Source organism: Eulemur rufifrons, chromosome 29 (assembly GCF_041146395.1).
Source record: "Eulemur rufifrons isolate Redbay chromosome 29, OSU_ERuf_1, whole genome shotgun sequence".
Taxonomy (NCBI): domain Eukaryota; kingdom Metazoa; phylum Chordata; class Mammalia; order Primates; family Lemuridae; genus Eulemur; species Eulemur rufifrons.
The window spans coordinates 86075698-86544263 of record NC_091011.1 but is presented as its reverse complement, the minus strand read 5'-3'; the positions used below and the strand labels follow the sequence as shown (position 1 = coordinate 86544263).

The 468566-nt window shown below is 39.0% G+C and overlaps 1 protein-coding gene and 1 non-coding gene across 3 annotated transcripts; one reads left to right on the top strand and one right to left on the bottom strand.

The window, feature by feature from the left end:
- Positions 1-25017: 25017 nt before the first annotated feature.
- On the top strand, positions 25018-430391 carry DGKI (diacylglycerol kinase iota). Of its 2 annotated transcripts, XM_069461740.1 has the most exons (34): positions 25018-25430; positions 159857-159965; positions 172493-172588; positions 192608-192682; positions 194031-194087; positions 204128-204193; positions 220241-220312; positions 223816-223932; positions 235915-235989; positions 236459-236557; positions 243617-243699; positions 245565-245625; positions 255139-255252; positions 256858-256995; positions 259421-259499; positions 270193-270248; positions 271171-271233; positions 274993-275066; positions 276508-276619; positions 287501-287700; positions 293001-293063; positions 316993-317093; positions 343079-343158; positions 345364-345408; positions 359656-359725; positions 361827-361867; positions 362767-362894; positions 367089-367211; positions 388176-388201; positions 410452-410489; positions 413527-413647; positions 423958-423994; positions 425714-425813; positions 430275-430391. In XM_069461740.1, exons 1-34 carry the CDS (start codon positions 25018-25020, stop codon positions 430389-430391), a joined length of 3249 nt encoding a protein of 1082 aa, XP_069317841.1. The 2 variants fall into 2 exon arrangements, with proteins under 2 accessions (XP_069317841.1, XP_069317842.1); XM_069461741.1 differs by lacking the exon at positions 293001-293063.
- On the bottom strand, positions 150199-150305 carry LOC138377660 (U6 spliceosomal RNA). The gene has a single exon (XR_011231826.1). It is a non-coding gene; the product is annotated as a U6 spliceosomal RNA (small nuclear RNA).
- Positions 430392-468566: the final 38175 nt, after the last annotated feature.

Sequence of the window (468566 nt, the reverse complement as noted above, 5' to 3'; positions counted from 1 at the left end):
ATTCTTTCCTGGTTATCTAACAGAACGGAAAGGAGAGCCTCAAACCAGCAATTGCTCTGCTATGTAAGTACTGAATCCACGTCTCAGTTGGAGAAGTATTGAGAAATGTAATTGTTTTTTCAGGCAGTCACAGGAAGAAAAACAGTATTCTCTAGAGATGTATGCAGCCTGACTGCTATTTTCGTTGTCTCCTCCAACTATTCCCTAACTAGATTTCAAAAGTCTACGGATTTGATTTTGTTTTTCCCATCTCTGGATGCTTACAAAAGATCCTTTGGACCCGAGCCAGCGAGGAATGATCCTTCTTCACATGAACAGTTGCAGAGGATGTCTAACACAGATTCGTGCTCCAGAAACTCTGATGAAATGGTTGATAAAGGTCAATGCACTCAAGCAGAATAATCTTCATTCCGTTGCAGATGTAACTTTCTCCACTCAGAGAGAGTGGGGGCTTCATTTAGCCTCAGAAAGAGTGCCTCGGGACGTTAGAGACTAAGGCCATGGACTGTGCTTACCTGGAAAAAACCAAAACTTTTTCTTTTTTCCTTAGCAGCATGCCTAACCCTGCTGTGGCCTTGAGGATGTGTTAATCTGCCGCATCCTTTCCCCTCTGAGCACCTTGCCTTCTCTTCTTGTGTTCCTGCATGAGGAGTCTTTCCCTGCAGAGGCTTTTAGTAATGTTTTTGTACTGGGAGCTTCATATGGAGGGTTCCTCTGAATGTGCTGGTATCTTTCCAGTGATGGGAGTTGGGGAGCAAATACTGATTTTAGAATGTTCTGTATTAACCATGCTTTTCCATTTTCTGTATTTCTTTTTTCTTTCTTCCTTTCTTCCTTCCTTCCTTCCTTTCTTTTTTTTTTTTTTCTGAAAGGGTCTTGCTCTGTCACCCAGGCTGGAGTGCAGTGGCATCATCATGGCTTAGTGCAACCTCAAACTCCCTGGGGCTCAAGAGATCCTCCTGCCTCAGCCTCCTGAGTAGCTGGGACTGCAGGTGCGCACCACCATGCTCCGCTAATTTCCCAGCTAAGTTTTCTATTTTCTGTAGAGATGGGGGTCTCACTCTTACTCAGGCTGGTCTTGAACTCCTGGCCTCAGGCGATCCTCCCACCTTGGCCTCCCAGAGTGCTAGGATTACAGGCGTGAGCCATTTTCTCTATTCTTAATGTTTTGCTGGCTAGGGCCTTGCTGACCCTGGAGGGACTGCCCCTGCCAGGGCTAGACAATTCCAGCCAACAAGCACGCCTTTCGTATGCAGATCAACTGATCCAGAGCCCCTATACCAGCCACCCTCTTTGTGGTCTCTCACAGGGCTGTCACACTCTGGGCAACTGTCCCCTGCTTTAGTCACCCCAGGGCCAGATATCAGACAGCTAGAGACAGTACCTAACCCCAGAGCCCACTGCACTTAATTAAACTAGCCAATCCTAAGCCTGCTCACCCTGCCTCACCTGTTTCTTCCTGCGTAAATCACAATAAAGGCTCATGTCCACGTTTCCGCCTTGCTCCTCCTCCTTCTTGACACCATGGTGCTTCACGTGGCCTTGCATGCTGTGGCATGGCCCCAACCCCCAGTCTGGGAACTGTGAGTCACAAGCTCTCTTTCCTTTTCAGTGGCTGCCTTCTCCCCGTCTGCTGGCCTCATCATTCCTGAATAATAATACTGTAAACCTGCACTTTGACATACATTTCTTGGGCACTGATATATCAAACCAGAGGCTGATTCCACACTCATGGTCATCTGGGGTTTCACAGATGGGCCAACTGTGATTTGGGTTAATATAATACAGATTTATTATGTCATTTCACACCAGGCATCACTTTTGTTCCAGAGATGAAAAATGAGACCTACAGAGAGTGGTGTGGCTTGTTCATGAGGAAGGAGAGCAGGTGTCTAAAGTCCTGGTCCTATGCTCAGGTTCCAGGTTAAGGCACACCCGATACCTCTGAGAGTGAGAGCCACAGAGGCAAGGAAACACTGGGACATAGTTGGGGAAAAGCAAATGGGGTTCAGAAGATAGCAGTTTATGGGTTCCTGCACTAGATACACCACTAACTTGCTGGCCTTGAGGGAGAAGGAGACACCTATTGAGTGCCTACTGTGTACCAGGTGGTTTTCATATATTATCTATGACCTTATTTAATTCCTCCAAAAACTTTATGGAGGCTACGTAATTACCCTCTTTCATAGTGGGGAAAACTGGGGTTCAAAAAGAGTAAAAAAGTTACTCAAGGCCGTACAGCGAATCAGCTGCAGATGAGAGGTTTGCATCCTAGGCTGACTCCAAGTCCATCGTCTTTTAACTATGTTCTGCTGGGTTTTAGGGCTTGAAGATTTGTACTTGTAACAATAAAGGAGTTAGCCTACAACAGAGGTTGCAAACCCTCGGCTTATGCATGGATGTTTCTGGTTTGGTCTCATGATGTTTCAAATATTTCAAAATTATAGGTTAACCTTCCAACATGGGAACTTTTTCCATCTTCTCTTGAAAGAGTGGGAGACTCAGCAACATCAGGAGCTGGGTGGTAGTGGCTGCTTGGATGGTGTAGTCACTTCTGGTGGCCACATTTCCCCAGCTGGCTCACTCATTCTTGGTACTTACCTTGTCCTCTGTCATCTGAATTCACTGCCTCTGGACTAGTTGGTGGCTGAATTTCTGGAAGTCACAGGAAAGGGAATAAAGGATAAGACCCTGTATTGGTGGTGGGACTAAGGTAGGAAGGGTAGTTAGTTTCATCGTGAGAGACAGGAAATGCAAGGCCTGAGCAGGAAGTCATGACGGGTTTGAGCTGTGGAGGGATCTGCACACTGTTTGTACCTCTTTTTGCTATATGAAAAAAAAAATTGCAGTCTGGGATCTGTTCTTTCCACTCCCAGAGATAAATCTTCACTAATCTCAAAAATTATATTAAAAAATTTTAATGATGCCACATTGTATAAGACCTTGTGCCTCATGTCAAGGCCATTGGCATGTTATTTGTCATCCATGACCCTCCAGTGGAATTGTGTTTATTCATGAAGTGAACTTGCTTTGCAAGATGCCAATGCCATGCTCTTTTTCTAAGGATTCTCAGGGGTGAGTTCTAAGCAGGATTTGAGACACTCTCAAAGGCACCTGCCTATACAGAGAGGGAAGAAGGAGGAAGATGGCTCATCTCAGTCATTTCCTACAAGCCCAAGTCAGTAGTTGAAAGTCTGATTCCACTCGGTCTGTCATCATTGGATGGGGCCAGGCAGGTTGCACAAGTTGATGTTGTCTTCCAATGAGCACAGCTGTTGCTAGATATTTTGGCAATTTTAAAGAAGAGTTCTGGCCCCATGAGGAGCCCATGTGTTCTCCTCCTCCCTCTGTGCTGTTGTTTTTAGATGGAGGGACAAAAATATCCATTGAGGAATACCACGAATGCTGCCAGAGAGGCTGTTGTGCTGTTCTCCGAGAAATCTGTTTCAAAATGTTTAATGTTTCTTAAGTGAAAAGAATTTGGGAGTAGGGGCTGCCAGCGAGTTCATAGTAACCAGCGTCCTCCCCAGTATCACTGTAAAGCAGATGGCAAGTTCACTCTCCTAATGAGTGCGTGAGGGCTTCCACGGGACTGGGCTAGTTCAAAGGAAAAACCTCCTCAAAAAGAAAAATTGTAAATGAGATCTCTGGGACAGAAAAGAGGTGGACCCTCAATCCCCAAAATGTTTCCTTTCTTGGGTTAGTTATAGTTTAAATGCTTTCCATGGTTGACACAGATTTTTATTATGGTTTGAGGTTGTTTACATTGCAAATGAATACAGAAAAGAAAATACAGTTAAGATGGTATTTGCAATATTGCACAAATAATTCCATGTGGTCGTACTCCAGGGGCAGCACTTGACGGGGGATCTAGGCCGAGCTGGGAGGGGGACTGCAGAGAAAGTCACAGTTAGGGAGTGCCATTTATGGCATAATCGGGGAAAAGAAAGAAGTGGAAAGAGTGCTGTTGGCACCAATGACAAAATTCTCCTGCAATACAATCAAGTGAAGAATATTATTGCAGTGATATTGTGCATAGCTTAAAAAATTAGAGTCCTAAAAAGCTTTTATTGAAAAATAGTGATCCATTGTTCTATCACTTTTCCATCCACAAGTCCTACTGGTTGGAAGTAACCAGTTTCAATTTCTTCTCACATTTACCTCTATATTTCAATAATGTGCTTATGCTGCTAATACCTCATATATCAATTTCAGACATTTACTATTAGCTTTTTCTTATAGTACATAATAACTCGAGCACCTCCAACACACACACTCCCCCACGCTTCTCCGTTCTCATTTTCCCAATAGTGTTCGCATTAATGTAATGACATAAATGTTGCTTTCTGCTGAACCATTTTAGGATTAGGTTTCCTTCCTTGTATAAATTTTCATCTTTCCTGGGATTAACAATTGCCTCATTTTTCCATTTGGTTAGTGTGAGTATATGTGTGTGGGGGGGTGTGCGTGTATATATAATATTTAGTATATAGAAATAATTATTTTAAAATTTATCCTATATAAATATTTATATTTATTATATTTATATAAATAACATGCTAAATATATACCAGCTGTTTCATCAGTTTTAGTGCCTGTCGATATATGTTCTTGATATTCAAAGAAATTAGATAATCTATTAGTATTCTATTTTTTGTTTTTAAAAGACACTCCTCCAAGGGAACTCTAACCACCTTCTACAATCCATTTGCTTTTTAGGATTATTTTAGAGCTGTTAGCCTGAGACTTCCCTTTGCTATTGCACTGGGAAGACCCTTTCCCATTTTGCTTTCTGTGTTCTGGATCATATATCTTCTCTTTTCTTGGTTTACCTCCTTGTTTAGGTGGAGTACATTCTCTAGTAGCTGCTTAAGAAAATGCTCAGTGGTGAGAAATTACTTGATTTTTGCAAGAATAAGAATTTTTTTTTTTTTTTTTTTAGAATAAGAATATCTTATTCTATTTTCTTACATACTTGATAGTTTGCCTGAGTCTAAAATGTTTGGCTGGCAAAGTCTTCCTTCAGAATTTTGAAGGAATTACCCTCCAATCAGCTAGCTTCCAATGCTGCTGTGGAAAAGTCCAACGCTATTTGGATTCTTATTTCCTGTAACTTTTTTTTCACTTTTTCTATTGGCCCAAAATGATGATCTGCCTTATGGAGGGTCATTTTTGTTTGCTGGACTGGAGCTTTTATTCTGAAGACTCAGGTCTTTCAGTTCTGGGAATATTTTTGAATAGTATCTTTGATACATTTTTCTCCTTATTTTTGGAATTACTGGATTAATCCCTTACTTTTCTTATGTTTACTCACAATTTTCTATCTCTTGTTTTTTAAAATTATAATTTCTTCTACTTAGACTTCTAGTTCCTTTATTAAAATTCTGTGTTTTCAAAAGCTCTTTTTTCTTTCTAATTTTTTTTCTTGTTCCTAACATTCTGTTCTGCTTTTTAGAAGCAATACCTTTTACCTAAGTGTATTAATTATAATTAATTAATTATAATGTTTTAAAACTTTTCTGCTTTGTTTTAATTTTCTTTCCCTATTTGTTTGTTTTGGTTTCTCTCCTTTACATAGTCAGGTTTCCTCAGAGATCTGAAGGAATGGATATTGCTGTCCGTTCACATGCATCAAAGAGCGTTAATGATGGACGGTGATTAGTTGTCTTAAATTTGTATGTCAGGATAAGTGGATGTTCATTTTCCTTTAGCCTAATATTTTTCAAACAGGGTCAAAAGATTAAGAAATCAATGTAGTATCTTTTGACCAATGATTTAAAAAAACAGAAACAAAATGGAATGGGATGGAATGGAATGAAATTTCACAGAATAAAATAGAAACTTTCAGAATGCATCTAGTAGAGGTTAACACTGTTTCATAACTTTAATTTCAGTCTCATATGTGTACATGTAAGTTTTGTTCTGGGTCATAGCATAAAATGTATGTCTTTCTGAGAGTAACAATAAAAAGACTTAAAATTCTAAAAAAAAAAAAAAAAAAAAGACATCCCTAAACTGATTGAACCCTCTCTCCATAAGGGGATAGGATGATGTTAGCTTTTTTGTTAGGGTTCCCAAAGAGTCAGTCTATGAATATCTAGGGCCATTTAGTTTTTCAAGAGGAGAATATTTCTTGTCCTGACTGGGGAATGGAACTGTGTGCTCATATTGTGGGATCAGGCTGAGCAATGGAGCCAGGGAGGGTCTAATCCCTTAGCATATAGTTTATTTAATCTTCCTGTTTTCATTCCTACTCCTGCTTTCTTTTGTCTATGGTGGCTTAACCTGAGTTCTGTTTTGATTATTTCCATTAAAGAACCTCCCAGAATTTTCCAGATGATTCAGCACTTGCTCTCACCTTCCCATTGCCTGACTGATATCATAAATGGGAACACCAAGGACAAGCAGTGAGTGAGTCTCTCTCTTTCCTTGCTTGAACTTAATCTCCCTCAGCTACTGCTAAGCCTACAGTGGTCTCAGATGCTATTTTCATTGCTCTAGAGGTGCCTGAGTGCAAAAACACGGGTGAAGTAAGTAGCTCTGCATGTCTAAAAGAGTGATGTTACTAATAATTAAGAGCTAAAACTTTGGGTACAAATTTAAAAACAATTTCCAAGATGGAATCAAAAATATATCAGAAGCTGTACGTGTCCTGGTTGAAAGGGAGGGAAGATACCGTGGCAAAGAGGCGCACCCCCAGCAGGACCGTGTGGCGTGTCTCACCTCCCTTGCAAGCTTTAGTCCCTTTTCCTTTCCTGGTTGCCTGATTACAGCAGCTATGTAGGCAAAACTGAGAGGGTAAAGTGAGTGGTAGCAGATAGAGGCAGAGCACTTGGTGTATGGAATCTCTATTTTTAGATCCAAACTTTAGCCTTCCAATAATAGATTGAGGAAGCTCTGACTTGGCACTATATCTGGAAGTTTGCATTGACACATTGGAATATGACTGTCCTCAAGTGACAGCAAAGTTAGAATCTGCCTCAAGTTTCTGGAAGCAAGAATATGGCCCTACCTTGAGTTAATCAATTTCCATATGTAATATTCCATTCTGTTCTTTTTTGTTGTTGTTTGTTTGTTTGTTTTGAGACAGAGTCTTGCTCTGTTGCCCGGGCTAGAGTGAGTGCCATGGCGTCAGCTTAGCTCACAGCAACCTCAAGCTCCTGGGCTTAAGCAATCCTACTGCCTCAGCCTCCCAAGTAGCTGGGACTACAGGCATGCGCCACCATGCCCGGCTAATTTTTTCTATATATATTTTTAGTTGGCCAGATAATTTCTTTCTATTTTTAGTAGAGACGGGGGTCTTGCTCTTGCTCAGTCTGGTCTCGAACTCCTGACCTTGAGTGATCCACCCGCCTCGGCCTCCCAGAGTGCTAGGATTACAGGCATGAGCCACCGCGCCAGGCCTCCATTCTGTTCTGGATACCACATTTTAAAATATATATAATGAACTTTCTTAGGTATTGACAAACTTTTATCAAAGTGGTTATATCAATTTATAATTGATATCTCAATTTAAAATTCCACCAGCAATATGTGTACCTTGTTCTTAATATGCACACCAGTACTTGTTGTTGTTGGATTTTAATTTTTGCCAGTTTTATGGGTATAAAATGACATCTGGTGGTGGTTATTGTCTGAAGTAAAACATACTCTTTTTATTTATTTTAAGGAGAAGATTATTTTTAATGTTCTTTGTGATTTTGTGCCACTTTTCCTTTTCACACTAAAAATTATCTTCATAAAAGGATATTGTCTTTATTCTTTTAATGTATATTTAACTTAAACATCTAAAATTAGTATATTTACTCTCTTCCTAAACAACTTAAGGACTTTAGAGTGCCTTAATTCTGATCATGTCTCCCATTTTTATGCAATTTCTGTGTAATATTTTAGTTGTACAGTAGAGCCTCATTATTCACAAATACCTTACTTGTGAACTCACCTACTGACTAAAATTTATTTGTAACCCCAGAATCAATATTGCAGCATCTTCATGGCAACTCACGGAAATGTGCAAAGTGGCAAAAAATTGAGTTTCCTGACACAGACATTCCCATCTGAGGTCAAACGATGTAATGCCTAACCTTCTTGTTTCTGCTCTTATACCTGGAAGCGTGTCCTTTTTGTGGTCTACTTAGTTGCCTCATTTTCCCCATTTTTGTGCTTTATGTTGGTGTTTTTGCTGTTTAAAATGGTCTCTAAGCATAGCGCTGAAATGTGGTCTAGTGTTTCTAAGTACAAAATGGCTGTGACATGCCTTACAGAGAAAATACAGGTGTTAGAAAGGCTTCCCTCAGGCATGAGTTATAGCGTTGCTGGCCCAAGTTCCATGTTAATGAATCAAGAATACAATACATCTGGAAAAAGGAAGAGGAAATGCCAGTCTGTATGTGAGCCCACTCTGGAAGGTGCTAAAGTAACATCTATAGTGAGCGATGAAGCTATGGGAAAGGTGGAAAAGTGGGTAAATTTGTGGATTCATGAGATGACAACTGATTGCAAAAGAAAAAGCATAGTGGACAACGTTGTGAGACTGAAAGCAAAAGAAATTGATGGTTGTATTTTTTCCTAGGGTCAGGAAAATGTTGAAGTCTTCTACGCCAGCTGGCTGCCTCACACATTTCAAAAGGAGATAAGACAAGAAAAATGTTAAACTTGCAGGCAAGAATGTAACGCAGATCAGGAGGCTGCAGAAGAATTTTAAAAATACCTGCTAAATGTTACCCAGGAAAAGGGTGATGGGAGGGTCTTGTTCTAAGCTTTAATTTGTCGGTAATTATCTTTTATTCTTTCTAATTCATCAAAGATAGTTTTGCTGGGTATACAATTTTAACTTGACAGGTATTCTCACTCAATATTTTGATTCCACTGTCTTCAGGGTTCCAATTTTGCTGTTGAGAAATCACTTTTTCTAGTTTTTGATTAAAGGTAATTTGGATTTTTCTTCTGGCAAATTTATGATCTTTGCTTTGTCTACCAATGAACTCAATGACATATTTATTAACCCATTAAACTTGAGCTTTATTTGTTTCCTTAGTCTGAGTATCGATACATTTCACCAATTTTGGAAAGTCCCAGCCATTGTGTTTTCAAATATCGTTTCTTCCCCTTTCCTTCTACTGACTCTTATGAAACTCTGATTGCTCTTACTCCAGACCTCATTCTATCTGTAAGATCTCTTAACTCTCATATAACTCTCTGTGAGCTATAACTTCAAACCTATCCAACTGCAAGGAGTGTGGTCAACTGACAGCCTCCAGCTGTTAGCTCTTTAAGGATCTGCCCCAAAAGCCACAAGCTGCTTATCCCAAAATCACTGGAAGAGCCAGTAACCAGTGAATGAGCAAATGGGAGGATAGAAAGACCCTGCCTATTTCATCGCAGTGCAGGACAACTGCAGTAAAAAATATTCACATCAGAGCTCCCTGCTGGATTGGCCAAGGCTTTGTTAGGATTCTATTTCAGCTTGACTTTTCTGCCCAGTCCTGCTTCTTTCCTTTTTTCCCCCCGATAGATGTGGATCCCTAATAAACAGCGTACGTATACTCTAGATTCAATTTCAGCATCTACTTTCAGAGAATACAACCTGTGACACAGCAGATTAGACACAGTCATAAGGAGACCTTTTAATAAAATTGGAAACACGTCTATAAATGCAAGGGCAGCACTGGTTGATTTATGGGGACTTTTCCAGCCCTGACATCCTATAATCCTAGGTATATATGGGTTTTTATTTTAGAAGAAACAGATTTTTCTTCAAAAGGCAAGATTAGAACCCAGAGATAGATGTGGAAAAGAAGACATGTTTAGTTCAGTGTAAGGAATCATAGATGAATTACATGGTTCTACAGTGGAATTCGGGCAGAGAGATCGACTACTACCTTAGAGTTATTTAGGGCACAGATCCTAGAGCCAGGCAGCTAGGGTTTGAAATTCTGACTCTGCAATGCACTATCTTTATTATCTCAGACAAGTCTCTTAACCTCTCTGCTCCTGTTCCTTCATGTGTAAAATGGGAATAAAAATGATTCCTACTTTACAGGGTTATTGTGAGTTTAGAGTGAGTTAATACAAGTAATATATTAATAATTGGTATATAATATTCGCTACATAAATGTTAGTTATAATTATTATCATTGTGTATGTAAGATTTGTAGGTAGAGATTCCTCACTGAGTAGAGGTATATCTGTAATTTAAAACTTTCTATGAATTCCCACTAATACCATGAAACTTTTATTAATGACCCCACCCACCTCACAGAAATCTCTTCCCTGTTGGAACTATTACATATAACATCCATTGTTTATACTTCATGGGCTTTGGGGAACTATGCTACTTTATCAGGTACCAACACCCCACAGCAAATGCCCCGAGGGTTGTGCCCAGGAGAAGCCAATAAGCTTCCATTTTAATGTTTCTCAGCCCTGGCTATACATTAGAATTATCTGGAAAGTTTTTCCCAAAATACTGATGTGTGGGCCCCATTCCAAGACATTTCTGAATAATTTGGTCTGGGATAAAGTTCAGGTATCAGGATTTATTGCATGCTTCTGTTTGAGACATTTATTCTCATTTTGAAACATATAAACATTCTTATCCAGCTTAATAGCTATACATGTGCAAAAAAACAGGCAAGTAGGGAAGGGGTGTTTGGAATTTTTTTGCATGGAAAAGTTATTAATTGAATAGACAGGTAAGTGGCACAAGACAAGCACTAGGAAATGAGACTATGTAAGTGAAACTGTGGGTGCAAAGCAACAGAGAATGAGAGAGAAACCAGTGAATTGAGTTCCAAGAATTCCTCAAAACCAATTATAATATTTTCTCAATTATCTTCAGTTAATGCCCTGGGGGATTTAGGGGAATGATAAATTGAGCACAGGTTTCAGACCCCCCCAAATCTTTCTACTTTTTGTATGGGCAACTCACCCATGAAAGTAACTGTGGCCAAACATTGGGACATGGTGGGCAGTCCACACAGGACGAGACCCAAACCAGGAACTTGATGGACAGCTCAGATAGCCACACTAGAAAGGAGGATCCCCAAACCAGAAAGCTGCAAAGGAGGTCCACCTCTCACTCAGTGCCATAGGTCAAACACCATCATCTGCTTGGGAGCCTTGGGCAACCAGTCAGCTGAGACAATGGACCTTTTTGGAGGCTGAGGCTGAAGAAGTTTGCCGGCTGGGAGAGAGGCTGCCTGTTCGTGTTTACTTTGGCAGGAACTCTCAGCACAGGGGGATACTTACCTCCCCTGTTGACTAGAATTCTGCTACAGGCACACTGGAGGGAGAGATGACACCCTCCTTACCTTCACTTCTTGACTGTCCACTTCTGTCTGAGATGTCCAACAGTCTGACCGCACTGGTGCTAAGGATGCCTCAGGCTGGTTGGCACACGCAGGCAAAGAAACATCTCTGGCCATTTGAGGAGACAGAGATATTTGAAAAAGGGAGCTCAGGCTGAATAATCAGATTAGGTCCTTTGTATGAAAGCAGAGCTAATGGAAGAACTGAAGACAATGTTAATAAAAACATAATGAGGGCTCTAAGGCTATTTGCTTAATAAACAAATTAGAGTTTCTGGAAGCAAAAGAAATTCTGAATTTAAAAATTTATTAGAGGAATACAGAAAGTTTATTTTCTTTTGCTCTGTCCCATGACGAATCTACTGCCATTCCCAAAAGATAGTAATTAAGTCAGCCATTAGCTTTTGCCCTTTCAAACTCAGCAAACGTCTATAATTTCTTTCATTTTCCCCATTTTAATTTTTTTTAGTACTCTTCTTTATTTGCCTCTGAATTCTCTTAAACCTCTCCATATCTTCTTTTAAAAAGTAGTAACAATTTGACCAGCACGGTGGAGCTTCTGTGTTCCATGTGATGACATGTCCCTATAAGAGGGCAGAAGCCTCTACTTCAGCTATTGTCAGAGTAACACTCTAAAAACAGTTTGCATTCACAGATTGCAAGCAAAACACAAAGTTCATTTGGCAACTCCAGGGCTGTGGGGGAACAAACACATCTTTTATGTGAGTTACAACCTTTTGCATAATGTCTTCTCTCCTCTTCCTTCCAACTTCCTTCCATTTCAAAGAATTCACTCAGAGTGGTTTTAATAGTCATTTCTGTATTGTTATTTTAATGCTTGTTGAGTAATGGAGCAGGAAACGCATCAATGAACCCTTGACTACCAGACTACAGGTTCCCATTAGCTTTGATGAAGCGATCTCTTGGAAGTAGTTCAAAGTTCAGATTGGCAAACACACTCATGAGTTTACTTTCTGAGATGGAAAAATGTCAGAAGGATCCGTACATATGCCTGAGAGAAATGGGGTACGTGAGTATCTGTAAGAAGTTCTGCAGTTACTCCCTTTGCAAGTGTTCCCACTGTCATTGCCCCTGGCCTCCTTCTTCCCTTAGGGTATCACTGTCTGGAGGGGAAAGCGGGGTGGGGAGAGATGAGGAGAGGGAAGAGAAAGACAGAGAGGGACAGGGGAGAAAAATGGAGCAATGAAGTAGTAAGGGCCTCCTTCAGGCTGCTTTAGGACAACAAAATACATGAGAAGGTGGTGGTCTGCCCAAAGCCTCCAGTTCCCACCTCCTCCATATTCATAAGATACTTGGAGCAAGAAAGAATCTCAAAGAATCTCTATTTCAAGTCTTTTATTTTATGTTATTTTATTTTTTATTTTAGCATATCATGGGGGTACAAATGTTTAGGCTACATATATTGCCTTTGTCCCGCCCGGGTCAGAGCTTCAAGCATGTCCGTCCCCCAGGTGGTGTGCACTGCACCCATTAGGTGTGTATATGCCCATCCCCTCCTGCCCCTCCATCTGCACGACACCTGTGCGACGAGTGTTACTGCCATATGTGCACGTAAGTGTTGGTCAGTTAATACTAATTTGATGGTGAGTACATGAAGTCTATTATTTTATAAGCAAGAGAACTGAATATTAGAAAAGTTAGGTGACTTGCCTAAGGCCACACCACTGCTTGGTGATAAAGAGAGAGCTCTAGCTTTCTCCTCTAGCAGCCTGTCCCCAGCAAGTCCTCTGAGACACTCAGGAAGCCTTAACCAATCCTTCAGTTCAGCAACCTCTGAAGCAAGCAAGCAATCGGTCATTTATCATCTGTGACACTGGGCAGAGCTTTGCTGGGTGCTGTAGGGGAAGCAGTAGAGCCATAGGGCTTATTGCTCTCAAGGAGCTGACACTCTAGCAGAGATAAATAGGCCACAAGGAACTACTTTATTTAAGTATTAAAAAGATGCTAAGGGAGGCACTGTGTAGAGCAGTGGTCCTTAGCTGATTCCAAGAACCTGGTGCTTCTGCTATTTCTCTTCAAAATTAAAATTTTTGTTTTCATGTATATGGTCATCTAAAAAATTAATGTAATATATGTGTATTGTGTTTCTCCTGGACTATTCCTTGCATAACAACTGCTCTGTGATTGCAGGGGCCCCGTTTGCACTGATCACCAAGTAGCACCATTTCGTGACTGTGGGTAACGGGCTAATGAGCAAAGCATAGAGATGGAATTATTATGTAAATGATGCCTTTGTGCTAAGTAAGGCCACGTGGCATCACGGAAGGCTGTGTGAGCGAAGACTTCACTGTAATTGCAGCAGAGAAATGTGGCCAGACAACTGCGAGTTCTCACAGCACCCATCTGCAAAGAACCTGCTCTGGAGCTAGCAGGACCATAACTCTTGGTGAAGGTGGTGATTCAATCTGAGAAAAACAACATTATCCATCATGCAACATCAGTGTTGAATATTTGGGCTGTATACTCTTGTGTTTGTGAATTATTTGGGTTTTATCGTTTTGTAACTAATATAAGGACTTTATGGCCTGTTTGTGTAAAACATAATTAAAATTATAATCAAAAGAATTGAATGCAATCTTTGAGAGTCTGTAAGAATCCCCTTTTCCTTTAAAAGAGTTTGGTGTATAACTGAAGATTGAGAAACGGTAGTATAAACATTGAATGTAATAGAAGCTGCTTTCCAGTCCCTTGGACAGCAGGAGCAGTGCTGGACTAGGGTCAATTACCACAATCCAGTTAAAGACCTGACTCATTTGAAACAAAAGGGGAAATGTAAATGTTCTTGTGTGTGGCTCCTAATGGTAGGCTGGGCTGGATGGGCATTGCTGATTGCACTGGGCCCTGGGACTGTGAATAATAATAAAAGCAGACCTCTAACCACTCTGTTTTTGCTGCAAGCAAACTCCTGTCCTAAGAGCTTGAGCATTTGTCCTCAGGGAACTTTTCTCACTCCAATCAGCGTCATCTCAGAGAGGCAGAAAATGGAAAACTCTTTGGCAAATAATTCCACCCTGTAATTCTGCATTATCTTTGTTTAATGAAGAGGGAAGAGCAAGCTCCAGCGAAATCTGGCGCAGGAATTGGCACTGCAGATGAGATGGCCCCATCAAGAAATTAGTTCTTCTCTTGCTTTGTAATTGCCCCTGTCTGGCTCCTGGTCATTTGTGCCCATCTTCTTAGAAGAATTTATTTTCCTTGCTCATGGCCTGAGACTTAAAGTCAGAGAAGTATTTCAGTAATTTGTGGTCTCAGCATAATTTCATTTTCATTGTTTCCCAGAACAGTTTTTTACCCTTTATTCAGGGGTTTTCCACCATAAGTATTTTTTTTTATTTTATTGTGGTAAAAAATATATCTAAAATTTACCATCTTAACCATTTCTAATTGCACAGTTCAGTTGTGTTGAGGATATTCACATTGTTCTGCAACAATCTCCAAAAGTTTTTCATCTTGCAAAGACAAAAACCCATTAAACAACAACTCCGTTTCCTCCTATCCCTAGTTCCTGGCAACCACCATTCTACTTTCCATTTCTACAAACTTGACTACTGTAGATGTGACATGTAAGTGAAATCATAATAGTATTTGTCTTTTTGTGATTGGCTTATTTCTCTTAGCATAATGTCCTCAAGATTCATCCATGTTGTAGCATGTGTCAGAATCTCCTTCCTTCTGAAGGCTGAATAATATTCCATTGTATGGATATGTCACATATTGTTCGTCCATTCATCCATTGATGGACACTTGGGTAGCTTCCACCTCTTGTCTACTGCAAATAATACTGCTATGAACATGGGTGTGTAACTCTCTCTTTGAGACTCTGCTTTCAATTCTTTTGGATCTATACACAGTTGTGGAATTGCTGGATCATATACTAATTCTATGTTTAATTTTCTTTTTCTGCTGGCTTCTCAAATTTATTTAATTTTCTGAGGAATTGCCACACTGTTTTCCTTGTAACTGCACCATTTTGCATTCCTACCAACAGTGCACAAGGGTTCCATTTTCTCATCTTTGAGAAAACTTGTTTTCATTCTTTCTCTTTCTTTCTTCCTTTCTTTCTCTGTCTCTCCTTCCTTCCTTCCTTCCTGTCTTTCTTCCTTTCTTTTTTCTTTCTTCCTTTCTTTCTCTGTCTCCTTCTTTTCTTTTCTTTTCTTTCCTCTCTCTCTCTCTCTCACTCTCTTTTTCTTTCCTTTGTTGATTATTTTTGCATCAATATTCACCAGGGATATAGGTCTGTAGTTTTCTTTTCTTGATGTCTCTTTGGCTTTGGTATAAGGTTAACGCTGGCTTCACAGAATAAGTTTGAAAGTATTCCCTACTCTTCAATTTTTTGGAAGAGTTTGAGGAGGTTAGGTGTTAATTCTTCTTTAAATGTTTAGTAGAATTTACCAGTAAAGCCCTTCGGTTCTGGGCTTTTCTTTGTTCGGGGGTTTTTTGAATTACAAACTCAATCTCATTACTAGTATAGATCTGTTCAGATTTTCTATTTCTTCATGACTCAGCCTTGGTAAGTATGACGCATATTCTTGAACTCATTTCTCTCTTGCATAACTTGCATTTGATTAGCAGAGGTTTTATGTGCTAGATATGGAAGTTTTGAGCACTCTTTATGACATGTAGATAAGAATAAATTAAATTCTATTAGTTATTTTATGTTATTAGAATCTGCCTAAAATTTCTAGAGCTACCAATGGAAGAACTAGTTAAGGCTGGTTGCATTCAACTTTTGTTGCACCATTTCCTGCACTATTTATAACTAATTTGTTAAATCTTTTTGGTGCAACCTCAGCAACATCTCTCAAATATTTATTCCCTTTCCTAGCCCACTGCCACTGCCTTAGTTCATGTCCTTAGTATTTCTTGCATGGACTATTTCAGTAGCCTCATAACTTGTTTTCCTGCCTCTCTTCCTTTCTAACTTTGTTTTCCACACCTCAATAACTTTCTAAAACTTTATCTGCTTATACCATTTTCCCTGCCCAAGAATAATCCATGTGTCTTACCTATTCCACAAAGTTCAGAATACTCACAGTAGAATAGAAGGACCTCTCAAAGTGTCTGCAACTTGCCCCATTAGCCTCATCAACCTCCACTCTCCCTTGCCCCTGCCCCTATTTCAAGTCTGTACCTTATGAAATTATTTGACATTTTACAGAACACATATATTTTTTTTCATTTTTCTGTGCTTTTGCAATGCGCTGTTTCTGGATGGTGATATTTTACTCAAACCTTCAGAAACAAGGTGAAAGTCATTTCTTTCCTGGGTCTTCTCAGACATTGATCGTTATGTTCTCCAAGGTTATGCTCCAAGGCACTTGAAACTTAGTAGAACACAAGTACTTATCTCAATATGTCTTATTATTATTGCTCTGTTGTTCATTCCATAAGACCCTGATCATTTAAGGATAAGATATGTCCCCAACTTATCTTTGTAGAGTGTCTAACACAGTGTCCAGTACATAGTAGTACAGAGTAGCTACATAATACATGCTTATTTAATGGTTATTCTGGGGATGAATAACATTAAAGAAGACCTGAACTCTATTGCTCATTCTCCACTAACTACCTCTATGATTTTGGGTGAGTCATTTAACTTCTCTAGGTCTCAGTTTCTTCATTTGTGAATGAAATGTGATGGCAGATAATCCCAACATCCCCTCTAGCTCTGACATCTTATTATTGCCAGTTTTATTTGTGCAAAAGAAAACCTTAATCATTAAAATAACTTAATTGTCCATGACATGCAAGGAAAACAAAAACAAAGCCAAATTTCTTTAACTCAATTTGACTCTACATTTCATGTTCATTCTTGAGCAGAACCATTCTAATCTTTATGAGCTTTCCCGATATTATAAAAATTCACTCCCATATTGAATTAAAATGTTTTATGTCATTTGTTTAAATTAAATATAGGGCTCTATTTATATTGTCAGTGTTCCAAGCCATAGGTTTATAATGCCTCTGTCCCTGGTAGAGGCACAGAAAGGTATTTTTGAAAGAACATGGTATTTAATAAAGAAATATTTATAATTTAAAATGTCTTAATATTATAAAGGATAATATAATTATAAGGATTTTTTCCTTAAGGTATATTTCTAGAAGTGGGATTATTCGATTAAAGAGTAATATTGCTAATTTTATAATTAACTTTGGAAGTTATCCACAAAAATGCAATTTTGGGGAGAATATGGCCAAAGTACTCCATTTGATACAGATTATTATGAATATTTCAATCAATATATTAAATGTTTTTCTGAATTTATTTGTGCCATATAACACTTAGGAATACATTTAACTGCAAGCCAATAAAAAAAAATAAATCCAATGAACAGTGGCTTAAGCAGATCAGAGTTTAAGTTTCTCATGTACTAAAATGTCTAGCAGTAGGTGGGCTGTCTTGGGCTGGCAGCCATTAAGGAAGTCATCAAGGAGTGAGGCCAATGCACTTCTGACTCTTTCATCCCTAGTAAATGGTTTCCATCTTCATGGTTGCAAGATGGCTATTACACCTCTAGGCATTGAACTGGCTCTCTAAGCATGAAGAAAGATGAAGGGCAAAGAACTGAAGGGGCATATTGTCTTTCTGTACTAATGAAACACTTCCCCAGTAGTCCTGTCTGATTATTTTGGCTTTGATCTCATTGCTCAGATCCAAGTCACGTAGTTATACTTCAGAGCAGTTTGGCAGTTTGTGAAAGAAAGAATTTTATCTTGTACATCTCTGTAGTCTCAGGAGATGAGGAAGAAAGGGGACCTGAATGGCTTTTAAGCAAAAAGGCCATGGTGTTTGCCATGTGACTTTCATTACTTTAAGTGAAAAGGAAAGTAAATGGTTTTCATTTATTACAATTAAATGGTAAACTCTTTTAGCGAACTTATCGAATTGTATCCATCTTAGAATTCTTAGATTAATAGAGTGTTCATACAAAAGGGGCTCAATAAGTGTTTGTAGTATGTTGAAAAAGTAAATATATGTTTCCTGGAAATTACGAGGGGTTAATTAAAAAGTCACATTAGATTACCCTCGTTTTCTTTGATTGGGTTTCTTGTCTGATTTAGGGAAATACATAGAAAGAATATTGGACATAGTCCCTCAACAGGACTTTGTACACAAGTAGAGGAATGTGGACACAATGAGAGTCCAACTTCATGTTTTAATATGGGGTTTAATCACTATACACAAAAATTATTGATTTGTGGAGCACTAGAATGTTTAGCACCAATAGAACAGGGTCTTTAGTTTTTCCCTGCTAAATTGCTAGTGCCTAGAATAGTGTATATCACATGTAGATATTTTGCAATTTCCTGTAAAACAAGTGATGGTCAGCCCGGATTGAGGTTTCTAGAGGTGCATTGCATATTCTGGCCCTGACCTTATCCTTTTTCAGGAGGAAATTTGTTGGTGACTTTATTGAGTATATTGCAGATCAGGCCTGCTCTTGATAAGACCCCAAGATGGATAGTGAATGCAATGAATGATAGATTCCAGATCCCAACAACTCTTGGATGAGTAGATGATGGTCAGAACACAGCAAGAGGAAATTTAATGGAAATACATGCTAATTCCTTAATTTGTCCCCCAAACCAGTTGATCAAATACAGAAAAACTGTAAGTTATATAATTTTTTTTTGGTACATCAGCAGTTAGACTGAGAAGTAATGATAAAGAATGGAAAGAACTTTATGACAGATCCTGTTGAAAATGACTGGGTTGTCTCAGAAAGTATTGAATCTTTCGTAACTTCAGTTGGTCGAGGATAAAAAAGATCACATGAAGAGATGCTGTGGGAGTGTCATGCACAGATGGGAGGTTGGACTAGATGGTCTAAAAGATCTCTTCTTTCCCAGTGATGTAAGCATTCTATTTTTAGTTAAATCTAGCTTAGAGATTGCCTGTGGCAATAAATTCTTATCGGTAGAACCCAATCTATTTTTTCTCCATTCTAATTCAACAAACTCCTACCGTAGCTTCCTATTTTGTACGGCAATGATCTAAGCCTGCCAATCTTCAACTCCACGTGTAACACACAGTGCTTCTGTGGGTCCCCTCTTCCCTTACTTATTGACAAATGTAAATCCCAGCACCTTCCTCATCAACCCTTGGATTCTCCTCCTAGGCAAATGAGCACTGGATAAGAGTCCTTCACTCATTCATTCATTTATTTATTCAGTAAGCTTTTGTTGTGCACCTACTGTGTGTCTAGTGTAGTTTTGTTGTACACATTAGCTAAGATAGAGCTCATGTTCCAACAGGAGTAGAAAGACAAAGAAGTAAACAGACCACAACATTTAGACCGTGGGAAGTGCTATGAGAAAAATAGAACAAAGTTATGTGTCAGCTAATGGCCGAGAAGGGCAGTTTAGGAAGTGCCAGGGAGTCTCTCTGAAGAGGTAACATGGAAGGTAAGACCTGAATAAGAAGAAGAATTAGCATGTACAACACTTAGTTTATGTCCCCAGAGTGGCTTGGCGCCACACGTCCCGCCATGCCCTTGTTTCTTTGCTTGCCCAATGGAGAACCCCAGCTGTCATTGCCATTGCCATCCTCTCACATGCTCTCTCTGCCAGCCCCCTCAGCCTCCCCCCAGTGAGGGCTGGACTCTGGCACAGGCTCCATTGAGATTGCACAGCAGGAGACTCAACAGCTTGGTGCTCAGGCCCAATCAATCTCTACTCGTAGAAGTTCCTACCATCACTTCCTGAAAGGAACAAAGAGTCTTGCTTTGGGGCAGGGGGTCTGGGTTCCCTAGCGGCTGCCATAAAGACCCAGTAACACAACCTGGAAGTGAGGGTGAATTAATTCACTATGGGACAAACTTCAACCTGTTTTAACAGGAGACAGGAAGAAACTGGCAGATGAATTCTTCTCTATCCTGCAGACAGAATGATCCTAGGTGCAAAGATGTAAATCTCGTCTGAAAGAAGTCCTCGTGACCAAGCCAGCAGTATGTTTTTTGTAAGGCTGTAGCCATTTCATAGCTCACCACCTTGAATTTACTTTCACCCCTTTATCTGCTTTGTTCCTCTTTTCCCTTCATTTTTGAGTCCTGAGATTACAATTCCCCTTAAAGCCTTGGCTTGTAAGCTTTGCCTCAGGATCTGTTTTCTGCAGAACCCAAGCAAAAACAAACAATATGCAAAAATATGGGGTAAAGCTACAGTTCCTGAGCTATGCATGCACGCATCCACACAAGCATTCATAGGGACACTGCAGGACGATGTTTGAGGGAAACCCAGCGATACTCAACATCTGTTAGACACCATGCATACTAGTAGTACTAGTTCAAGGTAGTTGACAGTTTCAACACTAGATCACAATACCTTTTTTTTTCAATGACACCTTTATGTTTGCAAAGCTGAGTTTTCAGTGGTTGCCCTGATAAAGAGCAGTACCACATGCAAATCAGTACAGAACAGGCAATGAGGGTGGTGGCGTCCAATATGATCCCGAGGTTTGAGAAGTTGTGCCATGCCATTACTATCCCATTAGTAAGTAATTGTGACTGCTTAAAAACGAAATACAAACATTATTTTTTTCTTTCAACTTACGTGTATTATTTTTTTAATAGCCACTAAAGTTGTTAAGATATAAATGCTTATTAAATTGTTACTTAATAAACATAAGTGTTAGGTTCTTCTTCATATATGTTGGCCTAGGGGTGCCAGAAAAGATAATTACTGAGACACTAAGGGTGGTATGAACTGAGGAAGTTTGGGAACCTCTGAAATAGAGCTTTATGGGCAGGCAGGAATAAGCTTAGTATGCCTGAGAAATGGGAGGTCAGGAGAGGCTGGTAGGAAAGTAGGGGCCTGCGGGGGCCAAGGAGGCACAGGAGAGACCTAGTAGGGCCTTGTGGGCTTTGGTGAGGGAGTTCAGTTGTCATTTCTGTACAGTATAATACACATAAGCTCAACTCTGGAAAATTCCTTTTCTTTTTTCCTTTAGCAGCAATATTTTAAAAAGCTCTATTATCCTTTTGTGGTCTATAAATAACTGAGGTCCTCAATGTGTTCATGTGCATGTGCCACTTACTTTTTAAGAAACATGATTCTGTGTTATTTACTGAAAATTCCTGAAAACTACATACATTCTTTAATGTTTGTGGTTTTACCTAGATTTAAAAAAAATTCTTCTTTCTTTAAAAACTTCGTATTTAAGCCCTTTTCATCAAGCCTAGAATTTAGGAGACTTCAAGTTTAGTATTTAAGACTAGAATAATAGCTGTTTTAGATTGAACAGTAATTAATATTAGAAAGATGAGTTAAGAAGCCCACCTAATGGAGCATGGCTTTGTGCTCAGTAATGGAGATATTGCCCATCTGAGGTCTGGGATTAGACTTGTACGTCCAGAAGCTGGATGTTTCAACATACCCGGAGATGCTCATTTTCTTGTTTATGTGCTTACGTTACTCAAAATTACACAAGATGTATTTTTAAACCAGAACATCAATTTCCTTTTCTGTGATTGGAATGGTTTTGTCCCATTTTCAAGGATTCCACTTTTTAGTGTCAAGGTAACTAAGAAGCTGAATGAATAGTTTATAAGGTTACTTAGTGATCACTGAAAAACCAAAAGGAAAATAAATTGTCTAAGAGAATGACTAATATTTTAAGTAACTTCTCTGAAGGCAACCCCACAATAGATTTAGGGTGCATATGCAATGACTGTTTTCTTTAAATACATTTTCCTTTGTTTACCAACCCACCAATACATTATTTAAACATGCAGATAGGCACCTGATAGGTCCAGCTGGTTTTCCTGATAGCCTGGGAGACATTCTGTCCCTGTTGGTATACATTGATTTAATTAGGCACAACCTCAAGATTCCAGCTAGGGCCACTCAACTCTACTTGAGTTTCACCATTTTCTTGTGGCTCTTTCCAGAAATACTATATCTATATCAATCTTCTTTATTCCATAAATGATAGCATACTACTAAATACTCTGAGCATTGGTTTTCTTTTTTAGTTAACATTGTATGTTTGAGATTGTTTTATACTAATATATATCAATTTTCCTTATTTCTTTTAATGGGTCTGGAGAATTCTATTGTTTGGATGAATAATAATTTAAGCAATTACCTAAATTAGCAATTTAGGCAATTAATCTACTAATTACCTAAATTGGTAATTCAGATTTTTTCCAGTCTTAAATTTTTTGTGTACACCTACAAGTACATCAGAGGACACATTTCTAGAATTGGAATGGCTAGGTTAATTAGGTTGTACCTTTCAAAAATTGATAAACATTTGCCAAATTTCCTATCAGAGAGACTCTACCAGTTAAACTATACCAACAATTTGAGAAAGTGTTGGTTTTCCTACCCCCTCACTAATACCATCTATTATCAAATTGTTTATTCTGAAAATGGCATCTTTTTATAGTTTAAAATGTAAACTCTTCTACAATGAGTGAATTTGAACATATGTTTATATGTTCAAAGCCATGTATGTTCATTTTTTCAGTCAATAAACACTTAATCATGGCCTATGGTATGCACACTTAATAAGCTACTATATTACATGCTTATTATCACTGGAGATACAGTGATAAACAACATATAGCCTCCACATACCTGCAGGAGAGATAGACAAGTGACAGTCACAGTGGTCCAAGTTTAGTACAGTGGTGCCATGGGAGCCTATTGGAGGTACACCCATCACAGTCTAGAAGGGCATCATCCGCAGAGGTTTACAGTGGGGAGAAGCATGGAAACTAAAATCTTATGGGAGTGTAGTAGTTAGCTTGGCAAGTATTAGAGCCGGGAGAAGCAAAGGCGAGGAGACAGCAGACCAACACGTGCAAAGATGGGATGGGAGAAAGCAGAGAACTCGTGGGACTCGCACATAGGACAGTTCAGAGCCGCACTATCATGACAGTGTGACAATGTGAAGGGGAAATGGGGAGTACACCACCACCCACTACGGTGGCCTTGAAAAATCAGTTAAGGAGTTGTTTGAGCTTTACCCTAATGGCAGTATGAGGCAGTATGACATAATCAGGGAGAGTTTTAAGTGGAGGAATAACATAACAGCAGTATCTTGAGGCTCACACTAGAGATTGGATTGGGGAAGACATGGCTGGGAGTGAGAGTAGAGAGGAGGCTGTTCCAGTGATTAGGTTAAGGTGCCATTTGCTTGGTCTTAGGGGTACACTAGGTACTGTGGAATCACCTAATACACGGTGTTGCTTCTGAAGATGGAGTGCACTGTGCCAGGGTGAAGCACAAAGACCTACCACCAAGCAGCCTGGGTGTAATTTCTGGCTTTGCCGGTTTCTATAATAGTTGCACGACCCCTGAGCCCTTGAGGGGTGCTGTGACAAAGTAGAGGTGGGTGTGGGAAGTGCTCAGTACAGCACTGGCATGTAGACGAGGGCTCAATAACTGCTAGCTGTTTTTATTTTTCTCAGTACGTTTCCTCACTCCACTATGGAAATGTTTTTACCTTTGTCTTACTATATTACACATATGAGGAGAATTACAGAACGTGGGAGTTGGAAAAAGTTTGAGGTATCTTGTTAAATCTCTTAATTTTAGTCATGAGAAAATAACGGGAAAGAAATCAAGCAACTTGTTTGAGGACACACAAAGCCACCCTGAAACCGTTCTCTGGTCTGGTTCTCTTAGCACCACGTACACGTACGTGGATGGTTTGGTTACGAACACCACCTACCCTTAAGTAGTGATCTTTCTCGTGTTTATTGACAGCAGCTATTTTTTGGGTGGAAATCCCTAATTTGGAAAACGATTTGTCTTAAATACCTCGTAGCACGTCATTCGAACTGCACAGAGTTTTTAATAATCTTAGAAACAAAAACTAGGGATGAGGTGGACAAATTCTGCAGAGACTGCAAGCTCGGGGTGGTCTCAGCCTTGTCCGAACGCGGCAGCGGCGCCGGGCGCTCCAGTCCTCACTGTCGCCTCCTGGATCCCCTCAGCTCTCTGCCTCACCGAGGGCCCAGTGATCCGATTCAACCGAATTAGCAGCCGTTTAGCGAGCGCCTGCTACGCGTAAGGAAGGCAGCGGGTGAGGAGCTGGGCGGCGACTTTCAGGGATGAGAGAGTCCCAGCCCTCGCCCTGAGAGAGGAGGTAGGCGCTTAAACTTGGCACCCCACCCCTTTAATCTACACCTTGCACGAATTCGCTCCGAGATTCCCTCCGACCACGCTCCCGCTATGTCCCCAGGTTTCCCGCGTCCGGCGGCTTCTGTCCGCGGCTTCTCTCTGCACGCCCGAGAAGGGCGGTGGGGAGAATGCTGACCGAGCCACAGGCATCTGGGGACTAGGACCAGGGTGGGTGTCCCTGCTAACGGGGCGACGGCCAGCGCAGGGCACCTCGCCGTCCGGGTCCCAATCTTCTCGTGTGTGAACCAGGGCGCGGCACGAGTCCCCCGGACGCTCTCCTTTCCTGATGCTCGGTGCTCGTGCCCAGCGTCCCCAGCCCGGGGGCTCCTCATCCCCTCCCTCGCCGCCTCCCCTGCAGCCCGTCGTCTCCGGGCGGAGTTCAGGTTTAGCCCTGGCTTTTGCACCCGATTTAGGAAAAGGCCAGTGGGGCTGGAGGGCGCGGGCTGGCGGGGAGGGGGGCGGGGGGGGGGGCCGAGAGACGTGGCCTCTGATTGGTCGGGGAGGGGGAGTGGAGGCACGGAGTTTCCCACAATGCCCCGGTGCGGTGCAGCCGCGGATGGATGCTGCGGGAAGGGGCTGCCATTTGCTGCCCCTGCCAGCGGCGCGCGGACCTGCCCGCGCTCCTGCAGTCGCCGCCGCCGCCAGCGCCGTCAGCCGGCCCGGCCTCTGCAGCGGCGCCGCCTCGGCTCCCTACGCGGCCGCCGGAGCGGTCGCCATGAACCCCAGCTCCTCGGCGGGAGAGGACAAGGGGGCGACGGGCGGCAGCAGCAGCAGCGGAAGCGGCGCCGGGAGCTGCTGCCTGGGCGCCGAGGGCGGCGCGGACCCGTGGGGCGCAGGGGCAGCGGCGGCGGCGGCGGCGGCGGGGGCCGCTGCCCTGGAAGAGCCCGCGGCCGCCGGCCAAAAGGAGAAGGACGAGGCTCTGGAGGAGAAACTGAGGAACTTAACTTTCCGGAAGCAGGTCTCTTACAGGTAGGCGCGGGAGCCCTGGCTGCCGGAGACAGGTGCCGCCGAGGGCGGGAGACCGGAGCGCTTCCACAGAGTTGGGGGCGCCTCTCTCTTTCTCTCGCTCTCGCTCTCGCTCTGGAGCTCTCTCCTTCCTCTTCCTTCTGGGTATATGTGTTCTCTTTCATCCCGACATTCTAGGCTGAAGGAAAGATACGTGCGCCTGGTTTCCCCCTGTGAGAGGAGAGAGCCGCCGGGTCCCTGAGGAGGAGGGAACAACCAAAAAAAAAAAAAAAAAATGTGTGTGTGTGTGTGTGTGTGTGTGTGTGTGTGAGAAGGGGGTGCAGGCACAGAGATGCCTAGTTTTCTTGAGGAAAGTCGTCAAAGTTGCCCCGAAGCCGGTGTCATCTTCCACCACTCCCCCTACCTTCCAGATTTCCCTGGATGAACCTTTGGCACTAACTTGTTCGCTGAGATCACTCTGACGGGCAGAACAGAACAGCGCTGTACGGAGGAGAAATCCTGGTGGAAGTTGCACCTGTCTCGAAATCCCCCATGGAGGAAGAATCAGATGTGGGTTTACGTGTGTAGATATGCCACTGGTTATGGGGGTTACATCTACACGTGCCCTCTCCCTCTCTCCTGGGTGTGCCCACCAGGACGATGTGGGGAGCCCCCTGGCAGGCTAGGGCTGAGGGTGAGAACGGGGGACCATATTTACACATAAGGGTGGATGTATTTGTGAGACAAGGACAGTGTGGGATCAATGGTCACCAAATTAGGTAAAAGATAACCCCAAATTGTGTCAGAATCCAACAATGAGAAATGAAGATTCGGTAGGTTCCCTCTCCTCCCCCGCCATCCCCAGGCAAGAATAAAGATACTGACAGATTTGAGGAGTTGCTGAGACTGCCCTTATTGCTTGTCGATAAGCAAGCACAGATAGACAAAGATTTGCACTTGCTAGTGCTCGGAGAGTTTCTGGAAAAGGGGTCTGTAAAAACATTCTTGTAACCCTACTCCTTTTGAGTTAGCTTTCCCTGCCCGAAAACCATGGAAAGTATTAAGCCTGTCACACCATGTGCTGTTATGTAAGCAAAAGCAGATGACAGAGGTGTGTGGGTTTGTGAGGGTGTGTTTTATGTACAGGGGCAGGTGTGTGAGTCATTGGGATCCCCACAGGCATTGCCTGGCCTGGAGGTCTGGTCACTAGGGGATGTGCTCTGTGTCTTAAGTGTTGGCTTCTGGTGAGATTGTTGCTTCTGCGTCCCTTGTGTGCATTTTGTTCACTGTGTGCTCAGGGAGTTCCCCACCTGAGTTGTTCTCTTCGTTACTCACACAGATCAGGTCCAAATGGATCTTTCTTTTTATACTTTTGGTTTCTAAAAATAGACAGGTGGTGGGGAGTGGGGCAGCTCTAGGGAGGTATGCTAGGACACAGGCAGTTCTACTTCCTAGTTCCGATGGCCTGTCTGGCCCTTAGGGGAACAGGGACTACATTCAGCCTAATTTAGGAGCTGTGAGTTGGGAGGGGGGTGGTGATTACGTGGAGCTCAGCGTGGGCTGCTCCTGTCTCATTGGTATTCATCAGACTCCTCATTGGGTAAGGCTACAGAGCCAGAGTTTGCAAGGGAAATCATTTCAGCTTGCCTCTTGGCAGGGGTCATTCTCTGAGCCTCCCTCCTCAGAATCTATACTGTGTGGGCCCATGGCTTCCTGGGTTGCATGCTCACCCATACACTTGTAAGTGTGTACACACACAAACATAGACGTGGACACAAATGCAGCATTTTTTAAATAGAGGAATAAGATATTGCATCTGCCTTACAATCCATAGAAGTGGATTCTACTTCGTGAACATCATTTCCTTTTAAATAAAGGTTTACAGTCTCCAAATCAATGAACCACCTGCATTAGCATCACCTCAGGCAGCTGGTTAAACGTGCTGACCACCCCAGACTTACAGAATCAAACTCTCTGTGGGTGGGAGTTTTTAACAGGTTCCTCAGGTGATGTTTAAATACACTAATATCCGGGGGTTGCTGCTCTATTTTTCCCCCCAGAGACTAAAGAATTGATCTTCGAACTTGTAAACTCTGCCTAGCCAAATAAGGCCAAGCAGTCCCAAAGTCAGAGGAAAGACAGTGAAGAGGTAGGTGGTTCCATCTGGCACGTGGCTGTCCTGGGTAGCCTGAAGAGCGTCTCCATTTTGATCACTATTATTTGTTCTTTTTTAGCATCATGGTGAATGGCCTGCTCACTGGCCATGGTGGCCATTTGTGCTGGACTGAGATATAGCTGGGCCTGACTGTTTTGCTGGCGGTGGGATGAGATTACTGAAAAGTCTGTAGGGAAGGAGCACCTTTGGCTGGAGCTGGGTGTTGGCTCCTCAGTGAAGACTACCCCACCTCACTTCTGGGCGGCACCTGAGGACAGGTACTGATGAGAACTAATGGGGAGGAGTCAGGAAGGTCTCACAGAATGGAGTCTAAGCAGAAGAGTTCAGTTAGAGTATTCAGTATGGCTGCTTGTATAAGGGGGATCATTTGAGGTGGAGAAGTGGAGATTTGCAGGTAGGTAAAAAATATCTTTTTGAAGAACATGAATATTTTGGGAATGAAACTTGACAGTAAAGAAGAAGAGGGCTTTGGGAGAGAGGGTGTGTGTGTGTGTGTGTGTGTGTGTCTCTGTGTGTGTAGGGGGGTCTCATCTGCTCCTTCTGTTGCTAAGGAACATATAAGCTAGGGTTTAAAAATAAATGAGGAGTGGGTGGGCATATGCACTGACTCCTGTCTTTTTAGGAACCAGAGCCCTTTACAAAAAGCCTTTAAATAACCATTTCTGGAGGCAGATTATTCATTTTGCTTGACTTTTACTTTGTTAAGTGAAATAAACTCCTTTATATACTCCTAGATTTCCCCTCATTATCTTTTCTTTGTTGGCTTTTTTTGGGAACCATTTTTCCCATGAGAATTTTTCCTTTATTTCAGAATCTGCACCCCTAGAGCAAATAGTCTCTGTCGACTACAAAGCTGAAGGTTTTAAAAGGCAGTGCAAGTGAGCTGGTACTTTTCTCTTAAAATTACTACTTCCTTTTTCTTTGCAAATTATGGTGTTGCAACAGATACATATGTGTAAATGACTATATATGTGTAGGAACCTTTTTTTTTTTTAACTGCTTTAAGAATTCCCATTTAAGTCAGTAAAATTAAAAAAACTTTCAGAAACACACAGAGAAGGGGAAGGAGGAGGTAGCTGATGTTTATTGTTTTTTATGTGGTGGGCACTGTGCTACGTCTTATTGTATATTCTATCTTATTTAATCTTCATGACAGTCCCATGATGTGATTATGACTATCTCCATTTTATAGAAAATGAACCTGAAGCATAGATCTTGGGCAGGAGGCAGAATTTAAATGCAGATTTGATTCTCAAGGACTTCCTTTTTAGTGCACATCATGCTGCTTCCCTAAACATTTATTTATTTTAGGTTTTAAGTCTCTCCACATGTGTGTATGTGTGCACATGGGTATGTGCAGTGTGAGCTATTCTTCCACCTCATTCCTATTATACTACAGGCCGTTATATATTATGTATATTATCTCCTGTATACTTCATGCTTTGGACTGTGGCCCTTTGCTGATATAATTTTAAGGAACTCCTCTATTATTTCAGAAACAAAAATGAATATAAATTCATGATCATCAGCAAATACATTTGTTTTGTTTTTGAGAACAAAACCACCTACATGACACCTGTCATCTCTACGAAGATACTCATGTTCGTTAGAGATTCACATGCCTTTTAATTTACATAGGTGTTGTGTAGGTGAAACTAGGTCCAGTGAAGAGCTGGCCCATCTGTGCTTCTTTGTGTAGTGCAGAATGACTGATGAAGTACGATTTTGCTTGTACGGAGGCTTGGGAAGTTACCATTACTTATGAGATGTTGATGCCTATGATTCAGTTTCTCTACTCATAAGCCAGGATGGTAATACTAGGCCCTTCTTAAAGGGAGGTTTTGGTATGAGATAGAAATAGCAGCAAGAAATAAACTTCTTAGATTAGGCAACCAGATGAAAAATGACCTATTATTCTTTTTAGGTTGATGATGAGAACATAGTATTTCCATTCTGTGTTTTATGTAAGATTATGTTATTATAAGAAAAATATCTGAAGAGCTGGAAGCCAAGTAGGATAACATATACATTGTTCTTCCTTGCATTGAAATCATGGTATATGGGAGAAGTTTTCCTCTCCTGAATATCAGTATGCAGCATCCTTTTTTGTACATCACTTTCATTTTATGTTTTTATCTGTGCTTTACACATAGTTAGAGACTTTAGCATCAGATAAAAGCCTCGGTTCTAATTTAATTCTTTCCTCAGTAATTACTTAGGTACTGACTAAATGTCAACTTCCTCAGTTAGGATACACACTGGGCAAGGTTTCAATTTAACCACTGTCCAGAGTACTTATTCTGCTCTAATTGATCAGTTAGAGGCTTGACTTTTACCTGGGAGTGTGACAGCATTGGGTCCTGTGGATTCCGGGGATAGAGAAGTTGAAGAGAGCTTTGCTGGTGTTCAGTTCTGCTGTAGCAACAGCGGCACTGCCTCACGGGGCCAAATTAAATTAGACTAGAGCTAGCTCTTTCCAACACTTCACTTTCTAATCTGAGAAAATGAGGACTCCCAGTGAGCCCAGGCTGGCTACACCCTCTGTGTTCCTCGGGCTGGGATCTGAGAACATGTTCCCTGTGCAACCCAGGGTATGCTAGAAGTTGGGTACACTGTGAGACCAGAAGCATTTGGAATGACTATTGCCTGCATGACATAGGGCTGTGACATTTGCTTTCTTACATGGTTTTGCATTGGTAACACAGATCCTATGGAGACTAGTTTTTCTAGGTCCTGTAATTGTAGTTTTAGGACAGTAGTTACTACAAATAAGTGGTGACATGTGAGCTTTTCTTACAGTGGATGACCAAGAAAGGAAGATCAGGAGCAAAACAAAACCTAAGCCATTAGGTGTTTTTTCCCTTAAAAATTTAATTTTCTCAAAATAACTATAAAATGGAATAATTTCTAATTGTTTGAACTATTTGGAACCTATTGCAAAGCATAACAAACCAATGTAATGTAGACAATTAACGAAATAAAAAATGTCACGTTATGCCTGTTTGCACACAATGCTCCTATTGACTCATCTTTGGCTCATTCACCAGGCAACCTCCTGGTTAGGAATGAGCTCAAGAGGGTCCACTCTGAGGGATGGGTGGCTAGTCCTCCCCTGTGTTCATAGAGCACTTTCAAATAGCTTCATTAGGACTAAATTGTAATTTTCTCTTCTGGAAATTAGACTAGGGTTGGAACCCAGCATATCCCAGCTAATCTTTGGCAAATTATGTAACCCCTTTGAAGCTCAGCATTTTCATCTCTAAAATGGGCTAATACTTATACGTGGCTTGGAGGTTTGTTCTGAAGATTAAATGAGTTACTTTATGTAAAGGACTTGACATAGTGCCCTGCACAGAGTTAACTTTTGTATTATCATTATTCCCTAAGCTAAGTTATTAGCTCCTTTGAAGACAGAAATTGCACCTTATTGTTTGAATCTCTGAATCCTGTTCTTCTTACTCAGTAGGTGTTGGATAAATATTTATTGAATGAATACATTTAATTACCATCTTTAAATAAAGTACTACTGTTATTCATTCCCGGTCCATCTCAATTGCCATTTTCCTGCCTATTAAAAGCAACGTCTGTCTTTTTCTCATTTCCACTCTGTCCAGCAGCCCAGGACTGGGTTTCTGTTTACAACTTCCTGTCTGAGTACCTGCATCAGCCATTTAGCCAGCTGTTGGAGGCTGGAGAGGGGTGGCAGAAAATCTTACTTAACCAGCTATTTGCAGCTTGTCAAAGAAAAGGCCTTAATTTGCCTTCTGAGTAGCACTAATTAGCTCTCTGGTTCCCTTTCTGTCTGTCTCATCCCTTTACAAGGGGCAGCATTGATTTTCTCCTCAGGGAATTTTCTGTTGACTTTTCCTTCTGTGATTAGGACTTAAAAACACAGAAAGAGGGCTACCCAGAATTCCTGGAGTCCTGACTCTCGCCCAGCCAGGCCCAGGTCACTCTAGCAACCTCCACTCGGGGTTACTTCACTCTTTCCTTCCAACCCATCTGATGGATTTGGGTGGGAAAGTTCTTTTAGGAAGAATGCTTTAGTCCACTTAGTGGCTCTCAGCTTTTGCTTTGTTTTTCACTCGTTTCATAACAAAATTTTCAAAAAAGTGCCTGCTACTTATTATTCACGTAACATACAAAGCACCTGAAGAGTGGCTTGTGAGTATCCTGATACCTGTAGCATTCAGAGAGAGGTGGGCATGAGCTCTGGTTGGGTTATATTAGAGAAAATCAAATCATCAGGTGTGTGTGGCTGAGGGAAGGGGCTCTGGTTGGGTAGAGGTGGGAAGAAAGGTCTTTGTAGATAAATTTGTTTTTTCCCTCCAGCCCTCAGTTTTGTGAGCTTTTGAAATAGAGTGAACATCAGTTTTTAAAAGCCGCAGCTTTCTAACAGGGAGTTCTGTAGTTATAACACCTAACCTGAATTTTGCTCAAATAGAGATTTGCCTTTGGAGTTTGAAAATCATAAGTAATGTTCTGAGAAGGAAAAAATTCTGGTTTAAGCTATAATATTAATAGCCTGGCTTTTATTGGATGTTGGGGGGAACATTCAAAGTTTAAGACAGTAATAATTGAGCCACAATCAAATCTCATTATTCTTGCCATTCAATTACATGAGAGATGAGTAGAGTAGTGGTTTAGAGCCCTGACTCTGAAGCCCTACCACCTGGGTCCAGATTTCCACCTCTGCCTGCTATGTGTCCTTGCTCAAGTTACTTAACCTCTCTGTGCCTTAATTCCCCTATCCATAAAATGGTAGTGATAGCAGCACTCACCCTGTAGGATTATTTGAAGTTTAAATGAGTTGATACTTATAATGCTGCCTGTCACAAAGTAAATGCCATATGTGTTTGTTAAAGTGGTATCATCTATACTTAAGTCCAGTTAAGGAGCTGATTTGTTTCTTATTCTTCAAAATATTGAACATAAGTCAAATGTCAATAACCGATGATGAAATTATTGAGATAACATGAAAATGAGATAGATAAACACTTAAGAAATTTAATTTACAGGTTTTGGCATTCATTAAGGTACAAAATATGGACTCTGCCTTTCACAACTTATTAAAACATCATTCTTACCAGGGCATGTGAAGAGGAGAAGGCTGCTTTTGAGTGCTCCGGAAATTGGAGCGGACAGCAGGCCGAGGTCGGAGAAGACAGGCGCAGTCAGTTTGCAGAGGAATCAGGTAGCAGCGACCTAGACTCCCAGCTGGTCATCCGAGAGCAGGAAGCCAGGCAAGGGGGGTTGGGTTAGAGGGGTCTCGGAGCTTTGCCTTGTCAGCAATAGACAAGTAGATAAAGACAGAGGTACTAGAAATAGAGTTCTCCCCTGTGATTCCAGGACAGAGGTTAGTTCTCTTCTGGCCTGTCTCAATGCTGTCCTCTTTGTGAATACAGACAATGGCTGGCTGGCATCCCCTGGCAATCAGAGAAAAGAGCTTCACCAATGCTACCTGCCATGGATTATTTCAGAAATGGAAGGCTCAGCCTTATGGGATGTTCTGTCAATTATCTCAACCAGGCCAAACAGCAGAATTTATTTTTTAAAAATGTAGATGGTTATTAAATATTTGTTGAACAAATAAAACTAGCTCAGGACTGTGAAATAAACGTTGAGGAGGTAAATCCATTTTTTTTTCCCTTCAAAAGTCCAAGATAAGGCAGTTTGACTGCTTTTGTGTATTGTGTTGATTTTCAGGAAATAGCCAGAAAGTAGACTCCTTGAAAGGACCAAAGTACTTTTTAAAAATATGTCATCCCTTTGTATATGAGAAAGATGTCAGACATCTGTGAAAAAATAAATTTTTGTTAAAAAAACTTGAAAGAAATTTGTTTAAAGATGAAAAGGGCTTTATATAAGCTTATGTGGAAGCCACTGGAAAGGGTTCCATGTATCATTTTGAGGCAAACTTCTGGAACATTCCTCAGGCCAAAAAGACCGAGATCTCATCATTGTCCTTATGTGTGTGACAGAGTTTGAGGCAATCTCTCTCACATTGAAAGTAATCACTATAGAGGTTTTTGAGGGAAGAGCCTGATTTAAAAGTTTCTCCCTTTTAAATCGGACTCCTGTCAATGCAAAGACGAAGCTGGGTTGTGTTTCTTTTTCTCCCCAATTGGAGCACTGTCCTCAGCATGTAAAGTTAGATAGGACGCAGAAAGACCTAGAGCCCCAGAAATTGCAGAGCATGATCTTCCCTGACAGAGTGAACAACCGTGGGCCTGCTTTGGATCTTCCCAGCTGCCTTGGTCAGCTGAAGCCACTATAACAAAATACCATAGACTGGGTGGCTTCTAAACAACACAAATTTATTTCTCACAGTTTTGGAGGCTGGAAGTCTGAGATCAGGGTGTCAACATGATCAGGTTCTGGTCAGAGGGCTCTCTTCTGAGCTGCAGACAGCCTTCCAGTTGTGTCCTCACAGGGTGGAAGGAGTGAAGAAGCTCTCTGGGGCATCTTTTAAAAGGGCACTAATCCCATTCGTGAGAGCTCCACCCCCGTTACCTACTCACCTCCCAAATGCCCTGCCTCTAACCATCATATTGAGAGTTAGAATTTCAAAACATAAATTTTGGGGAGACACAAACACGAGTCCATGACATCAGCCTTTTCTCACAATGGCCTAGGAAGCTACAGACATCACTGTTGTTGTCCTTCCCAGGGGCCTCTGATAGAACAGACCCCAAGGCAGCAAAGGCAACCTATGTTGCCTTTTTGTAATCCTAACTTTTTGTAATATGCAGCTCAGAGAAGGAAAACAAGCTTTTTCTTGGATTCAAATACTGACTTCAAGTGTTAACTTACTTCCCTCTGTACCTAGGAATATTAATCATCATAAGTTACTGATTTTGTCAATGCCAAGAGCTGCTTACTCTGTGCCAAGAGCTGCTAAACATTTTTATATACAGGATTTCATCAAACTCTTAGTTAAGTAGGGATTATTATTATTTCCATTTTACAGATAAGTACATTGAGGTTTAGAGTTTGAGCAACTTGCCTGCAGTCACATGGCTAGCTAGGTAAGTGGCCGAGTTAAGATCTGTGCCCATATTTGCTTATTGCATATTATAGCATATTGTGTCCTTAGTCAGCTTTTCACTCTGGGTCTTCTTTTACCCTTTTCCATTTCCCTTTCTGTGTGCAAATAGGCATATTTTCACAATCTAGTGGCTTATTAGACCAAAATCCCTTGAGGGGAGAGACCCATGTGTTTCACCTTCGTGGGCCCAGCCCGGCCTCGCACAGGACATAAGAGAGGCCATGACAAAGGTTGAGAGAACGATCACGCCTTCCATGTCCAAGTATAAGACTTAGCTCTGGGAATAGTCACGTACCACGGTCAGTTGTTGGGAGGCCAAGATTCAGCTTCCCGTGGTGGTTCTTTTTAAAACTATATGAATTTTCCATTACGTGAAATGGGGGAATAAATCCAGTTTCCTGGGGCCAGGAAATGATTACAGGGATTATAGCCTGGAACTGTCCATTTTAGATTCTACCTCCACTACAAGACCTTGGGATTTGTCGTTATCAGAGTGAAACTTGAAGGGGGCAGGTGATGGTACGAGGGACTGGGATCCAGTGAAGAAGTTGGGACTAATGTACGTGCACTTTATGAGGCTGAAATAGCGTCGTAGTCAGCACCATTTGATTTTTAAAAAAAAATATTCTTAGAAGACCTGTGTCTTTTACCTTTGACTAGAGGAACTTTGCAGGCTGCAAGTCCTTGCAATATGAGATTTTTTTCCATAACAATATCTTTCAGAATTCATAAGTATGTTCATGTGTGCAGTTATAGACACCTAGAAAGTTCCAAAGGAACATTGCAAAAACCTGAGTCATTCTTTCACATTTGAAGAAAACCTTCAGAATTTCTTTGGAAAATAAATCTCTGGTTCAAAAATAAACATCCAAGCTATTTAAAGATTAAAACAGAAGCTTTCTATGAGCCAGTGTGCAATTACTTATAACAAAATCTAAGGGATTTTGTTTTAAAGACAAACTTTTGGATATTTCTTAAACTGTTACACTGACTAAATTTAGGTTTTTAATAATAATAAAAATGTGCGTGGTGCTTTTAAGGCTTACCATTTATAAACTCTTTTCATATAATTGATCTAATTTTACCCTCTAAACAATCTTAGGCAACCCGATATTGTATTCATAGTCATTGTGCACTTAAGGAAACAGTCACGACAGCTAAGTGACTTCCCAAGGACACATGCCAGTAAGGGACATTGCCAGGCTCAGGCTGGTTTTGGGATCTGAAGTATCATACTTTTTTACTTTAGGGCACTGGTTCCACACATGGATCTATGGAAAGATAGTTAATGACATTTCCCTCTTGTTAATTTTATTTACTTGAATTAATCTCAGTTGTTAATCTCAATAGATAAAGTTGGAATCCACTACCAGCCATCGTACCAAATCCATATTGCATTGACAGCGAGGATGACCTCATTGCCATCCCCATTACTCTTCCCGTATACGTGAAAACATGAAACCGCAAGCATGATGGTATATGTTTAATACTCCTCCTGCTGGGGAAGAAGAAAAAAAGGTAGAGATAGATTCAGGCTCTTCCTTTGCATTAGTTGCTAAGCAGCAGCCATTTCATTGTAAAGGAGATTCAGTTCAAGTAATGACATAGGTATTCCAAGAATAGCATTTCATTTTCATAGCAATTGCATTTCAGGTCTCCATAGAGCATATGCTCCTGTGGCTCAGTGATTTTAGGGGAAGAAATAGCCACCTCAATATATTTGTTGACTATATGGAGACAATGTAGTATAGCTGGTCACCTAATTACCAGACTTCCATGTTCTGCCCGCCATTAGCAAGGGGCAGCCAGCACAGGCGACTTGCAATTTTAAGGATCTGGAAGAGTCTCCAGAAAATATGACTGACAAACAGGTACATTTTGAAGCTATATTTGACACTCACTGATACCATCTCAGTGGAATACTCTGGATAATTTAGAATTCTAAGGTTTTTGAAGTAATATGGTATAGTACAAAATTTTGTTGCAGCCAAGGAGTTGAGTTGTGGCCAAGATTTTATTCTACTGAGATTTTGCTGAAAACTGAAGGCTCTTAAAAATGAAGATAAAAGAAAATGCTGTACAAGGCTAACATAAGTCATGGAGTTCAGTTTTATTAGGAAAAAGGGTCTGAGTGCAAAGGAAGACATATTTAATGTCCCTAGAGGTATGTGTATAAAGGGGAGATGTTAGGTGATGTATTTTTCTGATTGCCTCCTTATTAATTTTGAAGACTGAATGTTCTGTGTGTGGAAGCCCTTGATCCTCTTTTAAGGCATTTCTGTTATAACTTGCCAAACTGCTGTGAAACTTATATGTATATAGACAAATATATTTGCTTCAGAGAACTGCTTCCTGGGAGTTGTTAAGGGAGCAAACTTTGTTGTTTTTGAAGAGTGTGCTGCACAACACTGCTCCCCCCGTTCCCCTCCCCTGAGCCATTTGGGAGAAAATACCTCTTTCCGGGAGCAGCTGGGATGCTTGGAAGCTGGCCTTTAACTTCCAGTAAGTTGCCCTCCCATTGAAGGCAAAGTACCTCTTCCAGGAACTAAAAGTAATGTTCAGAAGAAGTAATACATGGATGAATTCACAATGGTAAATGGTTATTCACACTGTGGTGTTGGTTTCATTAGAAGGGTTGGTTTTAGCATCTCTCTAGCAGTTAATGCCTCTCTTATATTTCATTGTGCATTTTTTTTACAGTTACTCAAAACTGCTTTGGTGAAACAGCCCTGGCCTTAGAGGAATTCATTATCTAGATGGGGAAATCGAGTCACAAAGGGCTGGGGAGGAAAGGACTAATACCACTGACTCCCCAGCCTGGCATGAAACCACAGAAGGGCAAGGTCCTCAGTGTCTCTCAGAGGAAGCATGTCTGCAAGATGCTCAAGGATATACCCGCAGCATTAATAATAATATTATTAATATGATAACAGTAACATTTATTGAGGCCTCATTATGTGACGGGAACTGTGCTAAATGCTTTCACATGTACAGTTTCAGTTAATTCTTACAACAACTTTATGAGGTAGATGTTTTTACTATGCATAGAATTACAGAAGAGGAAACTGAGGCATAAGATAATGAAATAACATGTCAGGGCCTTACAGCTAGCAAACAATGGAGCTAAGATTTGAATCCCAGAACTCCCTAGCTGGTGCACTTAAGCATTACTCTGTGCTATATCTTTATATAAACGTATAAATACAAAACCCTGTTTTTCCTTTTGGGAATTACCTCTACCCAGTTGTATGCAGTCTTGTGGAACTTATATCAAGGTGCCTGGCTCTCCACCCTGGAAACCAATGACGTCTTTGAAAGCTGTTGTAGGGGGCTTCCTCTTACCACCCTGATACCACCAAGCGTGTGACTTGAGCTTGGACAGCCTGACGCTTTTGGACTTGGATTCTTAAAGGACTGTAAAAGCGACTGCTACTTTGTTCCTATCCATTAGCAGCGTCCTGGTAGGACAATTCCTGCTGCCCCAGTTCCTGTCTTCATTCTAGATGTGCCTTTCTATTGGATTGTGAACTATCCAACATCTTCCCAATAAACTTCCTTTTTGCTTAAGTTAAACAGGGTTGATTTAAAAAAAATCTAACTGATAAAATATCAGTGGAATGGCCCACCAGCCTCTATGGTGAACATCCTCAGTGCCAAAGAGCTCTTGGCTTCAGTAGGGAGAGAGTTATACATTTGTTAGTTCTAACTGTTAGAGAGTTTTTGTTATAGAAAAAAATGAATGTATATGAATACTTAGTATATTAGGTATGTTATTGCCTCTTTTTTGATTGTTTTCTTATTTAATTATCACAACAACTCCCTGCTTCAGTTATCTCTATTTTACAGATGAGAAAACTGAGTCTCACAGAGGCAAAACAATTTGCTTTAAGTCAAAGAGTTATTACTTGATGGATTTAGGATTCAGACTCAGTTTAAGTCACCTAAAGCCCACATTTTCCCCCGTTATACTATGCTGCCTCCATGTTGAATCCAAAACTGACTCCTTTATTTTCTTTTATTTTTTACCTACTGGTTTTACATTTTCACTTTTGGAGAACACTCAGGATAACTCCTCTTCCCTTTTCTGTAAGACAGGACTTCAGGTATTTGAAGTCAAATATCACATACCTTGTTGGCCCTCTTTTCTTTAGACTGAACCATCTCTGCTTTCAATCATATCCCTTTTTTTTTTTTTTTTTTTTTTTGAGACAGAGTCTCACTCTGTTGCCCAGGCTAGAGTGAGTACCGTGGCGTCAGCCTAGCTCACAGCAACCTCAAACTCCTGAGCTCAAGCGATCCTCCTGTCTCAGCCTCCCGAGTAGCTGGGACTACAGGCATGCACCACCATGCCCGGCTAATTTTTTCTATATATATTTTTAGCTGTCCATATAATTTTTTTCTATTTTTAGTAGAGATGGGGTCTCGCTCTTGCTCAGGCTGGTCTCGAACTCCTGAGCTCAAACGATCCACCCACCTCGGCCTCCCAGAGCATATCCCTTTTTTAAAAGTGATTTTTTCCCATCATTTTCACTTGCCGACTCTTTCTAATTTGACAGCATACTGGGAAATCCATGGCTTTCTTCGTAAAAATGGAGGACTAAACTAAAAGTGGTTTGGTCCACTTGGTGATCCAACCAAGGCCAACACTAGTACATATGGTGCCTTTGTTCAAAGTAGAAACAAGTCCTCAGTCTGAGTGGACAAATGTGCAGAAGTCCTCCCTCACTCCAGAGCTCGGCCAGCCCCAGCTTGGACCTAGCCTGTGGCGCTTAGGCTGGGTTCCAGGTTCCACTGCTTCTCCTCTGGGCGCCTTAGTGCAGGACACACCTACACATCGCAGGTGTAGCTCCACTGGTTGTGGGTATGGACTAGCACCTCAGTGCATGCCAATGGCCGTGAAACTCATTCTAAAAGTCAAATTGCCACATTTCCTATTGAACAAATTACTGAGGTCATTTCTAAACTTTTGCATAGGTTCAAGCCATTTTACTTAAGATTCATCATTTCAGTTTGGCTCAATGTTTACTTGGCATGTTTCATATTTGTTGCAGATACCAAACACTTCTAGAGTGTTCACAATCCATCCCTTTCTCTGTCCATCCATCTGTTCCTCCTTCTCTCTCTCTCTCTTTTTTCCTAAATAAGAAAGGGAAAGCTCTCTCATAAGTTCTATTGACTGTTATATCTATTTTTCACACTTAGGCCTATGTCACCCTCCCCCTGACTCTGCTGCTAGTGGAGAAATGCCAGTGGTCAACTCTTCTAAAATGGGCTCAAGCTATTTGAGAGGTTTCAGTGAATTTCTTTCAGGCAGTTGACACAGCTGATAAATCCATTTGTATATTAGCTAAACCTATATTTGGTGGCCAAGAAGATTACTTATTTTATCCAGAGAACTCTATTTTAGTATTCCAAGCAGTAAGGCTGTGCTGTCCAGTACAGTAGGTACTAACCACACGTGCCTGTCAAAACTAATTAAATAAGCTGAATTTGAAATCCAGTGCCTTAGTCACACCGACCACACATTGAGTGCTTAATAGCCATGTGTGGCTAGTAGCTACCGTGTTGGACAGCACAGAATTAGAACATTTTTGTCAATGCAGGAAGTTCCATTGAAAAGTGCTGCTCTGAGGGATTAGTGTCAAGATACTAAATTATCAAAACTACAGAAACCTCTAGCTAGCCATCCTTGAATGATAACCTTGAATGATATAGTTTTTGAATTAAGAAGTTTAGTTAAGAAGTTATGCTTTAGGGGTATAACTAGGAAGGAGAGAATGTTGTGTACAGGGAATGTGAAAAAGTTATCCTTGGTGTTCTGCATCATCCTACCTGCCAGGTGCCACAGTGGTGACTGAGTTACATAAGGGTAAGGACAGGAAGTTTGTCTTCTTTTTTCTCTGTAAACTGTATCTTCCCCTACGTTGCAAAACGTATGGAGCTCTAGATGTAAGAAAACATGTTCTGTAGCTTTTGGGTGGGCTGACTGTTGTACCATCTAAAATACTTAGCTCAGCTTGTGGTGCTTGTATTTGGAGGTAGAATGAAGGCTGGGGGAAGAGCATTACTGCTTCTTTGTCAGTCGATTCCTGAAATTTGGACAAGGGCATGGTCTAAGATGGAGATTATAAACTTGGAGTGTGGACGTGTAGCTTCAGGTTATGTCTGTGTCACACAAAATGCTTATTAGGCTCCCTGTTTTATTCTTGACATTAGTTCTCATCATGTTCAATAAATATTTATTGTAAATTCACCAGGGAGGCATGGAAGTAAATGCATGGACTTAAGTTTTACTGTGGCTCACTCGGTTCCTAGGGAAAAGACCTTAGGAAACTGTGAAAAGAGCTTCAAGGACAGAGCAAAAGCCCCAGGAGAATCTGTGTGTGTTTCTGTGGATTCTATCTGGTGCTTTGAACTGCCAATATTGCACACAAGGGTGTTCTAAAAATAACCCGAGTAATGTGCATTCTCTGCTGAAGGGAGTGAGATAATTCGTGAGGATGATGAGAAATGAAAAAGGAGAGAAGCTTTAGAAGATGAGAAATGAAATACATGAATCTCAATGGTCTCTGAGGCTCTTCCACGCACTGACTATTTCTTTGAAGTCTTGATATTGAAAACTGGGAAAAAATACTTAAATTAAAAAAAAGCATCTCTGGGAGAACATTGGGTTTTTCTCACCTATGTTTTACAACAGGAGCAGTCCCCTAGATAAAAAATTACCTATTTTATAAGAATAGATATGGAATACTCATCTTATATATGTGCAAAACAGTATTTTAAGTCCTTGGCGAAGAATCCAAAATTGAATAATATATGATTCCTACCTTAAAGTTGCTTATAACTTGTTGGGGAAGTACATAAAAATATATTGGGTGCCTACTATGTGCCAAATACTATGGTATACACTAGAGATAAAAGAGAAATAAGAATCTCTGTTATTAAGAATTTATAGTCTGGAGAGGGAGGGAAGCAAGGAATTGACCTGTAACACGAGAGGTGATGAGATAGAGTGCTGCCAGGCCCAGAGGAAGGGCACCTACATCAGACTGAAGAGTGAAGGAAGGTCTGGAGCAGGTGATGGTTATATGTGCCTTGCAGGAGGAAGAGAAGATAGGTGCAGAGGGGAACTAAAGGACTTGTTCATATCATTGATTTAACGGAGAAAACACACTCTAGGTTCCAAATGGCAAACTAGAAACAGAATTCTGGAGCACAGTTCCTTTGCTTCTGTTCTCTTCTGAAAAGCCCCCAAAGTGGATCAATTGAAATTTTTGAAGAAATGGAGAGCTTTAACAGGTTCCACTAACGTAGAAATCTGCACATAAGTGGCTTTTACTCGGAGTCACATCTATTCTGTACTTGTTAGACATCAGCATCTTGAACAAAGATACGACAGTATGAGTAGCATGATTCACATGATCGTAACTGGATCTGGGCTGTAGGAGCACAAAAGAGGGAGAGAGCAGTTCTGTTGGGGAGAAGTTTTCCTGGAGCATTGACTTCAAAGGATTGGTAGGATTTCACAGGAGGAGACAGGAGCGCAAGGAGGGGGAGTTTGGTAAACGATCCAGGCAGCAGGGATTGTATGAGAAAGGATATGGTGGTGGAACTGCATGACATATTTGTGCAGCAGTGTGAATTGTAGAGTAACTTTGCTTTGAGCATAGGGATACAGAGTGGAAGTTAAGACACGGAAGGTCAGTTAAATACTCATTATGGAGGACTTTGAATGCCATCAGAAGAAGATGGGATTTGTAGTTAATAGAAAGCCATTGGAGGCTTTTGAGCAGAGAGGTAACGCTCCATACTCCAATGCAGGGGAGGGGGGTCCTTGTAGCCCCTGGACCATTGCCAGTTCCTCTGCTTCTGGAACCACTATTCGTGCTGCAGAAGCCATTGCTACAGAAGTGACACCTCTACCCTGCCCTGCCTCCAAACACTCCAGTGTGGGCAAGAACTTTCCTTCCTCCTGCAGCACATGAGGGAACAGAGACCACTGTTCTTTCTGCAATGGCCGTGGTAGCTGAGAGCCAAGCTCTTCTCATGCCTCTGGGACAATAGGACAGAGGGCAAATCTCTACTCTCAGATGAGAATCTGAGAATGACTGGGTAATGAGAATGTAAGATGTCCCCAGCATCTGAACATGAAACTCATTTATTACATAAAGTATGTAATAAATGGTTCCATTCAATAATACTTTAGCAAAACAACATTGTCCTAAGTTCTAAATAGGTAAATACATGGAAGATTTGGGAACATGGCTTGCCCCTGGGCTGGGGACTTTCTTTCTAAACTGTTTGGAGAACCCTACAAAAAAATCACATCATTGGACCTTTTTTTTAATTAAGTGGATAGTTTTTTTTTTTTGCCCCCAGATTCCAATACTTAGAAACCACCGAACAAATTAAGAGAAATGTGTGTTCTGAATTTATTAGAAAATAGCTGTTGAGCAGCTTAAACATTGTTCACCGTCAAAGGGCTGTGTTGCTCTCTAACACTATTGCATGAACAGAGATTGGTTGGACCAGTTAATAGAACGACAGATAATTTTGCAGCTAAGAAAGGTTTGCTTTTAGCTGCAAACCACACACTCTTTTCAGACATAATCCTCAGTAAATGGAGTGCAACATTGTGGAGGAAAGTCAGTGTGACCAATTTTGTCCAGTGGCTTTCAGGCCTGTTCCTGAAGGATTAGGACGATGCCCAGCTTATTCTCCCCATTGTGTACATTGCATTGCAATGCCTGGGAGCTGGCTCACACCCCGCACTTTGGAAAAATCATCGTTTTTCTCATATAAATGGAAAATAGAGAAAAATAAAATAAAAAAGAGAGCAGCTTTGAGATCAAAGTGTATTAACATGCAAGAAAGAATAGAATCTTGCTTCAAGGCCACCCAGAGTGATGAGCAGCCTTGGACTCACAAGCTCACCTGATCTGCCTGATTTGGAGTTACAACCTGCAAATTAATTTCAGGATTAGAGAGTAAAAACTCATCTATTTTTCAACCAAATCCAGTTGTTAATAATATAGAGACTACCAAGCAATGTGATAATTCTGTTACTGGCCAGGTGTAGGACCATTCTGCCCGAGCATAGTAAATCAATCACTGTGATGTAGGTTTTGCAAAAGAGAAAAGATTCCATCTCAAGGCCACCGAGTGAGGAGGTGGGAGGGCAGCTCCCAAACCTGTCTCCCTGAAGATAGGGCTGAGGGATATTTGTGGGTTAGGGAATCGGGGTGGTCTGAGGTGTGGAAAAAGGTGATTGGCAGTGGGTAAAAATGAAGTAACAGGTTCGTTCTGTGCAAGTGTAGCTGGGGTTCATAGCATTTCATAGGACATGTGTACAGAAAATGGTGCCTTTAGCCACCATTGGAGAATGGAGTTTTTGGCTCTCTGATGTCATAAGGCCATCTCTTGGGTTCTTGCACAGGCCCAGTTGTAGGGTTGGTGGTCTCAACTGGTTTGAACTGTGCAAGAGCTGGCCCAAGTTCCTGAAAAACAGCTTAAAGGACCATTACCATGGTGACTTGTGAATGTTATCTATAAAGTAGCCAGAGGAACTTAAGTTTCAGCATTCAGTGGCACAGCCTTTAGCTACCATGGCCTTCAGCTTTATGGAAAAAGGAAAAAAAAAAATAACAAAAAGCAAGTGACCAAGAACAAGCATGGCAGTCAGATCTGATCAAATTGACCCCTCGGTTTCAAATCTAGTCAATGGTACTAAACTGAAAGTTGCAAAATTTCACATTTCTTTCTGTGTTACTCAATAAAGCCAGTTTTATTTTAAATGAGAAAAAGTGTGACCTACAATTTTCTTTCTTTCTGTGTTGACCAAGATGGTCTTAAACTCCTGGCCTCAAGAGAGCGTCCTGCCTTGGTGTCCGAAAGTGCTGGGATTATAGGCATGAGCCAACTTTCTTGATAGCCTTTATTCAAAAATGTTTACTCCTCACTGCCCTAGATTGACAAAGGTGTGAACAAACACAGAAAATAAATCTGATACTGTGTCACTGTCTATCTGTGTTAGAAAATACTACTGCTTACTAACTGAGTGTGTGTGTGGGGTGTGTGTGTGTGTGTGTGCGCGTGTAAATGGGGTTTGGTTGTTTGTGTGTCACTTGCTAACTCTCAGATAGGTCTCGCTTTCTCTGAGCCCCTGTGTTCTTATCCGAAAAATGAGGCTGATGATAACCTGTTGTCCGCCATGGTTGTTGGGATTGCGTGGAATGATGTAGGCATGTTGTAAATTGTGTAGCCCTATATACATGCAAGATATTGCTGTGGCCATTACCACGCTCGCTGAATCATGTGTAGGCTGTCTTCCATGGAATAATGTGAAGATCCTATATGAACTTCTCAGAATAATTAAATTACTTTATGACAACTCTGGAACATAGGTTTACTAAAAGCACAGATCATTTTGGAGCTGTGCAAATGCAGGTATGTGAGGATTAGTGAACTTTTGGGTTTCATTTTTAGTTATAATATTTATTTAATCAAAGTAATACATAAGCAAAGCTTAATGCATAGTTCATAGTTAGAACTACAGGGCTTTTGACAAAATCGAGTAGTTCCTTTCTCCATGTGTCTCCCAAACTCCCATTTCCCCAAAGCTGCTGTGATGTATTAACTGTTTTTCTGGAGTCTACATTTATATTTATTTATCATATGCCACTAGGTGCTGTTCTGTAGTTTTTCTCAATGTCTCTTATGAGAAAATGAGAATTTAGTTCTCTTGTATCCCACTCCCATGTGTCTCTTCCTCCATTCTTCCAATATATTCATATTATACTTTTATCTAAATTATTAATAACTATTTATATTATCATGGTTTTGTAAATCGTATCCATAGCTGAGCCACTCAATGTTCTATGAGGACCTCTCCTTTCTTGTATTATTGGTCTCATTTTAAAAATTATTTTTATATGGCCTAATTCCTAATTCTTCCACAAAGTTCTTGGAAGAACCATAAGTCTTCTATTGCGTTTAATCATATCAAATAATGGATCGATCTCATGATTTTTCTTGTGTTCGGCCCTCCTGCTGTTCCCTGTGGTCTTGCACATTCTGGCCTGATCTTTACATACTCTCATTCTTCCCTGTTATCTTGACACTCTGTGGCTGTTTTCCTCTGTTGGATTCTCTGTTTTCTAGGCTTCTTAGGTTCCATATCTCCTTTTTTTGGTTTATGCCTTGTTTGATGGAGCGACCAGTTTCAAGAAGAAGAAGAAGAACAGCATCCTCCTAGATGAGCCTTTTCCCTAGGAACTTTCCTCATATTTTTAGATGACCAAATTGAAAAGTTTTCAGGATGCGAAATACCCTGCAGTAGCTTACTTAGAAAGGATTCATGGGGAGTAGATATTTAGCGTCATTTTATGTCTGAGAATATCTTTTTTTTCCACCTTCACACTTGATTGAGAGTTTTTCAGGGCAAGGAGTTCTAGACTGAAAATAATTTTACCTCAAAATTGTGAAGGCATTTTTTTCCTGTTGCTGCTATGCTTCCAAAGTGGCAATTGAGAGGTCGGATTCCATTCTAATTCTCACTGACTTTATAGTTTTTTCTTTCTCTCTGGTTTTTTTATTTTAATTTCTTTTTTTTTTATCCCTTTATGTCTACTGTTTAGGAATTTAAAAACTAGTGTGCCTTATATGGTATATTTCTGGTGTTGGGAACTTTTTAGATCTCTTTGCTCTGAAACTTTTATTTCCAAGAAATTTTCTGGACTGGGGTTTTCTGGTATTATTTTTGGGGGGTTAGGGGAGAATATTCAATTCACTTCCATTTTACCAATTTTTTCTGGAATTTGTATTATATAGCTAATCTATTTACTGGACTATTCCTCTAATTCTCTTTTCTATTAAAGTTCTCCTTGACTTTTATTCTGCTTTCTGGGAAATTTCCTTATTTAATTCCATCCTTTTATTGGATTTTTAACTTTTTCATGATCATACTTTTAATTTCTAAAAGCTCTTTCTTATTTTCTGAAGTTCCTTTTTATAGAGATTTATTCTTGCTTCATAGCTTTAATATCCTCTTTTATTCACTGAGGTGTTATTAATTATAATTTTTGGATATCTTAGGCACCCTGCATTAACTTTCTTTTCCTCAAAATTTTTCTTCTCTTTATGTTGGTATCTTCTTTTCAGGTTGGAGACTATTCAAATCTCTTATAACCCGGGAATATTTAAGAGAGAGTCCCCAAAAGGCTGAATGGAAGCTTTGTGAGCACGTATGTGACTTGGACCCTGAAGCTTCTGGGGTGGTGGTTTGTTTTATTGAGAAAACCCTAAACATTAATATTTTCTGTTCAGTTTCCTCAGAGAACAATCCTCTGCTTTCCTTTAAGAGGTTTACATCTGACTGTCTTTGCTCTGAGGCTGAATTTTTATTATTCAGTGAATAGACTTTCATCTGGTCTCTCTGCTTGTAGTAGAGGGTCTCACACGCAAATCCGGCTGTGGTTGGCATTTTCTAGTTCTCTCTGGTTTAGCTTTTTTAGAAACTAGATCTGCAGTCTCATGGCTGTGTGTGGTAGGAGCAGCCTCAGACTGCTCAAAGTAGGGGTCTAATTGCTCTCTAGAAAGAATTCTTCCTGCTTCAGCCCCTCCTTACACCCTCACCTTCAGGTGTACCTGGCGCCTCCACTTCCTGAGCGTTTCTGGAACTTTGTGGTATGAATCCACGTTTTTCTTGTTTGCTGCTTCCTCCTTAATATTTCTCTACCCTGCCTACATTCAACTCACTGTCCATTTTCCAGTGATTTTATTGTCATCTCTTTTGTTGTTTCCCTTTTTTTTTTTTTTTTTTGTTCTTGTGATGTTATGTGTTTTATTTCCTTGACTTTTGTTTTAGTGGGAGTTTCTGGAGGGAGTTGGGATAAAGGTATGTGTTGAACTCACCGTAATGACATGGAAGTTGCTCATTCTGTTTTTCCTCAGTAAGAACAATAGAAAATTTAACAGATTTGTGCATTTCTTTAGAATTTTTGAACAGATAATATTGTTTTTAGTGCACCTAAAAGTCTAAAAGACTTTTAAGAGTTTCACAGGCATTTCTTCGTTCCCAACTCTCTCTGAGACACAGAGAAATAGGTATTTTTACATAGTTTTTCAAGCATCCAAGTAGAGGAGGTACTTCCTGTGACTTCCAGTGCATTCTGCCTCAATTCAGTTGCATTCATTCAGCTCACCATTTACCTTCACAGCCATCAACTAGTTTCAAAATATCCCTTTGGTTCTTGTCCCGCCTAACCTTGAGTCATTGGTTTCTGCTGGACAAAATGCTCTTCTCTGTAGCCAATGTTCTCCCAGTGTTCTGGGAAGCCCTGAGACTTGTCATTTTCCTAGCAGCTCAGATGCCATTCTCCCCAAACACCCAGAGTTCATTTAGCACCAACGTGGTGCTCAGTCTGGGATTTCTGAGGGACTGTCACTGGGGAGAGGATGTTGCTAATGAGGTGCAAATTGCCATCACTGGGGGAGGGGCTGCTCTCTCCCAGCCAGGCCCTAGGGGAGGGGTGGATTGCTATGACACTTTCAGAGGAGGCTGTCTAGGCTGGAGCTGGTGACTCTTCACCCTTTGGCAAGGCCTGACTCCTGGCTGGGGGAGGCCCTTGCATCGTGCTGGGAGACTGGTCTGGGCTCACACAGCTCCACCCCCGGAGCCGCTGCCAACTGGCTAATCTCTTGGCTGGTTTTCCTGGCTGGCTTTCCTTGCAAGTAGGAGAGGCCACGATCAGTCATGGGGCTTTCCCAGACACTGGAGAGACAGCCAAGGAGACCCACAGCCCCCAGAGACACTGTCCTTGGGATTGGTATGCTAGAAGGTTATGAGGTTGGGAGTTGAGTGGTGGAAGAGTGGTTACAGTAGCAACAGTTGAAACAAGAGATTACATCCATTTCTCCTTAGCATTTGCCACCAGTCCTGCACCAAAGAAACTCTTATTCCTTAAGCTGTTCATTTGAGTGTCCCCATCACCTGCTCTCCTATGCTCTTGCAAGGCTGAGCCCTCTCGTGGTAGTTCTCACCTTCAAGTGTCCCCACCAGAGCATGGGCAGAGCTGTCAGCGGGAAGACCCAGAAGTTATGTTCTTGAGCAGAGAAGGAGGGCCGTGGGTGGACGTGAGGTGTTCTGTAGAGGGTTAAGTGGCTTCATGTCTCCTGCTCTGTCTGACAAAGTGTGCTGATTGGGGCCTCCTGGTGTGAAATCCCTGTGACCATTTGGGTGATCTTGAGCAAATCTCTTAACTCCTCTGGCTTTAGCACCCTCCATATTTTCTTCTATTCCTCTTTTTCTCATTTCCTCTAATTTTCTAAAGCACTTACAGAGTGCCAGCCTAGATGCAAGAATGAGAGAAATGAATGAATTGCAGTCCCAATCTTCAAGGAACTCACCTTTTAGCAGAAGAAGACGGGCATATAAACAACATAGATTTACCCGTGATGAGAAAGGCACTATGTCGAAGGTATAGGTATACAAAATGGAGGAAGGGGCAATAATGCTTCCCAAGAGGCCCAGAGAAAGCTTTATAGCACTGGTGACATTGGCACTGGTTGTAGAAGATTGATTCTGTAGATAGACAAGGAAAGGAAGTGTGTTTAAGAGAGTTTACGGCATACACATGGAGGTTTGAAAAAACATGGTGTATTCTAGAAAAGGCAAGTAGTTTATTGATGTTAGAGTGCAGATGCAGGATGGACTGGCAGGCTGTGGGGCTGGCAATAGGCCAGGTCAGATGATACAGGGTGCTGCCTGCCATAGAGTTTGGACCTTACCTTATTGGCAGTGGGGACTTGGGGTGGGCTGTGCAGAGAACCGTGATAATTTGCTAAATGAGTAGGCTGGGCTAGGTGATCTTTAAAGATCCCCTGTAGTCTGAAATTTTTGGATTCTCTGTGTGGGTATGAAGATGTGGGTCTGGAGTGTTATCTGGTGTAACGTCTGCGAGTAGGTTTAAATGTGGGCTGTACTCAATAGCTATATTAAGAGGGTCGTAGAGCTCTGGGTTCCCAGTTAAGCTGGAGTTTAAATATCCAAGTCTTGTTTCAGCCTTTGATCATGCTTTTGACCATGGCTAAGCACTTGATCTGTCCAAGTGCCTCAGGATCACAACTTGTAAAATGGAAATTTTCACTTTTGTGTAGTTGGGAGGGGTTTTTTTTTGCAGAAGCTCTATTTGATAATGATGTTGCTGTTGGTTAGGGCATTTGAGGTGAAAAAAGTTATTTTAAAGTTTCACATTATTTTTAATTGTCTTATGAACTATCAACACACATGGAAATAAAAGCTATCTGTGTATTGATTTTTGTGTAATGCACTTGTGTTGAGTTTTCCCTGAGTTTTGATTCATAGTTGGAGTAGGAATCTTGTGGGAGTTTGGGTGGGGAGATGAGAATATGTATAAAAAACGTTGTCACAGGAGCTAACTTAGTGAACCCTAGAGATGCAAAAGCTTTAGTGAATATTCCAGCTGGGCCATCACAGGAATGCACTTGTGTGGTTGATGACACATTCTTGGACTCCTAAGTGTTAGTTTATGCTTGTTGAACTTTCAACCCAGGGATTATTATTTTCTGGAAGCACATGATGAACATCTTGGCCCAACTTCAGAGCAGTTCCCAATCTCTGAGTTGCCTGTTTGCTTTTGATTTGGGTGTATTTTGTTCAATTTGTCTTAGAAGGTTTTTAGCTTGGTAGCCTGCCATCTTCTCAGAATACTCTTCAGCTAGCTCATCTTCACAACCAAAGGGATAAACAATTTCTATATGGTTCTCATGCTCTGAGACAATGTCATTGACGGTGTGACAGCCAAATATGGGTGAAGCCAAGAAGAATATTCAAAATATGGAGCAACTGGTAAGGTGTGGGCATGGACACTGGCTGTGGATAGCTGATAATTTCATGCTAGTGTGCACTGTCCATGTCAACCCTGCTGTGGCTCAAGTGGCCTTGGACACACACCTACAGAAATAAAACATAGTAGATGTGATATCCTAGAGACTGAGCAAGAAAGGCATAGGAAGTTACCTTTTAGCATTGGCCTCATCAGACACACAGCTTCTGTCTCCTACTTCTTAGGACTCTTAGCATTGAAATAATCCACTGCTATCTGCAGGTTGGTTTTCCAGGATGAGTGAAAGTTAGTCTGAACTGTCAAAGATCCTCACATCTGGTCTGTGAGGCCTTTACTGATCACCAGTGAAATTCTGACCATGGCCTGTGACTAGAGGACTGTACTACGAGGGTGGGGAGTCACAATCCAGTAGCATACAGCATTTACTTTGTTCTATACAAATGAAAAAAGCACTCACTGGAAAGAATATTTTTTCCTGATTCTAAATTCTAATAACACTTTGTTGTTAATTTATCTTATATCATTTACCACTTTTAGTATTGTTTGAGAGTTATGTCTGTATATATCTTGTAGCCTGTAAACAATTGTAAAATCCTTGAGGGTATAGCAATTAATTCATACGACAAACATTTATTAAGCACCTAGTGTGTGTCAAGCACCTAGTAGTGTGTGTTATAGGCACCAAGTACAAATGAATTAGACAATGAGACAGTTTGAGTTGAGTACTAAAAGATGAAGAGGAATTATTCAATTGAAGAGGGGTAGGAATGGTCTTCTGCAAAAGTCAAGAGGTCAGTATAAGCAAAGACATGGCTGTGGGGAATGACTTTGGCTGTATGGAAAATGGAAAGTGAGTTGGTAATTCAGGAACATAATGTGATAGGTTGGGTCAAGAAATGAGACCAGAATGGTAACAATGTAGATCACTTAAATTGTCATTTTAGTGTTATTCAATGAGAAAGATTTTGTCACAACTTCCAGGATGCAACTGGCATCTAGTGGTTAAAGGTCAGGGTGCTGATAAACATCCTACTGTGAGTAGGACAGCCCCTCACAGCAAAGAATTATCTGGTCCAAAATGTCAGCAGTGCCATGGTGGAGAAGTTATTCTTCAACTCTTTTTATGCTTGGCTTGCATCATGCAAGTCTTAACTCAAAAGTTATTAATATTTCTTCAGTGGCTTCCTTGTTTACCTCCGTCATACAAAAATCTGCCTCTCCTTTTTTGTCCCTCTATTACATAATTCTGTTTTGTTGTCTTTGTACCTTTGGATACCATCTGATATTACATTATGTATTTGTTTATTTTTATTATCTGTCTCTCCCCTCAAACATATAAACACCATGAAGTCTGATTTTTTTCACTGCTGTATTTCTAGAACCTAGAATACTGTGGGGCACATAGCATGGAAAGCTTGATATAGGGGGGTTCTGGGAGGAAAGAGTATGGTAAGTTGGATATAGAGTCTGTGGTGCTGGAATAATAGTAGTTAACATGCATTTTTAGTACTGATGCTGGGCGCTGTTCATAGCATCTTACATGTCTTAACTCATTCAATCCTCCAAACAACCCCGGGGGTAAGCATTATGATTATTCTCATTCTGCATATGAGCAAACTGAGAAAGAGGGATTAAGTCTTTTCCCCAGATCCACATCTAGCAAGTGGCAGTGCTCAATGCTTCAGGGGCACAGTGCCTCAGGTGACCTTTGTGGATTCATTCACACATGCTCTTTATGGTTGCTGGTCTGAGAATGCTATGGCGACTGGGTGCGTATGGGACTTGGGAATTGGAATTGAGGGATTTCAAACAATGTACCCCAAAACAGAGGTGGATGGGGTAAATAATAAACGATTAAATAAATGTCAGTTGTACTGTGTTTGAGGCACCTGTGAGCTGTCAGAATGAAGAGGCCAACATGAAAGGGATTCTATCATTCAAGAGAGTAGTCTGGGCTGAATGTGTGGATTTGGCAATGGGGACGGAATTCACGAGAGTGGACATGATTGTCTAGGGACAGACTGATGATGAAAAGTGAAGAGGACCCAGGGGACACCCTGAAGTCATATCAGTACATACAGGCCCATAAGAAGGCACCCATAGTGGACAGAGAAAGAGCAGTAGAATTACATTTCAAGATTTGCATTGGTCACAAGCTTCTGTCTGAAGTCTCTTTTCTCCCTTGTAGAATTAATTCTTCCTCTCCCTATTCTACCACAGCAGTTTATATTTTCAATGTGTTAAGTGGCGTCAGAGAGTTATTAGACAATAGCTAGTATTATGAGTGTCATATAAGCCTGTAAGCTTCCATGGGCCCAGAGTTCTTCTTTGTTTATATCCATGGCCCTAGGATGAATGTCAGTGGCTGACATCTAGTGGACTTTCAGTAAGTAGTTAGATGATGTTGAATACATGAATTAGAAAATGTTTCTTGGGAAAATGAATGTACCATTTCACTGGAGAATTTGTTTCTAACTCACATCAGAAAAAGAAGAAATTTGTAGACCAATGGGATTTCTTGTTGGTTTTTATTTTCAAAATAGCCTCAACTCCCCACTTCTTAGGCAAACCATTTAGCTAATTTCTGAAATGGAGCAGTTAGGTCAGCACCAAAGCCATGTGCAGAAGCTGGACATGTAACACAAATGAGATGATTTCTGGAGAATAATCAGAGGTGCTGGCATCACATGTCGGGGGCAAGGCTCTTGTGTTCTCCCTGCTGTCAGGTGACACACAGTGTCTTCTCTCTATAGCTGCTTCAGGGAGAAAGAGGGGAATGGCTTTCTTGAGGAAGGAATCCAGATTCTAGAAGTACCCAAGAAAAGTGATAATAAAACCAATAATTATGCTTTAATGAACTGAAGATCATTGTTATTTAGTACTTTTTTCCCCTTTACTGAGAAGCAACAAGAGAGCAAGTCTTTTGGGTAATTATTGATATTTCCATATTTGTAGCAGGATTCAAGTTGCCAAGGAGTGGTGTAATCTTTCACTGTCCAAACTTGGAGATACCCTGAGTAATCCAAAGCCAGGCAATTGCTGCCCAGGGTGTGTGTGTGTTTTTTTTTTTTTTTTTTTTTTTTTAGTTTGTATGCCTTTTTGACCTACAGCCAGTTACAATTTTAGTTTTACGTGATATGCCTATATGGTCCATCTACCTCTAGAATATTTGTAGGCTCAGATTTCTTTCTATACTTGTTCTCTAGGGAGGCTTATGATATTTAATAATACTTAAAGAGTCTGGGGCATTTCTTAGTTTCATTCCAAACCTCAATTTGTGTGCCAGGTTGCTTGAAGCAGTTCAAGTCTTTGTAGTCAGAGAAGCTAGAAGCTGTCAAATGTTCAAGACATGAGAGATTCACTCCTTCTAAGAGAAATGGGGTTGATGATAGAATTTGAACTCTTTTTGGCATTTTCCCACTTTGTAAGAGTACTTGACAGTGTTCCATTTCAGTACTGAGAAGTTTTTCTTAACTCTTAAGCAGAGAGCACTGCTATTAGAAAAGACTTCATGAAGGCTTTTGTGACTGGGGGTCACCATGCTGTCCTGGTGGCCTCCTCTCCTCAGTCCTCCCCTCCGTCCTTCACTGTGCTTCTACTCCACCCCTTCACACCACTCTGGAGATCCTTTGGAAGGGGAGAGTGGAACGGACAAACCATTGATCAATAGAGGCTGTAAAGCTGTCCTTTGGGGTTTAACATTATGTCTTGTACTATTCTTGTGTTTAGCAAAAATCCATTTTGCCTCATTATGAGCATGTTTTCCCGTGGGCTTCCACTTCTGAGATGATTTCAAGGGAAATTATATCCATATATTAGTCTCATTTGCCCACATCTCACTCAATAACTATTAGAGTTATTAGATATCTTGAACCAGGAAGTTGCATTTTGCCAGCACTAAATGAAGCTTGAAATTTTCTAAGATTCAATTTGGAGCAAAAATCACTACATTTGAGTGGGTTAGAATCTTGCCAAAAATGCATTTTTCCATCTGTCTCAGGGTAAGAGCTCTTTTAGGATTTGAAATTTATAGCTAAGGACTTTCAGTCATCTTTGCAAAGTGGTCTGGGACTGGAGAGCATGATAAACACTGAAGGTCCTTGGAGGCAACCCTCCGATGTGGAGGACGAAGTTGACATCAGTTTCTTTGTGGGTTAAGGTCCTCAAATGGTAGATATCCTTGACGTTAGGCTCTATAAAGTATCAGCACACTCAACACCCAAGGGGGTGGTTCACAAAGTGTTTGCATCCACAGCCCTGCCACACCCAAATGTGACATGACTTCAAGGGGTGATCAAGGTCACTTTCATTATTTTCTCCTGACCTGGATCTGCCTGGGAACGTGATCACTGGGTTCATCCTTATGGACCTAATCTAACTCATGCAGAGAAGACTCTAAGTTTGCCAAAGCCAAATGAGAAATCCAAGGCCAAGTCAGGAGTTGGTTTCAGCCTCTTAGCTAACACAACCCGTATGCAGTAGTCCCTTATTTTCCTTGGTGGTGCTCCTGAGAGTGACTCTCTAAACTTGTCTTAGCCATGCTGATGAGACCTATGGCCACTAGCACAGTCACCGATGAGCACCGGAGCTAGTCCCCCCAACTATGTTCTTGTGTGCTTGGGCCCCGCCTCTTAGGGTCATCATTGGTCTATTTACTTTGTCTAAAAAGAGGAGCTCTCTTCCTTCTGATTGCATGTCAACTTGTGTCCCTGCCTTACTTTCACAGTGTCATTGTTTGAGGTTCTGCTTTGTTGACTTCTTGAGCATTTCCAGTATTCTTCCAACCTGTGTTCAGTGTACTTCAGTTCATCATGCAACACTGACTTGGGAGGCTGCTGTCTTCCCTTTTACACATATAACACATCCTGTATTGTCAATGCCTCAAATATTACTGTACACCTAATTAATATTACACCCAGGGAACATAGCTTTGTGGGTAGAGCGCAGGCTTTCGGGGCAGGCTTCCTGTGTTTAAATCTTTATCCTTCCTAGGTCTTTGGAGTTGGGAAAATTATTTAAAATCTCTTGGCCTTGATTACCTTATCTGTAAAATGGATATATGAATAGAATCTGCCACATAGGGTTATTGTGAGTGAGGACTAAATGAATCAGTACGTGGAAAGGTCTTGGAATAGTGTCTTTTACACGTTAAGATATCAGAATTTACTTATGAAGATGATGGTAGGGGCTCAGTTTAATGATGTCAGAATTGCTCCTGAAAAGCAGAGTTTCTGGTACTTTACTCTCCATTAAGACTTCAAGGAAATATGTACATAAAACTGCTTAAGAGGTTGGATGTAACCTTTGCTACAGTTGGATGTCTCCCAGCATTATAGGATAGAGAACCTAGATGATGATGATGATAGTCAACATTTATTGAGCAATTACTATGTACCAGGCCTGTTCTAAGCATAATATATAATCTTATTTATTCCTCCTAAAAACCATATGATGGGGGGGCTCATCTCCATTTCACAGTTGAGGAAGCTGCAACTCAAATTGTGGCTCAAAGACTTGGAGCTGGGTTCACATCCAAGTCTAACTATTAACCATCATTATAAACTGTGGCATTACAACAATAGTCTTACTACCCTTAAGAGAGGATGCCTAAGGAAATGGAGAGTGAAGGGGATCTTCCTGGGATCTAGTGCTTATGAGATGTTGGACTTTGAGCAAGCCATTCAACTTCCTGGAAGTTCAAAATTTTCATCTGTCTACTAAAGATGACAACTACTTTACAGGTTATTATGAGAGATACAAAACTAAGTAAAATATATAACAAAGCAAGCATCAACATACACTTCAATGAGATTAGATGTTCAAGAGCTAATAAAACAAAATACACTTCAAGAGTTGATACCTACCTCCTACCTACCTTTGCCTGGGGCAGCCAGAAATTATGAAGATTCCATTTTATGTACATAAGTATTTAGTGGAGATGATAAAGGATGGGCAATTCATCCTAAGGTCAGTCTTCGTCAGTGTGAAATCAGAACTCAGTTACCTTTAACCATTGTAACTTAGGGAATAGTTTTGGTCCAAACTTGGTGTGTATAGTACTCTTGTCCTGCAAAGTCTGGTCAATCTGGGGTGCTGTACCATAGCCCTTATACTAAGTTTTAGTTTTTCTCAACGTTAAGGGACTTCCATGACAGATTTCAGTTCTTTCTGATTGCTTTAAAAAATGCTAGTACTTCCCTGTCTTTCTAACAGGATATTTTGTGTTTTCTCCTGAGGTCAGAAAATTATTTTTTGGAAAGCTGGCTTTTGCAAGCAGTGATTGTATGTGTGTGTGTGTGTGTGTGTGTGTGTCTGTGAATTAAATCCTTATTGTCAGTTCTTGGTCAGAACGGAGCTTGGTGTGGGTCTCCGCATTTGTGAAACCCCATAACTCTTCCTGTGTAATGCCATTAAGGAGCCTCCTGACAGCAGTAGGTAAGGAGTTGCTCAAGGGTGTTACTGTGTAATCACTTTAAGCCCAATTTCATGTGTTATTAAAGATCCATCCCTCTTCTTTATCACTGCATCTTCCGATAGCACGCCACTGCTGCAGGAGCAGAGTTCAGCAGCAATTTTAGTTTATCTGTTGACAATAAATATGTTAGCCTGTCTGATCAAGGCTGATGCACGAGCTCAATCTTTGGGGTGGTGGTCAGTTACAACAGAGCCAGTACTGCCACCTGTCTCTGGCTGTTGCTGGTGTTCTTCACCGAGTATTCTGGTGCAAAGGAGGTTTTACTTTGTGGCTCTTTTACTTTGAGCGGGGCCACATAACTGGTTCTGGACAATATGTTGTGATTGGAAATCACGTGTGCTACTTGAGGGATGGAACATTTATTTGCCAATGTGAGCCCCTCTAGGGACCTCTTTTCCTTCTGCCACAGTTATACGTGCTTGACTGTCAGCCTTGGTCCCAGAGAGCCCCAGCCAACCCTTCACATACAGGCTGTTTTGGCTAGAAATGGACCTTTGCTATTTTAACAAATGAAAGGCTGGGTGCCGTGGCTCACGCCTGAAATCCTAGCACTCTGGAAGGCCGAGGCGGGTGGATCGTTTGAGCTCAGAAGCTCGAGACCAGCCTGAGCAAGAGCGAGACCCCGTCTCTACTAAAAATAGAAAGAAATTATATGGACAACTAAAAATATACATAGAAAAAATTAGCTGGGCATGGTGGTGCATACCTGTAGTCCCAGCTACCCAGGAAGCTGAGGCAGAAGGATTGCCTGAGCCCAGGAGTTTGAGGTTGCTGTGAGCTAGGCTGACACCATGGCACTCTAGCCTGGGCAACAGAGTGAGACTCTGTCTCAAATAAATAAATAAATAATAATAAAAATGAAATATTTCTTATGTTCTCGTGGTATAACCTGCTCCATCCCGACTGACGGATGCAATGATCCGCTGTCAGGGGCATATGCTTTTGGTGAACAGTCAAGACATGACTTTGGTGTCACTTGTTTTTTCTGTTTTACCTATTCCATAAAGTCTTTCTAGCAGTCAGAGAAAACAGAAGACCTTAATAACAGATGTCTTGGGGCGATGAAACTTAGTACCTTCCATAGTGTAGTTTTCTTTTCCTTTAAAAAAATTTTGTTTGGCAGCTCCTTGTCTCAGCCCTTAATGTTTTGCCTGGCACACAGCAGCCACTCAATAAGTGAAGGATGAATAAATTTGTACAGAAAACCATTGATCTGAGCTTGACATTAGCATTATAGAAGTATTTCAACTCTCCCTGAACTTAGTGTTGCCAGTTACTCTTTTACTTAATTTAACTCTAAGCGGTACTATTTTCCATGAGAGACAGCCCCTGCCTTGACTTATCAATAGCTGCAGTGGCCTCTCCAAGATTGCAGTGCAGGGAACCCCAGCTCTCCACTTTCTGAGCTCAGCAAACAAGTATATGGGACTCTTGCCCATGAAAGCAGGAGGACCTGCTGGATCATTCTGTGGCCAAGGCCATAGCAGTCACACTGCTGTTGGCTCTGGAGAATTTTTTCACCTTTTTTGTTTTTTTAACTTAAGTAGTTTTAACTAAACTGAAAGTACTCTGACCTTGGAGAGCGTCCCTGTCTCTGAACTTATTCCTATCAGGACATAGCCAAGGTGTCTATTTTATGGTTATTAAGCACTGAGAGGAAAAGGGACGGGGGTTAGGATAGCCCAAGACTGCAGGCTGATACCCAGTGACAAAATGCCAGTCTTTTAAACACTAGGCGCATATCCTGCTGGAGTAGAGATTTCTCTGGAATCAATTCCTTCTCTCCATTCCTGCTGTCATTGCTTCAGATTAGGCTCTCAAATCTGTTGATTACACTATTAAATTAGAACCATGCCTAGGACATCAATAAGTATAAGCTATTATTATCTTTATTATTGCTATTTCTGTAGCCTCCTGTTCCCGCCTCCAGTTTTTCTTCACTCCGATCTATACTCTGTGTCTTTTAAAAATAGATCCAATTCTGTCATTTCCCTGTTTATAAAGCTCTCCTGCCTCCACTGCCTGGGGGATGAGTCCCAAAAGCCTGAACTCATTGTACCTCTTCAGCAGCGTTGTCACACGTGTTAGCTGTATCTGTATCACAAAGGGAGCTTGTCAAACTCTCCATGCCCCAACTCTCCTCTCCAAGAGATTCCGACAAGCTTTTGGGCAATGGGGAAGGGAGACATGACATATTCCTAGGGTTGGGATGTGCAGCTTTAGAAAGCTCCCCAAGGGATTTTAAGACCACTTCTTCCTTACTTAGCCACCGTCACCTCCCCTGAAGGAAGCATTGCCCCACACTCTGGTCTCCACCATGGCCCCATGTGCAACGTGGGTTCTAGCCACGCCAGACTTCTGGAGCTCCTCACCCTAACCGTGGTCATTCATAGCCCTGTGGTTTGCACATGCATTCTCATCACCTCTTATGGACTTCTTCCTTTCTCTGCTTGAGTCCCTCCTGTTTTTTTTTTTTTTTTTTTAAGATTTCAATTAAATGTCAGTTCTTAGGCCTTTCCCAACATTCCCAGATGGCTGTCTCTCTCCTCCCATGGCACTTTGCCGTGACCTACATTATTATTCTTGTCATACAGCAGCCTCATTATTTATATCTGCCTCTGCCTGGAGAGCTGGGCAGGGTGGGGGTGGTGGTGTCTGGTTCTGTGATCTTCTACCAGATCTTAACTGAATTTTGGTGCATGGTAGGCACTTACTGAGAAGCACCGTGTGTGAGGCAGCACTGGGTGATAGTTAAGTCTTGGCTTTGGAGTTTTCACTTCTAGGGTCCTTGTGACAATTGAGATAATGTGCACAACACAGCCCAGTGCCTGGCTCCTGGTAGATGCTCAATAAATGGCACCTACCATTTCTATGAAACAAATATTTACTGATTAATCAGTATATAGAATTCTCTCATTCATATGCTGAATGATTTACACATGAATATCCAGGATGCATTTATTTCTCATCTTGATAATTTATATACCAGCAAGTATTTCTTAGAAAAATATTGGTTGCTGTGGAGAATATATACTACCTTGTCCTTGCTGTCAAGGAGATTATAGCTAAGAATCACCAACATCCACGTGAACACATATGAAACAGCAATGAGCCAATCATAGCAGAGATCTTAATGGGTTGTGTAACAAAGTCTGTTCTGTGAGCCAAAGGGAAGGAAATAGGAATCAGTGGGGCCTGAGAGATGCGATTCACTTTTTTGGGGGGACACAGTCACACACAGGCCTATATTTACTCCTTAGAAAAAGTGGTGATGTAGGGTACGTGACTTGATGAGTGGAGGAGAGATAGTCAAGAGGACAGGCAGGCGGGTGAGAGAGAACCTGGGCTGCGCCTGAGTTGGGACGAGTGTTAGGGCCATGATGCTCAAAGTGTGGTCCCGTACAGTGCCAGCAGAGCATCTGGGAGCCTGATGGAAATGAAGAATCTCAGGCCGGGCCCCTGACCTGCTGAATTATAATCTGCATTTTAATATGGGCCCAGATTATTCATCAGCCCATGAAAGTTTGAGAAGCATTGACCCAGGGGATGTTCAGTGACTTGAGGGGTGGCTCCTATTTGGGGCTCTCCTGTGAGCTACTGGATCAATATAGGGGGTCCTTAAATCCATATGCACTTCCAATGTAGACTGAAAACTGCATAAACTACGTAGCTCTGCATAAATGTGATATCTCTTTGTTCCAAATGTGCCTGCATGCTATTGGGACAAAATACAGAATTTGTTTGGAAGTGTTACTGATTCCTAGTAGCTTTTTGTCATTAGGTGCTTTTGTTTTTGTTTTTGTTTCCAGGCATCCAGACCTAAAAGAAAACAAATCTTGGCTGAACGTTTTTGAAATGTTTTATGTTAAAAAGCCTTTTATTTGAAAACCAGTATTTGGGAACCAGTATACTTTGTTTTAGTACTGCATATGCAGAATATTTTGGGTCTTCACAGATAGACATGTGACTTAAGGGTGGAATACATCTCATGGTTTCACAGAACAAATCACTAACATATAGCAAGTTGTTATGGTGACCCAGGATGTAGGGGTTTGGCATAGTTCTTAAATTTGTGCCTTTTACTGTATCAGCTTCTTATTCCTAAGGCTCACAGGGTGGGGAAAGCAAGCACCTGAATGGTCCTGTTCCTTCTCCTTTTCCTGGTCCTCTGCCGTTTAGGCAGGTAGTGATGGTTGTTGGTGTATGGGGGTGGCAAAAGAACTCTTTAGGGATTTTATACCGTTCTTACTCCCCAGGTGGGTCACTGGCTTGGATGATGCCATGCTTGGTGGGAAGGCGGGTAGACGAGAAGCCTGGCTCTGTTACTAATCTCGGTCCTGAACACAGATGCAAAGGTTCCGTTTCTGGTTCTTCTCAGTCTAGTGTAGCATTGACTTTGGAATCAGCTAGACCTGGATTTAAATCCTGACTCCATCACCTAAGTTGTTATGTAACTTTAGGTTGTTACCTAACCTCTCTCAGACCCAGTTTCTTCATTTGCAAATTTGGGAATAACAACACCTGACTTAGCTCTTCTAAGAATGCAAGGCAAGTTGAAAGTCACTTGGTATATGCTTGCAATCAGTGAGAGTCCGTGTTATTATCTCCACTGTTCTCATTTCCCCTGCCTTCCAAAGCCATCCCCTCCACCTGTCTATCAGGCGGGGGCCTTCATCTGGCCAACCAGAATGCTAATGAAGTACAGGCGTGGTAGGTAGGAAAAGAAAGCTGGACAACTGTATTTGCTCACAAGTGATTCATAATAGAAGTGGTTGAGAAGAGGAAATCAAATACCCTGTCCTTTTGCTCCTCCTCAGCTCAAGTGCTGCCTGCATTATCACTTAGCATCAGAGACATCATCTTCTCATGCTTTGTTTAGCTCACTCCAACTCAGGGCCACAGTTCTGACACTGGCTCAGCCTTGACTGACTTGTATGATGTCAAATAAGTTTCTTCACCTTTCTTAGCCTTAGTTTCCTTATCTTGAAAATGAGAGCATGAACCTTTGAGATCTCTATGGCATTTCCAATTATAGAATTCTAAGAGATTATGCCCATCTGAGAGCAAGCAGAATTAATGTTACGAAGAGAGAAACCTTCAAAGGAGAAATGCTTGAGATGAGAGCAAGAATAGATGTACGTCATGTCTGTTTTCAGCTCGGAAAAGCTTATGGCATGTTTTTATATTCATCTGCTTGGTTGCATGCGTATGCACTGCCCTTGTTTGGCCTTGAAGAACGTGGTTTTTTCCATTGTTTCTAGTGGAGACAACACTGTATTGTCACAATTATTGTGTCACGTCTGCTTGGGAAACCAATCACAGCTACTTCTCTTTGGATCCTTGTTCAGAAAGCTCTTAAACCAGTAGTTTGCCTCAACAATTTATGACTCTGGGGTGTTTCCTCTCTGGCCAAGAACTTGCTATCCCCTCCTCCCCAGATACCGTAAGCATGAAAGGCATTTTCTCTCCACTCCCTCCCTTACCAGCACTGGCACTGGTGATTGTCAGGCAGGTAAGGAGAACGCTGCCACACTCAATAGAGATGTCAGACCCGACGTGAATCAGCTTTAGATCCCCCAAGCACAGCTGGAAGACAAAGAAAAGGATTTACTGGAGATGTACACAAACCAATGCCTATTATGTTAAAAAACATAAATAATACAAGGGAAACAGCTTACAGAGTGAAATTATCTTTTTAAAGCATCTTGGTAAAATAGTGCTCAATACACATCAGCACAATAGTGGAGTCATCCGTGTGTGTCAACCTGTAGTTTTTAATGACAAGGATGTGTAAACAAGTAGCTAATACGCAGCCCAGCTGCTTCTGGGGTTTTTCTTAACTTAGTTCCTTTGAGAATGAGTTGGTGGAAACACAGCTGAAAACACAGACTTAGAAAATGAGTCGTTTAAATTGAACATAAAAAATGGAGACCTGGATGAGGATTTAGAAAGAATATCCATTCAACTCCGCAAGCCTACAAAGTAAGATTCGACTAAATAGATAGAAATTTTACTCTCCTCCCAAAGGATAAGCATCATTTCCCATTTCTTTTTGTGGCTAGGCAGAGCTCTGCTTCAATAATGTCTTCAATGCAGGCTTCTTTACAAAAAGAAAAATATACCCATTTCTTCTCCTTTTCTGTACCCACCCAAGCTCTTAGCTGAAAGGGGTTCCTCTGTGCCCTCTTCCAGCTAATATCCATGTTAAACACCTAGCACACAAACGCCAACAAAGTTGAAATCTTTTCATGTTTCTTCAGTCTCTAAAACTGTCCTGCCTTTTTTCTTACAGATAATTTATAATAATAGCCCGTGTAGTTTTATTTATGTTAAATGAATGTACGGAGGACCAACAAGACTAATTAAAGGGATGGCATGAGTGAAGGACTTCTCCTTTCTTCTGGAGAGGAAGCAGGGCATAGAGCCGATAATAAATCTTTTTTTTTTTTTTTATTTCAGCTTATCATGGGGGTACAAAAGTTCAAATTACATACGTTGCCCATGTACCGCCTATCCCCCCGAGTCAGAGCTCCAAGCGTGTCCATTAAATCTTATTGAAGCAGAGAAAACTAGCCTATACTTACATGCTCACAATGTTCTGAGTACTTTTCTTATAGAATCTCTGTACGATAACTGTAAAGTGTAATTTTCTTCTCCATTTTTCTGAAGAGGAAACTGACGCTCAGAGAGGCTCAATAACTGACCAAGAGCACGCATCCAGTGAAGAATGGGGTAGAGGTGACAGTCCAAAGTCAAAGCCACTCTGCTTCCTTTTTAACAACAGTATCAGACTCAGGCATTAAACACCTACTATATGCTAGGCATTTTGCTGGGTGCTGGAGTTGTGAAGAGAGAAGGAACCAAGTGCTTCCTGTTGAGTGCTGCACAAAGCATGTATTGAGCGCTCACTGTTTGTCACTTACTCTCACAAAGGAGCTATCTCAATTGAGCCTCAGAGAAGATACTTGTGCCAAGTAGACATGCTTATTAGCTTATTTTTCAGATATTGAAAAACACACGCTCAGACTACTTACCTCACAGGGCTAAGATCATACAGTGAGTGGATGTTAGGACTGGGATTGGACCCAGTCCAAATAGGGTGCGTTTAGCCCTCAAACCCTTGCTCTTTTCCTGTATACATTTAAGTCTTGTTAAAGTCTCCAAGAGATTTGATACAGACTTAACATGTTATATCTACATAAGTATTTGTATTTTAATTGAAGCTTCTGCAGATGAAACTGCATTTCTGTAAGAAATTCATAAGTGGGGCAAATGATTTTACTCAGGGAAAATTTTCAAGAGACTTCAAAATGACACTATATGTTAAGTCTACATCCAATAAAGATGCCTGTCTATCAGTGTGAAAGGTGAATTACTTGGTAGACAACATAGAGAAAAAGAGCACCAAAAAGAAACAAAATATTGTACAGATTAATTCCCGGTGATATAAATAGCATATGTGATTCTTGAAAAAATGTGAAATCAGTGGGTAGGTTTCATATGAGGACCAGAGACATGCTCCCTGATATCAGAATCATAAAATACAGCTCCAGTCTTGTTTCTTTCTTGTATTAAAATCTATCTGGCTCTTAGTTTCTGATTCTGTGATTTCTCTAAACTTTTTATCTTGTAATGTGAGACCTTTGGAGAGCTGATCATCTCTGTTTTCTCTACATCTGGCAAAACTGGCCTCCTCACTGCATCCTGAATTTCCCTGTTGGTTCTTACCTACCTTCCTCTCTCAGCTGGGACCCCTCCATCCTTTCTCTCCAAATGTAGAAACTTTTAAATGCCCACGTGTTTCTCTGTGGTGGCCTTGGCTGGTCTTTCCCTAAGTGCAAGTGACCTGATCTGCCTTTCCTTTGGATTTCTGTTTGTAGTGTTGATATTTGCCTAGTGATTCTTATTTTGCTTTGCTTTCCATTAGTTATTTTTAGTACTTGTTTTTTTATTTTACCTCCTAAACTATAATTTTCTTGAAGGCTTTTCTCATCTGTTTTTACTCTTTGTAGCATTTGGCACAGTACTTCATGAACTGTATTAATGGATATAAGTAGATATCGGTTAAATAAACTCAAATAAAGGCCGTAAAATGTATGGTTAAAACAGTTAGGCATCAGACTTTCTCTGACTCAGGGATAAACTGCTTCCCAGCAAGGGTAGGAGTTGGAAGAAAGAGGCAGGCAGGAGAGGAAGGTCCCTCTATAATTTGGCACTAATATGAAATTTACTCTGGAAAATTCACAAACGGACCTTTCATCCTTCTCCTGAGGGAGAATACCTCCGCATTAGGTAGGAGCTTATATGAATTAATGGACAAATCTCACACCTTCCTAAAGCCATAATCCTGTTTATGACATCACATTTGTTTACTTAGTGACAATTACAATGTCACAAATAGAGGATTATTATGATTTTGGGTGTGAAAACAGCTGGAACAAAGGAATAAAGTCAACAAGTGGAAGTGATGCAGTAAATTTAAAGCTGGAACAGAGTGCTTTCCAAAAAGACATTTTTGTATAAAGTTTTCCACTAAGTGACAGGGAGCACATCCTAAAGTTAAAGCTTTTGCCACAGAGAGAGAGCTGAGCTCAGCTGTTCTTTCGGAGAACACTTTTCCCGGCCACAAACCCATGTTGATTTCTTCTAGAACATTTACTAATCCTCTATCCCCTCCCCCCACCCACCGTGGGTGCATGCCTGTGTATGTAAACACACTCCTTTCTTCCTCATTCAGGATTTGGAATAATGTACACCATAAAAGAGAATGATCTCCATCCCGATTCATAGGATTGTCTGTGAGGACCAAAATTAAGACATGCAGTGCGTGGCAGAGAGGGTGATAATGCTTCTCACTATAAAATCAGTCAGAATTATTAGCTGTTTTGTGGATAGTGAAATTAAGAACTAAAGCCTAACGTTTAACTTTTTCAAAAGTTAAACATGGTTTAATGAATCACATGGTTTGGAACTGGAGGGTCTCAAGCTTTCTTCTGGTCCTGTGTCTAAAGTTTTTGTTGTTATTGTTTATTGTGTATTTTTGCACTATCCTTTTCAGCTATAATGATGTAAAGGACACTGTTGTTTACTTTTCTGGAATCCATTTCCTCTTGTTCTTTCCTTTCAAAGCCTTGATTTTGATTTTTGTTTGCCTTTCTAGCAGCTCATGAGATTCAGAAAAGCTAATCTGATTTCCAACTCTGAGGAGCAGGAAAGTAGGTATGTCAACGTGGGTTTAGGGAGGAGAGATGCTTTTCTTCATTCTCTTGTTATTCATCCATCCATCTACTTATTTTTCTTTTCCCCTTTCCCTTCCTTCTTTTATTTTTGCCTTCCTTCTTGTATGTTGAAAGCAACACCAAGATTATATTTGAAGGTTAAGGAGATCACAGATGTCTCCATGTGAATCAGAGGGTATCCATGCACAGGTGCATAGAGAAAGAAGTCAGATGTTGAATGGACAGTTAGGGGGACATTTGACCTTCTGGCTTTTTAGCATCCCCTGATATTTCCTTCTCTTCTTTTCCTGAGCCATGAGTCATGCCTCTTCAGGCCCCTGGAGTGAAAATGACAAATCAGTGGGTAAGAGTGATAGGAAGAGAAGTACAAGATTTCATTAGACAGTGTAGAATGAAACACTTTGCAAGATGAAAAATTGCAAAGGGTGCCGACACTTGCACTACACAAAGGGCATCACCATTTAGATTAGAACACTGTTGATCAACATTCATTTTGGGAAGAGCCCCTTGAAAATATTGTCTAAGGTGAGGCAGAAATTCTTTGCTTCAAATTCTACAAAATTCCTCCTCTAGAGAATGATGTATCATTTAACTACCAAACTTTGCTGAGAAGATCAGCTGGTAGATACTTAATTAGGCATCATGAACATTGAATGGGGAAAGAAAGTTTTAAAATGGTACAAGATATATCAGAGTGTATAACCCAGAAATAAGATTTGAATATCAACAAGGTTTGACTGAGCTGAATCTCTGTCCTGCTATTCCTGTTAATAATGAACATTAAACCCTGTAAGTTTTTTCCTGAAACCAGTGAGAATCCACTTGGCTAGTCTGTTGCTCTAGTTTGTTCTAAAGATGTAGCAGGCATTTGCCAAATCTGTTGAGCAATAACCTCGCCCCAACCTTGCCACATTCTACAGTGGGGAAATTGGGATCCCCAAATCTCTTGGGTACCTGAGATTTCTCATTCTCCTTAACAGGTCCCAGAATGGTTGACCTGAAGCAACCATGCTTCATATCCAGGCTACCTCTGGCACTTTCTTCCTGCTTTATTTCTAGCAGTTGTCTGGAGAGGAACATCCTGGAAAATTGAACCAGGTGATTTCTAATGTCATTAAATACATAAAATCAGCATTGAACTAATCATTACAGAGGAAAATTTCAAAAAACACTATTCATAATCACATTGAATTTAAAAGCCAGTTAAAGATTCCAAATGGATGCCCCTGGTGGAACAGCAAACGATATGTAAGTTGTGCGGGAGATATTGTAGCTAATATCTCATTTGGTGCTTCTTTCATCAAACATTTCTTTGACTGATTGATAGATGAGTCTGTTTGGCTTACTTTAGAAATAGATTTTTATCAGTTTTCCTTAGGAAAGTAGGTGATTGATTGACTTCTTAACCAATCTAGACAAAAACTGATGAACCATAATATTAAAATAATGACTTTTAAGGAATAAATTCTAGGCAGCATAACTGAACTTAGTATGTTTCCATGAGGAGTTGGACTGACTTTTTTAATAACAGCTTTATTGAGATCCAATTTACATATCATAAAATTCATTCTTTTAAAGTATACACTTCAGTAGATTTTAGTATGTTCACATAGTTGGGCAATCATCACTATAATTTTTGGAACATTTTATTCATCCCCCAAACAAGCCCTGTACCTATTAGTAGTCATTCACTGTATTTCTGTTCTCCACAGCACCTGGCAAATACTGATCGACTTGCTGTCTATAGATTTGCCTATTCTGTACGTTTCAAATAAATGGAATCGTACAATATGTTAGCTTTTGTGACTGCCTTTTTTCATTTAATATAATGTTTTCAAGGTTCATCCATGTTGTAGCATGTACTAGGCTTCCTTTCTTGTAATTGCTGTGTAATATTCAATTGTACAAATATACCAGTACAATGTTGAATAAACATGATGAAAGAAGATATCTTTGTTTTTTCCCTTATCTAAGAAGGAAAACATTCAGTCTTTTGCTAGTAAGTATGATGTTAGTTGTGTTATTTTTTTAAATAGATGTCCTTTATTAGCTTGAGGAAGTTCTCTTATACTCCTAGTTTGTCGAGTGTGTGTGTGTTATCGTTGATAAGTGTAGGATTTTTAAAAAATGCTTTTTCTGTGTCTATTGAGATGATCATGTGGGTTTTGCCCCTTAGTCTATTAATATGGTCTATTATGTTGATTGATTTTAATATGTTAAACTAACCTTGCACTCCTGTGGTATTTACCCCCTTGATCACGGGAATAATTTTCTTACATGTTGCTGGATTGGGTTTGCTAGTATTTTGTTGAGGACTTTTGCATCTCTCTATATAAAGGATATTGGTTTGCTGTTTTCTTGTGATGCCTTTATCTGTTTTCAGTATCAGGGTAATACTGGCCACATAGAGTTAGTTTGGAAAGTGTTTCTTCCTCTTCTAGTTTTCCCAAGAGTTTCTGAATGATTGAAACTCATTCTTCTTTAAATATTTGGTAGAATTCCCCAGTAATGCCATCTGGGCCTGGGGTTTTCTTTGTGAGACGTTTGAAAATTGCTGGTTTAATCTCCTTACTTGTTATAGATCCATTCAGATTTTTTTTTTTTCCTAAGTCAGTCTCAGCAGTGTGTTTCTTTCTAGGAACTTTTTCATCTCATCTCGGTTGTCTAAGTAGTAGGCATACAATTGTTTATAGCATTCCCTTATATTAATAGTTCAGTAAGGTCAGTACTGATGTCCTGGCTTTTAGCTATATGAATCTTCTTTCTTTTTTTCTTGGTTAGCTTAGTTGAGGTTTTTCAATTTTATTATTCTTTTCAAAGAACAAACTTTTGATCTTGCTAAATTTTTCTATTATTTGACTTTTCTCCATTTCATTTATTTCTGTTCTAAATTTTATTATTTCCTTCTTTTTACTTGCTTTGTGTTTAGTTTTTTTTTCTTTTCTCATTTCTTAGGGTGTAAGTATAGGCTATTCATTTGAGATCTTTCTTCATATTTTTCCCTTTATTCCTCCATGACTGTCTTCTTTTGTGTTAAATATATATTTCCTACTGTACCATTTTAATTATCTCCTCCTTTTAATTATATATATTTGAGTTATTTTATTAGTGGTTTTTCTGAGGATTATGCTTGACGTCTTTAAACAAGCTAGTTCAGATTAATACCAACTTAATTTTAATAGTATACAAAAACTTTTCTCATATGTAGCTCTTTTTTTCTACTCTTTTGTGTTACTATTGTCATATGAATTAATTCTTTTGCATTATAACCACATCAACATCATCTCGTAGTTATCGGTTTATGCAGTTTCCACTTAAATCTGAAAGAAGAAAGGAGTTACAAACAAAAATTTATTAATACTGTCTTTTATGTTAACCTATGTGGTTATCTTAACTGGTAGCCTTAATTTCTTCATGGGTATTCAAGTGACCGTAAAACGTTCCTTCATTTTAGTCAGAAGGAATCTTTGTAGTATTTTTTATAGGACAGTGTCTGCTTACGATGAGTTCTGTCAGTGTTTGGTTTATCTCTGAATGCCTTAATTTCTCACTAAATTTGAAGAATAGTTTTGCCAGATTTGGTGCTCTTGTTGACAGTCCTTTCCCATCGACCCTTTAACCATGTCATTCGCACTGACCCCGCCCTTCAGGTTTGAGGATGAGAAGTGAGCTGCTAAGGTTACTGAGGACTGCTCGCATGTGATGAGTCATTCTTTTCTTGCTGATTTCAAGATTCTGTTTTTGGTTTTGACAGTTTATGGTGTAGATAGGTGTGGATCTTTGAGTTTATTCTACTTGGAGTTCATGAAGCTTCTTAGATATGTGGATTAGTATTTTTTATCATTTGGAAAACTTTCAGCCATTATTTCTTCAAATATTTTCTCTGTGCTTTTCTTCCTTTTATCTCCTTCTAGAGCTCCCCTTATGTGTATGTTGCTGTGCTTGCTCTTGTCTCACTGACTGAGGCTTTGTTTATTTTTCTTCTTTCTTTTCTTTCTGTTTCTCAGACTGGATCATCTCAATTGCCCTATTTTAAAGTTTGTTAATTCTTTCTTTTGTCTGCTTAGTTGTGCTATTGATCTCCAGTGAATTTTTCATTTATTTTATTGTACTTCTGAACTCTAGAATTTCTATTTGGCTCTTTTTAATAATTTCTATATCTTTGTTGAAATTGCCTATTTGGTGAGACATCATTCTCATGTCTTCCTTTAATTCTTTAGAGAAGATGTCCTTTAGTTCTTTGAACATAACTCTAACAGCTCATTTAAAATTTTGTGTAACAAGGACAGACCTGGCTGAAGCCCCCTTCTCCTCTGTCTTTTTTACCTGTAATACAGATTTAAGTTCTGATGATATGGCAACCACATTGCAACCCTGACCCAACAAGCATGAACATGAAAGGTAGTATAACAAGGAAAGAAAAGGAAGAAGAAACCAAAAGATATAAAGAAACTGGGTCTCTGATGACTTTGTAAAGCAGCTACTGCAGGCTTGATATTTTTTCTGGGTTTCTTACAAGAGAATTAAACCCCTGATTGTTAAAACACACACACAAAAACTTTGTGTAAGTCCAACATCTGGGCATTTTGAGGGAAAGTTTCTATTGGCTATATTTTTTCTGATTTCATTATGTGTCTAATTTTTTTGTTGTTGAAAACTGGACTATTAAAGTATATAATGAGGCATCTCTGGAAATCAGATTCTTGCTTTTTCTATTGCTGCTTGTAGTAGTAATTGTTGATGCTTTTTTTTTAGTGACTTTTTTTTTTTTTTTAGTGACTTAATTCTGTAAAGTCTATGTTTTCTGTAGTATGCAGCATCTAAAATCTCTGCTTGGTTAGCTTAGTGGCTAGCTAATGATTGGGTAGACACTTTCTTTTTTTTTTTTTTTTGAGACAAAGTCTTGCTCTGTTGCCTGGGCTAGAGTGAGTGCCGTGGTGTCAGCCTAGCTCACAGCAACCTCAAACTCCTGGGCTTAAGCGATCCTACTGCCTCAGCCTCCCAAGTAGCTGGGACTACAGGCATGTGCCACCATGCCCGGCTAATTTTTTCTATATATATTTTTAGTTGGCCAGATAATTTCTTTCTATTTTTAGTAGAGACGGGGTCTCGCTCTTGCTCAGGCTGGTCTTGAACTCCTGACCTCGAGTGATCCACCCGCCTTGGCCTCCCAGAGTGCTAGGATTACAGGCGTGAGCCACCGTGCCCGGCCTGGCAGACACTTTCTTAAATTTCTTCAACTAATAAGTCTCCCACCCCTTTTTTGTGGGTCTGTGTTTGTGAGCTGGAATATGCCTTCGATGCTCCAGAAAGTTGACGACTCTGTCTTAGCCTTCACCTCCTGCTTGGTCAACCAAAAGTGAGAGATTAGAGCCTTCTCAGATATTTCCCAGAAATATGTACAGTCTGAAAATATGCATGGCTTTTTAGATTACCAGGAATACGTCATCACTTTCCAAAGACTTCTATGGACATCTCATTTCCCAAATTTTAATTTTAAGTTTTGTGGTGCTTATTTGCCCAACTGATATTACCACTTCAGGCAGCTATGATGTTAAACAATTCCTGATTCTTTTGGGGAAAAAAAACCCTAGAGGCAGGGATTTCCTCATTGAGTAATAGCTGAATTAGGTCAAATAAAGATAATCCCTGTGAATGGGACTTTCTAGGGAGCTGTCAGACAAGAAAATTGTGGTAATTCTCTGAGGATGGGCCTTTTGGGGTTCTCTACCCTGCTGTCTCCAATAGCTGCTGGGCCACTGGTTTTTATAGCTCCATGTTTCCAAAGCTGCTGGTTTTCAAAGGTATTGCAGAGATGAGGAAAGGGAGATGGGAATGGGGCAGGTTTAGATGCCACAGAGCTGACTGTTTCAGAGAATAAGCCATTTTTCTTGCAGCCCTTTGTTAATTTACAGAGTTCTGAAAATGTTGATTTTGACAACTTTTGCCACTGCTCTCATGCTTTTGCGGAGCACCGTTGTGGAGTGCTTCTTCTTGGTAGGTGATTTTAATACCAGGAATGCTTTTGAGACATAAATTTCAGACCAGAAAATTATTTGGCAAGTGCAGAATCAGAAAAATGGAAATGGGTTCTGAAAGAATGTGGCCAGATGGTGAAGTTTGGTGCTTATCTCTTTGTCTCCAGGGGAAGGTCATACCTACTTTTTCTGTGAACAGTAACCACCACTAGATATTTCTCTTCAGCCTTGAGATCATGAAAGGGGAGAGGGCATGATGAAGTCTGAGTGGATGTCTCAGCTTAGAAACCTGATAAATCCAGCATAACAGAAATGAGGCAGTGAGGCTTTGGGTTTGACTGGGTGATACTGAGCTGTTGGCTAGGGACCCTTGAGATACTCTTTCTATCAACTTGCTGTTTGAAATGTGGCTTAGAAAATACAACATCAGCACCATCTGAGAACTCATTAGAAATGAAGAATCTCAGGTCCTACGCCAGACTTAGTAAATTAGAATCTGTATTTCAGCAAGGTAATTTATGTGCACATTAAAGTGTGATAAGTATGAGCCTATACCATATTTATGTATTTATGTCATTGTCTTGGGAGGATTCCTACAGTTTGCTAGCCTCACTAGTGTTGATTTTTATCAACTTAAATTTCAGAAGTATATTATCTGCTTTTCTCAAATTTTGGGAAGTACCAATTTTTGTACAGTCTTGTTCTTCTTGCAGTTCTTTATAGTGAAGATAGAGAGTCGAACTTCAAGAACATCAGAGAAGGAGAAAATCTGTGTGAGCTGGAGTGGTCCAGAAGGGCATTACTTGTGTTGGGCTTTGAGGAAGGGAAGAGGGAAGAGTAAGTGCATGTCAGGCAGATGAAAGAACATGGACCAACCTGCAGAGGTGGGAATAACTTATCATGTGCAGTATCTGTCTAGACTGTTAATGGCACGGATTGTGTCTTGCTCATATTTATATCCTCAGTGACTGGCATTGAGTACATGCTCCATAAATTCTTTGCAAACTGAGCAGTGGAAAGATTAGTTTAACTGGAGGTGAGAGTTTATACAAGAATGATGGGAAATGATACAAATTGATTAGGATATGACTAGATAACAGGGACCTGGAAATCTTGGTAGGAGTTTGTATTTAAATTTGTTGGGTAATCTTTATTAAGGCATATGGGGATGGGAGAGGGCTCATTTGGTATTTTTCATTAAAAATGATCAACAGATTAAATAACCACATTCAAACCTTAGAAAATAAAGCCCTCAAAATTCTTGGCTCTTCCAGATATGTGGACCTTTGAATGAGAACATATTGTATTAATAGAAATCATGCATTAAGGAGAAAAAGTTGGAGAAATACTATAGCTATCAGTAGTATATTTTAATTTTTCATATGCTATAAGTTCTTAAGCAGGGGAATGGCATGAAAAAAATGTTTGTAAGTGATTAAATGCAGCAAAATACTAGGTGAATTGGAAGAGGAAAAGAATGGAGTCCAGTAGACCAACTAGGTTGTTTTTTTTTTTTTTTCCATAATCTAGGGATCAAGGCAGTTAGATGTAGATCAAGATAGTGGCAGGACAGAGGATATTTACTACTGGAAGTCCCTAGCATTATAAAGGAGAAAAATCTTATTAAGCTTTTTGGCTTTTACACTAATGACAAAGAAGAAAGGAGACAAGAGAGAAACTATCTGATGCAATAATGGGCAACCGATTAGTCTGTCATTGACAGACAACTAATAGGAATCACAACAACTATTCTTTACCATTCTCCTAAGGCAATGATGAGAATTAAATGAGCTAATTCTTATAAGTTGCCTAGTAAAATGCCTGGCACATGACAAACACTCAATGAATGTTAGCAATTAGCTGTTGTTTCCTGGAAGGAAGAACCTCCTGGTGCTATCAAGTAGCACTTCTGTTCCTCAAAATCAGCACCTAGCTCAGTGCTCATTTGTAATAGATGCTTGATAAATGTTTGATGAGAGGATGAATGGGAAATGAAATACCTCTCAATATAGGAACCACATATGTTGATAAATACAGTCGCATTTTACTGTTGATTTCTTTTATGAATATAATCCCCCAATGGAAGATTGGGGGAAATTGCTTATTGATTTCTCATGTTCTTCTCTCCAGGCTAACTTTATTTCTATCTTATTCTCTTTCTTTCTCCGCTGTTAAGGGATTTCTATCTCTGTACTCATGATTCCTGGAAGGCAGCTCTCCCTGTCTGTATTTTATAGCAGCTTCTCAGTAAATATTTGTATTAATTGCTAAACCAATGTATTCTAGACCTATGGCTCACGCCTCAAAGGAGTGCTGTTCAGTGAGAAAGATCTCTCTTTTGTCTGCCATATTTAATTCAGCCCTCTCTGAATGGCCGCTGAGATGTTTGATACAACCAATTTAATGAGTTGTGGCTAAACTGCTTTATTTTATGTGGCTTAAATGTATTCAACTGCACATTTGTGCTGAAGCCTAAATCTCTAGACATTTCATGATCATCTGACAGCATAATTGAAGTGAGGGGGAAAGGATTGAGTCATTTGTGTTTCACTTATATTTTTTCACCCACCACTAAAATAAAGTATATTCTCTGGAGCAAAAACTTTTTCCATGTGACAACAAGTTGAAAAGTGGAATTAAAATTATTATCTAGCATCTCTTTCTAAGGAGCTACAAGTTCTTTTCATTCATTACCAGAGCATCTTTGTGACAGAAAAGAGAAGTTCGCATTTGCAGCTGCAGCTCATTTTCATACTTAAGGAATCTTATAGGGTCTTATAAATTTTAAGGCCCTTAGCTTCACTTGGAAAAGTCCGTGGAAACCCAAAGTCCAGCTCTTCTGATTTCTTTGAGTGTTTTTCTTTAAAGTGGGCTTGCCTTTTGCCATTAAATAAGCCTTTTCTTTAGTGCTTAATAATGATGTGTCTTTGGAGAAGATTTGCTACAAAGATTTTGAACAGGGGTAGAAAATCTTTCTATATCAGGGCTACTGACTCACCAAAAAGATTAATCAGGCATGCTTAAGAAAGAGCAACTAATTTAGGTCATCTGCCAGGGAATGTGAAAACATGAAATAAGTACACTTATAGCTCGTATCATGGCCAATTGAAAGCAATGAGGGAGGAGACATACATGTAGAAATAGAGTGGATTAGAAGAAGGAAAGAAAGAGAGAAGAACAGGAGAGGTAGACACATGCATGTAGAAATCTCAGGGGATGGAGGGAGAAGGAGATTTGTGAGTTCTGAGGCAAGAGTTTCTAAGGTGTGTTGCTTGTCACACACTGTTGCTCACTTGGACTGGTGTCCTTGCTAATGAGTTGCTTAAGCATTGCTTATAGCTCCTTCTGTAGCAGTTTGCCAGGAAAAAAATTATTCTTTGGACTACAGCAACGTTGACGCAAGTGGTGTCTCTCTGAGAGAACAGAAAAAATAAAGCCAAGGGCTGAAGGTTGCCTGATTCCTTGAACATTAATTGAATCCTTTTTCTGTAGAAAGTGCTTTGTATAGGTATTGTAATTTAATTCTCAAAAGAATCTAGCAATAGACTCTGTTATGCCCATTTTACAGATAATAAAGCAGTCACTAAGTTCTTTGTCAGGTAATATAACTAGTTAGTGGGGAGAGCTGGGATTCGTGTGCCATCCGGCCCCTAAGTCCTGCTCTTTCTGTTTTGCCAGCTGCATCCAAGGCTCTTTCTAGAACTTAAAGGAACTTCAGAAAATCATCCAAGTTTGCAAATTGGTTGAAATTGCTCCAGGCCTCAGACTGATAATAATTTGCTTTATTGAATAGTACATCACTGGGCCCCATGCCAGGCATCTGAGCTTCTTATCCGTTTAAAGGAGAGCAGCATCCAGTTGGTTGTAGGGAGTATTGCACCTTCCCTTCTCTGACAGATGGCTTTTATTTGGCTTTTAAAATTCCTATAAGAGGGATGTTCACAGTTTCTCACAGTAGCTGCCTGTAGTCATTTCAAATCAGTCTTAGGACCATCAATAGGAGGCTCCCTTTTCCCTGGTTTTAAATGCTGCACACTGCTACAGGCCTGGCGACTTCCCTGTTGGGCTAAAGATGGTGGTTCCGGTGTGGTTTTTAAGATACATAGAAACCGTGAGTTTACAAAGAAGACTATGAATAAAGATGCAGCAAACTATGGCCCGTGGGCCAGATCTGGCTGGCTGTTTTGTAAAATAAAGTTTTATTGGAGTACAGCCGTGCTTATTCATTTATGCATTGTCTGTAGCTGTTTTTGTGCTACAATGGCAGAGTGGAATAGTTGTGACAGGGACTGTATGGCCTGTGATGCCTAAAATATTTATTATCTTCCCCTTTACAGAATAAGTTTGCAACCCCTGCTATAGATTAACAAATCAACTAGAGAATTCTCAAAAAGAACAGGCAGCATGAATGGAGCAAAACTATGGTGTTACCTAGGCAATGGGACTCTGAGGGTCTGCTGCAGATAGTCTTTTCCAAGTGCCTCTTGTTGTGTTTGGGGGAATACAAAGAGAAGAGTTCTTTTGCTTACATGTTGAAAGAACTTTTGGAATAAAGGTTGAGAGTTTCTGATAGAAATGTTGCTTGTGTATCAGAATATAGAATTGTGCCTCTCTGTTCTGACTGTGGTTCTTGTCCAGGCAAGTTTGGAAATTGTGACTCTTTGAAACCATGCAGGCAGCCAAGTATTTCAGCTGATGTTTTGTGTTTTTTTTTTTTTTTTCCTTTGTTTAAAAATAAACTTTGTAGAATTTTTTTTCACAGCTCTCTAAATACTCTGTTTTGAAACATTTAATTACCTAGGTTATTTATATGGAAAGGTCTGATAATGTTTCTATGGGAGTATGTTATTTATTTCTTTTGCTAAATTTTATCTTATATTAGGGGAAGGGCTGAGGTTGGTTACTATGGTAACATTCTCAAAATTGCAACAATCCCATTATGGATGCTAAAACTACAGTCATTCTGGTGGGAGGGCAGCATGGGCAGTGGGTGGTAGTCTTTTTATTTTTATTTTTTTAAAACTTCTCCCAGTTCTAACCATTTTGCATTTATTTATTTTAAGCTTTGCAGCTTAGGGTACTAAAATGAGAAACAAAAGTAAGAAACGGCAGTCGTGTCTCTTTCCATTAAATTTCTGTAGTCCTTTATTGGCTCCATTTGTAGGGATATCCAGTATTCTATCTGATCTTTTATTCATTTATGCATTCATTTATTCTTCAAGCTTTTATTGAGGCCTACTCTGTGTTAAAGATGAATAAAATAGAATCGTTGTTCTCATTTCTCATTTTAGATTATAAATTCCTTGAAGCCATTAATTCACTTCACTTTAATTCAGTTAAACAAATATTTATTGAGCACTTGCTCTATACCGAGAATCATGCTGGCATACCAAGATAAAAAAGAAAAAAAGAAGGGCTTTTGTCAAAGAACATTGTTTTGTTTCATTGGGCAGCACAGGGAATGGCACATAGTTAAGTACAGAGATGATTAAAGTAAAATTTGATAAATGCTAATACAGAGGCACTTAATCTACTTACTTCTCCAGCCTGGAGAGCACAGAAGAGACTTTGCAAGGAGGGATGTGACATGTGAGATGATTTGAAGACAATAGGCATTTTCTGGTTGGGGCTTAAATGTGAGTGTGTGTGTAGGGGGGTGTAGGTATGTATGGATGGGTGTGTGTGTGTAAGGGTGGGTGAAGGTGGGTAGGGCATTCCAAGAAATCTGGACCAACAAGAATATGGAGCTGAAGGAACCTTGGCTGCATGCAGAAGAACTTAAAAAACAGATGGATGAGTGGCAGGAAAGCAGTTTGGAGACATAGCCTAGACCCATCAAGAGAAGTCATGTTTGCACATGGGGAGCCATTGAGAGGTTCATACAGAAGAACAACTACAGTGTTTCAGTTTGGAAAGCTCTTTCTGTTGTTGGTGTGTGGGAAATAGGCAGAGAATGAAGGGCAGGGAAAGGAGTAATTGGATTTGGAAAAGACATGGAGATTTGTAAAAGATGACAAGATCCATCTTTTTCACACTTAGATCTATGATCCATCTTAAATTATTTTTTGTGTGTAGTATGAGATGGGGTGGAGGTTCGTTCTTTTTTTTTTTTTTTTTTGGCTGTGGATATCTATCCAGCTGTTTCAGCATAATTTGTTGAAATCCATACTTTATTGAATTGCTTTGGTCACTTTGTGAAAAATCAATTAACTATGGACTTGTGGGTATATTTATGGACTCTCTATTCTGTTCTATTAATCTATTTGTCTATCTTTATGACAATACCACATGTAGATTCAAGATAAGTCTTGAAGTCATGTGGTATAAGTTCTCCAATTTTGTTCTTTTTTCAAGACCATTTTGAGTATTCTAGATCCTTCTCATTTCCAATTAAATGTTAGAATTAACATGTCAATTTTCATTTTTAAAAGGCCTGCTGAAGTTATGATTGGGATTGCATTTACTTAAAAAATTAGTTTGCATGTACAGTTTATTGCTTAGTCAGGGATCTTGGGGGGGATTTATTTGCATATTTTAGGATTCATTCACTTTTGACTCTTTCCATGCCAACATTTTCCTCTCTAACTCTCTGTAGTTCTGCCTTCATCCAAATCATATGACCCTTCAGTCAAGTAAGGAAACTGAGGCTCTCTGCAGCCCCAGCTATGTGTGAATTGGGAGTGCTTTCAGACAAAAATTTGCAAACTTGCAAATTCTGTCCATTGCAGTGTGTCTTTTAATGGTAGTCTCTGTGCCAGTTTTTGCCAGACAGTGGTCACTTTCTAGTGCCTTTGAGTAGTTTTTTTTTTTAAAAAAAAAAAAATTGGTCCAGATTTTATAATTGTTATCTGTGGAGCAATTGTTCTGACCAAGCTACTTTGTTGTCAACAATAGACAAGACACCTCCTTCAGCTACTTGCTTTTTGATCTCCCTCCAACATGCCTGCCCGTTGTCCCCAGGGTGATCTTCCAGAAATGCACCTGAGCAAATCCTTCCCTGCTTGAAATCTTATCAGTGGCCCCTTAATGCCCTCATTACTGTTCTTTGCTCCCCCATTTTCTTTTTCTAGATTCTTCCTCGCTTATCCTACACACTCTCTGGCTTTATTGAGCCATTTGGCATTCCCTGGACACATGCTTCCCTTGCAAGTCTCCCCTTCTTGGCTGCATCATGGTCCCTGACTGACATGCCTTTCTCTTCTTTATAGCTTGGATAACTCCTAGAGTTCTTCAAAAGTCAGCTTGAAGCATCAACTCATCAGGGCAAACTTCTCTAAACTGAGTAACTCATACCTTCTTATTCTCCCCTTGTTGAGTATATTTCAGTATCAAAGAGCTCATCACCTTGTTTTTCATTGTTGAATTGCTTATTTGTTATCTCAGCGATCATGGCTGTGACCTCCTCGAGAGCAGATCTGTGTCTTGCCCGTGCCTGTCATAACCCTATATTCTTGTTGAAGGAAAGAAGGCGGGGCGTGTGGGCTTCATAGTCAAATTATGGTTGTATTTTAGGTATATTTATGGTTAAATTTTAGGCATCTGACCATCCCCAAATATTTTCCCTCAGTCCTCTCACTCATGGCACTGGATATTTAAATACCAATATAAAATCAATAAGATAAAGTTAAAACTACAGAAATGCCTTAGTTATGCAAAGGAAAGCCTTCCAGGAGCCTCAGAAAATGCACCAGGAGAGGATGACTGTATAGATATATATTTGTGTGTGTGTGTGTGTGTGTGTGTGTTTATTTTACAGCAGCAGTCTCCAACCTTTTTGGCACCAGGGACCAGTTTCATGGAAGTCAATTTTTCCACGGACGGTGGTGGGGTTGGGGGGTTTGAAAGGAGAAGCAGAGCTCAGGCAGTGATATGAGCTATGGGGAGCAGCTGTAAATACAGATGAAGCTTCACTTACTCACCTGCGACTCACCTCCTGCTGTGTGGCCTGGTTCCTAACAGGCCACAGACTGGTACCAGTCCGTGGCCTGGGGGTTGGGGATTGCAGTTTGAAAGAATGCTTTAAAGAGAATAAAAGACATCTATGAGTAGAAAGCAGTGACAAAATAAATAACTAAAAAGCCAATGGCTGGGCGCCGTGGCTCACGCCTGTAATCCTAGCACTCTGGGAGGCTGAGGCGGGTGGATCACTCGAGGTCAGGAGTTCGAGACCAGCCTGAGCAAGAACGAGACCCTGTCTCTACTAAAAATAGAAAGAAATTATATGGACAACTAAAAATCTATATAGAAAAAATTAGCCGGGCATAGTGGCGCATGCCTGTAGTCCCAGCTACTCGGGAGGCTGAGGCAGTAGGATCGCTTAAGCCGAGGAGTCTGAGATTGCTGTGAGCTAAGCTGATGCCACGGCACTCACTCTAGCCTGGGCAACAAAGTGAGACTCTGTCTCAACAAAAAAAAAAAAAAAAAAAAAAAGCCAATGATGCACATATTTCACCTTTTGGGATGTGACTTAAAGTTTTGTGAACACAAAGGAAAAGGATGATTCTGATTTCAAAAATTAAGTAGCTCTTGAAGCTTGAATTGTTACGGCCAGCAATATGCCACAGAGGAACACTAAAGGAGCCAGACCACAGCCGTTGTGGCTGCAAGACACAGGGAGCCCAAATCCTTTCACATTCAGCTGGGTCTCTCAACTTAACTTTTCCTTCCCTCCCTCCCTCCCTCCCTCCCTCCCTTCCTTCCTCTTCTTTCTTTCTTTCTTTCTGCTACCACAAAGCACATAGGCATTACATACTTTTTATATAAATTCTTTTTGGTGTAATACCAATTTTAATTTTGTAAGTCATTGGTGAGCAGACAATGCCTTTTCCACTGTTTTTAAAATGATGCTACAGAATTCCAAATTACCACCTGGCACATCAACTAAATTTAAAAATTCTCCCAGGGTTTTTAAAGGTCTTTCCTTATAATTGAGGAATGAGTATTTATAAATGAGTAATCTCATTACTCTTCCTTTTCTTTTGCATTTTTCTCTTTTTCTCCCCTTAGATAAATCTGTAATCCATTGCCTTCCTGTGTTCATTCCACTTTTGCTTTGAGCCTCTCCCACAGTACACCTGGCCCCACAAATAACTCTAATTTATCACAAGGTCTTCTTCTATCATCGTTCTTTAAGATGATGATAATCCACTTCTTCCAGTAAGTTCCCCTGGACCAATCATACATAGTTGATCGCATGTTTGTATGTGTGTATGTGGGTGTGTACTCTCTTTAAACTTTTAATCACAAAATAATAAATGCATTATTGATATAAAATAGATAATATGAATAAAAAATGGAAGTTTTTAAAAAAAAAATTCATCTGCCCCAAGTACACCTCTTCCTCCAGCCCCAGAGGTAACCACACTTAACCATTTTCTGTGTTTTTTATCTTTCCATATATTTTTCTAAGCATCTATGAATAGATGCACACATATAGAAAGATCATGATGAAAATGTTTAACCACTAGTAGGGTAACACAATACATATATAACTCAGCACTTAAAAATATGTTCTCTTCTATTTCCTAACTAAACCAAACTATATATAACTGCCTACCAAGAGAGGGTAAATTGTGCATCAGACTATTCTAATAATTTCTAAATCATTCCTTGACTTTTTAGTTTGTATGGTCTTTTGTTTGCTGCAGCTTTCTGTAGCCAAGTGATGGCCCTCTGTCAACCGTGTTTTGAAACAGGGAAACACACTAATCTGCTCCCATAATTCACTCATTGCATTGATGAGCATCAAATCCATATTTTACTCCTTTCATTTAACAATATATCTTTGATGCCTTTCCATGTGAGAACATAATAGATCTACTTCATTGTTTCTAATGACAGAATAGTATCTCATAATATGGATATAACATGGATTTTAACTATCAAGTCCCCTACTCCTTAAATTTTTGCAGTGTTTTGCTATTCCAAATAATGGTGCAAAACATCCTCTTACATCTTTGTGTACTTCAGTGAATATTTTTGTAGGATAGATTTGTAGATGAGAAATTGTCAGTTCAAAGTGTATATGCTGATCAGTAATTTGTCCACTTACAAGAAATACTGTATACATCCTGTGTGCACATGCACTGACATACATATTTATTTTCACTTGGAAATACAAACCCAGAAGTAAACACATGTGGACACTAAATTCATTCTAAAATTCATTTGAGAATTTGGTACTATGAGGGTGTATACCCAGATACCCCCAATCAAAGACAGAGCCAGGTGAGCAAGAGTGAGGAGGGGCAAAGGTGAAAGAGAAGGAGAAGAGGAAAGGATGGTGTTCCAGAGAAGTGTTAGGATTTACTTGCCTGGAATGAGTGTCTATTTATCAAACTTAGATAAAACTTTTTGAGTGTTGTTATCGTTTCTTTATTGTCCTTCCAATAATATATTTTTCTGAGAATTAAAGATCATAACTTCTCTACTTAATCTTTGAGCTGGTTTCCCCCCTTACATGAGAAGAGCTAGTGCTCAGCAGAGCATACCTTTTCAAGAGTCAAGAAGTTTTTTTTTTTTTTTTTTTTTTAAAAAGGATGAAAAGAAAAATGAATCAGAGAACTTCTGCCTGTGAATCTGAGTCAGCTTAGTGAGTTAAAAAAAAAAAAAAAGAAAAGAAAAGCCATGTGAGGAGACCTGCCTGGAAAAACTGCTGAATGGAAATAGTTGAGAATAGCTTATAGACGTTGATGGCACATGAAGAATTTTCATGTCTTTTTAGAAATGCTTAGCAGCCACTCCTAACAGTCCTGTGACATCACAGAAATCCTGACTCTTGCTTGTCCTTCTCATTCTCCTTTAAGCCCATCCCTTCTCCTTTTCATATAGGACCTCAGCACAAGGGGGTTAGGAAGAGAACAGGAGAGTGGCTCAAAGGAGGGAATAAGGCAAGGTGTGGCTGCTGTTTTACCTGGTGGGCCATGCTCAGCTAAGAATCAGGTGGTCTTTTTGGAGGAGATGCTACTTGGTAAGGGGGGCCTCTGAGTACTCGGCTACTACTAGCAACTCAGACATGTGGGACCGCTGGAAAGAAAAACACCCCTGGATGGGGCGAAGGTTGAGTTCAGTTTTATTTTTTACTGTGTGTGTGTATGTGTGTGTGTGTGTGCATGTGTGCATGCGAGTATGTGTCAGGGAAGGGTAATGGTAACTGTGTGTATTGCAAGTACATGAACATGAGCAGAATAGTGGATGCAACTTTATTATATTCATGCACATCAAGGTGGGCATTTTAATTTTATTGACATTAGAGAAAAGAACCTTCAGAGTTGAAGATTTGGTGTGGTAGAAATTGCATGGAAGTTTCTAGCGTCCTCAGTTTTCACAGATGTAACTTTCTGAGAAAATCTGCCTTTGACTGACCTATTTCAAAGCTTGATTTTTTTTTTTTAAAAAAAGCAGTTTGGAAAATTGGAGCTAATATGAATTCCCCCCTTTTCAACATGGAAAATGTTTTAAATATGCTTCTCATATTGCTCAAATTCTAATCATAACTTCTTTTGGATTCAATCTTGAATTACTTGGAGAGTTTAGATACAGCCCACATATAGTCCTGTATAAAATGCTATGTATACTTCGCTATTTTGTTTTTGTAAAAAGTGGCATTTGTATTTTTAAAAATAGAGATTACTTTCCCCTCTCCCGCATTAGGAAATGCTCCTGCTCAGCCTGCTGTGTGTGGCTCCGGATCATTCTGCTTCAGCGTGTCTCTCAGGGGCAGGTGACCTGTATTACAGCCTCCCCAATTAAATGGCAGTTAGAGACACCAGGCCAGGGCACACATCCACCAGGCGACTTACTGGAGACATGGTCTTCTCACTAAATCACTCTGTAAAGCAAAGTTCATTTTTGGAAATAAAATTTCAGTTGGATCTCAGGGACCCTCTAATGAGAACCTAGTAGTATTTTAAAACATTGGCCCAAGCAACCCAGTTCAGAAAGTAAGTTTAAATGACTGAAAAAAAAGTTTGCTCAAGCGTCATTGAGGCAGACTTGCTTACTTGTTTGTAAACCTCAGAGGTATTACCATATGTAATGTCTATGCATTTACAATAGATATATGGTTCTTCTCACCTTCTAGACATCCACCTTGTCTTACTAGAAGGAACGTGGATTTAGTCAGGCAGCCCTGGATTTAAATCACTTTACTTACTTCTGTGGCTTTCAGTAGGTTAAATAGCCTCTGTGAGCCTCAGTTTCCTCAGCTATAGAATAAAAATAATGCCTACAGGTCAGTATTGTAGTGAGGGTTAATTCAGAGTAACTTTGTAAAACCGCTGCCCATATTAAGCGTTTGGAAAACACTAGTTTCTATTTCCATTTTTCTTGTGTGTTGGTTGTCGTTACTAGTTTGTTTTCTTTCTAACCCTTTGTTTCTCCTTCACTTTAAGTAGAATGTGATCTTCCTGTAATACGTAAATCTGAATTCTGCCGACAGAATTTTTATGAACTGGGCTTTTGACTTTTCTTGGCAAACAGCTGCCCATTCAGTTAACTCCTTAATCAATATCTTGTTTCTCAATTCCTGTGTGCTCTCTTGAATCTACAGGGGGGTCCCTCAGGGTCACTATTTCGTGGGGGCTCAGGATACCCCTTTAAGGGCTGACACTCTAAGGCAGTAATCTGTTTCCCTAGTAAAGAGCCTAATAGCATCTTCTTGGAAAGTTCATCATATTTATTCACTCTGACCAGTGCGAGGATTTTCCCAAATTGTCATGTCTCTGCAGAGTTTTTCTTTTACCCTTATGTGCTATAAATGTGGTACCATTTAATGCACTTGTTTTTGTTAATGTGAATGAAATCCCATTATAAATAATCCCAAGGGATTTTGCAGATTATTTTACTGGTTTGAAATAAGAAAACTGTTCCCTGAAACATGCAGTTGCTTTGGTACACAGTTTGTAAAAGTAAAACGTGGTATAATGCGATTGACCCATGGGTCTCTTTTTGTACAGACTGGAGCTTGCTGAGAAGAAACCAAAAAAGGGAGCAGATCCCTGCATTTGGCAACTCGCCCCCATCCTGCAACATTAACTCACAGAGCAGTTTATTTCATTGTGACACTGACTCACTCTTCCTCTCTCCACCCCCATTGTCTACTTCTGATGTGTTCTGTCCCCACTAATTCTAGGGTCACACCGACTTATGCCTTCTTCCTTCTAAGGGGGGAAGAGAGCTTGTCTCTGTTAATGAAAGTATGACAACAGAAATGCCATCACTTTTAATGCAAACAATATGTGTTTGTTGAATGTATGAATACAACAACTTGGAAAAACTGCTGACAGTGTTGCCAAATATTGTGGGCCTATTTAAGTAAAGAAATGAATAATTTGAAACTGGCATTCTCCTCCTCCTCCTCCTCTTCGTCTTCTTCATTTTCTTCTTCTTCTTTTTGCATTAGCAATAAATGTGATTGATGAAACCGTGAAAGCAAATTCTCATGGTTAAAGAGTGGTTGCCTCTGGGGAGCAGGATAGGGAGCAGGTCTGAGGGCTTAGGTTGTTCGTTATAAACCATTCTGCATGCTTTCTTTCTTCTGAGCAGGTGTATGTATTGCTTTGTTTTCTGATACCTCCCTTAAGTAGGCTCAGTCCAGTTTAAGGGAAATCTATTGAGTGCCTTGTGCCAGGCACTGTGTTGGTAGTCCAGGGCTCAAGGATGATTAAGGAAAAGCTCTTGCTTGTGAGTTCGTGGTTTAGTTGAGGAGATGGAACCAAAAGTAGATAATATTTAAATATTAAAAATATGACACTGGCTAAGAGAGAGGTAGCCATGGAGTTAAATACCTTCTCCAGACATTTTATTTATGCTTTTGTTTTTAAATTGTCTTTATGATGAGTATATCATCAGAGTATATCAACAGAGTTCTCTATCACAATTTTGGATTTAGTGGAAAAATAGATGAGATTTTATTGTTATCTTAATTTCCCCAACATGGAAGATTCTGGAATGAGGAAGGACACTACAAAGAGAGAGGCATAAAACCAGTCATGAGTTTTATTCTGCTATTTTCACTCTGGACATGAGTGCTCAACAGTCTAGAGCAGCCTTGACTCATAATTTGGAACAAGGTTGTGTAAGTACCAGGCCATGATTTCCAGAAGCCCACAGCTGCCAGTCCCCATGTCAGACCCAGAGGTTTCCACTGCCTTTCAGCGATTCTGGAGCACCCAAGAACAATGTCATCTTATTAGAAGGTATTCCCAGTTTGAGTTGGAGACAAGCCAAGCATCTCTCAGGCTCCATGCCCACTGGTTTTACTGAAAAAGCTTCCAGACTCACCCAGGGTCTGTTAGACCAGCGGTCCCCAAACTTTTTGGCACCAGGGACCAGTTTCATGGAAGTCAATTTTTCCATGGATGGGTTGGGGGCGGGAGAATAGTTTCAGGGTGATTTAAGTGCAGTACATTTATCGTGCAGTCAAACCTCTCTGCTAGTGATTATCTGTATTTGCAGCCACTCCCCAGTCCTAGCATCACCACCTCAGCTCCACTTCTAATCATCAGGCATTAGATTCTCATAAGGAGTGTGCAACCTAGATCCCTCACATATGCAGCTTACAGTAGGGTTCATGCTCCTACAAGAATCTAATGCTGTAGCTGATCTGAGAGGAGGCGGAGCTTATGCAGTGATGTGAGTGATGGGGAGCTGCTGTAAATACACATGAAGCTTCATTAGCTCGTCTGCTCCTCACCTCCTGTTGTGTGGCCCAGTTCCTAACAGGCCATGGACCAGTACCTGTCCACAGTCTGGGGGTTGGGGACCACAGTGTTGACATATTGGAGTCAGTTTATCAGATTGTGCAGTAGTTAATGAGGCCATTTTTTCCTTGAGGGCCACAGAAGCATCATTCTGCATATCATCAGATTGTACTGACATGCTGATTTTTAAAATACCATTGAAATATATTATTAAAATTTCATTGAGATAAAGATGCATGTTAAGTGGTTATCTATCTATTCCTCTGTCTTATTCAAGAAGTAATTTACTTAAATTTGTACAAAAATGCTTTGGGGCTTGCTTAATTTTATGGGTTTGTGATTTCCACATCACTGAAAGTATCTGGAATTTGTATGATGCAATGTGAATCTTGTTTCTGCAAACTAGTAGGTAAATGCTTTGTTAGAGATCTAAGGAAGTATTTGGTTTGTGCAAAAACGAATGAATATGATTGCAAAGATAAAACATAAACTCAGATTAGGGATAAAAAGGAGAGTTATACCAAAATGGAAGTTGACATATAGATTCTATCTTTACTTATTCATTTAAGGCTTGCCTTGCACACCATAGGTGAAATAGGTAACTCTTTTTTTTTCAGTTCGCTTCAAGACTATATAATATTGAAATTTTAAATAAGCCAAAAAACCCCTAATACTTTATTAAAATCCACCTGTCTATAATTTATTGTTTATTATAAAACTAATATTTAATTGTTATCAATCAGTGAATGGTCTTAGTTTTATCTTCCCTGACTGACTAATATAGTTCTTTCTAGCTCACTTGAAACCAATTTCTTTGGCTGAGATAGCTTTCACTTTAGTTCCAAATTTCCAGGGACATTTGGAGTCAAAATCTTTTTACAGACATTTGCCCTCGACTGCCCTAGCTGGATCTACCTCAGTCAGAGTTTATCTGCTGGGTTTAATGTACTCCAGCTTCTCTGGTATTTGCTTCTGATTTCTCCCTTGAAAGCGGCAGAAGCAGAGAGCGCGATTATTATCCTGTAGTAGGGCTCCGTAATCAGAATGCAAAATCCCTATGCATAAATGCTATCTTTTCTCAGAATTTCCTGCCCCACTTTCTATTTTTTGAGAAGACAAAATTGACTTTCTTTCTGACTTCTTCAGAAATCTCTTATAGTGACTGGTATTTTCATCTGCTGGCACCTCTGACAATAACTATTACAACGTGCTCAGATGGAACACAGGGTGCCAACATTTCATCTTATAAAAGACATACTTTCTCTGCAAGAATTTTTTTCTCTGATGAAACCATCATCTAGACCATTTAATGGGAAACTCAAAAAGACTTTAGAACACAATTTAACGGCCATTCAGGCAAGCTGCAGCAATTGCTTTTGTCCCTGAGTATGAAGGAGGTGGCCCGAGGAAGATTTGGCTGTGGAGGAGGAAGAAGAGTACAAGGGTGTGAGGGTTCTGAGGAGGGCTGGGGCGTGGGGGTGGGGCGGCAGAGATTCAGGGCACCCATGTAATAAGTCTAGCGGGATTTCACCTGGGGCTTGTACCCTCAGTGGAGTCACCTCCCTTTCCCCTGGAAGTGTGCCCTTTGCTTACTTTTTGTTTGGTTTTGAAGCAGCTGAAAGGGATATTTTTTGCTCTGAGTCAGTGCTCAGATATTTCAGAAACGGCTTCTTGAGAATCCTCTATTATCATCCCCCTGGGTTTCAGCGCAGTGTGACAAGGTTGCTTCGATATGTGTGTGTTTAAATGGTTACAAAAATAAACTATTCACCCCACCCCTCCCCACTATTGAGTCCTGTGCTCCCTGGCAGCAGCTGTCTGCTCCTCAAGCTCTTCCTTCTGGCATTTACTCTCCTCCACATTTCTAGACACTGTGTCGATGCCACGAGGACCCTATTTGCCAGTTGCAGACACTATATACCCATTTTTCTATGAGATGCTAGGGTTTTAGACCTAACATATTTCCTCTTCCTTTGGCCTCCTCATACGCTTACGCTAAAGTTCTTGGTTAAATTAGTGATCAGATTATTTGTAGTGGAATATTATATAACATTGTAAATAACAGTGAACATTTATTGGGTACTTTGTAGGTGCAAGACACTGTTGAAGTATTAACTCATCTTCATAAGAACCATACTGTTACTCTTCCCATTTCACAGATGTACACATGGAGACATGAGTTAAATAACTTTCCAAAGTCATATGGGTAGGAGTCGGTGGAGCCAGACTTCAAACCAAAGCAAATTGGGCTCCAGAGTCTGCTTTTAACGACTACACTCCTCAAATTGTTACGATTTTATAAATACTATTCATAGTGGAGCCACATTACACTAGCATTTCTTTTTTTCTTTTTCTTTTAGAATACCTATTATTAGCCGGAAGTTGTATGTATGAATTTATTCTCTAATTTTCTAACCTTTATCTCTTTATTACCCTTTGACCGACATTCTGGGAGATTGCTTGAACTTTACCTTTAACTCTTCTGTTGACTTTTTATTCTGTGACATTTTAAAATCTCAACAGCTGTTTCTTATTTTTGGCATGTTCTTTTGTTTTCCAGTTCCTTCTTCCTGATTCTGTATCTTGGTCCTGTCTTTCATACTGGTGGCTTTCCTCCAATGTCAGGAATCCGCAGCCATCGGGTCACATACACAAATGCACGAGACTCTGCAGAGCTGACAGGACACCCTCTGCGGGTGGCCCGGGCTTGTCGGGCAGTGGGCCTCCCTGCAGAGTGATCTAGCATCTGCAGATCTGTTCAGCTGGAGGATCCTCAGATGTCATCCTCTGGAAGTTTTTCCCATGGGCTGGTCAGATTCTCCAGAATAGGACAGTCCAGACTTGTTCCTGGGGGCACTTCCCTGCTGCAGGTGGTGTGAGAGCCACATTTGGGGCAGGGGACAGAAAGATCTCCTTGTGGGTGTTGACTTTCACTCCATTCATTCTCCCTTTTCAGACTCACTTGTGCCCCTGCACCACCCTCCCCACCCTGCGATCCCTCTGCACTTGAGGAGGGCCTGAGGACTTCTCTTTCCATTTCTCTAGAAAGAAAATCCCTCCTCTTCTGCCCTGCGGGGAAGGTGTGATTGCACATGGAGGGGGAAGGAGGGTTAAGTGGAATTCCCTTCACCTCTAGGCAGTCCACTTCCAATTCCTCAGCCTTCCTAAGGGCCTCGGTGTGACCTGGCTTCCCTGTCCTTGGCTTTGCTCTCTGAGCATTGTAGCTCTCTTTGTTCTAATAGGTCAGTAATGACTTGTTTATTCACTTTCCATCTTCTAGAGGACTGTTAAAATTTCTTTGCTGTTATTATCGCCTCTCCTTTTCCCTTTGCCCTTGTGGAATTTTACTTTTTTTAACTTAATTACTTTCATTACATTGGCATTTGGGACGGGAGCAGAGATAAACACTGTGCTGATATGCCACACTTAATGTAAGTTTGATGATAGGGTGGTTAAAAGTATTTGTTTACTGCAGTTTGCTTCATTTTCCCATTAGGCTGCATAACCTGGTAATAACTGTCTCAGGATAACAGGGTGGGTTCACTGTTCATTCTGCTTGAGGTCCCCTGATGTACACCTTTCTTCCTTTTCTCAGGATGTAAGTCCTGAATGACCTCCTCTTAGCTCTTTTCTCTTCATATCTTCATCTGCAAATGAAAAGGGCTGCGAGTTGGGTTTCCAGGAGGAACCAGATCTAGATCTGACATTCAGGGAGTCTCATGTTGAACTAGGCTTTTCGGGGCCCTTTCCTCTCAGTGGCATTCTCTGAGAACTCTGACCCCCATACTGATTTAAATGCCTTATGCCAGCTTACAGTGTAGGCATAACTTCTCTTAGGAACATGGGTAAGGCTTTGGGGGTGAAACTCTGACAATGGGGTGTCTCTTTTCCCTCCTTAGCCAGTTGGGAAGCTGGATGGTTTTGGGGCTTCAGAGCCTTCCAAAAAGCCTCAATGGCATATGCTGCCCATCCTTAGAGTCAGCCCAGACCCGAGGGCTGCTTGTCTGAATTGCTTAGTAAATCATGTGGGATTCAACCCCATCATCTCCATGAAGGCTCCCACGTTCATGTGTCATTGAAGAGGCTGATGGTGACAATGGGTCAAAAGCTTGACAAGGAAATGCTTTCTGCAGGAAGGCTCTTTGAAAGCCTGGGAAGACAGGGCAAGGAATACCACCAGTGAAGTCATTTTGAGATTCTCAATTCTTAGACTTGCTCTGGGCAGTAACTTTGCCTGCAAGTTGGAAGAAGGCACAAGAAGTACGCTTTTCAAAATCTGAAGCAGACACAAAACTGGAGAGAATGGCCAATGGAATCGATGATAAAAATGTGTCTCAAAATGATGTAGATGTGCTGGAATGTTGGGTTAAAAATAACAAGATGACATTTCAAAGAGATAAATGTAACATCTTATTTTGGAGTTAAAAATCAATGATATGTAATGATAGGAGAAAAAAACCTACTGGCAGTAGTTCTGGTAGAGAAAGACATTGAAGTTTTATTTGACTAAAAGCCCAATATATGCCACTAAATCTGACAAGGCAACTAAAAAGCTGCATTAATGGAACCATAATGTATTGATCCCAGGAAGTCACACCCCCCTTCAATGGTTAGACCGCACCTGGCGCCTCATGTTTGCCTAGAGAAGGGCAATTAGCAAGGTGCCCGAGGGTCTGGAAGAGTGTCTCCTGAGAAACCATCGAAGGAATGAGTATATTTAGATGGAAAAGAAAACTGTCTTCTCATTAGCTGCAAAACTTTCCGCAGGTTACTTCCTCTATGAGCCTCTGTAGCCTCCTATGTAAGATGGGGAGAGGGAGCGTTTCTGTGTGGGGGGCGCAGGGGATCTAGGGCAGGAAGTGCTGGATGGAGAGGCTGGAGAGCTAGAAGATGGGGATGAGATGGAGAACATCCTCATATCTCAGGATGGGCATTCGAAGTTTATCCTGTGCTGTAGGAAAAGAACACAGGCACCCTGTCTATTATCTTTCAAACCAGGACATTAAGAGTGAAAGGCAGGCTTATTAAACACAGCTGGACAAAAGGTGCAACATAGACTGTTGCGGGCATCCCAGGTAAGCCAGGAGGAAAGATCACCCTGCTCATGGGCACCATCAGTGGAGGAAAACCGCCTTTTGGGGTGGTGAATGCCCTGCCTTTGGAGGTGTTGAAGCAGGGCTTAGATGAACTTCTTTTGTGGACCAGTGTTTCTGCTTTGGGTGAAAATGAACTAAATGGACTTTTAGATCCCTACTAAGAACTGCTACAAGGGATACTGTGTTAGGGAATGTATGAAACCAGTTAAACAGGAGGCATCCTGGTATTTGGCAAAACAAAAGGGCAGAGAAAGGAACTCAGACCTTTTCTTACCTATAAATTTCCTTCTGAAGGATGATACTAATTTAAGGATTCAGAATCTGTTCACCTGGAACAATACTGTTGATGTGCTCAGAGAGCTTATTAAAAATACTGATTCTCAGGTGATCCCCAGACTTAAGGAGTCAGAAGAAAGGTGGGACACTTGAAGAAGCGTGATCTATCTGTTCTAGGGCAACACTGTTCACATCTAGGGCGAACATTTAAATGCTGTTTATTTATTAAATATTTGCTAGATCTGTACCTGGATCAGCGATAGCATCTGATCAAAGTCAGCCTCAGAGCCATCACTTGACACCTTTGGAGGCTTAAAATAAATGTGATGATATGCAAACACTAAACAAATGCCAAAGCAGGTAGATGGCTTGCCCCTTAGTTAGTCCTCTGTTTTTTAGGGCCAGACTACTCTATCCTTACTGGGTAGAAGTATTAGAGCATGCTTTTATAGTTATCATAAGAGGCTGAAAATTGCTCCATGTTGAGGGTAGAGGCCTTATGGAGAACTAGGTGCAGACAGACACGACCTGAAATTCTCTCTGGTTGAGGAAGGTGTAAGCAAACACCAGCCTGAGTCACTTGATTCAAGCTTTTTAGCCCAGATGAATTGCATTCTAGGTACAGAGAGAAGCTATTGAATTGCTATTTAGAATCTTTGGAGAATCGCAGCTAATAAATGGGACAGGAGCTGGAAAGCTGAGATAGGCAAACATTTTCTAAGCTTTCAAAAATGAGAAGGCTGTGGATTTCATGCACACTGGATGAGACAGTCTGACATCATTTCCATGAAACATTCTTGAACAGGTTATGAAATAGACCATTTGTGAGTATTTGGACAGGAGATGAGTGATCCTTCAGTGCAAGCACTGGTCCACTGAGAATGTTTAGCCAAAGCAGCATGATTTCTTTTCAGGAAATTTAAAGCAGCAAAGCCTTAAATAGAGTAAATATGGCAGATACCACATGTCTGGGATCCAGCAAGACATTCAACAGTGTCTGTGTGGGTTCACTTCACACCCCAAGCTTCTTGGACAAGATTGATATGTGCAAACTATATAAAAGGACAGTCAGAGCATTGTCCTCATTTGAATGATTTTTCTAGTGTTTCATAGGCATGCAGACATTTGACAGTAGTCATTTTGGTGCTTATAAAAGTATAAAAGTTTCTCGTCCTTAAGATTTCTCATGTGGACTCTGTATGTTGAGCCCCTCTTTGACACTTTTTATCAGTAACTTAGATGAGGGTAAAGAGAACATAGAGATCAAAATTTTAGGTGATATGAAATTGGGAAGGATAATGAATTCTTTGGATGAGGACATAAGGTTTGAACAGATATGAATGGTTGGGACAATGGAGCTAAATCCTACTGAGATCATTCTTTGTCAGTCACTCCACAATATTAAATTCCCTGTTTGTCAGGGACTTGTCTAGGTGCCGGGATTAGAAAATGTGCATGCTATAGCAGGGAGAACAAGAGGCAGACAGGATCGTGTAGCAATGCTTTGGTGGAGGTAAGCCTCGATGCTGTCGGAGCGCAGATAAAATAAACTTGTGAAGGTTTTGGGTGATTGGGGAACTGGGGAGAGTTACTGAACCAAAAAAGGCATTCTGGAGAAGGTGATATTTGAAGAGTTTTGAAAAATGAGGAGGAGTTAACTGTGATCAATGCTGGGGTGAGAGTGTTCCACATTCAGGGAGCAGCTATCATGGTATAGTGACCAGGGGCAATGGGACCTGGGTGTGAGACAACGTGGAAAATCAATTTACAATGGTCATTGATGGCAGAGAACCTGAACAGAGAGAGGTGTTACGTATTTTTCTCACCTTAGCATTCCCTGCTGCTGGAGTATAGAATGTGAGAAAGACCACAGGTTCCTAAAAAGGAACAGTTGTAACATGAAGGGTGTACTCTCCTATCTTGGAGGCCAGCATTTTCCAAACATACCTGATCAGTAGAATCACGTGGCACTTGTTAAAAGTATTATTTCTCCACTCCCTTGGAGAATCCGATTTCAGTTGTGTTCGACCTGACCCAGGAATCTGCTTAAGAAGATTCATAGTTAAGTTTGGGAAATAACTGTTTTAGTCCATGGTTGGGGGGGTTGTTGAAGATTTAATATTGGGAAGGAACATTATCTTATTGGCATTAAAATGGGCTATTCTGGCTGCCGTGTAAGGAATGATTTGAGAGTGGTAAATACTTTTAATAATCTAGGCTAGAAATGATGAATCCTTTCAAAAAGTCAATAATAGTAGACAACGTAGATTGGCTTGAGGGAGACTGCAGTGGAGCCAATTGGATTTCATCACTACCTGGACGTGGAAGCTGAGGAGTGAGGAAGAGGTGATTGCTGGCACCAGTTTTCAGGCTTGGGCGACTAGGTGGGGCCGTTCACTGTGACAGAGTTTCACTTTCGTCAAGTTGAGTTTAAGCTTCCTATGAGAACTAGAGGTGGAGATATTAAACAGACAGATGTGTCAGTCTAGAATCTAGGAGGGACATTTGGAGGAATGTAGAGATTTGATGGTCTGCCATCTACTCTGGTATTTAAAGCCTTGGATATAACTGAGATTGCCTAGCTAGAAAGTTTAGATTGAGAAGAGTGGAAGGCCCAGAGCAGAACTCTGTGGAATGCTCTATCAAAGACAGCTGGTGAAGTTTTCATAAAGCAGCCCGAGGGGCGAAATGTAGGAGAAGGAGAAGGAGGAGAAAGTGATAGTATCAAGAAGAGGAGAACATGCAGCGATGTTGAATGCTGCTCAGAAGTGTGCGTGACAAAATAGTCACTACTGATTTCTGAGTACTTTCGGTGAGTGAACACTGCTTTGGTTGTTTGATGAGTGTTGACTCATTTAATCATCACAATAACCAGGTGAGGCAGTGCTGGTATTACTTCAGTGAAATATGGGGAAACTGAGACAGCAGAAAGGTTGATAACTTGCCCACAGTCACACAGTTGATATTAACAAACGTGAGGGCCAAGATCTGAACATAAATAAAAGGACTCCAAAGTCCTTTTTGTCAAAATCTGCCACAACCACTTGTTAGAGAATGTGAAAGGTTGAAAAGGGTCCACTGAATTTAAGAATAGGAAAGTTCTTCATAACCTTGGCTCTGCCTTGGTGCTGGATAAAATTATCGTGCAGTGGGTTGACTGCAAAATGAGGAAATAGAGACAGGAAGGGTAGTGACTTTCCAAAAAGGAGGATGAGTGACCAGTCACTAGAGGATAATATGGGGTCCAAAGGGGATTTTGTTTTAAGACAGGAAATTATGTTTATATGCTGAAGGGAAAGAGTAAGTAAAGGGAGATTGGCTTAAGATTCAAGATACTTAAGGAAATTTTGGTTGAATTGATCTCTAAGGAGGCATGAAGTGATGGGGCCAGAGCAGCCTAAAGGGAATTGCCATGGAGGAAAGGAGGAAGAATCCTCCGTCTAGTCTGGAAGAAAGGAGAGGTGTGATGTGGGGATGTGAGAGGAGGGTGAAGGATTATCTCTTTAAAGTAGGATGCCAAGTTTTACTCTGAGGGTAGCTCCTTGGGTGGAGTGGCATTAGCAGACCCCAGCAGGCCTGTTAGGTAACTTAGGCATCAGCTTCTGTTTGCCAATGAGATGGTTCCCACTGGACTTCTCCCTGCCAGCTCTTCTTTCTCTTTTATTTCTGGAACGTGTGTAGGACCTTCATTTCCAATCACACTGCTTGTTTCAGTCATGGGTGGTACTTTTCCATTTAGGGACATAAAAGAAACCCTCCTGATAAAAATCTGGTAGACTGGAGGCTGGGAAGGGAACACTGATGACAGTGTTTCCCTTTTATCCCTTGGGGAGGGAAGGAGTGAGGATGGGACACAGGAGGGAAGCAGGGAAGGCCACTGTGTGGTGGGAAGAACCAGGAGGGGAGCTGGAGTGAAGCCAGCTTGTTTAGCAAGCAAAGCAGATAAAGATTAGAGTAACCATGACAACAGGCTACTGGCAAAGGCGCTCAGGATTTGGGGAGGAGAGAGGGAGGTGGAATGAGTTGGCTGGGTCTAAGCCCAGAGTTTTGGAAAATGCCATTTCTTCCCGCAGGGCTCCTGGCTGTTACAGAAATCACCATAGTCACCAACAGTGAGTGGAAGGGAAAGAAAGGAGAGAGCCAGAATGAGAAAGATTAGTAGGTGAGGGGAGTCCAGCTGGTCCAAAGGAAGAGGAAGTAACTCCAGAGGACTAGAACAGGGTCTGTGGCTGAAGGCAGGGAGAGGATGGGGAGCATTTGGTGTTTATTGCCTCAGTCGACCTCTGTGTCTTGCAGGTCCACATACTTTCAGTTTATCCCCCTTTTATCACTATGCTTGTAGCCAAGGTGCTACAACGAATATGCCTTTTTGTTTTTAGTTTTTCAGGGTATCACATATTTTATGTCTGGACAATGAGGCATGAGACTGTCAAGACTTTTTTAGTTTCTGAGGATGCTCAAAATTTCTGTATGAGTGAGAAAGAGGGAGAGAAAGAGAGAGAGAGTTCATATTGATGTAGCCTCTTCACTCAGCCTAGGCCTGTCTTTAGTTAAAAATTTCCTGGAAGTCTTTTGTCCTTGCTCTATAGCCAACAACTTCTATAGCTGTTTGAGAACCTCTATCAGTAAGAATGTAGATGCTTAAAAATAATATATGAATACAGTTGTTCCTTTCTGAGTAACCTCAAAGCACCTGAATGGGAAATGTAAGAAATTGGCATTATTACAAACAGATGGTGCTTTAGCCTTGCGTTTCTCCTTATCACACCCAGTGTGAGCTCACCCAAAATAGCACCAGCACTGTTGGGGAAGGACATATTAAACTTGTCCTCAGCCTGGTGTAAAGTGTGCTGCAAATATGGCTTTGGGAGCCCACTCCACTCCTTTCCTGCCAGACTGCCACCCTTCAAGCTTTTGCCTACAGAAATGGATGGTGGAGCCACCACTGGGGGTCAGGACCTGTGTCCCAGATGTCATTTCTGAGATTTCCTAGTTTTGATTGGGGAGGAGTTAGTAGGGTGGATTCATTTTCATTTCCAAATCTCTTTCCCTCCAAATAAGCATGTGTAGCTCAAGCCATTGGAAAAAAAGAAGGTTCTTTTGCACAAAAGAAAGTTAAAACAAGCGATATAGGACTTGAGCTTTTTGTTGCAAACTGTCAGAAATAGCTGTGAAAGGAGAAAACATAAAGAGGACTTATTTCCCCAGGGTGCAGAGGAGAGCTGGCTACCTCAAAGTTGGAAAGAGTATGCATGGTTCTCAGTTTTGCTGTAAGACTTAAACTACCTTTGTTTTTTTTTTTTTTAAATCTACTTCTGCCAGGTGGATGTAGTCATCTTGTTCCTTTCAGCTACATTATAATTCATAAACACATAGATTCGTCCAGCAGAGATGCAGAGTTCCCAGTGCCCTTGGGAGCAGGCTGTGGATTAAGATTTCATTGGTTAAGAGAAATTTCCCCAACCGGTATTGAGCTGGTTCTGGCTTGAACAGTTTGTTCTAATAGGAAGTACAGGTGGAGGGACAGGTGCTGAGGAACAGATAATAGGTACCGTTTTAGAAATTTTGAATATGAGCTGTTCACTCCAGCTGGTCAGGAGAGGAGGTCTCCAGAGAGAAAATGTTGGGACTTCTCTCTCTTTTTTTTCCTAGTCACTAGACCACCAGGGGAGGACTTCTCATCCGTCCTACGGGAGGAGCTAGGGCACGAACGTGGCTGGCTTCTAGGGAAATCACATGGAGAAGAGAGGAGGACTGAGCACAGTATCCCAGCTGACACCAACAGGCAAGGAGTGGGAAGACGAGAAGCCTGGGAAGAAGAGGGGATAGGAAAACTGGGAATGAATCATGCCTAGAAGTCAGAGGAAGAAAGAGTGGGAAAGAGGAAGGTGCGGTTCCCGGTGTCAGTAGCTGGAGAGTGGGACTGAGGAATGCTGAGGGCTTCTGGCCCTTGGGATGGTATGGATGACTTTGCAGAGTGATTTTTTTCTGGAGTGGGAGGGGGAAGCCCGAGGACCGAGGGATGAGAAGTGAATGCAGCGTTAAGCAGAGCAGAAAGTAGTGTGGGTACCTAGGGTGGTTTGAACAATCAAGGACAGCTTTCATTCCTTTGTTTTTGGGATGTTTTTAGATCCCGGAGAATGTTTACTGAGAAATTTCAGAGAAGAAACAAATACAAAAGGGAAATATTTAAAAAAAAGATTATATATGCAAAAACATATCCAAAGAACATGGAGCCCATGTGGTTGAGAGAAGAAGAAGGCAGATAAGTATATCTGGATGAGAGAAGTTGGAAACTAAGGTAGGGGTAGGTGTTAGTGGCTCTTGTGTGGTTAAGAGAGGGCTTTGGGGAGGAGGGGAAAGGAAGTTAGCTTTAGGAACACTGCATTAATCAACTCTTAAATCTACACAGCATAGTCTCTGAGGCAAGTTCATTTTAAAATTGGAGCTTGAATTTTTTTTTTTTTTTTAAATCCCACACGTCTAAATACTTAGTCTTTTAGATGGTAGAGATGGATGAAGTTAAATAGCTCTTTAAGAACAGCACTGCATGGAAAATAACTAGGTTTACCCAGCTAAGTTTAGCATATAAAGCTCTTTACTGAATGGCTTCTTTGTCAACCCCAGGATGGAGGAGTTCAATTCCTTTTTATTTGGTGAATTCCTTAATTGGATTTTGTTTGCCGATCTTACTTTCTCACATTGTAAGATTTTAATAAATCATTATAATCATTCCCTCATGTCTTGCAAAAATAACCTTTCTGACGGTTCCCAAAAGATTTTTTTCTCCTGTGTTTGCGTCGTGGGATTATTAGTGTAGCTTACAAATGAATCAGTAAAAGGCTGTGCCGCCCAGGGTATATTTCCATCATTTCCTAGGCATGAACTTAGAGCATGATAACCGGGAATCTGAGAGGTCACGCTTGGCTGGGAGGGCATAGCAGGTCTTGGCATATTATGTCTTGTCTGGGTAAATTGATGAGATCCACTGCTTGGAAACAGGGGAGAGACCTCCTATGTGCTTGGTTATTAAAGCCTCTGCAGGAAACAGGTTTATTGGTGATATATGTACACTGGAGGCTTCTGTTATATTCTCAGCTCAGATTCTTCTAAGTCTGTCACTGCTGATGACTGGATAAGGAAGAACTTATTTTGTTCAACTGATGTGCTTGGTGAATGTCTGGCTCAAACTATACCTTTCCTAAGAATCTCCCATGATCAATCTCTTGTAAGGTTGGAGGACTTGCTCAGTCACCTATTTAGGAACTAGGCCATGGACGCAAGCCTTTTCCTTTCAATTTTCATTGTTTCCCTGTTTGCTGCTTTGCTTGTAGGCGCCAACTCTTATAGTTTATATAGTCAATTTCTGTGATCCTGAGACATAAGGCTTTTACGTAATGATTACAGTTGGTTGTGTCTCTTCCTATAGTTCTGTCTAGCCTCTTCCTCACCCATTACCCTCCAGGCCATGTCTGAAGTTGGCATAGGAGAGGGCACCTTTCCTGTGGCTCGCACAACGTTCTCAGCCCCTTTCTTATTGGTGGAGCTTATGGGGACGTTGGAGTTACGTTGGGGGATGGGCAGTTACAGGATTTTTCAGACTTGGCTTGTGGTTTATTTGGCAATTCAATGCCCTCAAAGACTGAAGAGCATTCAGGTCAGTTTGTTTCCTCTTTGTTCCATATGCGAGTAACCAAGGCAAAGATCTCAATCTAATAAACATGGATGTAATTTTTAAGGCTAAAAAGCTCACTTGCCTTGGTTCTCTGTTCCTTCCCCCAACCCCTACACTCAATCTAAAGGCAACTATTGGGAGACCTTGTGAAAAAAATAGGCTTGGTGGAAAGGTGCACCTTTAATTTAAGCTTCACCATGGTCTGGCTCCCTTGTTTGGTGGAGAACCCTTAGTGGGACATGTTGAGAAAGGCCTTGCATCCTTATAATTTTTCCATTTATATTTCTTTCTATTTTGAGTTGGTTTTTGCTACTTGTAACAAAAGGATTTCTGACAATGCATCATGAGATTGGAGGCCTCACTTTATTCTTTCTCTTTGTACCTGCAGGGTCTAACCATTTACCTAATTTATAGTCCTTGTAGGTGCCAATTACATATTTAATGGTGTGAGTATATGTATGTAAAACCTTAGAACCAGAAACGCTCCTGGGAGCAAAATAAAGACATAAGATACCTGAAACATACAGAGAAAAAGATAGGAGGAAGGAGGCAAACGTTTTAAAGTATGTGTTCTTTGAGCCTTTATTCGACATCTGTCAAACAAGCCTGAAAGTTCGTGTGATATTTTTAATTTTGCTCCCAAATGGGGAGAGGCATCTCCCAAACCCTCTGCTGTTAATCATCGAAGCCACTCAGCAGGGCTGTGGCCGCCAGTGTGAAGCCAGCTCTTCCAAGGACCTGGGGGAAAGCTGCCACCACCACTGCTGTTTCTGCTTCTGCCTTTCTTTGCTCAAGAGTTGGCAAATGCTGGTCATGTCGTGGGTCTATTTATAGTAGGCACACATCTAACCACCTTGTTCTTTTCTTAGCATCAACTTGACATGCTATCAATTATCCATGAGGTGAATGACAACACAAGGGACGTTATTTGAGGCAGGTGCCTTGAGGTGAGGGATGGGAGGTTGGCAGAGGTCACATCGGGACAGCTCCAGATGAAAAGGGTAAAACAGACGTTCCTTGCTGCATCTAAGCCGGTGAATGATACCAGACAGGTCGGTGAGAAATCCTGAGCTGGTTGCTCGGCAGTGTCAGACTCTGCCCTTCTTGCTTGTGTCTGCTTGTGTTTGAAAGGCTCATTTGAGACAGACAAGGAGCAGGACCTGAAGTTGTGATCTCCTTCCAGAGAAGGTCATTTTTGTTATACTGTTAAGCTACAGGAGGGGCAGACTCCAGGCCCACACTAGGGACCTCCTGGGGACAACAGGTGGATGTGGCAGGGTCAGATGGATACCCATGCCCCACCTGGAGCATTTCTGGTGGGAGTGAAGGGGCTGTTGGAGGATGGGAACAGGAGTGCCCGGGGGCAGGGCCTCATGTAACCCATACCTTGCTGTACCCGGCAGCAGCAGTGCACCTGTCTCTGGCCCACGGAACCTCCCACCTCCCTCACACAACCTCCCATAGCCCCTTGAATTCTAGACTTCCCTGTTGTTTCTGCTCCTTCTCACTGACAATTTAGACCCCACTTTTGTAAACTATTTCTTCTCCTTCTCCTTTCTCCTCCTTCCTCTTCTCTTTAATGTAACAGAAACATTGGTTGCCCTATTTCAGAGGGACTGGCTGCACCGGTGTCATTTTCTTATTTATCTGCCATTTATCTGCCCCATTTGGGGCTGCTCTGTAGGAGCTGGTGGGGTTTGCTATCAGAGCTGTTGCAACAGTTCTGATGTTATTATTGTTTTAGCTGCAGGAATTGAATTGTTCATGAAGGTGGTGGTAGAGGGGACGTCTATCTTTTCTGTAGCCTCATAGTATCACCCTTCTTGCCCATGTCTTTTGTCCACCTTGGACTTTTAATCTGAAGAGGGAGAGAAAGATTGAATTATGGTCAAAGAGAGTGGAAATCAAATTAATTAAACCTCTATCAGCCTTGCCTTCGGGTATAAACTGGCTCAGACTTTATAGCCCATTCCTCTCTAAGTTTCCTCGACTCCCATCCTCCTGCTCCTCCTCCATGGGGGACTAAATTGTCTCTGTGATGTGTGTGCATGCTGACTCCTTGGGGACAGAGTGGCTGTGTCTTGAAAGGCTCTGGAACCCTTGCAAAGTTCCTAAATATGTGTGGTGGGGCCTCCAACAGTTGCTGGCAGACTCTCCCAGGGATCCCGCTCTGAGTCTAAGACCATCTGCCCAGCTAATCCACTTTCCTGGGCAATGTCTAGCGCCAGAGAGTGTCTGTGTCTGAGTATCCTGGTGCCATTTAAACCAGCTCCAGGTTCCTGGGGATCAGTTTGCAGCCTTTGTTATCTTTTGGCAGAGCCACCTCTCTCTTTCTTTCTCTTCTTGGTAGTCAGAGCACTCAAGTTTAACTTGGTTTATTATTTAGGGACCTCATGGGGAGGAGTTGAGATGATTAGCCTTAGCAAAAACCAGCGAGCTTCCAGATGGGTATTTCTGTGTGCGTGTGTGTGTGTGTGTGTGTGTGTGTGTGTATTGTGTATACGCTCTCTGCACATGCATGCACGAGTAACACAAGTGTGAGTTTGTGAGTGCTACTGTGTTGGAAGGATGAGTAGGGGGTGGATGGATCTCTTTTGTAGAAGCTGCAGGAACCAAAACAGGTGCAAAATGCCAGTGTCAGAGTCCTCAGATGGCTGGTGAGTAAAGAGGAATTCCCTACTTTTTGTTGTAAATTATAACCTAAAAATTTTGTTTATAAATATTAGGCCTTCCTTTTCTCTCTTTGTAGACTGAAGTTTGTGAACCAGGATCCCTTATTGATAACTTTTTGGGGATTGTGAGATCTGACTCTTAAAACGTTTTTATATATTGTTGATTATGTTATTTCTGAGTGATGGGACTTCACCACCACAATTTTTCATTGCTTCTATTTTCCCTCCTCTTCCTCTTTGTCTCCCCAGCTTTCATTATGGAGGGAGAAATCTTTCTGGAGCAGGCTAGGAGAGGTTTCTTCTGGGGATAAGTTTTGGAAATAGCCAGAATTTTAGTCTGAAGGATATTGTGGCAAGATTTATGAGCCTAACATATGGTGATTGTATGTAGTTATATATTTAGATAAATAGTCAACTATACATTGTGTTACATACAATTAAATGATTGGCTAGTGCCTAGTCATAATCAATTAACTGAGTGATGTTTTGCTTTTTCTTTTTGTTATTATCAGATTATTATTTTTTATTTTCTTAATTTGCTCCTTAATCTGTATGGGATCAAATGTTTCTCATTATGACTGGCAGAATGATGAGAAATTATTCTTATGCTTGCTTTTTTGTTCCAAGATTTAATAAACGGGTTGGAAAACTATAGCTCATAGGTCAATTTTTATAAATAAAATTTGCTGCCTATTTTGTAAATAAAGTTTTATTGGAATGCAGGCTGGCTTATTTGTTTACATATTGTCTATGGTTGTTTTTATACTGCAACTGCAGAGTTAAGTAGTTGTGACACAGATTATATGGCCCACAAAGCTTAAAATATTTAGTATTTGACCCTTAACAGATACAGGTTGTCACCTTCTGGTTTAATTTACTCTTTTCCTTTACATGCTTTCAAAAGAGCTAGAGCAATATTAAATAGTTAGAGGGTCTTTGATGGAAGAATGAGCCATTATTTGCACTCAAGGAGATTCTAAACCATTGAGAAATGCTGGAGAGGTATATCTGAACATGTGTAGGAATACATGTGATACAAATATATGAAAGAATACTCAACAAATATTTACTGGGCCCCACCAAGTGAACACTAGCCTCTCAGGTGTTATGAGAGATACCCAGGTGAATGGAATACCACCTTATTCTCAGAGTTAACTGTCTAGTCTACAGCCATACCACCTTGAACATGCCCCTGATCTCGTCTGATCTTGGAAGTTAAGCAGGGTCAGGCGTGTTAGTACTTGGATGGGAGAGTTAACTGTCTAATGGGAGAAATCTGCCAAAATAACTAAGATGTCTAATAGAGGCTATAGAAAATACACATTGCTATGGGATTCAATGGAGGTAAAATGATTTTTGTAGCCTAGTCTAGTGTATGGAAATTAAGAAACTATAGCGATGATTGCTTCTTCTAACAGTAAAGGAGATCTTTATTTGTAGACTCCAGATGTTCATTGAAGTAGAGCTTTGCTTCTGCAGTAGAAGGCACTTGTTTTTTCCAAAGAAAGGACATGAAGAACCTTCATAAGTTATTTGGCATGAAGCTCAGAGTTATAATAGACTCAGAGATGCTTCATTTCAAGCCTTAGATAGAAACAAAAATACAATTAAGACCAAACTTAGCCTGGAACTAGAAATGACCTTTACAGATCATCTACTAATACCCTGCTTGTTTTACAGCTGAAAAAACTGGGGCCAAGGGATCTAGTTAGTATAAAATTGTTTTTGGAACCTAGGACTTCTAACTTTCTAGTCTTTACTCAATTCCACTATTCTTTGTGGATGAGAAGAACATCTCAGAATTCTCAGGATGAAGTCTTCCATGGCCTTGAAGACCTTCATTAGCATGCTGATCCTTTCCTTGCTCCTCCTGGGTCCCCAAGGTCACAGATGTGGGAGGAAAGTACAGATATAGCCACTTAGGTCTCTGTCTTCTCCCAGCTGCCCTGTTGAACTGCTCATGGGGGTGGACACCCTAGGGCTGGACTGGGAATTCCGCTGGAGTGCCCTGTGTTTTTATACAGATGTTAACTGATGCCTGGAATACCCACAGAAGGGTTTTTTTGTGTGGGGGAAAAGGGAATGGGAGTGGGTAGATGGGAAAATGGCCCACAGGTAATGGGGAGAGGGGAACTTTGAGCTTCATTTTAACTACCATTCAGTAGTCATTTGTCCATTTATTCAACAAGTATTTATTAAGCACCTACCAGTATTAGGCTTTGTTCTACATGCTTGGATATAACAGTGATCTAAACAGACAAGGATTTTCCTCTTGAAGGGTTCACATTGTAGTGTGCTTTGTGAGGGGGGAGTGTGTTTTCCATGGGGAAGTTACTTGGAATTGGTCAGACTGAAGCTCTGGACCTGGTCTAGGAAGAACTGCCTCTGAGCTTCAGCACCACCTTCTTACCAGCTCTCCAGCCCTGTGCCTGTCAGTCCTCTGCAGCCAAATCCCTGTCCTGATAGGACCTTTGCCCTGGCTCCTCTACGACCAGGGTCTCTTCCTTCTCCCTGCCGGTGTGTGCCTCCCTTCCTGGTTCTCTTGTTTCTGCTTGGCCTTATGTTCTCCTATTATGCTCTTCTGTCCTCTTTCCTCTTGCTTGGTCTCCCTGATGCCATTTGTGTCCCTATGTCGGTCCCTGTTCTCTTGTGACACAGTGTTCTGGTTGTCTGCACTTTCCCAGTCTGTGTAGCCAGTTCTGCTCCTGTTTTCCAGCTCCTACCCAACCCATTGAGCATGTCCAGCTCCAGCTCCTGAGCCCCATCTGAGGGCCCATCCACTGCCATGAACAGTTCTACCCCAGCTATGTCTGGAATCAGGACTTTCCACACATTGTTTCCACTTCTGTGATGACATTTATTCACCACATGTTAATCCACTCCTTCAACAGTCTTTACTAAGCACCATTCCAGGTAGGGACATGATGGTTAGGAACATCCAGTCTCTGTTCTCAGAGATCTTACATTAGCCAGTGAGGAATCAGGGTTGAATTTTGGCTAAGCTCAGGGATCCTGATTCCTCATAAGCAAAATGATGGATTTGGAGTAAACTTCAAAGTCTCCTTAAGCTCAAATATCCCGTCTATAAAATTTCCCTCTTTCAGTCACTTTCTCTTCCCCTCTCTGCATCTTCTGCCTATAACTCATTGACTGTTGTATTTAGGTAAGGTTATAAAAACAACCAGGATTTCTTAGGCAGCCAAAAAGAAGTGAGAGAGAGAAAGAAAACAAACAAACAAACAAACAAACATACAAGAATTTTATAGATCCTGGATAAGATAGACCAGTAGTGAAGTGGGAAGTGAAAGCTTTTTGATGCTTCTGACCGGTAGTTTGAGTGGGGGATTTGCTTGGGGAAAATCATCAGTATCCTTAAGAATGATAGGGGATGTCTACCGGGAACAGCTAAAGAGAGGGTTGAGGGAAGGCTGAGCTCCCTCTGGTCCTCACCTTATTTTCATGTTCTTTTCTTGTGCTTTTTTTCATTTGAGGGAATAGAAATAACACCTATTTTGTGTTTTGATCATGGAAAGGCAGAAGACAGAGGAGCTGTTTGAGTTTATCTTAGGTGAAGTTAAGAATCTGGCTTTACTAGTTTATTGACAGAATGGCCAGAGCTTGAAGGAAAAGGTGATTCATTTTATAAATAGTTGATGATCACTCTGTGGATATGACAACCATATATCCCAATTTCAAATAGCGTATTCTGTTGTCTCCATAAATAATCCTGTAGTCACAACCTGCGTGTCAATACTTGGTTCAAAAAATATAATTACTGGTTGCTGTTATTGTCTGCGAGGCATGATACTAAATTATCTTGTCATCCAACTCAGTTTTTATCATTATCTCTTAGGTAATTTTACTGGAAGAAACCAGTAACTTATAAATCATAAAAAGATGAATAATCCTATTTATAAATTTCTTCCCATACCAGGTGTCTTCATGACACCCTCTCTCAATTCTGACTAATTTTTTTCTAAAGGTTTTTAAGAACTACATCATGATTTGTGTGATGGGATAGGTTGGGCACCGTGGATTTAAAATGAGTTTCTGATAGTATATATAGAGTATGTACCTTTGAAAAAATTGAAAATATAAAAAATACACAGAAAAACATAAAAATTCCCCATAATTTCCTTTTTCCCAAGAAATAACACTAGAATATAAGAGGTCTTTGAAGGTGGAGACATTGCCTGTTTTATGCTTTGTGCCTGTGTCAAAAAGTGTTTGGCATAGAAGGCACTCAATAAATATTTGTGGAATGAATAAATGAATATTTTGTGCATTTCCTTCAAGTCTTTCTCTATAGACATATTCATGAGCATTATATATAAATGATTATAGTTACAACTTTAAATAACATTCTGTATTTTAGTTTTATATCTTCTTTTCTTTTTTACCCCAACCATAGATGTATTTATATTCATAAGTTCTAGGGATCAAAAGAAAGACAATGGAAATAGTATTATGTATAGAAGGATTTAAGAATGTTTTGTTTATATTTCAACACTTAGTAAGAAATCTGAAGTCAGTCTTTTCCTGTTGTGCCTTAGCTCATTATCTACAGAACTGTATTTGCAGGGTCAGCTCTTAGGTACACATAGTCAATGTTCGGTGATGATGATGATGGTGATGATGATGGTAAGATGGTGATATATAAATGTGAAGTTAAGAGCTTAGCTAGTAGAGCCAGAAGAGCCTGAATTTGAATCTTTTCTCTCCCACAATACTAGATTATGTGATCGTGGGCAAAATGCCTTGCACTTCATAAATCTTATTTCCTTGTCTATAAAATGTGTTTGTATTTGTTAAGATAGGCTAGCCGGAGTATGTTGCCATAACAAATAAAAGAGTATTGCTTGCTCACACAAAGTCTGAGTCAAGTCTGGATGAGGGTGGTGGTGGGGTCCAGGTTGCCTTGTTCTTGTGACGTAGCCATCCCATCTCATGATAGGATTTTTAATGTTTCTACAGCAAATGAAAAGAAAGCTTGGTGATGGCATACTCTTACTGCCTTGACATCGAAGTTGATATTATTCTGCTCACATTTCATTGTGCAGATCTAGGCATAAGGTCACATTCAAGTGTGGGGGCTGAAAGTGAACTTTTTTTATGCTTTGGAAGAAGAGGAGACCCAGGAATGTGAAAGCACTAATAGCTGTTTGGTTTTTTTGTTTGTTTGTTTTGTTTTTACAACAAAGGCTAATAATATTAACTGAAACAAATGTTGGTAAGATCCAATTCCTTGCCAGCCTGTGATTAAAACAAATAGGATTACACTTTAGTTTTTAAACCTAAACTGTTATGACAAGGAGCCCCACCAGCAAACTGCTAGAAATAAATTCCCTTCAAAATACCTTTTAATGATTTTGAGGAATTCCCAGAGTCCTGCCTCCTGGGTATCCTCGAAAAAGTCTTTTAGGTTTCCCATTCTGGTCCTTCATCTTGCCCCTTGGCTACTCTGATGCTGTTGAGAGGACTTGTGTGCTGTGCCTATCCCCTGCTCTCTCTAGTTTTCTTCAGGACACCAGGAGGATTAATTCACAAGAACAAACCTAAGCCTTAAGCATAAAGCAAGCAAAACCCAAGCTTAGAACTGTTACCAGACAGGCTGATCAGAGCCTCCAACCTAAACCCACCTTCAGAGTCTCCTGTTCTGCTAGTTCTCAGCTCAGCTCCATCTTGTCCCCACCAATGGGAATAATCCAAACTTTTACATGCTGAAGAGTCTAGACCCAAATGGTTTGCCCTATTTCCAGGCAGTTTTTTTTTTTTTTTTTTTTTGTTGTTGTTTTTAACATTTGGATTACTTCTTCCCATGATGGCTGCCTATGGGATATTCATTTCCCTGCAGGGGAGATTTCACAGCGTGGCTTGGCCTCCATTTCCCTGAAAATACAATGCAATACTTGACAGTACTTTACTCCAAATCTGGGTTATTTGGGCTCAAATTATGCCAATAGCCTATCTAGACTATGCTTTGTCCATTTTGTATCACCTTCGTGTGAACTTTCTTCCAGAAGTGAATGAGAGAAGCTAGGGCTCTACCTCCCTTCTTATATTCCAGGTTCAGCTCTGTCTCCCCAGGGCAGATGTCTGAACAACTAAAGCATGATATCTCAATAGCAAACCAGAATGTCAAGGTTTGATCAATTCTAAATCAAACATTGGGAACAAAATAAAACCAAAAAAAAATAACCCTACCTCTGCAGACACCATTCCGTTCGTGCAGCTAATTTCCATCATTAAGTAGATAGAGCCATCCTTCCTTATCTGTATGGGGATGCATTGCAAGACCGCCCAGTGGATCTCTGAAACCACGGACAGTATGGAACCTGACTGCAGTCACTCAGAACACATTTCTGTTCATGTCTTCTACTCATAGATTTAATGCCTTTTCCATCTTAACTAAGCACTTGTTACACACAGTGGCTGTAACTTTTGTACTTTGAGGTGGGACAGTAAACTAGCAGGAATTTCTTTTTCCTTCACATTTTCACTGATAGAAGATTTTTTCTTACTGTAGAACCTCAGCATATGATTTTTTTTCTTTCCTTATTAGTCAAAAACTTTCACCTTCTCACTTAATGGAAGTACTTAATGGCATCTCTTTGGCATCTCTGAATTGCCACGATCACTACTCTTGCGCTTTGGAGCCATCAGTAAGTAAAATAAGGGTTACTTCACCACAAGCACTGCGATATCATGACAGTGGATCTGATAATTGAGATGGCTACTAGGTGACGTAGGGGTGGATTGTGAAGATGCTGGACAAAGGGAGGATCCACGGCCCAGGTGGGATGGAGCCGGATAGTGTGAGGTTTTATCATGCTACTCATAATGGTGTATAGTTGAAAGCTTATTAATTGTTTATTTCTGGAATTTTCCATTTAATATTTTCAGACTGCAGTTGACTGTGGGTAACTGAATCCTCGGAAAGCAAAACTGAGGAAATTGAAGCCTCAGAAATCGAAACTGTGGATGAGAGGGGAACTATTGTACTCCATGTGTTTGTCTGAAGTTTTTACACTGGGTTACTTCTTTGGATTCAGTCTTTCCCAAAGAGGATGGGGAGGTACTTGCTGCCTTCCATCTACATAAATAAAAGACTCACCAAATAATCCTTTCTATGACACAGACTAGTTCTATCCAAAGGAAAAAATACATTCTTCACTTTAAAAGGCAGAAACCCACAAATGGATGTTTTTACAGTTTCACAATAATTTTAAAGTTCAGTTCCCACCAGAACTTCCTTACATTAGTTATATTGATTGTAATGAAATACATTTTCCATTCTTTTTCTTTCCATGTGTTATTTTTTACAATAAACTCCATTATGTCTAAAATTTTAGTGCTGTTAGTGGTCACCTCTGGGATGAAGCCTGTTTTACTCACTCACACAGTTAATTTTTCCTTTCCAACTTCACTTTTTTCTCCAGTAACTTATTGCTTTTCTTGCCATGGCATTGAGTAAAACATAGGCTATTTATATACCGAGGCTTTCATTCTCACAAGTGTGTGTTTGTGGTTTGGGTATTAATCTCATCATGTGGGTCTGAACCTGTCTCTGCCTTGGAAATGACTTATGGGCACGCATGGCTCTGCACTGTGAGGTCCTGCATGTCGGTGGGGGTGAGTGGAAGTGCTGGGGGGCTCCTGTGGACTTTGCTGTGCACATCTGGCCATGCCAGTGGGTCCCAGGCTGGATCACTGGCCCTTCTTTAAATAAGGCTCTGTTTCTGCCCAGAGCACCTCTGAGGTTCTCTGCTCCTGCTCCTGTTGCTGGCGGGCCCCACCTAGGAAGGATTTTCAAGTTCTATTTCTTCCACTTTTTTCCCCCTTTTGGATGTAACAGCTCACCCACCGCTGCCAGAGCTGACAGAATTGGAATGGCAGTAGGTGGCTGAGGGGGTGGGGGTGGCAAGAGGGATGGCAGTCATCAGTTTGGGAACAATCTTTGAGCCAGAGAAGTGCCTTTGGCATATGAGAACAGTATGAGTTTGTCTCTTTGCCTCTTTGGAAGGATGTACACTATAAATCTGACTCAACCCTGGAATTATTTATGGGCGATCATTATTAAAGAATAGATATTTGATTTTTCAATTGGCTTGGAGAGACTGTGACTTAGTTGGGCGCTAAGAACTTACTGTGCACTGATACCTTTTCTCTGGCTCTCCATAAGGCAAATATAAATTCTTGGCAGGAATCGTTTTAAGTGAATCAAGGTTATGTTTATACATTGTATTTGTAGATGTAAAAGTGCTAACAAACATAGAGCTTTATTATTAGATAGTAGCCCCTATGGTTTTCAGCATTGCTAGAATCAAGAGATTTTATTCATAGTAACTATTGACTGTGCTTTTCCAAATCATCCAGTGTTGCAAATTCATGAAATTGGAGTGAACATCCAGATTTGTCGAGAGAGTTATCTTAACTAGATTCAACCTCTGAGCCCATGAGGGACAGTCATTCTCAGGATTCAAATGGATATTTGGGTATAGGGGGTCATGTTTCTGTGCAGATTTGGCACCTGCGGTTTGTTTAGTCTTATCATCCAGACACAGATGCTCTCGGAACATCACATCATGCATTCCGATGAAATCTTTCCACTGAAACCATGACCTCTCTGTGAGCCTAACAGGAAAGAGTCAATGTACAGAAGGACATGACCTATTAAGAATCAAAAGCTGGGATAAGCCAGAAGGAACTCTGAGGGATTAACTTTCTTCTTTAAGTGTGTGCAATATTTTTTACATACCTGCTTTTCAAACCTCAGCACTTCACTTGTCCATCTGCATTTTCTCTAAGTATTGCAAATGTCAGGTTTGTGTGAAGAGCCATCCACACAACTGTGCTGGAATAAATAATGGCTCTGATGTTTACGTACAGAAGAGTGTGCCTGACTTTTGCACTCTTGTTATCTTTTACTAATTAAAATCAAGAAGACTTTTCAGTGAGACCTTGCATGTGCATAGCACCTGCTGGGTTGCTTTTCTCCTTTTGGTGTTTCTGGTTGGGTAGGGAGGCAAGAAAGATGAGCCAAATGACCTGCAGCAAGGAGCAATGGTGATGTCCCACCACTCTGCCACCAGGCACTTCATTGACCTATTTAAATGTATTTTCCTAGTTCTCAAAATAACTTACAATGAAGATTTATTAACCCCTTTTGTAGGTGAGGAAATTGAGGCTCGGAGAGGTTAACTCACTTGCCCAGTTACTCAGTGTGATGGAATTAGGATTTGCACCCAGGGTCCCTTCTAAAGTCCATTCAACTTCCAATCTTATAGCTACCTTAAAAGAGGGTATAGCTGTTTAGTCCCAGTCAGCTTTTGCTTGAGAATAGCCTCATTCAACATGGGTTTAGTTTATGTTGGATGGTTATTTAAAATTATAGTCATAGGCTGAGCATTATGTTGTCAGCAAGTCATAGATGTTTTCCAGAGATGTTTCCTTAGTTAAATATCCACATAACTTTTGCTCATACTGAGCAGCCAGGCATCATGCCAAGTTGTTGTTGTTGTGTGTGTGTGTTTGTGAGGAGGAGGTTGGGGTTAGAAGTATTGGGCTGGTCTAGGTAATTTCTAGTCTCCATCTCTTGCAGACATTCTCTGATTCTCTAGTTTTGAGATAGAGAGGGTGATGGTGGTGAATCCCTGGAGACAGCTTGATGGATGTACCCTGTACACCTGCCACTGATGAAATACTTTGGTGGGCACCAAGGTTGAGATATAGGGCATTCAGGCTGTGGGCCCCAGGGAGTCTCTTATGAGCCTGGCCTCAGGCATCCTCCCCGTGGTCCTCACACGGGACATCTTGAATTCATGTCAGGCAGTATTGATTCAGTCTTACTTTTTGCCCAGAATGATGTGAATAAAATCAAAAGTGGAAGACAAAGGAAGCTGGTTTTTCATCTAGAATTAATAAACCAAGATAGTTTAAGCTTATTCCCAAGAATGTAGATTTCTGCAGGGTATCTCTTCACGCCGCATAAACAGAATTTGTGCTTTAATTTGTCAGAGTCCCTAATTTTCAAATCCTGATGCAGGAGTCTAAGTAGAGGAGATACCCAGATTCGACTTGCTGTGAACTACTGTGCAGAGTTGATTAACTTTATTCCAGGGTGCATGGTCAGATGGCGTTCTTGGCTGCAATACGATGCTTCACCTTTCCTTCTCCAGCATTGAAAGACATGGTGGAGCAAAATCACTGGGGCAATAATTCAACCTAGTGCGGTTCCCACTGAACAGAGAGATGCCTCAGTTTCATGCCAGTCTGGTTCTGCAAGTGGCAACAATAGGCTGGAAAGCGGATGGTCACTCTCATGTGCTCTACTGACAAATAGGACAAATAGGGAAGAAGGACTCTGGAGGCGTGTGATCAAGAATGACTTCCTTGCAGGGCAGGGAACCTGCGGCCTTCTGATTTCAAGATTGTTCTTTTTTAAGCACGAGGCAAGAAAAGCTTCATCTTTCTCTTGCTCCACCCCTTTTAATAAAAGGAGTTGTTTTATAAAATTTACATTTAGTCCAAAGGTCATACTTAAGGACCTAGAAGGCCACAGGTTCCCCACCCCTGCGTGGCACTTTTTACATTTGTCAAACCCTTTTGTAGCTACTCTCTCATGGGCCCTTCTTACTACGTGTGTGTAGGGCAGATGGTTCTGTTCTTCCCGTTGGAGAGAGGGATGAGTACCTAGGGCAGCCCCTTGGGAAATGAGCGAGCATGCTGGGGCTGGAGTTCCCAGAGGGTCCCTGCCTGGGGTCCCATAGGTCCTCCATGGTCTCTGGGTCCAGCCTTTTTTTCTCTTAGGCAGATCACACTGCAACTCTGAGAAAGCCAGGGAAGCCTAGGTGTTTTGTTTTTAGAGTTTTCAACATGGGAGGAGGCTTAGAATTTGTTTTATCCATCTTTTCATGTTGGAGATGGGGAAAACAAGACCCACAGAGATGTGATTTCACAGGGTCGAATAGTTTTATGGCCTCAGCTAGACAACAGAATACCTGATGTGAATTTTTAAAAAAAGCGCCATACGAGGAAACAGCCCTTCAGGCACATGATTGGCAAGATGAAGTGTCTCTGTGCAAAGGAAGAGATGCCCTTCTTTCAGGTGGATACGGATCCATGTGGGGCGTGGGGCTTGTGCGTGGGCTGGATTTCAGCTCCTGATCACTCTGTTTTCAATCCACAAACTGCTCACTCTGTGAAGTGGCTCCGCATGGTTTTGTCAGTTCCCTTAAAACAGATTTGGATGGAAAACATTTCTGGGTGTGGGAGTAAGCGTCCATTAGGTAGATGATGGCGTCTGTATGTTTACTAATTGCCACATTTGGTGCAAATCAATCAGACCTGAGGGATGAGGGGTGAATCTATGTTTCCTTTTTTATGGTTATGGGTTTGAATAGTCAGGATGAAACCAGACCTGCATGTGCTGGTTTGACTGATGATGAATATCTTCAAAATTGTAGCAAAGAAAAGAGACAATGAAAGTCTGGCGAACTTCACAATGAGTGTCTAGTGAATTGAATATGAAAAGAAAAGGGGGGAAAAAAACCCCACTTTGTCTATGTATTAAAAAAAAAAAGTGTTCACATAAGACAGGGCTGGATAGTTTGAAGAACTATTTTCCAACCTCACAATATAAGAGGAAATTCCTTCTGGGAGCCAGAATTTGAATGGACAAAGTCAGGTTGGTATCAGTGGTTAATGCTTAAAGCTTATAAACACATCTTTTTTTATCATATGACTACAAATGAATTTTACTAATATGACTTTTTATATTAAAAGGTAAAAATCACTGTACCATTGTGAATAATTCTTTGGTAGTGAAAATAGCCCTACCTTACAATGACGAAATCCTTCTTGTAAATGCTCTTCAGGTGGCCCGAAGTTCTCCTTTGTATAACTCATTCCCATTGGAATGTAAAAAATTATTTGTAGGTATGCATTTAACATGTGTCTCCTCTACTAGCTTGGAGTCAGGATAGCACAGTAGCTAAGGGTCCAGGCTTTGAGGTCTGCTTTCAAATATACTTTTGTCACTTCATAACTATGTGACACTGGTTATTTAATCTCTCTGTTTCATTCCGCATCTGTAAACTGATATTAAACATAGGAGATATCTCACAGGGCTGTATATTGAATGTATTAAATGAGATAGTCTGTGTACATTGCTTAGCACTGTGCCTAGAACATGGAAGTCTTTAATAAATGTTGGCTGCTACCGTTTCTAGACTGCAAAGGACTGTTTCTGTCTTTTCCCTTGTTATCGTTGTGCTTTGCACAGAGCTTGGGGCACAGAGACAAACAACAAATGTTGTTGAATAAATTAATGGTCCCATTTTTTCATAGCTCCAGTGCAGTGAAGCCTCAGATTGCCAAGGGTGTCATGTGCAATTAGGTCCTGTGTGGCCAGGGCTCTTCTTCAGTTTGGTGTCTTTATTCTGTCTTTATTTTGTTTAACTCCAATCTGGTTTGCTTTTACATAAAGACAGTAATTTATAGGAGGACTTGGTTCTTAGCTTCTTAAAAATCGGCATTTCAAAATAGAGTATCCAGGCCGGGCGCGGTGGCTCACGCCTGTAATCCTAGCACTCTGGGAGGCCGAGGTGGGCGGATCGTTTGAGCTCAGGAGTTCGAGACCAGCCTGAGCAAGAGCGAGACCCCATCTCTACTAAAAATAGAAAGAAATTATATGGACAGCTAAAAATATATATAGAAAAAATTAGCCGGGCATGGTGGTGCATGCCTGTAGTCCCAGCTACTTGGGAGGCTGATTCAGGAGGATCCCTTGAGCTCAGGAGTTTGAGGTTGCTGTGAGGTAGGCTGACGCCACGGCACTCACTCTAGCCTGGGCAACAGAGTGAGACTCTGTCTCAAAAAAAAAAAAAAAAAAAAAAAAAAAAAAAAAAAAAAATAGAGTATCCAAATAATATGTAGAGAAATAGAAGATGCAATTTGGAGTGATGGGAAGTGCCTAGGGGCTTAAGTCAGAGGTTCCCAGTTCTAGTCCCAAGTCTATCCAAGATGAGCTATACATCACCTGCTTAATCTTAACTCTTCCATAAAATGAGAGAATTAACCTCCATTATCTTCAAGTTCTTTTCTTGTGTTTTTATTTTATGATACTAAGATTTTTGTCATTTTTTTTTAATTCCTTATATCCCCTGATACAGCTACACCTTTATATTATTGATAGAATGCAGATTCAGGTTCTACAAATAGTGTTTCTTTGTATTCTAGGGAAACTTGCTGTTGGAAGGAATCCTTCCATGAGTATTTCCTATAAATCAAGAATCTTTTCTAATGCAAATAGTTATCATCTCATGTCTCTGCTTTGAAAATTTATATGTATTGTTTTTCTTAAAATGAGGCACATTTGAATATTTTCAAGTAAAACTAACACCATTTGGTGGGTACACACAGGCCCAATGCAGGGAACTAAATATTTCAGGTCTGTAATTTTAAAATGCTGTCATGTTTCATGCCATCCAATCATGTTTAGCTTCAATAGTTTTTTATCCAGTTTTTTGAAACCGACCAACCTTGATTTTTAGGAGTTGGTTCAAAGATTGCTCAAACTTCTCATGCAACTTGGCTTATAAGAAATAACAAATACAGATTATTATTTCAAGCCGCAGTCATTGATGGTATGAGGGCAGATATTATAAAAAACTGGATAGACTGCTTATCTCTTACTGTGATCCCTATGACCTCTGATTAATTTAATCATGGTTCTGTAGCCAATGTTGAGGGCCTGCAATGAGGTCTTGATTGACAAAATCTATTTCCTCTCCATACTCACTCAGGCCTCTTGGAAGCTAGGGGTTTCTGATTAAATTATGCTATTTTTATAACCTGCAGAAGATCCCATATGGTCAATTTCAAGTTCCCTTTGCTTCCAGTGTTTTTCCTAGATGTTTGTTTTGCTTAGGACAGACAGGATGCAATTTGTGGGATTGTTGCTTGACCTTCCGTATAAAAAGGTTTTAAGTGTTTTCTTTTTCAGCTGACCATTTTAGAAGTTAAATTTATTGATTGCTAAGCACTTTAATGCATTGTCTCATGTATTCTTCACAGCAACTTGGTGAGGTAAGGACTGCTATTAATCCTGGTTTGCCTTTGCGAAAATAAGCCATCGAGGAACTAAATAATTTGCCCGCTGTCATGCAGCTAGTAAGAGGTTGAAATGCAGGTTTATTTGTCTCCAAAATGCTTACCTTAGCCTTAATTAGGCTGCCTCCTACGAAAACTCAGCTTGATGGAGAGTGCATGCTAAATATATTATATTTTAATATTAGAAATGGTTTATTGATGTTTCCAGCATACATATTGGTCAGGCTGTAAAATTTGCTTGGACATTTATTAAGAGATTGGGGCCAGATTAATGACTTCTTCCCTGAGTTTTCTTTTGGCTTGTCTTAGGAGAAATTATTATGAACTGAGGCAAGGAAAGAGAGGAGAGAGCTGTGTGGGAAGATTAAACAAACACTGTGCTCAACAGTGCTGAGTGGCTCCATGTACAACATGTATGATCTGTGTGTGGGCCCCTGTGTCCAATGCTCAGGTCATGGTCCTTCTGTCATTTTCAGCCATTGTTCCCTGATGCACAGTCTCTGTGCAGGGTAGCAAAGTCCAGAAAAGCATCCAGTGTCACTAACACAGTGGACTGCTGCCAGAACAGGTGTTCAATGTGGGCCACTGGCTTCACTCCTGCTGCTAGTAATCTTGTTTCTCAGGAATTGTTGCCCTTCCCTGTTGCTGAGTCTTGGAAGGGCCCCCTCTGAACTGTCAAAACTGGAGTTCTTAACTTTACATTTGGAGAACTAAGAGTTGAGGTTTTGCCTTCTTCCTTCCCAAAATTCCTCTGGGCTCTGTATGCAATTTGGTCCACATTCTTCATGGTACCCAGTTTTACACGTGGGCACTCCCCAATCCCAGGAAAATGGCTTACTACTCAATCAGCATTTCAACACCGAAGATGGTGCCTTTGCACCACCAAGAAAAATTAACTTATTTTAAATAAACAGTTAAAGGGAAGAACCCTCTACCCCATCATATGTCTGAGATATACTGTAGCTGTACAGTGGAAAATGCTAGAATGTTGGAATCTTCAGGGTCCTCGCAAGTATAGAAAAGGGCTGCTAGGCTAAATAAGACGGCTGACTCCTGATCTGAGTCTTGGAGGAAGAGTAAAATATAGCCAGGTAGAGAAAGGTGGAAAGAGTATTCAAGTAAGAGTGCACAGGATGAGCAAAAGAAGGAAGCAGTGAACTGTTAGTCTATAAAACAAAAGCAGCATAGATTAATATCACTAAAGCAAAAAGCATGAGATAGGGAGTAGGAGAGAATAAGTTTGAACACATAGGTATAAGCCCTAAAATATAATGCCAAAGAAATTGGAGTTTATTTTAGCCAACATGACACTCCTAAAAGGTTTTAAGTGGGACAGATGTATCTTTCATATAGATGAGTCTAATTGCAATATAAAAGATGGATTTCAGGGCCAGTAGCTACAGTGGAAGCAGGGAGACCAGTGAAGGGATATTAACATGGGACAAGTGTGAAATGAGAAAAGGTCCACCCAGGGTAATGACAGTAGGGATGCAGAAGATTTTTTTAATTATATAGAAGGGCAAATTGATAGGCCTTGTTGTTTTTAGGTGATGTGTAAAGGAGGGAAAATAATTGACAAATATTTATTGATCGTGCACTTTGGGCCAGATACTTCAAAGGTCTTGAGGTATGGAACTCTGGAATTCTAAACATCTATGGAATGGCTGGAAGGTCTCACCTTGTGAATTAGTTACCTATTGTTGCATTAGAAATTTCCCCAAAACTTAGAGGCTGGAAATGACATTTATTATCTCACAGATTTGTAGGTCATGAATCCAGGAGTGGCTGAGCTGGGGGTTGTCTGGTTCAAGGTTTCTTGTGAGGTTTCAGTCAAGCTGTTGTCTGGGTTTGCAGTCATCTTAAAACTTACCTGGGTCTGAAAAATCTGCTTCCAAGGTGGGTATAGGTCCCTTGTAACAGGGACCTCTCCATGGAGCTGCTTCATAAGATAGCAGCTGGTTCTCCCCAGTAGAAGCAATCCAAGAGATTCAAGAAAGAGCATACAAGTTGAAAACTACAGTCTTTTTAAAACTTGATCTTGGAAATGACATCCCATCACTTCTGTTGTATTCTGTGTGTTAGAGGAAGCCCATAAGTGCAGCTCACAGTTAGGGGAGGGGATTGCACGATAGCATAAATGCCAGGAGACAAGAATTCCTCTCAGAGGCTGCCTACCACACCTGCATGACTGAGTAGATGGTAACATATTAATGAAATTCTAGAATACAGTTGAAATACAGTTGAAAGAGTAGATTTTCAGGGGTTACTGAAGAGTCTTATTTTAGACAGAAACTATTGTCTATTCAAGTGAATATGTAGATTGCAGAGTGGTCGTCACTTATAGGTGGCATGTGAAACCATCCAAGTGATGACTACCTTACCTTCTTCAGATCATTGCTCAGAGGCCACCCTTTCAGTGAGGTCTATCTCTACCAATCTATTAAAATTGCCACACTCTTCCTTCACTCTTAATATCTCATGTCTACTTTGATTTATGCCTAGCACTTACCATCTTCTGTGGTGCTAATGGTTTACTTAATTATTATGCATTTTCTGTCTCTCCAACCAGAATGTGAGCTCCGTGATAGCAGAGTTCTTTGCCTCATACACTGATGTACCCTTGATACTTGGTAGAATACTTGATGTATAGTTGACATTCAGCAGTAAAAGAAGGAAGGATAAAAATTTCCAAAAGTAGTACACCCAAGCCAAAGGTGGGAGCAACCCAAGCGTTCATTGATGGATGAATGGATAAACCAAATGTAGTACATCCATACAATGGGATATCATTCAGCCTTAAAAAGTAAGGAAATTCTGATGAAGGCTACAATGTGGATGGACCTTGAGGATATTATGCAGAGTGAAAAAAGCCAGTCAGGAAAGGACAGATACTGTGTGAGTCCACTTATTTGAGGTACCTCAAATCATTGAATTTGGAGACCGATAGTAGAATGGTGGTTGCCAGGGCCTGAGAAGCAGGAAGGGGGGTGGTTATCATTTAATGGGCACAGAATTTCAGCTGGGAAAGATGAAGTTGAGACAGATGGTGGTGATGGTGCCAAAACAATGTGAATGTAGTTAACGCCTCAGAACTGTACACTCAAAAATGGTGAGAACGATACGTTTTATGTTGCATGTATTTACTACAAAAATGATTTCCAAACGTTGTGGAGATACTAATTAAGATAAGGACCAAGGAATGCATATTGGATTTGCCAAAACAGAGACCATTTGTGACCTTGGTAAGAGCAGTTTCAGTGGGATGTTGGGAGTCAATCTAGACAGCTGTGGATTGAAGACTGATTGAGACATTAGGGGGATGCACCCTACAGGAGCCTTCTTTATAATGGATGAGTGAGATCTGAGGAGCAGTGGTAGTGATGTGTGTGTGTGTGTGTGTGTGTGTGTGCACGTGCTAGAGACATTCTATGCACAAGTGGGGAGGCCACTTGGACATATGGCTATTAAATTATAAATGAACAGTAATACAAAAGGTGGGTTGGGGGAAGAGAGGAAGGATACTGAACTGAAGCAACCTTTCATGTCCACCCATATGTAGGAGCAATGTCTGAAACTTTCCAAATAGCCAAAGATGTGGCACATGGGGAGATTGGAGCAAACGCTACAATGGCTTGGGCTGACTCCCACGGTCTTTAATCATCATGAAAGGCATTGATAGTATATAAAGTGTTGAACATTATTACAGCATATTGTATTTCAGAAACTCTGAATTTGAATATTTTACTATAGCAAATATGTTATATGCAAAGTACTCAGGCATTGCAGATCAGACAGTGTTTAAAATGACCCAGGATAATTCACTAGAGCTCTATCACACAGATTCTGCACCATGTGCAAACTCAATTTAATACACCTTCATTGAATACCTGTAGGTCCTCGTGGTAAGAAAGGCATACAAAATGTATATTTATAAATACCTATTAAAAAGTGATTATACATACTATTGTGAAAGTAGATCACTATTTGGTCTACTAGCTAGCATTTGTGTAGATGGTATTAACATAGCAATTGCCACATAGGCAAATAAATCCAAGTTACAGATGATAGAATTGCAGGTTTTCTCAAGAACTGTGAGTAGATTTTAAAGTATTACTGGAAGATGGAAACTTTTACTAAGATACAAAAGTGTCAATATGAATTAAAGGTTGTCACATAAACATGCATAAATTCATTTAAAGTTGCGTGGTTCTACTAGAACATGAGCCATTAGTCACAGGGAAGTCCTGATCAGGCAGAGTATAGGATAGAGAGATGATGTGGGATTTTATTTTGGGGACCAGCAACTCTGGGGTTAATTTCAGCAGATTCCTGAGGGGCAAGTGGGCCAACCTTCTAACAGAAGGTCTGTGGTTACATTTATTCAGTGCTGAGGCCCGATTTAGGAAGCCAAGAGAACAAACACTATGGGGAGCAGCTAGTTCCAGAAATCAAGGTCAGGCAAGGGCAAGAATGGGAGGAGACATGGAAGTCAAGATAATGGCATTACTGTCAGAATGCAGCTGTGGGCCCGATTTGAGGATGAAACTTTTGTTCCATGGTTTGTTTTGGAGTTGGAGGTTTACTAGGTATGGTGGTGCTAGGGCACATTATGATGATGATGATGGCCATCATATTATTGATAAAAGGTGCCATTTGTTGGTTCTGTACTATGTGACAAGCGCTGTTAATTCAACAAATATTTTTAGAACCTAGTATATGCCCACATGCTAGGGAAATAGCACTAAATGAAATAGATGAAGTTCCCGTGAAGCTTATATCGAAGTAGAGGGAGACAAACGATAAATATGTAGGTGAACATATAGTAAGTTGGAGGGTGATATGCCCTTTGGAAAACAGAAGAAGCAGAGTGAACAAAGAGGTCTGGGAAGGGGGAACTATTTCACGTAGGATGCTCAGGAAAGGCCTGGCATTTTAAACAGAGATACAATATTACTAAGGGGACAAGCCAGGCAAGTTTGGGGAAGGGTTTGAACAAGGCGAAGAGCGGGTGTAAAGGCCCTGTGGTAGGGAATTGCTTGGCAAGTACAAGGGGTAGTATGGGGACCCGTGTGGCTGAGGCGGAGTAGCAGGATCATATAGCACCTTTGCTTATAGCCACCTTTTGGGCTTTGCTCCTTAATCTAGTGAAATGGGAAGCCACTGGAGGATGCTCTGAGCATCCTGAAACTTTGGCTATTTTATCCTCACCACACTTATATGAGGCAGGTAATATTATTATCTGCTTTTTACTTTAATGAGGAAGCTGACACATAGAGAGCTTAAGTGACTCACCCAAAATTAGCTCTGGTGTTTTGGACTGAGGATTTTTAACCCAGGCAGTCTGACTTTGGGTTGCATAGGAGGGGTGGCAAAGGGACACACGGAAATTTTGGGGGGTGATGGGTGTGTTCATTATCTTGATTGTGGGGATGGTTTCACATGTGTACACATATGTTAAACCTCATCAAACTGTACAGTTTAAATATGTGCAGTATATTGTGTGTCAATTATACCCCAGTAAAGTTGTAAAAAAAATGTTTAAAAAGCGTGTGGAAGGCCTTGATGGATTTTGAAGCAGGGAATGGAAATCCTATTTGCAAAGGATGGATTGGAGATCAGTTAGAAGCCATCACAGAGATCCAGGGAAAAATGCTAGGAACTGAACCAAGGTAGCAGAGAGAGGAAGGAGGAAAGGACCTTGGTTGTACAACTGGCATGATCTGCAGGCTGATTAGAATGAGCTGTGAGAGAAAGAAGGAATCAAGGAGATTGCCCAGTTAGGCCTGGTCAGAAGTGAGCTGTGGTGCCATTTACCAGAACGTGAAATTCCAGAGGAGCAGCAGGTTCTGGGCAAGGTGATGACAGATGTAGACATGCTGAGACTGGGGCACCTGTGGGGTTTCCAGGACCAGAGGTGGTTTAACTTAGGGAGACTTCTGGGTTAGAGATAGAGATGTGGAAGTTGGGGTGTAGGAGGTTGTTGAAACTCTAGGCATGAATGACGTGACCCAGGGATGAGAAGAGGGCAGGATAAAGCTCTAGAGAACACGAATATTTAAAATGAGACATACAGTAGGAAAATTTTGGCCTGCATTTTCCCTGTAGCTTCCTTCATGCTCATGGGAAACACTGGTCATCAGTTCCAACACTTTTCCCTTTAGATGTTTCTCGGCAGTGTTTGTAAAAACTGCTGCCTTGGATCACGGTCAACAGACAAGCTGAATCCTCTTTTTCATCCTTGATTTAAGAAGTGAACATGAAACCATTAAAGAGATGAAGGAGTGTTTGAAAAAGTTATTAGAAGCCCAGGAGATAATCATGCCTTAGAGGCCAAAAAAATTTAAAGAAAAAGGAAGTAGTCAGCACAGACTTAATCCCAGGGGAACTGAAACACAGCCGTTGGATTTAGCAATTAGAAGGTTGACAACGACCCTGTGGAGAGTCGTTCTGTGGCAAGAGAGGGCAGAGGCCAGGTTATAGTGGATGGAGGTGTGAAGTGAGGACCATTCTTCCCTAAAGCTCAATTCAGAAACAAAGAAGTAGGCATTTTATTGGAAATAGCCTGTATTGTTTTTGTGAATTTCTCCCAAAATCAAAGTTATATTAGTTTTTATAGTTTGTCACATTTATCTCTTAAATATAGGAAGATCCTTGGAATCTCTTTGCTAAGAGACTTTTGAGCACAAAGCAGATGCCCTTATTTCTAGGAGATATCCTGATTTGGGACGAGACTACCTGAGAGTTAAAGCCATCTGGGACATTTCCCAGGTGCTGATCCACCAGCCTGTGCCATCCTGCAGTAAAAGGAGGTGCTCATGGTACAAGGAAAAGTGAGAAAACTAAGGGTTCTATAAAGGATGCTGCTTTATCCTGAGCTCATCTTTTCTCTCTCTTTTTTTTTTTTTTTGAGTTTAAATATCTTCACTTTGTATTAGTAGATAGTATTTTTTCTTTCAAATGCTTCACTTAGTAAAATAAACAGTTGGCAACTCTCTAGGATTCACTTTATTTTTTTTCTCAATGATTCTAATTCCTTAGCAATTTTTTTTTTGTTTCAATTTTTTATCTTCTTGGGGTCAGAATTAATTTGGACAAAGAGAACTAACCAGAACAATAAGATTATTGTTAGTTCTTGGGAGCTACAGACGGATGGCCTCACCCCTAAGAACACCAAAGTGAAGGACATGAGATTATCCTGATAATCTCAGGAAGGAGATTATTCTTCCAGAAATTAGACTTCAAAATCAATCATAATAGAGAAATGTATAAAGTCACCTTAAAGTTATAGAATGACTCCCCTGCCAGCCAGATTCAACTTTCACACGATTAAAAATATTAACATGTCTGATGAACGAATGTGTTGATGAGCAATGAGGTTGATTATCCGTGGGAACATGGAAAAACCCCAGGGCAAAGCTGGTGGCATCTATCTGAGCACCGGTTAGAAGAGAGAGAACCTTGGCAAATGGAGGCCTTTGAGTAGTTGGGTTCCACTGGCAGAGACCAGATAGACTCGTTGTGTTGGGGAGGGCAGGTTGTGTGAGCCTGATGTGAACACTTACGTTTACTGCATCCAACTCTCCATCTTTTTCCACACCTATTCTTTTTATTTGGCCTCCCAAGTAGGAAGAGAATGCTTCTCGTATGGACTGAGAATGTAAGTCCCTGTGTGGATTATTTCTCCATAGGAGTTAATAAACTGGCATTCTGGATTTATCCCCCACCTCCACCCTGGGGGAAGGATTCTTTAAGATCCTGGCAAAGTCTGGTTTCTGAGCCTGTGGTGTTGAGGGCTGATTGAGACTATTGTGCCTTCAACAATGAGGCCTCTGAGCCAGTGGGTTTCCCCAGGTGAGGACAAACTTTGATGTTACCGCTGTTTTGGACCACATTGTGACTTGCTGCAATTTTCCTTTAAAGTTTCCTCCAAAATTACCATTTTAAAGGAAACATCAAAGTAATAGCATGTTTATTGACCAGGCATTCTGCAGAAAACTATTGTCAAGAATAACTTTTGCCATTTTTCACTAGGCAACTTTTAGTCAATTCAACATTTTTTGTACCTTTTTCATTTGCTTACTTTTGTTTGCACCATTTTAGGTAGTCCTGTGATGACAGTTTCCAAGCCAGTTCCACTTTCTTTGTCTTTTATTCTGTTCTGGTGAATTACTTGTCTTACAGTTTTTGAAAGAGGTCGGTAGAGAAGGGCTTAGTCATAGCAAGATAGTTTCCTAGATTCCTAACTCTGACCACAAACAAAATATTGTTTTACACGTCTGCTGTGAAAAATTACGTGGAGTTTTCCTCATGGGTTTGCAAATAATTTGACTCCCGGGGCTCAAGGATGTTGATGTGATAATGGGCATCTGGGAGAAAAATTTTTTAAAAAATTTAATCATTTGAATGTTCGAGGTACAGTTTGAAAAGTTCACAAATTTGTAAACATTCTAACTTTAGTCATTTGATTTCTTCCCCTGTTTCTTTCATCTGTTCATTTTGCATTATGTAAATAGAGCCCTCAGAGAGGAGAGAGGAAAATATGTCTTTGTCCAGAGACTCTTCTCTTTTGTGTTTGATCAGAACGTCCTGTGCTTGACCACGGGTGGTAAAATGATGGGTATGAGAGGCTTTGCCGAAGAGCAGTAGGATTAAACCGGGACTCTGTGGTTATTGCCTGATTGAGTGGTTTTACTCAAAGACTTCTCTTTTGATGACAACTTTTTTTGTTGTTGCTGTACGGTGTATTTAGAAATGAAAAGAAGATGAAATATTTACTTGTTCAATGTCTGCTCTTCTCCTAGAGGGAGTCACAGTCCTCATGTTCCTCATTGATACAGGAAAGGTTGGCTGGTAATTTCTGTCCTCTTTTCTCCCTTTGGTGTGACTTTAGACATCTGATTATTAATGTCATCTCTGTTAAGGAAAAAAGTTCTGTTTCCATGGAAATGGCATTAGGAAGTGGCTTTGGGAACTAAAAATGTTTTCTTCACGAGAAAACATTTTGTTTTCTTTTACAGATTTTGAAAACAACAGCACCCTTAACATACACTATGCATAAATAGATGTTCTGATAAATAAAAAGATACATTATAAGAACTGTTTTATGAGAGTTTACATCAGACCTGCAATGAATGAGGAATAAACTTCCACTGTATCCTCAGGAAATCATAAAGTTTTATCAGTATGCTTAAGATAAGACTCTTTGGAGGAAAATAAAACAGAGGAAGTGATATAGCATAAACATCTTTCATAAACCTGTATGATAAATAGCACAGATCAATAGCAATACAGCCAAAAATTCTTAAACCCTAAAAGATTTTTTTAAAGGTACAAAGTTTTAGGAATTCTTACCTTATTCATAGCTGACTTCTTCATGAAGTAAGTGTTGTTAATGATTTTGTCTCATGAGAATCCTTGATCCATCCATAGAAGAACTCATAGTTCCTGACGAGGAAAGGTCGTGACAACAGAATATGTGATTTATTAAATTAGAATCTCTGTTTTGCTCAAATTTTGGAACTCTTGGATCTTTTTAGCAACTAACGTCATGATTCAGTTCCATTGTATTCTGATTAATAATTTCAGACTGCCAGGGTTGTTTTTGGTAACCAGAGAATTATCTTACCTGATTTAATATCTAAGAATAGTGACCATGAGAGAAACATTTTGAGATTGGACTTGGATTGAAGGGGGAAAGTGTAGAACAGGAGAGATCAATTAGGAGGCCTTTGCAGTAATCTAGGTGAATACAGCTTGGATTGGCCTGGCGGGCAGAGGAGATGGAGTGAATGGAGAGTGTCCAGACATACAGTAGGGATAGAATTGACTGGATTCAGTGATGCCTGGTTGCAGAGGTTGAGAATGATGAAGTCCTTAAGGAGGACTCCCGGCGACTGAGGTGATGGGAGCACCATAAACTGAGATGGGGGAAGGACCAAAAGTGCAGTTAGGGACCCTTGGTAGATATGAAGGATGTTCAAAGTGAGATACAGAGTGGGTAGGGGGAGATATGAGTTGGGGCTCAAAGGAATCTCTTGGTCCACAGATAAGGCAAGTTAAAAAGCTGACGTTGGGTGAGATTTGAGTATTCTACTTAATAACTAATTTTAGGTACTATGCTACATGACAATAAGAGCTGATGCATCTGATAATATGCAAAAAGAAAAGGAAAGAAATCAGGTTGGGTCTCATAAAAATCATTCAGTAGACTTAAAGAGAAAAAGAGAGTTGGGCTCAAAAAGAAATTTAAAACTTTCTACTTTGTTTGCTTTTTGAGTTTGATTTACATGGACATTTATTCCCAAAAGGGAAATATAGACTATTGTCAGAGGTCAGGAAACAAAGGTATAGGAAGAGAAAGTAAAGTCAGATGAGTTTACTACCAATTTTAGTTTTTTGAGGTTAATTAAATCTATTTATGTTTCATAAGGGGAAAAATATCACAAAAGTTATTTTTTTTAAAAAATGTACACAGGCATTTTTTAAGTTATTTGAAATAGAAATGACTCCATTAGATTCTCTTTTTTTAAGTCAAGAGAAGTTTCCCAGCAGGTTCCAAGGCTTTAATGCCATCTTGTGATGTCTCCAGGTCACCTCAGGGACACAGTGATGTAATAAGGAAAACCAAAGAATGTCAGAGGCATGAAAATTTAATGAATAGGGGGAAGATTGATTGGACTATGGAAAATCTGGTTATTTCAACCATTTGTCAAGGTGGTCCCAGGTGTACCTCTGCCCAAAAGAATGTATTCACATGGCTTGAGCTGTGTGCTTCTTAAACTGCAGGCACGGGAAGGCCAGCAATTCCTTTGATTTGCCACTTGTCCTCAAGGTTCAGTGTCCTTGAGTCTCCAAATGGAGCAAGGAAAGAAACATCGGAGTAGGCATCAAAGAGATAGCACAGGCTTTGGGAGGTAGTAGCATTAAAGAGTAGAAAGCGGGACAGTATCCACAGAATACCCAGGATGAGCTCCTTCAAGAATCCTTTTCATACCTTCTTGCCCCACCATCCCCTTGTTACCTCTATAAATAGGTTTGCCCTTTTCCACTCTGACCTTCCTCCATCACTGGCTGCTCCTTTTTAGTCTCTTTTGTTGGAACAATCTTCCCCTCTCAACTGCTAATTGTCAGAGTGCCCCAGGGTGCAGTGTGAGTATGGTGCTTCTTTTCCTCTCACTTCCCAGCTGCTCCCCACTGGGATCTCATCTGGCCCTGTAACTTCAACACCATCTACATGTTGAGGATGCTCAAATGTCTATGTCTAGTTCTTACCTGTCTCCTGAACTTCATGCCTCCTACTTGACATCTTTGCTTAGCTGTCATATAGGCATATTAAACTTAATTTGTCCAAAACCAAATGCTAGATCCTCAACACTTGGTCCACCCTCAGTGTGCCCATGTCAGGAAATGTACTAACATTTGTCCTGAAACTTTGAGTCATCCTTGGTTTTTCTTTTTTACTAATAATCCATCATTAGTCCATTACTACTGCTCAGTCCATTAGCAAGTGGCTCGGCTTTCAAGATGTATCTTGAATCTCACCACTTCTTACCACCAGCACAGTTACCATTCAAATCCAACTCACCACTTTCTGGACTATAACAATAGCTTAGTACCTGGTTTCTCTGATTAAACTCCTCGCCTTTCACACACATTCAGATATATTCTCTACACACCAGCTAATGTGACCCTTGAAAAACACAAATCTGTTTATATCACTTTCTGGCTCAAAAACTTCTAATAGTTTCTTTTTGTACATAGAAAATCCAGAGTCCTCACCACAGCCTGTAACATCCTGCATGTTCTGGCCCCAGATGCCTCTCCAGCCTCGTCTCCCATCACTCTCTCCCTCGCTCACTGAGGTCCAACCTCATCCTCTTCCTGGCTCTTCCTGAACAAGCTAAAATCTGAGGGACTTTGCACTCCAAGTTATCTTTATCTGAAACTCTCTTCTACCAAGTAGTCAATTGGCTTTCCCTTTCTCTCTTCATTCAGACATCTGCTTACATGTCACCTCTTCTGAGAGGATGTCGTAACACAGTATCAAAAATAGCATCCCTTACCCTACCCTTGCTCTTGTTCTTCATCACTGTTGTCACGGTTCAACTCTGTATTGAAAGTTTATTTTGTTTTTGTTTGACACCTCTACTGGGCAGTAAGCTCTCTTAAGCAGGGGCATTGTTTGGCTTTTCTGTTCTGTACCTAGCATCCAAAAGATTGCCAGCACATGAAAGATGACTATTAGCTCCATAAATATTAGCTGACTGAACAGCAAAATCAATAACCAAGGGAACTGGCTTTTGATTTGCATGACTTCTTATTTTGGCAGCCTTGGGAACAGCAGCGAGTCTGCCCAGTCCTTGCAAGTGTCTAGCTAGCATGGTGCCTGGAGCAGAGTTTGCACATATAAATAGGTGTTGAGTAAATGAACGAATGATTAAATGAATGGATAGAGTCACATTAGTAAGTTAATCACCAGTATATCTTCACTTGCAAAGGAACCTAATCTTGTCTAAAGGTTCCATGAAGGTCTCCCTGAGGAAGTTACATAATATCAATAGTAATCATACCTAACATGCACCAAACACTTGCTATGAGCCATCTACTGCCTGTATACTGTAACCAATTTAATCCTCACAGCAAATCTATGAGGTTGATAGTGTCATTAGTCCCATTTTACACATGGGGAAAATAAAGCACAGAGAAGTAGATTGACTTATCTCAGGACATACAGCTAGAAAATGGAAGAGGCAGACCCAGGTAGTCTGGTTCTGAAGTCTGTGCTCTCAGCCACTCAGTATGTCATCCACGTATGATAGGACTGAGGATGGAAGAGTAGCTATTATAGCTCCATGGAGGGCTGGGACTAGGCAGGAGTTAGTGTCCTGGGAAAATGGAACCATATGTGCCAACAGCCAGATCATACCCAGTTATATCAAGGACATGGCAGGTTCAGTGTGGCCAGAGCATAGAGTGGGTGTACAAGGGGGTCAGAGATGAATCTGGTTATTAAACAATGGCCAAATTTTGGAGGCTTGGTAGGCTGTGCTAAGGAGTTTGGACTCAATTTAGGCAAAGGGAAACATTAAGTGCTTCTAAACAGAAATGTTAGGTGCATAGATTTACATTTTTGAATAGAACAGTCACACTGGTGACCCTGTAGAGGATGGGCTGGAAAGCAAGCAGGTGGAAGGCAGGGAAACCAGTCAAGAAGGTCCTACATAGTCCAAGAAAGGGGTCGTGGTGACCTGGTATAGGGTGGTGGTGGAGGAAGTGGAGGGGTAGTATTGATTTGAGGTAAAATCAACAGGACTTGGTGACTGAGGGTGAGGAAGAGGGAGGTGTGTAGATGTTGAGCCTGACTCCCAAGTCCCTGACTTAGGAAGGCAAGTACAAGATGATGTCATTTAGAAGGATCAATTATTCAATCAATTCTCATCTAGGATTTTATTCTACAAATAGATTCATTACCAGCACACACACACAGCCTTATTTACAAAGATAACCATTGCAGGATTGTTTGTAGCAGGATTAGCAACAATATAATGCAGAGAATTTCACAGACACAGTGTCTGCCACTCAGATAGAATACAATGTGGAGGGCTCCCTGAATTTGTGCAACTGATAAATTAATTACTGAACTACAGCATGTCCAAACAGTGGAATATAGTATAGCAGATAAAAAGCAGGATGTGAGTCTTTATGGACTGAAGATGATTGCAAAGATATGTTGTTAAGCAAAAAAGTATGCTATGGTTTGTGTTATATAAATCTAATTGTATACACATATATTTATACTTGTAAATGGGTAATAGTTCTGGAAAGATACATAAAATCTTATAACAAGGCTGCCTCTAGGGTGGAGGATTGGAAGACTGTTGCAGTAAGGAAACTTTTTGTACTCTCTGATTTTTTTTAATCGGCATTTATTATTAATAACTATTAAAATAATAATACTTTAAAAAAAATAAGTCACTGAGACTTGATAATGTAGTAGCAGTTACATGATTATGTAAGTAGGAATAAAGCAGACATGATACTAATTTATGACCACCTTTCCATTTAAACACCTCTGAAACAATAAAAATTTAAACCATAATAATAAATCCCAGGGCAAAATTAAATATGAAGGCTATAAATGTGGAATTTGAAATAGTGTGTGGGGGAGGGACAAAATGTGTGCGTCTTACTAAACATAGGATAAACTAATTGTAATAATAATTTTAAATACAAAGTGTTTATAATAACATGTAAATATAATTAATTGCCCTCAGGGATAAATGTACACATACAGGATTAAGATTTAGGAGAATAGAAAAAGAGCTGGATTTAGGAATACTTTCACAGAATTAAATATTCAATAATTTTTACCTAAAATTCTACTTTGCAAATTACTCAAAGGACTCAAGGCCCTTTTAAGTGTGAAAAACCTTAAAAATGATGAATTTTAGATTGCACTCCCTGTTCTGAGATATTAGTTGTTTGCAAAGTGTGGGGGCTCAGTGTCCTGCAGGCAGGTGTTATAGCTGCTAGTGTGACTTTGAGGATTTGCTCTGTTCACCAGGGCATGGGAGAATCCGCTGCGAAAGGAATACACAATATAGGCAAGAAGAATAAAGTGAGACAGGACCAGAATATTAGATGGAGTTTGCCATTCTGGACTTCTTCAGATTCTTATCCTCTCAAAAGAGAGCACTCATGCACTTGGGAGAAGGGGCAGGCTTCACCAATCCTCACTATCTGTGCAGCCACAGAAATGCTTCAGGGCCAGGCTGAGTCTTTTTTCAGAACTTGCTTGGATTCTGGGTGAATGTGGAATTGGAATTATTTTATGGTTGCAGCAATGAAATTTGCTATTGGTATCATATGGATGTCAGAAAACCTTAAAAATAAGTCTTGAGTAAAAGGAATGAAAAAGTAAAGGCACATTCCAGGTAGAGAATACTTTTTGTCTTCTCACTCCCTTCCTATCTGTAGTAAACCAGTAACTCAAACTACTGAAAGTATAATATATGCATATCTTTGTGATTAACAAGCTCCTGGGCGATTCTGATAGCAACAACATTTGAGAACCGTGGAGCTGAAGAGTGATGCTGCCTTCCCGCTCGTCTCAGATGAGTCCTGCCAAGTGCCTCATTTGCGGATCCTTTTTTCAATACCATTTGGCTTGGGGGCCTACGGAGGAGTGGGGCTCCACTGGCGAGAATTCTGCTTAGAACATGATAGATTTGTGTTCCAGGGGAAAATGGAGACATACTGCTCTTAAATGCTTTGACCTTTTGACCAAATGCAGCAAGGCTCACTGAGAAAATCATCTGGTTTTAAGAGATAGTCCCCAAAAAGTTGAGACTGTAGAAACTAACTTCTGGCTGCTGTGCAGATTCCCGCTGTGGAGGGTACCGGAGGGGAACAGCACTGGCTCCCTATGTTGCCCAGCGCGGCTGTAATTCCATCAAGGGATTCTGGCGGCATCCACTGTTAGACACAGAATGTTTGACTGCAGCCTCCTAGGTAGCCTGACCGTAATAGTTAGGTACGTTTTAGGACACATTTGAAGTGGATTCTGGTTTTATACCCTGTTTAAATGTCAGAGCCATCTATTAAAGGTGTGTATGAGATAATTGACAGATACAGAAAACCTAGTTCTCTAAGACATTAAAATATTATGTGCCAAGACCTAGAATCTTCTGCTGACCAAAGTACAGATGGAGTAAAAGACTTGCCCCTTGTAGATTTTATACAGAAATCCAACCTGTTGAAAAATCTGGACCTTTTTCATAGCGATCACATTGGCCGCAAGTTCCCCAACAGGAAGATTTTTGTTAATGTCAGACGGCCTTTAATTGTATATAGCAGTGGTCTCAAACCTTTTTGGTACCGGGGACGGCCTTTTTGGTACCGGTCAGACGGCCTTTAATTGTATATAGCAGTGGTCTCAAACCTTTTTGGTACCGGGGACCATTTTCATGGAAGACAATTTTTCCACGGATTGGGAAGTGGGGGATGGTTTCTGGATAATTCAAACTCCTTACATTTATTGTATGCTTTATTTCTATTATTATTACATTGTATATATAATAAAATAATCATACAACCCACCATCAGTTGGGGGTCCCTGATATATAGCATGGTCCAGTCCCTCTCTCTAGGAATCACTTGGGCCTCAGATGGGGTCCTCTCTTCTCCTGTGTTGCTCAGGCCTGGGAGAATCACTAGTAGAGTCCCGAAGACTGTTGTTCTTGCCCCAACCATCGCCCGTCTGCCAGAACTGTGACTTTTCTTGTTTTCCACAGTCCTCCCTGGACTCCTGAATTTTCAGAGGACTTCTCCATATGTGCCAGGGAATTGCCACCCACAGCAAGTCTCCTGTTCTTTTGAGGCAGTGACACTGAGTTTGGTGTTGTGTTGGCTGGAGTCCATGTGTCCTGTGGAGAAAGGCCTTGAGTGGACCAGAGTCAGTGGAAAGCCTTTGGCCTTGCTTCTCCCTTTTCAGTTCTAGCACCTCTTCCTCCCTGGCCCCGGCTCATTTCTTGCCTCCCCTGCCAAGACACATCACCCCTCATGGGAGGGGAGGCATCTCTTCTCTAAGGGGCCACCCTTTGGGTTCAAATCCCTAATCAATCCTATATTAACTTGCAATTTAGAACAAGTTACATAACCTTCCTGAGCTTCATCGTCCTCATCCGTGAAGGCTGGTTCAGTAACAATAATAATAATAGCACTGCCTGGGGTTTGCTTTTTAAAAAAAACTCCTCATATACTGTCTGAAAGAATGGAGATGCTCCATTGCTCATCACTGTTATCCTCAGGAGGCTAGAAGCCATCCAGCCAGTCTGGCCAGCTACTGTTTAAATTCTCTTGAGATGCTGTGAGTGGGCAGCACCATTTGGGTGAATCATTGCTCCTCATCCTAGGTGGGGTGACCCTCTAAGCACATTCTGAGAAAGCAGCCTCCAAGGGGCACTTCGCTTGTCCTGGTAGAAGAGAGCAGGGCTCATGACATCGCCTTCCACTGGGTGGATTCTAAGGGGAAGTTTAAATGGATCAGAGGTAGTGTATGTGGAAACAGTGTGGTAACTATGTGCTGAGATGTTTTTCAGCCAGGAGTAGCCATTACACCATGGGCCTTACGTGAGGAAGCTTCATGAGAAGGTGAAGCATGAACCCCTGGTTCATCATATGCCCTTGTTAGGACTTCATATTTTTCTGCTCCATGCCTCACTGCACCCCCCCAACATTATATTCCTTTTTTATTAATTTTTATGGCAATGGAACCTAGTATTTCCAAATAGCTAAATAAAACATTAAAATCAAAATCAGAAATCAAAAATATTTCTATTGAGTGTATTTCTGAGTGGCATCTGAACTCAGTAGTAAATGAACAAACAGAAATATCTTTAAGCATTGCAAGAAGTTCCATAGCATCTTATAAAATGCTGATGTCACCTAAAATGTACTTGTCTACTCTTTGATTTTATTTCATTTTTCATTTTCCTGAGAACTGTTCCCTTTGGCCAAAATGCTAACTACTCATTTTAAATTGAGTTCTAGTTTCTTCTAAGTCACATAAAGAAAAAAAATACAGTTTTTCCTTTTCCTTCTTGAGAGCCAAGAAAAGGCACATCCAAGCCATTTCTGCTCATGGTGAAATAATAGAGCCTCCCACATCCCTCAAGCTCTGAACCACCACATTGAAGAAAGTCGCCCTTTTGGCATTTTCCTGTGCATAGGGCAAAATGTCTTCATGAAGTTTCATTTACATAAACAAGTATTATTGGCCACCTACCATATGCTGATCACTTTGTGGCCCAAAATATGACATAGTTCCTGTCCCCAGGTATTCTATAATCCAACAAGAAGGGTCAGAAAAGTGAACTGACTTTATAGTACAAGTAGAATAGGTCAAATTACAGGTGAAAAGATAAAAGCCAGTCTAGAAGGAAGAAGCAAAGTTAGTAGTGAGCAAAAGGATGTAGATACTAAGTTCTAAATAGACAGGTAGAAAAAGAGTAAAACTATATTGGTGGGAAAATTTGTTTAGGCCAGGACATAGAATTGGTGGTTGTTTTTTCTCAGGACGGGAAAGCAATAGGTCACTAATGGTACTGAGAATTGTTCAAATACAAGGAGAGAGAGGTTAAGGAAGCACCCACCTTGATCTTGGGGAATTTGGACAGAGGCTCTTTTGCAGAGAAGGTGGGGTGGAGATGAAATTGGGGACTTGAAGAGAGAACCTTTCTTGGTCAGTGATGAAGTGTTCCCTCTTGGTGTATCTTTCAGTCTTTCAACACACCCTGCATGTGTTCAAGAGTCTACATTATTATTTGCTTTTAAAGATCATTACGAGAATAGTGATTTCATTTTTAATTACCTCCCTGCTGAGTTTTCCTCCACTGGCATCTCTTGCTTTTTGTTTGAGTTAACCTATTCTGGATCCAGCTGTCTTCTGGTTACTGGTGTAAAGTAGAAGTGAGTGGCAGGTTGTTATAGCAACTGCATCTGATAGCAGTTGGGGATGCCTATGGGGATTGATCATGAGCTTGAAGAGTCTGCAAGCTTTTCGTAGGAAATTTTTACAGTCATTTAAAGGCCTTTCTTGCAGCTTTTATTCTGATAATGAACTTTTTCATGAATGTTCAGATTGTCTGGAGATGTTACAAAATTAGAATAAGACAGTTGTAAGAATGTTCTGTGATTCCCAGAGAACTATAACATTGAATGTTCTATTGTGGTTCTATTAAAGTTGTGAATAAGAAATATTTTGCAGAGAACAGAGTGCTAATGGGATCACAAACAAAAGCTTTGGAGATTCCCTTTGTCTGTAACTTCCTTAGTAGGTCGTTCAAAGCGTCAAACTCTTGCTCTTAGCAATCCAGCTTCATGCTCTGTTTCTTCCCTTCATACTCCCTACATTTTAGTCACAATGGGTGACTTTTTGTACCCAGCCCAAGACATTCACTGTTACAGCCTGGGACTTTACTATGCTTTCCACTCTTCATAGCAAGCTTTGAACCTAATTCTTCATCCGGTAAAATTCTTTTCAGGTTGAGCTTAAATGCCACCTCCTCTGTGAAGCTGTCCCTACATTCAGAGGCAGAACTCACCTCCTTTTCTGTGCTTCAGGAAGACTAACAATGCCACTAACATAGTAAGTTTGAGGTTCTAGCAGTCATATGGTTAGTCTTCAGGGAGCACAGAGTATTTCTGAGTAACACCTGTTTTTCCTTGTTGCTTTGCACACTTGTCCTTCTGCACACAACAGTGCACTACTGCATGTGTCCACACTTGCTTATTCTGTTGGGCATGTGTCACAGTACATTCTAAATGAAGCTGGGACTTTATTAATGACTCTACAGGACACCATTTAATGCCTAACTGGTGTTTTGGATGATGTTAAAAGGAACAGTGTTCCTGGACTTTAAGGGACTTTCAAAATGAGAGGAAAAAAGGCCGTGGGTCTTATAACCTTCCACCCTGCTCCACCATCAGACTGACGCACTGTCTTGGCCAGTGTTTCTTAGTCTAGGTTTGGCAGGAACCATTTCGTGATCCACATGCCTAGGCTTCAGAGCTTCTAATTTGGTAGGTCTGCAGATGACTCCTAATAAAGACAATGTTTCTCAAGTTTGTCCGGTGACTCTGCACAGTGGACTGAGAGGTGTTGATCTCACAGTGACTACATATTTGAATCCCCCAGGGAGATTTTCCAAATATCAAGGCCTGGGTCCTACCCACACCGTTTAAATCAGAATCTCAAAAAACAGACTACTGATCTAGGCTTCCCTCTTTTTACTTTTCACCAAGAAGCAAGATGTGGAAGAGAGCAGTAAACAGAGAGGGGTGATTATATTATGGGAAACCACAGAGAAGGCTTGGTTGTAATCATTTTTTTGTGGTGGTTATTTGTATTTTTGTTTTCTGATAAGGAAGGAGGAGTGGAGGGTAACAATATGAACAGGTAGAAAGTAGGGCAAAGCCATTTCAGGTGGAAAGATTCCTACTTGTTAAGGCACAAAATGATCAATCTACTTTTGCTGATGGAAAGACCACATTTGTGGATTCATGAAGGAGACCCGTGCATGAACGACCGCAGGGAGGTGGTGGGTGGGGAAACCTGACCTCTCGGTTGAGGATGATGGATTTCATGTGGGAGAGAACAGAGAGTTGTTTTCTGTCTAATCAGGGACTAATTTTATAGATGACATTTTTTCCCCCAATAAGATGTGTTATTGCTATGGTTAGGGTGGATTGAAATGAATGGTAACGAGGAAGGGTTTTGTTCAGGACCAGCTTGTGGCGTAGGCTTGGGATGCTGCCTGGTTCCTATTTTGCATGCCCAACCTGATGAACCAAGATCTACCATGGGATTTGGGCAACTCTCCCCTCTCTCTTCCCCTGCTGCTCTTGCTCTTTCCACTTCCCTATTTTTCTTTCTCTGCTGAGTATGTTGTTGCCCTCTATTCAGGATAAACATCTAAAAGTAGTTATAAAGAAAAAGAAAAAATAAATAAAAAATAAGAAATTATGAGCATTCACATTTTTTAAGATGAAAATTGACTTAGGGGAGACTACATTATTTTAAAAGTGTATTTAAAAGCAGGTATGTGTTACACGTTTTTAACATTTTTGTATCCTTGGAAGAATACTAAAGTAAAATCATGTTAAAATTTTAGATCTATAAAGGACATGCATTTTTGCCCAATATTAGTTCAGGCTACTCCATTAAGGATAATTATCTTAAAACTGGAAGAGAGGAATAAATATTGGTAATAAGAAAGAATCCAAGATCAGAAAGAACCCATTTTTAAAACACCTCCTTTCTTTGAAGAGTGAAGGTTTCCACATCCAAATAAATTATACCACAGAAAATGAGAGATCTTATAAATTTAATCATAGGACCACGGACCAATAATACCTGAGAAATATTGAAAAATGGGAGAATTTCTGGTAGATTAGTGATAAAATATTCCCATTCAAAATTGGGGAAGTAAACTTACAGCTTAATAAGTTTAATGGCAGCCTCTAAAAAATTCCCCTAAGTGTACTTAAACAGATGTTTTATGTAGACTTAGAAAAGGAAATAGTGGTCACAATGAACATGCATGAGTTTCCTAAAATATGTGTAATTTGACTCATTTCATTTATTGGATGGAGTTACTATAGTGATAGATTTGTAAAATTCCATATACAGCTTGTGTCTAGATTTCAGCAATGAATCTGACAATTTTTCATGATTTCCCTATGGTCAAGGTAGAAACAAGAAGATAGGCTAAAATTAGGCCAAGTCACAGTGGGTTAAATCCCACCCCAGTCCACCCCCATGAATATTATTAATTAATTCCAGTCTGGGGGCAGGTATCTCTTTGAGCAGGGATCCTGCAGCTGGTTATGTTCTGGTTGCTATTGTCATCAATGACAGGTGAATCATATATGAATGCTTATCCACTTACCAACTTATGCTAATTCTCCTCTGGGAAACAGAGTGAATACACATGGTGATGGAAATCAGATTTTTCGATATATATATACTGGAGCAATGGTGCAATATTAACCAACATACAGATTATAAAGTCAGAAACTGTGGCAATTAGATTAATGGGTAAATATTAGAGCTTGTCACTATTTATGCTCTAGGCTTTTGTCTAGATCTGCGTTACTTAGAAATTCCAAGCTGAAGCTGGCTGACGATTTGTTAGGGTTCTAATTCCTAAGTTGTGGGAAGGTTGGATTTGATTACTTTGCTAATCCTGAAAGTCTATTATTCTTTGGAATTACTTTGAGAAGGTGTTCTATGAACCACATCATCATCTCAATTATTTATCATGCAGCTAAATCACCCATCTCATCCATCAAACCTGGTTTCATATAACTTGCTGCTGCTTGAATGAAATGAAATCTGTCCTCAAAGGATGAAAATGGTCAACATTCAGAATGTTTAAAAGAATGGCTACAGGTTCAAATGGCATTTTCATAAAAGAAACTCCAATGGTTTGAACAAGATGCTGGAATCTTAGGAAAATACTATTTGTTATTGAGAAAGATGTAGTGTGTATTTTCTACGGTGACAACTTGAGTGGACAGCAGCAACTTGACTGTATAAAGACCTGTATATCTCTGTTGTTTCTAATTTTGCAAGGCTTAAAAATATTTTGTTGAAAAAAATATTTTTATTGAAAAGAGAGAACATATACAGGATAAGAAAAAATATTTATATTTGTAAATTATAAAGGATAATAACACAACAAATATCTGAGTATTCACTGCCAATTTTAATAACAAAGGGTACAACCACAACCTCTGAAGTCCACCTACATATCTTCCTTAAATCATCCCTTGGGCTCCCCAATAAGCCTTAAAAGTTTACTTCTTTTTCTCTTGCTTTTTATTAATATTTCACTAACTATTTTTAATAATGATAGCAGCACAAAACTTATTTGGAATTATTTTTATGTGCTAGGCACTTATAAATGCTATATACTTAACCCTAAAACAATCCTCAGAAGTAGGTGGACTGGTATCCCCATTTTACAGATGAGGAAACTGAGGTGTATAGAGTCAAACAACTGTCCAATCATATTGTTAATAAGCATAGTAACCAGAATTCCAACTCAGGCAGCCTGACTGCAGATTGTGTACTCTTAGCCTCTACACCACACCACTTCTCAAGGATATATAGTTCTATTTGCATGTTTCAATGTTATCTGAATGAAATACAACTGTATGCAATCTACAGTTGGTACTTTTCAATCACCACTGGGTTCTTGAGTTACATCTGTTTTGTTTTATGGAGCTGTAGCCCATTCATTTTCATTGCTATAGAGTATTATTTCACTGTATGAATATATTGCAATGCATTTATCTGTTCTACTTTCATTTGGCATTTGAGCTGCTTTTGTATTTTTCTGTGATAAACAGTGCTGATATATTTTTATATCCTCTTGTGTGTATGTGCTAGAGATTATCTAGGGTCTATACCTTGGAGTGTGATTCCTGTGCTTTGTGTACCTTCAATATTCCTATGTAATACCAAGTTGTTTTCCAAAGTGATGTTCCATATTGTACTCCTTGTAACAGTATATGAGTTCTACATCTTTCCAAGAGGTAATAGTGTCACATTTAAAATTTTTTGTCGGACTCTTGGGTTTGAAGTGGTAGAAAGAAGAATGATGGGGAGGGAGAGAAGGAGGGGGAGGGAAGGGAAAGGAGGAGGAGGAAGATGGGGATGAATTTCCATTTCTCTGGTGAATTTGAGCATGTTTTCACTTTTCTTTTTCTATTTGGATTTCCCTTTTTGTAAACTACCTGTTGGAATGTTTGCCCCCCTTTTTGTTGGGGGGTGTTTATCTTTTTCTTATTGGCTTCTGTTAACCCTTTATCAATTTTATTTACAGAAAATACTTCTTTTATTTTGTGGCTTGTCTTTTCACTCTCTTCATAGTGTTTTTGATGAACAGAATTACTTCATTAAGCCGAATTTATAAATTCTTTTCTTTTAGGGTTCCTGGGTTTTTGTGTGTGTATTCTAATTATTAATTAAATGCTTCTGTCCACTTTGATAAAAAAGGATACTTTCTATGTCATCTTCTAACAGTTACATAGTTTTGTATTTCACATTTCCATCTTTAATCTACCTGGGATCAATTATATGTATATTTGAGGTAGGGATCCATTTTTTTTCTATAAGGTTAAGAAATGATTCTGGGAACATTTATTTAAAAATCCCTCTCTCCTCACTATTCTGCAATGCCAGTTTCATAAATCAGGTTTCCATATATATATATTTTTTTTTTTGGTCTGTTTCTGAGTCTCTTTTTTTGTTTCATTGGTCAGTTTGTTTATTCCTGTCTCAGTACCACGTCGTATTAATTGCTAATACTTTATAACAACTCCATATCAGTAAATGCTCTCCCTGTTTTCACCTTTTTCTCATCAGTAGCCTTGGCTACTGTTGTTCTTTGCTCTTCTATATACATTTTAAAATTATCTTGTCAATTCACCCAAAAGCCTGTGGGAATTTTGATTGAAATTTTATGGATCCATAAATCATTCAGGGGAGAACTGACATCTTCAAAATATTGAGTCTTCCATTATATGAATATAGTTTCCCTTTTATTTGGGTTTTAATGGCTTTGTAATATGTCTTCAAATATTGCCTCTGCCCAATTCTTTCTCTTCTCTTTCAGAATCTCTAATAGACTTAGATTTACTTTTTCCTTCTCTCTGTCTCTTAACATTTTCATAATTTCTTTAGATCTGCATTGTAGTTTACTAATTTTCTTTTCTGCTGCTTCTGTCTGCTATTATATCCATTTGTTATCTACTTTTAATTATAGTTTCCGCATTAAAATTTATTTTTATTCTTTTAAAAGCAGTTATTGATTTATTTATAGTCTCTTGCTCTTTACTTTTAGTTTTAACCCCATCTTTTATTTTTTTAAAGACATTAAGCATAATTAATTTATATTCTATTAATTGTTATGATAATTCTGGAGTTTTTGCTGGTTTGCACTCATTGGTTCTTTTTTATCCTCCTGTGCTTATGATTTTTGATGGAGATTTTATGTGTCTTGGTTTTTTGGAATTCTTTGAGACTTGGGTTAAAAATTGGTTTCTCTAAAGAGGATTTGTATTTGCTTCATAGGCATTTGGAGAAACTTATCAACCCATAACTGCTTTATACTAAATATTTGGATTGAAGGATTTTGGATATCCTGGGGAACAAAGCTATGTAAAGGCTAGTATGTAGTCAAATATCTTGGGAATATTTTTTTCTTTCATTAAAGACAGACAGTTTTCTTGTAGTCCTTAAGATGAATGGAGTTTTTGAGATTTAGTTCTTTTTTTTCCCCTGAGGTCTATTTGAACAATGTACCAGACATGTTTGCATATTAATACATCCTGACTGCATCCTCTCTCCCTGACACACAATTCTGTGACTCCCAGCGATCACAGTGGCCCGTAAAAATGAGAGGCCCTAAAGGTTCAAGCTTCATTAATTTCATGATAAATCCACCTCTGCTTAATAGTGTGTGTTCATCATTTTATCACATCAAGTACACTGGAGCTTCACAAACAAACATTTTTTATTATACAAGGTAGTTTATAGTCTCATATTTCCTGTACAGTGTTATCGTCTCTCTTTCACTGTCGAGGGAAGGAAGGCTTGGAGCAGTTAAGTGACCTGCTCTGAGTCATAAAGTTAATAAGCCTGAATCTGGTTTTTTGTCCACTCCACTTTCCACTTTATGTTGACAGTCCTCTATTTAATGATAATATTTGCCTTTTCAAAGCCTGTACTGTGTTCTAGGAAAAAGGTATCTTTCACATTCTTATTTAATTGCATCTTCACAACAACCTCATGTGATATGAACTATTCTTCCTGTGTTATAGATGAAGAAATTGAAGCTAAGAGGCACTAAGTAATAGATAGAGCATAAATTTAGTAAGTAAGAGAGCTAAGCTTCCACTTCAGGTCACTTTAAATTCTGTTTCTGTCACCTCCTCATAGAAGCCTTCCCTAGTCAATGTAGTTCCCTTCTCAACCACTTTTTCCCATTGTTTTCTTCATAGCATTTGTATCTGTTAGCAATGATTCATGTGTTTGTTTACTTTTTATTGTCCGTTTTCTCCTCGGGATCATAACCTCAACAAGAAGAGGGACCATGTGTGTTTGGTTTACCTCTGTGCAACTGGTAATGAGTTTGAGCCCAGAACATAGTAGGCACTGAGTCAAAATATGGAGTGCCTAAAAGTCTGTTTCTGAAATCCATTTTCTTGTTGCTAAATATGCTTATTGATTGCAGCAACATGGATGGAACTGGAGGACATTTTGTTGAGTGAAATAAGGCAGGCATAGAAAGATAAATGTTGCATGTTCAGCTAAAAAGTTGATCTCCTGAAGGTAGTGGATGGAAGGATGGATGGTTACCAGAGGCTTGGCAGGGGATGAAGAGGAGTTGGTTAATGGGTAGAAAAAGAGAGTTAGATAAAAGGAGTAAGTTCCAGTGTTCGATAGCACTATGGGGTGATGATAGTTAGCAATAATATATTTCAAAATAGCTAGAAGATTTGGAAAGTTTGGAACATTTGAAATGCTCCTAACACAAAGAAATAATAAATATTTGAGATGATGGATGTCCCAATTACCCAGATTTAATCATTACACACTATATGCTCAGATCAAAATAATTATTACGTGTTATATGCTTGTATCAGAATATCACATACACCCCCTAAATGTGTACAACTCTTATGTATCCATAAAAACTTCAAAAAAATAGAAGAGGAATCTGTGATTTAAAAGAGACCAAAGAGACATATTAATCAACTATAACATAGGCATATTATTTGGATTGCCATTTTCATACCAGTTTTTAAAAATTATGAGACAATCAGGGGAATGTAAACACTAATTGGATGTTTGATTATATTTTGGAAATGTTAATATTTTTGTGGGTCTGTTTTTAAAAAATTTCGTATTTTTTTAGACACATACAGAGATATTTCTGGGTAGAATGACATAATGTCTGAAATTTGCTTCGAAATACTTGAGGGGTAGGGTGGATAAATGAGGAGAGAGAGAGAGAGAGAGAGAGAGAGAGAAAATAACACTGGCCATAAGCATTATGCATTTTTTTTTTTACTTTTGTACATGTTTAAAATTTCTATCATAAAAAAGTTTGAAAAGAAAAAAAAAAAGTAAATATGCTTATTGAATAGGATTTTTCCTATTATCTTAGAATAAGACAGCCAAGTCCCAAAGATGAACTAAGTATCCCACGTTCTAAGTTTAGAGAGCTGCCAGAGCTTAAGGCCAGACACCTATTGGGAGGATTGAGATCAGAAAATTATTCCATTAAAGCCTTCACTTCTGTTGCTGTAAATCAATGTAAGGGGAGGATGGGAGAGAAGACATTGTGCTGTTTGAAGTACAGTTTAGTAAAGAAAGTTTAGTGGCTTCCTTCACTCTGTATCTACCACTGCAGGGAAGTGGAGAGAGCTCGAAGAGAATAATAACATGAGTTATGGGTGTCTGCAAGAAGGGACATTGCAGACAACCTCCATTAGGACATATGTTTAGTTGGTGGGCTTGGCTGCCTGGCTATCCGGCAGAAGAAAAGAAATGGTAAAGAGACATCTTGGTGGGGTACTGCCAGGCAGAAATGAGGCACAGGTTGGGGTTATTTCAAGTTCTTGGTTCTCACAAAGTTTGGAAGATTGATCCCACACCTGCTGTCAGGCTCACATACTTGAAATTTTGGGAGTAGAGGTCCAGTCTTGTTATTATCACCACCATTTTGGAAGAGTTGCAGGCAAAAAACAACACAAAATAAAAATCCTGTGTATTAGAAGAACGCATCATGATGCCACCATCCTGGGAGCAGCTGGAAGATCTGACGAGATCTTGGTCAGGATGGTCAATGCTGAAAGAACTGTGTGGGGTAAGGCCATGGTCAGTGTAGCACACTGAAGCCACCACCGGTCCAAGACCGTGAACTCAACCTGCCCTTGTGGCTAGCCAAGGCCAGCGCTGCTGCCAAACTCATCCAATCAATTGAGGACACTGTCTTTTCCCTCTCCTTCCTTCCTCCCCAACAGTAGAGGAATGGAGGTACATATAAGCAGACCTTCCTTGCCCTGCCCCAACTCAAAGCCACTTATGCCACAGGTCTAGGGGAAGAGAGGAAGAGTTTTGAATTAGAGTTGAGAATGAAATGAACAAGGTTAAAATGAACAGGATTGATCAGTAGAACTCAAATGAGATTGTTAGGAGAGACATCTAGTAGGAAAGAGGGATTTCACATAGCATAATTGGGGAAATAGTTATTGAGTTATTTCAATAGTTATTGAAATAGAATAAAGTTCTTTCTCATTCATAATCAAAGAAGTTGAGACTCCACATGAAACTATCATAATAATTGTCTCTGAAAGGTGAATAACTTAGGACTAATTCTTAGGTGAAAATTGTTTAAAATAAGGTTATTATGGTACTTCAGTATACTATCCAGTCTTTGCCTTCCTTTTCATGGTAAACACTGGTGTGAAACCTAGCATTTAAAAAATATTTTTTTTATTTCAGCATATTATGGGGGTACAAATGTTTAGGTTGTTTTAGCAGGAACTGAAGACCAAACATCACGTTTCCCCTTGGTGTTATACATAATATTTCATCTGTGTAGCTATTTTAATGTATTTAGATAACAAGGAAAGAAATATATCCAGAGTCACAGCAAACAAGACGCTCCAGTGGTTTGTATCTTTGGTTATAAAGGCCTTATAAAGGAACACTAATGAATTGTGTCATAAACAAACCTTAATCCTGGCAATATAATGGGATGGTAAATAGGCACTATTCTTTAGAAAGAAAAGTATTTCTGGATGTTTGCTAATCTGTGTGGCAATCCTACTATTGGAATTAGCATGGATCTGAGTTTTAATAGAATAACATGCTTGGTGCATAGTAGGAATGCAATAAATATTAGCTAAAAAAATAGATAGGCTTCAGAATGGTTCTGTGGGCTCATAAGTAAAGGCATTTATAAACTTTTTATATTTTGCTTCAGACGCTCTCTTGGGCTTATCTTTTTATTGCATGCTCCACATTTTATTTCATGATCACATTGATTATCAGAGAAATAAGAAACAAATTATGTTTGTGGATACTGACCTCTGTTGTTTAATAACAATAGCTATCATTTAAAAAATTTACCCTTTACCCAGCAATTTACATGGTTTATTCTTTTTTATTTATAATTTTTATTGATATATATTTAAATGCAAGATATAATGAGTTTTGACAATTGTGTACAACTGTGTAACCCACATCTCCATCAAGATACAAATCATTTTTGTTACCCCAGAGAGTTAACTTGTCTGCCTTCCTAGTCACTCCCCTCCCCTCAACCCGGCAACCACTGTTCTGGTTTCTACTACAAGAAGTTAGTTTTGCCTGTTCTAGAACTTTATAAATATATACATATACAATATGCTATTTTTTGTGTCCCATTTCTTTCACTCACAATAATGTTTCTGAGATTCATTCATGTTGTTGGAAGTATCTGTAGTTCATTCTTTTTCATTGCTGAGTAGTATTTCATTGTATGAATATACCGTAGTATCTTTTATCCCTTTTCCTGTTGATGGACATTTGAGTTTTTTTCTTTTCTTTTTTTTTTATTTGCTAATATGAATAAAGTTGCTATGAATATTCATGTACAAGTTTTTATTAATATGTCTTTTGTATAAATATCTAGGAGTGAAATTGCTGGGTCATGTTGCATTTTTATGTGTAACTATATTAGAAACTATCAAATAGGTTTTAAAGTGATTTACCATTTTTATACTTTCACCAACAACGTCCGAGAGTTCTGGTTGGTTGTTCCACGTTCTTGTCAACATTTTGTGTTTCCCGTTTTTTTACTTCTAGTGACATGAAATCAAATTCATTGTGAATTTACTTTATGTTTTCCTGATGTCTAAAATATTAAGCATTTTTTTCTGGATTTATTGGGAAGATTTATAGATCTTTCTTCTTTTGTGAAGTGTACCTATAGAATTTCGTTCATCTTCATTTTTGACAGTTGTGCTGGATGTAGAATTCTTCATTGACAGGTTTTTTTTTTTTCCCAGCACTTTTAATATGTCACCCTACTGCCTGCCTTCTAGTCTCTGTGTTTTTTGATCAGAAGCCAGCTGCTCATCTTATTGAGAATCCCTTGCATATGATGATTCATTTTCCTGTTGCTGCCTTCAAGATTTTCTCTTTGACTTTTGACAGTTTGACTATGATGTTTCTAGATGTGGAGTTCTTTGAGTTTGTCTTCCTTGAAGTTTTTTGAGCTTCTTGAATGTGTAGATTAATGCTTTTATTTTTCATTCAGATTGGGAATTTTCTTTTATTTCTTCAAATATCCTTTTTGCCCCTTTCTTTCTCTCTCTGCCTTTTGGGATATCGATTATGAATATGCTGGTGTGCTTGATGGTATCCCACGGGTCTCTGAGGATCTGTTCTAGTTCTTTAGACGTGATTTCTTTTAGTTCTTTAAACATTTTTAATTTAGATGATTTATTTATTTTTAATGTCTGATCTTCCTGAGGGGCAGTTTCTATTGACTACTTACTGCCTTCTCTGTGTATGATGATACTTTCTTGTTTCTTTTTTTTTTTTTTTTGAGACAGAGTCTCACTCTGTTGCCCAGACTAGAGTGAGTGCCGTGGCGTCAGCCTAGCTCACAGCAACCTCAAACTCCTGAGCTCAAGCGATCCTCCTGTCTCAGCCTCCCGAGTAGCTGGGACTACAGGCATGCGCCACCATGCCCGGCTAATTTTTTTTTTCTATATATATTTTTAGCTGTCCATATAATTTCTTTCTATTTTTAATAGAGGTGGGGTCTCACTCTTGCTCAGGCTGGTCTCGAACTCCTGAGCTCAAACGATCCGCCCACCTCAGCCTCCCAGAGTGCTAGGATTACAGGCGTGAGCCACCGCGCCCGGCCTCTTGTTTCTTTTTATTTAAAATAGGACATTTTTAAATAATATAATGTGAAAACTCTAGAAATAAGATTTTCCCTTATCTCTCCCCATTTGTTGATGTTGTCAATGCTGTTTATTTATAGACTAATTCTGTAAAGTCTGTTTTCTATGTTGTGTGTGGTTACTGAAGTCTCTGGTTAACTTACTGATCACTTAATGGTCTAATGATTGGACAGAGATTTCCTTAAATACATGGGATCAATAAGTCTCCCCAACTTTGCCATGGAGCTCTGTGTGAATGGTGGGGCTTGTCTTTAACACTTAGGCACATGGTTTACAACTTTGTGTTAGCTTTCACTGGCTGCTTGTGTAAAGACTTCATGTTAGCCAGAGGTGAGACATTAGAGCCTTCTCAGATTTTTCAGGGGAATGTATATAGTCTTACACATGTGCATGGTCTTCTAAATTTCTAGGAATGCGTCAAAGCTTTTCCAAGCACCATATGGATAGCTTACTCTTCAGCTTTTCCTTTTAAGTTGTTTGCATAGCTTCTTGTTTGCCCCAATTGTTATCACTATCTCAGGCAACTATGGTGTTAAATATTCACAACTGATTATTTTCAACAAATACCACTGGGGAAATGCTGTTAGTGCTGAGTGGTGTCTGAGTCAGGTCAAATAAAAGCAAGCCATAAAATAGGGGTTTTCGGGGAATGTCAGACATGTCAAATTATGACAATCATCCAAGAATAGTGTTTTAGAGAAGCTCCAAACCTGTTTTGCCCTCTCCAGCGGCTGCTGGGTTGCAGGTTTTTGCTGTGATGAGGAGCTGTTGGTTTTAGTGCTACTGTGGATCAGGGGAGAAATGGGTGGGGATAGAGCAAATTAAAATGCCATGATGTCATTATTCTTACTGAGGTTTAGTCATTTTTCTCGACCAAATACTTCTTGGATTGTTGCAAGAATTCTTGAAAAATGCATTCAAGAGTTCTGGACAAAAATGATTTTAATAATTTTTGCCAGTGTTATCATTGCTTTTATGGAGGAGCAACTTTTCAGGGGCTATGGCTCTGCCATTCCTACTGCAGGCACAGAAATAGGAAGGAGTGGCAGAGTAAGTAGATATATTGCTTGATACTTCTTTTGATAAGTAGAAGTGTTTAATTTTGATGTAGTCCATCAAAATTTAGGAATTCTTTCTTTTATGGTTAGGACTTTCTGTATCCTGTCTAAAAAATATATTGCATACTCCAAGATCACAAAGTTTGTTTTTAAAAAATATTTTTCTTCTAAAAGCTTTGCAATTTTAACTTAGGTTTATGTCTGTAATCCCTGTTGAAGTATTATTTGTACACAGAGTGAGATAGGGGTCAAGGTTAATTTTTTCCCATAAGAATATCCAGTTTTTCTGGCATCTTTTCTTGAAAAGATATTCTTCTTGTCATTGAATTTGCACAGCCTCTTTTTACATGTGTGGGTCCATTTCAGAATCTCTATGTTTTTCAGTTGATCTACTTGTCAATTTTTCCTTTAATATCACATGTTCTGGATTTTCTTTAAGCTTTGTAAGTCTTGAAATTGGTGAGTTAAAGTACTCTTTTTCTTCTTTTTCAAGATTATTTGGCTATTTTGTGTCTTTTTCATTTCTATATAAATTTAAAAATCAGCTGGGTTTTGATAGGGGTTGTGTTGATTCTGGGTATCACTCTGGGAAGATTTGATATGTACAGTATTGATCTTTCAATACACAAATATGATATCTTAATTTATATCTTTAATTTTTGTCAGTGATGTTTTACAATTTTTAGGGTAAGGTCTTATAAATATTTATTAGATTTATCCTTTGATAGCTCATAGTTTTGAGTGCCATTGTTAATATTATTTTTAAAAATTTATTTTTCAATTTGTAGTTGCTTACATATAGAAATAGAGTTGATGATTGCATATGGCCTTTGTACACTGGAACTGCAAACTCCACATACTCCTTGTGGTAGATGTTTATAGATTACTTGGAATTTTATGTAATCATGCCCCCTGAAAATAGACTTTTACTTTTTTCTTCCCAATCTGTATGCCTTTATTTCTTACTTCCTTTTTCCCCCCTCTCTCTTAACTACCCTGGCTAGAACCTCCAGTACAGTGTTGACTAGAAATGGTGAGAGCAGGCCAGGTGTGGTGGCTCATGCCTATAATCCTAGTGCTTTAGAAGGCTGAGGTGGGAGGATCGCCTGAGGCCAGGAGTTGGAGGCTGCATTGAGGTATGATTGTGCCACTCACTTCACTCCATTCTGGGTGATAGAGTGAAACTTTGTCTCAAAAAAAAAAAAAAAAAAAAAAAAAAGAAAGAAAGAAAGAAAGAAAAAGAAGAAGTGGTGAGACCAGACATCCCAGCTGTGTTTCAGTGTTAGGGGAAATTGTTTGGTCCTTCTCCTTTACGTATGGTATTACTTACAGATTTTTCACACATATCAGACAGAGACTTTTTTTCTTTTCTTTCTTTTTTTAAAGCTTGTTGGAAGTTTTTATCATTATTTCTTTTTTGCAAGTAAGCCTGGAGGACACATATGAAGTACAAAGATTTGGTTAGTGCTGAGTTAGTTGCTAGGAGGCAGGGGAAATGAAAAGAACAAACACACCTGCAGGCCAGACTGGATGGGATGGACAAAGGCCACATAATGGCAATGCAGACGGGCTGGGCGGGGGTGAGGAGACCTGATTTGTATTCCTGGCTCTGCCACCAACTTGCTATTTAACCTTAAATGTGGCACATTGCCTTTCTACCTAGCACTAGGAGATAAAGCTGAGAGCCAAGTTGATCTCAGAGAGAATTTAGTAAAGTTGCAAATGTGATTAAAAGATTTGAAAAATAAGAAATGGGAAAAGAGAATAATGAGCCTGGATTTCCTTTGTCTGCTAAAAAGAAGGCTGAGATTTGAATTATTTTTACACTAATTCTGGTTCACTGCACCAAGACAACCATTCAATATTTTTTTAATATTAAAGAAATTTTTACATGGAATGCTTCACGAATTTGTGTGTCATCCTTACGCAGGGACCATGCTAATCTTCTCTGTATCTTTCCAATTTTAGTATATGTGCTGCCGAAGCGAGCACTACTTTTAAGTAGTTCTTTTACTAAAGTATCTTCATCTGAATCACTGGGGGTGAATTCTGTTTTCTGCCAGGACTCTCCCCTCACTGATACAAGTTGGCAGTGTCTCCTCAACATACAGGTGTGCTCTGGGGTCTGTCTGCCAGCCTTCCCATATGCCTAGGCTGACCTCAAAGTAAGTGGGTAGGTCTCTGTCTCTAACCACAAACCTTGCCATTATATTTATGATGTTCTGGGTTGTGGCTTAGGAAAATTATTTTAACCACTTTGCATGTCATTTGACTCCATTCCTTTGGGTTACGCAATTTATTCCATTTTTATATGTCCCTTCTGAGAATGCAGATACCCCCATGAGGGACAACAGCTTTCAGCTGGCAAAATTGTATTGGGTTATCTGTTCAGTGATACCATCAGCTGAGCAAGATTGTGGTTGTGATAGCAGAGGTGTCAAGGTGGTGGGGACTTGAAATGGGTGGGAACCAACGTGCTAGCATGGAAATGGTAGGGGTTGGGGAGATTCTATCAATAATCTTTTCTTATTGATTATTTTTACTGGGAATGGCCCTGTGGAAATCTAAATTCTTTCTCTGAAAATTTCTGTGAAGTCCCAAAGGGCTTATGTTTTTATGGTTATTTTTGTTCCCAGGCTAATGCTTTTCCTACATTTGTTCAATTCCGGATTATCTTTTTATCTCAGTAGGTAAAGTCTATTCTGTATTCATTGACCTAGATGTAAAATTCAGTCCCTTCTTCAAGTTCCACATTCATTAGATCTCACTGCCTTTAAGGCAAGAGGTAGACTTCCCTGAAGTGCAGGTGGGAAACAGAGGAGGAGACAGAGTAGGCATTTCCGTTACAGCAACATAACAACTTCCAATGAGCATTGGACTGTGTTCTTAAAATGTTCATCTACCCAACACGAGGGCATTTGCTACAGTCAGAATGTTTATGCCCCCTCCCCTTCCCAAATTCATGGTTAAAATCCTAACCTCCAAGGCAACGGTATTAGGAGGTGATTTGGAAGGTGATTAGATCATGAACGGGATTAGTACCCACATGACAGAGGCCCAAGGGAGACTGCTTCCTCCTCCATATGGAGACTCAAGGAGAATGCACCTTGTATGAACCAGGCAGTAGGCCCTCACCAGACACCAAATCCGCTGGCACTTTGATCTTGGATTTCCCAACCTCCAGAACTGTGAGAAATAAATGTCTGTTGTTTATATACTATCCAGTCTATGGTATTTTGTCATAGCAGCCCAAATGGACTAAGACAGTGTGTCACGGTCATTGCAATCGTTGCATGCCCTGGCCTCGTACCAACTTGTGAATCCTTCTCTTCCTCCCTCTTCTAGGGCCTTCGTCTCTTCCCTCCTTTTCCCCTTTAGAGAAAATGCAGAGTGAAGGAGACTTTGGAACCAGACATTTGGGCTCCAATCTTGGTTTATCCCTGATTAGCTTATATGGCTTATCTATGTTAGTTAAACTTTCTAACATCAATTGATCCATCTGAAAAGTGCGCATAATGAAACAATCCATTTCATAAGTTTGTCATGAGTATTAGAGGTGTGCTGTGGTTTGCTACCAGCATACCTTCTCAGAATCAAGGTACTTATTTCTCAGCTGCCAGGAGTGTTAGCTGCTGATGGTTACAGCTGAGCCCCTTCCCAAGTATTGTCCTTGGCATAAAAGAGTCTCTTGCCTGTGGTGATACTCTCCTTGGGGGCTGCCCATACCCAAGGACTGGTTGATGTGGCTGTTTAAAGGCTTGTCCTTTTAACTCAAATTGGAACAATTCTGATGGGTCATTCTAGTTCCAGAGCTTCTTGTGAGGCCACCTGGGCCTTCCATTACAACTATATCACATTTTAGTGCAAGGTTGGCTTCCCTCATGCCCTGACAAGCATTCTCTAGTAAGTCTCCTAAAAACTTCTGTCTCAGAGTCTGCTTCCAGCATAAGAGAAAATGGTTAAAAGAATGTCCAGTGCATACTAGGTGCCCAATAAATTGTTGTTATTGTTGCTTGGAGGGTGAGATAATTTATCTCAAGAGATTTTCCAGAATATTCTAGATATACACACACACACACACACACACACACACACATATGAGTATAAATCTACACAAGGAATTTTAATTAATAGTTTGGACCATGAGTAGTGAGAATAAAATTATTCTAAATTTTGACAACGAAAAAATGGTTATTTTGTTTGTTTTTTAAAAATGTTATTTTACTGGAACATATTATAATCAGCCTGCTGCAATAAAAGCAGGATCTTGTTATTTAGTAATTGACTCTCATCTGATACTCTTAGGTACTGTAATTTTGTTGTCTCTGCATATTTGATTATTAATCCAAAACAGATAGAGGTACTGACAGTTAACATTTCTGTAAGGTTAGAAGTTAACCTGTGAAAAACTGATGCATTATGTTTTTATAGACTAAAAGAGAAGTTAATGCCACAGAGGTTAAGATCTTATTAGCCTGTAGAAAGTAAACTAATCTTACATGTAATTTAGCAGTCTTTTTAGGCATTTCTTTTCTGACTATTATAAATCTCAATTTCTTATATATACTTTGAATTTGCATTTGTCTTTGTCAGATGTTCACTATCTGTTTGTATGAGAATGATGTTTTGAACAGTGGCATTTTGTGGGAATGTGTTTCTGCCTAAGTATGATTGGTTTCCCAAGGGTAGCATTATGGTGGGAAGGCACCCAAAATTTCATAGGGGCAATTGGAGAAGAGAAGTCAACATTTTGAATAGCCAAACCCTATTATACAAAATCCAAACTTTGGGTCTAGTTTTGAAGTATGTATACTTGCTAGTGTTGCCATAACAAACTATCATACGCTGAGTGGCTTAAACAACAGGAATTTATTGTCTCATGGTTCTGGACTGTAGAAGTCCAAGATCAAGGTGTTGGTGTGGTTGATTCCTTCCGGGGTTGTGAGGAGAATTTTGTTCTAAACCTCTATCCTAGCTGCTGGTAGTTTGCTGTCACTCTTCAGCATTCCTTGGCTTCTGGCAGCAGTACTCTTATCCCTGCCTTCATCTTCACATTGCGTTCTCCCTCTGTATGTGTCTGTGTTCACACTTCCCCTTTTTATAAAGACACCAGTCTTACTGGCTTAGGGGCCCATCCTAATGATCACAGTTTAATTTGATTACTTCCGAAAATACCCTATCTCCAAATAAGGTTCCATTCTGAGATACTGGTGACTGGGGCTTCAACATATGGAAAGGGTTTTGGGGAGACACAATGCAGCCCAGAACAGTAGGATTACTTTGTCTTCATTCCCAAGGATTCCTTTATGCCTGGAATGGTGCCTTAAGGAGAAGAATGTTATTAACTCCTGAGAGAATCTCCATTAAGTAAATGAGGTTTATTGCCACCCCCCACACCAAGCCCATCCCAGCCTTGCCTTATGGATGTGGTTATGATAAATCTCACTTAGGAAATAAAACCCATCTAAGAGATGAGTTCCCAAATTCTCAGGGCATTTAGCAGCCAGTCAATTTTTACATATTAAACAACAAAAAAATCATCTTTTTGGTGTTGCATTTATTTACATGAATATAATAAAATAAATAATTCCAATGGCATTTGGATTGCATTTTTCTTAAAAAAATATTGATAAACTTGTCTGAGGAGAGAGTGTGGTGTTTTCTGATTTTGTATTAGGAAGGTAGGCGAGTCAAGGAAGAAGAATGATTCCTTTGACAACCATGGAATTATTTACTGACTAGAAAAAGAAGCTTCTGTTTGAATAACCCCTTTGAACTGCCTGAAATGCGGTGGAAGCTTGTCAAATGTTTGTTGAATGAACGAAGTGTCCAGGGAACTTAGACTATTTGAGAGCAATCAAAAAGCACATATTTATTCAGAGATTTTTCATGTACCTAGGTTTGACTGATGCTGTGGGGGCCACTAATTTGTATAAGAATAATAATAGCAGCAAGTATTTATTGTGCTTGCACTGTGCCAAGCATCCTGCACACATTTTTTTCACTACTGTCTGAGTTAGGCACTATTTTATTTTACATATAAGGAAACTGAGGTTAACTTACCACACAGCTATTTAGTGGTAAGGTAAGGTGTGTTCTTAACTTCTGCACTCTAATGCCTACTACACATGGCCTCTCTCTAGTAGAAGCTTATGTGCTTATTGTCGAGATAGGACACTTATAATTAAGGCAATTAGAAAATTAGTGTAGAAGATGCTACTTGTGTAGGCTCATTTGCTATGTATGTGTGTGCTGTCAGCATTTCATAAAAGTGTGGGTTTGTGTAATGGTTAAGTGTGTACACTTTGGAGTTAGATGCCTAGATTCAAATCTCATTCGGACCTCCTCTTATGTGTATGAACTTGGACATGTAGCTTAAATGTTCTGTGCTATAATTTTTAAAATTTAATATGAAATAGGATCATAAAGGTCCCTACCTCATTGTCGTGAGGGATACATTAGAAATGTAAAATGATTCAGCACCTGGCAAAATAGGTTTCCTGCTAGAATGTAAACTCCACAAAGGCAGCAATTTGTGTTTTATTTATTCGTGTCTCCTACATATTTAGAACAGTGGTTGGTATAAAATAGACATTCAGTAAATACATTGTTGACTGAATGAATGTATTTCAGTATATAAATGCCTGGGCTTGGTTACATTAACAAACATAATGAGGTAGTCAGATGTTTGCACATCTATGTGGAACAGTGGTTCACAGCCCAGGATCACATTAGAAATACTTGGGAGGCTCCTGAGTGGACTGATTCTCAAGTTCCACCATGGGCAAAAGTTTAGTACTACTGTTGGAGAATCACTGTGAAAGTAACAAATATAGAATAATACTCATATATTGTATTGAAGATTCAGAACCAAAAGTGATTTTCTGAATGACTTACGCCCAGTAGGAAACTAAACACAACCTTTGTTTCAATAGTAATTACATTCTTAAAAATTTTAATGTACCTTAAAATTGTCAAAAAATACTTTCAGTTCCTCTGTAACATGGAGTAGGACTTAGTCTTAAATAATGACACACAGGTTTGTTCCCCTGCCTAAATGCTCTGCTGGAATGTTTGGAATGTATGCAGAGCTTGGGACAGATTTTATGGTGTGGACTATCCTTAGCCTTGTAGGCAGCTTGTTGAGGTCAACCAAAAAGCATTGTGGGCTACTTTGAATATAAGTGGAGTTAGTGCCCTTACACTGTGGGAAAAACGCACCAACACACGCACAGAGTAATTAAGATCTCTCTTGAGGCACTTGGGGTATTAACTAAGGTACTGAGTAACTTTTTAGACAGCTGATTCCTCTTCTAGATCAATGGGATGAGGTCACCAGTCTCTCGTGTGTCGATCTTTAGGAGATATCTTGGCTAAGGGACCTCCGGATCCTCCAGCGATATCACATACCACAAGAGGGATCCTCATTCTCTTATCATATGTGGAATCACTCGGACAGGGAGTGGGTGAGATGAGGGTGGAGAAAATGGGAGCCATGTAGACCTGGAGTCAGGGCAGGACCAGAGCGAATTGAGAGAAATTTGTAAAATGGATGACTAGCGGGTATCCTGGCTAAATAACCATTTATTTGCATGTTTTCCCATAAATTAAAAAAAATTCTATTTATGAAGAGTATATGTTACACGCTTCTCCCAATAAATACATTATAAAAATATGAACACTATCATATGCCCTTTACAAATGTAGTGGTAGGATTTCGTTTTACTGTTGATCACACAAAGCCGTTTTGATGTTTCTTAGGCTTCTTAATACTGGATTCTACCTCATTTGCATTTATTTTTAAAGAGCTGCTTTGAAGGATTTCTGACTCTCTCAGGAAAGAATATCAGTGAAATGTAAGGCCTGGGATATAATTCAAATCATACTAATCAGATTTCTCAACCCTTTATCTAATCAGCAAGCTGTTTTGCTTAGCTTTTTGGTCAAGTTCATTCATTAGCTCAGAAAGCATTTATTGCATATATGCTGTGTTTACCCCAGGGCTAGAATGTAATAAGATTAGTAGATGAATTGAGCCCTGTCCTTTAGGAGTTTATAGTCTTATTGAATGAAGTGAAGGAAATAATAGAATGCTATTTAAAATGTATGATGCCTTTTATATTTTAAATATGTTAGAGGTCTTTCATGTCAGGTAATTGACAGTAACTGTGACTTTCTGTTATTGAAACTGCATTACAGGATATTTTCTTTTCATATCTATTTCACAGTTAATATCACAGTTCTTTGCAAAGATGCTTTTGTGATTACAGTGATCTCCTATGAAGTGTTGCTGTGAAATTAATAGAAAGAATCATTGGCATTTCACAGTTTTACTGACTGTGGGTTTAGGAAGATTCTGAGCAGGAGGAAAGAATGAGGAGTTGAAATTTCATTGATTTGTTTCTTCACCAGAGCAAATTGTGGCATAAAACCACTGCCCCTCATTCCCCCTCCAACCACACACCAAGTTCTACCAGACTCTTAAATGTCATCTTCCACCACCAAGATAAATTCAAATAGGAAAATAACTTATACTAACTTTGAGGTCTGAGATATAATGAAATTACTTTCTTATTTTGGAAGAAAATGTGTATAGTTGTATGAATTATTGGAAACAGGGATTTTCTCCATGGTTGTTTAGAAGAATGAAAAGCTGTAATCAGAAGTTACTTCCTACCCCCTGCACCCCTAAACATTTTTCCCTATTCCTATGTCTTTTGGTCAGACCCATGTACAGTTACAAACTGGCAGGCCCCTTGATGTTTCTTTCTTATTTTTTATCCTAATTGATGTTTCTGTATGTAGTAGATATATGATTTTCCTCTATTAATATTATGTAAAACCAATCTTAAATTGCATCCACAATGAGGAATAAATGATCAACAGAAGGCCTTACCTAATTGTTTGTATTCACAGGCTAGAAAAGAGTGTGATTTGACTGTAGTTTCATTCAGGGTTAAATATTTGTATGTCTCTTATCTTCTGCACACATTGTTCTTCCATAGACACATGAATCTCTCACAACCTAATTAGATGATGTGAGCTATTTGCCCCTCCTGGCAGTCTGAATTGGGAAGAGTAATCGGGTTTTGGTCGTCAGAGTCTGCAAGTTCTGATGAGTGAAACTCCTTTGTCCTGTGGTTTCTGTGGGCACCTGAGAGTAGAATTTATTTCCTCCCTCTTAAAAATTTTTTTCCAGTCACAACTATCTGGGACCATTCATGAAAAGGGTTCATGTTTTTCTCATTAACCCAAGATTTAGGAATTCTTCAGCTGTTCTAAGCGTTTGCACTTTGGCACCGTTTGGCACTTTTTGTGAGAACCCTTCCATTTAGGTTGTGGTAACCGTTAAGGCATCAGAGGTGGGACCTGTAGGTTCTGACTCCACTGAGATCTGATTTTCTTATGATAAAAACTGTGGCTCAGAGTGAAACATGCTAAAGAAGTTCCTTCAACATGGGAGGAGGGAAACGGCTGGGGATGAAGGATCCCCATCTACAAGTCTTCCATTGTTCTTTTTTTACTGCTTAATGACTTGGAATATACTTGGGGGTGAAGGGCCAAAATTGATATTGTTAATTACTTGCCTTGGTGAAAGTGAGGAAAGAGAATATTGTGTCATCATTAAAGGCCTCCGGACTTGTAATGACTCTTCAGAGGATTATATAAAGCAAGTACATTGCCTGCTGCCCAGTGGGAGCTTCTGAAAGTAGGCTACCAGCAAGCTTGGTATGATCGCTTCCAACTACTGAAGACCTATCCGCTATTTCTGGGACCTCCTGCGTAGGAATACAAGAGACTAAAAAAGAAAAATAGAGGCCTAGACACTTGCTGAGCTCTCTGACATACTTGGTAACTGATTAGTGGTTGCACAATTCTGGATTCTTTACAGGCTTCTGCTCAGACTTTCCTTGGGTTTGGGGACTACTGTTCCTCTTGTTCAACTTTGCAAATGCCATTTCTGGATGGAGTTTTCAGAGGACAATGAGCAGGACAGAGAGATCACCTGACTTTTAGGGTTCAACAAAGCTTTTAAATTCTCCTGCTCTTTTCCCTTTGTATGGGGCAAGTTACTTCAGTGACTCAGTCATGATGGCGTTCTGCCCATCACTGCTTTCCTTTCCCCAGCACACTGTCTGGGGCCTTGTTCCTCTATGTTGTCAGAAGGTGGAGGAGTCTGAGGATCTGGGCTCTCTGGGGACCCAGCGTGTCTGCAGCCCCAGTCTCAGAGATGACAGATTCTTACTGAAATATTCACATCATATAAGGCAAGCTGTAGAAAGACAACTGAAGGTAAATAATGAAATTGCTGATGTTTTCCTTTAGAGTGCCCCTTTGATGGGCCTTCAAAAGTTATTGTTCCCCCCACTTGCCTAAATGTATTATACTTGCTCCCACAGAGCAAACTTTGAAAACTTTAGTGCACAGAAGGGAACACCATGGGAACGTGTGTAAATGCAGATTTCTGTGCCTCACCCTCCAACTGATTCAGGACTTAGAGCAGCAGCATCACAAGATCCTTCTAATTCTAATTGAGATACTTCTCAGACCACACTTAGACACTACTTTAGAGGGAAAGCCCTTGTTATTTCCAGGCAGCCACTTCATTAATTCACAAGTCAGCACTCATGTTTAAGCTCGAGACCCTTGTCTAAAATTTTTGATGGGGTTGTTCAGAAATTGAACTTCCGTGATTCCCAATAGTACCACAGTTCTTCCTAGGTGATCCCTGCTTTCTTACTTGTTCTTGCTGTTTTTACTCTCTCCACTCTGTTCTGACCACTCCTCCCTTCCCTGTGCTCAGTAATGATCATATTTGATTTGCCAAAGCAGCTCCTCTTATTTCTTGTCTTTGCAGACCAAAGTCAAGGCTGACTATCTCAACCTCTCCTTGTTCATTCTCTCCTTTCTGACCTGAATTCTGTCATGTTCCACCCAATACACCTAAAATCTAATGAGTGTGTTTGGGCTTTTTCTTACTATGGACCTTGCAATTTCTTGGCAGATGCAAATCAGTCCTTTCCCATGTAGAAACTCAAGTTCAAGTAGTCCTTTGCAAGGATAAAGGAGGATGTTCTTGAGAGGAAAGAGAAGTAAGAGTGAACTTTCAGCTGTAACCAACATGGAATGTGTTTTGCTGAGAAATGGAGGAAATTCAGTAAAAGACCTCAGAAGCTTGGTTTTCTTGCTTTTAGCCTCTGGCAACTTTAAAAATTGTCCTAGTATTGTGACTCCAGGCCTTTTTCGTAAATAAAGAGACAAGACCTTAAGTTCTGTTCTCTACCCTGAATAGGGACTTACATTTTAATTTCAGGCTTTAATGCAGTATTTCCCCACAGTGGCCCCCTCAACCTCCCTGTCTTTTGGCTCCTGACACTTTTATCCATAGCCTGCACTTTAGGGAGGCATATTCTAATACATTTGTAAAGGTTTTTAGATTTAGAAGGCTAACTCGGGTATTGTTTCTACCCCATGGGAAATTTTGAGCTCTGTATAAGATTCTGATGTTGGTTTTTCTTTGTGTTTTTGTCTTCTTTCTGCAGGAAAGCAATCTCCCGGGCAGGCCTCCAGCATCTGGCTCCTGCACACCCCCTCAGCCTTCCCGTGGCAAATGGTCCAGCGAAGGAGCCCAGAGCGACTCTGGACTGGAGTGTAGGTGTCAGCTTTTTCATCTAAACATAACTTCAGTTGCACTTTATGTTTCTCTCCTTCTTAGGATTCCCATCGCGACAAGCAGGACTTGCTTAATAATTTTCAATATTGCTCACTGACCAATTTTCAAATATCTAAGCTGTAGCTCTGTTTCTAAACTCCTCTGAGCATAGCTCATTTATATGAAATTGAATGTGTTCAAGACTAAAATAAAAACTTTGTGAATCATTTGAAGCACTATTGCCTGTCTTTGCAGCTGTGAGATAAAAAGTGTCTCGTGCACATGCTTTATTAGTTCTGCCAAGTTGATGATGTATAGAGCTTACCCGTAGTGCAACATCATGGAATCTAAGTTTGGTTTCCTCAGCTCAGGCTGACTTTTTGGGGGGTGGTTTTTTTTTTGTTTTTTTTTGAAGAGGATGACTTCACTTTACACTCCAGGCACTTTATGCCCTCCTGTTGTTTATACTTCCCCGCCCTGCTCCCAGCCCAAAGGTGGATGGGTATTGTATCAGTAGGTTGAGTTTATTAGCTCATGTTAACATTTTAACCAAAATATACTCACAAAAACTATTAACTTAATTCAAAGAATGCAGTCTAAAATTCTTTAGTCAATTAGAACACATTTGTTGAGAATCGTCAATGAGTCAAGTTCTTGGATGAAGAACTATCTCTAGCTGTAGACTGAAAGTGGTGGTCTCTTCTTGAAGCCATGTAAGGGACAGCATCCAGGCACAGGAGGGCTGCTCTGAAATTCTGCCAGCCCGTCTCAATGAACCTTGTTTAGCATTTTTAGTTGTGTTTGAACAGAGGGATAATCGGTGTTCTCTTTCTCTCAATAAAAGAGAATGGCGGGTGCAGGAAAGGAGGGGAGGATTTTTGTTTTGTGTTTTTAGCACACATGCCGTGATTTCGTGTCTTTTGTATTACCACATGTCTTCCTCTGCCCCCAGCACACACTTATTTACATTCTCATTTTATATTCTGGACACATACCAATGTAAATGCTGCCTGCATTTATGAGGTACCTGTCGAAAGACTGGATGTATTAATATTTGAAATCCAACTTCTTCTTTGATGGAGATATTATTACACTGAGAGTACTCAGAGATCACCTGAGCATGTTAAATTGGTGTTCAGGAAGAATATTCCTTTCCTGGAGTTTTCTAGGGCAGTTATTTAATAAACTCTTAAGCCATAATAGAGTATGTTTACACCATTATTTGCATAATTAAAAAGAAGTAAAGGTATAAACAGATAAATAAAATCAACAAGGGATGTGCATGGACCAAGGACAAGAGGGTATTATGAATGAAGGACCCCCAAAAGTTAGTTCAATATTCACGATGTTCCAAACAACCCTCTGATCTGAAGCAGCAGGGCCCTCTTTGGGATATGCGATTCTAATGAAGGGTAGTTTAAAGCATTTAGTTAGGAACGTTCATTAAATCCTTTCTTTTCTCCTTGTATAAAATTAGTCAAGTCACTTGATTTCTTTCTGTCTCAGCATCCTCATCTGTAAATGGGTATAATTGCGGCGTCTCCCTCAGGGGACTCTATAGGTGTTGCTAGGATCAAATGTGGCAGTAAATGTCAAAGATCTTTGTGAACTGTGTAGCCTGCAGATTTGTTTATTCAGAAGTAAAGTAATTGATGAATTCATTAATTTTTCAAACATTTGCTGAGTACTTCCTTTGTGCCAGAGACTGTGTTGGTTCCTTGGGATTCTGAGGTGAAGAAGATAGGGTTTCTGCCTTCAAGGAACTTAGAATCCAGTGGGCAGAAAAGAGACTAATGGCTGAAATACAGAGCGGTGATACCTAGAACAGAGGGGCACAGAGGCTGCCACTGGAATGCAGAGAAGGGCGCTCCATTCCCATTTGGCGTTGGAAATAGCAGAAACAGCTTTCAAAAGGAAGTGTCCTGCTTGAGCCAGAGCATGGCTAGAAGGTATTATTTTCTGATTCCTGTAGAGAAGTATGTACTCTAATGTTTCATCAAAATGGTATTTTGGGCTAGTGGTGGGAGACTGCAATATAGAATGAAGAACAAATAGGAACTAAGACTGGGTTTGAATGTAGTGGTCTTTTTATTCCTTCCTCTCTTCCCTTCCTCTTTGATTGTGAGCACACTGGCATGGTGGTCTCTCGAAATTATGGCATGGCAGGAAAGACATTGGGGATATTTAGCAATGGAGGAAAAATGGAAAGGCTTTTCCAAAGGTACTCCATCAGAGGGCTGATATATAAGGAGTTATAAGATGTTGCTCAAAAATAACCACATATTTGTGGGCTAATACTGGTTGGTGTTAGCAGACAGAGGCCATACCTTGACCATCGCTGCACTTCTTTATTGGAATCATGTATAACATGTGTTTCAGTCAAGAGGAAGAAGCAGATGGTTAAAAATATTTTAGTAACTTTTTTTTTTTTTTTACTTCCTCTTGCTTTAAAATTTTTGGTGCTTCCTAAGGAATGTGCTTTTCAACAATCTTATTTATATCACTTTAGTTTGCTCTTCTCTTCAAGGAGCCAAATCAGAAATTTCTTTATTCTGTTGAAGGTGCGAGAAGGGTCCTCCGGCTTGACTTCTCTCTGCCCTTCCCTTTCCCACACCTCTTTGGCTCCCCATAGAAAAGCAGTGAGACCCTCATCTCCCACCATTAGCCCACTCTTCTAGACTCAATGTATGAAAATGATCAATCATTACTTATTCAGTATTACTATTTATTGGGCACCGGTCAGGCTCAGAGCCTCTTAGGAGTCTCATAAATAAGGAAGAAGGTGGCAAGAATTAACAAAAAAAAAAAAAAAGAGGAACTCTGATGTTTTGCCTTTGATGAGGTAAGGGGGCCTGACGTGGTTAAGCCATGTTTCTGAGGGTCTTGATGGCAGTGGCAGAACAGGGGTTCAGCAGGGATGGTGAGGGTTCCCTCCTTCCCATTCCTACCTCCTTGACTCTTGGGGTGAAATTCTCTTTGCTCTGTGACCCTTTGGCTCAGAGTTGGGGGTCCTCTCCAAGGTCTCTAGTACTGTTACCCTCTGGCTTATGTCACCTCTATCCTCCTTGCTTTACCTGTGAGAAAACAGATACAAAAGCTGTTCTCAGTGTGTTTGAAGTTGCAAAGTAAATCAGGGTGATCCTGGAATTAGGATCTTAGTCTGCAAGTATCTCCTTATTGTGGAATCCTGAAAGGGCCCTGTTCTGACTCCAGCCTATGTGCCCAAGTCACCTGAAGGGATGCTGTTATTTCCCAAATATCCTTTTGTAAGAGGCTTGAGGAGAGATCTGCATGTGGGATGCCTGATTTAGTGAGCTTAGACTGCAAATGCTGCCCATCTGGGCCAGGAGGAACCTATTGTGGTAGGTAGTTTTTTTTCTTTAACTTTTTATTTTTAATTATTATGCATACCTAATAATTGTATATATTTATAGGGTACATGTGATGTTTTGATACAGCCATACAATGTGTGTTAATCAAATCAGGTTAATTGGGGTATCCATCACATCAAATATTTATCATTTCTTTGTGTTAGAACATTACAATTCCACTATTTTAGTTATTTTAAAGTATACCCTAACTTACTGTTGATTATAGTCACTTTGCTGTGCTATCAAATATTGTTCATTACATCTAACTATCTAACTATATTTTTGTACCCATTAAGAATCCCCACTTTATCCCTCAATCCCCACTACCCTTCCCAACTTCTGGTAACCATCATTCTACTCACTGTCTCCATGAGATCAATTATTTTAATATTTAGCTTCCACATATGAGTGAGAACATGTGAAATTTGTCTTTCTGTGCTTGGCTTATTTCACTTAGCATAATGTTCTCCAGTTCCATCCATGTTGTTTCAAATGGCAGGATTTCATTCTTTTTTGTGGCTATATAATATTCCACTGTGTATATGTACCACAATTTTCTTTATCTATTCATCCATTGATGGATACCTAGGTTGATTCCAAATCTTGGCTATTGTGAATAGTGCTGCAATAAATATGGGAGTGCAGATATATTTTCAATATACTAATTTCCTTTCTTTTGGGTATATACCTAGCAATGGGATTGCTGGGTCGTATGGTAGCTCTATTTTTAGTGTGTAAGAGGGTTCTCCTTTCTCTACATCCTCACTAGCATTCGTTGTTGTTTATCTTTTTGATAAATGCCATTTTAACTTGGGTTAGATGATATCTCATTTTAGTTTTGATTTGTATTTCTCTGATGACTAATAATGTTGAGCATTTTTTCTTATGATCATTTGTATGTCTTATAAGAAACATCTATTTAGATCTTTTGCCCATTGTTTATTTGGATGATTTGAATTTTTCCCCATGGAGTTCCTTATATATTCTAGTTGTTAAACCCTTGTCAGATGGGTAGTTTGAAATATTTTCTCCCATTCTGTGGGTTGCCTCTTCACTTTGTTGATTGTTTCTTTTGCTGTGCAGAAGGTTTTTAACTTGATGTGATCTCATTTGTCCAATTTTGCTTTGGTTGCCTGTGCTTTTAGGGTATGACTCAACAAATCATTGCCCAGACCAATGTCCTGGAGCGCTTCCCAAATGTCTTCTCTTTAGTAGTTTCATAGTTTCAGATCTTAGATCTATGCCTTTAATCCATTTTGATTTGATTTTTGTGTATGGCAAGATAAGGATCTAGTTTCATTCTTCTGCCTGTGGATATATAGTTTTCCAGCATCATTTATTGAAGAGACTGTCCTTTCCCCAGTGTATGTTCTTGGCACCTTTGTCAAAAATAAGATTGCTATAAATGTGTGGGTTTACTTCTGGGTTCTCTATTCTGTTCCATTGGTCTATGTGTCTGTTTTTATATAGCAGTTAGTTTATGAACATGAACTTAATATTTCCTGTAAGTGTTCCATTTTCACATTCTCATTTCCCTGGTTGGTAATATATACTGACTCTTGGTTTTAGCTTGTTCCTCAAAGTCCCACACATTCTCCTTTTCTGTGTTTTCTCAAATGACTTATTATGACTTGTAGGATTCTCTGCCCCACATGGGCTCATTTCCTTGAAGACTCTTTGCCAACATTTATTCTTGCTGCCTGTGCACAGGCTTGTCTCTCTCTGCATGTCAGGAATAGAACCTGTAATGTTGGTATGTGGAGAGTATCTACATCAGCCCTTTGTATGGGGCCCGAGTCTTCTACTGACAACAGTAGAAGAGCCCACATTGGGCTCAGCCCAATGTGGAAATTGCTATTTCCTATAGAGATTTCCTCTCTTGCTCTCTGCCAAGTCATGCTCATCTTTTCAATGGAAACAATTCTGTTTATTTCATGTACTTTTTGCTTTGATTCCTCATGATACCTATACTCATAGTGCATTGTCTTTGCAAACCTTAGAACCAAATTAGTGTTTTTTGTTTGATTTTCTTATTTGCAGCCTGCAGTTAGATTTCAGGCTACTTGAAATGAGGACCAGTGTTTTCTGCTTGTTTTCTCTTTGCAGTGGAGAGCACAGCATCATAGACTTAGTAGCTGCCTGGTTACTGATGTCAGGAGTTGAATTGATTACAAATTTTCTGCTCAATCAGCAAGAAGGGGATATTTCACTGGGAGTTGATAGGCACTCAGATAATCTCCAGTTCCTGAAGGGCTCAGTAGACATGACTCCAAAGTCTGTTTGAAAAATAAATGGATGTATGCTATTTTATTTTAAAAAGCACATTCTCCTAGGTGCATGTTTATTTATAGATAAAAAATACCATTTTCTCTTTTGTGTACCCTTCCTGGTAGTTATTTAAGAAGCTTAAGCCTGAGGCTGTCAAAGGGGGAGGATCCAACTAACTGTCTGGAGGATCAAGTTCAGATAGTCTTTTAGGAACTTTTATAAAGGAGATTCACCCAATATAATTTTAAAGCTCTTAACCAGGAGTCTTTAAAATAATTCAAACACTTAATTAATCAATAAGTGTTCTGTGGTGGCCCACTTTTACATGCAAATTCAGACTAACTGTCAACATTAATTATTTTAGCCAGTTGGTAAAGTTTATTTCAAAAGTAGAAGTAATTTTAAGACATTTGCTAAATTGTAGACTTCAATCCATTAAAAACTGCTACCAGAACAATCTTGAGGTATTACTGTTTAGTACAGAAATGTTACTACATTTTGATGTGGTATGAGATGTGACTGCCATGCCTTTCATTAAACGGTGCTGTCATGGTGCTGACTACAGATGTGTCCTGTGGCTTTCAGGAAATCACTGTGCGTGTGCATTAACTGATTTTCCAAGCATTAATAGCAATTTGAATCCCAAGTAACCCTTTTTAAATTTCCTTCCTAACACAATATATTGTGGTAGATCTTAAAGCACATGTAGTTGTTTGATCCTTGCAGTCTCCCACTGGCATCCTCCCTTCATCTTCATGGTGACAGCCTGCAGGGCCTGCCCCCTCTGACACCGTCGCATGCATGTCAGCCAAACTAGTTTGGTGGGAAACAAGCTAAATTACTAGAAAGGAAGGAAGGAATTCTCAAAAAGAAAAATAAATATTCTTATCTTCTGGGCTGGATTCCAAGTTTCCAGTTTAGGGTGTGTTAGCCCCTCTAGAAATGTGTCTGTGCCACATATAATGTGTGTCTCCTCTTAAATGTCACATGCCTCCCCTGCAATGGAGACTTCATGTGGACTTAGAGAATACTTCCCTGCTTGTAGTATTGTAGCAGAAAGCACAAGAGGTGCATCTCCCCTCTGTCCTCAGTTTTATAATTTGTTTTTGCCATTACACTGCCTAAAACAATCCCCAGAACAGTGGTGGAAAAGTCACTAAGATCTTTCTTAAAGGGCATGTTGGTTTTAAAGTCAGCATCCTTGTTTTAATTCGCTTTTCTTCCCTCCTTGGAAAACTTCCTCCATTCCCGAGAGCTATGGCAAACAGCTTCCACAGGAACAAAGCCAGATCCTCCATCCAGACCACCTTTCCTTTCCTTTAGTTGAGACGCTAAGAAGAGCAGCACTTTCTCTAGGCAGATAGAGACATAACACAGTTGGTACACTGCCTCACAGTTTGGTTCAGGGACAAGATTAGGGAACCAGAGTCTTCATGCAGGATTGATTTAAACTGGGTTATGAAACTAGGTCATCTTATCTTTAGAAACCTTGAATGAAAAGCCAGAAGGAGGCAGGGATGTGTGTGTATGTGTGCGCGTGTTCTCATTTCCGTCCTGTTTCCTAGGCGAGTCTTAGGAGACCTGTGCCTCCTTTCCAGGCTTCAGGCCCTCACTCTTCTTCAGGTTTCATTGTCATCACACCAGCCTCTCCCACCTTACATCTTTCCTGACTCCCATCCCCGCTTCAAAAGACTGAAGTCAGGTTAATCAAGATAGCAGATTGCTGAACAGAGAGTATAAGGAACTGCCCACTATAAATCAGTGAAGGTCCTGCCCCTAGCCCACCGTGTAAATCGTGGGACAGATCTACCTCAATTTCACAGATCCTCAATGTTCCTTTATTTTCCCAAATTGGGAGAATTTTAAATTAAATCACACTGGCTGCTGGACACAATGTTAGAATCCCATAACGTCACGGGTTTGTGAGAGGTGTCTAGGTCTAATCTTCTGCCTCTATGCAAGTGATTATCTAAACTAACACTGTCCAGTGGAAATAGATGTGAGCTGTCAAATTAATTGTAAATTTTCTAGTAGCCACATTTTAAAAACTGAAAAGAAATAGGTAAAATTAATTTTAATGTCCTGTTTTGTTTAAGAAACTAAATTCAAAATATTATCATTTCTACCTGTAATCAATATAAAAATAATTAGTGATATGTTTTACATTCTTTTTTCTTGGTAAGTCTTCAAAATCTTCCACAAATCTTACTCTGACAGCACATCTCAATTTGTGCTAACCACCTTCCTCAATGGCCATACACCTATTGTACAGCATAAATTTAAACCATCCAAGACAATTTGTTACCTATCATTATTTTGAAGATTTTCAGGGGCAGGCAATCCATGTTTTTTTTTTTTTCCTTTTTGATTTTTTAAGAACATTTGCTTAATTCATTTATAATTCTTATTGTTTTAAACATTTTTACAAGGAAGTGTCTTAATTTTGTGTAGATTATTGGCTTCTGGAGTGAGTGCACCCATTATCTCTAAATATTATTCAGTTTCAAACACTCCTCTCACCTTTATCTTTTTACCTATATCTATTATTGGGATTTCAGTAGCACTTGAACAATTAATCCCATCTATATATTTATGTCTATCTAGGTGAACCTCTACTCTTAGGCAAATGGATAGATGTAAATCTATCTGTGTAAAATGTATGTATATCTATAGAGACTTGTCTCAGCACTCACAAGTATAGAAGAAATGTCTACATTTAGAAATGGGAGAGTTATTTTTTCTGTTGTGCACAGATGGGTACTCTTTGAGTTGTGTACTATTTGAGATTGTATTTCAAGATCCTTGTGTAGAGAAGGAGAGAGAAAGATGTTCCCAGGTGGGGACTGTGGAATGAACAAAAACATGGCACCAAAAAAGGGAAATGTGGGGTAAAATTAAAGAAGAGTGACAAGAAGGTAAATAAGGGAGGTAGAGGATAGACTGATTAGTACTGTTAATGGAAGGTCTAGTAAGCCAGGTTGAATTTGGATTTTATTTTATAAATAAGAGGGAATTATTTAAGTATTCTGAGCAAAGGAGAGGCAAAATCATGGCTGTATTTTAGGGGAATTATGTTTATACCAATGTAAAATAAGTCAGAGAGGGTGTTAGAATTACACCTTAGAGCAGAAGAAATTAGGATTCAGAGATTATGCATGTTGTCCAGTGGATAGTGAGTGACTTGGGGGTTGAGGCAGATAATTAAAGGAAACCCAGACAAAAATAAGTACAGAGGGAAGAGACCTGCACTTATTGGGGTAAACAAGGGAGCAGTAAATAAAAGACTCAAATGTGGGAGTTGTTTCTCACCCATGTAATAGACCAGGATTATTCCAGGGGGTTGGGTGGGGAGTCAGGGTCTTTTCCACATAGTTATTCAGTGACCCATACTGATGGTTACTCTGACATCTCACCAGGAGCTTCCAGAATCATCCCAAAGGCCGACATCCCAATCATCCACTAAGGTATAAGAGCATGGAGGAAAATGAACATAAGGGGATTTAATGGACCAAGCCTGGAACTTCTACTTGTGTTCCATTGGCCAGAACCCGGTCACATGGCCACACACTCACTGGAAGGGAGGCTGGGAAATAAGGCCTAGCTGTGTGTCCAGGAAGAAGAGAAAAATTATTTTGGTGAACGGCTAGCAGTTTTGGCCACAAAGACCAAGGAGGGAAGCTTGCATAATGCCAACATTTAGGGGGAAGAAGGAAAACTAGAGAGTGACAGCAACAAGAATAATAAAAACTGTAATAAAAATTATTAACTTCTTTTTACACAACATTGCATAGTTCATGTTTATTAACATGGAGCTAGAGAAGGCTTCATGACAAATGTAGGGAGCAAACCAAAATAGTCCATTTGTCTACTCCATTCTTGTGCTAATGCCACCCAGGCTAGACACTTTTATGCAGAATTAGAGAGTCCCTGAGATTACCCTCACTTATGATAGCAATTATAAGTTTGGGAACCCCCAAGACTACACTAAAGTTCCATAATTCATTAGAAGTGGTCATAGAGCTCACTGAAAGCTGTTCTACTCTCATATATGGTCTATTACAGACTTGTCCCAGTGGTTAGCTAGATATCCCCATGGATAGCTAGCTGACTTCTCCCAGCAACCATGTGCTAAAATACACGTGGCGTACTGCCACGCAGAAAAGCTCATCTGAACACTGACATTCAGAGTTTTAATTGGGGGTTGGTCATGTAGACATGGTTGGCTGCCCATGTGGTTGACCTTATCCTCTAGCCCCTCTGGAGGTCAAGCTGATACCAAGGCCCCCAAGTAAACAAAAACACTCCTATCAGGCAGGGCATTCTGTGTACTTAGAGATTACTTTATGGAGTTGAGGGCTCAATGGTTTATCAGTGGTTTTTGATCTTTTACCCACTGCAACATTTTATACTTTACTTTCTAAAGTAGTCAGAGGGATTTTTGCTGTGGTTAGGTTTCTCTGGTATTTGCTGCTGTTATCATGTGTTTAGTTTCCATCTTCTCCTGGTAGATTTTATTCCATAGATTACTACAGTATCCCAGTGCCTGGCACCAGTGGTATGGGATAAATGTGTGTTGAATGAATTAAAGAATAATAAAATGAAAGGGATTATTTTGTATAAATGGTTATAGGTTAAAGTTGGATGAAAATTTCCCAGTAGTAGAATATTTTAGATTGTGTGGATTGATTTCTTCAGGATATGTTGCAAAAAGTGCCTTTCTATTTTATTTTTAATATGATTATCATCCATCACTATCTGAAAACTTTTAGGGCCAGAACCCACAGATGCTCTCTTTCCTCTATTTTTCTCCCACAAGATTGACCATGGGACATTTTCCCACTGACCTCCATGAATGGACTTGCTACAGGGAAAAATGACCAGTAGAGAAGAGTAAGTTTTGGTGAAAAGGTGGCCACCCTTTAATGTAGAAGGCAATGATCATCATGAGTGTTGCTTTCCTTCCCAGGAACGGTTCTGAGGCTGTTGGAGATGTGTGTGGCACATCCCCACCTCAGGATCTCAGTGGGCATTGCCCCTGAGCCCTTGACACCTACATACCTAGTCACTCTCTCCTGTCCCTTCATGCTTCACTTCTGCCATTCCAGGACTTGGCCCTACATTTCTTGGATCTTGAAGCACCTAGATCCCATGTCACAATACAACTTTGGTCATTCTTGCCTGAAAATTATTTGAGTCTATAGGCCCCGAAGGGAAAATGTGTTCTATTTGAATCTGAAGACATACATTTATTTTAAAATATGGGTGACACTTGGTATTTTTTCCAGCAAAAGTAATTTGGTATATATTTTTGCTTCTCTCTACTGAGCTTTGGGGTTCAGAGGGCTGTTGTGTGGGGACTTCTGGAGTAGATTATAATAAAGGTGGTTCATGTATAAAATGGATTTCTAAATTGCTTGGTTATTCTATAAAACTTCTTATTGAAGTCATCACCTATATTAGTCTGCTCAGGCTGCTATAACAAAATATCATAGACTCGGTGGCTTAAATAGCAGACTTTATTTCTCACAGTTCGGAGGTTGGGAAGTCCAAGGTCAAGGTGCCAGCAGATTCCATTCCCAATTAGGGTCCTCTTCCTCACTTGCAAATAGATGCTTTCTTCCTGTGTGCTCACATGGCTTTTCCTCAGTGCATGCATGTAGGGGAGAGGGGAGAGGAGGTGGGAGAGAGGGGGGAGGGGAAGGGGAAGGGAGGGGGGATGGGTAGGGATATCTCCTATGTTTCTTCTTATAAGGACACTAATCCCATTATGAAGACTCCACTTTTGTGAACTAATTACCTCCCAAAGGCCTCATCTCCAAATACCATCACACCGAGGGTTAGGGCTTCAACATATGAATTTTGAGAAGATACAGTTAAGTCTGTTACATCCCCCACAGAAAAATAATTACATGCCCATGTGTTTTGGATGAATAAGATAAAAACAAGCCATTTTTCTGTAAGACCTGTAGACTCAGTCTTGTTCCTCTATGTTAATCCAATACAATGATTTCCCTAACAGCTCAGAGCCCTTTTAAAGCAAATGAGCAAAATATACAATTATTATATAAATTCATCATTTCCAAGATAGTGTACCATAAGAAGGAATATGGAATCCTATTCATCATACTATTAATATTAAAAAGCAAGTGTTTTCCCTCCTTCCTGGAGCAAAACACTGCCCATTTCTGAACAATAGGATTGTTGCTCATCATCTCATATATCCTAGCAGCCCTGTTCGCCATCAGAAGTATGTATTTTTAGAAGCAGTAAAATTATTTAGTTTGAAAAATTAAGAATTAATTGGGTGAAGGCCTTACTGAATTAGTGAGGTGTATGAATTAGGAGAAATTTGTTATGCTTTGAGTACACAGAGACTTGAACTAAGTTTTAAGAAACCTCTGCCCTTAGAAGTATAATTTACCCATTACAGATATAAATGTGTTTTGAACAGTCTTTACTCAAAGTACTTTAATGCTACCATCCTCCTTAGCTAATTCACTAAATAAAGGCAAATTTTAATAGCATTTGGTCTTAATTGTCATGGAATTTGCAGTGTTGGGCCTAGATGAATGAGGCTTTACATCAAAATATTTAGGGATGTTTTTTCTTGTTTGTTGAATATATGCTTCAGAAATGACCACATTCATGTATAAAGCACCTATAGACCTAATGTCTCTTTTAGTTATAGCTCAAACAAAGTTTTTCTGAATATCTTTTTCCATTTCTAGAATTTTGGTAGAATCAACTCCAGAAGTACCTTGAGGGGTAAAATGAGGAATGTTTAAACTCCTTGCATTCTCTAACTTTATTGTATCCCAAATCTAAATTTGAAATCTCTCTTTATCTCTGAAAAGAAAACTGAAGTCAGGTGTGTCTTTTCCTTGCAGGAGAATGCTGTGAACGGAGAACACCTGTGGCTGGAGACCAACGTCTCAGGAGACCTCTGCTACCTGGGAGAGGAGAACTGCCAAGTCAGATTTGCAGTGAGTGTGCCCGTCAGGCTCCGGTTCCATCTTTCTGGGGGAAGGCCTCTGAGTCTGAAGGCAGAGGGGGTCACTGTGCCTGAATTTGCAAGGAGAGGTTTGAAGGAGCCTGCCTTTGTGAGGTGGGAAATTTCTTGGATGTTTTATGGTTTACAGAGAGAGTTTCTCACGTTAACATGGCTTTCAGGTTGTCCATATTAATGGTTTTGGCATTTGATTATGCAGGCCAGACCTTGGTGTAATGAGCTACTTTATCATGATGCCCAGGGTAGGCCCAGGAGAGGGTAAATGTGCATGATGGCGTGTCTGCTTATGGAGGGGATGCCCAGCTGGGGCAGAGGCCTGTGTGTGGAGGAAGGGGCTCTGGGGAGGGGGTGATCTGTTTGTAGGGGAGTGGCTGAAGTGGCGTTGCTGGGGGGGCGAAGATGGAAACAGGGTGGAAACACCTGTAGGGGGAGTGGGGGGGAGGGTGTGCGCTAGCAAATAATCCAGACTAAATGCTGGAGGGTACAATTCTAGAAATGATATAAACAATCAACAGGTCAATTGTTGGAGTATCCTTTGCTTTTTAAAATCTGCTTTTTTGTCCCTATTGAGAACAATCTCTTTAAAGTTTGTAATTCTTTGTGTTCTGTGGGCAAAGCATAGTTGCCAGGCAGTGCCTTGTGGAGGTACTAGAACGTTAGTGTTGCAAAAATGAACATAACGTTTTTGTGTAGTTTAAAATTATTGGTCCACAAAGAGAGTAATGGTAAATAGAATAGTAATTCTTATTTGGGGAAATAGCCGTCAAATTTACATAATACTTTTTTTTCTTTTTTTTTCTTTTTTGTTATGTTTGTTTTTTATGTGAAAGAAATGTTTGGAGCAAAATATAGGACCTTGACACGCAAATGAGTATGTTTCTGTTAATAAATAATAAGGAAGAAATTGCATTTCCATCAAACCTTATAGAAAAACACATATATCCTCCATGGACTTTTATCAGGCTGCCTGAAACCTCCAAGTCTTGGAACCAAGACCTTTTATATCGCTTTAGCTGTTTTGACCACTCGTTTTATAGGTTTTGTTTGGAAAAACTTTGAGAGTTTTGGGGAAACCAGGGTTTATTTGAGTATAAATGTTGAGAATAAATGCTGGGGAAAAGCCTAGATGAGCAGGCTCTGGATTTGATGTCAGGAAACTTGGAGTTGAATCTCAATGTTACCGTTTATTGTGTGACATTGAGAAGTCATGACTTTTGGGCCCTGGCTACCTTCTAGGTGGAAAAAGAATTATTTTTAATTTTGTCTTTAACTCAGTCTTGTAATTAATTACTCCTTTGCATTTCTTCTAATCTTGTTGTAAATGCAATTGATTTAAATATCAGGATTTCAGCTTTATGCATATGTATTTTTAATTCAAGTATAATTGCATAGAATTTGATTAAATTAACCAAATCCATGAGAAGCTCAGCTGTTTGGACTAAAATGCTATAAATAATGAATTAGCATTAGAGTCTTAGTTAATTACATAAACACTGGTCTTGGGATATCAGATAATATAAAATGAAAAAAAATGAAAGCTAATCTTACTTGTGTACATATTTTTGAACAATTTCTACTGATTCTGCTGCCAACTGGTAGACTATGATTTGTTACAGAGTTATGCCTTATCTCCAAATTGCTCTTTTTGATTCTTTTCTGTTACTTTTTTTTGGCACAGCTACATGTTACCTCTCTTGAAAAATATATGAACAGATACATCCTCCTTAAACCTTGTACCAGTAAATAGCATTGCTATCCTCTAAATGATTATTACATGGTCACTATTACCTGTAGGCCATGAAAAACAAGTGAATAAAGGAAATTTTAGGTAGGAGTAGGAGGAAACAGAATTGAGTAAATTCCCAGTGTCCTTCTGAACCTACCTCATAATTTTATCCCAGGTGCTTGGCCCTATTAACTCGTGTTATGAAGGGTGTGGAAGATGAAGAACTTGCTTCCCAAAAAATGCTGATTAAATGAAGGAAAAAATCAGTAAGGAAGCTGATAAACTAAGCTCAGTGTCTTCACCAATAAAGTGGGGGAAATGCTATTTTGAGGATTTGATGTGACAATACATGGAAAGGGCTTACTTGGCACAGCAACTGACTTAATTAATTAAAGGGGAAAACCCCCAGAAAGAACAAGAACAGAAAATTCACAAAAATTTGCCAATATGTATGGAAAAATATAAACAAAGACAGCCAAATTAAAATAGCTCTGAGGAGTCAGCATCATGTGCCTATTAAATTAGCAAAGATTTATAAAATGATAATACTGCTGGTTGGTTTGGGCTGAAGTGGATCTCATTAACATCTGGCAGGAGTGTAAATTGATGTACTTCACAAAATTGGCAGTACGTAGTAAAAGCATTAAAAACACTCCTGGTTTTCTCTCCCACATTGTGAGGCGTGTGTCATCTTTGGGCATTGCATTCTGGGAGAGACACTGGCAAGCTGCAAAGGAGCCAGAGGAGAGCACCCAAGTTGGCTCAGGAGATGGAACTTAGTCATAAAGAAAAGTTAAATAACATGGGTTACACCTTAGTATTAAAGAGGAAAGGTAGAGAAATGTCGTCCAGTATTTGAAGAGGTGCCATGAAGGAAAGAGAAGTGACTTGCTATCTGTTGTTAGGAAGGTAGAATTAAGTTATATAGAACCCATTGACTCTGTATCTAGAGAGTTAAGTTATAGATCTATAATCCACTGATACATAAACATCACCTGAGAAACTTGTCAATGATGGAAATTACTTTTTCCCTCTTTGGTCCAAATGCTGATTCAATATGCCTGGAGTTGGACTTGGGAATCTGTGATTTTATTAAGCACCTGAAATAATTCTGGTGCAGATGGTTTACAAACCTAACTTTGAGAAATACAGTATAATAAGAAAGAACTTTAAAAACTACAAGGTATCCCAAAAGTCGCCATACATAGGGAAAATGGGAAATTGTAACTAAATGTACCTTTATTTACAAAAATATTCATTACACAATTTTACAGAATTTTTCCTTTGTATGGAGACTTTTGGAATACTCTGTAGAGCTGTCCAGTAAGGGGACAAGGTGCCTGGAGAAATGGACTCAAAGGCTGTGTGTTTTTGGATGACTTTATTACAGCAAGTGTTACAGCGAGTGGTCCTGAGGACAAACTGAACAGCACATGGAGAGTTGGAGAATTCGCCGGCAGGCTCAGAGGGGTCTCGCCACCAAATTCTGAGCCCCATCTACCCAATTTTCCCACTTTTATTAAGTAGGGGTGAATCCAAGGGGTGGAGTCTCAGGTGACTAATGCCTGCCAGGTAATAGGTTAGTTGATGTGTCAGGTAATAGGTTAGTATTATGTTGATGTACCAGGTAATAGGGTAGTTGCTGCACTAGGTAATAGGTTTAGTGTTATGTTGATGTGCCAGGAAATAGGTTTAGTGTTATGCTGATGTGCATAGATTAGTTGATGTCCCAGGTGTTAGGTTAGTGTTATGCTGATGCGGGTCTTCCGTGAGGGGTGGGGGTCTCAGGTGGCTGCTGTACTAAGTAATAGATGGGGGTTTTCCTTATCAACTTGATCGGCTGTCTTTCAAGGATAGTATAGATGGAGATGCACACCTACTTTGTCTAAGAGATCAGATGCAGAAATCTCCAGGGGAGCTTCCAGTTTAAATGTTTTAATGTTCTATTTGCAGCTTTCTTAGAATTGAACAATAGTTTTGTAGGAAAAAAGCATGCACAAGTAGATTATATTCTCATTTCTTCTAATGAACCATTTTTGAAGAATGCCTACCTGTTGGCGTTGGGACTAAATCACCATAGCCAGGTACCACCTGAAGACTCCTAAGCAAAGTACAGGCAGAATGCTTGGAGGAGGAGTGACTCCATCACCAAAGACATACATGCCTTTCATTCCTTCCCGATTTTTGCAAAGCAAATGTCACCAGTAGAAGTTAAGAGAAGGAAGAAGCCAGTGTGGGTTGACACAGACAGAGGCAGCTTCATGGAAATGGAGTTTGAGCTCAGCTTTGAAAGGTGGGTAAGATTTGCATAAGTGGGGTTGGGGAAGGAAAACATTTCAGGCAGGGAGAAGAACATGAGCAATCTCAGAGGCAAGGGCAAGCTGTGTATGAGGGAGGTGGCAATCGTGAGACATGCATGAGCACACCAGAGGGCATGTGTCAAGGAAGAATGGAAATAAGGACCGTTGGGGCAGGCTATGTGTGCCCATATTTTCTAAACCAATACTTGGAGCTCACGGTATAAATGTTGGTGGGCTTAGGAAGTATGAACATATAAGATATTGTATAAACCAAGACAATTTTGGGGGTGAAAGTGGCTGCTGTTCATAATGATGCTGTAACTTAGAAGTAAACCAGAACTGCATTAGGGAAATTAAGATGATCACCCTAACTTTTGGGGACATTGGAGCATTTATTTAAAACCAAAACTGCCCACAAAGCCAGGCTGTCCTGCTGCTACATGAATTGACATTTGGGGGCTGATATTAGAGGGTATTGAAAGCAAGGCAGTGACTTCTAAGGATCCTAGAACTATTGTAGGAGAGTTGTTCCAAAGCTTTGGGGCTGAACCACTTGATGTTTAAAATCTTCCTTTTCTATGTTTCTCCGGTGGCAACATTTAATGTTGGGGAGTACCTGTTTGCAGATATTTAATGGGATTAAATTTGTTCCCAAGTCAGTGGCGGTTCCCAAATAAGTAACTATTTCTTTTTCTGGTCTAGAGAGAAGGAAAGGATGCAAAAGTAATGAAATTGGAGTAGAAAGATTACTGTTTCCCAGCTGGATTATGGAGGGAAAAACCCGAGGTAAAATTCCAGCTAGAACCGCTCTCATCTAGTGACATTTATTTTGATGTACATTTCGTCTTTCATTTATTCTGTCAGTGTGTATGGGCTGGACTGAGCACCCAGCTCCAGGAAACTTCAGACAGTGTTGAGTGACAGTTAACAGAGAGTGATGACCTCACCATTTAGTGGGTGCACTCTCATGCTCCATGGGAGCGTCTATAAAGATGTTCTGCCAAACATTTGTATCTGAAGGAACTCATTCCTCCACTAATGAGGCATAGAGTCCATCGCGCACACTTACTTTTACACTTGAAACTATCCTACATCTGTGTGTAGATGTAGACACCCACCGTGGTCACATGGGCCTGGGTAGGCAGAGATGGGCAGTGTGGGCAGTAGGGAGGCCTGCTGTTCCATTTCTGTACTAAGTGAACTTGGGACATGTCACTTTACCTCTTTTTGCCTCAGTTTCCTGATTTAAAATATTGTTGCTAAGACTGACCTTAGTGCTCCTTGTTTCTGGATGAGTATTATAGTCACTTACGACACTTGACTTTTGAATAAAGTGGTGGTTCCCATCCTGGATCTCCCGCATGAGAATCTCTAGTGAGTGGGATTGGGAATGAATATGTTAAAAACAAACAGCTCTGCAGATGATTCCGTGTACTTTCAGGAAAGAGAGGCACAGATCAACTTCAGAAAGAGTGTCAGGACTAAATGAGCTGGCCTGGTCCTCACATCTGGCATGTAGTGGCTGTTATGCGTTGACTGGTGTACTCCAAAAAGATATGCCAAAGTTTTGATGCCTAGTTCCTCAGAATGTATCCTGATTTGGAAATAGGGTTGTTGCAGATGTAATTAATCAGGATGGGGTCATAAGGTAGTGTGGGCTCTAATCCAATATGACAAGTATCCTAGTAAGAAGAGGAGAGGACACACAGATGCACATGCAGGGATGAAGGCCATGTGACAATGGAGCAGAGATTGGAGTGATGCAGCTACAAGCCAAGGAGTGCCAAGGATTGCTGCCTTGTTACAGCAAGTGTTATAGTGAGTGGTTCCAGGGACAAACTGAGCAGCACATGGAGAGTTGGAGAATCAAGGTTTATTCATCAACAGGCTCAGAGGGGTCTCGCCAAATTCTGAGCCCCATCTACCCGATTTTTCCCACTTTTATTAGGTTGGGGTGGGGTCTTAGGTGGTTAATGCGCCAAGTAATAGGTTAGTATTATGTTGATGAGGGTCTTCCAAGGGGTGGTGGTCTCAGGTGGTTGATGCACTAGGTAATAGATGAGGGTCTTCCTTATCAGCCTATCATCAGAAGCTAGGAGAGGGGCATGGAGAGAGTTCTGCTGACTCTTTTGACACCTTGAGTTCCATCTTCTGGCCTCCAGGACGTGAGAGAATACATTTCTGTTATTTTAAGCTACCCAGTTTGTAGTACTTTGTTAGTGCAACACTAGGAAACTTAGATGGTAGCTATTCTGTAAGGCAAGTTACCTTATGTAGCCATACGGATAACTCTGCAATTACATAGGCTCATAGACGGGCACACATGCACAGGTACATCCAAAGCAGTCTTGAGTATTTAGGTTGATAGGTATGTGGTTGATGACTAAGTGAGCAGACAGGTAGGTGTCAGAAGCTGAGAGCTGCAGGGAAGAGAGTAGGTAGATGGTTAGGTGAGCGAGAGTGCGTAGGTTGTGTAAGAGGGAAAAAGGAGCTGTCAGACATCAGGATGCTGTTACCAGATATATCTTCTCTATTTTTAAATGTGCTTATGCCACCTTCTTTTTGTGGATAGGCTAATGGGTACTGCTTTGCTTTTGTTATTGTTTTGTTCATGTGTTTTGCTTTCATCTTTTCCTTGTGGGTAATGTTTGGAGAAAGTGGCTAACCCCATCTGTGATGCCTGACCTTAATTCTAAGGTGCTTTCCGATGTTGCTTCCAGTTTGACAAATATAGTTTTATTGAGAAAGTGAATGAATTGCGTAAGGAGGCCATGTGACATGGGAGTTGGAGCATTGGAGAAAGGGAGCCACGCAGATCCAGAGATAAAAAGATCTGGATGAAAATCAAAGCTTTGCCCTGCTTCTCCGACTCTCAGTTTCCTCTGTAAGATAATGAAGATTAAATCTACCTCTTAGCATTGGGAGGATAAAATTAGTTGACAAATGTTCGTATTCTCCCTCCTTCTCTTCTGTACCTGCTTATAGTTCAATGTCATTAAATTGAAGGAGCTCAGCAGTAGTTTGGTTGGACTTTGGTTTTAATAAGGCCTTACATTTGAGATGGTTTTGTCTAATCCCAACACGAAGACTCTCACACCTTCAACTGTCATTTTGCTGCTGTGTGTAACATCCATATTCTCACTATGTCATGGGTGGGACCAACTGGGTGTGACAAATCAAAGTAACACATTCTGGAGGACATCTCACCAGCTGTGCCTTCTTATTGGTGGAACAGAGCCTCACCATTGTCTGTAGTGGGCTGTCACAGCACCTGCTCACAGGGGTGCTGGCCATGTGTTTGGGTTCTTGGAAGAAACTTATAAGAAGAGTACAAGGGCAGTAGCTCTCCACCTCCCCCCCATTTTTTTTAAGGAAACTTTCAGCTTTCTGCTATTTAAAAATGAAAATGACCCTGATCCTAGTTACATCTTATCTGTTTCATCTCAGGACACTTGGAGCATCAGGCAACAGCATGTGCAAATGCTGGTTCCCATGCATCTGTGTGTTGTGGGTGAGAAGATGAGAGAATCAGAGCCCAGCATGCATTGCTAGGGACTTTCTGCCCATCTGTGTATTTGGGTCTAGCAGGTGTGTACCCCATGCCACAAACACTAGACTGAGGATGTACCAAGATCTGCCTGCATGCTGCTCCTGTTCTGTCAGCCTCAAATGCCAGTTGTCCGGCATGGCAGATTGATGATCCACAGCCCAGATGGCAGTTTGGCTGAGCTGGGTGCAGGCTGTCGGAGGGAGCTGCGTGTGTGGCAATAAAGCCCAGGAGGCACAGCCAGCTTTCTGAGTTGTTTGGGTGCCAGCTGCTCTCTGCCAGAGGCCTTTTTCACCATTAGGATATTGAGGATCTAATGAATCAAGATGACTCAGGGGAAAATGTAGCCATCAACAAAAATAGTTTATATAATAAAAAGGATTTTCACTAACAGACTATCTGCTACTGCCTTCCTAGTCGGTGGATATGAGGGGGGAAGGGAGTGGGGTGCTCCTGTGGGTGGAAATAATGTTGCCTTTTATGTATCTGGCTTGATGGTTGGGCGTTTCCAGGACTTAGAACAGTGTCTGGCACGTGGCAGGCCCTTAGGAAATAATGTTTGCCGTGGTTGCTATTACAACTACCGTGGTGATTGTGACAATCTTTATTATTTGGTACCGAGTGCTGTCCATGTATTGAGGGAGAGTGAAATACAGATCCTGCCCGCTTCAGGTAATGGAGGTGGTAATAGGATATGTAGGATATGATATGGCTCAGGGATTTTTAGGATTCTGTCACTTCTTGGTGACCCTGGATCAATAGTCCATTGTCTATGTGCACAGTCTACTTTTTTTCTAAATCATATTCTGGAGAACACAAAACTCATATACAAAAAATATGGGGTGTTATTCATGAGAAGGGGCTTGTGATCGTAAGTTTATAAAACACCAAATAACTTTAATATACAAATAGGTCTTATAAAGATCAAAGGAGGATGTAAGGTATGCAGGATTTCCTGCTGCGTTTGGAGGGGACAGGAGGATTGTGGAACTCATTATTTTCCCCACAGAATACCCATTACCATCTTGTCGGATCTCAGCATTCAGTGGGAAACTATTTAAGAAATGTTCACACAATGCTTTGCAGTTTTCCTAGGACTCGTACTTATCTCTGCTCCATAACAACCACCTTTGGGGTTGTCATAGCTCACAGTTCATGTCCACCTAAAGGCAAAAGAAAGAAGAGTCACAGAGATGTACTCACCATCCAGAGTTTTCTAACTTTTTTTTTTGGTATCTTTGTGCAGTTCTCTTGCCTTTATGCTAAACTTTCATTAAGCCAAAAGTATGTGTGTCCTGTTTTATTCTTAGAGTTTGAACCTCTGAGAATTTTGTCATCTCTTCTGTGATGACAATTTTAGATTGAGGTTGCATTTGTGTGTTTGTATATAGGCATGTGGTTGTGTGAAGCAGTTGCGTTGTTATTTGATGAGTACAGTCCTCTTACCTGATAATAAAAATAATCTGCATCTGATTCAGCAGAGTTTACATGTCACCCAGGCAATGCCCAGGTGTATAAAAATAGTCTTCTTCTAGTACTTCCCAGTGCCAGGCACCCAGAGCAGTATATTTTAGCCAATATGCCTGTTGCTCAGAGGCACTTAATCTTGGCTGAAGCATTATTTGCATTAGCACTTTCCCAAAACTACTACTGGCCCCCAAAGTTAACATTGTCTCTGTTTTTTAGGAGCTTTTTGTTGTTGTTACCTACCACATAGACCAGGCAGACACACATTCAGAAGGTGATAGCTTAAAAGACACAAGGAAATGGAAAAGCGTGCTCTGATATCTTCTTTTAAGGAGGTACGGGTGATGATGGAATGTGTGGGCTTTGGAATGAAATGACCTGGCTTTGAACCCAAGTTCCAAGATTTCCAGGCTTTGAGTCATGTGACATTCATCATTGTTTTAACCCCTTTAAACCTAAGTTTCACATCTATAAAACATGGCTAATAACTGCTTCTTATGGTGGTTGTGAAAATTAAATGAGACAATAATATATACAACAGCAGTGTGGCAAATCACAAGCAATCAATACATGTTAGCTGCTGTAATCATTTCTCCTTGCATGAAAATGGTTCCAAGAAACTGAACTCAAAAAGGCAACCCAGAATCTTAGACTCACCTGCTACTTCTCTCTCACTGGGGAAAACTGGGAACTGATTTCATGACGTGAAACAACTAGGTCTACTGACGGTCAGCCTGTCTCTTGACTCTGCTTCTTCCCCATTCTCTGAACCTTTTATAGAACACATCATTTCCTATCATATTTTTTAAAAATATTTATTTACCTGTCTGTCTCCACCACTAGAACATAAGCTCCATTTAGCTCAGGGACTTTGCCTGTTTTGGTCTCCTATGTCCCCAGCACTGAGAACAAGTGACTGCATTGAGTAGTTACCCTGTGACTTATCGAATGAATGAATAAGTTCAATGATGTGATTGTTGAGAGAGAGACACATGCACACACAGATACCTGTCACCAGGTCAATCCTGCCATTTAAATATCATTGTACTTACAATCCAGGATGTTTGAATTCCTGCCTTATGTTCAAGACTCTTCAGAGGGAGATTTAACACTCATAACTAGCAGACTTTTGTGGGGTTGCAAGCCCTGCTTAGCCAGTGCCATGCCTTCTGCAGCCCATTGTGTTTGATTTTTTTGGAGAACAGGGACTGCTCTTTACCATCTGGGCACAGGTGGTTATGGTGTGGTTGTCATTAGTCAGTCCCCCTGAGGGTTGCATGAGAACAGACCATATGAAGCAGTCGTGTCAAATATCATGTTTCTTATCTATCCTCATCAGTCTTGGTCTCCTAATCCACCGCTGGCAAAGAAAACAAGGGGAAAGTAGTGTGTTGTAATAGAGAGAGATGGCATTGGGTCAGAAAGACCTAGTTTGTGCTCTTAGCTTCTTTCTTGGGAGAGTTGCTTAGTCTCACAGGGGCTCTGTTCCCTTAGCTGTAAAGTGGGTGAATAGAACCTACGTGGCATGGCAGCAGTGAGCTGTGTTTATGGTACAGATAGTGTGTATCCCATACTGACTGCCAGCCTCCTGGACAGCCTCTGTCTGACCAGCCTCCGTAATGATACATTCCATAAAAATTGACATGGGTAGGTGTGTGTGTATCCATGAAAACATTACCAATAGGAGATACAGTGTTGGGTAAACAGGACTGAAATGTTGGTCTTCCTGGGTTAGGCTGGCTGGAGACTCTGTCTTGATTATGTCACCATAACTTAGAATGTGGGAACTGACAGTGAAAGGATAGCTACCTTACAGCTTGATATGGCTTTTGAAGTAGACATAACATTCCAATATTAAAGCAAAGGCCTTTAAATCGTTGGTTATAAATATTAATCAATGAAATTAAAAAAAAAATTCCATCTACTTCCACAAAGTAAACTGATAACGAGAACATGTAGGGATTCAGGATACAAGTAAGATGGCATTTATGGTGCTATTGCACCAGAAAGATTAAAAGGCAAAGTTTGGTATTTCCTAGTTCATATTAAGGCTCAAATCTCTGCTATGTGCCTGATATATACTGCCTTAGAACTAGACAAAGCCATCGAGAAAACGTTGAGATACTATTTCCTGTTAACTTGGTTTTGTTATGACTTCTGTAATATGTCCAGCCCATCCTCACTCATATCTGTGTGCCTGGAATTTGTGAATGGACATGTTTGTGTATGTAGCACATAACTGTGTGAATTTCTGCTTATTGGTGTCTGTGTGCTTGTAATCATATTTATATACATTTTCTACATATATTAACACTTTAACCTCTGCTATACAATGTATGGTAAATTTGATCTGCTAATACAAGCAATAACTTTGAAGAGAGTGTAAAAATCTAATAGAGAAGCCATAGCAGCAGCTGGAAAGAAACAAAGACAGAAAGATGGTATATGGTAAAGTTAAAATTAGTGACTGGCCACAGGGATGTAACTTAAGACTTGCTGGCACATAAGCTAAGAAGTGTAGAGAAATAAATAAAAGATAAGTGGGCCAAGACACACACACACACACACACACACACACACACACAGAGAGAAACAGATGAGGACAATACAATACAGAGATAGTTAACATTTATGCAAATATGAAGTGTCCATGGGTAAAATGAGAGCCAGGAATGGGAAATAGAGTTATGGACTTTTGAAGATTTCTTTGAGTTCATTAAGCTGGAACCATTTTTAATGCATCATGACCGTGAAGGAGGAGGCAGAAGGAATGTCTGAGCAGCCAGCAATCTAGACCTGTCCATGGAGGGCGTGGTGCACACAGGCAGCAGAGCTGACCAAGGTGTAGGATCGAAGCCATTCCTGGCTATTGATTATTCAGCTGAAAGACATAAGGCCAAAGAATAAGAAATTCCCATGACCCTTAGTGGAGACCCAAGCGGAACTGGAATGATATACACTCTTGGTAGTCTCACTGTGCTCTGCTTTTCTCTTCTGTTTCAGTCTTGTCCCTTTAGTTGAGGCCATTATCACCTACTATGTGGATTATCACTGTGGTCTTTCATTTCTTATTCTCTTTCAGATAAAAAGCCAGTGTCTTAACCATAACCCACCAGACCCTGTAGGATCTGGCCTTGTCTCCATCTGGTACGCTTCGCTCCCCACACTGGCCCCTGCCACTCCTCATGCCTCTGAGCGTTGGGCTTACTGTGCCCTTTTCCTGGAGCTCTTTTCCCCCAGAGACCTGCAGAGTGAACTCCCTCACTTCCATTGCACTTGTCAAAATCTGTCTTTTCAGTGAAGCCTTTCCTGGCCAACCTATCTACACCTTCAACTTTCCCCTGCTCCTGGTATTTCCTCTCTCCATATCCCTCTTTAATTTTCTCTTCAGCACTTGTTTCCATCCACATATTATGTACTATACTTATCTAACTTGTCTATTGTCTGTCTCCCACGGGAGGATGTAAGCATGTGCACATAAGCTCTATGAGATCAGAAACATTTTTTAAGTATTTTGTTCACTGCTGTGTCCCCCATGCCTGGGACAGTGTCTGCCACCTAGTAGGTGCTCAGTGTTTATTGGCTGACTGAATTAATAAATTTCTCATCTTATTTCCTCTTATCTTCTTCCTTCTGCTCTCAGATAGTGCTATGTACTGTCACCAGATTAAATTATTATTTTTGGCCACATTAGTCTCAAAAACTCTATTGGTCCCTTATTACCTAGTAGGTTAAAGTTTGTCTTTCTCAGCCCAGATTTAAGGCCTTTCGCAGCCTTATCCCAGTCCACCTGTAGTGCCTAATCTGCGTCACCCAACCAGAGACTTCTGTTGGGGAAAGCTGGCCTTCTTCCTGCCACTGCAACTGTTACCCAAATAAATATTCCATGGTTTAACTCACCTGTAGATACCAGTGGCATTGCATGAGGAGCAGCAACACAGACTTAACCATTCCTGACTCTACCCATTTGTGTAAGACCTCTGTCCTCTGTGAAATAGCCTTCCCATTGGGTACTCCTGGGGCTCCCCAGAGATGTTTGGTCTGCACTCACAGAACAGTTATCATCACTATGAAGCCTCCACCCTATTTTTCCTCTATGTATTATCAAGAGGACTTCTATTCCTCAAACATTTGGGATGTCTCATTACCACTTCTTTTGGGATTTCCCATTGTGAGAATGTCTATATCTTAGTGGGGGTTTTATCTCCCAATGTTTCCAAAGCCCCCAGTTCTGGTGGGGCTCGTTTGAGGGTGTAAGTAGGGAGAAAGCCCTATTCTGGAATCCCTTTCTTCTCTCTTCCCTCTCTCTTTTCCTTCCACTTTATCTGTGTCAGGCAGCGTTCTTGATGTTGGATTAAAGCAGTATGGAAAAACACAGAGGAATCTCCACCTTCTTATAACTCTACAACTTTTAACCCCTGGGCCTCTCAGGAATAGGTCTGTGTTTGCCATTTCTCTTGCAGCTCTTCACAATTCAGCTCCTCTGGCATCTTAACACAGCCAATGTACCTGCTCCCCATGTCTGCGGACACCCTACTCCACCTGGACCCCCATAACCAGACACACCGTTCAAATTTCCACACTTATTCGCCAGCCTCATGCCCAACAGCTCATGCAGAGGGACACCTGTGAGCCCAGAAACTGTCCACCACCAGACACGCCAGAGCGGGTCTCAGTTCCTTTTTGGAGGTATCAGTGCCTACTATTAATACATAAAGAGACTTTGGATCTTTTCCCTGCTGGAATGTCTTTGATTTTTCCAAATGTAAGCATCTTTCAAGACCAAATTTAAGACTTTGCTTTCTCTGTCAGACCCTTTTAACTGACTCAGCCTCCCAGATTTTGCCTCCTCTAAATGATAGCTTTTATGTCCGAGCTGTTTTGAGCATTTAGCTGTGCATGGCTCTCTTCTGTTACTGACCTTTTCCTTCATGTCCCTCTTGTCTCCCAAGTGGCTTGCCAGCATCTCCCAGGAGGAGAGAAGCTTCCTCTTTATATCCTGCACAGCACTCACATTGCCTTGTACACATAGTGATGGTTGAAATGATTTGTTGACTGAATTTCCATAAATATATTTTGGAAGATTCAGTGGCTAACAGATTATTTTAGCTGTATGAAAAATTCAGTAATGTAGGATACCTCTACATCTATACTGATGTAGATCCCTGGTATATATGGACTTAGGTGTGTTGGTGCATATTTGAGTATTGCATGCATATTTTGGTTCACTCCTTTGTAAGAGTGCCCTACCCAACCTCCAGTTGTTCCTGTTACTTTTTCTTTCAGCTATTCTGAGGTACTTTTGACATCATGTATCATCAAGGGTGTTGACCGTGGGGGCTATCTCAGAGGGATTCAGCTCACATCGGGCCCTTATCTGCCCAGAGGACACACTGCCCAAACACAGGGGCTCTTGACACATGAAGGCCTGTTCTCCTACATGGGCCAGCACTACTCAGGCACAGGGCTGGGACCCTTTACATAGTGCAAGGAGTCTTAGGAGAGCTCTGAGTTTCCATTCAGGTCATAAACTCCTTCAGACATGTGGCATCTCTGCTTCTTGGTCTAAGATCATGAGATCTTATTGCTACAGACAGACTTGATGATATACCAAGGCCAATAGGGGTGTGCTGGAACTTAAGGTAGCCACCCTCTTGGTCTGTCCAAAATGTGCTATAGTCTGTTGGAGAAAAAAAGGAGCCCACAGGAGTGACAGTGGAGGCTGCACTTTGGCCCTGAAATCATATTAATGGAACTTCCAGATAATGTCATTCTTCATTTTTCCTAATGCCGATGTACAGATTGCATCCCAGGCTCCCTAGAGGAGCAGAATTTGCCAAGTATGCTTGTCATTTCTTCTAATTAGGTTTTTCAATAAATCAAAGAACTCTTGTTTTCATTTACCTTGGATTATACAGCAGCAATGTTCTTGTTTATGTTGCCCAGAGAAGCAATCCCCACCGAAAGGACACCGGATTCCTGACATTCTAAAGCTTAGGAAGTTTCCTCTCCTCGGCTTGACTAAGCATTCCATCAGCCCCACCCTCAGAGAGGAAAACAGCTCAGCCTTGCCTGGGCGGCATCACCCTGCTCCCACTCCTTCCTCCCACGTGCTGCTGTGGATGGAGCTGTGTGGTCTAAGAGGGGGGCCAGAGGACACTGTCCTTGCAGGTTCCCAGCCCTCCCTCAGTTCCCAGTCCTCAGCATGAATCTTCCTATCTGGGAAGGCTGAGGGGTGGCCTTGGGGAGAAGAAAGCTGGGAGGAAGGTGGGGTGGACCTATCCCCAGCTCCTCTCTGCGGGTTTTTTCCTGCTCTTCACCCTTGTCCCCTCCGGCCATTTCCCCAGAGTGCCTGATCTGCCTGGGGCCCCCTTCCTGGCCCTTTGTCCCTTTGCCCACTGTGGCCTCATTGCAGGGCTAGGCTGAGTGAAGCGGTGATTCCTTGCATTAGGGCTGTGGGCCCTTGGGCTGGGAACTCCGGAGCAAGGTGCTGCGTACCCACACTTTGCTCTGGTGGTCTGGGGCCTGCAGCAGGCTCTGGCCTCTGAGACGGGGAGACCAAGGAAAGGTTTCCCTGCTGGCTCTCTTCCTGCCACCTGCCCAGCCTCTTGCGTCTGGGATTAAACTTGTGGTGGTGAGCAAGGCCAGGTGGGGTCCTTAGGATGACAGCAGGAGATAATGGTCAACAGGTCATGTGGTCTGCCACTGTGTAGGGAGGAATAAGGCTGGCGTGTGGGAAGGGACAGCCAGCCTGGCTGTATCTGGTTCTGGAAGTCAAACTTCAGACTATTGGGGGTGACAAATATTTCATTTCAGTTACCTTGGGCAGCAAGGAGGCCCCAATCCTTTTATAAATCATAGGCCTGTGAAACTAGGTTACCTAAGGTGGTGAAGCACCCACCCCCCTCTCCTTTCCTCCTCTCTCCTCCCCTGTCCTCTCCCTTCTTCCCTCCCTTCTACTCTCTCCCTCCTCTCTTTTTTTCCCATTTTTATTTTCATTCCCTCCCTTCCTTCCTTCCTCTCTCTTTCAATCAAACTCTATCAACTCCCACCAGCTATTTATTCATCATTGCTTAGCAGAAATCACATCTCTTGCTCAAAGGAAGAAATAACAGCTTTCTTGGGACTTACAGCCAGGGATGTGGTTGGGTGGGAGAGGGTTAGACATTGAACTCTGCCAGGGACAACTGTAGACTTTCTACCACTGCTTGTCTCTGAGCCTTCTATGCCTCGCACCCGCCCCCCTACTCCCCCCATTCCTTGCTCTAGGGGTCTAAAGCTGGGACCATTTTACTCCCCCACTTGAAAGGAGCTGGAGTTCAGTGAGGAGCTGTCACTGCTTTGAATGCCAGGAGTGCCTGCAGTGTGGGACACGTGTAGGCCCAGGCAGAACTTCATGTTTTCTCTCATAACCACTGTATGGCTAGCTAGCTAGATTATGCCCACCATCCTAAAACATAGCTTCATTTTGTTATTTAAGCAAATGCTGATCATGGTTTTATTAGATCAAAGTGAGATATGATGGAATATGTTCTATATTATATCCTATATTGTGTTAATTTCAGACACCCCTCCCTTTACACACTAATGGGTTTCTTTTGAGTTCCAACACTGACAAAATCAGGAAATCCTTAATACGTGTGCTGAGGGTACTCTACTTGATATTTAAAGCAGTAAGCCCAGTTGGCCTTTAAATTCATCGAGGAGAGCAAATTATTAATTTTTTATAATTTTAATTTTTAAACATGCTTGGTATTCTAGGTAATATTTATTAACTTGTATTTTAGTGCTAGGTCTTTAACACCTGTGTCCCAATATGAAGAATAACAACTAACCTGAATGATTTTAAATGATTTTTCTTGATTTAATATATCATCTTTCATAGTGAAGGAAACACTGGCTTATGTAAGATCTACTTGAAAAAATGAATATTTATAGTATTTAGAATGTCCAGATTCCTGCATTTTTACTTTTGTGTTTATCTCATATCTCCAAAATAAAAAAATTGTGACATAACCAAGCACGAAATTCTATTGTTTTGAACAATATCTGCCCAGGAGCTTATTATCCAGCTACTTCAAATAACTTTAACCAGTTGAAACATAGTCATAAACCAAGAAGTCCACAGTTAAGACTTCAGATTCTCTGAAACAATTTTTATCAATGAAGAAATTAAAATCTATGTAATTTACTACTTTGGAAAAAGATCTTAGATCTTCACTCAGAATTTATTCACTTAATTTTACATATGATTATAAACCATAATTATCTGATTTCCCAGATTAAAAGCTGTTTAGAAGCTGTCATCTCAGAAATTGAGAACAACAAAAGATAGAAACAATGACTTGAAAGGAGCTCTATTCAGATAGGAAGATAGGAAACAGAAAAATGGCTGTTCTTTGTAGGGTAATGCATCATGTTATAGTGTTTATGAAGAAGAATTCAGATGATGGTCAATATATTTTGCCTCAAAAGGCATGAAAGTATGTCATATATTTAAGAGATTCTTTTAAAATTCAATGTTGTTTAATTAAAATTAGTTTTATAACTTTAAGCACTTTACTTCATATGTTACCATCTGTAGAACATTGCACCTGAATTATTCCGTATGAATGATGTTAGTGTATTTATGTGTTGTTCCAGAAAGCTGAGAGATAACATATCTTAGCCCAGTGGGTCTAGCCCAGATCCCTTGTTCAAAAGAGATTTTGACTCAGAATCCTGACATGCACAACAAAGAAGGGAAGGGGTATGCTGGTTTCAGTGGGTGCACAAAGGTTCCTAAGCCTACTTGGAGTCCTCTTTCCCATCATCCTCAAGGATTCTAGGAGCCTGCACAATCCCAGAGCTCCGTAGAACTTAATGCAGAGCATAATGTCAGGCACACAGCTCAACTGGACAGGAGTTACTGGTAGGGAAGGAGGTTTTCAGGCATCCCTAAATCATAGCCCCTAAGTGGTTGCACACCTTTGGTGGTATTACTTTGCTTGTCCGCAGCATAATCTACTAGGGGTTTTGTGGATAATGAGTAGACTGGAATCAACTCCAGTTTCCTTAGCATCACTTTAACTTCAATTAGCAACATGCCTCAAATACCCCATGCATTTGCTGCAGGTGGCACTAAAGCAGTGATCTGTAGCAGGATATCCATGGGAAACAGGAGGGGAACAATAATTTGCTTATGGGCATTCTGTGAAAATTTGCAAGATAGAATTTTATTATTGTTTTGATTGCTGCTGCTGCTGTTACTGCTTCATGTTTTCTGGGGGCTCTTGTTGTTTCTCCCCCTCCTCCCCCTCTTTCTCTTCTTTTCTTTTTAGTTTTAGAGCAAGACACTTTCCAGTAGTGGAGCTAGATGCTTTGGTTTCCCTTGTCCTTTGTTATTTGCAAAGGGAACTGTCAAAAGTATTTAATGTGCTAGACCATGTTCTTTCTTCAGGAAAAAGAAATCCAAGAGTAATTAAGGCATCTGTAAGCAGAGTAAATAAACCTCAGTCAGTGGATATTTTCTACAAATTTCCTTGCTGCAGTACTGCGGTGTTTTAGGTCCTTTTGCTGGTGGCTCAGAACACTGTGTAAATACCCCATGTTGACTGAGTGAAGTCGTGGAAGACACAGGAGGCTGCAGTTTCCTTCCTGATTCTGCCCCTTCCAAGGTGGTTGGTTACAGCTCCTCCAGTCTCCTCTGGCAACAGCAATACCTTATTCCTTGCCACCTACCTGCCACAATTGGCTCAAAAATTATACCTTGGCAGGGGAAGCCACTCATCAGAAGGGGGGAAGGTTGCCAGCAAGGTCTGTGAGTGTCTTCTTTAAGAATAGGGACGCAGGGCGTTTCACACTTGGATGCTTTGATAGACTATTTGACAGATTGGCTTTGTTATAATAAGTTGCTTTCAGTGCTCAAAAGGAAAATTATTCATGCAGATCCTTCCAGTCTGTCCTTTGTGGAGAGGTCTGAGCAGTTTTAGTTTAGATCCTACATGATACCAGCAGTAATGAAATCTAGATTCCACTCATTCATCTCTCTCCCTGCAGCATATTTTTTATTGTTAGAGAAAAGATAAACATTCAAGTTTTTTTTTTTTTTTTTACTGTCAATTTAAACTAGTACTGACTGTCAGAGAGGCCAAATTGTAATGCTTACAAGCATAAGCTCTGGAGCCAGACCACCTGGCTCTGCTCTGCCCTAATTAGACAACCTTGGGCAGGTCACTTACTGTGCCTCAGTTTTCTCACCTGTGAAATGGGGATGAAAATATTTCATAGGGTTGTGAGAGTTAAGTGAATTACTATTTGTGTAGTATTTGTAAAAGCAAGTACTGTATTCCTGTTAGCTGCTCTTGCTGCTTTTGCTGCTATTATTATTTTTGCTTCCTGGCTGTAAAAGCTAGACTTATCTTCTTTTTTTCCTGAGGATTTGGGCAGAAACCCAAGTAGCTTAGTATAAATTTGTGCCTGGGATAGAATCCCAAAGTGACTGGCCCCTTGAAATGTGGACTCTTCAGCAGGAGGGAAAGAATGCTTATTTTGAACTTAGACCTAAGTTTGGATGTTGGCTCTGCCCCTTAACTACTTGAATAAAAATGTAAAAATATATTTTAAAATGGAGGATAATAATGCCTACATTGTTATGTCATGGCACTTAGAAATAGTAGAATAAAGGGGCTGGTTCTCATTATATGCTCAATATTTATAGCAGCTATTATTATACTTTGAAGAAACAATCTGGGTCATCTTAAGTTGTGTGGATATGGAGTTACTTGGTGAGTGAAAAGACTATTGATGAGGTTTGTCATAGTATTTAATGTTCAAGATGAAGTTTTAAATTTGTATAGTAATAGAAATAATTGAAATGTTTGTTTTATATATGTATACCCGTTTTAGCACCAGGGAAGTTTTCAGAACACACTGTTAACATTTCTCTCTTGTATTTTGAATTGAATGTTGTAGAAATCCGCTCTCAGGAGGAAGTGTGCAGTCTGTAAAATCGTCGTCCACACCGCCTGCATTGAGCAGCTAGAAAAGGTAAGAGAGTGCCACCTGCTGCACTTTTATTGCATTGCAAGTGTTTGGTCAAAGATCAGGTGTAAATTTGTTTCCAACTTTTGGAAAACAATGCTCTTTAAAATGCTGAAAGTCCAACATTATTACCAGATTAATAATGGAAAGACAATGTCCAAGGATCATTCTCTTGTTTGCCGAAGTGTAATTTGATATCATTTTATATTGACTCTTGGGAAAAGGAATGATAAAATTAGAGGGAAAAACCTGGTATACACTAATTTTCTTCCCTTATCATCTCTGTTCAAGCTTTGTTATTCACCCATAAGCTCTTCCACAAGATACTTTAAGAAAAAAATTCAATAAGCTCTTTAAAAGTATTATTCAGATATATCTGACCTATGTGAGTTTACTTCTTCCCAAGGCGGCTGCAAGGGAGAGAGCCAAGCCGGAAGCCTCTCTCAGTCTCGGGCAGTGTTCCTGCTTGTGCGGCATAAACGTGTGGGTGGGGCTCGAAGTGACATCCTGGTGGTGTCTTGCTTTGAGAAGAAGTGGATTCTGCATAGTCCACTTATTTGCCATTTAGGGGAAGGCAAAGGCTCCAAGAGTGAGTTGTCTGCTGTCCTATTCCCTATCACACTCCTTAGTCTATGTCCATGTGTGATTCTCCATGTATTATCTATGTTCTTGAGCTGCCATGTGTGAATGTGTTGAAATTCATTCAGTTGCACTGTGACATTCATTCAGTTTCACTGACACATTACCAATTATTGCCAACTGGTATCTTGTGGCAATGACTACTAACATTGTATCTTAACAATTTCTTTCCTGTCCCAACACCACATATTCATATACTCTTTCATTCCTATGCTCCTTTCACTTTGTCAAGTAGCTAAAGAAGATAAATATACCCACCAGGAGACCTCCCCGTCTAAAAGAAAGGTAGTGCCGAATGCTTCTGTAAAGAATAATTTCATGTGTGTGTTTGAGTAATCATCATAACATTAAAAATTTCTCAAGTTTACTTTTAGAATCTGGAACCCAGCTGGGTAGCTTCAGCTGCCACATATCTTTCCTCTGGCTCTTTCTTATCTCTGTTTTTGAAATTTGTGGTGTAAGAGCATTGCTGTTCAAAGATACTTTGATTTCCTCAGTGAGAATGAAGGGCATGGCTTGGAAATACAGAATCACGTAAGATTTCTGTAGATTCTCTAATGTGAGGATTTCAAAAGACTAAGACTAGTATTATTCCTTATTCTTTGGAAGTTTTGTTTTGTAGTTTTAGTATTTGTCATTCTTGGGTTTTTTTAGGTAACTCCATTTAGTTTAATGCTTATCCCTAATACAATATACTTTTCTTTTCAAATGACAGATTAATTTCAGATGTAAACCAACATTTCGAGAAGGGGGCTCAAGATCACCAAGAGAAGTGAGTATTTGAGAGCTCTGTTTCAAATGCAACCTTTGATTTCCCATTGATTCATTGCATTCACAGATATTCACCAGACATTAAAAAGTAAATTCTATCTCCCTCCATTCTACATCACTGTTAATATATCAATAAATACAATCAATAAAATCTCCCAGTATAATATCTTCGACATGTGCCCACTGTACTTTATTCGTCTCATGCAATGCATCGGGGAGCTAAGGTCTTATTGAAAGAACCAGAGAGTGGGGGGAGGGGTGGTGATAGAATTTCGAGTGGGTGTCAGCTATGTAGGGGCAGCACGGTCACTGGGTATTCGTCTGAATGCTGAAGTCAGACTGTCTGTTTTCAAAACCAGCCCTGGTGCTGTGTGATCTTAGGTACCTCACGTAATCTCTCTAAGTCTCAGTGTTTTAATTAGTTAAGTAAATCAATCAATCATCATAAGCTAGAACTCCATCCAATAGTGAGTCCCTGACCTTACAGTCTGCTGGTGAAGACATACAGGTAAATAGGAAATGAAGATGAAACTAGGATTGTATTTTAATGGCAAGCAGAGGTATGACAGGAGGAGATGGCACTTAGGTATATCTGTTTGTCCAACTTTTATTTAGAGGAGACACTAAGCACAGTGCAGGGAAAGTTAGAGAAAGTGAGCAGGGTTCTCAGGCCTCCTGTGTTGTTCTGGACAGTCTAGTTCCAGGCCCAAACTGCTCTCCCCAGTCAGCAAAACTAAAGCCTGCATTTAACAGAACCCACCCTCCTTAGAATGTAGTTTAGCCTATCTGGCTGCTACCCTTTGCCTCCCAACTGCTACTATCTTATATCTGGTAAATCTCATTTTGGGTAAGTATACTTTCCTCATTTATATTCCCAGGGAGATGAGTTTCAGTTCCACTTATGGATTTGTCTGCTGGGAACCTCTCTAGCCAGTATACTCCTCAAATCAGCTCTGTGCAGTAACAGCTAGGAGAGAGAGGAAAGGGGTTGGAGAAGGGGCTTCCCGGAAGAGGAGGCAACCAAACTGAGCCCTTAAGGGGCTAAGCTGAGTGGGAGGAGAGCAGTTAGGAGGTGAGCGAGAGCCTCCTAGACAGAAAGAACAGCAGCACACAGGCACAAGCGAGAGGGAACATAATGCATAAGACATAAGAGCAGAGAGATAAGCAGAGAGCTCGATCGTGAAGGTCCTTCTGAGTCATGCTATGAGTTGAGTGTTTTATCAACAGGGTAGTTGGGAGGGGGGCATTAAACTATTTTAAGCAGAATATATTGTTCAGGCTGCAGTGTGGAAAGAATGCCATGTGGTCCAAGAGTAGTAATATTGGAAACATGGAGATAACGTAAGAAGCTCTGCTAGAAATCTAGGAAAGGAAAAAAGGATACCTGGACCAAGAGTAACATTGTTGGTAGATATGAGTTTGTAGGAAGCAAAGCTGATAGAATGTATAGTTGATTGGTTTTTGGACACAAAGAAGAGGGAGCCCAGAATAAATCAGATTTCTGCCCTGGAAAACTGATTAGATATTGGAAAATGAGTTGATTTGAGGATGGGGTGGGGAGAGGATGAGTTTACTTACAGGACTATCAAGTTTGAGGTGTCCCTGCAGCCCCCAGTGGAAGGGGCCCAACAGAAGACAGTAGGTACGTGAGTTTGGAGTTCCTGAAAATATTGGGCTGGCAGTGTGACCTTGATGAGTCATCCGCACATAGAGATAGTAATTAAAGCTATGAGAATAGATGAATGTGTCTTATAGGAATAGGAGATATCTGAGAAGCACAAACATTTTAAAGACAGTTAACAAAAAGACACCATGAAGATGAATGATCTCATTGTTACTGACTAATACAAGAGGATTGGGAAAAAACATGGAAAGAGAATAGGTTCGGGGTGAAGGTTGTGGAGAGAGGAATCATAGTTGCCCCCGTCAGTTGTGCCCTCCCCAGTGTGTCTGTCCAGTGTGGCAGCAATGGGAAGGTTGCGGGTCACACACAGGGTGAGGAAGGTAGGCAAAAAATGACAGGGCTGGTGCCTTCAGTGCCACCCCGAGTGCACTATAGCGGTGGCCAGAAGATAACTCAGTGAGAGCTCAAATGAAGAGGACATTTTATTTAGGAAAATAAAAGAGAGAATTTCATGTTCTTAAGATAGAGTTTGTGAATTTACAACCAGGGGATCCATACATTTGCTTTTAGCTCCCTGTCGAGAGACAGAGACAGAGAGAGACAGAGAGAGAGAGAGAGAAGGAACTGTAATTGTATGTGTAATTTTTCTAATGCAAGGTGCTTTAGGTTTTCATTAGCTTTATTTCTTCTCTGAAGCCAGACCCTCCCTCCATCTGGGTTTTGGGCATTCTTTTTTTATCTTCTTATCAAAGACTTTTCTACATTTTCAACTGCTTCTTCCCACTTTTGAATTATTTCCCTCAGCATAAACATGCTCTAATTGTAAAAAAAAAAAAAAAAACAACCTTAGAAACACAAATAAAAGTACTACTTAACCATCGTGTCTTACCTGCAGCTCTGATCCTCCATTTTGTGTTCCCTGCAAGCTTCCAGAAAGTGTTAACTATCTAAATTATTTTGTTTGTCACATTCTAGTCATTCTAACCTGTCCTGATCCAATTCCTACTCTATCCATTTACTCTTTTGTCAATGTTGCCAGTGATCTCCCTCATGACAAATCCATTAGGGATTTATTTTTCTGTTCTTTCCTTATTCAGTTTTTCAAAAATATTCAAAATATTGCATACTCCTTCCTTCTTGCAATGTTATCCTCTCTTGACTTGTAACAACTCCTTCTTAATTTTCCTCTTATTTCATAGGACAGCCCTTTTTACTCTCCTTCCTTGGCTGCTCCCCTGACCTCTGGTGTCCCTCTGGCCTTAGCCCTTCTTCGTGTCTCTTCTCTCTGTCCACTCCTGTTAGAAGAACTCATCTAGTATCCTGGCTTTAAGTACCACCTATGGCCTGACAACTCCAACTTTACATTTCCAGTCTATGCCTTTTGGAATTTCAGTTGACATGTCCATTGAATGTGTCATGGTCATCTCAAATATAATGCATCAAAAACTAAACTATTTCCATCACCATAAAAACTGCTTTTTCCTCCATTCTTTTGCACCTTAGGAAATGAGAGGACTGTTGATGTAGCTCCTCAGTTGAGAAAACTGGGAGATCACATTGATTTCTTCTCTGATATTCTCCCTACGTCTAATTCACTTGCCAGTCCTATCAATTTTATTCATAAAATATATTTCAGATCCATCCATTTGTCTCCATTTCTGTTGTCAGCACTGTGGACTAAGGTGCCGTGATCTCTTCTGTTTGACTGCTGCAACAGTGTCTCCCTGCTTCCTCAGTTTCCGCCTTCAATCCACCCTTGATTTAAGGGAGTGATCTTGTAAAATGAGAATTAGATTATGTCATTTTCTGGCTTAAAACTCCAATGGTTTCCACAGCTCTTAGAGCAAAAGCAAATCCTTTGCGCACGGGAAGGCTGGCATCACCTGGCCCCTGCCTGCCTCTCCAGCCCCATCCAGCTGCCACATGGACTTTCTTTCAGTTTGGGAGGCACATGCCAAGATGGTCCCCACCTTTGGATATTTTCAAATTTCATTGCTGTACTGAAAATCTGTTTGCATGACTAGCTGTTTCTCAGATTTGGGCCTCAGCTCAATTATCACCCCCTCAGAGGTTGCCTTAGTCAGTTCAGGTATTTTGTCATAACACAATACCATAGACTGTGTGGCTTAGAAGCAACAGAATTTATTTCTCACCATTCTGGAGGCTGCAAGTCCAAGATCAGGGTGCCAGCATGACCCAATTCTAGCAAGGGCCCTCTTTAGGGATGCAGACTGACACCTCCTTGTTGTATCTTCACATGAAGGAAAGATGGCAAGAAAGCTCTTGGAGTCTCTTTTATAGGAACACTGGTCCCATTCATGAGCGCTCTCCCCTCAGGACCTAATTACCTCCTAAAGCCTTCGCCTCCTCATATCATCACATTGGGCATTAGGATTTCAGCGTATGAATTTTGAGGAGACATACACATCAATCCATCGTAGAGATCTTCCTTGATGATCACCTTTGAATAGGTAGCACATTGTTCTTTATCAAAGCACCTTGTTCAGCCTATTCAGAGCACTTTGTATGTTGTAATTATTTATGCACATTACTGTTTTTCTGTCTCACAATGTCCCCTTCCTTTAGTGTACACTTTGGGAGGTCACTCATGGGATTTGTCTTAAACTCATTGTGCCAAAACACAGAGTATGTGATCAATGAATATGCATTTATAAAGGGGTCCATTTCCCCCTAAATATTTAAGAACTCTAGGTCTAAAAGGACATTTTGAAGATGAAACTTACGACACACTGACTGTGACCCATTTGAGATTCTTAGAATTCAGAATTCTTACTACTACTAATTTAGGTAGTTTCCTTCATGTAAATGAAAGAACATTTGCTTTAGAATTAGTATGATCTGGGTTCAAATTATACCTCTGCTTCTTTTCCACTAGGTGGTAAGAGCTCTAGAGCAAGGATTGTTGGTCATTGTGCCTGCCATTGTACACTGCCTGGAAAATGGCGATTTTTTAATGATTATTTGTTGGACTCCTCTAAGTTGAATCTTCCTGGACTTCCATATTTTTAGTCCTAAGCTCATAAGCTAGATGGATTGGGTTATGATTTCTAAGATCTTTCAAAGCTCTCTATGAATAATATTTTGAATTGAATTGGCTGTTTGAAAATAACTGAGCCATTGTGTTATATATTTCTGCTAACAATACTGAACATGGGCCCTGAAATATGTACCACTGTTATTTTACACTGTAAAAATGTATCACTGATATTTTAACACCCATAAATAATAGCCCTTTCTTTACCTAGTACTTGAAGTTGTATATGAATAATCCAGAAATTATTGATGAGCAATAAAAAGATGTTTCAGTGTTAGACACCTTGCTTTGCTGCCTCAACAACAGTGTATCAACATTTCTATTTGCAGTGGAAGGATCCTGAGTCTAGTGTCAGTTCAACAGCTTAGGAGACATGAATAATGGTTGAAAGAAAATAGTGTGAAAAATCTAATTTCAGTCCAACAATCTAGGAGATATGAATGATGGTCAAAAGAAAATAGTGTGAAAAATTAAAGTGTCTGGGAAATAAGAATTAGAAAACAGCAATGATTCTTTAATAATGAATTTTTTTCTTATTGATGATGGCAGTTGATGATGTCCCTCAGATGATTACTACATGAATTAATTGTCAAAGAAAGTAGGTTGAGAATTCCATTCAATTTAAAACACATTTATTGGATGTTGGCTTCGTTCAACCCATGTTTAAGCAGCAGTAGAATAAATTTATATGAGGCCTAAGAAGAACTCTGAGTAGAAGGATGCTGGACATCTCAAATCATAAAGCTATAGGTTGGAGACGGTCACTCAATTTCTTCTGTAATAGTGATTTTGTGTAAGTTACTTAATCTGTGCCTTAGCTTCCTACTTATTTTTTTTTTTTTGGAAAGATGATATTAAAAATATTTAACAACTGGTAGAGTTATGTATATAAATATTTGAATAAAAAATTTAAAATTTTCTTTTTTTAGTCCCTAAATGAACTAACCTACATAGTATTATAAATCTGCTTACCAGACAATATACAGTGGTTCCATTTTCTGTGGTTGCAGTTATCTGAGGTCAACCATGGAGATGGAAATTTCCAGAAATAAACAATTCATAAGTTTTAAATTGCACACTGTTCTAAGTAGAGTGATGAAATCTTGTGCTGTTCTGTTTGTCCTACCTGGGACGTGAACCACCCCCTCGTCTAGCATATCCATGCTGTAGACACCACCCGTCTGTTAGTCACTTAGTAATCCTCTCAGTTACAGATTAAAAAAACATAGTATGTAAGAGTTCAGTTCTACCTGTAGTTTCAGTCATCCACTGGGGGTCTTGGAGCGTATCCCCCATGAATAAGGAATGACTACTCTATGTTGCAGTGTGAATGATTAAGTCTGTCTTATAATTTCTAAATGATTGTTGATTCTGCAAATTGTTGGTTTCATCTTTTGAGTAGAGCTGTCACTTGCTAAATGATCCCATGAGTCAGCCATGATTTCACACAGGTAATTGCATCAAATTCTTCTAAAATTTTCCTCCTTAAATTGTTAGTCATTAGGTGATTTACAATCTCAATAAGTACAGAATTTCTCTTAACATCAATGATATTGTTCATTTTCCCTCAGCTTCTGGTAAACTAACAGCAATTATATTAATTTTTCCCTCCCTTATAATACCGTCTGAAATTTTTATGTATTCAATATTTCCACTACTGACTGTCACTGAAGTCATTTATTGATGTGTCATATTAAAGTAGCTTGAGCCCAATCTCTCAGAGCAGAGGAGAGGCACAGCAACACAAAGGTGGGAGCATACACTCTGCTGCCAGCCTGTCTGTGTTTGAACGCTTGCTTTGGTCCTTTCATTTTGAGTGAGCTCTCAGTGCTTTAGCTTCTTCATCTGTCACATGAGGGTGATCATGATCATGCACATCAAACCCCCAATAATGTGCCCTACGATCCTGTGAATGGGGCTGTAGTGCAGTTGGCAGTTGCTCCAGTCCTCCTAATCCTCATCCTTGGGCAGGCGGTGGGCTTGGGTTCTTATTTGTCATTTGAGTAGGTGGAGGCTGAAGGAGTCAGCAGTAGCCTGAGCTGCAAAGTAGAGAGGTGGAGGGTCTAGTACCTTCATCCTCAATGGAGTTTTTGCATTGGGCTGATGGGATGGACACTGATAACTGGGCAGGTTCCTGGAATTGCTGTCGTTGTCTTGAAAGCCACAGCCAGCCACAGGACCCAGAATTGTCCGTGTTGATTTTTAAGATTATACGGATAACCACCACCAGTTAGGCCCAGCCTAGTCTTCTGTGGTTCTTGGGGAGAACCAATCACACTGGCCAGGCAACATGATTTGTTTTAGATAAACAAACAAACACACAAAAAAACCCTCATTGGAACAGGATTCTGGAGACCTGTTATGTCAGAAATTATATTAATAACATTCTAATTGCTTACTAATGAGGAGGTAGAAGTGGTCTCCAGTGTTGAGGGGGTGCTGTGGGTAGTACTGTGACAGCAGAGGAGGAGCCAGGGAGATGGTAGGGGGACAAAACTCAATTTACCAGCCAACATGTGAATATTTCAGTATTTCCACACCTCATAGGACTTTGCTGATACATTCCTACTGAGCAGTATCTTAACTCATGAAAATTCTCATGAAAATTAAAAGAATTATTACCTGTAAAATATTTTTTAAACTGCCTGGAACATAGTACTCAATAAATGTTAGCTGTTATTATTAGCTTCTTTCTGAGAACAATATAAGATTGTGTCTTTGTTTTATTAAACCCTGGCGGTAGCAAAAGCAAGACAAAAATTAGACTAATTTGCAGGACCATTATGCTTCTTTATGTCTTATTATAGTTAAATGACCATTATTCCTCCAGGGTCTTTGTTCAGCTTTAGTTTAAATTGATTTGACATTATTAAGAGAAATAAATAGAGGTGGCATTTTGGTAGCGATAATGCTAATGCTTATTAGTGATATTCTTGTCACTTTGAATTTCATGTCAATATAACATTTTTTTTTTCTTCAGCAGTGATCTGTTTTCTTTGTCTGTCTATTCTCGGAACAGTGCATTGTAGTAGGCATTTAGTAGGCATTTAGTAAATATTTGTCGAATGACTAAACATACATGAAAGGGCCTTTTACAGGGAAAATATGGACGATGGCTAGATCCTACAATAGACATGTTAGTATCAGGTAGAGCATGTTTTCTAAGAAAAGGGCACGAGAAAAAAATTGAGGATGTATTAGGTCATTAAATATGAAATGTCTGGTTTCAAATAAAAAATGCAGTTTATTGGATTTCAAACAAGAAGCAGTACAATTAATCAAAGTATGCACCTAAACTATCAAAACATTTTTGCATCTTAATGGTAGCTTGTTTATTCCAGCAGCAAAGAAACCTGGAGAGTGAATGGTGATGAAATCACAAAAAGCATTTTCCACAGCTTGTTGAGAATTGAATATTTTTCCTCGCAAGAAGTGGTACAACGCCTGGAAGAAGGGGTAGGCAGTTGGTGCAAGATCTAGTGAACACTGTGCATGACAGAGAGTTTCCAAGTCCAGCCTCTAGTTTGAGCAGCTTCGTTTGTGCCACACATGGAGTATTGCTTTCCAAGAGGATTGGCCTGTCTCTATTGACCTATTGGCTGCTTAATCGCAAGCATCCTCATCATTTTGTCCAATTGGTTGCAGTAGTCATCTGCTATAATCGACTGACCAGGTTTCATGAAGCTGTAGTGGATAATACCAGCGCTGGACCACCAAACAGATACCATTAGTTTTTTTGAGGAATACTGTTTTGGACTTGTTTCAGCATTTCATCTTTATCCAACCATTGTGCCAAATGTTTGCAGTTGTCAAAAAAAAATCCATTTTCATCACACGTAACAATATGGTGTAGAAATGGTTCACCTTTATGTTGTGACAGCAAAGAAAGGCAAGCTTCAAGAAGATTTCTCTGCTGATGCTTGTTTAGTTCATTTGGAAACCATCTATCCAGTTTCTTTACCTTGACAATTTGTTTCAAATGGTCCAATATTTTTTGAATAGTAACATCAAACCTTGCTGCTAATTCACGTGTAGATTGAGATGGATTTGCCTCCACTACAGCTTTCAGGTCATTATTATCCACCTAGGTCTCAGGTTGCCCACGTGGCTCATTTTCAAGATTAAAATCACCAGAACAGAACTTTTCAAACCAGTGATTTACTGTGCATTCAGTAGCCACATCCTTCCCAAATACTTCGTTGATATTTTTGAGCTGTCTGTGCTACGCTGGTTCCATGATGGAACTCATATTAAAAAATAACACGAATTTTTGATTTATCTTTGGTTTCACAAAAATTTATCTAAAAAATAGTTGAAAGAGTCTCACCAGCCAAAATGTGTGTTTGAAAGACTGAGAAAGTACCTTCACAATAAAAATAAAATAAGTGTCAAAGTGAAATGTCAGATATATCAGCTGTCAAACTTAGTGCTTAAGGAAACCAGACATTTCATACTTAACAACCTAATACTTTAAGTGTTTTGGTCTAAGAGGGAGGGTTGTCTGTAAGTCGTTAAAGTTTTCTGTGTTGTTAGTCCCATGTACAACTTTCTTGTAATGTATCCTAAGAGCTAGTGATGATGGTGTTGCTTGGCTCTCTGCCCCAGGAGTACACGTCTGCCTCAGAGGAAAAGGACTTTCTGTGTTTCCTTCATTCTAGACAAGAATAGACCTTGAAAGCTAATCTAGTTCAAGGTGCCCAAGGACAGCTTAAACACAATGTCATTGCAAAAACATCACCTATATGCCCTCATCTCTTGTCTTTGGCTTTTCCCTTTTCTCCCTTTATCTAGTAAAACATTCCCACATCTATGTCCTGTATCAGGAGATCTGTTTCTTTCAGAGAATTTGATTTCTTTAAGTTCTCTCTAGCTAGAATGTTTACTATAGTGCGTGTCTGCCATAGACACAGCATTAAATACCTATTTGTTAAATTAAATTGGATATTATTGTTTCAGCTTCTGTCCTCGACTTTTCACTTCTCTTTGGACATTTCCTGTAACCTACCTCAGTTACCTCCCTGCCCAAGGTCCTCTAGCATGTTCGCAAATCTGCACTGTGTTTGATTAGTAAGAAAGTAGAGTAAAAGCAATCTGGTACGGCCACTTGCCACTGGGAAGACACAGAGGGAAGGTGTGATGGGTGGAATCTATAAATATAAAAGCTTCCTGGGAATAGAGAACTAACTTCATTTGTCCAAGTGGATTCATATTTATTGTTAAACAACTAATGCCTGTGCATTTTTGGTTTTGTGCTTATAGGAGTTTAGTTTATGGTTTATATAAATCTATTGTCCTAACATATTAAAATGAATATTGAAGTTTGCAAATTAAAACACATTCATTGAATTTTGTTTTCCCACAGAATTTTGTGCGTCATCACTGGGTGCACAGGCGCCGGCAGGAGGGGAAATGTAAGCAGTGTGGTAAGGTAAGAGCCTATACACTCCGCGGCCATCACGGGAGGCTCCTCAGGCCTTTGCAAGCACCCGAGGTGGATGGGTCCTGTCTCCAAATCCAGTGTTCAGCACATCAGTCTCTTTCTGAAAGACCTTACTTGTCCAGGTCTCCTTTGCTTAAGAGGTGTTTTAGTTATTCTAGAACTCACTGCAAGAGGCAATGGTCTTAATAAAAGGAATTAATCACATTTTAAGAGAGACGGATATATTTTCATAGTGAATTTCATTGATTGTCGATTTTTGAAAACATAACTTTTCCTATTTTGCTAAAACTCCCTCATGAGGACTACGAGCCTGTCATACTTATTTGATTAGTAGCAGCAAATCAGTGGATTGTTGAGCAACACTAGTTTTGCTGATATGTAATTGTGGTTGAGCAGAACTGTTTATAAGGACAACATGGTCAGAAGCTAGAAATGTGTTGCTCTCTTGGGACATTATCCAGTTCCTGGAAAGAGATGCCCTTTTTGTGGTTATTTTTGTCAACTTCCTCTGTCACTATGGTTATAGATCCCTCAGAATGGAGGGACACTTGGAAAAGTGAGGCAGGCCAACGGTGGGGGTGTTATGGCTGTATGTTGTTAAACTCCATTGATTCCACATGATACTGACCCCAAGATATTTGGGTGATAGCTTTTTCCAATGTGCAAAGATCTACTTTACAGATGACAGGATCACTTGGGAAGGTTAAACTGGTAGTAAATCATACTATAAAGATTTTTTTTTAATGACATTAATAGTAAGCTGATGGGCATCAGTAAAGGGAAGTTTTGATTTGGTGGAGAGCAAGATAATTTGGGAGAATATATTCCTCATCAATTAATTATTGATTTGTTTATTTATTCATGTGACTCCTTTGGGTCAATTACCGGTGTGACCAGTATAGCATTTTTGACAATAGAGTGATGCAAGGAAATATTGGCTGTCCTGAGGTGGGGTAGTGGAAGGTGAGAAAGTCTTGGAAAAAATTTCATTAATTGTGCTATTTTGGCCAGTGTCTGGAAAGAAAATATGCTCTCGCCATTGGTTGTCAAGTTGTTCTCTGGAAAGCTGCCTTAGCCTCAAGGGCATAGTCCCCCATTATAACTGCTATCATTTCCTCCTGTTCAACCCATTGGCTCTCAGTTGGTTCATTGTTGACTGTACAGAGAATGGACAAAATAGGCTGAAAGGGGGATGAGGTAAAAATATACAGACAAGGAGGAAGGGGGAAGTGGAAAGATTCTTACCAGCCATTTTACATGGCAAGGGGCAAAGGAGGCCAGACCTCTACTCTCACACGACCTTTCTTCATTGGCTCCATCCACCTTTTTCCTCTATGGTGTTGCTTTGAGGTGTGTAGATTTTCTCTTACTTTGCGGATTGTAGACTATCTATACTTTCCCATGATGGGTGTATCTAAGAGAGAAGTGACAAGACATCCAGGTATAGCCAACTTTGGGGTCAGAGATGTGAAGAGTAGGGAGAACCTGCATGAATAGATTCTTCACTTTGAAAAAATATATTCATGGGAACCGAATAGTTGGCATCTCCTCAGCAATGCAAACCATAATGGAGTTGGAAGGGTTTTATTAAAAGAAAATCAATAAACATATATCTTGTGACAATTGTTCCCTAATGTCATGTTTCACTCCCTCTTCTGGTCTCCTGTTGGCATGGTCAGCCGAATAGGAAGAACTGGGCTCTCTGTGCCCTGAGTTGCTGTGGCTGTGTTTCCTGGCCTGCCTGGGGCTCTCAGGCAGCCACTGTGGAGTGGTCACAGCTTGCTGCACATCTCGGTTCTCAGTGGGGAAGTCAGTGATCCCAGCTCTGCGTATAATGTTCCCCAAATACTGTACTATCATATTCATCTCTGTGTTTACAATCCGGCTACTCATAAATTCTTTGAGACTTAAGCAATTATGAGATGGGAGGTCTTAGACCTGTCTACCCTTGCCAGATGATAAATTATCCTCCTTTAGGTCCCAGCTTCAACCCTGGACTACAGTAAAGCTAATGCCCGTATTTCTATTTACAGATTAAGTGACTGAAAATTCACTTCAAACCTTGGTGCTATACATAATTTTCATCAGTAGGGTTGCACAGTCTTACATAGTCATAGGTGCTACCCCCATCCCCTCCCCTCCCCCAAATTATTTCAGAATTTACTCATTGAGATGGGGTGAAAAATAATCACTTCACTTAGCAAAACTTTATTTTCCCAACTGGGGATTTTTGGGGAGTGTTTATAGTTGAGGAGTGTTTGTGGTTTCAATTTCTACTTTAAAAATCAACAATAAAATAAACATTTGGGCTGATTTTCTCATGAGCTGGCTGAGTGTGTGTGTGGCATTTAACAAATATCAGATGAGACAACTCATGATTCAGTTGCTCAGTCTTAGCTAAATACCTCAGGCTGCCAAGTTTATGACCATTCTGTAGTTTTACATTCTTGTCGTTCGTAGTCCTATATTATATCAGACTCAGGGTCCAGGCAGAAAAGAGGTGAAACATTCACACTTAAATTATGTCATTTGATGAGAGTTTAATAAAGAGAATATTTAAAATGTGTGAGCACAGCGTAGGGGAACCACAAGGATCGTGAAGAACACGAGACTCAGAATGGCAGGGAGCCATGACCAAGCCGAGTCTGAAGAGGCAGAGGGGCGGACAGGACCCTGTCACGAGAGCTGTGACCTTTAGTTAGAAGACCAAGACTCAGCCATCCTGAGGTGACCTACCAGCTGGGGAATAAATACTGCAATTCTACTTAACTTCAATATCTAGTGGCCAAACCAGTAGAAACCAGAACAGAAGGGATTCTTTGAGGTAATCCATAAAAGCCAACTCTTTATAATAGGACATAGGACAGAGGAAGATGGAACGTGGAACTGGAGAGGCAGATGGGCTCCATCTAGCACAAATTGTTTAATGCAAACCTGCGTTGAGTCCATGGTGGAGGCAGAATGCATACTTATTCTGCAAACGGGTCTCTGACTGATCTTCACTAAATCTACATGTTGCATTTCTTCAAACAAAATTTAGTAAATACCAAGTTGTCCACAGTACTTTTAAAAATCAGTATGCAAAGAAAAATTATACAAATGATTATGGATAATTTGACCCTTCATTTTTTTAAGGGAACCAAACATCTAAACCTAGCAGTATGGTAATTGTGGAAATATGTTTGTAAATCAGAACTTGAAAGCTTGTCTTTTATTTCCTCATTTAGAAACATATGTAAAAGTTAAAAACAAACCAGCCAACTTTTTGAAACTCAAAATTCAGGCTCACACCTGTAATTCTAACACCCTGGGAGGCTGAGGAAGAAGGATTCCTTGAGGTCAGGAGTTCGAGACCAACCCGAGCAAGAGCGAGACCCCGTCTCCACTAAAAATAGAAAAAATTAGCCGGGTGTGGTGGCATGTGCCTATAGTCCCAGCCACTTGGGAGGCTGAGGCAGGAGGAACCCTTGAGCCCAGGAATTTGAGGTTGCTGTGAGCTAGGCTGACACCATGGTACTCTAGCCCAGTGGACACAGAGCAAGATTCTGTCTCAAAAAAAAAAAAAAAAAACCCCTCAAAATTAAAAAGTTTCAAACATCAAATTTTGACATCAGTGTTTAATGCAATACAGATTTGAGTCTCCTTTATCTGAAATTCTTGGGACCAAAAGTGTTTCAGAGTTTGGATTTTTTTTTTTGGATTTTGAAATATTGGTATATACATTATTAGATATCTTGGGGATGGTACCCAAGTCTACACATGAAATTCATTTATATTTTATATACACCTTATACATATAGCCAGAAGGTAATTTGATACACTATTTCAAATAATTTTGTGCATGAAACATGAAGTCAAGTGTGGAATTTTCCATTTGTGGCATCATGTTGGCACTCAAAAAGTTTTGAATTTTGGAGGATTTTGGATTTTCAAATTAGGGGTGCACAACCCATAATACATAGTTAAACTTTGGTCTACATTTTTGATATCTTTCAGTTCTCTAGCCAAACATGCTACATCATTATGATTTATTTGTTCATAAATCATATATATTTCATATATATTAGTTTAAGTAAATTAAACACCATGTAGCATTTATTAAATTAGAAAATGTCTTTATTTGTAACAAATATTAAGAACTAATTGAAAATGAATTTATAGTGCAATATGTAAAATATACACATCCAAAAAAGGTGCACTTAATAGCATTTTTGTAATGCAACAATGTCAAAATGATTTAAAATATACCATAAGGGTTCAGTTGGGATATTATATGGATAGGGAAAGGGATTCTAGGGTCTAAAAATAACGGAAAATGCTAGCCTGGGGCTTTTGGGTATGTTCCCTTATCTATTTAAGGCACTATTCTGTATGGATCTGAACATGTGTATGCCCTGGGGGTCAGCTTTCAAGAGATTCTGCAAGGTTAGGGACAAGGAATGGAAGTTCAATGGTGAAGGTTCATGCCCTGGTGGGGCAGGTTTGGTTCTTTGCCTGTGTGTCCATTATAAAGAGGAACCACGTGACTTTAGCCTCAGGAGGATCATTGAGGTGTAGACTGGGTAACACAAGGGCAGGGAAGCCAAGCGGCTCCATGGAGCCCCAGCCCATGTGACTGCTGGAAGCCTGGCCTGCCTTTCTGTCCTTAGCTGAGAATCAAGAAAGGGGACAAGAACAACCATCATTCTACTCTCTGCTCCTATGAGTTTTGACTATTTTAGGTCTCTCACACATGTAGTATCATATGGTATTTTTCCTTCTGTGTCTGGCTTATTTCACTTAGCATAATGTCCTCCAGGTTCAATTGGGGCAGGGGAGATGGTGGGTATTACTGACAGGATACTGAGTTTCAGTCAGAAAAACTGAATAAGTTCTCGAGATCTATCACACAGCCTGTGCCTGTGGTTAACTACTTAATTGTGTCTTAAACATTTCCTAAGAAGATTTACCTGTTGTTAAGTGTTATCAACAACAAAATTTAATAATAAAGAGAGCAGGATGAAACTTTTTGAAGTGATGGATGTTTTTGGCATACATTGTGGTAATGGTTTCATGGATGTATATTTATCTCCAAACTCATCAAGTTGTATACATTAAATACATATGCCTCTTTGTATGTCAACTCTATCTCCATGAAGTCTTTTTTGTTTTATTTTTAAATAAAAAGGAGACAGGGGCTAAGGGTTCCTTGCCATAGTCCCCAGGGGGTTAAGTCACTCTTTTTCACCTGTAGAGCCATTTAGCTACTGTCACTACACCCCTGGTCTTTGGCATGGTCAGTGTCTTAGTAGTGGCAGTTAATGTGGTTCAGTGGTCACCCTGGGATTCTCTGTTCTTCCTTCAGTGGTGCCCCCACCTTCGCAACCCCTTCTGGTTGCTGCTGCTGGGGCCACTGGTACTTGTGGTGACCAGTGGCCCAAACCTCAGGCCGGGGTGGCAGTGCAGATACTTCCAGTCACTGTGCTCAGGTCCCAGACTGTTTCAGGTGCCCAAGCAAATGACCCCTTTCCCTCCTGCTCAGAACTGTTCTGCACCCCAGAGGCAGAAGGTCCTCAGAAACCAATGGCCTCCATCCTTCTTCCTCACTTCCTCAGTGGAGCTGACTCTGCCTCCACATGTTTACCCTCCGTTCTGAGAATCTGACCCTACGCGTGTGTCTCACGATAAATCTGCAGGTTTGATTCTAGACTCTTGATGGGGCTGGTTGCAGCACACATTTCACATGTGCTTGTTCTCTGAGTTTAATTGAAGTTTAAAATAGACATCAGCAGGTGACAACATTTTGTTAAAATTACTACTTCAAATATAGTACTTTAGGAATAGGTGAACAAACAATAAGAAAAGCAAACCCAACAATTTTTGAAATGTTTGTGTTCTTCCCCTTTGCAGGGTTTCTGCCAGACACAGGAGCGCATATGTGTAAAGCAGTGAGACTATATGTGTAGAGCGGTGTATGATAAATGTGTGCCTCCCATTTAGATGCAGTTGGTCAGAGCTAGTTCCTTCATGAAGAGCAAATCAATTACAGGCCATGTACAAATAGCACCAAAAACATTTTAGTATTTTTCAAGTGAGAAATGAGAGATGACTGCCTTTTAAATTGATAAGGCATGTACAACTGAGAAATTATAAAAAATATATAAAATAAGTAAATCTCTCTCTCTATAAAACACATAACATGTTAACATTATATATAATGTTATTCTTGCCAGATAAGAGAATGAAAATTCATAGAAGGATAAAAATAGAAAAAGGTAGAGTTGGGGAGATGAAGAAAGTAAGGATATTTAACAGAAACATTAGAAGAGAAGGGAGTGAGAAATATGAAATGCAAATGTCAAACCGGGAGAGGGTGGAGGAGCGGGAGACACGGGAGGTGGGGAGGTGAGAGGAAAGGGGACGGGAGGGTGCAAGGAGCCTCCAGCGAGTGCAGAAGAATATCTGGAGGATGGAAAGCGGAAGTTCTCTAGCCGCCAGAATGATGTTACAGACTGGGCAGTGCACATTCCTGGGACGCAGGGGACCCCAGGGGCAGCTTGGAGAAGACTAAGAGGAGCAGTTTCCAGTCTTCACTCACCATTTGGCCCTTTCTTAAAACCTGAATCCAGTCTGCCTGAGAACATATTTGTGGTTCTCTGGGCTTCCCTCCCTTTCCAAATCGCCTTTCTTCAGTCAGGTTATGAGGAAAAGCATATTTCACACTCTTTGCCCTGGGTGTAAAAACATGTGGGTGTCAGACATTTGGAGTATTGATGTCAGGAAAAAAGCTTCCTTTAATTAAAAAAAAAATAGTGCAATGAAATATTCCAAGGAGGAAAAAGAAATGATATAAAATTCCCTCTTGTTAAAGAAAAAGCTTGTTTATATATTTTAAAAATTGGTCACTAACTACAGTGATCAACAAAGCCAGTGCTTAGTGTATTTACAATGTAGGCAGAGAAATGCACACTGAGTATTTAGCTGAGAAGTGAAAATCAAGGTCCTTCTGATTAATAATTGGAGGTTTTACTCTCTGTGGGACAGAATTAATCCAAAAGTGCATCCACAAAATTGATTAAACAAGTTAGGGAAGTCTAAACATACATCCAAGTTGATTAAACACGTTGGTCAGGAAAGGTTCTTTAATTACTTGAGTGAGGGTCTAGTATACAAGTATAATAATTCTAAATTACTTATCCGTTTCAGTGGGCTAAAGCAATTGTGGTAAAATACAGTGTTCCATTTTGATATCTACTAGGCAAGTGCTGATGTTGGGAGGAAATTTTTCCTTTTACATGAAAAATGTTTCCTTTTTCATGGTTCTGTCTCATAAAAGGACAGGTATATGATCACATGATCAGATCCAAACCATTATTTTAGCTCAAGATTTCCAAAAAACAAACTCTGAGACTGAGATTTATATGCTGAAGGTTTGTTGAGAGATCTCAGGATCAACAGCTGTGGGGGAGGGAACGCGCTAGGACTGGGTGGAGGCAGCGGTGAACTGCGCTGCAGCCACAACAGAGGCCTCGGCTGATCCCCCCGGGGTCTGGAGTAGCCCTTCAGAGCTGCGCTGCCTTGTCCCATCACTGGGTGAGGGCTGCCCTTGGTTGAGGTGACTCTTTTAGGCTCAGGACAATTTCTGAAGATGAAAGGGTAAATTCTTTGAGAACCATCAGCCTCCAACATTCCTCTAAACTGGAGGAATGAGGTGAGCGGCTCAGGCCTGAAGCAGCGTTATCTAAGTGGAACGTCACAGCATCCAATACAGCCCATCCCTGGTGCTGCTCAGAGTCCCTTGTTTCATATAATACATTTTTAGGAAAACTCCTCCAGGACTCTGGTTGGTCTCATTTCCTGGGGAAATACATAAAAGGAAGGATAGTGGGATATACCACGGCCCTCACAGCTGCAGCTGGTCTTAACTCTGCAACTGATATTCATCCTTTCCCTCCTTAACCATCCATTCTGGATTCACCACACTCTCAACTAGCATTTCTGGTCTAGGTGACCTACCTTGACCTACCCTTACCTCTCAGCGGTCTGATCCTCCGGTCTGGGTTGCTGCACTTGTCCATTTATTACCAAAAGTGCTCAAAGAATTAAAGGGTGCCCCAGTGGATCACCTGGTTACCAGGTATGTTCTTGCAGTCTCCAGGGTCAATAACAGCTATACCTACACGTACTACTGTCATATGGTCTGTATTATTTTAGAATCCTGTAATTTCGATTGCTATCAGAGTGCTCATTCTGTAAGGCATTTCCTACCAGCAGGGCTAACTTACAGCGGGGAGCCACCTCTGATCTTCTCAACAATAATTGTTCCTTTATTCACCAGCACATTTCTTACTGCTTTGGTAAATGGAGTGTCCTTTGGGCCTCTTGCAGATCATAGTCAACTGACGGGCTTTTCAGCTGTACCTGATATGGCAACTCTAGCGTCCTTATTTCTAGGAGATTTTGTTTCCTCTTCCTCTGTCACAGCAATGCAGACATTTCTACTTCACTTAATGTGGATCATTTCTTTGTTCACGTTCTCAAAAGCCATCCTTTTGCTAGCATTAGCATCCTGGGGTTAGCATCATCTACTAGGATTCTTGATAATGTGCTAAATCCTCTATTATAGATGAGTGCTCTCACAATGAGAATCTCTCTTTTACCCAGCTTTAAACTCTGTCCCCCTTTATCCTGGACCCACTCACCACCACATACTCCCTGTCCTGCCAGTGTATATTGGTTAGGTCCTGCTGCTAGATCTTTTGAGATGTAGCTTTTCCTCTCTCAGTGGGCTCTTCATCTTCCCTGACCAGGCACATTGCTGTGAAAAGACTGTTGTTAGGTCATTTGAGCTACTACTGGGAAGAGTAGATGTAGTAAAACCCCAAAGTGAAGTCAAAACTGGGTCTAGAGAGCAGACTCCTCTCTCTCTCTAACGCATATATTACATGGTGATATCATGTTGACATAAATTCATGAAGCCAGTAAGAGCACAGTGTGAGTAATTTTGGCAAATTTTGAAGTCTCTTTTTTTCAGTTGTCTGGGAGATAGTATAGCAAAATTGTCAAAACAAACACCACATGTACTTACCTTCAAATTGGTATTAATTCATTAACACTTATGTGCACATACAGTAGTAACATTCATCAGGTGTTGGACAGATAGGAGGGGGGAGGAGGGGATGGGTATATACACACCTAATGGGTGCCATACGCACTATTTTGGGGGATGGATATGTTGGAAGCTCTGACTTGGGTGGGGCAAAGGCAGTATATGTAACCTAAACATTTGTACCCCTGTAATATGCTGAAATAAAAAAAAGAAAGTGTAGATAGTTCTACCAGCCGAAGAGCATTCTCCTCAATCAATTGGTTAAGGGTAAAGAGTACAGCCATTTATTTTCTGTAGTGTTGTGCCATCAGCAACATTATACATCTTCACTGAAGAGCTGTCATGATTTTCAGCTGGTAACTATGTTAACATCAATCCTATCTTTTAAAAAAAGTTTCCACTATTTTAACTAGTCTTGTTTTTTCTAAAAAAACAACCTGCTTGGTGAATATTATTAGCATCAAAATGATAATATTTATTGGTAAGTTTGTTATGACTCAATTAGAGATAGAAATTAATTTTCCTTATGAATAATTGTAATCATAGCTAGTTGCATCAGCCAGTATTTTAAGAAAATACACAAAAGAAACCTCCCTGGTATTCTGGGACAAAGATATAAACCCAACAGTTAAAGGCTCATATATAGTTTTGGCCTTATTGAATATAATACTAACTATCTGTATGAAGCATTTTTGTGCCAGAATCGGGATGGTCATAAAAATATGGAATATAAATATCATAGCTAAAAATAGTTAACATGTAAATTAAAATGTAAATCAGTAGCCATTGTTATAAGTGGTCTATCTTAATTCCAAGATCTAGGCTTTAGCTGTCTACTTCCATGAAGTCATCAGTTGCTGAAATGAAAAACTCCTGGAAATCATGTCTTAGTCTCTTGAAACAGTCTGACACATTTGTGGTAACAATGTTAACTTGTACTGAGAATCTTGTGCCCTAAATGTTTGATTTCTTTTCCCATGCATGATCTGTAGCTTGTAGCAGGAGTCTTCAGATAAATGAACAGAAAAAGCAGAAACTATCTGAGGATGATAAGGCTGATTGGCTCTGATTAATATATTGTAATTACCAACAACATTAGAATGGAGAAAGTTGAAATACTGTATTGGGGAATCATAAAATTTCAATTTTGGGGTTTATGTCAAAGATTCCCCTAGAGCTAGGGCACATTATGGACAATAAGGGCATTGATGAATTTTCAGAGCCTTTAATTAATGTCATAAAGTATATTGTAATTAAACCAAGAGACAAGAATTTAGATTTTTCCAAAGATAATTCTAATACAGTAACTTTGTAGAGTCACATAATTTGCAGCATTATCAGAAGTTATAAAGACATTGCTTACTATGATTCAATTTATAAAGACATTGTTTATTATAATCCAATTTAGATCAGTACTTTTTCATTTTGAAAATCTTAAATGTTTACAATAATTTTAGATTAAGACCATTAAAATAAGTACAAGAAATTTAGGAAGTTTAAATTAAATAAGTTTTCTATGAGTACGTAAGCCCTAGTTTTGCAAAAACTAGAATATTATGCTAACATTTTGCACTATGATGAAACTAAGGAAAAGGCATATTATCAACCTAGCCTAATTTCCAAGGATTCTCGTTGACAGGCAGAGGCCCACGTATCAGTGGAAAACTGGTCTGAATAATTTATTGAGGGAAAAAAGCCAATGACTTCTGTGTATTTGGGGGTTGGTTCATAGTGGTTTTTTGCTAACGATTGAAGGTTGCATTTGGGATAAGACAGAAATAGTCTATAAGTCAATAGTAGTTGGCTAAAACAAATGCCATTTTTTATTGATCAGGAAAGTTTTTAATTAGGTTGGTGTGGTCCTGTACCTCGGTCTCTTGAAGGGCTTAGTTATCAGCTTCAGCTGGTGGGATGCTCAAATGTTACAGTTGTTTCAACTGGTTGGTTGTTTCAACTGGTTGGAAGTGGTTGTGTTGAAACAACACAACCAATTTGAGCTCTTGTAGCAAAGTCAAAGTGGAAAAATTTCCACTTGCATTAGTGAGTACCAAGTCACTGTGTTATTTCTACCCCATGGAATACATTTCTAAGAGTGGTCTAACAGTTTTATTTTAAAATTTCAAAATTTCAATATTATTATTCTAGAATTTGCATTTAATTAAAATTATGATAAACATTTAGAGATGAAATAAAAAATGTGTAAAAGTATATTTTTTTCAAAAATCATAGGGCGTATTTGTGCAAAAATGTTTGCAGTTCTCTATTTTAAGATAAATATTAATGGAGGTAAATTAATTTAGTCTTATTTTATAATTCCACTGGGTTTGCCATTTGTAAGCCTTGAACATGCTAGTGGATGTGGAGAGGTTTATTTTGTTGTTTAAACTTTTGGAGGCAAGAGGAGTATCAACCCTTGCATTAGCTCAAATTAAATCAAACAGGAGATTCTTTCAGCCTAACCCTTAGTTTAATACTGAAAGATTAAAATAAATTCAACTTGTTTTAAGTAAAGCCCTTTTTTCTCTAGTTGCAGCCAAGGCTGTAAAACTGAGTGCCATTTGGTACATGCCCTGGATTGCAGAAGAAATCAGAAGGCAACAAAGCTTTAGTGGCTCAGAATAAATATTGTTTAAACTTTTTTCCAAATGCTCAATTTGATCGAAAAAGCCCAAAGAATAACAACAACAAAAAAAGATTTTATCCATCAGTGTTCTTGGTATTCTAAATTCTGAAGTCAGTTGGATTCAAAGCATCTGGCCTCACATCCCTATTTTCCTCTGTGATAGTGCTGAACAAAATAGCCTTTCAAAATCACAGAGTCATTTAGCATTCAGTCAGGGCATCTGTTGGTACCATAATAGCAGATTTGGGCCAGTATTTAAAAGTGGGTAATTTGGAATCTGGTTTGTTTTGCCATGCTGAGAGCCTGGCCAAAACCTTCTCATGGCAGGTGGTCTATGGGAACTGGGTCCATGAAGGCGCTGATGTAGTTCTGTTTATGTCTCCATGTTAGATGATAACCCTGAAGCCATGGTTGCTGTGACTCTGCCAGACTAGAATCCAAAACAAAGCACAGAACTGATTATCACCAGGCACATTTCCAAGGGACCCGCCACAATTCTCATAAGTGTAATGTCCAGTGCCCCAGTTGTGATTTGCCTTGTTATTTGTTTCTGGTACCAGCCTGGCTGCCAGTACCAAAGTGGATTGCATGTCTTTTCTCCTTGAAACCAGAAGGCCAATTTTCAGTAGAGAGGAAGGACTGAATACACTCACCCCATACCACTGAATGGGGCATCACTTAGTCACTTATTAGACACCAGAGTCTTTCTCAGCAAGTTGGCAGAAGAGGTTCCTTTTGATAGAGCTTGTCAATAAAAGTTCTGTCTGTCTGTCTGTCTCTCTCTATATATACACTTTTCAAATACATGGCCTTGTTTGATGCTTATAACCACCTAGTGGTTTAGGGTAGGTTTGTATTATTCCCATTTTTAGGTGTAGGGGTAATTAGAAGGGTTAAGTGATTTGCCTAAGATTACCCAGCCAACAAGAAAATCCAAGAACTATTCTCATCCTTACCATCTCTCCTCAGCTTTGATTTGATGTACAATTTATAGCCATCTGATGTATAAGCTGACGGAATGGTGGCTGGATAATAGCATTTAAGACTTATAACAGTACATTTGAAACCACAACATTTAGCAGACTTCTAGTTGTAGCTACTTCTGCTGTCTTGCCATGAATTCAACCACATTGATTTTTAGCCACACAGAATTTCAATATTGCAGACTTAAAAATGAACATTAGAATCCTAGCATGTTTGCAGTATCTATAGGGGTTAGTTTTTTGCCTAAGGGATGGTGCCACGAAGGGACACATTTGCAGGGGGCATAGGTGTAGTTTTTAAAGTCTGGATAGCATGAAGGTTGTAATTGAATAGTGATGTGGTAGCAGCAACTTTCTTTTTCAATTATTAAGAAAATATCATGCCATGTCTGTGATGTTCAAAGAACTATGCTAAGTTGCTAAGAACTATACAAGGATTGACTGCCTTCAAAGAGCTTAAGGACCATTGGAGAGAAAATACATGTTCACATAAAACAACCAGCAATGTAGGGCACTAGTTATAATGGCAAGGGCAGGTACAGATGGCAAGGCCTATCGTGGCAAGGAAAGAGTGCAGTTGAATTGAGGTGATTTTGAAAGACTCTTTTAGGTTTTATAGTGGAAGTAAAATTTAGATACTGCATGTGAAATGGTGGTAGGCTTTCTAGATGGTGGGTTGAGAATGAGGAAACAGCATGAGCAAAAAATGGGAATATAAAAGAGTAAAGCATGTCATGGCATATAAGTAGATATAGACAGGAATTTATAATAGAAAGGATGGGGAGAGAGAGAGGTAGGAAAATTGGTGGGAAGATTATGGATGGCTCTGAATGCCTGTGTGAAGAGTTTACTCTATTAATCTGTAAGGAAAGAAGTGTCGATTAAGTATTTTGAACTGGAGGCAGAAACATAAAAACAGAGAAACATAGAAGTGGAGGCACTACCCTAGTGACAGTGCCCAGGGTGGAATGAAGAATAAAAGGAGAAACAGACTGTCCAGAGAGACAAGTCAGAAGAGGAAGCAGAAATCCAGGTGTAAAGGGACTCTCAGTGCACCATGACACAGGGCTGGGTGGGGTTGGGTGGGAGAATTCAGTGTTCTGAGGTCCTCCCCCTCGAGCTTCTGCACACCTGCCCTTAGCTGCTTGTCTCTCTCTTCACAAAGGAGCCCCAAAGTGTTCCTATAGCTCTAAAGGCAAGTTTTATCCATCTCCTTTTTTTGCTTCCTCAAAAGTGGCTTTGAGGGATGAGGAAATTTTCAAGTGGTTGCAATGTGAAGTCATTTCTGCAGTTTTGGTGCCATCTTATCTCATACTGAGTCATTTGGCATCATCTTTGAAAAGACCTGCACACCTAAGTCTTTGGCTCACTAGACTTTGCATCCTTTCTGTAAGGTAATCCTGTTAGGCAGTTGCAACTGTTGCTGGGGACTGTGACCCAGTATTTCAGTCTGTGTGTGTCTCAGAAGCGACCCTTTTCTGGGGAAAAGATACTGTCTTTGGCAGAAGGAAACACAGCAAAATTCACTATCTGGGAGGAGAGGAGTGTGTCAGGGTCCCCCAGACCACCCCTGGTTCAGTGATTCACTAGGACTCACAGGACTCAGCATATAGTGCTCACAGCTATGGTTTTTTACAACACAAGGATACAAAGTAAAATCAGCAAAGGGAAAGGTGCATGGGGTAAAGTCTGGAGGAAACCAGGCACAAGCTTCTAAGGGTTTTCTCCCCGTGGAGTCCACACAGGATGGACTTAATTCCTCCAGCAATGAAACGCACGTGGACTGTTGTCCCCTGGTCTCATTAGAGACTCAGTGCCCAGGGTTTTTGTTGAGGACTGTTCACATAAGCACCCTCTTTGTAGCACAAACCAAAATTCCAGACTCCCAGAAGGAAAGCAGGTGTTCAGCATAAACCACATGGTGTGTGCAGTTTAGGTCCAGTGAGCCACTCTTAACTGTTCTTGCAATTGGATAAACCCTCCCGAAATCCAAGTTTCCAGATGCCAAGCAAGGGCCAACCTTGCAAGCAGCCTTCCTAAGGACAGGGGTCTCAGGCTTGCTATGTTAACTTTCCTGCACAGGGAGTGAAAATATTAGGTTGTTGAGAAAGGAGTATTGATGGAGACATTTTTTCCAAATCCAAGAGAGTTAAGAAGAGGTCATGTCTCTGGAAGTGATAACTGAAATTGGGGCAAAAGAGAAGAATTAGAGGAGGAATCCTATAGGACAGAGCACTGAAATCAGTTCTGGTCTGATGTCCACATGGAGGAGCATGGGGAAGTAGAAGAGAACTGGGATGATGTATTAGGAAACCAGGAGAGAGGTTCAAAAGGAGAAAATGCTCAATAGTATATAAAGGGCTGCAGATAGGCAGGATTTATGGGCACTGCAAAATGCCCTGGGGCACGATTTAAGAATGTGTTAATTGATTTATATCTTAAAATTATCTGTACATTTAAGTAAGACACTCAGCTAGTGCTTTGAATAGTTTTCCTGCCTGTCACATTTTTCTCTTTTCTTTTGATCACCTTAAAAAAGCCCTGTTTTGATTTTTTCTTTCTGGCCATTGCTTTGAATTTGTTTGTTTAGGTTTAGATTTCACAGGCAGAGGGAAATAGAGGAGCTTTGGGAAGGCTAAAAAGTTTCTTTGAGCAATACTGCATATTTCCTCTGACAGTTGTTTAGGGACAACAGCAGCCAAAAAGCACCTCTTCCATTCTTGATGGGAAAGTAGTTCTCTTTGTTCATTTAAGAGGACTGACTGTATTTTCTATTTCATTGATCTCATTGCTGCTTGCTGGTGCAGAATAAAAATTAAAAGCTACTTGTTTTGAGTGCAGACATCCCAAGGGGATGATAAAAGTGTTTGAATTTACTATTACACTCTGGAGTTTCTCCCAGATTCTGACTTCTACATACTATCTCTCTGATATTTCATTTCTTTTCTTCTGGATTCTCAGATGCTAACATTGTATAGAGCCTCTAAGATAGATATCATTGTTATACAGGACTGTGCAAACCAATATTGGCTTTTCCTTTGCGTATAATAAAAACATATCAAAACTAGATTTTTTTTTAAAAGCTCTTTTTGCGTGGCTGACTTTGAATAATTAGTGGTCTACGAAATACCAGTGCCTCTTCTCTCACACAGTCTGGATGCTTCAGGAATAGAAAATAGAAAGTGGCGAGTGTGGTACTCAATGTGGCATTTGCACTTCTAGTGACTTCCCGTGATGGGTGACAATTCTGGCCTTATTCACTTCATTGAACTTCAGGAGGGTAAACGTGTGTTGTGATTGAGGTGGTTTTAAATTCTTTGTCTCTTGTCCTAATATCCCAGGGCTTCCAGCAAAAGTTCTCCTTCCACAGTAAAGAGATTGTGGCTATCAGCTGTTCCTGGTGCAAGCAGGCGGTAAGTTTGGGGTGAAATAAAGCAATGTGGGCTCACATTTTATCAAAATACTCTTATGACATTACTTGAGTTCTTGTCTGTAAGTGAAGGTTATCTTAATTTAACGTATCACTTTTCTCATATAGGACCCTTGGAGGAAGAAAGAATAATAGCATATATGAGTTGGGAGAAACTATAAAAATAAATTCACGCCTATATTTTATATACATTGAAGCCTGGGACAGAGACTGGAAAATCCTCCTCTGGCTCTAATACTGGGACTAACATTGAGGGCTTCTCACTTCTAGACCACATTTTTTTCCACTTCACTAGAGGGTTGAGAACTCCACCTGTGGTCGAAAGGTGCAACATTAGGAACAATGCAACATGCAAAATGAGAGATCCCTCTAACACAGGTGTATAGGCATCGTGGTCCTTCTGGTTTTGATGTGGGTGACTTTTTTTGTTTTTAATGGGGCTAAGTGTTAGGGTGAGGAGAGTGGTCCCTGTATCCTTTTTCAGGTTTGTATGTCTTTACAGTTAGTTGTCTGTATGCTCATTAAAATGTAGCTCTTTCTCACATTTGAGAAATATATATTCATTAGGATCTGACGGTAATTTCCCCATTTACTTTTCTTCTCTTTTGTCTACCTTTTCTTCACCGTATTTTTTTTTTAGCACCTAATTCCTCTGTCCCTACCAGATGCTACATTTCCTTATTTGTTTGCCTATGTACCTGTTTCTTCTACCAGACAATGTATAGTTTAATTCAGGGGTTGGCAAACTATAGCCCATAGGCCAAGTCTGGCTGCCACTTAATTTTGTAAATGAAGTTTTACTGGAACACAGCCATACTCAGTTATTTACGTATTGTTTGTAGCTCTTTTTGCATTTGTGTATTGTCTATAGCTACTTTCATGCTACAGTGTGAGAGTTGAGTAATTGCAACACAGATGGATGGGCTCACAAGCCTAAAATATTTACTCTCTGGGCCTTTATAGAAAAAGTTTGCTGACCCCTACTCTAATCTCTTTACCTACTCCTTTCAGTGACTGTGTGAGTTGGGGTATATAGTCCCTTCATTGCACAGGGGACCTGCAAAGAAAGAGCTGTGGTGTTTCAGCTAGGTGAAGGGTTTGCAGGAAACCTCATCCTCTACACATCGGATTGAACTAGCCACGCAGGCCATGGGACTGGAACAGATGCATTTAGTTGAAATGTGAAATTGACATTTTTCATGGGTCAAAACCATTTGAATTTTGGCAGTCCCATATAGTTCAACCTAACAATCGCTCTAGCATACTTTTCCTAGGCCCCCTGTGTCAGGAGAACCTGCTATCCCTAGGGAGGAACTCCGTGGTCTGGAAATCTCAGTGTTGCTGCATCATTGTCTGATACATTTTTTATTCGTGGTGTTTCCATCTCCTTTCAGTTAGTTGTGACACAAATAATCGTGGCACAGCTGTCCAAGAACATGTTTACAAGTATAAGGCCATCCTAGTTCTTGAATGAACCTCTGTACCATCAAGGCAGTTCTCTCCATCTGGGGAGGAAGAAGCAGATCTGGTGTCCAGGTGTCCCTAATGCTGTCCGTGCTGCGGGTTCGCTGTTCTGGTGAGACCCCACTGGTGGGACAGCCTCCTGGGCAGTGATGTGCTCACATGGGCTGCATCTGCTCCCGCCCCGTGTAGCTACCAGGCTGTGGTGAGATGGTTTATCCAAGGGCAATTAATTAGGAAATCAAATCCCCCTTTACAATGAGCATGTGTGTGCTCTTTTCATTAATCTGTAGTCCAACTGAATCACTACAAAGGCTGAACTTTCACTTGACCATTGTGGGAGAGCTCTGGTCAATTCCACGTATCTTTGAGTTTCCCACGGTGTAGAAGGTGATTTTGCAGGGGACTATAAATACAAAACATTTGAACACAGATTCCAGTGGAGATATATTTTAACAGTACAGGTCAGTTCCTTCTAGGATATTTGATGTCAAACAAGCAAATAAATAAGTGGCCCTCTATGGTACAGGACAAAGAACCCTGGGTTCAGGAGCCACATTTCCTGGGTTCAGATCCTGACTCCACCGTTTAAAAGCTGTGCAATCTTGGACTTATCTTTGATTCTCCAAATTGGAGATTACTCATGTATAAATTGAGAGTTGATATAGGCAGTCTCTGAGATCCCTACCATTTTAGAAATGCAATGGTCATGCATTTGAGTGTTTATTTGAATGGCCAAAAAAAATTAGTTTTTAAAGAAGATAAATAATATCCCTCTGGTATATTTATTTGTTTGCAGATCACAAATTATTGGTGGCAGAGAAAATTATTAATTATTTTATCAATTAGTATTATACTTAATTGACTGATTGAAAATTAGCCACTGAATCAGAGCAGATCTTGAAGATAGGCAGAGATGAAAACAAAATCCCTCTGTTGTTATGTAATATAATTAGGGTGGCTGTATTTGCCAATCTTTCTAAGACAGTCCTAATTTATGTCTGTTGTTCCAACATAATTATTATCAGTGATCCTTTTCACTTTTAAAATTGTTCCAGTTAATATGATAAATTATATGGTCACATTAAGTAAAATCCAAGTAGAAATTGAGGTTAAATTTTTAAATATCACTATGATTAAATTTTAAGGCCCATAATTATTGCATAATGTTGATTTTATGTTTATTAGAAAATAAATGGTACTGTACATCACTATCACTTTGTAGTCACAGAAAAGATGATTGAAAATATGACTGGCCTAAGATCTCCAGTCTGAGTGTTACAGTTGGAGTATAGAGTTAAGTCTCTAATACTGCAGTATTGTTCTGATGATTAGTCTACGTTTACTTCCTTCCTTTCAAAAACAAAAATCACTTTAGACTTGCCAAGAGTAATAGGGCCATTGTATTGTTTTAGTGGCCCCAGACAAACCCAACAGAAACAATCTCTTTGTACTTTGTTACCTTTGGGATTAACAACTTTCTAGAAGAGACATCGTGCTTCTTTCCTGGCTTCTCTAAACTGGAAAGACGACCTGGGAGGATTTATATCTATGATAGAAAAAGGAGAGGCAGATGGTAGGCATTGCCTTTCCGCTTTGTCTTCATTTCCTTCTCAACATTATCCCAAATCAACCAAGTTAAGGGTCCAGGGCAAGTTAAGGGAAACAAAATTGTGTGCCAAGTTAGGATGAATAGAACCCTCCAAGACTCTAACACCTTTATGTAAATATCCCATTAAAGGATTAGAAAGTTTTAGCCGGCTTCATCCTGCTAGATTGATTTTTTTTGTTATCAATTGTTGTTAGTTCATAAACTGGAATAAATTTGGAATCTGGTTTCTAAGATCCTGGAGCTGGTTGGGTGGTGATAAGAAAAGCATGTGTCCTTGGTGTGTGCCGGTACATGCATGTGTGCATGCATGTGTGTATTTGTACATGCATGAGTGTGTGCATGTGTGCTTATTCCTTCTTGCTGCAGCATTACTCTTTGCCCAGAATTGTTTACTGGTCTGTTTTTCTCTTCAGTTTCACAATAAGGTGACCTGCTTCATGCTGCATCACATTGAAGAACCCTGCTCCCTGGGGGCTCACGCTGCTGTTATTGTCCCTCCTACCTGGATCATTAAGGTGAAGAAACCTCAGGTAACTGCCAGGACCCTGGTGCTGCTAGGCCAGTGCGGGGGTTGGGGGTGGGGGGGAATTAACTGCTGCTTCTTGCTTTTCTTCCCCTGACTAGTCTTTGGGTTCCTATGACCTCTGTTCACTCATCCCTAGGGCCCTTTGTGGCCTATCAATGTACTGCGTTCTGTTGGGCTCTGTCATGGAACCAGCCTCCCTCTCCTAAGGAAATCAAAGTTCTGGAGCAGGAACACGACCTCCTCATTCATGTGCTAAGATAATTCTCTTTGAAAGGAGTTTTCCCAAATTTTATTGGGCGCTAGTGGTGGGTATGGCTGATTCTTATGCAACTCTCTTATCTTCCAGCCTGGGCATTCCCAGGGACTCAGTGTGAGGGCAGACTCTGCAGTCTCCCTGGTTTAGTTATGACTACTGCCATGTCCACCCTGAAGTGGGCATGACCTTCCTAAATACACAAGGCCTGCTTAGAGAGCAACACTCTTTTATAAAGGCAAAGTAGGGTGTGTTTTCTTAATACCTAATCTCATTCTGTATTCTGCTCAGTATACTTCCTGTCCTAATGAGTCTCTGCTTCAATATTTAGGGAAACCTTGGTGGTTTCTCAACAAAGGCATACTCTTTGATAGAAAATGTTTCTGCCTTTGTGCTATACATCCTTGACAGTTAGCTCCAAGTTAACTTTGGCAGATATTTTAATGCTACAGGGAGAGAGTTTATATCTCCCCTAGGGTACAGGTACTTTAGGAAGACTTATCGAATGTGATACCTTTAAAGATAAGGTGGTCCTACTTCCTGTGGTCTCCAAAGTCATTGTGCAATTGATTCTCATTGACTCAGTTTTATTTAAAAAAAATGGTGGATCAGGGATACTGTTTTGCTTTGTGTGTTTCATATGAAGTTTAGCCTCTGTTGATGAGTAATGCTTAGGAATAACCTTTCCAAGTTAAAATCTATGGAAGCCCTTGGGATATTTCTTCCAGGGCAAGTACAGTATCACATGTTAAAAAATGGGGAGTCTAGTCCTTATTCCATTTTATATTTTCGAACCCAGTGCCATGATATGTTCAATGAGTTGCCCAAGGTGACAAAGCAAATCAAACATAGTACTGCTGTATGAAATTCAAGTGTACTGAATTGTAATTTTTATTTTTAAATCTCTTTAGAATTTTTACTTTTTTTACTTTTTACTAAAATTCAGTAATCTCTTCAAGGCTTTATATTAAATATTCATTCAGCTAACACAACACAACACCTTTGCATGAAATCTAGATTATATCAGTAAGGCTACTAGACATTGTGATAAAATATATGATCTTTGCTCTGAAGAACCTTGTAAGTTATCATAAAGAGAGGTCCTAAGAGGGAGCTCCATGAAGGAGGTAGGTTTTGTTCTATTTTTTAAAGATGGGTGGGATTTAGATCAGTAGAGAAGAAAGAGTAGCAGGCAGGAGACTGGCACACAGAGCAAGGGTACTGTGTCCAAAATTGTATTCTTGGGGTCGTGTGACCAGTTTGCTTGAAGGGCAAGGTTTATGTAGAGGGCATGCAGGAGAGGAACATATGGTTGTTCAGGGCTGGCAACAGAGGGGTTTTTGATACATGTGACCTTTATCCTGAAGTAGTGGGTTTCCTTGTAAGCAAAGGAGTGCTAGACTAAAAAGTAGTGTATTAGAAGGAGACAGCGGGCAAGAGTGTGTAGGAAAACCTGGTGGTATGGGATTTTGCAAGTCTGGAGACAGACCAATTAGGAACATCAGAAGAGAGATGCTGCTTTGCAGGGAAATTGTTAAGTTTACTTTTCTAAACCTTAAACTTTTTTGTTATGGAAAGTTTCAAGCAAATGAAGAAAGACAAAGGATTATAATGAATTCTGTAACCATCAGCTTTTCTGCCATTTTTGTTTTATCTATTCTCTGACACACTATATTTCTTTTTATTAATTAAACTTTTCATTTTGAGATCCATGTGCAGCTGTAAGAAATAATACAGAGGAATCCCTGATGCCCTTTACAAAGTTTCCCCTCATGGTGATATCACACATTGTTATAGTACAATGTCACAACCAGATGACTTTGATTCAGTCGAGATACAGAACATCCCATCACCACCAGGATGCCTCCTGGTACCTACTCATAGCCACATCCAGTTCCTCCTGGCCCCATCCCATCTGCCCCTCTTCCTGGAAGTGAAAGGCCCCTCCTTCCTTTTTCTATTTTGCTCGAGTATTTTAAAGCAAATCTTAGCATATTACTTAATCTGTAAATACTTCATTTTGCCTCTCTAAAAGATAGCAACATTTAAGAAAACTAACCATATACCATTTTCTCACCCATGAAAAATAATGCTTTCTCAAAAGTTTTTCTGAGTATCTCAAATATATCTTTTTTACAGTTTTAAAAATCAGGATCTGATGTCCACAATTAACTTTTGTTGACTTACCTCTTTAAGTCTCCTTTAATCTATAACATTATCCCCTCTTATTTTTCATGCCATTTATTTGTTGAATAAATTGGGTCACTTTACCTGTGCCTTCCCATATTTCGATTTTGGCTGATTGTATCCTTATTGTATTTTAAAATGATTGCCCATATTTCTTGTAGACTAATATTTAGATGTAGAGACTCAGATTTCAGGTTTTTTTGGTAAAAGGGCTGTATGGGTGGTCTTGTGTATTTCTATTATATCACCATCGCAGGAACATGACATCAGTTGTTTCACTCTTAGCAATGTTAAGATCAATCAGTGGTTTGGGAACCATCGTCCTAATTCACCTATCATAAAGTTCTTTGTTAGCTTCTCACTATTGTGTTATTCATTAAGGTTTATTACTGAAATCTATTACTACATTAAGGGTTGCTAAAAGGTGGTTCTCCAATTTTTACTTTTTCACTTTTTAGCTGTGATTTTTCTATAGAGATCTTTCTGTTATAACCAACAAATACATAACAAATGTTTGAGTTTTTGCCTTTATTTGTACATTTTTAAAATAATAAACTGATGCTTTAGCAACCTTTATAGGTGGCTAAGAATTGTGGTGGTGGTGGTTGTTTTTTGGAGAGTATCATTATGAAATTACATAATTATGATTTATATATATTTACAATGTTTTAATTCATTGCCATCATTATTCTTCTGATGTTCATATTGTTGCATCTTTGAGAAGTTGGAAGCTCTTCTGGGTAACTCCGATCTCCATTTGTCATGAGCCACAGGATTTTGATAGCTTTCCTGATCTTAGAAATGGCACCACATCTCAGGATCCTCTCATACATTTCCTGTTTGTTCTGGAATTGGCCATTTCTCTAAGGAGTCTTGGTTACTTTTAAGGAGAGATGGTGTTTACAGCTCACAGTCTGGATGCAAAGTCCAAATTCATTATACAGTATGCACCTTTTTCTTGTCTTCTGTGACTCAGGACACTGCCATAGTAATAATAATAATAATAATAAGAGCTAACAGTCATCAAATGCTTTTTATATATGTTAGGAAATTTTTAAATATTTTACATTCAGTATCTCATTTCATCATCATAGTACCCTATAAACAGTTATCTTTTTATTCTCACTCTACAGCTGAGGAAAGTAAGGCACAGAGAAGTCAAATAAATTTCCCAGGGTCATATGGGATAGGGTTTGAAGCCAGGAGTTCTGATTCTGGAAGCCAGGCTCTTAGTGATAGGCCACACTGCCTCCCTGTCTTACTGTAGCAAGCCTTGCTGTGTCAGATATTTTTCTGAAAGTTTGGAAGTTCCTCCTCCCATGGGCTCCAAAGCCATCAAATAAGTTAATCAATGAACTATTAAATATATTCCATTCAAAAGCTGATGTATGATGAGCTTGATGGGACAATATAGTAGTGGTTAAGTGCTTTCTGGCTTTTAAGCCCAGACTGCTTAGGTCATAACCTTGCTCTAGCCATTTACTAATTTGTATAGTGTTGAATAACTTAAACTCTTACATGTAGACTCTTCTGCCATCAGTGTTAAATTCTACAGATACTAAAAAATAAAGAAAATACAAGGAGAAAATTCCTTGTGTTTGTGATCAGATCATGGATGGCAGTCAAGATGGTAGTTTGTAGAGTGTAGAGAATAGGTGGCAAGCTGTTATCCATTACTTGGAGACAGTAATATTAGATAATTCATTTGAGATATTGGGAAGTGATGTAGAAAAAGAGAATTTGGAAGGTACATGGAGAACAGCACAGTAAAAAGTTTTTCCAACTTTGAGGATTTATACACACACACACACACATATTTTCTATACATCTATATATATTTCTACATTCTATCACACTGCTTCAAAAATAAATGATAAAAGAAAAGATAGTCTTAATTGAATTAGGTAAACACCTATTTGACCACATTCAAAGATGCTGTTGTGCTTCAAAAATAAATGATATAGGAGAAGATAGTCTTAATTGAATTAACTAAACATGTAACCACATTCAAAGATGCTGGTTGTATACAGTAGGAGATCCAAAGATGAATCAGATGTGATTAGGTTATTAAGTATGAAATGTCTGATTGTCTTAGGTACTAAGTCTGACAGTTCATATCTCTGACCTTATACTTGGACACTTCTATTTTTCTATTGTGAAGACACATCCTCATTTTTTCAAACTCATGTTTTGTCTTGTGATTATCTTTCACATTTTTTAGAGTAATTTTTGTGAAGGCATGGGTAAATCAAAAATTAGTGTTTTTTTTTTTTTTTCAAATATGAGTTCCATTGCGGAACCAATGCAGCACAGATAGCTCGAAATATCAACAAAGTATTTGGAGAGGATGTGACTAATGAACACACAGTACACTGGTGGTTTGAGAAGTTCCATTCTAGTGATTTTAACCTTGAAAATGAGCCACATGGGCAACCTGAGACCAATGTGGATAATGATGAGCTGAAAGCTGTAGTGGAAACTAATCCATCTTAACCTATGTGTGAATTAGCAGCAAGGTTTGACATTACTATGCCAACAATATTGGACCATTTGAAACAAATGGGCAAGGTAAAGAAGCTGGATAGATGTGTTCTTCATGAATTAAATGAGCATCAGAAGAAAAATTGTCTTGAAACTTGCCTTTCTTTGCTGTCATGACATAAAGGTGAACCATTTCTACACTGTATTGTCATGTGTGATGAAAATGGATTCTTTTTGACAATTGCAAGCGTACGGCACAATGGTTGGATAAAAATGAAGTGCCGAAACACAGTCCCAAACCAAATATTCATCAAAAAAATGCTAATGATATGTGTTTGGTGGTCCTGCGTTGATATTATCCACTACAGCTTCATGAAACTTTGTCAATCGATTACAGTGGATGTCTACTGCAACGAGTTGGATGGAATGATGAGGATGCTTGAGATTAAGCAGCCGAGATTGGTCAGTAGAGACAGGCCAATCCTCTTGCAAGACCACATGTCGCAAAAAATAACTCTGCTCAAACTACAGAAGCTGAACTTGGAAACTCTCTGTCATCCACCATATCCACCAGACCTTGCACCAACTGACTACTACTTCTTCCAGGCTTTGGAGAACTTCTTGCAAGTAAAAATATTCAATTCTCAGCAAGCTGTGGAAAACGCCTTTCACGATTTCATCGCCAGTCGCTCTCCAGCTTTCTTCGCTGCTGGCATAAACAACTACTGTTAAGATGGCAAAACTGTGTAATATAGTTTAGGCACACACTTTGATTAATTGTACTGCTTCTTGTTTGAGATAAAATAAACTAAACTTTTAATTTGAAATCATACATTTCGTATTTAATGATCACAGATATAACTATCTAAATAATTGGGCAGAGTGTTTGTGGATTCTGGAAGAGGAATTCAGTCATATGTAAATCTTTAACAAAAGAGTGGCCTCCTGCTATCTTGGAAGGTTTAGCTTTTCGGCTATTATGCATCTTTGCAAAATTACACAGGATGATGAGAGGGACCACACAGGTTGATGTGGTCAGTGAGGGGCCTATACATCTAAGGCAGAGAGTGGTAAGTGCTACAAGTTGTAGAAACACAGTACGAATATGAAATAGAACTGAGTAATTTCAGTCCTGAGGATCAAGGTAGGCTAACAGGAAAATATGCCATCTGTGCTTGGCCTTGAAAGAACATACTGAGAACAACAGTTAAGAAGGATCATCACATAAAGTCAGATTTATTTGTGATGGTTTTGTCTAAACAAATGACTCCAGAGAGGAGGAGTAAAGGAAATCCATTTGAGTGTATTATGGTCAGGAAAAGTGGCTCATAAAGAAGTGGAATTATACCACGTATTTCCTTCTGTGTTAGAAGACAGCTGGCTTTGATTGGATAATTACCCCATGAGCACCCGTGGAATGGGGAATGGTATGAAAATTTGATGCTAAGGGACATGAGGGCTATTTGGGTGATTTGCTGGGTTTTATTGCCAAATTATTTAGAGAAAAGAAGAATTTATTTACTAGAAGTTAAAAGATGATAGAAGGTAGATGGTTTTAAGGAATTCAAATGAAAAGAAAACCAAATTTTAAAAATGAAACCTGAATCTGTTGATATGTTTAAAGTTCAAGTTATATTTCAAGTTGTAGAAGTCACTTTCTCTTCTGGACTGAAAATATTACTGGGCAGTATTTTGATTGGATAAGCAAGTTAAAGATCTTCAAATACCAGTGCAAACTCTTGGAGCTAATGGAGTGAGACCTGTGTTATGTAAATTTTTTGTGGGGTCAAATTTTAGAAGACCAGAGTGAGAAAGTTTTCACAGAAGTTATGTATCATGAGATATGGCACCATTTGAAAAAATATTTTACATTTGATTTTCTGGCTTTTCCAAACTGTCACGGTCTTATAACTTTCCCACTAATCTCAAAGGGCTTCTGTAGTCTGCTAGGAAGAATATAAAATGGATATTCCATCCTCTTTCCTGAATGGAGTCCATTGTGACTTCACAGTGCTGAGCTGGAATTATCTGGTTTCTTTGAAAGACATTACTCAATCTTTTAGTTTATTGTTTAGCTTGTAATAACATGAGTAATACATAAATATTATCCCCTCAAAAATTTAACTTTTCAGATAAGAGAATATGCCTTTCACCAACTTTAAAACTATACCAGTTGAGGTGAGGAAGAAAAACTAACCTATCGGGTACAATGTACGCTACTCTGGTGATAGGCACACTAAAAGCCTTGACCTCAGCATTATACAATTCACCCATGGTAACAAAAACACTTGTTACTACCTTAATATTTTGAAATTAAAAAAGGAACAAAAAAAAGTATAAGCATTTTTCTTGTCTTTCCAGTTATATATACATATAGTTTTTACCATACATTTGCATACATAGACATGTACCTACAGAAAAGATATAGAACCAGGCCAGGCGCAGTGGCTCATGCCTATAATCCTAGCACTTAGGGAGGTGGAGGCAGGTGGATCGCTTGAGGTCAGGAGTACAAGACCAGCCTGAGCAAGAGTGAGACCCCATCTCTACTAAAAATAGAAAGAAATTAGCTGGACTACTAAAAATATATAGAAAAAAATTAGCCAGGCATGGTGGCGCATCCTGTAGTCCCAGCTACTTGGGAGGCTGAGGCAGAAGGATTGCTTGAGCCCAGGAGTTTGAGGTTGCTGTGAGCTAGGTTGACGCCACGGCACTCTAGCCTGGGCAACAGAGCGAGACTCAGTCTCAAAAAAGAAAAGATATAGAACCATTTTGAGTGTAGGGATTTTTTTTTTTTTAAATAAGTGGCATCATTCTTAACATAGTGCTTTAAAACTTGCCTTTCCTTGTTAAAAAAAATCTTGGGGAAAAGTCTATATTAGTACATACAGACTTAACTCATTTTTAATCTGCTGTATATTTCCCTTACTATGGATATATCACAGTTAATTTATCCATATCCCTACTGCTGGATATTCATATTGTTTCTAATGTTCTATTTATAAATAATGCTGCATTCATTCCTTCCTAGCTGTGTATGGGTTTTCTTCATGATAGTCCTTTTTCTTGTTTTGTTTTTCTTTTATGATTCGATAATCTACTTAAATTGCTGGGACTCATGAAATACAATAGCTAATTTTATGCAATGACCAACAATATCCTGTAGATTATCTTCAAAATTGGCCAAGCCATTTCCTTTGATGAGTTCTAAAGTTTAATTAATACTTGTGATTTAGCCAAATATGCCTAGCTGGAGTTGTTGAGACCCTGTCCTTAACTTTTGGAATGAGGTTTTTTTTTTTATTTTTCTGCCTGTTCATCCTCAGAACAACCTTTGTTCAAGTGGTGCAATGGGAGCAGGGCAGAGTGAGAATGCTCTTTAATACACTAAGTCCATGACTCTCTCTCCTATTCTCTATCAAAGTTTTGCCCGGTATATGACTGGGGGGAGACTTTATTTGGGATGAAGAAGTGACACATCTCTTGAGATCTGTGTTATAACCAGTCATTTGTGATCTCATAACCTGGGAAAATCCCTGAAGAGTAATAAGAGGTAGTGAAGTTTCATTCACAGTTGAGTGATTCACCTATAAGTATTTCTTAGCAGCCCAGGAAGGAGTCATAATTATGATAAGGATTTTGTTGATAGGATTATTTCTGTGGCAAGGTAAGGTTGCCCTGATACCTGGCACAAGAAAACAAAAAGCCTTTATCTTTTCTTAGGTCTTTAACAAAAGAGTGGGCACAGAATGTCTAGGGGGCGACTGCCGTTGGAATCGGAAGCATGCAAAAATCCAAATGAGGGTACAGCATTTCACTGTTTTGATACTGTTGATCTTGCAAAGTGAACCCTTTGTATCACTGAGTTAGCTGCCCTTGATATAACAGAGATGCTTTGTTTTGGAACATAGGACAAGTATTAAAGGTTTCGTGAATGTATCACCAACAAATTCTGCACAGAAACTTCTTGGCATAATTTTTACATTCTTGAAAATCACCCCATTTTCTTTAACTCTACCAATAATACTAACCCAGAGAGGGTAAGCGATACTGTAGATTAGCGAGAGTAGGTGATTTATTTTGTCATGGCCAAATCACATCCCAAATCTGCCTTCATATCCATCTGTTCCTCACTGAATTGCATGCTGCCTTCTAAATGAAGTTATATATGTAGACAGATACATATTTATACATAAATAGAAGGGAGTCCTGGGAATTTTGAGGTATGCTGTGAAATTCCATACTGTTTATCTTTTGCTGTTTGACTATTCATAGGGCTGTAAGCTTACTCAGAGCTCACATAGAAGCACCCAGGTACTGTAAGTCAACCACTGTGCTTGGTCTTTGCCCACTTCTTGTTCTGTGAAGTGAAGGAGGCCTCAGATGCATTTGGCTCGGTGAGGTTCAGAAGCACTTGTATTTGCTACCTCTGTGTTAAAAAAGGCTGTTTTGTGTGTCTGTTCCCTAAAAGAGTTGAGTTCCTTGCTTGCTCTGTTTTGAGACATCAAGCCTTATTTTGATGTGTTTTTCTAGCTCTGTGTTCCCCAAATGTGCTTGATCATCAAAATCACCTGAAATACTGTGAGTTCTATGATTAGACAAGCTTAGGCAACGATCTTAGCCTTATGCATTAGGCCAGTCTCTTGGAGTTTAATTGTTGAGCCCTGTCAAGGACCAAGGTCCATAGTGTGTTCCTGCTAGCAGTTGGCGTAAAGCACTACTCTTGGCAGTAAATGAGGTAAAACTACAAAGAAGTTAGGAAGCAAGCATTCACGTCCTAAGGGTTTTTTCCAAAATCAGGAGAGACTCAGTAAGTGTGGTGAATTACAATAATATTTATTCATTATCTCAACCATGATCTGAGTGCATATGGTGTGCCAGGCATTCGTGTTAGGTGTGGGGGACAGACAGCTGAGAATGAGGCAACTAACATTTATTGAAATACTTATCAGGAGATGGATACCAAGCTAACTGCTTCACATAACTTTTCTCCTTTAAACTTCACAACTGTCCTGTGAGGTAGGTATTATCACCTTCATTTTAAAATTAAGAAACTGTTATATCAAAAGGTTGACTGACTTGGCCAAGATCACAGATCTAGTAACAGGAGTACTGAGAATTTATACCAGACTCCTTCCCCTGGATCTATCTTCTGCTTACCATGGTCTGTATGTCTTCTCACTTTGCTCTTCCTCCGTTAAACAAAGGTTCTCAGCCCTGGTTACATGACAGAATTGCCTGGGGAGCTTTTAAAAAGTATCCTGGCCTGGGCTTCACCCCAAATGGATTAAATAAGAATATTTGATGGGGTCCAGGAATGAGCATTTCTGAAAAGCTCTCTGGGTGATGCCAAAGTGCAGTGATGGTTGAGGGCCAGTTAGAGCATCATTAATTAACACCAAATAGATGTTGCTTTTGCCAGCCTAGTAGTTTCCAGCATTCTTCTTGGATCATTTGGCTGATTACACTTTTAAAGATTCCAAATCGTTTTTCTTCCCTTAAAGCCAACTGAAATTTATCAAAATATAGCAAATACTTTTATAATGCAAAAATTTTCCCAGTGAGGGACATGATAAAAGATCTATTTAACCAGGAATTCAGAAATTTGAAGATCTATTTTCAGGGGAAGTATAGTCAATAGTGAGTAATGGAGAATCTCCTGAGGTCTAGCAACCATGAGCTTCAAGATTTCTCTTTTTCTGGTGAAACTCTGAGATCCTGAAGACACTTTCGGTTAATCTAAAGGGGGGAAAAAAAAAACCTTGGGACATATGGTGGTTCTTGAAAGTTTCTCTCCTGTTTGGTAAACACAAGTCACAAATGAACTTATTTTTTTCTAAATCCAAGTCAAAGGAAAAATAAAAGCTAAATAGTTTGATCTTGCTAATTTAAATGCACTACTATATGTACTTTAGTCTAAAGTTGATTTTGAATGTTTTAAGAAAAAAGAATACTCTAAAAAGTAGAAGAATAGATATCTAAATTTCTTCCAGTTGTTTGGAAACCTTTTTAACTACTCAAACAATGCATGTGTATTCACTTATATAAACTTTTAAGTTAAGAATTATGCATTTCTAGGCATTTAACACTTTGTTAAACATCTGCTATATGGTCAGGTAATATTTTGCCTTTGTAAAGATGGCAGTCTAGCTAATGATTGATTCTTCACTAATTAAATCTGTTTTTGCCTTTTCTTCAACCAGTGAGTTTGATCTTTAAGACAGGTTCTTCTCAAAGCATCTGTATCAAATATTAGGAGTAAATGGTTAGGTGAAGTAATCACAAAGTTGTGGTCCATAAAATTTCTAGAAAGAGCAAGACAGGGAAAGTAAATTTGGGGTCACTATATTTCAACAACTTTGAGGCACTTCTACGAGAAGAAAAAGTCAAGGCTACCAGGGGAGGGAAAACTTTAAACCAATGAGTCTTTAGACAGAAAAAGAAAGAGCAATGACCTCCACCCAACTATCATAAGTAACTTAAGGTGAGTATTATCCCTGCATTTTAAAAGTCAGACATCAATGCTGAGAGGATAGTTGGATCATAAATTTCCATTTGGGTCAAGAGTCATTTTATGACTATTAGTAGAACAGATCATTTAAAGAAGTAAACAGAGAAAAACAAAGAAAAAGAAAAACATGAAAAATGGCCTCCTTTTTTACATTTTCACATAGGTGATCTCCATACGAGGAGATGAACTTGAACTTGGTTGGGCGGGAGACGGACCTGGTTGGGCGGGAGACTGGAGCCCCTCAGAGAATTTGGGATTCTTCCATTTTTACTGGGAGGGTTGGCAGGTATAACATGTGTTGTTATGTGAGTCCATGAGAGCCTCTGGGGTTCTAACTCCCTGCCTCTCTGTGTGGTGGAGAGGCAGTTGCTCACTCTGAAGCACTCGACTGATTTCTGTCTGTGGCTTACCCATGAACAGTGGCTTGGAAGTGTCAAAGCATGAGAGCATGCAGTTGAACAGCATGTGCTGCCGTCATCTCTTACATGGTTCTGCATGGGAAAACTCTTGGGCTGGCTGCCTTTGAGCTCAGGTGTTTCCTTCTTTCCCTACAGAACTCTCTGAAGGCTTCAAATCGGAAAAAGAAGAGAACAAGCTTTAAAAGAAAAGCCAGTAAAAGAGGAACTGAAGTAAGTGTTTCAGAGCTATATTCCAAGAAAATGCATTTTCCTTTCCATAGCCTACTCTGTCCTACCTGATCTGGTCCAAGCTTAGTTGTCTGATGTATCTTCTACCACTCTTTTCTCCTTCACTGCACTCTAACTTCACTGGAACTCTTTCTGTTCTTTAAAAAACAAACAAACACACACACAAACATTAAAACTCCAACACCAAAAAACTAACCTCTGTACTTACCTGGAAATGTTATCCCAAGATGATGATGATGAGGATGAAAGCTAACATTTCTGGAACAAATTATAATTTGAGATACTTTGTTCCAAGCTTTACATGGAATGTCCTGTCAAGAGTCAGCCCTGGGAGACGAGATGTAGGTTTTTTTAGGTAGTGATGGTGGTGGTGGTTTCCTATTTCGTTTGCCCTGGGGCTGCCTCTCAAGCCCTGGATGTATATCCTAACAGTGCTGCTTGCTTCTTTCAGCAGGAAAACAAAGGTCGTCCTTTTGTGATAAAACCTATCTCTTCTCCTCTCATGAAACCCTTGCTTGTATTTGTGAACCCCAAGAGTGGAGGTAACCAGGTGAGTCATTTTTTCATAAGTATAACTTAGAAGTTTCAATGATTTCTCGAAACACAATTCCAAATGCCAATTAAAATAGCACTACCATGACCTCAAGCATTTTGAGAATAAAGAAACAGCCTTAGAAAAGTTAAGTTTAATGGCACATCTAAAGTTGAACTGCCCTTTAAAGGACAGAATTTGTTCTGGAATCTAGGTTTTTGTCTCTTCTTCCAATTTTCTTCCCACTCTCTGAGGCTTCCCTCTTCTGTGGGCTTTGATTTTCTATTATTCTCATGTGAGTTTGGATGAGAAAATATTTTCTCTATTAAGTGTATATTTTAGATTTTGGGACAAGATTCCTTGAAGTTTCACTATAAACAATTGGATATTTAAAATTCTTTAGTCACCCCATATAAAGAGTCATATAATTGGGATTGACCCAATCATTCAAGATGATGTTCTTATTATTAAAGATAAAAGGCATTATCCAGAATGTATTAATTATAATAAAGCTTCTCTTATAGGAGTTTATGATTTAAAGGAAATATCAATCCTTTTCTCTCTTTCTTCAAAACTCATGATAACTTGCTGTGTTAAAAATCTGTATTAACAATCTAGAGAAGAGGTAAAAGAAATGTGTTGTAAGCAAAGAAACCATTTATTTTTAACATCCTGAATTTTTGACTTATTGAGTGACGATCTTCATATTGTAATGATGATGATAGCAAGGCTGTCACTAGAGGAGGACCTAGAAATGGGTTTCTTTGGAGCAAGGTTTAATTCACTCCAAACCATACTCATTCTCTTGGGATGGTGTCTATATAACCTATCAAGGATTAGGGATGTGTTTGGAAACCATGGAACAGAACAAAGCAAATGTAATTGGTTCCATGATTTTGGTTACCTGAGCACCACATACTAATTAGCACCAAATATATTTTATCATGATAATCCACATATATAAGGAATTTATTAAATCATTATAAACTTTTTCCCCCCAGGGCACACAGGAGCTTGTAAGTTATCTATGCCTTTAAGGAGCTGACAACCTAGTTAAGATACAGCCTGTTCCTGTTCCAATCTCTGTATAAATTGTTAATGACAGGGACTTCAGAGATTATCTAATGTTGTTTCCTATTTCACTAAATACAAAACAGGTCAAGGAAGCTTAAGTGAATTTTCTAAGGACATCTTGTTAATGACACTAAAGAGGCAAATGGAAAAAAAAAAAAAAAGCAACATTAACTGCATGTGAGTTCTAAATTGAGTGGCTCAGGCTACAAGCGCTGTGGAGTTTCAGAGGCAAGCAGTGACTTGGGAGTGGTAAGGAAATGGTGTCATGAAAGTAGCTGTGAAGTGGCCAAAATTGAAGATGGGCACTACTTAGTTATCAGGGGAGAGAATATTGGAGGGGTGTCTTTTTCCTTCATTCTACTGGAGCAAATGCCTATTTACCCTTCAAGACGCAGGAGCACCTTTCTGGAGCATTTCTCAAAATTAATCACTCTGGCCACCGTGCTCCTATAGCCCTTGGTACACACCAGCATTATGTGGATTGCAGCATTAGTGCTCTCTGTGTGTCTGCATTGTTATGATATAGGTGCACCTTTGAATCTATGATTTCTAGAACACACAATGTAGTTAAATAATTGTAGAATAAATAATATGAATAGAAGAACACATTTTTGATGCATAGTACTCATTTGAGGACAATATGGTAAGTGGAGCATGCATAAAGATTATTGGAAATGTGATTAGATATAGATTAGAATGTTTCTATGGAATAATGTCTTAAAACCTTTGCATGTTTAAGGTTGAGGATCTCAGATTTGTTCAGTGGAAACGGTTTCTGCAGTTTAAAGTGTTTTAGTTTTAAAAATCTTCGGTTTGTGAAGAGAGTAGTAAAATGATTGAATTTAAGGTGCATGTGGTTTGGTTGTTAGGGATCTTGTTAAAATGTAGATTCTGCTTCAGTAAGTCGGGGGTAGGCCCTGAGAAGCTGCATTTCTAACACGCTTGCAGGGGATGCTGTTACTGCTGCTCAGAGGACCACACTGATTAGCAAGAGCTTACCGTGATCAATACAGAAATATTTTTATGTTAAATCCTGAGTTTTGTCTTTTAATAATTTACTTGTTCCACTCATCTACTTTTAGATATAAAGCACTCCCATCTCTTTCCCTCTTTGAAACTTAGGCTTTAAACTTTTTTTTTTTTTAACTTAGTCTGCGGTTCTTTATGTAAATTATTAGATGATATTGCCATCTACTGGCAAGAAAAATGCTTGTAGCTATTTTCCTCATACGTTATTTTATGTGGAAGGAATATTTTTAACGTTTTGAAGAAATATATTGGGATGAACATATAAAAGCAAAGCTTCTTTTTACATTTCAGAATATTACAGGAGTATAAATATTTTGATTACATGGGATACATATAAATACATATAGATACATATAAATATTTTGATTTGCTTTGTGCGGTTTGAGTGGAAGTTATGAGTATGCCCACGAACATGATAGAGTGTACTGTACCTAAATTTACCTGTCCCCTCCTCCTCCCTTCTACCTACTTGAGTTTTGCTGCCATAGGTGTACCTGGGTGTTGATCGATTAGTTCCAGTTTAATAGTGAGTACATGCGTTGTTTGTTTTTCCATTCTTGCGATACTTCACTTAGAAGAATGGTCTCTAGTTCCATCCAGGTTGTTAAAAACGGTATTAGTTCACCATTTTTAATGGGTATGTAGTACTTCACAGTATACATATACCACATTTTATTTATCTATTCATGTATTGATGGGCACTAGGGTTGACTCCACATCTTTGCGATTGTGTATTGTGCTGCAGTAAACATTTGAGGGCACACGTCTTTTTGATAAAGTGACTTCTTTTCCTTTGGGTAAATACCCAATAGTGGGATTGCTGAATCAAATGGTAGGTCTTTGAGGTATCTATATACTATTTTTCAGAGGTTGTACTAGTTTGCAGTCCCACCAACAGTGTATAAATGTTCCCTTCTAGCCACATCCACGCCAGCATCTGTTGTTTTGGGACTTTTGGTAAAAAGCCATTCTCACTGGGGTTAGGTAATACCTCACTGTGGTTTTGATTTGCATTTCCCTGATGATTAGTGACGTTGAGAATTTTTTCATGTGTTTATTGGCCATTAATCTATCTTCTTTTGAAAAAGTTCTGTTCATGTCTTTTACCTACTTTTTTAAGTGGTTGTTGATTTTTTTTTTCTTGCTGATTTGTTTGAGTTCTTTATAGATTCTGGTTATCAGCCCTTTATTGGATGTATATTATGCAAATATTTTCTCCTATTTTGTAGTTGTCTATTCACTCTACTTATTGTTCCTTTGGCTGTACAGAAACTTTTTAGTTTAATCAAGCCCCATTTGTTAATTTTTATTGTTGCTGTGATTGCCTTTAGGGTCTTCTTCATAAATTCTTTGCCTAGGCCAATATCTAGAAGAGTTTTTACAATATTTTCTTCTAGAATTCTTATAGTTTCATGTCTTAAGTTTAAGTCTGTCATCTATCATGAGTTAATTTTTGTGAGTAGTGAGAGGCACGGATCCTGTTTCAGTCTTCTACATGTAGCTATCCAATTCTCCCAGAATAATTTATTGAATAGAGATTATTTTCCCTGGTGTATTTTTGTCTGCTTTGTCCAAGGTCAGATGGCAATATGAGGATGGTTTTATATCTGGGTTCACTGTTCTGATACTTTCATCTAATCTCTAGTTTTGGGCTTAAAGTTTCTCTCCTGGGCACTCATGCTTCTCAGTAGACATCTCTGTCAGAGCATTTACCATGGTTAATGAGTTAATTTGTTTTGTATTGGTCTCTTTCCAGTAGATTCTGAGCTCCTGACTATATGTATGGGTGAAGAGTAGGAGCCTAATACATATTTATTGAATAAATCACGTATTCATTTGGGATTGTTTGGAGCCAGCTTGAAAAAATTATTTCTCAAACTCTTCCTTCCATTAACTTATTTTCCTCAGGCCTTTCTTATTGCCTGGCCAGCTGTTCTTTTCATAATCTAGATAATGCCTACATGACATAAACCAAGACTTAGTCACATAGCAGAATGTTTCAGCCTACGCTAGAGTTAGGATGCTTTGATGAAGATTGACGAGCTGTCCGAACTGACCCATTCTTAATTGCCTCTCCATACCCCAAATGATTATCGTTATGTTTTCCTTTATGAATAATACATAGAACTTCCTTCTGAGTGCAAGATCATCTCTGTCTTGGTCATCTCTATTCTCCCTCCTACGACTGTGCCTGGCCTTAAGTAGGTGAATTAATAAATCTTGTTCATTTCCCTCTAGAACTATCCACCTGTTTTCTAGGAAGTTGTATTTTCCTATTACATCCTCTCCGTAATACTTGGAGCTGCAAAGAATAATTTTTTTTTCACCTCTTGGGAATATCCAATCTCAAAATATCTAAAAAGTTTTGTGGTCAATGAGGTATTATATCTACAACAGCACACATGTATTAGGATTTATGTGTAAGCTATTTTTTCATTTAGAGAAAATTAGACTCTTGCACAAAAGTTGCGGCTTTTGTGTTTGGCATATAACATGTGATTGACAGCTGTGAGAGTGTTGGGGACTTATTAGTGAGTGACAGGTGTGTAAATGATTGAGTAGATTTAATCCTGCCATTGAGAAAGAAACAAATTACCCTTCCTTGGTGAATTAGTATTTGTCAAACCATTCAGTTCTATTTAATAAATTACCTCTATTAAAGCTTTTAAGTAGCTTAACATAGAGGTAACAGCGGAGTTAATAGAACTCACTCAAATGTATGAGTTAGCCCTTTTTCTCTCCACCTGCTAGGATTGATTTTAAAAAATGCCTTCATTCAACACTTCTCATTTTTGCTAATAAATATATTTTGGAAAGGAAATACTTTTTAAAAGAAATAATTATATCATGCCTGCATGTCAACTCTGATAGAGTGGCCATGCACAGCTATGCAAGTTACCCCTACACACTGCTGGGGGTATCACTCCAAGGGACTGCAATGGAAGTGGCACCTCTTACAGGTGTGCAGTGTATAGCCTGTCAGACTTGATTAATACCCCTTCCTCAGAAAGATAAATTGAGATAATTATATGTTCCAACTAACACAAATTGAAAATGAGCAAAACCAAAACTGTGTGGCCCCTGAAATATTTTTGAGAAATTTCAGGTTAAGAAAAACAACCTCTCAATGCTTTTTAGTTTCACTTTTTGAAAGGCATTAATTACCTAGTATTATTTGCTTAATAGGAGAAGCTGAAATTGAAATGTGTACTCTACCATAGCAAAGGTGGAAGGGAGTAATTAGCATCAACAATTCAAACTGCTTTAGGAATCTAAAAATGACCAATTAATTTTCTAGCAAGTCAATTGGAAATGTTTTATAAATTGGTTGGTTATTAAAATGATCCTTATGTTACCTGTCAAACACAAAAGATTCTTTGAGATAATACTGAACACATTTGATAGCAAGGCCCAGTGTAAGAAGAAAGAAAATTATCTACTATTTAGTTAGTATACGTATTTAAACCTATGTTTGAATTTGATAAAAAGCAAAATATGTCTGAAGGATTAGTTGTAATAATTAAGGATATAATGTTATTCCTAAAATTATAGTGAGCACATGGTAAAGCAGAACTTTTAAATTATAGGTTTAGATGGTACATGAAACAAAAGACCTGCACTGGCCTCTGTAACAACTGGCATAACAATGCGATAATTATAAACTACACTTTAGTGCTCACACCCTCAAGTGTAATTTAATGAACGGATTAACAAGAAGCAAAAAAGAAAGACTAACATTTACAGAGGTCTGTTTTGTGCCACATACTGTGCTGTTACTGGTTCATTTAGTTCTCATAATCACACTGGAAAGTAGACATCCCTTCCATTTTAGGTACTGTATTCCTGCAGGATCATAAATGCTCATGATTACCCAGTTAGAACACCCAAGTTAGTTCCGACTCAAACCTCATGCTATTTCTACTATGTTAGGATGTTTCTTAAATACAGTATATCATATATACAAACTTAGGAATATTTTAGGAAAAAGCAATCATGATATCTGCTAAAGGAACAATATTTATAAGTGACAAACTCTGCTCAATGAGTCAAATATTATTTGATATGATTGATCCTACTTTATTTTAAAGCTCTTTTGGTATGGCTTGATAAAAAGATCCTTCCTTCCTTTCTTGTTTGCTCAATCCACAGTAAGAAATGATCTCTATACCTACCTTGCGTCTGCCATAATGATCATCTCTATAAATGTCACAGTTAGTTACAACACTCCAAAACGGTTCACGGGAGAGAGAAGTGTTTGGCTTAAACAAATCGATATAAACATGGAGATTGAGAATGTCAAAAGGAGCTAACTAGGGAAGTTATACACACACACACACACACACACACACACACACGAGTAACTGGGAGCCTGTGATACTTCTGCATCAGTGAGAAAAAATTATTTCAATAAAATCATACTTAGCTAATATTGCCCATATTTCATATTTTGCAGAGATAGTAATAGTCTGCACAATAAAGTAAAACTTAATGTTAAATTACATGGGCTGACAAATAACTTCCTTATATGGATTTTTATAGTTTAAGTAATGATGGTAAAACTAATAGATATATTATTCATTAATCACTTATTGTATGTCAGACACTGTGATGTGCTCCTCAGGCATTGTTGCTTTTAATCCTTGCACCAAGTCTGTGAATTGGGCATTCTTGTCTCCATATTAAAGAAAAGGAGGGCTGAGCATAATGAAATTAAGCAACTTGCCCAGACTTATGCAGATTAGATAAACATTTAACCTGGACATTCAGTCTGTGTATGTCTATAGCAAAAGCCCATGATTTTAGCTACTTTTCTTTACTGTTTATAATTAGATATTATTTTAGAGAACAGGTTTGTTTGTTTATTTATTTAGAGACAAGGTTTCACTCTGTCACCCAGGCTGGAGATTTTTATTTTTTAAAAGAGCATTTATTATTGGGAAATTTCTTCCTATTATTGCCATTTCTTTTTAACAGGGAACCAAAGTCCTGCAGATGTTCATGTGGTACCTGAATCCACGGCAAGTCTTTGATCTTTCTCAGGAAGGGCCAAAAGACGCGTAAGTCTGGAAATACCCTCCATGGTCCATGTGTGTTTTAGGCAAGTGAAAGAACTTTCTGCTTTAGGGTCGAGTTTCATTACTTGATTACCTTGCAAAATACACCTTTCATGTACTTTCTCACCTGTGCTCTCTTTTCTTTAAAACTCCTTCTGATGTTACCCTTTACTCTTCATTGAATTAGTTCCCTTCAAAACATGTCTTCTCAGTTGTTAACTCAGGGAATACTTCTAGTGTGTTTGCTGTGTATATATACATACATATATATGCAGCTATAGATTATTCACAGCAAGTCTGTGAATTGAGAAAGGACTCATCATTTTTCTATTTATGCATGTGCAACTTTGGAGATGCACACTAACGGGAGTGGTAAGTGTGTGTTGCTGTAGAGGGCGGCCATACTTGTTTATGAACATTTGAGTTGGAGGGTGTGTGCGTGTGTGCGAGAGCGAGAGATATTGATTGATTAATTGATTATACCTATGGACTCCACACCAGTGTAGGGGAGACATTTTAATTCCTGCTCAGTCCCTTTTCTGAGCTTCTCAGAAATCTCATTTTCTGTTTTTGTTACAAGCGTTGAAAATAAAGTCTAGAGGTAGGTGACGCATACACTGTTTCTTCTCTTTGGTGGAGTGGCAAGTATTGGGACAAGCAGGGACCCTTCTGCTGTTGTCCAGCTCCCTGTTTTAAATTTATTTACTCGGTTCAGATGCTATCTGATAAACGTTAGAACAGAAGGGACACCAATTATTTTTTAATAAGTGCAATATCAAAGGCGAAGGAATGTCAACTCAGATGAATTCTATAGAAATAGTATTCTCATGTAAAATGGATAACTTACATATTTTAAGCATGCAGGAGAACACAAAATATAAAAATTAAGTTGTCATTCTCTGAATCTATGACTTTCTTTGCCACTAGAGTCTGCTATAAGACTTCTGTATTTTTTTCTTGTATTTGTGCTAAGGCAATTCTGCTACCTGGGCTTGTGCCCTTTTAGATGATTTGTTTTTTTAAGATTTTATCGAGTTAATTAGACCTTAGGTGAATGCTTCATAAGTCACCATAAAGGATATGACGGCACAAAAAATATTTTCAGGAAAAAACATATTATTTGATTTAAATAGGCGATGTTTTCTAGAACAGAGTCATCAAGCAAAAGATCTAGCAGGGGCAGTGTCACTGCATTTTCTTGAGACCCAGCAGGAAAGATAAAATGATCTAAATTCAAGCAGGCAAATTTGAAGTAAAGAAAAACCAGTCTTCCCACTTTGGGCGGAAAGTATAAGTAGGGGTGTGAGTGAGTGAGCTGAGAAAGGGACCACATGGACTTGTGCGTGCGGTGGTGGTGATGGTGCGAGAGGACCCTCCCCACCGCTAGGAAAAGGATCTCCTAGGGTTAAGAGTGGAAAGCATAGGTTTCAAAAAAATAAAAAGATCTGGGAAAAGCTAATAAAATATAAGGAGGAGACGCATATGGACTATTGATTACCAATTAATGATGATTTACTTTGAGAAAGGAGAAAGAAAAGGAAGGAAGGAAGTCAAAATTAATGAGGAAAATAATGTGTATTGACACATTAATAGAAATTATGAGAAATAAAACTCTAGGACATCCTAAAATCCCTGAAATTCCAGTGTTGGCCATTTAAAAATAATGGTTTCTGCCTTCTTGTGACCATGTCGTTGGAGTCGTTCCTCCTGCCGTCAGCTGGGAGCTGGTTTCGATGGCTTCGTCATCCTCGTGCTTATACGTTTTCTCCAGTGGATGCCACGCCCACCCATTTAATCCTGCGTTTTCTCTCTGCTATAGCCAGTAATGTGTTCTTTTGTTTACTTTTTCTTCTATTTTTCCTTTACAGGCTCGAGTTGTATAGGAAAGTACCAAATCTGCGAATTCTTGCCTGTGGTGGGGATGGAACGGTAGGTCTTTGAAAGAGAATCCAGTTCTCTCCCTTATTTCTTCTTTCTTCCCTATTGTTTTTCTTGTGACGGGAAACATTCTCCATTCCCAGTCTTTTCAATCCCCTAAAACATTACATTTATCTCTCTCCTGTGAATCACAGCCCCTAAGGGTAAGAAGGAACTTTGTTCCTATCCTCATGGATACGTACTTGATCTTTCTAAAGTATACTGTGCTCCCTCAACTATACTATATAAGGATGTGGTCAATTAAAACGAAGATTATAGATGGCTAAATTCCTTAAAAAATAGGAAGTGGCCTATTTCCATTCTTAATGACTGATCACAATGAGGAGAAATGTGTACAAAATTAAATTATTGCATTATTTTTTTACTAGAGGAAATAAAACTCAGAATTCTGACTAACATTGTTTTGCATTAAAGATCATTAATTGGTCCCATTTATACACATTTTTCAAGAAACAGCGGATGTGGAATTGGGCTGAAGTTTAATATCATAGATATATTTTCTGTTTATGTCTCATCTGTTTCTCTATTTGGCCTCTACTTATGTTGGAATATTTAGCAAAAGTAAAGAATTGAGAATTGTGACATTTATATTGTATTGTCTCATGTCTTTTTCTTTTGGGTTTGGAGTCTAATCTCATTAGGATCTAGGATTGTATTATGAACTATCTTTGGCTTTTCTCTAATCTTTATAATTAGAATGTTTTATTCTCAAAGGCAGCAGCAAAATCAAATTTTATCTCTCATAGCACGTAAGCACTTTATATAGGATTGGATACACATCATATACTAATAAGTGCAACTAGAATGGAATAGAACAGTGATTCTAGTGGTCCCTCAGATAGTCTTTGGAGAGAAAAACATTTTTCAGTTGGGAAAATGTGTTAACCATTCTTCAAGAGTCATAATACACATTACCAGCTTATCAAATTCATTATAAAGTCTTAACAGCAAAGAAGCCAAACTCATTTAACTTTGTTTAACCCAGTATTCTTCAAAAATTATTTGGTCATGGAACTTTTTTCCCCATTATACCAATTAAATTTCAGTTGATTATAGTATTCAAGGGAGCTAGGGGATATGCTAGTGTGGAATTTTCTCAATTTTCTTTAGTAAGAATTATATCCAAATGAATCCTCTAGGGATAGATATTAATATACTATGTTCCTCCTAACTTAACCATCCCCCAGATTAGTTATCTTCAATGAGAGGATAAACTCATTGTGACTTTTTACTATACCTCTAGTTATCTTCCTTATTTTAGAATCTACTTGCTTTCCCATGTGACTTCAACATCCCACTCACATCTTTTTTGCTCTACATATCAATGACAGCAACAGACAAGTTGAGGATATATAATAGTTCTTCCTCTTTCTTAACTCAAATCCACATCACCTACCTATTATGATACATCCCCAAATCTTGAACTTTATTGTTGCATTGGATGCTCCACCTCCAAAATCTCCCCGTCTCTGCTGAACCCCGTCTCTGCTGAACCCCATCACACCTCCCCTTCAGTCTCTCTTGTTCTCCCTTGTTCTTGCTCCTTTTTTCTTCTTTTCCTTTACTCTGCAGATATGTGCAGGAAGCACCGGGCCAGGTTATGTAGTATTGAGACACTCTCTGCAATTAGATAAGTATTTGAAAACATGGGACCTCAAAGCACAAAGGACACAGAGGGAAAAGAGCCACATCTACAGAATTGTGAAACACATAATTATGGAGGCTGAGCCAAAGTCCAAAAGTATAATGAAAAGATAGAAAAATAGAAGGGCAACCCGTAGTCTGTTCTGTCAAGTATAAAAACCAAAAAAGGAGTTTAAAGAAAGAGGCAGTGGTTAAATTTAATTTTTAAGGAGAGATGAAGAATTACCGTTGAAATTGGAAACTAGGAAGTAACTGGTGGTTTCAAGAAAGCAGTTTCAGTAGAGTGTCTGGGACAAAACCCAGAATGATGAGTAAGGGAAACTTGGTCCAATCTAATGAACTCCTACTGGCCAGATCCAATTGCAGTGCTGGGCATCTCAGAACTCTCTGATGCCTTTGTCACCCTCCTTCGTGACATATAGACTATCTATTTCTACTTTTCTTAGCCAGTCTTTTCTAGCATTTAGTCATTAAATATGTCATAATTAATGGGTATTCTACAAAGCTAAATATTTCTTTTATGTGTTAAATACTTTTTCCTCATAGGGACCTTATCTAGATGCCTAACTTTGGTTTTCACATGTTTCCACGTAACTCACAAATGCACTAGTCACTTACACTTGGGAGTCCGACAGCCACTTGTATTAGGCGTGCCTAAAATAAAAGTAGTATATTTACCCTGGAGTTGGTGGCGCATACTTTTGGACTGATTATTTTTGTCAGTATTAACATCTGTAGTCCAATCACTCAGTCAAAACTATTTATCTTGTACTGTATGTAAACCTTACGTAAACTCAGATTTTACCTTGCAAAAATAAAGTGTTTTGTGAAAAGCATGGTATATGAAATGCTTATCATGGTATGTGATTCATATTTTTGGTTTCATTAGTTTAGAATATAAAACTTTTAATTTCGGGTGGAGGCAGAGTTTACATAAAGAGGAGGCAGCCTGATGAATTCGTGATGAAAAACTGCTGGCTTTGGGCAAGTGGAGTATGATTCTCGAGAGTGTCAGGTATATATTTAACATAAGCACTGAGCTTTTAGTGGGTGAATGTATCTATCACTGTAGAAGCTGTCAGAATCCTGACAGAATAGTGACAAGACTCAAGGAGGAATCCAAAATGGAATATTTTTGATTGATTAGAATGAGGATATCTCTTAACCATATTAGTTTAAGTGTACAAAGTATTATTTAATATATAAAAAATTTGCATTACTTTGCAAAAAAGTTTTTAGGCTTCAATAATTAGTTACTTAAGTTGTATGTTTAAAAAAATACAAGGAAGCAGAGTGATATATCTCCCAATAATGCACTTGCAGATGGAAGAGGTGATTCTGCCACTACTTCTGTGACCTTTGGCAGGTTCCTCAAGAATGACCTCAGACCTTCGTGTTTACAAACGAGAAAATTGCTCTTAGCCACGTCGTAGTTTTTTATTCTCTCAGTTCCTTGGCCGCATTGACACCTATCCAACTCTGCATGGATGTCACCCTGCTGAAGTATTGATGAGCGCGTGAACTGAGGCCCTTAAAGCACACGTAACCTCGTATGGCTTCTTTAGGTGTAACCCATGACCCCCGCTCTCTGGCTTCTGACTTTGATGAGTGGGGCTGGAGTCATTCTTCAGTTGGCTGAGTTTTATTTCAGCCACAAGATCAAAGATGGGACCAGACCATCTAGTACCTGGGACTATGTGACAACATCCAAATTTTGCAAACCAGGTACAAAGAGGCTACACCATTTTTAACCTCTTTCCAAAGGCCTGGAATTAAATTGATGTTAGCCATCCACTTCTTGGTTATTTCTTGGTCAGTTGGCCTCCCTGGATGAGGGGACGTCATAAATAGTAGGAACCCTCATGCCCTCAACTCACCATAGTCAAGGCAGGGAAGAAAGTGTTATTTTCCTTTAACTCACAGGACAAGCAGATCATTCTAAGCCCCCTTTTCCCCTCAGCCTATCTACCTTATCCTCTCTCATGAGTGAGCTCATAGTACACTCTCAGTGTATATTCTTCATGAATAGATACTATAAATCTACATTCTATTGCAAAAAAAAAAGCTTATAACTTGATTATTATCTTGATTTCTTCTTTTGTGCTAATTTTAAACACATTTCTTCTAACACATGGTGACTTTGTAAACTATTAAGTGCAGGCAGTGCAGGCATAAGTTAAAATATCAAAAGGAAGAATCATAGTGGCCATATTAGAAAGGGTCACCCAGCTACCCAGTACTGTGTCTTGATTTTCTTTCAGAGTTTGGAAATGCTACCCTTGTTTTTCTTTGATTTCTCGATATGAGTGGCCTTCACTTTTTGACCTGCATATACTACATGGCAGTGCAGCATGTATCTGCTCTGTCTGAAGAAAATATCAGTTCGCTGTCATCTCCACCTCTCGGCCACCTCTAATATTAGTATACTGCAGAATGAAAACATTGCTCAAAATGCACTCGGTCAGCGTTCAGTGACGGCTAATACTGCAAGTGGACAGGTGGTGGCAGCATTGGCCAGCTGCTGCTGTGCATGGCACTCAGGGACAGCATGGAGGGCCTGGTGTTCTCAGTCTGTCAGCCCTGCTTTTCCAAGGAAGGAAGGAAAGAGCTCTGTAAGCTGGAAACTGATTTGACTCGATCAGGGTAACTTTCTTCAGTTCTGGTGGAAAATATGCCAAGAGCTACGTGTTGCAATTAATTAAATAATTTAATTGAAAGGGCTCTGAGTGAGCTGGTGGAGATGATTTGGGGAAATACTAAAGCTCTGTCAAACACAGTCCCTGCCCAAGAACCTGCAGTGCAGTGTGCAGTTGGACTTCAGCAGGAACAAGGTCCTGATTATTGAGAAGGGAGAGCTCTCAGTAACAGCTTTGGGGGCTTAAGATTTTCTGTATGTTTGTTTCTGCTCTTTTTTTTTTTTATAAAGAGATGGGAGTCTCCCTGTGTTACCCAGGTTGGCCTCGAACTTCTGGGCTTAAGAAATCCTCCCACCTCAGCCTCCTGAGTAGCAGGGACTGCAGGCACACACCACTTTATTTTCTTTTTCATAGCCCCTTTCTACCGCAAAGAAATTTCTTGGTTTGATGGCAGCCAAAGCTGGGACTGATTTATAAACTTAGGACTGAACTTTTCTTTAAGTGGGGAGACAGCAAGAAGGCATTCTGCTTCTAGGAAACTGGGCCTTTACAGTGACATACGGGAAGAGGAAGACAAAGATAGCTGAATCACAGTAGCTGGTGGTAATTTGGCATTTGCTATTTGCCAGGCACATGCTAAGCAATACCTATACTTAATTGGTAAAGTAACTCTAAAAGGCAGGTAGTATTATTATTTTTGTTTTACAGATGAGGAGCAAACTTAGATTAGGTGTCTTGTCTAAACTCAACCAGCCAGTATGTGATAAAGTGGGGCTCACTCCAGGTCTGTGCCCTACACCCCTACATCATGCTGCCTTCTGAGGAAGCTGGTTGTTGGGGAGTGGGGATACAGCTATTGGCCAAGAAAAAGTTTTCAGGAGCTGTGAAAGGACAGGTATAGGCCCACCTCAGCTGAGGAACTATCAGCCTAACACTGTTTGTCTGTGAGAGAATTTCAAGACAAAACAAAATCTGTGCTATGAAAGGCAGGAGGCATTTGATGACTCTAAGGGTGATGCAGCGATGAAATACAAGATTATCTGCTTATATACAGAAGAAAATGAAATATTTGATCATTGGACTACGGAAAAAAAGGAGATAGAATATATTTATCCAGTTTGTAAAGTAAATCAATTGGTAGAACGGGGAAGCACCTTTGTATTCAAATCATCTATACTTTTTCTGCGTTGGCCAAGTGTGAAAGGAGCAGAGCCGGTGAGAAATCCAGAGGCCCTGAGGGCTTGTGCCATTTGTGGAATCATAGTGAAGTATCACAAAAATGTATTTATTCATTTACTTATTTATTTTGAGACAGGGTCTCACTCTTGCCACCCAGGCTGGAGTGCAGTGGCGTGATCATAGCCCATGGCAGCCTCGAACTCCTGGGCAAGCGATCCTCCCGCCTTAGCCTCCTGAGAAGCTGGGACTACAAGGGTGCACCACCACTCTTGGCTATTTTTAAAAATGTTTGTAGAGATGGGGGTCTTGTTTTGTTGCCCAGGCTGGTCTTGATCACCTGGGCTCAAGTGATCTTCCTGCCTCAGCTTCCCAAAGTGCTGGAATTACAGGTGTGAGCCACTGCACTGGGCTCCATGAGAACTCTTGACAGCCTTCTCTGGGAAATCCATAGGACCAGAGCCTAAGAAGGTTTGAAATGAGGGCAGTTATACCTATCAGAGGGTATATTAGGTATATTAGAAGACACAGCATCAATTCATGGAAGTTACAGGACACTTATTTCAATGTCATTTGGAAATTATTTGTATTTTATGGGCAGTGAATTAACGCCCTCACTTTCCATCTATTTTGGTATTAGCATTCCTCATGAGATTTGGAAATTTGCTTTGCAAGCTTGTCTTCAGAGGAAGTTGTTTTGTTTGATGTTTACTTTTCTATCTCTGTATCAGGTCACTACCCCTTTTCGGTAGTTTTGAATTGTCTCCAGAACTTTCAGACTAGAGCTGGGTTTTCTATAGGTTCCTAAGGCTCTCATTCTGGGCAGAGGTCAGGGATACGTCAGTGAGCTCATGGAAGTTGGGCCAAGCACTTTCCAGGCTTCTTTTGGCCACAACAGGTCTCAGCTTTCTCTGGGCCATGAAGGCCAGGCTGGAATTTCACACTCTGTCCAGTCTCCTCCTGCCTAAGAGGGAGGCCAGCTCCAGGACAGCTTGCCACCAGCAGAGGGCACACTTTTGCTTCCCTTTATTGGACAGAAGCCAAACTCTGCTTCCTCTGCCTGTGTGCAAGACCAGGAGTCAAGTTTGATCCAAACCTTACCCGGGTTTTGCCACTTTGTTTCTGGCCCATGAAGATGTGTCTTTTTTTTTTTTTCTTTTCTGTCATTGCTGTGTCTGGTGTGATATGGAGTGTTGACAGTGTAAACTCATAGCATTATCTTTACCAAGAAAAGAGTGACATCTTTCAAGTAAACATAAGGAGAAAAATGTCTAATTTAAATCTACCCAAAAGAAAATGGATTTATGTATAAGTGCAAATCATAAAGGGGAGGTTGATTATCATCTTTCAGAGAAGTTTTAAAGAGAGTACCTTCTTTTTCCTTCTCTGGACGGGATGTTGAGTTAGAGTTCTACTAAATTCCGTTGCATATTTGTGAATCTGTTTCCACTCAGCACTGTTTCCATCTGTAGTCAGTGATCTCTGAGGGATGGGCTTTCTGAGTGTTTATGTCCTTTTTAATGACCTATAAACCCCCTTCTTATAGTTTTTTAGGGCTATCTACTTTTACTGTGTTTAGTTTGTGCTTTTAGCAGCACACAAACAATGTCGAACACAGTCATCAGAACTAATTTAGGATCAGGCATTTCTGTTTTCTTTTTACTTCACTAGCTGTGTTGATACTATGTATAAAAAACAAGACTAAAGATGCTCTGTGTCAGAACCTAAGAGTTTGTTTACCAGTAAATTGCCCAGTTTGGGGGAATGGATAGATTTTTTGATACTTTTATCCACCTGGATTTCTACTTACCACCTTAGGTGAACACTGAGGTACGCTTTTTAGAAGGTAAACACACAGTTTTAGATTCCACTGATAGGTGAGTTTTACATCCTGGGAAGTCATTTTTGTGGAGGAGAAAAGATTTTAGACAGAAGTCGAGAGAACTGCTACTGCTCTGACTCTGCCACTTCAAATTGTTTAGTCTTGAGAAAATTATCTAATCTCTCTGCACTTCAGTTAATAAATCTGCAGGTTCACTGAATTTGATTAAGCAACTTCTAAGGTTTCTTCAGCTCCAAAGTTTCCAAAATCACATGCCACTCCCTCTGGGATGGTCAGACCATATCCAGAAGTGGATTTAGGTCTTTATTTACAGGCTCTGTAAACCGTGGCAGGTAAGGGGTTGGCCACTGGTGTTGGGCGTAGCTGATTCTGAATGCTAGCTCTAGACATAATGCTACCACATAAACAACGTGATATTGAGGAGGTCACTTAACCTTCCAAGTCTCAGTTTCCCTATCTATAAAATGGGAATGAAAGTTATACCTATCTTATAGAGTTGTCTTGGAGTGTAATAAAATAATTCATTAAAGGACTTTGCTCAGGGACAGTACATAGCAAGCGATCAGTATGTCAATCTTTTTGTTACTATAAACTCTTTTGAGAGCAGTGTTTCTGCCTTATCTATCTTAGCCTAGCTTATTTATCTCTTTATTTCAATTGCTTAGTTCTGGGTTTTACATGTAGTAGTGTTGCACAAATGTACTGTTATAGTATTATTTTCAAAAACCATGACTCCCATATAGACATAGATGAATGCATGTCAAAAATTTGCTTGGGCCGGGCGCGGTGGCTCACGCCTGTAATCCTAGCTCTCTGGGAGGCCGAGGTGGGCGGATCGTTTGAGCTCAGGAGTTCGAGATCAGCCTGAGCAAGAGCGAGACCCCATCTCTACTAAAAATAGAAAGAAATTATATGGAGAGCTAAAAATATATACAGAAAAAATTAGCCGGGCATGGTGGTGCATGCCTGTAGTCCCAGCTACTCGGGAGGCTGAGACAGGAGGATTGCTTGAGCCCAGGAGTTTGAGGTTGCTGTGAGCTAGGCTGATGCCACGGCACTCACTCTAGCCTGGGCAACAGAGTGAGACTCTGTCTCAAAAAAAAAAAAAAAAAAAAAAAAAAAAAAATTTGCTTAACTCTTTAATGAGGGAACCAGCTAGATGGTAAAGCTGATTAATCAGAGAAGTAGAGGAAAAGAATTATGCAGTTCATGCCAAAATAATTTTTCTAAATTTGAGACAAAACTGATTAATATCCTATGGGGAAATAAAATCATAGCAGGAACTTTAAAACAATCTTCTCTTCTTGCCATTTACATTCCTATAGGGCAGAAACCTATGTTACCCTATAGTTATAGAATTCTTAGATAGGCCATGAAACACTATTCTAGCATGACATTATAAGGATATCTGAATTTCTTTTTGCTATTGCCAAGTTTTGGGTAATTTTTCTAAATAGTTATAATAAGACTAAACCCAAAATATTATTTATCTTAGAAAAAGATGAAGAAAATATGAGTTTAGTCTATAAGTATCTATTTTCTGCCTAAACTTATAATAGGTTCTAGGCCCATCTATAATTATGTTTTCATAGTGTTGATTAAGGGAATATAGGGAAATTCAGGAAAACTATGAATTTCCAAGATGATACTATGGAGGGTAACCATTTAATGAGTACTTACATGGGCCATGCATCATGTTAAGGGCTTTATGTACATTTTAGTTCAATCTGTAAACAATCCTGTGAGGGAGGTATTATTATCCCCATTTTGAAAATCAGGTAAATAAACGAGTCTCAATGAGGTTAAATAATTTAATCAAGGTTATGCAGCCTGTTAGGAGCCAGACTTGAAATTCTGTCTGATTCTGAGTCTTACAGTCCCTCCTGTGTCCTGTTATGTTACCTAAATCTTAAACTCTTCTAAATTTTAAAGTACATCCGTAGTTAAACACACAGATGAATGGGTTTAGTTTTGTTTATGTGAGAGAGCACAATGGTCCTTTTTGTCACTAAGAGGCTTAGCGTTTGGAAACTGCCTGAGCTCGGTGGCCTTTCTGTTCTCTACCCACTGGTTTAAAACACCTATGTTTTAAAGAAAAATAAAACCATTTTTTTATAGCTCGTTAAAGTTTGCTTGTGTGGAGTTATTTTCTTTGTAACTTATTTATCTTTCTTATACCTCTTCTGGCCCCCGATATGTCTGTAGGTGGGCTGGATCCTTTCCATCCTGGATGAACTGCAGCTGAACCCTCAGCCTCCCGTGGGGGTCCTTCCTCTGGGCACTGGGAATGACCTGGCTCGAACGCTCAACTGGGGAGGGGTAAGAAGCGCTCTCGGGGGCTGCCCATGTCATCAGGCAACAAACAGAATTCCCAGATCCACAGATGTTCTACCGGAAGGGGAGTCTGCCGCTGCCGTCCAAGGCACAAGTTAGAGTTGGCCATCAGAGTGCCTGTGAACCCTGATTTTATCTGGTAGCTTCTTTATTTTAAACTTATAATCAGCCGGAGGGAAAGGGAAAGTTGAGTATGAGAAAAATCTGGTGGTTCGTTCACAGGCCTGGGGCTTTTTGAGGTTTCTCCTAAGACATAGTTGTGCCTGGCAGGGGCGGGGAACCCGCAGCCTTCTGATTTTAATATTGTTCTTTTTTTAAACACCAAAGGAGGCCAAGAAAGCTTCATCTTTCTCTGCTGCATCCCTTTTAATAGAAGGATTTGTTCTGTAAAATTTGTATTCAGTCGAAAGGCCGAACTTAAGGACCTAGAAGGCCACATGTGGCCTTAAGCCTGCATGTTCTCCACCCCGGAAGGTCTTCATGTAGAACAATCATACAGACTTGAATTAATCCTGACCCTCAGCTCTGGCCAGACAGCAAATTTGGTTAGATTTACAACCCTTGTTAGGGAGAATTACGTCTCTGTTTGAGCATTTGGTTTTTCTGATCGGTGTTAGCATGGCTTTGGCTGTGTAGGTATTCAGCTGTCCTTCCCACCATGAAGCCAACTCCATGCAAGCTTGGAGTGGGGGCTAGTAGTTCTTTTGTCCCTGACCAGCCATTTAATTAATTAATTTATTTATCTTATAGTACTAAGATAGAAAGGAAGTACAGTAAATATAGATATATTAATATTATGTAAGCATGTATACATACAGCCCCACCAACTTTTTATCTGCTCCTATAAGACCGTTACCTGGGCTGGGCTTCATGAAAATTATATGAAGATGTCTAGTAATTATTAATCTGGCCTTTGGGTGAATTAACTTTCTATGGATTTTTTTTTTTTTAAATAGTGGGCAATTTAGAAATAATAAATATATTTACATGAAACAACTAAGGTATTATCAGTGTTAGCTTCGCTCATCCACATCAGTGACTTGACTGTCCTCAGTAGGTCACGGTGTCAGTAATGGATCCATAAGGAGTAAGTAGCTCCCTAATGGGACTATGCCTTAGTCAGACTTGCTGCAGGTCATGGGAGGAACGGAGTCCTCCCACAGGTCAGGGAGAGGTGAAATAGAAGGATGTTGCCAATCAGATCCCTCCTTGATTTTTTTCTCTTTTCCATTTCCATTTGTTCTGGGTATCCCTCAAGCTCCTCTAGTTGGAGGCATGGGGAGTCCTGTTTTTTACTCTGATAAAAGCAGCCGTCTTGCGTGGTCCTCAATGCCTATTGGTGGCTGTTGGTTCTTGGTGCTGGCAAAAGTTATTGCTCAGCTCAAACCAGCCAGAGCTAGTGTTTCTGTGCCCCCTACCTGTGAGTATTATCTTAAGTTCAAAGTTCCTCGAGGAAAACAGTTTATTCTCCCAGCCTTATTAATTGCAGACTAAACAGAATCTAGCAGCAGGGCTTTTCCTTGCATAAATAGCGTTGGCTACACTGTTCTCTATTCCAGACAGCAATGGGTATATTCTCTGATTCCTCAGGGCTACACTGATGAACCTGTTTCTAAGATCCTGTGCCAGGTAGAAGATGGGACAATTGTACAGCTAGATCGCTGGAACCTCCACGTGGAAAGAAACCCAGACTTGCCTCCAGAAGAACTTGAAGATGGCGTATGTAAGGTTAGAGAGTTCTTTCTTCTGCAGACACGAACCTGGAGCGTCCCCCTGAGCTACAGGAAACGCATTCCTGGCTGGAGAATCATGTGCTGATTCCTTCCTGTGGGATAATGGGACAGTGTCTGGGTTTATGGCTACTAAGGCTGTAGGTATAATAGTACTGCCTAATGATCATGCTCCATACTCTGAAGACCTAAATTTCATACCTGCTTACAGAGCTCAGGGAGCTGTTCTCTGTCTTCACCTTCCACACTAGAAAGTCATGTGTTCATTTTTTAATCTTTCAAGTTAATTGCAAACAACTTATGAGAAGATGAAAAACATATGTTCTGAAGCACTGGGGCCCTGATCTTTCAGCAGGAAGATAACCTTCTGAAATTTCTGGCCTGATACTAAGAGGTATTAACGAAGCCAATTTTAACATTTGGTTGGGACTCAAAGATGCCTAAATAAATGTTTTGACTTTGTGTTTTCTTTTAGTGATGAGCTTTTATTTCAACCCAAAATAAACCAAGGGATATAGTTGTAAATATGCTAGTGTGGCACTTCAGTTGATCATTTGGTTCTGAGTTCTGGCCTCAATTTCAGATAAATTTGGTAGGTTTGAGAAATTGTATAGAAAACAGCCAAAGTAGAAGGAAGAGTACCATATGGATATTTTAAGGTCCTTTTCCTACTAAACTTGGAATGGGTAGGCCTGCAATATAAATCCATATTTAATTCTCTTCCCAATAGTTTAAGAAATGGAAAGACTTCTTGGTGCAGCCAGAGAACATCAATCCAGATAATTAAAGGGCTTTGTAAATGGTTTTTTGAGAAGGTATGTAGGAAATTGGGGCAAGGTTTCCTGGAAAATATGAATAACTTAAAAGCAGACTAAGTCGAGGTATTATTTAAGGGACAGTGGCCAGATGTTCTCCTTAGTTGTCAGTGGATGCTAAGACATGGGTTAGAACTGTATCCAAAAGAACATAAATGGTAGAGGCGATGAATGTATCTGTGCTTTTGGCAGGATCACCAACCCATGCTGTCATTCCTAAGAACTGGTATTTTGTTTAAGTGCAGCAACTGGACATTCTCAAATATGAAGCCAGAAGAGTGAGACATGATTTTGGCATTGTTCTGTGTTTTTAGTTTCTCTCCCTACTCTCCAGTGGGTTGAAACCATTCCTAAGGGCTGCTTTGGCCTCTGAATCATTATAGGTTGTGACTTGGGGACTTCCACATGGGGTCATTCCTTACTTCCAATAGAGACCAAGGCAGTCCAACTTCTTTCTGCTTTAAATTTCTCATGCTCTCTTTCTCTCATTTCATTTTTTTCTTAATTAGACAAAGTTCTCTCTCTAGTGAAACAGAAAATCTTGCTTATCAGAGGGCATATGAAACACTGTACTATACTTAGTTTTGAAATCTTGAGGGTTAAAACACTTTTTTTTCTCATAGAAGACAGGTGCACTTCGATTTGGGGCATAAACCTGATAATTATCTGGAAACATTCCCTTTCTTTATTGACTTTAATGTTTATCTTCCATGCTGAGTTGCGGAAGGAAAAATGGGAGAACCACCCTTTCTCTTCTAGAATTTTTTATGTTTTTCTAATTGTTTTAACATTGAACTGAAGCTTTAAAAGGACTTAGTTTTGCATTTCAGTGTAAGATTTTAGGCTGCATAGTTCTTTCCTTCACTCAGCTTGCAGAGGTAACAGCCAGAGACCTAAAGGACTCTGGGAAGGAAAATCAAGGTTCGCATGTGCATCTGTGTGGCTGTTTGCAAACTTCATGGTCCTATCAAAGATGCAAGGTTTGATAAATAGGAATTTGAATAATACTGATATGTATATTTTTTGGTTATTTTCCCCCCTCTAGGTCAACAATAGTTAAATGGTTCACACTGTGCTATTATTATATGACTTTTGTCAATATATATATATATATATATTTTGAAAATAGATGATGGGTAAACAAATTAAATGTTATTCATTTTAAGTTGTAATATTTATATGTTGAATATAAATTCTCAAAAAAAAGTGTATCCACTGATTAAGTGGTTAGACACGATCCTTGCAATTGAATTTTCTTTCTGAGTTTACTTAGTGCATAATTCTTAGTAACTATTGCAAGTACGCATCCCTTAGCTTAACAAGTTTCCATTGTTGCAACCTCTACAAGAATGGTTCTTATTTAATAATTTATAGCTCTTGTTTCTATACTACTTATGATTCTTGAGGTAATTACTTGATTTGAGCTTTCATTAGTGAATTAATTCAAGAATCTCCTGTTTCTTGCTACATGAACACTCTCTACTTCGAATCGTGACTGATTTGTCTCCTGGGGACTGCCCAAGACATAAGCGTCCGGCTTTAGGTTTTATCTTTCTCTTTCTGCCTGGCCATACACAACTGTACCGCTGTCTTTGTTTATCATTGCAGCTCCCTCTGAATGTTTTCAATAATTACTTCAGCCTTGGATTTGATGCTCATGTCACACTGGAGTTCCATGAATCCAGAGGTGAGGACTACGTCCCATTTCCATCTCCCAGGGAGGAAGTTTCCAGCAGGTGTTTTGCATGTTCCCTTTTGTTTGCATATCACTTAAATGTTTACAGTGTGCTTCAGTGTTGTTTCATTTTAACCTTCGTAATGACTCCGGGAACCAGACAAGATAGAAACTTATTGCAAAAGGGACCCTGAAACCTAGTTGTTTAGGGTCTCTAAGACAGTAAAGGACAGGCCCAGATGTGTGTCCCAGAACTCAGGACTGCTAATCTTTAAGTTTGACTGGAAATTTTGAAGTGAATGAACTTCTAAAGAAACAATGGGCGTCTTAGAACAATAGAGGCGCCATAGGTAGTTTAGGTTGAAGGAAAGGAGTGTGATGGTGATTGGATGAGGTAGACAGGCTCTGGTAATCCTCACTGGATGATACAAATGTGTGAATGAGACCGAGTAGCAATTTCAAGTACCGCAAGAGATAGAGTCAAGACTGGGGGCGAATGAAACAATTTTTGAAAGAGAAGTAAGATGAATAATGACATGCTGTTAAATATTTCATCAAAATTTTCTCTTGCCATTTAGAACTGAGAAAGTTTAGGACTTTGACTTATGCTTTGTAGCCCCAATCACTCTTTCTGTCTCTTGATTGTTCTCTTAATTTCTCCTTTTATTAATAGAATTGTACTATACATCTGTGTCTGTGTCTCTATAGCTACATCTGTACCTAGTTCCTTGTGAATGTCTTACATACAACCAAAATAATACCCCAGGAGGTAGATTAAGACACTTGTGAGATAAAAGTCATAAATGAGGAAGTACTTCTTTTCCTCCACGTTCTGCAAGAGTGTAGGTGATTTTAAACCATAGAATTTGAAATGCAGATTACTAAAAGATATAATTCAAATTTTCAGATTCCAGTAATAATGCAGAGAAAATTCTGATAATGTTCATATGCACTAGAAGTAAAGAGTGGAACTATAAGATTAACATTGTTAGAAGACAGAATAAAAGTAAAGTGCTATATAGTTCCTTACTGAATTCAGCAATTTTGGTAGACTTTTACCTTCCTGGTTTCATGAGGCCTTGAGGGGATAGGCTCTGGAGAGGTCAAATTCTGTGCCAGTCAAGAACGATACTGTTTGAAGAGAGAGCATAGTTTGGTCTTGCTCTTTGATACCCAGAAAATCACAGCAAGAAAGGTTGGTTGATAACAGAACCTCAGATATCCAAAGCAGAAACACCACTGCTCTCCCTCCTCTCTGCCATAGACAGTTCTTGGAGATAGATGTCAAGAGGGATGTATGTTAGGGTGAACATTTATAAACAGTTTCCCTTCCTGTATTTAGGAAGAGTTAATCTGGGAAGTAAATGGGGGTTTAATTGTTCATTTCTTACCCCATTTTTTGCTTTATATTAGGTCATTAAATATGAAATATCCGATTTTGAATCAAAAGTGTCATTTATTATATCTCAAACAAGAAGCAGTGCAATAATCAAAGTATGCACCTAAACTGTCCGTACAGTTTTGCCTCGGGAGAGTCTGAGTCCCAGGCTTCTTAATAAGATCCCCTAGTTTCTTAATAAAACACAGTTATCACTAACACATGAATTTCCCAAAATAGGCATGAAAAGAGGTCAAAATGAGTGAGTGACCAATAATGAACTCATTCAAATGACTCTAACATTTTTAGTCTAATAATCTGAAAGTTATTCTAATGAAACACTTCCCTGTTCTGTGGTGACATTTCTATGCACCACAGTGAGAGGAGAGCAGGAAGAGACACCTTGGGGGAAAGACCAGGCTTAGAAGAGAATTCTTTTGGGGAAAATGATTTTTTTCTCTCATTTTAAGCTATGGGATTATTTAATTCTAGAGTAGAATATGAAAATTTTTGTGTGTATGAACACGTGCATTTTTATGTATGTGATTATAAAACAGTTGGTTAAAAGATGCCAAGCATTCATCTTTGTATGTTTTATTTTTGAGGCTTAGTGTAAGTGTTTTAATGGAGTTTGAAATGGAATTGCAAACATTTCCCCTGCGTAAGCCAGAGCCTTTGAGGAAAGCCAGCCATTGAAGAGCTGATAAGGGAGAATTTATGTTGATTGGGAATAACTGATACAGTATTCATGAAGGTCAAAGAGAGATGATAAAAGATAAATGTTCGTTAAGATATTGAAATTAGATTTTGTTGATACGCTTAGACTAGAGGTGTAGACTTCTCCTCACTATTAATCTGTTATTTTTCCATTAAATAAAAATAATTATGTATGAAAAGCATAATTAGTTAAGCTAATATATATTATAAATATGTTATATATGTATTTTACTGTTTCTATTCATTTGGATTTTCTCCATATTTTTATCTGGTTGGTCAAGAAATCTTAATCTAAGCTGTAGAATAAAAAGTAGCATAAGCAAAGCCATATTTTCAGTTCGGGTAAGCGTATCTATGTTGTTGGCAGGTAATGAGTGGCTGTTCTCAAATCAAGAATAAACATAGTGGAACACAGTCACAGGTTGAGGGTTCAGGACAAAAGTTATATCATGTGCCATAAAATACTGGAGGGTGACTCGAAGCCTCATGAGAGCCGCTGTGAAAAAATGAATTTGGCTAGAAGGACCTATTATGTATTAGTCAAGAAAATATAGTACTATAATTTGGGAATTATGCCACTACATCTGCATAAAATGAGTAATTAATACAAGTCTCATTAAGGCAGAATTTCAAAAAATTTAACTGCAGAAAGAATTTTTTGTATAAATGTAAAGATAGCCTATCAAATTGATAGTTCTTAGCATAACTACCTATTTTGTATTTCTTTTAGAAGGGACAATTAAAGTGACATTTATTTTGGGACAGTTTATTAGTTCATTACTTAGCAAATGCTTTTAGAATTACTGGTGGAAAACCAAGTGGGAGTAAGGATAGCCCTAAAATTCTGATTAACTTTGTATACAAAAAAAGCAAACATTTGATTATTTGGGTTTCTATATTAGATTAGGAAGAAGGTATACTTCACTTGGTTGGAAAACAGAGATGCTTTTTTATTCTTCTCAAAGTGGCCAAACCATTCATAGTACTTAAATATCAGAAAGTATAATTGTTTGGAACAGAATTTGGAGATGTAATAGGATTGGTCATTTAATTGTTAGCCGGAGTCTTGCCCAGGACTTTCATCATTGTTGTATTTCGATAGTGCTTGAGCAAGTACATTGAAAATATTCCAATCTGTTACCGTATAGCCATGTTTACAATGATTATGGCTATCAGTGACAAAGTTGGATCTCACTTTGCCAGCTATATGAACGAGATTGTCACTTTTTAGACATAAAAGATATTAAACACATAAAACTTTTAGTCTTAGATTGAATGATTAAATTTTACTGTCTCATTGAAATTACTTACTCAGAGAAGTTGAACCTTATGCTACAAGGTCAAGGAAATACAATTATGACTCTAGACAAGGCGGTATTTAAATTTCATTTAGGATTTACTATTTTCACTGAATATACAGAGACATGCAGATCAGCACATTTCAAAGGATTATGAATGTTTCATGATTTATATCATAGAGAACTGACAGATTTCTTTAAAAAGGTATTATTTGCTTATTTGCCATGGCTCAATAAATTTCATCACTGCCAACATCGCAAAGGATGCATAGCTGGGCTCTTTGCCCTTGAGAACCTTTCACTGTCTGAGGTTCTCTGAAAGCTTTTCCATCTGGAATCTCTGCATGACCCCTACTCATCATTCAAGGCTCAAGTGTCCCTCCCCCGGAACACTTTTCTGATCATTCCCTTTTTGTGTGTGCTTCATCTTATATAAACTATCCTTCATAGCATGTACAAAATGACAGTTTACTTTTCATTTTCAGACCTGTCTCCCCCACTCTAAACTCCATGAGGGCAAAAGACCACGTCTTATTTATTTATATTTCCAGTACCCAGCCCAGTGGCTGTCTCAATAAGTGTTTTTTGCAGTAATGGAATTTTTAATTGGGGGATATTCCCCATAGATAAAAGATAAATAGTAGAAGGTAATGTATAGCAAGATTAGCTGCGCAGGCAGTAAATAATAAAGACACTTAGTGGGACTGGAGGCAAAAGAAGGATATTGAGGGAAATGTCCAGAAAGCGTAGAAGGTAATATGGCTAGGAGATACAGGGAGGAATGTGACATAACAAGAGGTAAAGCAGGTGAGAGCATTTCAGGCAGGAAAGAAAAGAACAGAGGGACAAGTAAGCTTGTCATAAAGATAGATGAGCAGTTAATACACAATGAAAGATTTTGCTATGTTGTTAGAAAAACAATCTAATGTTGGTACAAATATTTGTCCTTAATGGGAGATGATGTTGGAAAGAAGGAAAGGTTTTTTAATGTAATACAATTTGAATTGAAGGTGGGATGTTACTGTAGGCATAGATTTTCGAGTCATTTGTATATATATGATAACTGAAGTCTCAAGATTGTGAGTTATATGGGGTTCAAATTGCATATTGGTTTTTATAAACATAGTGTTAAACTTATGTTTAAAAATATCTACCTAATATGCCTTGAACAAACTGGATAAATTTTAGTCAAGAAATTGAAAACCAAGCAACAGAAGAGTATGACGAAGATATGCATACTGAATTTATTTGTGTGTGTGCACATATTTATAATAGTTGCAAGTAGAAAAACTCAATCTGAATTATGAGTTAGGGAACCTTGCTTTTTAATATACAGAGTTGGCAAAAGCATACACATAGGTAATATGAGAAATAATTTAATCCTGAAAACTTGGAAATGTATTTTACCATGTGGAATGTATATCTGGGTCCACGGTGATTTTTTCGTTCCATCTTTAGGTGTGAGAACGTTTTCTCTTTTAGTATCTTATCAAAGGCAATTTTGGCTAAGTTTAGTTAAAGCACATTAGCACATACGCATACAGCATTTTCAGCCAATCCTTATACATTTTAAAGCAGTGAATTACATTAGATAACAGAAGCCTTATAAAGTTTTATGTTTATTTAATAAAACCTAAGATTAGAAGAGTTCATTATATCATTATTAATAATTTTACATTATATATTTTCAAGAATACAAATAACCAAACACACTGACTTTTTCAACTACTTCTTTATTTTGATATAATTTGGCTTTTTGATGGGAACATGAAGAACACAGGATTGCTTATCTTTTGTTCCATACACTAAGTTTTAAAAATGTGTGTAACACTGAATTTCCATAAACATTGACATTTTTCTGTGTGGTGGTTGTTTTGTGATCCATTGATATGTGCTATTCCAGGGTGTAGTCTGTTTGTTACCAGGGAGATTTGACCCATAAATTTTGGCCCATACGCTTCATGTGTCCACCTGTTTGGAATATCAGAATGTTGGCTAGTTGCTGTAGATCTCCGTCTTGGAGTCGCTGCCTCCACGGCCAGTCACAGGGCATCCATCCCAGTAGCTGCTGCAGGTTGAGGAGCTGGCCACCAAGAAGGTATCTGAGAACCACAGCGAAAGAACCAGACATTGAAGCAGGCCAAAGGAGCAGCTCAGGATGAAAGTGGACAGTACCACCTGCAGATGGAGGAAGAGTTCAAGGCCAAGGAAGCTGCAGCACTGGGGTCCCAGCCCCTGTGGGACTCTTCTCTACTCCTCAAGTAGAGAAGGAGACTAGATGAAGAGGACCATCCTCCAGACCTACTTTCCAGTAGGACAGGAATGAAGTCTTGGATAACCTTTGGCCTTTGTCTCTAATATCTGGCCAGAAATCCACAAAAACTACCACATAAATGGATAGGAGAAGAAGAAAAAAGCGACTGTTCCATGGATTAGCATTTTAGATGCCCTCATGGAATATGAAGACTTAGCAAAGCTCGAGTTAAAGTCTTATGAAAAGTCATTATATTATTTCTGTATATTATATAGTAGGTATATATAATACCAATTATTGTTGGAGAGTAGTAAATCTATGGTTTCTTTGTATAGACTTAGAACTCATCTGAAGATTTCTACTTTTTACCTCCTGTTTCTTAGAAATTTAATGAGTATATTGTTTGTTTTCTTATACCTTTTATTATAGTTCAAGCAATGTATATATCAATGTTGGCTTTAGATCTAGTAAAAGACCAATTCTTTAAGAAAGAAAGCAATTAAATAAAATTTTTCTCCTAATGCTTTCTCGAAGATCAGGGCTTTATCTATGAACAAGTAGTAAACTGTTATTTGTAAACTGTGTGAAGCAGCAGTAGCCTGAAAGTAATCCATTCCTGCTAATGGCTGGCTGGGACTGTGGATCCTGGTCTAATGGTTTGGGCTGCTTTTAGTTTCTCTTAATCAAAATAACTAGATGGTAGAATTCAAGAATTTGTTACAGGTTATTGCTTGGTGTATTGATCATCATTTAAAAGTAAAGATTCTTTGTCATGCCAAAAAGTTATAGTAATTTTGTGCTAATTAATAAAATACTATCTGAGGAGGTAAATGTTTCATGAGCACTCTTTCCTGAGCTGGTATTATTTGGGCTCTTGAGGAACTTGATTTTGGGTGGAGATCTTTGGCGGGAGAGTGGCATAGTACTACTACATTCTTTTCTAGGGGAATAATTATAGGGGAACAAAGGGAAGGGGCTGCTATCTGCAAGCTTCACAGAGAAGGAAGCACGTAGCAAATTGTGTTGAGAGCTAAGCAACCTTTGAGGCCCTTTGCAGCACTAACAGTCATTGGATGTGTACATTTTGGGTGGCTAGAAACTTAGAATATGATATATGTACAGAAAGCAAATGCAGTGTGAATGTTTGTGCACCAATTACCAGACGCTTTTTGTAAGCAGAAAGCATTCTGAAAACCATGTGACTTCCTGCTTTTCTGAAGACACATTTGTTTGAAAGGCTATAAGCCTGGCTTAAAGAAAAGAGTCTGCAAGGACCATTAATAAGGGCTAAGAAAGGTGAGAGGGGAGTCAGAGCTTAGGAAGAAGGAATGAATAAATCATGTTAAATAAGTTAATATGTTTGTATGAGACCCTCTCAAGACCTAGAGGTTGATAGACTGAACTAAATATTTGAAAAGGACTTAGACAAAAGCAGTGTTTTAAGATCCCTGTTCTGATGGCATATGTCTGTTTTTGTGCTGTATATAAAGATGGGTTTAATATATTTAATCAATTGAATGGGTTACACCCAGAGCTCCATTATAATTATAAATGGGTTGCATCCAGAGCCAAATCATTTAAATGACTTAGATGATTTTGAGTTGATGGTGTCATGGGATGAGATCTCTGGGGACCTTTGAGGGAGTGAGTCATGGGGGCCAAAGGGTGGGCAATGGCAGGTAGAATTTTGGCCGCCATGACCTATACCATCTGGTGTTGTGCCTGTGGTTATGTTAAACTTACATGGCAAAGGGAGTTTGTAGATGTAATTAATTATAGTTAATAATAAGCTGACTTTAAGGGAGGATAATCCTGGATTATCTTTGTGGGCCCAATGTAATAACACAAGCCTGTAAAAGCAGAGTGGAAGGCAGAAGGGAAAGTCAGATTCAAAATGTGAGAAGGACTTGTGCCATTGGGGGCTTTGATGATGGAGGGATCAGGAACCAAGGAATGCAGGCAGCCTCTGGAAGGGGAGAATGAACTCCAGCCAACAGCAAGCAAGGAAGAACCTCAGTCCTACAAATCTAAGGAAATGGATTCTGTCAACAATCTGAAGGAGCTTGGAGGTGAATCCTCCCCAGAGTAGGATGACACCTTGACTGGGGCCTCGTAAGACTCTAAGCAGAGGACCAAGCACAGCCTACTCCAGACTTGTGATCTAGGTAGCTGTAAGAAAATAAATGGACATTTTAAGTTGCCAAGTTTGTAGTGATTTCTTATGACAGGAATAGAAAACGAGCAAAGCTACTGTTGGTGTCCGATATATTACAGATAGGTTAATGGCACAGATCTATGCAGTGAGTGTTTGGATCTCATCCATTCCACAGCCTCTTGTTGTGAAGGAGGAGAATGGGCAGCCTGGGAACTGGAGCAATAAGCCACGGATACTTCCACTGTAGGAATCTTATGATATTTTGAGCATTGGTAGCCTTTCTTGAGAGTTGCTTTTCATGGTATGCCTCATGCCAATGAACAGACACAGCTTCCTGGAGGAATGAGAGCATTTAAACTTCCTCACTGTCCCTTTCCCAATTCTTTATCCCTCCTTTCTTGATGTGGTTGGGTCCTGCACACTTTGGTCCTCCTCAAAGGCACATCAACTTTTATTTACATACACATGGGCACAATCAGCCCTCCAATCCCTTCCCTTTAACAGCCAATGAGACGTGAAGGAGCACTGTCATTTGCAGGCTGTCCTTGGCTTCCTTTTTCCTGGCTTCTGGAGGAAGTGCTAAAGCTCCAACACTAAGCTGAGACATTTCTCTTAGCGCCAGCTGACCTTTGTTTCTGAGTCCGATTTGTGTTTGAAATAGGGTAGATATAAAAATGGACAAAGGATGCAATTGCCAAGACAAGCTCAATCTGGGAGCCAGTAGTACAATATATAGGTTTGCTGTCAAGGCACTAATGGGATTTCCCTCACACCCTTTCTAACCTTAAGGCCAAATCGTATGTGTGGCTCCTCTACGTCTTTATTTTGTGTCTTTCTGACACCTCTCTGAATGTTAGTGTTGTGATAAATCTCTATTTTTTAGGTTTACTTATTTCATTGAATTTCATATAGTTAAATTACATCAGTTGCATAAGCAAAATCACCAAAAACTTAGTTTATTTCTTAATTTTATTCTAATCTTCTTTGGTCTTACAAAAAATAGTACATCTCTTGAGAGAACAAAGCTTATTTCTTTAAAAAAAAAAAAAAGGTTTTTCAGTTTTTCAAGGCTCATGAGGAAACCTCATGAAGATGGCAATATTTTCCAAACCATAAATTATAAGAAAGTACATGTAATAGTTGGTATAGGATTCATTTAATAGCTGTGGACATAAGTGCTCTGAAAAAATTCTGTGCCAGAACCAGAGCTGCCATTTTCCATTTCTCATAACTTGCTTGGTAACAGGATATGATTTTTTTTTTAAGTTAGGGCCTATGTACTTGATAAATTGCATAGCAAAAGAAATTCTCATTTTGCCTCTGGCTCCATAAAGTAAGATATAGTTAAAGCAACTGAAAATGGTACTCAGCCAAATCTGTTCAAAATAGGTTGAAAGCACCATGTCCTTCAGCAGCCACATTTATCCTGAAGGAGGGTTTAGACTGTGGAAATGGTCAATTCTGTGACCAAGAATGAGAGATCAGGGAGGCAGAGCAATTAATACCATTTTTATCTTCTTTTTATTTACTGTAACCTATAAATGAACCCTTCAATTTTTGTTTAATTTGGTTTCTAGGGTTAGAGTACTTAATTTGATAGAACAGAATAAATGGTTAAGGAGAGCATTAAAATACAGAAATTGTAAATATATGAAGATAGTCCTCAAGAGCCAATCTAGAAAAATACTATTTTTTAAGATTTATAATTCTTTACCCAGTTTTCTAATATTATGTTCTAATTATTATGAAAATAATCAAATAATCATTTGTCCAAGATTATTTCTTAGGTTCCTGTAGCTTTTGTTGTGCCTAGTCTTAGTAAATGAATGCTTTACTACTTCCTTCATCTAGACAACAGTTGTTGGGGATTGCTGTTCAAAAATGGGGTTAGGATTTGGAGAGGTTCATTTGGTTGGCCAGCTGTCTAATGAGAAAGGACTTTGAGAAAGACCTAGCCCAAGAAGGAATTAATGAGCATATGGGATAAAATAGCAGAAAACTAAATGTAGACAGTAGGTTCTTTTGGAATGTCTTGGAATTTTATTAGAGACACTTAAGGGAAAATATTTCATTTAGGGACTTTGTAATCCCTCGAATTCATGTGAAAAATCTTTGATGCTTATTCTTGTTTCATCTTTGTGGATCCTCAACCTATATAACATAGAGGAGCAAACTCAAAATTAAACCATTTATCACCCAGAGCCTTTGCTGTAATATGCCGAGTCCATTCAGCAGGCGCTCACTTGCTCTCACTCTCTCGCTTTCTCAGGTGCTTGTGTACTCGCGCTTGCTCTCTCTCTGTGTGTCTGTGCCTGTGTATTCTCCACTAAACAAAATGATTTTTCAAGGCCTGTCACAAGCAAGAGAACTGAGGGTAGTTTAGGGTGTTTGAAAAATGAGAAAGCAAGTTATCCATGAGTTTTTATCCAAATTCCCCATCTGGAAGCTGCATACAGTTTATGGAAGACAGGCCCTATGAAAATCAAAGCAGATTATCACTCCTCTACCGGCTTCCTCCTTTCCTCAGCATCCCACACCACTGTGAGTCCAGAGTGTTTCAACCTTTAAGGTACATGAGAATCAGCTGGAGAGCTTGTTTAACCACCCCCCAGATTCCCAGACCCACACCCAGACATTCTTCTAATTCAGTAAGTCTGGGGTAGGGCCCAGTAACTTGCATTTCTAACAAGCTCCCAGTTTGGAGCTACACTTTTGTAGCACTATACAACTGTCCGTCTAGCACTGGGACACTGTACCAACTGGCTAGGAACTACGGGAGAGATGATAACAAAGTTGCTGGATCTGCAGGGTGGGGAGGGAGTGGGGAAGGAATTAGGAATGCTTCTCTAAGTCACTACCTTTAATGAGATCTCTATAACAAAACAACCTTTTCTCTTTCACAGAAGCAAATCCAGAGAAGTTCAACAGTCGTTTTCGAAATAAAATGTTCTATGCAGGGGTAAGTATACATTTTATTTAATTATTGCATATTATTTAATATTAATTCATGGTAATAAAGATGCTAACTACATTAAAATTAATAGCACACGCATCTCAGATGTTTATATATATGTTCATTTATGGTTAATGTTTAATGTCTTGATTTAAGTATGAAAGTAAGGGTGTGTTTGTTTACTTAGTTGTTGGAAAGAGAGTTGGTGTTCATCATCTTTGAACTTTAAAGCTCCATAAGGGGATGCTATTGAAGGGGTGATGTGAAAAACAAACATCAACCCATCAAAGCCAATGTAAGAAATGGAGAAATTAGGTAGACTGAGGGATAGAAAGTCTGAGGTAAGAAAGTAGTTTTCACTGGAGTGCATACTCATTGACATTTGAATGAGAACTTGGCAGAACCTGGGGAGTTTTTCATGGAAGGATATCTGAGATGAAAGGGGCACCTTCTTTTTCCTTCTTTTCTTTCTCAGGCACATTTGGGAAAGTGAATAGAGAAGGGGAAAAAAGGTGTCCAAAATATTGGTAAAGTGCAGTTTATATGCCACTAAATAAAGGAAGTCAAAATAAAAAGGGAGTGAAACAAGATATCCTCAGTGACAAGGTAAAGATTATATCAGCACCCAGTGGGATGGGCAGGAGAGGTAGGCAAAATATGTCTTCAGAGTGACCCTTGGAGTTATCTGCTTCTTTCACTCTTGTTCTGTGCTTTAAAATTTTATTATAGAGTGTGGTTTGGAAACAAAGAGAAAGATTTCAACTTGAAAGCCACTACACTGCTTTCCTTTGGATTTAGCAAGAAGAGAACTTGTTTTATATTTTTTGCATAATTTGGAATCATTGGGAACTATCTATAATATGTAAGCAAGAATTTGGCATAACCTTGTAATTAAGGATTTCTTTTTCTTTATTTTCTTGTGGTCTAGGCAGCTTTTTCTGATTTCCTTCAGAGAAGTTCCAGAGATCTATCCAAACATGTTAAAGTTGTTGTAAGTACTGAATATATCAATTTATTTCATTTGAATATGAATATGAATGCTGCAAAAATAAACTTAAAAGTACTAGTTTATATAGTTAGGTTAATCACTGGACTGCATAGAACTTTAGAGATCCTTTAGTGTAGTTCCTTCAGCCAACATTTATGAACTTCCTATGTGTTGGGTACTGTCTTAGTTGCCGGGGATGAAGATAAATATGAAGACTAGTTTCACTCCTGAAGAAACTCACTGTTCAGTTGTGGAGAAGGGCATATAAGTCACTGTAGACAATGCAATAAATATTACTCAACAGTGTATCCAATATGGTGGTGGAAGAAAGGGAGAAGTAATAACCCTAACTCTAACTAAGTAATAATTCTAACTATTTCATCCAGGAAATGATGTTAGCTGGGCCTTGAAGTATATATTGATGCTTACATAACAAATGTCTTTATTCCAGGGCTGTCTGAGGAGTCTCCATATTAGAACAATGCATGGATTTCATTATTTTGTGGTGACTCACTCTCCAACCTGGTCAAGGTTCCTCACCACTGAGTGGATTTTTTTGGGATGTTTCTTCTGAGGCCTCTGTACTACTTGGAGGCAAGGGAGAGAGAAATTTGTCTTTCTCTAGGTGATAAATTCTAAAAGAACATATAATTAGTTTTTCTAAGAAAGACATAAAATGTTTTCTTATAGTAACCGGTTAAAAGAAGGGATCAACATGACTTTGTTGTACTTAGTTGTATAAATAAATGAAAAAGAAAGAAAAAAATATATAGAGATGGAAAAGAAGGAATGGGAATATTACAGTGCTTGAATTTATGCTGTAGGTAAGGAAAAAGAATATATAACAAGAGGGAACAGAACAAAATATATACATGACAATAGAAAAGATATATGATCTTAAGCTAGTGAGAACATAAGGAATATATAGGAGCATGAAAAGACACACATTAAAATTTGTTATTACTAGTAAAGCATATATGAGACATGAATCTAAGTCAGTGGAAACAAGAGACCAAGGCCTTTACCACTGGTACCAACCACCCTTCACATCACTTTCAGATGTTTCAGTTCCAATACAATAACAATGAAAAGCAGGTATCTTTTAGTGGTGGAGACTCCTGAAAACTAAAATATTATCTTCTTAAAGCTAGACACAAGAAAGACACATGGTCCATTGAACTATGAAAGTCTTTCCTTTGATAAAATTATGGCTATTAAATGTAAATAGCAGCAACCTTATACCACATTTTCCCTGTTTATCCAGCTGCCTCTAATGAAGCCAAAAATCAACTTCACTTTGCATTTAGAGAAACATCCATAGTGCCTGCCAAGAGAGCCAGTGAGTGCTGGGCAGCAGCCATATTGAATGTCATGGTACTATCCAAGTCATTGGGTTGATATCCAACTCTGTATACTTCCTAACCACTAAAGAGTTTCTCCCTCATATCTGGAAGTTCTCTTGATGATAAATTTCTCATGCATGGGTGGCTATACAGCAGAGACTAAAGGAAGCTTGCAGAGAGGCCAAGATAGCAGCAAATAACTAGGAAAGATTTGATATCAGCTAATACATATAATATTCAAGGTAGAATATTTATGTAAATCATATCTTCTGAGGAAGGAAAAACCATTAGAAACTAAGTATGAACATTTGGGATACAGTTAGGTCTACCTTTACTAGGTATATGACTTTTGGGCAATCATTTAACCTTTCAAAGAAGTTTGCTTTCCTCATCTGTAAAATATGTATATCAAGACAAGTCTTTGAAGCGACAGTTTTTGACCATTGTGCTATGACACAGAAGGACACAAGATACTTCTACAATGACATCACTATATGTTTTCTTGAGTGTGAGATGAAAATAATGGAAGATTAGTGAGAGTGATTAGATGTATATACAGTAACACACCATCTTTGTTACAGGATGAAGTCAGTGTTTTGGATGTAATACTTAATAATCTCTCATATATTAATAGATGTAAAATGTGTATTTGAGTACTTGACCAAGAAAGCACAAAACAATAATAAAAACCTACATTATTTGCTCTACTTCCCTCATTTTTTCTTGTATTTTTTTATAAGTATGAGCTTTTACCCTAGAACATATTTTGCATGCAAATATTTTCCTTTGTGTGTATTTTAGATAGAAAGTTGAAAACTGCTATTCTAAAGACGTGTACAATTTAATGCAATAATATGTAAGAAAACTTTGTCAAACACTATACATTGTGAGGTGCTTCTTTTTATATTATTTGATCAGTTCCCAGAATCACTGACATGTTTCCAAGCAGGAAAAGGTGGAAAATTAAAAAATGAATTATGTTCTAAATACAATAATATTTATTATAGCCTTTTTCTGTAATGCAACAATAATGCTTTGCATGCTGTTAATGTATCACATCCTACTTTTTGGAAGTTTTATTTGCTTACAACACTCAACTTTGATAATTTAAAATGTGTACTTTTTTTTCTTCATTGATATAGTCACCTATAAACTCATTTCAAGTCGTCAAATAAATTGGGAGACTTCATGTTTGCTTAGTAGTTGAGAGTACTGGAAAGCACCTTCAATCCATGTCTAGAATTTGATTCCTGTCTAAATTACTCCTAAACATATCTTGTTTATTTGAGATTGTAAGATTTCCTGGAAACAATTTCTAAGAAATTCTCATGAAAATTATGCTGTATTGAGATCAGCCAGGAAAAGAATGTGGGCGCTGCAGTCAATTTGACTGCTAGCAAAATCATTGTGCTTAAACCGAAACTACTCCTAAAGAAATCTTTCACAATTTGCAGGGAGTTTGGGAATGCTTTGCTCTTCTCTCCAAAGGAGAAGATAATGGGGAAATTCTGATGAGGGTGTGAAGAAAGTAAAGAGAAAAGCAGGCTTTATACCTTTGACATTGAGAAGTCTATAGTTGTGATTAGAGTTTTTATCTTTTGGCTTTTGTCACCAGTGGGAAATGAGAGCAGGAAATCAAAGCCTATTCTTCGATTAGTCAGAGGATGATACTCTTGAGGGAAGTGCTAAACGATCAGGGAAGTCTGGTCATACAAAGGTCAATATTGAGGACAAGCTGTCCAGGGGCCCTTGAGACCCACAGTCATGTCCAAGCTCCAGAAAAAGTTTATTTTGGAAGTCCAGAGTCTGTAAGAGATTCAATTTGTAAGAACAAATTACTAATGGAGATAATACTAATTTATCATGGACACCTTTTCAAAAGTTTGCAGTATATATACCTTTTAAAAAGTGTTCAAAATGTTATGTTCAACATTTTCAAAATAAAAATTATCTCAAAAGGCATAGAAAATAAATGGTTATATTCATGACAACTTTGAAGCAGATGACTATAGTATCAAATGCTACTGCTTTAACTTGAGGCTTTATTCTTTTTATGCTTTTAAGTGTTCATAAATCTTTAAATGTTGATGCTAGCAGCCTAAATATCTATTAATCATCCAAGGTTAAGAAAGGCAGTATGTCCTTTGATTGTGAGACCAGAGAAAAAATCATTTTGGTCAAATGGCAGCTTTATTTTTATGTTAAGTCAAAACAAAACCAAGCTCTTAACCCAGACTCTAGAAAAACTATAATCAGAATATATTTTCGATCATAGTAACTGGCATTCACTTAAGCAGAGATGGAGCAAGGGGAAAAAAACCATCATGGTATATACTGTTGTCAATCCAGTTATCTTTGATGATTTTTTAGACTTGTGACTATTTCAAAACCCTTGCTTTTTCTGCTTTGATTGTTGCAGTGTGATGGAACAGATCTCACCCCAAAGATTCAGGAATTGAAGTTCCAGTGTATAGTATTTTTAAATATACCTAGGTAAGCTCTGTTCATATTGTTTCCTTGGTTTGATGTGAACTCTGTTTGACTTGAGGTTATCTGTTTTCATAACAGAAAAATTTCAGGTATAAACAATGAAAATCAGTTATCTTAATGCCTTATTAAAGGTTTCTAGGTCTGGTAATTTTGTTCTCCTACTTGGTTTATTTAGTGTTCTTTGTGGTGGGTGGTTTAGTGTGTGATATGTCCTGCATAGACTGTACTTATCCATCCTTACACCCAGATACCTCTCTCGGTTGAAGTATTTTCATTTAATTCTTAATTGCTGTTCTTTTCTCCCCCTACCCCACCAAGAATGATAGACTTGAATAAATATCTGTGCCCAGTTTCCTGAAAGCTGTTAAGAAACCATCCAATTTGATTTGAGCATGGAATTCATTCAAAATCATTGCCAGATGAATTCTTTGAAAAAATAGGATGAATTAGAGTACTGTTTTTCTAACCAGAATGTTAAGTCTCTTTGGTGCTATTACATACCTCTGGAGAAAGGGATATTTAAGATAACTAGTCTCAAAATAAGCACATTATCTCAGTGGTATAAAATTAGATTCTAGACTGGGCAAGATTTTGGAAAGGATGGATCTATAACCTTTTGTTATTTGCCCACAAAATAACTCAGACACAAAATCTGCAAATATATTCTATTTAGACTGAATTTAATTGAAATAAGAGTTGTGTGTAAATCAACGGCTAGGAAAACGTATCATAGTCCCTGATTATTCTTAGCAGTGTTCATTATAGTCAGTTGCAATCTTATTACAGACATATTTGCAGCCTAATTGAAGTAGAAGGCCTTGATTCTCAGTAAACATTGTTTATTACCTTGCTTTATTATTTTTTTCTCTTACCCTTCCTCTTTTTTGTTCCTTGCTCCTCTCCCTATTTCCTCTAGATTCACTTTCTTTACTTCTCCAGTTTCTTTTATTTCTCCTTCCATTCCTAATCTCTTAACTATATTCTATCCCTTCTTCACTGTTTCTTCTTTGGTTACCTTTCCCTTATCCTGTGGGTACTTCTTATTTTAATTATGTATATAAATTCTACCCACTGTGTTTTTCCTATTAGTGTGCTTTTGCCTTCCTTCAAGACCAAATTCTGAAACTGCCTGTAGATAATTCATGGCATATCATGGAAAACAGGCATGTATGAATCATAGAGTGAGAAATATTCATAACTAATGAATTAGGAGAAAGCTGGATACCACAAGATACTTTTGTTATAAAATTATAGACCATTTTCACAGGTTGATATTTTGGAGACGATAACAAGTCCATTTTCGTTTCCATTGGAAAGTACATACCAAGAATGGAATACTGTTCTTATGTTAAATAAACATTGGGTCTAACTACAAATGAATCCTCAGTGATAATCATGAGAAGAATGAAATGTACTTAACTCTGTCTTTAATCTTATCTTGCAGATATTGTGCTGGCACAATGCCCTGGGGAAACCCAGGGGATCACCATGATTTTGAGCCTCAGCGTCATGATGATGGGTATATTGAGGTTATTGGATTCACCATGGCCTCTTTGGTGAGCAACACAACTTTTGCATTGAAATGAAATGTGTTTTAGTCACAGTTAAAGTTTACTCACTTCACAGAACTTTAGTATAATTCTCTCTCCTGCTTTATCAATTTATAAACTTTATGAAATATAGAGTTGCTTAGGAAAAATGAGAAAAAAGGTCATCCTTTGTGTCACTAAGAAAACTGATGCACATTTGAATTTCAACAAAAATAAGTATCATTTGTTAATTTTACTGATTAATTTTGTACCAGAATGAAAAGCTTTCATACTAATTAAGCATTACACCACAGAGATATCCCAGCACTGGTACAGAAGCCATAGCATTTGCTACATTTTTTTGGTTCACTGAGTGTTTAGGTAAAAAGGAAACTAGTTATTTGGATTCAATTTCATTTTGCTAACTTATGAATGAGATGGGCATCTCCATTATCACAGAATACCTGAATATACAAAGATGTCATTATTATGACATTATTGAATATTCAGTTGCCACAGTATTGAGATCACCTTGTATTTTAATTTTGTTTGCTTGCATTAAAAATATTTATAGCATAAGTGTATTTTCAAGCAGGTTTTAGACATGCATTCCCACTTGTTAAATGATCAGGGAGCCAATTAAAAATTATGCTCATTATTTTATCATGTGTAAATCAGGCCACACTATCAGTTTGTAAAGCAAATATAAATTAAGCTTCCATTTGGAACCTTTGGTTAGCACTTGGTTTGTGCTAAACCTTATGCGTGAAAGCAAGAAGGTTGTTTTTCTTGTTCTAGAGAAACCATAACGTATTTTTATTCACTCATCTTGTGAATTCCAAATGGCTCTTCCTCAATCACCTCGAATTTGTGAAGTTTAATCTAGTAATCTATTATAATTATGACAAGAATCTCCTTTGCCTGATTTGTTGATGTTCCTTATTAAATCCTCTCTAGAATGAAATGGTTGTCACAGTATAAAAGATTGGGCTGGGATTGACTTACTTTTCAGAGTTGTGACACATACGTAGTTCTTTATCAGCAGTGTTTTTTATGTTAATTGCAAGCTACCGCACAGCCAAGAGCAAACAGGATTAAGTGCAGGAAGGACATATGCAAAGAAGAATTCTTAGAGGTGACAACATCATGCTAGTATATTATGGGAACACCCCTAAAATTGTTCATACGTGTTTTACTTATTCTTTATTCACTGATCCAATGAACATTTATTGAATGTTACCATGTGCTAGAGCTTCCTAGTTCTGTCTGGTAACAGGCTCTCAGAGATTGTCTGAAAGATCATGATGGTCCCTTACCTAGGCCTGGCAGGCCAAGGAGAATATTGGATATATCCCTATTGCTCTTAGGATCAAAATCTAAATCCCTACTTGGCCTATAAAGTCAGAGTTCTGTCTGGCTCTCCAGCCTTCCCCACTTTCATCTTTGCTTTCTAGCTCAAGTGGCCACACAATTGAAGCATAGCACTGAACATCCTTCACTGCTTTTGCACCCCCAAGCCATTGCACATACTGTCCCTCTCTAAAATGTTCTTGACCTCTTCCTTCATGCTTATATCAGTGTCTAGTTCTTCTTATAGTCTTTTTTGGTTTGGATGGTTTTTGTTTACAGCTGTATAATTGGTATAATTTTTATTCTACTAATTGGTATGATATTTTAGTATAATAATTAGTGCATTACACTAATTATACAGGAGAGCTATGGCGGACCGAAACTGGATAATTCAAGGAGAGTTGAATGGAGGTACTCTTTACAAATAGTACACTAGGTTTATGAGAAACAATTCCTGAGCTGAAGATGCCAAGGCAAACAGGCAGTCACCTGTAGCAGAAAGAGCACTACTTGGAAAGGGCCACCTGACACAAGGGATATTTGCAAGAGGAGGCAGTCAACCTACACTAACCTAGCAGGGAGAGAGCCAGGGACATAAATACAGTGACTTCATTCTTCTCCTTGACTTGCGGATCTTCTGCTAGAGGCTCCATCTGGAGAAGTCCAATCAAAAGCCAGAAGGCAAGGGAGCCACTGATGCAGTCCAAATGCGTCGGCCTTGCAGGGCAGAAAGGAGGGCAGGGAAGGCTGGAGGGGCAGCCAGGAGTAGCAAATGGGGTCCATCCATCATTGTAGTGTGTCGCCAGTGCCCAGCAGGAAGCTGAAGACATGCAGTTGGCAATGTGTAAATGTGACTGACCATGAATTTTGCCAGGAGAAGAAGAATGGGACTTGGCATTCTGGAAAAAGGGAAATTTACAAAAACTTGGAAGTATGAGACATCATAGTCCTCTGTGGGAGCTATAAGTAGTTTTATGTAGTATAAGTGTAGGTGAAAAGTGAGAAGGACAATAGGTGGTGCTGAAGAACTAGGTAAGGGCCACATCATAGAGTGCACTATAGAATTTATCTAGGAGTTTTTACTTTATTCAAGGTTACTGAGAGTTACTTAAATGTGTTTTGTAAATAGGTATTTATTATGGGAAGATTTCAACATAAAAATAGAGAAAATAATATAATGAACCCACAAAGTACCCTCTCTATTCTTTTATAATTATCAATTTATGGACAGTCTTATATTTGTTCTCATCTACAATCTCTTCCCTTATATTATTTTGGAGCAAATCCCAGACATTTTATGTATATATGTGATATATGCATCATATGCATAGCATATATATCCATCTATAAATATTTCTGAATGGGTTTTTAAAATATAAAGACTTGTTTTGTAAACACAACCACAATAACATATATATCTAAAAAAATTAAAACAGTAGTACCAGGATATAACTAAATATCTACTTAGAGCTCAAATTTCCTATTGTCTCACAAATGCCTTTTGTTTTCTTATGCTCTGTTTGTTTGAATCAGGATCCAAATAAAGTTTGCACATGGGGATTGGTTGAGATGACTTGTAACTCTCTATAGTCTCCCATTCATCTCCCCCATGCCTGCATTTATTTATTGAAGAAACCAGGCCATTCGTTCTGTAAAGTTTCTGAGTCTGAATTTTGCTGATAGCATCCCTGAGGCATTTATTAAAATGTTCTTCTTTCTTCCTTATATTTCCCGTGAATTGATAGCTGTATCTATATGCACCAGATTCCCCCAAACCTACTTTGTAAAAGTAGTGTTTTATCTTTCTAAGAGAGGATACAACATATCTGGTTATCTTTCTCCTTTTTTCATTTTAGCAGATGTTGATGGGCCATGTCTGGATCCAGCAATCATCAAGAGTTGAAAAATAGTGATATTCTAATCCTATCCTTCTTCATTTACTAACTGGAATATTTTTATAAAGAGAAACTTCTCTTCATCAACTATTTGATCACATAGTAATTATACAGTTTGTGTGGGAAAAGACAAAGAAATGATTCCTTTTCTTTCTATATACGTATTCAAAATAATGAGTTGGTTCACTAGCATCATCCAGTGGTGACTGTGGTTTTATTAAAATGGCTTTGAATTTTTAGACACTTATCCTATCAAGGGTTTGGGTCCTTGTACCCTCCCCTTGAATCTGGTTGGGCTTGTGAATACTTTGATGAATCAAGTGCAGCGGAAGTTATGCTATGCAACTTCGGAGTCTGGGTCACAAAAGGCCCATGCGTTGTATGGGAAATTTCAGCACCAGTTATGGTCTCTAATTAATAGGAATTTTATAAATTCAAGGTAATACTTATTTAATATGTCTCTCTGTTTTTATTTATTAGCGTCAATCATACATATTTATTGAATATTTATTAAATCCACCAATACTGCATCTATAAATGATGTGCTGCTGGGTGAAATGGTTAAGAAATGAACCAAAAGAAAAGCCCTGTCCTCAGGGTGTGCACAGCTCAGTGTTGTAGGGGAAGACAGAGGAGTAAACAAGCAATTGTGTCCTGAAGTTATACATTCTGGGAGAAAGACCTATGTGAGAATAGAAGGAGAATTGAAACCAGAGCAGTGTTTATAAGGTGGGAATATCAGCAAATATTTCACAGAGCAGGAAGGAGCCTCTAGGAGTGAAATTGCTAAGTGGCCGTTGCCATCAGGGGAATTAGCCTAAGAGACCACAGTGTCCTAGGAGAGCTGCCAGTGATGGCTCGGTGACGGTGACGATACATACAGTGAATAAAGCCATGGATGTGGATAAAGACGAGGCAGAGACAGAGCTCTTTAAACTGTCAGTGGGGAGGCTGAGGGAAACGGGATGAGACAGGGTCAGATTTGTGCTTTGGAAAGAATATCGGGATGTCAGGGTAGAAGGCAACTGGACTCTCTACGGCTGGAGGCAGACAGACAGGTCAGCATGTTGGTGCCAGAGTCCGTGTGCAGACATGACAAGGCGTGGAAACTTGAAGTGAGAAAGTGGCAATGAAGGCAGAAGGGCCTGGCGAGTTCAAAAAAGTTACTGGGACACAGTGACTTATGTGTACATGCCTCCCGGGGGGCTGGCATAGGCGACTAAGTGAAGTGTGAATGTATTAAATGAGATGGAAAATGTAAAAAAAGGAGAATATTGCAAAAGAAATGAACTCTGTTTTAAATTTGAAATCCCTGTATGACATGTAAGGAAATAAAGAAATGGGCAATTTGAAACATATGTTTGGAGTTCAGGCGATCTCTTTAGGTTAGAGAGATTGTTTTTTGGGAGGATCTGCCAAATCCTTCTCTCTCTCATCCTACTGTTAGTAAGTAAAAGAGAAACATCATAGTAGATGGGAGTTGGCCAAGAAGAAATGGAATACTGAAATTATGTCAATTAATTTTTTCTCTTTACATGATATGAATAATGTAATACGTGCACACCAGCTAGCATCAAATGTGTGATTGAATCTCAGATTCTGGTGACTCTAGATTGCTTCCAAGGTAGAAAATCCAATCTCAGAAAAGCAGAGTTAAATGTAGTTTAAGCTGTATAATTTTGAACATTTTATCGTCTCTAAATATATACTGACATATAGTCCTCCATTTTCATACACATTTTATCTTACTACTTACTACTCATATAGCAGTACAGCATTGTAATTTTTTTATTCCACAGTATTTTTGTTCATTTAAGGTGCAAGAATCTTATTTTCAGTCCTTCACGTTGGGGTGAAGACTCACGAGGAGCTCATGGTGCAGGTTGAGAAAGATTTCTCTCACAAAGGTTAGGATACAAAGATGTAAAAAGTTTATTTACTTTCCCAAGAAAGAAAGGGAGAGAAAAAAAAAGAGAAAGAGAGGAGAAAGAGAGAAAGGAAGGGAAAATGGCACTCACTGAGAGAAAGTAGTGGGAAATGCTGGCAGCTGAGCAAAAGCAGTTGGTGCTTTTAAAGGATAAATAGGACTTTTTTTCCCTTTGCTGCAGACTGATAAAAGGAGCAGCTGAAATGGCTGTGTCTGCTTTTTCCATTTTTTTTTTTTTTTTTTTCTTTTCTTTGTGAGGCTGGCTTTATCAGAGTCCTTGAAATGTAGTCCTGGCAGGAACTGAGGCAGAGAGCTCGCAGCACTGTTTTCTGTTTAGGGCCCTTTAAGGCTGTGAAACAAACTCTTGGAGATAACAAGTTAGGCTTGAAGACAACCTAGTTGACTTACAGGTGTTTAATCAAACAAAACAAAGGGGGCAGTTGTGAGTTTATTCCTCTTACTTTCCGTTTGATAGTCTATTTTTCTCTGTTAGCTAGTTAATTAACGAGGCTACCTTTCACTTCAATTTCACATTTCTTGGACTGTTATGTTGATTATATTCTAAGGTAAATGTTTGAAAACTCTAACATCTGTTTAAGGTGATTATGTAAACAGAAGAGTATAGTTATTTGGATATATGTTCGTATATTTTTGCATATTTAAAATAGCTGCTATATAATTAAAAACATAACTGGTGGGTCAAGCATTTTAGAAAGAAAACTATCTTTTTAATTACAAATTGATATGTCTGAGGTAATTAAAACTATAAATTTTTAAGATCATGGACTCAACTTGGTAGTGACTGTAACCTGCCTTCATTGAACAAAAATTTAAGTAAATACCTGTATACCAGTAATCTCAATGAGAAAGAGCATTTAGGTTTTCTGTATGAGTCTTTACTTTTTCATAGAAAAGTTCTGACTTAGTAAGTATTCAATAATTGCTTGTTTGAGGTTTTTTTTCATGATCCACAGGGGAGATTTTTCAAATTCAGTCCTTTTCTTTTTATTCTCCTCCACTTCATTGTCTACAGTGGCTGGACATTAATCCCATGGCTGATATAGTCAAGGTAAGAGAGGAGTCTAGATGGGGTGAGGGAGAATCTGAGAGCATGAAATAATAGAATGTAGGCACAACCTAGAGTCCTAAAATACCAGGGCTGACGCAGATTGTAGCAGCATATCATAATTACCTTACATAGAAGGAAACTGAATCTGTAGAATTATTTGTGCCATAAATATTTACTCACATGGACAACAATTTATGATAATACACTGATACTGTTTAGACACCCTAGCTACAGCATGTTTTGCAGTGGAGCTTTAAAACACATCTGTGTCCAAAAATTAAAAAAAAAAATAAATCTTTATAATATAGCTTCATGACAATATAATAGCTTACAAAATGTTGTATAGAAAACTATAAAGTAGCTGGTATTGCTGCCACTGCAAATTATTTAAGTAAAAATTCTCATCTTGGTGACTAGTGTAGTGAGTGTATCAGAGAAGAAAAAAGCTCATGCAGATCATTCCATTGAGGCTATTTAATACAGGAGACTAGTTATGGGATGTTAGAAGAATTGAAAAGAGGGCAGCCAATAGATTAGCAATCCATAGATCAGCAACTGCAGAAAGTCTCTGTCATCTCTAGGGCTAGAGGGACAAAGGGAGAAGATGGTGTTATTAGCACCAAGGATCCCCGGCTGCAAGACGGAGGTGGAACCTGGGAGAAGCGGCCACGTGAGAAGCCTGTTGATGGTTGTGTTGGGAGAGTCACAAGGCAGGAGCTGGAACTCTGGAGAAAGGAATCACTCCATGAGGGCTGGGGCCACCGCAGGGGCCGCCTGGAGAGAAGCCTTCCCAGCAGGGAGTGGAGGCACAGAGGAGAATTAGCTGCTGCCAGACACGGCTTTAAAAAAGAGAGAGATTGGGAGAAATGCTTGCTCTCTTTCAGCCTGCTAGTTTTTATATTTATATTTTTATTTCTTCCTTCTTTGTGTGTGATGTGAGGTGATGATTTTGTTTTTCTCTGTATAGTGAGAAGTATTCCCAGCACCATTGACTACATTATCCACCATTTCTTCAAAATTGTGTAATGCCACATCAACATATTCCACGTCCTCACATGTGTGAGTCTCTTCTGTTCTCCCTGCATTTCCTTGGCTTTCTCTTTTGGCTGTTCAAACACCACTATTTTAATTACTGTGTCTTTAAATGTTACATGTCTCGATATCTGATGAGTAGTCTACTCTCTAGTGCTCTTCTTCTTCTAAACTATCCTCATTTATTTGTGGGCCTTTATTCTTCCAAATTATTTATAGAATCAGTTTGGCAAGTATATTATTTAGGGTTCTCCAGAGAAACAGAACCAATAGGGTATGTGTATGGGGTGAGTGTGTGTGTGGAGGGGGAGAGAGAGAGTGAGATTTGTTTTTATCTCATGTGAATGTGGAAGCTGGCAAATCTCAATTTGCAGGGTAGGCCAGCGGCTTGAGACCCAGGGAACAGTTGATGGTGATGCTCCGGTCCGAAGGCAGGCTGCTGGTAGAATTCCTTTTTCTTCCGGGGAGGTCATTCATTTTTCTATTAGAGTCTTCAGCTGATTGGGTGAGGCCCACCCACATTCTGGATGGCAATCTGCTTTATTCAAAGTGTACTGATTTAAATGTTAATCTCATTTTAAAAATACCTTCACAGAAACATCTCGAATAATGTTTGACCAAATATTTGGGTCCTACTGTAGCCTGGCCAGGTTGACACATAAAATTAACTATCACAACAAGATTCCTCAAAATAGTTATTTCTCTTATTTATTTGAATTACATTGAATTTGTATATTAATTTAGAAAAATTAACATCATTAGAGCATTGAATTGTCCTATCCTTGATTATAGCATGACTCTCTGCTTATTGAAGTCTTCCCTTATTTCCTTTAATAAAATTTTAAAGTTTTCTGCATAAAAGTCTTATGGTCTCTGATATTATGTTGAAAACTTTTGTTGCTAATAGATAACCTCATCTCTTGAAAGGAATGCTTCTGAATTTTCTTTGTTGTGAATCATGTTTTCTCTAAGTATTTTGGTAGGTGGCCTTTATCAGTTAAAAAAGTTACTTTCTATTCCTAATTTTTTTTAAGGTTATCAAATGTTATTTAAAAGTTATATGATTTATATATATATATATATATATAACATTTTTTTTATTTCAGCTCATTATGGGGGTACAAAAGTTCAGGTTATATATATTGCCCATGCCCCCCCATTCCCCCGAGTGTGAGCTATTCCTAATTTTTTAAGAATTTTTTATTATCAAAAGCATTGAACTTTATTATTTTTTTCCTTAATCTTTTGAGGTGATAATGTGGTTTTTCTCACTTAAACCACGAATATTGTGAAATTATGATGTATTTTCTGAAGTTGAACCGTTCTTAATTTCTTTTTTTTTTTTTTTTTTTTTTTTTTGAGACAGAGTCTCACTTTGTTGCCCAGGCTAGAGTGAGTGCCGTGGCGTCAGCCTAGCTCACAGCAACCTCAAACTCCTGAGCTCAAGGGATCCTCCTGTCTCAGCCTCCCGAGTAGTTGGGACTACAGGCATGCACCACCATGCCCGGCTAATTTTTTTTCTATATATATATTTTTAGCTGTCCATATAATTTCTTTCTATTTTTAGTAGAGGTGGGGTCTCGCTCTTGCTCAGGCTGGTCTCGAACTCCTGAGCTCAAACGATCCGCCCACCTCGGCCTCCCAGAGTGCTAGGATTACAGGCGTGAGCCACCGCGCCCGGCCCGTTCTTAATTTCTTAATTCCTGTAATAATCCATAATAAATTTATTTTCTAGAAAAAGGTTACTGGGAGCAATTAACTTTTTTTTTTTTTAAAGGATTTTGACATGTATGGTTATAAATGTAATTTAGGCTAAAATTTTGTTTTCTTGTACTGTCTTAGCTGGTATGATATTTTGGAAGCTATAGCATCATATTTTCTAAAGCAACTTGTATTAAATAGACACCATTTTTCCGTAAGCATCAGATAGGACTGACTTGTAAAACGTCTGTCCTCCATGACACTTTTGGGACTGGGGTGGATGGTGAAATGAGAAATATGTTTTTATAAATCTTTCAATTTTTAAAGTAGTTTAGATTCTATTTAATTTCTGTATTATGTCAACTTTTACAAATTATATTTTTCCTATTTCTCTTTATTTAGATTTTCCAATTTGATGTCTTCATAACATTCTTGAATGATTTTCAAAACTATTATCTCTTTAAAAAATTTTTTAAATCAAAATAGTTTTATGTTTTCTATTTTTTGATGTTCGGTCTTACAAGAGGTTTGTTTATCTTGTTAGTCTTTACAAAACACACAGACATTTAGCAACAAGCTGATAGTATATATATTTTTCCTTTTAAGAGTAAATATTTTAGATTTAAGCTAGAATTAGTATTTAACTACTTTTTAAAGTTTACTTCATTATAAATGAATTGATATTCAAAATGCATTATGATACATTTTTTTAGAAAAAGTATTTAGCAGTATCTACTAAAGTTAAATATATACCTAAACTTATGACATAGCAATTCTACTCATTTGTGTGTACCCAAGAGATTATGTATGTACCAAAAGATATGTGAAATAAAGTTTATATTAATAAAAGCTCCAACTGGAAACAACCAAATGTTCACCTGCAGAAAAATGAATAAATATATTTTCCCATATATCAGTCAAACATAATGATGAGCAAAAGATGTCAGATACAAGAGTACATACTGTACGATTTATTGTACATGAAGTTTAAGTTTGGGCAAAATGAATCTATGGGGATAGAATCAATAACAGTCACCAATGGATTGTCAGGAGGGATGTCATAGATTGGGAAGGGGCATGTGGGAAACTCTTGGGTGTTATAAATTTTCTAAAGCTTGATCTGGATGGAGGTTCAAATATGGGTATAAAATATTCACTAAACTGTATAATAAAATTGTGTAATCTATGTGGGTTATACATCAAAAATGTATTATTTCTATCACTAAAAGGATAAATGATACTAAGTACTTCTTTTTTGTTTTTACCAAATCAGGGAAGTTATGCTAATTTGTTGCTCTTAACAAAATACTTTTAATATTGGCTTGAATGTCCATTCTGTGGCTACCATGGTGCACTGAGTTCTTACTGTGTTTGATTTTGATCCTCAAAGCTGCTTTACTTTCCAGAATGTTGTTAACGAGGTGATGGATACTATTTTGTATTTCATTGATCATATAGAGGTTAGAAATAGCTTGAGGAGGTTTTATGTAAAAAGGAAAAGCCTGCCCGAGCTTCTAAATTAACCAACAATGGGCTGCGTATTTAAGAATTAGATAAATACAAATTAGAAATTAATAAATCACGTACTTTTTCTCCTTTATATTCTTTTTGTTCTACATATTTTGTTTATTTAACAAGTACAGGTAATGTAAAGAAAAACCTTAGTATTAAACTAGCACAATTAAATTTAGATTTAAAATGAATGAAATTTAGATTTATTTTAGAAATAAAAGTGAAAACTGGTTATTAAAACTCATCAAAATTTTGAATATTTATTTATCTTAATGGTTTATCCAGGATTCTTATTATACTGGTAGCTAATTTTACTGTGTTCATCTAAAGCCCTTTGGTTATGTTCAATACGCTTGGGGTTTCTAGCTTTTTTAAGTAGCAAGAGCTGACTCCTTGCTATCCTTCAACTCTTGTTTTTCCAGGCTGCCCTCCAAGTTGGGGGCCATGGCGAAAGACTGCACCAGTGTCGAGAAGTCATGCTTCTAACTTACAAATCCATTCCCATGCAAGTGGATGGGGAGCCCTGTAGGTTGGCCCCAGCCATGATTCGCATCTCCCTGAGGAATCAGGCCAACATGGTGCAGAAGAGCAAGAGGAGAACATCCATGCCTTTACTCAATGAGTGAGTCTGCTCCTTGCCTACCTTGCGTAACAGGAAGACCTTGGAGAGGAGAACGCAGAGCATGTGCATGGTCTGGGACCTCACTGTGTTGGGAGAGGAGAAAAGTCCAGGATACTCAGCAGTTCCTTGGTCTCTCTTGGGAGCGTATATTTTTTCTCCATGTTTATTATGCAGTTATCACACCCTTCTTTTAGAAGTTGTTACCATATGTGAGATAGATGATTCTCTTTCACTGACCTCTTGAGTGTATGTTTACTGGGACTAGCAGACAGTCATTGAGAGTGATTCCAGGGTGGTAAAATGTGTCTGCATAAATGTGTTCCTATTTGTTTTGTTTTAGGGAGGCATAGAATTAGCCTGCTTTTTACCAGGTCACTTGGAGGGTCTTGGCTTCTCCCACAGCAGGAGGCTGGCAGAGCTGGTCTGTGGCTTGCCTGTCCGCATTGCACCCTTTCTGCCTGTCAGTGAATCGTCCCTTTCCTGATGCTCCCATTTTCAGCTCCTGCTTCGACTCAATTTTACCTTTCTGGGCAGCATCGTATTGTCCAGACCTACCCTGAGCCCCAAGCACAGAGTGTCCTCCTAGAGTTTTCATTTCTTGGGTGTTTTGTTAAACTGATTTGAGGTAAGGCGATAATGCCTAGATATTTAGAATGCATATTCATTTTACAGTGTACCTTACTCCAACTGGTGACTTAAATGTCTGTATGGGGTTGGAGAAGGAGATGGAGAAAGAAGGGGATGTGGGGTATCTTTTTGAGTACCTCCTATGTATTACGCCCATATGCCTATGTTCGTTTCAGGGCTTAGCCTTGGGTCATTCTTTGTCACAGTGAGGGACCCTCAAAGGTGCTCCTCCTGTTTGTGGCCTGTGATGCATGGTTACCTATTTGCACTGAGCGGCTGCCTCCCTTGCGGTGCCTGTAAAGCAAGGGCATGCTTTGCCACGTACTACTGAGTCAATGTGACAATCTACAGAAGTGCCTAGAATAGCAATGGTACAGGTGGCCTGGCTCACTGCCAACACTTTACTGCACCTCTTTCTCTGCGGGGGCATATGTTGAGGAACAGCATTAGACAGTGCTCTCTAAGGGTTTCAGGTTTTGGCATCTGCTTCTAAATCTGACACCGGGGTGAGAGATCTTCTCTATCCTTTGCTTCCTTTTCTTCCAGATTCTGGACTTTCCCGGAACTTTTCCTAGATCATTTTCCGGAGGTGTCATTTAGTATATTTCTTGCTTTGTTTACATCTTGCAGCCAGTGAAACTCCTAGCTCATTCCAGATGCTTCCTGTCCTCCCTGCCTTTACTTTCCATTAGGTTGAATATACAATTGCTGAGTTTATATGTCAAAAAAAGGTGCGATGGCAGCAATTGCATATGGTTCACCCAATTCCCCCTAGAAATGTTAGAGTTAAGCCATAAAACTTTGGTTTGGCAGAAATCTATGAACCAATAAGTGAAAAGCCATCTCTGAGATTGTACCGTAGCCTGTGTTGTTGGGTCACTTGGAGCTAGCTTGTTAAGAAGATATAATAAAACTAAGTTTTTACTATCTATAGGCAAAGTGCTCATAGTCTCATGCCTGCTGCTTCTATATTTAATAGCCTTGTCAGACATGAAATTGTTAAGAATTCATTTGGGCTTTCTTCACATATAAAGAAGTATAAATAGTTGTTTTCTTTTTGTACTCATGGCACATGTGATATATGATGTCATTTCTTGTGGTACTTAGCTGTGCAGGTGTTCAAGAAGCAGCCTCAACTCAAAAATACGGTTCCTTACTTCCCAGCGGGGGCAGTGGCGCCTCCACCGAAGCAGCCCCAGGCCATATGAAAGAACCATGGGAAATAGGAATAATAGTATGGTTTTCATTTTTAAAACAAATATTTATAAAACTTAAAAAATAACAAAGGTCTTTATTATTGCTTATGAAAAATTACCATCATTCAACACTATATTTTTAGAAAATGAGTACAGATAGCATATTTTCAAAAGAAAGCGAAAAACCTAGTCACCATCTAATACTTGCTCACTAAACCTTAAGTTCTCTCACTGTCATCTCATTCATCCTCTGTGATTAGATTGTTTTTATTTCACTAGAATTCCTTGTTTTCAAATCTAACATCTTCCACTGGATTTCTAAGCGGAGTTTCAAGTTTAAGGTCAGCCTTTCCTTTAAGCCCTTTCTATGAGTTTTCTTCAACCTTCTGAATCCTTGAAGCTTTTCTCTGCTTTGGCCATTACTTGTGTGAAGTTCACTATTTCATTCAAGGAAGAAAGAGAAACTTGAAAGACTTTTCATTCCTTTATTTCCTGCCGTCCCTTATTGTCTACCTTTTTTTTTTTTTTTTGGTCTCTTTCTTTTATTCTCCCTTCCTTGTTTTTACTGTTTCCTCTGTGTTATTTGCCTGTTGTCTTTCTTACTAGAGGAAAAAAGAAATTTGTTTAAAATTTCTTTAAAATGTTAGCTTAACCTGTGTGCGTGTGTGTGTGTGTGCGTGTGTGTGTGTGTTTCCGGTAAGAACAGGATAGCTGTTTGATTCATGTTAAGGAATTAGGCTTCTTTCACATAGCACGTTAACTGTGAGTATTTGAGATTTGAGTGTCCTGGCTCCCTAAACAGCTGTTCCTTTTGCACTTGAATGTCTTTATTTCATAAGGATCTGCCCTTTCTCTGGGAGACTGCATCTTAGATCTTTGTCTTCAGCCAGACTTTTTTCTAAAAATTGAAGACTCATACCCAAATATCTTAGTTGACATCTTAACCTTGATATCTCATGGCAGCCTCAAACTACATGCTAAAAACTGGACTCATTAAATCTGTTCCCTTTGCTTTTCTGCCCCATCATCCCGTGAGCCTATTCCATTCACAGTTGCATGCATGGTATCACCATCCACTTGATCACCATGTCCCTGGCCCCTGGGGTCATCTCAGTCAGCTCCACTTCTACACATCCATCAGGCTAGCTACCATGTCCTTTGAAATCTACCTTCTATTTATTTCCCAAGTTTTTAGCTCTCACCCCCTCTATCCTCTTGGCTAGCAAAACAACTTGAGTTCAAAGGCTATGTGAGCCACCTCTCAGCAGCATCACCAAGATGTGCTCCAGACTCATTTTCCTGTTCCCCACCATTATTGCCTTCACACAATCTGTCCTTTCCACCAGTTAGAATGATCTTTCTAAAAATTGAAAGCTTGGATTTCCCAGCTTTGTAGACCTTTTCAATCAAAAACATGTTCATCCTTATCACCCTGAGCTCCAGAGATAACCGCCATTCCTGAAGCAGTGGCCTGTCTCCTGCCTCCTCCTGGTTTTGTGCACTGTTGCTCTTCTTGCTGTGCCCTCATCTCCTTTTCATCTGCTGACTTGCACTCAAGCTCAAGACTCCGCTGAAATACTACTTTTGCAAAGAAGCCTTTTCTGTCTGCTGCTAGCTGTTAGATGCACCTCTCAGTGCTCCTGTGGTGCTCTTGGTGACTTCCATACACCGTTCATTAAAATCCGTGTAATCATTGATTTATTTGTCTCTCTTCCCTGCTACATGGCGAGGTCCTAGGGTTTTCCTTGTAGGATCCCCAGTGTCTGTCATGGTTCCTGAGACACGGTTGCATATTGCATCAGTGACTCACACATTGATCCATTTTATATTATAATGCTATCTTTGCTGTGTTTCTCAGAAATTATTTCTAAAATAGCATAAATCTAAAATTTCATGAATATAAAAACAATATAGAATGTGTTTTGATCACATTTTATTATAAGTTGAAGATACATACTTAATAATTTCAAGATATGGTTCACATGGATTGCTGGAAGAAGATCCCATGAAAAATGGTTAAATATTAGGCCTTCGTGATGCCACTAGGTCTTATTTATGTCAGAAGGAAAAATAATGTTTTCTAAAAAAAAAATATTTATTGGCTTATCCTCTCATTTGCTGTTACTATATTCAAACTAAAAGGCCAGGCCTCACTGTGTTCAGGAGCCCCCGTGGGTACAGAAGCATCTCTCATTTTGTCATGACGTGTGACTCTACATGGGGTATGAACTCCAGTAAATATCTTCCTCCAAGAAAAGTAATAGAAGAGATCTATGTAAGTTCCTATTCATGTACTAGTAATATGATAGCCAGATACATTTGATTATGTTTCTTATTTGCAGGGATCCCTCTTACACTGAGGGAGATCAGAAACTTAAAATTACTCAGGTGTTTAGAAAGGTCTTTAATGAACTGTTATCCTTAGTTTACTAGTAATTAAGGCCACATTGTTAAAGATGATCATTTTATCCAATGGCAAGATTTCTAGTTAGCAAACTTTGAATTGGGCAACCGGATCCCATCATCCCAGGCTGCTGAGAAGTTTTGTTGGCTGTAACTGAAAATCCTTGGAGGATAACATGGATAGAGAGAGCCTAGAGCTGGAGTTAACTCCTGGGTGACTTTGTATGTGAGAATTTATGTACCCAGAAGAACAGAGAGATCGGGGGAGCTATGTCTATTGCAGTTATAGTAAAACTGTTCAAATGAGAGAGTGGAGAGAATAATTCATGTAAAAGCAATAGGACATTTTGAGTTTAGTTTCTCAAATGCTACATTTTATTTTTTCTAATAGCCACTATAGACTGTCTCCATTATAAAATAAGGGAGAAAAAAGAGAAGTCTATGATTTTGTTTTTCTACCCAGAGACTATGGGTATAATTACAGCATCATGGTGATGAAATCAGACTTTCTTGGTGTTATCTTAAAGAGCCTTTGTTGTTTAACTGAAGGAAGTTAAAGTTTTGGTGAGTCGCTCTTTTCAAGATGGTTGTCTTTTGATGCGAGTATTCCTACCAAGCCTGGGGAACCGTGGAGGCTATGTGATGAAAGGATTAAATTGACCTTTAATCTCCTCAAAGATGAGTTTACTGTGCCAGCCTGCCACTCGAATGTGTAAGTGTGCGCCTCCTCTCCTTGGGTGTTCCGACTGGCCGAGAGTCAGGGGAGCCATGCTCATCCCGCCCGCCCCAGCCCTCCCGCACTGGCCCTCACCTGGCCCCGCACTCAAGTCCGTGGCTTGCCTAGAACCAACGCCTTCCATGTGTCCTGTTGGCTTCGTTGCTATCACTGGCTTTTTTGGATTATTTTTCGTGGCTGGCTTGATTTTCCTTTTCCTTTCATTCACTGTTTGGTGACGCGCTCATTTAATTTCTGTTTAAACTTTGTGTGTCTCTCTTTCTCTCCCCTGGCTTGTTCCTTGTCTGTCCACGCTGTCGCTGACTCTGTCTTCGCTGCTCATTCCCTGCTGCCTCTAGTATCCATCAGGTGCAAACTGCGGACCTTCGGCGAGTGTCTGCTCCCCCCGGCTCCTTCGCCATGTGAGTACAGTGCTGTTCTGTTTCTACATTTCGCCCCCAGCCTCTTCTCCCCCCCAGGGCTGGACAACCTGCGTCCGTTGCCTTCACAGGTCTGCCCAGATAAGGAAGCCACCTAACCGTAATTGCTTTCTTGCCCCCTCTTTGATTTGAAATGGAGCTGTGAAGTTCTTTGTGTTCTATGTGTCTCCATCCGCGAAGAGTTAACAGTATAATCTTTTTATTAGGTACTTTAGGGTCCGTGGTTGCTTGGGGTTGTGTAAAATTCCGTACTGCGTTTTTATGGAAAGTGTATAATACCATTATACATTACGTATAATACTATCAGACCATTCGATTACCTATAGGTCAGGGATGAGTTTGAGGAAGTGCCTACAGCCCATGGTTTGTGGATGGACCCTTAAAACTACGCATGGAGTTCTGAGTGTATGAACATGCATATTTCTGGGTTGAAGATCCATACTGTAATAAAAGAACAATGACCCCAAACTGTCATTGAGTTTGCAAAATGTATTTTTATACATATTTAGTAGTTTATACTTAATGTACTCCAGGGCATTATTTTTTTGTGGTGAAAACAAACAACGAGAAAATATGCTTTTTAGCATTTCAGTTCAGGATTATTTGGTGCTGTTGCCTCTGCCTTGTCCTTCTTTCTTTTTTCCTTCTAACATATGCTTATCCAGAATTTACTATGTTTCAGGTACCGTTACAGGAGCTTTACATACATTAACTAATTTATTCTCCTAGGAACCCCATGCCTTATGTGGCATCATTATCTCCATTCTATACATGAGGAATCTGATGCACAGAGAGGTTAAGTAACTTGTCCAAGGTCACACAGCTGATAAGTCATAGAGTGGGATTTAAACTCAGGCAATCTGACTTCAAAGTTCATGCTCTTAACAGTTTATAATCTGCAGCTTTCATCCATCAGGATCCTATGTATTTCTCAAGGCCCACTTGAATGATTACCTTTCCAAAGAACTCCTTGATTCTTGATGTTACAATTAATTATACCCTCACTGCAGTTTTTTATTTATGTCTCTGTTATAGTAACCGTTCTCAAGGTTTAATTTGGTATTAATTACATTAACTCTGTATCTGTGTATTTTCCATGTTAGACAGGCTATCTGAGAACATTGGTAGTATCTTTTTCTATGAATATGTGTGTTTCTAGCCCATACACATTTCTTAACACTAAGTATTCTGAAACCAAACAATGGTTGATTGGTTGGTAGAATGAATGAATATAAGAATACATATCTATTAATAAATATAATAGAACTATATAATATCTAATATCTAGTGATATGACAAAGTAATTCCAGAGTCCGGTTATAAAATCTTTAATCCTAGTCTTATAGATATTTATTTATTAAAATATATATTTATTCAAAAATATTTATTTTTAATTGCTCTGTCAAACACTATTTTATGCTGCATACCTAGTGGTGAGCACAACAGAGCACTACCTTCATGGAGCTTGAAATTGAGTGGTCATGAATCAATAAGAAAATGACATTTAATTTCCAATTTGGAGGTTATTGCTGGAGTAAATTCTACATTCTGTATAGGCCAGTTCAATAAATTTGAGTTCAAGGACTAGCTATCAGTGATCATTATTTTTAGTTGCTCTGTTGATGTTAATCAAAGCCTTGGGTGTTAACAACAGAAATGCATGTGATAGTCATTGTATTTCTATCACAGTTGCTTTAGTTTTCTTTACATTAGAGTCATGGTCGTGAATCTTAAATGGGACTGTTTATTTCTCATTCCAGGAGTATGTGTGTTACAATAAGGTAAATTGTCATGTTTGCTTCCACAGGGTGTAGCAGGCACTAAGTTGTAGCTATCTTAAAACTTGAATATTAATCTAAAAATATTTCATGATATAAAATATTGCATATTATGGATTTTATGTCTATCTGTAACTGATAAAATATTTATGTAATACAATTTATTAAATCATGGTATTCTTTTAAAAATAGATAACAAGATAACAAAACCTTAGCAAATAGAGCAAGGAATATGGAGGAAAGTCCAAACACAACAATGTGTATTTTGTCTTTTTTATATTATGGCAGTGAGAGCTTTGACCCACTCTCATACCGTTATTTGGAAAACTGTACCAAAAATGTTGGAAAACTGTGCTAACATTGCTTTGTTCCTCATGAAAGTCAACAGCCCCAGTGTCCTGGACTAGGATTGTCTGGTTGTGTTTTGACCCTCAGATCAGCCATTCTGTTTTCAGAACAACTCTTTTTTTACAGATGATCTTTTCTTTGGCAAAAGCCCCGCTTCTGCTCTCGAAGCAAACGTTGCTTCACTGAAGCAGCTTTCAGTAATCCTCCTGTCTCTCTAGCCTTCTGATGACCTTTGTAGTGGATTTTTAGGTATTGCAACAGATGTCTAATGTCTGTTTATATGCAAAATTTCAGCTTTATGCAAAGAGAAACCCTAAAATTTTGTTTTGATCATATATGAGCATGTATGACTTGATAAATTTTAATCAAAGTTATTTAGTGGCCTCACCCAATAGGGCAAAACAAAGCAAATAGAATATTCCCCACCAATCTTGTACAGTGAAGCTTAATGAATTAATAAATTCTTAATTAATATGTAAGTATGAATATTTAATAGAAAAATCCTCATGGAAGGACATATGCACACACTACATTTCATAAATTGTGAATAGTCACGCTAAATGCTTCAAGTACCAGCTCCTACTTAGCTAATGCCAAAGAAGTATGAAACTATGAAATGTGTACCTCTATAACTCTTTCACCCTTTACTTGCTACCTTTCATTAGGTTCTGTTTCTCTTCTGTTTTTCCCACATCAAAATGGAGTAATGAACCATAGTGTATAAAGTGATATATATACACTTAGCTGATTCATTTTTTCATCTTTGAACAAACATTATTGCATGCTTACTTCAGATACCAGATATTCTGTGGACTCTTGGAGATGCACAGACCAGAAAGCTAAGGTTTCTAACCTGGAGAAATGGACACGTTAGGAATAGACATAGGTGTGTTGCCCACAATACTGTTACAATGGAATGTAACAAGCATCTAAGAAGAGATCCTGGTTGTACTTATATATGATGACTTTGTATTTAGTATTTATTATATTTACTTTCATTTTTTAATATTTAAACTGAACATATAGTAAAATTGCCTTTTCTGGTATATAGTTCCATGAGGTTTAAGACATGTATAGATTTATATAACCACTACCATAGTCAGGATACAAATCAGTCTATCACCCCCAAAAAGCTGCCTTATGATCTATCCCATTGTAGTCACACCTTTCTGTCTCTCAGCCTCTGGCAACCACTGATGATTATAGTTTTGTATTTTTGACAATACCATACAAATGGAACTGTACAGTATGTAACCATTGTAGCTGGCTTTTTATTTTTATTGAACATTACATTTTTGTGGTTTATCCAAGTTGTTGTGTATATTAATCATTTGTTCCTTTTTATTGCTGAGCTGTATTCCATGGTATGAATGTTTTAGTTTGTTCATTCACCCACTGAAGGATGTTTGGGGTGATTATAATTAGAGCTGCTGTGAACATTGATGAACAGGTTTTATGTAAACAAAAGTTTTCATTTCTCTAGGCTAAACACCTAGGAATGGGATTGCTGGGTCATACGGTAAGTGTATGTTTACCTTGATAAGAAACTGACAAACTGTTTTCCAGAGTGGTTATACCGTTTTGCGTTTCCATCAGCAATGTATGATAGTTCTAGTTACTCCACATCCCTGGCAGCATTTGGTATTGTCAGCACTTTTAAGTATTAATCATTCTACTAGAACTGTAGTCATATCACATTCATAGTTTTAATTTGCCTTTCCCGAATGGCTAATAATGTGGAACATCTTTTCATGTGCTTGTTTGCATTCCATTATATACTCTTTGGTGAAGCATATGTCCGAGTCTTTGGATAATTTTTTAACTGGGCTGTTTGTTTTCTCCCAGTTGAGTTTTGAGAGTTTGTCATATATTCTGGATCCAAGACCTTTGTTAGATATGTGCTTTACAAATATTTTCTACAAGTGTACATCTTGTCTTTTCATTCACTTGATGGTATCTTTTGTAGAGCAAAAACTTTTGACAAAGTCTAAATTATCAAGTTTTTTTTTAGAGAGCTGTGCTTTTGGTAGTATGTTCAGGTACTCTTTGTCTAATCCTAGGTCATGAATATTTTCTCCTTTGCTTTCTTCTAAAAGTTTTACAGTTTTTCATTTTGCATTTAGGTCTATGAGGTGTTTTGAGTTAATTTTTGTAAAAGATGTGCTGTTTAGGTTCAGGTTAATTTTTTTGTATGTGAATATTGAATGGTTACAGTGCCATTGTGGAAAGATTATCTTTTTCTGTTAAATTGCCTTTATAACTTTGTCAAAAATCAACTGGATGTGCACACAGTTGTCCCTCGGTATGCATGGGGGGATTGGTCCCTACAAATACCAAAACATGCAGATGCGACCAGCCAACTACACACATGGATTCATTTCTGTACCTTTATTCTGTGCCATTGGTCTACATGTTTTATTATTTAGTGCCATATTCTTTTGATTTTTGTACCTTTATTTTTCTTCTATTTTTTTAAGAGACAGGGTCTCCCTATGTTGCCCAGGCTGGCCTCAAACTCCTGGGCTCAAGCGATCTTCTCGCCTCAGCCTCCTGAGTAGCTGGGACTACAGGCATGAGCCACCACGCCCAGACCTTGATTATTGTACCTTTACAATAACTCAAAATGTGGTTGAATTATGCTCCCAAATTTATTCTTAATTTTCAAAACTGTCATAGATATGTGGGTTCTTTTGTCTTTTCACATTAATTTTTAGAATCAGCTTGTCTATGTATTCAAAAATCCTGCTAGAGTTTGGAATAGTATTGAATTTATACATCAATTTGGGGAATATTGACATCTTTACTATGTTGAAATACCCAATCCATATATTCTGTATATCTCTTCTCTTATTTATTTTGTCCATCATTGTTTGGAAGTTTTCAGCATACAGATTTTGTACATATCTTGTTAGATTTGTGCCTAAGGATTTCATTTTTTTGGAAACTATTATAAATAATATTTTTTTAGTATTTAAAAAATCTTGGTTTCTAATTGCTTTTTTTTTTTTATAAGGGTTCCCTTTACTCCACATCCTCACCAACACTAGTTATCCTTTGATTTATTTTTTATTTTTTTTATTTCAGCATGTTATAGGGGTACAAAAGTTTAGGTTACGTATATTGTCCTTGCCCCCCTTCCCCCCCCCAGGGCAGAGCTTCAAGCGTGTCCATCCCCCATACGGTGCGCATCACACTCATTATGTATGTATACATCCATCCCCTCCCCCACCATCTGCCCGACACCTAATTAATGTTATTCCTAAATGTGCTCTTAGGTGTTGATCAATGAAACCAATTTGATGGTGAGTACATGTGGTGCTTATTTTTCCATTCTTGGGATACTTCACTTAGTAGAATGGGTTCCAGCTGTATCCAGGAAAATACATCTAATTGCTTTTTGCTAGTATATAGAAATACTATGGATTTTTATGTATTGAACTTGTATCCTGTGGCCTTACCAAATTCAGTTTTTAATTCTAGAAGTTTGGTAGCATCCTCAGGATTTTCTACATAGTTAAATATGTCTGTGAATAGGAATAGTTTTATTTCTTTCCAATCTGTATGTATTTTATTTTATTATTATTATTTTTTTGCATTGCACTGGCTGGGATTTCTAGTATGATGTTGAGAAAGAGCAGTAAGAATGGACATCCTTGCTTTGCTGCTGATATTAGGGGGAAATCGTCATTCCGCCTTTCACCATTAGGCTGATTGTTAGTTGTTGATTTTTTGTTGAAGTATTATATCAGGACATCTGAAAATGATTAGGGTGTTATTTGTTCTTTAAATGTTTGTTAGACTTTGTCAGTGAAACCATCTGGGCCTCAAGAGTTCTTTTTATCCTTTTAAACTATAAATCCAATTCCCTTAGGAGTTATAGGACTACTCAGATTATCTTTTTCACCATAGGTGAGTTAGTTTTTTAATATTTGTTTGAAATTTTTGAGAAATTGGTCTGTTTCATCTAAGTTGTTGATTAATGTATGTAGAATTACTGGTAGTATTTCCTTATCCCTTTAATGTCTGTGGATTCTGTAGTGAAAGTCCTCTTTTATTCCTGTTATTAGTAATTTGTATCTTTTCTCTTTTCTTCTTTGTCAATCTTGGTGTAGAGGTCTATCAATTTTATTGATTTTTTTGAAGAATCAGCTTTGGGTTTCATTGATTTTCTCGATTGTTTTTCTTTTTGCAATTTCATTGATTTCTTCCCTTTATTATTTCCTTCCTTCTTCTTGCTTTGAGTTTATTTTGCTTTTCTTTTTCCAGTTCCTTAAAGTGAAGGCTTAATTATTTATTTGCTTCAGACTAACCTCCTAAGGGTTGTGGTTACAATGTTACTTCTGTTTTCAAAGCCTTTGCAGTGCTTTTCTGCTGTCTGTCTGGCGTGTGAACCACTAAGATGCCAGTATGGGACCTGAGTGAGGGTCTACCCAGTAGTTCATTTTTTGAAGTCTACGGTATGATGTTTAGGGCTAGATTCACATATTAGCAACCTGGAGGTGAACCCCTGAGAGTTTGTAAACATCTTTCCGAAGTTGTTTTCTGATCTTCCCTCTCTGCTATCATCTTGGTACTTTCTGGTTTTCTGGGTTTCTTTTTGGTCCTTAGTGACCTCACTCTGCTGTGAACGTCCTACAATTGTGTTCATGTTCAGGGCCAAGCAACGATGTGTCAGAAAGAGAAAAAGAAGCAATGATGGTTTATCCCATCCTCTTGGTGTCACAGCTCCTGTGACCAGAGAGGGAGCCTCCCTTCCCTCATAATTTTAGGCACACGAAGGCTTCTGTCGTTGCTGCTGCCAGCGTAGTGAAGTGCCTTAGTGCTGGGCATGAGAAAACAGAGGGAAAAGACAAAAGAGAACAGGGAGATTCTTCCCTATTTTTCTCAGCATCCAGAGTCCTTTCTTTTCCTGGAGCCAGAGCATAAGCATTCTCCTAGAGCTCTCTCTGACCGCATCTGGTGTCACGTTCCGGCTCTGTGCTGCCTGGAGTCCAGGCCAGGGTTCGTTGGAAGGAGGAGGAGTGGCGAGCTCACCACCAGTCTGATGGTATTTTAAATTCTGATCTTCTTCCCCAATCTACTGCTATCATTTACTTTTCAAAGTTCTGAAATAGCTGCTTTATGAATTCTGTCTGGAATTTACAGGTGCATTCAGTGCAGGAAAGAGAATGGTGTGTGCTTACTCACCTTACACAGGACCAGAACTTCTCCACTGCTTTTCAGAACTGAGGACTATCGGACTGTATCCATCCTTACCCGCTGCAGAGACTCAGTTAGTGCCATGACTGAACTCAACAAAGCACCTCTGCACAGAGATCAGTGTATTTTTAACTACGGTCGACACACGTTAAATGTAATGTACCATCTTACACAGCAGTTGCAATGTATACACAAACAGGATGTGTCTCAATGCCTTGGGAAAGATGGTGTTAAACACAGACCCACGAAAAAAGTATGAATTGTCCTATTTGACCACAAGCTGAATATGATTCAGCGCTCCAAAATTGCTTGCGATAAATGCAGGCTTCTTGGTAAAGGATGAAAGTAAACTGATTTTCATTCCAAGAAGAAAGGGAGTTTTACTAAGAGAAAGGGAAATATTTTTGATATGTCAATATTTTTATGGTTCTGTTTTGGGTTGAGTTTAAGAATTTTATTGTTGATAAACTACCAAGACAGAGAGCCAAGAACCTTTGATCTTCACAATTGAAGAAAACATAAATTGGCCATAGGTGGTTTAGCATTTGCCTGCCTCCAGCCAGAGAAGTAAACTAGCGGATCCTTTGAAAAGCTTTCTGTAATTCTGTTCTTCAACTGGTCACATCAAAACTTTTGTTTTAACATTTTCCTGAGTTTGTATAATATATTACGAAAGGTCTGTTTGTTCTGCTTATTTAATCCTGGCCTTTTAATTAGAAAATAAAATTTGATCTGTGTTATCCAGAACCCTTTTTTCTTTTCCTTTCTTCTCTCTTTAACCTCTGCCATACCCTGGACTCTATCAGGAAGTAGCAGAAACATTGCCAAAGTAGAAATTTACATGTGTGCCTTTGTAAACTGTGAAGCTTACCTCTAACATAGCTGAGGTGATCAGTCAGTCATAGTTTGCCTCAATTTATTAAGCTGTTTATTTGTAGCTAATACACAAACCTTCCTGAGAATCTCAGGATGGCCCTCGTGGGCAAGTTGTGCCTCCAGAAGTGTGTGTGCTTCATGCCTGGGGAGAAATCTGTCCAGATTCTGACTCATGGGTTATAATTTTTGGGTCATAGTTTCTGGAACCAAAAACCAATTTTGAGTGTACTGAAAAGGCCTAAGCACTCCACATATGATTAAGTTTGTTCTTTGTGCTTTTGTTAGTATTGTTTTATCCCTGGGTGATTATTTCTGAGTTGTATGATTGTCGATTATAGATAACTCTTTTCTTTGGATTTCTGTATTTTCTGATTGATTTCAATGAATGGGAAGTACTTCTATAATGGGGGAAAAAGCAAGAAAGATTCATATTTTTAAAAGAACAGGAGAGAATTACTACATTCATAGAATTGAAAGAAATGCCATTTGCTCAGTCTCAGGGTCAGGGAAGCACGAGAGTGAGTTTCAGCCCTCTGGAAAGAAAAGCTACTCACTCTCTAAACCTCTGAAGGAAGGAAGCTGCGAAACTGCTCCTCTTCTGTTTGTCCTTTCTCTCCCCTGACCCACACATTTTCTGGGCAATCTTACTAGTCATTTCACTTCCCACTGTTCAGTTTCTTGACCTTCAGCCAGACCATGTAATCCTTTCTTTCCTCTTCAAAGGCCACTTTTCTCTGCTAATTCCAGAAAACAAATATCCTGAATGGAAAATTCCAAAGAAAAGAAATTAAATGTTACTTGGGCTTCATCTTAGGATAGTTTCCAAACTGGAGCCCAGGCTGCAACTTGGAAAACAGATTTTTTCCTCCTTCTGCTGTGAGAGTTTGCCCCAAATCTTTTCACCCTACTGGGGCTTCCATCCTACCCAGAGAGGTCTAGTGACATAAAACAAAGGGGCAGTGGGAGTGGTCCCCAGGTCTCTAGCTGGAGCAGCTTCCTCCCCTTTCTGTAACCCCTTCTCCCCTACAATATCCTTCTGTTTCCAGTGCCTGGGGGAGCCCTACATTTGTCTGTGTAACAATGACCATATATGAACCCTTTGCGTTTTACTTCTTCAGATATTAAAAAAATGCAGTTGGTCCTTGGGATTCTTGGCAGCTTTGAAGTTCTGTTATTGTAGAATTCAAGGCATGACCCTAGAATCATATGAAAATCTGCCCTAAAGGATTCTATGACATGAAGTGGGCAAGACTTTCCATGGGACATGACAAGGTTATCCTTGGTCCTGAGCACTGCGCAGGGAGGCCAGGCCCTGTACTGTCTGGGTAAGCTTAGCTAATGTCTCATCTTGCTGTCAGCAAGAACCCAAGCAGATTTTCACATTTAGCCAGAGAGGTGATATGTACTTATACTATGCTAAGTACCTTGCATTATGATCAAATTTAACACCTTAATAACTATATAAGGTAAAAATTTCTATTATTCCAATTTCATAGATGAGAAGACTGAGAACAAGAAATGGTAGGAAACTTGATTTTGATCACATGTTATAAGTTGATACAGTTAGGATTCAAATCCAGGGCTAACTTCTTTGAAGATAGCATTTAAGACATTGAACTCTACCGTTGATATTACCTCTGGTTATTTTCCTATGTGTGTGTGTGTATTTTCATATATATGACTTTCTTTTCTTTCTTTTTTTTTTTTTTTTAGAGACAGGGTCTCACTCTGTTTCCCAGGCTGGAGTGCAATGGCATGATCATAGCTCACTTCAGCCTTGAACTCCTGAGCTCAGGTGATCCTTCTGCCTCAGCCTCCCGAGTAGCTGGGACTATAGGCATGTGCTACCACACCTGGCTAATTTTTACTTTTTTGTAGAGACAAGGTCTTGCTATATTGCCCAGGCTGGTCTCAAACTCCTCACCTCAAGTAATCCTCTCTCCCCTTGTGCTCCCAAATGATTATGTATTTTAATAAAATTAAATTATGTAAACTTTTAAAGCAAATTTAAATATGAATAATAACAAAATTCAGTTTTAAGCTATGCAAAAGTATGACTTTTTGGTGTCATAGGTTTATGGTTCAAGGGTTGTTATAATAAAATTTCAGAATGACAAATCCCAGTTAAAAATAAGTTCTAACACAGCTAAATGGTTTGGAGATTCTTTTAGAATGGTTAGGGATGGGGTTTAAAGTGGGACTGGGACGTGGGCTTATCAGGAAGCGTCATGCTGACATCTAGGGTGGAGGCTGCTCCTGTGCTCTTGTATTAGCCACAGTCAGCACGGAGCTCAGCAATCAGTGCACTTACGTAAAGGCACGGCACACTTACGACTCCCTCAAAACTTAAAATTATACCTCATTGCTTTTAAAATTTATATTTAGAGATGAATTATTCATATCTGCATAAGCATAGAAATAGTCTTATGACACAGCACTTTTCCTCTGGTAAAAGGTCACTTCAAAAGTGAAGCGAATATTTATTTACTGCAGGTTTTGTTGGCTTGTGTATATTGGGGGTGGCAGGAGGGGGCTCTTGCAGAAGTCAGATTTGGGGGTAAAGGGGAGAGTTTGTAGGAAGGTTTTGTAGTACATGTTCTGGGTGTATTGGGCAGGAAAAAGGAGGGTGAAAAATTTATGAAGTTTTAAGAGATTTAAAATAAAAATAATCTGATCTTAGAAATAACATGTTCAATAAATATAACAACAGTTTTTTAAATTTTTGTATATACTCTGACCTTTAAAAGAAGAAGTGGAAATTAAAATCTGAATATCCAGAACAGAGGTATCAAAACTGTAGAGATTTCCAATCCAATTTAGAGTTTTGGAAAGTGAAAAATTAGATTCCCCTTATTCTTCCTTTATATTTCTTTTTATAAACACTAGTTGTAGGATTAACACAAAGTGAGTTTGTTCCCTTAGTGTATCTTTTTAGTAGGCATCTGTCTGAGTTTGTAGGGCTGCTATAATAAAGTATTACAGACTGGGTGACTTAAACAACAGATATTTATTTTCTCATTATTTGGGGGGGTAGATGTCTGAGATCAAGGTGTTGGCAGGGTTGGTTTCTTCTGAAGCCTCTCTCCGTGGCTTGTAGGTGGCTTTCTTCTTCTTGTGTCTTCATGTGGTCTTCCTTCTTTACCTTGTCCCTGTCCAAATTCCCTGTTCTTATAAGGACACCAGTCATATTGGATGAGGGTCTTCCCTAACAACCTCACTTTAATTTAATTACCTCTTTAAGGAACCTGTCTCCAAATACAGTCACATTCTGAAACACTAGGGGTCAGGGCTTCAACATATCAATTTTGGGGGCAGACAGTTCATCCCATAACAACATCCTACTGGATACATTTGATTGAATTTCAGTTATTTTTCTTTTTTGTGTCACCAACTGTTTGAAGACTGAACTGTGTGTGTATTACTTGTTTAATTCTTTAAAGTCTTTTTTATTAAAGAGTATAAGAAGGGCTGAAGGATACGCTCTTTTATTTTCAGGGTTACGTATACAGGTACAATAAGGTTGTTGACCTCTCTGGACCCGGATTTGTTTTCTGTAAAATAAGGTGGTTGAACAATATATACTTTAAATTTTTGTCTGAATCTGAATTCCTAAAGCAATATTATAATAAGATAAATTACAGAAATGCATACAGACTATAAATGGGAAAGGAAATAAGTAATTTTGTCAGTCTTTGTGAGTAGAAGACTTATTTATCAGTGGGCTCTCCACTCAGGAAAAAACAAACCAACAAAATCTTTAGATTGACCATTACAACTGCAATGTTATTAGTGGATTTGCTGTACTCAGGGAGAAAAAAAGAGACATTTCAATGTTTACTTCAGTACTGTAATAATAACTGATATTATCTCCTGAAATAGAGTAAGAAGAATATACCAGTTAACAAAAAAATCTAGATGTTTGTCTTGAGTGTTCCAAGAGTGTCTTTAGTTTGGATTACTTTGCTGAGGTGGTAATGAACTGTGAGGCGTATCTCATTTCTAGAAGAGTTTCAATTTAATTATACCAATTCAATTGGGTTTTCCTGGTCTGTCATAACATCCTGAAACACTTACATGAAATGAAAAGAGAGTACATTTTTAAAAGGCATAAAAAAAGATACTTGTTGATACTAGATTTAATTAATCCCTAGAAATCATCATCACATTTTATGTCACAAAATGGAATTCTAAAAATGAATTCATCAGTTACAAAGTTATAGCTAAGGCACTTGACTAAAATAAAAGTACCATTGGATGAATAACAAGTGGGACAAAAAGGCCAAAGCTTTTCAGCTTTATATTATAGTTTTATTTATTTTAAAAAATTTATCACTCTTAAGAGAGGTGGTTTATATCCTCTAACTGGGACATAGTGTATGATTTAGCCTGATGACATTTTGTTTCCCAGGAAAAGTAAAACAATTATATATGTTTCCTGGAGGAAAGCTTCTTGACTTATGAATGCATTAGGCTACTGCCCATGGTAGAGATTTGATCTACTTTAATGTGGCTAGTGAAAAGAGAGAAAGAAATAGGACAACTGAAAGAACCCCAAATTATTTTTACATTCTGTTGTGACATTACCAACAAAACCACCTTTTCTTTCTCTTTCATTGTTTTTCTTTTAGTATTGGTAGGATCAAGAAATCAAATTAGTTATTTTATGTTTGTTTTTTCTTCATCATCCAAGTAATTTATTAGTCAACCCCTAAAAGTATATTCTGAGGAACTCTTATTCTCAAGTTTACTATCAAATTTTGCAAAAGTTATTTTTGTTGATTAGTAATTGTTGTATTGATAGAATTTTCATGTGATTCTTGTAAGTTCTATTCTAGAAATATGTCTTTATTCTATACATTCTTACACAGACAACAATTTGGTTTTAAAAAAAGACCAGTTCATAGAATCCCTCAGTTGCTGTGTCAGGAATTAGAGAATGGTAGTGAAAAGTGTCCACCCAATTGGCTAAATTGGGGGAGTTGGAAAGCAGGGTCAGGTTCATGGGACTCTGGATTCTTTCTCTTGAATTTCTGATGAGGAAACCGGGGCTAGTGGGCACATATCACATCTGAGCTACTGGCGGGGAGGTGCTTAGGTTCCCACCAGCCGCAGGTTGATGAACGGGGTAGTGAGAGTAGCGATGGCATCTCTCTCTCCACAGCCAAGTGTAGCTCCATACTGAGTATTCAGGACCTTTGCAAGCAATTGTCTAGCTAGAAGAAAATATGAGTCAAAACAAATCAAGGTAAAATATTAATTACCTACCGATTAAGAAAAACATAATTTGGCAAATATTTTTTTCTCTGATACCCAGATTTTAGGAAGGCAAATGGATCCTTTTATAAACTGTTTTATGTAGAAAGCTAAAACCATTTAATAAAATGGCTTTTATGTGAGGCCATGTAAAAGGCTTTTATGTGAGGCCAATCCTTACTTTTCATTTTCTTCATCTAAAACAAAACAAAACACAGAGTTTTCTTTTGACCAAGCCCATTTCTTAGGAATGCAGATCTGCTCCCACACACTTTGTAGAGCAGCTTTTCAATAGGAACACATGTTGGAGCTCATGCATTCGATTCTTTCTATACCTAATTGCGGTGTATCATTTCTCCACCTAAGACAGCCATATTTCTTTTATTTTCTTTTTCTTTTTTATATTTTTAATTTTTTCTTGTAGAGATATGGTCTTGCTATGTCACCCAGGCCTGGCCTTAAACTCCTGGCCTCAAGCGATCCTCCTGCTTCGGCCTCCCAAAGTGCTGGGATTACAGGTGTGAACTGCCATGCCTGTCTGTCATATTTATTTTCATTCCGTTATTGCTTCATGCACTTTGGTTACTTCTTTGGATATTTTGATTTATAAAAATTTATAAATTCTTGATTTTTTTCTGTTGGTTTATAGGTGAAATGAGTCTTAAATACTTTTAAATTACACATAGTCTAATTTTTTGGTAAAAATATTACTTAAGTGTTATATATAGACAGAGACCCACTCAAATACCACCACTTGATTCATTGAAGTGCTTAGAGTAAATATGCCAGGAGTTGTGAGGCAAATTTCAGTGTCCTTCATGATATGTGTGAAAGGACACAAATGTTTTCTTCTGTGAAATGAGACTTTTTAAACTTCACAAACCACAACACTTTCTCCATACTCCTTTCCAGTAAAGGAAGTCAGTTTGTTTATCAGTTGCAAATAAGAATAGGATAATACAACAGTTAGTGATTACAAACCCAAGGGGAGATTTTTAGCACTTTAAATAGCAAATAAAGGTAAGACATCCCTTTGATATATAGAAATTGGAACCTGAAGTAGAAAATATCTATCTTCCTGAGCACATGAGATCTAAAGCCATTTTGATGGCTTAGAAGTAACCCTGTCCTATTAGGTCTCATTGGCAAAAGCCCAATGGCTGTTTATACTCCATTGGAGATAGTGATTAATGGTCCTCTCTCCAATAAGCAGTAAAAGAGTTCTCCATGCTATTGCAGGCTATGGTACTAAAAGTTCATATTAGTTTTGTGATAGAATCTTTAGTCATTTTTAATAACCAGAAAACCTCCATTACATGGATTTTCTTCTTAAAGTGGAAATGACTTTGGCCTGATATGATAAAAGACAGTGCTTGGGTTCTCTACTCATTCCTGTTCCAACTGTTCTTAACTGTTCTTCATTTCAGTAATTTAAATTGCAGAATTCTACTACAAAAATGCATGCTTCCCCTACCTATAATTTCCACCTGTCCTTATTCACTATGGTATTTTCTTCCCCTTGGCCTTTCATCAGGATATTTTTCCACCTTTTATATTTTTTAAGCAGGAAAGAGTCTAAAAAGATTATAAGTAGGAACTTAAAGTCTAAAACTCTTACTTTTTTCCTTGAAGGTTGTCATCTCTAGTTGCCAATTTAGCAAATACCAGGGCAGAAGACTCCACATTCATGAGACTTAAATTTACAGATAGTATCTAACCACAAGTAGAAATTCTTCTTCATTCACATTATGCAGGGGCAAGCCAGAGACTTGGACTCCATATTCATGTGAAGGTAGCACAGCAATAATATGATGCATGAGCATTGAGATTATTTCTTTTTTATGGGTTTTAGTAATGGGAGTAGATTTTTCCTTTGAATGAAATTCTGTTGGGTGGTCCCTATTCTGGCCAATGATGCACATTACATATCACTCATGAGTAGGTAAGATGAAGAATGTAGTCAGTTGTCATGAAAAATAATTTTTGTCGTTGCAGTTAGCAAGTTTGTGTGGGGAGTAGTAGTTTAACACATATTGAAAGGCTCGTATTAAACATATGTTGTGGGAGATTTAAAGATGGAGATAGCTGGATATCCTGTCCTCAAAGAGTTCATGATTTAATGGGGGAAGCAAAATCATCATGTCATGATCACATTTCCATCTCTAACAGTGCAGTGTTGTAAAATTTTCGGATGTAGGAATCCCAGTTAGTGTAGGTGCAAGATGGTGGTAGCTTGGTCTGTAGGGGTTTTGGAGGAAGGGTCGAAGAAGCATATGTATTATATTTGAAAGATAGTTAGAGGAGGATGAATTGCAGGGAAGAGAAAGAAGGAGCTTCTGGAAACTTCTTAGTTGGAATACCAGAAGAGTGTTTTGAACTAAAATCCAAAAGAAAAGAGCTTCGGGGAGCAGGGAGTTAACCACATTGTGGAAAGCTACTGAAGGGTGAATTCAGGTGAGAATTGAGAAGGGAATTTAATGTGCATGAATAAAAGGAAAGGAAAAACTGAAGATATCGTGCAATCTTACGGAGAGGAAACTTTGAGGTTCTGTGGCAGTCGGTCATTGACTTAAAAAATAAATCTGTGACTCTGGTAACCAGAAGTTGTAACATGACAGGTATGTGGGGGTGGTTCTACATCAAAGTATCAGAATTGTGTGACTGAGCCAGTAACAGTGATGACATTCAATACCACAGAAAGAAATGGGTGATCAGGAGAATTGAAATATCAATCAAGGTTATTGGTCTGTTTCTTTTCCTTTAAAGTGAAAATGATGAAACTGCTATCCTTGTGGAGCTGCTTTGCAATGTCACTGAGTAAAGCCACTGCTTGTTCATTCTTCACCTTTGCTTCTCCTTTAAATGCCATAAACATGACACTGAGCAGAAAAGACAATTCATAATAACCACATGGTGATTCCACTCTGCTGCATATTCATTTATTACAAATTTCAAAAGCATAGAAATTTGTCACAAATTTCCATGGAAGTGTGAAAATGTTAATTACAATGTGCATTTGAAGAACTCCAGAAAATTTAAAAATTAAGTTTTGTTTCAGCCAATGTCATAAAAGTTCCTTGATATTTGGTACTTGTCTATTTTAATCTATCAGCCATTCAATTGGCATATATTTCTTTGATATGTGTATAGATTTGGTGCTTAAAGTTTGCACTCTTTTGCCATTAGTCCCTGGGACTGATTATCTCAGTGAGTTAAACCCAATACCCACTGAAACAGTAGTAGAAGGGCCAATATACAGAAACTGTGGAGAAGGAGATTTCGACTCTTCGGGGAGAATTTGTAAATGCTTAGAGCAGGTGGAACAAAGACTAACCCACTTCCATCTAGCGCGACCCTGCCGGGCGAGGATTAAGCAGACACTGAGTAGCTGTATGAAGATGCAATCACAGGGGCTTATAGAATCAGAAGGAATAGCAAAGATCGAATTAGATAGGATCCCTCTCAACCCTATAATGCTTCCACGATCTTATAGGAAGTTCTGGAGGAGTAGCTGTCTCAAATAATTTGTACACATAACATACCATATTAGCCTCCTCATAAATGGATGTCTTAGAAACTGAGGACTTATTCAACTTCTATCAAAAAAGAATCAATAACTTTTAAAGGTATTTTCTCTAGGAAAATACATTGGGGAGGGGGAGCACGTGACTGGCTGCTGCTAATGTGATTTTGGTTTATCCTGGGCTTGAGATTCAAAAACTTCTGTACAGTTTATTTCAGATTCCTGAGGCATTGTTCCCTCCTCCAGACAGAAGACGACTGAATTATTAGGATTCTGTCTGAACTCAGCAGGTGTTGAAAATTCATTTTAAATCTCTGTTCAAAGCCTTGATTCAATTTGGTTTTAGTGTTCAATGTAAGGAGGTCTTCTTGGGTACGTTTCTAGATAGGTTATTGTTGGTGGCAGTTTGAATATGTTCCAGGGTAAGTTTCAGCAATTTCAGCAGGAAGTTACTAAAGGAAGCCATTGAGCATAATAATATTTAAATAAGGCCCAGCTTGATAGCTGGTGTAAGGATATTGTGATAGATGTTTGTGGTTCCCTGTTATTTGATTGAAGAACAGGTAGTCCTGAAATGGTTTATTACCTTTTTCGCGGGGACATGTATCACTTGTATGGTCTTTATTCTCTCTTTTTATTTGTGTGGACCCCACTAGAGATAAGATACAAGGAAGTGAGTGTACAGTCCAGCATGGATACAATTCCTGATCCAGAGATCAGACAAAGGACAAAATATATGACCAAATCAGACTTATGCCTGAGGTTCACCAAGAGAAAAACTGCTAAAAAGCAGCTCAGAGATGCTCTAATACCAAACTGTAATACATCCTCAGAACCATGTACAGTCCCTGAGGAATTAACTTCCTTGCATTCATTTACTCATTTTTTCAAAAACATTGATTGTAAACAACATAGGCCAGACACTGTTCTAGGTGCTGGAGCTGCAAAGAGGAGGAAGGGAGAGTCTTTCACTCTGTGAATTCACACTAGAAATTAATATTTTGATAAAAGTCCATTCATAAAATGAGGGCCAGTTTAAATTAATTCTATTACAGATTAGTTAGAAACATACTTTATTATATCCAGTTTATGATCAGGTAGAATCTTACATTTGCATTGCCTGAAAGACGTTAAGGCAATTTATTATTAAATTGGGCCTGGAGGGAGAAAGGGAGAGCTGTGATGCTTTTCTGCCTCACAAAGGAAAACCAGCTCTCTCTGTGTGAGTAGCAAATGATTGTTTAAATTACACTTCTTCATAAAGATTTATGTGTCTACAAATTGAATGTTACAAGAGGCAAGTCTTATGCTGAACCATCTAATAAATGTTAATGAAAACAAGATATTTATAAGGTATAAAATGTGGAATAATTATATAATTTTAAGGATCTTCTCTGAAACATGAATTAGGATTTATATTTTTAATATCTTTAAGTAAAAGATCTTGCAAACATTCACCATCTCCACTTGCATTCTGATCTAATAGACTGTAGATGGCTGCATTACTCTGAATCTTGTCTCCCAACCCTGTCGACAGAGGCTCAGCCTGCTGAGGTTTGCTGTCTCCTAACTGCTCGTTAGAGCTGCAGCTCTGGCTTCCACTATGATGTTATTATCCAGGACTGAATAAACAAGTATAAGGCTTGTGGAAATTGACAAACCACTAGGGTGCTAATAGTAACAACAACAACAATATTATTTTTGAACACTTAACTATTTGCCAGGAATGTGCTAACTGTCTTATATGGACCTTCTCATTCCATGCTCACTACATTCCTATATCAGTCCCATTTTCAGATCAGGAAATGGTTCTAAAGAAGGTAACCTTAGAGTTCAAGGTCAAACAAATTGATTGACAGTTTAGATTGGAACTAAGATATTTTTGGGCTATATATCCTGTTTTACCCACTGTGCTATATTGTATTAATATTAAAGGGTATCACTTCCAGATGATTCATGTTTACAATAAGAAGAAGGAATTATGTGGCCTCAATGGTCTAAAAGTGACCCTGGGGAACCAAAGCACCCTACTAATCTGCTTCATCCACAGAGAGATTGGCCTGGGTGAGAGATTGGATGAAAAGAGTCCTTTATCAGGCTGAGAGAAACAGTGCACACTAAAGAAACTGACTGAAAGGGTGAAGAAGTTTGAGAGGAGAAGGCAGGAATTTGACCTTAATAGATTGAAATTCTACATGGGAACGATTTTTCTTTAAAGAGCTATTGACACATCTACAGGACAGGAGAAAACAGCAAGAATTAAGGGTCAGTTGAATAGCAGTGAGAGTTCAAGGAGTTGTTTGGATGGGACGGCAGTCCCCTCTGTTCTAACATCTCAGGGCAACAGGTCTGCATAACATGGATAAGGGAAGCTGGGGTCTGGAGGTTGTTGGAAGCCCACCTGAGTGACTTAACGAGAGGAGCTCTTATTATGGTTCTTGAGAAAATATTCTTGGGAGACTTTTGGGAGTTCAGTCCAGAGCCCTGAACTTCCATTCTGCTTAAGGATCTCAATCGCACTGTTGCAGAGGAAATTAGTGTGAAGAAGACAGGTTGAGGTCGCTACCCCTGTATGAAAGGGAGTTCACAGATGGCTGAATCCCTTTCGGGAAGCTCGAGAGGCTCCACGGAAGCCAGGATTAGAACCCCTGCTATAGAGCCTAAGTCAGCATGGGAGTAGCTTGGGGTAGACGTTGGCAGGGAGGCAAATTTATTTTTACCCAGGTTGTTAGTCTCTTCTATGCTCTACTAACTTCCTTGGCAAAATTTAATTTTGGAAAACTAATGGCAGTGCTATTCCCCAGACTCCGAGGAACAGCTTTGTCATCCTCCACCTTTAGTCAGCCACTAATAGGACACTAATATATTTTGACATAAAGGGACAAAATTGAATTACTTGGCTTTCATCTGATCTCTGTGCATTTTTCTCCCCCATGTTCCAGCTGTCTGTTTTCATGTTGTTAGTTGGCCTTGTCAAAGACCAGGTGGGAGAAGATCCAGGAGTGTAAAATGTCACGCCACAATCCAAGCTGGGCAATCTCCCTCCAGAGGAAGCCCAGCAGTTTGTCAGAAATGTCTAGGGAGGTCTTTGTATGTGCTGTAAACTTCTTTCAGTATCTGGCAGCAGCAGATGCTATTGTTTGTTAGACAAAACCTTATCTAGGGGAGCAATTTTTAGAATAATTATTATAGTGATAATAGCTAATGTCTGTTGAGCACTGATAGTATGCCAGAAATTTTTCTAAGCACATCATATGTATGAACTCATTTTATGCTCATAATATGCCTGTGAGGTGAGTACTGTTGTCATTTCCACTTTACCTATGAGAAAACAGAAACACACAGTTTTCTGATTAACCAGTAGTTGGAAGAATATTATTTCAAGTCCAAGCAATCTGACTTGGAGCCTGAGCTCTTAACCACTTTGCTTTGTTGCCTCCCCTGCCTGCTGTTTACACCAGGGTTGAGAATCATTCACAAAGGTTTCCCATCATGGACCCTATGTGCCCTCAAATTTGCTAATGGGCCTCAGCTGGGACAACATTTGATGGGCAACAAAACAGCAGATACCCTAGTCAGAAGACTGGGTTTAAGCAGGCTTCTGTTGATGGGAAAGTGGGAATTATCATAGGTTGTTGGGGGAAGGTGGGAGCTGGGAACAAGAGAGTGAATATGTAGGCAGGTGGATGGGAGAGAGTGTTAAGTGGTTGTTAGTGAGAGTCTTCATTTTCTTCTGTCTTGCTTAGCTGGTCATTCTGGAGATGAAGGGAGACAATAGGTGAATTTATTTGGGATCTGTAAAGTTCTATCCAAATGATAGTTCCTGTGTATGTCCATTGTGTGCCCCTGAAGTCAGGAAGATTGGTAGAAGGCCAGTGTGCAGGTTGGAGTCAGAGGGCATAGGTGACAACCTGGGAAGTAGAAGTGTGTGGACAGGGAGCAGGCGCTGATGCATTTTGGGAAAGGTGTTCCACACTGGGTACCAGCCCCAAGTCAGGGGAGCTGCATGGGGGAGATGTGTAGGGACTGGTTGGCAGTTGGTCTCCAAATCTTATTTCCCACTTGGCAACTGCCACTGTAGTGAAGTCCAGTGGAGAAGACGAGAGCCCACTGCCATTAGATCTACTGATATCTCAAAAAATTGTTTAGGTGGAGCTCATTCAACCCCCACCGCCTTCTCCCATGACAGCATGCTGGGTCACCACATTCTAAGCTTCCAGCATCCTATTTATCTACTATGTTTGCAGGCAGATATTTGTTAATTATGATCTTTTCCAATCGCTTGAATGAACTTGGAAATAAATAGATCAGGCACCCTTAATTTCCGGGTAAAGGTTTGGTATGAATGTTGTATGCTCACTTTGTCAGTCACTTAAATTCTTTCCTCCCTACTAGTGTCTAATACCTAACTCTCTGCTACTATCCTTATTTTTACTGTTTTCCTGAGTTATTTATTTATATATTGACATACTTCTAAAATAATTATTTCTTTAAAAATGATGATACTCAAAGTAAAATAATCCCCAAATTCCACCACATAGAGATAACCACTTGGTGGAACAGCCTGTTGACCATTTCTTCAGACACTTCTCTTTTATATACAAACTCCTAATTCCACAATTTACACGAAGGAGCTTATACCATATATAATTTTCCATGACTTTTTTTCACTTAACAATATGTTGTGTCAGACTTCCCTCTAACTACATACAGTTCTGCAGACTCATTTGTGATATCTGCTCAGTGTCCTCTTGTTTCCTTAACTATCCTCTTGACGAGTGTTTATTGGTAGAGAATCTGAGCACCACATAGAGATCACTGAACTCTGCTAATCTGTACTCTATAGATTTGCTGTCAAATCAATAGGATTCTTCGTATTTATTGACCAAAGAATCTGGACTCCTCAAAGGATCATTGTACAATAGAAAGAGCATGAAACTGATGAGGAAAGAGTCCAAGACTCTGCTTTCCGCTCCGCCACTTAGTAGCTATGTGACCTTGAAATCACTTCACCTTTCTGAACCTCAGTTTCCCTATCTGTAAATGATGGCGTGGGTATACATGATAGTTAAGGTCTGTTCTACCAATTTAGAGTCTGTATCTACAAATATTATGCTGTCAAACTATATTTCCCATCACAACTTACATACTCATGTCAGCCTTATTCATCAGTACCTCTTCAGTGTCTAGCACAATGCTAATACAATAGACACCCAACAAACACACTTCGAGTGAGGGATCAATATAGCTATTGAATCTGTCTCCTCAACTTTCTCCCCAAAATATCCATCTGTGTGGCTTTTGTAATGGTTTGGTTTTAATGTAGTGAACCTTAGACATTTTTACCTGTCTACCATCTCTCTTTAGAATTTGTGCACTTATATCTACATTTTAAAATAGTCACAGTTTAAATCTGCATGTGTGTGTGTTTGTGTGTGTGTGTGTGTGTGTGTGTGACAGAGAGAGAGAGAGAGAGAGAGAAAGAGAACACCGTGTGTGGGTGTGCACATATGTATTACAGTTGGATATGTATGTGTTATTTTGGGTGAGTAGAGTGGGAGTCCATATGGAGGAAGGTACTATACTTTGCCCTAAAATGAGGTTTTAGATAAGAGAATAAGATTAAACTATTTTTTCATTCCCTCCTCCAGAGTTGAAATAAAATTAAATGGGAAAGTGCCTATGTCTGTGTGTTTGAGGTGAAGGTACGGAGAAGTGTCCTGACTAGTACTGTAAAAGCATTACTTCTGCCTTCATTCCATTCTTTTCTTTCTTCCTTCCTCCCTCCCCACCTCCTTCTCTCCCTCCACTCCTCCCATCTTTCCTTCCTTCTCTCTCTTTCCTTTCTTTCTTTCTCTGCCTCTTTTTCCTTCTTTCCTTCTTTTTTTTTTCCTCCTTTTCCCTCCCTTATAAAATGAATTGAAGAGTAATGTTATTCTTTTTACTTTAGTCAATGGTGACTTATGTCACCATTTAATATAAAAAATCAGAGGTAAGGTTCTATTTGAGAAAATTCTCTCAACTAATGAATCTAAGTATAAGGTAGTATTCAAGGAGAAGTAAGGATTGTGTTATATTAATATATTGAAGAAATATATTGGTCCATAGTGGTGGTGATGAAAACTAAATTATTTCACTCAACTCATGTCCAAGATTCAGCTACTTTGAAAATATTACTTAAGAAAATCCAAGGAGTCTAGTTATAGACATTCTGAGGGTGAGCATGATGCTTCAGAAAATTTGGTGCTATAATCTTTAATTGTTTAGCATGTGTCCTGAGCCAATGTGTCACACACTTCATTATATTCCTAAAGTAAGTTCACTGTACATGATTAATTTTTTTTTCTTCATATTGGGGTGCTCAGAGGCACCATCATAGGCAGCATTTATTGTAATATACTTTGACTGAGAGGTGCTCTCAGAGACTTTGAGGTGTATAGAGCTATTTCAATCTCAGTCCTATGCTTTCTGGATTGTTAGTCTGCTTTTTCATAGTTTTTCTGTCTCTTCTTAGGGTCCTGCTGCCACCAACTGTGTTTGACCGTCACGGGCATATTTGCCTATGATGCTTTACAGCTCCAGGCCACTTCTCACTATTTTGGATTAGCTGCATCAAATTTATTGTATAACTAAACACATGATCTTATGAAAAATTTTAATAAATTAATAACAAATATGACATACAAATGGTCTCCAAAGCCTCTTTCTGTTTTTTTTTTTCCATATTCTTACCTAAATTCCAGACACTTTAGTTTTCTGGAGAAGTATTCTTCAGATAATTGCTGTATTCTGGTAAAGAATCCACAATTCTGGTTTGAATGTGAACTTTTTCTTCTGAACATGCAGAGACTGTATTTCCCCTAGTCCCTCCAGCCGCACGACTGCCCATTCTGCTCTCTCGTTTGTATCTGACCTCTTGGTTCTTGTTTTGCAGTCCCCAGTCTGTCCCAGATCGCCTGAGGATCCGGGTGAACAAAATCAGTTTACAAGACTACGAAGGATTCCACTATGACAAAGAGAAGCTCCGAGAAGCTTGTAAGTTGGAAGTGCCTAATTGATTTCATGCGATCAGCCGATCTCCAGCTTTTCGATCCTCCCTAGGTTGATGGGTAGATTCATTAGTCCTTGTGCCTGAATATCATAGTTAGAGAAATGAAGAGAAGCATAACTCTAACTAGGGAATGTGCAAACTCTAAGTGATAATATATGGGCTAAAGAAAATGGAGCTGGAAAAGGAAAGCGGCGGAAGAAAAGAATCCTTCTGTGCATGCCAAGTCCGGATCTCTTGGCTTATTCACCACTTTAGTCTTAGATTTGCCTAAAATGAGAAAAGCAAAAAGTTGGTGATACCACATGGTACAGTAACATCCAGAAAACTCTTGAGATCACACAAGTCTCTTCCTGGAGCCTGCATTATCAAATAGTGTTCTCACCCTTCAGGTAGGCATGGCAGAGTTATCCATGAAGGCACATCTGGCACTTCTAGATACTGTGCATCCACATGATGTCAGAGAAAGGCCCACAGGATATGGAATGTTGTGACGATAAAGCAATTTATTGATGATGAGGAGCCATTGTTTCTGAAATCTGAAATTGAATCAACATATGAATTACTTCTCAATGGTTGTTTTCTACATGCTTCTTTGAATACATAGCTAATTGTTAGTTTACCTTGTCAATCAATATTTACTGGGCACTTTTGACATTCTGATCACTATTTCAGATCTCTGTCTACATCATGAAATATGAGGTAATTGGATAAAAGAGGCCAGAAGTTAAGGCCATAGCTGAGTTAAATATTAGAGTTCTGGGCTCCTTCATAATTTGGGGACCAACAGTCAAGTGCAATAAAGTTGGAGAAGATGAGGAAGACCAGTGTCCAAGGGAACAGGCAAGGATGGGAATAGAAAAGGAGAGTTTTATGTAGAGCTAAAGATTTATGAACCCAATCCTGAAATGGTCTCTAAGCGTGGACCTGCCTAGAGGGAGAGGAGACAATAGAGCTGGCAGGATCGGCACAGGAAAGCCTTCCTGGGATGGTCACTTCTGAGCTCTGATTTCTGAGACTGTGATCTGCAGTGAGCCTTAGTGGATAGAAGTCCTGAAATCCAAGGGCGTCCCAGGATTGAGTGCAGGGGCTTCTAGGACCGTGAGCTGGCAGTGAGCAAGGACCCATTTCCCTGGTAGCCCAATCACTGAACCTCCTAGATGGTTCTGCGTGAAATTTCTTCCTTTCTTGCTCTCTGCTTGCTGCTCAGCTTCCTCAACCCTTTGCATTGTTTTCCTTAGACATCAATACCGTTTAGTTTCTCACATCTGTCCTTCACTCTGACTTCCTTTGGTAGGAAAGCCTGAGCTGGAGGAGCAATTCCCCAAACCTCCGCATTTCTTCCTTCTGTGAACAGCACACTTTGTTTTCTAATATAAATTAGCTTGCAAATGACAGACTAGCACAAATCTAATTTAACCCATAAAGTGATGGGCATATATTTCTGGTGGAAGATGTGGCCGCAATGTAAACTAAATTGACTTCTAGAGGATACTAATTACAAAAAACAGTGTTTTATGTTCTTTCTTGTTTCAAACTTCCAAACAAATAGCTTACAGCTCTTAAAATCAAAAATAAAAAAGATAATACGTCTCAAGTAATATTTTGCAGCTTACCATCGACTCAGAAGAAAGTCAGTTTGGAGTGGGGTCGCATTTGAAATTTTCTCACTGAGATGAGATTTGAGGCTTATCTGTGGCTTTCAATTATCTGTTCTATCTTTCCTGTGGCATTATCTATCCACTACTGCCAGAGGTAATTGTGATTTGAGTTTTTACAAGAAGATGACATTTTCTGGCAAGTGCTTTACTCATCGTGTCTTATGTGATAAAACTTCTATGTGAAGAAACTTCTTAAATTAGGATAAGTAACTTGGCATAAATGTAAGTCTGATAAATTCAGTAGTGTCTTTGAGACCCAAAAGAACAAAGAAACTCTCAAAAAAGGAGTTATTCTAAAGATTTAAAGACCCATTCCAGAGATTTGGGTTTGAAGAAAATAATATGTTAATTGGAAGTAAAAGTGACCAACTCAATCATTCTACTTTTACTTTATCATGATGATGCTTCTAACCTGTGGTTTTTCAGGGAAGTTTGCCCTTTGAGGTTCTGGGTTTGCTCTTACTCACCTTCACTCTTTGCCTGGCTCCAACTTGCAACTGACTACAGACTCAAGGGAAGGCTGACAGAGCTCAAACTGAATACAAAGACAAAAGTCCACATGTGATGCACATGCCAAAATCGATATGTTATTTCAGAAGCATTAACTAAACAAAATTTAATTTACCAAAATAGAGGTAAAAGGGACTCTAGGAATGTACTCTGACCTGCATCCCAGAAGAACAAAGGGAGTGATCCTCCTAGGTCATTCATTTATTGTCAGTGGTCAAAGTCTGGACTAGAGCAGGAGAGTGTTACTGGGTTTAAAAAATTAGTTTTTCTTTCTTGATGATACACCAAATGATTTATTCAGGCAGCCTGTAGCTGTTTGCCTTCACTGTTTAGTAGAATCTTGTCCATACATCTGGATCATTGTTCCTATTAAATTATAAGCTCAGATATTTGTTGTCTAACAAAGCCCTGCTTCCATCTGCAATGCAGGGCTCCCTGGTAACACAGGATGCAGCCCTTTTCATTGCTTTGCTTATTTTGTCATAGAGAAGGATGACTACTATTTCCAATCCTTTCCACCTCTCTTCCATTTAGCCCCATCTTACCTGGGGGCAATACCCCTAAAATAATGCCTGGAAAGAGTTAGTCCTTGACAGTTCCTCCCTCAGTTCTTTCTGGTAAATTCCAGACTTACTTAAAACACTTAGAATCTTCCTCACTGGATATGATTTATCAATCCTGAAGATAATGGTTATTATGATTTGCAAGAGAGGATAGTCTATTCAACTTCAGAGGTAGAAGGTAAAGAGAAAGTTGTCATATTAAAGAAAAATCTTAAAGCAAATCTATAATAATGACAGAAGAAAATCACTCCCGTAAATTGAATGAAATATATAAATGGGTCCTTAATAAAGAATGTAATTATATGATCTAGGCAAAGAATAATCAGTTATGGAAAATCTGGTATATTTCTAACCCCAGAAGAGATTCATTGACATATGATGTGTGTGTGTGTGTGTGTGTGTGTGTATGTATGTATATTTGTCTAGGATAACTTGATGTTCACACCTGTTTATCTTATGTTAACTGGTTAAACCTTACTTTTGACACTAGATTACTCTGCACTTTTGAATTGACATAATAATTCACATGAATCTTGGGCCTTAAACACAAAAAGTAAAAACCAGTTTGGAGCCAATTTCAACTGGTACAGATGTAGCCTGTAAAGACAGAAGGGAGCTAACATGAGTTGTATATCAGATATGGTATTAAACAATGCTTTTACATACATGATCTCAGTATAGTGGATATTATCTATGTATATAACATATATGTTGTATATATATGTATATACCAAATATATATGTATGCATATAACAAATAATGTAAAATATTCAATATGTTTGTTAAAACTAATGATATAGGATTGTACCCAATTTAGGTATTTAGTTAGGCATTTGTCCTAATGGAATTTCCTTGTTTAGTGATTTAGTAGAGAAGTCAGAAATGTTTGTGTTTGAATCTCATTTGCAACCTTGACAAAGTAATTTCTCTGATGATCAAATTTCTCATCTCTAAAATGAGAATATAATTGCAGCCTCATACAGTGCTGAGGGTCAAATGTAATCTCGCATATGAACCCCCTGGTGCGAAGTCTGGCGCATTAGGATGCTACCAAAACTGATAGCCGTGATTATTGTGGTTGCTGTTGTTGGAGAGGCCCTACCGTCATACTTACTGCTCATCAGTCTACAGGTCCTTAAAGCCGGACTCGGCGGGGGCTGACTGCTCTATGCAGAGCTCTTCCTGGCTTGAGGCAGCTCACTTCAAACTGCACATACCACCACCTTCTGAGTCATTTCTCACCTTCAAAAATAGAATTGAAAATACTAATAAATATCACAGAAATATAATGGGAAGAACATGTAAATAATCATTCAATTTGCTTTTATTGTGTCTGCTAGTATAAAAGTCCACTGTAACGACAAGATTCTTGAATATATGAAGCATGTAAATACTGCATGCCCATATTTGATGATCTGGCCGGATATCTGCAAATGTTCTTCCTTATGTCCTAATACATTCTCTTAAGTGCATCATGTTAGCCATCACTGAATTTTTTTTCAATAAACTTTTTATTTTGGACTAATTTTAGATTTACAAAAAGTTACAAAGATACTACAGCGAGTTACTGTGTACCCCTCACTCATTTTTCTTCGTTGTTATGTGCTATATTACCCTGGTACATTTGTCAAAGAAACTGATACTGCTACATTACTAGTAACTAAACTCTTGGACTTTCTATTCCAGGATTTAATCTAGGACATCACATTGCATTGAGTTGGCATGTCTCCCCAATCTCTTTGGTCTGTGGCAGTTTCTTAGCCTTTCCTTTAAAAAAAAAATTTTTTTTTTTTTTTATGACTTTGATGGTCTGGAGGAATACTGATCAGGTGTTCTATGGAATATCCTCCAATCTTGCTTTGTCTGTTGTTTTACTCATAATTAGACTGGTGTTATAGGTTCTTAGAATACTGCAGAGGTGGAGTATCCTTCTAGTCCCATCATGTCAGGACCTATTGATATCCGCATGACATCCCTGCTGGTATTAACCTGTTCACTTGGTTAAGGTAGTATTTGCCATGTTCCTCCACTAAAAAGTTACTATTTCTTTTCCTTACCCACTCTATTCTTTAGGACTGAGTCACGAAGTCTAACCCACTTTCAAAAGAAGAGGTGGATCACTGGATTTTTCATTCTTTCCAGTTTGCATATTTGACCTCGATTGTCCTCAACCAAATTTGATAAACATGCCAAAATGGTAGAGCCATTCAACCATTTATGCATTTATATTTTCAATAACTATACAGTTGCATCAGTTGTATGCCAGATACCATGCTAAATGCTAGGTATTGGAGGATGAAACTGGAATATCCAATATTGCAATATCATTTATTCAGTGCACATTTATTGAGTCTTTACAGTGAGCAAACCATGGTTGGAAAAAAAAATAACAATTAATCCCTGATTTTCTGGAGCTTTTTTCTCATGTGATAAGGATCATGATAGGCCTATAGAAACACTATATGCCTATTTTCCTAGCAAACATCATTTAAATAGTGAAAGGAAGAGATAAAATATATAAGCAAAAACGAGAATAGCAAGTCTAACCACTAATTAGCTGTGTGACCTTGGGTAATGCATTTGTCTTCTTCAGGCTTCAGTTTCTTATCTGCCAAATGCAGTGGTTAACCTAGGAAGAGCATATTATATTATATTATATTATAATGTTTAGTTTTATAGAAATTACATAGGAGTTAAATTTTTTTCTCTGACATGTTTCCTTAGTAAAGTTTTTAAAGCTCCAACATCACTCATAATAAGTACGAGCATTAGAAAATCGTGTAAGTGCATTTTGCTTCATGAGTTTGCTAAAAACACTGATTTTTTTTTCTCCTATCGATTGCTTCATCTAAAATTGAATCTTTCCCCCTCATTTAACAAGTTGACAACAGGGCTGTTCAGTAGCGATTAGGCCTCCACTTGGTGAAGGTAGGCTTTCCAATTTGAAATCTGTCTGAGGAGTTAAATGACGTCAGTTTGTCCTCTGAAGGGCGTCCTCATCCTTCCTTTTGCAAGCATGTTTACATTTATTCCTATTTTCACAAATTGGCTTTATCCAGAGTTCATGTTTAGTTTCTTTTACTGTTTTCCCTATCTTTTGTCTGTATCTTCTATTTATTTTATTAAAATATAATAGTAATAAATAATAAAAATGGTTAACATATATTGTACTATTGTGAGCTAGGAAAAGCCTTCACTTTTCTACACATATTGTGCAATTTAATTCTCCCAGCATCCCTGTGCGATCGGTAGTATTGTTACACACAGAGCAAGTGAGGCACAGAAAACTTAAAGAAACTGTCTAATGGGCTGGCATTTTGAATATTTATTTAATCACCATGCTTTCTGTTTCCTCCAAGTAGTACTTCTTATTTTCTTATATAACATCTTTAATAGCCTAATAAACATTTATATTTCAATATTTCACAATACTATTTCAAATGCCTTTTTACGTTTACACTGACTTTACCTTAATTTACCATACTCTGGTTTGTTGGACAAGTTTCTGGTTTTGGATCTCCCCCCAACCCCAAATAAATCATCCATTCATAAATTCAACAAATGTTTATTGACTGATTACCATATTTCTAATACTATTTCAAGTGATACTGAAAAGTGCCTGCCCTCATAGAGCTTATATTCCAGTTGGAGAGACAGACTAATGAAAAAATAATGTAATATGGCAGCAAGTGCTATAGAGGAAAATAAAGCAGGAGAGTGACAAAGGATCCTGTTTTTGATAAGCTGATGAAGGAGAGACTTTCTGAAGAGGTGACATGTAAGCAGAGATCTGAAAGCGAAGAGTGCATGCACATGTGGATTTCTAGGGGAAGAGTATCCCCAGGCAGAGGGAATAGCAAGTGCTAAGGCCAAGCATCCTTGGTGTACTTAATGAACAGCAAGGAGGTCCACATGGCTGGAACCTGGTTAGTTGGATGGAAAGAGTTAGGAAGTGATTTTCAAGTGATGGCAAAAGGTCAGCACATGGAGGGGCTTTTGGGCAATGGAGAGAGGGCTTTGAATTTTATTCAGAGTGTAATGAGAAGGTGCTGGGACTATTTGAGAAGGACCATAACTTGCCTGGATTTATTCTGAATAAATCTGGCTGCTGAGAGGAGAATTGACTGTGAGGTTGCAAGAGTGGAAACAGGGAAGCAGATGCAAGGCTAATGTGATATTCCAAGCGATAAGAGTGAGGGAAGGAAAGGAGTAAAGTTGGAAAAAAGTAGTTGGATTCTGAATACATTTTGAAGGTAATGCTGGTAGGATGAGATGGTGGATTAGCTGTACTGTCTCAGGGTGCCAAATGTTTCAAGATTGCCTCTGAGGTTTTGACCTCAGCAGCTTGGTAAACAGAGGTAGGGAAGATGTAGAGGATTCAGCAAAGGAGACCAAGAAGAGGCCCACAGTGAGCTAGGAAAACCACAGGAGAGCTTGTTCATTGGAAACTAAGAGAAGAAAAAAAGGTGTCATAAAAGGAGCGTAACTGTCAAATGTTCCACAGGGGTGCGTAACATGCATGCTAGTTGGATTTGGGTTGAGGGGTGGTTACCAATGGCGTCACCACAAGAGGCTGAGGGGTCAAAAAGGTAAATGGGAGCAAAGGAAGTACTTCAGCAGAGATTGCTCCTTGAAGTCTTCATAAAAGGGAGGAGAGAGATGGGATAGTGACTAGAAAAGGATGTAGAATCAAAGGAAGATTTTTTTTTTTTCTAATTTGTAAAATAGTACAGCAGGTGTATATGCTGATGAGCCCAGGCTCCTGGGGGGGGGGGGGAGAACTCGATTCAGGGGGAAGAGGCTCAGCTGCAGAAGCAGTGCTTGTGAGCAGGTGGTGAGGGTTAGAGTTAGGGTTAGGGTGTGCAGAGCAGTGGAGGGGTGTGGGCAGGGATGGGGCAGGTCCTCCTGAGCACAGAGAGGGGCAGCAGAGGAGTGGGTACAGATACAAATAGATGGAGGGATTTGGTACTAGGGAGAAGGAGAAGTTCTATTCTGATTAGCTTTATTTTTCTCAGTGAAATACAAAGCAAGCCTACTAACTGAAAATAGGGAAACGAAGGTATTGGTATTCTGGAAAACAGGAGAAAATTTGACTTAGTAAATTCAAAGATTGAGAGAATGAGGGGCCCTGGGCAGAATTGCTGAGCAGCACTTTAGAAATGGGTCATTGAATTCATTGGCTTTTTGTAAGTACTTAGAGCCTGACCTGCCAGTTTCTGGGGTTCTTGGTTAACAGATGACTATATTCTCTGTCTTTCCAATTTTAAAGGACTCCAAAGCCAGGGGGATATCAGGCTAAAAGATGATATTATTATTAATATAAATTTGTTTCTTCTCTGATTCTATTTATGACCCAAAGCCTTGCTTTGTTTATAAGAAAATAAGATGTTCTCTAGAGCTGTGATTTGTTAGAACTTAATAATATTAGGTCTCAGACAAGGAAACGGGCCTAAAGTATTGATGATGATATTTGATCCTTCCTTCCTTGTTAAAACTTTACCTTCAGTGTTAAGCCTTTGGTAATAAAAGCAATCAATTGCAGGTACATCCTAAGTCTCTACCCAAAAGAATATTTTTCCTTTTCCTTGGTTTATTTTATGTAATATTCATTTTCTCTCTCTCTCTCTCTCTCTCCCTCTCTCTCAAAAGAATGGCCAATTACAGACCAGCCTAGTCCCAGGTTGACAACTCTGAGATGTAAGCTCAGATGGTAGTTAGGTTTCCTTTTCAAGACTTTCTTCTAAGATTCTTGTATAAAATTACTACTTTTTATTTATATTGTTAATGACTGAGTGGTGCATTGTCAGTCACTGCAGTCATGACCATTGTATTTAATAATAAATACTAACACCAATATTTACATAATGCCTCATAGTTTACGGAGAGAGGGTTGTTGTATGTACACTGGCCACATACATTATCACAAGGACACTTAGAAAGATTGTCTCACACAGGGTTACAGTTGCAGTAGGATTTTAACAAGAAATTATATCTTTTCTCTTTTAATCCAGTATACTTTCTAGTACACAACCTACTTCTTTATAAAAACACAGCTATGCACTTATAGAAATGTGCTATTTAAAAGAATTTGGGATCATAGTTCTTGTCCTTGGTTGGTTTCCTGGGAAACAGACTGAGACTGAGTTTTGTTTCCCAGAGTTTTATTAAGAATTTTCCAAAAGGGAGCCATAGCCATGCAGGGCAAGGAAAGTAGGACTAGGCAGAGGGGGAAGTTGAGCTTTGATGTAGTCTCAACAGAGGACTTCCGTAGGGACCTTTGGATCTGGGATAGACATTTGGAGTTGTCCCAGTTGAGACAAGGGTTATTGGATACAGGTCAGGCTGTCCCTTGGGAGGGGACAAACCTTGAGTGAGATAGCTTCCTTCCTGGAGGGGGACTCAACTGTGAGCTATCAGCAGCTGGGGAGGAGGGATGAGTGCCTCAGTCCTAACATGGATCTGGGTGGGGCACTTCCGTTCTGAAAGCACAGTCTTGACTATGTAACTCAGAACCTGATTTTTGAACTAAGGCCAGAAAGGAACCACCCACATACCAAAATCCTTGAGTCCATTCATTCATCTCTTCATTTACCAATCATCCATTGAATACCTACTGTGCATCCAGCACCGTTCTAGGTACTGGGGATTCAGTTTAAATGAATGCTAGCCCCCAAGTTTTTCTCTTTGTATCTTTTGACCTGACCTTCTTACTATTCCAAATTCATGGAATTGGAATATAAGTTCATTACTTTATTCAGAAATGTCTGAATTAGCAAAGTAAAATAGAAACCTAAAATGTGATTTCTGACCTTTTCTGAAAAGTTCTTTTTGTCATAAATTATCAGCCAAGCCAAATATTCTCTATTTGGAATTTGAGTAATTAAAATTAGTGGAAACCTAAATGTAAGGTGATCTAAATTTTAGGCTGTTATTAATATTTCTAGCCTAATGCTATAGTCAGTGGAGAAAACTTCAGAGTTTGATTCTCAGCAGGATGGATATTTCTTACATATTCATCCAATGTATTGGTAATGATATTGACCTGGACAGAGCCAAGAACAGAAATGTGAGCTAGTCTGAAAATAACTTCTGTGCAGATCAACGCATAGTTTTATGCAATTTTAGTTACAGGAATAAGATCTTCAGGCCTTTCCTGGTTCATACTAGTAGAAAGAACCCTTCCTTACTATCCAGTGGGTGTCCTGAATCATTGGTCCACTGCCACTGTCCTGGAGTCACCTATAAGCAGAATTAGAGACGTCCCAGGTTGTCACGTGCCAGGGGTGTGTTTGCGTGAGACTGTCCTGTTTCACATCTCCACGTGGCAGTTGTCTGTGTATAATTTGTTTACTCATTTTGCTTCCAGAAAGAGACATGGGGCCCCTTCAGCTGATTCTAGGAAATCTTTCTGTCATTAATTCTCCACATGTATCCAATCAACTCAGAAATCCAGGGCTGCGTGTCTGAATGTGTCTCAGCATCTATTTGTTGGTGACCTTGCCCATCACCATTCAGTGTAATGGACAGTAGGATGTTTAAATCCTAAAAGAGATTTGGGCCCGTGTCTCTAATCGTCATTTCCAAAACCATACCAAAACTATGTTTGGGGTATAGTTAAGAATGTTTGCTTTTGGACATTCAATATTTCATCTCGAGTTTCACATTAATTTGGCTGGCCGGGCCATGTAGCCAAGATTCCAATGTCACAGTCAAGTATTTGTTCTCTCTCTCCTAAGTACTTGAGCACTGGCAGTAAATTATCTGTAGTGGTTCTTCCCTTTATCTAAGAATTTTACAAATATTTATTTACTGGTAGATATACTTGGAAAAAGAGATTACATTGTTTCCTAATGCCGATTGTCAAGTGCATGCTAGGACCTCACCATTAAAAGTTTCTATCATGTTTAACTCTGGAAATAAGCTCCAAGAAATTATATAAATCATTTTGTTGCACTAGAATTTCATTGCAGGTGACATTAGGGATCTTCTTTGAAATGGAATTCCCTCCATCAAAGTACACACTTACATCATTGTTGGTAAACTTTCATATTTACTTGGAGGAGGATGACCTTTCATAGCACTCTTTGATCTGAGCCTTTGGTTCCTACTATTAATATGTATTAGAAGCGAGAACCACGTGGGCCTTCTGCCCATACTTTCTCCTGGGTTACCACTGGTAATATGTAAAGCACAGGCATCAGAAATCGGAAGAAGTAAAACTAAAGCAATTACAACAGTATCCATGATTGTGTCACATTCTCCATCTTATTCCTTTCATCTTTGTTCAGAAAACTAGGCTTTCCCGTCTCCTTTTTTCCCTGGGTTTTTCTTTCTCACTTCTGCTTTTTCATCTATCATGTCCTATATGGTGATGATTTAGAAAGAGGAAAAGGATTTGTTACTGACTCATTCGTGAGGGGTTGTGGCCTGAGCTTTGGATGTCTGGGGAGTCCTGGTGCTCCCGTTCCCAGTTCTTCCTCTGCTCTTTATTCTCCGGCCTTCAGAGTATTCTTTCCCCAGTGCTGTGTGTAACACATTCTAACTCAGAAACCCTCCATCCACTTAATTTTATATTATGTTCACAGTCTCTATCTCTGCTGCCCCTTTGCTTTCTTGCACTTTCTCCAACTCAGCAGGCCACAAGTATACCCTGGGGTCAGGCAAGCTTGTGATAAGGTTATAACTCCCATGACCATGCAGAATGACTGAGAGTCACTCTTGCTCCTTTTCCCTCTAACCATGCAGTTGATCCTGGAGGAGCTGATTCTTTGGTCTCCATACCTCTCTCATAGCTCTCTCACGTGCCTCTCCCTTCTTATCTTTCCGGCCACTCCTCTATTCCAGACTTCACATTGGTCATCTCACTTACTGCAGTCGCCTCCTCACTCATCCTCTAGCCACTCACCTTGTCTCCCATCAGTTTGTCCACCATATTGCTTCCAGTGATTTTTCTAAAATTTTGTCAAAGAAAGAAGTTGTAGGTTTTTTAGCCCTGGGGTGAGCTAGTGGACAAGTGCTGGAGGGGAAGTTGGTTAATGTTATTGGGCCATCTGTGTTTGCTGATTTTCTCTTATTACCAATAATTGGTAGTTTCCTACCCTCCCAGAGAGCCCAGAAGATAGGGGCCTTATCTTTCATGATGTTTACATTTCAAAATGATGACTCCCAGCTCTTTGAGAAAGACATTTCTGGGTTGTAAAACTGATAAGAGCCTGGGAAAAGACTTATATCTCAACGGGGGCAGGAAAAAAACTTACAATTGAAAGTTTGCTAAGGTAAAATCTCTCAGAAACATGAGATCAGAGGCCTATGGTCAGGAAGAAGCCAGTCTAAAGTTCATTCAAGCTGAGGGGAACATGAAGGCTGTCTTCGTCAATGTAAATCTGTGACCTTCATCTTCTGTTGGAAACCTGTTAGTGTCTGCCCATCCTTTTGAGCATAAAGTCTCAGCTTCTTAGTATAAAAAAATCAAGCCTCTGGTCCCAGCCTTCCCCCTCTTTACTCTGTACTTACAGATGTTTCTAATTTCTAAACGTTTTCTTCTTTTCATGCCTTGTTTTCATAGAGTCTAAGGATGATGTAAGCCTTAGACAATTTCCATTATCTGAAAAACTCTTGTTCCTCTTGTCAAACTACCTGATGTTCTTCACTTGAGAGACAACTCCTCATGGAAGTATGTCTGGCCCTGGGGAATGTGTAGTTCCTCTGGTTCTTAAACACAGTTACTATTTGTCTGTAAAGATTCTTGTCCCACAAATATCAGTAGGATGTTTTTATGCACTTCCCTCTTCCCTCAAGTCTGTGAACTGCTTAAGGGCAGGTACCATGTCTTACTCAGCATTCTATGCCCAACTCCCAGCACTAGAGTCATCCCAGGAACCCAAAAGTCCTTAAAGCCTGTTTGCTGAAATGATTAAGGGAATGCTTTATAGACCTGAAAAATATTTTGGCACAATTCCTTGTATATACAATACACATTTTCCAAATTAAATGAAAATGAAAATCACAAATTACTATTCAAGATTATAAATGCCATAAACATTTAAGAGGATTTTTTAAAGAGTGAATTGCATGTTCCTTGGGTTGCCTTCTCAGGTAGTATACTATCATGATGAAAAGCAGAATTTGATCTGTAATTTGAAACCCTAATTTGTGGAGAACCTGCTAGTTTCTAGAAAGCACACCTCAAATCTTATTCTTGAATAGAATGGAATGAAAACTACATTGTTTACTTTTATCTCATGGGTGACATTTTCAATTAACTACGAACAGGACCCAGGTGAGCCCATGCTAGGGAATCCACACTCTAGGATTATTTTTAATCACAAGGACCAGGGGTTTTGAAATCTTTGACAGACCCCCAGCATGGCATGGCAAGGTATAAAGTTCTGAGGATGTTATGCTTCCTTTTGAATGCTAATATGCCCATTAGTTGCCCCTTGTGGTTTCAGGTGAGCAGTGGGCAGTTAATGATGACAGGTTGTTGCAAAATGGACTGTGGCCACAGCAGGTGAAAATTGGATTGAAATACTGTATTGTCAGCTCATTCTGTCTAATCATTATTGGCCATCAAGTAAGAATTTTAGTTCCCTGATAAACTTGGCACTTTTGGAACTAATGAGGTCAAATGGAAAGAATCCACTTGTCCTCACCATCCCCCCCTTTAGGGCTTTCTTCCCTTCCTCCAGTTTCCTGCCTCCTCTCCTTGACTTTTACTTTTAGTCCCTTATTCCCAAAATCCCACTGACTTCCCGAATAGTGTTAATGCTATGGCTAAGGAAGTAGGTGCTGTTTATTTTCCCATCAGTATTATCTGATATCAGCAAAGTGTCTGTAGGAAACTCAGAATGGTTTCTTTTTCTTTTCTCTTGATTTTTTTTTTCAATTAGTAGACTTTATTTTTCAGAGCAATTTTAAGTTTACAGAAAAAATAAGTACAAAGTACAAAGAGTTTTATATATCAACCTACTCACACAGAGTTTTCCTTGTTATTATCAGCTTGCATTAGTGTAGTACATTTGTTACTATTTGTGTGTGTGTGTGTGTGTGTGTGTGTATTCTTCCAGATAGGTTTTTTTTTAATGGGTACATTATAGTTGTATATAGGGTACATGTGATGTTACTACTGATGAGCCAGTATTAATGCATTGTTATTAAATAAAGTCCACAGGTTACATTAGGATTCATTCTTGTGTTCTATAGTTCTGTGGTTTTTCACAAATATGTGATGACACGTATCCACAAATATGGTATCATATAGAGTAGTTTCACTGCCCTAGAAATACCCCATGCTGTACCTTTTCATCTCTCCCTCCTTCTTCCCAAACCCTGGCAACCACTGATCCTTTTATTGTCTCCATTTGCCTTTTCCAGAATGTCATATAATTGGAATCATACAGTAGATAGCCTTTTCAGATTGGCGTCTTTCACTTAGCAATATGCATTTAAAATTCCTCCATGTCTTTTCATTATGTGATAGCTCATTCCTTTTTATTGCCAAACAATATTTCATTTTATAGACATACCACAGTTTATCCATTTACCTACTGCAGGATGTCTTGGTTGCTTCCAAGTTTTAGCAATTATGAATAAAGATGCTATAAACATTGATGTACAGATTTTTATGTGGACATCATTTTCAACTCCATTGAGTAAATACCAAACAGCTTGGTGCTAGATTGTATGGTAAGAGTATATTTAGTTTTGTAAGAAACTGCCAAGCTGTCTTCCAGAGTGGCTGTACCATTTTGTACTTCCACTAGTAATGAATGGGAGTTCCTATTGCTCAACATCCTTACTGGCATTTGGTGGTGGTATTTCTTTTTTCTTATTTTAGTATTCTCACAGGTGTATAGTGGTATCTAAGTTTTAAGTTGCAATTCTCTAATGACAGAAGATGTTGAGTACCATTTGATATGCTTCTTTTTTATCTGTATCCTTTTTTTAGTAAGATGTGAAATTGGCCCTTTTATTGTTGAGTTTTAGGAGTATATTTTGGATACCAGTCCTTTATCAGATATGTGTTTTGCGAAGATTTTTTTTCCCAGTTAATGGCCTGTCTTTTCATTTTCTTTTCTTTTCTTTTCCTTTCTTTCTTTCTTTCTTTTTTTTTTTTTTTTTTTGAGACAGAGTCTTGCTCTGTTGCCTGTGCTAGAGTGTGCGGTGTCAGCCTAGCTCACAGCAACCTCAAACTCCTGGGCTAAAGCAATCCTACTGCCTCAGCCTCCAGAGTAGCTAGGACTACAGGCATACACCACCATGACTGGCTAATTTTTTCTATATACTTTGAGTTGTCCAGCTAATTTCTTTCTATTTTTTTAGTAGAAATGGGATCTTGCTCTTGCTCAGGCTGGTCTCAAACTTCTGAGCTCAAACTATCCACCCGTCTCAGCCTCCCAGAGTGCTAGGATTACAGGCATGAGCCACCGTGTCTGGCCTGTCTTTTCATTTTCTTAACAGTATCCTTCATAGAGCAGAAGTTTTCATTTTAGTGAAGTCTGACTTAACATTTTTTTCTCACAGTTCATGCTTTTGGCGTTATATCTAAAATGTCATTGCCAAACCCAAGCTTACCTAGCTTTTCTCCTATCTTATTTTCTAGGGAATAGTTACGCTTTCAGGTTGTTGGTTTCTTAATACTACATATAGGTTGATAAAAAGATAGCAAATACTTGACATAAACTCTATTGATTGTGGCAAGAAATCTTAAATTGATATTAACATTTAAGGACCAGAGTTTTAAAAGTGTCTATCTGAATAGCGTTAACACAAAATACATTGATTCTAAGATTATCTATATTTTGATGGTTTACTGTATTGTTCAGTGTTCTTTTCTATTTTATGACTTCTTAATCCTGTGATTATGCTTATTCTTTTTAGAAAGTGATAATTTTTTAGCCTCTGCATTTCTAATATTTTATGTATTTATCTAGAATTTAAAACCCAATCTTTGCAAACTTTTATTGTTTCTGAGAAGCTCTTCTGTAAGATATCACCTTCTTTTAATGATCCCATTGAAGATAGTTTTGTTTGTGCTTTGAATAGGTAAATGGTCCCATTTAGCTGCAATTGTATTTTAACAGGAATTGCACTGTAACAGCGAAAGTGTCAGATAATTAAATCCTTTCCTTTTTTGAAAAATGTTAAGCTTTCAGCTCTTTATTTCCACAGTGATTCCTTGTTGAACGCATCATAGTACCTTGAAGAGAATGAATTAACAGCTGTGAGTTTTCTCCCTTTTTATAAATTCCAGTATCAGTGGACTTAGTGTCAAAGGTGGCTCTTTCTTGCTTTGGCTCTGAAAGGCCTTTGCTTATGTCACAAAGCAGCCAGCTGTGATTCCCCTCATCTCCCTGTAGGTTTGGTGGATTCTTTTATTTACGTGCTTTAGTTTAGGCTCTAGCCTTTAGAGGCTTTGATACAACACATTGCCTGCTATGAAGTTCTCACATACGGTCTGCTGAAATTGGTTTGAAGATTTCGGAATGGCCAGAACATGCTGATAATAGAATTAGGAGGAAAAAGTGATAAATTTAATAAGGCTTAGAGAGGTGACTATGGGATGGATTTGCTGTTGGTGTGTGCTTTATTGGCATGGACTTAATCTTCACAATAACCTACAGGGTAGGTGCCATGATCTCTCAGTACACAGGGCCTTCACATACTATATTGCAAAAGAATCAAGGGCAAGCTAAGCTCACTGAGCAATCAATATGACCAACAGTATCTCTAATTATAATTTTCCTGAATATATTTACTTACCAAGGATAATTAAATATTAAAATGAATTATATGAGAATGCCTGTCATAACAAAACTGCAAAGTTTATAATGTCAAATATTAGCCAGACTGAAAACTAATGTTTAGTAAACACTGTATCAAAAATCCCTGGGAAACATCTCTGAATATCTTATGCATCTGATGTAATGTACTTTTCACACCTCAAGTGAGAGCATGGGTTTTGTTTTATATTTTGTTTAACTGTCAATCAGCTCTTCAGTTCAGTATTGGAAATTTTAGTGTAAGGATTTTAATAGAAAAACAAGTTGTGTGAATTTCTGTAACAATTCTGATTAAAATCTGAGCTGCTCTTGTCATCTCTACTGTCCCAGTAATGGTTAGCATCTGCTCACAATTTCACAGTTGCATTTCCTTGTAAAGTAAGCAAACACTCACTCTAATTCTGTGACCCCTAAATTACAGACAAGGTTATATAGCAAGGCTGTTAACAGTTTTAATAAGCTTGACTGACGATCTATAGGTTCCTCGGAAGCTGACCTGTTGAAAAAGGAGGGGCATGGGGAGACTTTAAAAGTGACCCTACTCATGCCAAGTGAAATATGAAAATATGTCTGAAGTGTGTCTGACTTTGCTCATAGTTTCTGAGTCCCACGGTTCTATTTCTTCGTGCAGGCCTGGAGTTGTTGACCTTGGCTCTGCCTCTCATCTGTTTGCAGGCTTTCTCTAACTTTAAAAGTTTCTTATAAATGAAGGAGCACACTTGCGGAGCTCCATGTGTGGGACTTGTGATTCTGTGCTCACCCTTTGGTCAGCCTGTCATGGTTTCTGTCTTCACTTCTCCAATCTCCATGTTGAAAGCTGGCAGAGACTCCATCCTTCTGTGCAGCCTGAGTTTGATGAAAAGTAGAAATAGCTCAGAATGGGGGCTCTTGAGTAAGAGAAACCTGGAACAGACACTGAGTCATTCTGTTTAGAGTAGTTGTAACATTTAGGGCATGTTACCTAATCTTTGTGGGACTCAGTTTCCTCATTTTAAAATAGGAATAATGACACCCACCTTTCATGATTGTGGCAAAGACTAACACGGTAAAACTGATAACGTTGTCACATGAATGTGAGTTGTTTTCTTCTCCTCTTCTCCTTCCTCCTCACCCTCTGTCCCCTCTCTCCTCTCCTTCTTTGTTCTTCCTCTTCTTCCCACCTCTTCCTCCTCCCCTTCCTTCTCTCCTTCTTCCTACTATATAATCAGTATTATCATTTTCCTGTTCATCCAGACTTATTCTTCCCCTGCCTAAATTTATCGTATTGCATCATGTTATACAACATGCCTTGGGATTATGTATCTTCAGGATCACATGGATTAGGTAATGCTTTCAGAGCACAGGCATAGAATAAGTCTTTTCTGGCTTAGCTGGCTTTTCCAGAAGTGAAGCATGATTTATTCATGTAAGAAAATAAATGACTTCAGCAACCCTGCTTTTCTTCTCAGTGCTACCTCTCTGAACCCCCAGGCTTAGGCTGCAAGGTGAGTGCTCCTAGCTCAGTCAACCTCTGGGGACTCACCATGTTTGCATTTGCATTAATCTCAGATTCTCATCCACTGCGTATTGAATTTTCATTGGCTTCAGCATAATTCAGGCCCCTTTAGTTGAACCAGAATAAAATTTGCTTCAGAGATCCCTGGGGGAGGGGGAGCATAGTTTAACCTCAGAGTTGGTCTACAAGGGTTTTTTGTCTTTCTTCAATCAAATAATTAATTCACTTGAGGAAATTATTTGACTGTCTTTTGCATCATATCTCCTGATCTTTGGAAAACATTTTTCAAGTTTTCTTAGAACTCTCTAGGCACCTTCCATTATAGCCTTTAAGAACTTTGGTTTTTAAAGTTGGGCAATTCAGCCCCACATATAGGGTCTATTCCTTGATTCTCTGCTTGGTCTATTCCCTGATTCTGATTAGCATTTGTGGTGAAATATATATTTTAGGAATCATATTTTGATATATTTTCCTTTAGTGATGTAGACTTTAAAAGTTTCTTATAGATGAAAGAGTACACTTGTGGATTATTTGCTAGAAGATTTTGAATTTGCTGAAGATGAACAGCATTAATTTATGCACTATGTGGCATACATTTGCATAATGAGTTCAAATAGTCCTAACTTCAAGTATAGAAGACAAAATTAATTAGTATGACCTATAGGCATTTTATTTCAAGCATAAAATCCAGAGCATGTACATGTGAAATGTATAATGGATTTCTCAACCAATTAATTTAATCACATTCTGGATTATGAGACATTTAAACAAACAGAGATAGGGAAAGGGGGTTAATGGAGGTCCAAGTGAAGCCTTAGAGGGTACCAGGGCAGGATTCATGTTTTGGCTGGAAAGAAGTAATTGGTAGTATAATTTTCTAAGGGCTGAGGATCACCAGTTAACTCTACAATATCTTTCCTATTTCTATGCCTGAATTTGTCAAAGCATCATCACTGTCTTTGTCTTCTTGGGCTGTCATAACAAAACACTATAGACTGGGTGGCTTAAATAACAGGCTTTTATTCCTCCCAGTTCTGGAAGCAGGAAGTCTAAGATCAGGGTGCAGCATGGTCAGGTTCTGGCAAGGCCTCTGTTTGTGGCTCACAGATGGCTACCTTCTCACTGTGTCCTCAAATATGTGTGTATTAGGATTCTCTAGAGAAATAAAACCAATTGAATATATGTATACATAAGGGGAGATCTATGATGGGAATTGGCTCATACAATTATGGAGGCCAAGAAGTCCTACAATCTGCCATCTGCAAGCTGGAGAACCAGGAAAGCCAGTGGTGTAGATCAGTCCGAGTCCTAGGACCTAAGAGCCAGGGGAGCTGATGTGTACCTTCTAGTCTGAGGGCTTGAGAACTGGGGTGGGTGTGGCAGTGTCACTGGTGTACGTAGCAGAGTCCAAAGGCCAGAGAACCAGGAGCTGTGATGTCTGAGGGAAGGAGAAGATGGGTGTCCAAACTCAAGAAGAGATAATTTGCTCTTCCTCCACCTTTTTGTTCTATCCAGACCCCAAACAAATTGGATGATACCTGCCCACACTGGCAAGGGTGATCTTCTTTACTCACTCTACTGATATAAGTGCTGATCTTTTCTAGAAATACCCTCATAGACACAGCCAGAAATGGTGTTTTACTAGTTATCTGGGCATCTTTTTATCAAATTGACATATATAATTAATTACCACAATGTGTATATAAAATACACAAGTTTAAAGATTAATAGTAAAATAGGCATCCATGTTCCTGTCACTTAAGATTAGAACACAAACAAGTACCTCCCCTCACCATTTTCCTACTGAGATAACCACTATTCTGATTTTTGTATTTGCCATTCTCTATGTTTTGGGGGGGAGGGGAGACAGGGTCTCGCTCTGTCACCCAGACTAGAGTGCATTGGTATCATCGTAGCTCACTGCAACCTCAAACTTTTGGGGTCAGGTGATTCTCCTGCCTCAGCCTCCCCAATACCCAGGACTACAGGCAGGTACTACTACGCCTGGCTAATTTTTGTATTTTTTGTAGAAACGGGGTCTTACTCTTGCTGAGCCTGGTCTTGAACCCCTGAGCTCAAGCGATCCTCTTGCCTCGGCCTCTCAAAGTGCTGGGATTACAGGCGTGAGCCACCACACCCAGCTGCCATTCTCTTGATAGATATATATTTACAATCAATATGTGCATCCCTAAACCAGATGGTTTTGAGAAACTTAATAGCAAACCTGAACCTCCCTGTGTGAAGAAAAGTTGATGTTTTCACTTTTAGATGAAGTTTCCCAAGACAGCTTAAAATTTTCTAGGTCATTCTCTGGTTTTAACTTTCCTGAGTACATGAGCCAATTCTGAGAGGATTAAATGGGCAGGGTAATCACTGAGTGCTGGGAGGCCTTTAGCAGGTGAATTCCAGCTATCGAGAGGAAATACAGTTCCAGGGCTTCTTCAGATTTTTCTGCTTCATTATTATCTAACTCTTGCTTTTACAAATAGGTTAAGACAAAGCACATCTGGGGGTGATATAGTATTATTATTTTATATATATGTATATGTATGTACATACAACTTGTTCAGGCCTTTTTAGGCACTCTATCCATGGATAGAAAGATAAGGGTTATGAGAATTTAAGTGATGACAGCTTTCTACACACCTGTCTCAAGTCACAGTGTACCAGTTGTTTGGTAGCCTAATACATCTGTCATCCTGGGATCTCCCCTTGGAGATTTATTTTGCTTTTCTCCTCTATTGTATTTCCCATTTCTTATATCCCATGCATTCATTCCCCATTCTTGCTGCAAACTTAACTTTTGTTGAAGCAAATAATCCAGTAGCGTCTTCTGAGGTGTGGTCAGATGCGTCACCCATGTGCCACTGGCCCCATGCCCCAGTAGCTTCTTGATGGAGGGTGTGTTCTGTAAAAACTCCTGGCCTTGTTTGGTCATTTGGGTTATGTGCAAAAGTCTTGGAATTTTGAAGGCATTGTTTCATTGCCTGCCTTACTGTATGGTTGCCTTTGAGAAGTTCAAAATCATTCTAACTTCTGATCCTTTATATGTGATCTGGTTTTTCCTCTCTGGAAGCTTGTAGACTCCTCTTTTTGTCCGCAATATTCTTAAATTTCACAGTAAAATGTCTTCATATTTTTCTATAGTTATTGTGTGGAGCACTTGTTGGATCATTTCAGTTTGGAAACTAATGTTCTTCAGTTCTAGGAAATATTCTTGATTTTCTTTTTCTTGTAATTACCCCTCTTTATTTTTCTCTTGTTCTTGGAACTCCTGTTATTTGGATGTGGATCTCTTGGACTAGTCATCTACTTTTCTTAGCTTTTCTCTCCTCCTTTTCATCTCTTATCTTTGCTCTACCTTTGTGGAGATTTTCTCAACTTTATCTTTGAAACTTTCCATTGAATTCTCTGTTTATTCTATCAAGTTTCTGTTTTTAAAGGGTTTTTCATTTTTTGTTATTCTTTGATTAATACTCCTTCAAATTCTTTATCTCTTTTAATATTATTATATTTTCATTTCATGGGTGGACCATTTTCTCTTAATACTCTGAGTATATTAAAGATATTGTTAAAAGCCTTTTCCTCCTTGCAAGTTATATTTTAATCTGTTTTCGTTTGGTCCGTAGCTTCTGTATTAGAGTGAGTTCTCAATTTTCTGATCATTTTTGACTTTCTCCTCATTATTGAAAGTGAGAGACATAAAAGCTGACTGGAAGTTCTAAACTCATGAGCAAAACTTATTAACTTCATGCTTCAGTGTAGAGGAACTAGGGAAACCATTTTCTGGGAATGACTATCATTTCTCCCCTTAGACCTTATGTTAGAGGTGCCTTAGCTTTAGAGGGCCCTACCATGGCTGTTTTCTGGCTTTTCCCTGCTTCATGGGATGATGTAACTAAAGTGCTAAGGAAAAGGGCTCACTGAGGGCTTGCTCTACCCCCTTTTAGACTATGTTTTGGGTTCTTAGAATTCCTGCCCCAACAGCCCCAAACCTGCTTCCAGGATATGCACAAGGGTCTTCTTCTGGTGTGGTCTGCCAGGAGCCATGCATAATGGGTATAAGACTAAGCCCCCATGGGGCAGCTATGTGCATGAGGTTGGAGGTACGATCTGGAACATCTGCATGCATATGCACAAGGCCTTCCGTGTTTTGGATGGAGCTAGGAAATGGAAAGAGAAAGGGGTCTGGCTATGGGCCACAAACATGTTGTGTCTCAACATTCCATGGAGTACAAGAATTACAGATTTCAACACCTCATTCAGGTATCTACAAAGGTATATTTATCAAGGTAGGAAGATTGAACATATTTAATAGTTTGGGGATTTCACATTAAACTGATAAATACATAGATATATGGAGCCCAGTGAGGGGAGAAAACTGGAATCACTGCATTCTGCAGATGATCAGTTAATCCCCATTTTATGTAAGGTAACTGCACCTGCCAAGAGTAAGGGGTGGGAATCTAGTGATCTAATATCCATTGATCCTATTTTAGCTGCCTCCTTTATCCTCAGTTCCTAAGGCACCTGGTATGCCAGTTTGTAAGCCTTTGGAGGATTTTGCAGTATAGATTATGTTGGTTCTCATCCATCTTCACCCTTGGTTTAGGATTGGACTCTGTAAGCATTCTGAGTCAGTTACCAATTTTCCATCTGCTTCATCTGTTACTATTTTCTCCTTACAATTTCTCCTCATTTTTGTTGGTTTATGTCTTTTTAAAACTCACTTACTGTAGCTTAGTGGCATTTCTGTTGAGAGAGAAGTATGTATGTTAAATCTGCCATCTTAATCTAGAAACCAGCTTATTCTTTTTGCTTAGTTAGAACTTGTAAATTCCATGTAATCCCTCCAATAAAAGTTTCATTATGTAGGTTGAGTATTGACTGATGCTTATTGGAGTTAAACAATGTCTCTGAGACCAAAATAAAATTAATCGTTGAGTCAGGGGTAGTGACACCAAGGCTTGGGTCATAAGCATTCTCACCACTCCTCCTAATTAAAATCGAGGAGATGCCAATGAAGATTGGCAGTTGGTTATCAATAGTGTAAAAGGAAGCTGGTAATTTTCCACAAGTTTCTGCTTTTTCTTCACCATGTAAAGCCCCAAATGGAAGTGTCAGATTATGGTATTTTTGTACTAAAGTTATTTTTCCTATTGCAGAAAGAGTGAAAATCAATTTTAAATACACAGGAATCTAACTTATGAAACTATGGGTAGCTAATCCTCATATTAATAGTGTTATGATATATTAAAAGATATCCATTTTTATCTAAAGTTGCTCAAAAGATAGTGAAAGGAGTGAGGGAGAACATTGAAATTTCAGTAATCCATTTTTAAATATAGTGTTGCATTGTATCTTTGCAAAGTCCTATAAGATACCTATTCTAAACACCATAGTCTTCAAACCAAGGTTCAGAGGCATGAGTAACTTTCAAGACCAAGCAGATAACTTTAGTAATTTGCAAGACCAAAGCAGTGCTGACATTTGACTTGGTAGTGAATGACTGTGAATCTTTTCTATTGCATATTGCTGCCTTCTTAGAAAAAGTTGATAGTTGTTGGTAATCATGCTATGAAATTGTAGTAGAGAATGCCTTTTCCTTTCTTTTTCCCCCCCAATTAATAGCTAAGTCTTGTTCAATAAAAAGCAGTTGCTCTTACTCAGCTCCTTGAGGAATAGGTGAAATTGTTGATTTTATACCTATAGTAGAAAGGAATGACATATCTTTGAAAACTTTTTCCTAACAATTCCTTCTGGATTCTAGGTCTTGAATATACAGTCTCTAATTGTAGTTTAAAGTATCTACCACCAAGTACATTGAGTTTATACTGGGGGGACCAGACTAACTCCAAGTATTGATAATAGAAAGAAATCAGAAGTATTGGCAGGATTCCTGCATTTCTATAAGCTGTGGCTCCTAATTTAAGTAAATCAATAAATATTGATTAGAATCTATTTCTCTATATTTACACATTTGAAGAAATATCATTAAGCAAGAGTACAATATGGACTCTCATGTTAATTACAGCAATATTACATTTCTACAAACTTTGACTCACTATTTAGGCCTAAATTCTAGCTTTTCCTCATCATTCCTCAAATATTAGAAATCCTCATTCTACCTTTACCTTGATGGCTCACCTTATTTGGATCTTTTTAGTAGTCTAACTGAGAATGATTGCTTTGATTAGTACTTTCACTTATTGAATTTCCTTTCCATTCCCTTCAAAGATATGTGATTACTGTGCTGAGAACGTTTTTGATGCTTCTGTTTATCTTCAAAAATAAGGGAAAAATATTCTTCCAGATTATTATTCCCCCAAATATATGACAGTTCTTTGCCTACCCTGGAAAATTGACTTGCCCCTGAAAGACACACTTTCTGTTTCACATTTGAACTGTCTCTAAGCTTATATTCTTCCTTCTTTTACCATCATTTATTGAATATCTACCATTTCTCTACCAAGCATTGGAGAAGTGAAGGTAAACAATCCATACTCAATCACAGACTTCCATAGCTCGATAAGGTGACAGAGGCATTAAAGCTTTGTATATGCAGGACTTCAGATGCCTAAAGGAATTGGGCGGCGGGTATTGATTGGCTATCCCTAGTGGAAACCAATCTAGGAGGTAATATTGAGAAATAAACTCTATTTCTTTTTCTCTAGACCTCCCTTGCTCCTCTAGCTAAAAGATCAAATGGGCTCCATATCCTTTAGGGAACCTAAGGTCTACCCCTCAGACAAGAGTTAGTCCTTCTCTTCTAATAGTTTTCAAATGACTAAGTTCGTACACTTAATATAGCCTATGTTTTATTTATTTATTATTTACTTTTTTTGTTTATATGTATGCCTTCTCTACTATTTTGAGAGTTCTTCAAGATTTTTTTCATACATTTTAAATGTATCTTATGCTGCATATTATTAATTTTTAAAGCCCTAGCACTTTGCATTTTCAGTTGGAGTTATTAATGGTTCAGTTTTAAGAATAAGTTCAGTGAGTGAAGGATTTCAAAAAATTCTTAGTGAGCACTAATGTCATATCATCTGCTTGCTAGTTTCTAGTCAATTAATTCAAGACTTTGAAATGTTTTTGTTAAATCATGGATTTAATAGTGTAACTGTACTTTTCAAATAAGAAATATGCAAATACATCTTTTGAAGTTTTGGGAAGGAGATAATTTTTCAGTATTTCGAGAATCTTATGATTATAGGAGGTTCTATCTACTAAAGCCACTGTGTGACATTTGCCACTGTATAAGTAGGATTTCTTACAAGGTGTATGACTGAGCTGCTGTTATTGTTTCCTGAGGTTCTCCTGTTAACACAACTTCTGACCATCTTTAAAATCAGTCAGATTTTTAAGCTGTGCACCTTCTAGAAGTTTTTCTTTTCTTTCTCTTTTTTTAAACATTTCATATCTTTAGTTCTGGTGTTGGCCACCAGGTAGCAACAGTGCCTTGAGTAGCTCAAGTCTCATAAATAGGAAACTGTTGCAAATTGACAAAAAGATTAAGTCACATACATTCAGGAGGGAAAGATAAATAAGTGTCAAGAATCATGAATTTTTAATTCCTCCCTGGGACTGTGTCCTCATGCTGTCTGTTGCAAATGCAGGCACAAATTACACAGTGGCCATGAGCAGCCTCCTAGTCCTGCCAATCCATTGTTACTGTGACATGACACTCAATCTCAGGGCTACTGAGACAAAATGAGATGAAGGGCAGGTGGCAAGGGGCACGTGGATCATGCAAGGAAAGCGTATGACAACCGTAGACAAGAGGAGATTGAAATCATGAAGGAGGTGTAGGGAGAGGGTGCTTATTTCTTTTTATGGAAATATCCCCAAACCCATAATATTTATGAGATTGTTTTTTAACCATAAGAAACACATTTATGCCAATCTAGAAAAATCAGATATGTTATTTTAGATTTTTCTTCTTCCTTCACCCTCAGCCATACCTCTGGGTATTCTAGTTGTGCGTGGAGACTGTGATTTGGAGACTTGCCGTATGTACATAGACCGCCTACAGGAGGTGAGTTTATTTAGCCAATTTTTTATTCTTCTTAGCTTTCCATTTTTGTAATCAATTACTAGCCATATATATTTGCTTCTGAAATGGTGCATTTGGGGAGGAAATGAATATGTGGCAGCCTTGTCCTTTAAGCATTCACTGCATGTCTCCCTCCTCCAAGCCCTTGGCTCTTTTCCTCCTCTGGTGGTTGAAATGGGAAAGGATTGATTGGGTTAACTACAGGGTGCTGTTGCACTAGTGTGTCCCATAACTATAGCTTGGAACTTCTTGCCAGACTACATAACTGTATTTTTTGAGCTATACAGAATTTCAAAGGGCATTGATAAATAATGATAGGAAACAGAGATTATTTAATGTTTTGTGTCTAGCACAGACTTCTATAAGAAACAGCTAGATTTTTTAAAAAATGAAACTTCTGTAGGAAAGAAAAATCTTCTATATTTCATAGGAATTTGTCAGAGCACAAAAAGGTAATCTATTATTTTTTTTCCCTTAATCTGGCCTTGGCATAGGGAAACAGAAAGGAAGTAATCGCATATATAATATTCCCAGGAATTTGACTTGCGTCAGCAAAGCCAAGAGACCCAGACTCATCATTACAATTGTTGTTGGTTGTTTTTGCAAAATTTTGAGGGGGAGTATTAATTGTCTTCATTCCACAAATGGCAAAAAGCATAATAGTTTCTTTCTCATTGTTTCTTGTTGAAAGACACATATTAGAGTCACTTTTCTCAGGTGAGACCTAGACATTTGTGTTTTTAAAGCTGTTGTGTGATTCTGATAGATACCCCTTGATAAGCAACTCTCTCCCAGATAGCACATTATATATAAGTGAATATCATAAATAAAGTAGATGTATAGTGTTTAGAATCACTTCAAGTTGTAGCCATTTAGCTTTGGATATTAGATTCTATTTCTCTTCCTAGAAATAAATTCGGGTGAAAGGCATACAGTGATGTGAAAAATTACTAATTTTGAGAAATAGATGCCAAATTTTGAATACTAATATGGGTGAGAGAAGAAGAGTCTATACATTTTATACTCATGACTTCCTTTAACTATTTCAACTGAGAATAACTACTTAAATAAGTTAGAATCTGTATACTTTTAGCATGTGACTCAGGTCCGAATCTGTATTTCCAGGACCTCTAGTATCTCATTTTTCAAAATAATTTTTGTATTTTATGGTGGAATTTCACTCAACAAACCTGTAGTAAAAAAGGGAATCCTAATCAGTACCAAACCTTTTTTTAAAAAAAACCAAACACTTGGGTAACTTTGTTTACAAGACTTTACAATAGTCAAATACATGATTGATAAATTGATTTTGCTGAAGAACAACTTAACTGACTTCTTGGTATACTCCTGACACCAATATTCAACTAAAAGTAGGATTCTAAAAAAAGAGGAAAGAATGAACTCAGCAAATAAAGAGGAAAAGTTTTAAAACTCACTTGGGCACAGAGAGTAAGTAGATGAAGCCCTGTGGGAAGCAGGTGTCAGGACAAAGGTGCTCAGAAGTGCTGACATCTGTAAATAGAATCACCGCACTCATTAGCAGGGAAACCTGGGAGACATGACAACAGTGACAACTTGGTTATAAAAGTTTATAAAGGGAGTCAGGCTTTTAGAATCTGCCAGTAAAACCTCATTAATTTCAACCCTGTTAATTTGCCCTTCGTGATAATACAGAAATGGTCGGTGATTTTCTCATTGCAGTCTGTGAAAACCCGTTTGCCAAGCAACTTATCAGGATAAACACAATTACCATGACAGTATGTATTTGATCTAAGATAAAGAAATTCTTTCCAAGTGTTTAAAGGGACTTCAGAAGCCTTCTTCACGAGCCAAAAGTTCAGAAGAAAATTAAACATGATCCTCATTTATTATAACAAAATTGCCTGTTCTTTACTTTTGATCTCCTCTATCCTTGAAATTATAATACATCATTCACCTCTAAACACTATTTAGGATTTACAAGTTTCAATAGCTAAATGACCTTCTTTCAGTCTAGCTTGCTGTGCTTTTATTATTTCTGGCATCACCTTCTTTGTTTAGCCTTGATGGATTTGGGTGAGTTAGATGCTTTCCAGATGAGCATAATAACATTAAATTGGGAGTTCAGTTGATAGAGTTGTGGGGCAGCTTGTTCAAACTAATTTTAAGGTACAGATTTTTTTTTTTTTTTTTCATTTTTCTCATTAGGACCTGCAGTCAGTTTCTTCTGGCTCCCAGAGAGTTCATTACCAGGTAACACATAATTGACTCTCCTTGTTTCTTACCTTCTGGCCAAAAGAAGTCCATCTTTCAATTAATGTCTCATTTTGATTGAGAGTCCTCATCTTCCCTAGGGATAAAGTTCATTCCAAGAACCTAGTAAGGTTGTTATTCTGATTCTTTTGCATTTTTCTGATTTGCCTAGTCTAGCAGAAATATGGACTGTGGACTTTTCCCCAGATCATTTAGAAAAGATTATGAAATGAAGTGCTTTCAGTGACAAATATCAGAAAATTCAACTCAAGCTAGCTTAGCAAAGAAAGGGCTATTGATTCCCATAAGCAAAAAGTCCAGATCAAGGGTGGATTTCATGTCCCATTTGGTCCTGGTTCATACTCTGTTTTTCTGCTGGTCCTTCTGCTTTGTTCTCCTCTTTCTGTCAGTTTCATCCTGGGCTAGATGTTTTCGTGGTCCAAGATGGCTGCCATTAGTAACCAGGGCTGTATGTTTTTTCCTTCACATCCAGGGAAGAGAATTCTTTGCTTCCCATAATCATTAAGCAAAAGTTCTAAAATGTAATGTGATTGGTTCATCCTTGTCTTTTGGACAAGAGCTAGTAAACTCAGTCTGCCTCTCTCTCTTATATGACCCATGTAAAGTCCGTGAGAGAACACTCAGTTATCCTTTGCCCCAACAAACTTTGGGAGAGCAGTTTCTTCCCAACTTCCGTGTCCTTCCTGTGTTGCACAGACATCTTCAACCATCCTCTTACCATTAGATTTCTCAGGCACAATGCAGACACCAGTACACAGTATCACCTCAAACTGCAAGGGGCCCATACTATGCTCTTTGAGTGGTCCCATTAAAGCCTTTTTTTTGAAAGCCCCCTGTACCCTGCCCTGTTGGGAGGGGTATGTGGGAGTCACAGCATGCCAGCAACTCTCTGCAAATAAATCTCCACAGGTCCTTTTATACCTCCATGTGAGGAGGGATTTAAGTTATGTTTAAATTTGTAAATCCTAGTTTAACACCTCACTTTCGATTTTGGTGTCTTATTTTCCTACGCCTGAAACTTCCAGCTTAACATCCTTTAGCATAAACAACAAAAACAACAATGTAAAGAAAACTCTATATCTTGTAGCCTTCCAGGTAGATTTCTTCCTGGGCCAATAGATACTCACTACCCTCAGCCAGAACAGCTTATTTATCTTTAGGCTTAATGATAGGAGTGGTCTTTATGTTCTTTTTTGTTTATTTTTTGAACAACATATCATACAATTTTAGAGCTCTTTTTTTCCCTCTGGCTGCAACCAAAGGAAAGAGAAGTCACTTAGGTGTGTTTACATTGAAGAAAATAAACTACTTCTAGACTGTTTTTTACTGACTGTTAAAAGGTAAATTTCTACCTTCTTTTTTTATAGATAGACTACAACATTCCTCACATTGGCTATTTGCATATTTCCCTAGACCCGCTAGGTGTAATTTTATTTTTAAAAATGTGCTTTTACAGGCTAGAACTGATTGCGAACAATTGGCAGTGGTCATTATAAGACTGTGAAGGTCTGTTTTTATAAAATAATTTGTACTTTTTACTTCTGTGTGTTTTGAACCTTTGCAACTTTATCGTAATATTTTAAGCACTTATCCTAACTACTTTTATGCAAATAATGCCCTTATTATCCTGCCTTATGTCATGTAGTCATTTTGGTGTGAAAGTTTTGATTGTGAATATTTTGTGCCATATTTTCTTTATGCCATGTTTGTACACATCTACACAGATAAGGGATGGATGAGATTCTAGAATGTGATGAAGATATCTGTTTCATTTATTGTTTGGTAATAAAAACATACAGAAGGATTAAGGATATTTTTCTGAGTATGTCAAAATATCGCTGCATATTTTGTTGACTTGCAGTCAAGTCAAACCCTGGTGTCAAAACTGCTGCATTATAAATGTCACATGAGAAGGTTTTTCAACATGTAGGATAACCAATGCCGTGATCAAGGATGAGTGCCAGGAGTGTCACCTTTCCCCATACCCGTCCTCCAGATGATGGATGGAGGGAGCAGAGCTATAAAAAGCAGGGGCCTTTGACTATTAAGGGATGGCTGGAACAAAAAAGATCTGAAGAGCCCAGGATCTGCTCATTAAACAGGAAGTGTAACTGAGAGAGAGACTGAGTTAGGATTAACATGGCCAGGGCATAGGGAGAACGTGGTGAGGAATTTCCGGAGCAGAGCATGGATTGCTGGTTGAGGCAAGAAGCTGAGGGAGATAAACTTTCACACTTGGCTGAGATCCTCAGTGGAGGAATGAGTTGGAGGAATGGGGAATAGAGTTCTGTGTTAGACATACTGATGTCAATATGCCTTAGATCTAAGAGGTTTGGTGAGTAGGAAGTTGAGTATGTGACTTTTAAAGCTTATTAAAAAATTTAGGCCCAGAGATAGAAATTGGAGAGTTCTCTGCAAATGGATAGTGCATAAAACTACAAAGCTGGAAGAGATCCCTTCGGGAGAGTTTAGATAAAGAGGGCCCAATGCCATATCTGTACTTATTCATCAGTCAGCAAGAGCACAGGTTGAAGAGAGCAATCAGTCAAGAAGACCCATGGAAATTGAGACGAACAGCAGGAGAGCTGGGAGTCAGGAGGAAGTGGTATCATGGAAGCCAAGAATGAACTGTATTTCAGAAAAGGAAGAGTGAGGGACTGTGTTAGATGCTGTTGAGAGGCTGAGATAATGTGATTGATTTCTATGTTGTTTCTAGGGGTACATAGTATAAAGTACATGAGATATAGGTGCTATTAATTTTTATGTAGAAAGAGACAAAACCAACTGTCAGGAAATTTAATACTAAATCTTTTGTTTCTTAATGCAGAAACCGATGATATCAGATTCCCTAGTTGGTCCCAGTGGAGGTTGGGGGTGTTGTTGGATTAAAAACTGTAAGAAACATGAACAACTAAATGCCTTAAATGCTTTTTAATGAGCTTTCTTTCGTATGAGATGGCATTAAATATGCTTGGAGAATTAATCGTGAAAAGAATGAGTAAACACCAGTAAGTTTGAAAACTTGAGAAATTCCTGTCAGCTCACTAATTTGCAGCTGGGATTTTAGCTGACTCTTTTCTAAGGCTAGGAAAAAAACTCGAGAGAAAAGCAGTCTTTAGAAAGGTGTACATGTGCCCAAGATACCTTATTAGTGAGCCATATGGCAGTTCCTCACCACTTAAGCATTTCATTGCTTTGGTTTCTTCCTTTTTCGAATACATAGTGAACTGCCAACAAAGCACTGAGGCTCAAAAATGACACCTCATGTTAACCTAACAAGGCATTATGGGTCATACAAAAATGTGTTGGCTATTTTTAGCCTGCTGAAAATTCCTGCCTATGCCATCTCTGAGGTCAAAATACAAAGGCCCCCTCCACCATAATAGCATCTATGTAACCTGTAACTAATATATAAGATGAGCAAAATGCATTGTGCTTGCAGATTTAAGATATCCTTGAGATTGGCAAATAAATTAAGATCCATGAAGAAATTAGACTCTATCTAGCTATGTGATAAAGATGCTTCCTTAGGCCACCTATGAGGAGACAATTCCTTCTTTGCTTCCTTCCTAGAAATCATTATATTCCTTCTTAACACCAAGTCATAAAATTACTAAGGTTCTCAACTCCTGGAAGATTTTACACCTGAACAGGTGACATTTGGCAGTGTCTGGAGACATTTTGTTGGAATCTATTGAGTAAAGGCAAAGGAAGCTGTTAAACACCTTGTAATGCACAGGGAAGCCCCTGCCACAAAGAGTTATCCATCCATCCCAATGTCAATAGTGCAGAACTTGAGAAACTCTGAGTCGTTCTGATGGTTCTCAGGACATAACTGGGGACCACGGGAGGGTGTAAGTCCTAGATGAGGGAAGGGGAAGGATAAAGAAAGAGGAGCAGGAAGAGAAGTAGTGTGCGAAAATAGGAAGAGGCATCTGTAGATACTGTAAGGTAGAATATAGAGAGAACCAGGAGCAATTAGGGGTCTTTCGTAGACATCCTGGGTTCCCCCTATTTTCCCAGGGTGATGCTCTGTGGGGCACTAGATATTTTGTGTTATTTCTTGATATTTTGGTGACTACCATAGGATTCAATGGCAGGCACAAAAAGGGATTCATCTAGGTGATTCCTTTCTCTAAGAATTAATTTACATGAAAATAACACTAGAATGATTGGGATATTTAAAAATAGATGTAACATTTTTGAAAAGTCCTTTCATCCTTTAGAACAGTACCGATGTCTTCACTTCCATAAGAAAAAACTCTTGATCACATCTGAGTCTCCATCCATTTGGTCATCCTCTGATCTCTTTTTCCCCCACACCTGCTCTTCTGGAGGATGGGTCTGTGTTGTAGTCCAGGAAAGCTCTGTCCAGGCCTCGGCAAACAGCATTTTCCCACAAATGTTTCATTTATTCCCCTTCCCTTTGTTCTGGCTGTCTGTGGTCATCTCCCTCCTTTCTCTGTAATCTCTTCCTCGTTCATTTGTTTTCTGGATTCTAGAAGAGTCTTTCGGTGGATAGTGTGAGGCAAGGTTTAGAGAGTCTTCTTGGGAATTAATTGATCTTATTTTAGAGAAAAGCAGGGGTCAGCTAGGAACTTTGGAGAATGCTGTTCCTTTGGACTAGATCGAAGCTGTCAGAATGGGTCACATGAGGAGTTAAAGACTTGGCTCGGGCCAGGTCTGTTGGCTGTTCCAAGTAAAGGCAGCACTGCTAACACACACACAGAGTGTGATTATTGTCAGTGGAGGATCTTCTCACACAAATTGACTCTTGAAAATGCTAGAATGTCTCTCATTTCTATCTCATTTCCATCACTATTTCTTCATCGGCCAAAGCTGGCTCTCAGCCTGGCCATCCCATTTCTGCATTCCTGTGCTATAGGAGTCGTGGGTGGTAAAGTAGGTTCGAGGTGAAAGTGTTTTGAAATATAAAAATAACAGGAGCTTGTCTATTAATTGGGACTATAGTTAGGCAGAGACACATAAAGACAGATTTGTATGCAACTTGGTGATAGAAAAAAATGTGGGAGATGTTCGGGTAGACACATGAGAAATTTGGGTGGGTGAACTAGAGAAAAATTTAAAAGGAAGATGCTTATTGACTGGACATTATTAAATGAAGCAGAGATTCCCAACCCAAAGGACTTTTGCTTTGCCTCTGCTTACATCTTTACTAAATTTTGTGAAAGGAAAAGAATTTCATTCACAATGAAGGTATAGTTAGACACCAGGTGAATGTTGCTTAATTAGAGAAGTTACTGGGGTGTGTAATGGGGCTGCTGTGCCTTCATTAAATTATGTGTGCATCAGCTGTGAGTAATTGAATGTAAATTAAGGGCAAGTGTAGCATATGCATGCCAAATAGTGGTTCAGATGATTTTCTCATCAATTTTATATAATTCATGCCAGTTGGCTTTCAGAAATATATGTATGAGAAATATCAGGTTTGCTTTTATGCATGTGGCTATATTTTTAGCATGAGAGACAGATTTTCCATTAACATATATCAAAAAAGAAAATTCGCATATCAGAGATTTTTGAAATGAGCAGTTTTTGTTAATATTATTCATTTAAAGAGCATGTAATTTTAGAAGATTATTATATTTAAAATAGAAAGGAGCATGGTACATCTAAGGTTACGTTATTTGGCCCACATTATAGATCAATGACAGCTGCATTCATCTGAATCACACCATTTATATGAAGAATAATAACAGATCAAAAATGAACAAGTCAAGAATCTTATCTCTGTGATGAATCATTGATTTGATTATGCAATTTGAGAGGACTGAGGAGACTAGAGGCCCTAAATTACCACTGAAAGCTGTAGATGTGATGGTTAGAGGCACGGCTCAGGTAATTATGTGACTATCTTCTGAAATGTAGCTGCATTCACACAATCACATTTCTTGAGTTTCTATAGTCAGATGCTTTTGAAAGATGCATATTTTTAAGCTTGTATTTTTGGCTCTATAAGAAAATAGGTCACTGTACGTTTTTTTTTTTAATATGCAGCATTCACAAATCAAGCATCCTTCTAATCATTCATTCTTGTACTTACTTGGTGATGAGAACATGACCAGGCCCAACCTAGAGTTCCATGAAACTAAAGTCTGCCTTGGAACCAGTACTCACCCCTCTGCAAAGGGCTGTTTTGTTTTTCTCACTTCCTCTTTCCTGCTCAAGTCTGATTCATGATCCACATTGCACTGCTGGTCACCGTCCTGCAGAGACAGGAGGATGCCCCTGAGCTGGGATTCCTTAATGCCAGGTCACTCACTCTGTCTGTCTGCCAGACCCTCTGTGAGAACAGTGAGGTGTTTACCTGATGTGAGGTGTATCACCCACAATGGGTTAGTAATGAGAGTTACTTTAAACAAAAGTTACAGCAAATTCAGTATTACCTCTATACTAGCATCACTATTATTCTTGTGTTCTGATTCCTTTTTTGGGGGGCAGGATACAAGAGAAAGGTGTGTAAACAGAGAAGATGCAGGAATTACTTGTATACTGTGTACATACGAGTTTAATTACCTATGTGGTCATTATTAGTTAAGAACATCCCAATATAAAAAGGTTACAGACTATGGCTTTAACTTGTGAATTCCTTTCTGATAATATGCTTCTCTTTAGTCCTGCTCCATTTTTAACCCATACAATATGTATTTCTCTCTGATATCAAGGTCCTCATGGTATCTCTTGGCTTTCATAAGCTATGCATGTTATGCAGACTGCCAGGTTTTATGATCTTGGCTTACCTTAGTTTTCAGATTGTACATAATTCTAGACTTCTGCTTGATTTTTAACTCCTCACCCAATGTAGACCTTTCTGATATGAATCCTTTTCTACCTTTTCCTTCATTGATATAAAGTTACACAGAGACATACATGAATATACATGTGGGATTTGTTTTTTAAAATAAAAGTGGATTTATAATTTATATGTGCTCACTATACATATTATACCACAATTTATTTTTAAAAGCAATATACCATAGATATTATATTTGCTAATAGGTGAAGCTCTAATTCAGCCTTTTAAAACTACCCCTCTATTCATTGGTGTATATTTGACTCTATATCTGTGGATAGACATTCTCAGGTTATATACAGTTTCTGCCATTGTTTTTGTGAACAATGCTGCAATAGACTGTATGGTGCATATTTGAAACTAAAGACATAACAGAAATTATAACCATGTCACATGCTAAAAACCTATTAAGACTGTCCATACTTGTATGGAATTTAGACTTGTAATCACATAACACATACAGCAAAGTTATCTAAAAATCTATAATTGGAATTTTCTTTAAGTGAATGTAGCCTCAGTTCCTTGTCTCTGGGTTGTGGTTCTCTACCATTCCCACTGATTACCATATTTCTATGGGATTCTTAACCGGCAAGGTACTTAGTGGTGGTAAGTGGAAAGACAAACATAACTGGAGAATTTGCAGGTGCAGAAATTGAGTTACCAGGAGTGAACTTGCTGATAGGAAACAAGGAAGATAAGTTTGACAATTAGTAAAAGCTAAAACTATGGAAAATCCCTAAATACTAGAGTAGAAAGAAGGTCTTCATAGACATTAAGGTCATTCTAACTTTTGCTTTTTTGTGTGTGTGTTTGCTTGAGCTGAGTCTAGAAAATTCTTATCTTCAGACTCAGTCTGTATAAAATCCCACCCATCCTTCAAAATCCCAAATAATGCCAGTTCTTCTAGAAGCTATAAAACCCATTATGTAAGATAATGGGTTCCAAAGTAAAAGAGGTCTGTATACTCTACCACTTAATAACTGGGGACTTTTGAGTAGTTTACTTAAATTCTCATGACTGCAGATCTTCATTTGTGCAGGAGAAGAAGTTCAGGAAGAATAGTGGGGTGGGTGGTAGGAGAGGTAGGTAGGAGCTAGATTATGTAGCCTTCTTAATAACAAAATGAAAAAAAAATATTGCACACAAATAGAAGGTTTATGGCTTAAAATTAACCTGTTATTGAGACTGTAACCTAATATTTCTAAATGAACTCTGTGGCAGTGGCCAGATAACTCTGAAACCAAGTGGGATAGTTTTGTGACACTTGAACATTCCAATTTTGAGTTCTCATAGTAACATATACTGCTGAGGGAGTTTTCCCAACCATAAAGTATTTGGTAGATGAAATAAAAAAAAAAACTGAATAGTCTGAATTTTATTTAATATGTAGTCACCAAGGAATACAGAAGTAGAGCCATGTTTATGGAAGATTCTCAGAAGTAAAAAGTGAGCAAGCTATAAAAGGAGGAAAAAGAAGAAAAATTACCAGCCACCAAAATGGTCTTCGGTGATTTTTGACAGCTTGTCCAGATTAGTGTTTCTTATCTTTCAATGCCAGACAATGGAGATGAGGCAGGGCAGAAGGTGTAGGCAGAGGAGTAAGAGTAGAAGGAGGGGATGAGAGACAGCAACAGTCAACAGCTGTCTGTTCTACTCGATAGCATGACAACCAGCCTTTGTGTAACTGGGTCGAATGATTAAGGATTGTGCCTGGTGACACTTTTTAGCCATATATCAGTGCCAGGGCTATTTAAAAACAACCTCCCCAGACCAAAGATTGTTACCCCCAAATTCAGACTTGAAGGGAAATGCTTTCTTAAATGGGAAATGGGCTTTTCATTTTCTCTTCCAGCAATTAATGTCTTCTGAGATCTTCTGCTGTTCTCATTAGCAGACTCTGATTCTATTGGCAGCTGACTCAAAATCCTTTCGCTGAAATTGGTGGCTTCTGGCAATAGCCAGGAAATAAATTAAAATCATAATTAAAATAGCCATAATTAAAATAGCCATATTTTCCCTTGGGAAAATAAGTTGAAACTTGGTAAATCAGACTTCTAGTAACTCCAAAAAGAAGTGTGGAGAACACCCAACCTGACTCCTAGTACAGGAGCCACCCTTTGAAGACACGGTCCATGTTTTGTTCTTTGTGACCTTCTAGTCACATGCCTTGTGCTTCATTGGCTTTAGTAAATATACATGGAAAAGGCAGATCACAATGGTATTATGGGAATAGGAATAATTTATAGTTGTGACAGCTGACAGCCCAAATCAGCAAGTGAAAAGTTAATTTTGGTTAAACTAAGGAAATACCAAGTAAGCACAGTTACTATGGAATGAGGAAGGGAGAAGCAGTGAAAGAAAATGTCCTGAAACATATTGCTGTTGGTGGTAGAAGACATTCAGCCTTGCAGACAATACCCTGTATTCAAGACAATTATAAACTTCTAATATTGTGAAAAGAGGCATTGGATTGCTGATTAAGACAAGCCCTGCAAGCACCAAACCAACAAATGGCATGATTTCAGCCTTTGTTTAATGCTGTTCTTTTTTTGTGTCCACTCATACAAATCTGTCCTATTTCTTTCTTTTCTCTGAAACGCGGAATCTGAGCGCAAATGTATTTATGGATAAAATAGTGTTGGCTGAGGTAGCGCCCTCTAAAGGATCTGGTTTGGAATGTGGCCCCTTATGGGACTAAAGGTCACACTTGTTTTAGGTAAAATAATTTTGTCTCCACTGCCCCAGCATTACTTGTATAACTGTATCTGCATGTCAACATGTACCAGCAATGGATGAAACATTTTACATATCATTTCATTTATTCCTCAAAAGAACCCTTTATCATAGACACTATTGTAGCCATTTTTAAATGAGGTGTTCAAGATACAGACTAGGAAGAAACTTGCCTAAATTCCCATAGATGGTAGCCGGTGGGTACAGGACTGTGGTGACCCTCACGGCTGGTGCCCTTGGTGGTCAGCCTCTCATTGCCTCGGGGGTTACTGCTTCATCAGGGCTGGATCAGATACAGTCTCTCACCGTTTTTTTTTTTCCCTCCCCTTCATAGGTCTGTCATTTTAACACCTCAAGGACAGGAACTTTTTTTGTCATCTCAATTCTTAGCCTGTCTGTGATGACCATGATCTCATCCTACAAAAATTTCAGTTTTCCAAAGCAGACTTTCTCACTATCTTTTCACTCAGTTTTTCAGATCAAGTGAAATCCAGCCACCACCACCACTACCGCCTCAGCCACCACCAGATCTGTCCCTAGCCTGCTCTTCACCGAGTTCCCCCTCAGATCTTTGAGATGTAGTTACAGTATCCAGTTATGCTTAGTAACTGGATTTCCTTGTTTTTATTATTTTATAGATTGTTGGTATATTTTGTAGCTGTGTTTTCCATTTTGTTGATCCACCTACATCGGGACACCATCTTAACACTGATTTCAGAAAATTCTCTAATTTTTAGTGTCCCAGAGTAGGTGAGGTATTTTCATCTGCATATATGTGTATGGACTAGATCCAAGGGTGAAATTTTGTTGAGACTTGATGCTTTTATGTATCTTTTTGTATATGTAAAATGTTTAAATAAGTAGTTTAATTGCATTATAAATCTAGCCAGATATTAATTACATTTTTCTTTGGAATTCAAATGACTTTTAACATAGGAACTTGTTATGCTAATAGCTACCCCCTTAAGAACTCTTTTTTTTTTTTTTAATGAAAAAGGTGGAAAGAGTTTAAAAAAAAGAAGGAAGAGGACATAAACCTATTTCAGGAAACCATTTTAGAAAAGTTAGGGCTCTATTTGTGCTTCTCTAATAACCTCCAAAATTGCAGTTTCATCTTCAATTTACTTGAAGAGTATGCAATTATTTTTCAATAAAATTGTCTCTTTTAATCAGATTCCTATGCCTTTAATTATGTATTATTTATCTTCAATTATTAAGACTATCCAATGCTCAATATACTTTTTTCCCTTGTCTGATTATAAAAATAAACATAAGTAGAAGAACTTAAGGCACTGAAAGCAAATGTTCAGGAGGACCATAAAGGAAATAAATAAAAAGTTTGAGTTCTTCTGTGCAGGAATTGACCTGATTTCAACCCACTATTGAGAGAATAACCACAATCTCACAGAGCTTGTGTTGTTTGGCACCACAATCACCAGTAAGTTGGAAACAGTGATTTCTATTCTTTCAAGTCTTTGAAAGAATAGAAATCACTGTTTTTAAGGCATTTTACTGATCAAAATCTTCTTATTTTGTTGAATTCCCTCTGACCTAGATTTTTTTATTTAAATTAGTATCTTTTTAACTTTTTTGGAATCTCAGATCTCTTTGGTAATCTAGGAAGCACTGGTTCCTCTGTCCAGGAAAATGCACATACATATAGACACACCAAATCTAGCCAAAATTTCAGAGAATTCAAAGATTGTTGAATCTATTTGAAGACCCATTAAAATGTTTTAAAAAGCTTTATGGCAAGCAGTGTATTTTCACCAAAGAAAATGATAACATTCTCTTTAGATAAAACCTCTTTAAGAATGTCAAGTTATATCAAATGCATTGTGTATAAAAATGTAGAATAAATGAGTGAACACAAGTAAGTAAATTAAATAAGTAAAGTCAGGCACATGCATAAAATTCTCCAGATACAGACACCTGCACATACAAAGGTGTACCCTGTCAGTATTTCTTCATCAGCCTGTGCTAAACTAGCCATGAGGCTGCGGAAGTATATCAGTCTGCATTTTACTAAACTAAACTAAATAATATCTACTTTTATCTAATTAAATATCCCAGTGATAGCATTATCTATTCTTAGATTTTTAAATGATAAATCAAGCATTTCTGTAGTCTTTCAGTTGAGTTTTACCTAGGAAACATAGGGTATGTTTTCATGGTGTTCCCAATAGTATATTCAACATCAAAATTCAGAAAGTGTTCTTGATGTTTAATCCCACATTTCTGTTTAATACCTTTATTTATTAGCTTTCATAGTTGTCACTAAACATTTCAAATCATTTCAAATTTCTTGGTCTATAATTACATTTCTCACCCAAACTGAGAGATGTCAGTAGCTTTACATATTTTACGAAAATGCATTAAGAACCTTAAATTCCTTTGAGATAAGATATCACATGTGTCAAAATATAATTCTCAAAATGTTAAACATAATTCTCGTATAAATAGGTACTGAGAACATGTCAAGATTTCATTTAGCTCAACCAGCAGGATGACAAAGCCAGTTCAAAAAAGAGGATATCTATCTATCTATCTATCTATCTGTGTATCCATAGCTATATCAATTCTATATCCATAAATATAAGTTTTGGTAGCAGTCCTGAGTGAGACCAATTTTTCCTCTATCACCTATTTAATTTGCAGGATCCATTCATATTAAAAACTCCACACATCCAAGATTTCTAGTAATAAAATGGGTCCCTTTCATCCTGGTAACTTTAGGCCCACGGTGCATTAGCACAGCATCAGACTCACCCAAAATCTTGTGAAAACAGATTTCTGGGTTCCACTCCTAGGACTTCCATAGACCTGGGATCTGTGGAATTTGTATTTCTAACAAGTTTCTAACTTAGGCTGGTGTTCCAGGATGCACACTTTGAGAACCATTGATTTAAGCATAGGCTTTGCTTGAGGATCAAGTGAGACAGCAGGGAGTATTGATGAAGGCCCAAGTAAGTCAATGCAACCTCTAATTGGCTCTGTTCCTTCTTCTCCTGTGTTATTCCCTTTTCTTCTCCTGTCCCCTCGGTACACACAAGATCATCCACACTGTGGCTTCAGCTGCCAAGTGGATGTCACTGCCAGCACAGCTGCAGTCCCAGGATGCTCCCTATGTTTGAGCATTTCAAATCCCTCATAAGGGTCACACTCCCAGTATCTTTCCCACAGAGACCTGGCCTCCCTCATTTGTCCCATTTCTGTCAGCAATTTCAGTTTCACTGCAAGCCAAGTTGGAAATGCACCAAATCATGTGTTTTAAACTAGAAAGTGCTTTTTTCAAAATAAAAAATTTTTTCAGTTATCATGGGCAGAAATTTTCTGAGTAGGGAAAATTTTTAATTTTTTAAAGTTTGGAATCCTAGAGAGATAATCCTTCCAGTTTTCAATCTGCCAGTTCTCTAGTCTGTTCTGCTACGTAGCCTTAATTTCTTATAAGAAATAAAAGCTTCAGAGACTCCAAGGAAGTTTGGGGACTGAGAGTAGTATTAAATCAGGGAAGCAAGGCGGTCCTGGAAATCTCTTGGAAGAACAGCTTTCCAAGATTGGCAGGTCAGAAGCTAGGTTTCTAGAGGTCAGAGTTGATGTGGGTAGATAGGAGTTGGAGGCAGGAGATACTAAACACATACCTCAGGGTTTGGAGGGGCAAGGAAGGAGAGATTAAGAAAATCATCATAAAATGTAACAGGATCAGCTGAGGGGACTTCATTTTTGGGAGGAGGGAGAAGCATTGAAATCAGAAGACTTAGGTCAAGGGTGAGGAAGTGGATTTTAGTAATGACACAGAAATCAAGTTTGAAAGGAGGAAGAAGGATAGTACAGAGACTACATCAAGTGCTTAGCTTTGGAGAGGAGAGAAATACTTTTATCTAAGCCTAGAGGAAAGAATGAGAGTGCTTATATCAGGTAGCCTTGATGTTAAATATTCGAGGGATAATTGGAGGTCTTAGAATTGAGAAACCTAGAGAATGCTAAGCAGATGAGCACCTTGCTGGCTGGGTCAATGTTGGACAGAATGATTTTGTCCTGGGCCAGCCCGGCACAACCTCTTTTCCTCCTTGTGTACTACTCTGCAATCAGTTTCAGTGGAGAAGGCAGAGGATAGGGATAGCCTCAACATATGAGGTTGATTTTCTTTGTTTCCATGCATATGAACGACCGCATATAGTAGATGCTACTCTAGTTCCAAGGAGATTTGAAACTGCACATGGATGCAGTTGTTTTTCTTACATACCGTAAATCTCGTCTGGCCAGTAGATAAAGTTTGATTCCTTCCCATTCTGTGCCAATGCCTCAGACCTATGTGGAGAACCCAAGTGTCAGTGACAGCCTGCTGCCACCAGTTCCTTGGTTACCCAAAGAGAATGAAGGAGATTTCCAAAAGGAGATAAACATCTCAAGTTAGATCCTTTATGAATGTTTCATGAAATAATGGAAAACCTCCTGGAAATTTTATGGGGGAGTTGTTTTTAAAAGTTTTATGAAATAATTTCACAGCAGAACCGCTGTTTCTGTTTCTAGTAAAAAATGTGATTTGGTCTTCTCACCAGTGCTTTATTTAGGAAAGAATGCTCGCTCCTGGAGGTAGGTGCCATGGCAGAGTGTCGTGAGGGCAGCGCCTCAGGGTACTCACATGGAGCCACTAGAATGTGTGTGTCTCTTTCCAGGACCGAGAAACCTCCTTCCCCAGGGCTCTCTCAGCTCAGAGGCTCTCCCCTCGCTGGTGCTTCCTAGACGGTGAGCGTTTCTGCATTTCTTGGGGGACGGGGAAGGGTGTTGGGAAAGTTGCAGAGCAAGGCATCCATTGATAGAGTGGACTCTAGTTTTCCAAAAGATCATTCAGAAGCCTGTGTTACTCCACGTGATTAGTATTTGCATCTCAAACCATGTGGACTTGCTGAGTTACAGTACCCTTTCCTGAAGTCATTTCACCCCAAAGCAAGTTTCTTAACTCTGGCTGAACTCAGCATCACCTTGCTGCAGCTGAAGTTTCCCTTTCACCCATCCCTTCCCTAAACCTTGCTGAATGCCTACCTTAAATTAATTCAGGCCTATAGCCAGATTCTATAAGCACAGGATGGGTACTCACTTCTGTGTTGTTTGCATGTTATGCTACTTTCATAAGACCATCATTTCAGTATGATATACATATTTTTGTAGAAAGGGTAGAAAATTTCAGTTGCATTCACATCTACTCTGCTGAGCATGATGTATTGCATGCCTAGTAAGTTATCTTATGATTATTTAATGAGTCCATTTTCTATCTCAAGCATCTCTCATTGTCCTAGACCCTGTCTAATATGGCATTTGTATTCAATTACCCATATTTCAATACATTCTCACCTCTGTATATTCTTGCTTATGTACCCGATGTATCGTCTACCCAGTCTCTCTCTTGTGTATGTGCAGACATGGTTTTCACTGCAGACCTCTTTTTTGCTTATCCGTGTGTATATCTGAGAGGACATAAATGTGGATAAGAGTATGACAGGATGTGTGAGTGTGGGAATGGTATTACGGATCTGCATGAGATGGAATCTACATTCATGCAGGTTTTCATTCATGGCTCATCAACTGCCTCTAAAATTGTTCCTCCAGCTTCTTTATTCCAATAGCCATGAGATACACAATCATCTGTTGTTCCTGAATTCACAGAGGAACAACTTACAGTTAAGAGAATTGTGAAAATATTTATATGCTATGTTCTATACAAAGTCTTAGATGCAACTACAAGTATAGATAATAGTCTTAACCCAGATAATAGTTTTATTCTATAAAGAGTTTCATTAAAAACCTCTAAAAGGTGACTGCAGTCATGGCCAAGAAGAACAAGTAGCTTAAGTCCCTCTGAGGCAGATGTTACTCTGTTCTTACCCGTTAGAGAGCAGGGACCATAACTGGCTTGCTTCTCAGCTCAGTTCCCTATGGAGAGAAGCTACTCATTAAGTATTTGTGATTTTTAAATGATTACTTGCATTTCGAGTTTTTCTCTCTCATGCTGCGACATTTTTGTAAAAAATTTATTTGTAATATTTAGACTCAGATTGAAGTGAGGAGGAACACGATTTTTTTAATATTAAGAATAATCAAAATAATTTCTAGAGATATGAAATTTATAATTTAGATTATTTTTTCAAACTACAGATATAGTGAAATCTCCCTTTAAGGATGCTTAAAAGTAATTTTTTTTGCTGTTTTGGTTTCCTTCAGATGTGGTTCAAGGGATGTAGTTTGAAAGTGAAATGATTCATTTGAGACCAGATGTGGTCCCTGCCCTAAATCTTCAAGCTGTTTTCTAAAATGGGAGCCCATCTAACTACAGTTTTTTTTCTGGCTTTATTTACTTAATAAATGTCGAGTCCCAGCTCTGTTTAAGATCCTGTGCTACTTTCTGGGGACATAAAAGAATGAATGGAACAGAGACCTTTAAAGAGGCAGGCTTCTGACTTAGTCTCACAGTACCTGTGAAGACAGTCTCTAGAAGTTTAAACAAAGTGTAGATGTGCACAGAGGTAGGAGCAATGCATTCGGTCTGGGCTAGGGAGGTTGGGACTGGGGCATGTTTCACAAATGCAAAAGCATTTGAGTTGGTCTTTAAAAGACAGGTAAGATTTAGATGGCTATGGCAATGGGGAAGGACTTTCTAAGCACTGGAATAGCAATGGTAGAGTCGTGGAAGTGCTGAGCTTTTCTTAACAGATTTGGGGACTGGCCAGTGGTCTAGCATGACTGGAATGCAAGGGTTTGACTGGCAAGTGGAAGGAAGAGAAGGCTGTACACCTGGTGCTAGATCACAGAACACTCTGACTGCTGTGTCCTTTTTTCTCCCCACCCCCAGCAACTTCTGCTGATCGCTTTTATCGAATAGACAGATCTCAGGTAAGTTTTCTTCAACCTGCTTATGACATTGAAAAGTTCCCAAGTCAGTATACTTTATTGGTAGCTAATCTTACACGTTTTTCTAACAAAAACACTGAAACATGTACAAATTTTGGAATGGTATAACCTAAACTCTGAACCTTTTATTTGTCTTCCTGTGTTCTATGATTTATGAATTCCAGATGACATAGCTTGACCTTGCAAATGAGTACAGAAAATAACTGAGCTTGTGGACATTATCACCATCCTGCACTGCAAATTTTCATTCACACTGGTCCTTTTACTCCTTCTTAGCTGAATTTTATGCCTTTTTAGGTTCATTTCTGGTTACTAAGTTTGAGACCCCAAGTGTATATCTGGGCTACTTAGTTTCAGTTCATCAATCCCCAGAGTTCAGTAATGAGGAAAAAAATGTTTTTGCCCAAGGTTAATGTGTCCTCCCACTGTCCGCATTCTCCTGGAAAACAATGTACAGTTTTGAACCTAATGATAAAACCAGTTGTTAACCATGCCACTTAGCTCTGACCAGACCCTGGGTGCAGAAGTTCAGGTTGTCTTACACTCATGCTGGACCAAGTGGCATGTGGGGTGTCACTTCTCTGCTAGTATTCAGGAAGAGGAAGAGATGAGGGCATTTCTGGCTATATCTAATTGAGACCCTGGTCAACTGGGAATCCTGAACCAAGAGGATTCGTCTCTCCCTGTCTCCCACTGCCTACTACAGTTTTACTTCAGGGAGGAATGTCAACTGATCAGGCTTCTGACAATATACTGTGATCATTTGACATGTCAGAGAATTTCATTATTCCTCAAGACCAAGAGTGCTTTGTTTTGTTATTCTTCAGATGATAGATTTGAGCATCAGGTCAATCATCTCACAAACTTATTTTCTTCCTTAGGAACATTTGCACTTTGTGATGGAGATTTCCCAAGATGAGATTTTTATTCTGGACCCCGATATGGCGGTGTCGCAGGCAGCGGGGACACCTCCAGGAATGCCCGATTTGGTAGTGGAGCAAGCCTCGGGGTGAGTGGGCTTCTCTGTTGGTGCTAGTATAAGGCTGGCCACAGGTGACTTCTAGGCCTGATTTGGCTTTGGACTTGACATTCTTTTTTTTTTTTTTTTTTTCCCCTCTACCCTGCTGGGACAAGTCCCTTGACTGTTCTTTTTCTTTTTCTTTTCTTTTCTTTTTTTTAATATTATGGGGGTACAAACACTTTGGTCACATAAATTGCCTTTTCACTGCCCGAGTCAAAGCTACAAGTGTGCCCATCCCCCAGACAGTGCACACTGCACTCATTAGGTGTTACCCATCTCTTCCTTCCCCTTCCCACCTGCCTGATCCATGCTGAATGTTACATCCATATGTGCACATAAGTGTTGATCAAATAGTACCAATTTGATGGCTAGTACATGTGGTGCTTGTTTTTCCATTCTTATGATACCTCACTTTGAAGGATGGGCTCAAGCTCTATCCAGGATAATATAAGAGGTGCTAGTTCATCCTTGTTTTTTGTAGTTGAATAGTATTCCATGATACACATATACCACATTTGATTAATCTACTCATGTATTGATGGGCACTTGGGTTGTTTCCACATCTTTGCAATTGTGAATCATGCTGCTATAAACATTTAAGTACAGATGTCTTTTTTTATAGAATGTCTTTTTTTCATTTGGGTAAATACCCAGCAGTGGGATTGCTGGATCAAATGGTAATTCTACTTGTAGCTCTTTGGGGTGTCTCCATACTACTTTTCAAAGAGGTTGTACTAGTTTGCAGTCCCACTAGCAGTGTATGAGTGTTTCTATCTCTCCGCATCCATGCTAACATTTGTTGTTTTGGGACTTTTTGATAAAATCTGTTCTCACTGGAGTTAAGTGATGTCTCATTGTGGTTTTGATTTGCATTTCCCTGATGATTAGAGATGTTGAGCATTTCTTCATGTTTGTTGGCCATTAGTCTATTTTCTTTTCAAAAGTTTCTGTTCATGTCCTTTGCCCACTTTTTAATGGGGTTGTTTGATGTTTTTCTTGCTGATTTTCCTGATTTCTTCATAGATTCTAGTTATTAGCCCTTTATTGGATGTGTAACATGCAAATATTTTCTCTCATTCTGTAGGTTGTCTATTGGCTCTAGTGATAGTTTCCTTGGCTGTGCAGAAGCTTTTTAATTTCATCAGGTCCCATTTATTTATTTTTGTTGTTGCTGTGATTGCTTTTCGGGTCTTCCTCATAAATTCTTTGCCTAGGCTGATGTCCATAAAAGTTTTTCCAACATTTTCTTCTAGAATTCTTGTAGTTTCATGCCCTAGGTTTAAGTCTGTCATCCATAGTGAGTTGACTTTTTGTGAGAGGTAAGAGGTGTGTATCCTGTTTCAGTCTTCTACATGTGACTATCCAATTTTCCCAGCATTATGTATTGAATAGGGATTCTTTTCCCCAGTGTACATTTTTGTCTGCTTTGTCAAAGATCAGATGGCTATATGAGGACAGTTTTGTATCTGGGTTCTTTGTTCTATTCCATTGGTCTATGTCTCTGTTCTTGTGCCAGTACCATGCTGTTTGGGTTACTATGGCCTTGTAGTATAGCTTGAAGTCTGGTAAACTGATGCCTCCCAATTTGTTCTTTTTGCTTAAGTTTGCTTTGGCTATATGGGGTCTTCTCTGGTTCCATATGAAGTGTAGAATTATTTTTTCTAGATCTGTGAAAAATGATGTTGGCATTTTAATAGGGATTGCATTAACTCTGTAGATAACTTTGAGTAGTATAGATATTTTAACAACGTTGAATTCTGCCAGTCTATGAGCATAGTATGGTTTTTCCATCCATTTACATCCTCTGCTATTTCTTTCCTCAGTGTTTAGTAGTTCTCTCTGTAGAGACTTTTTACCTCCTTAGTTAAATATATTCCAGAAAGTCCTAGCCAGAGCAATCAGACAAGAGAAGGAAATCAAGGATGTCCAAATGGAGGAGAAGAGATCAAACTATTGCTCTTTGCTGATGATATGATCTTATATCTAGAAAACCCAAAAGAATCTGCCAAGAGGCTACTGATAAATAAATTCAGTAGTCTCAGGTTACAAAAATCAATGTACACAAATCAGTCACATTCATATATGCCAACAACAGTCAAGCTCAGAACCAAATTAAAAACTCAGTACCTTTCAGAATGGACTTGACATTCTAATGACATCAAACTATTTGAAATACATTTTTTTGTGTGTGTTTCCATAGAGTGAGGTTTAGCTGGTTCTGTCATAAGTCTGTCTTATGAATGACTGTGTAGAAATATTCTTTCCCAACAAGATTGGTACCATGACTGAGCCATCTTTACCCATGATGCAGACACTTCCTAACAAACCTAGAAAGCACACTAGTAATTGCATTTGTGCATGTATGTTTGTAGTAGCTCTATTATCCAAATGCAAAATTGACACAGTGATTTGATAATTATTCTCTTCTTCTTCTTTGCTATTTTCAGGCTGTCTGAGATGTAAAGATTTGTATAACAATAACATATCAAGCACTTATTATGAGCCATGTACTATGTCTCTCTTGTATCCCTACCACCACTTCATAATGACTTAAATCATCTTAAGTGTTACGTGCTTGTTTCCTCATCTGTAAAATGCAAATAATAATAATACCTTTTTAGAGAATTGTTTGAAGATTAAATGAATTGATACAGGTAAAGCATCAGTTCCTGGCATTGGATAGACACTGATTAAATATGTTATTAAAATTATCATCAACATGATCATCATTTCACACTGACCCTGCAAATGTGATAGTATTATTATCCCAACTCCATAGATAAGACAAATGAGGCTTAGAGGGTTATGTTACTTACCTAGTATTCCACAGAAAATGAATGGGAAAACTGAGATTCAGTCCCAGGTTATCTCAAGACAGAACCCATGCATTTAGCCACCATCTTGCAACACCAAAATATTATTAACATTTCTAGGTTACATCAACAATTCAAAACTCTTTATTTAGAGCTTTTTGTGTGCCAGGTACTAGTGTACACACCTGGAAAACAACAGTGCAAAAATAAGAACAGACAAGAATCTCTGTCCTTGTGAAGTATAATTAAACCAGTACTTTACTGGTATGTGGGGACTGAATAGTTGAAATAAGGGTTGCCCTAAAAAATGTGCACACATACACTCAAATAACTAATGTAAATTACATATACCTACTCATGTGATATAAACAGGTGTGTGTACTTGAGGTAACCCTTATACCTGTTTACTCCCCCTTCACTTGATTCACTTTTTTTTTTTTTTTTTTTTTTGCCATTTGCTGCTCTTTGTATCTCCCACTCCACCAGGGCCAGCTGATGTCCATGGTATGCATCGAGTCTGTGGGGAGCCACAGGAGGGCAGAAGTGGCCACATGGAACAGATACACAGTGTGCCCAGGAAGCCAGATCCAGTGCTGTTAGAGCTGCCCTGGCATGAGGGACAGGCCAGCAGGCATAGGGTTGGCCTGATGTAACCTGGGGAGCCCCAAGGCTGGTGGAGAAGGCCACCTTGGCAGGCCATGGCTACACATCAGGCCCATGATTTGTGGGGAAAGCAGGTATGATGTGGCGTCCTACTGCAGAGGCAGCAGCTACTGGAGTCTGGGTGTCCTCCCACCCCACTCAACCTGGCTCTAGCTCTTGAGCTGGTGAGGAGTGAGCCCATTCTGCCAGGTCACCCTGGGCCTTGCCCCATCAGTCATTCTCTCCATGTCAAATAAAGACCAAAGAAATGGCTTTGGGCCTGGTTACCTCTGGTAGTTCTAGCTCCAAATATAAAGTGACCTGAAAATCCACTAGAACTTAAATCAATCCCTTTCTTATTTCTGGCCAGTTGCCTCCTCTGTAAATAAATTAGGAACAGGGAAGCAGTGAAAGAGGATGGGCTTGGTTATTTTCTAATCAGTGTATCTATTAATACACCAGGTCCATTACTTCTTATTTGTGTCACATTTAAAATGACTTGATTTTAACATTTAGTTTTCTCATCTGTAAAGACACCAGAAAAATACAGATAGTTGGTAATAGTTGAGATAATGAATGACATAATAAATGTGAAGTATCTGGTAAATACTCGATAAAATAAATTTGGCTTCTCACATTTGGAGACAAGAATCATCTGGAGAAAGAGTAGACTAAGTCGTGTGGCTGACTGTGAACGCTGAACCGTCTGGTGCCCTTCCTTCTGCAGGATGTCAGACTGGTGGAATCCCGCCCTGCGGAAACGCATGCTGAGTGACAGTGGGCTGGGGATGATAACTCCCTATTACGAAGACTCAGATATGAAGGACCTCAGCCACTCCCACGTGCTACAGTAAGAGCTCTCTCACTGTTCTTTTCCTCTGTGCCACTGTGATACTGGGAGAGGATCACACTGGGCTGTTCACTAATGGGAAGGATTCTCTTTTCACTGGGGTGAAGCTGTCTCATGGAGGTGTCACTCTGTGGTTTGACATTTTATTCACCTTGCTCACTTCATCTACCCCAGACTCCTGGTGGGGCTTCACCTTTCATTTCTCCTGCTCCTGAGCAGCCTTGAGCCCATGGGTGTGCATCTAGAATACTTTAAACACCACCAGCATTTTCTTTCATGGAGTCCAGTATTTGTCAGACATCTCTGTTTGCCACATCAGGAAGACATGCAGGAGGATGATCATGAGTGGTTTGGAAGTGACATAGCATTTTCCACTTGTGTGAACGTTGTGGCTTGCTGTTTCCTTTGTCTCACATCCTGAGCCTGGGCCGGACACTCTACGTAATATCGCCAAGTGGTTTTGTTGGCTAGCGGGGCTTGTTGCTTGTGTTGTGGCTGTGGTCTCTATGGGTAAGCAGTACAGCATCTGTTCATAGATCAGAGTAGTAGGTATGTTTTCTTCTGAGGTCTGATCATGGTCAGAAAGTAGGATGCATGCTGGAGTTTAGCAGCAACGTTGGTACCTTTGTGTCCAGTGAATCCTCTCTCCTGCCCTCCCTCATGGCAGGGGCAGGTTCTAGGCGCACCTACTCTTTAATTTCAGGTCAGTCACTCCGTCTCAGAGGTTATGCGAGTTCAATGCAATTCATGAAATTAGACTGATTTCCAGTCCTATCCAGGGTCCTAATCAAATAGTGACAGTGGCTTTGTAACCACACAGTCTTATCATTTTGACAGACAAACAAGATTACTAGGATTCGTAGAAGCCCAGGGTTAACTGAAGAGGCAAGACAGTGCCTTGTTTCTAAAGGAAGACCGGAAACAATTTCGGTATGACAAAGGGGAAAAAATGAGAAATCTGGACCTAATTATTTCATTGGCAAAGGTTCTCCTCAGACACCCTGAGGGCAAAAGGAGACTTCATTTTAATTGCTTCTTTGTATTACCTCTTATTTTCTTGTGTGAAGAGGGGAAAGGAAAAAATGAATTACTATGGATTTTTTTCTTTTTAATTAAACCATGTTGTTAGCTTCTGATGGCATTTTGATTGCTTACAATTCAGGGTATTTTTCCATTTCCTTTTTATACAGAATTGAGGCTTGTGAACCAGGGTGAGTCAGCCACCCATGGATGGTTAGAAAAGTGGCCATCTATCTGTAGGCAGACTTATTGGAAAATTAGAGTTTTAATTAGCTGCAGAAATAGAAATTAAGCCCGGACAAACCAGATGAGTGTTTTAGTTGCACTCGTGTATAGGCTATTTCTATGAAGTAGAATATGATCTCAATCTATTTCTCTGTGTCCTGAGTTTTCCATATATAGCAAGTCAGATGTGCATGTCATGACATATGAAGCAATTGTTTCTAAGACTGTAAATATACCTCCTAAGAATTACAAATAAATGTACCATTTTATATAACGGCTAGATTCTTAAAACCCTGTGTCAAAATCAACTCTAATTTTTTTTATTTGGGTGGTATTATCCTTTTAGGGATGTCTCTTAATTTTTTACTGATCTTCAATTGATTCAGTTATTGATTTTCATGGTCATTTTTACTATTTTAGTTCTTAAATACACTACAGTAGTTGACTCTTTTTAAAAAAAAAATTCTGCAAAATCACTTTGAAAACAAAGTAACATTCAAATGTTCACCCCTAGCCTTTGAGTCTTTCCAGCTGAATCTCCAGACGTTGTGCAACAAAGACAAGTCGTCCCTATGGTGCTTTGTTGGAGTCCCTGACTCACGGAAGACACAAGCACAATAAGATGGTTGTTTTAAAGCACTTTTAAAAAAATCCACAAAACTAAACTAAACTAAATATCTTACCTCAACTTTTTCACTAGCTCTTTTACTTTTTAAAATTATTATGTCCATTAATTCCTTGGGAAGAACATCTTTTTATTTCCTTCTGAGATCATCTCTGATACAAACAGATAATTGCAGCTATGGAAATATCTAATAATGTTAGTAATGATTGCTGTTGATGGAATACCTCCCACTTGCTTTGTACCATAATTAAATTATCTTTAAGTCTTTCAACAGCTTTTAAATTTAGCCATTGCTGGCCAGGTACAGTGGCTCACGCCTGTAATCTCAGCACTCTGGGAGGCCAAGGCGGGAGGATCATTTGAGCCCAGGAGTTCTAAATCAGCCTGTGCAATGTGTAAGACCGTGTCTCTACAAAAAAAAAAAAAAAAAAAAAAATTTTTATTAGGCAGGTGGGGTGGCATGCATCTGTAGTCCTAGCTACTCGGGAGGCTGAGGTAGAAGGATCTCTTGAGCCCAGAGCTTCAAGGCTGCAGTGAGCTATGATTGTACCACTGTACTTCAGTGTGAGTGACAGAGCAAGACCCCATGCTGAAAGAAAAAAAATTTAGCCGTTGCTTAACAGAGGAGTAAACTGAGGCTCACAGAGAGTAAAATATTTATCTAAGTCACTCAATATGGCAAGCGTGGTTTGACCTGAGTGAGGTTGGTTTGACTTTTCATTCCATGCTTTTTCCACTATACTACTCCACGGTCTTCCCAAAGGGACTATGCAAAGGCAGCAGGCCAGAACCCCAGAAAGATTTACTTTGGTGTATATTTTCTTTTACTGTTTGTGAAGTGAAAAATTCTACAACATATAGGCATTACATATGCATATTAAATAAATCAACTGCAAACTTACCCGTAAGTAAATATGGCTAAGAATGAATTTTAAAGAAATTATTTTTGCTTCAAAAAAGAGATTTAAACAAAAAATAATGGTGAAAGAGTTCAATTTAAAAATTATTAGGCTGGGCGCGGTGGCTCACACCTGTAATCCTAGCACTCTGGTAGGCCGAGGCGGGAGGATCGTCGAGCTCAGGAGTTTGAAAACAGCCTGAGCAAGAGTGAGACCCAGTCTCTACTAAAAATAGAAAGAAATTAGCTGGACAACTAAAAATATATAGAAAAAATTAGCTGGGCATGGTGGCGCATGCCTGTAGTCCCAGCTACTTGGGAGGCTGAGGCAGAAGAATCGCTTAAGCCCAGGAGTTTGAGGTTGCTGTGAGCTAGACTGATGCCACGGCACTCATTCTAGCCTGGGCAACAAAGTGAGACTCTGTCTCAAAAAAAAAAAAAAGTAAAAATAAATAAATAAAAACTATTAAATATGCTACAATCCAAGTAAGTACAAAAATTACATAAAAGGCAGTCATGCATGTAACAGCCACTATGATTTATCATGTTGTTGCTTAGCTATATTTGCATTAGGTCTTTCTCTCAATCCATAAACAAAATAGAGCAGTATAAAAACATGTAATATTGTGTTATGGTTTTGTTTTGTATTGTACAGGTTGAGTATCCCTAATCAGAAAACGTGCAATATAAAATGTTCCAAAATTAGAAATTTTTTGAGGGCCAAAATGATGCTCAAAGAAAATGCTCATTGGAGTATTTTGGATTTCAAATTTTCAGATTTGGGATGCTCAACTGGTAAGTACAATGCAAATATTCCAAAATAAAAAAAAAAAAATCCAAAATTTGAAACACCTCTGGTTCCAGTCATTTTGGATTTGGGGTACTCAACTTGTATTAATTGTTTTTATTACCTGTGTCACACAATGGATATACTTTTGGGACTTTCTATTTCATTCAAAATCATGTTTTTGAAATTCATCCATATTGACATATGTAGTTTTTAAATAATTTTTGGTATAGAATATTGCATCACAAGTATGCCATAAATTATTTCTCCATTTTAATGTTGATCTCTAATATTTTACTAATTTACAAAATGAAGCAAACATACTGGTCCACGTGTCCTTCTGTGTTGCAAAGTATAAATGCAGTTCATCTTTACTTGATATTGCAAAATTTACCTTTCCACCCAGAATATTTAAGAATCAGTATATGAGAAGGGTCTGGAGACTTATTGTAATATTCTAGGTACAATTGGCATCTGTAGATCTCAGCTTTAAAGCCCCAGTCAACTTGGAGATAGGAAAAGTTCAATTTTAACACTCTGTTGACTGTGCCCCTAAAAAAACACTCTATAAAAAGAAATCAGAAGGGAAACTTCAGTTCTTAGAACTGAAAATATTACTTATTAGAATTTTCAGGACATGGTTGAAGTGGTATTCAGAGGATAATTTATGACTCTAAAGTCATTTATCAAGGGGAAAATGATTATGTACAGATAAAACATTCAATGTGATAAACTAGAAAAAGGATCCCTGAGTAAAGAACAAAGAAACAAGGTGGGAGAAGAATAATAAAGACAGAAACTAATGACAAGGAGAACAAGACAACAAAATAGATGATTAACCAGGAATAAAAGTTTATAAATTTGATTCTTTGAAAACGCAATTAAGAGAAACAAAATTCTGAGAAGACATTTTTAAAAATAATGATGCAGGAAACAGAAAGGAATACAACTACAGTGACTTCCCCACTTTACCGCCCTGGCTCCCAGGATGCATCTGTGCCAGGCAGCCCTTTCCCCCCAAATTCTAACTGACCAACCCCCCTGAGTCTCCTCAGGGTTTTCCCATGGTTTTAAACTTCAGTTTCTTAAATCCATCAACCTCCCCCCTTCAGGGAGAGAAGAAATGAATAAATAAGATGAATTAGATTTCTATCATTACTGGAAATGGTTACATTTATATTAAATGTTTCCATTTAGAAACATTATAATTTTTAAGGAAGATATATACATGCCTACCTATATACAGGTCCTCTAGGAAAGACTACCATTCTAAAGAACCGTATACAACGTGAATAGTGTCTTCAAAGCCTATAAACATAGTGAAAATAATCTTTAATAATCAATTTTGAAATAAATTGGTGAGAGGTGGTTGACTAACATTATTACTGGTAGGACCATAATGAATTTGTCTTTAAGTTTAAAAAAATGTTTTCAGCATCTAAGAAAGTTCTATTTAAAATAACATGATTCTGGAAAGATGTTTGCTCTTATCATTAATTGTACCACCACTTTTAGTGACAAGAACTATATTTCATTTTGGCAGAAGATTAATAAGAAGAGAATTAACTTAAGTTTTAACAGGAAGAATCTATTGAGTCATAAGGAAGGACTTGCCCCACGTTAGAGTCTATGAGATAAGAAAATAGGCACTGAATGAAAACTCTGATACATTCTTTCCTAGTTTTCTTTCTCTGAGTTGGATAGGTTAAGGGCAGGTATGTTAAAGGGACTGGTGGATAATTGCTTTATATTCTTAATTAGGATAACCTTTTTCCCAGTTCTCAGATTTTTGTGGTTTATGAGAAACTCCCAAATTGAAAAGATATACTTGTTCTCAGTATCCCTAAGTCCTAAGCATGAAAGAACTAAGATAAGGGACTGTCACACAAATAAAAACAGAATACCTTGTTACTGGACGAAGACACTGAGAAGACAGTGTAGTGAACCACCTGGGAACAGGTATTCAATCCAGACATCTGTGTCCAGGCAGGTGTCTCTTACCTGATCAGTTAAGCAGAGCTAATGGGCTTCTATGATTGCAGAACATTTCTCTCTCAAACAGGAGATAACGTTATCGAAGGTTGAACATATAATGCATGAGGTCTGATTTATGATTTCATTTGAATTCCAAGAAACAGATTAAGCCATTCAGTCAATCATCTGTTGAGAAAATCAATGTTGGACACCTTCAGTGTCTGTAGTTATCGAAGGTTGAACGTATAATGCATGAGGTCTGATTTATGATTTCATTTGGATTCCAAAAAACAAGTTAATCCATTCAGTCAATCATTTATTGAGAAAATCAATATTGGACACCTTCAATGTCTATAGTTAGGCACCAAAAATATAAAATGTAAAACTAAATAAGAAATAATTATTGCCTTTGAAGAGCTTATATTCAAAGGGGAAATATTACATAAACCATTTATTACAGTTCCTGCTGAGAAGTGCTATAATGGAGATATATATATATATATATATACACACACACACATACATATAATATATATGTACACACATATATATATACACACATACACAAACACACATACACACATATAGAGTATTCTGGAAATGAGAGGAAATAGAATTTTCTGCTTTCTTTACATTTTCCTTTTTTATTTTTATATGAAAAGGATGAGTATTTAAAGAATTAATAAAAATGTTAGCCTAAAAGACAAGGTTCTTTTAAGGGTTCCATGCATATTTTCTTCAACTTTTGCACATGAGTAGATAAGTATCTGTCTTTTCCTCATTATATAAACTAGCAATTCTCCTCAAATAACTGAAAACACTAAATGACCGTTTAACATTAGTCTACCTGATATGTGCTTAAGGAAGTTTGTACAACTGAGAAATTATTTGGGGATATTCAAAATTCCTAATGACCTTAAAAACTGAAAAACTGGCCTTTTAGTGTAGTCTACAATTCTGAATCATTGCATCAAGAAGACAGCCCTGAAACCTCCCCCATTCGAAAACGTAGGCATTCTGGGTTGAGCATAGGAGAAATAGCTTCATTCCCCTCTGGTCCCGATGTCATCTATTTTCTTTACTCAATTTCTTCTGGGAACATCAGGTTATGGCCTGACCCTAATAAAAAGGGTAATTGTGCTTATTGTCAAAACTCCAGTTTCTCAACAGGAAGATAGACTATTGGGCAGTGATTTTGGTTGTGGAAATATCCTTTGAGGATCACAATCAGATAAGAGGGAGAAAATTAATCTTCTTAGTGGGATGCAGGTTTTGCTGGAATATATCTTGGAGATGAAATCAGTGCTGTCAGGGCAGAGATGGTTCCTGGCATCTGTTTCACCAAGATAGTTGGGTCCCATCCCTGCTTAACTTTGACTGTTCTCAATCTCGCCTGCCCTGGATAATCACTCCAGCTGGGAAAAGGCAAGAGAGATGCCATGTATCTTCCTTTCTTCTTTTACTTCCTGACTTACTCTAGCCAAGCACACAATAATACTCTGTTCTGATATGTGTGCAAAATATTTAATAAGAGACTTTGCTTTCTTCTTAAATAATTGCTCCTCGATCAGTTATGCAAATGGAGGCCCTCAAGCATTTGGGGGAAGTGGAACCACATTTCCATTTTCAAGTTCAGTTAGTGGAAGAGCCAGAATAGAATTCCAGATCTCATTTTGACTGACATTGAAAGGAAAAAAAAACTTACTTTAATATTAAATATCCATTTTATTTAAAATGATGCCAGGAAATTCTGGCCTTGCGTTTCTATGAGGTCCAAGTTTTGCCAATGATCGCAGCACAACATAGTGTTATTACTGTTGAGTGGCTTTCGCTTTTTCTTTTGTAAAAGCTGGTGGCCTTACCCATTCACACTTCAGGAATACTATGAATGTGAGGGGAAGTTGCTCAAATTCCTCTATAAAGCCTGTGAGTTCCTTGGATGGCCAAACTGTGTGTTGTTCCCTCTGGCACAGCACTTTGCACCATTGCTGGAAGAGTAGGCATTCAATTCAACAAGGCAGGCTTTTTGCATGAATGGATGAGATTTGGATGTTAGAGAAAAGGTGCTTTCTCAAACCAAAATAGACATGTGTCTATTTGGATTGCTATCTAATCACAAGGTAATTATAGCAAAATAATATGTAGAATGTTGAATATTTGCATGAGGCTATGAAATCATTTATATATTTCAAAGTTTAATGTGGGTGTGCTTGATCCAGGGAATTCACGTGTCAAAATATTAAAGATGCACTTGAATTCCTGACTCAGAGAGATGTTGGTATTTCCCAAGTGAGAAAGTAAAAAGTAGCTATGGTGAGGATAGGAAGTTGTGGGCACCCTTGTGGAGCACAGCAGTTGGTAGGGTGACAAGGAAGAATTGTGTCAAGAAGCCTATGCACTAAGATGTTCCCCCTTTATATCTCTAGATAATTTTGGTTATATCAGTGCAGTTTAGTCCTTCAAGAGGTTTTAGATGTTCTTTAAGTGGAGGGGAAGATGACTTGGCCCATGGGAAACCATAAGCTAACAAAAACGTAAGGATGGAACAGAATCTCAGAACTTTCTCAGGATTTCTGACAAAAGGAGACAAGGAGAAGCCAGAGCAGTAAGAAGCACAAAGGCAATCTGTGCAGAAAAGCTCCCAAATAGGCTGAGAGTGCTAGAAATGGTCTCTCGGGGAACTATCAGAGTTTTCTTTAAAAACAAAACAAAAGACATTTCTCCTTGCTTCCAACAACACAGTCTGCCTTAAGGCATGAAAGAAAGTTAATAAGAAGGTGATAGAGCCTTTTGTGACAAAACAAACCACTTCAGCATCATCTGAATCTGGGAAGATGATGATAATGCCATCTCTCTGTGCACTAAGAAGTTATGGTCAACCAGTATGGAAACTGCTTGTTTGCAGTGGCTGTGCCAGAAGTGGGGACTCAGCCTGTCCTGTGTCCCTGGGAGCAGCTGTGTGCTGGTGGCTGGGTCCCTCTACTATCCATTTTTGTACAGTCGGTCCCCTCTGCCCTAATCCAATCACTGGATCTTCCTGGAGGGCCTAATAGTAACAGTTGGACGTTGAAATCTTACCAATTTGGTGAATGGAATAGGGACATAAGGTAGGATGGATGATATCCACGCTAAGACTAGTTGGCATTGATGTAAAGGATGCTAGTTCTACAAAATGATGGCACTTCTCTCTTTGAGGGCTCAGTTTTTCTAAGCACAGGGATTAAAATTTAGCCAGGAATGATTATAATCACCTGGAGCATACTGGAAAAATGTCCATGCTATCAGGAAAGTGGGCACAGTTTCTGAGGATGCTAACAATGATTTTTCCTTCCTTTCTGAAAGGGAGCAATTATCCAAGGTTAAGTCAGCTGTCAGGTCACCCTTCCTCAGAGAATCGCAGCCTGTGGAGTCCAGGTTCCCCAGGACATTTACCCTGTCACTGGGCTTCTTTAGCAGCTTCCAGCAATAGGAGGGAATGTGGGAAGCAACTTTTGTTTCCTGTAGATTTTCAGTTTACATATAAGGGTACTTGTTGGGATGGCAACTAAATATTTGCTTTCAATTCTGACAATTCGAGAGGAGGCCACAGTTTCTACTGAGTATGATTTTGGCACATCTACCTGTGACACAAAGTATTTCTGCATCTAAAAGCTACCTTCTGCCTACTGGTCCTGGGACTGACCTTTCAAGAGCTTCCCTCATCCCCCTCTTCCCTCTGAGAGCCACTGAAGCTCCCCCCATGCCTCCTTCCCTCCTCCCCACCTCTGCAGAGAGGGGCAGAGCCCCCAGGGAGCACAGTGAGGCACTGCCTTGCCTCTGTCCTGCCTTCCACTCCTGTTTGCCCCGTCTCCTTGGCGTCTGGTACTTTTGTGCCCAGAGGTCTGTTTTAAGGTTTCAGTCACCTCCCGACAACCTCCTTTCCTCCCTACCACTCACCTCCAAAATAAACTGTCAGTCCTTTGCTGCTTTCTCAAGCTCTCACCAAAACTCTTGTTTTCTCAGCGTATCTGCCTTGGGTGGATAATTTCATTAAGCAGGTCTAAAGTACGAAAGACTGATCATTTTGAAATCCTTGCAACGGTATTTGCCTGCCAAGCTCAGGTTGGAGGGAAATCGACCAGTGATAGCTCAGCATGTTTGGGGGTGGGGGCGGGCAGGGATGTGAGAGGGATGCCTGTATCGCCACTGGAAATGGTGGTGAAGGGGCTATAGATGGTGTGGAACTTCTTTAAGGCACCTCTGGGGCCCCCTGAACCCCCAACTCTGAGGTGACCAGAACAAGAGATATCTCCACAATATAGAGACACTGCTTATTCCGAATTCTGGAAGATGGAGATCACGTTTCCCCCTTGTCTAATTTTCTGGATCTTGTGCTAATCACCATGCATAAGAACAACAACAAATGTCATCTTACAGTTTTCCTGAATGCTTGTTTGAAGTTAGTCTCACTCCGTGACTCCCTTAGAATCTCCTTTAAAGTGAGCATGAGATGTTGTAGGTACCTCCCACAACTTCAGGAGTGGAGTTAATCCCATAGCACTGCCTAATATTCAAATATAAAATTAATCAAATCATTCTCACGGATAGTCTACGTAGTCCACTTTTATTTCTTGTTTTTAGTATTACCATCTTTTATCGGCATTCATTTTATCTTTTTCTCACAGAGCCCCTTTCCTGATGTATTACTGAGAAACTCTCCTGTATTTAGATACAGAAGAGTTGGGAAGAGACAGCGACATTTTCGATTCTGTTTCCCACCCCAGTGTCATGAACACAAACACCCTCTCCTGAGAAACAGGTGGGATGGTAGGAGATGTAGACAGGAAAACTTCTGGGGTGTGTGACAGTTATCTTCAGGAGAAATGCCAAAGCAGCTTCCAACTCCACCTAGCTCTTTTTTTTTTTTTTGTCTTCCATTTTCTAAAACTAGGTTTAGAAGTCCTTATTTGGATTTCATAAAAATAACTAGCTGTGGCTGAGCCCTTACTCAATTACCATGGCACCACGAGGTAGATACCGCATATCCCAAATCATGGCTTTGCTTATAGGCACCACATACTAACACTAAACGTGGCACTCATGTGATTTGGCTTCACAATCCAGAGCTTTATATTTCAACTTATGCTTAAAAAGAAAAAAAAATTTCACATTCACAAAATCCAGATGGATTATGTCTCAACAGGAGTTGTTGGCCAGGGTTCCCAGAGTCACTAGGATAAAGCCAGTTTCTCAGTGCAGCTTTTTCTAAAGGTCACTACCTACCAGCTCTCTGTGCGTATGACTCTCTCGGTTGGATTTTAGAATAGTATGCCTTTCTATTCCTTCACTCCCTTCTTGGAAAGTGGGCTGGCAAGGATATTGCAAAGATTGGTTTCTAAAGCATAGCCTCACATCCTTTATTTCTACATGACTGTGCTGTGTTTAGTAATTTTATATTTCATTTCATCTTCAAAATGCTAAAATGTGTGATGGTCAGATTTTCATGTTTCATGTTGAATAAACGTATTAAGGGTTACTTTCTTCGACTCCATCTCTTTCTTTTACCTATTTCTTTTCCATGTCCACTGCCCCCTTTTGCCCATTCCTCCTGCCCATAGATTGCAAAGAAACCCCTTACCCCGCATTTTGTTGCAGTTCTTAGGAACTAACAGTAGATGGCAGTAAACTTTCACACTCAAAGGACATTTGGGGGCGTCTGAACAGATTAAGGAGGGTATACAGAAGAAATAGAATTGTAAATGCTAATAGTAGAAAAATGCTTTCGTATATTTAAAAATTAATTTTTATTTTTTAGTTGACTGATAATATTGTATGTATTTATCATTTACCACATGATGTTTTAAAGTATATATACACTGTGGAATGGCTAAATCTATCTAACAAATGTGTTACTTCACATAGTTATTACTTTTGTGGTGAGAACACTTAGCATCACGCTCTTGGCGTTTTTCAAGAACATGATATTTCATCGTTGACTATAGTCAATCTGTACAATAGATCTCTTGAACTTACTCCTACTTTCCTAACTGTAATTCTGTAGCCTTTGACCAACATCTCCCCAACCCCAACAGTGCTATTTTCTAAAGGCCAAATACAACTAAATAGAGGAATCTATTTAAAAGAAAAATAAGCTATTTCAAGCACAGTTCACATGGGGGTCAACAGAATATATCTTTGGGTAGGAAAGTCTTAAAGACTAGGAAATTATGATAATAAATAAAGGTAATTCGTGGAAATTTACATCAAATGAAGTACTCACCAAGCAGCTTGTATTATCCCCCCGGAAATACTGTCCTTACCTCCACACAAATGCTTATCTCTGTCTCCGTCCTTCTTGTTCTTTCTGTCCCCTCTCCTCTGTTGGTGGTGAATGTTACCTTTCAGGCTGTTTGGCATTCCCTGAATGGGTCTGTGACCACTTGAATAGAGAATGTGTTTGTCTTTCTCTGGTTTCAATGCCACTTTGTGTGGTTGCTGTAACTTTCATCTCTCCAACTCTCATTCTCTTGCCTGCTGTCTTTTACTGTATGTGCTTTGTTCATTGTCTTAAGAGAAATAATTTGTAATTAGAGGGAGCAAAACAAAGAGAGGATTATATAGTTGATGGAGATTCTCAGTGCTAAGGGATTTCTGGTTCTATTTTACCTAATTAGAGACGCTTTGGGGCTGGAGTGATGGTGATGAAGATGTCAGTTAGATCTGTGGTCTTGATATTCCTCTCTCAAGTAATCAGAATGATGTCATAGGCCTGGTATACCAGCTCTCCAGGGAGAGGCAATGCACACCCTTGATGGAAACTCCAGGGAAGAAAGCTATTGCCCAGAGATAACAATCTACAGCCACGCTTTCAAAGCATGTCAAATCCCTTGGCTTACTTGATGTAAATAAAGATTCTTGTCCATCAACAGTTTTAGCAAATAAATTGAATTTGTGTAGCATCACCACTCCAAGGTAAAACAGAAGAAAAACAAAGATGGTGTTTCCGCAGCAGTGATGCTGACTCTTGAAATGTACCTGGAAGGAGCATGCAACTGGGAAATCAGTTTTCCCTTGGGACTTCTTGAGAGTTTAACTGAGAGTTAGCATAATGGCTCGAGAAGCAGGCAGCAAAGTCAAACCTGGAGAATCTTGACTGAGCCTGAATGTTCCTGCACGTTCATCATAGGCACAAGAGTATTAGCACATGGTGGGAGTCTGTTTTATTAATATCAAGAGAAGATAGGATTCCACCAAAGCGTGAGAATGGTAGATGACAAAAGCCCAGGGAAATCCCAAGGCTGTAGTCAGGAGAGGGGAAATGAAATAAAAGAAAAATGATAGAAGGGAGAGGGAATGAACAGTCGGAGTTTCTATAAAGTTATATACCAGAGGCCACTCTTCCTGAGTAGGATGGATGATCACCCCATGCTTGTAGAAAGTAATATTTTTGCTGTGATCCTCAACCCTAAAGCTGGAAGGTAAAGAGGAAAGACAGGTATAAAAGGGAAATTTAATAACATATGTACATGGAGTGAATTACTTTCAGTGTATGGACATGTATGTGTTGCGTTGTTTTCCAGTCAGGACTTCACGATAAGGAACCCTTTATTTATTTGTAGTGGACTATGCAGAGCTCTAGCTCCCCCTAGCTTTCCTCCTTTGTTTTCTATTGTAATTCCATTCTGGTAACCAGGTAATGAAGGGGCCTTGCCTACGCTAGTCAGGGCTGTGTGTTTGTATGAATATCTCCCAACCCCACTACCCCATCCACTGTCTATCGTCTTATCAAAACATTCCACTGCTGAGTATCTTCAGAATATGAATCTCTGCTCTTGTGCCTATTCAGACTCTGCCTTTACACTTTTCCTGCATATTTGTTCCAAGCTCCCTCTATGTGGTGGCCCCATTCCTTGGCTGACTGCCCCAAAGCTGATGGATTAGAGGTGGTGAGTAGAAGGTGTATGTGTTTGGAACACTGGGAAGGAAGATAGACATTCATTTGTGGATGATTCTCTTAAAATATAATAGTACCATGTAGCTAGGTCTCCAATTCTTGTCCACTCTATCCTCGATGTTTAGGAAAGACTCTGAAGTGGATAATCTACCTCCAAGGAAGGAAATGATATAGGCATTCCGAGGAAAGGCCAGGTGAGAAAGCCATGGTGCTATTGAATTAAAGCTATGAGATGAAAAGCAAAGCAAAGTAGTGTACCAAGGCTAACAAAAAACAGAGTTAGGATAATATTATTCAAATAAAAAAGATATTGTAGCAGAACAAGCTTGTAAGTTTGGAACATTTCGTGGAGGTTACCAAGGAAATGCATGCATCCCAAACCTACTGTGAAGCATTACACCAGATTATAAAGGTGGAAATAGTCATGATACCCATTATTTCAGTGCCAAGTTTATCAACTAAAAACAATAAAATGTCATAAGAGGTACAATACTTTTTAAAGACCTCGATCTTCACAAATATAACACTCATTTGCTCTTATGTATTACTCTTTGCTGGTAGAAAATAGACACATTTTCCAGTGCCTTCTAATTGATCTACTTGAAAGATAAGAGGCTGTCAAGGGAAATTTGCTGATGGAAGGCAATCTGAAGAACCATCTCTGAGTTTCCTAGAGATTCTTTGTGTCTTGGTGAGAATAGAGTCTAGAAAGAGTGCTGTCCAAAGTTGTAGCCTCTAGCCAACGTGTGCCCAATGTCTCATTTCCTCAGATTCTTGATATTTGCATAGATTAATCTAATATAATGATTGATTGAAAGATGTTATAGTTGTATTTAGTTGGATAATTGTATATATTCACACTTTTCCATGGAAACACCCTATTCCAGAGGAGAACAAACTTCCCTTCATTGGGCACCCGGAGACTTGCCTGAAGCTGACTGCCTCAGACACAGATATTTTGTTTTTTTAAAGTTTGTTGCTTTAAAAATTCAAGCAACTTTTGCTTTTAGATTCATAATGTGGCTGTTCCAGTTTCAATGTGAAAATAATATTTTACTTTTTACCAGTTAAATTACATAATCCTCCATCTAAAATAGCATTTTGTTTCCCAAAGCTCCCCTTATTTCCAGCTTTCTGTATGTACCCTAATTCAAAAAGTCTTGTCTTCATTTAAAAGGAGAGAAAAGTATGGATATTCTACTAAGCAGGGTTAGTATTGAAAAAGGGACTTTCGACAGCAAAAATTCAAATCAAGACTCATAGAAGAGTAATTCAAAGTGAAATGTATACAAATATATAACTACATATTATCCTAATTTTTAAAAAAATTTTAAATTGACAGATAAAATTGTTGTATTTATTGTATACAACACGATATACGTTGTGGATGGGCTAGCTCATGCATAGTCAGTATTTTTGTGGTGTGAACAGTTAACATCTACTCTCTTATCATTTTTTAAGAATAAAATAAATCGTCATTGTAGTCACAATCCTTAAACAATAGATCTTTTTAACTTATTCTTCCTATCTAACTGTAATTTTGTATACTCTAACATCTATCCCCCTGCCTCACCCTCACTGCCCCGGCCTCTGGTAATCTTCATTCTATGAAATCAGCATTTTTAGACTCCACATGAGTGCAGTATTTGTCTGTCTGTGCCTGGCTTATTTCACTTAGCATGATGTCCTTCACGTTTGTCCATGTCATGGCAAATGACAGGATTTTCTTTTTTTAATGGCTGACTAGTATTCCATTTTGTGTGTCTATACCACATTTTCTTATCCATTTTATACATTGATGGATAATTGATTCTATATTTTGGCTATATAGTGCTGCAGTAAACATGGGAGTACAGATATCTTTTCAACATACTGATTCTATTTCCTTTGGAGATATATCTATATCTATATCTATATATATACACACACACACACACACACACGCACACATACATACACACATACTCAGTAGTGGGATTGCTGGATTGTATGATAGTCCTATTTTTAATTTTTTGAGGAACCTTTATACTGTTTTTCATTATGACTCTACTAATTTATATTCCTAGCAACAATGTGCAAGGGTTCCCTTTTCTTCATATCCTTGCCAACACTTGTTATCTTTTTTCTTTTTGGTAATAGTCATTCTAGCAGGTGTAAGGTGATTTCTCATTGGGGTTTTGATTTGCATTTTCCTGATGATTAGTGATGTTGAACACTTTTTCATATACATGTTGGCCATTAGTATGTCTTCTTTTGAGAAATGTCTATTCAGATTTTTTCCCATCTTTTAATTAGGTATTCATTTATTTATTTATTTTTGCTATTGAGTTGAGTTCTTTTTATATTTTGATATTAACCCCATATCAAATGTATAGTTTGCCAATATTTTCTCCCCTTCTGCAGGTTGTCTCTTCAGTCTCGTGATTGATTCCTTTGCTGTGTAGAAGCTTTGTGGTTTGATGTAATCCCATTTGTGTATTTTTGCTTTTGTTGCTTGTACTTTTTTGAGTTCATATCCACAGAACCATTGCCCAGACCAATGTCATGGGGCTTTTCCCCTAAGTTTTGTTTTAGTAGTTTCATAATTTCAGAACTTACATTTAAGTTTTTAATATGATTTCAGTTGATTTTTGTTCATGATGTGAAATAAGGGTCTAATTTTACTCTTCTACATGTGGATATCTACTTTTCCAAACACCATTTATTGAAGAGACTGTTCTTTCCCCATTGTGTGTATCTTTGGCACCTTTGTTGAAAATCAGTTGGCTGTAAATGCATGGATTTATTTCTAGGCTTTCTATTCTGTTCCATTGGTCTATTTGTCTGTTTTTATGTCAGTACCATGCTGTTTCAGCTACTGTAGCTTTGTAGTATATTTTGAAGTCAGATAGTGTGATACCTCCAGCTTTGTTCTTTTTGCTCAAGATTGCTTTAGGTATATTCAAGGTCTTTTATGGTTCCATACAAATTTTAGAATTTTTTTTCTATTTCCTTGAAGATTGTCATTTGGTATTTTGATAGGAATTATATTGAATCTGTAGATCGCTTTACATAGTATGAACATTTTAATAATAGTAATTCTTTTAGTTTATGAACATTGTATATTTTTCATTTTTTTATGTCTTCTTTAATTTCTTCTATCAATGTTTTATATCTTAATATATTTTTAATTATTATTCATCTCCTCTTAATCTTTGTTTCCCAGTACAGTGGTGACACAGTAGAAAAAGCCCTCAAATTTTTTCTATAACTTAGCTAGTTCAAAGGCTCTGGGAAAACCTTTACCCTTTTCAACTCCTGTAGTCTTATAACTATTTCTTGATCACTGTTTGTTTTCCTTAAGTTTATGCTTCACAAAAGATCTATCTCCTTCTCTTATTCCTCTCCCTTTCTGCCCTTCTTCCATCTCTAAATTTCATGGAGATTTATTAATAGTCTTTACTTGCTTCATGCCATCATCTTTTTATTCTGTTCCCTGCCTATGTTTTGTTTTCTTCTTGTGGTATTTTTGCATAGATACCACACTGGTTCCTTCTTGGTTATTACTTGTAATATTTGCAGTCGATGAATTTCTCTCGGAACTTTTGGTTTGGAATAGATAATTGGGGTTAATGAATTGGTATGCTGCTGGAAGTTGGACTTTGTGTCTGTTGTATTCAAACTCTTTTTCAGCAGCACTGTCTTATGGGGTTTGATTTTACTGACTAACAGGACTCCCTGACTCACTTCGGAGGGCTTTCTGCCATAGGTTTTGGGGTGCGTGATATAGCTCATGTCTGTTTAGCTGACTACGTTGAAACTCTCTTTCCCTGAAATTCAGTCCCATTTTTACTGTACAGTAGTTCGTCTTCATATATAATGGTTTGGGTTTATAAATATCTAATTTAGTCAAAGATGGTATTTCCTTTACTGTTTCTCATCTTCCCTGTTATTTTCCATGGGTTTCAAAAAGAATTGAAGAGCAGAGAAATTTTTCTTCTGCCTTATTAACGTGGAAGGGTTGCAGCTATGGTCTTTAACTTGACCTCTGCTTTTTAACTTGTTTTCTTGTTCTTTTATGGTTCACTCTCCATAGCCTGCTCGTTCAAAAGCACAAGTCAGAGTGTGTGACTTCTCTGCCTCACAAGCTTGCTCCATTTAGCTTGGCAGGTAAATTACAGGCACTTCCAACTGGCCCCAGGCCCTCTGTGCAATGGTCCCTGCCTCTTCTCTGGTTTTTGCTTTCTTGCTCCTTCACATTTTAGCAATGCTGAGTTATGTGTGTATTTGATAACACACTATGAAAATTCATATCTGTGCTCCTTTTCATATGCCTATTGCTTCTGCCTGGAATTCTCCTCCTGTCTAACTTACCTAATATGCTCTTATTTATTCTTCAAAGCCCAGCTCAGATGATTCTTGGTTTTTGAAGCCTTCTTTCACTCTTTTGAAACAGAATTGATCCCTCTCTCTATGCTACCCCTTTACTTCATCTATATTTTGATCACTATATTTTTTGTACTATACCATAATCATTTTTTTATATATTTTCTTCAGTAGATGATGGGTTCCTTGAAAGTGTTCTGTGTGTCTCCATCATGTGGCATAGGGCCTGGTACTTCATAGAATCTTAAGTAATAAATTGAATCAACATGAATTAAATGATTCAAACCTAAATAACAATTATTTAAGCTCAGTAAAATAGGAGAAATGTCTTTAAATGCAAGGCTTGAAGTTTTTTTTTTTTTTTTTACTTTGCTGAATTTAGATGAAATAAAGATGTAAAAAATACAAAATAAATAAAACAGAGCAAAAGTAAATATAAATATTCTGTAGACCACAATAAAGGACTAGTGATCAGGGAAGGGTGAAGAGGGAAACTGTGGGTCATGGAGTTATTTGAATGCTAGGAATAGTTTACATTGTGAGGGTAAATGCTAGCTCCAGGATAAAGTGTACATGGAAGAAAAATAAACCGTCTGGGACAAAACCACATGTCTTTCAGGTGTGGTGGGAAGTACGAGCAGAGAGAATTCCTGCATTACTCAGCTGTCAGGCTGAGGAAAATTATCTGTTCCTGAGAGTCAACCTCTGTTTTTAAAATATCTACTTAAATTGCTGATTTCAGGATATTTCTTCTCTCCTGAGCTAGCTTTTTATGCCCATTCCCAGCAATAATGGATGATGTGCACGTCTCAGTAGTATAGTGTAGTGACTCGTTGCAGTGAAAGGTGAAATACTGAGTGAGGATTGAAATACTCCATATGTCTCAAAATTCCACAAATCCAGGCATGTGGGAGACATTCAGCACAGAAACTCAACATGACTAATTTTCACAAAACACTCTGAAATCAATAGTCCTTCCCCTCTGCCTGGACATACTTCAGAACGCATCCCGTTGGGACTCTGACGGAGCCATCTGGAACATTTCAGATTTAATATCAGTGCTTTGCTTTTGCAGAAAGGCAGCAAAGACCTGGCTTCATAAACTCCCCATCTCAGAGTTCAGTTGTCCATTGGCATGAATTTTTCTGTGTTCTTATAGCTCTGTGAGAATTTAATTGCAAACAATCCAAGATGTGTTTTTGCTTGTTTCTCAAACAGAAAGTACCAGGAGGGAAGATGTTTCCTTGTTGCTGAGTTTTTTAATACCGTAGGCAGCTTAAGAAATTAGCTCATCTTATTTCAAATATATGTTTCTCTTTAGATTCACCTTCCCAGCCCATTTCATCTCCCATTCAGCACCTGCCGCCTTTTATTTTTCCTAATCATTAGGGCAGATTATGGGTATCTCTGTTTCTGGGTGCTTTGGATGTTCTTTGGCTCCAAGAGTGCTTACATTGTAACCAATCCAGAGCTTGGGACTCATTCCCTAGCCTGCTTCCTCACAGCTAGTCTAGGATCAAGCAAACTTGTCTTTCAGGTAGCTTGATGGTAACATGATGACTTCCTGGGAGCTCCAGGATGTTCTTAGTCTGAACACCAGTGTGGTGGTGCTGAAATTAATGCAACAAATTTTAATCAAGGACTGACATGTTCCAAATAAGATGTAGTCTCAATTTTCAAGGGGTTTACAATCTAGTGGGAAAGAATGGTATGTGGACAGTACAAAATAAAGGAACTTCAAGGAACAGATAAATCAGCTCCGCCTGGGGAGGCCAAGTGGAGTTTTTCAGGCAGCGATGACTTAGTGATTGTGGCGGGTTTCTAATCACTGCACCCAATGTCCGTCTCCTGGATGCCAAGTTTCTTTCCAGCAAAACTTGAGACCCTCTGTAGTTTTCATGCAAAAGTCTACTTGAAGAGACTTGTATGGTTGAAATGGTTTGACACTTTGCCGCTAATGGAGTTTCAAGGGTTTCTCTCTGTTACTACTGTGTCTTTACACTTTACTGTTCACTTACACAATAAGCAATAATATTGCTAATCAGTAAAGTAAAACAATATCAAGCAGCCTAAAGTAGCTAAAATTTTTCTTTAATCACTTGTGCATCCATTGAATGATTCTTTCCCAACATTTGTCATCATGTTTTATAAATATTAGTTATATTAGCAAGTGGTTTTATTGCCAAACTCCTACATTTATCTTTGGTCATCTCCCTGCTACAGACCCCAGTGGGTCAAACATTCAGAGAAGAGCACTCCTCCCTACTGGAGAAAGTACATGATTTCATGCCTTTCCCTTCAAAATTCCAACAACTCTAAATACAGTATCACGTGTCTCTTGTTATCCCCAGGAAAGAATAGGCTGAGAGTCAAAACTGTAATCTTCCACGCTGGAGGTGAATTCATCTCTAAGGTTGTATCTGTATTGCTCAGAGTATCTCAATTAGTAGTCAACCGAGGGAAAAAGAGGTTTTTATGGTTGATGTTGATTTTTCATTTGATATTTTATTGTCTTAATTAGAGCTGAACCCACAAATGGTATGCAAAAGTTATTGGTTTATGAAAGTTCTATTTGACTCCAACAGTTGCCCTCTTGTCTCATCCTGATTCTCAGGGGTTTGGAGACATAAGGCCAGCACCTACAGGGCCTATGTCATACTTACTCAAGCATCAAACTCCAAGAAGGGTAGAAACAAAAATCAGTGTATGATAAGGTTGCATGCCATTTCTTTTACTTGTCTCAATGTATTCTGTCCTTGCAGATCTCTTTCTACCTACACACAATCAATCTAGTGTTTATTTATATCCCTGTCATTTTCTCTGGATTCCTGGCCTTAGACACCATCACGGGATCTCATATAATTTGTTGATAAATTCAGACTTAACTAAGTTTGTTGCAGCCATGTGACATCATGCAGGGACTGACATTTCAGTATCCTGTAGCACCCAGACAATCCAGGTAAGATTTGGGGCTGCTAATTGGAAATACAATGTAACCAACACATTAATTACACTGTCTACTATATTGAATTTTCATTCAGTTGAATTTTGGGGTTATTATTTCTGTGAAATTATTTTTGATCATTATTATAATTATCACACACAAAATATTTATCATGCTTATTATCTCCTTTTAGGTCACCAGTGTCTTCAGAAGATCATGGTAAGAATCTGTCTTATTTATACTAATTCAGGAGGCCTGGTCCTTGCATTTCACTGTCAGAGCAAAGAATTATTTAAGAAAATGTCTGTATTGGCCTTGTATTTTTTGAGTGTGAAATGTCAAGCACTTTAACAAAGTTTAATCACCCTAGCTAAATTTGATACCTTGTGTTAGTTTCAAATCTGGTAACCATTTTAGTTGACAAATACTGTGAAGCTTAACGTATTTTGCATGATTTCTGTCCCATTACCGGTAAATTTTTGTGACTTCGGGCTGGTCATGTAACTTCTCTGAACCAGATTTTCATCTCTAAAATGGGAGTTTATAGTAAATATTCCCAAAGTCGCTTCTAGATTAGACGTTGAGACCATGCCCTGATCACTCATTTGCAAGGAATATTCTAAGTCCAAAATGAAGCTAATTAGTAAGTGGTATGAGCTGTTACTTGGTTGAGGTGCATTATTTGCATTTTAAACGATTTCAGCTATTTCAGTCAAAGGATAAAATGTCTAATTTTTTTCCATCATTGGCATTGGAGTTGTTCATTCATTCAGTCATTCAAAAATGGTTATTAAGTAGCTACAGTGAGTCAATTATGCTAGTTTTGTTTTACAAATATACTGTATAGGGCTTCAGTTTAGGGTCTTTCGTGTCTTACTTGGACCTTCAAAATTGTCTCATAACTGGTATCCATAGCTTTAGAATTTCTTGCCCTAGTTCACGACATACCTAGCTAGCATTAAGCAGATTATTCTGTAGTAAAAATCTACACCCACTGCCTCTGGGATGAAATCCTTCCAACAGATCAATAACTGTGTCCAGCTTTCCAATATTGTATTTTAACATGGACTTTAAATGATGGAATCTTTGTCGTCTTCTGCGGCCTATTGTTTCATTTGCCATCTTGTCCCTTCTCCTACCCATGACCTTTGTTCTAGCCATGTGACACTACATCTAATTTCTGGCACTCGCCACGTCTGTTGTGATTTTTTTATCCATATGCTTTTATCCGTACTGTCCTCTCTGGCAGGAGGCTACTCCTTTTGCCATTTATAGGTGGTTTCTACTTACCTCACCTCATCCTCTGTGAGAGCTTTCTGATCCCACTTATTGTTGTGCTAAAGATTTTTCTACATTCTAGGGCTTAACACACAAATTTGACGCTTTATTTACATGTTTTCCCTACTCGACCGTGAGTTCTTTGACATAATTTCTAACAAATAGCAAACATTCAAAAATGATTATTAAATAAATGAATTAAGGAAATGGGGAGGGAGTTTTAGGTTGGCCTTTTCTGCTGCCACATCATGAATTTTATCTCAATATTGGAATGAAGTTGCATCATTTTCTTTGAAGAATCACAGGGAAAATTATGTTCAGGCTTATTAAGTCAGAATTAGGCAATCTACCACCTAATGGTAACCCCTTATTATATGCTATTTCGTTGATTGTTGTTGGTATGACTAGACTTTTGATTGCATATTTATAGGTCCTTGAGTTTCCATGTTCCAATGATAAACTAGAAATTTATTTGGTTTTTATTTGAACTAGGATTCCTCTTAATAAACTTTGGTTGCTTTTGCCTTCCTATCTGTAAGAACTTCTCCATTCAAGAAAAAAAGGACTTCTGGATTGCAATTCTGTGGTCCACTAGAACTTCCTTAGGGGTTATGAAATATCAGTGAGCATAATTAAAGGAGCTTTGAAGTCCTGCATGGTGACCACTGGCAGGAAGACTTGCTCAGTATTAAAAGCACTTCAGAACTGATTATTTTAAGAACCATTATATATGGTAAATTCAAGAAACATTATCCAAATTGAAGGGTTTTACATTTCCATGCTTCTTAGTTTACTTCTGCAACTTTCAAAAATAGTTCAAATACGTTAATGCAAAATTATATGCCAATTTATGTAATCTTGTCTAATTATTTACCATCTTCTAGCCTATATGTCCTTGGAAAAATATTCTTATATTTTTCTTTATTAGCAAGATTTTATGTCTAGCATTCAAAGTATATTTCCTTATGTTTGCACATTTTTAAGAGTTCATATGTACTATGGCTAGCATAAAACCTTTTGAATGTCATATCATCAATCTTTCATAGCATTTCTAGATGGTAATGACATTGCAGTATACTTGTAAGAGAGCTAAGAGGTGGCATTTTTTCTTTCTCAAATTTATTGGTAGAAAATTTGGGGCACATTAGACAAATAGATTGTGAAATTGGAATATAAAACCTTATGCCTCTTGATTTTCTATTTTGTTTGCTTTCCACTAATGAATCCTACTTTCTTCTATAATAACTGGTTACTTTGGCTATCTCCAAAACATAATTCATTGTTGGAAAAATCTAATTTTTCAAAGTCCAATAACCCTGGCATTTTTCATTCCTGCAGATACCCTTTGGCTTTGCCATTTGCCCTGTATTGTTTCTGTTTTGTTTTCTTTATCTGTAAAATGGACTTAATCATATCTACTCTGCATACCTCATGGGATTTTGTGAGTTCAAGTGGGAAATCATTTGTGGAATCACTTTCTAACTTGTTAAAATCACCCCAAACATAATGTTAATATTTTCTAGCATCTGGCAGTGGAAGAGGAAGCATAGATTTACCAGTGGTGTTTGCTCATCGGGTACTGCCCTAGAAAAGTTAAAGATGGGAAGGGGGATTAAATGCTTCTTTCAACATTATCATTAAATATTACATTTTCACTGGAACCCATTTTTTTATATCAAGGTGAGTAGGAATAAAATGTTTAATACACAAGTTAGCTTGTGATGCCAAAGCAAAAGTTGAGTTCATGATTAGATGTGTGGTTATATAGAATTGGCAACTCAAGGCTCAGATGACATGTAAATTGTTTCTATATTTATATAATTGCATATCAGGGTCATTAAGAACGAAGGCTAAAATGTATCGAGTGCTTATTATGCAAAGACACTGTACTTAAGTGCTTTAACTACATTATTTCCTTTCATCTTTAACAAATAACTCTCTATAGTAGATGTATCATCCCCAGTTGTACAACTGGAGAAGGAGGCTCCAAGTGCTTAAATAACTTGCTTGAGGTCACAAAGCTAGTAAATGGGAGAGTTGATTTTTCAAACCCAGGTCTAACACCCAAACAATTGCCCTTTTACCCATCATGTCTTTGTAAAACCAAAGAAATGATTTTTAGCGTTAAGGAGAATTGATAGAATTATGGAGGGAAAAAAAAATGTGTTTTTTTCCCATCTAACAAGAGTTTATTTACTACTGTGTAAGTAATTTCTTTTTAATGACAAAACAAAACAGAACAAAAATAACAATTTCTCCCTCCTGCTGGGACTGATTTGTCCCTGTAGAAAAAGTAAATGCCAATGTCACATTTTCTCATAATTAGTTAACTGAGTGAAACTGAAGCAGGGAAACCTGCCATGCTAAACCCCAGTGGAAACATTACATTTTAATGTTACATCTGGAAGCTGGAGTCCTACTCCTTGTCAGAAGATAAGCTTGGCAGTGATTGATTGCCTTGTCCTCTGCGTTTCCTCCACATTTAGTGCCTATCACTTCATCATTTAAATTGCTCCTGGAGCTGTCTCCTATGCCCAGCCTGCTTCCCTGGCTCCAACGCTCACCTTCGGTTCTGTCATCCTAGCCTGCCTACTTTACAGCCCCTCAGAGTGCTGCCCTTGCTGCTGCTGCCTGGGCCAGCATACCAATGGAAGGGCATCTTCCAACTAATGTCTGTGAAATAAAAGGCACTAATGCATGTTTTGAAAGTGTCAACAATCTGCTTGATTCCCCTGTAACATCTTGAAGCAGGCATCCCTCTCCTGTCCTTCCTAATAGACCTATTGGCAAAAATGGCTGTCCCATTCTAGGGTAGCTTTTTGTTTGTTTGTTTGATTTAACAGTAAGATAGGGGACAACGATGGCAGCAGTGGCTATCCAGAAATAAAATTGTAACAACTTCAATCACTAGTATAAAGTGTTCAAAGATGAGTCCACTGTCGGGCTTGGAGGAGACTGTACTTTGCAGTAGTTTGTGCAGTGAGATGCGCGTGGTGTGGCCTGAAGCTCTTTGAGGCATCAGTAGTTATCCCTTGCTTATTCATGTATCTTTCTAATATAAATACATATACATATTTATTTACATAATTTTACTGAAATAGGTGATATTTATAAAAATGCATAAAATTTACTTGCTTAGTTTAAGTGATGACCAAAGGAACTACTGTATACCCAGCCACCAGAACAAGAAGGAAGCCATTGTAGTAACCTGGGAGCTTCATGTTGTTTGCCTTTCTGTTTTTGTTCCCTTCTTCTGTGTCAGAAATAGCTACTATTTGTTAATCATATCCTTGTTTCTTTTTATCATTTTACTGAATAGTGCATATCTTACATATGAATGCATATGTAGATATATTCACATATATGTATTGTACATATATGTGTGTGTATAGTATTGCCCATTTTAAACTTTTGTAAATTGAATCATGTTTACTCTTCTGTGATTTGTTTCTTTTGTTCAAAATCATATTTTTGTGATTCATCCTCATTTATGAGTGTCATATTCTATTCATTTCATTAAAATGTCATGTTGTATAGTATTATATTGTATGAATATAAAACAATTTATATATCTAATCTGCTGATGAATGTTTATGTAGACTACAGACTACAGAGTTGTTTTTTTGGGATTTTTTTTCCCTGCTATTGCAAACAATATCACTATGGACATTCTTTTCATAACTCCTCCTGGTGTCTATGTGCAAAAATTTCTCAAGAGCCTAAATCTAGGGATGGCTTAGTTAGGTGATAGATCATATACATATTTAAGTTATCAGGTAATGACAAACTATTTTCCAAAATGATCATTCTAATGTATACTCCCAACTTCATACATACTAGCCCAAACTTAATATTAACCAATTAAAAAATGTCTGCTAGTCTTGTGGAAGTCTAAGATGGCATCTCACTGTGATTTTAATTTTGTATTCAATGATTACACATTGGATCCATCATCTTTTAATATATTTGTAGGCCATTTGTGTCCTCTCTTCTCTTCATTTCTTTCCCCATTTTTCCCCACTGGGTTGTTTATCTTTTTCTTAATGATTCATAAACATTTTTAATGTATTCTAGGTAAAATATTTTTTGCTGACTATATGCGTTGCAAATTTTCTCCATCTTGTGGCTTATGATTTTCAAGGTCTTTTTGGCATCATCTGATGAACAGATATTCTTTATTTTAATATAATCAAATTATTAATTTTTTCTCTATGGTTTGTGCCTTTAATAAGTTTTTTAAAGAAATTTTAATGGCATAATTGTAAAGATATTGTCCCATATTGTCTTCTAAAATTTTTATAGTGATGTCTTTCATATTTAACATCTTGAAATTGATTTGTGGTTTGGTGAGAAGTAAAGGTCCAATTTTATTTTGATTTTTTTTCATGTACATAACCAGCTGGCTCATCATTTATTTCCTTCATTGACTTGCGTAGCCTGTTGTCTCCCTATATACATGGGTTTCCAGGTTCCCTTTTCTGTTTTATTGATCCATGTATCTATTCCTGTAAGAAAACCACACTGTTTGAATTGCTATACCTTTGGTATAAATCTTGATATCTGGTAGAGGACATACACTGAAACTTGTTTTTCTTCAGGAGTGTTTTGATTGTAGTTAGGCTTTTGCTGTTTCATATAAATTTTGGTATCAGTTTATCGAGTTTTGTATTGAAATTTTTCATGGAAATTATATGAATCTATACATCAGTATAAAGGAAATTGCTATTTTTTATGATAATGAGTCCATTCCAAACCATCTCTCATTACATTTAATTGGCCTTTTTAGTTGGCTATCAATAGAGCTTTATAATTTTTTTGAATGAAGGGTTTAGTCATCTTTTGTTAAACATATTCCTAGGTACTTTATATTTTTTAGTGACATTTTATGTGTTGTATTTTTAAAATTATATTTTCTAAGTGATCTTTGCTGGCATTTCACTGAAATGCACATGAATTTTATTTATTTTATTTTTTAACATTTACATTTCCTTATGAAAAATTCAGTACAAGTCATTTTGAAACAAAGAGTGGAATAAAGAGTTAAAATTAAATGAGAAATTAAATGCTTGCATAACATTTCATAAATGTCACACATCTTTGTTCTCACACATGTCTTCTAATGAATCAATTACCATTCTGGCCAGTTTATAGGTTTCAGGTGTGTCTTCTGGGGAGCTGCATGAATTGATGATTTTGCTGCCTATTTTCACAGGAAGGCCCAGGGCTTGAGTGCGGCTGCCTTAGCACTCAACATCCAGGGCTGGGAGCTGCAGAGCTGCCCAAGCACCCATAACAGCATGGCCATCTGCGAATCATAGATGGTCAGCAAATGAATTTTAAAAGCTTGTTTCTGTATTGAGAGTCCTGCTAATCTTTTAAATTCATAAATTTTGTCTGAAGGGTCTTTTTGTGGGAAGAGAATTCGCTATAGGCAATCTCATCTACAAATACTGAGAATTTTGTTTTGTCCTTTCCAGTCATTATAGTCCGTATGTATATTTATGGTCCTTTCTGCATTGGTTAGAACCGTCAGTGCAGTATTGAATAGAAGCTGACATCACAGCATCATTGACTTGTTCCTAATCCCAGAGTGGATGCCGTCCACAAGTCACCATGAGGGGAAGTTTTCTGCCAGGTGATTATGATGTACGTGGTGGTACTTGTTTTATAGATATTCTTTTTAAGGACCTTTTCCTTCATTCTTCATTGAATTTGTTAAATTCAACAGATGTTGAATTTTATTGAATAACTTTTCCTTCATCTTTTAAGATGATAATGTATTTTTTTCTGATCTGCTAATATGGTACATTTCAATAACTGATTTTTTATTTTTTTATTTTTTTATTTTTTCTTTTTTCTTTTTTTTTCTTTTTTTTATCATTAATAACAATTTAATTTTACAGAATCAAAGAGTCTAACAGTATATCTTGTTAGATACAGTATGTCCTGATAATGTATACATTATTTCTTGTACAATGATATGAAATAACATGGGAAATATTCATGATAAATTATTAAGTGAACAATGCAAGTTAAAAACAACAGTTTCATATTTTTTTCCCCACCCCCCCTTTCCCGAGTCAGCACCTTCAAGTGTTACCACTCCCCAAACGGTGCGCAATGCACTCATTGTGTAGGCATACCCCCATCCCCTCCCCCACCCCCCACCTCAGTCTGATGTCCAATTGGTGTCGTTCCCAGATTTGTATTTAGGTGATGATCAGGGAAACCAATTTTCTGGTGAGTACATGTGATGCTTGTTTTTCCATTCTTGGGATACTTCACTTAATATAATGGGTTCCAACTCTCTCCAGGAGAACCATAGAGATGTCGTATCTTCATCATTCCTTATAGCTGAGTAATATTCCATGGTATACATATACCACAGTTTACTAATCCAATCATGTATTGATGGGCATTTGGGTTGTTTCCACATCTTTGCTATTGTGAATTGTGCTGTTATAAACATTCGGGTACATGTGTCTTTGTTACAGAATGACCTTTTTTCCTTTGGGTATATGCCCAGTAATGGGATTGCTGGGTCAAATGGCAGGTCTACTTGAATCTGTTTAAGATACCTCCATAATGCTTTCCACAGGGGTTGCACTAGTTTGCAGTCCCACCAGCAGTGTATTAGTGTTCCATTCTCTCCACACCCACGCCAACATGTGTTGTTTTGGGTTTTTTTGATAAAGGCCATTCTCACTGGGGTTAAGTGATATCTCATTGTGATTTTGGTTTGCATTTCCCTGATGATTAGAGATGTTGAACACTTTTTCATATGTTTGTTAGCCATTTTTATATCTTCTTTTGAAAAATTTCTATTCATGTCCTTTGCCCACTTTTTGATAGGGTTGCTTGATTTTTTCTTGCTGATTTTCCTGAGTTCTAAATAGATTCTTGTTATCAGTCCTTTATCTGATGTGTAGTATGCAAAAATTTTTTCCCATTCTGTAGGTGGTCTGTTTATTCTCTGGACTGTTTCTTTGGCTGTGCAGAAGCTTTTTAATTTAATCATGTCCCATTCATTTATTTTTGTTGCTGCTGTGATTGCCTTGGGGGTCTTCTTCATAAATTCTTTTTTTTTTTTATCATTAATATTTTATTATTAAATTTATAAAATTGCAGAAACCTTCAAAGAATAACTGATTTTTTAATAGAAACCAATATCATATTCATGAGATGAACTCAAATTGGTTATTATATTTATCTCCTTTATACATTACCAGATTTGGTTTGCTAATATTTTGTGTAGATATTTATATCCATTTCATGAGTAGGTTTTGATTTTCCTTTCTGTTATATAGTGCATGTATGATATTTCTAGCTTCATATACTAAATTGGGAAGGGTTTTCTCTTTTTCCAATCTCTGGGAGACTTTGTGCGACACTTGAGTCATCTATTTCTGAAATATCTTGCATACATTGCTATTATTCCTATTTTACAGATGAGCAAACTAAGACATGAACTTATTAAGTAACTTGTCCAAGGCCACATGCATAGTAAGAGTTAGAACTAGGATGCAAACTGAGGTAATCTGGATCCAGATCCTTTTCCTAAGCATTTCTCTGTACTGTCACTAAATAGCATTGCTGAAATTTGAGCCCATGTAATAGGAAACCATGATTCTATTTGTTGAAAGGAAATTTCCTTGTAATTATCTGACATTATTAAGTAGGAATTGATCATTAAAGATTTTTTTTTTCATAAAAGTGAGCAGTACCCTTGACACAGAAGAACAATTCAAAGGTATATTCTTGATTCCATGTCACCTAGTCCCATACTTCATAACCAAGGAAACAGGAATCCAATTTCCTGTCAATAGTACTCATATTTTTAAAGGCAGAGTCCTAGAAAGATAGTTATTTCCTTAAGGAAATACCATAGGTAGGAAGACAATTATTATGACAAGAAGAGCAAAGTGGATTAATAAAGTTATGGGTTTTTCCCTTTTCTATAAACACTTTATTAGTAAAACGTGACAGTGAAACTTGGCTGATGATACAGATGGAAACATCTCCAGATATTTTAATTGCATTGCTAGGAAGAGCCTACAGCATCGGCCATCACGGTGTGCAACGTTGCAATGACCTTGGGCTATCCAAAGCAGAGTTGCTAGTGTTCTTCTTTGCCCCACATCCAGTTTCTTACTATGGAAGCCCCCATTGGCTTTCTGATTAGATTCAAACTTTTTAGTGCTCACTTTTGAGGCTTTTCCTCATCCTGGTTTAGCTCATGTGGCTTTGGTGAATTATTTCTACGCCCCCACTTGCAGGCCCCTCTCCGGACCCCATGTCCTTTGCATCCATTCCACCATAGGGTTTCTATCACTCCTCCCATCCCTCTGGCAGACCACCTTCATCGTCCTTCATTCAGGTCCCTCCTCAGTGCTCATTAATTCCCATGTCTTGGAACCACCTCCATAGATTCTAAGGACAAACAGTGATGAATTTTCCTGACAACTCAAATGCCCATGATTTCTCCTTCCTTATTCACTTACTGTTTTTTTGAGTGTATTCCAATTTTTTTTTTCCACACGGGTAGTGTTGCCCTTCTTATTTGACTATAAACTCAATGAATAGAGACATTGCCCTATTCTATGCTGTGCCCTGGCACAGAATTGATTCTCTCTATACAAGTCTTACTGTGAAATTTGCTGCAGTATGTGGTGTTGGCAAACAGAAACTTTCAGTACACATCTTTGAATCCCATTGCAGCCTCATTAATACTGTTCCCTGCTGTAGAAGATAGGTCAGTCCTGGTCTTTTTCCAAAGAGATTCATTTACTAATGTGATGAAAAGATGGCCTTTTACAGTGGTCTCACTCGGTGTTCCCCAAAGACTGTGTGTTTTGAAAGGAAAGGAATAAAAATGACAGCATATTTTTTGCTGGTTAGTCTTCTTTCACAAATCCTAGGAAAATAGATAATCCACTGATGATTAAAAAACTCAACAAAACAAGAAAACAAAACACAAAACAAAACAAACCCCCCCTGAGATTTCCAAACTCTGGCTCCATTACTTTATATATGACCTACTAGAAAAATATGGCATATAGAAACGACTAAAACTGCATCCCTCTGGGCTGACCAGGGAAATATTGGGAAAGGAAGACCTAATATCCCTACCTCCTAACCTCATAGCACCCTTTGATCATTTATACAGCCAGATAAGGGAGGCAGGGTAGTACCTTGCTAGAAAGACAGACTCTCTAGTAAGTTTTTCTCATCCTGGCTTTATTCCGTATTAGCTGCGTGGTCTTGAGAAAACTGCTTAATAGCCCTAAGCCTCAATTTCTTCATCCTCTGAAAATGGGGATGATAATAATAATACCAATCTAGTAGGCTTATTGTGAAGATTAGATGAGATAATGTAGGCAAATCATCTAGCTCTGTGCCTAGCACACAGTTTGCTTGCAAACATCAACAAAAGAAAGGGACAGAATGGTAGAGGAAAAGTGCAAGAGAGACCAAGAGCAAACATCAATGTCAAATGGCCAAAATGGGAATAGATCTCATATGTCTCATTTGCATGGGCTTTTGGATGATTAAAGCCTATTGTTTTCTAGGTTTCTTGGAACTAGAAATTTCCTTCAGGTTATAGCTCAATGGGCATGGAATGACTTGTATTATTCTGAGCAATGGATGGTAGAGTCTTCAAGGACAAAAGCTAAGATCTGGAGTTGGCAGAACCTTGCACCTGCACTGGCTCTGGTCTTCCTTGGCTGGGTTATCTCAGGTATATCACTTGCTCCAGGCCTTGGCTTCTCCGTGGAGCAGGTGAGCTGGCTGCCCTTTAAGGCCTTTTCTGCTCTGGACACCCATAAACCTCTGAGCCAAGGAAGAAAGAACATAGAACAGTGCAACACATGAAGAAAACCCAAAAATGCTACCTTGAATTTTGGGAAAGTGTTTTGGAGACATCTATGCCCTGCTCTCTAAGGGGCACATGTAAGGATATCTGCATATGAGTGCCAGTCTATTATTTCTGCTTGTGGTAACAAACAGGGTTGCTATTGCCACACCTTGCCACACACCCTCTTGGTGAATAAAAAGAAAATCCACTTTGCAAGTGTGTAGTTGCTGCAGGCAGCTTGCACACTCGTAGCTTTCTTTAACAAGGTAACAAAATACATTACTCTTGAATTATGCAGCTTCCAGCTTTTCTGCTGACAAAGCACCTCATTGCTTATTGAAAAGGGAATTTGTAAGCCACCAGAATCTAGATTTTCCTCATCTGGTAACATTTCCATCTCCTCTGGCACCCGAGGAAGTGAGGGCAGTTGTTTCAGCCATTACAAAAAAAAATTAGGGTGGTGTTTTACAAGACTGCAAAAAAGTCATTTAAACCATTTCCGTTTCTGTTAACTGTTTGCTTTGTTTTGCTGACCAGGAGCCTCTCTAATTGTCCTATCTTCCTTCAGTAACCTGCAGGCTTCTTCTCATTCTCAGGAAGCATGAGCCCACCCAAAGCCATTCTTCTTGAGGCATCTGATTTCTGAGTAATCTTTTTGCTACATATTTAAATTCCTATTCATCTTTGAGGAATAGAGTGGTCCTTTCAAGGACATATTTTGAAAATGAAGTCTCTGAGTGATTTTCATTGACATTAGGAGGTCGGGGTCCGGGGAACATCTTTGGTCTCACAGTGCTCTCTGAGTCCTGTAGGGGGTTCGCTCAGCGTCCCTTTTCACTCTATTCCTGAGTCATTTCTCCCCACCTCGATTTCAGACATCCCAGACATCCCGTTATCAAGTGACACTGCTTGTCCCTTCTTGCTCCATGCCTCTAGGCTTCCTGCTCTTCTGCGCAGAAAACCCTCCTTCCACCCTTTCTGCCAATGCAAATCTTCCTTTTTTGGACAATTTCTCATGCGTTCCCTAGGAAACCATTTTCTACATCACTCTCTATTTCTTTAGCAATCAGGGGCTACATTGGGTTGCGTAAGTTTACATGTGTTAACTTTCTAGATGCTCTTTTCTTTCTTAAGAATATATGAATTCCTGTGAAGAGTGAAAGTGTAGCCTTTATTTTATTTCTCTTCACAGCATCTGGACAATAAAATCTGCTCTTTAATAAATATCACTGAAGACTTACTGAGACACAGAAGTCTATCTATTTTATATTTTATTTCTTGTGCACTCTTTAGAACTAGCTATTTAAGTAATAATTCTTGCTTGATGATGTTGCTTAATCAACTAAAGCATGATGTCGTAGTTAAAGTTAGGACTTACTTTTCACTTTTTTGAAATAAAATGCTTAATTTTTCTTTTCTTCCAATTAACATCTATCATATGCTTAGATGGAGAAGATTCAAAATTTGTGCTTTATTATAACTTAAGTACAAATATGAACTATCTATCTTTACACTAATAATGAAGGTATGCTCTAGAAATTTTATCTTTTTTAAAACAATTATACACTTTTGCTATATGTGCATGTTGCTGGCTTATGTCCCTGAAAGTGACCTTTGCAATATTAACTCCTCCTTGGCTTTACTTTTGTTCCAGTGAGGGGCGCTTTGGCTAACTCTATTCTTCTTCTAAGTTAAACACCATGGTCAGTTTGCTGCGAGGCACTGATAAGGAACTTAATGTGCATTCTGATGACCAGATGACCTGTAAGTCTATAATCTTTTTGAGCTGTAGAACACACTCATCTGTACTTGGCTCCTGGCTGTAAGCATCATTTTCCACGCAGTCTTGATGTTTGGTCCAAACCAATAACCATCCATCACTCTCAGGCCATAGCAGACCTGCTTACAGCTATCACTGAGTGAAATATGAGTATACTTTCCAACCCGAGTTCCTTTCAGAGGTCCTGAAGGACATTGCTAAAATATACCCAGTGGATTCAAGGAGACCAGTCGCAGGAAGAATGTTGGCCTTCTGTTGAAGGAAGGGGCAGAGCCAAAGCCCTGACGCTGTCTCGAATGTTCTCTGTGAAAGTCGTCAAGAGCTGCAGGTCACCAGCACCTCCTCTTCTACTTGGCCCTTTCTTCTCATCTGTGGAGCCAGCAAGGACCCTATTTATTATCCTTCCATTTCTCTTACCCTCTCAGGATTATAACTTTAGCATCAAAATGTCAGGAGGCAAAAATAAACAAAGGTAGTTCATCTAAATTGAATTCTCTCAACATTCTAGGGAAGAAGGACCTTCAGAGAATACTGGAATTTATTTTTTTACTCTCTTACATTGCTAAATCACTTTGCAGCATCCTAAGCATTTTAATGTGTATTACTTCATTCAAATGTTGAGAAGAGGAAAGAGCTTACTATATGCTATAATTATTTTCATTTCATGAATTTAGTAAGGTATAATCAGATTAAAATCCCTTACAAATCTGAAAAAAAATCCTCCCTGTTTGTGCAAGCTTAATATTTACTGAACAAAAATAGTTAATAGGATTTTGTAATATTGGTGCTAGAATTTTATTTTTATTTTCTAGTTTTAAAGGAATAGTTGGATATTACTTTAGATGGTGGTACTATATAAAAAATGTGTTGACTCATTATATCCATAGATAATGGTATTAATTTATCACTAGAAAAAACTATTGAGTTGTAGAGACTGACAAGAAAATATTTCCAAGAACCTCTGCTGGCCCGCCTCGTGACCGTTGGCACATATGTTTCACAGCTGGCTGAAAGTAACACACTGTGGCTGTGGAAAGGTGTGAACCCTACTGGGCCTTTAACCTATGAACTTGTTTTTGCTAACCCAGTGCTCAAAGCAGATGAATTAACCCATGAAGTTTACTTTAACACTGATCTAAGACTTACTACCAATGTTACAGGAAGTAACATGCTTCGTTGCCTAATATAGGGCTCTGATTTGACCCATAATACAGACACTTCTGGTCTAGTGAGATACTTGCAATGGTGTTTTGTTGCAACTGATAAATGGCACTGGATTCCTGAAAAGACTTGAAGATATTTGCAACACCAAAATTGAGTGCCAGATATAGCAGGGCTGTGAGTAACGTGGGCTTTCTTTCATTCCTTAAAACGTCTTCGTCAACCCAAAGTATAGTGAAATGATGATAGCCTGGCTGAATCACCAGACTATAAGTATCAAACAAGTATTTATTAAGTACTTTATGTATTTCTTATACTTTAATTGAAATTATTTTCAATTAAAGATGTAGTATGGGTAAAACAAAGGAAAAAAGGTTTAAAAACATGGTCCCCTGTTTATGGTTTAATTGCAGAGGTATAACTTAGACATGTGAAACAACAAATTTCACAACAACAGAGAAATAAATGGGATGCTTTGGAGAGACATCTGGTCCCTGTGCTGTTTATAGCCAATTCCAGTGGTGAATAAAAGAAGTGGAACCGACTGCTTCTGAAGGGAGCATATTCTGGTCCTCTGGCTGCAAGGTAGAGGTTTTCTGCCAGGAGAGAACACTAGGTGGGGGCTGTTTGTTTTTTCTCCAAACAGAAAACCTCTTCCATGCTAATGGGAGCTTGAAAAGGATTGCTGCAGCAGATGGAAAGAACCTATATACATTCATGCATTTAATTAGCAGGAACTAATTGAATTTGGGGATTAACTTTGTCATTAGAGAGAAACAAACCCATTTATGTCTCCCATCTATGGGTACACATTCTAAGATGGATTTGGCACAGGCAGTGTTTGAATGTAAAACCACTGTAGTATTTAATGGTCTGTTGATGTCACTGATGGAATAATCCCAGAGGTGATGAGATGTAAGGTGTGTAAGATGTGTTCTCGGTACCTTCCATCCCATATTTCAGCAAGGAGGAGAAGCTGAAGGGCAGGATGTAAGGGATTTGGGTCTGGAGTTCAGTGAGTTTGGCTGAAGGAGGAAGAAAGGGGAAGATATCTGTAGAGGCTCTTCTCTCACACCTGATTTTTAAAGAGAGATTAGGGATAGAACTCACCTCAGATAGAATTTCTAATTCAGTCTATCAAGCACTGGTTGTCTGCCTGGTATTCACCTGCCTTTCTTCTTCCTGTTCCAAAACAATGTTCATTCATATAAGCAGTTCTCAGTCTTTTTTATTTTTCTACTCACATACTCTTGACACAAAACAAGTGACATTATATGCATAATACATTCCCATAAGTGACATAGGCAACCAAGGCTCTTGGTCATGGCCATTTCCCAACACTAACTGAAAGTCAAAACCAACTCTCTGACTCAGAGCACTTCACAATTCAAGTGTACAATGTGACAGTTTGTACTTTCTAAAAATAACCACAACATTACCTCCCAAGCTACACTTTTATCTTGCAATGTAACGTTGACACTCTTTCCATTGAGATGTGGGGATTTAGGGTCTGTGTTCTCTCTTCTTGAATACGGGCAAGTGTGGGACTTCAGCAGGAGTGGTAGATACTTTGTGATTTCTCAGGCATGGTGAGGTGACCTCCACTGGGCTCTCTTGGGATGGTTGCTTTTAGAACACAGCCACTATTTCATGAGGAAGCCCAAGCAGCCCATGGGAAGTCCACATGAGAGGAACCAAGGCTCCCAGCTGAAGCCAGCACCCAGTTACCAGCCATGCATGTGATCGTTTTGAAAGTGGATCTTTCAGCTCTCGGTGGAACAGTCCCACCTGATACTAAGTCTAGCACAGAGTGTCTCTGTAGAACCCTGACCAAAATGCAGATTTTTGAGCAAAATAAATAATTGTGCTTTAAATTGTATGTTTTGGTTTGCTCTGTAATATTAGAGAATTAATGCAAATTTGCACATCATTATAAGAATAATCTTGAATCTGTTTTAATATGTTATTTAAAAAAAACCCTCAGTATTTTAATTTTTATTACAACAAATACCTTGTCACATATCTTATTTCTAATTGTCAGAAACTCCTCTAGGCCTAGATTAAAATGCAGAGGTCCTTAGAAATATCTAATTTCTCCTTTTTCTCTCCTCATCTTGGACTTGTTTCACTATGGCTATGTAAAGTAATATTAATTATAGTCATTTTCTTGAGCTTCTTCCCATTTATGCCTAATTCGCATAATTCACAGTGGTTATCCGTACCATTAAATGTGTGTTAGATTACCTTTGCAGTGTTTGACCATTGTACTAAATTCCATTTTTGTGAGCTAAGCCTTCACAGCTGGTTGCTCATGTACCACGGCTGGCTGCTCACAAAGTAGAAATTGGACAGAATGTTTCTGATAAGGTAAACACAGGAAAAGCTGTGCAGAAATATGTATCTCAGAGAAGTGAACTCTTGGTCAGCTTATGGTACAAGCTATCTGGTGGCCATGCAGGAAGGAACTTAGAATAAAGGAAAAGTATGAAGACTCTAGTCATTCTCAGATCAAGATGACTGTTAGTAACATTCGCCATGGGTGTGCTCATTATTCAATGTCTCCATTCATACAAAAAGAATTGGGGTTTAAAACCATAAATTGAATTTACTTCATTTTATATGTCATGCATTCATGAAACTCTTAGGAGGAGGTATTTGTTTTTATTTTTGGCCAACCTGCTTCAAACTAAACAAAGGAGACACTGGGAAAACTGCATAGTATGGTGGTTTGCAGGGGAGGTAAGTAAATATAGCCGGAGTCCTCCGTCTCTCAGCTGGATTGCTAACTAGGTGGCCCTGGAATGGTCAGTCCAGCTCTCAAACCCCACTTTCCTCATCTATGAAATGAGTGGTTAGACTATGATAAATACACTCTAGAGTGTAGAATATGACTGAAGAGATATTAATAGTTAAAGGTCACTATTCTTGCTTTACACATGAAAACATTTAGGAGTAAAAAGTAGGTACAACGTGACAAAACCAGATATGTTTATAACTCTCAATGAACCAACTAATTTTACCCCTAGGTCCCCACAAGCCATTCACTCAGCAGTTTTAGGTTTTGCTTTTTAATTTTTTCTTATATAGATTTAGATGACTGCTACCATGAGTAGGTGAAAGTTTGGTAGAATATTACTTTTTAAAAACTTTTATTTTTTAATTATTAATTATTGTGGGGATAGAATATTACTTTAAAAGCTAAAAAATACCTGAACATGAAAGATTAAACTTTTAAAACTAGACATCAGTGTTCAAGGTTGTGATTCTATCTTATGTATAATAATGTAGTTATTTCTGTTAATTTTTTGAGAATCACAAACATATATATGCTTTTACCAAGTTCTGAAAACTTTTTTATTCCTAAATATTTTCATCTGCAAATCAAGAATCACAACCTTGAAACATCCTTCAGAAGTAGTCTTAGGCCAAATTCTCCCTTAGAATTTGGTAGAATTCTAATTCAAATTCTAGAATGGTTCTATTTCTGTACTTTTCAGTACTCTCCAGTATTCTACACAGATGACCACAGATGATCAGATTTTCTGTGCCTTGAGCTTATTTGCAAGGCAGAGCCTCAAAAGAACTGTTTCTAATCTTCATTTTTCTAAAAGAGAAAACTGAAGCTTGATAAACTAACTCACCCAAGGACATAGCTAGTTAATGGCACTCACAGGACTTAAACCTGGGCAGTCTGAATCTAGACTCGGTTATAATATATCTCTTCCTAATTATTAAGCCAGATCTCATTTTGGACTTCTTGCCAAAATGGAAGCTCTGTGAGAGGATGAAGTTTGTTTTGTGCACTGCTATATCCTCACCACCTGGAACAGGGCTTGATTTGGTGGGACCTAGTGGGACTCTTAGTCTGTTCCTGCTGCTATAACAGAATATCTTAGACTGGATCATGTATAAATAATAGAAATTTATTTCTCATGATTCTGGAGGCTGGGAAGCCCAAGATCAAGGTGCCAGCAAGTTTGGTGTCCAGTAAGGGCTTGCTTTCTGCTTCCAAGATGGCACCTTCCTGCCACATCCTCACATAGTGGAAAACCAAAAAGGGATGGAACACTGTGTTCTCACATGGAGAAAGAGAAGGAAAGGCAGGCATCTCACTAAAGGCTCTTTTATATAGATAGGGGCATCAATCCCTTTGATGAGGGCTCTGCTTAATCACTTCCCAAAAGACCCTACCTCTTAATACCACCATAATGGGGATTAAGTTTCAACATGAATTTTGAAGAGATACAAACATTCAACTCACAGCAGCTGGCTTCTCCCTTTCCTGATTGCATGTGATACAAGCATCTTTTTCTTCCATATTTGGATGTCTGAGCATATCCAGCCCCTCAGGAATCCAGGCCTAAGAAGGAGAGGCTGTGAGAAGGAAGACGGCAATTCCCTCCTGGCAGTCCTGACTTCTCAGTCCCAGATTTCTATCTTGGGGTGTGTGCTTGACAGCAGATTATTTGAAAATGTAGTACTGAAGGAAAATAAACCATTTCATGTGGCCTAATGTCTCAACTTCTAACCTCTAAAAATGATAGATTTCTCAGTTCTCTACTCCTTTACATTCCTGTCTTACTACATAAGTTTCTGTGATTTAATTTTCCAGGAAACTTATTATTCATCTACTCCATAACCTTTATGTACCATTACCAATTTGGCTGCCCTTTCTTCTTTGAATTTTGGAGCATTGTTTCCTTAGCATGAAGGAGTTTTGGGAAAGGCAAGAAGGCGAGCTCAGAGCTCAAACAATTATAAAGAATAATATTGTAATCATAACAACTCGTTATTTGTTTTTAAGCTTGATCTTTCAGAAGGTTATTATCTGGAGGTGAATGCTAATGGATTCGGGCTCTCTTTATGCAGAGGAAATCTTAAACAACAGTGTTCATAGGGAAAGACATTAATCAGGAGAGAGAAGTGGGCCTTGTTCCTAATAATGTTTGCATAATAGCTACCCTTGGGTGGAATGCTTGACTTAAAAATAAATATTCATGCTCTCCACATCCAGTACAATTGGAAATTATTTGTGGTTATGATTCTGTTATATGATCCTCTACCTATTCATGGGGACTTCAAACTGGGAGGCTGTTGGAAACCAACAAACATAAATTACAATGCTTGTGAATGATACGGGGTAGAAGTTGAAAGAGGCTTAATGTTGGCTATTTGGAGAAAAGCAGCAAGGAGCAGGACATAACTCTGTTTCCAGAAGGGGAGAAGCAGAATCACACTGGAGTGCTTAAGACATTGATATGCTCCCCTGGTTTACTTGTAACTCTTAAATAGCTTCTCATCACCAGGAGGATAAAATTTAAGTACCTTATCGCAGCATAAGAGGTACTCACTGGAGTGGGTCCTGTGAAACTCGGCAGCATGTTACCTGCCACTACTCTCCACCTCAGGTGTGACAATACAGAGCTCTTTGCAGGTTCCCTCAGATAGCATGACTTTTAATTTCCATATCGTTATCCATAGCCTTTTTTCATCTTACAAGGATTTTCCAGACCTTTTTTGCTAATTAATTCCACTTATCATAGAGGAGTCGGCTTAAACTTTACCTACTCCAGGAAGCCTTCTTTGAACTTTACACCTAGCCAATAAGTTTTCACCCAGCCTTTCTTCTATTTATTATTTATTTAGTAGTCCTTAAATAGACTTTGTCTTGGAGAATTCTTTCGTCATCTTAGTTTATTGCTTACATGCACCAAATTTTATTACAGAAGTGCTTTAAGTTAATGAATTCATTTTTTTCTCTCTTTTTTCTCTATTTCTCTTTCTCTCCATCTCCCCTTCCCTCCCACTCCCTTCCTCCCTCCCTCTTTTTTCTAATTTTTAAATTCTGAGAAATGTTTCACTATGGTTTTGAAAACACAGGCTATGTTGCTGTTTTGAACTTCTGTGTGAGTTACAAGGCTTTGTATTAACTGCTCCCTAACCTTATTCCTTTTTTGATATAAATAGTCTATTTCAAACAAAAGAACATGCTGCTATAGCATAACGTCTAAACTGATTTGTACTCCCAGATCTGTGACTTCTGGTTCAGTTGTCCCTCGGTATCCCCCGGGGATTATTTCCAGGACCCCCTGCAGATACCAAAATCCAAGGATGCTCAAGTCCATGATATAAAGTGGCATAGTCTTGGCATAGTATTGGCATACAACCTCCCATATACTTCTGAATATTTGCCATCTGAGTTTGGTTGAATCTGTGGAAGCCGAACCCAAGGATGTGGAGGCCCGACTGTACTTACCCCAGCCTCTCCTTCCCTTCCTCTGATGTGGGATTCATGTGTTGGGTTAAACCCCATCCCAGTGGCTCCCTTATCTGTGCTCTCCTCTGATGGGTGCATATTTACAGAAATACATCTCTTCCACTTCATATGCCAATTTTGCCCTTATCGGTAGGCTCATGAAATGGCCATATGTCTTTTTCATGTTCTTATGTGCAGTCACAAAGGTATTGAAAACTATGCCTTCTATTTATACAACATACCTATTTATAAAGAGCACTTTTAAAAATTTTATCCTCACTACAGAGAGGTGAGCAGTGCAGGTGTTAGTTAACTTCATTTGACAATGAAAGAATTTGTTCAAAAAGATGGGATAACTTTCTAAATTTATGTGTCCAGTAAATGACAGAGTTTAGAATTAGACTTCAGCCCATAGTTTTTTCACAGCACTACAAACCTGCCAGTGGTATTCTCCGTCGATGGGCCCCACGGGGCCCGGGAGAGCTGTGTGCATGGTGAGCTCACAAGGACACTGGGCAGAAGCCAGAGCTGGACACGCGGCCTGCGTGACGGTGCTGACTGGCCTCTGTGGCTCTGTGCCAGAGTCACTTCACTCCAAGCCCCACTGTCCTCAGCTATAAAATGAGGAGTGAGACGCCATGTTTGAGTAGGTTCTTTTGACACATAACATTTTATTAATTCCCTTTCTGTTATTTTTATCTGTCCCCTTTCTCACTTTTTTTCTGTCTTTGCCCTCTTCTCAGTCAGTTCAGCAGCTAATTGGTGTGCATCTACAACATGCAAAGCATGGTGCGAGGACCCCCGGGGGGATGAAAAGAATGTCTCGATAACAGCTTGTTATGGCGAGAAATTTTCCTCCCTCTCTTTCCTGTTCTCCATTTTTCTCCATTCTTCTTCTTCCTGCTTCCTTCTTCCTTCTATGCTCAAGTAGCCCTCATCATTTCCATAGGTTTCCACTCAACCCTGGGTCAGTGAGCATCTAACCTGCTTATGGTCCTGTGCCTCTGCTCACCCAGGACTCGTAAATGCTCAATATTATAGAAGCTTTGAGGGTTTTGCTCAGTGGCAGCCGTGGCCTCCGTGTGCTTTGATGCATTATACCGCACTTTTGGCTAACTCTATACAAAAGACTATTCAAATAAGAATACAATGTCACTTTGCAAAATCATTTAAATTATTTTTCTTCTAAAATTTTGTGACTTTAAAGCCTTAAAATAATCTATTTTTTTTGTTAGTAGCTTCAAAATCAAGGTATTTTTCCAAAAGGACTGTTTCCAACCTGATGCAAATAGTTCCGTTTAGGAACCATAATTGTCATTGGACACTCATATATTCTTTTTTCCTTTCATCAGTCATATTTTCTCATTCTTCTGCACCCTGCATGACATGCACGAACCATTAGGCACTTCTATTTTTCCCCCTAAGGCTATTTATCAGTTTACCTTTTACCTTTAGCTTTCTTTCTATAAGAGTCACCAATGAATTAGATGCCAATTACATGATTATTTTCTCTACAATACAATGAAAAACAGATTTGTTTCTCCTTTGCTGTCTCTGTAGTCCTCTTCATACTCATGGCAGTAGATATTTGTTTAACATTATAGAACACACAAACAAAAAGACTGGTGATTTTAAACCCCAAGAGGGGAAGTAGAAGGAACTAGAAAGAAGAAAGCAAGTGCAATCATGATTAGGCACCCACTCTGCCTCAGTGGCTGGGTTAGGAACATTCAGAGGACTTCATGTATCCTTTTAACCACTCTACAAGGCTTAAACTTTCTCTTTCACAAATGTGGAAACTGAGGCTCAGAGGAGTTAAATGATTCACCCAGGGTCCCACAGCTTTTAAGCATCTGAGCTAAGACTTGAGCCCAATCTGTGTGACTTCAAATTTCATGTTATCTTTGCTGTGCCGGGGCTGGAGGGAGCACACACAGACTCCAGAAGGACGTATGGGATGGGTACCTGGGTAGAGAAGGGCTGGAGAGGGTCCTTAGTGTGCTTGACCAAGATTTTCTCCTTCCCTGGTTTCTGCCCCAAATGTAGACTAGTTCTCAAACATATGGATCCAACTTTTTGTAACATTTTAATGAGAGGGGTCTTCTACTAATGGGACATCTCTCTTTTGTCTTTCACAGCAATTTTGCAGGCAGTAATAACTGGTGATCTTATGAAGGTAAGATATCCTTCTACCAAAACTTTGGTGATTCTTTAAGAACCTTAAATCAGCATCATTCCCTCCCCAAATTTTCATGTTCCTGTATATAATTTATCATCCCCCTGCCTGCACTGGCAGAGTAGAGGAGGAAGGATGCTCTTTTGAGAACTGAGCAGAGAGGGTGAGGGAAGGCTTCACTGTAGCTCTGCATTTCGTAACAGCAAAGGGAGTGTGCAAGACAACCACGGTATTTGCCCACGTTAGTTAAAATGGACCACATGTCCCAGGAGGCAGTGCTCATAGTACCCTAGTTCCTGCTCTCTAAAAGCTGACATCTGAAGAATTTAAAGATTTCTTTTCAGATTTTCAGATAGTGTTGAAATGAATGCATACATAAGAATTACCTGGACAACACCACCCAGAAATGCATTCTTCAGGCCAGAGCTTATGTATTCCGTCATTATAGTTTTATACTTTGGGGAACACAGTTAACCAGAAGGAGTTACTCTGTCTGATCCACTTAGAACAGTTTAATTTGTGCTTATATTTTCTGGTGAATTTAGTTCAGAAGGAAGTGGTCACCCCCACCCCAAGAGTGAAAGTAAATTCTGAAGTCAGACTGTCTGAATTCAGATCTTGGTTCTGTTGTTCACTATGTGTGTGATTTTGTACAGTTATTTAATTCTCTCTGTGCCTCAGTTTCTTCATCTGTAAATTGGAATAATAATATTACTTCTTTCTTTGGTTTTTTTCATGAAGAGTGAATATGCTACTACATGTGAAGCTCTCAAGACTGTTCCTATTACATAGAAGGGGCTCTAAAATGTTAGCTATTTTATTAATACTATTATAGTGTTCATATATATATATATATATATATATTTTTTTTTTTTTTTTTTTTTTTTTTTGAGACAGAGTCTCGCTCTGTTGCCCGGGCTAGAGTGAGTGTCGTGGCGTCAGCCTCGCTCACAGCAACCTCAAACTCCTGGGCTCAAGCGATCCTCCTGCCTCAGCCTCCCGAGTAGCTGGGACTACAGGCATGCGCCACCATGCCCGGCTAATTTTTCTATATATATTTTTAGCTGTCCATATCATTTCTTTCTATTTTTAGTAGAGACGGGGTCTCACTCTTGCTCAGGCTGGTAGTCTATATTTTTTAACAGCTAAACATACATATTAAATATTAAACTGGATGCATGTGTCTGTGTTTGGGTGGAGGACAAGACTAGAGAAGAGAAGCTCCCAGGAGCCACCCTGTGGGAAGGCCATCACGAGTAGCTCCCGTACTCCTGGGCCACATGAGATGCCTGTGGACTTAACTTAATGTTCATGGTCTCTAAAAGTAGCACAGAAAGGGAGGATCAAGGCAGCTGGTGCTGACTGGCTCTGATTGGGTCTATGCTGTTATCCTTTGTGGATCTGCCCACAAAGAAGGGGGGTGTTCCTGAGAGACAATGCAATTGAGCAGAACAGGATTCTCTTAGATTTTCATGGAAGTTGTCACCTACTTTTTCCTGTCCTCTTGCCTCACAATTTAGGGGTGGGAGTTGCACATGTTCCTTACCTCCATTCAGCTGCTTCTTTTGATCTCTGTCCTGGGAGGTCTTCTGTGGCTCCTTTTCCATCCCCCGCCTTACGCTTCCCCAGTGCCCTTCTGAGAACCTCGTGGTGTTTCTCCCCATGACTGTGTGATCCTTGACACATCTGTCCATCCCTGTGGCCTGGGAGGGCTTTGAGGCTGGGGACTGAATCGTACTCACCTTTGTCTCCCTGCATCTGGCACATGACAGTTTCATGGACGTATTCTGATGAAAGCATGAACTTTGAGTTTGCCCTCTTTTTTAATTTTATTTTTTTGATTGACAAATAATAATTGTACATATTCATGGGGTACATCATGGTGTTTTGATACATATAATGTATAGTGATCAGATTATGGTAATTAGCATATCCATCCATCATCTCAAACATTCATTATTTCTTGGGAATGCTGGGAACATTCGACATCCTCCTTCTAGCATTTGAAACTATATATTATTTTTAACTATAGTTCTCCTACAGTGGTATATAACACTATAATTTATTTCTTGAGTTTACTCTCTTTCATCCTATGGGTTGCTGGATTGTGTATAATGTGTGCCATCTAACTTCTTGAGATAGAGTGTTCTTTCTGCTTATTAGCTGCTAGGTTATTTGATTCTTATTTGTCCAAAACTACCTTTTGGAAGCTTCACAGAGGCTCATTTTGTCCTGATATACCACAGTTTGGAGAAGAGGCACTCATTTATACTTTATGTAATGTTCAGTATTTCATGAACTTAGACTGTATCCTCATTTAGCCACCATATTCTCAGGCTGCAAAATCCTGGGTGTTTGTTTTTTTCCCCAGTCTTCTCTCACGTAGAAATTACTACATTCTTTGAATCATCTTGGTTCTCGTTCTTCAGATCATCTCTGGCCTTGTTAGGTATGTGTTGGGTGATTACCAGACGGCTTGCAGGCTGGGCTGCAGATCTAGATGAAGAAGGGAGCTGTATGTGTGTGTGCATGCGTGTTTGCTGTGTGCAGTGATCTTACACAGGGAAAGGAGAAGCAGCTTTGATATTTGGTAGATAAGTTCATTAGAGATTGAAGAAAAACTAAAGGACATAGGCAAGGATCTCAGCTACCAGACACCAAGCTATTCCTGCTTATAGCCATAATTATTCTTTCACTCACTCCAACACAGGGAAGCTTTTGTTCTCCACCCCAGCCCTCACCCCCTCGGGACAGAGACTAGTGCTCAGAAAAGAAAAGAGAAAAAGTAATTCAGCATGATTTAGTTTCCTTAGGCAGTTCAATACCCACAGACCCTCTCTGGAGTTAGAAGAGACACTGGCCATCTCTGAATGATAATACAGTCCAGGAATGTTACTTCATCTCTTTGACTTTTCTCTGTGTCCTCTGAGGTTGGAAACATTTGTGGTTTGCTACATTACTCTTATTTTATTACCGGTTAGCTGTTATCCTTGTTCCGGATTCTGCCTGAGCTGATTTTCATATGTCTCTCTTGCAGCTAATAGAAAGCTATAAAAATGGAGGCAGTCTGCTAATTCAGGGACCAGACCATTGTTCACTCCTTCACTACGCAGCTAAAACCGGCAACGGGGAGATTGTGAAATATATCCTTGACCACGGTGAGTAGGCTCAGTGAACTTACCAAAGATCACTTATCCGTGAAATAGATTGCATTTGCTAAGTTGCCTTTTATCCAGAACGGCAGAAATACTCTGCAGCTTTCAGCTGACTCCCCTGCTTATTTTTGAGGCACCTGTGGTTACAGACATGGACACGGAACTAAGCAATGAATAGAAATAATTTTCATATTGAGCTCTTTAAAGGCTATGTTTTTAGCTAATTAATTTAAATAATAAAGGACAAAAACAAATGCAACCTGGTATAATGCGCTTTCTTTTTCTAAAGCTTTTTTGTAAATTAACTGGTTGGGATCAGCTCCCTAATTCATATTTGTAGTTCATCATTCTGAGGATTAATGAGTATAATTATTTCCCTCTTTCTAGTTTCTCTTTTTTTGCTGTTTGAATCATATTCACATTTTCAACCCATGTCACACTTTATTCTTTTTGGAAAATGCCTGGTTCTATTGTGTCCCCTGTGGCAGGTCATACCTCCCAGACTGCTTTCTAATTCGTTTCTGATCTGGTGTTAGATCATTTGCTGGCAGTAGCATGTGCTACAGCGTCTTTCTCTGAAAGCCCTTTAGAAGCATAAACACGTGATGAGTACCAAATATCAACCATTACATCCAGCTTCTCGTGTTTATAGTATTTCTAGGAATAAAGAAGGGAATAAAGGGGGAAATGTGCCTGGCTTTGCAGTTTTTAAGTGAGAAGGAGCGGAAGAGTCTAACTCTGTTGGGTGTAGGTACACGGAGATTCTGGGAGACCTTCTTTGAGCCCTGATGATAAGCCTCTCTTTGCACCCAAATCCAGGCTGTAGATAGTGAGCATATTAGTAAACATTCACATCATTTTTGCTCCTCTTTTTGTGCTATTCAGCAAATGTCTTATTCCTTTCATTGATTCATTCGTTCAGCAAATATTTGTGGAATGCCTAACAGGAACTTCCTGTTACAGACTGTCACACACACACAAATAAAATATAGTCACTGTTTTCAAGCAATTGCAGCCTGAAGAAGAAAATATGATCATGTGCACAAATAAATTTAAAACAGATATGTGTAGAAGTTTTAAGTCCTATGGTAAAGACACATAGTTGACCTGGCTACCATTTATCAAAACATATTTTTTGTCAAATGCTTATACTAAACACATCCCACCATTTAATCTTTACAAGGATCTTATAAGGTATTAGACTGTCAGTCACATTCAACTGCACTTGCTTTGTCTTCAGTACCTTCTCACTATGAAGAGTTTGCTTGAATGCTTGGCCTAGATTATGGTGGAAAGAGTGTGTTAGGAAAAGGAAAGTCTGCAAAAGGAGAATGGGGGTGATTGGAGGATTTCTTTCCCCCTCGCAGATTGGGTTGGATAATCCCAATTCTGTCTGCCCTAGAAAGCGTAGGTAGGTAAGACATGATTTTGAGGCTGAGTCTGGGGCTTGCACCATTCCAGTTCCTACTCCCCTGACTATCCTACCTGCTGTGGTTAAAAATTTTCTTTGGGCAAGACTTGGAAGCAATGATAACATAATTTCTGCTTGCCACACACACACACACACACACACACACACACATACACACATCATAGTTTTATTCTGTCCCCCCTGATGACTTCTAGCACCATGGACAATGAATAAAGCCACCATGCTTCTATGTTATTTTTCCCTTAATAAGAAAATATCTCAGGATTTCTACTGCACAAGGTTCAGGTAAGCATTGGGTATACGCTATCACTTCATTTTTCTTTAGCTTGGGTTTTAAGCTCTTCTATTTGCCATCTTCTTGAACATTCCCAATCCTTTCTCTCCAGTTTACCCTTTACCCAATGAAATTGAATGCTTACTCGCATACCTTAAGCCATCTGGTGCTCACCTACTTTCTCTGGAGTTAGGTAAGCCACCCGCCATCTATTTGAGTGGTAATGCTACTCAGGAACCCCTCTCCTTCTCCCTCTCTTTACCTGTCCTGAAGAAGCAGTGTTCTCCACTACCCTCCCCAGTTCTAGGCTTCCCTCTGGATTCACTGTCTCACCTGGTCTCACTTATGGGACCACAGTCAGCTCCTGTTTTGACAAGGCTGTATTGAAGATGGACTCTCATATGTTTGAGACTCAGCTCAGCTGGAATATCTGGCAGGCCAGGACGCCTGAGCCTTTCCCTACACCTGGCCTTTATCCCAGGCTTCTTCACAGCATTGTGGTCCTGGGGTTCCTGGCGGTGAGAATGGCAGCTTGGCAGAGGTCCTGAGGCTAGTCTGAGAAGTCATTCATCATCTCCACTTGCCTTCTGTTGGCTAAAACAAGTCCCAGGGCCAGCCCAGACTCAAAGGGGGAGGAAATAGACTCCATCATTGATAGAATGATCTGTGAATCATTTGTGGCCATATTTAATGTACCACACTCCCTTACTTTCCACTCTCTTTAATTTAAAATGATGATCCTACCCTTGCAATATCCTGAACTTCTAACTCACCTGGAATCCCTGGGAGCCCTGCTTTTCTGTTTTTTTCTTTGATTCTGGATCCTAAGCTAGGATCCAGATTTAGCAAATAAAAATACATGACAACAGGTTTTCTTAGCACAAGTATATCTCATGCAATTTTGGTATATACCTATGCTAAAAACAAAAACCAAAACCCTTGCTTCAGCTGAGTCTCCTCAGGGACATGAACCATGAGGAATAGGGTGATATTACTCTAACACTGTGGCTTTTCACTTTCTCTACTTCCTCTCTTTCCCCTAATGGAGCCTCTAAAATCACATTTAACCCAAGCTCATGAGGCTTGGAGTTTCTAATCCCCAATGTACATCAGTATACGCTACTTTTCCTGGCATCAAATTCAACTGGCACTTTGGTCTCTGAGACCTTTGAGGAAAACCTAACATTCCAATACAAACTAGAAGTTTCTCATCAGTCTGCAGTGTCTCTTGCAAAGCGTGAGTCATACAACAGCACTCTGCCAAAACTGACAGACACAAAGGAAGTCATTCTTCTTTTTTGGGGGTGGGGAGAGTGTTCATTTCCCCAATGTTTTGGTTAGATTTTGTAAATTAATTGGTTTAATATTTATGCTCAAAAAAAAAAAATAAAACCCCTCAAGATTTACAGTAATTAACTTTACTCCCAGGCAAACAGTTCCTAAGGTCTCCAGAGGTGTCCTGTACCCTCCCTGCCTCACCAGGGTCCCTAACTGGCCAGTAGATACCTGGGAGAACTGGGAGAAAGACAGTGGAGATAAAGTATAACCCGTCTCTTCTGTTTGAAAATAAAATCTTATTATGATCTTCAGTCTAATGATCACTGCATTTTTGATGATGGCAATTTTATTTTATTTTATTTTATTTATTTATTTATTTTTGAGACAGAGTCTTGCTCTGTTGCCCGGGCTAGAGTGAGTGCCATGGCTTCAGCCTAGCTCACAGCAACCTCAAACTCCTGAGCTTAAGCGATCCTACTGCCTCAGCCTCCCAAGAAGCTGGGACTACAGGCATATGCCACCATGCCCAGCTAATTTTTTCTATATATGTTTTTAATTGGCCAGATTATTTCTTTCTATTTTTAGTAGAGACAGGGGTCTCGCTCTTGCTCAGGCTGGTCTCGAACTCCTGACCTCGAGCGATCCACCCGCCTCAGCCTCCCAGAGTGCTGGGATTACAGGCGTGAGCTACCACGCCCAGCCGATGATGGCAATTTTTAACACTTTACTGCTATAGCTGGATAATGGGAATTCAAATGCAATTGATTTTGATTGAAATTAGTTTTTATCAACCTGATAAACATTATGAATTTCATTCTTGACATCCATCTTGTCATTTCTATTTATTCAGGAATATAGACGTAAAATCTTTTGTTATAGCCTAATTCACCTGGCTCTGGGAAAGCTAAACATTTTAGCTGAACTGCTTGGTTGTTTTTATTATCTTTAGTTGCTTATTTAGTTTATATCAACCTTTGCATTTTGGAATTGAAAACTATCTTTGCCGAACCATTCATCTTTTTTAAATTATAGAAACTCCTTTAAATTATAGTGGTCTTGAAGTCAGGGACAAGTACACAGAAAACATTACCCTTTCTCTACACTGTAATCACCTTCTTAATGAGATCTCTGTTGATTAAAATAGTTAGTCTCTCCTAACTTGGTAATGGTGATAACTCTGCAATTCTCTGGCCTGACAAAGAAAATAAACAGCCTTTTCCAAGAGTCCTCAGTGAGGCTGGGCTTTAGCATCAGATTTGCAGTAGTAAAAAAAAGTCAGAGCAGTTTGAATTCATGTAAATGAAAAAAATAAAGCAAATTTGTGGGGTATGCCAAAGATCAAGAAAAACTTTCCTCCTAATCACCGAATGGTGCAAATCTCTTAAAGGTCTAATTATTTATTTATTTATTTATTTTTACAATTGGGTTTGAATCTGTCCTGTGGCTTCCTATGATATAAATCTGAAAAATTGTTCAATGACCTGACTGCAAAGACGCTTTTAATAGCAACAGTTCTGAGGACTCCGAGGGCTCTTTTCAAGGTGCACAGCAGATGCTGTCTGCAGCTCCGGAGCATATCCTTCCTTTGCTGACTGCACCCTTGCTTCTTTGAGCCCCTTCCCCTGGGCTTTGCCCTCTTCTCCTTGGATATTTATGGGGAAGAGCGTGGGCCACCATCAAGAGGACGCCTCCTGAACAAGAGTCCCGAGAGATCGGTATTCCCCCAGACACACCGGCCAGCCATTTCTTTCTCTTCTAAAGGCTCTTTCAGAGCAGGCCGGGGACTGTTTGACATGAGATGTGTGGTACGCTCTGAAAACGCCACAGGAGGCCCGCGTTTTTCTCATCCTGCATCTTTTCCTTTGGACTTCGTCTCTTATATATACAACATGCTGCTTTCCTTTATGAGAAACTGGAATTCGGGCGTTTAGAGGGTTGAAAAGAGACTCAAGGAGGAGGAAGAGAGTTAACAATTCCACAGAGACAGGTCGAGAGACTAAGGATACAGGGGGGTTCCAGCCCAGATTCCCCTCTGTGGTTCCCGCTTTTCAACTCCTTTCAACCATATTTTCCCGCTCCCTCCCCCGTAGTTTACCCTGCAAGGGACTCTTGTGTTGTTTTGTTTCTTTACCACCCTGCACATTTTGCTCTTTTGTTTTTATTCTCCCCCACGCCTACCCCAAAGCCTCCTGCTGCTTTTCCTGATAGAAATCTCACTCGGGCATTTCCTTTTTGATTTCAATGGCTTATTTTGTCTTCCCTCTTTTTCTGCCTTCAGTCTTTCTTTTCTTTTTTTTTTTTAACCCCCCTTTTTCTGCCTCTGGTCCCAGAGAGAAGGGGACTACCGTCCTGCTGGGACAGGATGACAGTGCTGTTAGCATTCCCAGTGCCAGCTCTCCCCACATCTGTGCAGCCTTTGTCCACGGCAGAGGAGGATTTGGAATGGTCTGCTGGCAGCGTCAGGGAAACTAATGGGAAATGAGGGCCTGAGACAGAGGCCATGGGAGGGGGAAGGAATAGCAAAAGAGATTTGGATACATTGTTGTGGGAAGCAAATTAAAGGGTGCATGTCACAAAGACACGTCATATATAACACAAATACAATATTGATGAGAAAGTCGCATCAGCAGGGACTGGGGTGTCCAGTGGGAGAGCCTATGGGCAGCATCGTCAGAATTTGGACAGCTTGACCACTTGCCATGATGTTCACTCTCTCATTTTGAAAGATTTGTAAAGTTTTGCTTCCTTGTGCATTCCCTGGGCTTCACTTGAATATTGATATATTTGTCCCCTTAACGGAGTTTAATTTCCAGACCATTTTCCGTATAGCACAGTCTTTTGGATCCATGTTTCAATTATGGCTCTTTCTCTGAAAAAAAAAGTCATATTGGCTGGGATTTCAAATGATTTAAAAGTGTTTTTCATTCGTTCATTCATCATTAAAATATTCCAATTCTGTCCCAGGCACGTTTGAGAAAAAAATATTACAGTAATAATCACTGACTGCTACCCTCTACTGTTTTAAATATTTTAAATACATTAACACATTTAATTCTTACAACAACCCTACGCAGGAAGCTGTCTTCTCCATTTGACAGGTCGTGAAAACATGGTAAGGTTAGGTTACTTGCCAAAACTCATATGTATATGTGAAATGGTCTGTGCCCTCCTATTCCCAGTACCAACAAGGGAAATGGAACATGCATAAACCCCCACAGTGCACGGCAGTTCCATGTGAATACATGCACAGGGCTCAAGTGACAACTGGTACAGGTTCTGGAAGAGCAGGGATTGTTTTCATCTGGAAATTTCATGGAGAATTTGCACTCATTTTCCATCAGTGGAGATTCTACTGTTTTATTCTGGTGCAGGTCAGCTGAGGGATGAAGTGTGAACATTTTCGTAAAACCTGGGGGAGACAGAAACCTGAAGTTTCTTTTTCTATTTAGGGAACAACAGTGACTTCTCTGCTGACAATTTGATGGTATTCCTTCAGATTCCTTAGGGATGATGGCATAGTATCCACAATCAGAGTATATGTATGTGTGTGTGTAAAAGAAGCCCAAACCCCAAATGTTGCCCATTAATATACATTGAAGGAAATCAATCTTCTTTACTTTTTTCTCTCGTATTTTTCTCTTCTTTTTTAAAAAATCATAGATGCTATTATTGATACTTTTTTTTTCTTTCAAGAGAATCTGTGTGGTCTTTGTTGGTTTTTGTCTCTCTGGTCCTCCCTCCTCCAAATCTTACACCAGTGCTACTAAACAACACAGGGTATATTAAGCCACACAGTGTACGTTCCAGCTCAGCTCCCAATTGGTCAGTGCAGGACCAAACATGGAGGGAGACCACAGCCTTGTGTTAGGCCTCTGCTGGTACCTGCTCTTCCTGTTTCTGCACCCCCTTCCTTGCTAGCACTATGCAAACATAGTTATTTTAAAACCAGCTAAAAAATGATTAGAATATATACCTGTGCAATTAATAATAGCTCCCCACTCCCATCTACATGAGCTGGCTGCCACCCTTCCCTCTTCTTGGCCAGTATTCAAAAGGTTCTGCTATTTGAGGATTATCTATGTTGATGGAAGGATAAGGAAAATTGGGGTTAATTAAATTGATTATTTCAGAGCCATTCCCAAAACGTTTAATTGGAGTTTGTTTAGATATTAATTGAGAGCGAAAGTTTCTCGTTTTAGTATTAGCGCCTCTTCCTCTCACCCCTGCCAGCTGCAGAAGATTAAAGGGCAAGGAGGGAGGGTGATGAGGCCGGGGGCATGCCCGGCTCGCAGATGGGAGATCAGCTCTGGAATAATTCTGCCATGGCTGCGTGTGTGGTGACTGTGGTCAGAAATTGCCAGGAAAAAGGTCCTATCTTTTTCTTGTCCCCACCTTCATATTGTAAAACTATTGCTATTCTAGCCCAATTAAAATGCTTCAGGGTCCCCTCCCTAGCAGAGAGGCTTAGGCCTGGGAGGACCAGGGACCCACTGTGGCGCAGCTCTGTGAGCACTGAATGACAGTGCTGAATAAAGGAGAAAAGTAAACAAGGTCTCTGTTGCCTAAATATTTGTGCAATTAGCAATATTGATGGGAACAGAACTATTATACTAGCGAGGCTAGGCTGCTCGTGTTCATGGGATTCTTTTCAAAATGAATGGCTTAGAATGTTTGCTGAAGGTGACAGGCCCTCTTTCAGAGGACGATTGGGTGCAGCAAGCCTTTTGCTCCTGATGTGGGGAAGGCCTTGTCAGCAGTTAAATAGGCCTGGAGTGCCCAGTGCTCAGGACGTAGACTTTGAGTCAACAAGTGGCTTCAAATGTAAGTGGGAGTGAAGTGACCCTTTTACATCATGGTCCTTCACTAATGCTCTGACTTCTTGACTTAGCGTGGCCTGCTGTATTATGCCAGAGAATAGGACACTTAATACTATCTAAACTTTGAGTGGTGCCTGTGGCGTGCCAGGCTCTCTTTGAAGCACGTTGCCTGTAATGACTCGTAAAAGCCTCCTAGCAACCCTATGAGATAAATATTATTATTAATTTGACTTTACATATGCAACAACCAAGGGACTGAGAGATTAAATGAACTTATCCAATATTTAGTAAGTGGTGGAGCTGGGATTTTGAACCAAGGAGGGACTCCTTACAGCCTAATTACGGCCCTATACTCCTTTGCAGGTTGTTGGGTGTGTGCGTGGTCGGGGGCAGGGATTATTCGTGTTTTCTTAGAAGTGAGGAAAAAAAAGGAATGAGTTAAATTTTTGTTGAATTCTTAGTATATAGTAGATGCTAGAGGGATACAAAAATAATAAAGATATTCTTATACTCAAGGGATCTAGGATGATTTAAGGAGACAAGGCACACATTTGAAAAGCAAATACATAGTAAAAGGGTAGGACCAAATAAGTGTTATTTTTTTCTTTTTATTTTACGTACTAGTCCTTCTACCAAATAAGTGTTGTGGGAGTTCAGAGAAGGGATAGATTTCTTCTGTCAAAGATCATCTTTTCAGAGGATCTTGTCCCAGACTGGGCTTTCAAGAACATGTGAGACTTAGGTGTGTGGTTAGACAAGGAAGGCGGTTCTGGACGAGAAAATGAAGGCTTCAAGCTCTCAGACCTGAGAAAGCCTAAGAAATATATGGTTATTTGTGCAGTAACCAGTTTAGCTTTTCTGAAAAATGGAACCTTAGGAACAAATTAGGAAGGGCAATTCCAAGTGAAAGACTGTGAGCCTCAATGTTTAAATACTTGGAAATAAGGTTGCATATATGATGTATTAGAAACCTGGAAATCTAGATAATACAAGACCTTATTTTTCATCTTTCTGTGTAACAGTGTCTGCATGCTAATTGTGTCCCAGGCAGAGGCCTGTTGGAGGTCTGTTTGTCAAATAGGACACGTAGGAAAGACAGACAGGAGAGACAATGCAAGGGAAGGCTCGCCGGGTCCCAGTGAACAGTAGATATGGAAGAGAGGAGGCCAGGATGGTTTAGCTCTTAGATGAGGGAGGAGGAGGAGGATTGCGAAGTCCCGTGACATCTGTCATCTTCTCCTTGGCCAATGACGTCTCCTTAGCCAATAGTTAGAAAGTCATAGCTGCTTCTTCCCTTCTTCTTCCTATGCATAATAAATTAATTTTCAATAAATATTAATAATTATTGAAAATTATTACCAATACAGAGAGCCAATCACCGGGGTCATATTTTTTAAAGACAAAAATACTCAAAAGCCAGAACCATGTTTGGCACTTCCTGGAATATTCATTCATCAATTGCATCAATATTTAAGCATCTTGTTGGCACCGGGCTCCATGCTGGGCACCGAGGAGTGACAATGGTGGACAAAGCACAGGCTGAAACTCTAAGGGGCTTATTAGAGTCTAGTTATGGAAGGAGAAAAATCAGCAAGCGATTTTAAAATGGTTACAAGTGTCATGATTCGTATTAATATGATCGTGTTATTATATGTCCCCACTTGCTTGAGATGGTGCCAATTTGGATGATAAATTATGTTACCCACCCAACTATAGGAAACAGGATCAGTACATGAGGTGAAGAATTATGTCGGCAGAGTGTTTAATACAATATTTGGAGAGGAGTCACAGAGGGCTTGATGAAAAAAACATGTCTTAACTGATACCTGCAGGCTGAATCAGGCAAGGGATTGCAGGGAAGGACATGGTGGTGGAGAGGTATAAGGGTGGACATTCCAAGCAGCGTTTGCTGATTGAATGGGTTAGTGAGCGAACAAAAAATGGTAAAAGGGAAAACTCACCGAGTATTTCAATTCTTAACGATGCATCTATAATCATTTAATGTGTGTGTATAACATTTATTCCTGGTCTTGTAGGGGAACCTTTACAAAAAGTAAATCTTAAAATAAGGAAACTAAACTAGATGATATGTATGGTGTCTTACAGCTTTAATATTACACGGGTAAGGCCCCATCCCAAACAGCCTGCAGCTGGAGAAGGAAAGTCCTGCCACCTGACTGGCACCTCTCTTTCTCCTTGGCCACTCAGTTATTTTTCAGTTATCTATTTCAGTTCATTTTATTTCTTTGACTTGACTGAAAGCTTCTTGACAGCAGAGACCCCATCATTCTTTTGTATCTACCATGCGGTTCATATGGCTCGTGGAGATTGGGAGACTGGTGATGAGGAGACAGAGGGATCCTTTCATTCTTCTTTTTGTCTTATACTCCTATAACCAAATATATTTTTTTGCTCGGCTTTTGAGGCATTTCAATGCTGTGGCTATAGGTTATTTGTTAATGGTCAGTTTTTGAGCTTATTTTTGATGGATATCTCCCTTTCTTTTACTTAGGACCTTCCGAGTTATTGGATATGGCAGACAGCGAAACGTGAGTGTTGCCTTTTTTTTACATAGTTTAGATTATTTTCTTCAGAACATATCTAGGAAAAGACTGTAGTCTATGGGGACTACTGTAGGGACTACCACCTGATTTTAACTTCATTGATTAAAATTCCACTTTCAACTGTATTTATAACTTTGCAAGGCTAATCTTGTAAATCAAAAATTACACAATACAAATTGATTGTGTGTCATAATCCTTGCGTGAATAGTCAACGCTTTTCATCTGTTAGAACTTCCTATGAGGAAGGCACTTCTGCACTGGTGCGTCTTGGACTGCTGAGAAGTCTAAATAAATACGTGTGCCTTTTTGTGTGCCCATCACATTTATTCTTTCTCAACTGGGATTTGTGATAAAATGAAGCCCTACTGCCCTAAGGCATCCTTTGCAGGTAATGACACTTCTCTCTAGTCTAGAATGGGACAAATTATGGAAATCATGTACCACCACTGGAGCGCCGAGGGCATAGGAACTCCAGTTATTTTCTGTGCCCTGTGGTTCAGATGAGGAACCCTGGTTGAGAAGGTCATCGGCTCTGGGAAGGAGCCTAAATGGATGACGTTTTTTTCAACCTACTTATTCCTATGGCAGCAAAATAGCTACTGCTCCTCAAACGGGAACAAAGAAAGGCTGTACAACTAACCCTGAATGCCATTGGGAACCACTAGAGAACTTCAGAGAAATCTGAAAAGGGCTAAAGGTGACGGGGGTGGAGAGGAATGAGGTGGTGAGTAGCTAAGTGAGTGGGAGCAGGAGCAGGAGTGAAGAGTGGAGACGAGTGAGGAGCGGTAGGGCGGCGAGTCGCCGGGCATGGAAGAAGCCGTCCACTGCTCCGTAGGGCTGGTCCACACACCAGCACGCCGCGCTGGCGAGACTGGAAGTGCTGCCCTCGCTTACCCAGGTTGCCTTCTCTAAGGGCTGCGATTGATTTTTCATGAAACGCTTTGGGGCTCAGAATGGGAACATCCTCCTTCCTGTACTGCCTGTCAGAGGTGGGGAAATGGCCACTTTCCCTTGCCCTCTTCCCACACTGAGAGGCTGGCCTCAGGCCTGCTGCCTACTGGGGAGAGATTTGGCGCTCGAGCTCTCCCAGAGTCTCACTGTGCCTGTCAGATACCCTCCCCGGCTGCCCCTCCTTCCGCCTGCCACTCACACGGTTCCCAGAGTGGGTAGAGCAGAGTGGGTGTGGGCCTGGTTCTTTGAAGTTGGGTTCCCAGGGGCTATTCCTGTGAAGGCCAAGTGGTGGCCTCCCAAGCGCTGGGTGATGTGTCTGAAGGGCCCATCGTGCTCCACGCTGTGCCCTGCGTACTTCACCCGATGCCCGTCATGCTCTGCCCAAATGGAGGCACAGAGAGAATTGTGTTCAGACACGCACCTACACCATCAGTCTATTTATTAGTGCTGCTGAATATAACCTAAAGCAAACATTAGTAGTTTAAAAAAAAAATCACCAAGCCTAGTAGACCAACATTGTTAGAAAAGAGGCTGGAGTCAGATATTGTAGTCTAATAATATCTGATGATACTCAAGGAATTTTTAGACAGCTCTCTGCCCACCTCCCCCGAATGTACCCTGCAGCCCAGGTCTCGGCTGTGTGTAGGGAAGGAGCTCCCACATCAGCAGCGTGGGCAGCATACCGTCCCCTTACCACTCTCCTGCTGCCTCCAACCCCTTTATGGGTGGTTTCCCGTTTCATCTTTGATTTAGGGGTGAGACTGCGCTGCACAAGGCTGCCTGCCAGCGGAACCGGGCCGTGTGCCAGCTTCTGGTGGACGCAGGAGCATCTCTGAGAAAGACGGACTCCAAGGTAACTCGATGAGTGAGTGCAAGCATCCTCCCACTGGGCGAGATTGCGGGCACCGTTGCCTTCATTTGTGCCCATAGTACAGGCGTCCATTCTGTGCTTATGGAAGTGCCTGGGGCTTTGGAAAAAGGAGGAAAAAATAGAGTGCTTCATTTAGAGAAACTGCAGTTTAAATGTATAAGCACAAAGGGAGGTTGTGTGCTTGCCTATGGGGCTTCATAAACCTCTGAACATGCTGGCCTTGGGGCTTCAGGGCTGTCCTGGAGAACGCCGGCAGCCAAGTCAAGGGGAGATGAGGCCCAAAGCCCTAGGAGAGGGGTCAGGACCACGTTCAAAGACTTTGGCCTGATTACTGAGAAACCCTTTGGGATTTTTCCCTCAGGACTTCATCTAGTATAGTATAAAGTCTATGATTTATGTTGCCCCAAATATGGGTGCCGAAGTGATTCCCTATTGGCTCTGAGGATGGTGAGTCCTGGCTTTGAGATGGTTATAATCTTAAATCTGATACATTGATGTAGTTTTCTTTTTTCAAAAAAGTTTCTTTCCATTTTTTTTCTTATATTATTTCCTAAAAGTTAACCTCAGAAATGAGATAGGGTGGGAATTGTAGTCATTGATAGGTGCAGGAACTGAAACCTAAAGAAAGTTAAATATGACCTTGGACCAGTACCTGAGCCCCAATCCAAATTCAGCTCTTTGACCATCCGGTCCCGTGTTGTTTCAGCGACTCAATTGTTCTCATTTGGAGACAGAATACCCTACTGCCCCAGCACAATGATGTGTGACAACAGTAGCAAAGTTGGATGTCATTTGTGATTTGAATAATCTGTTGTGTTGCCACACAGTGATACCTACGGCATCGTGGCTTGAAATGTGGCTGGTTTCTCTGCAGCAGAAGTTATGTAAATCTGGATTCAAAGTGTGTGGCTATTTTAATGAGATGGCAGTGAGGCCAGAAATTGATAGCGTGGCACATATGCCAACCTTGATTAGAAAGTGCCAGCAGGCAGAGCTGAGGCCTCAGCAGACGCTCTGTTTAGGAGGACTGAGATCGGGCATATGAGTCGTTTCAGTTTACAGAGAGCACCCAAGAGAAAGGGTTGAAAGATGGAAAAAAGCAGTTGTAGCTTAGTAGGGTTGACCTAGGACTCAGAGGGAGAAAAAAAGGAAAAGAGAGAGGGAAAGAGAAGAGTTTACATGGAAAAGATCAACCCTATAGAGGATCCTGATGAGCTCTGAGAGTTCTAAAGCACCCTGGGTAGACTCCGAGAAAGGGCCAACCACATAACTGTAGAGGATTGCAGAGAAGAATTTTAATATATAGATAAGGCCTTCATTAAGCAGGTACTGAGTAACCTAGGTTTGGGGCTAATGAATGTAGCCATGACACGTAGATAAGTGACTCAGACACCTAGTTAATGGCTTAAGCTCCTAATGACTGACTTATGTGATGAGAATATGCCTATGTGCAATTTTGCCCTGGGGCTTCCTCAAACCTCAGCGCGCTGTGAAATAACTTTGTCTCCTGAGTGGTCCTCTCTTTCCTTTCCGAGCCCATTGTGCTGCATAGAATTCTCCACTTCTCTGGCCACTCACCAATGTCCTTGCTCTCTGACGGGTCCCCAGCTGCCCCAGTGCCTCCCTAGGCCTATCAGACACACTTGAGCTGTGTCCTGGTTTCTAGCTGGTCTCGTACCTACGGGCTAGCTCATTGGCTGTATTACTTGAAATGTCATATTCTTTCCGGATGGTATTTGTGCTCAGGTGTTTTGATGTTTAACCTGACTGAGAAACACACACCTGGTGAGCAGGATTGGTGGGAGCCAGGCTGTGGGGTAGGGTGGGCCTTGTGGGACCACTCAGGCCACAGCATGACAGCTGCCTATTTATTGTACAAAGGCCAGTCCTGTGCTCAACTCAGATAATGGCAAGAAGGCGAGGACACGCATGAAATAGAGGACAAACCAGCTGGGAACAGGAGACCTGGCTCCTGAGCCAGTGGCCCTTTTTAAACTAAGTTTCTGAATCAGATAAATGGACTCAATGTTCTTTGAGATTTCTTCCTGTTTGGGGTTGTGGATGTGTGTGCTCTTTTCCAAATGCAAATAACTTTATTATTTTTATGCTTATAGTACATCCTCACATAGAAAAACTAGCAATGTAGAAAAACATTCACAGAAAAAGCAGAAACAAAAATCACTGGAAATCCCACAACCTAGACCTAAATACCATTCAGTGTTTGATGATCTCTCTTCTCATGTTAGTGTGTCTATTTTCTTCTCTCGTTTTCTTTTTTGACTAAATGAAGTCATAGTATATACACTATTAAGTTTTCACTCAACGTGATGTTCTAGAGATCTTACCATATGAAGGAATACATCTTTCATTCGTTTTTAGGGATTCCTTAATTTTACCGTTCTCTAACTTGATGCTAGGTTAAAGCTGAATATGATAATTATAACTGCATTTTCTCCTGGAATGCTTTGGGGAGAAGCAGTATCCTGAGAATTTCTCTTACTAGAGAACAGTTCCTTAGAAATTAAAGGCCCACCTCGGCCACTTCTCTGAATATTTGGAAGCTATGAATTCTAACATCATTATTACTGAAGTAAAGACAAGATAGTCTACTAAGGCTGTAAGCAAGTTGAATAAAAATTATTATAGGAACTTTAAGCTCGTGGTTAAATCTTAAATCATGACTAAATAAGTAAAATTTTAGAAAGTGTCTATCGCCATTGTTACTTCCCTTTTATCATCTGCTTCACATACCCCGGTAGGCTACTCAGAGCAGGTGGAATTGAGGTCAACAGTATCTGTTGGCATAGCTGAGACCGAGGCCGGGGAGTCTTTGATAGTTTTTATAAAACTTGTGTGCATTTGTACATGGAGCTATTCCTTTGGTACAATGATCATGCCTCTACCCTTTCTTTAGAACTTAATATAACTTTTTAAATAAATAAAACTATATCGCTGAATAAAAATTAGAAATTTCGAGGAATGATAAGTACTCATAAGCATTCGAAAGAATGGACGCTCTCCCTCCTTTTACTGCTGACTTCTATTCACTGGCCTCATTTTAAAAATATCAAAGGTATATACGTGTGTGTGTGTGTGTGTTTGTGCACAAATGTACAAAAAGCACTATAGCAGGCTGTAAGAAATTACATGATCATTTAAAATGTTGATATAGACGATTTAATGACATAACAATTTATGATATATTATTAAGTTAGAAAGTTTATATAATAGTATGTAAACAAAATGTGGGTTTTCTTCATGGTAAAGACTGCTATATTGGTGGCAGTTGGTACAAGTCTATAAATATTGATTCCCAAAGAAGAGCTCAGTTATTTATCAGATTACTGATTCATAGAGAGCTGAATGAAATTGAACCAACTGATTGCTGGCATGACTGAAGTCAATCCTGCTTCTTGAAAAATGAAGCCACGGTCGGCTGATGTATGTCACATGCTGTTCCTCCAACTGTCAGAATCACGGTGGTTCTGCACAGGAAGACATCCGCTGTCCCACCCATTGGATGCACTGGAATTCCACTGTCCTCCTGAATAAGCTTTTGTGTCTCTGGAACTTCATTTTCCAAATGCCTGTGTGAAGCAGTGCGTATGGTCCTCTGGGCAGTCGGACCAAGAGCCGATAGATTCCGCAGCACCTTGGCTAAGTCACTGCCCACCAACCCTGACAATTGAATGCCAAGAGTGAGGATCGCAAAATGTGGTTTTATTTTTATAAAAATAATTATGCATAGAGATATAATAGAAAAAGACAAAAATGGTTACTCAGTGGAAGATTAACAGTGGTTGTCTCAGTTTAGGGGAATGATTGGTAATTTTTATTTTCTTCTTTGTGCTTTTCAACTCTCCCAAGATTTTTTAAATCAACAGCCATCATTTTGTATTCAGAAGTTAACTCATTTTTGGAGAGATGAAGTAGCCGTAAATTGGGGAGAACGTAACTGAAGACTTTGAAAGCAGAAAAGAAAACCTTTCAGATTGTTTTTGATGATCTTTTCCTTTCAATTTCTGCTCATTGATTCCCAGAGTTGAGCGTGATGGAAAAGTCCTAACCTAGAGATGCAAACGCCTGCTTCTCTGTTTTTTCATTCAGTGATTTCTATCTGCCCTTCCTCCAGAAAGGATCTGTGTCCCAAACTCACTAAGCACACTGATTCTTCCTGTCTACTATGTGAACTTCCATTTCCTTAGGTATAAACCCACCTGTCAAAAGTGATAAACTCTTTCTCTTTAACTGACCAATCTTGTGTGTTTGATACAATGCATGTATAAGATAATAAATTTTAAAGTGTCTTGTGAATTCTAAAACACCGATGGAAGGATTCTTATGAGCAGGTAATCTTTGGGTAGCCCTGTTGCTGTGATTTTTTTTTTTTTTAATCTCACACTGAGTGTTTGTGTCTCTTTCCTTTTCACTATTAACCTATAGGGTAAGACACCTCAAGACAGAGCACAGCAAGCTGGGGACCCAGATTTGGCTGCTTACTTAGAAAGCCGTCAGAACTATAAGATCCTTGGCCATGAGGACCTGGAAACTGCTGTTTGACCCTGGTAGACGGACAAAGAGGACGTGAGCAAGCGTATCACCTATGCCCTCCCGGCGACTGGACAGCGCCCCTGGAAGAAGCTGATGGAATCCATATATCTGTCTCTCTCCTGCAAGAATCTATCTGAGACCATGCCACCAGTTTTTAAGGGCTACCACTATGTACAACAGAACATGATAGCCCATTGAGAAAGAGGCAGGGTACCTGGAGATTTGTGGAATACAGTACGAGTTCCACAAAATTCGATCCTTATTGCTTCCAGCAAGTAGCATGAACTTCTGTGTTCACATGTATAATTTATTTTAAAGATTCAAAGGATGTTTGTATTAATGGCACTGCTCCCTCCTCCCCCTATGCATTCATTTTTCCCCTGTACCACACAATTCTACTGTAACTACCCATCAACTTAACGAATATGGTATTATTTCTTCTCTTTACATTCAGTCTCCAAAGACCACAAGATTGTCTGAAGGTCTTCTAAAACCCTCTGGAGGTCCTGCAGAAATATAACTATAAAACCCTTCCATTTCCAAGACGAAATATTTCAAGACTACTTAGTGACTCTTTGCATGTCCCCGCTCCCATCCTCCCATTTCATTACATAGGAGCTGGGAAGTGCCACATGGATAACGTCAACTTGTGTGCTATATCTCTGAGGTATGGTGAGGTGGCATGGGAGTTGTCTGTGCTTGGAGGTACCTCAGAGAGGGAACCCAGGGTCGGTCCGGGCTGCTGGGCTGTAGTCCATAGCCTTGCAGGACTGGTTCAGCTTGGGCTGTTTGTACAGCTCCGTACTGCCTATGTGTAGCCATCTTTGCCTTTTGCTGCAATAGAGATGAGCAAAGGATTCAGCAGAGGCCCACAGCTAGTTTGCAGAACCACTCAATTTTAAGTGCTGTTTAAATTGCAGAGCAGAAAATCGTGTGTGGGAACTGTGGTTCCAGGAAATGGAGCACTCTAACAACGTTTACGTCTAAACTTTGTTGAGTGATAATAGAAAGCAGCCTAATTGACTTGGAAAAAAACAGCAAGAGCAAAAGTAGCAACATATGTCAACATATGTCACTTAAGCAAGAAGACAGTCATTGGAATGTTGCACAGAGGCTAACAACTTTAGACTCTTGGATGCAGTAGTGAGAGGGGCCTCATTTTAGGTTTTTCTTCTAGACTTTTGGTTTTCATTACTCCAAGTAAGCCTTGACCCAAGGACAAAGCCTTGTTGAATAAGTTCCACTGCCAGATTTCTGGGATGTTTGGATCTTTCTGATGGATGCTTCAACTACTGCTTGTCAGGTCCCAAGGTCATACCTGATAACCCCATTTTCCATGTGTGGGGTAGTCTAATAGATTCTTTTCCCTACTTTATTTTCGCCTACTATAAAGTTCTTAGTGTAAACCACTGTGGGAGTCCAGCCAGAAACGTCTGTCTGATAGTGGGATTGCAACGTTTAATCCTGCCACGGATTGGATGGTACTTGAAGGTTCCTCCATCAGGGACTCTGTGATAACTGAAATATCAGAAGAAAAAAGTCTTCTAACTTTCTGTCCAAATATCTATTTGCCTTGGGTATAAGTCAAAAATAAAAGCGAGTGTCCAAGGATTTTGATTTTGGCTAAATCTGATGTCTCCTGAGCTTATTTCTATTTTGCTCTTGGACACAGCAAAGTGCTTTTCTAGTGTTTGTGCAGGTGATTGTTTCTCCACACTTACTTTAAAGGTCTGGTGGTGACATTGTGCTTATCTGAATCACATTTTGGTCACGTATCACTGTTTTGAAGGTACTGCTGTGGTATACTATGTTAAGTAGGAACAGCCTCTCAGTGGATGAGGGTTTTATTTCCACAGTCTCTCCATAGTCATTTCAAAGTAAAATTGTTGGCATTATTTCCAGCTGTGGGAGAATGGGTTTGTTGCAATTATTTCCCTATATTAGTCTCAGAAATGGAACTATCTTTTTGGATTTTATAGTTAGGGAAGTAGGGACTACAGTAGATTATTTCCAGAAGCTGAAAAAATATGCTCCAGGAGAATTTAATCACTGAGGTTCTGCTGGGTTTTTTTTCTTTTCCCCCAGTTGGTGGACTGTCAAGGCAATGTTGTGATGACAGAAATATAATCCTTGAAACAGACTGGGATCTGGCTTCGAATAGTGCCTTCCATTCCCTGTACTGAGCCACACAGTTGGCCAAGCAGTCAGTTACTCTGACTGCTACTGCTGGGATGAAGGACTTTATTTTCATCAAATACTGTCTCACATTTCTCTGTGAAAGCTAAATTGTCCAGAGAAAATTTAGGGTACAGGTGGCTATGAGCCAATTCAAATAGCTCCAATTGAGGACACGAATAAATCCCTGGTATAGAAAATGATGAGGTACTGACAACTGTAAGGGTCCTGGTGCATTTGGAAATTGTGCCAAAATTTTTAAAAAGGCATTAGAGTCCTACATTATTGATGAGGAGTGTGATATATGATATATCTTTGAAAAAGCAAAGATCTCTAGAACTTATGCTTTCCGAAAAAAAAAAAAAAAAAGTGAGCAGAACAATCACATATTTAATATGGTTCAACATTAAATCATCTCCTGTAGCATTTTTTTTTTTTCCTTTTTAAATTGGTTACTGTGTGTGACAGTCCTGGGCTTTAGAAAGAGCTAAGGTCTTATGTAACTCAGCCTAAGTATATTGTATCCCTTTAGTAGCCTATCTGGAAGCAAAGAAGCAAATGGTTTGGTCCTGGTCTGAAAACCCCTATAAACTGTAACAAACATAAAACTACGTACCTATAGAAATGTCATTTCTACAAAGCCTACTGAGACAGTAGGAGCAGCTGGCTTAGCTGGCTCCATGGTGTTTGGCCCTTCGTGTTGCGGCACCGTCTGCTCTGGGATTTCGTTTTTAGATTAGGCTGATAGAGGGATGAGAAATGAGGAGTTATTAAAAGGCAACATTCTATAACCTTAGAGGCAGTCATTTTTGCTACCTTATGTTCTAGTATTGCACATTTAAAGAAATAGGACACAGTTCATCTGCGCTTTATCACATTCGAAGACTTGATAAAGAATAGAAGATTAGTAAACTAGGAAGGATATAAACACCATGACTAGGAGTTTCGCTTTGAGAGTTCACGTTTCCTCTGTAGAGGTGTGATAACCAAAACCAGCACAAGTTTTGAAACAGAATTTCGCTGGCAGATGCACATCTATGAAATTAGTGGCGATCGGGGAAAGCCTCGGACACCCCGCTGCTCGTGTCCTTTCCTGACAGCTGCTTGGGCAGCTCTGTCTGCGCTGGGAGATGCTCAACAGTAGTTCATTCTCATTCGGACCTAGTGACAGTCCCTTTGCCTACAGGATTTCTGAAATGTATTTACTAGAATCCTCGTAATAGTCACGTTTTAGGAAATGTGGCACAGCAGTTTCATTTTATTACATGTCAATTTTATTAATTAATATTTAGATTTTTTTAGTTATAAAAATGGCACGTACTTTGTGTAAGAAGTTTTAATGCCACAGATAAGTATCACGCCCAAAGTCAAGGCATTTGTCTGTGCTGATGTTGTGTCCCACTCCCCAGAGATAAACAGTGTTAATGCTGATAAACATTGTTGCTTATACGTTAAATCAGAAATGCTCCATTCATACACAAGCACATGTTCATGTATATTCACACACATACATAGAACTTTATTTGTATACATATATGTGTATATCTACTGTACACCCATATATTGCATAGGTTTAGAAAAGAGAATAATTTTAAGAGTGCTAATCATCAGTATATATGTATAGTTAAGACCAACAGGCAAAGGTAGATAAGGTAACGGAGAATTGTCATTCATTTTTTGTTTCCATTGTTACTAAGCTTGGTTCTACCACTGCATCACTACGACTGCATGTGGCATTTGCTACTGCCTGTTCATAAAACCCATGACCGCACATTCCTGTACCTGTTTATGTTGCTTTCCTTGAAGCATGAAGCCTATCTTAGCCCCAAGACTTACCTGTGCTAGTTTTGGATTTCAGGTGAAGGAGAGTTCCTCCCTCTGTGATGCTTACACCTCTTTACAAGGCTGAGTTTACAAAACTAACACTCAGTAGGTTGCTTAATGATATTTAGGGCAAGCTACTGCCAGGAAGGTGCAGTAACTTGGATAGGGTAGGGTAGGGTCTGAGTGGCTTGTCTTCCTTCCAGTAGGAATAGCTGACGAAATCACTGAGAACAGCATGAAATTAATATTTTGTTCACTTATGCTATTTAAAAATAAAAGTAGTATTTTGTTAAAATGGCTCATCATAACCATCAAATAAAACTATTGCTACTTGCTCTACTTAAATGAATTATGTTCATTTTAGGGGGGAAAAAGTAGAGCAACATCTATTAAATTAGCTTTCTGATTAATCTTTAACATTTATTTAGTATAAAATCACTTCTGTTCACATCTTAATAGAATCTCTCAATTCTTCTCCCTCTGAGTTTCCTACTCAGCTGATTAGAAGTCCTGCAGTTCTTTCTCTGCCAAGCTTCTCGGACTGACTGGGGCTCCACTTTTTTCTGTGTCCCCGCATCTCTCATCCCTCTAATTTTCTGGCTACAACAGTTCTGCTCTTGGACTTTCTGTCACTACCGTCCATAATTTTGTCATACAGCTGACAAATTCTTCCCCAGATATTGTGCTCAAAATGGATCAAAATGAAATTACCCTCTGGGACAAGTATCCATTTTGCCCAAAGGACAAATAGATGTCCACCGACCTCGACCGCCTTACAGGATTATGACAAACATGATTCTGAAAAATCTGTCAGGTTTAGCAAATATCTGTCTTTGTCACATGAGTCCACAATCATGGCTGCCGCCTCCACAACCAATGATGTAAGCAATGTACCCCCGTGACATCACCTGGAGGACTAGATGGTGTATTAATATGTTTTTTACGCCTCAGGGTCAGCTGCAAATTTTTAAGCTGTCTCTCCACAGTTTAAAGAAAAAGCTAAAAATAACTAAGCAAGGAGTAGTACCTGTGGACATGCTTTCCCAGGAAAATGAGATTCACTGAACTGTTCCCAAAAAGAAAACAGAAAAAAATAATTCTTAGATCATTGAAGCATACCTTTTGAAGTAAAAATTTGAATATTGGATGATATCCTCATGATGGATAGATTCTAGAATCTATTTATATATGTATTCAGTCATTATGCATGCAATCATATATTCATGAATCATACATGCATATATTTAATCATTTATTTGAGAAAAAATATTTCTCACTCTGATGCAGGCACCATGCTAGGGATATAACAATGAATGCAGTAGACAAAACTCTTGGCTGCATGGAGCTGGCATCTAGGAGAAAAGACAAATTCCACTGTGATGAGTTCTGTGCAGAACTCCAGGGTACCCAGCATGTGCTGGAAGCTCAACCAAGGCTTTATTGTACCAACTCCTCACTAGCCAGAAATGTTTTAGTTCTATGAAAACAAATGTTACGTAGGAAAAAATAATAATAGCTTGTGTTTCCATTTTCTTGGAGTCTTGGTAGTGTTCCTGAAAATATATTTGAAATGAAGACTTTAAGATAAGACTTAGAAACACTACTAAATGAGGGCTAAGACTCATTTATTATAGCTCTCAAGGACAGATGTAGGAACAATAAACATAATTTGCCAAGGGTTTTGAGTAAATATAAAGAAAAATAGGTATAAATATTGTCTAATAGTGGAATGAACATCTTTTCAGAGCTAGAAACTTTTAGCCCTGGGAGCATTTAAACAGAGGATACCTGGCAGACAGCCTTGAGGGGTGTTGTGGTTAGGGACATGTGATCTGAGGGGGCTAGAATTAGATTCTGTGATTTTTCAAAAATTTCTTTTAAAGTGGCTTTGTTGAATGGCAGGATTTCATTTTCAAAAACTCATTAAGATCTTGATTTTTAATCTTTAAAACATCACTTTGTAAGTGAGAAGCTTTCAAATCTTTGGGGGAGGGATGGCCCTTTAGTTATCATTTAAAAAATTTTAAACTAAGCATGAATTTAAGAGCTAGTGAAAAGAAAACATACTAAGAGGTGTAACTTAAATTAAAATACTTCTGGAAGCATTATGGATTTTGATGAATATTCTTAGGCCTTGTTAAGTAAAGTCCTATTAGAAATCTGTCTTACTGTCCATCCAATATAAAAAAAGTGTGTGATTTGATATTCTTAGAATTAAGTGTAATCTAAAATAACCACAGAAGAAAATTCTGCTGCTAAAAGACATTTCAGAGCCAAGTAAATGTACATGAAAGGCAATCATGGAAAATTCCTTGGCTTCTGCTACCAGCATGGTAATTACAAGAGACAGCCTATCCATGGAAATAAAAAAATGGAAAATGGTGATCCAGGTTTTCCCCCAGCTTTCGTAAGTTCGATATTTTGAGCCAAATGACATTCTGAAATGGGAGACTTTGGTGGTTGGAAAAAGCGAAACCATCTTATTTCTCAACCTTTCAGTGAAATACACATACAGCTTTCATGATTTAATGGCTTAAGCACTAGATCTATACTGTTTATTCATAACAATTTCAGTAATTTTAAAAATATTAGTGCTTAAACATTTTGATGCATCTTCTGATGCTTTTGAACTTCAGTACAACCCCATGAGGTGGATAATGCAGATAATACACTTTAGAGCAATGAATTAAACTTGCACAAATTCATACAGTAAGTGCTAGAACTGCAGCCGGAACTGAGGTCTTTAGAAATTAAAGATTAACATGTTTTCTAAGTAAATAATTTTCTACCATTGCCTTCAAGGATGTTTTACATCAATTTTTCAGATTTCCATAGCATAGAAGGTGGCTCCATGAAAAAAATATTTACCTAATAATCTCAGAGCAAAAGTTGGTTAGAACCGTGGGGGAATGTGAAATCAAAAACTCTTTGCTATCAGAGAGAGGTTTGTCACTTTGGACGTATTTCAAGGAAAAATGGTCAAATGTTTGCATACCAGGGTGTATTTTGTGGGAAGAAATTAACAGTAAGAGTTAATGCCTTTTCTACCTTATTTGTGATTCTCAACATTTAAAAAAATGTTAGCACTATTTTCCCTTCTTGGAAGTGACTATTAGAATGAAATTATTTCAAAACACAGCACCAAAAAGTGTTGGAAATGGACCTGACATTCAAGACTCTTGCTTTAAGTTTATGGGTGGGTATGCAAGCTAAGTTTATCGTATATAGTCATATACAGAGTGGTCTAATAGACCTATGGGAAATTATGCTTTACTTCGAGTGGAAAGAATAAACAGGCTTGAAATATCCTTCAATTGTGAATCTCCTATTTTACAAGGGATATCTATCGGCAGATTGGTGAATATGTCAAAGAGGGATGTTTGAGCTGGACAGAAGAAAAACTTGAGTTAGGAATAAGAATGTTTAGAGGTGATAGGTTAAATAAGACTCAGATTCAAGTTCTCTGGGGCTAATGATTTGTAGAATAAAACAAGGACAGAAGAGAACAGGAACATACATGAAAAGGAGGTAGCTTTATTATTAATATAAGAATTTATTTTTTCCTAAGCATAGCATCTAGAAAAATTAATTGGGCTTTGTGAAAAGCAGAGGGAAATTACCACTACTAGTGGTTCTTCTAGTATTTAAGTAAAGATTCAACAACCAACTTAGGGGTCCTATAGAAGCAAATCCTTAATTATCCTTAATTGTGAGGAATCTTGGACTGAAAAAAACTTTGATATTTTCCATATTTAGATTTCTATGATTTTAGACTGGAGCAGAACCCAGAGTCCATTTTTCCCCCATATTTCTACCAGATAGATGAAAATGAGGCATTTTTTGTGAAAACATCAGTCATTGTAAATCTATCCCAAATCACTTATAAGCAGGGACTTTGCAACCCAAAAATTTGCTTTGTTTACAGGGACACACACACACACACACACACACACGTGTGCACATACACACATTTTGCCAATTGCTGGCCGGTCTTCAAATCGCCTGAAAATGATACGTTTCCACTAAGGCAAAAAGATTACAAATTCAGGAATTAAAGTGAAAACAAAGGATTTACTGTTCCTTTCCCTACTTACTACCCATTTGTTGTTTGGAGTATACAGTCGGGACTGGAACTTAGAGAACAGACTGAGAATTTCTATATTTTCTGGTAATATGGAGGCACTTTCTATAACCTTTTGTCATTAAACAAGACTTGACCTCCTATCACTGGGCTGATGTTTCTATAATATATGTGTTTAAGAGGACTACAGTTTTAATTTCTCATCTTTCCTTATTTCCATAATGATAAGGCCTCAGTGCCCAGATTTCAAGTTTGCTGGCTGGGGGAGGAAGTCACTCAAGGTGAATTTAAGAAATGAGCTCACATCCAGAGTCTTGCTCAGAGAGCTACTTCCACTCCACCTTCTCCCCTGCTCCGCTCCTTGCTCCTGGCTTGGGAAGGAAAAGCAAGAGCAGAGTTATGAGGAAAGGAAAAGAAAGATTCTCAAGAGTAGTACAATAGGAAACTCTAGTCTTAGCACAGATTCTCATGGCAACTCACAAATAAATGATATATACTCTCAGCCGATATTGCCCTACATGAAAGTCAAACTCAGAAAATATAGAAAAATATGAAACTTGTTCAGGTAGCTTCAAGGAGTATTAGTGGTGAAATTTTCAATTTGTGCATCATAGAAGAATTAGATTATGTGTGGAACATAAGGAGAAACAAGTTGAGCTAGTAGAACTTTCTAACAGAGCTCTCCAAAGGACTGGATTGGTTTTTTGTGAGGGAGTTTCCTTAGCTAGTTATAGGAAGTTAGACCTGTCCACAGACTTGTGCTGGTCTATGATAAAATTTGAGAAAAATAAGGAATATTGAAGGAGTTTCCAACCCCCCCCCCCCACAAATCTATTCACTTCTTAAAAATTCAGACTATGACCTTGTTATTTTGGAGTTTAAATATAACCTTTCTTCTTAAAATGACAGATATAAGAGATGTTTACAAATTGCCTTTATTTGTTAAAAAAAATACAGATGACATCCCAAGTTTACCCTAGTTTGTGTTGCAAATTTATGGGTAATCTCACAAATGTGTTGGTGAGATTTATCATTTTTAAGAGACCTTCTAGCCTTGATATTTTCTTTGTCTTGTATAATGAATCCAAATGGTTAATAAACCTTTTGGGTTTATTAACAATAAACCCTCCCCGCCCCTCCATTGGTTGGATTGAAACTCTAGCCACATGCGTGCAAAATTTCCAATGCAACTAGAACTTTGATGCTTGCTAACATCCTGGTTATACGTTGGGAAAGGTATGGGTTTCTGCCATCCTGGGGTATGAGATTTAGAACTCTTATAGACAAAATATTCTAATGCAGTAGAATATTTTGCAAAATACATCTTTGAAAAGTTAGAGTCCAAATGAGTCTCAGTAAAGGTTAGCTTGGCTGTTTTTAAAAATTACCAATGATTAAGTGGGCAACCATGATTCTGAATATTATACAGACCACAGCTCATTGAAAGTGAGGAAAACCATTCCTGTAAAAAAGATTGAGGAAGAGCAGACAATCTCAGCTCCACCAAAATGAGTGTATTTGACTTAATTTGATTTCTGAGTGGGAAAAAGTTTCCAGGCATCCAGGGTACCCTTGGCTGTGGGTGGTCCACTCACAAAGGCTACATCTGTATGAAGAGTTGCAGTCACATTATAAAGGGCTCTTTCATGATTTCTGATTCTGCCCTATCACATCCCAGAGCCATGCTTTTGCAAAGCTGCCAGCTGGCAGGTGGAATCAAATAAAAGGTGGCAGCTGTGGCAGTAGAAAGATGAAGTTTTATTTCCAGGTAAAGTGGGATCCAGATAATATGGAGTGGAGGGAGGGTGGGTGGGAAGGGTGGGATGGGAAAGGGAAGAATGAAGTTTTTTGTAACAAAGTCATAAAGTATTTTTCCCTAATTTTCTTGCATTTCCTATTTATATAAAGTATCTTGATCACTGTGTTGCTCTACAGAGATTTTCAATGGAATTAATTTGGGAGACTGAACTAATCTCTGAAAAAGAAATTGACTAGTTACAATTACTTTTTGGACACTTTTTCTGTATTGTGAATTGTGTGGAAATGTACAGAATAAAAACGAAGAGATATAATTGGTTTCTTTTCTTCCTTCTGGCTGCTAGACATAGTTGGTGCAAATATTATGCTTAAATTAGACTTTCAAAATCAGGAGGTAAGCAAAGAGTTGGCTGTTAGGATAGGCAAGACTAAAAGTGGTCCCTGATAAAGCAGAATTTCTTTTTTTTTAAATTAAGACTTTTGCTTACAAAATAGACTAACAGAGGCCTGATATACCTACCACCTGAATTAATAAAAAAAAAGAATTTATATATGAAACAATGATTGTTAAGACACTGGACCTCAGGCAAAAAAAAAAAGACTGTGATTCCTGAGAGATGGGCATCAAATGATTTAAGCCCTGTGATTGCCCCATTTTCCAGACTTCAGAGAGTTTCCAGGTAGTGATTCAGGGAGGGCTAATTTAAGTAGAACTGGATTTCCTGAGTAGAGGAGACAGAGCTGAGAGTTTATAAAGAAGAGTGTCAGAGAGGAGAGAAATGCACAGAGAAATAATCCGACAGATCTGCCGAGACTCCCCCTTAAGTATTCGATGAAGTACTGGTCAGTGTATGCATGTAAGGAAACACATTTTTTAAATTAATCTTTTGAGAGAATTTATTATTTTTAAATCACTTTATTGAGGTATGATTGATAGGTAACAAGCTATAGATACTTAACTTATACAGCTTGATATGTTTATGGATAAGTAGATACCCATAAAACCATCATCACAATCAATGACCTAAATTTATGTATCACCTCCAAAAGTTTCCTCCTACCTCATTTTGTTTTGTTTTGTTCTTTTTTATGTTTGCGGTAAGGAAACTCCTTGAGACTGGAGAAAGAACCATCCAAAAATGATTAGAGGAAATAGTGACCAGTGCTCTCACAGGACTGGGAATAGTGCCTGTTGCTACCAGTCACACTGGAAAACCTCATAATTCAGGATACAGTGGATTGGATCTTGACTCACTTCTGAGGAATGATTGACCATAGACTAAATGTTACACTAATCTTGTTTAATCATAAAAACAAGATCAAAAAATATAAAATCGTTGCCAAATAATGGAACCTCATCCCTCAACAAAGCCCAAGGACAGAGACGAATACAAGTTTACCTAACATGCAATAAAGTAAAATTCACATCTGACATTCAGTGCAAAAGCATGCAGGGAAGCAGAATAATATGACATATAAAAAGGCAAAAAATCAGCCAACTGGAATTAGCCCAAAACTGACATAGATGTTAGAATTATCAGAAAATAATATTAAAAGTTATTATGATTGTATTTCAGATGTTCAAAGAGTTAAAGTAAGACACGAAAAATATATAAAAAGACTCACATCAAGTTTCTAGCAAAGACAATTATAATATCTGAGATTAAAAATACACTGCTAAAGATTAAGCGCAGATGAGACACTACAGAAGAAAAGATTAGTAAACTTGAAGACATAGCAATAGAAAACATCTAAAATGAAATATGGAGAAATAAAAAGATTTTTAAAAATGAAAAAAGTCAGTAAGATGTAGGACAACTTCAATAATTCATTATATGTGTAATAGGATTCACAGAAGGAAAGGAGAGAGAGGGGAAGCAGAAAAAACATTTGAAGTAATAATTGCTGAAAGTTTTGAAAATTTGATTTAGAAAACTATAAAAATACATATTCAAGAAGCTCAACCAACTCAAAGCACGAGATATATTAAAAAAAAAAACTAGACCAAAATAGCTTATGATCAAATTGACCAAAACCAGTGCAAAAAGAAAATCTTATAAATAGCCAGGGAAAAAAACACAGAAATAAAAATAAGGATAACAGAAGATTCTTCATCAGAAATAATATGAGAAAAATGCAAAAATAATGCTTCTTAATAAGAGGCAACGTATTTAAGTTACTGAAAGAAAAAAATATAGTCTAGCTACAGTTTAGAAGCAAAATATCTATAAAATAAATGTGAAATGAAAAATTTTACAGATATATAAAAGCTGAAAGAATGAAACATCAACAGACCTGCACTATAAGCAGTGTAAAAGAAAATCATTCAAACAGAAAGTAACTGTCACCATATGAAAATATGTATCTACACAAAGGAATGAGGAACACTGGATTTGGGTAAATAAGCTTTTTTTCTTATTGAAATATCTTTAAAAGATAAATGACTTTTTAAGCAAAAATATTAACAACGTGTTGTGGAATTTACAAGTAAAATATATGACAGTAATAGCATAAAAGAATGGAAGGGAGAAATGGGAGTATGTAATTATAAGATTCTTATACTATCCATGAAGGAGCATAATATTATTCAAAGGTAGAATGTGATAAGTTAAAAATGTACACTATAACTCTGCCAGTGGAAAAGCTGAGGAGGACCATTGTTTAAGAGAGATTTCCCAATGGAATCCAGCCACCAACACACAGAGGGTGTTAAAAACAAAAACAAAAGCAAAAAAGCACTGCTGAGAGGTGTCTTCATAATAAATGGCAGAGTAGGAAGCTCTTCTACTGCGACAGCCAGTAAGCTGGGGGGCAAATAACCACTATCAACAATTTCAGGACTCTGGAACCTGATCAGACACTTACCCCAAACGGGAGTGCTTGGGAAAGGGAGAGGCTGCTGAACTTTGGCATTTACAGATTTACAGGAACCTGTGTCGGGTCACAGGCTGGCTGCAGACACAATGGACAAGGAGACCTCAGTGACCACAGACAACAAAGAATACAGATTTTGCAAGAATAATTTGAAAAAGTTATCATACAAGCAGATGACTAGAGCTCTCAATAAGCAACAAAAATAATCCCTGACAAAGAAGAGAATATGATTTCCAGAGTTACCACATTATAAACTTAGAATGTTCAGTCTCAACAACAAGAAAATATGGATTACTCACAGAAAGAAAACAAAAAAGAATTTGACAGAAACTATCCCTGAGGAAGCCCAGACATTGAAATTTACTGTGACTTAAATCTGACCTGTGAGCTGGAGAAAATCATCAACAAAGAAGTACAGGAAATCTTTAGAACACTGTATGAGCAAGTAGGAAATTTCAATAAGGAGAAAGAAATTCTAAAAGGACCTAACTGGAAATTCTGGAGCAGAAATGTACAATAGCTGAAATGAAAATTTCACTGGAAGAGTTCAATGGCAGATTTGAGCAGACAGAAGAAAAATCAGCAAGCTTGAAGATGAGACAATTGAAATTATCCAGTCAGAAAAGCAGAAAGAAAAAAAGGAAAAAAAAAAAAAAAAAAAAAAGATCAGTACCTGAGGGACCTGTGAGACACCATCAAACACTAACATTTTTATGATGAGAGTCTCAGAAAAAGAAGAGAGAGAGAAAGAGAAGGAAAATATATTTGAAGAGTTATACTGGCCTAAAAGTCCCCAAATTTTATGAAAGACATGAACAAATATATCCAAGTAGCTCAAAGAACTTTAAACAATGTAAACTCAAAGAGAACTACACCAAGATACATTATAGTCAAGTTGTACAAAGACGAAGAGAGAGTCTTGAAAGCAACAAAAGAAAAATGGCTTGTCACATACAAGAGATTCTCAATAAGATTAATAGGTGATTTCTTATCAGAAATCATGGAGGCCAGAAGGCAATGGGATGATATATTTAAAGTACTGGAAGAAATGAAAACAAAAACCTGTCAATCATCAGAGAAATAGATTTATTTTTCTTTTTAAAGATGAGTCTTTCTCTGTCACCCAGGCTGGAGTGCAGTGGTGTGATCAAAACTCACTGCAACTTCAAACTCCTGGGCTCAAGAAATCCTCACACCTCAGCCTCTCAAGTGTGCGACTACAGGCATGAGCTACTCCAGACAAATAGATTTTGTCAAAAACTTTTACAATAGACAAAGAAGGACATTATATATCAATAAAATTTTCAGTCCATCAAGAAGATATACACACCGAACAACAGAGCCCCAAAATATATGAAGCAAGAATTAACAAAATTGAAGGGAGAAATAGACACTTCTAAAATAATAATTAGAAACTTTAATACCGCACTTTCAATAATGAATAGCTCATCAGACAGAAGATCAATAAGGAAATAAAGGACTTGAAAAACACCATAAACCAACTAGATCTAACAGACATACAGAACACTCCACCTGACAACAGTAGAATACATTTTCCTCCTAGGCGCACATGAAATACTCTCTAGTACAGACCATGTGTTAGCCCACAAAGCAAGTTTCAATACATTTTAATATATTGAAATCATACAAAGTATGTTTTTGGATTACAACAGAATGAAACTAGAAATCATTAAGAGAAATGGGAGAACCACAAATATGTGAACACTCTTAAACAATCAATGGGTAAAAGAAGAAATTACAAGAGAAATTGAAAATACCTTGTAACCAATGAAAATGAAAGCATGTTATGCCAAAGCTTATCGGATGCAGTGAAAGTAGTGCTCAGAGGGAAATTTTAAGTCATATATGTGTACATTAAAGCAAAAACTGATAGAATTGCAAGGATAACATACAAATCTAAATTGTAGTTGGGGATTTCAATATACCTTTTCAATAACTCATAGAATAAGAGAAAAGGAAGCAAATGTTTATACAAAGACTTGTGCATGGATGTTTATAGTAGCTTCATTTGCAATAGCCATAAGCTAGAAGAAAACCCAAATGTCAATCAACACGTGAATGAATAATCACATCGTGGTATATTCAAACTATGGAATACAACTCAGTAATAAAAAGAAATGAACTATAAAAAAAGAATGAACACATTGACGTGAATAGATCTCAAAATAATTATGCTAACTTAAAGGAGCCAGGTCGAAAAAAAGGGCAGAGGGGAGGAGTGTTTCATACTGCATGATTCCATTAAACAAAACTCTAAAATATGCAAACAAGTAAATCCATTGCCACAGGAAGCAAATCCCTAGGTTACATGAGTTGGAAGCAGTACGGGGAATCAGGGAGGAATTACACAGGAGCATGTGGGAACTTTCGAAGGTGATGGATTTGTTCATTACCTTGATTTTGTTGATTGTTTCATGGTGTATAAATATGTCAAAAGTGATAAACTTTATGCTTTAATATGTACAGAGTTATTGAATGTCGACTATACTCAATAAACTTGTTTAAAAAATCAAGAGATAAAGTTTGTACTGAGTAACAATAAATATATTAGCGTTACCCACGTTGGAGATGCCTGTGGTTTATGAAAGAGAAGCATCCTCTGTTGATAAGGTTGCAAACCACAGCCTGCCTTAGTAGCAATCCTGAAACAGGTTGTCAGCCCTGATATAAGCAAGCAGCAAAGTTCAAATAGAGAACAAATGTTATCCTATCTCAAGCCATAATCCAACTCAGATTTGGCCATTACATTTCCAGGCTTAAAGAAATACTGTAAGATATGTCTGTCCATGTATTAGGATGGTAAAGAGTTTAATTCTAGGATCAAAAGATAAAGTGGTCTAAAAAATAAATGTCTTGTAAGAAGAAAAATCTTCCTCTTTATATGAACTTACATACAATGAACGATTTTTCTTGAGTTATGGCTACATTCAGGCTTGCTGAGATTTTCCTCTTTCCATATGGTCACGATTTGAAATCAGTAATGCACTATTATTATCACAAATCATACAGAAATTCTTATTCAGATATCCTTAAGGATTCTCATACAGAAATGGCTTGGGAATATAAAATATGCAGTAAATTATTCAATACTTCTCCCAAAATACAGACCCAAATGCCTGTTATGGGTGCTTAGACAAAGGACCGGAAGTGAGCAGTGCACTATTTTGGCCCTCACTTAAAATTAAAACGTGTATTATTTCCTTTGCTAAAGTTTCTAAAGCTAAAGAAAGGAAGTAAAAAGTGACTCATTTAGGTAGAATAGTTATTCTTTCTCACAACTTTGTTTTCCCAAGAATATTTAGATCACAGTTCTACAAAGGCTTGAACTTTTAAAGCTGCAAAAAACTAAAGAATAGACCAGAAAAACAAACCTATATTTATACATTTACACATCTATTTATATATATACACACACACACACACACACACACTGTGTATATTTGTTCACATATATATGCATATTTATATATTATTTATATTTATATATGTATATATCTATATGTATAAACCTACACATGTGTGTACACACACAAACACAAATAAATGCAACCAAATGTAAAATCTCATCAACTACACCCAGTGCTGCTACTGGATCTTTCCATGAACCCTGGCAGCCCAATTATTGAAAGGCTATGGAAACTTGAAGCTTGAAGAATTATCTTTTAAGTGTCAGAGTCATAATAGGATTTATGCCTTAAACCAGTTTCTTTTAGGTCACGTAGCCCACACTTTTAAAGACAGAAATCGTTCAGAAACTTCCATTCAACAGAGTGTGATGAAGCCACCCAGGGATTTTCTAGATCAGAGATTCTCAAACTGGGGGCCCAGGACCAGTAATAAAAACATCATCTGGGAACTATTTAGAAATACAGATTCTCTCATCCTGTCCTAGACCTACTGAATCAGATACTCTGGAAACAGGCCTCAGCAATCTGTGGTTTAACAAGTCTCCCAGGTGGTTCTGCGGCACTCCAAAGTTTGACAACCACTACCCTAAAACAAAGGAATGCAATTGAAATGGTTCAGTAGACCATTTAAAAATGTTACTCTGCCTTTAGTCAAAATATAAATGCCATGGCCAATATGAATGAAAATATTACTGGTAAAGACTGGGGGGGGGGGAAGAGGAGAGGAGAAACTTACAAATGAAAGCTTCCGCATACAATGGTCATATCTCCCTACTATGATGCCAGCTTATACCTGTTTGTTTCTTCATTATCTAATTCCTTTGGTGCTTCCTCATTTACAGATGCACAATCTATTCCACTTTCATTTACTAATCAGACATTACAATTTCCTGTTTCCCCACTCTGGTCACATTTCCTCCTCCCTCTCTGTTCACAGAAGCAATCACTATGAAGGTTGTGTGAATTTTAGCATTTTCTCATCTTCTCTCTTCTTTACAAGTTCTAATTATATTCCCTAACAGTTGTAAAATTTTACTCTATTTATTAAATGCTATTAAATGTTGTATGTATTGTCAATGTTTTTATTATAAGAGCTGAAAACCAAGAACATGAAGTTTCATTGGCATAACTGGTTAATAATGTGTACTGCAGAGCTATATGCTAAGATTATAATTTTTTCTGAAACATTTCAAGGCCATGAATAATGCCAATGCCAGGGAAAAACAATGCTCCTATCATCTAGGTCAAATAATTTTTATTTTTTAACATTTTTTTTGATTGCTCTCAATTATACCACATTTTAGTTTGCTGCGTATTTGAACCCTTTGATAATGTTTTTATGAGTTTTTTCTCTCGGTGTTTGTTATTGTCTCTTTGTTCTTGTTAAATGATAAAAAACACATATTAGCAAACTCATAATTTTTTTCATCATGTCAGTAGTATCATCTTGCTTCCTAATCATTTTCAGATCCATTCCATCTTTCTTCTGAAAGCACTGGCTTGTTCTAATTTTGATGAATTGTTTCGTGGGCATGCTATACACTTATCACCTTGGGATTTTCTTCTTTGTGCTTCTGCATTTTTCTTATCTCTTTGTGACTCTCACATATTTCTTAGTTTCTTCATTTGCTGGAGTATAGCCATAAATTACTTCTTTAAAGTAGGCACTAGGGAAATAAATTCTCTGAGTTCTTGCATGTCTAAAAATGTCTATTTTGTCCTTTACTCTGAGTTGGTCTGTCTTTGGAATTCTTGTTTCAACATCATTTTTCATCAATTCAGAGAATTTTAATGAAGAAAAACAGTGCCCGTGTGCTTTGTGAAAAGTAGACATTAATTCACAAATATAACATACAAATATCACAGAGTCACATATTGTGGGAGCAAAATGACTCTAGAAATCATGTAGAAGAACTTCACACAGAAGAAAACTATGATTCAAAGAGATTAAAACAGGGGCGGGGAGCCTGCAGCCTTAAGGCCAGGTGTGGCCTTCTAGGTCCTTAAGTGTGGCCTTTTGACTGAATCCAAATTTTATAGAACAAATCCTTTTATTTTTATTGATACATTTTTGTTCATCTTTTATATTTTTATTTTATTTTAAAAATGAATGTATTTTACTAGCAAATCGAATCCAAGTACTTATCAAAAAAGTAATCCACCACGACAAAGTGGGCTTCATCCCAGAGATGCAGGGGTGGTTCAACATACGTAAATCTATAAATGTAATTCACCACATAAATAGAAGCAAAAACAAAAACCATATGATACTCTCATTAGATGCAGAAAAAGCATTTGACAAAATTCAACACCCTTTTATGATAAAAACGCTTAACAAAATAGGCATTGATGGAACCTACCTAAAAATGATACGAGCCATATATGACAAACCCACAGCCAACATCATACTGAATGGGGAAAAACTGAAAGCACTCCCACTTAGAACTGGAACCAGACAGGGCTGCCCATTGTCTCCATTACTTTTCAACATAGTATTGGAAGTCCTTGCGAGAGCTATCAGGCAAGAGAGCAGAATCAAGGGAGTCCAAATAGGGAAGGAAGAGATCAAACTCTCACTTTTTGCTGATGATATGATGTTATATGTGGAAAACCCCCAGGATTCAACCATGAGACTCCTGGAATTGATTAACGAATATAGCAAAGTCTCAGGCTACAAAATTAATATACACAAATCAGAGGCATTTATATATGCCAATAACAGTCAATCGGAAAACCAAATTAAAGACTCAATACCCTTCAAAATAGCAACAAAGAAAATAAAATATCTAGGTATATATCTAACTAAAGAGGTAAAGGACCTCTATAAGGAAAACTATGAAACACTGAGAAAAGAAATAGCAGAACTTGATAATAGATGGAAACCTATACCATGCTCGTGGATCGGAAGAATCAACATTGTTAAAATGTCTATACTACCCAAAGTGATCTACAGATTCAATGCAATCCCTATTAAATTACCAACATCATTCTTTACAGACGTAGAGAAAATAATTATACACTTTGTATGGAATCAAAGAAGACCCCGTATAGCAAAAGCAATTTTAAGCAACAAAAACAAAATGGGAGGTATTAATTTGCCAGACCTCAAACTATGCTACAAGGCCGTGGTTCTTAAAACAGCCTGGTATTGGCACAAGTGCAGGGACACAGACCAGTGGAACACAACAGAAAATCCAAATATAGAACCATCCTCATATAGTCACCTAATTTTTGACAAAGCGGGAAAGAATATACTCTGGGGACAAGAATCCCTATTCAATAAATGGTGCTGGGAGAATTGGTTAGCCACTTGTAGAAGACTGAAACAGTACCCACAGCTTTCACCTCTCACAAAAATCAAATCATGGTGGATAACAGACCTAAACCTTAGGCGTGATACAATCAGAATTCTAGAAGAAAATGTAGGAAAGACTCTTACAGACATTGGCCTAGGCAAAGAATTTATGAAGAAGACCCCCAAGGCAATCACAGCAGCAACAAAAATAAATGAATGGGACATGATTAAATTAAAAAGCTTCTGCACAGCCAAAGAAACAGTCAAGAGAATAAACAGACCACCTACAGAATGGGAAAAATTTTTTGCATACTACACATCAGATAAAGGACTGATAACAAGAATCTATTTAGAACTCAGGAAAATCAGCAAGAAAAAATCAAGCAACCCTATCAAAAAGTGGGCAAATGACATGAATAGAAACTTCTCGAAAGAAGATATAAGAATGGCTAACAAACATATGAAAAAATGCTCAACATCCCTAATCATCAGAGAAATGCAAATCAAAACCACAATGAGATATCACTTAACTCCAATGAGAATGGCCTTTATCAAAAAAACCCAAAACAACACATGTTGGCATGGGTGTGGAGAGACAGGAACACTAATACACTGCTGGTGGGACTGCAAACTAGTGCAACCCCTGTGGAAAGCATTATGGAGGTATCTTAAACAGATTCAAGTAGACCTGCCATTTGACCCAGCAATCCCATTACTGGGCATATACCCAAAGGAAAAAAGGTCATTCTGTAACAAAGACACATGTACCCGAATGTTTATAGCAGCACAATTCACAATAGCAAAGATGTGGAAACAACCCAAGTGCCCATCAATACATGATTGGATTAGTAAGCTGTGGTATATGTATACCATGGAATATTACTCAGCTATAAGGAATGATGAAGATACGACATCTCTATGGTTCTCCTGGAGAGAGTTGGAACCCATTATATTAAAGTGAAGTATCCCAAGAATGGAAAAACAAGCATCACATGTACTCACCAGAAAATTGGTTTCCCTGATCATCACCTAAATACAAATCTGGGAACGACACCAATCGGATATCAGACTGAGGTGGGGGGTGGGGGAGGGGATGGGGGTATGCCTACACAATGAGTGCATTGCGCACCGTTTGGGGAGTGGTAACACTTGAAGGTGCTGACTCGGAAAGGGGGGGTGGGGAAGGGAGGGATATACACCTCATAATGGGTGCAATGCGCACGACCTGGGGAACAGACATGCCTGGAGCTCTGACTTGGGGGGAAAGGCGGTACAGGAGCAACGTATGTAACCTGCAATTCTGTATCCCCCATAACAAGATGAAAAAAAAAAAAAAAGAAAAAGAAAAAAATTCAGACCCAAAAACTTTGAGAAAAAATAAAAATGGTTAACATTTGTAAGGTAAAAAAAAAAAAAAGAAGAAGAATATATTTTTTTCTTCAGCATGTCATTTTTAACTGTATTTTTATTTACAATTTTTCAAGATTTAATTACCCTGTGCAATAGTCTGAATTGTGTATCCCCAAAATTCATATATTGGAGCCCTAACCACCAATGTGACTATATTTGGAGATAGAGATTTTAGGTAATTAAGGTTAAATGAAGTCATAAAAGTGGAGTCCTAATTTGATATGATTGTTGGTTTCATGAGAAAAGGAAGAAAGTCTTTCTTTCACTACCCTGTGAGGACACAGAAAAAAGTTGGCCATCTGCAAGCCAGGAAGACAGCCCTCACCAGACACTGACCATTCTGGCATTCTGATCTTGGACTTTCTAGAGTTCACAACTGTGAGAAAATACATTTCTGTTGTTTAAGCCAAAAAAAAAATAAATAAAAATAAAAATGAATGTATTTAAAATACCAAAGAATAAAATAAGTTTCAATGAAAAAAATCCTCCCAGATTGACTGGCAAAATTAGAATGTTAGTAAGCTGTAAGGGCTAAATTCACAGCTGCTACGTTCATGATTTAGTTCTAACTTTTCCCACCTGACTGGTACCACTACCGCGTGAGGCTGGTTGGCGACAGTTTATGGGGGTTGAGTATGACAGTCTGTTACCAGCTTTTGACAGTGGCTCACTGTGTTTCTTCTGTTTGAAGTGGAATTTGTGAATAGTTGCACAGCTCAACAGTATTTTTTAATTCTGTGTGCTTAACAGCCCATCATATCAAAGAAGACCAAGAGAATGCTGAAGGAAGAAAACAGATTTTTAATGAGGGCTGGGAATTGCAATATTATCTTGTTTCTGCGGAAGACAAGATGATTTGCTTGCTTTGTGATACTGTGGTATTATCCTTACTTTGGAAATCTCCACTAATGCCATCTGCAAAATATGTTGTTTGAACAATATTTGTCATAGCATTCATAACTGGTTGGCGTTTTTAAAAATCCAAGATACCTTTTTAATAAGATATCTAGGGCTCTAACCTCACTCCCTTTTCCTTAGATTGCAAACTCCTTGCGAATCTTGTGTGTGTGCTCATTTTCCGAGACCAGCAGAGTCAGCTACATGTTCATTGATTCTACAGGATATTACTTCAAAGGCCTAAAGATAATTAGCTCGGTTTTATACAGATAAAAAGGACCAGAACTTCCACAGAGCGCTAATGCTTAATAACTATTATGTGTTACAACTACATTGAGGATCTGTGAATGTTAATGAGGAAGGATGTTTCTCCTTCCCTGATCAATCTAATTAGGTAGCGGGGGTTTCTTTTCTGGTTGGCGTTTTCTGAATCACTATGGACAGACGGGGGTTGCTGATTACAAACTGGGTGGACTTGGTTATGTCACGCTCTTTTTCTTTCTGAGCCTCAGTTTCCTCATCTGGAAACAGAAAACAATGGCACCAACCAAGTGAAGTTGCTGTGAACATGCAATGTGATATTAGCTGGAAAAACACTCAGATCAATGTGTAGCTCATAGTAAGTGTTCAAGAAGGTGTAGCTGTGGAAGTGTTCTGGGGGTGATTAATTGAGGAAATACTTACCATGTTTCTAGCACTGTTCTCTATGTTGTGCAGCAGAGCTCCAGCAAAGAGAGAGGGTCCTGGATGCTCTTACCTTAGATGCCTTAGTCAGTTTACCTTATCTTCTTTGTTTGGACATTGAAGTCCTAACCTAAAGTTTGCCTCAATTCTTTTTTTTCCCCTCTATCTTATAAAAATGTGTTCAAAAATGAAAGATATGCAAATGTTGACAGTAGTAAGGTAGAATTCTGAAAACTTATATTGAGAGAAAATGTGAAATACACCCAAAAGTTTAAAATGAAAATGGAAAAAAATTATCAACTTCCCCTAAATCTAATTTCATATTATGTCAGTCTGTGTGAACTGCTGATTTAAGAAGAAACCACTATGCTGTCCCTTCCAAAATGCATGTACACACAACCCATATTAACAATTTAATTTTAAAGTGGTCGGATATCTTTTTAAATTTGCCTGTTTTAAAACTATCTTCATTCTGAGAATCCTCAGATTTTCAAACCCAGATGACCCAGAGCCCAACTTCTGAAGATTCTTTCATGACATTAAAACCTCTGACGATAAGTTGTAGTGGTATTCTACAGGTACTGCAGATATTTCACAGGGTTCTGTTTCGGTTTCTGTGTCTGGTCCCATTGCTTGAAACCTGTCTTTAAATTTACTCTACCCATAAATTTTAATCTCAACTCTGGAATTACATTTGTCCTAGCTCCTCTGAATTTAGTTTATTTTTATACTTTAACAGGGGACAAATAAAATGTCTCTTTAACCCAAACCTAAAGTTTGCAATGAGAACCGTGGTACATTCACATTAATTGAGGCCTCTTAATTGTCACTGACTATGGGTATGAAATACAGGCCTACGAGCTGTTTTCAATTATCTGTATAGAAAAATCAATGGCAGCACTTTGTGCTGGCTCAGTGAGCTGTCGGCTCCTTGCAGGGAGAGGTTCCAGGTGCTCTGTCTGCCAAGGACACCATCATTCCTCTGACAGATGCCATCAGGAGTCAGATTCTCAACTGTTTTTTTTTTTTTTTTTTTTTTTTTTGCGGTGGTCTTTGGTAAAAAGTGCAGACTTAACCACTAAATGTGAAATGACTATGTAGCTTGTCCTGAGAATGATGATACTGAAAGAATGGAACTTTCTAACCCTAACCCAAACTCAACTCATATTTTCCATCCTATTAATGTTTATCCTGTTGAAAATAAAGTAGGGAGTAAAGGTTGAATGAACAACAAATACTGAACATCAGTGATGTGGTCCATGATAGAACAACATGCTAGTCATTTGATTTAATAGGTCCACTCAAGAAAATGGATTTCTCATAGATTTATTACTTCTACTGTAATTTTTGTTTTCAAAGGACTAAATATAGGCTGTAGAAGGCTGGGTCATAAGCTGGTTTAGTGTACTCAGTGGTAAAAAACGATTGAACCAGAAATCCCATATGAGTGTCTCTGGTTGACTATTATTTTATGGCCCCAATGAACCCTGCCTCCTGATATTAATGTCCCTTCCCACATCAACTTTGCATTTGTTCCTTTTGCTGATGCGACTTTAGCTGGTGTGAACTAAGTGATGGTTTTGACAAGAACTTGCACATCAGGGCTTGCCCTTTTGGTTTGCTCCTACTCGGAACCCGGCACCGTTAGGAGCTAGCCATGTTGAGAGGCACGCAGAGAAAGATGCCTGGACAGCCCGGATCTGTTTTAGCCATCCTCGCCGAGGCATCCATCAGACGTGTGATTGAAGAAGCCATCTCGGATGTCCCAGTCCTAGCATGTAGCAGAGTAGAACTTCCTGGACAAACCCTGTGGAAACTTCAGAGGTAGGTACAAATAAACAATTGCTGATATTTAAAGTCACCAAATTTTGGATGGTTTGGAACACAATGATAGGTAACTAAATCAGAGTCTCAATAGCTGAAAAGAGACAGCACAATAGATTTAACCATTTGTGGTCCATTGCTTTAGGTTAGTGGGAGAGAAGAATAGAATGTTACATTTTTTTTTTTTTCAGCCAAACCAATAGTGGAATTTGTGGCATTGGAATAGCTCAAACTACACTACATAATCATAGAATTATGGAGTTGGAGAGTCTTCACAAAACATTTATTCTGCATTTTCAACCCCCCATTTTGAAAATTAAAAGAACAACGAAAACAGAAAAACACCTGGAGACCAGAAAAGTTAAGCTAGGAATAGAATTGAAGTCTCATGATTCTTTCTAGTACCTGGACCAGGCTGACTCCTGTGGTCTCCAATACTCTCATGGAAGTATGCCACCATTAACATCATCTGGAACGTAGTAAATGCTAAATTAAATGAATTAATTTGTTACCATTACTGTATCTTTTCTGCTGATATTAATCTAAAGGCACCAGATCCATGGTTCGGTCCACATCAGAGGACATAGCATATGCTGATAGTCAAGTCTTTGAGAGGAAAAGCGTGAGGGGAAGGAGTAAATGCATGAGTAGAAAAATGGCCTCAGTCACTGTCTCTCCTCATCGAAGCAGCAACTATGTCAGCACTTGCTCCCTAAAACAGGATATTTCAGCCCCAATATTCTTTCATTCCAGGGCTCTGCTTCAGCTGCCTACGGCTTGATGATAACTTAGGGAGCTATAGTCTCATACTCTTAGAACACTTAGACACCAATTTATGTTTTTCTCTCTTTCTCCTTTCATCCTTCCCTCCCTCTCTTTCTTTCTTCCTTCCTCTTTCCTTCTTTCTTTTTTTTTGATAGAAAACCAATCACTCAATGACTTGAAGGTGTCTGAGGCTCCTAATGGGAAACTACTTTAGGCTCTTGGAAAAGACAGCACGGGGATCATCTGTGAGTTTCTAAATCCCAGTATGTCTGTCTGGAAACTTCTAACTGTGGGGTCAGGGAATCACCAAAGTTGAGGTTAAACAATAAAAGTTATTTCATAGTCTAGATCCATTCTTAAGATACATCTTTGAGGTAACAAACAAAAACAGTTTATGACATATTTTGTTAAGTTTACCATAAGCTTAAGGTAGTTGACTAGTAATGTCCCAGTTACTCAAATTGTCATTATCCAAGTCTCTGTAGTTGCAAAGATGCACAGAATCAAGAATCAAAAATTGCCACGATGTAGAACTATTCATTTTTGAACACATGACTAATAAAATTAGTCTCCTTTCAAAAAGTCTTCTAATCTGGACGCTAGCAGCTATCTTCAACTGTTCGATGGAGATGTTATTGGTCAGTCTCCCACTGACTTGTGAATGCTGTAATGTCCTAAGGGTGCAATATAATACAAACAAAATAAACCGTAGGAATAAATCACAGGCCTTGAAAAAAGTGGCCTATGAGAATAATTTGAATAGTAAGAAATAACAGGAAATTTTGAAAAATTGATGAAGGATTTACATATTATTATAATCATGCTACAGAATTAAAATGTGAAATGAAGCATATTATATTGTCTTATATAAATTTTTTGCATAGATATGAAAATATAAAAAATAACACTTTTTCTTTGGGTTAATAATGTTTCTTATGAGTCATAATCTAAACTTGTTAGATATAAAATATTTTCATTTTATTCTTCAACATAAAAGTCCCCATTTACTATGAAATTTTCATCCTCTATGTAAATAGGTATTTTCCAGGTGCTAATTATCCTCAGATAAGGAGGCCCTCCTATATATATATATATATATATATATATATATATATGTATATTAATTGCATTATATGTAAGATTCAGATGACCACTCAAGAGAGGGTCTTTATATTTTGTGGTTTGCACTAAGTACACATTACACTTATTTTTTCATTATTAATCTTCATAGAAACCTTCTGCAGTAAGAAGCCATCAGAAATTCCATTTTGCAGATGAAGAAACCAAAGCTTAGAATTTAAGTGCTTGTATAAAGTCCAATAAATCTTGTGTAAAAGAGAATTATGTTCACAAGTTCTTTACTGATGGAGTTCAAGAAGGATTCAGTAAATAACACAATACCTTACTGCTTAATTTCTCAGCCAATTGAGAAATTAAAAATGAACAAATACATGAATAAAAATAAAACAGGACAAAGCAAATGAGTGCCCCAAATATTACCTTTATTAATGATAAATCTTATATTAGAAATTGTGGCTCCTATGGAAGGACAAGTGGGCTTCCTATTAGTAGCTTCTAGAATGATTCAGCTTGCAGGATGACATTACATGTGGTTCCTTCAATCTCCTCACCCTTAGTCAAAAAGAAATGTGAACTGGTACAATTAGGGTTTAAAAAGTTTATCAAGAAGAGATATAGGATTGGTTGGTCAGGAAAAATGAAGCCTTTTAAACATACGTTCCACCTGTAATAACATTTGGCCACACATATACCTTTTGTGCCACTATGAGAGAGAAAATATTTGGCTGAGTGAGACATTGGTATGACTTATTGGGAATATATCTTATGCTTTTAGTATTTTCTTCTTCCAAACATTATGACGGGAAAAGTGCCTGAAACAGTATATTTCTCACCTACTAATTTTACCATCTCTTTCTTGAGCCAGAGAAACAAAAATGTTATTATTTAAAATACATAGTCAAGTTCAGTTACATGAATTAGTTATCAATAGATCTTGGGAAGAAATTCTCAGTTTATAAGGTGAGATCAACCCAAACACTCTAAAGGAAGAGACTGAAATAGAAAATGAGAGGGAGAGAATAGACCGTTTTAAGAATGTTGGCACAGGCAGAGCAATGAAGTAAGTGATCTTATGGAAATGAAGAGTAAAATAACTGTTTTTCCATTGCAACAGCTTTTTATTAAGTCCCTGGCAGTTAAAGGAAATTAAAAATGTTGCTGAAACTCAATACAGATGAAGGCACTGAAATTCGCTGTTAGAAAGAAATCTCGGTAGGTGCAAAAGACTATGTTTGGTCTTTGGGGAAGAGCTCATAGAATCACAATTTGTTCATCAGATTAAAGGGGGGAAATCTACATGTGCCACACAGTGGTTGTAGCATATGTGGTTTGTTGCCTACCCCAAAGCTTTCTCCAGTCCCCATTTCCTTCACCTAACTTTCGTTACAGATGCTGAAAAAAAATCCTGTCTTTGAGTTTACTCAATTTTCCTTCCAAGTGAGGTCACATGTGACCCTGTCATGGGGTCTCCTGGGAGAAAAAAAAAATCAATCTCCTCCCTTGGAAGGATTTCTCCTTTTCCCATTAGAATGAGGTACTCAAGGAGGAAGCCACTGCCCAGTGCCACCCCTGAGGCACAGCACAGTGGGGCAGGGACACCAAACAGGCTCTGAAATCCTTGAAACACTAAACTCATGCAGCAACCACTTATTTCCAGAAGTCTCGTTATGGGAGACATTGTTAGGGTTTTCTGTTCTTTGAAGCTGAGAGCATTCCTAACATATTCCTGGAAGTGGAGCCCACACTTCAGGATAGAAATCTTTGTTATCATCTAAACGCCAATCATGGTGTTTTTCTAACTGTTTCTGAAGGCGAATAATCATAATGATTCATTTCCCACACATCAAAATGTTATATGATGTGGCCAAAATATAATGAGAAATTTGGGAAGAGATAACTAAAAAGAACCAGAGTACACTTTAGGTCAGACCTGGCTCGAATGCTGACTTCACCACATCTAGCTGTGTGACCTCATCTGAAAAACAGAGAGAGTAAGAGTCATGAACTGCATAGGATTGCTGTGAGATTTACATGTGGTATTTGTAAATTGCTTACCCCAGTGCCCAGAAGATTACAATGATTGGAACCAGTTGCTATTTATACCCCTGAATTTATTTGCAGAATAAATGTCCAATTTTTATAGTCATTTTTCTTGCTATTAAAATGCACTTTTTCCCCGTTTTTCAGGAAACCTTTATTCTGTATTTGTTTCTCAAATATACTAATTTTTCCCTTCTTGATGAAATTCCCATTGTTGCCATTTTTTCCTGAATGGTTATTATAATCTTTTGGAGATTATGTACAAACCAGTCATTGCACTCTTCTTACCAATCTCTCACTCATCTAACTAGGATGAGACCAAAACTAGCGTGGTATAAGGGCAGTTGGGGGTGAAGGGTGCAGGATGAGGGTGTACAATTAACTGAAGACAGCTATCCAGGCTCGCATGGGTAAAACAATACTAGAGAAATTTCAACTAGCTACGGCAGGGGAATGGAGCAGAAGTTAAGGCACCGTCAGTCCTCTCACACATACAAAGGGCCACAACAGAACAAAATAACAAAACAAGAAAGAAACTGACAAAATAACAAACAAACAAAAAATTCATACAGAATTTAAGACATTGAAATTACAAGCCTTGGGCAATACCAAAAATCTACTTGTAAGTTTAGAAAATATACATTAGAAAAATTATTAAACAAAGACACATGTACCCGAATGTTTATAGCAGCACAATTCACAATCGCAAAGATGTGGAAACAACCCAAATGCCCATCAATACATGATTGGATTAGTAAACTGTGGTATATGTATACCATGGAATATTACTCAGCTATAAGGAATGATGAAGATACGACATCTCTATGGTTCTCCTGGAGAGAGTTGGAACCCATTATATTAAAGTGAAGTATCCCAAGAATGGAAAAACAAGCATCACATGTACTCACCAGAAAATTGGTTTCCCTGATCATCACCTAAATACACATCTGGGAACGACACCAATCGGATATCAGACTGAGGTGGGGGGTGGGGGAGGGGATGGGGGTATCCTACACAATGAGTGCATTGCGCACTGTTTGGGGATTGGTAACGCTTGAGGGTGCTGACTCGGGAAGGGGGGGGGTGGGGAAGGGAGGGATATATACCTACATGATGGGTGCAACGAGCACTACCTGGGGAACAGACACACCTGGAGCTCTGACTTGGGGGGAAAGGCGGTACATGGGCAATGTATGTAACCTGCAATTCTGTATTCCCCCATAACAATAAGATGAAATAGAAAAAAAAAAGAAAAATTATTAAAATGGTTAGGAGAAGGGCATGTGTGGTGGGAGGGGTAAGAGTGGAGGGTGATTGGGGAGCAAACAGGCATAGTTAAGCTACCAACTTCATCACTTAAGTAGAAGATTACCAGACTTTTTGGTTACCAAAGACATAGCTTCCCTTTTCTCCAGTACATGTTGATGTGAGGAACCACCAACATATGGTTACCTCCTAGAGTAGGGGAGAAATGAAAGAATTAACCATTAGAAAAGTTTTTCCTTTTCCCTTTGTATATAGAATAGAAGCACCAAAAAGCACCGCCTTTAATAGGGCAAACTGTACTTTGGAAAGATTTTTATTATGGGGTTGAAAGCTTCTTTCACAAATTGATTTAAAGAGGCATTATTAATGAACTAATTAAATAAATTGGCCCATAGTTTTGGATCATTCATTGAAAATACACATAAAAGTTGAATTGAAAGTTGTCAATTTGTTCCATGGTATGTACTGCTTCTAAATTTTGCTTAAATAATACATTCTCCACTTGGATTTCACACAAATCTCCAAACTTCACATTTGTAAAGGTGGGCTTCTCCCTACCTGTTCCATTCTGTTCACTGGTTCAAAGCCTGGCATCATCACCCACAAAGCTGGAATCCTAGGACTTAGTCTTGATTATTTTGTTCTTTCGCCCTTTATAGCCAATCATCCACTTCTTCTTGTCATTTTTTCTATTGTGTTTTTCCTCCATCACCATTATTTCCTACCCAGATTATCTCAACGTTTATCCTTTCCATTCTATCTACACAATGCAGCCAGTGTTGACTTTTTAAAAACACAAATCTATTATATAGTACTCCATGGCTTAAAACATTTCAAGCATGCCTATAACCATATAAGAAAGCTTAACTTTTGTAGTAATGGTGGCAAGGTTATCCACAGATCTGACTCATGGTCATCTTTTCAGGTTCATTCCCAATAATCTCTTTCTAAGCATGTCATGTAATGAAAAAAAATGGCAAATCTATAAAAAGTGGTCAGTTGTATTGCTTTGATTTTGATTACTCTTTCACATATATATTGAGACCTAAAGGAATACACACACACACACACACACACACACACATATATGCATACACACACACCTTCTTTCAACCCAACATTTATTTTCTTGTCTAAATTTCCATTGTAATCTCTATCAGTGTCAGTCAAAGATGTCAATTCATTAAACATAAATCAATTAATCAGCAGGGTAACTAACATGAGGGCTAGGAATTTAACTTTTTATAGCAATTACTATTTACTTACAGTTTGAAAAAATGCAAAATCTGAAAATTATATGCCAGGATGCATTATGGCAAGATTTAGACATGAGAACAGGTTGCAATTAAAGAAGTTATTTACAACTCTTAACCTTCCATATACCAAACTTCACTTTGCATACTGGATATGTACTATATTCACTCTAATTCTTGGAAAGTAAGGTTTTTTCCAACCTATTCAGAATGTACAAGTTGTAAATTGTGCATGCTCTGTTTTCGAGAGAAGAAGGCCTCGATACAAATTGACTGTGAATGGACACAGAGGCAACCACTCTGAAAGCAGCTGATTGGGGCACTCAATTACCACTAAATAATTCAGCATCTCTAATGGAAATCAGATCCAATGTTTCCCCAGTAGAGGGGCAGCTATTCTTGGTTACCCAATATTCAGCTAGCTACTCAAGAGCTTTAGAGAACAACAATAAAGTAAAAAGTAAAAAATATTTTAATGGCATTCATACTCTCTTGGGTGCTCTCCTGGCAAGAAATTCCCCACTTCCTAGCAGCTGCTGCCATTGTGAAGAGACGGGGAGAGTGAGAGAAAGAAATCAATATTTAAATCTGAAACAGCTAGAAAGTTCAGTGATGGGTGCCAGTATTAACTGGCTTGTGTATGTGTTTGGCCTTTCAAAAGCTCCTGGTCTTAAGAGGAGAGAAGACATTCTAAGTAAACAACTCATTAGGAATCACACAGCAAGGTTTGGTTAGCTCATTACAAACACATTTAATTTAAGGAAGAATATTCATGTGAGACTTTTGTCTAGAAATTTCAATAATAGAATGAACTGTTGCATAAAGTAATGTGTTTTTTTTTCCCCCCCTCTCTGTCTCAAAACAGGAAAAGAATATTGATTTCCCAGTCTTGGCCACCAGCCCCACCTCTTCTCACTATAAGTATTGAGATGAATGAGTTTGTGTCTCTAAAAGCACTAAGCAATCTTCAAGAGAGTACCGCTTTATAAATAAAAAAGCTTTATTATTATTGGGTAGAAATGTTAGAGAGAAAGTTGGAGCTCTTAGCAAAGGCTGTTGGTGCCCCGACATTTGCTGTCAGCTCTGAAAAGGTGGCTGTGAAACTCATTGTATCCAATCCTGGTTGGCTTTGGGCCCAGCATACAGTGGGATTTCTGGCCAATGGCCCCGTACAGTGGGACGGCTGGCGCCTGGCCCAGGGATTAGAGAGCTTTCATTTCTTTGTCTCATTGATATTAGTCACAGAATCTCCCTTTTCATGCACAACTCAAACCCGTGTGGGCAGGGGCGAGGAAGGCAGAAGCAGAAATTGCTGCAAACTCTGAGCTCCTGTACCCTAGGAGTAAGAAGAAAATTTCCATTTCCAACTCAGTTATTCAACATCTGTATCTATTTCGTTATGCACATTTAGCAGGAAATGGATAGCCTGGTATGTCCTTGAAGGGAAAATTGCTTTATAGATATAAGATACTGAAAGTTAACCTTGGACAAAAAGGTATTCAGGTTCTTAAGGCTTCTTTTACTTTCTCTCCCTTCCCCTCTCCTTCTCTTTCTCCTTCTCTAATGAACTAATGACTATTCTGAAATTTCATCTCAAGGAACAATTTGGTAAACATAATTTGTGGGCACATTTCCTTCAACTCCTAGATATGTGTGTGCGTGTGTGTGTGTGTGTGTGTGTGTGTATAGCTTTTGCAAAAGGCCACATGTAATATCACTTGTTGACCAATTTTCAATTCCTTGCTTTGCATGTGTGTGCATAATTGTGTATTTGTGTGCATGTAAGTGGTGTATGCTTTGCAGAATCCATCCGTGATAATATGTCTCAGAGCCACATTCTACTTGAGTCTTGGAAAATGCACTGCTGAGTTCCATAGGATAAACTTTGGACTCAAATACTAATAATTTTGTCTAAGATATTCATGCTCAGTGGAAACAAAGTTGTTTCCAAAATAAAACTAGGAACATGAATTACTAAATGGCAACTGATGTTAAAATAAACCACAGAGCCCCACCAGATCATAACAAAATGACTCAGGCTCACATCTCTTTGTTCAATTCCCCTAAAAATATCTACTGATGTAAGAAAAGAAATGCTAATATTAATATCTTAGAGAAAGTTGAAATAGAGTACATGTGCATAACCTTGGTCCTTTTCCTCATATTACAGAATTGTTTTTAGTGAAAAGTCAGTTAATTCCAGGTACAAAATATGTAGGTTTTATGGAACCAGCTGAGAGGTGGAGGGAATTGGGGGAGAAGAACTCTTAGATAACACATCAACATCCCTGGGGAAGGTTGCTACCCTCCTCCTTAGAGGATATACTTCAGCTTCCACAGCTACGAAGTAGTAGTAATGATATCTATCCTTATAGGATCCATGATATATATTAAATGGTAAAGTATATGAGAAAAACTTTGCAAAACTTATTCGGAGAAAAGAGTGTTGCTGTAGTACTTGAGGCTGCAAATATGTTTGGAGGGAAATTAAAAGAAATGTTGATTGTGTTCCTGTGAATACATCTTATCTAAGGGCTTCTAAGTTCCTAAAATTATAATAAACTGTCTAATTCCATACTCAGAGTAGCAGGAATCTCAAAGATTGCTAGTCTTATCACATTTTAGAGATAAGAAAATGAAGGTCAAGAGAGCCATTAGTGATCTATCCAAAGTCAGAGAACAACCCAGTAGCAAATCAGGGGAATCCGACTCTGCTCATTTTTAACTCCATATTCTCGTGTCTGCATTCCTTCCAAATGACAACTCACCATTGGTTTTAATAAACAAAGAGTGAGCTCTGGGAGAGGCAGTGCTGGTGCCGGGACAGCTCAGTGTGGCCGGCTGATCCTAGAAAGGCCCCCTGGTGTAGCACCGATGGGTAGTGTTTAGATAAATGTAGCAGATCAGGAAGACCTTACAGGTGCAGAAAACAGCAAGAACCTATGAGGCCTAAGAAAGCATGCTGTGTACAGAGGCCATTGGGAGAGCTACTTGGCCATGATAGAAATAGCACATTGGGGACCATAAGAAAATATGTACATTAGTAAAGGCCAAATTTTAGATGATGCCTTTTAAGTAAATTTACATGATGCTATAAAAGTTTAGACTCTGGAATGAAAGACAGAATGACAGGTTCTTAATAGTTTCTTTTTCTTTTAGCCCGTCTCCATGCTTTATACATCTGCCAATTAATCTTCCTAAATATAACTTGCGTTGCGTCTGTTCTGAACCCCCCCCCCCCCCACCAAGTCTCTGCAGTGTCTATAATAAGGACAAATTCAAGATCTACCTTAAGGTAAACCTCACCCCAATTCAGGTTTGCCTTTTGATCTGCTTTGGCCAAAATGGTCTATGAACTATTTCCACAATTCTTTCTGAACTTCTTGGGCTTCCCCATCTGGAATAGTTGCCATCCCTGACTCCACTCATCACATTTTTTCTAAACTCAATAAAAACCCCTCCATTTCTATTTTGTGTTCCTTCATTTTTCCTAATTGTTGATGTGGAAGCTTTTTCCTCTGAACAGAGGAAACAGCGTTTTGCTGTAAACTCCTGCATTTGTGCCGGATACACAATCTCTCTGAGGACAGACACATGCTGCCCCGATGAGCTAGACCTGAAGCAGAAGGTCAGAGGGCCGACCGGTCAGGCGCCTGCGAACTGCAGACGTCGCTCCTGGTTGACTTTCGATTGAATATATGCTAAACATAGGAGTTAGGAATCTACTTTGGGAAAGGAAAAAATAAAAATACAATTAATAAAAAATAATTTTAAAAATTTTCTTAAAATGAGTTACTTTTGAAAGTCTTAGGATAGAACTTTTCTTTAAGAGAATGTGTATATATGTAAAGGGCTTGTTACGTCACAACATAGATTTTCTTGTCACATGGGTCTAGTCCCAATTGAATGCAGTATCTGGCTCAGAATTTAATGCAGTGATTTTAGAGATTTTAGAGATTTTTTGTTAGTGGGTGATAATACAATGTTTATTAATTACCAAGAAGCTTTCTAAACATGTTAAAAGTTTCATTTTCTTAGCAAACTTAGCAAACTAAATAACACTTAGGAAGTGTTATTATCCTTAGCCATTCTAAAGGGCAAGAGTGAGGAACTTAAGTCAAGCTGTTTAGATTCATAAGATACTGACTGATAAAATTCAAATTTATTTAATTTCAGGGAGAAATTGTAGCAGGTGTTGTTCTTTGTCTCCCAAATCCTGTCTCTTGCTGGTAGAGTCTCTGTGGCTGTGTAACTAGGGAAGTGACCTGCTCTCCACCAGGGTTTGGGTCTTTTTTACCTTTAGGCCAAATGTACCTGATGCTCCTTAAAATCACACCGAGGAGCCTCGGTTTGCAAACTGCAGATGCATAGTCAAAAGATGGAAAGACCTGAGTCCTTGAAGACTTTAGAGCACTGACCTTACCAACTGGTTCAGTTTGTGCGATAAATTTCTCAATTATTGAAACCATTTTTATTTGTGTCTTCTGTTTTTTCATCAAAAGAAGCATAATCATTACAAAAACATATCTAATATAGAAGTAAGTTTTGTAATCTAGTCACAGCAATACAAAAAAGTTTTTTTTCCTTACCTTTGAACTATTTCTGAGAGGAGTACAGAAATGTATTAATGGGGCTTCTATCACAGTGTGATAGCTTGATGAATTGTCCTTTTACATTCCAGGGATATTGAAGGACTTGGAGTGGTAATCAAGAATCTAAACATCCTGCCAAGCAGGCAGGCCGAGAGAGACAAGCTGACAAATTTTTCATCAGGTTCTTTCACATTTTTAAACTTCATGCTGATCACACTTCTCTTTGTATTTGCCACTGCAAAATCAGCGGCCTCGTTTGGAAAACTCCCTTAGGACATGTTATAATTTCTATGATTTTAAATCACCTTGCATTAGTTCTATTTTAACCTGGTGACACTCATGCAAGGGGCTCATTCATTCTACCTGGAGAGGATAAGAACTGGAGAGAAGGCATTAGCAAGCCCAAGTAACTGCTGACCGGAGCTTTTGGGGACAGAGAAAGTGTTAAAGGGCAAGTTTGGAGTTGGTTATTCTTCCTAAGAAACAGGAACAAAGGGAAGACTTTTGTGCAGTGGATTAACGCAGTCGCCTCCTACTGCTATCTCAGCTTCCAGCTTCACCCTCATGTGGTCTATTCAACAGGCAGAGAGACCTTGTTAAACCAGAGTCAGGTTTAGTCACTCCTAATAGCTTCCCACCTCATTCAGTGTAAAAATGAAGTTCCCCACGGTGGACTTACTGTGGCCCGCTGCTCCCCTCAATGCCCATCCCTTCACTGTCTCCAGCACAGTGACCGCCCTAGCTTTCTGCTGAAACTTGGGGCACAGTCAGACCATGCAGCCTTTGCTTTTGCTGGCCCCTTTGCCTGGGGTTTCTTCTTCCAAATATTTATACTTGGCCAGCGTCCTTAACTCTTTTAAGTCTTCCCTCAAATTTTACCCCAGGGAGATTTTTCTCCCCCAGATCAGCACTTTATCTTCCTTCATTGTCTTCTTTTTTCCATGGTATGTATTTATCATATCTTTATACAAATTTAGTTAATTAATTAGAAACAACAATAGAAGTCATACGAGAGTAGGGATTTTCATCTGTTTTTCTTTGTGGCTCTATGCACTCGAAAAGTTAAGTGCTCAGAGCATGACCCATTGAATGAAATGACTTGAAATCTTGAAACAACAGACCCATGAGGAGGCCGTAGGATGAAGTTTGGATTTGAGGTTGATCATGTCTGGGTGCATTTAAAAATATGTTCTATTCTTGTGATATTTTAACTTACAGACATAAAAAAAATATGTTCTACTTTAACTTTGGTGTAAATCCTGGGCTGAATTAAATTATGACTAATCTCAGCCTCATAGATTTCTAGTTATTGAAAAAACAAACTCTCGTTAATCTTCCTTTGTATTTTTAAAATACAATGGGAAATAATGTTAAAGTTTTTTAAGCTTGGCCCTGTTAACATTTTGGGTGAAATAATTCTTTGTTGTGGGCTGTCCTGTTCATTGCAGGGTGTTTAGCAGCACCCTGGCCTCTACTCATTGGATGCCAGGGGAACCCCTTCCCCCAAGTTGTAACAACCAAAACTATCTCCAAGCGCTGTCAAACGTCCCCTGGAGGGCAAAATTACTTCCCATCAGTAACCACTGATGTAATTTTCATATATACCTATTTGAATAAAGGGTCATATTTTTTATATAACACATATAATTAAGTAAAAATCATGGGACTCTCAGGCTTACTCTATCAACCCTATCGTTCAGCACCACAATCAAGCAACCATTGTTTACCTAACTGGTAGCAGCTTGTTACATTTGTAGATGTTAAGATAACGTTTAGGAAGAAAAAGAAAATGTATAACCCTTTGTTTCATGGCCTGGAAACTTCACCCCTGTGACATGTTAGTAAATGATGAGACTTTTTTTTCAGTAAAGGGTCTGGAAAACATGCTAATAAAAATGATAATGTGTATTCCTCCACAATTGATACAGGTGACATCAGATTAAAACAAACATTGCTTACATTATGGGAAAAAATGAATCACAAAAGGGAAACAGGTAACCTGAAGTCTGTGCGGAGAGGAAGGAGGACAGCTTCCTTATTTATTTATTTCATTTGAGGTCTATATGAGATAGTGTAGGAAGGGTTCCATTAGGGGCTAAACTTTAGGTGCATAGGTAAATTTCTGACACCTCTCCTTTTGAAACGATTGATTGAGTAAAAGCTTTATTTGTAGAACCACTTCTTTGACCCCCTTGACTCCTCCATGGCACATTTCTCCAGGTGGCAGTCAATATGAGACCCCCAAATCCCTAAAAACTGTTTGCTTACAAAACAATGCTTCTAATTTTGAGGTTGATGGATGGTTTAAGTAAATGTAAATTTTAAGAATTATATAAGGCGTCAATTTGAAATGAAGAGATGTAACTTCAGAACTTTGAAAAGTGTAAGTATATCTTACAACCAATTTGGGGTGGACGCCATCAAATGATAAGCTGAAAAGTAAAAGTAAGTAAAAAGAACAAGCCAAGGAGCAGGAAAAAACTGGTAAGTGGCAGAAAAATCTCAAAATTTACATTTTGAAAATGTTTGGTTAAATTTGTGTTATACTTCTTAATAATTTTACACAATACTTTTATCTCATCTATATCATTAATATTAATCTATGTGCGACTTCATCCTACATATATTACGTTAGTGTCTTTCCTCAATGGAATGAAATGGAAATTCCAGAAAGCCATGAAGCCCAGCCTTTGAGTTTTACAAACCTCAGAGTTTGAGCTACATTGATCAATCCCCTAAATTCTTGGGTGTCAAAGGCATGTCACTAAATAGGTCACTAAAGACATCAAGGAAGCCAAAAAAGGAAAGAGCCCCCTAAAGGAAAATGGCACTTAATTGGCAACTTGCAGGCATCTGTCACTCTTTGTGACAATTGAGGGAAAGTACTTTGCACATTTTATGCTGTGCAGGTGAGATGGAGCTGACAGCTGAGGTACCT

Bases quoted from the DNA above. Each gene is read 5' to 3' on its own strand.
- DGKI (XM_069461740.1), top strand. From the start codon at position 25,018: ATGGATGCTGCGGGAAGGGGCTGCCATTTGCTGCCCCTGCCAGCGGCG. The intron at 235,990-236,458 runs GTAAGTGTTTCA...TGCTTCTTTCAG, and splicing joins CCAGTAAAAGAGGAACTGAA to CAGGAAAACAAAGGTCGTCC. The intron at 287,701-293,000 runs GTGAGTCTGCTC...TGCTGCCTCTAG, and splicing joins TCCATGCCTTTACTCAATGA to TATCCATCAGGTGCAAACTG.